This window comes from Lepidochelys kempii, chromosome 1, assembly GCF_965140285.1.
Source record: "Lepidochelys kempii isolate rLepKem1 chromosome 1, rLepKem1.hap1, whole genome shotgun sequence".
In the NCBI taxonomy this organism is placed as follows: domain Eukaryota; kingdom Metazoa; phylum Chordata; order Testudines; family Cheloniidae; genus Lepidochelys; species Lepidochelys kempii.
This window is the reverse complement of record NC_136380.1, coordinates 277,745,286-278,235,114: the sequence shown is the minus strand read 5'-3', so window position 1 is coordinate 278,235,114 and position 489,829 is coordinate 277,745,286. Positions and strand designations below refer to the sequence as shown.

Sequence of the window (489,829 nt, the reverse complement as noted above, 5' to 3'; positions counted from 1 at the left end):
ATGCTGTTTGATTCAAACAAAAAATCCGGTATTTTTTCCCAAAAGTGAATTCAGGCCAGGACTGTATTACTAGGGGTACAATTCCCTAAATTATGTTGACCTAAGAATCCTGTGGGGATTGTTTTACAGGAAATGGGCCAAGTGCAGAATTTAGGAGATTAGATTTAAGTTTGGTTTTTTGATCATTCAAAGTTGTTCTCTGTAGATCTTTGTCTCACCTAAATTTTAAATGCCCAAGTACTGGGCCTTCAATCAGTTGGGTCTTCCACTAGCATAGTTTCAGGACAGAGAATGAGGAACCAATCTGGAGGTCTAGACAAGCTGTGGACCGGCAGAGGACCCAATGGGGTGGAGGAAAGATGACCTTTGCAGTTCCCTGAGATTGCCAGGGGCCAGTTCACATCTGATGCAAGTTAAACAGCCTCAGCGCTGCTCTAATGCCAGATGGTAACTGTCCCCAGACAGCTATTGTGTTGTGCAGTATTCTTGACACACTATACCCCCAGGTTATGCCTGTACCTCTAAAAGATGGTCACAGAGGGCCAGGCATGTTGCCTGTACTCCACCAGGGGACTTTCCCAAGGATAATTCTCAGCTGCCCTCTTAGAATAGCTGTATGGCCCCTTTGTTCCACCAGAGTGGAGTGTATCAGGGGCCATGACCAGTCCTGAATGTGCCGTGTATAAACTGTGACTAAGCTGAATCTTCCCCAAACTCCCCAGGCAGTTGTACTTGGCTGACGAGGCCACTGGCTGCATGTGTGGGAACTTATTTGCTGATGTATTTATCTCTGTGGGTTGCCTCATTAAGCTTGCAGATGTACTGTCAATGTTAAATGAGTGAAAATTTTCTATTTTAAGTCTGAGTGGCTTTTATTAGAATTTTCCAGTGCACGACACCATACGAGTTTAATATGTTACAGTGCATAAAACACAATTAATTAAATTACTTATATATAGGAGAAATGGACAAATAAATAACAGACTGTAGTATAATAAGTAAAATGAAAGGGGGGAAGGAAAGTGGGAACTGGAGGTTAGACTGGGTAGGAGTGGGAAGAAAGGAAAACTTGCCTGGTGCTAATGGTTTTTGACAACTGAACCAAATACAGTGACAGCCATAAGAGTGTTTTTAGGGCTGAGAGAAAGTAATCTTAGCTCTGTGTATGTCTGCAAACGATGTCTGAATGAATGAATTAGGCAAACCCTCCTGAGCCATTCAGGAAAAAGAAAAATGAGAGGTGTCTTTCCAACAAGCCAAGTCTGTCTTGCACTGTACATTTGGGAGAGATGCGAAGGTGTTGGTTGTTCTAATGTTAGGCTACTTATATTTAAGCTGTGGCTCCCAAAACACGTTATCCTCATTAGGTGTATGGAGCTAATCTGAGCTCCTCACGTTCCTCTTGGTCCCTGGAGTTTCAACCCCTCAGAGCTGCTGAGCACATGCAATTCCCATGGAAGTTAATGGGAACTGTAATTGTTCAGAATCTCTCAAGAGCAGGATGAGGAAGAGAAAATGGAGCATTCCACATGTAAGACTGTATGGGGAGCACTAAGGAACCTAATGAGCTGGTTGATTCCTTCCCCAGAGAGGAGGAATAGAGGTGAGAAAACCTTTTCCTTCACCTCCTAGCCGCTGGAGGTAAGAAAGCAATATTATGTCCAGTATAATTTGTGCTATAAAATAATTGTTGTTGTATCATGATATTGTATAGTGATGATGCATCAGTATATGTTGACTAGTCACGCTGGTGAAATGTAATGATGTTTTCATGATCACATCACAATTAACTAGTCTGTTGGAACACCGTTATTTTAGTGTTCTATGTGACTCCTTTCAGAGATGAATTGGTTGTCCTGCTTTTCCAGGCCAAGTACCAGAAACACATCAGATATGTACCCAAACAGGGAACCCACAAATAGTCAACGTCTTGCACTCAAGACTGGTGCTAACACTACTACACCAGTGTTAAAAATATCCCAGCAAGGCCAATGTACATTAGATTCAGGGTGCCCAGCCCAATTCAGTGTGAACGGAATCAAAACTGTACAATGAATGCTGCAAATATAATTAATTTCGAAAACTTTAATGTGTAAAGTTCTGACTAAGTGCCAAGTATAGTTGGTTGTTATATAAAAGGCCATTTGATCCAACTCAGAGTAGCAGGCACGATCTCTAGAATTAGCCCAAACAAGGTCTGAATAAATTTTCATGGGCTCCTTATCAACTTTGCAGGTTCTTTCAGTAGTCAGGCACTTTGTAGTCTATCCAGACAAGGACAGAGGCAATGTGCTTCTTAGAACAACAGCTCTTTCATGAGAATTCTGTCAGATGTTCACTGTCAGAGAGGTCATCAGAAGACCAATCTCAATACAGTTTCTAAGCTTCAGATACCTGAACACCAAGGAGAGGGGGAAATTTCATTAAGCCCATCATGGCCATTTTCAAGGATTCTGCCATTAGGAAAACAGTGTCTCACATGTGATGAGATCTTTTCAAGTTTTATTACTGAAAAGATTACGGTGAAAAAAATGGCTATTTTCCTTTCACTGCCGCACAATGTGCCATGTTCATTCATATACATTACTTCAGGAACTACTGGAAATACCTGGTCTTTCTTCCAGTATTTGTCTGTGTGGATGATGGGGCACATGCGCATTGTATGTGAATTCATGGAACGTCTTGGCCAGTATTGTCCATTGGGGTTGCACCTGAATCCTGCAAAACCTTGTGCCCCTCCATTCAAGGATGTATAGGTATTGCAATCCCAACATCATCTCAGTTTCCTTTTACTGCCTTTGGCAGTGAATCAGAACTCAGAACCCTGCAGTATAAGTCTGCTACTTCATAGCACCTTTCCTCACAAACAAAACAAAAGGTAGTAAGGTTATAACTTTATAGTTTTTGTTATACTTAGTTTTGGTTAGATATTAGATACTCTGAATATTTTTTATGTTGTCTTCTGTGTGGACAGCCACCCTTTTCCTCATCTTGGATAGACGACCAGCTGGTCGATGCCCTATGCCGGAGCATTTTTAGTTCTTCATAATGGAGCCAAAATATTTGAACTTCAAGCCCTGTCTGTCTTCTGCCTGCCAGATATCCACTTCTGACTGGCATACTAAATGTCCCTCTGTCTTCTGGAGAACCACTTTCTCTATCAATGCTTGGTATGTTGGTCCTGTGCCACCAGGACCCACCAGTCCAGAGGCACTTGTTGAAGCTCTGGCTCTAAGAGTAATCTATGAAGATGGCATCACATTTCAACAGTCATAGGCCAGATTCTAAGAAGTGAGCAGATACTACCTTCAATGAGCTGACAGTCTATCCCTAAAACCCTCTGGGAGTGGTCCTTAGTCTCCAAAAATTACCTAGTCAGATACCATGAGTTCTGGTCTGGATCCCGGTATTTTGCCATCATCTAAACCCTTAAATTAGGGCAGATCAGAGATCTTGCACCAATTCTTTTGGCATTACTTACCCTGCTTCCTCTTCAAAGCAGGAGGTTTGACAGTACACTTGAGAGCCATACACTGATCCTGACAGCCAGACAGTATCTTCTCCCCTGCCCCCTTTGCCAATTTCCTTTCCTTCTGTTCAGCAGCACAGGCTGAATTCACTTTGGACCAGTGAGTCCTCGAATCATCAAGGGTTATTCTGTACAATTCCAGTCCCTAGTCACTCCATCCTACTCTTACCCATCCCTCTTCAGGGACCCTTCACATAAGACTTTACTAAGAGAAGTGAATTTCCTACTTCAGCCAGGAGTCATAAAAGAAGTTGCACAGGAGTTCACAGGCCAGGGGATTCCATTCACACTATTGTCTCATCCCAGAAAGGAAAAGAGGCATGCATTCAATCTTCAACAAATTAATTCACAATTTCATTCAGGATGGTGATTTTATCTTCCAACTTGCCTCATTAGATCCTTAGCATTGGTTCATGTCTCTTGACCTACAACACACCTAATACCATGTGGCGATACACTCAGCAAACAGACCATATCACACATTCACAGTGTGAGATGGTCATTACCAATAAAGTGCTGCCATTTGCTGTCTTCACAACCCCAGGTGTCTTTATAAAATGCCTGGCAGTAAAGGAAGCATCAAGTTAGCCATACCTCAAGGATTATCTCATCTGTAGGGCCCTAACAAATTCACAGCCATGAAAAACACGTCATGGACCATGAAATCTGGTCTACCCCCATGAAATCTGGTCTTTTGTGTGCTTTTACCCTATCTTATACAGATTTTACGGGGGAGACCAGAGTTTCTCAAATTGGGGGTCCTGACCCAAGAGGGAGTTGCAGGGGGGTCAAAAGGTTATTGTAGGTGGGGGTTGCGGTATTGCCACCCTTACTTCTGTGCTGCCTTCAGAGCTGGGCAGCCAGAGAGCAGCAGCTGTTGGCTGGGTACCCAGCTCTGAAGGCAACACCCCACCAGCAGCCGCACAGAAGTAAGGTTAGCAATACCATACCATTCCATCCTTACTTCTACACTGCTTCCTTCAGAGCTGGGTGGCCGGAGAGCGGTGGCTGCTGACTGAGAACCCAGCTCTGCAGGCAGCAGCGCAGAAGCAAAGGTGGCAATATCATACCATGCCATCCTTACTTCTGCGTTGCTGCTGACACAGCTCTACCTTCAGAACTGGGATTCTGGCCGGCAGATACCGCTCTCCGGCTGCCCAGCTCTGAAGGCAGCCACCACCTGCAGCAGCATAGAAGTAAGGGTAGCAGCACCACAACCCCCCTATTATAACCTTGTGACCTCACACCCCCCCCATCTCCTTTCTGGGTCAGAATCCCTACAATTACACCACCATGAAATTTCAGATTTAAATAGCTGAAATCATGACGTTTACTATTGTTAAAATCCTATGACTGTGAAATTGACCAAAATGGATTGTGAATTTGGTAAGACCCTACTCATCTGGGTAATATCCCTACTAGACATCTTGAACACTTTAAATACAGTTCACAATTTTTCTCAATCCTTGGGTGTGGACATGAACTACAAGAAATGCATAATAACTTCAACCCAGTCTGTACATTTCATAGGAGCAGTTCTGGACTCAAGGTTCCAATCCATCACAGTGTTAATCTCAGACCTTCAAAGAAATCCTCTCACAATACCAAGAATCTGTCAAACTGTTAGGACACATGTCATTGTGCACGTATGAGATGCTTCTTTATAGACTTCACCTGCCTCTTCCTCAAGGCTGGCTGAGGTCTCTGTCAGCCCAGCAGACATCACATGGACATTCATCTCACAGCTCAATGATGATGCAGTCCTCCTGGACTGGGAGAGATCCAGTAACAGTTTGCAAAGGAGTGCCCGTCTGTTCCCCCCTTCCTATAGGGCCATTAGTGACAGATGCATCCATGCTGGGTTGGGGAGCACAACTAGACCCAAGGCCCAAGGGCTTCCCAAGAATCCATTATCCCCATAAGTGTTCTAGAGCTCAGTGTAATATGGATATCTTGTAAAGTCTTTCTTTCCTCATTGAATGGAGTCACTCTTCAGATCATGACACACAACGCACTGCTATGTACTACATCAACAGCCAGGGAGGGGCGTCATCATGCTCTCTGTGTCAGGAAGCAGTCACACTCTGGAAACACCAAACAACTCTGCCACCTTCCAAGTGTAAGCAACTACTTAGCAGACTACCTCAGCATACATTACTTGGCCATCATCCAAGAGAGATCTAAATAACTGTCTTGAAACCCATATTCTCCAGCTGAGGCTTTCTCCGAATATATCTGTTTGCCACTGACCAAAACAACAAATGCTCATTGTCCTTCTCTGGGGTAGAGGGCAATATTCAAGATACCTTTTTTCCTTTCTTGGTCACAAGGTCTTCAGTATGTCTTTCCACCAGAATCCATGACTCCCAAAATCATCAGGAAGGTCAGATGGAATGCAGCCACGACAATATGTATAGCTCTATCATGGGCATGTCAGCATTGTTCCACAGACCTGTTACACCTATCAGAACAGCCTCCAATCCTGCTTCCAAATTTCCCAGGATCAGGGATGAATTCTCAACATCTTAACCCCATATCTCTACACCTGACCAACTGGATGTTGGCTTGTTGAGTGGAACAGCTAATTCAATGGAGGTGCAGGATATCCCTATGTGACGGGTTTGGTCACAGAGACCCCCTTGGGACTGTCACCCGACGTGCTGGAATTACCTCTGAGCCCGTTTTTCCTGCCACCTTGGGACTTCAGAACCCTGCCTTGTTGAGCCAGACACACTAGCCTGCTGCAACACAGACTCAGGTCTGGTCCATGCTCCCAAAGCTGCAGACTTTAACCAAAAACCGCTCAGCAGGTCACCTATTTCCAGCACCCAGACACCCAGTTCCCAATGGGATCCGAACCCCAAATAAATCCATTTTACTCTGTATAAAGCTTATACAGAGTAAACTCATAAATTGTCCACCCTCTATAACACTGATAGAGAGATATGCACAGCTGTTTGCTCCCCCAGGTATTAATCACTTATTCTGGCATTACTAATAAACAAAAGTGATTTTATTAAGTATATAAAGTAGGATTTAAGTGATTTCAAGTAATAACCGACAGAACAAAGTAAGTCACCAAGCAAAATAAAACTAACATGCAAGTCTAAGCCTAATACATTTAGAAACTGTTTACAGGTAAAATCTCACCTTCAGAAATATTCCAGTAAGCTTCTTTCGCAGACTAGACTCCTTCCTAGTCCGGGTCCAATCCCTTCCCCGATACAGTCCTTGTTAGTTCCAGCAGACATCTTAGGTGAAAAGCAGGGACTCTCTCATGACTGGGACTCCCTTTGTTCTCTTCTACCCCCTTTTATATCTTTGGCACAAGGTTGGAATCTTTTGTCTCTCTGGATCCCCACCCCTCCTTCTAGATGGAAAAGCACCAGGTTTAAGATGCATTCCACCATTCTTCCTGAGCTGGCTTACAGGAACACATTAAGGTTTGCAAGTAAACAGAGCCATTTACAACCAATTGTCCTAGTCAATGGGAGCCATCCAAATTCTAAACCACCATCAATGGCCCACACTTTGCATAATTACAATAGGACCTCAGAGTTATACTTAATATTTCTAGCTTCAGATACAAGAATGATACATATATACAAATAGGATGAACACACTCAGTAGATTATAAACTTTGTAATGATACCTTTTGCATAAAGCATATTCCAGTTACATTATATTCACACTCATAAACATAGTTCCATAAAACATTATGGAGTGCAGCATCACACCCCATTCAGAGCAGAAACCTCCATGAGATCCATCTTCAAAATTAAATGGGAGAGAATAAAAAAGTTTGACCCTTTAGAAGCTCCTATTCCCAAAATTTGGGCTATGTTTTCTATCACAAACAAACAGGCTCAGCAGAGTCAGGGTCCATTTGCCTGTGATATCTGCATACCTCCCCTCTCTACAGGTGTATACTGTGTTTTCACACTCCACTATTACTACATTTCTAAGGGGTTTGATCAGGTCATGTTTACCCCTCATTTCAAGAGCCCCCTTCCTCCTGAGATCTCAATGTGCCTGGGACCTCCCCTGACTTTGAACACTTAAAAGATTGCTCCCTCTACCAGCTCTTTCAAGACTGTTCTCCATTATCTCAATAAAGAGGGTTAGTGAGAATCAAGGTCTAATGGCAGATTCTCCCTCTACAGTTTCCTATAGGGATGAAGTGGGGCTGAAACCCCATTCCAAATTCCTCTCTACAGTGGTGTGTGATTTCCACCTAATCCAACCTATTAATCATGCTATCATCTTTCTCAAAGGCCACTAAAACCCAGGGAAACCCAAATTACATACCGCAGATGTCTCAAGGAAACTTTATTACCTATGATAGGATGAAATGCATTAAGAAATTGCCTGCTTATGCGGAAGCTATTTCTACTCAAAGATTATCTAAGCAGAACAGACAGCACATTAAAGTGTACTAAGAATTAGCAAGCTTGTCCCTTTCTTTGGGCATCAGACCCCACTCTGCTAGAGCACAAGCATCTCCATCAGCATGCCTGAGGAATGTCCACCTACTGAAGATTTGCAGAGCAGATACATGAAGCTCAGTCCACACCCTAAAAAACATTATGCCCTGATCCTGGTCTCATGGCCTAAGGCTGACTTCAGGCAAGCAGTTCTGCGATTTCTCTTTAGCTAGGACTCCTCAGGCCCTCTCCAGTCTATCAGGGAACTGCTAGCTAATTGCCTTGATTCAGAGTCGTAGCCATGTTAGTCTGTATCAGCAAAAACAATGAGAAGTCCTTGTAGCACCTTAGAGACTAACAAATTTATTTGGGTATAAGCTTTCGTGGGCTAGAACACACTTCCCAAATAAATTTGTTACTTAGTCTCTAAGGTGCCACAAGGACTCCTTGTTGTAATTGCCTTGAGTGGCTTCACATGAACAAATACTCAAGGGAGCAGGAACTGTTACTGACCTTACAATACATGTGGTTCTGAGATGTCTTGTCTGTGTGGATCTCACAGCCTATCCTCCATCCTGCTTCTTCGGAGACCAGCCCTCTGCTGAGATTCTGGAATAGCAAGGGACCTGAAATTGTGGTTGCACAACCTTATATACCTTGCCTGTAGGATAGGGGAGATGCACATGGATGTGCAGGGCACAGGTATGCCCCCCACAGATATTGCTGGCCAAAATATTTGGAGCCTGCAGACACAAACACCACAAGGGATGTCCCCACTGACAAAACATTTCAAAGCACCCCAATTATCATGAAGCAAGTCACCATTTTTATCAACTGTTGAAAAACATCTACTAATTCACTGGAAACACCTGATGGGAAAGTATGAACTTCCTGCAAGTAGCATGGAGGTCAATATTTTTAAATTGCCCAGCAATCTAGAAACCAATTGCAAAAGTGAAGAGATTTTTAGGTCTACAATCCAATTTCCTATTAAACCCAGGAAATCAATTTATTTTCCACTTAGTATTTATTATTTCTTAACTACTATATAATCTATAGTTTCATCCTTTACTGCACTTTTTGATTGCTTGATAGGTTTATCATTCAATTACAGACTTTCAGGCTTGTGTCATTACCCTAGGATTAATCACAGACTAGGACAGCAAATACATAATAAGTAAGGGACTTCCATTTTCCTAACTATAAGGCATGTGCCATCAATTCTAAAGCAGAATTCTCCATTTATTTCAGTGGGCAGTTTAAACAATGATGGTGCAATTCTGCTCTAAGAATGTTCAAAGGCAGTAGTCTACTTTTAAACATAACTTCAGAATAAACCACTACACATTTGTAAATTACATGTGTAGTGCAAACTCTTAACTTAATTGGAATCAAACTCTTCTCAGTTTTTAACAAAGTCGTTGCACCTAAACCATGTTTTTCATGTTGATAAAGGTATTGTCAGGGCAAACGTATTGGGTTTCACATGGAATTTATCAAACAAACTAAGGCATGATAAATCTACCAAGTTAACAAATCAGGTTGTTAGACGAAAACTCAAATTGCATTAACATATAAGCCGTCAACTCTTTCACAAATCAAGGATGAAAAGAGTAGTTGTCTCCTTATTGAATAACTCAGTAGTGTCTGGCATCAAAAGAGGCAATTCCAAATCAGAAGAAGCAGTGATCACCTCTTCTGATTATTTAAATCTTCACAAACAATAATTAAAATGTACAGTTATAAATCTACATTGTTTATTACCTCTACTTTTATTAGAGCCATGAATGAAAACTGACAGTGCAAGCTCCCATGCTGTTTCTCAACTATAAATTCTATATTCAATTGTTAAACTTGAAAAGGCTGAAGTCATCAAGAGGACACACAGATGTTAGAATGTATAAAACACACTAAGAGCTGCACATTACTCAGATGAATGTGTCAGTTGTTATCCATTCAATTCTCCAATGCATCACTCAAAGAACAGACCTCAGAAGACATTAAGGAGATGACATATAAACTTAATTTTGTTAATTTCAAGCTCTTGGACTGTAGACCAAGAACTGACTGGCTAATGTTATAATAAAAAGGCATGACTTCATGAAAGTGGTGATTTCAACAAAATTGTTACCATGTTATTAAGAAAAAACATACACACATACACCCAAAAGTGCCGAATAAAAAAACTTTAAAAACAATTGTACAGTGCAGTGTAGTTGTAGCTTACAATACGTGCAAACTACTTATGCGAAACAATCTGTTCCACCTTTCATTTTGCTCTGATGCTGGGAGTATCTGGCCCAGACCTGAAGAAGAGCTCGGTGTTTCTCGAAAGCTTGTCTCTCACCAACAGAAGTTGGTCCCATAAAAGACATTACCTCACCCATCTCATCTCCCTTTCAAAAAATTGTAATTCCTCCCTTGTCTCCACAACCTTAGTTTTGATTTATTTAAGATAATGAAGAAAGAACCTTTTTTCCAAAGTAGTATACTTAGTAGTGTGTGTTATTCAGATTATCCACAGACTGGTTTAGGTTAACTAATTATTTTCTGGCCAGAAAATCATTAGAGAATTCATTGTTTGTTTTCTGTACAGCTGTCCTTTCACATTTTTTTCTGATGACTTTAGGCCTGACAGCACTGTGGTCCTTGATTAAGCAAACTTTAATTGAGCTTCTTTTTAAAAAAATATTTTCAAATGAAATTTTTTGACCAGCTTCAGTATGAACATACTCATCTTTGTAGACAAAACTATGGGGGAGGGGAAGAAGGGGTTAAGAAATATTTGAAAGAACAGCTTTTGGATGGGCATTCCAGGTATATGGGTCAAGCAGGAGAGTTTGCAGGAATACAGATAAACCTCAGTTATTCAAACCCTTGTTATCTAAATTTCAGGTGATCTGAAAACAATTTTATCTCCTAAAACTGCAATTCAAATAGAAATAAAAATTCAACGCCGATTAGCAAGTTTTCTCACGTTTCCAGATAATTGGGGTTTATCTGTAGCTGAAAAGTGAAAAATCCAGACCTTCAGCGTTATACAGCATCATACTGTGCAAAAAGCTCAAGGGGGAGGCTTTGGAAGCATAGCTGAATATTAATCAGAGGCATTTTATTATGGATGGTTATGTAGGACGGGCCTGACTCTGCCTTATTTAAGTCCAGGGCAAAACATTCAAGTGATTTATATGTGAGCAGGATTGTGTCCTAAGGCTTTTTTTTTTTAAAGAAAAGCAAGGTGATTATTAATGTATTGTTGTACGTAGTAAGGTAAATATTTCCATTTGTGAAGAAAGGAAGGGGTATTTTTTCATTTTATTTCTTGATATTTTGGGTTACATATAATAAGACATTACAATTATATCGTCATTACACATATAGGCACATATCTTAGTGTAGAATTAACAACATTAAGAAACATATTATATATTGAGCATATCTTGTTTTATCATTAGCATTTCCCATTTATTTTTCAGAATTATACAAACACAACTTTAATGTGAATGGGTAGAGAGGTAGGTGTGTGTGTGTGGAGAGAGACTCAGGAGAATAGACAGAAAGATAAGTGGAGGAGGGGAAATATAATTCAGTTATTATCCTCTGTGTATCTCCTTCTTGACTATCCTATAAGTATAGGATTACCGTGTCTATGTCAAAGCATCTCCATGATTTCAGTAAAGAAGAGGGAGTTGTGTACTCTTCTCCTTTTTTTCCATATTGAAGCTGAGTGGTCCATTTGTTTCTGTGAGCTGTGGCTTAGCCACTGAAATCTTTTTCAAATACACTATGGCAAGCTTCGGGCTGTATTTTGTTTGTCTTTTTCTTATTACAGGTAGCGTCTCTTTGAACCCTTCAGAGTCTTTTGCTTCTGTTTCCTCCTCAGTCTTTTACCAATAACTAGGGGCATTCAGTGCTTTTAAGAATAACTTAAATGAAAATATTAAGCACCACAAGCTGTGCCTGCTTCCACTGAAGGCAACAGCAAAATTCCCGTCGACTTCAGTCTGATTATTCTCACGAATAAGGCAAGCAGGATATGACCATAATTCTTTAAAAACCAACTTCTATCGAAGTGATTTCTTCTCAAACATCATCAGACTGAGAATTGAATTCTATCTTGTATAAATGGTGTGATCTTCCCCCTACTCACCACCTCTATCAGCCCTTGGAAGGCAGCATGTCCCTTATTTATGACCTTATATGTTAAAATAAGAGAAAAAAACATTACAAATACCTACTTTATGCACAGACCAAGAATTCAATCCAGAACGCATAAACATAGAATATGAGCCATAAATTTTCATTGATTTTAAAATTCCATTTAAGCCACTACTGCTCAGACTGGATTCCCAGGGAAAATATTTTAAAATATTATTTTATTGAAAATTGTTTCCATGGGAACTTGAAAGTTATATACTTGGAGGTAGGTTTTCAGTGAAATGCCTGAGAAATTAAAATGATATTTCAGGCTGTCACTATGAAAAGGTTTTTGAATTTTTTTTCATAAGGATTATTTTAGTTTACAACCATCAAACTTAATTGTCACAAATTTATCAGAAATATTAATTTAATTCTCCTGTCTTACTGAAATGTTGCTGTTTTATAGGCTGCTCATTTGTTTTTCTTTGGTTATACTGTACATAAGGTTCAGCAAAGGTGCTTTGTTAGCCTAGGAACATTAATGTTTTTACAAAGTAATTTTATTGAATGAAATATATGTATTGTGAGATGGTAGGGTAAGTCATGTGATGTGTTATTTCTCCATTAAAATATCTTCACGATAGATGTTTCAAATATGGTTCAGCCAAAATAAATCCATTCTAACTCATGAAGTGCGAGATTATAATTCACAGCATGCACTTAATTTCTGTATGAAACTAGCACCAGGACTGGGTGATAGCTTAATTCACTGCCTTGTACCAAACTAGGGGTTGAGAGCAATTTTAGGGTCCTTACTGTCCAGTTCTAGAAAGGGAGTTTGAGGTGCTGGACTGGGACTCAGGTGATTTGGGTTTAATTCCCAGCTCTACCACAGATTTCTGAGTCTGACTTTAGGCAAATCATTTAATCTCTCTGAGCCTCAGTTCTTCATGTGTCAAATGGGGTTTGTAATTCTTCCTTTCACTCACCTTTTGTTTGTCTTGGCTATCTGGACTGAAAGTTTTCTGGGACAGGAGCTGTCTTACTATGTGTATGTTCTGTACCTGGCAAAAGGGAGCCCCAGTTCTGGCTGGGGCATGCAAGCAAAACTGTAAAACAAATAATAACCAATAATCCACTGGTTAAATCCTGCTAATCTTACTTTGGTGACTTTAGTAGGACTACTCTCCTGGGCCAGGTAAAAAGATTCAGCTCCAATAGCCAAAACAACAACAAAACACTATTCTAATCAAATAACTTCCTTTGCCTTGCTGAGGAGATATACTGCATTTTATTATTATTTCTTCGGAATATATATAGGAGATGATGGGCACCACAGTTGGGTAAACCCTGCCAGCAAAGCCAATCTCAGTAGTTGCTTCTAAGCATTCCCATTGTTGCTCTCATTTCCCTGTAGCACTCCTGAATTTCCCTCCTTCATATTGGTTTCTGCTGCATTTATCCACCCCGGAGGGTTAATCCCCTTTCGGTTATCATGACCACTGCTATGTCAGGAGTGGGGAGAAAAACTCACTGATTGTAGATGTGAAGATCTTGAATCTAGGCCTGCAGGCTTTGGGGTTACTGCCACTTCCATAGACCACCTGACAGCTCTAGTAGTGACTAGAGAATTGGGAGCCCTAAGGCCTTACACTTCACTAAAGTTACTGACCACAGGGACCTGACTGGAGGAGCTTCCAAGGCCCTGATTGGGCAGGGTACACCATGTAAGCCTGAAAGAGACACAGAAAGTTGTCTGGGCGAAAAGGTGGATTCTGGCTTGCTGAGGCTATAGATATCCTGTCGTTTGCTACCTGACTCCCAGCCTCAAACATGACTTTGACCCTCCCCTTTTCCTGGCTCCTGCCTTCAGCCTCGTTCCAGTCCCTGAACTCTGTCGCGCTGGTTTCTGGTTGCTCCGGCTCTAAATCCTAGGCTTTGGCTCTTTAGCTTCCAACTTAGTGCTGACCCTTGGCTTGGTTCCTATTTCCTGTGTGACTCTGGCTCCAACTTTCATCTCTGAAACTTGGATCTCGTCTTTGGACCGACCCGTTGGCTTCTGGTTCCTGAATATCATGCCGACCACCACGCCAGACTGCCCCCCTCCTGCCTGCTGGTACCAGTCTTCCAGAGACCCTACTAGTAAAGCAGTTTGACATTCTCAGAGGAAAGGAACTCCAGAAAGGCAACGTATTATTTATTCACTAGTAATTTATTATTAATGATTATGAGATGTGTGTGGAGGGACTGTCACTGTGCAAAGCTCTGGGTGTGGCTGCAGAGACCACAGCTGATTCTCCATTTCGGAAGGCGTAGATCGGGGTGCAGGTCCTGCTTTCTGTGCTTTGTAATGCTTGAAATCAAAACAATACCGTTGTTAAATGCAAGATCTAATTGTTTTAATCTGCAGAACCCACACTGAATTCCAGCTGCTCAGTTAAGGGACACACAAAACATTAAGAGGCTTGTCAGCCCTCTTCCGCTTTTCATAATAACTATTTTATTGTACCAAAGAATCACCTGCAATCTGGCAATAGATGTTTTCAGCTGCAAGGAGTAGAACGTTTTCCATGTGCTCCATTTGTTCTTTCCTTCTTTCCTGAGGAAGTCAGTATGAGACTGCACTTTGTCTTCTAGGAAATGTACTGTGAGCATTGGATCAGGCCCTAATTGCTGTGCTTACTATTCCACAGTGTACTGACCGGCTTTCAACTAAACCATGACTGTTCCTTACTCTGATAATCCATATTATTGGCCCTGAGGGGGCTAGAGAACACTATAAAGACAAAGAAACAGTATGCATTCAGAAAGCTGCCCTAATATTGTAGGATGTATATGTAAAGTCATAAATATGCCTACCAATTAGTGGAAAAACCCCTTAGATGTACACGGGCTGCATTATCACGGCATTTGTATTCTGATATGGTACTTCTCAACTCTGAGTGTTCTTAAAAATGCTGAGAGGTTGACCTTAGCGCTCAAAGTTCTCCTCAGGGAAGCTACCCTGTTGTACTAAAAAGATAATCTTTTATTCTTAATGTTTAATTTCCCATGTACTTGACTTCACTAAACTTTACCCCTGGGGTTTTTTTTCCAGCAGTTATACTGAATAATGGAGCTGTGGGGAGATTGTACCATTTTACAACTGACATAAAAGTTGGGAGACTAACATTTTCATGTAAATTAAATAAGAAAGCTACAGTCTGGACCTTCGTACAGAGCACTAATTTGTCACCCTTATATGGATGCTGGAAATGTGCCTGACTCTTCTGGTAGGTTTTCAGTGCTAAAATTCCAGTGACCCAACAGTGTTATTCATACACCCTATCATCTCAGTTCTGGCAGCACGGCCTATGAACAAAAATCAAGCGCTGCACAGAATAGCATGATTTGCAGAGGTCGACCATGCACGCCTACAAACTGAAGAAAATGACAGGTGATTTTATATAAAACAAAAACCTGTCCATATTCTGGGAAATTTAACCATTTAAGAGAGTGACGTTATTTTAACATTTTATCAAGGAATACTTTGTTAAGTTATTTTTTTATGTAATGTTGCCATCTAGCTTCTGAAAAGCTGTTTCTATGGCCCTGGTCTCAAAATGTCAGCTTCTGCATCTCGGCAATTTGTTGCTAAGAAAATGCTTGTTAGGGGGCTTATTCCTTCACCCACTTACTTCCCTGGTCCTTCTCGCATGAACAGAGAGCAACAATACCCGAAGTCCAAAGGTGCAAACAATTCAATGTTTATTGGGGTGAACTTCCAGCAAGCATGATTCCAGTTTCCTTCCTTAGTATCCTCCTTCCCAGCTCTGACACCACAGAGCCTTACACCTGTGTCCCTGTTCCCATTCCTGCCCTTAGCCAAACATGATTCCAACTTCCTTACTCCCATTCCCTGTTCCCATTTCCCCCTTTAACAAAACATGATTCCAATTTTCTTACCCCCATTCCCTGTTCCCATCTCCCCCACACACCCACACCCTCCCACCCACACCCACTCACTTCCTTATTGACTACAGATTATATAGTAAAACTTGAGTTCTGCTTAGCTATACCTTAACCAATCATTTTCCTGACATTTAACTAACCAATCCTAACATATTGTAACATGATTATTTACCCAATTATATCCCACCACCTTAATTAGTTTACACCCAGCAAAATTAATTATACAGCAGACTGGAACAATCACAGAACCAGACAGAGATTATACAGACAAACAATAGCAAAGTGGGAACTATAATGACAAAACAATACAGAAGTGAGGATTTCACATCCCAGCTATTGATAAGTGAGTTCTTGCCAGACAGGATGCTATCAAACTAAGTTTCCTTTTACATTTTCTAGGCACTTCCCTTTCTCTGGAGGTGATAGGAATACAATCCTGTCCTGATAGTGCCTAACAGCCCAATAGCACCTTATTGCAAGGTGACTAGTTTGGAATGTGAGGATGTGACTGTTCGCTTCCCAGCTTATGGCTGCCTCTGCTGCTTAGCCAAAGGCCTGAGCCTAAGAACAGGGCCTCAGACTGTCACAGTAAGAGAAGGCCCTTACACCAGCAGACAGTGATTTTGATTCTTTCTTTTATACCTCTAGAACTAGCCAAGTGATAAGAATACACCTAAATTCTTAGAGTATAGGCCTTTGCAGACAGGCCTGAATATCTTTATCCTAACAATGCCCAAGATACACACAAGGCAACAAGTTGCCTGTTACAACAGAAAGAAGAATGTCAGAGTAAGCACGGTCCTCTGTAGAAGAAAAATAAGATTCTCGCTCTCTGTAGTGGATGTCATTTCTTCTGCAGAAACATTATCTTTTATCCAACATGTCCATGCCTATCACAAGAGCCAGAAAAATATTTTGACAAATATTTTTCTTAAGTTGTCTTTTTAGTCAATTTGGGTAAAATTCACCACTATGTAGAGGATCCAGACACCACTTATGTCCACTTTAAGCCTTACTTTGAGGACCTTAGCTGAACTTAAGTTTGATGCTGGCTCTTTGCCTAGTGGTGTGTTTCACTCTTTCTGAATTATTTAAGAGATCATGCTTTTTTTTCAGATGTGTGAGTTGTTCAAAAATCTTCACGAATTTCTTCAGGGAATAATTCTTGGTGTACAGATTGTTCACAAACAGTTTATAGTGAATATTTATTTTTTCCATTGCTTTAAATCCTGATTGGATGACTAATTTAACTGACTGAGGCCCCAGTCCTGCAAACACTTATGCACATGCTTGCTTTTACTACTGTGAGTTGTCCTACTAAGGTCAATGGGATTGCTTATGATAGTAAAGATAAATGAATATGTATTTGCAGGCTCGGGATACAAAGCAATACAAACTGAAAATTGTAAAGGAGGAATTTGATGGCAAAATGTAATATATTAAACTTGGTTTTGACACATATTCAAGCATTTGATCAAAATTAACTTTTGTAAATATCCTCTAATAAAGATAACTTGCTAGAATACATATCGACAGTAGACACAAGCGGCAGAAGCACCCCAAATGTATATTTGCAGTACATATTTTTGTAGTATTTGTGCACAACACTTTTTATGTATGTTTAATTAATATTTATATTTGTACCATAGCTGAATTAGTAAGCCGTAAACCAAGGACAGAGATGAAGAACATTGATGTCAGCTAGTATATACAGGTTTCAGAATGGTAGCCGTGTTAGTCTGAATCAGCAAAAACAACGAGAAGTACTTGTGGCACCTTAGAGACTAACAAATTCATTTGGGCATAAGCTTTCGTGGGCTAAAACCCATTTCATCAGATGCCTGGAGTGGAAAATTCAGTAGGAAGATATATATAACAGTAGATGAAAAGATGGGAGTTGCCTTGCCAAGTGGGGGGACAAAAAAGCCCACAAAAGCTTATGCCCAAATAAATTTGTTAGTCTGTAAGGTGCCACAAGTACTCTTCATTGTTTTAGTATACAGAGGGTGAGCATTCAAAAGCACACACACATGAAAAACAGCCCAAAATACAATGGATCAGACATACCACAGGATGTTTTGGAAACATAGCAACAAGAAAACTTTTTATACTCTATTTAACTAAAGCAGAAAACAAATTAATTGATGAAAAAAAGATGCTGACCATTTTAAACAAAGCAAGCTTTGACCACAATAATTGAATAGAATGCAAACGAGAATCACTTCCAGTTAATGTATTTACTTTTACACGCAATATATTCTACATAGTGTTTTATAAATAGTTGTCCATAATGGGGAAAGTCTAAGCCAAACAAATGGGTGTTAAAGGCTTGAGGCAACTTGCTAGATACTGGTGGGATAGAGCTAGTCCTTATATAAAAATGATTATGGTTGTTCTATCACGGACAATATATACTAATCTTATTACTGGGTACTTTTATCAGCAATGAAATGCTCTTTTTTTCTAATGCTCTTTTTTTCTTGTTTTTCCTTTCCTACCTCCACCTATTCCCCCTACCTCCGGGACCAGATGATATAAATTTCCCATTGAATGTGTCAAAATTTTCTCAAAAAGAAAAGGAGTAAATAAATTTGTTAGTCTCTAAGGTGCCACAAGTACTCCTTTTCTTTTTGCGGATACAGACTAACATGGAAGCTACTCTGAAACCTGTCAAAATTTTCTAAAATTTAATTGCATTTTTTGCTGAAATTTTAAATTTAGCTAAAGAAAATATTGACAAAATTTTTCATGAACCGTTTACAATGTTTTCTGGCCAGCTTTAGAGTTGAATAAATGGTTAAATAAATTATATTTCAAACATTTTGATCAATTTTTTTACTCAAAATTCAAATTTTCACTTTTGTTTTGCATTTTCAAATTCCTTCTCATTTCAAACTTCATATGAAGCCATGTCCCATGAAACCCTGATATTTATATGCGAGGAATAGCTTGGGGATGATGGTGTGGTGTTACAATCAAGGTTATAGAGCCAAGCATCATTATGCAATAGCTTTGCTTTTTCCCACAGTTGTAGCACCAGGAAAATTAAAGGAAGGACATTCTGAAAACCCATTTTAGGCTTTGCTAGAAGTTCTCTTGGGTCTGTTATTGTTCCTTATAGCTCCTTTAATAAATCAAGGGGCAGATTGTGAGCACACCTTCAGTGGCTGTGCGGAAGAGAGGCTGTATGAGGATACCTCCCACAATCACTCCATTATGTTCCTCTGAAAAGCCACACACAATGGAAATGTGTGCAAGGACTGCTTGCCTCGACCGCATCCCCACCCCCACCCCCACCATTGCCAAGTCCAGCTAGTCAAAAGTCATGAGTCCGGCTTTAAAAATCATGGGGTTAAAAGGTACTGGGTTCTTTTCAAAGATCTCCACAACCCAGAGAGGTGAGAAAAGTATTATGTTTTTGTGTGCAAGCATTCTCCCAATCACTTGACTCCAGGAGCTGGGTCTTTAAGAATAACACCAAGTGTTATGAGACTTTTGATAAAATCATGAGGTTTGGAAACACTGCTTCTCAGAAGGCAAATCACACGCACAGGTGCTGGAAGCAGGTCGGGTTGGCATCTGACACACAGACAAACCACCCAGAGGCCACTTCCCACCAACAAAAAGGTCTTGCTGCTGACTATAACTAATTATTACTCAAATATTTTAGCGCACCACTTTACACACACACATTACCCACAATGTGTGTATTTTGTGTGTGTGTGGCGGGGGGGTATCTCATCCTAATGTGGTGCTGCAGTCCAGACTACAGGCTTGTGCATTGTAGGGCACGCTAATGTCTCCAATGTGGGGGTGAAAAAAACAACAACAACAACCAAATACAGCACATTACGTGTTTTAACTGGCAGACTAGTTCAAAACCCTACCATGATGGTGAAAATCCATCCAGGTGGCAGCCCTCAGAGTAGGTCATGACTATCTCTCTCTCTGCTCTTCCTTGTGCAACAGCCCCTGTGCACTGGAGGCACCAAGCTGCACCTTTCAAATGGATGGAGCAAAGTGCAGTGGGGAGCTGGAAGAGATGTACCTTCTGAGGCACAGGTAATCCGGCAGGGAAGGGCAGCTTTGCACTGCCCCCTACACAGGTCTTTGTGCAAAATGCTGTCTTGCTCCAAAGGTGTGCTTGTATAGCTGCGAGGGTCTTTCTTATTTCAGTTGGGAATGCAGGTAGCAAGAAAGTTGAATTCCTTAATTCAGTTGCATCCCACAGGTGAATAATTGTATTGATAGGTGTTTTAGAACCATGGAAATATTTATTTCAGGTAACTATTTTCATATTCCTCTTAATGAGTTCTCTATAGTTCTCACTAAATATTCGTAGCTTTTCCTGTGTTTAGGGTAAGAATGACCAACAACAAGATGAAGTTCACAATATAAGACTTACAGTGTTTGGATTCCTATTTGCCTGCGGCGTCTCAGCAGAGCCAATACACAAAGAAGGAGTAAATGAACAACAATGCAGTTTTTCTGATGAAGTGAGCTGTAGCTCACGAAAGCTTATGCTCTAATAAATTGGTTAGTCTCTAAGGTGCCACAAGTACTCCTTTTCTTTTTGCGAATACAGACTAACACGGCTGTTACTCTGAACCTTTTTCTGAGCAGTGATTGAAAACAAACTTATTTACATTTTACTTCATTAAGAAGTAGAATCATAGAATATCAGGGTTGGAAGGGACCTCAAGAGGTCATCTAGTCCAACCCCCTGCTCAAAGCAGGACCAACCCCAACTAAATCATCCCTAAATCAGAAAACAATCTGATCTCAAATCTTTATGTAGTGCATGTTTAGTGAGGCAGAGCATCCTCCCACTGAGCCAGAGGGGGAGGGGCCACTCTCTGATCCCTGGCCGCCGGAGCCAGGCCAGGCTCTCCCCTCCTGCAGTAAGCTAAGGAGCAGGACAGGAAATAGAAAAGGCAGAGCCTCTAACCCAGTTGAGTCTGAGCCAGAGACGGAAGCAGATGTCTCCAGGCAGCTGCAGATCCCCAAAGCTGAACCTGCACTGTGCCACACCCTGCCCCTGGAGGAGACTGACCCTGGTGACGAGTTGCCAGGACAGCCATTTGCCATATATCCCAGAGAGACGGGTGACCCCGAGCTGCAGGTACATTATGGTGGGAGAGTAGGAAGTAGCCCAGGGACACTGTAGTCTGGTTGGGTTGTTGCCTGAATCCAGGTCTGTGTGTTGTGGTAGAATCCCCGTTGACCCATTGGCGGAACCCTCCGCCATTGCTGGGCCCTGATCTGGGACCCAATGGAGTAGGATGGGACCAGGTCCCTCTACCCTCTGCTGCCAACCCCACCCCTGGGGTAGCAGCCACCCCACCTTAGGCCAAGAGGCCTACGTTTGTCTGCCCACTGCCAGAGCCAGGATGTCAGACTATATGTTGTTTGCTCTGCCCTGCCTAGAGCTTGAGCTCCTAGACTCTTTGTTGGCTCCACCCTGCCCAAGGATTTGAGCCTTAAGACTTTTTGTTGGCTCTGCCCTACCTGAGGGCCGGAGCTCTAATCCCTGATAGGGGGCAGCACCCCAGAGATGTAGTGAGGCAGACTGGCCTCCCACTGAGCCAGAGTGGGAAGGGCTGCTGCTAACCCACTACAGCATGCAATAAGGACACCAGTGATGTTTCCTATTATAAACCTCTCTATCAGCACTTTCCTCCTACACTTTCCAAGAAAGTTAAAATAAAGAATAATATTTTTGATTGCAAATGTTTTTTCTTTATTGTAATAGTCAGTGGTGAAAGGTAGAAAATCACTCCTTTTGCACAGTAGGCTTTTCAATCTATAAAAAAAAAAATGTGTAATGTCAACATATCAAGCCTATCAGGCAGAAACCACTGAAGTGGTCACCCCACATTAACTATGGTATGTTTCTTTTGTTCTAGAGTAAATGTGGGATTCCTACCTCAGCCAAGCAAAGAACTCTATTCTGTCAGTTAGGGTTGGGTTTTTTTATGACATTTGTGTGTGTGTGACCGTGTGTGGTATTATACACTTTAAAGTCCTACCTCAAGTTTGAAAATCTTACTATAAAAGGAACTTAATTGCAAACTATTGAACTAATACTCACACTTTGTCCTTTTTTTGTTCAAATTCACTCTCAAGATTCAGGGAGCCCATTAACACATCCTGGGTTTGCTCCCAGTTCAAAGAACTGTTACAATCTTCACTTAAATTGCAGTGCTCGACACAGATGTGACAGTACCTTGGTGTGAATTCCTACCCCAACCCTCGAGAAACCTTAGATCCAGTAGGTCCACAGCAACTGTAGGCTCCACAAATCTTTCTTTTTCAGCAGTATAACTGCATCATCTTGCCAGTCATCCGGCAATCTCCCAGTCTTTCATGCTAAAGACCTTGGGAATCCATTTAGCTCCCTACAAAATATAGATTTTAGTATCTGTGAGTGGATTTAGTCCATAACTAGGAAGCTTCCTGTTCACAAAGACAAAAATCCTCTCTCTCACACCCAGCCAGAATAACTATAGTAGGTGCTGAGGAACTCTGCAGAACTCTGCTGTGATATTAGGAGATAAATATCCCCGCCTCTCCACCTCTCTCTGCCAGGATGTGGAGCAAAAACATCTGTTCTGTGACTGTTAATTGGATCATCGCTCACTATGTGAGGGGGAAGGAATGAAGGATCTTTGCAATGGTGGCTAATTCAGCATGAGCCCCACCCCTTCTCCATCCCATCCCTTCACCTTCTTGGCCCACCCTGATCATCCCATAGAGATCTCTCATGGAGCAGCATGTCACACTGCACACTTTATGTCCCCCTGCAAGACCTGCTCCCAATCCTATTCACAGTAAAATCTCAGCAGTATAATATCTGAGTACCTCATAAACATTAATGAGCTGAGTCTCACAACCACTACGATAAAAAATTCTGCTGGTCTGTGACTGAGAATGAATATGGGATGTGATAAACACTATTCTCAGTTAACTGGATGTAAGTCTGGAGTTACTTTATTAGACTTCCAGTGTATCTGTCCTGATTTTTTTAAAAAAATTTCTACAGCAGCCCCATGAAAGGGAGTCAGCTCTGGAACTTTAAGATGTACTGTAGGTATTTTGTCACCATGGCTCAGGTAGTCACAGCTCAGACTACCAGATTCAGGACAAACTGCTGAAAAATAGGGCAGACTCACCCCAAACTGGTGGCTATTCCTCTATAAGATATACCAAGCCACTAACAAAAATAAACTTCTGTCTCACCACACTGGTTAACAAAAAATCAAAAATGCAGTCTCCTTAGGCATCCCAGTGCCCATTTCACCACCCAGACACTAGACTTTATGATGAGTGGTTAATGAAAACCAATTTCATCAAACCAAAGGGGGGTTCTGCTCTCAAAAGATCAGCCACATACCCAAGTCAATATTTAACTCAGATGTTACCCAATAATCATGCTGTTGCCACTCATTTAATAGTTACAATTTAAATTTTTATTTTTAAGAGGAAAAGAAATAGAGTTAAAATGGTTAATCATTTACATACAATCATTGCAAAGTTCTTATATCAGGTTTGTAGTAGTGATGGAATAAACTGCTAGTTTGCAAAAGTCTCTCTGGAAATTACACAGACAGCTTGGAGGTCATCAGTCCTTGTTTATAGCGTCCTTGTTAGAAAGCCAGTCCAAAGACATGAAGCAGGAAATGAAGACAAAATGGAAATGTTTCCAGGGTCTTTTATACCCTCTCCCATGTGGATGGAATTTTACTGTCCCAAACAAAGCTCTGAGTCTCAGTTAGTGGAAAATCACAGGCATAAGATGGAGTCCAGGGTCACATGAACAAGTTACATGCCGTTACATGGCTTTGATGACTCACTGGAGCAGTCATTGCCCACTTGAAGGAAGACATTTTCGTGGTGGGACAGGTTTCTTCTATGTCCCATTGTGAGAGTTAAGTGTTCTTCAGTGGGCCATCCACTTGAATAGTCCTTTCACAATTTGCTGGCTAGACTGGATGCAAATTACCTTGTGGGTATTATCCCAGGAGCAAACACATTTGAAATACAAAAAGACAAGGAGTACTTCTGGCACCTTAGAGACTAACAAATTTATTTGAGCATAAGCTTTCGTGAGCTACAGCTCACTTAATCGGATGCAATACATAGGTAGCGCAGTTTACAGGGAACTTAGGATAGGACCCCTTCCTCTGTTCAATGGCTACTTCCTTTGTCCCTTCTGGTGCAGTTAATCGAAAGACAGAGAAAGAGGGAGGAGGAGGGGGTGGGGGTCCGTTGGGGCATTTGATCCTCCTTTCTGTCGTTGAGTCCCCCTCTTGGAAAACATTTCCAGCTGATATTCAGGAGACAGAGTGTCTATATGTCAGGATATTCCCTGCTGGTTTTCCCACCTGTTTCCCAGTCCTTTGTCTCCCTTCCTGCTTGATGACTTTGTTTACTGCTTAAATGTAAATTACACAGAGTGTATGTTCCTTTGTTTGAGACAGACCTGTTTGCCAACCACCCTTTGGAACATGTGTTAATTACATCATACAGGGAAACTGTAACTTCACATATGGCGTTGCCACACATATTTTGTTAGGGCAATATCGACCAGCGAATTATGGGTCTTCAGATGATGCTTACGGGACATGCCTTGTACAGAGATTATTACAATAGTGTGTAGGGTGCGGACACGGGTACATTCTGTCACACTGCCATCCTGTACCTGTGCTGTGTATTCACTGTCAGGCTTGGCCTCTCTCTCACCTGAAGAGGCAGTCCTTTGGTTCCCATGGGCTCTGCCCACCAATCCCAGTTATCAAATATGCTGGCATTACATTCACTTTTTGTTTAAAAGCATAAAAGACAACTTGGTGTGAGGAGAGTCCTAGCTTCAATGCCAGCCTTGGCTCTTTAATCTTTCTTCCCCAGAGAGCAGCTTTCCAGCTCTCTCTTGAGATCTGTCTTTGTAGTGGGGATTGAAAACTAACTAAACTGAGCCTTTCTCTTTTAAATGTGGCAAACATAAATGCAGGAACCCAGATAACAGCTGGATGAGTGACAGGGCCAGGTATACAGTTGTATAGTTGTTTTATAAGCAGTTGTTTCACTAGAAGTTGTAGAGACATTTACGAGGTGTATTTAATGCGTCCAGTTGGTAATCTCGTAAATTTTCATTTTAATGCTATATCATTATGAGAGTCTGGAACTATTTCTATGTAGTATGGAAACCATGGGTGAACTACAGTTACATAATCAATATTCATAACTTTTTAGATCTGAAGATGATCATGCATATAAAGAGGATCAACATGCTTAGCAAATCATAATTTTTCCATTGACTCCTTACACGATATTCTTTGTACAAGATTTGTTGCGATTGTATAACAGTGGTAGCAACAATGATACACTGGTCATATTTCTATCATTCAGCATCACAGTAATTCCTTGTGCAGCTTCTTACAGCTGTGTTTTTGTTGATGCTGTAGATATAACTGGGTAACAGTTTAACTGTTCCAGGGTATAAATATATACAAAAGAAAATAATTATCTATTGAGCCATCCACACCAAGCCATAATTATCTATTGAGCTCCCACTGGACACTGTGCACAGTATGCTGTATGAACACAGTATATGAGACAGTCCCTGCCTTGAAGAACTCTGCCTATTTTAAGACAAGATTAAAGTACTGGATGAAACAAATTATGGGAGATAATGTACCTGTCTGATTATAGGCATTGCACCTGCTGTCTTAAGGAGGGCACTTTAATAATGGCCACTGGAGCCAGTAGATATCATGTTACAAGAACCTTTTGCAACCCTGACTTATGCCAATAACTCTGACAAGGGTGACCGTACATCCCGTTTTAGCCAGTACAGTCCCTTTTTTAGGCCCTGTCCCGGCCATCCCAACTTTTTTTTTTTTTTTTGGCAAAACTGGCATTTGGCCTGTTTGCTCTTTATCATCAGTTGACAAGAGACTGGACAAATGCCCAGTTTGTCAAAAAAGGTGGGGCGGGACCCCTAGTGGGTGCAGAGGAAAATGTGGGGGAGGGAGGAGTGGCAATGCCAGCCCTGCGCAAGAGGCCTGCCCCATGTGCAGGGGGGAGAGAGGGGCCTTGGACAGCCCTGCACATGGGCATGCAGCAAGGGAGCTTGGACCACCAGCCCCAAGTGTGGGCATGCGGCGGGGAGGCTCGGATCACCAGCCCTGTGCACAAGGCGGAGAAGGGAGAGTTCAGACTAGCCTTACATGCAGGGGGGAGAAGGGAGTCACAGGGGGGTGGCAGGTGGCTTGGGTGGCCTCACGCGTGGGGGGGTGGCAGGAAGGGAGGGGGACTTCAGCCCAGCCCCATGCTGGCACAAGGCAGGGAGGGCTTGGGCCGGTCCCATGCGGCCCAGGGGTGTCACCCTAACTCTGACCCTCTGCAGGTGACTGGGGTCAGATTATGAAGTCTAGTGTTTTACCAGCACTCCTGTGCGTCACACTAGTATTAGGACATCGTACAGAAGGACAGGGTGTTTCCAGTGATTGCTAATAGGAGAATTCCAAAGCTTTATCTAAAGTAAAGAAAATGCACAAATATTTGCCAAATGCAATGTGTTAATTTAGAAACAATCTCAAATGCACAATCCAAATGTAGCTCCTGCCAATGTTCTTTGACACACACTTTCCTCCTCCCCCTCTCCCCCACAGTAAAATTGAGGAATTATCTGGATAAATAAACGATCCCTCCCCCATTCAACAGTTTACCGTACATGATCTTGGTTGATTTGAATGGAGGGGCATAGAAACATATCACCCCTCCACTGTTCCAGAAACATTTATCCTTAGCCTTACTTTAAGAGTAATGTAAGAGTTGGATTTTGGTTGGGATACAAGCCATGGATCTTTTATTTAAAAAATAAAAATGTTTAAGAGCCCCTGGCCAGTCCAACTTTCATTGTGGGGAAGCCCAGAGATCTGAATCTATGTAACACTTAATTTAATTTTGTGAAGGATTTCAGAAATAATCATTGTCTCCTGCTCTGACATCCCATTCAAAACAAACCCAAGTGAGTTAAGTTCCAAAAGCTTCACTTTTTATGTCCAGGTTGGAATAAGTAATCTTCACTCAGTCAGACTTGTTATAGCTTCCTAATCCCTTTGCAGAACATTTCTGACTTCTTCTGCACTGTCTGAAGAAAAAGTGAAGCTGGAAGTTAGCTGGTCGTATGGATAACCCATTTGAAGTTGCTTTTTCCTAGTTTCTGGTCCTAGGCATAGGCATTTCCCCTCTAAGATTTGTTTCCAAACATGCTTTTTAATAAGACAATCAATACACCGTGGTCTGGAGAAGAAAGCTGAACCATATCCTGCCCTCCCTATATTTTGTTCACTTTGAAGACATCTATCTTTCTATTTTCATGAAAGTCTCTCACAAGTCGCAAATAAAACATTATTTTGTTCATCCATTGTCCTCTCCCTTCTTTGCAGCAATGACTTCATAGACAGAAACTACTACAATGTAAACTATGCTGTATCTAATGACAAGGAGGGGGTAAATCATTAATGCATTCCAATGAAGTGAGCTGTAGCTCACGAAAGCTTATGCTCAAAGAAATTTGTTAGTCTCTAAGGTGCCACAAGTACTCCTTTTTTAAAGCTATCTCAGTCACTGCTATTTCCCTTCAAAGTGTAAAGAGCTACACACCTTTTAAAAAGTATCTCTCCATTTCTCTTAATTATTTTATCCTTGTCAACAATTATTTTTATCTTTAACAAGAAATTAGTAGTTAAAACTGAAGTACCCCTCTGTTAAATTGCTTTTGCAAAATAATTCTCTATTGCTTTCTTTGCCTCCTGTACCTGATTTGTGAGCACAGAACACATGCTTCATTAGTCCTTTTCCCAGGCTAAGTATCTGTTGTTCCAAATATAATGTAAAGCAAATCACTTTTTAATGGTCAAGTTGACTAGATAGGAAATGTCATAGCTCTAACAAAAGCTTGTAGTTAATTAAGCCAATTAGCACTTGATATAGGTACTTCTGGAAAGCTAAAACCCAAGAATAGCTCTCAGGAGATGGCAGGAGACTTTTTTGTAGACAGAAATGTTATGGAAGGGAAGGGAAACAGGAAGAAGTTTAAAGAGTGTCAGAGTGTTTTAAAATGTGTTCACTTTTTTTCCAGCATACATCAGTCTGCATTGCACTTCTGTGTTTAGAAACAAAAACCAAAACATAGTATGTCTTTGTTTGAGAAGACAAAGCTGGATTTTTAACTCAGAAGACTAGGAATAAGACTTCTATCAAGAGCCTGCTGATCTTGTGAAATTAACTGAACTGTTAATTGCACTTTTGACTGCCTTCCAAAAGAAGATTTTTGACTGCTTGTCACTGTTAAGACATAGCAATTCATTCTATTCTCTATTGACCTTTCAGCAGAGAGCAAAAAAAGAAAAAAAGGTTTTTGAGCCTTCAAAATGGAAACGCACCAGATTCTCTCTAACCTTCAGATTCCCAAAGAAATGAGTAGCCCTGGGATTTAACCATGTTATAGATAGCCCATGAGATATACAAGGTATTTACAGTCTCAGAGCAGAAGTTGTTCCAATTTTCCAGAGGTTCTCCTAAACTTGGTTCATTAACGTGTATTTAATGAGACATGATGTATCTGTTATAATACATATTTATTTCAGTCTACATGATATTTGGCTTTCATTTGTGAGGAATTTCTGAACGTTTTATAAAGATGAAATAAATCCTTTACAGTCAGTCTTTACATACATTTGGACATTAGCACTTGTTTACTGTATACTTGTTCTGTAGATTTTTGGGTTTGTTTGTTTCACTCGGAAGTGGAAAGTTACTCTCATTGATCCAAATAAAGTAGATTTAGATTAGCTCAGTGAGTTATATAATGTCTATCAAAAGTTATTTGATTTTATTTAAAAACAAGGAGCATATGCATGGAGGGGTGGGAAGGTGTCAAACCTACTGAGAGAAAATTAAACAAATGGGGAGGGGCTTTTTGGCTCTATTCTTTCTTTTGTGCTCACAAAGGGAAATAGCTAACTACAAATGAAAAGTTCAGTCTAGAAAATTAACATCCTTTTCACTATTTTTTCATTTCTCTCTCATGGATCTATTGCAATCTTTTCATTGATTGTTCCCTGAATTTATGTTCATGCCCTACATATTGCTCTGTCCCTCCCTCAGCTCGTTTCAGAAAGCAAAATTTAGGCCCTGATCCTGCAATCAGCTCTGCAGGGCTGGATCCTTGTATCCTCATGGACTTGCATTTATTTCAGAGGGACTGTGGTTGGGTGCAAAGGTCCACCTGCATTAACACCACCCCTGGGGCAGGGAAGGAGCTTCCATCTCCCTGGCCCCTTACATAGGGCTTTGTGTGGGGAGAAGGAAAGAATATGGCTTTTACTTTCACTAGAAAGGACCTCCTCCCACCAAGAGGTCTAAAGCCTTGAAATTGTTTGTATATGTTTATATTGTAAAAGTCATATTCTACAATAACACGCTTAAAACAACAAGAAAACATAATAAAACTCAATAACTATCTAGGCGAGAACTTTGCTGATTCTAACTTCACATATCTAAATGCTTGATAACTCTCTCCAAAAAATGTGGACACTTTCATGAACTTCTAAGTATAAACATCACAGCCGGAAGCTCTAATGAGCTCTCATGTTATTAAGACTTCACTACTTTAGCAAAATATGCTACAGCCCAAGTACTAGGGCTGAAATCCTGGCTCCCCTGAAATCAATTACTTTAATAGGGTCAGGATTTCACCTTTGTAGGTAGTAAGTATTATAAGCAATTTAAAATGAGCTACACTTGTCAAAATAAATAACGTTCATATTGTGATGCTACATGTTTATTGGAAGGGGGGATTTCTTCATGAATGACTGAGTTCTGCAAAGTGCTAAATACCCTCAACTTCTATTATGTATATCTATCTGTTTACTGTTGCCTTAAACTTAGACTGTAAGCTCCTTGGGGCAAGAAAGGTCTTTTTTGTTTTGTGTTTGTACAGTACCTAGCAATCTTTGTCCATGACTGGGTCTTCTAGGCACTATCATTATACAGATAAATAATTATAATTAATCTTGACTTCAATGAAAATTGCGGGCACCCAACATTTTGCAGGATCAGGGCCAGAATTTGGTTATTCGTAACTGGTTTCTTAAGCCTTGCCAACAGTCACAAGTGGCACCGGTATTAGCTAAAATTGTTTATGTTTATTTCATTAAACCAGTGCAAACCCCTGTGTGGACACACTTAAATCAGTTTTCAGAGTGGTAGCCGTGTTAGTCTGTATCAGCAGAAAGAACAAGGAGGACCTGTGGAACCTTAGAGACTAACAAATTTATTTGAGCATAAGCATTCGTGGGCTAAAGCCAGCTTCATCAGATGCATGAAGTGGAAAATACAGTATGAAGATATATATATATAGAGAGAGAGAACATGAAAAAATGGGGGTTGCCATACCAACTCTTAACGAGACCAATTGATTAAGGTGGGCTATTATCAGCAGGAGAAAAAAAACTTTTGTAGTGATGATCAGGATGGCCGATTTCAAACAGTGGACAAGAAGGTGTGAGTAACAGTAAGGAGGAAATTAACATGGAGAAATAATTTTTAGTTAGTGTAATGACTCATCTATTCCCACTCTTTATTCAAGTTTAATTTAATGGTGTCCAGTTTGCAGATTAATTCCAGTTCTGCTGTTTCTCGTTGGAGTCTGTTTTTGAAGTTTTTTTGTTGAATAATTGCAACTTTTAGGTCTGTAATAGAGTGTCTAGGGAGGTTGAAGTGTTCTCTGACAGTTTTTTAATGTTATAATTCTTGACGTCTGATTTGTGTCCATTTATTCTTTTGCGTAGAGACTGTCCGGTTTGACCAATGTACATGGCAGAGGGGCATTGCTGGCACATGATGGCATATATCATATTGGTAGATGTGCAGGTGAACAAGCCTCGTGGCTATCAGAGTAAACGATGAAAATAGAGTAAAATACAGGTAAATGATAAAGGAGGAAGTCATTAGGGAAGAAAATATTTCAAGCTGCTGAGTGGGAAATTAGAATCAATACAAGGTAAAAAAACCCAAAAATATTAAAAACTTTTACCTATTTATTTTAACTCTATTGCACATCGACTCCATTGTTTGCTGCTTCTAATACCACCTGTTCTCGTTCCCTAGTGTCCTAGACTATTGTTCAGCTGCTTTACATCTGGATCCATTGCATGTTAAGGATCCTATTTGGCACGGATGGGGAGGGGAAATGGGTTTATCCCTATGGATTTGCCTCTATTTGCTTCCTTGCCAACCCCAAAGGTGATACTACTGATTGTCTGAGGAGGAACCCATCCAGACCACTTTGAGCATCAGCCAGAGGGAAACTGCTCAAGAATTTTGTGTAATAGCCCTTGGGAACTGATGCCCCAGGACTCCCAACACCTGTTGTTTTGGGGGAGCTTGGAGGCTGAATTTGGATGGCTCTTCTGCATAGCAGAGCTAACACTAACCACTGTGATGCCATTAAATCACTGGCTCTCTTTTCATATTGACTGACTTTAGAGGTCAAAGGTTGAAATGAACAAATGTTTTATTCCATTGTGGCTTACACCACTATGTTATCTTTATTTCCAGGTGTCTGGGTTTTCTAAACTTCCCATCTGCCATGAATCTTTCTTATCCAGCTTTCCAACTGAAGCGGTTTTGAGTCAATCTGAAATGTAGATGCAACAAGATAACTGGGGCTCTGCTGCTGTTCATATCATATAGTTCTATCTGTTAATGAATCTATATTGTGGTGTGGAGGAACCAAGAGACGACATAATTTTCCATCAAGGCCTACCTATCTTATCTGCACAGGGGCTGAGATGGGCTAATTTCGGAATATGATGGAGGAGTTTTGGTTTATTTAAAGTGTGTTTAAACACATTGGCAACATCCTTAATTCAAAAAGGGGGGCCCTTTTAAAACTGACTTAACGTTAATTCTAAATGAAGGAGTCTGCCTCCTAAAGAGTTTGACTTGAATGGTCTACTGACTGCAGGATTTCATGGTGGGTGACAGTAAAGCAAGACATGGTTTTAATTGAAAACATCCAAGGTGGTAATTTTATCACATTGACACACATCATCATGCAATACAATTACAATTATCTCATTACCCTAATGGAAATTACATACTGTCTTTATGTCTACTCAAATGTTGTTGCAGAGGATTGTGTTCTACAATGTTATTTTTGACAGGTACTTCATGAAACATTCATCGGCAGTACATCATAATTCTACTTATTTTCATGTGTATTGAATCCTTGAGCTCCCTGAACTCTGAGCCAAGAAGCACTCCAGTTAGGACACCTCCTGGGAATTTGACCTGAGACTACCAACTCATTTCACGTAGGCTATTAAATTGCTGTAAAATGGTAACAAAGTTAGGGCTGAATTTTAACTCTTTCTTGACCTCTCTCTGAATGACTTTCTCAGGTTAGAGACCTGAACCATCAAACTCTCGGTGATGGACAATTAATATTCTAGACTGGACTATCTGTCATCTGGCTGAGATTTAACATGCGTATATATGATAACATTTTTTTTAAGTCAAAGAAAGAGAAGCAAGGGGGAAGAGGAAAAGATTTTTTGGAATCAAGTTTCCGCGCATGGATATGGAGCAGAGGATATCTACAAGTTACCAGAGAAGGGACAACATCCAGAAGAGAGTGTATTGGTAATTAATAGTGCTGCAGATTTGTCAGGACATTTTGTGTCAAAAATATCACAAAGCAGTTACATTAAAAATCACAGGCTTTGGGAAATAGTGTGCAAAATCACAGCAGCACCCTTTAAACTGGGGGGGGCACATGGGAAGGGGGGGATCTTGTCCTGTCCCCTGGGTGTGAGTACAGTACAAGCCCTCCCCTGCACTCACTCCATACCCACAGCTGCTGTGCCGCAGGGTTGTCCTGGCTCCGTTGGCTCCGGCCACAGTGGGCAGGTAGGGCTCTTCGCCCCCCACCCCCAATGGTGCTTGAACCTGTCCCCTTCCTGGCCCTGGTGCTGCTAGATCATCTGTCCCGAGCTGAGCTGTGGTGGCAAAAGTGGTTAGCCATGGCCTGGGTGCTCCCCCCCCCCAGCACCCCGCCTCCCACCAACTCTGTAGCCTATGGGATCACAGACACAAGAAGAGAGCTGCAGCTGTAGCCCTGTAGCATAAAAATTTATTACAGCAATGAAAGGAGTTCTTCCATCACTATAGTAAATCCATCTCTTTGGCCTGTGATCTAGGAAGGAGTTAAGCTAAAGTACAGAAAGGGGAATGTAACAGCAATTGTATACGATTTGCTCAGTAGCCTGGCACAGCAGGGTTTCTCCTTTGCCTCAGCATTTTTCCCTTGGGTGGTGGGGAGCCTGGAGTAAATCAGTCTGACTCTGGAGGATTTTTCCTCTTTGCTCAGGTTTTATTTTTCCTTATTTATATGGTGGGCCTCAGGGTAGGCCCAAGACATTCTTTTAAGCAAAACACCCACACTTCAAACCCAACACAAACAGAAATTCTTTCCCTTGCACCCATTCCAGGGTCCTAGTTGCCAGCTCTTCCCCAAGCAACTGTTAACTTGGGGCAGGTCTACACTAAAAGTGCTATATCGTCACAGCTGCACCTATGCAGCTTCACCATTGTAGTGTGTCTGGTGAAGACACTTTATGCCAATGGAAGAGCCCTCTCCCATCGGCATAATTACTCCACCTCTGTGAGAAGCGGAAGCTGTGTGGATGCTCTCCTGCTGACATAGCACCAGTGTAGACAGCACTTAGGTCACTGTAACTTGTGTCACTGGGGGAAGAGGGGAGGCCTTTTTCACACTCCTGAGCGATACAAGTTAGATCGACTTAAGCAGTAGTGTAGACCTCCCTTAGCTTCTTTCCATGCAGGGAGGGAAGACAGCCTTCCTCCCAGGGGAAATCTTTCCTTCCTGCTGCCACCACCCCTGCTGTAGTTTGTTTCTCATCTCTCTCCTCTCTCACACACCAGAAGGGGTTTTTTTAAAGGTCACTGGCAGCCCTTAACTGCTTTCGATGTCTCTAGTTTACCTGAGGTAACCTTTTTTCAGCTCAGAGGGAACAGAGCCATCATCATTCTAGGGCTGACATATTTGCCCTCCACCACTCTCGTATCTGTCAGTTCTGTCACGCTGGTTATAATTACATTATTGCGTCCTATTCTCCACCTCTAACTCGCCCTGTTCAAAGTAAGTATAAGTTAATACTGCAGTGAACCACTTTAACTTCTGCTTTTCTGCAGTGACTGTTGCCATGGGAGCATTTCATGAACAGTTTCTTCGCAGTTGTGCCTCTGCTCCAGTCCAACATGTCCTTCCCACATTCTTCTCAAAACCCAGGCACTAGAGATCCCAAGTGCACAGTGTCTATATGAAGGGGGTTTGTGTGAGCCCAGGGCAGGAAGGAACACAACAAAAGCCCTACCTCCTTTCTCCTCTACCCACTTTATGAGGTTTGGAGTCATTCCACCCCATTTTGCCAAAGAAATATTTCATTTTTTTCCTAAATGTGAAATTCCTCCCCTACTACATTACTCTGCCTCAAGGCCCAGGATGTGTGTATAAATACTGTTGCCTTTTTTTGACATAAGCAGCTAGTCAAAACTTGGGGCCCTGGGGATGTTCCAGTTGGGAGTAGAAATTGGTGGTAGTCAGGTATTTCTTTGATGCAGTTTTGTTTATTTACAATGAACATACAAAGTCTCATGTCTCTGGATGCAAGAAGGAATCAAGTTGCAGGCAACAGTTTCTTTTGCTTATGACACCAAGAACCAGGGCCATAGCCAAGGCAGGTAGGGAAGCTGCCCAGACCAAAAGCCATGGGGGAGGGAAAATGGGGTGGAGAAATTAAGGGGAAAAATTAGTAGGGGATGCAAATATGCTTGCTCACCTCAGGCACTAAAATGTCCTAGTTACAGCTCTGCCAAGAACACTCTTTTCAGCCTACACTCCTGACCCAAGAACATCTTCCAAGGTTTCTTCCAGGGTCAGACAGCATGCTTTCAGCTACTCCTTCCGGCTGTCTGGCTGCCTCTCAGTCTCTCTCTATTTCTGTCTGTTCTGCCTACATACACATTCCTGGTCATGACTCCATTTCCAGTCAAACCCTATGCCCACAACCTGGTGTTAGTTAAGCTCCTAGGCAGACTGTATGAGGCCTTGTTTTAGATATGGCCCTGTGACTGGGGGTCTCTACTCACCATTAGGACAGCACCATCTCCTGGGTTAGGGTAGCCAGGCTGCCACTTCTTCCTGTGGTTGTACTCTGCCATATTGTCTCTTTTGCCATCTGCAGCCTCCTCTTTGTGACTTGGTCCTCCAGCTAGGTCATTCAACATGGTTTCCCCTTCTGGGGTATCAAAGTCTTCCAGCACGAATTGTCCCAGACAGTCTGCTCTCCTGGCACTTCTGGTCTGTGCCACTTCCCCAGTGGCTGGTAGGGGAACCCAGGCCCACCCTCTACTCTGGGTTCCAGCTCACGTCAGCAGCCAAGGTCTGCCCTATCCTGTACCTTGCTGCTTTTCCCCGAGCCTTTCCTACCTTTCGGGCTCTCTCCCTCTTCTGGGTTTGCCAGCCTTAACTCCCTGCCTCCAGGAAGTAACTATAGACTGCCCTCCAGAGTCTCAAACACACCTCCCTTCTCCCAGGGAGTGACTGCAGACTATCTCCCTGCCAGCCCCTGTGACACTGCACCCCATATTCTTCATAATGATATTATTATGATATGATTATGACATAGTTATGATGTATTTTATGCAAGATAAGTCATGTGAGATGTCATTGGAAAGGTTATGATTTGCTGAATATGATTGTCCAATTTGTATGCATGTATCACTTTTGTATCTGAAGTTATGAACATTGACTATGTATCTGTATTTCACATGTAGTTACACCTGGGTAATGCCCACTAGATAAGATGTTTTCGTTCTAGACAGTGGCTGGGTAATGGGCCATTAGGAAAACAATAGGCCTTAGAAAAAGCTTATCTCCCACCTGGGGAGCCTTCCTGAGGATGCTACAGATAAACTCCAAGTAATGGTTGCTATGACTCTACAAAGACATGTGATGTGACCACATGTCTCTAAACTCCATCTTGGGATGTCAGGTTGAAGCATGGAGGACTTTGCAGCTTGTCATAGCAGTACAGTGTAAAAGGGAGCCCAGGCTGGTGACTCAGGGGGGTGCAGTGGTATCCCAGTTCCAGGTGGCACCTCAGCGGGAAACCCTCACCTCCCTCACTGAATCAATCCCTGCTCTCTGGCTCCTCCTCCAGGTGTAGCCTGGGGAGTTCACTGGCCCATCTGACCACCTTAAGCCCTTCAAGTCTTGTGTGGGGTGGACACCTCATCAGGCCCCTTAAGTATTTCTTATAACTATCTTAAGTGAAGGGTATGCTCAGACACCAGTTTTAACCCAGCTCATAACAACACAATGGAGATTCTGTGCTGTGCCTTTAATTCTCCTGTGTGCCTTTCTGACCCTGGGTTACTCTGGGGGCTGAAGAGGCCTTCCATATAATTTAGACAGCCCTGTGGTCCTGTCTGGGGGTATGTCTACACTGCAGCGGGAACTATGATTACAGCTCACATAGACAATCCCACACTAACTTAATCTATCCAGTATGGTTGAAAATAGCAGCAACACTGCAGCAGCATGGTCTGTACAAGCCTATTTTCGACCCAAGGTATATATTCGCATTGCTAGCTTGCACTAAGCCCCATGCCTCCACTGCTATTTTTAGAAAGATTAAAGGTAGTGCAGGTAAGACTACCTAAAATGCAGTCACACCTTCAACTGCAGTAAAGACATACCTTCTTTTACAGCAGGCTGCCTTGAGGCCACAGCACTGCCTGGAATCTTCATAGTGCTGTGTTTTGCAGCCCTGCCCCTAACACAGTCCTCCCACCCCTGCTCTACCTCCCTACACGTGGATTTGTAAATGGGTCCTCAGAGGACAACCTTAGAGCTGTTCCCACAGCGGCTGCACCTGGGAATCCTTTATGCCACTCCAGCCCTTTTACCTGGGCTTGGAGCAGGGATGAGGATCTCACACATTGGTATTATAACTACTGAATATTTCAGGTGTGTGATCTCAAAGTAGTGGTAGAGTGATCACACCTACAAAGTTTGAAAACTTTTTACCACTGGTATCAACAATCCTTATTATAGCCCCAGTCCAGCACAATACTTGTGTTTCAAGTACATTGACTTGAACTGAACTGCTCCTATACTTAAGTACTTTGCTGAACTGGGGCTTTTGTGAATAAGAAATATCTCTCAAGCCAATGAAAGCTTTCCAGTGGTAGAAACTTCGCAAGTGTGATCACTGTAGATGATATCAAAACATCTCTGTAACAAAGTAACTTAAGGCATGTCTACACTACAGTGGCATAGCTACAGCGCCGCAGCTGTGATGCTGTAAGCAGCATAGTGTGGATGCTTCCCACATTGATGGAAGAGGTTTTCCCCCCTCAGTGTAGTTAATCCACCTCTCCTAGAGACGGTAGCTAGGTTGACAGAAGAATTCTTCCATCAACGTAGCTGCATCTGCACCAGGAGTTAAGTCAGCCTCACTCCATTGCTCAGGGTTCACAATTTTTCACAGCCCTAAGTAACATAGCAAGGTCAATCTAATTTTTAAGGGGGAGACCAGGCAAAGACCCAGATCCACAAAGGTATTTAGGCTCCTAACTTCCACTGATTTCCTGGAAGAGAGGAGCTCAAATATTTTTGTGGAGGAGGGTGCTAATCAATGTAATTTATGGATCTAGAGTTGTTCCTAGAGCTGGGGGGAAAACAAACGAAAACACAAACACGTTGAGAAGTTTTCATTCCAAAGGGATTGGAAAAGCTCTGATTGCAAATGTTTGAAACATTTTTACTGACTATGTTTGGTTTAGAAAATACTTGCATTTCCCCTTTCCACTCTTTCTTCCCCATTTGCCTCTTTTGCCACTGAAAGCCGGGGGGAGGGGGCGGGGGGCGAGAGAGACACAACACTCTGTCTCTCTCTCTCACACACACACAACCCCCCCACACACATACACACACACTTTCCAACCTACATCTGAATCTTTGAACATTTTAAGCTTATGGAATTTAGAATTAAAAGTGCTGGTAAATAGATTTAATATTTTTGCTAAAGAAATAAAATTGCAGATACTGTAGTTCTACAGCATATACCAAGTTTTGTCTACATAAACATCTGAAGCAGCCAAACATCTGGGGTTACAATGGAGACAGAATTTTAGCTGAAATTATATAGTGTCATTATAAATCTTTGAAACGAGACACACACTCTTTGATACACAGTGTTATTTCTTGAAGTAAGGGTATTATTGTGTGTGTAAGCAGCTGGTTAAGAGACTGTCTCTAACTAGTACTAGCTACCACTTCTAAAACAATACTTTTTTGTTCATAACTCCACCATAAACTGCGTAATATATGGAATAATTGCAATGCTTTGCTTTGTTGAAACTGTTATTTCCTATAGCATGAAACAAGCAGTAGAGGTCACTATCGCCCATGTTCCATCAACTTGCAAAATGATACAGCTCGGAGACTGACTGGATAACGGTTCAGATAAAATAGATTTAAACCAAACCAAAAGATCATGAGTTGTTGGTAGTAAATGGCTGTATTTGGGTAGAAGCATATTAATAGCACATATTAATGTGGTGCTTCAGAGACAAGAATACAGACACAAATGATCCTGATGAACTAATCAGTTCAAGATGTTTGATATTAATTTGAAAGGGGCATTTCTTAAACTATATGCAAACTCTCTCTGCTTGTTTCAGTACCCTTTACTAATCCCTGTATTATTCCATTACCAGTGAAAGAAACAATCTTAGCGTATCATGGATGATCAACACCCCAAAAGCCACATAGTCCCTTAATGGAAATTGAACTCCTAATTTTTAGATATACAGTAAAGCCTGGCCTCCACTATGGAATATTACTGTATCTGAACATGGTTATGAACAATAGTGTGAACCGACATGGCACTGAACACAGCATAACAGTCAGTGACTATCAGAGTAAGCCATGATGTCGGCTAACAGTGATTAAACCTCATGGCTTGTCCTGTCCTCTGCTAACCACTAAGCTGCATTCAGACATGGTAAAAATTTTGTAGCTGTTCTGGCAAATAAAATAGTGTGGACCAGGCATAGCAGTGAGCTTAAGACCCACAATATGGTGCAAAGCCACTGGTTAATTGCACTAGTGCATGCCTTCCGTCATACAATATGGTTTAAGATACTATGTGATATCCTAAATAATGCAATAAACATATACATTAACTATTTAAACCTATAGGGCGAAATCCTGGCCCCACTGAAGTCAATGGAAACTTTACCATGGACTTCAATGAGGCCAGGCTTTCACCCTACTCTCTGTATGGATATGCATCTGTACAAAATCATTCTTATTCTGCTGTCATTAAGGCAGTGTCATTGTTTCCATTATAAACCATTCTTTTCAGGGTTATACTCCATAGATCTGACTAAGTCTGAGACTAAGTCTGACTAAGTCTCAGGATAGGAAGGAATTGCCCCCCCCCCCAAAATAGATAAAATAATTTTGGCCATTTTTTAAGCAATAAGACTACACAATAATTTGTAAAGGTTAAGTCATTGCAGATGCTTTTCTAATTCTCTCTGACTTATATGTAATACACAAAATGCCTGTTTCTGAAATTATGCCAGTTATTAGTCCATAATGTGCAATATATTCCTTTCATTATGGTCTGTTGAAAAAAAAAGGATTGTTTGTTAAATGATCACAATCTTATTTAAATGATGGCAGTAATGGTTGTGAAGACATTGCATTGTCTATGTAGTATTCTATAGCCTGTGTAAGTAAAAAGCATTTTACATGTGATCTCTGCTACCATTCACTTGGATTAAAGGGTCTTTATTTTTTAAATTAAGCTTAAAATAAGAACAAGAAAAATCAGACTCAACAGTTAGTCAAGGTGTGGCTTCAAATAATAAAAATGAGGAGATTTACAGTTAAGGCTGGAACTCTGTCCTTAGATCATGTTGTGCTTAGACACTGATACAGCCTTCATGCAGCAACCAGGGCCCCTGAGAACAGGGAATGACCCTTTGAGCATCGATAACAAGACTTAAGGAGGTGACTGAAGGGCTACATTTCAGCCTTAATTCTGAATTTTATGGCTGCTATTAATTTGAGACAGACCCTTACAGATATTTAAACATCATTTGGATGTGTGATTTTTAAAAAAATATAAATAGTGACTGTTTTATATTTGTATTGTGTTAGAGAGCAAAGCGGGTGCAAAGATGAGAATAGTTCACTTTCAACCACTCAGATCTATACCTCCCTAAACGCTTCTATTTGGCTATTACAAAAACCTCATTCTTCATTCTACTGGAGTGTTCCCTTCAGTGAAAGTAAAGCTGGTACCAGTGTAGAATCTGTTAATAAACATTTAATATTTGTAGTAAACAGCTGGTGGGATCCTTCTCTCCAGAATTAAAGCTAGGGGCATGTGCAGAAGAGCCCCTAGATCATGCACAAGGGGACCATCCAGACACACACTTCCTTCCTCCCAGAATGAAAGGTCTGTCCCCCACCTTTCTTGCTTGGGTCTTAGGAGGAGGTGGTGGTGTGGGTCCTAGCTGGGAGAAGGGGTGGAGATGGACGGGTGAGGGGGGAGCAGGAGTGGTGGGCTGAGGTTTGGGGAGCACACATTATCACCCATTCATTCCTGCAGAGATTCTCAGACGGTTCTGAGGGCAGCCTGGGGCCATAAGGGTTTTTAATTCTGAACCCCCTTGGAGGTCTTAGGGTCAACCAGAGGGAATCGCAGGTAGCACAGCCACAACAGAGCCATGTTGCCAAGGACCACAGAGATATCTTTCACTAGGACCCTCTCCCACAGGTTTATCACAAGAGGTGAATATTTGGCCCAGCAGTTGTAAAATACTGTCTTCTAAAAATAAGTCCTTTTGAATTTAATGGGATACTACTGAAATTAAATGGGTTTCTATCAAAATTACTCTTTAACATAAATTATTGGAATAATTTCCATAGAAATAATTGCTATAGAATTTTTACATCAACCTCTAGATTTTAATAGAGAAATGTATCAATGCTATTAAAAAAAGATCTTTCTTTTTTAACTTCAGTATGGCTTTTCCATAAAGGGAGAAGAAAGGTAATTCACTTCTGAAATGATGCAATCATTCTTCAGCATGATGACAATTCTGATAATTATTTAAAATTTTTCCAGGAATGCACCTCATACCCTCAAACCAGTCAATATTAATATATTCTATGTGTTCACCCAAATGAATATATATATACTGTGACGGAGTCAGACCAGAAGGATATAAGAGAGTGGTCCTATTGGGATCCAGGAGGTATATCAGCCTCAGAATGAGCAGGTCCCTGTTCCTGGATAGCCAAACAAAGGCTACTCCAGGCCAATCAAGACACCTGATGCCAATTAACCAATTAAGGTCATTAGGCTAATGGAGACAGGTGGAACCAATCAAGGTCTCACTCAGACTGCTTAAAAGCTCTCCTTTCCAGTTCCCTTGAAAAAAAGCCAAGGTGAAAGGAGCTGGAGGAGGACGCATTGCTGTATCCTGAGGTAAGGGTGAAGCTAGGAAGAGGGGACCACGGGGAAGTGGCCCAGGGAATCAAAGCAGTGTTTAGCCGTGGAGGGAAAACCACCAACAGCTGCTACCATTAGGGTCCCTGGGCTGGAACCCAGAGTAGAGGGTGGGCCTGGGTTCTCCCCCTCCCCGACCATACTCTACAGAGATTCCCCTTGAGAGGGGAAGCAAGACTCAGTCCATTCAGGAGGGCAAACTGTGTCTATGGAGCAACAAAGACTGGGTGAGTATTTCCCCTTTCAATCTCCCATACTGGCCTTTGACAAAAGTAAATCAATAGGCTGTAACTCTGGCCACTACACTGTGAAAGGAAGTCACACTGGGGCCTTAGTGAGTTTCTGAGGCCCCTGGATCTGCCAGGAAGTGGGGGACCCACAATTTAGAGGTTTGGAATTTTGTCACAATACACAATATATATGTGTGTATATACTGTATTCCCCTAATATTTCATAGTTTCAAAGCCAGAAAAGAGAAACAAAAGTAGTTACATAGTAAAGATTAAAAAGAAGATGCAAATCCCATATAGAAAACTGTAACATTTTACACCTCACAGCTGCCAGTTATAATCTACAAGGAGCCAGAGTTCTTAGCTATTCATTGCAGGAACTTAGACTGGGCTCTCTTTTAGCAAACATTCTTGTCCCCTTCAATTTAATAAACTCTCATATGTAGAAAACTTCATGTTGCCTGCTGCAGAATTATTTTGTTCTTGTGTTTGAAAGGATTGTGGTGGCTTGATTAGATCTCTTCAGATTACATTTTGCTTGTTATTACAGTTTATATATAAAGTCTGAAATGTATCATGGAGTGCAAGGCAGACTAAGCCTGTGTCTGACTGGATTTCTATAATGTGGCGTTTACATTAGATAAGGATATGATGGGGTTTTTGGTTCTTTGTAATTTAAATGACTTTATCTTCTAGTTAGCACTATTTTTAAAGCCTGTTTCATTATTAAAATAAATTATATTATTTCTAAAAATATAAAAAAATCATTTTCATTTTACAAAACTGAAAAAAAATACAAGCCCCTGTTTTAATTTTAAGGAATTAACAATTTAAACAGAAGCAGCACTACAATTAAGTTTGCTCCAGTCACAATTAACAGCCTGTGTTATACCTAGGCACCGCAAAGAATTCTGAACATACAGATAAATCTGACATATACCAGGAGTTGAGCGGTAACACTACTTCCTTGAGGCTGTTGGGTGTGGTGGCCCACTTCCATTTAGACAAATGAGGGCACAATTAAATGTGGTAAGTGAAACAATTGAAAACCTCTGCACAAACCTCACACAGGCGTGGGCAGTCCCAGTGGTTTCCTGGGAGTCTGATGACAAATGGAACTGTGAGTTGATATGATTGCAGCGCTGGGGGGGGAGTGGGGGATGGGAGGGGGGAGAGAGAGAGAGAGAGACAGACAGACAGACAGAGAGAGAAGACAAAGAAGTGTCAGAGAACCAAGGAGACAATCAGAATAAGCATTGTGAATGTGCCCCTGAGAAAAAGCTTAGAGAGGGAGAGCTTTGGGGGCTGACTTCTGGCTGAAGGGGGGTTGAAACTGTAAGCAAAGAAACTGTCTCCTACTGTTTGAGAGAGGGCTTTATGTGTCTTCTTTGGTCATATCACTGGGTTTACTCAGTTGAGTATAGTGAACAGAGATGGACCATACATGTGCTGGGACGATGTCTAGGGTCCACTTGCACACACTAGAAATTCCATCTAATTTACTTTCTTTGTTAAAAGATAATATAAAAACACTTAAGCAAATTGAAGTGAAAAATAAATCCATTCACTTGTCTGATATAGAACACTATTTTGTCACACTGCAGATCCAGATTTAAGAGCCTGGACTTCTCAGAAGTTTTGCCTGAATGGGAACTGAGTAACAAATGAGAACCACATTCTAATCTATCGCAGCGGTGTGACACCATGATGTCAGTAGAGTTCATCTGGATTTAAATTGATCCTAGCACTTCTGCCCAATCTGTGGTCTTTTCCACAACTCCACCCCTTTCCTACACTTTGACTCCTTTCATGATGCAAATAGCTTGTGAGTAAGGCTGTACTTGTGCAGAGAGGGTGCATGCTCTCTGAACAGTCCACTTGTGTGCCAGAACCACATCAGCTCTGCAGCCAGAAAAGCCTTCACAACTGCAATGGAGTGGCTGCCCATCAGAGCAGAATTTGATCCAGAAGGACACCAAGTCTATCCAGAGTGCCATGCTATATGATACCCAACACTACAGGTAATGTTCCACTCTTGAAGTATAGTAGCAGTTCTTTTCAGAAAACTGATTTTTATACTTGTTTCCATTATTCCCAAGAGTTTTGCCAAATGTAGGATCCTAAAATAAATTGTACAAATAATAGGGAGGGAAAAGAGGAATAGTTCAATTAATCAATGTACCTTTCCCTCAAAAAAAATTCAGTTAAAAGAAACCATCTGTCAAAACATCATTTGACTCCTATGTCAAGGTTGACTGCTCAGAAGGAAGAATCTCCTGACAACCGGGGAAATAGATTCAGCCCAGAACCCAAATCTATGCCTGAAATTTTGAGAGTTCAGAATGCTTGTGCTCCTGGAATTTTAATCTCTTCTGACACAATAGGGAAAAAAGAATGCCTTTCAATGGTGCATTTTCTGTGGCAGGAAAACTGCCGCTCTTTGTCCTATAACCAGAATATTACTTCACCTGGGGAGGTACTTAAAGTGAAGCCTTTGTACAATAAGCAATTTTTCCACTTATTCCCCCATTGGAGTAAGTTTAGGAAATTGTTTGAATCATTCTCTTTGAAATCATTTTTGATAAGGAGCTATTTATGTTTTACAGAACACATTTTCCAACAAATTAACTCGAGTTGTGAGGGCTTTGGAAAACATTTTTTTCTTAATGTTTGCCAAGCTTGCTTGTTTAGGGAGAGCTAAATATGTTGCTTTAATAAACGACCACTCCTGCTTCATTATGCTGTCAAAGAGGGGGGAAATGTAACATACTTCAAAATGCATTCTGTCCTTTGAAAACACAGGATCCTTTTATTATCTCAGTCAGTACAAATATACATAACACCCAGTGATGAGCTGCCAAAATCTTAACAGGTTCCCTCCTCACCCCATGAGGGGGTCGTTGCCCACCCCCGCCCTCCGGGACTCCTGCCCCATCCAACCTCCTCATGTTCCTTGACACCCCCCCCCAAGACCCCTGCCCCATCCACCCCCCTCCGCTGTCCCCTGACTGCCCCCAGAACCGGGCAGGAGGATCTCGTGGGCCACCGTAGTGGGTGCCCACCCAACCACTAAGAGCCAGAGGCACCTGCCGGGGGGCAAGGCTTGCTTCTCAGCCTGCCCCAGCTTCCTGCGTGAACAGCTGATTCGCAGGAAGCCGGGGGGGATGGAGAAGCAGAGTGGGGCAACACTTTCAGGGGAGGAGGCGGAGGTGAGCTGGGGCCGGGGGTGGGGCGGAGACCTGCCGGTGGGTGCTCTGCACGCACCAAATTTTCCCCTTGGGTGCTCCAGCCCTGGAGCACCCGTGGAGTTGGCGCCTAAGGCGCCACTTCTGGCAGGTTAAATTTAGAAGCCCTTTTAGAACCAGTTGTCCCTTGCGGAACAACCAGTTCTAAAAGGGGTTCTAAATTTAACAACTGGTTCTAGCGAACCAGTGCGAACCGGCTCCAGCTCACAACTCATAACACCTTTATAACATAGGGTAGAGACTCAGGGGTCTGCACAGAAACAGAGTCCAAAACAAAATATCCACCACCCCCATACAACAGCAACCCCAGCCAGCAAGGGCAGGGAGTGTCTAAAAATTACCACCTCTGGGTAACAAAGTGTGTGGGGGGAAATGCCCAAATATTTAACCACTTTGCACTCCCTTTGGGGTATGCTTTACATGCCTCCCTGGCAGCATTACATATTGTTCCAACATTTCCAGCAGCACAGAAGTCTTGTTTGGTTGTAATGCTTTTATTTGGTTCCAACATTAATAAATTTTGTCCTACCCAGGGACCCAGACTTTTGGTGTCTTCGGCTTGATTTTGCACCACAAACTTATATTTCAAATTAACCATTTAACTATGACAAGATCTCTGAAGCAATTAATTCTAGTGTATATACCATTGGACCTAAATTCATTGGCACTAAATATTGTAATAACTGGTACGCTGGAGACACAGCCTCAGAGGGACTAACCAAAATGCTCTCTAGGTTCCTAGGCTGGTAACTTGGGGTCGCAAGATAATCATTTGTGAACTTCCTCCATTCTTTTCGCACACTGGTGGGCTGACGGCTGTTAGTGTTTGCCAATTCCAGTACTAGCACTGATTCCTTTGACCCATCTCCATGTGATACCTCAGCATCTCTTTAGAATCACCAGCAGTCCGGGAGCCATTTGTAATAGTGAGTCAATAAGCATCAGCATTCGAATTTAGTGAGCTGGTTATTATAGGTTGGCTGCCCTCCAGATGTTGTTCACCCATGTTAACAGGCACAGTTTTATTCTGACCTTGAGGATTAAGGAATTGAATCTGTATGTCATCATCTGAATTGTCAGAGGAGTCTTGTTCCTGGAAAATTGGAGAACATGTGTCACTATTTTCACTTTTCTTGAGTTTCTTGTTGTTGTTGGACTATCAGTAGGAAAGTAATCACAGGGTGTAATGATGCTGGTTCTGGTAGGACCCAACTGAGAGTGCCAATTCTGGACAAATTGCTTAAAGCAGGGCAGTTACAGCCCAAGGCTGAGGTTTCTATGCACACCAAGGCAAGGCGAACTAAACCAAACCAGCCAGCCAGAGAAGACTTTGGTTTTACCCCACTGGCTAACCACAAGTCACACAAGCAATTCCCTTAGACACTCCAGTTTCCCAGTATCATCACCAGTGCCACTCATTATGAGGACAAATGGTTATGAAAACCATTTAAAACCAATAAAAGACAAAAGGTTCTCTCAATGCCAAAGGACCAAGCCCCAGACCCAGGTCAATATATAAATCAGATCTTACCCACAAATCATGCTGTTGCCAATCCTTAAGAATCTAAAATCTAAAGGTTCATTCATAAAAGGAAAGAGATATAGATGAGAGCTAGAATTGGTTAAATGGAATCAATTACATACAGTAATGGCAAGTTCTTGGTTCAGGCTTGCTGCAGTGATAGAATAAACTGCAGGTTCAAATCAAGTCTCTGGAGTACATCCACAGCTGGGATGGGTCATCAGTCCTCTATTCAAAGCTTCAGTGTAGCAAAATTCCTCCAGAGCTATGAAGCAGGATTGAAGACAAGATGGAGGAGCTGCAGCAGCTTTTTATAGACGTGGTAGTCACCGACGAGGCCCAGAAAAAGATTATCCTCGTCAACGTCATGGTCTCCTTTGAGAACAGGACCCCAGCCTTCCGCGAAGCCCGAGCTCGTAAGCTGGAAAAATATGCCCCCCCGGCCGACACCCTGAGAGCGAAGGGCCATGAGGTGCAGATGGATGCCCTGATCATTGGAGCCCTAGGAGCTTGGGACCCCTGCAGCGAGTGTGTGCTGCGGATCTGTGGGATCGGTCGACACTGCGCATGGCTCATGCGGCCCCTCATGGTCTCTGACACCATCCGATGGTCCAGGGACATCTACATCGAACACCTCACCGGCCACCCGACAATACCAGGAGGTGTGAGCCAGAACGACATCATGCATCAACTATGAGAAAGGGACCGAGAGACTTTTTCCATTGGAGCATATGAACTGGTACCATAAACTCACTGAACATTAAATCCTACCAAATGAGGGCAAATCCATCCTCATCATCGTATCCACTCACTATACTCCACACCTGAACATAACCATTATATGAACAACATACCCCCATATCTCAATGTCTGTACTTTGACCCGTTAAACTTTTGCCCCCAATCAGGGAGATTGCAGATTATGTATTCCTTACGCCACCCGTTCCTAAACTGAATTTCGCACCCCTTGATAATCTGTATCTTTTTCCCTGATAACCAGAAACTTCTATGCTTAAACTCTGTACCATTTTCTTTTTACTACAACATCATCTTAATAAAATTCTTTTGCCATGTGGTCTGTCTGTCTTTCTTCCTTTCTTCCTAAGACAAGCTGTCCATCACATGGCATGGAAAAATCTCCGAGTTCTGTCCATAGGCATGTCCCTGCATGCCTTGCTGAGTCGCAAGGCATGTCTGCCTTCTCTCAGTGGGTCAGTTGTATAGCTGATGGTCCTTAATGGGCCATCAAGCAGGCTAGGCAGAGCTGACACCAACTTGTCTGGAGTGTTCCCCAGAAGCATAGCACAAGTTTGAAATACAGACAGTATGGAGCCAATATTCATAACTTCAACTACAAGAATGATACACACATATAGACAGCATAATCATAACCTTGTCTCAGACACCTTATTCGACCCCCCCTTTATACAAGATTTGGTTTCACTAAAGGCTTTGGTTGCAACAATGATCTATACGGTCCCAGTTTATGTCACACAGGGCATTAAGAGATTGCAAAGTAATACCCTTGCTCTTCCCTGCTGATTCTCTTGAACCACTTTGTACGCTGGATGACCCCCCATTTTTCTGGTAACAATGTGGATCTACTTTTCCCAGTAGCCTTTTAATTTTGCTTCTCCCCCATGCTCTGACAAATTCTGGACAGGCACCCAATATCCTGGGGAGAGAGTGGCGCTGTGAGATCATAGTAACCCTTGTTTCTGGCAGCTGATTTCCTGGAGTTTTAAGTGACTAAATCAAAACCTTCTCTCATCTGTGGTGATTATGTGAAAAAGTAGAAAGCACAGTTCTCCACTAATTCCTGATTCCCCATTAAACTAAATATAAAGTCGATTGGCAAGCCAAGGGCTTTCCCATACAAAAGATAAAATGGAGAAAATCCTGTTGTTTCATTACCTGTACAGTTATAAGCATATATGAGCTTGTTTAAAGACTCTTTCCAATTAGATTTCTGGTCTTCAGGGAGAGTTTTCAGCATTCCTAGTAGTGTTCTATTAAACTGTTCAGTTTGCCCTTTTCCCTCAGAATGACATGAGGTTGTTTTCAACTCTGCAATCTGGCAATACTGCTGCAGCCTATGGAACAGCCGGTTTTCACATTCGCCACCTTGGTCATGATGAATTTGTTTAAATTTTAAAACAAAATAATTAAAAATGTCAGTTGCAGTTTTCCCAGATTCGTTCCTTGTGGGCTAAGTCTGTGCAAACTGGGTAAAATGGTCCATAACAATCAGGATATACTTACACCTCCCACTGCTTTTCTCAAGATGAAGAAAATCAATTGAGATTAGTTCAAACGGTTCTGTGGTATTGATAGGATGTAACTGGGCTTTGGTATGTTGGTTCAGTCTCCTCCATTTCGGACACCAATAGACCTGAGTTAACTAGTGTTCAGTATCCTCTATATGGGGCCAATAGAAACTGCCTGTAGCAAAGTCAATAATTTGGTCAGCACCTAGGTGACCCATGTTTTGAGATGACTGCATAGACTAGTCTGTGGCACCTTTCAGGTACTACCAACTGATTATGAGTAGTAGTTTTACGGTAAAAGACACCATTCTTGTCAAGGTACAGTTTAACCCACTCATGCCATAGCAGAAACCTGTTTAGGGCCTGTAGCTTTTCCTTCCTGGTGGCCCTGATCCTTTAGCTTTTGCTTCAAGAATTGCTTCCTAAGAGGTGGGTATAGGTGATGAAGATGGATTTTTTAGCTCCGCTCCTATGTGCCCCATTCAAAGTACACCTTTCCCCCCCATTAGTTAAGCATGCTGCTTTGGGGTCAATGAACAATTACCTTCTAGCTGTAAGGCCCAGTGGGCCTAGAACACAGCCCTCTACAGTTGCTAGGCAGTAGACTTGTAACTAGCTTGCAGTCCGCTACCCCTGATCCAATGTAGACAGCTCATAGACTCACAGGGTTAGAAGGGATCGCAAGTCCCACCACAGGGGGTCTGACAGGCAGCAGTCTCATGGCTCCCTATTGGCTCCCCACTCTATATAAACCAAAGGGGTATTCCAGGAAGTGTCCAGGCAATGGTGTGTATTTTCTATTGCTGCCAAGACCATCCCTGCTCCTGAACTCTGGGCTTTCACCTCAGCTTGATTTTGACTTTGCCTCCTGACCTGGACTCTGACCTTTGATATTGACCATGACCTGGAACCTGACTACAAGCTCCTACACTACTCCTAGCCTCAGATTTGATGCTGCTCTGACCCTTTGTCCCGACTGTCCTTGTTAGGATCCTGTCAGTATCCCTTTAATATTATAATTGTGCTCAGAATTTCCATTTCTCTGTTCAAGTAAATCTATACAAGATTTTAACATGTCTAGTTGTACTAGTCCCATGGATTTCTCAATTTCTTGGTGGGGGTGGGGAGGTTTGGCAGCTGCCTCTCTGTGGGACCTTTGGGGCTGGTGGGTCATTTGAGGTCCCTTTGGAATGACTAGGTATAGTTTCCCTTCTGGTCCATTCCTAGGGGTCTCCTGATGAGATGACATCTAGACTGGTAGTACTCTTCACTCCCACACAAAAAAAGGTGATGTAAATATCACCTTTGTCCTCCTTCTGGCCTTTGGGACAGCCTCACCTCCAAGAAGCTCTCTGTGGGGTGGATTGGAGTAGTCTTCTTCCATCAAGATGGGGTGCCCTCCAGCTGGGGAGGAGCATCAGGGCATGGGGACTTATGCCGCTCCGCCTGGTGCTCCAGCCAGGGAGCAGGGTCATGGCATGGGGGCTTACCCCACTCCATCTGGCACTCCAGCTAGGGAGCAGGGTCAGGGGCTTACCACACCCACTCACCCAGCACTCCAGCTAGGGAGTGGGGTCTCGCTCCGCCCACCTGGCACTCCAGCCAGGAAGAGGGGTTGAGGTGCAGGGGCTTGCCCCGCGCCGCTTGTCTGGTGCTCCAACGGGGGAGTCCGGTTGAAGGATCACCCCGCTCCTCCTGCCTGCCCGGCACTCCAGCTGGGGAGTGGGGTTGGGGCACAGGGACTTACCTGATCCACCCACCTGGCACGCCAGCTGGGGAATGGGGTTGAGAACACACCCCACTCTGCCCACCGGGCACTCCAGCCAGGGAGCAGGGTTGGGATGCAGGAGCTTGTCCATCCACAAGCCCCTATGCCCCAACCCCACTCCTTGGGTGCATGCCTGGGCCCAGCGGGTGGGGCATTGGCCAGCATGTCCATTGCTCCCCTCCAATGCCAGCTGGAGAGGGTGGGGAGGAAGCAGCTCCAATCCCTCCTGCTCCCCCTCCCCTGCCCTCTGTCATTCTCTCATTGGGATTATAGTGTCTCCTGTCTTCATCCCTAGGGTGAATTGGTTATCTGCCCTGTCTCTTAGGTCCAGCAACAGAAAGATGCTCTAATCTTCCATACTAGCAACATCTTCACTGTTTAAGTGCTGATTAATTACCTAATTAGAGCTAACCAGGTCTTTCCTATAACTCTGCTTCAGTTCTCCCCTGAAACGTTCAAATGATCACAAATAATGTGATCTTTACTCTGTAGTTGGTACAAGTGCCCCTCTAACTGTGTCAGGTTTCAGAGTAGCAGCCATGTCAGTCTGTATTCGCAAAAAGAAAAGAAGGACTTTTGGCGCCTTAGAGACTAACAAATTTATTTGAGCATAAGCTTTCGTGAGCTACAGCTCACTTCATCCGATGCATTCCGTGGAAAATACAGTGGGGAGATTTATATACGTAGAGAACATGAAACAATGGGTGTTACCATACAGACTGTAACGAGAGTGATCACTTAAGGTGAGCTATTACCAGCAGGCAAGCGGAGCGGGGCGGGTGTGGTGGGAGGAGAGAACCTTTTGTAGTGATAATCAAGGTGGGCCATTTCCAGCAGTTGACAAGAACATCTGAGGAACAGTGTGGGGTAGGTTTCAGAGTAACAGCCGTGTTAGTCTGTATTCGCAAAAAGAAAAGGAGTACGTGTGGCACCTTAGAGACTAACCAATTTATTTGAGCATAAGCTTTCGTGAGCTACAGCTCACTTCATCGGGTAGATTATCCAGCTCAGCATCAGTCGTCTCTGTTTCCTGCGTTCAGTATCATCCCTGCACCACTCCCAAGTGCAGCTTCAGGTGTTGTTTTCCAGTTTCAGGGACCAGCAGTTCACAGCCCCTCCTTGCTGGCTCACCAAATGTAACATGCTTCAAAACAGGGATGTTGTTCTCCAGAAACACAGGATTCTTCATTTTATCAGACAGTACATAGATACCGCATGCACCTGTATCACAGAGCAGAGACTCAGGGGCTGTGGAAAAAGAGCTCCAAACAAAACATCCATCCTCTCCATAACCCTGTAACCCCAGCCAGCAAAGGCAGGGAGTGTCTAAAAATTACCACCTCTGGGGAACACAGTGGGGGGTTGTCCAAAAAGTTCAACCACTGTGCACTCCCTTTTGTGTCACTGTGCACTCCTTTTTGTATATACCTTAAAGAAGGTCATTATATTTTTCTTCTCTTTCCTTCTGTCTCTCAAATGCAAAATTATACCCCAATCCATGCTTAATACATTGATTTCAATGAGGTTCAGTAAGGATAAGTGCAGGGTCCTGCACTTAGGACGGAAGAACCCAATGCACCGCTACAGACTAGGGACCGAATGGCTAGGCAGCAGTTCTGCGGAAAAGGACCTAGGGGTGACAGTGGACGAGAAGCTGGATATGAGTCAACAGTGTGCCCTTGTTGCCAAGAAGGCCAATGGCATTTTGGGATGTATAAGTAGGGGCATAGCGAGCAGATCGAGGGACGTGATCGTTCCCCTCTATTCGACATTGGTGAGGCCTCATCTGGAGTACTGTGTCCAGTTTTGGGCCCCACACTACAAGAAGGATGTGGATAAATTGGAGAGAGTCCAGCGAAGGGCAACAAAAATGATTAGGGGTCTAGAACACATGACTTATGAGGAGAGGCTGAGGGAGCTGGGATTGTTTAGCCTGCAGAAGAGAAGAATGAGGGGGGATTTGATAGCTGCTTTCAACTACCTGAAAGGGGGTTCCAAAGAGGATGGCTCTAGACTGTTCTCAATGGTAGCAGATGACAGAACGAGGAGTAATGGTCTCAAGTTGCAGTGGGGGAGGTTTAGATTGGATATTAGGAAAAACTTTTTCACTAAGAGGGTGGTGAAACACTGGAATGCGTTACCTAGGGAGGTGGTAGAATCTCCTTCCTTAGAGGTTTTTAAGGTCAGGCTTGACAAAGCCCTGGCTGGGATGATTTAACTGGGAATTGGTCCTGCTTCGAGCAGGGGGTTGGACTAGATGACCTTCAGGGGTCCCTTCCAACCCTGATATTCTATGATTCTATGATTTCTATTTATTTTATTTGCATTCTGGAAATGTCTAGAAGTCTCAACCAGGATTGGGGCCCCATTATTCAAGGGCTTATCCCTGCCACAAGGGGCTTACAATCGAAATAGTCAAAAGAGATGAAGGGTGGGGAGGAGGAAGAAGTAACATGAAAGCAGAGTGCTCGGGGTGATGGGTTGGAAACATGTTATTTTCATTAATATTTATCACTTTATGTGATAAATATACAATTTAGGGAGAAATCTGGTCAAATAGTGCTTCCCCCTTTGTCTGGCCCCTTTGAAACATAATCTCACCCCAAATGTTTTACATTTAGCAGCAATAAAAAGCTTTAAAAATATTCTGGTCTTATTTTCAAGATCCCTGAAAACCGATTTAACCATGAAACCTCAACAAAAGTAATCTAGTTCACATAAATAATATATCACATATGTACTTTTATACACATAACTATGCCATCTATTTCATATCTTCTTCTTGTCAGTCAGTTGATGAAGAAAATGATATTAAGGACCTCACCAGGAGGTAAGGAATAACATGGAATTTCACAATGGTGAACATGAGAGGGGAATGGCAAAAAGGACATGAGACCCTGGAGGAAAAAGGGGTTCAGAGTTGGTCTCTCTACCCTGTTAAATGATCTTTTCCAAGGATTTCCAACATGCGAGTATCTTCTTCATCCATGAAGTTCAATATGTTTTCAGGTGAATTTGACAATAAGATACTTTCTTTCACCTTTCCCAAGGTTTCTTCCGCACTATTTTGAGAGATTGCCCCGTCTTTTTCAGTTTATGTTATAACTCAGAGGAGCAGACTGCTCTAATTGGTTTCAGGAGATTTGCAGGATGATCATACATTCTTTTTCACAGTTCTGAACACTTCCACAACTGGGCACAGTCAGCTCAGGGATAACATAACTAGCATGTCTATTATGGACATCTTCCCTTTCTGTGGTTCTGGGTCATCATTCTCAGCCCTGCCATGATCTGACACTTGCAGCTCTATAACCCTTTCTCATGTGGATGTCTCTTTTTCTCCTTCTTTTTCACCATGTATCATTTCCAAATGCTTCACAGATTTGCTGCACAATCTTTCTTTTTTCGACACTTATTGCATTCAGCTTCTCAGGCTATGTATGTTTCTGTAGGCACTGGGATGTTTTATAATATCTTCCCACACCTAATTTTCCCCCTTCTTTTTCACCTGTCCCCAGAGTCTTCGGTCACAGTGGCTCAAACATCCTTCTTCAAGATGTTTTTGTGGAGCTTCATTACACAGAAATTTGTATCCTTATGTATGTTTCTCCTTTGATATTTTTCTCCTGAATGAGCAGGTTTCCCAATAGAATGAACTCCAAAGAGTTTGTTTAATGTTTCGGACACACTTTCTGGAGGAAGTTATGAGAGAGAGGTCCTGGAAATGAAATTTAAATAACTTCACTTGTGAAAAGTCTTAGGCTGCTACAGTTTTATCCTCTGAAAAAATGGCCAGTTAGATACACTGTTCCAGATGGAAAGGAGAACTTCAGGGTCTACTTATGTGGATGATGTAAAGGAGAAAGGTTTAGACACTATTCTATAGCCCACAGACATTATTACATCCTTTTCACCACCCACACTCTTTTCTTAAATCACTTTCCTACTCTTTTCCTCTCTCCCTCTCTTCCATTTATTCTCTCCCTCACTTTCAGTGAGTGCTTAATTCTCATTTACACTAAGGCATCTTTACACTGGTCTGACAGAGTGTGAATGAAAATCAGGTGATGAATGAATGTGAATGGAAGAGAGAGGGAGAGAGAGATAAGTAAAGATAAAGATGAGAGCGAGAGAGAGAGAGCACGAGCATGCAGGACATGGGAAAGTGAGAGCCCTGTAAAGATTTCCTGCTTGCACTTAGCTGATGGCATGGCATTGGAAGAGGGAACTTTGGAATACTGCCTGCTGGCTGAAGGCACTGGAAATGGCCTCAGGAAGGGAGAGTCCTGGAGTTCATATCCCACTGGCTGGTAGCACTGAAAGACAGGTGCCCTGCATCCTGCTCTCTGCTGTGCCAGAGAGTTGAAAGGAACTCCAGAGTACTGTGCTTCCCCTGCTATGATATGTTCAATTCTAGTCCCCCTGTCTCAATAAAGACATAGCTGAATGTGGTGTATTACCCCTTTAAGGGACAGTCTGGGGCTTACCACAAAGATAGCCTGAGTGTAAATAAGAAGCACCCCGCCACACCCTTGGGACTGGACTATATAAGCAAGAAAAGGAAACTGGGCAACAGAGCAGGAATGAAAAATTTTGCTGGCTGCTGAGGATGCTTTTGTTTCATGGAATTAATATGATAGCTCTACCCTATTATTCTGCTATTATGGTGGAACATTAAGAATGAAATATGGTTTTTAAAGGAGGATGCAGAAGCCTATATTTGATTTAGATCCTCTAATTCTGTTCTATAGATACTTGTATTGTCCAATTTAATTACAAGCAATGAGCCTGGTAATTTTGCTTTGTTAAACTCTTTGCACTGCATAAATCTGGAGAGAGACTAATGAAAATGTTCCTTTCCCTCCAGAAACAAAGTCTGTAACTGAGAGACTTTTCAGAAGACTTTTTCTTTGAGGGGTTGAGTCATCTAAGAAGAAGCAAAGAAAAAGAAATGATGATCTAGAAGCTAATATTTTATTAATTCCCAAAGGAACCATAATCCTCTTCACTTTGTCTTCCCTTCCTTTGCATAGGTGAAAGTGTAGATCTTCTGAATTAGACATGCTCAGGATGCAAAGTGAGCAGTGCATGGTAACATCGCATATTGTTGTGGGCATATACAATAGGGAGAAAAGCTTTAAATTATACGTGTGGAACAATGTTTTAAAATAGTAAACAGCAAGACCACAAGATTAAACAGTGATTGGGAACACTCTGCCTCCCAACAAAAAGCAGCCCTATGGTATAAGAAGCCATAGGAGGATGCTACAAGAAAGTGGGAGCCTTGGAAACTCTTCCTGACTCCATACAAGTGGTGGCATCAAATGGGATGTCTGGGGAACCTTGGATTACATCCTATCTGGCTGGAGGCAATGGAAATAATCAGGAGAATGAAGAGCCCTGGAGCTCTGTGACCCATCAGAACCAACTGGCAGAGGGTACACCATACCATAACTCACATCAGGCATGACACATACTCAGTGCCCCAACTCACGGTCATAATCTGTATCTAAAAAGTGTTATGTAAGGTACCATATGCAAACTGGTAACATGTGGGGCATTAATATTATTGTATGATCTGTGTACAGAGAATTATAGACGTGTTCTGGAAATATATTCTTTAAAAGTGTTTGTCAAGCAGTGCATGCCCCCAGTGGGCCCTAGACAAAGGAATGTTAAAAGTGCCTAAAAACAAACATCAACATAAATAATGCAATTCCTAATTCATATGCTGGTCTTTCTTCTGTCCAGTGAAGAAATAACTAAGGATTCTAGAGAGCCTACAGGCCATAATGAGATGTGTGTGGAAAAAAATGCTTAAGTACAGAATCACATATAGATCTCTGCCTATAGATGAAACCCTGATAATGTCTGAAAAAAGCAACTGTAGGATAACCCTTCCCCCTTATCAAACCTGCACAGGAGTCTGGAAACCAAAGGGTAGAATTTATCATACTTCCTGCAGTGTTTCTTGTGAGCTGAGATTCACCAGCATATGGAAATTATGCACACAAAGCATCAAAACAGTGAGAATCCAGGTCTGAACAATGCAAGTAATAGTGAAAGCCAACTTTTACTAATAAAAACAAGTTTCACTTTTGAAGTAATCAGCACAAAGGTACACTAATTCCACTCAGCTATTGCACTGGACAACATGAACACGATGTGTGATAGCTAAATAAGATGTTCATACCAGGTGCAAGTGACGGACACAACAGGCATGATGACAGATTAAGAGCTCTTGTAAATCTCAACAGGAGGGTCAATTTATTAAGGGCTTCAGCACTTCCAGCTGCTACATGTCAGCTGATCTGCTTTGTTAATAGACACGGTGGTACCTTCTGTGATTTTATTACTTTGTCTTTACATTTTTGACTGTCAGGTTGATGAGGTACTGGGAAGATAGTTGAAAAGCTTCCTGTAATGTAGAAACTTAGCAGTGATCTCAACTGACATGTTGCTGTACAATTTTCAGTTCTTGTCATTCATACTGGGGCAGATCCTCTCCCTGGTGTCACCCTGTAGGCTGAACAAGAGAAAGTCTTCGTAAGAAGGGGTCAATGCTGAGGCTGTGTATTCCTGTGTGGTATTACAGAGTCCCCGTTCCACATGAACTCCCTGTGCAACAGTGATCAGAGGCAGAAGGGACAGGATTTAGGTGGGCTACTTCATGAATCCTTCTGTCCTGGATGGCTGTGTAAGGATTTGGGGAAGCTACACCAGCCACCAGGTTGGTGTAGTCTCTAGGAAGTAGCAACCATAGGTGGGCTGCTGCATGAATCTGCTTGTCTTCCCCCTGGAAGCAATGTCAGGCTCCAGGGAGGCTTCCAGCCCCTGGGCTGTATCAGTCTCAGGGCAGTAGTTTTGCAACCTTGAGGGGATGAACTTCCCACCACAGAACACAGGACAAGTGCCTGGCCCAGTAATTTGGGCTGGGTGCTGGGCAATGCACTTTCTTCATGGTGGTTAACTAAACTGTTCTTAGTAAAATTTAGCCATAGCAACCAGGGCACAAGAGCTAGTGTAGTGTGAGCATGACACTGTAGCAACTGATGAAAAATTGGCTTTTAAAAATTGGCATTTTAGCTCAGAGTATCTTACTACTGCAATGCCACTTTTTTATTTTTGATGAAACAAGTCCTCAAGGCAAAGGGTGCAAACTCTCCTCATCCATCGTGTTGTGTAATCCCTCAACTACTCCTATTAAAAAGCAGCAGTTCAAAATTAGGTCTGGATCTGTAATCCTTGCTCCTGGGAGTAACTGACATCAGTAGGAGTACTCACAGGAGTAAGAACTACTCTTAAAACAAGTAAGGGGTGCAAAATTAGACTCTTATGTGGGTATTAAAGAGGAGCTAAGATTGTAACGTTTCTAATGAGGGGGAAGAATTACTATTAATTCTATTAATAGAATTACTATTACTATTAGAATTACTATTACTATTACTATTAGTATTAGTATTACTATTACTATTATTATTAATTCTATTAATAGAATTACTATTACTTCTATTAATTCTATTAATAGAATTACTATTACTTCTATTAATTCTATTAATAGAATTACTATTACTTCTATTAATTCTATTAATAGAATTACTATTACTTCTATTAATTCTATTAATAGAATTACTATTACTATTAGAATTACTATTACTATTAATTCTATTAATAGAATTACTATTAATTTTGGCACATTAGAGTACCAAAATAAGGTTGCAGTATGTGAGCAAATGAGAAAAGTTACAACAATTAGACGCAATGCTGCACCATCTCCATCCCAGTCTCTCCACTGTGGGCATTGGTTCTTAGCTTTGTCTCTGGCCTCCAAGAAACATTTATAGAGAAAGTCACTCATGGTTAGGCAGAAAACAATTTTACAGGAACTGCAGTACATAAAAGAGTCCCTCTCTTTCATTTCAAAAAATTATTTCTTCTGGGAAGGAAGTGTTTCTGTTTTTCCATGCACAAAGAGCAGTCCTACACTTTCAGTCTCAATGGCTTCAGGCTCATTTGTGCTATTTACATATGGAACAGCACTGGGTGGTGCAGAAATGTTCCACCCTGCCTCAAAGACAACACAAAAGAGGCAAATCACATCCTGTAGCTCCCAGGTGCACTCTTGCTGCACAGCCACTGCAACCTGCACCCCTTGCCCCCCCTTGATGGGAGACATCTTCCTATTCGATTTGGTGCCGCTCCAGTTCTGCCATCCTATACATAGAGGGAGGGAAGGGAGCCAGGGTCATGCCTCTGGATGTAGTGCCTGAAATTCCACTTGGCCCTTAGCTAAATCTTTAAAAATAGGACAAAGACAGAGGGAAACGGTGACTGCTCCCCTGCCTATTGTGTATTTGCAGACAGGTCCCCTTTAATTTGAGCATTAAGGGAAACAAAACAAGAAAGAACAAAAGAAAAATCTCCAGGAGACAGCACACGGTGGGTCTTCTCTAGCATGCTGCATCCCCTTGAACTTCCAGATAGAGGTCCTCACTGGAGACAGGCAAGCAGACTGCTTAGAATGATAAAGGTGCAACATATAAAAGCTAACCTAGCTTTATCCAGTAAAAATTAGAAAATAGTTGTCCCGATTCTGCCAGCCCTTTGTGTACAGAACTCACATGACTTCAAAGGGAGTTCTGCACAAGAGATCAGGCCCCGTGTGTTGTTATGCTGTCCATGTTTCTGATGGAAGTACGTGTAACAAAAGAATGTGCACAAGACCTTTTTTCCCTTCTTTGTAATGTATAAAATGTCTATTAAGGCAATAGGACCACACATGTGTAAAGTCCACGCACATGTGTTTGTTTTAGTTACTTTTTAAGGGCCTGATCCAGTAAACATATTGGGTACATTTTTCCAAAGCATCTTAATGAATGGATTAGGGTCTAAATTTAAATTTCAGAAATGACTTAGGTGCTTAGTTACCTATGTCTCATCAAAAGTCAATGGGATAAAGGTTCCAAAGGGCCTAAGTCTCTTTTGAAAATGGGACTTAGGCTCCTAAATCATTTAGCTAGTTTTGAAATTTTACCCATGCTGTCTTTTCCAAAAAATCTGACTGTTAGCACTTGTGTGAGTTTAAGTATGCTTAATAGGGCTGGGCATAGCCAGTGTAATTGTGGTTCAGCATATCTGAGTCTATTTTGTTAGGCTTGCAAAGTTCACCAATCTTTGCTTTCATACTTGAAACCATGTTCTCGCACAATGATTCTATTTAAAAATCCCCTTTCTAGCTAAAGTGATGCTTGTGCTATGTTAGATAGAAGGCCAGTCTCCCAAAACTAGACTGGTACAAATGGGTGCTGCATATACAATACATATACATACAGTTTTTTGAATAGAGTTCTTTAAAATCTCTGCCCATCTCTGTTCCTTTTTTGACAAGCTCTATTCATTTGAATGGGAAACCACATAAAGCCAGGAACTTTCAAACACAAAGTGGTATGGCTGAAATTAAGCAGAATGAGTTCACCCATCCCTAATGTTGTGCGCCTTTTTAGTGTCTAGTAGACAGCTTTGCTTTTATAAAACTTGCGGTTTTGTCAACCGTGAGAGTAGAGTATAACTGAGTCACAGTCATTGTTGCTTGTTTTAAGGAACTACTTACTGTGCATGTCCCTGCACAATAACCTTCCAAACAAAATGTCAAGTATTTGTTTTATGCTGATCCAGGGATCTCTTCTAATCTCAAACTAATCTCCAACTGTGCACAAGCAGAGCAAAAGTTCTTGAATGGATTGTGTACAGTGATCCACGCCTGCACATCTGACATTAGAATAATGCACTTTGGGTTGGATCCAGCAGAAAGTGGCCTCTGTGACCGATGGCTCCTGGAAGTTTCATGGGCTTCCTGGCTCGATAGTAAAGAAGGCTACTTTTGATTCTGATGGGAAAAAACCTTCCTTCTTCTACTGCTGCAGAATGCTAAACCCTACTTCCCATGCTGCTGCCCCTTTCCTGACTGGCACCGTGCAGCAGAGAGAGCTGTGGATTTCACTCTTTATCGCTAGAGCCAACTTGGTGTGAAATATTAATAAGCAGATGATTCAGAAGTGAACATAAGGTTTCCACAATAAAATGTATACAAGAAGAGAGCTGTTGAATGCTTTCCCTTTGTGTACAGTAAATCAGGAAACTGGTATCAGGCATTTGTTCAAGGGCTTTTCTTTTCCCCTAAATCACCCCTGCAATATTTGAAAATGAAAATGGCAAGCAGGTTCTTTGGAAATGACACTGAGTGGACTCCAGTTAGCATGCTCAAAAAAGACATTGTTATCCTACCCTGGCCATTGCAATCAGCCAGTGACGAAGTCTGAAGGAAAGCTACAATGGAATAAAACAGTTTCCATGCACATGATCAATGTAAAACATGACTAAGACTGTAATAATTACTTATTAATAATGCCTTGTGTATTAAAGGAAAATTACTTAAATGAAGTGGGAAGGGACCATATTGTCAGCGTCACGACGTACATCAAAATGGGAAGGTCATATCTGCAGCCAGAGACTAAGGGTATGTCAACACAGCAAAGAAAAACCCACAGGTGACCCACACCAACCAGTTCAGGCTTGCGGGGCTTGGGCTGTGGGGCTGTGTCATTGCTATGCAGGGTCCTAGAGCCCATGCTCCAACCCAAGCCCGGAAATCTACACACCAGTGAAACAGCCCCGCAGCCCAAGCCCTACAAGCTCGAGTCAGCTGGCACCGGTCAGCCGCAGGTTTTTCTTTGCTGTGTAGACATGCCCTCAGGGAAGAGCAAGGAATTCCCATACTTTTCAGATACCTCCAATACTGCTGATCCAGTGATAGATTAGGACCCTGATTCAGTGAAACACTTAAACAGGTGTTTTAGTCTCAGTAATTCAAAGGGACTTAAGCAAGTACTTAATTTTAAGTATATGCTTTACTGAATAGGGACCTATGGCCTTGATCCTACTCCCACAAAAATCAGTGGTAATACTCCCATGGACTTCCATGATGCAGGATCATACCCTTAGTCAAGATCCACAGATCTATTAGTCAGAGCCCTGGGCTTTGACCAAGTTTGGCTCCAAGGATCCACGTCGGACAGTAGGAGCACTGCCACGTCAACAATGTGTGTATTGAAACAGCCTCAAGATATTCAATAAACTACAGGATCCAAAACAGGCTCTTTAGAAATCCTCCAAATTGATTAAAACATTATCTCCTGAAGGAAGATAGGTCCTGATTCAGGAAAGCACTTAAGCTTGTGCCTATCTATAGGTAGATGCATAGTCCCTGTCAAGGTTCCTTCCTCTCTCTGAACTCTAGGGCACAGACGTGGGGACCTGCATGAAAGACCCCCTAAGCTTATTCTTACCAGCTTAGGTTAAAACTTCCTCAAGGTACAAACTTTTACCTTTTGTCCTTGAACACTATGCTGCCACCACCAAGCGTGTTAAACAAAGAACAGGGAAAGAGACCACTTGGAGATGTCTTCCCCACAAAATATCCCCCCAAGCCCTACACCTCCTTTCCTGGGGAAGGCTTGATAAAAATCCTCACCAATTTGCATAGGTGAACACAGACCCAAACCCTTGGATCTTAAGGGCAAGGAAAAAATAATCAGGTTCTTAAAAGAAGAATTTTAATTAAAGAAAAAGTAAAAGAATCACTTCTGTAAAATCAGGATGGTAAATACCTTACAGGGTAATCAGATTCAAAACATAGAGAATCCCCCTAGGCAAAACCTTAAGTTACAAAAAGACACAAAACCAGGAATATACATTCCATTCAGCACAACCTATTTTACCAGCCATTTAACAAAAGGAAATCTAACACATTTCTAGCTAGATTGCTTACTAACTTTTTACATGAGTTCTGAAGAGCATTCCTGATCTGTTCCCAGCAAAAGCATCACATAGACAGACAGACCCTTTATTCCCACCCCCTTAAAGTTTTAAAAGTAACTTGTCTCTTCATTGGTCATTTTGGTCAGGTGCCAGCGAGGTTATCCTAGCTTCTTAACCCTTTACAGGTGAAAGGGTTTTGCCTCTGGCCAGGAGGGATTTTATAGTTCTGTATACAGAAAGGTGGTTACCCTTCCTTTTATATTTATGACAGTCCAATTAAAGTTGTTGGGGCTGAAACGCATGCTTTGCTGCACAGGGATGAGATTGTTCATGGGCTTTAAATTAAACGCAGTTCAGTGCTTTGCTGAATCAGGACCAGAAGGAGGGAAATCTCCAGTATTGCCAGTAAAGCTTGCTCCCCCCCCATCCTAGCTGCCACACTGCTGTCTGTTGATTCTTTTGTAAATATACACAGTAGGTTATTTTATTAATTATTAAGACCAAGTGGTCCATATCCTACAGCCCTCACTTAGAGGCAATTTCCATTAATTTCAGTGCAATATCTGACCACAGTCTGTCTCTCTCTCTCTCTCTCTCTCTCTCACACACACACACTCATGATCATGCAGGAGGGGAGAAAAAGTGATTTCATAATGTAACACATAGAGCCATAGCTCTATCACTCTATATTGCATCAAACAAACTGGTGTGAAAGATTAACCTACAGATGATTTCAAAGCAGGGATAACATGTCTATCGGGAAACATGCAGCAGAGACCATTTCTGTGCTTTTTCTTCTGTCTACAGTAAATCAGTTAACTTGTCAAATCCTTTAGCAGGAACTGACTGAAAACTTTTTGTTTTACCATAAAAAAGTCTCATGGTGTCTGACAAAATGGCATAGAGTTGTGCACGGCAGATCTCTTATTAATAGATTTGTTAATTTAATGAGTATAGTAATAATTATTAATCTGATTCATCACACAAAGGATCTGTGGCCACATCAAATTATTTCCTCTATTTAAAAACAAAAAATGCAAGTTACGGTGTGGAATCTCTGTGTGAATCAGGAAAAATGTCATATGCTTGTATTTGACATAAAAGAAGTGATCACATGATTAGCATCTGGAATTCATGGCACATAAATTCTACAAATCACCATTTTTTATATTCCCCCAGCAGCTTCAAACTGATGTTACATGAGATACAGTCAGCATTTTTTTAAATGTACTTGATTCTCTCTCCCTCTTGTGTGCAGATCTTGCTGAGAAATAACCAATATTATATATGAAAGTGACTTGCACATGGGACATACTGTAGATAAAAATTTAACAACCAGAGCTTTGTATTTTTTTTGGGTAAGTTTTAAAGATTTGATGCACTGATAAAACATAGTTGACTGAGAGCTTTAAAGTACATTTTGTTCATTGTTTGAAACACATGGGCATTTGATATTGGTGATGGAAGAAGTCAATCCAGAACAGACAAGATCTGACTTTTTAAAAAAATTTAAACAAAAATAGTTTAGAAAGATTTTAATAGTGATTATGTGTTGTCTAGCAGTTAAATCACAGGATTGAGAATCAGAACTCCTGAATTCTTTTGGGGAAGCTATATAACTTACCTGCTTCTCTGGTTGTCCAGCTGTAAAATGGTATACTACCACTTGCTTTCTCCAAAATAGTGTTGTGAGACATAATTAGAAGTCATCAGGTGCTTGGACATCTTGAATGACAAGTTCTGAGGGTTATTATAACCCAAAGTTTACCAGTGAATAATTATGTAGCCATCAGCAAACCATATAAAGTCTCTCATTAGTGCTTGCAGAACTTATATCAATAGACACATCTCAGCTACTTGAGTATGCAGCTTATTAATAGCATAAATGAACAGTAGGGCTGAACTTCTATAAACCTGGCCCTGGCTGGTCCATGCACAGAACATGGGAACGGACTGACCCCAGCTATCTCAGAACTGCAGCCTCCAAGACACCCTAAATCCCCCTCTATCACCAAGACAGCCTCTCCTGCCACCTCCTCACCTGCAGAAAAACCTTCCTCCTTGGGCCCTTGATTCCCTCTGCTAAGGTCTGCTGTGGAGATCCCCTGTCTGCCTTCAAGGGGGATAAGCCAGGCAGGGACACAGCACCTCTTACACACTCTATAATGGGCTTTATCAAGATTAGGAGGCATCCTGGCCAGCCACCACAGGAAACCTGAGCAGGAGCCGTGCTGTAGCATGTGCTGTAGCCTTGTGCTACACGAAGCGGCAGGGGCAGTAATGTACCAATAGCCATAGGATATCTCTACACTGCGGTCCAAGGTGTGATTGCAGCAGAGGCAGACAGATCACCGCTAGCTTTACCCATCGCTAAGAATAGCAGCGTGGCTGCTTCAGGACAGGCTAACACTGTGAATTCATCCCCAGGGTACACAGCGGGCTTCTACAGCCTGTGCTGAAACCCACGCTTCCTCGTCTTCGGCTAGCAGAGGTAAAACTAGCATGGGTATGTCTACTTGTGCGGCAGTCACACCTTGGATTGCAGTGTAGACTTACCCTTCATGCTAGGGTGTGACTGCTAGGGAACGTTGCCCTTCTATCCCTGCATCCCCACTCCTTTGTATAGACATTTTCATGTAATGTATTGCTTGGGAAAGGTGCCAGATTGATAGGAGGCCAAAAAGGTCTGTCCCTGGAACAGGCACGGCAGCAGTACAACCATCTTCGTGTTGCTCCGCCATGTACCTCAGTCCTGACCTGGAGAGGTCACCTCTAGGGGTGAGAGAGGGAGGTTGTTCAGACTAGATAAGATTTGTTAAGTCCCTTGACTAGCACTGTCAAGATTGAAGACACCACTGATCAATATTTTATACTGAAATGTGAGGAAGTTTGATTAACTGAGCAGGGACCTGAAGCTGCATTTTTGCAATATTACATTTTTTATCCAGCGGACGGGTGCTCCTTAATTTTGTTAGGAGCTTTTACCCTAGATTTGCATAGGCACAGTAGAAAACTGTGAAAACATGTTGTCAGCAAAACTGTTTGACTATGGTCTTGCATTCACATATCTTGTGGCACTGAGGCCCTGACTCACCAAAACACTTAAGCATGTGCTGAATTTTAACCAAGTGCTAAGTCTATTCTTATTCAGCAAAGCACTGAGGCACATGCTTAAATGCTTAACTGCTTTGCTGAATCAGGGCATTAGAAAGCATGCAAAGACATTTGTTGCTTATCTAAGAGTGATCCTCAGTGACTTGTAGTATTAGAGAGAAATTTTAGTTATCACCACAAAATACTCTATATTTTTATAATAATCAGAGGAGGAAAGGGAGCCTTTTATCCCAAACCCCATGATTTTTAAGTGTCATACAGTTTTCAAACTGAAGTACACTATTCTCTTTCTCAAGCTCATTTTCATTTTTTGGTAGTTCAGTAAAATGAACATATAAATATTTTTCAATGTATTCCTGCATTTTCCCACCAGATCAATAATTTCCAGCATCCTATGTTAGGGCCTGAACCAAATCCCACTGTAAAATCAATTGAAAGATGCCCATTGACTTTAAAGGGAGTTGGATAAGGCCCTTGATGAGTCATTCAGAACGCTGCATGTAGTTAGAAAGAGCAAGATACCTGCTGATGCACTGCCCATCACTTGATGATTACCTGTTCTGTTCATTCCCTCTGGGGCACCTGGCACTGGCCACTGTTGGAAGACAAGATACTGGGCTAGATGGACCTTTGGTCTGACCCAGTAGGGCCATTCTTATGTTCTTATGGAAGGAGCACAAACTTTCTTTCCTCACCCCTATAAAGCAAGCAGCAGGTCAAGATCTCTCACTAGAGTCTTAAGAAAACACCTAGACAGGGAAAACCACTTCCTTGCTAGTCCTCATACTGTGGACCTAAAGGGTATGCAGCTCACGGCATTTGTCTATTCCCCTTATCAGACGGTGCCCACACTGTGATCAGCAGCATGTGGTAGTTGGGAGGAAGAGGGTCTCAGAGCTGCAGTAAACTGCCTGACATCAATCCACAATGCCCACCTTGCCCTGGCAAGTGGTATACTTGGACACAAGGTGCAGCTGCCAGAATCTCTGCTTGCCTCAGCAATGATGACCAGCAGAGGATTTACCGCACAGTCTTTTGTTATATTATTTGTGAGTCAGTCTGTTCAACATACTAAATGGACTGTGTCTCCACAATTAATTTTCAGCTGCTTTACCTGCAATACCCAGTACTATTTAACTCCTACTATGACTTATTAACAAACATAATGGAAAATTGATTTTTTTTCTGCTTTAAGGGCAGGGAGGAAAATCAATGCTGATTAAGAACAGGGTAAACAGAGTAAAAGTGAAGAAATCAGAATGCTATACACAAATTCCACTGGACCAGAGAGAAAAAGCAACACTATGTATCCTAAACTGTGAGGACATACAGTCTTTCTAAAGCCTCCTAAGTCTTTGCATTAGTAGACTAATCCCTTGCTTAAACTCCAAAGCAGATTGAAAAGATAAATGGAATGTCTATAGATGTGAACGGAGACAGTTGCATCTCCACACCTGTTAAGGAACACAGTCTCTTTTTGTTATGAAGTGTCTTGAACTTAAAATACTGTCTCAGATTAGAACCCCATCAATTCATTAAAATATTCTTTACAAGCATTTTGGAGTTATCACTAAATTAGCCATTTTATTGTAGCTGCTTATCTGTGGCTTTGGCAGGGAGAATGTTTGCTGCAAAACGTTCTTTTCAATAAGTTATTCCCATTCAAAACTCCTGTCCTTTAAAGGAAACAATAGGAGACATTGTGCTTCTCTTTCTGGGCAGACTGTACTGTTTATATACTGAGCAAAATTTTACAGTGTGGCACGGTATTGGGAGGAAGGAGGGTAGCACTGCCTATCAGGAGCTGTAGAAGGCTCTGTATTAAACTATCTGTTCAATCTTGTATTTAGCTTGTATTTCCCAGACCTGATGAAGAGCTGTGTGTAGCTTAAAAGCGTGTCGCTCTCACCAGTGGAAGTTGGTCCAATAAAAGATATTACCTCACCCACCTTGACTCGCTGTGCTCCTTAGGACAGTTCATTGTGCACTGCCCTCTATACCTAATCTGTCCTACTGGCTAATGCAGAGAACAGACAGACATGCCCCCTCCTCCTCCCAGACCCTTCCTCTCTCTTTGCAAAGGTTAGCACTGACAGCAATGCTAGCCCTACTGAGTCTTTGTGGTATTTATGCTCCTTTCATCCTTTCACTCCTAGGATATAGACAAATATTCTTCTTTTCGGAGTTATGTAATCACTTCCGCTGGTTCCCAATCTCAAAGACAACGTGATCTAATCGGTCTGTGGTTGTGGTGCAGACCCAAGAGCAGCTCACCACTCGCTGAAGGGCACTTGAGTGTATAAGTGTTTTATCATAAATTGTTGGTCATGGCGTCTGGCTCTGCAACTATTCTCAGAACACCCTCCAGCACCTTACCACAGCCATCTCACAACTACTTCTACAAAACTCCAGCAGAAACCTTTCTGAGGGAGCTGAGCGTTCCACCTGGCTTCCATTTTGAGAACAGGACTAAGAAATGGTGCCACAGTTTTGCTGGACTCCTCATAGAAATTCAGAAACTTGTTCAAAATCTCCCAGAAGCCATTGCTACTGCAAGCTGAGAGGGGAACTTTGGGATAGGTCTCCAGAGAGCAGTGCAGCTGTGGGGTACAGTGCTATTGTGTGGACACAGGACATAACTGCAACAGGTCTTCATTGAAACAGTGTGAGTAGTGTGGACATACAACACACTGGCACCTACACTTCTGCTCTCCTGATGTTAAGTTATCAATGAGTCAGTTCTCTGGTGTGTACAAGGCACCAGTTTATTTATTTATGTGTGTTTCTGATATCCTTTCTGGCATTTTTTTTTTGTATTTGTCCATTGATGACAAAATTAGAAGATCAAAGAGACTTCAAATAACTCTGTAAACTCCATCTAAAACACTCAACTTGAAAAACTTCAGTAAAAAAACCAATCAGTAGAGAGTATGAGTCAGATAAATATCACCCTTTGATGAGCAGTAATTTTTTGTAATAGGGAAACAAACTTATTTTTGCATGTTCTTCTCCCCTAAAGGTTGGTATTTGAAAATGTTTTTCATAAAAAAGTATGAGAAACTTTCTCTAAACACTAGTTCAAACATAACATGGCAATAAAGAATGTAGAAAAATTGTTTATTTCTCTTTTGCATAAATAATTTTAAAGCAACATTCCCAAGAAGAGTTAGGCAAATAGTGGGAGATGAAAATACTTGCAAATACAATGGGCCAGCTCCTCAGCTGAGATAAATCAATAGATAGTTCCAGCTCCATATAAGTCAACGGAGCTAAGCTGATTATGCAAATTGCGGAGCTGGTCCTGTGTTCACAAAAATCAGACTCACAATTCAACCCAACCTTGCTGTTATCTTTTATTAAACAAATATTTTTGGGACCAGTTCTTGTTTGCATGAATGTTTGGGGAGCAGCTGTTATTTGTATGAATACAGGTATTCATGCCCAAATTAGCATCTTCATGCCAAAAGCGCTCTCCTGGCCAGCCCCCATATAAGCTGCTCTGTGTGCTGGGGAGTGACGTTAGGAATACTGAAAAGCATTTTAAAATTGCTGGCTTTCTCAGACAAAATAAATACAACATCAGCATGTGCAGCAGTGAGGAATGAAGGGAAGGGGTTGGGGAGGCAAATGCTCAAGTAGTGGGAAAAGATCCATTGCCTGGAGACACTTGGAACATGTGTCCTTCCCTGGAACAGGTGTCTGTAGAGTGACTGGGAGGGAGTCAGATGGAAAGGGAGGAATGGTGGGAAACTTGGGCCAGAACGTTGGCATTAATGCATTTAATATAATAAGACAAAATGAATATGTGCACCCACCCATTGCAAACAGCACTACACATGTGCATGTGTTTAGTGGCTGTGAAGTAACAGCGTGATGCAAAATGGAGATCAGTGGATTCAAAGCAAACTTTTGGCAGGTATATGAAAGAGTGTTCAGTGTTGTACAGGGGATGAAAGAATGCACAGAAGCTCCCTGAAATACTTGGTCAGAGCATTGGCACTCAGATCAGAATCTAGTTGCAGCCTTGCATGACTAGGACCTTGCATGTGCACATATGCACACAGTTACATGGTATGAATGTAACAAGAGAAAATTGAGTATAAACTCTTTCAGAAAGCCAATAATTTTGGTTTATATCTTTCTCTCTCCCTGAGGCAGAAAGAAGCTGACTATTTTAAAATAATCTGGGATCTATTTACATAGCCAAATGTAATGCTCTTTCTTGCAAAAATAGGGCAGTAAAACATTTAAAATGTCTCAACATTCCCTAAAGTAGGCTGGCAGGTCTCAAAATGTAATTGTAAATAAGGATTCATCATTGAGCATGTGTGTTTCGAATGGGGTTCTGCAGGAATCGATTCTTGGCCCTATGCTATTAAACATTATCAGTGCCCTGGAAGAAAACAAAATCATCACTGATAAAGTTTGCAGATGACACAAAGACTGGGGACATAGTAAATAGATAGGACAAGTCATGGGTACAGAGATATCTAGATCATTTGGTAATCACGGTATAAGCAAGCAATATGTGTTTTAATATAGCCAAATGTAAATGTATACATCCAGGAACAAAAAACGTAGGCCATACTTCAGGATGGAAGTCTCTATCCTGGGAAGCAGCAATTCTGAAAAAGCCTTGGGGGTCATGGTTGAAAGTCAGCTGAACACAAGCTCCTACTGTGATCCTGTGGCCAAAATGGCTAATGCAATTCCTTGGATGTAGAGAGATTCAATCAAGCAAAAGTAGGGAAGTTAGATTACCTCTATTTGGTATTGGTGCAGCTGCTCCTGAAATACTGTATCTAGTTCTGTTGTCTACCATACAAGAAGGATGTTGATAAATTGGAGATGATTAAGAGAAGAACCATGAGAAAATCAATAAAGTGTTGGAACACCTGGCTTACAGTGAGAGACTCATGGAGCTCAGTCTATTTAGCTTAACAAATTTAACGGGTGACATTTGACCATCACAGTCGACAAGTACCTACATGGGGAACAAAAATTAATAACTGGCTCTTCAGTCTAGTAGACAAAATTATAACAAGATTCAATGGCTAGAAGTTGAAGTTAAACAAATTCAGGTTGGAAATAAGGCACAAATTTTTAATAGTGATGTCAATTAAGCATTGGAACACTTTAACCAAGCGCTGTGGTGAACTCTTCAACTTTAAAATCAAGATGGGAAGTTTTTCTAAGTGATATGCTCTAGTTCTAGAATTAATTGATGATACTAAACATGATTTGCCCTGGTCAATGCTGAGAGGTCAGTCATAGTCAACATCATGTCAGCTAATTTGTCTCTTCACAACCAGGTTTGTACAAAACAAAATTTTGTAATGCAGACAAGACTACTGTAGCCTCCCTCCTTCATACAGGAGAGCCATACCATACTGTAAGGCCAGGAAAACATCATGCTTGTGCTGAAGGAAGACAGGATTTGCACCTAGGTAAAGGAGTGATATAGGCCATGGATCAGCAACCTTTGGCATGCAGCCCGTCAGAGAAATCCGCTGGCGGGCTGGGCCAGTTTGTTTACCTGCAACGTCCGCAGGTTCGGCCGATCACAGCTCCTACTGCCCACGGTTCACCATTCCAGGCCAGTGGGGGCTGCGGGAAGTGGTGTGAGCCAAGGGATGTGCTGGCCGCCACTTCCGACAGCCCCCATTGGCCTGGAATGGTGAACCACGGCCAGTGGGAGCTGTGATTGGCCGAACCTGTGGACGCTGCAGGTAAACAAACCATCCCGGCCCACCAGCGGATTTCCCTGACGGGCCACGGGCCAAAGGTTGCCAATCCCTGATATAGACTATTCCAGGGAGGAGGATGAGAAGATGATGAAGACTTCCCCTTAGAAGGTCTCCAAGGAGTCAGACTGAAATTACACATGGATCTTTGGCTGGTTTTGTTGTTCTGGGAGATGAAGATTACAAGCATGCTGCCATGGGAATGAATCATTATACTTCCTGAGCCACATGTTCAAGGGAAAGATGCGGTAGAAATAGACAGACACGGATTGGAATTAAGCTGTCTTTCAATCTGCATCACAATGGAAATGTTACTGATTCAGTCCCCTGAAAAGCACAGGACTGATTGACAGCATGATGACTCAGTTATTTTGATGGAATGGGAGGTGACAAGAAACAGATTTGAGTTGTTGCTAAAACTCTTCCATCTAGTGGACAACACAACTGCCATGAAATGATGAGAGACAGATACTCTCTGTCCCTCCACCTGCATTTGCATGACATCCAGACTACACACAGATTTCTTGATACTGTTGCCGGAAGCCATCTCTTGTGTCAGGGTACCATTAAAAGCAACGAAATATAAAAATCCTAAAATTCAGACATCCCTCAAATTACATTCACAGGAAAATATCTAATTAAGTTTCTTTGTAATGATTCACAAACAAAACTGAAATTTGAATGAAAAAACCCATGTTTAAAGATAAGAAATGTTGATATTAAAGAATCATCATGATTTCCATAACTCCGATCCCCTTTCTAATTGATTAAGGGTAGCACAGAATAACGTATGCTGACTTACAAAACTTTGAAATATAAAATGAAGACCTACCTGTCAATGGTAAAATTAAGAGCTTTGATAGCTATATTTTAAATAATTTGTAATTATGACTAGTGAATGGGTAAAAATGAGGTAACACTTAGGCTAAGGCTTTGGTGCCATAAGTGGGGTTTTGCCAGTTCTTCTTTTACATAGAATTGCTAACTGCTTAAAATGTTATTGCTGATAGAACCAAGGTAACATATCATAATTGAAGATGTAAGTAAATGATAAATAAGCCCCTCCCCCTATTTCTGGGAAGACCCAGAGCAGGGTGACACAAAACAACATGACCAGAAACTGCAAAACTAACAGGAAAAATACTGAAGTTGGGTAATTGAAGCTTGTGCATGCATAATGTATGGGTTATCTAAAATCCAGAGGGTTGATGTGCTAAAAGCCAATTGGATAAAGATTAATCTATAATGTAGGTACATATAAAAGACATAAGTGAACATGGGCCCAAACTGGAGAAACACCAGATCAGAAACTGAAGAAGGGGATTGAAGAACCAAGGGATCAGAGAAGTCAATGACTATCATGGAAGGTAGAAGAACTTCCTGATCCCCCAGAACATGGTAACAAGGGCCTATTTACCAATTCTGTCTTGTCTATTATTTGTCTGGCATAAATACATGTCAAGACACTGTAAGTGACAATTATTCTTTCTGAATTTGTATAGATAAGACAAAAATTGATTAAGCCTAAATTAGATGGACTTGTGACTCAGTTTCCCAGCTTAACCAAAAGGTTGGTGCTTCGAGCCCACCCAGGAACATCATTTTGAGAGGTTATGTCCTTGATATTTAGTTGCTTTTAATAGTTCCCCAATAGTTGTGTAGTGACCATCTTAAAATGAAACTGCTAGGACAGATTCATTCCTGAGTGAACTCCACTGTGGTTTGTGAAAGGGAAATGCCAATGATGATACTATAATGAAAAAATATGACTGGGAGTGACAGGCAGGAGATGCAGATTCTGTTTCTACTCTGCCACAGACTTAATGTGTGATTTAGAAAATTCTCTTTACCACTCTGTGCCTCAGTTTCCACTATGAGAAATAGGTCTAGTACTTTCCTACATCACAGGAGTGTGGTAAGCATTAATCAATTCATATTTGTCAAGTGTTTTGAGATCCTTGGAGGAAAGGGGCTATAGAAAACTACTATTATTATTTGTTTAGAGTAAATAATAAACCAAGGGTGTGAAGAACTACACCCTCTGTGAGGTGACAAATTGATATATCTGTGTAAGGAAGTTACCACTCACCACCGACTTGCCTTCTTGGGTCTAGGTCAGGGACTGTAGCTCTTGATGTGTTGGGTGCCCTCTTGCTGCTTGTTCCTCACTCTGCAATAGCTTTTCTTCTGGTAACTTGGCCCTCCAGCTGGGTCACCATTTAGTTCTTCCCTTCTGGGGTTAAAAAATCCAACAGGACAACTGTTCAAATGCTGTGGTCATCTTAAGGGACTTGCCCCAGCACTCAGGTGCCCACTTCCCTTAGAGTAAAGACCCAAAGGTATATTGTCTTGTGCTATATAGAAGAATCTGCACAGCACAAGTTCACAAAAATTCACCCTCTTCCTCAATATGGAGAGATATGCACCTCTTCTTGCCCCCCCTCCCTCCCCGTTAGAAATTACAGAACCTGGGTTTAATAATAAACAAAACAAATTTTATTAACTATAAAAGGCAGGTTTTAAGTGATGAAAGGGATAGCAAACAGAACAAAGCAGATTACTAAGCAAATAAAACAAAGCATGCAAACTCATCTTGATTCACTAAAGAAACAGGTTACAGAATGTAATTTCTCACCCTAAATGTTGAATTAGGCAGGATGCAGAGTTTCTGTAGCTCAGGGTTCCAGTTATTTCTTCTTACAGTCTGGATCCCTGTCTCAATCTGGATTCTCCCCTGCCTTTTCCTTCAGGTTAGTTCCTTTGTCCCTTCAGGTACTTTCAGCAGTCCTTCTTCTTGGGTAGGCAATGGAGAAGAGTACTCTTTGCCTTCCACCTCATCCTTAAATAAGATTTACATAAGGCGGGAATCTTTTGTTTCCCAAACTTGATCCCTCCTCTCCTTTTAGTGGAAAGTTACAAGAAGTCGAAGATAATGTTTAGTATCAGGTGACAAGACCACCTGACCTAGTAGTGTCACAGCTACATCCCAGGACTCCTCCCAGGAAGGAGGGAGATTAGTATCTTCACAGTCTTGTTGTTTCTTCCTAATGTCCCATAAAATCTGATGGCCTGTTTTCTGATGGGTGTCTTTCCAATACACACCCAGTTGTAATTGTTACTTAGTCCATATTCCTAACTTTATATACAGAAATGATACATGCATACAAATTGGATAATCACATTCAGTAAATCATAACCTTTCCAATGACATCTTACATGAGCAATCTTGCATAAAACATATCTTAGTTATGTCATATTCATATCATAAGCATATTTTCATAAAGAATATGGAGTGCAACATCATACCACCATGGAAAAGTGAGTTTTTATTTTGGGGGTACTTCAATATCCTAACTATGGCTACAGTAACTGCTGCTATTAATCCCTTTATTAAATTGACATTGAAATTCTCTATGTCATCACTCACACTATGATTATTCACAAATTCAGTACATTTACTTGGAAATAGGTCCCAGTCAGCTTTCTTAAAATTCCAGTTGGGTAATTTTCCATTACCTTCAACTTTACCTTTCTCTTCAAAAGTAATAAGTATAAGGAAATGATCACTCCCCTTCCTTCTTCCTTATATATTTCTCAGTTGCATTTACTTGCGATATCTGCTGTTATAATTCCCAGATGAAAGCAGGAAAAACTACCATTGTTGCATTAAATCTAGTTGGGGTGCCATCATTTAAAACCACTAGATTATTTTCATCAATGAAATTTTCTAAGCATGCACCATTTTTATCAGTTGTCTTACTTCCCCACAATTTATTATGACAACTTAGGTCACTGCATATAATATATGGTCTTTTAGCATTCTTCACTCTTCATAGTAGCTCCAAACTTTCTAGTTTTCTACGAGTTATAGATATTATAAATCCTTAAAGAAATATTACTCTTCTGAATTGGGATCTCCACAGCATTATAGTCTAGATTTACTTCTTCATTCTCTACTGCTATATAGTTTGCCTCCTCCTCTTCCTAGTTTTCAATCTTGCCTAAAGGCAATATAACATGGAATTTTAAAAGTGAGCTTTTCAACCAGCCATGTTTCCTGGATACAGATGCCATCTGGTTTAGTTTTCATTTCCAGGATATTTTCTTTTAGTTCTTGACCATGTGCTATCAGACTGTGAGCATTCTAACAAAAGATTGAGATCCCCAAACTAGTCAGATTTCTCCATTAACTTCATTCAAAATTGCATGAATATGGTCCATTGACAAGTTGCTAATATACAAGTAGTTTTCCACTGCCCTTGCTATAATTTTCATTTTTTCTGATTTTTTTCCCCAGTTTGTGATGTATAATGTATCACTTCAATCATAAATGCAATAAACCTTTCTTTTTTCTTTACCAGTATATCATCGCCTATTCCTTGCACAGTGTTCTTTATAGAATGAGGGTGTATCTACAGTTCCCCTTTTCCTGTTCTGATTGTCTCTTCTCTCTCCATCTGATGCTTTGAGAGTCTCCTTACAGCTTCCACATAAGATATGTTATTAACAAATTTTGTCGTTTGTATCTCTTTAGCTTGCCTTGCAGCAATACACCCTCCATATGCCAAACTGTGATTACCATCACAGTTACTACTTTGATCTTATCCCTTCTACACAATTTTTATAGGAATGCCCTCTCCCCAAGATTTACCACATCTTCTTTTCCCTCTACATGCCCATTCCATTGGCACCTATAACTCCTTAGAAGAGGGGTAATATATGGCTTGGTTCTGAATAACTGAAATCCTAGTGTACTAACACTTTATCATCTTCTCCTATGCCATTGGTTATTCATCATTGGTCAACTCTAATGGCCCCTTCATATATTGCCCCCTTTATTTCAGTCAAACACTTTGGTAGCTGGCAACTTACTTTATCTTTCCCTAGCATTTTAGTTTTTAGCAGTTTATCAGAGTTCTTTTTACATTCAACTAAAAGATCATCTTCTCACAGCCTCCTAGATCTTACAGTATCCGATGAAGTGAACTGTAGCTCACGAAAGCTTATGCTCAAATAAATTTGTTAGTCTCTAAGGTGCCACAAGTCCTCCTTTTCTTTTTGTGAATATTCCCTCTGCTTTTCTTAATCCACTCAGCTACTTTCACAGGGTTAACGTCACCTAATCTCATTTCTTTGGCTAGGGATTTTACAATTACAACATTTTGGTTTATTTCCTTCATCAGCTTTGCTTTTTTGCTGATATCACCATCATCATATTCTGCTTCTTCTCCTTTTTCTTCAGTTTATAGAGTGATTTCATCTGAGGTCAGAAAATACCTGCCAACCAGCCTTCTGCTTTCAGCCTCTTGGCTTTATAGTGCTGGTCCAGCCTGTCCCCCAGCTGGGCTTAACTCTCAATTAACCTTGGCCCTCCCTCTCTCAGGTGATGCCTGGTAACCTACCTGGCTTCTCAGGCTCTTGTTAACTCTATCAGGGCTGGTGTGGGGTTCACACCTGTATCACAATCTGCAATTAGGAAGTTTACACTGTCCACCAATTCTACATCTCAACAAACATACATAAAAAGTCTGTCTACTCTCACCTCAAGCTAGCTCAAAAGACGAAGCTCTCTAGTACACATGGATTAATACAGCAGTCTGGAGCCTATATAGATAATGCTGTTGGAGAAACAATGTCAGACTAGAAGGGAATGTCATCAAGATGATCATCCTTGTCCCTTTAGACAAGACTGAAAACCACCTTTACCTACCCTACTCCTCTTGTACTTCAAGCAGTAACGAGCACACTGATTCCTGATAACACCATCCTGGCTACTATGGATGTAGAAGCCCTCTACACCAACATTCCACACAAAGATGGACTACAAGCCGTCAAGAACACTATCCCCGATAATGTCACGGCTAACCTGGTGGCTGAACTTTGTGACTTTGTCCTTACCCATAACTATTTCACATTTGGGGACAATGTATACCTTCAGATCAGCGGCACTGCTATGGGTACCCGCATGGCCCCACAGTATGCCAACATTTTTATGGCTGATTTAGAACAACGCTTCCTCAGCTCTCGTCCCCTAAAGCCCCTACTCTACTTGCGCTATATTGATGACATCTTCATCATCTGGACCCATGGAAAAGAAGCCCTTGAGGAATTCCACCATGATTTCAACAATTTCCATCCCACCACCAACCTCAGCCTGGTCCAGTCCACACAAGAGATCCACTTCCTGGACACTACAGTGCTAATAAACAATGGCCACATAAACACCACCCTATACCGTAAACCTACTGACCGCTATTCCTACCTGCATGCCTCCAGCTTTCACCCTGACCACACCACACGATCCATCGTCTACAGCCAAGCTCTGCGATACAACCGCATTTGCTCCAACCCCTCAGACAGAGACAAACACCTACAAGATCTCTGTCAAGCTTTCTTACAACTACAATACCCACCTGCAGAAGTAAAGAAACAGATTGATAGAGCCAGAAGAGTTCCCAGAAGTTACCTACTACAGGACAGGCCTAACAAAGAAAATAACAGAACACCACTAGCCGTCACCTTCAGCCCCCAACTAAAACCCCTCCAACGCATTATTAAGGATCTACAACCTATCCTAAAGGATGACCCAACACTCTCACAAGTCTTGGGAGACAGGCCAGTCCTTGCCTACAGACAGCCCCGCAACCTGAAGCAAATACTCACCAACAACCACATACCACACAACAGAACCACTAACCCAGGAACTTATCCTTGCAACAAAGCCCGTTGCCAATTGTGCCCACATATCTATTCAGGGGACACCATCACAGGGCCTAATAACATCAGCCACACTATCAGAGGCTCGTTCACCTGCACATCCACCAATGTGATCTATGCCATCATGTGCCAGCAATGCCCCTCTGCCATGTACATTGGTCAAACTGGACAGTCTCTACGTAAAAGAATAAATGGACACAAATCAGATGTCAAGAATTATAACATTCATAAACCAGTCGGAGAACACTTCAATCTCTCTGGTCACGCAATCACAGACATGAAGGTCGCTATCTTAAAACAAAAAAACTTCAAATCCAGACTCCAGCGAGAAACTGCTGAATTGGAATTCATTTGCAAATTGGATACTATTAATTTAGGCTTAAATAGAGACTGGGAGTGGCTAAGTCATTATGCAAGGTAGCCTGTTTCCTCTTGTTTTTTCCTACCCCCCCCCCCAGATGTTCTGGTTTAACTTGGATTTAAACCTGGAGAATGGTCAGTTTAGATGAGCTATTACCAGCAGGAGAGTGAGTTTGTGTGTGTATGGGGGTGGGGGGGATGTGAGAAAACCTTGATCTATGCAGGAAATAGCCCGACTTGATTATGTAAAGAGTTGTCACTTTGGATGGGCTAGCACCAGCAGGAGAGTGAATTTGTGTGGGGGGGTGGAGGGTGAGAAAACCTGGATTTGTGCTGGAAATGGCCCACCTGTTGATCACTTTAGATAAGCTATTACCAGCAGGACAGTGGGGTGGGAGGAGGTATTGTTTCATGATTTCTGTGTGTATATAAAGTCTGCTGCAGTTTCCACGGTAAACATCTGATGAAGTGAGCTGTAGCTCACGAAAGCTCATGCTCAAATAAATTGGTTAGTCTCTAAGGTGCCACAAGTCCTCCTTTTCTTTTTGCGAATACAGACTAACACGGCTGTTCCTCTGAAACCAGCAAATAAATAGTAATACTAGTGCTCTGTTGACAATGTCTAGCAGCAAATTAATTGACAATGGTAGAGGTGAAGGAATGACTAAAAGCACCAAGCCAATAGCTCAGATATGTAAATGGCAAGAGAATATGTGTGAAGCTGACAGAAGTAATCAGATATTGTTGTCTGTGCTAAATGTTTTTGAAGTTATGGAAGAAAAATTATGATCTGACTGAAATATTTCTGATGTAAGTGCGTGTTCATACATGGCATGATATGATGGGGTGCGCAAACCCCGCACATGGCAAGGCAAGGGTTAATGAACTGCTTTGGGCTCAGTCAGTCCAACCCCTATGCTCCAGCAAAGAGTATCACGCCTGGTGGGAGAATCTAAAGGGGAACAGCCCAGCTCAGCTAGTGGCAGACCTGGGAGGAGAGCAGAGTCCTCAGCTCCTGGAGACAGTGTGGCGGAAAGCTGAGAGCAGGAGCTACTTGAATGATTCGTGCCTGTTTTTGCACTCCGACCCCTGTGAGCCTGATACAGAATACTTGCCTTGGGGCTATTAATAGTGACTTACCTGTGGGTGCTGAACAAGACTGTGGCCTGCTGGGGGCTCCCTAAAGAGAAGGGAAGGCCTGCTGCGGGTTTGTGTTAGCTCTTTTTTGTTTCTTTTTCTGTTGGATCTTGTTAGCCCTGCAAGGGGTGGACTTCCACAGGAGTCATTCAGAGGGCTGACTCTCCAAGAGCTGGATCCATGGTGTTCACTGCCTGGATCCTGAGGACCAGAGGTTGGGTGAGTTCAGGGCCCTGTCACAGCCAAAGCGAATGTGGTGGAAGAGCAACCCTGGAACATATGGCTAAACAACTTTGGGCTGTGCAAGAGGACACACTATTAGCAGAAGAAGCAATTTATGGGATACAATGACTTAACTTTCCCAAGCCAGTTGAAGAGGAAATACATTTTCGTTTTATTATACCCATGTTAGGTGCATGACATTTGTGTAATCAGCTGAATTATTTACAGTAGCTAGTTTCATAATTCTTTTTTTATCATTCTTTTTCACTTGTTTCTCAGCTGATAGAGTTAGCTGAACATTACAAATGCACTTCTCTGCTTATATACTACATTTTTGAGTGAACTAGCTACGGCTGTACTTGTGCTCTTTCTTGTCCTCTTTTCTGCAGGCATTTGAATGACTGAGGCCTTGTCTACATGGGGATTGTGGCTGAAAGCACCCCTGTATTCACCCCTATGCACCATTATAATAATCTTTGTATAAACTATGCCTTGTGAGATATCATTTTAAAACTAATAACTTGCTGGTCAATGTTACCATGGTGAAATGCATGTAGCAATATTATATGTAAAGTTATGAATTCTCCTGTATGATGATATTTGAACATGTTCAAACCCACACACCCCTGACTAGTCAAAAGTTGTTAAGCAGGTCTATCCTAAACAAAGGAATGTGAATTTACCTCAATTTACATATAAGTAGTAAACAGACTGCTTGAGACTGCAAGAGGGGGAAATGGCAGGAGACAAGGCAAATCTGCATTTCAGCATACAGAGGGGAGAAGAAAGAGCATGGAACCATCTTCACCACCAGGATCCACTTCACCTTCTTTATTGTTTGAGTAAATTTTTGCTTTGAAAGGTAATCCTCAGAAGAATCCACTTCCAAGGGTGATTGGACTATGAATGTGAGAGGCAAAAACACCCCAAGGCATCTTTCTCTCTCTCTCTCTTCTACCTAACAAGACAAAGGAACCCTCCCTTTGACCTTGGGAAGATCCTGACCTAAGAATTTGGTCATCAATGTTTCTGGGAACAGGTGGTAAGGATTTTACTTTGAACCAAGTCTAGCTTGTTAAGTTTTAGCTACTGGAAAACATTGTATCCTTATTTCTCTTACAACCATTTCTGAGTTTTATACCCTGTACTTGCACTCACTTAAAATCTATCTCTTTTTAGTTAAATAAACTTTTTTTTTTAATCAAAATTAATCCAGTGTTGTGTGTAAACTGAACTGTTTGGTAACTCCAGTTAAAATAGCCAACTGTTGTATATTGACCCCTTACAGAGGCAATGGACCTCTAATATCTGAACTGTTCAGGAGAGGGCTGGGCCATGCAGAACACATGCTTTGGGGAAAATTCAAGATTGGAGCTAGTTGGGACCACCTATAAGTAGTAACAAGGCTGGTGGAAGCCAGAGTGTGATTGGAGTGTTGTTGACAGGTTGCTGGGGTCAGAGCTGTTGGGCCAAGGCTGTAGCTATACACACTCTGGGTGTGACCTGCATGCTGGCAGGCTTTTTGTGAGCATCCCAGTTCGGGAGATACAACAGCAAAGCATTGTGAGACACCCAGGGTTCTGAGGCAGGTGGTGACACACCCTCTCACTGGTCTGGATTGCATCTTGATATGTGACAGGGATGTTAACTCAATAAATCCATCGAGCTACAACTCAGCTGACAAAATTTCACTGAGGTACAGCTGAACTGATACATGGCATTACATCCCTCCCCCACATCACAGTTCAACGCAACTGCACCTGTTTTCCCCTTAGTGCTCCCTCAAGGGGACCTACTCTCCGTTTTCCAGCTCCCTAACTGCTGCCTCTCTTTGGTGGAGGCACATATCCCTCTCCCTTCTGACCAGGGTATTTCCAGGCTGCACATTTCCCTGCCTTCACTGTGTATTTCCCAGCACAGACAGGTTGTCCAAGGACAGCTTCTTGCTCCTTCTTCAGAGATGGTAAACAAGGGTAATTGCTACAGTTAAAAGGCACCACAGAGCACTTCCTATGCAAGCCTACTTTATTTAAGGTAAAAAGCATTGCAAAGCAAGCATATTAAAAGCAATAAAGGAGCTTATGTGCATGCTACTAAGCTTACCAGAATTAACCCCAACCCTAACATAGATTCTGGCAGAAGCAGGCCTTCAAACCCCTCCATGCCAGCGGATTCCTTGTGTTTACCAGTTCATCACAGTTTCAGTTTAGCACAAGCCCTCAGTTATATGAGGTCTCACTAGGCCTAGGCTTTCCAACCCTACCTTAAGAATGAGGGTCCTCTGTTTGTTGGATCAGAAGGTGGGCCCTGAGCCACTTTCAAACCAGGCTATTTATCCAAAAATTGTTTTAGTCTGTTGGTCCCCTGGGAATCCAGTTAGATCTAGTATATGTGTACCTCTCCAGAGGGGTGGCTTCAAAAGGTTGAGAATGGAGGAATTATAATAGCATCCCCCCTCTCTACTAGAGGGTGCTAGCACATTAGCATCCCCACCACCATCTTCCAAGATCTTTTCATTGCTCTCTCGCGTGTTGTGCTAAATACAGCAAACACTTATCCTATGGGGCACATTGTAATGAGAAACATCTTGTTTTATCAAAAAGGCATTGCCACCACCCTCCTTCAGTCTTCCAAATGCACACTCCACTGACATGCTGCAACTGCTCAGAGTAAAATGCAACCACTCCTTTCTCTTGTCCGATTGTCTAGTGAAAGACTTCATAACTCCACGAATATCCATAGTTTTCAGGGTAACAAACACTCCCTCGCTCAATTCTACAAACAGGCCCAGGTTTCTAAACATCCTGGTTTCATGGATAACTCAAAACCACCCTACATTAATATTGGTGACTTTTACACAGTGATCAACCAGGTCTTGTAGCACCAAGCACTGTTTATAAAGTCTTTGACCTGATGTGTCAGGTATAGTATGCACATGTGTCCCATCAGCAGTCCATCTACAGTTCAGGAACCCCATCTGTGCAAAGCTGTCAATAATCTTATGTACACTGTCAGGCTTTATGAGACGTCACAGCAGCTGTCTCCTCATAGCATTGCAAACCTCTCTGCAACAGCCCCAGCAGTCAATCTACCAATACCAAACTGATTAGTTACTGACCAGTAGTAATCAGGGGTGGTGAACTTCTGGATGGTGATGGCACCATGCTTCTCCATGCTGAAGGGAATTCTCATGCTTGAGTTTGGCCATTGCAGCTCCAGGATGAGCTCTGTGTAGATTTCTAGGAAAGTGGCCTTTGTCATCCTACAGTTCTGCTGCCACTGCTGGTCATCCCAGTTCTACATCACGGCTCTCCCACCGCTCACTGCTAGTTGACTAAGCTCAGAAGCAAGCGCTCCATTGAATAAAGCTGCTCTAGATAAATGCCTTGTAGAACTAATTGTTCACTTGCTGCTTCCTCCATTAGCCATGCTGCCACTGTATAAAAAGCCCTATGGAACCATCGAGCCAAATCCATCTGCTTGCACAACTGCAAAAGACATGTGCATCATTCTGTTTGCATTGATGACTGTCATGGTCACAGATCACAGCAGTGTGTTCCCTATACTGCCTGACAGCAGGTCAAAAATGGCACGAGCAAAAGTAATGGATGCCAAGAAAGGAATCATGGGAATTTATTAGTTTGGCAGAATGTCTGTAGTTCCCAGAGTGCACTTTGAGAAAGAGCACGGAGCTGAGCAGTACAGCATTGCACCATGGTATATCTGCCCTGAATGCTAAATGGTTAGTTTGAACAAGTAGAGAACTCTATGGATACAATGATTAATAAGGAAAGTTCCTTAAGCTGGCAAAGCAAAGTGGTATTGACGCACTTCAGTTTGATATAGTTAAATCACTCAACCTAGAGTGAACAAACAGTTTGGTGTAATATCCCTGTGTAGACATGAACTATGTGAGGATAGTGAGCATAGTGAACTTGAGAGTGATGTGAGTATTGACAGGCCCCAAATGCTACATTCTCATGTATGAGTGTTCACACCAAAAGTATATGCATTCAGAGAGTCATGATTCCTCCAGGGGGAAGTAATCTGCTGCTTGCTCATACCAGTAGAAGATTAGCAGTCCTATAGCAGTCCAGACTACTCCCCACCCTTCCATGTCTTCTCTGCACTCACATATGTGGAATGGAAGTACTGAGCATGCAGCCCCTAGTTCTGCCTCTCTGTGTGCAGCAGAAATGTGAGGCGGCCACACCAGCTTTCAAGGATGAATGTCTTAGTCCCCCTTATGCTTATGTGTGGCCACACAGACCAGGCCACGATGTAGCCTTAAATAATTTTACCCCTCCCTGGAGTATCTCCTAAATCCACACAGTCTTCCTGAATTCTCAGAACAATCTGTTATTGAAATATGCTAATTAAAGCTGTTAGTTCAAATTTAGGCTATGATCTTGCCCTCTACTCTCTCTCCATTGACTAGTTAGACTACTCATGTGAGCGAAGAGTAAGTTTCAAGATTAAGCCAATGGCTGAGAGGTTATTTTAAGTGACTCAATTGTAAGGACTTCCTAAAAACTGCATTTCCTTCTGTGTGTTATAACTAGATCAAAAGGGATAGATTCCCAGGTGTGGTGAAACTTTAGAATACTTCAGTCAAGAAGCCTTGGTACAGAGGATCATGTGGTTTACACATTGCCTAGCATAGTTTTGAGACAGCTAAATAATTAGAAATAGCACATTTCTGAGGATACAAAGTATATTGAGAAAGGGAAATATCCTCCCCAGACTTTAACTCTCCGTGTTCAGATATCTTCAGGTTGTAGTGTGTTGTAGCTATTAGAGTGAAATAAATAGCTAATCAAAAAGAAAAGCTGACACACAAAGTATTTAGGATTTTCAAACTGAGAAACTTGAATTCGGGCTCAGATCCACAAAGGTGGATAAATCTTGGGTTTAGGTACCTAAGTCCCAGTTTCAGCTCCACTACAATCCACAAAACTCCTGCCAAATCCTGTAGATACCCAAACTCATGTAGCACCTAAGTTTTCAAAGTAAAAATTTGGTGCTTATTTTTTCATCTCTGGGCATGTGCACTCCTGCCTCCTTCTGGGCATCTGGATGCCTGTCTCCCACTTCAACCCCAGACAGATTCACAAATTGAGGAAGATAGGTGTTCGGCCACCTATATTGTGTGTGGGACCCAATCCAGTAGGTACACTAAGAGGCTGCCTACTGGATCAGGTCCCATTTAAAATCATGTCAGAAAAGGAGGTGACGGTGTTGACCTTATAACTTTTACATCAGTGCTTAGCGCATTTGCCTGGGATGTGGGAGACCCAGGTTCAGTTCCCCCCTCTCTGCCAGGGGAGGGAAAAAGAGATATGAACTAAGGTCTCCCACTTCCCAGGAGAGTGCTTTAACCACCGAGCTATGGGATATTTTGATGTGGGGGTTCCTCAGTCTCTCATGTTGAAGCTGTTCCACTGTGGATAACTAATGATTGGAGCAGGGGGACTGGACATGGGGTCTCCCACCTCCCATGAGAGGGCCTTAAACACTAGAGTCATTCTCATTCTCTCACTCTCTTTGGCCCAATGGCTATACTGGTCCTGTGGTTGGTTCCGGTTCGTGGATCACAGAGATAGGTATCTCCCTGCAGCCTGGATGGAGGTGCCTGGATCTGAGAGAGGGGCAGGACTTAGCACACAATCCTCTGGTAGGCATCTCCCATTGGTCAGTTTAGGTAGCTGTGCACCTAGTGTGCTTTTGTGGATCCCATTCTTAGGTGCCTATCTCTCCCCAGTCATTATATATGGAATTTAAACATCTAACTCGACTTTGTGGATCAGTGTTCCTGTGATTTTCTGGGTGCCTGAAAGTTAGGCACTGTGACACTCAGCATTGCAACCCAAGTCCCTTTGTGAATCCCAGCCTAAGTCCCTATTTTTCAGTAAAATAGCTAATTATTTTTCTTCATAGCTGTTAGGAGCTAACACTTTTAGATGATAGATTGATCATCTAATTTATCTATCTCTAAAGACGTAGAAATCTGCCTTTACCATCCTTGGTTCTTACCAGAGAGGGCAGAGTGAAGCTGCATGATTGCGTGTAATTACATTATCTAAAGCTAAAAATGTTTTTTCTCTCTTTTCCTCCATGAATGTATCAATTCTGCAGCAATACTCTAGCTCCACTGACTGATCTAAAGTAGGAATTGGTGTCTCCTGGAAATATGCTTCCTATAAAAGTTACTCTATTGAAATCCTTGCTGAATCTCTTTCTGTTATTAATATAAGTTCATTACATGTTTTGTTCATATAGATGGCAATTTACACTGTCCTTTTTCTTAGATTTCCACTAGATTTTACTAGTTGTGAAATGGATTTATGGTTGTGAAATGGATTTGCTTTTCTTAATATTAATTTTATTATTACTATTACAGAATGATTAAAAGAAGAAAGACGATGCTGATTCCCTTGAGAAGGAATGGGATTCTATCAACATGTCAGGAAGCCACATGCTAACACATGTCCCTTCCCCCCTCCCCAAATAAAGTCCATAAAATTAAGCAGCTCTTTATCTGTGAACCCGAGTGATTTTGAGAAAGGCATTTAGTTAAAACTGTCTTCCACACTCCATCTTCTTCTGTAGGTAAATTAAGGGCCAGATTGTGAACCTGTTACTCACCTCAATAAACAATTTCTGACATAAGTAATTCCATTGATGTTAATGCAATTGCTTGTGAAGTGTTCACAGTCTGGTCCTAGATTTTAATTATAATTAGTTTAGCAGTCTCTCATCTTACTTGATCTAGCTAATTTGTATAGTGTTGTAATTTTTCAGTATATTCACTCCCCAGTTAGCAAATCAAGAGGGAAAAAAGATATTTTATAAATCCCCAAAATGATTAATTCCATTGTGTGAAATGTAAAGAGATTTTTAGAACGATTACTCAAAACATAACCAATAAGTGGTTTATTTGATTTGGACCACAACTGACCAGAAATACAAATCTATTTCTTTATCAATGGATGGAGCGGCTGAAAGGGGAGTTGTGAAGGTTGGGAAGATGTACTACTTATTTGCACATTTGAGACTCAAATTTCAGACATGTTTGTACCCGAATACTTGGATGCTAATATCTAAACTGTATTCTTAAATTTATTTGGGTTATTGCTGATTATGCACTATATGTATCTTATGACTTTAAAAACAAACTTTGTATGCGTGGATAAACTAAGCATTATGCCCAGATGTACAGACACTCTTTTCTTAACCTGTATATAATTTTTTAATATTAGCTTTAATGAGAGAGAATTACAAGAACATTAACTGATTTACTGACAGTGTTCCAAACTTCCCAGTACACTCCTTCATTTAAGTATTCCAATTAATTTGGTTACTTTTTTTAGAACAATCTATTTATCATTGATGTTAAACAGCAATAACACAGCTGAGTGGTACTTTTGACTTGTACTATATTTTACACTTTGAGCTCACTAAGGCATAGCATTGCAAACTACGTGTTGTTCAGAATTATGCATATGTTGCAACACCTACTTGTCTGTGCGTGGCTGTAACAACTGATAAAATACAGCTATAGACACATTTTGACAATATTTGTATTGCCATTTAATACTTCAACTGTTCCATTAAATGCAAAATCATTAGAAGCTTTTCAGGGCTCAGTCTTTCTATTCTTCCTCTATGGCAAAGGAGTTGGCACAAATATTTTCTGAAAGCCATTGCTCAGCATGGTGTGTAGACTCTGAAGTGTCTATTCAAATCTATCTTTGGTTTTATACCACGCTCATCACCATGGTATCAAAGTCAGTGACCGAATAACCAAATCTGTCACTGTGACAGGCATGTGCTTTTCTTCATGCTGTGCCCCAGCTTTACCTTCAAGGCATGGCTTAGGTGAAATATATTGAAACACAATGGCTCAGAGTCCTTTTACATTTTATTGGAAGAAAAGATTTCCATGTTGGTGCTAAAGCTGTTAAATTAATTGTGCTCAACTCATAGAAATGTGCCTACTAAACTATACAATAGAGTATTTTTTAGGTTGAATAACTCAAGTCATCTTCACAATTACTGTTGTTAATATGTGTTGTTACAACCTTCTTCTTCTCTTCCCCATGATAGTAGAATCTGTGACAATGTGAATTTCTTGGAAAAAAAAGTTATCTTGGAAGTGGCTGCTTGGTGTCGGAAGGGAATTCCTAAATTACCTTGCCAGATACCTTGTGATTATCACATGTCATATAGTAAGCCTACTGTGAGTCAGTATGAATTATCTGACATTTCCTGATCATATGGTAAAATATATCACAATATAATTAATAACACCAGTGCAGTTACTATTTTTAACCAACTGAGCAACAGAAGCAACTCTCTTAGCACTCTATCCACCCTGTTATTTCTCTTCCCCAGGGTTATTTCCTGAGTTAGGCAAAGAGCCTATGTCTCCAAGTAGGGTCTTGTGGATCCCTGTAGCAAAGTCACTGCACTGGCTACTTCATCTGCTGGGCCACATCATTTTCTTGTGTGTGGAATCCTGTTGCTGACATGACATGTAAAGGTTCAGGTGTCATACATGTTCAGCTGTGTGATCGTGTAAACCACATTTCACCCAGCTAAGAAAACTCTTTACAATGGTCCTTCTCCTTTATTGGTACAATGGTGCATTGGAAAACCAAAATGTCTTCCAGTTGCACAGAGAAGGGGTGAGGTAATATCTTTTATTGAATCAACTTCTGTGAGAGAGATAAGCTTTAGAGCTACACAAGACCTGAAGAAGAGCTCTGTGTAGCTCCAAAGTTTGTCTCTCTCACCAACAGAAGTTGGTTCAATAAAAGATATCAGAGGGGTAGCCGTGTTAGTCTGTATCCACAAAAACAATGAGGAGCTGAAGAAGTGGTTTTTAAACCCACAAAAGCTTATGCCCAAATAAAACTGTTAGTCTTTAAGGTGCCACCAGACTCCTCATTGTTTCAATAAAAGATAGTACCTCACCCACCTTGTTTCTTAATACCCTAGGACCCACACAGCTACTGCACTACATTCCAGTTGCACAGGCACTTTGCACCCTTGTAAGTGCAGTCTACTCCTGCTAATGATGGGGTGAAGCCTATAAAGCCTCAGTGGGGAACTGTGCACCTTCAGGAGAGTAAGGACAGCTGCTGCTTGCCCCTCATGCAGTCCACTCAAAGGTAGGGGGCTTTTTATGCTCCCTCTGAATTATCCGGGCTGTGGCTTTAGTGGTAACTCAAAAATTAGAGATCAACCTCAGCTAAACTTTGTCCCCAGGCTTGGTTGTTCCTAAGGTTTCCTTGCAGGACCTCCTCTCTTCCAGCCAGTAGTTCCCCCCTGCTGCTTTGGGGGAAAAACCCCAGCCATTCATATATCCTTCCTGGATGGAGTTGACAAAGATGTTTCTGCTGCTATGGCCCAACAGTCATTACCTTCTCTTTTATGCGGTTTTTGGGGGGATGGCTCACCAGAGGAGCTGGGTCTGAACTCAAATCATCTTGTTACAGAGACATACTATGTAGAGCTGACCAGGATTGTCTGGGCAGCGATATAAAATAGGTTCCCAGCTGATTTTTGGAGGCAAGGTTCTTTCTGGCAGCTGAGCATGTGAGATCTAGGCGCTGTACTCGGAGCGGCAGTCGGACTGCTAACCCCCGATAACTCCCAGGAGTGGGTTCAGTAAGGCCCCCTCAACGCTTTAATGTGCTGTACAGCCCGCGCCACACCCTCACGCCTGCAACCACTGCTCCCGGTCATGCCGGTCATTGTGTTTGTGACACACAGCGGCAGGCTTCACAAGAGCACCTCAAGCACTGCCCCGAGAGAGGTCTTAATGGACTCAATCCACTGCGAGGCCGGAGAGAACGGCGTGAAATAGCAATGGCTGGGGGGGGGGGGGACTTGTTCAAAACTCCCCAACTTATTGCATCCGGCGGGAGGTGCGGCTTCCCACGCCTCACGGACGGCACGGTGCGCCACTTCGTGGAAACCGTTCAGAAACGCACTGAAACGGGGGAATCGGTGTAAAACGGAGGCAGGGGTAGCAAACCCTTGGCGGACCCGCACCCTTTCCCTGGCGCCGTGCCCCCCTGCCCTGGGCACGATCGAAGAGCGTTGCAGAGCCTGGCTTCCCCCCGCCGGGCTCCCAGCACAGCTCCTGTCGGATTTCCACTCCCGCCGCCCTCCACACGTGCGCGCCGCGTTCCGGCTTCCCGGCGCGCCGCCTGCGGGGCGACTTGCCCCAGGGCCGCAATCGTTCTGCAGTGTTACCGGCGGGCAGCCCCGGCCGCTCAGCGTTTTCCTGCGCGCCGCGCAACCGCGACCCCAGGCTCCTGGGGGCACCCCAGACACCCAAGTCAGGCAGGTGAAAGCTAAAGGGTCCCCCCCTCCCTCCGCAACGGCCCCGGCTCGCTTCCTCGTGTTGAATTTCCAGCTTATTGATGCCGCTGGGGAGGGGAGGAGTTGTGGCAGCCTCTCGCCGGGGCGCTCTGCCAGCCGCGCCCGCGCTCTGCCAGCGGCTCTCAGCGTGCAACCCAAGGGGCCGGGGGGGCGGGGGTGCAGACGGGGCGGGGCCGGCGCGGGCGGGGAGAGGAGAGGAGAGGGGCGGGGCGGAGGAGGGGGCGCGCACGCGCGCTGGGAGCTCGGGGTGAGCCCCACGCGGGCGCTCGCGGAGCCTCGGCAGCGGCGCTCGCAGTTCAGCAGCGAGCGGGGGCTTTGGCTGGAGCCAATGAAGAGTGACTGAGCTGCGCCCGGGTTGGAGGCACCGGCACCCCGGGCGGCGGGCGGCGGAAGAGCAGCGGCTGCTCCGGCTCCCTCTCCCCGGCGCTCCCCGAGCTGCTATGGGTTAAGGGGAGAAGCGGAGAGCGGCGAACAATAAACCGGCTGCCGCCGGTGCGGAGCGCGGCTGCTGCCCGAGGGCGTGGAGGAGAAGGAGGAGGAGGAGGATGCGGGACGCGCCGAGCTGAGCCCGGAGCCGAGAAGTGGCCGGAGCCGGGCGGGGAGAAGGAAGAAGTGAGGCGAGCGAGGGGAAGGGGGCGGGTGGATGCTTTTTGCCGCTGCCCCGGTGCTGGAGCGGCGGCGGCGGCGTAAGGGGAAGGAGGCGGAGGAGAGATGATCGCAGAGTTGGTGAGCGGCGCCCTGGGGCTCGTCCTGTATCTCAACACCCTGGGGGCGGATTTCTGCTACGATGACAGGTAGGTGGTGCCGGCGGGAGCCGTGCAGCCAGCCTGCGCTGGGAGCCCTAGGGGAGCGCGGGGGGGTCTGGGAACAACTTGGGCAGGAGCCGCCGCCGGCTGAGAGAAGAGCCCCCCGCCCCCCGGGGCTCAGCGCTGGCGGAGCCCCCTCTACTCCGAGCGCCTTCCGCAGGCGCGAACCCTCCTCCCCGGCTCCTGGCCGGGCTCCCTGAGTGGGGGCCGGGGCGGCGCGCGGTGGGGGACGCGCTCACCTGTTGACGGAAGGGTTAGGCAGAGCCTTAGTCTGCGGTATCTTAAATGCGCCCCTCGCCGCTGCTTTGCCTAGCTAGCATTGTTCGGTGCCTGCCAGAGCTCAGCCCTCTAATGCCCAAGCTGCCCCGCTGTCAGGACTCGTGTAGATCAAGTTTGTTTATTCTAAACAGGGAATTAAACAGCTGCGAGAAGAGAGAACGGAAAAGCGGTGCGGGTGGGGGGGGGGGGCAAGACGAGCTGCTGTATGTCCTAACAAACCTCTTCTTTCTCTGCAATCCCCCCTTCCCGCCCCCTCCACTGTTTGCAAGCGCTTAAGTTTTGGGGAAAACGAACATCTCTGCTCGGTGGGCGTTGAGTGCATGAACGTTGTGTGTGTATCTCCACTTCTCGTGTTTGTGTATGTAACTTAGTATAACAAAAAACCCGTTAAACGATGTAACGTCTGGGTTGGGAAGGAAGATTCGCCCCCCGTAACAGATCCCTTCCCTCCACTGATTCCGTGACTGTCTGATTTCCGAAGCATTTGACAGTTCTCTCTTTCTCTCTGGCACACACACAGACTATAGTAGCAGAATAGAGATTTCTGCTTTAACTTTGCACTGTACTTATTGCAAGTGCATACTGCGTGTGTGTATGCAGTGCCCGCTGAAGATCGGATGAGCAGCGCTTCTAAACGCATTTAGTTTTAATTTTAATTTTGCAGCTTTAGTTTGTGTGTTCAACATTTCTTTATGCTAATTAGCAAAGATGAAGTCCCTGGGGCTTGAAGTTGTCTTTTGCATTCGAGTTAGTTTGGGCAGCTAATGAGACCTGAACTGTGTTGTCAAAGAAACTGCATCGATTGCTGGAAAATGTCACGGTTTTACTGGTGTCTCTACCTATTTCTTTCCTAAATGTACTTGTGTTTAGAAACTGATGAAAAGCTCCATTAGCAATTAGGGAACATTCCAATTTGTGCCTTTTCCGGTCACTTAATCTGATTACAATTAAAACAGATGCATAATTAAAATATATTAGGGAGAACAGCACGCCTGGCTAAACTTATTAACCATCCTGGGGTGTTTCATGCTACATTGAAATTGAACCATCCAAAAAGTGAGCATAGATTTACTTTGACAGCTTTTCATCAGCCTCTCTCTGCTTTGGAAAGTGAATTAATCCTCTGGGTTAGGGTGAGTTGGTGATTGGGATTTGGCAGAGTGGCTTTATGTGGAAGCCATGCTGCTTGAATCCTCCTATCTACTAGTAACTGGCCACCACAGTATGTCCTTGTCCTAGACCTAATCAAACTTAAAAAATGAATATATGTGTATATAACTTATAGGTCAGCGATTCGTATTTCATATGCACATTGACTGGCAAAAACATTTCTAGCTAGAGTCTATGGGTATTAACCTTTTGGAGCTTTTATTTAGCTAAAGTGTGTGAGGGGCAAGATTGAGAGTGGGAAATGACTAAGGCAGAGCTATTGCTAGATAACTTGTTCCAAACTTTCAGGGACATTAATGGGAAGGGAAAGGATCAGTTATGGCTTTGATTAGTCCATTGCCTTGGGAAATAGTCTCTGTACTGGAGTCAATTAATTACTGAACTTGGAATGTTCTTCCATTCTCTTACACAGTATAAGAGTGCACCTGCCATAGTTAAGGTCTACCACGCTTTCCAGAATAAACCCCCTTTTTTGAGGGTTCCTACTATTATACTGAAACTGAATGCCAAATTTCAATTGTTATCCAGCATCTTAGCCCTGGAACAGTTTACAGTTTCAGACTGTAACCATTCAAACTTTAATCCTTAAAGTCAATTACATGTATTTGAAGAAGTTCTGTGAGGTAGTTAAAATATTCTAGTTTGTCAGCCCTCCAGTTTTGTATAGTGATTCTTGTTTGTTTTAATATGCCTTTTAAAAACCACGCAGAAGAAAAATCTACTTTTATTCTGAAATGTAAGGTCTGATTTAGCTCAATCGAAAGTGGGGAATTTTTTTCACACACTGACAGTATCTGAACCCATCCTGTTACACTTAAGAACTGTAGGAATTTTGGAATATTTATGTGAACTTTAGTATGTATTGCAAAACTGGGTTGTTTAAGGATGTGGTATAAACTTTTGTTTCCACTGGCCAGTCCAAATTAGCTAAGATTGCAGTGTCATTTGAAATACCACTTAGCATTATTGATGTAGCGGTCAAGGTCTCTCGATCCTACCATAATTGTGCTTTAATACCATTAGAATAGGGGTTCTCAAACTGGGGGTCGGGATCCCTGAGGGGGTTGTGAGGTTATTACATGGGGGGTCATGAGCTGTCAGCCTTCACCCCAAACCCCGCTTTGCTTCCTGCATTTATAATGGTGTTAAAAATATAAAAAAGTATTTTTAATTTAGAAGGGGGGGATTGCATTTAGAGGCTTGCTGTGTGAAAGGGGTAACCAGTACAAAAGTTTGAGAACCACTGCATTAGAAAATATTAGTAATGTTTAATTGCAGGCCATCTCTGAAAGAATGGAAAAGATAATCACATGGTATCCTCTTAACATAAATCTCACACTGTTTAAATTAAATTCTAAAATACGGATTTGTTTATGTCTTTGGCTTTTAAATAAATTAAACACTTCTAGTAGTTGTAACTAAAATATAGCAATTCACTAGGGTTCACTGAACTCCAATTAATGACAGTTCTGTACAGTAGGTCATCTAATTAGCACATTTTCAACTACCTCACTGAAAGGGACAGGAAAAACAAATATTGCAAGATAGTAATAGCTTTTCCTAGCTCACGTGTTTAAAAATGGGATTCTCAGACCTAAAATGTTCTTTTAACTGTAATCGCAGAATGGCACTGCCCTACAGGACCTTTCTTGAAAAGTAACACTAGATAAGGAGGTCAGTGTTGGAACTGCAGGACACAGCACCCCATGTGGGAGATGGATCATGCTTCTAACTTTAAGTGAATCAAGATTGTACATTTAAGCTTGGAAACTGTAATGTTTGTTTCAGGAGGGCATCATGTTACCTTAACTTTTTCTATTTCCTTTTCCACTACTTTGAAATTATATCAGAATCTGTTCTTTATATATATAATGACCAAGCTTACTATATAAAGGGTGTCTGTAATTGCTTTCTGTATTTTTTTTAAGTAGGTTGGCTACGATTAAGTGGCATCGTAAAAACTTCTTATAGCAAAATCAATTTCCCTATGGTAAAACTTAATATTTTAGAGGCTTCATGGCACCATACCGAAAACTGTGCATGATGGGGATATAACAAACTTACCTCGTCTAAGCTTGATTGTTTTATATCAAAGGGCTCAATATTTCTGTTTTTCTCCCCTCTCACCCCATTCATCCAGTTAAATTGAAATGGAATGAATTTAAAGTCTTTGGTTAAGAAATAGAATAAGAAAATGTGTACATCCCTTCCTTGTAATCGTAAATTCATATAATTTACGTGAAGTGTACTTGAAAGCTTGACTTGTCTGTGGAATATTAATAAGGAGAATGAACGCCTGTTGATTTTTTTATGGTTCAGACTGGGTATTGAAAACTTTGACTGAAGTAGTGGCAACTAAACCAAAATGCAGTATAATGGAGGGAGTCCCCCCTGTTTTTCTGTTCCCCTCTAATCCCAGAAAATTCAAATGATGCATGCAGAATTTACAAAAGCATGTTTCTTTTCCTCCCCTCTGCTGTAATTTTCCTAAAGGGTCTTGATGGTTCTAAATTGCATGCTAAGATCATGTGGAAAGACTCCCTCTCTTCATCTAGAAATAAGGTAAATATTTTTCCCAATTGTCTTCCGTTTTGGCCAGTTGATCATTGGGAGATAGGAAGAAAATTATACGAAAGAACAAGTTGAATGGGGAGTACAATACTTAATTTTTTTGTAATACCACATTGAGCTGACATTGCTGGTTAACACAGGGTTTAGCTGAGAAAAATCAGTTGGAACTGATACAGCCGTATTGGGGGAATGTAATTTCCGTGACTGGGCTGTGTTGAAGATTTCCTTGTGGTTTTGTTGCCATGTGTTAAATCCAATTTCTTGCCAGATTAAGGGGGCTAATTTCCAGTCATGTACATTAAATTCTCATTCACGGTAATGAGAATTGCACTTATATGTACCAGTATGACAGGAAAGATGTCTACTGCTGTGATTAGACTAACACAGTTGCTTTTGCTTGCCCACTTGTGCTTGACTTTAAATTGCAGTTTTTGTTTAACTGGCTATTGGGTGCTTTGTTGTGATGGTGTAGTCCTTGGTGTAACTTATGCTAGGTCACTGTAAGTGTACAACTGGGGTGTGCAAGATTTAGTGCTTCTGTTACCTGAGATCGTACATATCTACAGTGACCATCTCAATAACAACTCCTCCATTGAAGTTTTTGCTCTTCTACTAAGTATTTGAAGAAAGGCTCATTTTAAGGATAGTATTAGTATGATCTTTTGACCTTAAGTGATTAGATAATTCTGTAGACCATTCATAAAACTGATGCATTTGAAAATACCTAGTTTTTTTAAAACAGATGTCCTTTGTGTAGATAGATGGAATTCTGTTGTTCACCCTTACTTTCAGTAATTATCGTAGACAAATGTAGACTGCATGCTATCCCCAAGTTTTACAATCTTGATTCGTAAATCAAGAAGTTAAAGTGAATTACATGACAGGAAATTCTTTGTGAGGTAGCCTTTTTATGAACTAATCGCTTGGGGAAAACAGCCATTTATATGAATGATAGAAGGTATGTTTCCTACCTTTATTGCGTAGGAGGTTTATTCAATCAAATAAAATACAATAGACCAACTTTTTAGTTTATGCTCTATTCTGTTTAGTAAGCACAAATTGAACTGCCATGCTGATGGGAAATGATTTCAAACAGCTCTCTTCTATAGTTTTGGCTTAATGCTCCAACCTGTGTCAAGTCTTAGTACACATTTAAGATATTTATTATCCAAAACTATTGCTCAAAGTAAAATTAAGCTGAATCCATACGCTATTGCACTGTATCTCTGTTGGGCCTGCCACATGAGATTTAATCTAGCAAGTGACCCAAATACATGTGCTGGAAGAGCAACTATAAGTACATTGGGGAAAACTGCTTGCCATCTGTCTCTTAGTTGATCTTTATGTATATTTGATTATTAATTTACATTTATGATGTTTAGAGTCCTTTGTCTTGTCATCTACACTTAATTTTTCAGTTCGAATGCACTCTCCTGGAAGCACTGACGTTCCTGCTGTTATAATAGTCAAATGGGTGCAAACTGTCAGATTGCAACAGTGGGATTAAGACGGGGAAGTCCTAACTCTCTCTCTCTTTTTTTTTTTTTTTTTCCCTCCCTGCAGCTCGGCATGCTAAATGTGCTTATTCAAAATGGTCATGATGACAGCAGTTATTTGAAGCTGTGGCCTTTAACGCATTGATAGAGGAGAATGTACTCCAGAACAGATGCCTGCATAATCTCAGCTAAGGAGACTAACCATTTTCAAGTGGTATAATTAAAAGCAACCAAGCAAACAAAATACCTGATCATGAAGCCTGATGAATCTATTGCATTGACATTTCTCATATTATTCCGTTTTCCAATGCTAACACACGATGGCGCCCACTGTAATACTTCTTGTTTGTTTGTTTTTCAACCATTACACATTGAATGAGTCAGCTTTTGTTGCTTAATCAATCTAGATATTCTTCATCCAGAAGAATGACATTTGTGACTCTTTAGTAGGGATGCCATGGTACAGACTCAGAAAGTCAATTACTGTTTGGCATTCCTATACATCACAATATAAGATGAGAACCTGAAAGTTTTCCATGAATGTACAGCAGTTGTGTAAAGCATGAATCCTGTCCTCCTCTAATATCTAGTCCATGGTGCTGCTTGTTTCTGGATTTGAGAAGACTCTGTATTGGGGTCATTGGCTAGTTACCTGGATCACTTGATTATTACCTGTTCTGTTCATTCCTTCTGAAGCACCTGGCATTGGTCACTGTTGGAAGGCAGGATTCTGAGCTAGGATGGAGTGATGCAGTATGGCCATTCTTATGTTCGTACTTCATCTTTGGGAAGCTCATCCCGCTCATGATAGAGTTCCAAATTGAAGTGCTTTATGGAATATTAACATCATGTTAGCTTGCCAGAGTGGAAGTCATTCATAAGGCTCAGAAATCTCCTCTATTTCTTGAACATCTGATATATCTGTAAGAAAGGAGTGATAATTTAGAACTACCAGTGCCACTTCCCCTTCCCTACCTTTCTCTTTTATTCCTCTTCTAACTTTGAGGTCTATGAGATTGCTTGTGGAGCAAGATTTGTTATGGATTCATGGAATCATGCCTCTAGCTTACATGTGCTTGCTGCTGAAGCTCTAGGTTCAGTCCTCTTGGTAATCTGTAGTAGAGATTGTTACAAACATACAATCAAACTTCAGGTAGCAGGCAAAATAATTTTGAACACCGAGGAAGTTCTTTCACTTGTTTAATTCGCTTAAAGCATGCTGACACCCATTAAAAGTCAAATCCCTTCTTTGGCAGCATGGTCAATGAGTTTGTTAGCTTTACATTTCCTCCATTATATTGTTTTACAGATTTGTCTGAAATTTTATCCTTTAAAAAATAAAAAAGTACCCATTTATTTATTTACTTTTCATTTTGAGTTTCCCCCAGTATTGTTGACCTAGAATATCTATTTTTATGTGGAGTCTCAAATTTTATATTGGTTGTCCTACATCTTTGGTCATGGATATCCTGGCCTCTAGCATGCTGAAATGGTTTTGGAAGGCGTCTTGATTGTTGATCAATTGCTGGCCTCTATTGCTGGCCTTTGAGGTTTGGCAACCTTTTGAACTGCTTGTGCTCTCTTGACTTGCATCATGAATGGTCACATGTATTCTGCTTATCTGCCTTCAAAGATCTGAGCACGTTCTGCGCACGAGTTGTTTATGCCAACAAGAAACCATGCAGTACTGCAAGGTTTCAGTCTATCTCTAGTAGTTCGGATTCTCAAGTCACATTTGTTTGGACCTTGAGTGGTCCTTTAGGGTTAAAGAAAGGAGTTCATGTTTTCAGTTTTTCATGAATGGATCAGGTGGTATCTATACAGGTTGCAGCATGTTTAACTAAAAATGGTTGAGCTGACAGATGTTATCACTGTGCCTTCTGTTGATGCTTCAGTATGGTTGAGATGCTGTTACACCTATCTGATCTGATGAATGTGTAGCTTGTTAGGAAAAACCAACACTGAGGACTGTAGGGATGGCAAAGAATGGAACAAGCAGACCTAAGTCTCTAAGGATCTCAATATTCTATTACTGCTTTTGGTTTTACAGACTGAGCAAGTCTACACTTAAAATCCAACAAAACTGTTGGGTATTCCTGTTCTTTAATTGTGGCTGCTACTCACTGTATCTGGTACTTACTGCACTCCAGAGTCTCCTGTTACTTTCCAATGAAGAGAGAAGGAAAAGTAGTGAGGAAATTCTGAATTCTAATCCTGGCTCTGACATCTTCCTGTGGCCATGTGCAAATTACTTAGTCTTTTTGTCATAGTTTTTCCATCTGTAACATGGGGCTAATTGGCAGGAGGATAAATCGCCATGCAAATGATGAGTATTTTCTCTTCGTGCTCACTCACCTTCTTTATGGTTATCCCCTTAAATTGTAGTCTCAGTTCTTGCCATTTGTTTGTTGTGTTTTCTGGCATCAAAACTATTTATTTTGACTGAGCTCCATATTTTCAGTTTATTTGCTCTTCAATGGCTTTTCCACAAATGGCGCATATTCTTGCTTTAACACCATTACAAAATCAGTGTAATATCTAAAAACGTGTGTGTATAGTATAATATGAGTACAATAAAATATAGGCGTTTTCCTTGCTGCCCATCTTTAACTTCTTCTCCATAATACCTCAAACATGAGACCTTGTGTTTTGGCGTCTCCCATTTCAGCAGAGAATGAATGAACCTCCCTTTGAAACCAGTCAATGTAGCTCCTTAATTCATCTGTAAGGGTCATTGTTGAGTGACTCAAAGCACTTCCTCCTCCCCAGGAGCTGAGACCATTGCCTCAGGAATGCTTTCAGTCCCAGCTGGTCCAGGAAGCCGAGACTGGCAGGTAATTGAAGCAGGATTTTCCGCATGGCAGTACAAAGCATTGCGACTTCACAACTGATCTGGTCTGTGGGATCCCCTTTTTATTCATAGACCTGTCTAATGGACGAAAGGAAGCTTGAGCTTTTGACCCACAGCCCAAGAGAGAGGAGACAGTTTTGCCTCCAGAACTCAGCGCTACAGGTTTACGAAAGTCCTTTGCTTTCTGAATTTAACAATGTAAATCTTCAGCTAGCTAGTACAGTACTAACTTGGTAAGAGAGCAACAAAAGCACTGAAAACAAGACGGCCATGGTTATAAATTCTGTACTCGTGTCTCTGAGATGTCATCTTCACATAGTGGCTAATTAAGTGCTTACTTCCACGCAGAAGCATTGCTCATTTGTCACTCTCTGAAATAGCACTTAGGCTCTTCCCAATAACTTTCTCAGAATGATACTGATTATTTAGTTTGGCATCAAAAAGTCAGAGTCCATTGTTTGGGATTCTATGTGTGGGCATCGAAAAGCGCTAAGCAATGCTTCTCTTTTTCTGAATATTAAGTGGTATTAAGATGGAGGAATGATTTGATGGGAGAGTGAGGGAGAAAAGACCATTGTAATCAGCAAAATCTTATCTCTTTAAGAGGTAGGGTTTGTTTACACTGCAGATGCTACAGTGGCGCAGACATAGTGTTGTAGTGTAGACACTACAGTGATGGAATGGTTTTTTCCATCCACCCTCTTGAGAAGTGGTAGCTAGGTTGACGGAAGGATTCCATTGACCTAGGGTGTCTATACTGGGGTTTAAGTCACTTTAATTACATCTCTGAGAGATAACAAGTTTGGCATAAGTTTAAGTGTAGACCAAGCCTCAGTATTTGCAACAGGAAAATAAGTAGGGTGACACATGAAAGTAAACAAGGAACTTCGCTTCACATAGGGTTCAACCAAGCCCTGGGAAACCTTGCAGCCTATAGGTATTTGCATAGGTATAAGATAAGCTCATTGTGTGAAGGCTTGTAAGACATATAGGTATTTGCATAGGTATAAGATAGGCCCTAAAAGCGTGAAGGCTTGTAAGACCATAGCTTAGCTAAACTAAACCAGAAACCCAAAAAAGCCTTCTTGTAAGCAGCTAGCCAGGAGGAACCGTAGCTCATAAGATATCATGGTATTGAATGTGGTCATAAACAAGTAAGATTAAACTGCTGACAAGTAACCAGAAGATTCCAGTTGCTATCAGCTTTAGATATATTAAGGTAGGAACATCAACAGATGAGTGACCACAAGGATTCCATGGTAACTAATTGACTTATATGCTAATAAACTTGAGGTAAAAGGTCTAGTAACCTATGGGAGACAAGAACCCCAACATTAGTAGGGTGAGGAAATATAGATAAAGAAAAGGAGCAGAAACCCTACTTAATATACATTAGACATAGTGGATGTCAGTGTTTGAAAAGAATTCCACTCTGTCTGCCTCACTCTCAAATAAGCACTCGGCCTGATCCAGTTCTCATTAGTCAATGGAAAGATTCACATTGACTCTTTCTAATGGAGTCCGGATCAGGTCCATAGTTCTTCCTCCAAAATCTGTGAAAAGGGGATAACAAAGTTGAAGTTGTTTACTGGGAGCTAGGTAATACTTCCTCTGTACCTGTCACTGACTAATGTCCTAACCATTTTTAAACTCTGCTCTGATCTCATCTCTTATTTTAGAACCATTAAATTGTGATGGTGCTGGTTTCCTTTTCCTATCACTAACTTCCAGCATAGTGTCGACTTCAGTTATTATAGCCATTTTAGGTGTGATTCTGCCAAAGTGTACTTAGACTGCCCCCGTCCCTAGGGTCTCTGTTCAAATTATTATGCTGCGATTAAACACCTAACTTGTTTTGTAGTCAAGTGCGTCATAATTTTCATGCATGTATGTGTATTTCTGACAAATTAAGTGTCTTATCTGCAGGTATGGATTTGTTATATTGTTATGAGACAAAACACACATGCCCTGGAAGGGGGAGGTAGAGGTTTGGACCTAAAACCTGGACCAATATTTTCAAAACCGACTAGTGATTTTGGATGCCCAACTTGATAACTTAAGGAGGTCTAATTCCACCCCCACCTGGCAACTCTCATCCTCTGAAAGTCAAGCAGATAAAATCACTAGCTACTTCGGAAAATTTTTGCCTTGGTCTTTTGGAATATGCCTATACAGCAAAGAAAAAGCTGCTGCTGGCCCATGCCAGCTGACTCGGGATATAGGCTGTTTCATTGCTGTGTAGATTTCCGAACTGGAGCCTGGGCTCTGGGACCCTCCTACCTCAGAGTTCTAGAGCCTGAGTCTGGAACTCTCTGCTGCAATGAAACAGCTGGCAGCCAGAGCTCCTTGAGTTCAGGGTTTTCCTTGCTGTGTAGACATACCCCACGTCCTCCCATAGGACTCCAGGGGTATTTATTTTTTGTTTTCGTCTTGTGAGTGCTATCACTTAACTGGTGGCAATAGAAGATCCTTTACCCTGCCTATGGGCTGGCCCCTCAAGGGTGATACCACTGACTCATAAACAACAAACTAGCATGCTAAATAGTACACTGCTGCACAAACACTTGAGGAAAACTGCTTCTTAAAATGCACCACACATATGCCTTCAGTCTGGTCTGCACCATATACACTCCCCTTCTGTCCTGTGTGTACTTGAAGCCTTTTGATGGTATCATAAAACCAAATTGGGCACATGGCATTATACAACATAACAACACTCAAGGGCAGCAACAAGTTAAATTTGTGACTAATTGGCCCTTCTGTTGCAATGGATTTGTGAAATGAATATGTACTTTAAAAGTGCGATTCTACTCTGAAATTGTAGTAAAAATGGCTTAGTGAGGTTATAATTGTTTGTTTCTCAATGCATTTGTATTGGGGTTGTCTCATTGACAATTAAAATCGTTTTCCTAACTGCTGTTCATGCAGTGCTGCAGCAGTGCCACTGTAGTGCTTGTAGTGTAGACATACCCTAACAGACAAACCTCCTAACACTGCTGAAGTTTTAGTCTCACAGATGGAGACACTAAGTGAAAACCTGGTGCCAGTTGAAGTCAGTGGGAATTTTGCTATTGACTTTAATAGGGCCAGGATTTCACCAGTAGCTGTGTGGCCTTGGGCGAGTCCCTGAAAGCAGTGACAGAGCCAGGACTAGATTTCTGGTTACTAGTCCTGTGATTGGTTCACCACTCTGTGCTGTCTTTCAAACACCTTCGCTCCCCCCCCTCAAAAAAACGCCCCACCCCACTTGAAAATTTATTTTCACATACATGATCTGACTTCTAAGATTTGGTCTAGTCTGGAAAATCTTCTATTACAATCTAAGATCCTTGTCATAGATAAACTTCATAAACATTTATTTTTATATTAGGCCCTGATCCTGTCATACGGTGAGAGCGATTGGATTCCTGTGGGGTCTGACTGTGGATCTAATTGCAGGATCAGGGCCTAAATAATTACAGGTGAGTCTTGGTAACATCAGTCTTAATTTAAGTCTCAGTATTTATATACTTGTACAAGAGGGAATTTTTAAAGGTTATATTTTTGGGGAAGAAGGTATTTGTTTCGCAAGTTAACTTTAGTTGCAGTAGGAATTGTGGAAAGTTTTTTTTTTTCATTTAAGCAATTAACTGTTCTTTAACTAAACTTGCTGATCTTTTACAGTATTTAAATTAAAAAAACAAAGAAACCCTGCCCCGCAAATAAACATTAATTCAGATCAAAGACAGTTTTTTTCTAGTAGCCAAATAAATAAATAAACAAAAAATAATCTAAACACTGCTTGGATGCATGTAATGAAATTTGCAAAAAGAACGAATGCTAAGCCAATGCTGAAAAAATTTAATCAGGCAAAATGGTATTTTTATGTGTAGCAGTTAGTTTTTCATAAAAGTTCCATTTATTTATAGCTTATTTGTAACACTGTTGTACCTGAATGCATTTTGTATGTTTTATATGAAAAGGCATAGCAGTATGGGGTACCTCACATCACTGTAAATTATTCCTCCTGTATATCAAAATCATTCAGAACACTAAAACCCCCCACACTTACCATTTTTTAAATTAAAGTGAAATCTTCACTTTGAGAATATTTTAGCTTTTTAGGAGTAAGGTTAAAATAAGGCAAAAGACCAAAGAGAATAAGCTATGATTTTGTTTCATACTCACCCTTTGCTTTAAAAAAAAAAAAAAAAATTCCAGAGAGTCAGGTTGGTTCAGTGGATAGAGCAATGTATGTCGAGCCCCAGCCCTATATCTACTATATCTGGCTCTGCCACTGACTGGCTGGGTGACCTTGGACAAATGACTGCATCTCTTGGCTTCTCTTTCCCCTCTCAGCTTTTGTCTGTCTTGTCTTTTTGGACTGTAAACTTTTTGGGGCAGGGATTATTTTAGGCTATGTCTGCTCTTAAAATGCTAAAGCAGCACAGTTGTGTAGACACTTGCTACAGCAGTGGAAGGTGTCACTCTAGTAAATCCACCGCTCAGGGAGATGGTAGCTATGTTGATTGAAGAATTCTTTAAATCTTTTTTCCGAAGGGGTGAGGGGGAGCAATGAGAGGGAGGAAAGAAACAGGGGTGTGGTGGTGGAGCTCCAGAGAGAAGGGCTACAGCAAGCAGGCCCTCGCACAGTGAAGCAGCAGAGAGAACTGGCCGATCGGGGACATCTCAGGACAGGAACCAGGAGGAGCTCTGTGCCAGTGCATTGGGAATAAGGAGTGAGGCGGTCGCTCTGTGTGGCTTTGCAGAGAACAGTAGAAGAGGGCACTGGAGGGGTTTGTTGGGGAAAGTTTACTGGTGCTGAAGACGACTAGGAGCACCCAGGACTCAACTGCCAGATTGGAACTTTGCTCAGGACTCCTGAACTCTGTGTGCAGACACATTGCTCAGTGTCTGCCCTTTCAGACTGTGCTACCATTGGGCTTGTGGAGCCTTGGTTGGGATGCAACCCTGTTTTACTGCTCTCCCCTACATTTCCCCTTGTTGTTTTTCTCCTCTCATATCTCTGTAAATACATATTTCCCTTTCTTACATCCGCTGTGCTTTTCCGGTGGGTGGGTGTTCACTCTGGAGGGTTTGGAACAGGTGCCCCTCGGATTTTTCCAGCTGCATTCCTGTGTGCATCTTATCTTGGCCAGAGCTGTCTGCAGAGCAGACTCTATCTTGGCCAGGAGGGCGCTAAAGTTGCATCTAGTGTAGACCAGTCCTTAATATGTGTATGTACAGTGGATAGACTGGTGTGGTCAAGAGTCTGTAAATGCTAGTGTAATATAAATAATCTCTTTTTGAGTTTTGAGGAAGGGAGTTTAGTGGCAGTTCCTTTCTATTTTTTCCATTCCGGTAGTCAATTTACCCAGATTACCATCACCTTTGGTAGTCCAGCTTAGTATCTCTCTTCAATATGCACCTTCTTGTAGATTCCTATATGTGCAAACATATTGCTGTCAGCTGTTATCAACTCTTAATGTCATTATTTTAGCTTGAGTTGAACCAGTAGGTTTACAGACATTCACTATGGAGTCTGGCATTGCATGGTTATCTAAAGATAGGCTCAAATAGCTGGAACTTCATACCCCACAAATAGAGTTAAAGAACAATAAAAAAGGTTTAAATGTATGAAGGCAACAAGCTGCTTTCTGTCTTCTAGAAATTAAAGGGCCAGTGGCAGGGCTCTTGCTAAAATGAAGAAAATAACCTTCAATTTAGACATACTAATAAAAAAGTAGACATCCCTGGCCAAAAACAATCAATTGGCTGAGGTATGATGTATTTGTAAAAGCAACTATGCAGGAAGCCCTTCACCTTTAGGGGACTGGCAGCTCCTTCCTTTATCTTATCTAAATATTTCAGTCACATTCTTCATATAAGATCCTTTCCAAGTATGCTCTTCTGACTGCAGCTGGTCCTTCCAGCATTCCTGGACAGGATCCTGTGTAAAAGGAGAATAGTATCCCAAACAGACAAACATCTCTTGATTGCTTTGTCTATGCCTAATCTACTAGCTTGTGGTGCTGCTCAGGCAAGTTGCTTTATCTTCTTTGCCTCTTTTCCTTATTTTACAAATGCGGAAAACACCAACCCTGTAGTGCTTTTATCTGGTGTAGGCTATTTACTGGCATTATGACTGCTTAACTTGGAAATGGGTTCAGTTTAGTGTGTGGGTGCTGGTGGCCTGTGAGCAGTGCTTAATTTGTGCCAGGCTTGCCAGGGATGAGCCCCGGCATCTGTAGGCTTGGCGATTCATAGCCCCAGCATCTCTGGGCTCCTGGCCAGCAGCTACCACTCTCCAGCTGCCCAGCCGGTGCTTAATTTGTGCCAGGGCTCAGCTCCCGTACCTCTTTCATTATAAAGTAAGCAATGTCTGTGACGTACATGAGGTCAGACTAGATGATCTGCTGGCCCCTTCTGGCCTTAATCTCTGACTCTAAATGTGTAAGAGAGTCAGTTCATCGCTCAAGAAATGTGAATACGTTGAGGGTCTTCACACTGCAGTAGCTCTCTCAGTGTACGCACTGGGTTAGCTTTTAGGGAGAAAACTTGTCTAAGGAGAATCGGTGAGTAGCACTGTGAGCTTGATATAAATGCCTTGACAGATTATGCTGCAATAGCTTCAGTCAGGGTACTGCCCTGCACATGTACAGTTCCCAAAAATTTCACATTACATATATTTAAAACTACTAAATGGACTCTACACTTGTTTTGTACATCTCAGGGAGACTAAACTTTTAGATATTGGTGAGGATTATTGTACTGTAATTTATTATAGATAAAATAGATTAAGAAATTCCAGTTTGTAGTTCTTCATATACTGTATTAACTGGCAAATTTATAATGGCATAAGTGAGCTAGCATATACTACAGCACAAGTGTTAAGGTCAAAGTTTGAAGTCTAAGGGACTGAGGGAGTCCAACACTTCTCAGGATTAGTTTCTACATGAGTAAAATGGTTCAAAAGCATGCAAGTAAAAATGTTATACTTACAGGTAAATATATAGGAACTGAAGGATATAAAACTTCTTGCTTATATTGATGTATTGCCAAACTCATAACATATTGGAATTTTCAGACATAACTGGGATTAAGATCAGCTTGTTGAGTGATTAATTTTCTCCAGCTCTAATGTAATCGGTACAATGCCTCTTATGAGTATAACTTACATTATACCTTCTCAGTGTGGGGAGAAGGCATAAGGACATCTGTTCACTAAGTAGCAGAGTGGGAGTGAAGATTGAGCATTTCTGTTCAAGAAGTGTTCTGAGAGCACTCTTCTAATCCTAAAGATGGTATGCAAAATAAACTAGGGGAAAATGGTAATATGTGGAGTTAGGGACTACTTGGCTTCAGTACAAATGGCAGACTTGGACTTTAAATTGGATCATATTGTATTGTGTGGTCAGGAGAAAGAGGTAGTTGGGCAGCATGGGAGAGACCTCATTCGTCTGTTTTCACTAGGTTTATCGTTGACTTTACCTGCCACCTCCTGACTTCTCATGGACTAAGATCCCACACAGAATGGCTAAGGGTGGCAGAAATGGTCTCAGCAGGCAGAAAATGTTGCCAGACGAGTAACGGAATATCAAATTGTTTATAGCACAAAAAGATACTGAAATTTCACCAGTTATGCAGAGTCTTTTGTCAGGGTAGAACACATGTTTGGAGCGTAAGCTCATCAGGATAGAGACCATGTCAAATACTATGCTTGTACACTGCCTGGCACAAAGGAATCCTGGTCCTGTCTGGGCTGCTTCCAGTGATATAAATCTTTGATTACAGTAATAATAGTGGATGTCTTTTGTCCACTTAACCCTACTTCCAATGTACCAGCTACATCAATCAGTACAGTGATTGGGAGGGAGGGCTAGTGAGAGGGGGTGTATGACAAAGGGGGAAGCTTCCAGAAGAATGATCAAGTTTAATATGAAATTGAACTGACTATATTTGTATGCCCGTAGAAATCTGTAAGCAGTACAGCGTTCTGTTAAACTGAGTTGTTGTTTGTATCCTACTAGCCTTAATTTATTTAGTTATTGCTCCAAAATTCAGGAAATGTGTCAGGATCCAGCTCTTCAGATGAAAAAGCACTTCCAAAGCATTTACATATAGAGTGTTAGGTGATGGCTCTACCTGATAAAAGCAAAGTGGCTGATTGATTGGTCTAATGACATCATTTTGAGGTCTGAAAATAGTTTTGAAACAGTGCAAAAAAACCCAACCTATGAACCTTAGACTCAGCCAACAAAATGAGCTATGTTAGCCTCTGACAGGGAGGGATGCTACAGAAGCTATCATGTAAAGGGTACTGTGGTGTTTGGAAGTTTCTCACTTTTCTCCTCACCCCTTTCCAGAATTCTTGTAGTGTCTGTGCACACCTGATGTTGGACACAGCTCTGTCTTAATCCTATTCCTGAAAACCTGGTCATCTCTGACTTAATTAAAAGTTCAAACTGTCATCGCCATTGATAATGCATCACTGACAATGATAGCTGTTCTACCACAGCTACTTTGTTGTTGATTTTTCTGGCAGAATGGATCTAAATTTCATAACTGCTAAATGTGGGAAATCAAATACTCTCACTTTGTGCTATGCATTCTCTGAAGGACTTTAAGTGAGTCAGCTGGTGCAGAGGCAGCATTTCAACTATTATATCAATAAGTGCCTAACCTGTCTTTTAATTCAGTTTAATTTAGAATTAATTGGACCTTAATACTGTTGTAGTTAAAGAAAAACATACTAGAAATGAACTGTACTATACAGATTAGTAAGTGGCCTAACGTCTAAGCAGAGGCATTGTGTGTTCTCAAATGGGGGATATCTTAACTTTAGGTTACTGAAATGTTGGATTCTAAATCTGTGTTGGGGAGGATGATGGCTCACCTCGTAGCTTCCAAGAAGTGAATTCCAAGGAAGATGTAGTAATTTTCGCTGGTGGCCATCTCATTAGACACTGATGCCATCCAGGTCAAGATTTAAGGAAACTGTTCTGTAGTTGCTGAGTGTGAGTCAGGAAAGAGATAACATGGCAGCCTAGGCCTTGGCACTGTAAGCAGTTGGGCATACGTCCAACTTCTCACATGTTAGTACTCCCACTGGATGAAATTCTGGTCCCTCTGAAGTCAACTATACACGTACTCACTTAAATAAGGGCACAGTTTCACCAACTGCATTAGGTGGGACTGTTTTGGTGCTTAAAGTTAGGCACATTGCTAATTGTTTGCAAGTCTGAGGCCCTGCAAGGAAACAAGAATAAGACTCATTTTGAAGTCTGAGCTGAGTTGCTATTGAATGACTGACAGCCAAGGTGGGGAAACTGATAGACCTTTTGGCCATAAGCAAATATAATACAGTATGTTAAACATAAATAACTACAATTCATAACATGTTCTGCTTGTCCTAAATAATGAAGTAGGGAAAATGTTTGTGGCGTGTGGTTGTTCTTGTAATATTTTTTTAAATTATTTTTGGCATAAAGACACACAAGGAATTAGTATTAATATTGTAATCTTTCCTTATTCAAAAGAAGTCAGTAATGTGATTCTTCTTTAAGTAACCCCCAAAAACCTAATCAGAAGCTGCAGGTTAAAAATAGTGTCTACTTCTGAATCCTTAGAAGTTTTGTAATGTTTGGCTTTTAACATGATGCTTACAGCAGTTGAGGTATAATAAATTAATAGATTTCCTACTGCACTTTAAAGTAAAAAACCCTGGGGCATATCCTCAACTTGTGTAAATTGTCACTGGCACATAAAATTTGGTAAAAATGAATGCAATATACAGAGTTGTTTGTCTTAATAGATCAATCTGTCATATATGTGGCACATGTACAGCTAGCTTTGCAGAGCCTAGTTTCATGTTTCTTGGCTAGAAATATCACTGAACTAATGCCCCCCGTAATCCCAGGAGGTTTAGATAAACACAATTCCCCATGTTTTTAAGGAATCTTATTAAATGTAAATGAATACTGTGACCAAGCAGTTAGCACAGAGTCCTCCTGCAAGCTGACAATCCTTTGTGTGACTATGCAAACTGATACACAATACTGCATGTGCAAACAATGTTATCAATTGACATTTATGACAAACTCGGTAAAAATGGTGGAATGTATAGGAGTTGTAGTCTGCTCTCTTGTAAGATGAACTTTCATAAAGAGGCAAACATTGAGGGCTCTTGGATATGGCTGCTGGAGTTTACTTTCAAACGACCTTACTTTGGGATACATTTTAAGGATCTATCTTGCTCTGTCCTGAGGAAAACCATTTTAAAGGCTGGTACGTCCCCTAGTTTGCCAGATTACATGGATATTCTTTGCTGCATCCTGCCTCTCTCCTTAGAGGCTTCACAGTGACAGTTAAGTTGTGTGAACTTGAAATCCCTGGTTTACGAGACCAGTTACTTCATGAGCTATGGAGCCAGGTCCCAGGTGCCCTCAGCAAGAGGTGGCGGTTGGCTCTGACGAATGAGCAATCGATGAATGCGTGACGAGACTACAGGCCCAACCAGAAACTGCTATCCAGGCCCTTGCGAGATTTTAAAACTGTCTCCTTCCCAAGGGTGGTGTCGGCCTCCGCCACATTTCTTGCAGGGATGGAGTGGGGAAGACACATGATCTCCTTCAGACTGCATAACCACATTGGTGTGGGCATGGCGAATGGACAGGAATAAGCTAGAGTTACAGAACCTGGGGAATTAATTGACAATATGAGCTCCATATTCCTGCGTAGCTCAGCAAATCTTGTGTGCTCAGGTTTTCCTCCACTGGGATAGCATATCTCTTAACTTCTCATGCAACATTTGCAGCTGCTGCTGCAGTTTGTGTGTGTGGCACTTCATCCTACATAGAATAGTGGGGATAAATCCATCCCTGATAAAGTTCCGTTGACTTCGGTTGATTTGCACCCACTATGCATTGTTACATGACCTCCGAGTCTCCTTTATTGGTGGGTTTGAACAGCCATGCGGAGTCCTTGGAATAATACTGGCATGAGTTCAGTTTGCCAACATAACATCTATTTATTACTGAAAGAGGGTGCAGGAGTAGTTTCTCCTGCTGCTGTTCGTTTAAATAGCTTACATATCCCCAAACTAGGAAGCAAACACTCTTTTTCTTTGTCTCAGAGTTACTTCATGAGACAAGGATCTTTTGGGTTTGTCACACCCTCTAGGGCCTGTCTGTGGGTGTCACACTCACAGCCCCAGTCAGCATAGTTACTCAGTTACAATATATGCATGCTTACCTGAAGCTGAAGAAGGAAATAATTTACAAATTCAATGAAACAATAACTGCAGAGGCAGTTACCTCAGGATTTGAACTTTACTGTAGGTTGTTACAATGCAATGTTGCTAAACACAGCTGGAGGTCAAGGTAGCGCTCTGATGGAACAATTCAAGTTATGTTTTATATAACGGTAGAATATCTCAAGGACAATAATAATAAACTATTTTATGAAAGCATGTGCTTTGACCATGTAGAAAAGGCGAATGGCTTTTTTTAGTAGTATCTTTTCATAGCTCACTTCGGTGTCATAGTTGGAATGCTGTTGCCTTACCAGCAAAGGTAGCTATTATCAAGAAGAGTCCAATCCAACTTTTAAGAAATTTGTCCTGGTGCTAGGCCTTGTCTCAAGTCAATAATTTAAAAAATAAGCTATTTTTGCATTGGCATTTTAAGCAAGGACTGTATTCCTTCAAATTTATTACCTTCTGGTATGGTGACAGTCAGAGCCCCATTTAGGAGCCAGGCCCAGGTGTCCTATAGATTATACAAACACTTTATTAGTCCCCACCCAAAATTTCTTGTAAATGCAGAATCATGAACTTCAAATGCTTATGCACATATTTAACTTTACATTTGTAAATAGTTCTGTTGAAGTCAATGAGATTACTCACGTGTAAAGTTGGGCAAGTGTGCATTTGCAGAATCATGGCCTTTTTTGGGGTGGGGAGAAAAAGTATAAAAAGTTAGGGAAAGACTTCACTTGTTTTTCATTTTCAATGGCCTGGTGCTATGGATACTGACAGAGTAATAGAAATCTAGAACTGGGATGTTGGCTTGGGAAAAACATTATTTTGATGGAAAACATCACATGTACTAGAACTACTCATTAGAACTGCATGGTTAGGTGTCTTAACATTGGAAGAAGTTGGAATGTAAACCCTAATTAGGAGAGCAACAACTGAAATGTAATTAAAACATGCAACTCTGCCTAATTCAGAATAGTATCTAATTACAGTAATGTTTAAAAGAGCAGTAAGTAACAAAGTATTTAAAATGTATCTGAATCTCCACCTCTCAATTTCTCTCCATAATTCAGAAAGCCACGGAAAGAATCTATTTTATATCTCATCAAAGCCTTTAGTGACGCTGAGGAGTTGATATTTTCATTCTCAGGGCTGTGCCTTTTACTTTTCTAGGTATAAAGAAGACCTGAAATGTTCTGGTTAAAATTTCCTATTGGTGGTCTTTACCTTTTGTGACAGGGTCAGGCCAGATGGCTACAGGAGAGTAATTTTTTTTTTAAATATGGAACGCTTCACGAATTTGTGTGTCATCCTTGCGCAGGGGCCATGCTAATCTTCTCTGTATCGTTCCAGTTTTAGTATATGTGCTGCTACAGGAGAGTAATAGAAGGCAGATATATTAGCCCCAGGTTTAGTAGGTCCCTTTTCCCTGGATAAGGTACCAGGGAAGGTTCCAGAACAATCAGGAACCTTCTGGAGACAATTAAGACAGACTGGCTACAGGTGTTCTAATCAGCCTATCAAAGAAGCTGCTAGAATCAATTAAGGCAGGTTAATCAGGGCACCTGGGTTTAAAAAAGGAGCTCAGTTCAGTTTGTGGTGCGTGTGTAAGGAGCTGGGAGCAAGAGGTGCTAGGAGCTGAGAGTGAGAACCCATACTGTTGGAGGACTGAGGAGTAGAAGCATTATCCGACACCGGGAGGAAGGTCCTATGGATAAAGGATAAAGAAGGTGTTGGGAGGAGGCCATGGGGAAGTAGCCCAGGAAGTTGTAGCTGTCGCACAGCTGTTCCAGGAGGCACTCTAGACAGCTGCATTCCACAGAGCCCTGGGCTGGAACCCAGAGTAGAGGGTGGGCCCGGCCTGGGTTCCCCCCAAACCTCCCAACTCCTGATCAGACACAGGAGGAGTTGACCTGGACTGTGGGTTCACGAAAACGGCCAAACTGAGGGCTACTGTGAAGCTCCAAGATGAGCAAATCTGCCAATGAGCGCAAGCCCCACCAAGGTAGAGGAGGAACTTTGTCACACTTTATAATGATCAGGAATGTCAAACTTTGGACTTTACACCCTCACATTTACTTCAGTATAACTTCAGGGGTGTGAAAAAGCAACCCCCCTGGGCAAAGTAAGTTACAGCGACCTAAGTCCCGGTGTGGATAGCTCTGTGTCGGCAGGGGAAGCTCTCCCGCTGACATAACTACTGCCACTTAGGGAGGTGGAGTATTTATGCCAACAGGAGAGCTCTCTCCCGTCGGCATAGGGCATCTGCGCTAGCAGCGCTGCAGCGATTCTAGTGTAAACTAAATTCCCTGGAATTGCTCGAGGAGTCTTTCAAAGTCTGAAGGGTGTATACTGTGAGTTCTGGCACCATAATAGAAGGGATGTGTTTGTACCTTTTATTAAAGACCTCACTTATCCATAGAAGGTAAGTAGGCTTCTCTTCTTTTAAAAGAGTTCTAAACAGTTTGACTAACAATTGCTTCCCCTTAGTCACTCAGCTTTGCCTGTTGACTCTTCGCTGTAGTCATTTCACTATTTCTTTAGTCTGAATCTTCTAGTGCCAGCAATGCTGAATTTTTAATGTAAAAAAGGCAGAAAAGAACCCTAAAGCAGACAAAAACAAAAATTCATGTCATCGCTATGAATCCTAAAGAAGCACAAAAAAGGCACAAGCCTAACTTATTTTTTTGCTTTGTACGTCATCATTAAACTTTATTTCCATCTTATTTATTTATTTTTTAAAGTCCTCTTTTGAATCTGATCTTTTTTCCTGTAACAGCCTTTCCTGCTTTATGCCTGTAGTAGCAGGGTGATAACAAAGCTAATAAGCTGCTTTGGTGAATACAAGGGCCAACAATTTCTGTTTCACATTACACAGACATTCTTACACACCCAAAATTAAAAAATGGGACAACCCATGGAAAGCAACAACCTTGTATAAAATGCATGTTATTAGTGGACTCAACAGATATATTATAATCCCCATAGTAAGCTGGAGGTGCAGAGGTAATATAACCTTACCCTGTCAGTAATAAGGTAAGGGCTATCTCTAGATTCCATGGCTGGGTATTTCCACAGAGACTGTTAGCTTTACCAAGAGCAGTTCCATGCTGAAGGGGTGAGGGTTCATGCCCCAACATGACCAATTAAATGTAAGGGCTGTAGCCTTGTTTCAAATAACTGCAGAGTATTGGCATTTGTGACTAAGGGATAAAGTGGCATTCACCCATTGGCCCACTGGGAATGTGATATCATCAGTACCAACCCTGTATTTGGGGCTCCAGAAAGTATAGTATGGCTTAATGATACTGAATTGCATTTTACAGTTACATTTCATTCCCAGGCATGAGTGCTAGAAGGAGGAAAAAGTGCTTGTTTGTAGAGGGGCTTAGGCTTGGATTTGATTGTGACTCTAACTGTGCTTAGTGGTGAACTACAATGAGTATCTTCAGTGGGTGCCTCGGGGAGAATCAGACTATTTAACAGCAGAACTAATAATGTAGAACTGGCAGGCTGATCTTTCTGCATTGCAGGAATGGTGGGCAGGGTTTTATGGAACATTTTGTATTTTAAATGGTGCCTTGCTGTCCAGGAAACAAACATTTTGTTTAAAGGTTCTTATGATTTTTGGCTCTCTGTTGGATTTTTGAACCATCCTTTTTCTATAAATAAAAAGTTTCTTTTATGTAGTTCAGTATCTTCAGACAAACCAGTACTTACATTTATAAAATGCATTTTCCACTTCAGCTGTGAATATTGATGACCTTAATTATGGATTTTAGACTGGACATGTGACTATGAACTGATCCAGAATCAATTTATTACACAAAGTGCATTGTTGGAAGGGTGAAGAAGGCTGTATTTCTGATAATTAAAACAGCTGTCCTGCAGTATTTTCTAGATATTGATAGTCAACTTATTACCTACCTTTCAAAAATTCCTCCCCTGGATTCATTACTTTCCAGATGCAGGTCCAGCTGAATATATGATGTAACTGTTTTACTTTAAAGATGTTCTCTGCCTCCACCTCTCTAAAATAAAACCTAAAATTGAAAATTCAAATGCTTGCTTGTAAATTCCTCTTAATATTTTTTACAAGTGTGTTGTTCCACCCTTCTTCATTTTGGTATAAGCAGCGTGGAGACTGTGCAGGTTTCCACCAGAGTGAATAAAACCTGGAGATTTACCAGCCTGGTCTACAATGTGCGGTTATTTCAGAAAAAGAAAAGGAGTACTTGTGGGACCTTAGCGACTAACCAATTTATTTGAGCATAAGCTTTCGTGAGCTACAGCTCACTTCATCAGATGCATACTGTGGAAAGTGAAGAAGATCTTATTATATACACACAAAGCATGAAAAAATACCTCCTCCCACCCCACTCTCCTGCTGGTAATAGCTTATCTAAAGTGATCACTCTCCTTACATTGTGTATGATAATCAAGGTGGGCCATTTCCAGCGCAAATCCAGGGTTTAACAAGAACGTCTCTGATCCCACTGAGAGTTACCAAAAGCAACTACAGCATTTGCTCAAGAAACTCCCTGAAAAAGCACAAGATCAAATCCGCACAGACACACCCCTGGAACCCCGACCTGGGATATTCTGTCTACTACCCAAGATCCATAAACCTGGAAATCCTGGGCGCCCCATCATCTCAGGCATTGGCACCCTAACAGCAGGATTGTCTGGCTATGTAGACTCCCTCCTCAGGCCCTACACTACCAGCACTCCCAGCTACCTTCGAGACACCACTGACTTCCTGAGGAAACTACAGTCCATCGGTGATCTTCCTGATAACACCATCCTGGCCACTATGGCTGTAGAAGCCCTCTACACCAACATTCCACACAAAGATGGACTACAAGCCGTCAGGAACACTATCCCCGGTAATGTCACGGCTAACCTGGTGGCTGAACTTTGTGACTTTGTCCTTACCCATAACTACTTCACATTTGGGGACAATGTATACCTTCAGATCAGCGGCACTGCTATGGGTACCCGCATGGCCCCACAGTATGCCAACATTTTTATGGCTGATTTAGAACAACGCTTCCTCAGCTCTCGTCCCCTAACACCCCTATTCTACTTGCGCTATATTGATGACATCTTCATCATCTGGACCCATGGAAAAGAAGCCCTTGAGGAATTCCACCATGATTTCAACAATTTCCATCCCACCATCAACCTCAGCCTGGTCCAGTCCATACAAGAGATCCACTTCCTGGACACTACAGTGCTAATAAACAATGGTCACATAAACACCACCATATACCGGAAACCTACTGACCGCTATTCCTACCTACATGCCTCCAGCTTTCACCCTGACCACACCACATGATCCATTGTCTCTGTCTGAGGGGTTGGAGCAAATGCAGTTGTATCGCAGAGGTTGGCTGTAGACAGACACCTACAAGATCTCTATCAAGCATTCTTACGACTACAATACCCACCTGCGGAAGTGAAGAAACAGATTGATAGAGCCAGAAGAGTTCCCAGAAGTCACCTACTACAGGACAGGCCTAACAAAGAAAATAACAGAACGCCACTAGCCGTCACCTTCAGCCCCCAACTAAAACCCCTTCAACGCATTATTAAGGATCTACAACCTATCCTGAAGGATGACCCAACACTCTCACAAATCTTGGGAGACAGGCCAGTCCTTGCCTACAGACAGCACCCCAACCTGAAGCAAATACTCACCAGCAACCACACAACAAAACCACTAACCCAGGAACCTATCCTTGCAACAAAGCCCGTTGCCAACTGTGTCCACATATCTATTCGGGGACACCATCACAGGGCCTAATAACATCAGCCACACTATCAGAGGCTCATTCACCTGCACATCCACCAATGTGATATATGCCATCATGTGCCAGCAATGCCCCTCTGCCATGTATATTGGTCAAACTGGACAGTCTCTACGTAAAAGAGTAAATGGACACAAATCAGATGTCAAGAATTATAACATTCATAAACCAGTCGGAGAACACTTCAATCTCTCTGGTCACGCGATTACAGACATGAAAGTCGCTATTTTACAACAAAAAAACTTCAAATCCAGACTCCAGCGAGAAACTGTTGAATTGGAATTCATTTGCAAATTGGATACAATTAACTTGGGCTTGAATAGAGACTGGGAGTGGCTTAGTCATTATGCAAGGTAGCCTATTTCCCCTTGTTATTTGCTACCCCCCCACCCCGCAGACGTTCTTGTTAAACCCTGGATTTGTGCTGGAAATGGCCCACCTTGATTATCATACACATTGTAAGGAGAGTGGTTACTTTAGATAAGCTATTACCAGCAGGAGAGTAGGGTGGGAGGAGGTATTTTTTCATGCTTTGTGTGTATATAATATCTTCTAAACTTTCCACAGTGTGCATCTGATGAAGTGAGCAGTAGCTCATGAAAGCTTATGCTCAAATAAATTGGTTAGTCTCTAAGGTGCCACAAGTACTCCTTTTTGCGAATACAGACTAACACGGCTGTTACTCTGAAACCGGTTATTTGAGAATTAGCCGAGTTACCTCGAAATAAAACTGGTTCCGTCCACACAACCAAACCAGTTTTTTTTATTTAAAGGGCTCTTTACTCCAATTTCTGTACTCCACCTCGGCAAGTGAAGTAGCACTAAAATCGAGATCGCAGTTCCGAGTTACAGGTACTGTGGATGCAATTCGACATTATTGGCCTCCGCGAGTTATCCCAGAATGCTCCCTTGTGACCGCTCTGGACAATACTCTCAACTCCGATGCACTAGCCAGGTAGGCAGTAAAAGCCCTGTGAGCTTTTGAATTTCCTGTTTGGTCACCATCAGCACAGGCGACCAGCAGCACAGTCCACCATCACAGGCAACTATGCAGAGTCCACCATCTCAAGAGACCATGTAGTCCCGGATTTGCAGACGAACTACAGCATGGTCCGAACGGAGGTGCTGGATTTCATTGCATATTGGGGAGACGAATCTGTTATGGCAGAACTACGTTCCAAAAAAAGAAACGCAAATGCGTACGTTAAAGTCTCCAGGGCCATGACGGAAAGAGGCTAGTCTAGGGACACAGAGCAGTGTCGTACAAAAATGAAGGCGCTCAGGCAAGGGTACCAAAAAGCCAGGTAGGCAAACGAGTGCTCTGGGTCCCAGCCCCATACATGCCGCTTCTACCGTGAGCTGCGTGCAATTATGGGGGGTGACGACACCACTACCCCACCACTGTCTGTGGACACCTGCAAGGGGGGAGTAGCATGGAGCAAGGAGGATGAGTTTTTGGAGGACGAAGAGGAGGAGGAGGACAGTGCACATGTGGCAAGTGTGGAATCTGTTTCCCCCACCAGGCCAGGAACTGTTCTTAACGCTGGAGCCAATAGCCTCCCCCAACTCCCGAGGCATGCTCCCGGACCATGACCCTAAAGAAGGCACTTCTGGTGACGTGAGAGCTTGATCGGAGCCATGCAGTGGGGGTGGGGGGAACCCAGCTATGCTGGGCTGTTCGCGTTTAGTTTAAAGGGTTCATCCCTGCTCAGAGCCTCATTGGAGCCCTGCAGGGTGTGTGGGTGTGGGGGAGGGTGTTGTGTGAAGCTATCATCCCAGAGAGCCCGCAGGCTGCCTGCAAGCTGAATTCTGTTGCCTGGCCGCATGTGATGGCTTACTCACACCAAAGTGGCAGGCACTTCAGTATAAGAGGCAAAAATAGACCTTGTACAGAAAGAACATGTGCTGTGTACTATGAATTGCCTGTTTCACTGAGAGGGAGTGTCCCCTTTGTTCTCTAAAATGTATCTTTTAAAATACTACCCTCCCTTTTTGTCCTCCTGCAGCAGGTGCAAATGTTTCAACGCGGCCCCTATCTACTCTGTCCCAGAGGCTGGTCCAGATTAGAAGGCAGAAAAAACGAACTCGGGACGACATGTTCGAGCGCATGCAGTCCTCCCGCACTGATAGGGCCCAGCTGAATGCGTGGAGGCAAACAATTGCAGAGTCGTGTAAAGCATTACATGAATACGAAGAGAGGAAGGATGCGCGTGATGAGAGCAGGCAGGATGCTATGGTCAAGCTCATGGGGGAGCAAACTGACATGCTCCCCTGTATGGTGGATCAAATGTAGGAAAGGCAGCAAGACCACAGACTGCTGCTGCAGCCCCTGAAGAACCACCCTCCCTCTTCCCCAATTCTGTAGCCTCCTCACCCAGATGCCCAAGAACATGACAGGGGCAGGGGGGAGGTGAGGAGGCTACGGGGACCCACACAGTCAACCCCAGAGGATTGCACAAGCAGCAGAAAGCTGGCATATCCTAAATTTTGACTTGTTTTCTGGACTTGTCCTTCTCTCCTCCTCCACCCCCCCAACCCAATACCCCCCCCCCCCCGGTCTAGTTTCTGATTTCTCTCAATGTTTTGTGCAACAAATAATAAAGAACAGTTTTTAAACAATTGTGACTCTTTCACACAGCCAGACAACAGGGTGATTAGAACTGGCCACCAGGCGAGTTGCCTCAACCTCCCACCCCGCCATAAATGTCTCCCCCTTACTCTCACAGATATTGTGGAGCACACAACAAGCAGCAGTTACAATTGGAGTATTGGTTGTGCTGAGATCTAACGGAGTCAGTAAACTGCGCCAGCGCGCTTCCAAACACACATTCTACCACCATTCTGCACTTGCTCAGCCTATAGTTGAACTGCTTCTTACTACTGTCCAGGGTGCCTGTGTACGGCTTCATGAGCCATGGCATTTAGGGGGTAGGCTGGGTCCCCGAGGATAGCTATAGGCATTATCCCAACAGTTATTTTCTGGTCTGGGAAGTAAGTTTCTTCCTGCAGCTGTTCAAGCAGGCCAGAATTCCTGAAGATGCGAGCGTCATGCACCTTTCCTGGCCATCCCACATTGATGTCGGTGAAACGTCCCTTGTGATCCACCAGTGCGTGCAGCACCATGGAAAAGTACCCCCGCGGTTTATTTACTGGCCGCCCCCGTGTTCCGGGGCCAAGATAGGGATATGCGTTCTGTCTATCGCCCTGCGACAGTTAGGGAACCCCAGCGCATTCAAGTCATTCACAATGGTCTGCACGTTTCCCAAAGTCACTACCCTTGATAGCAGCTGGTCAATGATTGCACTGGCTACTTGCAGCACAGCAGCCCCCACAGTAAGTCACTCCAAACTGATTCCTGACTGACTGGTAGCTGTCTGGCATTGCAAGGTTCCACAGGGCTATGGCCACTCGTTTCTGAACTGTGAGGACTGCTCTCATTTTGGTGTTTTTGTGCTTCAGGGCAGGGGACAGCAAGTCACAAAGTTCCATGAAAGCAGCCTATGCATACGAAAGTTTCTCAGCCACTGGGAATCATCCCATACCCACAACACTATACGGTCCCACCAGTCTGTGCTTGTTTGCTGGGCCCAGAATCAGCGTTCCACAGCATGAACCTGGCCCAACAGCACCATGATCTCCCAATCGCCACATGCTGTGGCGTCTGTGTCCATGTCCTCATCAGTATAGTAATCGCGCTGTCGTCGCTTCCTCGCCCAGTTTTTGCATGTACTGTTGGATAATACGTGAAGTATTTACAGTGTTCAAAACTGCAGCGGAGATCTGATTGGGCTCCATGGCTATGGCGCCTGCATGGGTAATCCTGGGAAAAGAGTGCGAAAAGTAGGAGAGCAGAGTGGTAGGGGAAGCTGTGCTGTTTGGTTCACGGTAGCCGAACGACAGCAGAAAATGGTTGTCTTCTGTGGCTTTCACAAAGGTGGGAGTCCAGGACAGACAACATGGAGAAGCTCTGAAGCGCGGCAATAGCGGGAGAGCAGAATTGGCGGCAGAAGCTGTGCTGCTCAGTTCACGATGGCTGAGCAGAGTTGGCAGCAGAAGCGTTCGATGAGGAAGAGAGAGAGTTGATAGTAGAGATTACATAGGAAGATGAGAGGAAATGAGAGGTGGATTCATAGTAGCAGGAGAGCAGCAGTGCACTGTCTGCTGAAAGCAGCATGGCGTCTGAACGCCAAAAAGGTGTGAAACGATTGTCTCCCATGGCTTTCTGACGACACACAGCCAGAAACACCCACGGGAATGTTTTTGCCCCATCATGCACTGGGAGCTTAACCCAGAATTCCAATGGGCGGCGGGGACTGTGGGAATTGTGGGATAGCTACACAAAGTGCACCTGTTATAAATATAAAGGGAAGGGTAACCACCTTTCTGTATACAGAACTATAAAATCCCTCCTGGCCAGAGGCAAAACCCTTTCACCTGTAAAGGGTTAAGAAGCTAGGATAACCTCGCTGGCACCTGATCAAAATGACCAATGAGGAGACAAGTTACTTTTAAAGCTGGGGGGGGGGGGGAGACAAAGGATCTGTCTGTCTGTGTGATGCTTTTGCTGGGAACAGATCAGGAATGCTCTTCAGAACTCCTGTAAAAAGTTAGTAAGCAATCTAGCTAGAAATGTGTTAGATTTCCTTTTGTTAAATGGCTGGTAAAATAGCTGTGCTGAATGGAATGTTTATATTCCTGTGTTTATGTCTTTTTGTAACTTAAGGTTTTGCCTAGGGGGATTCTCTGTGTTTAGAATCTGATTACCCTGTAAGGTATTTACCATCCTGATTTTACAGAGGTGATTCTTTTACTTTTTCTTTAATTAAAATTCTTCTTTTAAGAACCTGATTGTTTTTTCCTTTTCTTAAGATCCAAGGGTTTGGGTCTGTGTTCACCTATGCAAATTGGTGAGGATTTTTATCAAGCCTTCCCAGGAAAGGGGGTGTAGGGCTTGGGGGGATATTTTGGGGGAAGATATCTCCAAGTGGTCTCTTTCCCTGTTCTTTGTTTAACACACTTGGTGGTGGCAGCATAGGGTTCAAGGACAAGGCAAAGTTTTGTACCTTGAGGAAGTTCTTAACCTAAGCTGGTAAGAAAAAGCGTAGGGGGTCTTTCATGCAGGTCCCCACATTTGTACCCTAGAGTTCAGAGAGGGGAAGGAACCTTGACAGCACCGCTCCGACATTCGATGCAGGCCTTGGTACTGTGGACGCAAGCTGCTGAATTCACGCACTTTAGTGGGGACACAGAAGACCGAACGTATAAAATAGCTTCCAAAAATTTGAATAGAATAATTTCGTACTCTTCAGTATGTTGAGATTTGTTGGGACATACTGGCCGCTGCTTCCCGCAGCCCCCATTGGCCTGGCACAGCGAACCTCGGCCAGTGGGAGCCGTGATCGGCCAAACCTGCGGACGCGGCAGGTAAACAAACCGTCCAGGCCCGCCAGGGCTTTCCCTGAACAAGCAGCGTCCCACGTTTGGGAAACACTGCTGTAATGTGTTGAGCACCTTAAACGACTGAGTTCAGTGGGTATTAAGGGCTTACAGGACTCGCCCCATTGATAATGGCATTGGATAAAACTTTTCTGTAAGTGTTTAACAACTGTGATGTCCATGTGTCTTTTAGGCAGAGTGGGAGAATTATTTGCATACCAAAAACAAACAAACAAAAAAAAAGGTGGCTATGGAAGCTCACTTTCAGTTGTCTGAATTGATCATATGTGGTGTAAGAGTTAGTACATACAAGAGTTAGTTTATGGGTAGCCCTCGTATTGCAGCATTGAAAAAGCAAAATGAAAAGTCTTCAGCTTTACAAAGGCTTTCACAGTTACTCTTACTCCTTTGTATCTCCTGCTTTCCTTGCACAAACTTGACTTCTTAAGTCCTTTCTCTTTTTTTATAAGATGTCTGAAATGTCTTTATTTAGTAAGGAAAATAAACTTCACGATCAGTTAAGTATTTAAAGGTTAAAAGTAAAATGAGGGACCTTGTAAGAACGGATAAGTACTGCAGATGTCACTCTGAGGGGTAGGGGGTCTCACTTGCTGCAGGTTTCAGAGTAGCAGCCATGTTAGTCTGTATCTACAAAAAGAACAGGAGGACTTGTGGCACCTTAGAGACTAACAAATATATTAGAGCACAAGCTTTCGTGGGCTACAGCCCACTTCATTGGATGCATAGAATGGAACATACAGTAAGAAGATATATATACACACATACAGAGAAGGTGGAAGTTGCCATACAATCTGTAAGAGGCTAATTAATTAAGATGAGCTATTATCAGCAGGAGAAAAAAACTTTTGTAGTGACTTGAAAGTCAATTTTTTTCCAAGCCTTGATTAAGCAAATCAACAACAATACTATAATGAAATTCTTGCAAACTTTTGTCCCATGTTTGGATGGGGCCTTATCCAAAGCCGATTGAATCCAGTGGAAGGACAGTGTGGGCTTTGTGTCTAGACTTTATGCATAAGGCAATGTGTAACCTTCAAGTCTTACCATGCTGTAATTTAACATTATAGTAAAATAATTTCTTCCAGTTCTTACTGCCCTTAGCAAATATCTTTTTACTTGTTTAAGCATTTTTATTGTCAGAGCAGTTTAGGGTGTAATCCAGACCGGTGAGGAGTTGTCACCTTTTCTGCTGTAATCCTGGGTGCCGCTCAGTGATTTGCTGCTGTAGCTCCCAACCTGGGCCGCGCTCAGTCAGCCTGCTAGCATGCAGGTCACATCCTGTGTGTGTGTGTGTGTGTGCGTGCTAGACAGCCCTGGTTCGGTAGCTGTAATCCTAGCAGCCTATCGAAAGCTCCACTGTGCCTTCTACCAGCCTTAGTTACGACTTGCATGGTGACTCTAATACACTCTAAGTCCCAGATCTTCCCAAAATGGTCTGTTCTGTCATGTCCAACCCTCTCTTGGACAGTTTAGAGGAACAAAGAAACCTTATTCTTTCTCTGAAGACCCAAACGCACATCACAGTAAACACACCCTTCCATTTAAACACAGGAATGAGTTGGTTTATGTTAATAGTAAAACAAATTTACTAACACAATATACATAGGATTAAGTGATGCCATGTAAAAGGAATAAAGTTAGAAAGGGTTACAGGCAAACAAAAGTGAAAACACATCTAAAAGGCTAAAATTTTATTTAGCAAGATACAGGTTTTGTTCCAAGATGGTTTCTCACCAGTCATTCTTCTTCCCAGCCATGTCTAACTTTCTTTCAGTCAAAAATTTCAACAAAAGCACAAGGGGCAGGTTTTCCTTACTTCTAGGTGAAAGATGTTTGCCTTGACAGGTTTCTCACCTATATTCAGTTCCAGAGACTTCAGCCCTTGGGTTGAAGGACCCATCTTGCAAGAGTTCCATTCCCAGCTTTCAAGAGTTCTGTTCTCTTGTGTCTTTCGAGTGATGGATGCCTAAGATGGCTTCTCTCCTTTCTTATATCTTCCAAAGTTCAAGAAGCAGGACCTCATGCTGTTCTTCCCTTCCTGTGGGCTTCCCATTCCCCTGTATAATTCCTGTGTAAATAGGGCTTCCATTGTTTGATTCCACCGTGGTTAATTTACATAGGAGACCATAGATAGATGTAACATTGCCTCCTATCTGGAGGACTGTACAGCCTAATATTGTGTCCATAATTCCTTATATAGTATTAATACATACAGTTCACACTGATATTTAATCACCAGCCTGTCATTACCTTTCAGAAAAGACATCACTTGATACACATTTATAATACAGTAATATTGTATACAATCAGCTGATTCAATTGCTTATCACTTGAGGTTCAGGCCTCTGTTTTTATAGACCAGTAAACCTTTGCAATGTATTCTTTGAAAGTAAAACTTGGCCCAAGCTTCTCTCTCCTGCTGGGTGTAGACACCGTGCTGTCGTCTTCCCCCCATGTTAGTGTGATGTTTACTGCACACCTTAGCTCTGTGGGTCTATTCATGCAATATGTAGATACATTCTGATTGTCTTTCATATCACTTTTCCCAGGCTGGAACACATTTGTTTGTCTAGTTCAGACCAGTTTACCAACTCATCCTGACATTCTGGTTTCCACACACTTTAGTTATAATTTCAGCATATAGTCATAACTCTTACTCTCCACCAAGTACATACATCATGCAAGAATATTAATGATCAATGAGTTACTAGTTTTCAAATGACTCCTTACAAGGCATATTTTGTATAATGATTATTAAAATAGTGTGTAGTATGTGAATGTAGGCATGCTTAGTGTCACACATGTGGTGAAGAAGTTTCCAGGGTAAACTATCTCTGAGTATTGTTGTAAAAAGTTGCACAAAAGGCTTTGCAAATAGAGAAAGTATAAGATAGCTACCAGTAAAGCACTATGGTGGTGAATTTTGAACACTTGTACACCTTCGTGAACAGTACCTTATTTGTAAAGTGCCTTGTATGTTCAGATTGGTTATTCAGCCTTTTTCTAATGTTGCTTATAGATTCATACTAGTCACTTGCACTGTGAATTTCTCTCCTCAGTCCTCCAGTTTCTCTCCAGCAGCAGGTTTAAAGGTCACTGCATGGTCAGCAAACATGCAGCATGGGCCCAAGGATCACGTCACCTGAGACTTTTTTAAGGATGAAAATTTAAATAAATAAATAATCACAGGCCTAACCAAAAGTGGAATCTCCCCCAACTGGCATTGGCTTGCATGTTTCCAATTATTGCAACATCGCAGCGCAGTGACGTTTTCCTTTTCAAATTGTTCTGTGATGCTGTCCAGCTTCAATCTTGCTGTTTTGTTTTTCTCAATTGCAAGGAGAGCAAGGCCACTCAGTGGTAACTGTGATAGTGTTGAATGCGTGTAGTTTTTGACATGCCTTAAAAAGTCAACACAATACTTCAATTTCTGGTAAAACATCAAGAGAACTTGACACTGAAAATAGCTCTGGATTTCAAGTGATGCAATAAACGCTTCTGTGTCCTTTGTAATAATACATCTTGAAATACATAATTTTGTGAACAAAGTCTAAAAAAAAAAAAAAGTATTTACCCATGAGTTTAACAAGTTCTTCCTTTAGGAGAGTCAAAGTTAGAATTTGAAGTTGCATGGGATGGAGGAAACCAAATAGAGTAGATACCTTTTGAAATTCCTCACACTGAATTTTAGTTTTGGTAGTCATATTGTTTAAGACCTTGAAATGTTTCCTTTGATTGTTATCCTTTGCTTTTAACACAGAATCGTGTGCAAATTCATCATTCATGCATCATACCTGTCTCTTCTTGTGGCTTGGATAGTTTGCATTTTCAAAACCCATTGCTTCCCACCTGCTCTGAAATGGTTTTGCAATTTCCTCATACTTTTCTTCAGATCTGAGTTCACTGAGTTCATTCACTGTGCACTCAAATATCCAGAGGACTTGGAACAGGTTAATTTTCTTTGATTGAAGGATTTCAGAGGCTGCAGCCATGATAACTATGATCCTATCCACCATAACAGATTGAGGTAAGACATCCAAGCCATCAAAGACTGGTTGCTTTTCACTCGATGTATGTCCTCGCTACTCCATTGTTTAGTTACAGTTTCATCTTCTAATCTTTCAATTATACACTGAAAATTTACTTGCATCGCCTCACTGGCTTTCATTCAAGCTGCCCATCTAGTCTTGCAGCGTACCTTTGGATGTAAAGGTCTCCTTCGTACTTCAGAAGCCTTTTAGATTTCATCTGTTGCATCAATCCTGTCAACTTCTTCAGGGGCCTGAAGTGCATCATCAAATTCCTCTTCCCTTTGCAAAACTGGACTCTCTCTCGAGCAAGAGTTTGAAGATTATTTTTAAATCATCAGTTTTTCCCATCGATGGTGAGAAGTGGTAAAATATTTATATGCTTCCCACAAATTTGTGAAGAAAATCTTCAGGTTTGGATTGATCTTCATCAGTATGCACCAAAACTAGGTTAATTTGATGGTGCTGTACAATGGATGTATGGTGTGTAACCCCTGCTTGCTCAGAGTAACCATTTGTAACGCTGACCCAACAAGAGTGTCAGCAGCAGGGATCAAACCTTGGACCTCTGGAGCTAAAAATGCGTGAGCTTCTAGCGCATGACCTAAAATACACATCTCTGTTAGCCAAATCTGGAGCAGGCTCATCAATCTCTAGGGCATTTAGCCACCACTAGAGGGGACAGAACGCCACTCTGAGCAAACAGGGATTATATACTTCCCCTTGGAAGAGAAGCGCATCCCTGAGCTTCAGAAACTTTCCCAGTTGAATTGCCTGAATTCCCCATACAGGCCACCACTTGTAACGCCAACCCACAGGGGGGTGTTGGCATCAGGGATCAAACCTGGGGCCACTGGAATAAATGCATGAGCTTCTACTGCATGAGCTAAAAGACACATCTTTGTTAGCCAAGGCTATAACAGGCTCATGAATCTCTAGCTGGCCTAGCCACCACTTGAGGGGGACAGAGTTCTATTTAGAGCAAAGATATTCTCCCATTTTTGCTTGCAGTTCTCCATGAGGTCTGGCCATAACACTGGCCCCACCATAGCCCTGTCCAGACAAGTATTTGGAGTCTAATCTATACTTGCAGATGAAAACATTAATTAACTGGTTCTTCATAGAGCTATTGTTATGATGTGATTATGGCATAACTAAGGTGTATATTATGTGCAAGAAAACGCATGTGAGATCATTGGAAAGGTGATGATTTACTGAATATGATTATCCTATTTGTATGCATGTATAATTTCTGTATCTGAAGTTAGGAATATTGACTGTATCAATTACAAGTGTGTTTACATCTGAGGAATGCCCACCAGACAGAATACAATCAGTCTAGATGGCTCACTGTGAAGAAGAGCCATTAGAAAGAACAACAGAGAGAACATCAGGTGGAAATAAGAGATGGGGTTTGCATACCATACCTCATCTGGACAGTCTGTTAATTCCACTGAGAGAGGCTCCTTTTAGCTTAGTTAGAGGATGGGAAATCTTTGAAATCAAATCCTCCTCTGACTATCCCGTGGTGAGCCTGACCCAACTTCACCCTGCTGTGTCCAGAGATCTCCTTTTGCTTCCTCCTGGATCCATTGATTAAATCTATGGGCACCTTCCAGGTGTTGGAGTTCCTTATATCCCAGCCATCTGAAGATAGGTACATAATACCTACCGGGGCTGGTAAGCCTTTGTATTCCCCTACACTCCAGGGGACTGTCAAGGGTGGGAATGAAGGTCATTTAGGGATATTAAATAGCTGCCTTAGAATGCTTCACCACTGGCTCAAATACTGTATTTCACAGATCATTTTGCCACTCTGACTCTCACTTTCACTGGAGCATCATAGATTATTGTGATTTCACTACTGTGAAAGCTGTAATGGCACTAAGGACTGCTTTGCCCGAGAGTTCATACCAGTGTGGATGCACTGATGCCTGTAATCAGAACAAATCCCCAGTTTGGACAAGTCTTTAGTCAGCAGATAATCTATACATACTGACTTCAAGGGCAATACTTTTTTCATTTTCTAGAGCCAGTCTGCTTCAGTCTATTTTGCGCAAATATTCCCCCCTCTGGCTTGACCTTCAATAGCCTCTCCGTTATTTCTTGGAGGGGAGAGGAATTTATTGTTCGCAGTGCACAGCCTCTCAATGAACTGATCTGATTAAGTTGCAAAGTCCTTTGGTTAATACTTGACTAATCATACGTGCAGGATTAGCCTTCTGTGGAGCTGTTCCACAATTTTTTTTTTTTTTTTTTTTTTGCCTACCAAAGTGATACATTAAACACTAATACCAGCCTTGTGCATTCAAACATGCCAAATGAAGGCACAGATGGAGAAAACTTATTTTTCTGGGCTTCAAAGTGGGTGTCCCCACAGTACAGATGTGTGAGAGCAGCACAGGAGAGATATGTATGCTCAATTCCAGCTTTTCTTCTCAAGTTCTGCTTTTTGGTTAATATTAAGGAACTCAGTTCTTTTCCAGCTCTGCTGGGTGTCTGCTGTAAATAGGTGGGTAGAAGGCACAAGAAGTGAACTAAAACGTTTCAGAGAAATGTAACACTCTTAACTGACTGAAATGTGTGTTTAAATTGCATCTAATCTATTCTGTTTTTCAAGTTTTGTTTTTTTTTTTTCCTTAAGGGATGCTCAGATAGTGCATTCTAATTTTAATCTATTGCAAAACAGTTACAATCTGGTGGGGAATATCTCCTCTGCATTCTACATCTTTTTCCATTAAAAATCTTCTTCACTGTCAGGGAAGTTCAACACTGACTATAATGTACGACCCATAGTTTCACTAACAATCCCTTTTCTCAGAATGCAGCTGACCTTATTAGATTGTTGATGGGATGATGTAAAAATTAAGGACCCTCATTTAAAGATTTGGCAGAATTGAAATGCAAGAAGAAAACTCACTTTCTGTCTCTTCTTAGGGAAACACAGAAAAGAATCTCCTATACAGATCTGAGTAGACACAGCATATAGTTTCTCTATTTTTCTGTGGTGTGGAAGCCAGCAGCTAAAATGGCCTGGCTTCCACAGTGAAGTGAGAAGCTTGGAGCTGTCCTTGACCCCCTCTTGAAATTTATCCTCTTTCCTTGGCAACAACTGAGTCACTTCTTTTTTGGGGGCGGGTGGGACAGGGGATGCCCACTCTCCTACCTGCCTCCCATCTGCTCTATCGTGGTTGTGTGTGGCAGGGGTAGCACTTTAATTCTTTCCCCTTTGCTTTTGTGTGTGTGGTTAAGAAGGATAATGGGGAGAAAATGGCATTGGTTCCTGTCCTGGTGTGCGTCCGCATCCTTACCTATTAATCCCAGATTTGGGCATCTACACACATCTCATCTATTGGCCTAGAGAGTGTGTGTGTGTCTGTTGGTCTGCTGTCTTGCAGAATTGGATGTCCTAGCCCCTTCCCCTTCCCTCTCAGTTAATTGATCGAGAGGTGAGAGCTCTTTGAAATGGGCATGATGCTGCCTACCCTATGATGACACTTGCTGACAAGTTTCACTCTGGTAGTTAGGTTGCTCCGGGGTACCACCTCCTACTTTAATGTGTGAGAAGAGAGCACTTTGTAACAGGGCTTCTGGGATAACTAAACAATAGCTAAATACAGGCCCATTCTTGGGCACCTGTTGGCCTTGAAAAAGTGAGGGCATCTATGTTTTAACCACTATTTCTCCTCCTCAGTCTATTTCTGAGAAATGGCAGATGAAATGAAGAGAACAATCAACATTTTCTTCACCCCTTTTTGAAATCACAAAATTTATGGTTACTCATAACACAGTTTTCAGAGTAGTTCCCGTGTTAGTCTGTATCCGCAAAAAGAAAAGGAGTACTTGTGGCACCTTAGAGACTAACCAATTTATTTGAGCATATGCTTTCGTGAGCTACAGCTCACTTCATCGGATGTATTATGCATCCAGTGAAGTGAGCTGTAGCTCACGAAAGCATATGCTCAAATAAATTGGTTAGTCTCTAAGGTGCCACAAGTACTCCTTTTCTCATAACACAGTAAGGAGCTTATAACTGGAAGAAATCAAAGAGGCTGGCTGGGCTTCAAGGAACTCTGTCTTCATTGACACTGAATGTGATGCATGTTCACAGGCATGCGAGTTGTTGGGTACCAAATACTATGAATTCTGATCCTTGTTGGTGAAACAGGAACATTCTAAGGTATTGACAGACATCACTGGGGTTTACATAAGTGTTTCTGTGCCAATGAATATGAAAACTTCATGTCCTGCGAGTTGCTGAGGAGTACCAACTCCTGATGAGGCCAACAAGAAGCCATTTGGATACCCTTCTATGCAGACCACCTCTGACTGAAGACTTGGGCTAAGATTTGTACCATATAGAGTAGCATAGGCTGTTTCACTGAGAAACTTTGGGGATTAATCCACTTCCAGAGAGAGCTGAGTGCTTACTGCTTTTCAGGAGTAGGCCTTCAGTTTTGGTGACAAAGGAGAAGGCCAGGAACTGGCTAAATGTGTTGCTGATGTGGAACCTGTCAGAATAAAAGCTTGTTTTGTAGTTTGAAAATCCTTTCTTTCCCTCTTGTAATTAGAGGAGGACAGTACTGTTTTGCTGTATGGTACACAAACAAACATTAATGGTGACTCACTGTTTAAACAAAAGTAAAAGTACTCCTGCTCTAATGTATGGGGGCAAATGTATTTGGGACCTACGTGCTTTTGTAAGGATAGCTTTAAGGAGTCTTGGTTTAAAAAAAAAAAGTTGGGAATTAATTTTGAGATCTAAAGAAACTTTATTTTTATAAAAACAAGCAAATCAATTCTATTGATTTTGGACCAGACCTCTGACTGGTATAAATTAGCATAGCTCCATTGGCTTCAGTGGAATTCAGCTGACATATTAGCTGAGTATCTGGCCCTATTTTTAACTCTTGTGGTAGAACAATAGTGGATTCATTTCAGTGGTTGTTACAATTATGAAGAAATATGGAAGGGTCATAATGTGTTAGAGATGTGAAAAACATGCAGGTTTGTATTTGCACAATAAGGTTGCTTTTGTGTCTTAAAACAATACTTGAAGTAAATGACCTCAAAATTTACTTAGAAGAAATTGAAGTTGGTGAATTAATTTAAAAAAGGTAGTGGAGCTAGGTGCTAATAGGGATGAGGGTGTCACTTCATATATGAACATTTTAAATAATACAAGAATCTGCGGGAGTACCTGTAGGAAAGCAGTGAGTATGAGAAGAAAAGTGGGTCTATGTCAATGATAGCAATTTCAGTCTCTTTCTTCCCCATTATGAAGCTCTTCAGAAGTGGTGAATTAGCAGCACATCACTTTTTAACATTACAAGCTTTCCCACAGTGCTCTCTGCATGCTTTTTAAAAATATTTCCCACTCCTAAAAGGACCATGATATGATTTAAAATGTCAATATAAAAGCTTAAAAAGTGTTGCGATGTTTATGTGATTCATTTGGGTAGATCCAGTCAATTGAAAACCATTATGAAGTTCACTGCCTCAATGTTTAAAAAAAAAAAAAATGACACTCCTACAATATTAATCCTCCATTGTGCTCTTAATTTAACCATCAAGAAGGAGATAGCCATTGACTGTAAATGTATTGCCTTTGCGTACAAACAAGTATGACAGTTGAAGTGACATCAGGATAATATATTCAAAAAACTCTAATGAACTCTCACGCTAGCACTCATTTTTGTAAATCAACTGCAGTGCGTTTTGTCTAATGGAGTTGTGTGCAGGTTGAGTCCAATTTTAATAACAGAAGGCTAGAATTTGAATGTCAATATTTTTTCCTCTCCGAATGTGTTGTTAACAGCCTACTTGATTTCCATCTTCAAAATGCAAAGGGTTTGGGAAGAAGAAATGTGAACAAATGGAATACATTTTTATTTACGATGAGTCAGAAGTGAAGGGTACTGCTGCAAGGCAACTGTGCAATACAGTGTATATAATACAGCAAACAAAACTGCCTGCTTATACCTATCCTTACTTTTTAAAAAATGACCGTGTCTCACTCTGCAGTCTGAGGAATCATCTGTTACATATATTGACAGGTTTCGGGAACCAAAAGTCAAGATTAAATTATAGTGATTAAAAACTTACTTCCAATGACACTACAGCTCTCTAGGCATATTAAATAAACTGGATCAGATTGTCCATGCTGTCCAGACAGCTTATTCACGATTGGACACACATTCATTTGTGTACCTGTGCATTCTGGCATGAAGGGGGAGGTGAAGGAAGCTGTACCATTGAGAGAGAATTATTTAGCATTCCTTTGATTCATTTGGTTTTTAGAAGATGGTTGGTGTCAAGGCTGAATCCCCACTCTGTCACTCTGAGTGCAGAAAGTGTGGGCTCGCAAGGATTCTGAAAATTAATACTTGCCACTCCAGGCTTGTATTGAACTCCGAAGGTTACAGCTTTACTCTGACCTTGGCTTGGAAAATGCTGCCACCACCCAAATGCAAAAAAAACCCCTCCTTGGACCTAGGAAGGAGAACTTGAATTCCTCCCTGTGGGGTACCCTGAAGCCCTTTCACCCTCCTCTTCTCCCTTCCAGGGAAGAGTTGAGAAAGAAAATAAAGGAAATTAGCTGTTGCCCCCAGCTAATCAAACAGCATATGCACAAACCTCTGAGGACACCAAAAATCCAATCCTGTTCTTAAAAAAGGTAAATTCTATTAAAAACAAAAAGAAAGTAAGTACATATGGATCTTAGGCTTTTTGCTAGATCTTAAAAGAAACAATTATAAAAATTAAGCACCCAAAATAGCTTTCTTGGGTGTCCAGCTTAAAGGTTACAAGCAAACAAAAGCATCAGGGTTTAGCACAGAGGAGATTCACAAGTCAAAATAAGAAATAAACCTGATAGCGTCTAACTAAACAATTCCCTATCCAAATGATTTCTTCTAGGTATGGAAGATACTTTTTCCATACTTGGTTACACAGCATTTCTGCTTATAGCATTGCTGCTCTGTGTCCCTGCAGCCCAGAGAACAGACAAAAGGAAAATCCCTGCCCCCCCAATTTTAAAAAGTTCTACCTTCCCGTTGGCTCTTTTGGTCATGTGCTCACTCCTTTTCTTTTACCTGTGGGCTTGTTTAACCCAAGCAGAGAACAGACCAAGAGGGATTTTACAGCTAACTGGCTGGCCGGATGTCCATCCAAGGGAGCTAATCACTCCCCGCCCCATGTATCACAGTTGGTATTAGCAGTGGAATATTAAGTCGTGGTAACTGTCCCTCGGTATGTTGGAATGAGATTGCTTATTTCATTAAAACCTTAATTTGTTTTTTATGGGGAAATACCAGAGGCTGTAGCAATTATAATACTTGTAAGATAGGGAGAAAAGGTGCTTCGATGAAAACCTTGCAAATGAGATTGTCACTACACATTTAGTCATTCCGTTGTGAATCATCTTGAGTTGAATTTGAATGATTAGAGCAGACCCAGAAAACCTTTTACAACAATTATCAAATGATGCCACCATATTATCTGCTGGAGATGATTCATACATTTATCCCCAAACCTCTCACTGCTGATTCTGCCCTCTTAAACCCACACCCTTTTTCTCCATTACCCTTTTTCTCCATTACCCTTTAATGGATCTAAAGGACCTACAGTTCTCTAGAGAAAATATTGAGGGACTGCATTCTTGTAATGCACACGTCAAAAGGGCCTCTCATTTAAGCTCAGATCCTGCAGCCCCTGAAGTCAGTGGGAGTTTTTGCTACAGGTTTAGGGCTCAATTTTGCAAGGCACACAGCACCCACAGCTTCGACTGAAGTCAATGGGAGCCACAGAAAGTGCTTAATACATGTCTAGGTCAAGCCCTCATTTAGAAGCAGGATTGATCCCTTTATACCTTGCATGGGAAAATGTGAACCACTGGATAATTAGAGGTCAAAGAGACCTGAATATAGTTCTCTACATCTCACCTGGTACCTCTTAAAAAAAAATAACAAACCAAAATCCACTCTGACCTGTCAGAGTGCCTTCTGAAGGTATTGGTGTGGAAAGCTGAATCTTGAGTTGTATTAACTAAGGGAGTCTCCACCTTGCAATTAATATTGTTAGAGAAAAATACTCTTGCAGTCGATAGGGAATTTATTGGGGCTTGCTCAAGGAAAATTGCTCTAAGAAAATCTGAAATTGCACTGTAGGTCTTTTCTTTGTGGGGGGTGGAAGGGTGTTGAGGGAAATCAGTAAAGTTTCATGGCACAATGTAATTTTTCTTTCAGCTTGTGAAAGTGGTTAGCAGCTGCTCATTGCCCTTAGCGGTTTGTTTTTAATTGACAAGGTTTTCCATCCCAAGAGCTTTGAGTTGCACACTGATGTCTCACTAAGCTAGACTGGATATGTGTAGTTAGGTTTGGAAGGATTAGATTTTTATCAGTGAATGTTGATCAATGTTGATTTCATCATCCAAACATAAATGGATAAAAATATTCCCATAGATTATGATGGAAATTTACGGGAAGGCAAAGTAAGAAAAATGCTGCTTGGAGTTTGATTTTAAAACTGCACCCAAAGCTTCAGATATTCTGAGGTAAGTGTTAGAGTGTTATGTAAGAGACACTGTTGTTTCTGAAACATAAATTATTAAAGCAGCTATAGGCCTCAATAATACTTGTATAATAAAGGACGACTGAATTACCATTTTTGAAGAGAAGTAAAACACTTAAGTGAAAGAACACACGTTTTGAGACAAGCTGTATCACCACAACTTGATTTACTCTTGCCTTATTTCACATGTATTTCATAGTTACATACACTGCATTTTTTTTCTTTTTGTAACACATACTGCCGAAGGGAAAAAATGCAGAAAATATGCAAAGACCTGTTTCAAAGGTGGAGGTATTGGACTAGATTGTCTGCTCCTTGCATAGATGTAATTTCAGGGTGTACCTTTTATTCCCCCCTTGCATATATAGGGCTATCTTCTGAAGTTTTAACGTGGTTCATAGTTCAAAGCAGCTGTTGTTCTCACCTGATTTGATGCATAGGATTTGACACCTCTAACAGAATATTGATGAAAGTATCTTAGCAGAATGTTTGCAGTGATGTCTAAAATGCATTTGCTATCTTTTACAACAATTTATATACAGTTGAAGCATATTTTTGAAAATGACATTGCTGATAAATTTGTGGTGGCTGAACTAAAAAATAAGGGACTTTAAAAGGAAATACTACAGAAACTTGCATATCAAAAAAACTTTGTATGTATCTTCAAAAATGTTGGTGTTTTAACACATCAGATGATGGTGATCCATTTCCTACATTTCAGTAGCCTTAACCTCTCTCTCTAGAATACTTGAACCCAGTTAGGAGCATAGCAGTCTTTTCAAGTGTGTTACTATGTGTACACTTTCCCATATTGCGATACTGCTGCCTTCAGTTTCCTCATTTATTGTCTTATAAAACCGTGCTTCCTTATCTAATGTCTTTGTTATATAATTTAATTAATCTCCTATCTAAACACTATCTTTTGTTTCAAGTTCATTGCTGTTACATTTAGCAGTATTTAAACCCTCCCCCCCCAGGATTTTATGCTTTTTTGGACCATCTTTTTTCAAATGACACAGAATTCATTCTCACCAATGATTACAGCTTCTATTTTAGCTTAATTCTGATAGGCTTGAATATAATGATAGAAAAGTGACAATTTATAAACATGAAGGAATGAAAGCCTCATAATGAATTCCTTGCAAGGTTGAGAGATATTCTACCCCATTTCTAGATGGCAAAACTGAAGCCCTCAGCGATTCTTGTCTGCCACCTAGAAAATCAACAAGTACATTTTCTCAGATGACAGTGAGATTGCACTGAGAGGTTCTTTTCCAGTTCACAGTATGGCCATGGCACCCATTGTCAAGTAATGTTTCTTTTAGCTTTCTTCCTATCTGCCTTATGCTTATAGTACAAGTTTGCAGGTTCTTATCTTAACCCAGTGGTCTCCAACCTTTTTATGCCCAAGATCACTTTTTGAATTTAAGGGCAACCCAGGATCTACCCCAGCCCTTCCTTGAGGCCCTGCCCCTTCCCCAAAGCCCCGCCTCATTCACTTTCACTGGGCTGGGGTAGGGGTTTGGGAAGGGGTGTGGGCTCTGGGTTGCAGCCGAGGGGTTTGCAGTGTGGGAGGGGGCTCTGGGCTGAGCCTGGGGCATGGGGTTGGGGTGCATGAGAGGGTGAGGGGTGCAAGTTCTGGGAGGGAGTTTGGGTGCAGGAGGGGTCTCCAGGCTGGGACACAGTGTTGGGATGCAGGAGTGGGTACAGGGTGCTGGCTCTGGGAGGAGACTCAAGGCTGGGGCTTGGGGTGCTGGTTCCGGGAAGGGGCTCAGGGCTGGGGCTTGGGGTGTGGCCTCCCGCCACGCAGCACTTACCTCTGGCGGCTCCCGGTTGGTGGTGCAATGTGGTGGCTGCTGTTAAGGCAGGCTCCCTGCCTAACCTGGCCCAGTGCTGCTCCCGGAAGGGGCCAACATGCCCCTGCAGCCCATGGTGGGGGGAGGCAGGTGGCACGTGACTCCGCATGCTGCCCCTCTCTGCAAGCACGGAACCGCAGCTCCCATTGGCCACAGCTCCCCGTTCCCGGCCACTGGGAGCTGTGGGGGTGGTGCTGGCAGACAGGAGCAGCACACAGAGGGAGACCCCTCCCACCCCTGGGGCTGCGCTGGCCACTTCTGGGAGCGATGTGGGGCCGGGGCAGGCAGGGAGCCTGTCTTAGCGGCAGCCCCACTGTGCTGCCGGAGATCACGATCGACCGGTTGCTGACCACTGTATTTACCTATGTTCCTACATGCAAGTTTTAACCAGCTTTTAATCCTTTGTTTTCCACCTCTACTCTCTAGTGTGGGTAAAAGGCCAGTCCATGCTACTTTATAAACCTAAGTGGCAGTGGGTTTTGCATTGTTTAGCTTCAGAAACTACTTGTTATCCCTTTCTAAGAAAAAGTGCCTCTGCGCTCCCCAAGGAGGCAAAGGTCTTGATAAGAGAGCATGTGTGCTGGCTGACTCCAGTATTCCCTCAGCTCAGTGCCCTAGAAGGAGTGATGTGGGCTGCTATGGGTACAGGAGAGGTGGGGGAGGGAAAATCCTTAAAGGTTCAGCATTCTGTTGTGAAGGTAAAAGATGGTTGTGATATTACCTGAGGAATATGTTTGAATGATGTTAATAAATTAGGGCTTGTCAAGTGATTAAAAAAATTAATCCTGATTAATCACATGATTGATTGCACTGTTAAACAATAATAGAATACCATTTATTTAAACATTTTTGGATGTTTTCTACATTTTCAAATATATTGATTTCAATTCATACGGAATGCAAAGTGTACAGTGCTCACTTTATATTTATTTATCACAATTATTTGCACTGTAAAAAAAATATTTTTCAATTCTCCTAATACAAGTACTGTAGTGCAATCTCTTTATCATGAAAGTTGAAATTACAAATGCAGAATTATGTAAAAAAAACCAAAAAAACCCCCAAAACTGCATTAAAAAAATGTAAAAATTTTAGAGCCTGCATGTCCAAACAGTCCTCCTTCTTGTTCAGCCAATCTCCCAGACAAACAAGTTTGTTTAAATTTGCAGGAGATGATGCTGCCCGCTTCTTGTTTACAATGTCACCTGAAAGTGAGAACAGGCGTTCTAATGCACTGTTGTAGCTGGCGTCGCAAGATGTTTACATGCCAGATGCGCGAAAGATTCATGTGTCCCTTCATGCTTCAACCACCATTCCAGGGGACATGCGTCCACGCTGATGACAGGTTCTGCTCGATAACGATCCAAAGCAGTGCGAACTGACACATGTTAATTTTCATTATCTGAGTCAGGTGCCACCAGCAGGTTGGTTTTTTTTTTGGATGGTTTGGGTTCTGTAGTTTCCGCATTGGAGTGTTGCTCTTTTAAATTTAAGACTTCTGAAAGCATGCTCCACACCTTGTCCCTCTCAGATTTTGGACAGCACTTCAGATTCTTAAACCTTGGGTGAGTGCTTTAGCTGTTTTTAGAAATCTCACATTGTTACCTTCTTTGCGTTTTGTCAAATCTGCAGTGAAAATTTTCTTAAAATGAACATGTGCTGGGTCATCATCCGAGATTGGGGTAACATGAAATATATGGCAGAATGTGGATAAAACAGAGCAGGGGACATACACTTCTCCCCCAAGGAGTTCAGTCACAAATTTAATTAACACACTTTTCTTTGAGGAGCGTCATCAGCATGTAAGCATGTCCTCTGGAATGGTGGCCAAAGCATGAAGAGGCATACAAGTGTTTAGCATATCTGACATGTAAATACCTTGCAGTGCTGACTACAAAAGTGCCATGCAAATGCCTGTTCTCACATTCTGGTGACATTGTAAGTAAGAAGCGGGCAGCATTATGTCCTGTAAATGTAAACAAATTTGTTTGTCTTAGCAATTGGCTGAACAAGAAGTAGGACTGAGTGGACTTGTAGGCTCTGAAGTTTTACATTGTTTTTTTTTTTCCAGTGCAGTTATGTAACAAAGTCTACATTTGTAAGTTGCAGTTTCACAATGAAGAGATTGCACTACAGTACTTGTGTGAGGTGAATTTATAAAATACTATTTCTTTATCATTTTTACAGTGCAAATACTTGTAATAAAAATAATATAAACTTTGATTCCAATTACAACACAGAATGTAATTTATAAGAAAATGTAGAAAAACATCCAAAATATTTAATACATTTCAGTTGGTATTCTGTTGTTTTAACAGTGCGATTAAAACTGCGATTAATTTTTTTTGAGTTAATTGCACGAGTTAACTGCAATTAATCAATAGCCTTATAACACATGAATAGAATTATAGCCAGGATGGAGGGAGGGGCTAAGTTCTCACCTGAGTTCTTACCTAGTGTCCTGGATGGGACTGTACTCAGGGTGGCTGTTCCCTCCCGCCACTGCAGCTACACTATATTTTTAGCACTCTAGCTCAGTCAGCTCGCGCAGGTATGTCTCCTTAAGCTGAAATTGACCCCTCCAACTCGAAGTGTAGACATACCCACTGTTTGTGTTGCTCCCTCTTGAAGTTTGTTTCCACTATGACATTTGTGTGGCTGTATAATGTGTTAATAGCCAACACTAGGATCCCAATATGTAATTAATATGAACATCTCATAACCTTGATAGCTTTTAGAACTAATATCAAAAATTGTATAGCTGGATCAGAGTTTGATTTTTCAGTCTTTTCTAATGTGGTGGCTAGTGTGAGTGTTACCTGTGTTGGATGGAAAATCAGATCTGCACAGTTGTTGGTGACTGTCTCTCTACCTTCCGGGCCACAGTGGCCAGCTTGGGCAACTGAACTCAGGATCAGAAAGTCAAGCTTGCTTCTTTTTGTATGCATTGTCACCAGTAATAAAGATCATGCGGGACAAATTACATACTTGGTTACGTGTGTGCGAGCCTGCTGCCTTCAGGATGACTGGTATTTGGGATTTAGTGATGCACAAGAAGGAATAGACTCTCTCTGTCTCATAGCTGTATTGGCTGTGCAGAGTTCAAAAGCAGGAAAATCATTCTTCAGTCAAAGTGAATAGATTGAACTCTGTATACACACAGGGAACTGATCTATTGAGTATGAAGCTAGCACTTTTTGCATAGTGGCATTTTTGCACTTCAGAATGAATAGACTTGGGAAGCCCTACGTCTTAATTAAATCTTTCTTTCCCACAGTGAAAGAGGTAGTTCCGACTATCCTATCAAGATCTTGTTTAATATTTGATAATGGAGGAATTCTATTTAGAGCATGTAATTGAGACACATATGTGGATAAACAAATTCTAATACACTTCTATGTGTTTCCTTCCACTTAAATCTCCAATTGTCTCTGCTATTTTGAATACTTTCAGTACATTATATCTGAGGTTTTACCTTTTATCTGCACATACCTGAAACCTGGTCCATTTTCTCAATTTAATACATACTCTCCAGCATTAGGAAGTAACTTTTTAAAAAGTACTATGTAACAGACTATCAACTTTATAAATTAGCTTCCAATTGACCAATGGGTGCACCTCTAATCCTACTGTCAATATGGATGAGATGAGTGTACTACTGAAACAGATAAAAGGATGAGGGCATTCCTGCTGAGACCGTGTTCCCAGTTTAGTTAGTTGAAGGCAAAATTAGTTACCACTTACAACTTAGTATTCTTGGCATACAGTAGCAGTGTGCTTCATTATATATGCTTCCAATTCCAGCAACTTCAGCAAAATGGTTAATTGATGTGTCTATACTCACAAAACTTTATCCTGTTTGAATTGTGTGTGTCTGACAAACACACTTTCTGCCACTTTCCCGTTTTGGGAACACTCATAGTTTGTTATGCTAATAACGTATTATTGAATTGAAATTGCATCTGTAATATGCCAATGGGTATTCTGTTTAGTTTAACATGGAGAGCTAAAAAAATCTTCTGGTATCTGGAAAAACTCTGTCTCTTGAAATGAGACCTTGACATTCTAGAATTTTAAGTAAGTTTTGAGGGTCTTTCGCTCAGAAATGCATGAACCAATCTTAAGAGTCATGCAGATTTCATCAGAAAAAGATATTACTCTTCTTGGATACTGGAAGCTATGCACAGGCCTTGAGCAACAAGGTGTAATCACTCTGCCTTAAACAACACTGGGGCGGGGGCTGCCTCCATTATCATGGGGTCTAACAATAGAAAACAGCTAAGGAAAATTGCAGTTCCCCAGTTGCTTCTGTGTACTCTCAAGGAGACTAACCAGAATGCGTTTTGGTTAAGAATTTAACTTCAATGCATTTCCTGAAACCCGTCTCAAAATTGTTGAACTCCTGCTCTCAGGGGATAAGCATTTGTGACCTAAAGGAGTGTGTATGGAGGGTGGGATGGGAGAAGATGAAACTAGCAGATAAAAAAGAGCTTAAAGACCACAGGAATACCCTGTCCCACAGGGTAGATCATAGGAAATGTTTCTTCCCTCGTCCTGACTACACAAGAGAAGGTAGGTTCAGAGGGAAGCAACTGTCCTGTGAGAGGTCAATGACGTGTGCCTAAGAGTGGTAGAATGCACTGTAACCGTGTCAGTTGTGTCCTTCAGAATAAGACTGGGACCAGGAAAAGGAGTATTTGAAAGTACCCCTGTGTGCTTCCCTCACAGATATTGGAATGGTTGCCTCCCATAGAAGAAGCAGTAGGTGTAGTCCACAAACACTTTATCTCCCCTGAGAACCATGCATATTTTTAGGAATCTATTGGAAACGGGGCCTAGCTGGTAGGTACCTCTGAAACTCTGAACTGTATGTTGGGTAATTGTGGCATGAGGTGTGGGGGTAGGAGTGGTGAAAACATCCTAAAAGTGAGGGGGGGCATGGCCCCCTGACTTCTCCCCTTCCCTTCTGGTGCCCCTGGTGCCCAACTGATTTTTTGGTTTTGATTTGAAAGCTGCTGTTAGCTTTTTGGGAGAGCTTGCGAAGTACTGGGGAGGGTAACAGTTATCATCCTACCAGGTCCATCATTCTCCACATGTGAATTCTCGATTATTGTGAGGAATCACCTTAGAAGTATGGGGGAGGTGGGTAAGGAAGGAGGGAGACCATGCCATAGAAGCTCCTGACTCCTTTTATTAATAGGTGAATCAGCCCTCTTTCCTTCTTCATAGCCATCTTGACAGGAACTCTAATGTTCAGTATTGTTTTAATTTGATTTCTCTAATGTCAAACTTGTATTTTGGTTGATCTAATTTGAATTGGACCAGTGTCTTGTATTTGGGGAGAATATGGCTTGGCATTTTTGAGTCTGGCTTTCCTTGCAAAACCTTTAATTATCAAAGTTAAGCACTTGCTGAACTTTGCATTGATAAGCAATCAAAATTCTTGTCATTGTATTGCATTGCTATCATATTACACAAAAGTGTCTGAAAATGCCTAGCTGGGAATTGGCTAGAATGCTCCAATGTCTTGGTCATCCTCTTCTTCTTTTTAAGGGAAATTGTGCTTATTAAGTATAACAACATTGTCAGTAAGCAGAAATAACATGCTGTCAGGAAATAACTTAAGAGAAGTGTATAGTAGGCCATGTTCAAATTGTAGAGGAAAGGAAATTCTTGGTGAGAAATTTAGGAATGTTTCCATTTAAGACTTTCTGTAAACTTTTTTAAAGGCAAAATAATTCATGCACTTATTTGCTTCTCAAGTTATTAAATATCTTACAGCCCTTTTTTTGTAAATTATCAGATTTTATTTTTGTTGACTTTAAACCCAATAAATGTGGGATCTGGCAAAGACCTTGTCTGTTTTGGATATATTACTTTGGGTTACTTTGGTTACTGTGTGTACTCCACATGGCTTCAGGCACAGTCAGGAGTTCCTATCAGACAAACCAACAAATGAGGAGATAAGGCTATGCTTAACAAATATGTAAAGTAAATGGCTGTGGACTCATTTATCTGACTGCTCTTGTATATGTGCATTAAAGTATATAATGAATAGCTGCACCACGGGTTCATGTAAGGTTTAACATTCTTAAGTTATTTTTTTTCACCAAATGCATCAAAAGAATGAATAACTTTTATGTGTATAAATCAAAAGATTAGTTTGTGCGTGTAGCATAGAAGTAAAATACCTGAATCCCCTTATGGCTAGTCCACAGATAATAGCTACTATTTCTGGCAGATAATGGAATTAATCTTTTAGTGGTAGAATGTGTGCTTTTTTGCTTAAAAAACCCCAACCCTTATGTATGACCTGTGGTGTAGGGGCCTTTACATTTAGTACACGTGTGTGGGGATTCTGTATGGGTAGAACGCACGCATCCCTGACAATGTCTGCCAGTATGTTGATTACAATTACTTTGACTGCATCAGGCAAAAGGGAGACAATGTAACTGATTACTTTATCAGTTATGCTTGAAATTGGGACATACCTGGAAAAGCCTGAGTCTGCTAAGGTAGAAATTATGTTTGTAGGTAAGGGAAAACATCTGGAAGATGTGGAAGGATTGTCTGCCTTTTGTGATTCAAGTTATCATTTTTAGGATCTGGTTAGATTCTCAGCCACTCTTTGATTAGCAAACAGAGATAGCTAGGATGGTTTCATTCCAGCCTCATCAATACTTGGCAGGGGGCTATTGACAAGATGTTTCAGAGAACCGTGATCCATCTAGATTGGACTACTGCAGAGTGATTTTTATAGGGATCCATTTGGAGACTGAAGCTGGCACAAATGTGGTGACCAACTTGCTATATGGTGTTTCCCACCATTGCTCTGGGATCTGCACTCCCATATCTGGGTTTAAATATGGAGCCTAAGGTAGGGGTGTGTGTGTATGTGTATGTGTGTGTGAGAGAGAAACCCCTAGATGTTTTGGGACCTGCCAACCTGAGAGACCATCAGAGTGTCTCTGCTGTAGCTGTGATCAGAGGAAGTGCTCAGATTGAAGTTCCATCTGTTTGAAAGAAGAGGGGGGCTACTATCAGAGCTTTCAATGAGGGCCCCATGACTTTGGAAATTACGTGGTCTTCCTTCCTCCTTCTCTGGGCTGGACTAGTCTGAATCTTTAAACCTTTGGGGGTAGGGTGACCAGATGTCCTGATTTTATAGGGACAGTCCCGATTTTTGGGTCTTTTTCTTATATAGGCTCCTATTACCTCCCAACCTCTGTCCCGATTTTTCACATTTGCTGTCTGGTGACACTATTTGGGGGTATGCTGCAAAACCCATGTATTCTCTTTGGGTAGGGAGGGATGTGTCTCTTTTGCTCTCTTTAAACTTGGTTTTCATCCTTGGTCAGTGGGCATTTTACATGTGTTTTGTTTTTAAACTAGACCATTTAAAAACAGAGAAAATCATTTTCAAATAAAACATGCATACTATTTCTAGTCTTATACTTGGCAACTTCTAGCTAAATAGGTTTATTGTCAGTAAGGTAACATGCTTACTGCTCTCTATTCCCCACTCATCCAGTCCTTGTGCCCTGAATGTCATGCTGCCACAAGGACATGGGGCATTATAAATATCCAAATAAGACTTTCAGCTCAATGCACAGCTCTGCCAGCCCTTGATTTCGCAGCACCATCTGCCTCTTTTCTCGAACAGTAAATGAACAAAATTAGGAATGAGGGGTTTGTGCCATCTTAATATGACTTCCATGGGAGTGAGCACTACAGTTGCTGCAGGGAAGGTATAGCATCGCATCCTAGAACCTCAGTATTGAGAAGCGAGGCCATGATATGAAGAAGTCTGGGAACTGACTAATCAATATTGGCAGGCTTTCTACTGAGCGGGTTGGCTTCAAAGTCTAGTGACTAACAGCGTGCTTCCTGACCTTGAACAGGATGGTAGACTATCTGTTTTCTTTCTAGACAGTGATTTCATTTTGATTTTTGTCTTCATTGTAACGAACCAGGAGAAGTATGATAAACAGGAAAATCTGTTGTGGAAACATGCATAATATATTTGACTCTCTCTAGCCTTTTCCTTTAGCGTTTTTCTGCTCTGTGCAGTAATTTCCCACATAGAAATAAAAAATCCAAAAGATGTAGTTTAGAAAATAGTAAGCTTTTTTTATTTAAAGGGATATGTTTAAGTTTCCAGTAACATCAAAGTTTTTACGTTTTGATTGGTAAGATATTTCATCTGAAAATCCAGCAATTCAGATTCAATCTATTATTTATTTCTTTAGATCTGTGGCACAGTTTTAAAAAGAGATTCCCATGGTGGTTTGACCTTAAATTGTAAGTAACTAGGAGGTAGACTCTTTTTGAATCTTACACAGAGCTGAGCAAGCTCTCAGCGCTTAATAATATGCCAATGAGCTGGTAAAGAAAAATGAAACAAGCTAAAAAGGCCTTATGTAATTTGAGCTCCTTTGGAAAGGTAGGATTAAAGCAAGGTGCCACATGGAGAATAAAGCAGATCTAAAACTATTAAAGTTGTGGCTTGGGTGCCGGGGGAGGGAGGAGAACTGAACTAAATTGAGCATTTCCACGTTTTAAAGGTTTACTCAAAACGTACACACATTTACCTAAAACTTGTCACACACATTTATAAGCTGCATATATCTTCTCTTCTAGATCCTTTCTGATTTGGTGAAGCCATGAACTTAAAGTGGTTGTCAGTCGTCCTCCCCCCCCCCCCCCCCCCCCCGGTACTTTTTAGTGGCAGCGCAGAACACGAGGCTGCATTCACATAAAACCACGTAGTGTGAAATTGGAAGCAATGATTTTTGCTAAATTCCAAATTCAGAATGTGTGTCAAATTCAAGGCATCGAGCAGATAGTGGTCTAGTTTCTCACAACAATTTGAGCTAGACATCTTATTGTGTTCTCCCCTCCATGCTCATTTAGCTGAAATTTGTTATCAGTGTAGATCACCGTTATGAAGACACAGCCCCCTAGCAAACATTGCAGTGGTAATTCTCCACTGGTGTAGCTCCACTTGTGGTAGAAATGGGTCAGAAGCTATATTATAGACAGGACTTGGGCATTCTGATCACTAAGTTGTCTAATTCTAATTTCCATGGTTTGTTGATCCATTGCACTTGGGAAAGCACTACAAGGCTTTCTAGTAGAAGGCTCTATTGTGGAAAAGATATGCCTACCATCTGAACCTGTGTATGCAGTGGGAGAGATTGGGTGAAATAAGGAAAGGGGCTATAAAACTGAAGCAACTGTATCTCGCAATTAAAATGGTAAGAATGAAACTTAGGAGGTCAGGTTGGGCCACCTGTAGTTAGTTACATTAATGCCTGCTTAGTGCAATCTCTTAGAAAGCTGTGATTCCACTCTGATCACTCATGGTTCTGAGTTAACAGCAGTTTTTAGCCCTCAGCTACTTTCCATAATTAATTCCTAGCTCTATGTCCTTTCTCTTCCCGGGGCAGTCACCGTTGCAGCAATGCCCTCTAATATATTAGCAAACAGTTAAAGTCCAGAGACATAGGACAACATATACCAATGGAGTTTGGAAGGACTGTGCTGAATGTCAACAGCTGTTTGTGTCTGAAAACCAAAGGGAAATTAGAATTTGTGGATGTAAATGAGCCCACGATACTATGGGTTCAGTTACCGGGTATGTTGCTTTTGGGGCCTGGACATTAAAACCTTTATCCACGTGACTTCAGTGGAATTACTCACATGGAGAATCAGGTGCTTAGGCAGGAGGTACAAGGCTAGGGTTGCCAACTGTCTAATCCCACAAACCCAAACACCCTTGCTCCACCCCCTACCCTCCCCCTTCTTAGAGGCCCTGCCCCGCTCACTCATCCCCCCTCCCTCCTTCGCTCGCTGTCTCCAATCCTCACTCACTTTCACCGGGCGAGGGCAGGGCGTTGGTATGGGAGGGTGAATGGGCTCTGGGCTGAGGGGTTCAGAGTGTGGGAGGGGGCTCTAAGTTGAGCCTGGGGCAGAGGATTGGGGTGCAGGAGGGGGTGCGAGGTGCAAGCTCTGGGGGAGAGTTTGGATGCAGGAGGGGGCTCAGGGCTGGGATAGGGGGTTGGGGTGCAGAAGGATGTGGGGTGCAGGCTGCAGCCAGAAGGCGCTTACCTGGGGCGGCTCCCAGTCGCTGGCGAAGCGGGACTAAGGCAGGCTCCCTGCCTGCCCTGGCCTCACGCCGCTGTCGGTAGCAGCCAGCATGTCCCTGTGGCCCCTGGGGGGGCAGGGGCCACACGCGTTGCTTGCTGCCGCAGCTCCGATTGGCTGCAGTTTCCGGCCAATGGGAGCAGCGGAGTCAGCACTCGGGGCAGCATGTGGAGACCACCCCCACCCCCAGGGGCTGCAGGGACGTGCCAGCCAATTCTGGGAGTGGCGCGGAGCCAGGGCACGAAGGGAGCCTGCATTCGCCCCAGTGCACTGCCGGACTTTTAGCAGCCTAAAATCTCCCGATTTGGCTTCAGTAGCCTCTGGGGGATAGGGCCTGATTCTGGGAGACTCCTGGAGAAACCGGGAGGGTTGGCAACCCTCAGGTCAAATCGCCAATGTGCACTAGAATGTATCTGTACTATTGACGGCCCATCTTGGATATTTAACAGCCTTACTCACACACCTAAACCACTCACTTCTCCCTCCTCCACCCTGGGCAGAAATCCTACTGTCCCCACATCTCACCGTCCAATTCAATCATTCATGTCTCCTACCTTATCATGTTTTATATCAAGGCCTTTCTTCACACAGCTTCGATATGATTGGTTTTCAATATATGTCAAATTCTTTGATACTTTGCTATGAACATTTAAAAGAACAGTAAGTTTTATTTTAGTATTTATTTTAACAGAACAAACACTTTTCTGCTCAAAGCAGTGTTTTAACTTAATCAGTTTAGAAGAGAATTTCTTTGTTTGTTTGTTTTTAAAAAGTAACAGTTTTTTCTTCAGAGAGCAGCTTCAACCCAAGCACAATTAGTTTCAAAGATTCAACAGAGAGTGGAGGAAAGAGGAACACTGATACTTTTAAGTTAAGAGATGAGTGGCCTGATTTTCTCGAATTACCAAGCACACAGGAATCCCACAGAAATAAGCAGGAGCTTCAAGTGGTTAGAGCCTTTGAAAAAGAGTCAGGCCATTCATGTCTTACAATTCTCAACATCTTAGGTCCTTTCAGAGTTGTTAATGGTCATTTGAATAATAGTATGACTAAGTTAAAAAAAATGGTATATCATTAACCACCATTTTTGTCATACATGAGTTATTAATAGCTTATTTGTATGGCAGTAGAAGCGAAACCCCCCAACTCAGTATCAGGGCTTGACTGTGTCAGGTGCTGCACAAGCACAGCAATGTATGGTCCTTGCCCCAATGCACTTAAAAAGTGATTTGGGAAGAGACACAACAAATGAATTTATCAAAAAGGGAAAGATGGACAAAGGTAACAGCAGTGTAGTGTCATGTGGTTCTACAGAGTAATTATAAATATTATTCCTAGGACTATAACTTAGTAGTTCCAAGTAAACATTTTTTAGTGGGAGACGGAGAGAGGGCGGTATGTGCCGGGACTGTGGAGACATGAGAGAGGGAGACAGAAGAAAGGCCTTGATATAAAGGAAAACTCCATGTACTCACAGTAATAGTCAAAAACATAATCCTAAACCTTATCTTATGGAGATTTACAGTTGATAGGTAACCACTGACCACTATATGGAGAGGAAGTATGCTTCCTTTAGAATAGGTAATAGGTCCAGGTGGGGTCATACCTAAAGACACACCAGAGTTATAATATCCAACCAAAAGTATGTGGGGGAGACACAGTCAGAACAACTCCAGCATCCCAAACTGGTTGATTCATGCTGAAATCCAACAAACACTGGTGCTTAGAACCTGTATAATTTAGCATTCAGTGTTGCTTTTTATTTCTTTTCTTAAGTTGCCCCATATCATTTTATACTGTTTTGTATTTAAATGTGACTCTTGGGGAGTATGGGAAGTAGGATGTAGAGAAGAGACTATTTGTCATTAACCTTTCTGTCCCACAAAGTGGAATTTCTGATGTTAAGATATATTTTTATCATGGCAAGTCAGTCATGTGACTCCCACTAAGATTAACAATGCTGATACAGTTTAAAAGCATTACTTTAACAATAGTGGAGCTTATAGAGCAAGATCTCTGTGCTCCATGCTGGGGTTCTAATCCAGCACTAATTCCCGGTTAAGTCAGGGGATAACAGCCCTTCTGCCTTTCTCCTCCCTCCAATTAAAGAGTGCAGGTGTGAATAAAGGCCTATAGCTTACATAAAAGAAAACTCTCAATGGGCATGAGTCCTTAGTAGTCATAGGATTTAAAGTGTTTGTCTGCTGAGGTAGAAAACTCTCCATCAAATCCATCATTGCTTCAAATACTAATATGCCCAAAGGTGGTGGGTAATGATTTAATTAGGAGCCTATCAATCAACTGATGCCTCTAAGCACATCAAATAGTTAAAATATAAAAATAGATCAGTATGCGCTTTTTGAAATTAAAAAAAAATCTAAAATAGCTAGATGTAAGAGGAAGAGCAGGAGAGCCAGACAGCAAAGACAAAGGGAGTGTCTTCGTTGCCGTGTCACAGGATATGGTTTTAACACCACTTCCCAGACCAGTTCCATTTTTATGGAATAGATGGTGGCACTTTAACTATGGCCCTGATCCATGGAGATCTCTCTCTCTCTCTCTCTCTCTCTCTCTCTCTCTCTCTCTCTATATATATATATCCCACATCATAAAAATTATTTTGGCACATGAAGAAAAGAATTTTTAGCGTAGTTTGGGTGGGAAATTATCTATGACATGGAGCTATGTCACTGTTGGGTCCTCTGACATCATTTTCGTAATTGTACTGATCCTCTGTCTGTGCCCATCTTGCATGCTTCTCTGAGTCTGTATTGATGGAACTGAGAGAGTGAGATGGCGGGAAGCTGGAAGCTATTTAACAGGTGTGGGATGCTTTTCACAAATGGCACTGCAAACTTACCCATGTTAATAAAGATCTCTACTGAGGATGAATTCTCTTGTAACATTTTAAGGAAAAAGAATCAAGGCCAATCTTCTGAGGTGTATTTTTAAGTCCCCCCACCCTACTCCTAAGTGACTTAGTTTATTAACTTGTTTTATAGGGGCTCATATGCAGCTAACATCATTGCCCTGGTAGGTATGACAATGGATATTTTAAATACAGTATGTGCTCTTGTACTAAAATGACACTAATATGAGAGTAATACTGATAATTAGGCTTTGTGTGAAATACTGTTTTGAAATTCATATTCATCCACATTCAATTAAGGCAGCACTGCTCTGGAACTCCATAACTTGATATACAGGTTTTGAACTAGCAGCTACACAGGAAGCTTTTAAAAATAGCAGCACTATCATTTCTTTAGAAAAACAAAGCAAAATCTCATCCTAACCTACATAAGAAGCAGGAAGCAGATGCTACTGTAGCAGCACATCTCAAGTAAAGGGGAGTTTCAGACTAGTTACACTTTCATATTAGCATCAGTTCAGACTAGCATAAAAAATGCAGCCAGAACTGGATTATTTATGTACTTGGAAAAGTCACCATTCTACGTTTTAGTTTGCAGAGTTGTCAGGTACTTTTAAACACAAGGTGCTTGTCATGCTGCTGATATAGCTACACTGGTGGATCAGGTTCTATTTTCAGTTGTACAGGTGTAAAGCAGGAGTAACTTTGGAGATGCCTCGGATTTACGCTCAGAGCAGACTCTGTTCTAGTATTTGCTAGTATTTCTAATGTCACAAACTATTCACCTTTGGAAGAATCCTGTCATTCTGTAACTTCCCAAATGCCATTTTCTGGAAGGAGATCATTGACCGATGCTGAAGAGCTTTTCTTGGAGTACCAGTGCTCAAGGTACTAAGTCCAGGTATTATGTCATAGGCAACTGCCGTGTGAATAAAAAGGGAAGGCAAGTACGGTTGGGCCTGTGCATTCTATTAGAACATATCACTGACTTGTTAAACTGAAGCAGATTTTTCAAAGCTAAATAAAGTTGATCTAAAATAACCATATCTGAGTAAAAATTATTCTTTCTATAGTTTTCATAGAGTTGAAGGTCAGAAGGGACGATTAGATCATCTAGTATTACTTCCTGTTTATCACATGCCATTACATGGGTTGCTGGGACATGTTCTGGGTCTGGAAGTGTTTGAAGCGGTGGGCCCAGCTCAGCAAGCTCACACACTCTCTCTCTCTTCCTTGAGGGTGCATAGTTAACTAAGGCCATGTGCTGAGAACCAATCTGGTTCGTTCTTCCCACTGCCTTCCCTTTCCCCTACAGAGGCTCCAGCAGCTCTCCCAGGTGTGCTCAGTACACTGCATGTGTTTGGGGGTGAGGGAGCTGCTGCTCTGGCAATGACCTCAGCCTAGCTGTAGAATGTTAGTGTTCAGTTGCCATTCAGGAAGACTTGCAGTTGTTTTCTGAGAGATACAAGCAAGAGAAGTGAAGTGATGTTTTTAAACAGTTTATATCTCGGCAAAAGCTGAACACAATTTCATGGGACAAAAAAAAGGCACCTATGTAGCCTTTGGTTTCCCTTTGTTGGCTATCAAAGGTCTACTGCAAACAGTGGAGAGATTAGAGCTTCTTAAAGAAAGTCTGAAAAATATTTTGTAATAGAAAGTGTTAAGCATCCTAAGTGTAGGGTTCCCTACCAGTTCCCCCTCTAATCGATAAAACACAGGGAGTCAGCAAAGAAGGTAAGAGCATGGAATTGATTGAATGTAAATACTAAAGTATGATATTTTAATCTCTTCCTTAATTCTCAGTTGTTGACACTTTCTCCCTATTGACCATAACTGTCTTTGGTTAGTGAGTGTGAGAACTCCTTCCTTGTACCTTCTGGCCAGGTGGAAGTTGTTGTATCTGCTTTGTTTCCATTGTGGTGGTGTTGTGCGAGTGGCTGATGCTTAGAGGAAAATTCTGTAGTTAAGTCCTCTAGCCAGCAGCAAGACCACCAGGCTGTATTCAAGAATTCAAATTACTGGCAGACCTGATCAAAACCTTGGTGGGGTATATGCTCGTTATATTGCCAAATAAGTACAGTGGGTTTCTCCATTTAAGAAGGCTGGAATTAGCGTTTTAGTATCTTTTGCACAAGCAAGAATGAAAACCCCTTTACTACATTTCCAGGAAATGTTTAGAGTAGTGGTATCAGTAGGCAAGACTTCAGTCTACATATTAGGATTATGAATTTAGCACAACAATTAATAAAGTGACCACAGTCTACATAAAATGACTAAATTCACTGAGTATATCTGTAGTTTACTATTGCCAAAACGTATACCCCACCATAATTTGTGATCAGCAGAATGGTGTTAGAATCACAACACACTTGTATGTGGCACGATAGCCCCTAAAAATGTAACCGCTTGCAGTTTCATTAGTATCCTATCCACTTGCCTTAATCCAGCCCATTTCTAAACTCTTAAAGGAGCAGCTACTTAAAAATCACACTTCTGTTACAGGAATAATAATTATAATAGTAATAATTATTATTACTGTAGTGCCCAGGAGCCCTAGTTATGAACCAGGACCCCAGTTTGCTGTGTGCTTTACAAATACACAATAATAATACATAATATTTCTAATTATTGTAACAAAAGAAAAATACTAGTTTTCCTCAGTTTATATTGAGATTTTTTTGACATCACTTTGTGCATAGTCAATTACTCTTTCTTTTTATAGTCAGTCAATTTCCCTTGTTTGTGTGTGTGTGTGTTGGCAGAATTTTTTTTAAAGTGGGAAAATGTGATAATAAAACCACACAAATTGCCAGAGGAAATCAAAGACTGGTGTATTAGCTGGAATAACTGCTAACTCCATTTAAAAAACAACAACCTGGGTTTCAAGTTGAGTGTCCCTTTAAAAGACAAAGGGAATCTTTCAGCAGAGATTTAGTATTGATGTATAAACTGTGACTGCAGTGGGTTTTTTTGTCTTGCTTTTATGAGTGAGCTACGTTTTTCTGTGATTGCTGACTAGCCTTCACTTTTAATCACACAGGAAAAAGGGCACATTAAACACTCCACAATAGAGAGGGGGAAAAATAAGATTGTAGACAGCTTATGTCTTCAACATGATTTTTTCAAAGGATGTGTCTTCCCATACTTGTTTGGCCACATAATACTATCTAATTCTTTTAGTGACTTTTATTACAAAAGTTCTCAAAATTTGTCACTTAATGCAAAATGTAGAAAACTCAGTCAATGTCACTTCTCGTTTTCTCTGCTTTTGCTGTGAGTTTGTTGAAATCATTATCATTTTTAGGCCAGGCTTGGAAGATCTATTTTTAGTATGGCTTTTTGCCACAAGCAAGTCAGTTGTGGAGTACAGTAATCAGTGCTGAAGTTTTTCATCTAATGCAAAATTATTTCAAAATATTGAGTAAAGATGAAAAACTCTGTATTTTTCAAAGCACAAAGGAGAATATTTGCATCTCCTGGTGTATTCCAACCTCTATTATGCTTCCAGATTGTCATTTTCTATCCATTTTATATTTTGGATAATCTTATGTGAATTCACTCATTGGTTGCAGCCATTTATTTCCTGTTGTTCAATGTTCCCTCTAATTTTTTTACATCCATATGTGGAAAGAATGTTATGTGCACCAATATGGAGGTTATGTGTGGTAGGGCTGGGGCTGAGGGGTTCAGAGTGTGGGAGGGGGCTTAGGCTGGGTCAGAGAGTTGAGGTGCAGGGGGTGACGGGTCTGGTTGAGGGTGTGGGCTCTGGGGTGGGGCTGGGGATAAGGAGTTTGGGGTGCAGGAGGGGGCTCAGGATCAGAGGGTTGGGCTGTGGGGGGGTGAGGGCTCTGGCTAGGGGTGTGGGCTCTGGGGTGGGGCCAGAGATGCGGGGTTTGGGGTGCAGGCTGCCCCAGGGCTGTAGCGGGGAGAGAGGACTCCCCCAAGCCATCTCTCTCCACAGCTGCCTGGGACAGGGGTAAAGGCATCTCTCCCCCTGTCTGCATGCCCCTTGATAGCTTACTGCGCAGGCGCACAGCTTAGAGGGCATTTAGTCTGTAACTGTTTGTCATCCGAAGGACTCTTGACATGACTTTCCAGATGAGTTAATTTTTTTTTAAAAATTTTGTTGTTGTTGTTGTTGTATCCTACCCATCATTAGCCTCAAGATCTTACTAGATCTTACTGATCACGTTTTAAACAGTGACTTGCATAATGGTCATACAATGCAACTGGTTATTCACTGGGAATGGGTGCCTGAGCTCCAGAAAAGCATCTACACAGGGCATTAAAACCCAAATCCACAAGGCCACTGAGATCCACTCGTATGGTCTGCAGGTCAGTCAACAGCTTCTCTGCTTTCTCTTCCAGTCATGTGACTGGCTTCAGTAAACTAGAGGAAGTGCTCTATGATGACACTGTTGTGCAAGTATCTTAAGATAGTCTTCCTACCCCTCACTCTCTCTGCTGCGTTGTTTAATTTGCTATTAAACTCCTGTGTCTTTGGATAGTTGATTTTTTTTCTTAACCAGTAGACTCAAGGAATCCCTGTTGAGGTTACAGGGACAAACCATCCCGATGTGTCGAAAGAATAGTAAATATGGCAGGCGACCAGCTTGGCTTAATGGTGAAATCCTAGCGGATCTTAAACATAAAAAAGAAGCTTACAAGAAGTGGAAGGTTGGACATATAACCAGGGAAGAGTATAAAAATATTGCTTGGGCATGTAGGAATAAAATCAGGAGGACCAGATCGCACCTGGAACTGCAGCTAGCGAGAGATGTCAAGAGTAACAAGAAGGGTTTCTTCAGGTATGTTGGCAACAAGAAGAAAACCAAGGGAAGTGTGGGCCCCTTAATGAATGAGGGAGGCAACCCAGTGACAGAGGATGTGGAAAAAGCTAATGTACTCAATGCTTTTTTTGCCTCTGTCTTCACAAACAAGGTCAGCTCCCAGACTGCTGCGCTGGGCTTCACAACATGGGGAATAGATGGCCAGCCCTCTGTGGAGAAAGAGGTGGTTTGGGACTATTTAGAAAAGCTGGACGTGCACAAGTCCATGGGGCCGGATGCGTTGCATCTGAGAGTGCTAAAGGAATTGGCGGCTGTGATTGCAGAGCCATTGGCCATTATCTTTGAAAACTCGTGGCGAACGGGGGAAGTCCCGGATGACTGGCAAAAGGCTAATGTAGTGCCAATCTTTAAAAAAGGGAAGAAGGAGGATCCTGGGAACTACAGGCCAGTCAGCCTCACCTCCGTCCCCGGAAAAATCATGGAGCAGGTCCTCAAAGAATCAATCCTGAAGCACTTACATGAGAGGAAAGTGATCAGGAACAGTCAGCATGGATTCACCAAGGGAAGGTCATGCCTGACTAATCTAATCACATTCTATGATGAGATTACTGGTTCTGTGGATGAAGGGAAAGCAGTGGATGTATTGTTTCTTGACTTTAGCAAAGCTTTTGACACGGTCTCCCACAGTATTCTTGTCAGCAAGTTAAAGAAGTATGGGCTGGATGAATGCACTATAAGGTGGGTAGAAAGTTGGCTAGATTGTCGGGCTCAACGAGTCGTGATCAATGGCTCCATGTCTAGTCGGCAGCTGGTGTCAAGTGGAGTGCCCCAGGGGTTGGTCCTGGGGCCGGTTTTGTTCAATATCTTCATAAATGATCTGGAGGATGGTGTGGATTGCACTCTCAGCAAATTTGCGGATGATACTAAACTAGGAGGAGTGGTAGATTCGCTGGAGGACAGGGATAGGATACAGAGGGACCTAGACAAATTGGAGGATTGGGCCAAAAGAAATCTGATGAGGTTCAACAAGGATAAGTGCAGGGTCCTGCACTTAGGACGGAAGAACCCAATGCACAGCTACAGACTAGGGACCGAATGGCTAGGCAGCAGTTCTGCGGAAAAGGACCTAGGGGTGACAGTGGACGAGAAGCTGGATATGAGTCAGCAGTGTGCCCTTGTTGCCAAGAAGGCCAATGGCATTTTGGGATGTATAAGTAGGGGCATAGCGAGCAGATCGAGGGACGTGATCGTCCCCCTCTATTCGACATTGGTGAGGCCTCATCTGGAGTACTGTATCCAGTTTTGGGCCCCACACTACAAGAAGGATGTGGATAAATTGGAGAGAGTCCAGCAAAGAGCAACAAAAATGATTAGGGGTCTGGAACACATGACTTATGAGGAAAGGCTGAGGGAACTGGATTGTTTAGTCTGCAGAAGAGAAGAATGAGGGGGGATTTGATAGCTGCTTTCAACTACCTGAGAGGTGGTTCCAGAGAGGATGGTTCTAGACTATTCTCAGTGGTAGAGGACAGGACAAGGAGTAATGGTCTCAAGTTGCAGTGGGGGAGGTTTAGGTTGGATATTAGGAAAAACTTTTTCACTACAAGGGTGGTGAAACACTGCGTTACCTAGGGAGGTGGTAGAATCTCCTTCCTTAGAAGTTTTTAAGGTCAGGCTTGACAAATTAATTGGGGATTGGTCCTGCTTTGAGCAGGGGATTGGACTAGATGACCTCCTGAGGTCCCTTCCAACCCTGATATTGAACAAGAGAGCTGAAATAATAGCCGCCTCTGCCCAAACACAGACACGTGTAGGCCGACGGGTTTTGCTGGTTAGTGTTTGGAGGAATATGTCTCAGTCTATGAGAGATGCAGAAATAACAGCAGAAAATCTGAGAAAGAAGTAGCAGAAAGCCAAGGACTCAGCCAGAATTAGCATTGCGAGAGTGACCTTTAGAAAAGCCTGAAGAGAATGTATTTGAGTTAAGAGCTAGCCATAGAGTGGCTTGGAACTGTGAGCAAAGAAAATACCTGCTGTGTTCAGGGAACTGGGACTTTATACATTCTTAACAGGATTTCATAAAAAATTTCCCACTGCATCAATTTCTTCTCCTCACCTAAACAACCTACTAGACTCCAAATTTTGGCTAAGCGCTCAGGTAAAAAAAATGGTAAGAGTATATCTTGTTTGGGAAAGGCAAAAAAATCCTGATAAAGGAAAATGTTTGCTTGTACAACATTCCGGGTTTTCAGACTGACTGTGGGCTGGTGCCCAAAACAACTGGTGGGGCTGCCCATCACTATTTCCATTCCCCTCCCTCTCCACCATGGCTCCCTGACAGGACTATGTCATATTATCAAAGTGGAAAAACTGGGATGCTTTACAGAAAAGGGGAGGATGGGAGAAACCAGTATTGATCCATTTGTGACTTACCTTAAGATTCTCCCTTAGTCCCAATCTTTCCCCTCCAGTCTAGCTCTTGCCCTACTGTCTGTTTTGGATGTGATCCATATATTCCATATATGCATGTTCACTCTTACTGGCAAAGTCTGTAAATATCCAGTTCCAGGGTGACAAATAGAGTTTTAGACAGAAATAATATAAAAAATTATTGGTGACCCTTTCTGACCTTTGTAGGGAATTGTAGTTCCTGGAAGTTATACCTGTTTTACCTGGTCTTTGTTTTATTGGGCCAAATTCCATTGCAGCCATTTGTTTTATATTGTGGGGCTGTCAGCCGAGCACTAGCTTCACCTACCATGTTATTTTTGCCTGTATATGTGGAGGTGGAGGTGGGGAGCGGTACGGAAGGTCAGCTGGGAAAGATGCAGTGAGCTAGAAGTTTTAGCTTGAGCAAAGGGCATTTTCCCCTATAATGGGAGTCGAAGTGAGGGCACCAGATACTGAGCTGTGTTTTCAAGATGATTTGTACTGATCACCTTTGTTGGCTTCTGATTATTATATTGCCTAATAATTGCTGCCGGGCTTTTTGTCTTAAGTTGATGTTCATGTAAAATTTGCCAGTAGTTGTGTATTTTGGTTCTAACACTACGTGCTTCTTTATAGCAAGTATCTTGTCATATATAGCTATATTTTAGCATATGTCAGAACAGAGCAAATCCAGAGGATGTATTATTTTTCGGTCAGGAAGCCAGGATAATAGTTTTGCTCTAGTAGCATATAATCAATATAGAGTAAAGAGCTATAGTTAGCAGCTTGAGAAATTTGACAGATTTTTCCCCATTATTACAATGTGTGACCTTTTCATCCTATAAACAGGCTAAGTAACCTTGAATTAGTAGAAATAAGCAATGCTGTGCAACTTCTAATGGCATATTTCATCTGGCTAAGTCAAAGATGGCCAGATAAGATTGGTCATAGGAAATCTTTTTGCATAGTCTTCAAAAGAGAAGGTTGTAGCCAAGGATACTGTAGCTTCCTGTTGAAATGAACGATAAGAAGGACATGGACTGTAAAGCTGATATATCTTGAAAAACGTAGGGAAACCTTGAATGCATGTTTGAAATATATTAATAATACAAGAGCAGACCTCCTTAAGGGAAACTTCATCACCAGTGTCAGCGTGATGCAAATGGTAAGAAGGTATTAAATGGAGATACGAAGTTTAGCTAAATCTAGGCTATTAAGAAACTGCAGATTAAAAGCTTAAAATACTTCAGTGTTAAAACACTGCCCAAAGCAAATATAATGAATAATACTTTTCAGTTTGCCTAGGACAACTAAAATGACAACATTGTTCATCGATATTTGTCATATTATCCAGTCTGAAGTTAAATTAGATCAAGGTTTGTCTCATACAAAACCTAATCTAGGATTAATAAAGATGTACGTTCAGTAACCTCATCTGTGTACTCATCCCCACCCCCTTAACTTTGTGGACCTTTTCTAAAAAGCTTTAACCTGCTGTTAGCCAAGATGCTCAGCAATTGCTTTATTATCCTGGATGGTGAAAGAGCTGCTCCCCTTACTTGTGCAAGTAAACCATTTGGTTTTAACAGGACTTCTTGCATGATTGTAAAGAATTCCTTCTCTGAAGAACACTTCCTCATAGCTTCACTGAAGGCTTGTCTACACTGGCAATTTACAGCGCTGCAACTTTCTCTCTCAGGGATATGAAAAAACACCCTCCTGAGCGCGGCAAATTTCAGCACTGTAAAGTGCCAGTGTAGACAGTAAAAGCGGCAAAGAGTCCTGTGGCACCTTATAGATTAACAGACGTACTGGAGCATAAGCTTTTGTGGGTGAATACCCACTTTGTCAGATGCATGTAGTGGAAAATTCCAGAGGCAGGTATAAATATGCAAGCAAGACTCAGGCTAGGGCTAACGAGGTTAGTTCAATCAGGGAGGATGAGGCCCTCTTTTAGCAGTTGGTGTGAACACCAAGAGAGGAGAAACTGCTTTTGTAGCTGGCTAGCCATTCACAGTCTTTGTTTAATCCTGAGCTGATAGTGTCAAATTTGCAAATGAACTGAAGCTCAGCAGTTTCTCTTTGAAGTCTGGTCCTGAAGTTTTTTTTTTGCTGCAGGATGGCTACCTTTAAATCTGCTATTGTGTGTCAGCGAGGTTGAAGTGTTCTCCTACAGGTTTTTGTATATTGCCATTCCTAATATCTGATTTGTGTCCATTTATCCTTTTACGTAGGGACTGTCCAGTTTGGCCGATGTACATAGCAGAGGTGCATTGCTGGCACATGATGGCGTATATTACATTGGTGGACGTGCAGGTGAATGAACCGGTGATGGTGTGGCTGATCTGGTTAGGTCCTGTGATGGCCTAGCAGTGAAGTTATTTTTAATTCAAGGGTTGATGTAAGTGAAGTTTTGGCCAGTGCTCGTACCTGAGCTACAACAAATGCAAACGACCTGTGTTTAGTTGACAGATACTGAATGGGTTGTACAAAGAAAATAAATTGTAGCCACACAGTATTCTGAGTGGCCTGAAAATGCCAACCAACCCATGATTACTAAAGTGTGAATGTTTAATCACTTAATGCAAAATGCAGTGATACTGAAATATAAAGGATGAAACTACTGAAGTGTGTGGTATTGGCCAACAGAATTACTGACTTTGAATATTTTTCATGGTATTAAGTGAATCAAATCAGGCAGTTTGTTTCTGTTACAAGCAGTGTGCAGTAATTATACCAAAGAGATGAAATTATGAATGTTTTACATCTTTTACATTGCAGTTCTTTGACAATTGGCCTGAATAAGCATTCTGCTTGCTATCTCTCAAAGTATCCTAAAGGGATCCTAACTCCAGACTAGTATTTTTAATTTTTCCAAAGACTGTCCTACCAGAGACCTGTCTTTGATGTGCCTACTAAAAAGAAAAATAACCAGGGTGGGGCTCAGCAAGTTTCCTATGGGTGTACTAACTCTTTTGGTCATTAGGGTGGGAAGAGACTGAGCAGTGTTCACTTGGGCGGGAGTGCCTTGGAGGACGGAGAGCGGGATTGGAACACAGGAAAGGTGGCTCGTAGAATCCAATCTTTCAGCATAGAAGCTTCTTTATAATAAATGTTCCCAGAGATGAAGTAGACAGGATTACAGTTAAAGAATAGGTTTAACTGTGTGTTTGAAAAGTTTCCCAGGGGAAAGGTGAAGGTTGGCCGTTACATTTGTGTGGCATCTTAGGACTGTGACCTCAAATCTTTCTATTTAGTTTTGCAATTTCTCATCTTGAAAAACTGTTTTGTTTAAAGTGGGAGAGAACTGAGTGCATATACTTAAATGCTAGATGTATGTGACAAGTACTACATAAAGGTACTTGTAAAATAAAGGATTTAAAGTAAATAAAATATTTCAGAAGTTTATTGACATTAGAATTCACATTGCCCTTGAATAATGTCTCCTCACCCTTCTTTCCAGAAAGCATCTCTGATTCTTTGCAATTCATGTTTGAAATAGAAACAATCGGTATCCAATCCAGAGAGCTGCTATATGAGATCAGATTTTATTTTTAAACCAGGATTTTGCATGTGATTTAGGGAACTGGAGTTAAAAAAGATTTACCATATAGTTTTTACAATTTGGCCAGTTTTAAAATGTTACGGCAAAATATATTCTAATGTTCCTTTTGAGTCTTTTTATTGTAAATTATGTAGTGACTTTATTCAGAAGTTAATCACATTGTAAAGTAATGTTGTTCACATCATACACTTGGTGTAAACATGAGCTTTTTACATTCCAATCCAAGGTCATAGGAAAGAATATATCAAAGTAGAATTAAAATTTTATTTAAAGCATCTGTACTTTCAAAACAATAATTTTGCACTCTTTTTTTGTGACAACATATCATTATGTTGGCACAAGTTATTTAGGACCATTCCTTGATACCTAGAAATGTTCTTATTTGAGCAGGTCAGCATGGAGTCATTCATTGGAACTGACTTAAGAAGTAAAGAGGAAGTACTTGTCTCTGGTGTGGAAATACAATGCTGGTGTGTAAAAAATATACTAGCAAAAGACTTCAAAGGAGCCAGTTACTTTGTGTATTTCTAAAAGTGAACATTGAGTTAAGAATGGTGCCTGAGATCATTTAGCACAGAGCAAGTTTTACCTAACCTTTTCATGACTCTGGAATCTTCTCGGTACTTCCTTCTTCAATGAAGCTATCCCAGAACGCACACGGTGATATTACAAATAGCAGGAATTGCAATGAAATTTCTGATATCTAATATTCTGGATTAACATCTGTGCACAGGGAAATACCAACGGGATATTGAAAGAGAAAAAGGGTTAAAACTTTTTTTTGACTGAATTCCATACCTCCTTTTCACCAGTTTACATGAGCTATGCTAGTTCACTTTTAAGTTTTTGGTGCAAGAACAAACCTCTTCCAAAAGTGAACAAGCATAGACTATGGCAGCTACTCAGAACTATCACTTAAGTTGCTTATGTTCTACCAGAGTTATAATGATAAATATTCCCAATGTCAAACATCCTGGAAGAGCACAACCTAAGGCTATGCACTGTTTATTTAAAAACATGGTGTAACTGGAGACATGCTCTACTGAGTAGCAATTGATACATTACAGTGAAAATAAACATAGGTAACATTTATTTTATATCTTCAACACAGAGTGCATCAAAATTGTTGCTTTCACTTCTCTGGTAATTTAGGGAGTTGAAGAGAGAGACCTTTTGCATGGCAATACATCTGTAATCATGCATAAAGTTTATTTATCCTGTTTGGTAGAATAGCTTATGCCACTTGTTGTACAACTTGCTAACAGGACCAAATGATGTGCCATTCAGGTACTAAGCTTCGTTTTCAGTATCAATAGTGTGACTGAAGGTTATTTGGCTCTTGTATTCTTAATCAGTTTAATGCATAATTCTGCAGCTTATTCTTTGGAGATCTGGTATATATTTGAAGGGGTATAGTATGGTTTACAATCTCTACCATCCTTGTTAAATAACAAAAATTGAATCCAAAAAGACATTCCCAGTCTTTTTACATACTTTAAGGAAATACACTAATTTGCATGGTAATCAGTTCATAGATATTGCCCAGTTTCCTTTATCTTCATTATTGTTACAGTTTTGAGCAAAAAGAAGCAAGAAATTGATCAATAAGCAGATACTGATCCATGTATGGAGATAATCTATACATGATTTTTTTTAAAGTTAGTTTTTAAGGTCTGTCATGACACAAAGCAAATGCCGAACAGCTGGTATTGACAGGTGACAGAGAACTGAGGTAGGTCCCCTTCATGAATCCACACTATCATCTGTCCTATGCTGAGGAAAAATACTGTCACTGAGCTGTATGGGTACTGCACCTCACTGTTCTTGGCCTGAACTCTTTGGCATATATTTCTGTTACAGATTTGGTCTCAGCATGGGCTGGATAATGAATGAATGGAGGCTGCTTTTTTGTCTTTCCACAGAAGAACGTGGAACCCTACTAGCATATATAATTTGCTAAAATCAAATATAGATTGCTTTTCTCTGTCAGTTCTCTGTCAATTACTATTTAGGGTTGCCGATGTAATATTTAAAAACATCCATGTACAGTAACTGGACTTTGGGTGTCTGGCCAATAGATCTGACTGAACACTGTCAGGTTCCCTTTTTAACCGGACTTTCTGGTTGAAAACCAAACATCTGGGCGCACTATTACTGCTGGTAACTGATGCAGCTAGAAGCAACTGAAATGTTGACTAGAAGTGACTTACAGCTCATAAGTACTTCAGTTCACAGGCGGCGAGTAGTATGGGCCTGTGTTGCCCAGGCTCCAGGAATATTCAGGGTCCAGGGGCCTGGCTCCATCAATGTTCGGAGCCGGGTCTCTTCTCCAGCCCTGCCAGCCGCCCCCGCACGCCTCCCCTGGCTCCCTCCTGCCCCAGTGCGCCTCCCATGGCCCTGGAGCGTCCCTGCCTCAAGTGGGCGGCTGCCCTGCTGCTCTGCGTTGTGCTCTCTCGCCGCCGCCAGCCGCTGCTGCCTACAACACAAGAATGGCTCTGGCAGCAGACTGAGGCGGCTGCTGCACCTGCGGAGAGGAGGCACGCACATGATTGGCAGCCCTCCCCTCCCCCAGCACCCACCAGGAGGCGACGCCGAGGTGGCTTCCAGGAGGCGGAGTCTGGACCTCACCTGAGCAGCTGCTGGGGCTTGGGTGAGTGTCCGACCGTGTGATCCGTGCCCCATCCCTCGCCTGCCCACAGCCACCACTCCTGCTTCATGCTGGGCAAGGGGCAGCCCCATCCCCTGTGATGCTACAGTGAGGGGCAGAAGGCTGCAGCAGGGGAGGAGGCCACATGTGATGGCAGCCCCCTCCCCACCTGGCACCCACCACAGTGGAGGTGAGGGGGCTTCCTGGACCTGAGAGGAGCCTGTGCAGTGATGGTGCCAGGTGAGTGTGCTGCCGGGGGAGAGAAAGGGGGCCCCTCCACTGGAGCTTGCTGCTGCCAGGGAGGAGAGGGCTGGAGGGGACTGTGGAGTCCTCCTCTCTGGCCTCAACTCCAGGGCAGCATGCCTGCACCCCAAACTCCTCATTCCCTGCCCCACCCCAGAGCCCGTCCCCCCAGCAGAGCATTCACTCCCCCCACACCCCAACCCTCTGCCCCAGCCCTGAGCCCCTCCCACACCAAACCCCTCATCCCCCCACCCCAACCCACTGCCCTAGCCCACTTCCCAAAGCCCTTATCTCCAGCCCCACCCCAGAGCTTGCACCCCCAGCCAGAGCCCTCATTCGCCCACATTGTGCAATATAGGGAAACTGTTAAATGCTTACTATTTCCAGTCCATTTTTACATTATTTAAAAAAATATATATCCGCTTACAAGGCAGGTGTGTCTGGAGGGAGTTGGGGTGGGACTTGGACCCGTTCTGGGCACCACCAAAAAATTACACAAACCTGCCATCCCTGCTTCAGTTTTAGTTCTTTTATCAAATCTTCACATTTTATACTATTAACTATGCAAGTACAAGATACCAAACTAAAGATTGTTCAGTGGAGCCATTTGTTTTGGCTTCCAATGCCTGCTTAAACAAATTATATATAAAAAAAAAAAAAGAAATTTTGAAAGTTACTTTATTGGATCAAAATGGTAACTGTGAGGCCTTGTCTACACTGGCAGTAGCATGCAGGGTGCATCCAGTTCTATGCAGCAGTGAAAAGCAGACTGCATCCACACTGCAGTGTGTAGCTACATGCAATAGTGAAAGGCCCTGATGGCAGCTGCGGGGGTGTGTGGGGGGAAGATAGTGGGGAGCTGATGGAACCTTTCCCTGCTGCTTCTAGCTGCCAGAGTCTTTCCTTGCAGTGGGAAAAGACCTCAGCAGCAGGGAGGCAGTGGAACACTACAGTATTGTCATTATGCAAGGCACTGAATTTAGCCGTATGGAGTGGAAATTGATCAACTTCATGAAAAAACTCATACAATAAATTTGTTAGTCTCTAAGGTGCCACAAGTACTCCTTTTCTTTTTGCGAATACAGACTAACACGGCTGCTACTCTGAAAGCTACAATATTGAAAATAGCAGTGTAGATGTAGGCGACAGCTTCAGTGTGCAGCGTATATACCCTCAGATTCTGGTGTATCTCTACTGTACTTGCCTAGAGCAGTGCCTCATTGACTACATTGATGTTTATACCCATGCTGGGGATATGTGTGTGTGCAGCATGTTTTCTACACAGCACTGTAAGTCTAGCCATAGTCTTAGGTTAGCAAACCCCAAACATACCTCAGTGCAGTGAGAAGGTGGTGAATCAGTTACCTGCTGAAGTCAGTTTTCCTCAAACCAGGTTGCTTGACCTTATGCAGTTCCCCCAGCTTCTTCCTCAAACAGAAATTCTGATGTTATGCATTGGAGCACACAAAATAGCAAAGGATTCCTAGGATATTGCCACCACTAAAAAAAACAACCCTGTATTTTATTTCTAATGGCTAGAATCTGCTTTAATCTTCTGCTAAGTTACAGATAAGCGTGGAAAATTAGGCTTCTGGTGAGCTGAACTCTGGACTTCCTCCAGCTCAGGCTTTGAAGAAAATGCTGTTTGTCCATTGTTATAGCTTCTTATGGCAAGATCCTGCTGTGGTACTTTCACAACATTTTCTTTCGTTGGCTCCTAAGCATAAAAACTAATAGCTGATTAACTAGGGGAGCTAGTTTTAACGTTGCTAGTTCCCCACAGCATGTGATCTTCTTATAATATTTTGAACTGATTAATGTTTTGAGCTTCTTGGTTTAACTTTGTTTGCTCATAAAGCTTTCATACTAGTCCCAGAGTAACGTGTTTAAAACCTATGTACACTAATTGTTGCTGAATATTGAACTGATATTAAGTAGATTTGTCTCTTGAATATGAGATGAGCTTCATAGGTATAAGCAGGCTTCTTTTGTCTGCAACAGATTGTGCTCAGTTCACGTGATTTAATGTGTCTTCCACAAACTACAAGAGGAATTGCCCATTGGGTTTCAAATAAAATTAGCTTTCCACAGCTGTTGGCCTTTTAGTGCCAGGAGGCCATAGATGGACATTGTGTTTTTTTTTTTTTTTTTTCCTGTTTTGAATAAAGAATCCCAAATACACTTGTGAGTTTTGCAAAGTTAATCCTTGAAGTGCATTGGAGTAAGTGTGATTTTCTGGATAAATTCCATTGTTTTGGTTTTGGTGATTCAAAGATTAGGGTTATCAGTTATATGTAAAGTAAATAAATTCTCTGTAAAATTTGCAGCACCATTACACTTAACTATTTATTTCCACTGAGGTTCATCCAATTTTTTTAGCTTTGTCTCCTTCTGTACATTTATTGAATTTAGGAAGTGCAAAAAGGGTTCACCTGTAATAAAAGCTGATACCCATCACTTAAGCAGAAGCCAAACTTCTTGAGGGTTGGATCTGGTTTGGTTGACTTTTTCCTGTTCCTTTTTGTGAGTAGGATTTTAAAACCATGGGATAACTTGGTATGCATTGATTGGTTTCAGAGTAGCAGCTGTGTTAGTCTATATCTGCAAAAAGAAAAGGAGTACTTGTCTTTCTGGAGATCGCTGCAGCTTTAATATATAGCTGTTTCACCCTTGTGGCTTGTTTAACTACAGTTCCGCCCCCCTTAGGCTAATTGTATAACTGGGATGATTACGATAAGAGGAGAATTTTAAAAAAAAAAGCGTGCGCACAAGCATGCATACATAAAAAAGCAACCAAAAGCTATATTCAGTTTTGAGCTATTTATATTTTATTTTACTACTGCATTCAGGCGAATAAACCTGTCTTCTTATAAGCTGTCGTCTTATGGCAGAATGTGATCTTAATTTGATGTATTGCAAAAAAGAGACTCTAGATGCTTGGTTTTCTAATTTTTAATACCTGTCTTCGTCTCTCTTTGGATAGATTATTTTAATACTCTTCATTTAGGAGGTGGGGAAAGAAGCCTTATTTAATACAGTTCACTTTCTCTCATGAGGTTGGCAACCAAAGAATTTGCATGCTATAATGAGGTGCTTGTGTACAGTATTTTTTATAAGAGGAATGTATAATGAGTTATAATGGAAAAGGGTATGGTGGGAGCAAATAATATTGCAAGCGTGCAACCAATAATGACTGTTTAAAATTTTTCTCTACTGCAAGAGCATAATAGAGAGATTCTACTTAAAAACAAATAAAAACTTCCTAAAATTTGATTTTTTTTTTGGAATCTAGTTAGTGACATCTTCTGAGAGATCTGTTCACATTTCTCCACTACTTGCCATGTGAAGATTGAATGTTTAATACTGATCAAGTGTTCTTAGAGCAAGTTGAATGAGGTAAAGTAGGACTCTGCCTATCTATTCCATGTTTTGACAGGGGTGCAGTGCTGACCTTCAGCTTCTCCCTAACGCTACATATTCAGATTTAAAAGGAGTACATGTGAGGCTGCATGTTCCTTTATGGTGGGGTGTGGTGCAGCTGTGGCTTTGCCTTGGATTTCTTCTTGGTCTTCTGTTGCTCTGCCCTGACACCTGAGCTTAGAGGACATAGTCTTCCAGGTAGATCATGTAACAGTTTCACCTTAGGATACCCAAAGTCCAAAATCAACACAAAAAAACATGCTCTTCCCTTCCCTAAGGGAGGCCCTGAGAAGAAGCAGCCTTCCCTCATTCCTGGCCCCTGCTACCAGCCTTCTCTCCCACATTGAGAACTCAAGATCTGTTCTCCTTCACAGCCAGACAACTCATGAATTGGGCTGTCTCTTTTTAGCTCCTCCCTTGAAGCAGGGCATCTGCTTCATGTGTCATGAGGTGGGGCTGTCTGTGCCCATAGCAGCCCGCTAGCCCTTTCCTGACTTGTATGGGGTTTGTACACCCCACTACAGCCTGGCATGACAATGGGTAGAAACACTATCACAGAGGTATTAAAGCTGACCACTGTTGGCCTCTACAAAGCTTCTCAAAGAATGGATGGGCATGGAACTAAAGGGTTAATGACCTTAATGTGTATACACATGGGCTAAGAGTTTCTGTTGGCTACAAGTGCTTGGCTAGAGGTGTGGGCTTTCTGGACCAGAATTAGGGTAGACTAGGTAGCATGCAAGATGCTTAAATGTCCCTGCTCTGGCTAATACTTTAGCCTTTGGGGTACAACTGCAAAGGCCTTTTTTTCTCCTTGGTCTGTGAAAGGAGTTAAGGGATGAGGCTCAGGAGCTGTAGGAGAGGGCACTGTGGTAGAGATTTCGTTGGTAGATTTTAGATGACACATCTAAATACAACTTGCTTGTCAAGATGTTACAGGAATGCTCTGGAGAATTAACTGGTAACTTTTTTCTTTAATTCATTTTGCACTAACTTTGATGTGCATCCTGATAGTCCAAACCCTTAAGAAACATTGCCAACTAGTCTTGCATCTTGGGAAAAACTACTCCCTCCAAACTGCATCAGATTTTTTTTCCTCATTAGCTTCTTCCTAATCATGTCCTTCCAGTCTGAACCCTCAGTTTAACAGGGTGAAAAATGGAAACAGTGGCTCCATTCTTGGTGACTGGCCTCATTCAGTTAGATGGCTTTGGTTTCTGTAATTTTGGTAGCCCTTAATTAAATCTAATTAAAATCAAGTAGCTTCAGGTCAGTTCAGGTCCTCTCCTTTGCAAACAGCTCTTCTGGAATAGGGAAAAAAACACAGTGGTGCACCATATGCAATCACAAATTTTTCCATCTCCTCTGAAGATGTCTCTGCATGTGAAACCAACCTGGCCTCAGTGCTAGAGTTCTCTCCAAAATTTCTCTTAAAAAAACAAAGCAACTCTTCTTGTCATATCAGATAGCACAGAGCAATTCTGGCCCTATGGGGGAAATTCCAGGACAAGAGCAGCCAGTAGAGCTTCCAGAGCCTGGGCACCCTGGAAAAATAGACCTCTGTATCTTTCCCCCCCTCAGAGTTTTGGACGAGGCTTCTGAAGTTCCGTTTCAGCATGTGTGTGAATTTCTTTTAAAAAAAAAAGTACCCCTGAGCAATTTATTACACTAGACTGTTAATAAAATGTACTATTAAAAGTCCAGTTGTGACTGAAACTTGAGTTTTCCTAGGAAACAACAAACCTTTCAGCCTTTGAAGTTTTCCATAAAATGTAATATTGCATTACTAGCATAATACACATGGTAAAATAATTTTTAAAAAATTAAAGTGTTCCTGATGATTTTTCATTTGGGGTAGGTCTTCTGCTTATTATTTATAAGGTCAGTGGCAGATTTGAGGATCATAGTGGACCATAAGCTAAATACAAATCAACAGTGTAACACTGTTGCAAAAAAAGTGAACATCATTCTGGGGTGTATTAGCAGGAGTGTTGTAAGCAAGACATGAGAAGTAATTCTTCCATTTACTCCACGCTGATTAGGCCTCAGCTGGAGTATTGTGTCCAGTTCTGGACACCACATTTCAGGAAAGATGTGGACAAATTGGAGAAAGTCCAGAGAAGAGCAACAAAAATGATTAAAGGTCTAGAAAACATGACCTATGAGGGAAGATTGAAAAAGTAGGGTTTGTTTAGTCTGGAAAAGAGAAAACTGAGAGGGGATAGAATAGTTTTCAAGTGCATACAAGGTTGTTACAAGGAGGAGGGAGAAAAATTGTTGTTCTTCACCTCTAAGGATAGGACAAGAAGCAATGGGCTTAAATTGCAGCAAGGGAGGTTTAGGTTGGACACTAGGAAAACTTCTTAACTGTCAGGGTGGTTAAGCACTGGAATAAATTGCCTAGGAAGGTTGTGGAATCTCCATCATTGGAGATTTTTAAAAGCAGGTTAGATAAACACCTTTCAGGAATAGTCCAGATAATACTTAGTCTTGCCATGAGTGCAGGAGACTGGACTAGATGACCTCTTGAGGTCCCTTCCAGTCCTATGATTCTATTCTATGCACAGCAAGTCATGTTCTTAACAGCTAGTTGTGGGAGACATGCGGGAGCTGCATGATATTTAAGCAGTGTGGTATCGGAGAGATTTGCAGCAAGTTACAGGCTATGCTTGTGGTGTGACAGCCAGAAGATATTACAATGTAATCCCTTCAGGGCAGGGTTTGTGTCTCATGTTTTTAAAGTACCCAGTGCAATGGGACTCTAGTCTCAGTTGTGGCTTTTGAGTGCTACCTCAATATAAATACTTGCTATTAAGGCGAGAGCTAGGGAATGCTGTTGACTTAAACAACTAAAATCAGTTTTAACAGCATCTATGCTATATTTCCTGCCATTACGCCTCTTTTCTTTTGACAGTAATGTAGAACCCCACTGTTCCAACTGTGTGCTGGTGGCTTAACATTTATCATCCAGTTGACTCAGAGTGGTAGGTCTCTTGTATGCTAGTAGGTTTTGCAGAAACATTTGGTGGTTTTTGTGGTGTGGAACACTGTGTTATAGTGTCTGAGCAGGGGCCAACAGATTTATTTAAACTTTAACCAGAGGCTGATTCAAACCAGTTACCCCAGAGAATGAATCCTGGCACCTTGCATCAATGTTGCATGCAGATACTGTTAAAGAGACCAAGAAGGCGTCCACATATTCATTTAGTTTTAAGGAGTAGTATTGTTGATGACTAGAGGCAGTCTTGTTCCTTCAACATTCTGGCCAGAGGAAAGGTGCAGACTATCTTCATAGGTGAGTTGGGGAAACCGTTTGAATGGAAGCACTGAACACAAAACATATACAGATTCCTCTACAGCTTGTTGTCTCTTGCTGTTTTGAATGCTCTGAATGCGAACTAAATATTGTGCATATTTTTTTTTTCCTTTTTAGACCTTTAGGGAAAACTGAACTTAGAGAAACAAATCTTTGCATGCACATGGATGGTTTTGAAATATATTGCTTTTAAGTATTTTTCTTCAATTTTTTTATTTTAGAATACATGCAGTCTGCTGGTCACATCCGTATTGAACAGTATCAATCGCTGATTGTAGATTCCTTTTCCCTAACAATTTGAGCATTTTAAGTCTCAATCCTGCAAGCTGTTCTTCAGTTAAGCTCCTATCCCTGATCCAGAACAGCTTGTAGAATGGGGACTTTAATGTCTAATGAAATGGTCCGCTTTCTCTTTTCCATCTTTTTTTCATACCTACATTCCTGTAATTTACAGTCAGTCAGTGATCTTAGAATTCCTCGTTCACATTAAACTTCCATGGTCGGTGTTCTCTTGGCTACATTATACTATAGCTGTAATGTTGCCAACTCTTTCAATTTTTATCGGGAGTCCCAGCTCATGGAGTCATGTAATTACATGAGAATCTGAGCTTTTTTATTAAAAAGAAAAGTAAGCTTGTAGCCCTTATAGTTGCAGAATAAAGCTGGAAAATGTGAGCTCTAAAGGCTAAAACACCAGATGGCAAAAAAGACCCCATATATAATAATTCTAGAAATGTCACGTTTTTGACTATTTATGTTTGAACACTTATAATTGGCAATGCTGTAGCTGCATTTTTTGGTGATAACATGCCTGGGTAGTGTTGTTCTTTGTCTGAATAGAAATTCATAACGCAGGGGCCGAGGAATATTACTGTTCTGTGGAACTTTATCTTTGCTACCACTTCATAGGAAGTCTCTTATCACAAAGGTGTTTGCTAATACTTATAGTTCATTGTACTAATCTTGGAGTGAAGTATAATTGTAAATTTTTAAAATTAATTTTTTACAACAGCAAAACCCTTCATGTGTGCCACCTTTAACGCTTAGCTAAAAGAAGGCTATTGTTGTGGCCATCTCTCTCTATCTCTTCTGTTGAATTTTCCCCTCTTAACCCAATGGAACGATGGGCTTTGAGCCAAATGGGCAAAGATCCCTTAGATCATTTAAACATTTAAACCTCCTGGTTTAAAATATTTTAATACACTGAAGTTGCATAGGGGCCTCATAACAGTGGGTGAAGTAGAGAGGCTGCCAGATGCAGAAGAGAAGCTAGCCAGAAGTGTCCTTTTGGGTCTGCAAAACCATGGTTCCTTATATCCTTCTGAGGCCTAGAAATACAAGGGAGCTAATTTCAGTGCTCACTTTTCAAAAGTTTGTCCTCTTTCTTGTAAAGACATTGTTGAAAACAAATTAATCTGTAGGGCTGAAAGTGTCTCATGGTTCTTCCCTGGTCAGTTGTTTTGGCCTTCACGACATCCTCTGGAAACAAGTTCCACAGGTTGACTGTGCATTGTGTGAAGAAGTGCTTCTTGTGTGTTTTTTTTAAACCTGCTACTTATTAATTTCATCAGGTGACTCCTGGTTCTTGTGTTATGTGAAGGGGTAAATAACACATCTCTATTCACTTTCTCCGTTCCATTCATGATTTTATAGATCTCTAACATATTCCCATTTAATAGTCTCTTTCCCAAGCTGAACAGTCTTTTTCATCTCTCCTCACATGGAAGTTGTTCCAGACCCTTACTCAGTTTTGTTGTCCTTCTCTGTACCTTTCCCAGTTCTAATATATCTTTTTTGAGATGGGGTGACTAGCTGCATGCAGTATTCAAGGTGGGGGTTTACTATGGATTTATATAGTGGCATTATAATATTTTCTGTCGTCTTATCTATCCCTTTCCTAATGGTTCCTAACATTGTTAGCTCTTTTTGACTGCCACTACACATCGAGTGGATGTTTTCAGAGAATTATTCACAATGACTCCACGATCTCTTTCTTGGGTGGTAACAGCTAATTTGGACCCCATCATTTAGTATGTATAGTTGGGATTATGTTTTCCAATGTGCATTACTTTGCATTTATCAACATTGAATTTCATCTGCCATTTTGTTGCCCAGCCACCAAGTTTTGTGAGGTTCCTTTGTAACTCTTTTCAGTCTGCTTTGGATTTAACCATCTTGAATAATTTAGTACCCTCTGCAAACTTTGCCACCTCACTGTTTACCCCTTTTTCCAGATCATTAATAAATATGTTGAAGAGCACTGGTGCCAGCACAGGTCTTTGGGGGACCCTACTATTTACCTCTCTTCACTGTGAAAACTGGCCATTTATTCCTACCCTTTGTTTCCTGTCTTTGAACCTGTCACTTATCCATGAGTGCCCTTAAAACCACACTTGATGGTTAATGGAGCTACTCAGGAGCTTAACATTAAGCACATGTGCAAGCGGTTTTCCGGATCAGAATTTATAAGAATGAGATGCAATATGTAAGGGGGAGAGAAGACCGCTAAAGAGGTGCAAAACTTGCTTTAAAATACCAGTCTTCTCTGAATCAAAGATAGGAAACTTAATACATACACCAGTAGCTCCCCCTTTTCTGCTAATCCACTGAGGAATGAATCTTTTATCTCAAAAAGTGTTGCTCCTAAAAGATTATCATCTGGGCCTATCTCTGATATTTTATTTTGTAATTATTTGTCTTTTCTCTTGAAAATGTAGCAGTCTTTTTGAAGATAAAAGGAGCACAATTTAGCTTCTCATACAATCCTACAGGCTAATACTTTATTAGCATTATTTAAAAAGGAAAACAAATCCCTCCCTACTCCCTCAACTCACATTTCTGCCTGGTTTCATTATGGAACAGTGCTAAAGATTAGGACAAAGAATGCTCTTGCTTTCTATCCAGTTTTTAACAATGAGAACAGCTGCCTTTTTATTTAATTTTTTATTTTATTTTAAAGATGTGTATTCTGGCTTGGATCACAAGTGAAACTGAGTTTATTTGATTCATCCTATTCCCTAGTGGACATTTGTCCACATCAGAGAAACATCCCACATTATCACAGTATTGGCAGCCTTTCCTCCACAGAGTTTTAAGACTGGAATAGAAGGGTAATTGTAGATCAGGAGTGAGGCGTATTGGCAAAGCTTTGACGCTTACATAGCACCTGCGTTCACTATGCCTTGCTGTGTCCTGTGCTGTTGTATTATTTTAATACTACGGTAACCAAATTCACACCCTGTTGGGCAACAGAGAGAGAAAAGAATTGCATAGATTATTAAAGTGGTGATTGTAAATTCAGCTACCAGACTGCCACTGATGAGTTATATGGTCAGACCCCTATGTACCTCACTGGAAATATAAGTATTCTACTGAATGTATTCTAGTGGTAGCTTTAAAAAAAAATGACACAGCAAACAAAGTGAACATTCAAAACAAGTTTATAAATGCCATCTAGCAATCCCTTTCCCCCTCATCTGTCACTCTCAGAATTTGTTAAAGGAATAACTCTGTAACAGAGTATTTTTATCTATTAAAATGTGACACTCTGTCTCTGGGAGACAGGCTATCCCTGCAGTAAGTGAGCACTGACAATACATTGTGTGTTGCTGTAGAGCACCAATATGCTTTAGAAGAATAAATTTTCTATTCTATATAGGTTTTCATATTGCACTGATCACGGTAGTGTCAGAGGATATGTCTACACTGCAGTGAAACCTGTGATTGGCCCGTGTCAACTGGCTCAGGCTCGAGGGGCGCATGCTTTGGGGTTGTAAAATTGCTATGCAGACTCTCAGGCTGGACCCCAGGCTCTGGGACCCTCTCACCTCAAGGGGTCACAGAGCCTGGACTCCACCTGGAGCCCAGACAGCTACACTGCAATTTTACAGCCCTACATTCCCAAGCCCCACTAGCTCGAATCAGCTGACATTGTCCAGCCACATGTGTTTAATTGCATTATAGACATACCCAGAGTGCCGTCCAGTAGTCAGTAGTGCATTAAGCAGCATGACTACACATTGTTGAATAGGACTGGTAGGTCAGCAGAGTGCCTGGAGGGAGGTTTTTGCATTCATTTGGGTACCTTATTCAGAAGTTTGAGATCCTGTTTTGTGAATCTTTTTTACTACAAAAGCTCTTCAGAGTTCCTTTTTAAACAAATACATTTAAACTAACTTTCTCCCTTTAGATATTCTTACTAAGGCTGTCTTCACTCTGGTTTGCAACTTGATTCAATCACATTCTGTTTTTTTGTTGTTTTAAAGGTTTGGTTTTTCTACAGTGTGATTTTTAGCATCTGTCAGAATCCTCTATGGACTGTTGAACAATGGGGGTGGAGAGAGAGAAACCATTGCCAGCTCCACACAGAATGAAGCGTGCACTTCAGAATCTGCTTGGCTATAACGTATTCATCTAGCTTTTAGGTCCTGATTGCTCAGTACTGGGAATAGCATCAAATTCCAGCCAGTCATGATCTGCCAGGTCACAATTAAACTGTCTAGTTTGGGAACAAAGAAGGAAAACGAATTGAATAAGTCCACATTCTGCAATCTTTGGAAAAGACAGGAATCCTGTAATCATTTAGGTGTGCTATTTTGGTCATTTTTGATTTAGGCTATGTCTACACTTGCACTTTTGTCGGCAAAACTTTTCTCTGTCAGGGGGGTGAAGAAAACACCCCCGTGACAGACATCAGTTTGACTGACAAAAGCACTCGTGTGGACATCTCTATGTCGCATCTGTGCCGCTGTAAGGTGTGTAGTGTAGACATTGCCTTAATGTCTCAGAGCTCTCTTACACTGATGTCAGTGGGAGTTAGAAGGTGCTTGGCACCTTACAGGATCAAGCCGTTGTTACAGAAATTGGTGTGATACTGCCTACAATTGCAACACAAGGATGCCAAAATATTCAGGACCCAGATAGTGCCTCCTCTTCCTCCAGCCATGTGGCCTTCAGAGAAAGCTGCAGAGAGGCATCAACCAGTAGTTTCCAGCCAGCAGGGGCAAAAGCAGCCAACGCAGGGTCCTTGGGACATTCAGAGAACTTTCTACAGTTTTGACTGGACTGTCTCTGCCTTGTGTCGATTGGCTATTTGCTCTAACCCTCTCCTTCCCCCCTCTGTCTTTTTGTCTCCTCCTCACGCCACTCCTGCCCCGCTTTACCCTCTTCTCCTCTGCCCTTTCTCTTTATTTTATACTCCTCCTAAGTAAATCCACCCCCAAATAACGCCCAGACTCATGGAACTAACATGCTGTTTGTTACCACCACATTATTTACTTTGCTTGTGCTCTACCCCTCCTCCCCTCGGTGTCTGTCTTGTCTATTTAGATTGTAAGCTCTGTGGGGCCAGGGACCGTCTCCTGCTCTGTACCCTGCTTATCACAATGGGGCCTCATTCTTGGCTGGCCCTTAGGCACTACTGTAATAAACATGATTAATATAATTAGGTCTCCAAAGCTAGGTCTCTAAATATATTTAAGCAGGCTGGGTTTTTCAAAGGGGCTTAAGGGAGTTAGGCACCCAGCTCCCATTAAATGTCAGTGGGAGTTGGGTGCCTTACACACAAGTCCATTTGATAGTCCCAGTCCTAAACAAGTGGTCAGTATTTTTTTTTCCAAAAGTGATTTGAATACAGCTGCTCTCTTTGACTTCTCTGGGAGCTGCTAGATCAAGGTTCTCAAACTGGGGGTCAGGAACCCTCAGGGGGTCACAAGGTTATGAAATGGGGGTTTGCGAGCTGTCAGCTTCCACACCAAACCCTGCTTTGCCACCCACATTTATAATGGTATTAAATATATTAAAAAGTGTTTTTAATTTAATTTAATTTAATAAAGGGGGTGTCACACTCAGAGGCTTGTTATGTGAAAGGGGTCACCAGTACAAAAGTTTAAGAACCATTGTGCTAGATACTCAAACTTTAGAAAATCGGGCTTTAAATATGGATCTAGGATCCTAACCGTAGACACAGTTTTGAAAATTTGCCGTGTCATCTCCAGAATAACAAAGAAGTTGCATCTTTTTTTCTCTGATTTAAGGGGGGAAAATAAAGCACAAAGTTCTGATTACTCTGCTGTAGATGAAGGAATTCTTGTTAGCCACTTGTTGCAGCATATTGAGCAGGCAGGTTTTAAACAAATCCTTCTCAAGTATATGAATGAGTGGAGAAAATCTTTGTGGCCACCTTAGCTGATGAAAGCCTGTTAAACATAAAAAATGCAGTTCAAGTCTATAATCTTTTTTTTAAGATGCCATATTACCTATTACTAGTACGGGAGAAAGAAACAATGCTTTTAGCCTAGCATAAACTAGTCATTAGTTTGGTGGGTTTTTTAAACTCATAAACCCTTTTCAATTCAAACTGCTGTCTCTGATGTGAATTTACTGTAGAGTGTTGCTGTGAAGATGACAGGGAGGCTTTAAGTGGTTATGAACTGCCAAATTAAAACACATTGTTTTCTGAATGTTTTGAGGTATACCCTGCTGACTTGTTCAATATCACTGTAACTATCCCATGCAACTTTTTAGTATTGGTAACTTAAAGAAAAATCCTTTTCATTTTAATTCACAGCTTTATTTCTCAAATTATTTTCAAATCCAGATATCTTATCTTGAACACAACAAGGGCTGTTAATTTCAAAGTTGCCAATGAGTTGAGCAATCTATACAATGTGTAATATACTCCTGTTTAACACCTGCTTCTTAAACTCTTTGCCTTGAATATTTAACCTAAAAGTGCTGCTTGCTTACTTACCATAGGTAAGTAAGCACTGAATGGAAATTACACTGAATGAAAATTTCATTGTTTTCCTTCTCAACTGTGCGTAGCTTTCGAGTCTGAGCATACAGGAAAAAAAATGTCTTTTTTAGAGTTTCAAAGAAATTCAGTAAGTGTTTACCTTTAAAAACAATAACAAATATTTAGTGATGGGTATTGGAGAAGGAGAAACTGGACCCAAAAAATTCCCTTTTTTCTCTAATGATGCTGCATATAAATGATGCTGTGTAATAATTATCAGTAAAAATATATATTTTTGCAGTTACCATTCAAACTGCAGAATTCTTTACATGATAAAAATTTTGCCTCTCAGCAGAGGAGACTGTGATCCAAAGTCCGAGCTGTTATGACATTTAAGCTTTTTTTTCCTCTGTGCAGATGGCAGAAAGGGGAACTGGCATGAGTTTGTTCTACATCTCACACACAATTTTAATTTCATTAAGAAATAGACCCTGTTAACATTTAAGGAGTAAATTTAATCAAATTAATATTTACTTTGTTTTGTTTTGAGTAACAACATCCTGGTGTTAACTAAATAGATTAAAGTCTGAATGTGACTGAGCTGAACATTTGCATGAAAGCTTCATTGCACTACTACTGTACTAACAGTGAAATCTACTTAGATGAACACCTTTAAGTGCATGTCTACCTAAGGACACTCAGGAAAGTTAAGGCAAGTCATCTAAAAGTCTGAAGTCAGTACTCATAAGATAAAGCTCATTAACCCCCGTGTAGATGCTTTGATTCAGAAGTAAAGTGGTTTCCAAGGAGGATTAAGTTACAGTGAACTACGATCACTTCACTTCTGAATGAAAGTATCCACACATGGTTTCAGAGTAGCAGCCATGTTAGTCTGTATTCGCAAAAAGAAAAGGAGTACTTGTGACACCTTAGAGACTAACAAATTTATTTGAGCACAAGCTTTCGTGAGCTACAGCTCACTTCATCGGATGCATTCAGTGGAAAATACAGTGGGGAGACAGAGAACATGAAACAGTGGGTATTACCATACACACTGTAAGGAGAGTGATCACTTAAGATGAGCTAATACCAGCAGGAGAGCCGGGGGTGGGGTGGGGGAAGGGAAGAAAACCTTTTGTAGCGATAATCAAGATGGGCCATTTCCAGCAGTTGACAAGAACGTGTCCATTTATTCTTTTACGTAGAGACTGTCCAGTTTGACCAACGTACATGGCAGAGGGGCATTGCTGGCACATGATGGCATATATCACATTGGTAGATGTGCAGGTGAAAGAGCCTCTGATAGTGTGGCTGTTGTGATTAGGCCCTATGATGGTGTTCCCTGAATAGATATGTGGACACAGTTGGCAACGGGCTTTGTTGCAAGGATAGGTTCCTGGGTTAGTGGTTCTGTTGTGTCGTTGCTGGTGAGTATTTGCTTCAGGTTGGGGGGCTGTTTGTAAGCAAGGACTGGCCTGTCTCCCAAGATCTGTGAGAGTGATGGGTCGTCCTTCAGGATGGGTTGTAGGTTCTTGATGATGCATTGGAGAGGTTTTAGTTGGGGGCTGAAGTGATGGCTAGTGGCGTTCTGTTATTTTCTTTGTTGGGCCTGTCCTGTAGTAGGTGACTTCTGGGTACTCTTCTGGCTCTGTCAATCTATTTCTTCACTTCTTCACTAGTTGTAAGAACGCTTGATAGAGATCTTGTAGGTGTTTGTCTCCGTCTGAGGGGTTGCAGTCTCTACGTAAAAGAATAAATGGACACAAATCAGACATCAAGAATTATAACATTCAAAAACCAGTTGGAAAACACTTCGATCTCTCTGGTCACTCGATTACAGACCTAAAAGTTGCAATTCTTCAAGAGAAAAACTTCAAAAACAAGACTCCAATGAGAGACTGCTGAATTGTAATTAATTTGCAAACTGGATACAATTAACTTAGGCTTGAATACAAAGTGGGAGTGAATGTGTCATTACAGAAAGTAAAACTATTTCACCATATTTATTCCCCCCCTCGACCCCGCACTGTTCCTCAGACATTCTTGTCAACTGCTGCAAATGGCCCATCTTGCTTATCACTACAAAAGGTTCTCCCCTCCACCCCCCACTCTACTGCTGGTAATAGCTCACCTTAAATGATCACTCTCGTTAATGTGTGAATGGTAACACCCATTGTTTCATGTTCTCTATGTATATAAATCTCCCCACTGTATTTTCCACTGAATGCATCTGATGAAGTGAGCTGTAGCTCACGAAAGCTTATGCTGAAATAAATTTGTTAGTCTCTAAGGTTCCACAAGTACTTCTTTTTTTTTTCACACATGGTTTAGTACTCTTTAACTTATGCACATTGCCCTCACACCTTTCATTGATTTGCCTTAACTTTCTGGAATGTTCATGTGTAGACATGCCCTAAGAGGGACTACCTATAGGAAGATATCCATGTGCATGCAAACATGTACCTGTAACCAGTTTTTTAATGTAGTTCAACTTGTGTATAAGAAGTTTATGAAATATACCAGTTTATTCAATAAACTGGTCTTCACATAGGAAGAGACCCCATTGCATTGTTCTGTATGGCAGGTTTATTTTTTCCTTTCCAACTTTTATCTGTAAACAAGGCTGAAATATGGAAGACTTGGTTTTTATAAAATGTTGAGCCCCTGTTTCTGACCTATATTATTCCTGAATATCTGTTGCCTTGAATTTTTAGTATTATAATAGTATGAACCCTGGAGTACTTATTTCGGTTTTGCATAGTCATTGCATGCTCAGAGCTCCCATTTCCTGCAATGGGCATTTTGCCCGAATAAGGATTTAAGATAGAGCTTTCTTAAGAGTCAGATTCCAGTTTGTTTTGTTCTGCGGTTTTAAGCTGTGTTGGTTGAATTTATAGATGGGGAAAAGTTTCAGAACTGCCTAAGATTTTGGCTCTGTGCTCTCAATACTTCAGTGGGAGTTTCATTGTTAAATCCCTACATGGTACGTTGAAAATTGACCATCTACATCTTGTTACCAGCATTCCATGAGACTCATGAAGATAGCATGATGAACTAACGTTGTTTCCTGAAAATCACGCGTGTGCGTGAACAGGCAATAGCTCCTGAGAACTCAGAAATGAGAAAATGGACCAAAAATAAGAAGTGAGCCAAAAAAATGAGATTTTCTCTCAGAACCATGTCCTTCTCCTTTTCTCAGTTTCCCTCTCTGCTCTCCAGGTCTCCCTGTTTGCTCCTATTTCACTTTATATCCTTCCTGGCTTAAAACCCCCTATGCACCCCTTCCCCCACTTCCAAAAAACTCACTACCACCAACAAACAAACATGAACAGGGAGCATGGCTGATGGTATTACTGACTTTTAAATTCCCCTACAATGGAACTTCTTTATTCCTTTATAGCAGGAGATGCCAGGATGTTGTAAGAGAATATAGCTGCCAGTCTTAATACTCTGTGCTGCTAATTGGATCCTGCATTTTATGTATATAATTATTTTTTGCTGGCTGCCAGTGAGACAGGGTTGGCCTCTATTTATTTGTTGTACTCAGAAAAGAATAACTGTTAATTAGTGATTGCACTACACTGACAAGAGAACCATTTGATTTTTTTTTTTTTTTTTTTTTGCCTTTTGAAAGGGATGGGAGAGAGTAGAAGTGAGAGAGGAGTGGAGGGCTTTGGGATCTTAGTATTATTTGCTGTCTACATGGATGGGATGATTCAACGCTTTGCATGGTTACCCTGTGTATTATCCCATAGGGTTTTGGTAGCTTGACATCCTCTTCAGTCTGTTGACCCTTGTCTTTCTGTTCAAGCTTGGGCCTGTCTGGTGCTAATTAGGGTGCTGTTCACAGCTGTGTTCTCTTGAAAACAGGACCCTGTCCAAAGACCACACTGGTGGTCCTGAACAGACCAATGAAAAAGTCTGGTTGCAATAATCTCCCCCCTCACTTTGGGTGTTTGAGTGTTTAGTACATATTTTGTAGTTAGGACTTGTTGCGGACTAAACCTCTTCATTTATCAGAGAGCTCAAATACTGCATTGATGAGGGCCATATATGTATCTAGATAGCACATTAGTAAGGAACAAATTGTCCTCTGTGTCTTCAGCCAAGTGCAGTGTTAATTCTTTTAATCAGAGCTGTCAGTTCAAAACCCACTAATGAGAGAATTAGATAAAGGGCTATTATATCAGAAGCACAGACAGTGAAGGACCTTTTGTTTCATAGCCACTATTTGTATTTCTAATAAATGCAATATAGGGAAAATAACAGGCATTTGGTTTCAGTGCTTCAGAGACTAAGGTTTTGTGGCAGCCAGGGAGAAGACCTATCCATGATCAATATATAATTGTCTCTTTTTAAGACTTTGATTTCCTGCCCCCCGCCATGTTGCCTTTATCTACTATGGACTCAATTTAAAAGTATGAATCTTGCTGATAGGTTTCTCACCTACATTTCTAGCTACCTACTGTGGAATTATTACTCTAGAACAGACTGATAGATCAATTAGCCAATCTTGCCTGTAGCAGCGCTCGTGCACACACACACACACACACGCACTGGGGGGAAATGATTTGAAATACATATTTTCAGTAGTTCTTGGTTTTTTCCCTTTGTGCATGACTATGAAAGAGATCCCTTATGGAGTGTTTTAATCAGAGCTTCTTAATTCTTCACTTTATGGTGGTCTCTCCCTAGACCTCTAGAAAAAGCTCTGTGGTACCAAGTTATTATTTCATCATAGTTTCAGAAACACTTTTGTGTGAGTCACTTTTTCTTGTCTTCTGAAGTAAGGCAAAAAAAAAAAAAGAAAAGAAAAGAAAAGAAAGGGGGCAGGGTTTGAGATGAACAGGGCTTCAATTTTCTGGTAGATCAGACTATATATGTATGCGTGAGGTGAACAAATCCTAAAGAACTCATACCCTAAATCGGCTTAACCTGAGTTATAGACCATTTATTAGGTGGACAGAATTTGTCTTGGTCAAGGAAGTATATCATGCAGGACCTTGGATGTTATGGAATTTCTTCTACAGCCTTTCCTGGTGAGACCTAAGTGCTTTTGCAAATGAAAGTTTTGAGTGAAGGGGACTGCACACAGTTCCTTTTAATTGGGAGCTATGGGCCTTATTATTTGGAGCCTATCAGTCAATGTTAAAAGAGAGGTTCAGCTGAGAGGAGAAACTTCCTTGCTTGCCAATTATTCTTGCAAATCAGACATAACTGCAGTAGAACCTCAGAGTTATGGACACCTTGGGAACGGAGGTAACTGAAATGTTCATAACTCTGAACAAAGCACAGTTTGAGCTCCAGATCCAGCAGCTGACATTCCAGGACAGGTGTCAGCAGCAGCTGAGCTCCCTACTCAGCCCTGGCATGAGTCTGCAAGCTTGTACCCCTGCCCACGGGGGGGTGTGTGTGTGTGTTTGAAAGAGAGAAAATAGCATGTCCCCCTCCTAGGGGGGAGGGGTGAAAGCAGTGCAGACACCAGCCCTTCTCCTGCTTTGCTGGCTCCGGCTGCCTTGGGCTGGCAGCCCCAGCATCTTGCTGTAAATGGCTGCTCCAAGCGTGGAGGTGTGGGTGGGGACAGGCAGCCTAGATGTGCCCATCTATAAGTTGCAATACAGGCACAGTACAATATTTGCCTTTTTATTTTATTTTTTGTCTCTGTTGCTGCCTGATTGGTTACTTCCGGTTTCACATGATGTCCGGTTGACCGGTCAGTCTGTAACTCTGGTGTTCGTATATTTGAAGTTCTACCATATTCAGAATTTATTTCTGTTTTATTATGTTAAGAGTCTTGACAGGGTCATTTGATTATTTAGGGATGTATTTCTCAAAGTAAATAGGATGCCAGTTGGAGGGCAAAGAAATCCTTTGGCCATTAGTTAGTCTGTTTATCAGTTGCAAGAAGAGAATGCTCGTGTGGAAGAGGACCATTTCATGTGATTTGCAAAATACAGGCTCACAACAAAGGGCAATACACTATCTTACAAGTGGTTTAAGACTGTATTTTTGGTATCAGTTATTTAAATGTATAATGCAGAAGTCTTTAGAAGTTGCAAAGCCCAAGAGCTGTAGAAAAAGGTTTAGTATAAAATCATAGAAATGTATGACTGGACTTCGAGAGCTCATAAAGTTGAGCCCCTGTGCTAAGGCAGGACCAAATAAATGTAGGCCGTCCCTGCAAGGTGTTTTTCCGATGTATTATTAAAAACCTTCCATGACAGGGATTTCATAATCTCCCTTGGAAGCCTATTCCAGACCTTAACTACCCTTGTAATTAGAAAGTTTTTTCTAATCTGCAGCAAGGGAGATTTAGGTTAGATATTAAGCCAGTTACTGTTTGTCCTACCTTCAGTGAAGATGGAGAACAACTGATCGCTCTGCTCTTTATAACAGCCCTTAACACATTTGAAGACTATCAGGTCCTCTCTGTCTCTTTTCTGAAGACTAAATATGCCCAGGTTTTTTAACCTTTTCAATAGGTCACGTTTTTGTAAACCTTTATCATTTTTGTTGCTCTCCTCTGGACTCTTTCCAGTTGGTTCGCATCTCTTTCTAAAGTGTGGTGCCCAGAATTGGATACAGTACTCCAGCTGAGATTTCACCATCACCAAGTAGAGCGGGACAGTTACCTTTCATGTCTTACTTATGACACTCCAGTTAATACTCTCCAGAATATTAGCCTTTTTTGCAACTGCATCACATTGCAGACTCGCATTCAATTTGTGATCCACCATATCCCCAAGATCCTTTTCAACAGTACTACCACCTAGTCAGTTACTCTCCAATTTGTAGTTGTGCATTTGATTTTTCCTTCCAATCTATGATACTTTGCACTCATCTTTATTGAATTTCATCGTGTTGATTTCAGACCAATTCCCTAATTTGTCAAGGTAATTTTGTATTCTAATCCTGTCCTCCAAAGTGCTTGTAACCTCCCCCAGCTTGGTGTCGTCTGCAAATTTTATAAGCAAATGGCCCCGGGACTCATCTCAGCAGGACCCCATTAAGTACTGTCTCTCAATTTTGATAATAAACAATTAATAACTACTTTTTCAGATGGTCTTTCAAAGAGTTGTGCACCTGCCCTATAAGAATTTCATCTAGGCCACATTTCCCTAGTTTGCTTCTGAGAATGTCATGTGGGACTGTGTCAAAAGGCTTAGTAAAATCAAAATATGTCATGTTTACTGCTTCTCACCTATCCACCAGGCCAGTAAGCCTGTCAAAGAAAGTAATTAGGTTGGTTTGGCATGTTTTGTTCTTGACGAATCCATACTGGCTATTCCTTATAACCCTGTTATCCTATAGGTGCTTACAAATTGATTGTTTAATAATGTTCTTCCAGTATCTTTCGAGGTAAAAGTTAGGCTAACTGGTCTATAATTTCCCTAGTCCTCTTTGTCCCTTCTTTTTAAAAGATAGCTATTATATTTGCCTTCTCCAGTCCTCTGGGACTTTGCTCATCCTCCATGAGTTCTCAGAGATAATTGCTAACTGTATGCATGCATCTGTAAATTTAAACTAGGAGTGTGTGTGTGAGTGTATTGTATTTTGCTTTAAATCTCCCTCTATGCTGTGAACTATTGCTGTTGATCTTTCTGTGATCACATCACAGCCCGAAACTGCTCTGAAACAGGAAAGTTGTCAGACAGTTAGCCAAAAATCTCTTTTTTAAAAAAGGACATTTTGCTTTAAACAAAGAAGACATTGTGGCTACAGTTACAAGATACCTTGTTACAAAGCAAACAGGGATGTCTATAGTACAGGAATCAGAGTAACAGGCGTGTTAGTCTGTATCCGCAAAAAGAAAAGGAGTACTTGTGGCACCTTAGAGACTAACAAATTTATCTGAGCATAAGCTTTTGTGAGCTACAGCTCACTTCATCAGATACATGCAATGGAAAATGCAGTGGGGAGATTTTATATACGCAGAGAACATGAAACAATGGGTGTTACCATACAAACTGTAAGGAGAGTGATCAAGTAAGGTGAGCTATTACCAGAAGGAGAGAAAAAAAACCTTTTGCAGTGATAATCAAGGTGGGCCATTTCCAGCAGTTGACAAGACTGTGTGAGCAACGGGTGTGTGTGTATGTGTGTGAAATAAACATGGGGAAATAGTTTTACTTTCTGTAATGACCCATCCACTCCCAGTCTTTATTCAAGCCTAATTTAATTGTATCCAGTTTGCAAATTAATTCCAATTCAGCAGTCTCTCGTGGGAGTCTGTTTTTGAAGTTTTTTTGTTGAAGAATTGCCACTTTTAGGTCTGTAATCGAGTGACCAAAGAGATTGAAGTGTTCTCCGACTGGTTTTTGAATGTTATAGTTCTTGACGTCTGATTTGTGTCCATTTATTCTTTTACGTAGAGACTGTCCAGTTTGACCAACGTACATGGCAGAGGGGCATTGCTGGCACATGATGGCATATATCACATTGGTAGATGCACAGGTGAACGAGCCTCTGATAGTGTGGCTGATGTTATTAGGCCCTATGATGGTGTCCCCTGAATAGATATGTGGACACAGTTGGCAACGGGCTTTGTTGCAAGGATAGGTTCCTGGGTTAGTGTTTTTGTTCTGTGGTTGCTGGTGAGTATTTGCTTCAGGTTGGGGGGCTGTCTGTAAGCAAGGACTGGCCTGTCTCCCAAGATCTGTGAGAGTGATAGGTCGTCCTTCAGGATGGGTTGTAGATCCTTGATGATGCACTGGAGAGGTTTTAGTTGGGGACTGAAGTGATGGCTAGTGGCGTTCTGTTATTTTCTTTGTTGGGCCTGTCTTGTAGTAGGTGACTTCTGGGTACTCTTCTGGCTCTGTCCATCTGTTTCTTCACTTCAGCAGGTAGGTCACTCTTGTTACAGTGTGTATGGTAACACCCATTGTTTCATGTTCTCTGTGTATATACAATCTCCCCACTGTATTTTCCACTGCATGTATCTGATGAAGTGAGCTGTAGCTCACAAAAGCTTATGCTCAAATAAATTTGTTAGTCTCTAAGGTGCCACAAGTACTCCTTTTCTTTTAATAGTACAGGAAAATGTCATGACCTTAAGGTCCCTTCAGGTGTTTTCAGTAGTAGTGTTGCCTTCCTCTTATTAACCCAAGAGTTTCAAATCTGCTTGAAGCTTCCTCCCCCCCTTCAACACTCTAAGGTTTACTGATACCTTCCTGAATGTACTTTACTTCCTAACTCTACAAATGCCTTATAATATAGTGATAAGTTCCTCTTTCTCTGATGGAGAGCCCTGTAGAGCAAGGAGTCCTGTACATATTCCTTTTCAAGTTTTTGTCTTCTGGTATCCTGATAGGTGGAATTTCTTTTCAGCATTGGTCACAAAATTAGTAACTGATGTCAGCTGGATTAACTGGTGATTTTATAGTCAATTTTGTAATTGTTCAATGTACGTCCTCAGTACTCAGAATTTTTCCATTTGAAAAGGCCACACATCAATCCACTCCAGTTTTCTGTGTCCAAAAGCAACATGCCGAGAACTTCAGAGGAAGGTATTGGAACCTTTGTAATACACCTAATTGTGCAATCATAAGGTTTATCCATCTGGTGGTTGGCTGATGGTCTGAAGCTTGAGGAATGATAGCTTTGTAATTGTATCCAATCTAATTTAATTTCAGCTGTCATTCTTATCCGTATCAGAGATGCTTTTTAATCATTCTAAACCATGTGTCTCAATATCCTCCAGGAATGAACCCCATTCATTAATTATGTTTACTTCTCCCTCTTCCACCTCAAAACCCCTTTTTATTTCTGTTGGAGTCCCGTCCCCTCCACTCCCGGTTTAATTTTTATTTGATTAGTTAGAAGAAGGCTCTTCATTATTCTTACTACATTTAGAAAGTTTTGTTTTATACTATATATTTTCCCAGTAAAGTGTGGCTGGAGTCATTAATTAAATAATCAAGCCTTTTAGATTCTGTTTTAATTAGAGACAGGGCTGGGTACTGTGTTGCTCTGCATTTTGTGGAGTTAATTACACCAGTGCAAAGTGGGTACAAAATGCTACCGTTCTACTTTGGCAGTGGTTTACACCACATCTGTACTCAGTGACCCCTGCTGTAGATCCCTACGCAATGTGGGGGGTAAGGGAGAGTAAGGCCCAGGGTGTAGTGGAGCATCAATTGTCCTTTTCTGTGTAATGCTGTTTAGTGAACAGATAGATGACATGTATTTACAGTACTTGCTGTTTTAAGTCATTGGTGACAACACTTACCACCCAGTGATGTCTAAGTATTTTTTTATTTACATATATTGGAACCTCAGTCATGGACTAGAGCCCCAACTCTGAACTGACACAACACTTGGCAAAATCTGACTTTTCAATGGCCATTTTACATAGCCCACATGCCGTTGTCTTTGTACCTTTTCTGAATTTCAAGTATTAAATGGTAATATTTCTAAACTCTCCCCATGGGGAGATTTCTACCATTTTCCCACTTCCATTTCTCTAGTCATTTTCACTGCCCTTCTCTAATCCTCTTCTCTTTGTGCTATAATCCCTTTTAGATGAAGTGACCAAAGCTGAATGCATTAAGATAAAAGCGTACCATTGATTTAGTAAATGGGACTATAATACTTTTTGTATTTTCTGATCCTTTAATTTAGGCTAATATCTTATCTGTTGCTTTAGTCCTAACTGTATTGAGTGGGTACCTTGGAACTGACTTTCCTTTCACATACTCAGTTTTTACACTAATAACTGCATTTACTTCAACAGTTTTACAGACCAGTTCAAGTGAGAGCAGAGTCAGGTCCTTTGATGGTACCATATGCAAGAATGGCCAGACCTTTTGACTGAAAGGTTATAACTAACTGACAATACATCACTATGTACAAGCAGTTTAAATTGCTCTTCCAATGTACATGTATTTAATTTGTCTAGGTAAAATGTATTGGCCTTTAAATGTAGGCTTTCTTAGGTGCTTTAGGAGACCCACACAGTCCTCCCTAGTCTTGACAAACCCTAAATAATTCTGTGACATCAGCATTTTTCCATCTCCACCAGATCATTAATAAATGCATTGAACAACATAAGTCCAAGCACAGCTCCCTGGGGCACCCTGCTATTAACCTCTTTCCATGCTGAAAATGAATTGGCCGTTCATTCTTTCATTTCCTATCTGTTGGCCAGCTTTCAGGCCATGACAGGACTTTACTTTTTACCTGTGGGTATCGAGATTTTTTTAACAGCCTCTGGTGCAGGACTTCTAAGCTATATTCAGTAATTCTCCTTTATCCACTATTTTCTTAACTCTCTCAGAGTTCTAATGGCTTAGCGAGGCAATATTTCACTTGCAGGAGCTGTACTACTTTTTAAAATCAATGTAATACTTATCCAAATGCTGTATATCTCCATGTGCTGTATATCTTATGGTCCTCACACCTAGTTATTTTTCACTTGTAAGTGTACTGCATCTTAAGCTGTGATACAAAGGGTAAGGAGAAATTGTTAATCAAGTAGCAGCTGTCTGGGAGTGAATGATGCAGCTGGAATTTTTCTGGTGAACATGTAACACTGATATTCCTTTTACTCTATATAATGCTCGGTGGGCTAAGGGACAGGCCAGAGCAGCAGTCAAGCGTGCACAGGTGGTCTTGTAGCAAGAAGGTCGATTGGTATCTGAGTCAGTCAAAGCACTGGCCAGAGTTCTCACAGGGGTCAGCAGCTGGAAGATCCAATCCAAAGGGGCTGGGTCAGTGGGTTAGGGAGGTGAAGTCAAACAAGGCAGCAGGACAACAATATAGGGTCAGGTGACGTGGCAGGGCAAGGCAGTCTAGGCAGCAACCAGCAGGCCCTGGTTCCTCTTCTAGTTGAGGTTTTTATATAGTCCAGATACCCAGTGAGAGTGCTGCCTGTCCATCCAATCAGGGGCCTGGGGTGTGGCTGCTGCAGGTGTTTAGCACTAAGGCTGTTGGTCAGGTTCAGTGGATGCTGCCTAGGACTTCCTGGGCCTCAGTTCAATAGCAGGGTCCTGACACTCTAGTTAGTACACAGAGGAGAAAAAAATTGTGAAACTTCAGTGTCTAGTTCTTCAGTCACAGTTTTATAAGCCAAATAAGTTGCAGTTAAGTGAAAGAGAATTGAAATTTCCCCCCGACGATAACTTAGTGCATATAAATTATCCATGAATCATGCCCCACCTACGCATCGGGTAATCAAACACACCGGAAGTAATAGAATAGTGTTTGTTTTAGAATATACTGCAAATTGTTCACAATGTGTGTCTTGAGTGTAGTAGTCCTGTTGCTGGGCCATCCACCTAGCACAATATGACCTCTCATGTTAATTACTTTAATAGCTAACTAAGGTTTTTGAGATATTGTACCTCATTTTCATATCTCTTACTTTTGATTTGCTCAGATGTGAGATCAGAATAGGACTTCTTTTCTAGTTTAGCTAGATTATAATTTAAAAGGACACTTTCTGTGTGAAAAGGAAACTCTTTATAACTTGGGTATAAATATAATAAGTTCCAGAGCTGGTATGCAGAAAAAAAGATCGTTTATTACTTTTGAAATGGATCCATTTTAAAGATGAGTCTCTCTTTATTGCTTTAGAGAACCGTGTTAAAAACGTTTCAGCAATAGTGCCATTTTTGCTATTTAAGAAATGTCAAGTGTGTGCCTCAAATATATCCTGACTTAAACCATGTTTTCCCCATAGTATGCTGTGGTGTCTGTCATGTAAAATGCCCCAAAGTGTGCTACTTGCTTAATTTGCACAGGAAGTCTCATTTGTTGTAAGCTCTCTGAGACAATCTACGTCTACACTAGACATGGTGAGAGGAGGAAATAAAGCATTGGAAGAAACTGAGATGAGGAAATATGAAGGGTAACATCAATAAGATCATGCAGTTACTTAGTTTAGTTAAGTTTCAGAGTAACAGGCGTGTTAGTCTGTATTCGCAAAAAGAAAAGGAGTACTTGTGGCACCTTAGAGACTAACCAATTTATTTGAGCATAAGCTTTTGTGAGCTACAGCTCACTTCATCGGATGCATACTGTGGAAACTGCAGAAGACATTATATACACAGAGACCATGAAACAATACTTCCTCCCACCCCACTCTCCTGCTGGTAATAGCTTATCTAAAGTGACCACTCTCTTTACAATGACAGGTTTCAGAGTAACAGCCGTGTTAGTCTGTATTCGCAAAAAGAAAAGGAGTACTTGTGGCACCTTAGAGACTAACCAATTTATTAGAGCATAAGCTTTCGTGAGCTACAGCTCACTTCCTCAGATGCATATCGTGGAAACTGCAGCAGGCTTTATATATACACAGAGAATATGAAACAATACCTCCTCCCACCCCACTGTCCTGCTGGTAATAGCTTATCTAAAGTGATCATCAGGTGGGCCATTTCCAGCACAAATCCAGGTTTTCTCACCCTCCACCCCCCCCCACAAATTCACTCTCCTGCTGGTGATAGCCCATCCAAAGTGACAACTCTTTACACAATGTGCATGACAATCAAGTTGGGCTATTTCCTGCACAAATCCAGGTTTTCTCACATCCCCCCCACCCCCATACACACACAAACTCACTCTCCTGCTGGTAATAGCTCATCCAAACTGACCACTCTTCAAGTTTAAATCCAAGTTAAACCAGAACATCTGGGGGGGGGGTAGGAAAAAACAAGAGGAAACAGGCTACCTTGCATAATGACTTAGCCACTCCCAGTCTCTATTTAAGCCTAAATTAATAGTATCCAATTTGCAAATGAATTCCAATTCAGCAGTTTCTCGCTGGAGTCTGGATTTGAAGTTTTTTTGTTTTAAGATAGCGACCTTCATGTCTGTGATTGCGTGACCAGAGAGATTGAAGTGTTCTCCGACTGGTTTATGAATGTTATAATTCTTGACATCTGATTTGTGTCCATTTATTCTTTTACGTAGAGACTGTCCAGTTTGACCAATGTATATGGCAGAGGGGCATTGCTGGCACATGATGGCATATATCACATTGGTGGATGTGCAGGTATACGAGTCTCTGATAGTGTGGCTGATGTTATTAGGCCCTGTGATGGTGTCCCCTGAATAGATATGTGGGCACAATTGGCAACGGGCTTTGTTGCAAGGATAAGTTCCTGGGTTAGTGGTTCTGTTGTGTGGTATGTGGTTGTTGGTGAGTATTTGCTTCAGGTTGCGGGGCTGTCTGTAGGCAAGGACTGGCCGGTCTCCCAAGATTTGGGAGAGTGTTGGGTCATCCTTTAGGATAGGTTGTAGATCCTTAATAATGCGTGGGAGGGGTTTTAGTTGGGGGCTGAAGGTGACGGCTAGTGGCGTTCTGTTATTTTCTTTGTTAGGCCTGTCCTGTAGTAGGTAACTTCTGGGAACTCTTCTGGCTCTATCAATCTGTTTCTTTACTTCTGCAGGTGGGTATTGTAGTTGTAAGAAAGCTTGACAGAGATCTTGTAGGTGTTTGTCTCTGTCTGAGGGGTTGGAGCAAATGAGGTGGTATCGCAGAGCTTGGCTGTAGACAATGGATCGTGTGGTGTGGTCAGGGTGAAAGCTGGAGGCATGCAGGTAGGAATAGCGGTCAGTAGGTTTCCGGTATAGGGTGGTGTTTATGTGACAATCATTTATTAGCACTGTAGTGTCCAGGAAGTGGATCTCTTGTGTGGACTGGTCCAGGCTGAGGTTGGTGGTGGGATGGAAATTGTTGAAATCATGGTGGAATTCCTCAAGGGCTTCTTTTCCATGGGTCCAGATGATGAAGATGTCATCAATATAGCGCAAGTAGAGTAGGGGCTTTAGGGGACGAGAGCTGAGGAAGCGTTGTTCTAAATCAGCCATAAAAATGTTGGCATACTGTGGGGCCATGCGGGTACCTATAGCAGTGCCGCTGATCTGAAGGTATACATTGTCCCCAAATGTGAAGTAGTTATGGGTAAGGACAAAGTCACAAAGTTCAGCTACCAGGTTAGCCGTGACATTATTGGGGATAGTGTTCTTGACGGCTTGTAGTCCATCTTTGTGTGGAATGTTGGTGTAGAGGGCTTCTACAGCCATAGTGGCCAGGATGGTGTTATCAGGAAGATCACCGATGGACTGTAGTTTCCTCAGGAAGTCAGTGGTGTCTCGAAGGTAGCTGGGAGTGCTGGTAGCGTAGGGCCTGAGGAGGGAGTCTACATAGCCAGACAATCCTGCTGTCAGGGTGCCAATGCCTGAGATGATGGGGCGCCCAGGATTTCCAAGTTTATGGATCTTGGGTAGTAGATAGAATATCCCAGGTCGGGGTTCCAGGGGTGTGTCTGTGCGGATTTGATCTTGTGCTGTTTCAGGAAGTTTCTTGAGCAAATGCTGTAGTTGCTTTTGGTAACTCTCAGTGGGATCAGAGGGTAATGGCTTGTAGAAACTCGTGTTGGAGAGCTGCCGATCAGCCTCTTGTTCATATTCCGACCTATTCATGATGACAACAGCACCTCCTTTATCAGCCTTTTTGATTATGATGTCAGAGTTGTTTCTGAGGCTGTGGATGGCATTGCGTTCCGCATGGCTGAGGTTATGGGGCAAGTGATGCTGCTTTTCCACAATTTCAGCCCGTGCACGTCGGCGGAAGCACTCTATGTAGAAGTCCAGTCTGCTGTTTCGACCTTCAGGAGGAGTCCACCTAGAATCCCTCTTTCTGTAGTGTTGGTAGGGAGAACTCTGTGGATTAGTATGCTGTTCAGAGGTATTTTGGAAATATTTCTTGAGTCGGAGACGTCGAAAATAGGATTCTAGGTCACCACAGAACTGTATCATGTTCGTGGGGATGGAGGGGCAGAAGGAGAGGCCCCGAGATAGAACAGCTGCTTCTGCTGGGCTGAGAGTATAGTTGGATAGGTTAACAATATTGCTAGGTGGGTTGAGGGAACCATTGCTGTGGCCCTTGTAGCATGTAGTAGTTTAGAAAGTTTAGTGTCCTTTTTCTTTTGTAGAGAAGCAAAGTGTGCGTTGTAAATGGCTTGTCTAGTTTTAATAAAATCCAGCCACGAGGAAGCTCGAGGGGCCTCTCCTTCTGCCCCTCCACCCCCACGAACATGATACAGTTCTGTGGTGACCTACAAAAGAGCTGTAGCTCACGAAAGCTTATGCTCTAATAAATTGGTTAGTCTCTAAGGTGCCACAAGTACTCCTTTTCTCTTTACAATGTGTATGATAATCAAGGTGGGCCATTTCCAGCACAAATCCAGGTATATAATGTCTTCTGCAGTTTCCACAGTATGCATCCGATGAAGTGAGCTGTAGCTCACGAAAGCTTATGCTCAGATAAATTGGTTAGTCTCTAAGGTGCCACAAGTACTCCTTTTGTTTTAGTTTAGTTAAGTGTAAATTTTGGTTCTACTGTTTTAAATATGTGTCACCCAACAGCTATGGCTGGTGGAATGCTGTGCACCCACTATTTTTTTTCTGTGGGTGCTGCGGGGCCGGATGGCCCACGGAGTCGGCACCTGTGTCTCAGTCAATCAGATGTGGGGGAAAATTCCTTCCCGACACCAAATATGGCGATCAGTTAGACCCTGAACATGTGGGCAAGACCCACCAGACAGGTTTCTGGGAAAGAATTCTCTGTAGTAACTCACAGCCCTCCACAACTAGTGTCCTGTCTCCAGCAGTTGGGGATTTTTGCTATTGGTAGTCGCTGAAGGGCCACGTGCCATTGTAGGCAGTCCCGTCATACCATCCCCTCATGCCATACCTTATCAATCTCAGTCTTGAAGCCAGTTAGGTTTTTTGTCCCCACTGCTCCCCTTGGAAGGCTGTTCCAGAACTTCACTCCTCTATGTGTCACTGACCCTTCAAAAAGTTGCAAATTGTACTTTGTTTTAAATCACAGATCCGAGGTGTGTAGTCCTCTGCAATTTTTATTGTGTCTCTAGACCAGTGGTGGGCAACCTGCAGCTCCTGGGCCACATGTGGCCCATCAGGGTAATCCGCTGGCAGGCCGCCAGACAGTTTGTTTACATTTGCATGGCTGCCTGCTGCTCCCAGTGGCCCTGGTTCACCGTTCCCAGCCAATGGGAGCTGCAGGAAGCAGTGCAGGGACATGCTGGCCACCACTTCCCGCAGCTTCCATTGGCCTGGAACTGCAAACCGTGGCCACTGGGAGCAGCGGGCAGTTGTGCAAATGTAAACAAACTGTCTGGTGGCCCAGCGGATTACTCTGACAAGTCGCGTGCGGCCCATGGGCTGCAGGTTGCCCACCACTGCTCTAGACTGTGTCCATGTGAGTGAAAGCAGTGCTGTGCTGTAAATATTTTAGCTTTGGAAAAAATTAACCGTCTACCTGAAGAGTGTTGACTTTCACAGGAGCAGTATGATTTTTCCCTTTCTGCTGGAAATATTTCTATGTTGTCCCCCAGTGTGTGGAGAGGGTGGAGCACTGTGTTGCGCTTGTGAATTCAGTGCAAGGAGAGGGTAGTGACTTCACAGGAGGCCTCATGCAGGGAGCATCCTTCTCTAGAAGTGTGTGTGCATGTGTAAATATCTAACATTTGGATTCATTCCAAATCCAATTCCTGATCCATTCCAAGGTCTTTTACTACTCCAGAAGCATTTTTGTGAGCCCAAGAGATGAGTCATCTCTAGCTGGACAGTTCAGCAGTGTGGAGGGAGGGATGTAGTCCATCAGAGAAAGGGAAATCTTCCTTGCCTAATGGCAGGATTCTAATAATAGGCCCCAAGAATCCCCTCAGACACCTGCAGGCTGAACTGAAACAAATGTGTGATAACTGCTGAAGTGATTAGCATAGTTCACAAAATGTGCTTCATAACAAGCTTATTTACAGTTAATAAGACTTGAAAGAGATTTTAAGCCTTGTGCTTCCTTTATCAGGATAAAAATCTGTAAAGATATAGATATTCTTTATCAGGATAAGAATCTGTCTCCTCTGTTTTTATCTCCAGTTTAAGGTGGAAGAATTTGGTGGGTTTTTTTAAGCTTTTTGCCCTTTATCTCCATCATCATAGCTTTATGGTTGCAGGATGCAGTATTGCAGATATTTTCACTTGTCAGTCGCTGTCCCTATTGAAGAGAGATAATTGAGCATGTTTGACTCCAGGCCTCAGTGGCAGGGTAACAGCTTGAGCTGGTGTGTGGGGCAGGGCACAGCCCCTCATTTGTTAAACTATGACAAGTTCCCTGGACATGCACTCTCTCCACAAAGCCTTTGTGTGCCCCTGTTCATGGGCTGTCACTGAAATTTGCCTACCCTATGTTTCTGTTGGAAGCTACAAATGAGGCACATTTTCCCCCACCCAGCCCTCTGCACATCCTCTGCAGTGGGAAAAAAAAAAAAAAAAAGTTCTGTATCACCTCATCAAAAACTGTATTCAGGTGGATTATTCACTAGAAGGTGACATTTTATAGATTAGGGCAGAAAAAGAGCTACTGACTTACGCTGTTCTGAACCAATACAGTATCTCTTGTAGGCCAGAATGCGTATTTTTTATTTAAAGTACTTTGGCAAAAGGGTTTCACCTCTCTGTTCTGTGGTATTGACCAGATGGAAGAAAGCTTGCTACTTACTTATGGGATTAAAAAAATTAATTGCAACATTGTTAATTATCAGCTTGTTCTAAATCGTGGCTGAAGAGGCAGGGAACAAACCCTGAAATAAAAAATTAAATAAACTTAGAGAACAGTTTTCTTATTTGAAAAAGGAGCCTGGAGAAATAGTTACAGAAATAGTTTTAGCGGATTACTCAAAAAGCTTGTTCTGTGTGCTACCCATAGCCTGATTTACAAGCTTCTGCTTAGAAATGCAAATTGGCAGTAAAGGTCTCTCTCTCAGTGCTCTCTGTGTTGCATTGAGTGCATTTTAATTTTGATGACACTGAAAAGTTAGTTCTAGCTTTCCCCTACCTGCCTCCTTTTTACAGAGACTGTCAAGAGTACTATGTAAAAAATACAGTGTACCAGAAGCATCTTGCTTAGTGTTTAAACAAGATTTAGTGTAACAGCTAATGTAGGTTGCCATTAAAACATTAGTGGCTTGGCAAGGTGGGCTCCTGGTTATATTTCATAAGCAAGGAGACTTGGTTTGTCAGACGGCTGGACTGGAACACGGAGACAAGATTAGATCAATGTTGTTAATAATCTCTAAATGTTAAGTAAACTTTTGTATAATGGAAATTTAGATCCCATAGCTTCTGGAAATGCTAATTCTAAGTGGTATGCAATTCAAAGCCACCAATAATATTTGTGAATATAGTTGATACCACACAATCGAGTATGTGCAGTTCTTCTCTTGTAGGTGAAGGGTCCGATCCTGTGGGGTGCAGTGACTGACTGCAAGGTACTGTGCGTCTACCCCAGGAGCGTTGAGTGCCAGTCAACTCCTACCAAATACGGTGGGAGGTGAAGGCACTCTGCACCCTTCAGGAGGTGCATTACTGCACAGGATAGTATCTAGTCAATCCTAAAACCCCTAACTCATTTTGCAATGGCTAATTATATTGAGCTGTTGCTACTTTGAATGGAGAATTGCGTTCAAAGCCTAGCTGTTTGCTGACCTAGCTGATTTGTTATCAGTATTTGTTTTCATACTATTAGTAATAGTCAGCTAGGGACAGGTCTTAATCCAGTTCAAGTCAATGTCAAAATCCCATTGGCTTCAGTGATGTTAGGATCTGGCCCTTGTTAAGGCAGTTTCAGCAGTTCCACTTAGACCTTAAAAAGAAAAGTAACCCTCTCATATAAAGTGGGAAGTGAAAACGTTGCCAGGACATCACCATATGCATATATATAGACAAAACTGAATTGTCTTTGTGTAAGAAGCAAAGAAAATGTATAAGAAAAAAGAGAGGAGATATAAATAATGAAACAGGAGTTCTGTTTTATAATGCATGCCAGCATCTTTCACTGTTTTGATCTGTGATTTCCTGCTGCAGTGCTTTCCATATTGTTTTAGTTCATTTTGAATGTACAGGTTAAATTAGCTAGCTAAGATATTTCTATGGTCACAGTATCTGAGCACCTCACATTTTTAAATGGTGTAAGGTAGGGAAATACCATTTATCCCCATTTTACAGTTGGGGAATTGGGAAGCTAAGTGACTTGTTCAAGGTCATACAAGAAGTTTTTTGGCAAAGAAGAAACTCAAACCAAGGTCTCCTAAATCGTAGGGAAGTGCCCTAATAAGCGGACTTCGTAATCTGAAGCTGGTCAGTAGGGGTTAAATGTGCAGAGACCTGGCCAATGACATCACCCAAACTAATGCTGCACAGCATATCTTCCCTGTATTGTGCTAAGACAAGTTGAGTGCTTTTAAAAAATAATTAAAATAATGTTGCAGAAAATAGCAGAAGGTAAATTTATGCATAGAAAACCTAATGGGTCAAATTTTCTCTAAAATAAAAATATACCCATCTACTCAACCAGTAATAAGTTACATCCCTTTCTACTTAATATGCATCATTGTGGTTAGGCATTGAAGGGAATTAGGTACATTCTTCCTGTTTTGTTGCTTTCCTGGGTTTTTATTTTTGGTTGCAACCATATTTAAAATACTCTTAATGTGTTTTTTCCCCTTCCTGTGTTATGTAATAAAGAGTTACCCACATTATTCATTCTGTCTGTAATTCACTGGGCTTTTGGTTACCTGGTGGGATCCCTGCTTATTTAAGTATTCTGTACAAGCTGCTGAAAGGATTTCTGAAGGGGGAAAGCTAGGACTAAGTTACCTTGTTTTACTCTAGTGCGCATCAATCAAGGAAAAGTTCTTTTAATAAAATGTCTGAAGCTTGCTATTTGTAGAGAGAGAGCTCTTACAAAAGCTCAAATACTTCCGCTTTTTGCAACTGTTGTATTACCAATATGATTTGATCAATTAAAAATGCATATAACTCAAAATGCAGTGATCACCTAGAGTTGTTTACATGTGGTTTAAATGATATTGTAAGTTAAATCTACATTATGTTAAAAGAACCATGGGATTGATGGAGCATAGATGACCAACTTTTTGGGTGCCTGACATTTTCGCTAGGTATCTTTTAAGGTGTCTTTTTTATCCCTTTTAATGATGTGTGCATAAATGGCCAGCTGAAAGGAACCATGAAATTGGGATTGCACCCTCTCCTTTACCCTCAGCCAATCATAATCATTCCCTGAATTTTTTTCCATACCAAACAACATAGGTCAGCAACTCACTTGGTCCTCTTCAAAGGAAAGCTTTCATCTGAAAGGGAATCTGACTTTCTGTTAATTTTGTTTTCAGTGATGCCTTTTTGTGCCATATGTCTTAGTCAGGGCTGGCCCTAGACTAAACGGTGCCACAGGTGAGGAGAGTCTTCAGGGCCTCTCTATTGTTAAATTTGTTAAATTTTTAATGCCTTATTTTTTTTATTGCATTTGTAGCCCATTTCACAACATAGATGCACGAGTTGTGTGCGTGATTTATCCCTATCATATAAGATAATACATTTGCATGCTAGGATCTGTAAATCTGTATTTATTCATGCCATATATAAGCAAATACAAAAATTAGTTTCCTCCAAGCTTACAGAAACTTCTTAATTTTAAGAATAACTGAAATGTACTAACATCAAGAAATTGAACTGTGCACCAATATTGGGTAGGCCAGTATTAAATAGTGTTACAATAGGTGACAGTCTCAGAATGTTAACCCTAGTCCTTAAGCTCAAAAGGTCGTTTTTCTTGTCTTTGCCATCACTAACTGAAGCACAGTGTTAGAGAGATCCAAAGACTGGCCAATGGCATTTTCAAGTGATAAAATAGCAGGCAATGTCAGTGTCTCATGGCTATTGTCAATCAAATACGTTTTAATGAACCTGAGCTTTGAAAAGCTGCACTCACCACTCATGACAGCATGAGCAGAATCCTCACAGCAATCCACACCTTAGGAAAAGTGTCCTTCAGCCGTGCATCATGAACGAATTGGAGAACTTGGAGTGGAGCATGTTTCCCGTGTGGCAAAATGCGACTGATGTTGTCCAATTCAACATAGAGGTTTTCATCATTGATGTATGAACATTCCCCGTGTGTCGGCATACGGTGAAGGTCTGTATGATTGTTCAACAGTATTTTCCTGTCCACCAGCAGCTTACTAAGGTCATACAGAAACCTCCAGGTCTTGTCTGGGCAAATGATGCACCATGAACTTTCTTTGATGGACAGAAGCTCACGCATGACATTGTCGTATTTTCCAAGGAGCTCTGCTAAACTGAGAAAACAATTACCCTTATTTTCAGTTAACAGCCAAATTATTATTTGCAAGGAAGTGGGTAATTGAGGTGTGACACACTAACATGTTCCTCCAGTACTGAGTGTCTACATTAATAATGCATTGTTTTTTTACATTTGTTCAGCTTGAGCCTGGACTCAACCTCCATCCATTTGGAATAAGCCATAAAATGGCTGGGTGACTTTTTAGGTTGTTTCAGAGCATCAGCTAAGTTTTATGCCAGTAATTGTACCTGGAAAGCACAAGCAACAATTTGGCATTCTTATCAAATATTTTCCAACAAAAACAACACTTTTCTAGTTGATTTTGAATAAACTAGCCAATGACGATTCAGTTTCTCACCATTCTTGAGCACTCTTTCGTAGTGTGACTTTGGTAAGTGTCTCTTCTGCTCATTTACTGGAAACGTCATAACCTCGATTTTGCTCAGTCCATTTAAAATTGTACAGTCATTATTGACAGAGTTTAGGATCACCAGCCATAAGGCAGGATCTGATGTATCGATTTGTGGTATGCAGTTTTTCTCTCTGCTGTTTCTGTCATCATGCTAGGCTGATTCTTCTTTATCGTTTCTCTCCTTTTCATGTGAACCAGACTTTTCTTTGTCATTATTTTACTTTTCATGTGAGCCACATTCTTCTTTATCATCACTCTCTGTCATTTTCCTCACATTTCCATTCCTTATCTTCAGGCAAATCTGTTAATTCCTTAGTTAATAGGACTTCTATCATTTACGCTTCACTCCTCAATTTCTTCTGCACAGGGATAATAGACCGGGCTTTAGGTAGTAGGAATGTCCTGTTTCAGATATTTTCCCATCAAGTTTGCCCCTTGCTGCAAACTAGATTGCAATTGAGCTTTTCACTTCTTATACGGAGCTGCTGAAGTCTTCTCCGGGGGCATCATTTATTTTCTATGTGGGAAAACGAGATAGAATTTTGCTCTCCCTAATACTATGTTCCGCAGTCTTAGAAAGTAATCAAACATTATGTGATAAACATTCCAAAAGAAGTAACAGCATTTTTTTTTATATTGTTGTGTAGATAGGAGTTTGATAGATATCTGTCATCTCATTAAATATGTCCTTTATTAGTCACTACTTACATTCTTCAAGTATTAAAACACAAGTACATTTTCACAATTATCCAATTAAGCAAGGTTCACAGTATCACAGCTGGGCTCTCACTTCACTTCGGTTCTTTCTTATATCTCACTGACTAACTGGCAACACCCTGCCCTTCATGTACCCACGACGGCATGGCTGACAACATTCTAGGAGTTCAAGGAAAATGAAGTTCTCAGAAAGTCTGGACGGTTCCATGAGATTCTACGAAGGTTCAGAACATTCAGGGGGTTTGTGAAAAATAAATCCATATATAGAATACCTGAAACATTTTACTTTAAACATTCTGTTTTCTCTTTTGTCGCTAACAACAAAAATTGCTCCTCAGGCGGGCGCCTGCCAGTAAATTTGGCCCTGCCCTCAGTCCTTTGCAGTGATAACAATGGTGCTTCCAGAGAGCTGCTGTGGTTGCTGACATGAAATTTGGAAGCCTACCAGAGATTCAGAAGTGCTGATTACTTGTGACCGAGCAGAAATAGTGGTACTCTTTGTAGCCAGCATCAGATGGGCAAGAAACTCTGAATGGAGAGCAGCGTCTTGGAAATGAGCTTCTGGTGAGTGGCCACAGAAGTCCCAAATGTGTTCAGATGTCCTTCAGATTGCAATCTCAAATAGGGTGTAAGGGGGCTTCGTAGGTGGGGGAAAAAGAGTAGTGGCTCCTTTAAGGGTCCCCGCAGATACTCCTTCTCCCAGATCCTGAGGAAGTGGAGGTATGCATTATTTAAGCTCATGGAAATGGCCAGAGGGGCTCAGGTAAGCCATTGGCATTGATGCACACCTGGGGGAGGGTAAATAAAGCCTGTCCTTCCATGCTGAACCCCATTAACACACTAGGCAGCCAAGCTTACTGCTGGTGCCTCTTTATGGCAGGTGTCCAGTGCAGAGACTGCTTCCCTATGGGTTCTGGTTCCCTGGTAAATTTGAGTAGGAAGTGGATTTTGGAGAAGAAAGCATCCTCTAAAGTAGCTGGGAAATGGGATTGGGTCATCTGATGTCTGGTACAGTGAAGAGAAAACCCTCTTTTCTCAGTTCCTTGACCCTCATATGAGGGGAGGACTATGGGGTCCCAGCAACAGACTGGGGCCCAGCTGTAGAAGGATAGGTATTTTATGGCAGCCCTCCATCAGGTAGGAATGATTTAGGAAGGAATTATGACCTGCACTGTTGTTGCCAGATAGTTCACAGTGAGTTAAGTTAATAAAGTCGTGTCCTAATTAAACCACATCCCATGTATCTTGTCTTTCTTCCTGCATCTCATATGAACATAAGAACAGCCATACTGGTCAGACCAGTAGTCCAACTATCTTGGTGTCCTGTCTTCCAACAGTGGCCAATGCCAGGCACTTCAGAGGGAATGAACAGAACAGGCAATCATTGAGTGATCCATCCCCTGTCGCCCATTTTCAGCTTCTGGCAAACAGTGGCTAGGGACACTCAGAGGATGATGGTGCATCCCTGCCGTCCTGACTAATAGCCATTGATGGATCTATCCTCCAGGAACTTACTGAGTTCTTTTTTGAACCCTGTTATAGTGATGGCCTTCACAACATCTCCTGGCAAAGAGTTCCACAGGTTGACTGCATTGTATGAAGAACGACTTCCTTTTGTTTGTTTTAAACCTGCTGCCTATTAATTTCATTGGGTAACCCCAAGTTCTTGTGTTATGTGAAGGACTAAAGAACATTTCCTTATTCACTTTGTCTGACCAGTCAAGATTTTGTAGACCTCTATCATATTCCTCCTTAGTTGTCTCTTTGAAGTTGAAAAATCCCAGTCCTATTAATCTCTCTTCAGACAGTAGATGTTCCATACCCCAATCATTTTAACAGGTTTCAGAGTAACAGCCGTGTTAGTCTGTATCCGTAAAAAGAAAAGGAGAACTTGTGGCACCTTAGAGACTAACAAATTTATTTGAGTATAAGCTTTTGTGAGCTACAGCTCACTTCATTGGATGCATTCAGTGGAAAATACAGTGGGGAGATTTATATACACAGAGAACATGAAACAATGGGTGTTACCATACACACTGTAAGGAGAGTGATCAGGTAAGGTGAGTATTGCCAGCAGGAGAGGAAAAAAACCCTTTAGTAGTGATAATCAAGGTGGGCCATTTCCAGCAGTTGACAAGAATGTGTGAGCAACAGTGGTGGGGGGGTGGGAATAAACATGGGGAAATAGTTTTACTTTGTGTAATGACACATCCACTCCCAGTCTTTATTCAAGCCTAATTTAATGGTGTCCAGTTTGCAAATTAATTCCAATTCAGCAGTCTCTCGTTGGAGTCTGTTTTTGAAGTTTTTTTGTTGAAGAATTGCCATTTTTAGGTCTGTAATCGAGTACCCAGAGAGACTGAAGTGTTCTCTGACTGGTTTTTGAATATTATAATTCTTGACGTCTGATTTGTGTCCATTTATTTTTTTACGTAGAGACTGTCCTATCTCGGGGCCTCTCCTTCTGCCCCTCCACCCCCACAAACATGATACAGTTCTGTTGTGACCTAGAATCCTATTTTCGACATCTCTGACTCAAGGAATATTTCCAACACACCTCTGAACAATATACTAACCCACAGAGACCTTCCTACCAACATTACAAAAAGAAGAATTCTGGGTGGACTCCTCCTGAAGGTCGAAACAACAGACTGGACTTCTACATAGAGTGCTTTTGCCGATGTGCACGGGCTGAAATTGTGGAAAAGCAACATCACTTGCCCCATAACCTCAGCCATGCAGAACACAATGCCATCCACAGCCTCAGAAACAACTCTGACATCGTAATCAAAAAGGCTGACAAAGGAGGTGCTGTTGTCATCATGAATAGGTCGGAATATGAACAAGAGGCTGCTAGGCAGCTCTCCAACACCACTTTCTATAAGCCATTACCCTCTGATCCCACTGAGGGTTACCAAAAGAAACTACAGTATTTGCTCGAGAAACTCCCTGAAAAAGCACAAGAGCAAATCTGCACAGACACACCCTTAGAACACCAACCATGGCCATTCTATCTGCTACCCAAGATCCATAAACCTGGAAATCCTGGGCGCCCCATCATCTCAGGCATTGGCACCCTGACAGCAGGATTATCTGGCTTTGTAGACTCCCTCCTCAGGCCCTACGCTACCAGCACTCCCAGCTATCTTCGAGACACGACTGACTTCCTGAGGAAACTACAATCCATCGGTGATCTTCCTGAAAACACCATCCTGGCCACTGTGGATGTAGAAGCCCTCTACACCAACATTCCACTCAAAGATGGACTACAAGCCATCAGAAACACTATCCCCGATAATGTCACGGCAAACCTGGTGGCCAAACTTTGTGACTTTGTCCTCACCCATAACTATTTCACATTTGGGGACAATGTATACCTTCAGATCAGCGGCACTGCTATAGGTACCCGCATGGCCCCACAGTATGCCAACATTTTTATGGCTGATTTAGAACAACGCTTCCTCAGCTCTCGTCCCCTAAAGCCCCTACTCTACTTGCGCTATATTGATGACATCTTCATCATCTGGACCCATGGAAAAGAAGCCCTTGAGGAATTCCACCATGATTTCAACAATTTCCATCCCACCATTAACCTCAGCCTGGACCAGTCCACACAAGAGATCCACTTTCTGGACACTACAGTGCTAATAAGCGATGGTCACATAAACATCACCCTATACCGGAAACCTAGTGACCGCTATACTTACCTACATGCTTCCAGCTTTCATCCAGACCACACCACACAATCCATTGTCTACAGCCAAGCTCTACGATACAACCGCATTTGCTCCCACCCCTCAGACAGAGGCAAACACCTACAAGATCTCTATCAAGTGTTCTTACAACTACAGTACCCACCTGGGGAAGTGAAGAAACAGATTGATAGAGCCAGAAGAGTACCCAGAAGTCACCTACTACAGGACAGGCCCAACAAAGAAAATAACAGAATGCCACTAGCCATCACCTTCAGCCCCCAACTAAAACCTCTCCAACGCATCATCAAGGATCTACAGCCTATCCTGAAGGACAGCCCATCACTCTCTCAGATCTTGGGAGACAGGCTAGTCCTTGCTTACAGACAGCCCCCCAACCTGAGGCAAATACTCACCAGCAACCACAGAACAAAAACACTAACCCAGGAACCTATCCTTGCAACAAAGCCCGTTGCCAACTGTGTCCACATATCTATTCAGGGGACACCATCATAGGGCCTAGTCACAACAGCCACACTATCAGAGGCTCGTTCACCTGCACATCTACCAATGTGATATATGCCATCATGTGCCAGCAATGCCCCTCTGCCATGTACTTTGGCCAAACCGGACAGTCTCTATGCCAAAGAATAAATAGACACAAATCAGACGTCAAGAATTATAACATTCAAAAACCAGTCGGAGAACACTTCAATCTCTTTGGTCACTCGATTACAGACCTAAAAATGGCAATTCTTCAACAAAAAAACTTCAAAAACAGACTCCCACGAGAGACTGCTGAATTGGAATTAATTTGCAAACTGGACACCATTAAATTAGGCTTGAATAAAGACTGGGAGTGGATGTGTCATTACACAAAGTAAAACTATTTCTCCATGTTTATTCCCCACCCCCACCCCCTCTGTTGCTCACACGTTCTTGTCAACTGCTGGAAATGGCCCACCTTGATTATCACTGCAAAAGGTTTTTTTTCTCTCCTTCTGGTAATAGCTCACCTTACCTATTCACTCTCCTTAGTGTGTATGGTAACACCCACTGTTTCATGTTCTCTGTGTATATAAAATCTCCCCACTGTATTTTCCACTGCCTGCATCCAATGAAGTGAGCTGTAGCTCACGAAAGCTTATACTCAAATAAATGTTAGTCTCTAAGGTGCCACAAGTCCTCCTTTTCTTTTTGCTAGTCATTTTAGTCGCCTTTCTCTGTACCTTTTCCAATTCTAAAATCTTTTCTTTTTAAATGGGGCTATCATACCTGCACACAGTATTCAAGATGTGGGTATACCATGGATTTATATAGAGCAGTGGTGGGCAACCTGTGGTCTGCGGGCCACACGCTGTCCATCAGGGTAATCTGCTGGTGGGCCGTGAGACAGTGTTTCCATTGATCGTCCGTAGGCACGGCTGCCCGCAGCTCCCAGTGGCTATTGTTCACCATTCCCTGGCAATGGGAGCTGCGGGAAGTGCAGATTTTAAATTTAATCAGATTTTAAATTAGAGTGAGTACAGTGGCAGGAAGTAATTATCTTCTTTGGTGGTCCACATTTTGGTGCAAAATTAAGGCAGCTGTGCCTTTTTAGTGGCTACCTTATTGTGGCAGAGAGGGTTTAGAAAGGCTACTATAAGTTTTGGGGACTTGGTGTCCTTTGATTTCTCCTTGTGGTTATTGGGGAGCCTTGGAAAGTGCAGGCCACTGAGAAAGTGCAGTCCAGGATTGTAGCATTTAATATCTGTCCCATTGACTGTTCCAGTTTACACTTCTGAGAGTGCTGGATATTGGCTGATAGTGATGCTCTTTAATTCTGTTCAGTGCAAGGCTCACGACAGATTTACTACCATCCTTAATTTGATTATGGATGAGACCTGTGTCTTTGCATAAAAAACCCTCAGGTGTTTAGGTTGAGATGTGTCCCAGTTATAGCTGAGTCATGCCTGGAGGGACAAATGCAAAGTCTCATTTACTTGTTCCAGCAGATGTCTGTCACTTGAGGTCCTGAAGATGCCGGGCATCTGGGTAGTGCAATCTGAAATCTAGATCCATGTTCCGCTTGTCTGAAGAACACCAACCACGTGGTTCTATTCCTGGAGTTGACTTTCTGCAAATGGCTTTTCTCTCTACAGATATATTTGAAAGCAGTGATGGTGCAAGCTTTCTCAGAATCCAACCAATATTAATCATCTCTCCTCTAGATATTGTTTTAGAGTCTGATCCAAAGTCCATCGAAACCAGTGGAAAAACTCCCAGTGCCTTCAAGGAGTTTCAGATGTGGCCCTTATAAAGAGAGATTTGATCTCATTGCCCTCTTACATAAAGAACATCATTTCACATAGATCTTGGACCTCTGTCAAATGGACACTACAGAGTGACTTGAGGAAGATTTTTGGACCCGTTACCAGATGGAGAGAGTTGCTCCATCCCAATATTATATCATCCAGTGCCCTAGTAATGTGAGTGTGTGTTAGATTTTTAGGTATACTGTTCCCTTTCAGAAACTTGAAACATTTCGCATTCAGCCTGGTGAGCAGGGATTTAGCTAAATAATTGACATTAACACTGAATGAATGTCCTTAGTATTTACATAGTATTTTACATGTTCAAAGTGCTATACAAACGTTAATTAATTTCCACAACACTCCTATATGGTGCTGTAGGTGAGTGTGGCTAAATCCCTATCCATTATAGTGGAAATTTACCCACAAGGGTATAACCAACTGACAAAGAAGAACAGTCTACATTAAACTGTAAGCTCTTGTCCATTGCCCAGTTCACTGAGCCCAGATATTGCGGTACATAGAACAGTAGGTGATTGTGTATACTCTTAAGACTCCTTCTGTTCCTGTGCATAACCAGAGGGTAGAGTGTAATTATTGGTCCCAAATTTCCTAATTTTTTCAATTTAACATCTCCTAAGTGTTTATCACAAGTATATTGAGCCGGTGTATTTGGTGTCCAGGCACACACATTTGCACCTGTTGTATTCATGTTGGCATATTTAAAAAACAAACTATCAGTGACAGTAAATCTAGAGGAAAAATAAGTGTCAGAGTTCAGGGTCAGATTTTTAAAAGCTTTTAGCACCCACAATTGGCCCATGTTTTCAGGACTCAGCATCCTGCAGCACTCAGTATGACAGAGTTTTAAAAATACAGAACTTCCAGTATACTGTGCTCTTTGAAATTCTGGTAATTTATGTTGGAACTTTTATCAAATTTTTTGGCACCTAGACTCCATGTTAGGTCAAAACTTCAAAAAGGAACCTTGGTAGTGGTGCTTTGTGGGGAAACTGCATCACATCAGGCTAGCATTGCCTACTTCTATCATCACCAAGAGAAAAATTACTTTCTCATAAATTACCCAAATAATCCGGGCAAGAAATCAGTCTGTAAAAAACAGTAAACCAGCCACCAGTACATTACTCTTAAAAGCAGATATAGGGAGGTAAATAAAAACTGAATAGCCCTTTAGCCATACTATAAAGCCTTCAGATGTTAAGCAGGAGGTTGGGGAAAGGCAGAAAAGCACACTGTTCTTCAAGCAAAAAGAAATCTCCAGTAAGTAGTTCAGCCTGTCTTGCTTTAGTTCTAGAGAGTGAACACTATAAAACTAACACTTCAATATCTGATGAACATTAAAAAGTTACTCTACTTATAAAGCTGTCTTATCTGTACAATGTGTAATATTTAAAAATGCATTCAGCATTGTATAATGATTATTCCAGTTAATTTTTAATTAGTATGTCATTTTAGATATATAGTATGTTTTGTCTCTGATTTTTTTTTTTACTGGCATTACAATTAAAATACCAAACTATAATATCTTCCAAGCAAAATAGTCACAGTAGAGAAGTGCACATCAAATCACAGCAGTATTGCTCAAACAGCAATCCTTTAGCAATTTTATTAATGTAATAAGATTACTGGTAGATGACAGTGGAAGAACCAGTGGACTGATCAGATATGGCAATCACTGGTGGTTCTTCTGTGGCAGGGGTGGGCAAACTGCGGGCTGCATCCGGCCCTCCAAGCGTTTTAATCCAGCTCTTGAACTCCTCCTGCTGAGCGAGGTCTGGCGCTTGCTCCCCCTCCAGCACTCCAGCCAGGGAGCAGGGTCAGGGGCTGCTCCATGCGGCTCCCGGTAACAGTGGCATGTCCTTGATCCGGTGCTCCAGCTGGGTGTGTCTGGTTCATTCAGAGACCCCCTTGCGACTGTCACTTGACGTGCTGAATTTACCTTAGCCCGTTTTCCCTGCCAGAACCCAAATGCAAAGGTTTTCTTCCTCCAGCCTTCAAGTGTTATCTTTTACAAGGATAGCAGGAACAGCATCTTTCAATGGAGTGCTTTTGGATTGGCATGGCCCCCCTCCAGCTCCTATGCGTAGGACTGCCAGGGGGCTCCACTCTGCATGCTGCCCCCACCCCAAGCACCGCTCCTGCAGCTCCCCTTGGCTGGGAACTGCAGCCAGTAGGAGTTGCAGGGGCTGTGCATGTGGACGAGGCAGTGTGCGGAGCCTCCTGGCCACGCGTCTGCGCAAGAGCCGGAGATTGGACATGCCACTGCTTCCGGGAGCCGCTTGAGATAAGTGCAACCCAGAACCTGCAGCCCTGAGCCTCTCCCTGCACGCCAAGCCTCTCATCCCAAGTCCCACCCCAGAGCCTGCACCCCGAGCCGGAATCTGCAGCCCTTCCCACACCCCTGCCCCAGCCCTGATCCCCCTCCGGCCCTCCAAACTGCTTGGTCCCAGCCCAGAGCACCCTCCTACACACCAAACTCCTCATCTGCACCCCCAGCCAGAGCCCTCACCTCCACCCCCACTCCACCGCCCCAGCCCGGAGCCCTCTCCCGCACCCTGAACTCCACATTTCTGGCCCCAACCTGAGCCCTCACCCCCTCCCACACCCCAACACCAATTTTGTGAGCATTCATGGTTTGCCATACAATTTCTATTCCCAGATGTGGCCCTTGAGCCAAAAGGTTTGCCCACCCCTGTAGTATGGTATCTTGCTCTCATCAGTGCCCACCACTAACAGTCACTTTGGAAAGGTTGAGTTCCCCAATAACTTTCTACTTTATGCCTTCCCTGAGAGGACACCTAACTTGAACAATGTCAGTGTAGTTCACCTGGTACAAAGCCCTAATATAGAGACAGTGTACTGGTGCACTTTCTCCCAGGTAAACTGGGGTATGGGTTATCAGCAGAGTTGAACCAATGAGTTTTGGCATAGACTTCTACCACATGAGCTAAAGGAGCATTTAGCTGGTGGTAGTATTTTCTATCTTATCTAATATGTGGGTTATATGTGAATGAGGAGGAGCAATATACTTATCCAGCATATTACATGTACATTGTTTTTACACTTTGTTTTTGTTATTTCTATATCCAAAACTTCACTGGATGTCTTCACTAGTTTGTTGTGCTAGGACATTGCTGTCAGTGAGATCCAATTTTTGCTTTTGTATGTTCACACAATAGTGTAGGTCACTTGACGCATTTTAGGATATTCTTCTACCTTAATTTGGTCAGGTCTTGTCCTATTAAATACATCTTCAGATACACATACAAAGTTGAGATTTTAGAGAGAGCAGGTTAGTCATCATAACAAAGACCAAATATGGTTATGAAGCAATATTTTATGGCTTGACTTATATTTATTTGGCTTTGTTGTGGGGGGGAAGTCACTGTTTTATTTACCAGGAAGAGGATTTTCATCACGTCAGTCACTTCTGTTCCTTCTCAGCTGATCTCTGACTCCCACATCCTCTTCCTCCTCTGTCACTAAAGCCCTTTCATCTATTTGAAGGGCATGAAATGATGTCATTCTGTTGACTAAATGGAAGTTTACACTCCTGATTATTTTCTAAATATCTTCAAACAGGACAAAAAAAAATAGGAAGGAACATTGTTGGCCCTACTTATTTTCAAAACTGTGTAGGCTCACTGATTAGAGTCTGAAGAGTGACGTTCTGGGACCAAGATAGGCTAAATTTAGAATTGGTGCACACTGGAAGAAATATCTGTATTGTTTTTTTAACCAGAAACATATTGAAGCTACTATAGTTCATTCAACAGATTCATTGATGCTAATGTGAATTGAAACCTTATTTTTAAGGAAATAATCATTTGTAAGAATTTCTAAAACAAGAGTGGATAGAGTTGATGTTTCCAGTGAGAAACTTTATATATTTCGAACTACTTAGTAGATTTGTCTTGGAATTTCACTTTTCAAACAGATCAGATTTTCTAGTGTGTGATATTTTTGTTTTTTTAGATATCCTAGGTTGTCCTAAATGATAAATGATTGAAATGGGCAAACACCGAAACCAAAATGAAAAAGCAGAAGGAGATGAGGAAAGTACTTTATAATTAATCTCATGTTAGAGGGAGTGGGGGGAAAGCAAAAGGATTTGGCTACTTACAGCCGAACATATCTGAAATGTTACAACTGTAATATATTTTAGAACTCAGAAACTATAATTCTACAAATTACAGCACTGAAAGCCACTGTGTGCAATTATAGTATTGAATGTTGTTGTGCATGAAGGGACCATTTAAATAGAAAAACATTACTTAATGTTAGATTCCTGCTGGAGACATAAGTATCCTTTTTAGTTTAGCTCAGAGTAGTTACCTTGCAATCAGCCAATAAAGCATCAGTCTTGTAAAGCAATTCTTTGTAATAGATCAGGATATGTTTTTGAGGATGCTTGGAAACTTTTGAAATCTATTTACCTTTTGAATTTTCACTCTCACATTTGCCACTGTATCCCACTGGCTAAAACCTCCCAGAATCCAGATCAATTATATTTGTTCTCCTGGATATTGGTGTCTAGCTGGTTTTTAGGAATCTTTCTGAAGAAGTCAGAGCATATAGGAAATTGATTAGTGAGTCTAGTTGTTTGTTTACTCCCAGAAGATGCATCTAAAAATTCTTGAAGAAAAGATGCCAACTTTTTAAAATAAGTAATAAACAACTGGGTTCTGGGAGGGTGGGAGAGGTGATGGAAACTAAGATTCACTTGGCAGCAAAAATAATATTGAAGGTTAGGATGGGATTTCTATTATAAGCCCTTTTTGGTGCCAACTTCTGTCCTCCTCTGTTTTCCAAACGAAATGAAAGGATTGTGCAAATTTAACTTGTTTGTCACTAGTTAATTAAATGTCCAAGGAGTCTGCTTGTCTGCTGCAAAGCTCTCCTTTTTGCTTAGCTCAAAATGGTTGCTGTTGGGTGCTGCTATCTCATGGAGACTTGATATTTGATCATTCTTGTTCTGTTGGATTACATAATATAAAGGCAAAAACTGAAACATAATATAAAGGCATTCAGCCTAAAAATGTTCAGTGTTGCAGGCATATAAGACATAACTATGGTTAGAGTTAACCCACAGAATCATTACAGGTGAATGTGTGAACCACAAAGAGTACAGCTTTTGATTTGCAGAGCCCAGGTTGACTTTGCAGGTCTAACAGTTACTTTAAAAGCAGAGGGTGCCCTCCCTCCCCCCCCCCCCCCCCCGCACAGTTGATCTGCATTAAAAGACAATAAACCTAAAAATCCATTTTACAGTCACTTTTCCAGGAGGAAGCATTCTTTCAGTCCTAGATAAATATCAGATTAAATAGTTGTGACAATTTAGGGAACATGTCTGTGTCCAATTATGAATTACTCTTTGTTTTATGAAGAGCATTTATGATTGTTACCATCAGTGTGGTTTAGAACTTCGATTTTTGTAGCAGAAAACAGGCCGTCTGGGGAAGTGAAACAGGGCCATCAAGGAGTTATCAACATTGAATAGCTCTGCCCTGGTAAAACAATGAGGTTGGAGACTTCTGCCCCCCCCTCCCCTGTTCTCCTGCTGGTAATAGCTCACCTTACCTGTTTGCTCTTGTTACAGTGTGTATGGTAACACCCATTGTTTCATGTTCTCTGTGTATATACATCTCCCCACTTTATTTTCCACTGAATGCATCTGATGAAGTGAGCTGTAGCTCATGAAAGCTTATATTCAGATAAATTTGTTTGTCTCGATGGTGCCACAAGTCCTCCTTTTCTTTTGGCAAATCTTCACCAGTAATCCCATATGGGGTGGCAGCAAGGAAAATTACATCAGGACAGCAACAAAGAAAAGGTTTATTAAACTGCTCTTAAAAGTGACATGCTCTCTAAGTAAGGGGAGCCATTTCCCCAATGGAACTAGGAGATTCAGCAGAAGGAGTGGAGGCAGGAATGACCTGACTTTCCTTGAATTAAACCCAATGATTCGCAACAGGGGCAGAAGGTGAGACCAGACTAAAGGGGATTGCCTTCGGCAGTTGGTTGTTTTTTTCCCCAAGAGCTCATGCTGTCTGAGTAAAGTGTGTGTGCTTAAGAAGTTGCTTTGCAAAGCGTGTGTGTTCCTTACTTTAACACCATGTAATTCCCTGAAGAGTTAAATCAATGGCTATCAAACTTTTGTACTGGTGACCCCTTTCACATAGCAAGCCTCTGAGTGCAACTCCCCCCCCCCAATCAATTAAACAATTTTAAATATATTTAACACTATTATAAATTCTGGAGGCAAAGTGGGGTTTGGGGTGGAGGCTGACAGTTCATGACCCCCATGTAATAACCTAGTGACCCCCGGGGGGTCCCGACCCCCAGTTTGAGAACCCCTGCATTAAACTATAATCCAGACTGCCTATAGGCATGATTGCTGGTGACAGTGTGCATAGGCTTCTGGTGAGGCTTGGGAGGTTCAGCACTGGTTTCAGGGCCTAGGGCAGTGGACAAAGAGGTGCCAGACAGGGAGTCTGCACCCTAGAAAAGTGCCTGAGGGGCAATAACTAGAGACGGTGTCTGGATTCTGCCTTGACCCAGCTGTTGGGCGCTGCTATCTCATGGAGACTGGAAGCATGTGGCTGGAAGCATGTGGGTCCAAACAGACTGGCCAAGACTCCTGGTATGTGAGGGAGACTCCTGTTTACAAGTAAAATAATCCAGACTCCTGATTATGAATATCTCCTGCAACAGCAATACTCCTCTCCTGCTTGGCCCCAGAAACTCCCATTCCTTTCTGAGGAATCTGTTACTTTGGGCTGGAAGGGGAAAGTGGAGGGATCAATGTGCTCCACACTCTGTCTGTTGGGGGGGGGGTGTGTTGTGTGCGCGCGCACATGTAACCCACACACCTTCTGGGTGTGGTATTCTGTCCCATCTAGTGGCACTGAGACTACTTAGAGAGAGAGATAAAATGAGTTTGCTCTACAGTCTTAGCTAACAGCCAGTTGGCTTTTAGCACATGCTGTAGCGGCTCGTGCACTAAGCTCCAGAGGTCCCCGGTTCGATCCCGCCCACCAGTGACCGGGGTCTGTTGGTGTTACGCACAGGCATGGCCCATGCAGTTTGTGCCACCCCCGGGAGCGGCAGGCATGCACATGCACTGGCTCTTCAGGTGGTTGCACTTGCACTTTGCTGTGGGTGGGTGGGGCAGGTGGATGTTGATGGGCTCCAAGATGGTGCTGGGAATCTCTGTGCTGCTCTCAGATGAGACCATCACCGCTGTGCACATTCAGCAGAGATGCATCAGGGAGGTGAGTGCCATGTGCTTCTGCCCTGCTCAGGGGTCCAAGAAAGGCAGCGATGCCCATCTCCATGTGGTTATTGTGTGTCTATTCAGATAGGCTTTATGTGCAAATTAAGTACCACCACAAATCTCCCTGAAATTAATTTGAAAATGTTGGTCAGTATGGATTCAAATGTTGGGTCCAGTGCTGCAGATTGGTGACGGTTCACTAGGGAGGACCTGGCTACTGCTGTTAGAATAGCCTTGCCTGTTTAATTAACTGTAATAAATGAATCAATTAGAACAAACAGTTTCCTAATAACCTAGCTGCTTAAAGTTCCCCATTTTTTAGGAAATACTTTATACTGTAATTACTACTTCACCCTCTCAATTAATTGTGTTCAAACACACAAATATAATCATCTTTGATTTGTCTGGCAACTCCACATGTAGGGATTTGTATTTATAACTCCTTCTGTGTTAAGCTGAAACATGTAAATCCTTGTCCATTAAGAGCATAGTTTTAAGTCTCTTGATTTTTAGTGCATTGTATCTTAATTTCTCTGATTTGGAATCATTTGTATACTGGCATGTAGGTGGCTATATTTGAAGTAGTTTGTCTACTGTTACAAATGAGGTTTCTGGCATAGATGTAAACTAGTAATGCAACCCTACTAATGCAGATAACTGAGACTAGTTAGTTATTAAATAAAATCAAAACAAACACTGCCCCCGCCCCCCCAACTTGCATTGTAAAATAAAGTGGTGAATCCTAAAGATATCCCCTTTGCTTTGGGTACAGATCCCAGAAAGGTGGGAATTCAGTGAAGACCAGTATTTGAGATACTGGATTTTTTGCGCTAATCATTATAATGGTCTACACACAAAGTAAAAATCCATTTTTATCCTAAAAGCCAAATAATAATTTACCTAAATATGAGCACCTAGGGTCAAATTTCCTCATATCTGTACAACCCTTTCCTCCAGTGGACTGAAAGGAGTAAGAAGATTAAGCCCTCCAAAATCATAAAAAAAAAAAAAATAGAAACATAAACCCAAAAAGTTTAATTTATAATTAATAGTAAATGTTTTCTGAGAGGATAGTGCCAGTGATTTGCATAAGTTCTCATTAACGTGCATAATATATTTTCTTCAAGACCCATTAAACAAATGTTAGTCAGTTGAGTTTGAAAAACATAACCATGAAACTTCAGTTTAGAAGTCATTATGCAGTATCTAAAATAAGTTCTGAATAATTACATAAACACATCCAAGAGACATCAACATCCTTCAGACAGAGAAGCCATGTAAGTAAATACCTGAAGGAAGAGGTGGATTGTTGTTGCTGGCTTTAACTTAATTCCATTAAGACAAAATATAGGCAATGAAAAGGGAAGCTACAGTTGGGTATGTTGTAATCAGTTGCTCTGCAAGCTTATCCTCATACCTTCAATACCAAAAAACTAGTAAATCAGCATGTATAGTACTGGTTACTGTAGTTGCAAGCTTCGCTTTATTTTTACTTTATTTTTGTACCCTCACAGAATAAAAAATCCAGATCCCGTTCCCATTCTTGGTTAGTCCTTTGTATGCCACTCTGCTGATGTATATTTGTAGAAGTGAGTCCAATAGCAGTTGAGCTCAAGGAATGGGAGCAAGGGAGGATTGTTACTTGAGAGGAAAATTAGGAGGGATTAGAAATTGGTAGTTTGGGGATTATGACAATTACTACTTTGTTGTCAGTTTGTTTGTCCTGTCTTCTAAAATTGTAAAGTCTTCAGGGCAGGGGACCATCTTCCATTCTGTGTTTACATAGTGACTTGCAGAATGGGGGCCCCTTCCTGGTTGGGACTACTGTGATACAAATAAATAATAATTTGTTTATATTCTGTTTTTTTCCCACTTGAAATTGACTTTGTAATCTTTGAGGAATACTATGTGACAAGACAACTTTCATGGTAAAATGCACTGCCATTGGCAACAGAATAGAACAATAACTGTATCTTTGTATTTACCATCAGTAGCTTGGTTGAGTCAGATTTTTCATTGTTCCTCATTAGACAGAATACTCCTCTCCCTGAACCTGTCTGATTTCTTAGTGAAAGTCCTACTAATGGAGATTGTAATAGGAGAAACTAATGCTTCATTTTTCTTAATATGGAACTCCTCTATTTCTAAACAAACCTGGTGTTAATTAGAAGGCCTTGATCAATTTTATTGCTCTGAATCTGGGATTTAAATGCTGAGTTTTGCCTCTTAATAGGTTCTCTGATTTTTAGTGGGCTATCCATAAGATTATGGTAGTCATTCGTGGACATTTAAACTGACCTTTGTGGGAATGGGAATTGGTTATTTCAGTGTCCCCAGTCCATTGTGGCATTTATTGTTTTTGATTAACCAGCACAGCTCTTTGCATCTTGGAGAAGGAAATGAGCAAGAGGTCTTGTGATTTCCAGATATCACAGAGCACAATGCCCTCATGTACTTCTTTGTTCTGTGATAGTTATTAACGCTATCTCTCATCTTTTCGTAATATTGGACAGCTCCACATTTTAGTCATATATTCCCTTTGACATACTCAGAGACCTTTCTTTATCTTATTCTTGTAATTAAATAGTATCAGAAATGTTGCGTGACTCAGTCATAGAGAAAATGTACATAAAAACACCTCTAGATAACTTGGTGTTTCATGTTAAGGTAATTTTTTCCTTGGCTTCCCTTTTTGGTCCTTTGCATCCCACTTAAAAAAAGCTAATGTTCCACAGCAGAGTGTGGGTATGTTCTCTTAGCATTTGGCTGAATAGCTTCTTTTTGCTAAGTATGGGACATCTGTAATTGATAGGTGGTCCTGACTCCAAACAGCTCAGATAAACGCATAAGGCAAAGTTTGTCTAACATCTTTAACTCTTCACAGGAGCTTGGCTATGTGCCACCAAGTCTGACCTAATGGAATTGCTGATTTCAGGGTTACCCGGGGCCACAACCACAAATATGCACATCTCTGAGGTCATTGGATCCAATGTTTATTTTATATTTTTATAGCTATTGGAAATAAGTCACCTGACTTTGATTCATGTATAAACCTCTAGAACATCAGCCCACAGAAGTAAACTTTTAATTTAGGCTTTCATCTGTGTTGGCATGTGGCTTTAAAATAACAACTAAAACCAGCTTGTGTATCTAAGGCTTTGTCTACACTGAAGGGAAAAGTCAATCTAAGCTACACAATTTGAGTTCCGTGAATAGCATAAGTCAAATGAACGTAGCTTGGATCTACTTACCGCGGGGTCCACACTATGTGATGTTGACAGGAGACACTCTCTCGTCGGCTCCCCTTACTTTTCTCGATCTGGTGGAGTACTTGAGTTGATGGGAGAGTGAGCTGCGGTTGATTTAGCAGGTTGTGGTCAATTTAGCGGGTCTTCACTAGACCCGCTAAATCGACCGCCGATGCATCGCCTCATGTAGATTCCCCGATAAGTGTAGACATGCCCTCAGATCTCCATTTCAATTAATATAACAGTCGAGTGATAGTAAGTTACATACTCTAGTGATCTGAAATGTTGGAATTCAAGTCTGTTCTTTTATGCCTGGACCCTTCTGTTTATTAGATTTAATGTATGGGGACTTCAAACTTTTAGAACCAACAGGTTTAATGATAAGCTAGTCTCCTGGTTTCTGGAGAACTACCAATGCCTGTCTCCATAATAGCCCCAGGGATTGCTTGTGCTGCCCAGTCTTATTTACTTCTGCAGGTTCTATCTTACAAGACTAGAATTTGGAAAATCTCATGTTCTGTTTCAGTGTAGAGAGTGCATAGCTGAATGGAAAATGATGGTGCTGCTTAGCACAACCAAGATTTTGGTTTGGTAAACACTCCAAAATGGTTGCATACCGAATACTGGTAACCCCATGTGTCTTCAACGCTTGTCAAACTTGTTCTCTTAGCAGTGGATCAGATTAATATGCATGCAAATGACCATTCGTACCACATCTTTTAGTAGGCGAGATGTGGGATTACTCCTGAGGATAACATCCTCTTGGGCTTGTGCATCAAAGTCTTCTGTAGTTACTACAAGATGATAGAATTCACCCTTCGGTACCTTTTGCTGTATTGCAATATGCTAGGAGTCTGGGGAATTTATGGAAACATATGCAGCTTTTTTATTATTGTAAACAACTAATTTTCTATGAGAGAAATCTGTAAAATTTCAAGCAACTATGTAGTGAGATTAATAGTGAGTTGCAGAAAGAGAAATAAGTCTTGCAGTGCAAAAGCTGTTTATTTCTTCTGTTGCTCCAAGTTGGTTTTAATATGAAGAAACACATCCTGCTGTTTTACACACCCTAACAGAGTATAATTTTCTTCATTAAACTTTTGATGGCCTGTAATGCTATGGGAGAGAGTGAAGAGAACTATTGAAGCCTCTACAGTGCAGCCTTCCGTGGCTCTGTAAGTAATAAGTTTGTGCTTCAGTTTATATCAAGATTCATGGGGGAGCTTGATATCCATTTAAACAAAAGTAGGAGATTGCTCTCCTCACACTTTAATTATGTGAATTAAATGCCTGTTTCTCTCTAGGGGGAAATAATCTCTCCAGTCAAGGTCAGATATTATATCCCATTGTCACTTCACTTTTAGCTCATGGGACAGTGGTTTTCCCTGTGATCCTTGACTGCAATCAACGACTGCACCGAACCTTAAGCAGGGCCACTGTTGTCTGACGTGCCAGGGAAGGGGGTATACTGCTTTAAGGGAGGATGGAGAGGGTGATAGACACATGTCTATCTTGCCTAAAGGATTACCATTCTCTGATAGTAACCTAGGTAGGCCTAAATTTTTCAGACAATTCCAGTGGGTCCCTGTGTCTTTCTGTTACCCCAAACTACTATTTTGTTCTTGAGAGCATATTCCTTTTTAAATCTTCCAGAGTTCTTTGACCTCATCTGTTTGCAGGCCTTTTCCTGTCCTGCTCCAAATCAGTTTTGTAGGTTACCTAGTGGGCACGGGGGGCAACATTTTCAAAGCTAATATTCCTGGCATTGTCCCTTAACATCTCTCAAGTGTTTGCAGTATGGCTAGTTTTGAAGCATCCTTTTCTTTCCTGCCTGCTTTTTCTCCTGTTGATTTAGACCAATATATCCATACAGAAAACACCCAAATAAAACTAGCAGATTATTAGAGAAGTTCCCAATCCACCATGTGTATAGCAAAACATCCCAGCGTGCTACTCTCTTGTATATTTGAAGACTTACACTGAATACATTTCTAAAGCTTTTGATAATTGTATAAGGCTTTGTTTGTTTCATCCTATTTGTCCACTTCATGTGCAGGACTTGCTGCTGCTGTGTTAAGAGGACTAGCATCTTGATATAGCTTAGCCTTTTGTGGCACTGTGATACTTCAACTGCCAGAGAAAGATACAGTAGTCTTGGTGTGCTGCTCTTGTGAAAGGTGGATATACTTTAATGTAGCACTAGGGAGCTGAGCCAAAGGGTTTGCAAATGGGTCTGGCTTTTAGTAGAATTGCAAAAGGAGCTTCATGTTTCAGCTCGATACTCCTTAGGAAAAACTGAATTTGCTGAGAAGTAGCTGTTAATTTTTGTACAGCATCCGAGTTACTACCAGAGAGAAGGTGATAACTGCAAACTGAAGGCTGGCTCTGAGTTGTGGATAGGCAAAAGGAAGGCTAGAGTTTCAGCTTCTTAAAACCATGTTGCAACAGGTTTTATGTTAGGATAGCGTATTAAACTAAGGTAGGATGTTACAGGAAGATTAATGCTTTATTTCTGTTTCTATGGTTTTGGACAGGTGTAAACTTGGGGAGAGGAAGATGAGTAGAGAGATAATGCTTTAAGAGCAACATTTGTAGACATGTGAATTTATAATGTGGAGTATTCACCAAATTTGTCTAGTCTCTAAATTTATACTACAGTGGGGCAAAGACTGATTCCAAAACACACAACAACAGCAACAAAGCCTCATGCCTCATGCCTAAAGGTGAAAGAGATGAACATGAAGAACTTTCAAACTAACAAACCTGGGCAACTGAACTTGTGCACAACAAATCTATCCCAAACTAGCTGAATTTAGAACACCCCTGTGGTCATGTAACCAGTACAGAAATATATATCCAGTCAATTGCTCCAGCATGGAATCAGATAGGCTTGTTTCAGAAATCTGCTACTGTCTCAGATCAGTGCTAATTCATCTCAACTTTGTGCAGTTGCAGTGTTATGGACATTAAATAGGGTTGTCAGGTGTCCGTTTTTTGACCAGAACGTCCGGTTTTCGACCGGAACACCCAGTTGAAAAGGGACCCTGGTGGCTCTGGTCAGCACTGCTGACCGGGCTGTTAAAAGTTTGGTAGGCGGTGCAGTGGGAGCCCTTAGTGCTGGCTTCGCAGCTCCCAATGGCTGGGAACTGCGACCAATGAGAGCTGCGGAGGTGGCGCCTATGGGTGCAAGGGGAGTGCATGGAGCCTCTCTGGCCGCCCATGCGCCTCGGGGCTGCACTGCAGGGAACACTCAGCTGCTTCCTGAGAGCCATGGTAAGCGCCTCTGGGACCCTGCACCCCCTCCCATACCCTAACCCTCTGCCACAGGCCGGAGCCCCCTCCTGCATCCCAAACCTCTCATCCCTGGCCCCATCCCAGAGCCTGCACTCCCAGCTGGAGTCCTCATGCCCCCACTGCACCCCAATGCCCTGCTCCAGCCCCGAGCCCTCTCCTGCACCCATAACCCCTCATTTCGGGCTCCACCCCAGAGCCTACACCCCTAGTCGGAGCCCTCAGCCTCTCCTGTACCCCAACTTCCTGCCCCAGCCCAGTGAAAGTGAGTGAGGGTGTGGGAGAGTGAGCAACAGAGGGAGTGGGGATGGTGTGAGCTGGGGCGGGGCCTCAAGAAGGGGCAGGGGACTGGGCAGGGGTGTTCAGTTTTGTGCGATTAGAAAGTTGGCAACCCTACCAGTAAGGTTGATTTAAGGTACGATTTCTGCTAATAGCATTCAAGGTGAACTGAAACTCTTTCTTTTGTTCACCATCTACCTCCTAAAAGCTGTTCTAAAAATATAGGAAGGAGTAATTTCAGATTGTCCTGTTTTATGCTTGGAAATCTAAAAATTCTGCTGAAAGACTGAACACTTGCTCTGGTAAAACAAACTCCCATGGCTTCACAGGATTAACCCCTAAAGTTTCACTGTAGTTGTATTTTAGCTTATCCCTTCCATAAATTCGCAGTGCCAGATTCTGATCTCTGTGACGTTAATATAAATCCGGGATTATTACAATGTTAATCTGGATTTGCACCAACATAATTGAAATCAGAATGTAACCTTATGTGGTCTGATAACCTTTTTTCATGGCATGGCTTTTAATCTAATCTTCATTTATGACAGCAACCAATAAAAGCCTTTTGAATGCCCTCCAATGAAAACTTACAGGCTAAATATTTACTTTTATATTTATTTTCTAACTTTTACACACTAGTTAAGAATGACCCTACTGGGTCAGACCAAAGGTCCATCTAGCCTGGTACCCTGTCTTCCGACAGTGGCCAGTACCAGGTGCACCAGAGGGAATGAACAGAACAGGTAATCATCAAGTGATCCATCCCGTTGCTCATTTCCAGCTTCTGGCAAACAGAGGCTAGGAACACCATTCCTTCCATTGTGACTTGTATCACTTTTGGTTTCTTTGTATCATCACCAAACTTGTCCATTTTTCCTGTGGTTGAGCTTTCTCAGGAAGAAATTAAGTTTAGGCTTTGTTCTCCTAAATTCTTCCCCTTATGATTCCTCAGCCATATACTAGAACTGCCCTCTTTTTATGTAACACCAAATAAGAAATTTTAAATGCTTCAATAGTACTTGGTGTGTAGAATTTTTTCATAGAGCAATTTAAACCTAAGCTAAACTGAAAAGTTTTAATTTAAAAAAAAAACTTATTGCTTATTTCATCACACTAAACTGGCTTTGTTTTCCATGCTTGAGTTTCATTCCTTGAGGTTTTCCCTGTTTCCACAGACTATTCCATTGGAAGTACAGAATGGTTTGCGTGCAGTTTAACTTTGGGTCTGAGGCCTTAATCATCAGTAAAAATTCCTTTGCCCTCTTTTCTCCCTTGTCTTACTGGAAATAGCTACTCACAGTATACTCCCCTGTATCTCTCTACAAGAGAAATTAGAAATTTGGATTATGAAGATTGGGCAGTGGTGATTTTGAAGATTAGTGAACAGACAACCAGCTGATACCAAACACTTTTTGACTTCTGTATTATGTGACTTGGAATGTTTGAAGACTATGGCTGCCTAGTGCTCAGACTAGATGCAGTGATATGGGAAAATCACCATAATTAACATCCCTTGAAAATATTAAAATAAAAAAACCCCATAAACCTTTTTAAGTCCTTAAAAGAAAAGCATTTTGGTATCCTAGCAAATATTTTCAAGGGGAAGGGAGCAACTACCAAAAAGAGAAAGAGGGAAGTAATTTTCTGCATGTTGCCTATAAAAATTTTCCAGCTACTGAGAGGGGGGCAATCGTCTCATTATTGTTACCACTACCTCCTACATTTGTTTATTTAACCGCCCAGGTAAGTCTTTTCTTAAATTCAGATTGTAAGCTCTTGGGTAAAGACTGTGCTTTATATTGCTATAAATATAAAGGTCACACAGTCAATAAACAAAAATTCACAGAAGCTCGTGACCTGTCCATGACTTTTACTAAAAATATCCATGACAAAATGGGTAGGGAGAGACGGGTCCAACACGCAATGGTTCTGGGATCACCGCTGCCTGCAGTCAGCTGGGAAGTGGTGGGGGCCCCAGCTTGGAGCTCCAGAGTCCCCTTGCCGCTTCAGTCCCCTTGCTGCTTGTGGCGGCTGAGAACTCTGAGATCCGCCCACCACCCACAATGGCTGGGAGCTGTGTGGTCCCAGCTGACAGCTCCAGGCCTGCTGCTTCAGGGCTGTAGTCATGGAAGTCTCTGGAAGTCATAGATTCCATGACTTCTGCGACCTCCATGACAAAATCATAGCCTTAATGATAATTTCACTTGAGCAATATGAACTGGTGTATTTTTGTACGTAGACCAGGTCTTCCAGATGCAAGCTAACCAAATATAAGCCAGGTTTAAATTAATGTAAGAGAGTGCAACTTTGTGTGTGCAGAGGTTTTACTACATTGGTTTAAATTAACATCTGTACTTGAACAGTGCAACTTTGTGTGTAGACCAGGCCTTGGTAATGAAGGTTTTTTTGGGGCAAATAAACACAAGGTTTGAGGAAAGGAAATTTATTTTCTGTAAGTAAGCACTTTTTATTCTCTTTGAGCTAAGGTAAGTAGACTGTGTCTGTGTCCTTGTTGTGCTTTTGAGAAGTTTCCTCTGTTAATTTCTACCTCTGTACACTCCCATGTATGTCTCACTGGAATAAAATCCAGGTTTTAGTATCTTTGGGATGTCTGTGGACCAGCCTATTTTAGGCCTTAACTTTAAAGTTAAACTCTTACTGAGTGGCAGAGGCCAGTATTTAGAAACAATTATTTGCAATAGTCAAATGTTCTGGAATTTAGTTGCAGCAAAGTATTTTGTTTAACTGCATGACTTTTTGTACAAACAAGGTTACTAAAATTAGGTTTTCAAAATTAGTGACTGACACAAATGTATATAAGAGAAACCCCTTTCTCTTCAAAAAACCAACCGCTTTCACAGTATATTCAAAAGAACAGAAACATGTGAATGAGTGATTATTGCTGCATGAATAGCACAGCAAACCTAAACTGTCTCAGCTATTCCTTGGATTTATTTACTGTTTCAAGATGGGATGTTTTATGTAGGTATAGTCAGCTTGTAAAACAAGGAATTTCTTCAAGCCCATTTTATAAATCTAGATAAAGTCAAAATTTCTTTGTCTGCATCGCTTTAATTGCTGTAGCTATTACATTTTGGAGCCTTGAAATGCCTCATATTTTCTTTAGTATTTTCCGTTCTGAGTTCCTGTATGTAGATGTGGTAAAGTTATTTATTTTATTTTATTCTTCAGAGGGAAAATAGGGAAGAGAAATAGTGTAGTGTCATGTTCCACCATAGAACAGTAAATCTAATAAGGCCTGCTTGGCCCACTTTCATCAACTAAAATAGATTTGAAAGGTCAGCGGAGGTTCTAACTATGAATTCTGGCCATGTATCAGGAGCTGGCATTAAATTTTATATCAAAATCTTGAGCTATTTCCAAACTACTGGCTGGCCTGCAAAATGCTGCAAAAGAATAACCAAAGTGCTCATCATGCAAGAGCTTGATATCTCAGCAGAACAGAATTAGCCATAAAGTATTGTTTGGGGTAAACACCATGATGAACTGACGGAAAGAGGAACATAACACATTTTTCTGGTTGAAGATTTAAATATCTGTTCCAGCGAGGTTTCTTAGAGAAAGATTGTGAACAGTAAGTGATTGTGTCTGCTCCCTGAGCTTCTCTAAGACACGAGCCATTCTTCTCCTTATCCTACATTTATCTGCTACCTCCTGAGAACGGATTGTCAATACCTAACATCAGAAGATATTTAGTTCTCCCACTACTCAAAATTCATTTCCCCCCCCCCCCAAACTCTGGATACTAAAGCAGTGCTGGGCTACGCTATGCAGCAGCCTTAATTAGGGCTTCAGATTTTATGTAGTCTCATGTGGGTGTGGGTGTGTTTTGAAGACGGTTTTGGTACCTAAAACAGAGGATATTTGAGGTACATCAAAGGTTACTACTAAGGCACGATGCCTCTTCAGTATATGGAAGCAGACTCAGAAATAAAATTTAGGATAGAGTGTACCTGAGCTTTCAGAAAGCCTTTGACAAGGTCCCTCACCCAAGGCTCTTAAACAAAGTAAACAGTCACAGGATAAGAAGGAAGGTCCTCTTATGGATCAGTAAATGGCTAAAAGATAGGAAACAAAGGGTAGGAATAAATGGACAGTTTTTACAGCAGAGAGGTAAATAGTGGTTTCCTCCCGCGGACCAGTGCTGTTAAACATATTCATAAACGATCTGGAAAAGGGGGTGAACAGTGAGGAGGCAAAGTTTGCAGACGATACAAAATTACTTAAGATAGTTAAGTTCGAAGCAGATTCTGAAGACTTACAAAGGGATCTCACTTAAGTGGGTGATTGGGCAGGAAAATAATAGATGAAATGCAGTGTTGATAAATTCAAAGTAATACACATTGGAAAACGTAATCCTTGCTAAACATTCTAAATGATGGGGTCTAAATTGGCTGTTATAACTCAAGAAAGATCTTGGAGTCATTGTGGATAGTTCTCTGAAAACATATGATCAATGTGCAGCAGCAGTCAAGAAAGTGAACAGAATGTTAAGAACCATTAGAAAAGGGATAGATAATAAGACAGGAAATATCATAATGCCAGTATATAAATTCATGGTATGTCCACAACTTGAATACTGTATGCAGTTCTGGTTGCCCCATCTAAAAAAAAAGATATATTAGAGTTGGAAAAAGTATAGAAAAGGGCAACAAAAATCATTAGGGGTATGGAACAGTTTTCATATGAGGAGAGATTAAAAAGACTGTGACTGTTCTACCTGGAAAAGAAATGACTAAGGGGGAATATGATAGAGGTCTATAAACTCATAAATAGTGTGGAGAAAGTGAATAATGAAATGCTATTTACCCCTGCACGTGAATGGGTCTCCCAATGAAATGAATAGGCAGCAGGTTTAAAACAATACATAAGAAAGTACTTCGTCACACAACACATAGTCAACCTGTAGAACTTGTTGCCAGGGAATATTGTGAGGGCCAAAAGTATAACTGGGTTCAAAAAATAATTAAACAAGTTCGGGTAGGATAGGTCCATCAATGGCTATTAGCCAAGATGGTCAGGGACCCAATCCTGAGTGTCTTAAAACTGTGACTGCTAGAAGCTGGAACTGGATGGCAGGGGATAGATTATTCAGTACATTGCCCTGTTCAGTTCACTCCCTCTGAAGCATCTGGCATGGCCTCTGTGGGAAGACAGGATACTGGGCTAGATGGACCATTGGTCTGATCCAGAATGCTCATTCTTATGTTCGGAAGATTATTTTCTTATGGTATGATGGAAGAGAAGGAAATGTCTGAACACTTCAAAATTAGCTATTGAAAGGATCATATTTGAAGAGGACAATATTTTATATAGTATCTCAACCTTCTTGTAGCCAAGACATTTTTAACCTTTAGTTATTTAAAGCTTTCAAAGCCTTTTAGTCAATAAGAAAATCAATAAACTGCAGCACACTTCTTTAGTGAAATCCAGCTAGTGCCCAACAGCATTCCAGTGTAGTACACTACTGTTTCTGTCGCTCCTAAGCCACTCTTCCTTGTTTGGAATAATGCAGAGAGAATTCTTCATTCAGAAAGTTATTTGGAGTTTAGGAACTGGCAATTAATAGGCTACTGGTTGCCATCTTGCATAGTGGTAATAAAAAAAATCAAAGCACAGTTTCTAAATTCTCAAGTCCATTGTGTTTGACTGTAATTTTCACTAATTTCAACTTTTTTTTCCACATTCTGGAAATGTTATGTCACTCTGAAAGATAATTCTCTTCAACGGTATTCTGGAATTTGTAAAATGTTGAAAGGATACAGCACCTTATACTGTGGTGTTAGACATCACAAGGGGTTATGGCACATTTGTGAAGTTGTAACCTTTCTCTATGCATTTTGTTCTTGTCTTTGTATTAATGTTTTGATAGTCCTTATGAATGTGTGAAGCTAAATCTAGCTCCCTTCACTCTTACAAAACTATGATTCATGTACGTCCCAGTTCAGGAAACGCCTTCCACATAGAACTGTGTGGAAAAACTGATTAATTGGTTTGCTGGCAGTTCCAGAAAATAAAATAAAATTTGGATTTGGGTCAAAGTGAAACTGATTTTTTTTTAAAAAATATTCAGTAGTGAATCAAAGTTGGAAAAATGTATTTCAGGTCAAACAAAAGGTTTTGTTTGACTCCCCCAAAAGATTTTTATTTTTTTTTATTTTTTTTTTTTGGCTGGGAGACTTTCAATAAAAGCAAAGGAAATGAAGAGTTAGATTCACAAAGGAGGAAGTGGTGATGTTCTCCCCTTTTACAGCCAGTGGTTAGGGCACTCATATAGCAGGAGGGGACACTCAGGTTTCAATCCTTGCTCTGGAGCAGGGATTTGAACACACATCTCACCTGGAATTGAGGAGTGCCAAGTTATTGGCTCTTCTGGGGTGGATGCCTCTCCTATTGAAGCTCTTTCACTCTGTGTAAATAATATTCATTGGCACAGGACTGGAAACCTGGGTGTCTCCCCTTCTCAGGTGAGTTCCCTCAGCACTTGGTCACAGTCTTTTTCCCAGTGGCTCTGGCCCAATGACTGTTAAAGAAAATTATAGGATATAATCCCTGAGACATGGAGTATAAGATGAGCAGCAGCATCACCACCACCTCCTTCTCAACCACCGCCCATTTTGTGAATGGTACCCAAATCTACTCTGAAAAAATGAAAATATATTATTTCAGAAATATCAAAATGAATTGTTTTGACATATGGATTTTTTTAATAGAATGAAACAATTAGCTGAAATAGACACAAATTCACAAAATGTTTCAGTTGACCTGAATCTTTCTTTTTTTTGTAACAGCTTTCAGATTAAAAATTTGCCCACCTCAGTTTAAGCTTGTGGTTATGCGCTTTGCTGATCTGTGGCTGTTTCTGAGTAGGAATGTCCTTAAAGGCCCGATACATGTTGTTTTTTTCAGTTACTTCACTAAGATAACGGGGTTTGCTATGGAACTACTGTTACTGATGGTCCAGGACTTATCAATACTATAATCATTTTTTACATCTTATTCCAGGGCCCATATACCAGCAACATATTCAGTGCATAGTTCTTTCTTGCTGTGTTACATTACACAAGATAAATGATTTCCCTCTTCAGTGACATGGGTAAATCTGTTTATACTCATATAAAAGATCCATCGTATTGGCAGAAGTTTACTAGGCACAGTATAAAGAAGTAGGCTTGATACTGACTTTATTTTTCTATATTGTAGCTTTTTCCTTTTAATTGGATACAAGTACATCTCTGAGAAAGGTGGGGTTTAGTACATACACCCCACGTCATTATCTCCAATTGGCTAGGTTAGGCAGCTCCCTGCCTATTGTGCTGGCTTTTGTGGATGTCAGTCTAAGGGTCCTATCAGTCCCCATTCATTGTATAGGGAGTCTAGGTGCCTAACTCAAGCTTTGTGAATCAGTGTTGTTCCTGTAATTTTCTAGGTGCCTAGAGGTTAGGTATTGTATCACAATGCCTAACTCCTTTTGAGCATTCAGTACTAAATCCTTAGTGCTTATACGTACTTAAACATTTGAATGACTTAAGTTTTAATGTGTTGATGCTGGGCTAAACTGTTAAGACATTATATGCACTTGGAAAAATTTTCTGACTTTGCAAAGTATCAATAACTCTTGCTAGTGGTTTTAGTGGCAGAGGTCTGACTTACAGTATTCCAAAAGGATCTCAGGAATAAAGAAATGGAGCTTTACCAGTACAGCATGTTGCTAGACTTCTGTCTTTTGACGTGAGCCCAAGTGGGACAACAGACTCTTGCATGTATTTAGGTGTTCTCGTTTTGGTAAAAATATGTTCTGTACTTCAAATACTGATGTTCATTTTAAACATGTGGGGACCATTAGCAATGTTAAAGCTGGACACATGGTTTAATGTGTTATATCATTTTAAAATGTCACATCTGGTTTTTTACTCTGATGATAACACCTGGATCAGTTTAGCACTAGCCTATACATTTAGGACATATATAGCTGTTAATTTCAAAAAAGTCTGTTGATTTTTGTGAGTGTGAACTATTGCATCTTTCATATTCTTGGAGTTTGTTGAAACAGTCTTGCTTGAGTCATGTTTGTGCTCCTACATGTGCACAGATACAGGCAAATAAATATTCTATAGCTGGTGCTAGAGATTTTTTTGTTTTGATGAGGAGATAGGAATTGTTTTGCCATCAGAGCTTTTGTCTTTGTCAGACTTCCATTTTCAGATGTGTTGATGGCTGACTATAAGAATTTTTTTTTTCAAAACCAATCCATTTTGATACTATGAGTAAGACATCCCATTCTCCTGGGACGTCTGAAATGGGCAGGCATTAAAAATTGAAGAAAGTAGGTTCTCTGAACAAGTCGGCAAATCTTGTCTGTGGCTGGCTGAAAGTAAAAATGCCAGTTGTGTTGGAGCTTTGAAAAACAACTTCCCCTGTGACCTGCTGCCTTTTAGAGAGAGCAGAGTTTCCAGTTCTTCTTCAGAGCTGTGAATGCCTTTGGAATTTCTTTTATTATGTCCATTAGCAAGAATTGCCTCTTGAAACCTTACTAAGCTATTATGATGTAAACTGATAATTTTCTTTCCTAGGATTGAGAGTCCACAAGTCTGTTTCATGGTAGCACAGAAAGTCAGTGCCACTTTGTGGTACCTTTTTTTTTAATACTTCAGCCTAGTTTAAAATTCACATTTCTTTCCCATTTTCCATTCTCCTTTTAGAGAGTGGTATTGGAGAATACTTTCTCAATGAGCTCTGGGGATTATGTACTCTATGAATGTTTGTGTAGTATGGTCTATCTTCAGACAGCAATAGTGAAACTTCCTATTCCTTGCTTTTTAAAAGTTGACGTTTGCAATATGCCTTAGTACTGCCTGGTTCTTCTGATGTTTCTATGAAAATTGTATTCCTGCATCCTTTTGTGCAGTGAATGACAAAAATGTTGGCCAAGAATGTTTTTTATTAGATTGCATAATATGAAACAGTGGTAGCTGAATGCTAGCCAGCGGCCTATAGGGGACTGCCTCTTTGCTGCAGGACACTTAACTTTTGTTTAATTGTGTTTCCTCACACTCCAGAGCATGATCAGAGTCCTCTTTACTTGTAAACTGTTCAGAAAAAAATAATCGGAGGGAATGAATTTGTCAGTACTGTAGATTTTGGAGCAGAGAGGAGACAGACTGTTTGATATGACTTAAACCATCAAGTAAAATGCTATGGAACCAGCAAGTTCTATGTTTTTTTTTTAAAATGAAATTTACTGGGTATGCTATGCTATCTCGCTTGCATGCATTGCCGCTCTCCTGAAACTTCAGAGATGTCAGGTGGATTTTATACCTAAGCCGAATGTGATACATAAGTGTGGTACATAAAATATTAAATCAAGGCTTGCAGATCAAGAGCTCTAAACTGGAAAGGGTTAGAGTTATGACAGATTTGTTGGTAGGTCTGTAAAGAATACTTGAGTGACAGTGGTTTTAGACTGCACGTGCTTCTTTGCAAATATGAGACAGGTATGGTTAGCTTCTGGAGGGAAGGAGAATATGGATGATGGGTCTAGTCACGAAGGGAGGTCTTTACAAAAAGTACGAATTTGTACCCTACTTCACTCCTTATTAAGTGTAGCTGATCTATTGGGGAAGTACTGTGTTGTACGTTGTTATTCCTGTGTATTGATGGTCATCATCATTTAATGACTTTGATATTTAAAACAGTTACTTGTATGGTTTTTGTAATGGTGTTTATCATTGTTTTTAGAAAAGTGGCCAAAACCCCACACACATACACATTCTGCCTGAGTTAGGGCAGTGGCAGGAGCACTGCCATTTTATCCTTTGGGGTTTCTGCCTCGGAGAATATATTTAACTTTTAAAGGGGCTTCCATACTACGTCAGTGTATCTTTCAGTCACTCTTAGCCATGCTCGCTGGGAGGCTGATTTATCTATGCCAGTGCTGCCATCCCCATATAATCTAGATGTCAGCTGAGGCCTTGAACTTTGTTATCCCAAAAAACAGTTGTAATTCTGTGCAGTATCTAGCCCCAGACCTTCTCCAGTCTCATGTGAATTTCTGTTCCTTTGTGGGTCGCTCTCAAATCTGTTATCGCCAATTGTGAAATCACAAACAGAGGATCTGTTCAGATTTCCGAGAGAGCAGGAGCAGATAAAAACTTTAAAAACAAAAATTATCCCCTCAAAATAAAAGAAGTCCTCTACTAGTAGTAGTGAAATGAAAAAGTGTTTGTGGGGTTGGGAAAACAAACACGGGCAACCTGATTCATGGTAGAAGCAGAACTCAAAATGAAAAATGTAAACTGTTTAAGAGGCATGATCAGATCTTTAAAGGATTTATGGCGACCTCTTCATAACCTCCATACGTGCAGAGACAAAAGGACATGCAGACACTAAGCATGTCTAAAGGCATTAGAGGAATGTGCTTTAAACAATGAAACTGCTGAGCTACATGGCATTTAGAGTATTTGCATGGAGTTGCTACAGTTTAGCATATAAGCATTTTTTATTAAAGAAATGTCACTCTTACACAAAGTCCCTTAAAATAATGGCATAAAAAATAAGATGGCCTATATGAGACTCTTGAGACCACTTTTTATATTTTTGCTGCTAAAGTGTCTGTTATATCCTTTCTAGTGCAGGAAAGGACTTCAGCTTCAACATTTTCTTTCAGATCTGAATTTCAGGCCTTTCCTCAACCCAGTCTAAATTTAAAGACTAGATTTTGGCCCATCTCTCTAGTGCATGTGCATCCATGTGGAAGGAGTGAGTATGGAAAAACATATTGTTCTATCTCTGTGTTCCATGTTGTTGAAGAAGAACCTTCACGTCATAGTGTTCTAGTAACTCTTTTCTCAACATATTGGGTAGAATCCTGGCCCCTTTGAATTCAGTGGGAATTTGTCCATCAACTTCGTAGAGTCATAGATTGTAAAGCCAGATGGGACCTTTGTGATCATCTGACCTCCTGCATAACACAGACCATAGGACTTCCCTGAATTAAATCTGGTTTGAACTAAAGCATATCTTTTTAGAAAAAAATCCAATCTTGATTTAAAAGTTTCTTGTGATGGAGAATCCATCAGAGTCCTTAATAAGTTGTTCCAGTGATTAATTACTCTCGCTGTTAAAAATGTATGACTTACTTCCAGTCTGAATTTGTCTAGCTTCAACTTCCAACAAAAAAAATCTTGTTTTACCTTTGTCTGCAAGACTGAAGATACCTCTTATCAAATTTCTGCTCTTTGGTACTTATAGACTGTTATCAAGTCACCCCTTAAGTTTCTCTTTGTTAAGCTAAATAGATTGAGCTCCCTTAGGCTCTCATTGTAAGGCATGTTTTCCAATTCTTTAATAATTCTCTTGGTTCTTCTTTGAACGCTCTCCAATTAATCAACATCCTTCTTGAACTGTAGACCAGAACTGGACACAATACTCCAGTAGTGGTCACATCTGTGCCAAATAGAGGTTTTATAACCTGTCTGCTCCTCCTTGATATTCCCCTGTTTATACTTCCAAGCACCTCACTAGATCTTTAGGCCATAGCATCACACTGGGAGCTCATGGTCAGTTGATTATTCACCATGACCCCCAAGTCTTTTTCAGGGTCTCTGCTTCCCAGAATAGAGTTCTCCATCCTGTTAACTGTGGCCATAAGACTTAAATAAGACTACAGTGGAACTAGGATTCCATCCCTTCTCTTTAGAGAGCAGGGCACTTTAAAAATGGGTTTTGACAAATTGTGAAGCATGTCAGTGAAGTAAAAGGCATATCCATCTGCTCCTTTGCTCTGGGGTGTTCTCTAACTGTGTCCTGTCACTGGAAAGAACTGTGAAGTGATTTTTCAGTTCACTGGTGCACATGTTTTCCACAATATATTGCAGCCTCTTGGTGAAAATAAATGTGATTTGGCAAACGAATTGCATTAGCTGTGGCCTCTTCGAGCCATGTGATGTTTCTGGTAAATGTGTGGGGTTATCTGTTGTATAAATTTGGTCCCAGTTGGGAAGGTAGGCCCTGACACAGATGTTTCTATAACTAGCAAATCTGAACTCAGAGACTATCACTGACTATATTTGTACAACTCCTAGTACAATGGAGCTTCAACCTGATTGGATTCTAGGTGCTACTGTAATATAAATGTTTAGTAATAATAATAATAGTGTCCATTCTGTGTTTAATAGTTAGAACAAGGCATCTTGAAACAAGAATTTTATAAAAATTGCTTCACATATGGGGGCAAGCTATTATTTGCACACTGGCCATCTATTTAAGCTGTGTGGGTCTAACACCTTCTCCCATATTGTGATTTGTAAATACAGATTATAGGATTGGTAAGAATAAATAGTTTTGCAAATGTTATGGTGGACAGGTTTCTACTGAGCTGAATGTAGACATGCAGACTGTGAACGGATAAAACTAAGCCCTTACACTAAGTTTCACTTTTACAGTAAGGTAGCCACAGCATAGAATTCATAGAGTACTACATCTTAAAATGTAAAATATAAATCTTATAAATTTAAGATACTCGAAGAAAAGGTGGAATTGTATCCTTAACATACTCTGTATTCTGGCCACACCTATGGCATTCTCTAAGAATTCTATGTCAGGCAAAATATATACAGGAAAGTCTATGAACGGGCCGATGTAGAAGCACAAAATATGCATACATCTAGTGACTTCATTATTGTAGTTATTGTTCATCCATGACAGTAAGAATCATTCTAACATCTAAATTAAAATTTGAGTATGAAAGGCCAGCTGGGGTTTTAATTCTGAATTGTTCGAGGATCAGTTGTTTCAGCAATGCCAGTTTTTCATATTTCTCTTACATTTTAATTATAACCCATCAAATCTTAAGTGATTGCTCATGGGTTAGACTCAGATGAATGTCATCGAAGGCTGTTTTATTTAATGGCTTCAGCATAACATCTGTTTCTAATGTTTTAAAAGCCAATTTATATGGAAATTTATTTTAGAAAAAGTCAATAGATACAGACACTTTTAACACCTCTTGTGTTCTAGTAAAATTTCAGACCTCAAAGTAAAATAGCATTGACATAATGCCATTTTCTTGCTTGCACAACATAAAGAATAACTAAATAAGGACCTGTTTTCATTGCTGTAGCAATATGATTGTATCTTCTCAGTTGTGTCTTTCTGACTGTTTGATTCATTTCTTTGTTTTTATTTTTTAATAGCCGAGCTATCAAGACAAACCAGGATCTTCTGCCAGAAACCCCCTGGACCCACATATTCTACAACGATTTTTGGGGAACCCTCCTCACCCACAGCGGGAGTCACAAGTCCTACCGACCTCTCTGCACGCTCTCCTTTCGCATTAACCATGCCATTGGAGGCATGGAGCCTTGGAGCTACCACCTTGTAAATGTCCTGTTACACGCTGCAGTCACCGGGCTTTTCACAAACTTCTCCAGAATCTTGTTTGGGGATGGATATTGGACCTTAATCGCAGGCCTGCTGTTTGCGTCTCATCCCATCCACACTGAAGCAGTGGCAGGAATTGTGGGGAGGGCTGATGTTGGAGCCTGCTTTTTTTTTCTGCTCTCATTGATGTGTTACGTTAAACATTGCTCTACAAGAAGCTACTCAGCCAGCACTTGGGGCTGGATCTTGGGGACAGGACTCTGTGCTGGCTGCAGCATGTTGTGGAAGGAGCAAGGAGTGACTGTTCTGGCAGTTTCAGCAGTTTATGACGTCTTTGTGTTTCACAGGCTGAAAATGCACCAGATCATTCCTTCTATATGTAAAGTAAGTAACTCTCTGCCTGCCTTGGTTATTTGTTTTATAAAGCAGCAATCACTAAATTAATCAGATACCAACTTTATCTTCAGGTATGGCTTAGCAGGGAAGTCGGCCCTCTGCGAAAAAGCACAGATGCCTTATACTGAAAGTATAATTAAAACCATTCAGTATTTTTTTTTTTTTTTGGTATTAGTGCCTGGCATTTAAACCATGTGGTATTACCCATCTTTTCATGCTGGGGATGTATTTCATTCATTTGCTCCCATCTCTTCCAGTCTTTCCACTCTGTTTACCATCTAGCTCTTGGTATTTAGCTCCTTTTCTCATGCTGTTATCTCCTTGTATCTTGCCAATTCAGCTTAGTGTGGTTGAGTATGCAAGTGCATCAGCTGATATAAATCTACAAGCCTCCCTGAAGTAAAGACAGAGCACTTAGCGTTCAGGTTCAACAGAAATGCACAGGATCTGAATTTAGGGCTCTGGCATATTTTTCCCCCTAGTAGGAGCTGCCATGAAGATGTATTACAATCTCCTCCAGAAGAAATATTTCTCAGGATAGAACTGGTGGCTAACAAGCAAAAGTGAGAAGTCTTCTCTGTTGTTTGCATTAGAGCAGTGCCTAGAAGTCCCATCTGAGACCAGGGCTCCATTGTGCTTGGCGCTGTACGGAGTAAGAGAAAAGCTGACCAAAATTCTTCTGATGAATCAATTTCCCATTGGAAAATGCAGATTTGAAAATATCAAAACGTTTCATGGGAACATATCAGTTTCACTATTTTTGATGGTAAATTATCAAAATGTTTAGTTCCATGAGGTCAAAGCACTTTGTTTTGACATCTGATATTATAAAAGTCTAAATGAAGCCCTTCACCTTTATTGAAATGAATTACCTTGGAAATTTCGTTTTGTGGGAAATTTTGAAATTTCAACTTTTTGCTCCAATTCAAGACTAAAAGAAATTCTGAAATGATTGAATTTCCCACAGAATGGACATTCCAAGTTTCAGTCAGCTCACTTTAAGAGACAAGTCCCAGCCTTGATGAGTTTATGATGACAGGGCAGACAGAAGGTGGAACCTAGCAGTCTTCTGCTAAACTGGTGTGAAGTGTCAACTTACATTAAACACTTTGTTTACTTGGGTGTTTGTCTGAGAATGTAAGAACGCTTCTGAGCACAGTTGCCAACTTTCACGCGGTAAATAAGCACACCGACTTTCACAATAAGTCAAAAATCAAGCTAATCCCATTTCAAAACAAGGCCAAAACAAGTCAATCCCTAAGAACCCCAACACTCTATGTGACTAGATCCCCCCAGCGTGCAGTCTGGGACTGTGGTGGGCCCGCTGTGTACCCCGACACTCTCTCCCCCCACCTTACCCTGCTTGCCAAGAGCTGATCAAAAAAAAGAAGCAACAAGCTACAAGCCAAAAACTAGCAAACAAGCAACTCACAAGCCAATTACAAGCCCACTTTCTGTGTTTTTTCCCGTGGGTTTGGCATGTCTGCTTCTGAGAGCCAATGAACAAATAGCATGAGTATACTAAATAATGACTTCTGTGGAAAAGAAAATGTGTACGTGTATTTAACTGCAATTTGCATTTTAAAGTTATATGGTGGGAATTTTCACATGTTTGGTACATAATTCTGTAGTCATGTTTGAAAATGTCACTCATTATCCACAGAAGAAAATGAGGGATAAAACTCTATTTTTATTCCTACTGTGTACATATTTCCTAATATGTCAAATTTGAAATATATTTTGTTGGTCTTCCTATGTAAACTAAACCACAAACCCTTTTCTCTTATGATCAAAATTCTCTCCTGGATCCTTCTCCCAATTCTGTCTTCGCACCTGGACTGAAGGCAAGCTGTTGATGTTTGGTTCCATGGAATAACTAACATTAGGAGAGTCATGAGGAGTCAAGATGGAAACAAACATAGTTTTAGGCAGGGGATTTGCTGCTCAATTCTATCCCATCCACTTCAGCTTTGTATCTGTGTAATTTATTTCCTTTCCCTGAGTGGAGGATTTCATATTTACCGTAGAGTATCAAGTCTTCGTATTTTTCGTTTGTTTGTTAAATTTATGTTGTTTTTTTTGGCAAATAACACTGAGGCTGTTGTTTTTGTTTTTGAAGATTTACACCACATGCACAGGGAACATGGCTCATGGCAGCACTTCTCAGGAGAGCAGAAGGCCAGGCTGGGTTGCTGCTTTGTACAGGGCTTTGTCAGGAGCACATGAGGAAATGAATCTGGATTATGAGACATTCAGGCCTGAATGCAATCCTTCTTAAAACCTGTGTGTTCGGGGACAGGACCACCACCCACATTCATCATCCTGTGTGTTGGATGGGATGCCCCTTCAACAGCCTTGCTCTTAAGAGCCGACTCTTGTACCTATAGAGTGTGAGAGTTGTGATGTCCTTACCACGCAGGTGCAAATTAAGAGAAAACACTCTGATGCATTGCCAGACTTGCTCAGTCAGCATCTGAATTATCATATGAAATCTATAAAACTAGATAAATATAGATTTGACTTTGAGGTGTCCAATGTGATGATAGGAATAGAACTATTGACTTTCTGTAAATATGGTTAAGTTGTCACAGTCCCTAAAACCTATTCTTCCTTCATCGTCTGCGATCCCTGGTGCCCAGACTTCTTTGATGTTTGGTTCTCTCTTCCTGTGTACTTGCTTCTGTTTTGGTGGTATTAGCAAATTCAGTCACAGATTAATTTAGACTAAAACTCCAGGCAAAGGCATGAAGCAGTGGTACTGGTTGTAGGGAGACACTTGGGTATTTTGTGTTTCCAAAAAGCCTCTGGACAACACACAGATATCCTGAACTGGGCGGCAACCATTAGGCAGTACCACTGTTGGAAAGTTAAATGCTTCTTGATTTCAAATCTCAAAGTGGAATGCAATTTGGGTGAAAGTGATCATGAAAAGATGGATTTCACAAGGAAAGGAAAGGAATGTGAGAAGCAGAATAAGGACAATGGACTTTAGAAAAGCACATCTTAACAAACTTAGAAAATTGGTTGGTTAGTAAGGTCCCATGGAAAGAAAATCTAAGGGATAATGGAGTTCAGGAGAGCTGGCAGTTTCTCAGTGAGAATATTAAATGCACAACTACAGACTAGCTCAGTTCAGAGGAAGGATATGAAGAATGGTAAGAGGCCAATGAACTTCCATCAGGAGCTCTTTAATGACCTGAAAATTAAAAAAAAAAAAAAAAAAAAGGCGGAAACATGGACAAATTGCTAAGGAGGAAGACCAAAGTATAGCACAAGCATGAAGGGTCAAAATCAGAAAGGCAAAGACACAAAATGAGTAGCACTGAGCAAGGGCCATAAAAAGCAATGACAAGAGGTTCTTTTAATACATTAGGTGCAAGAGAAAGACAAAGGAAAATGTAGGTCCTCTACTCAGCTTGGAAAGAGAGCTAATCACTGATGACCTCTAAAAAAGGCTTAGCTGTTTAATACCTATTTTGCTTGTCTTCTCTAAAAAGGTAAATTGTGACCAAATACTTAACACAATTAATATTAACAATGAGGGAGAAGGAACAAGTCAAAAGAGGGAAAGAACTGGTTAAAGAATATTTAGGTAAGTCAGATGTATTCAAGTTAGCAGGCCCTGATGAAATTCATTCCAGGGTATTTAAGGAACTAGCTGACGCAATCTTGGAACTGTAAGCAATTATTTTTGAGAACTCATGGCGGATTGGTGAGGTCCCAGATGACTGGAGATAGGCAAACATATTTTTTTAAAAGAGGAACAAAAAGGACTTTCAATATCTGGACAGGTACTGGAACAAATTTATTAAGCAATCAATTTATAAGTTCTTAGAAGATAATAGAGTTATAAGGAATAGCCAGCATGGATTTGTCAGGAGCAAGTCATGCCAAACCAACCTAAATTACTTCTTGGACAGGGTTATGGGCCTAGCAGACAGGGGGTAAGCAGAAGATGTTTTAGATCTTGATTTTTAGTAAGGCTTTTGGCACATGACATTCTCAGATGCAAACTAGGGAAATGTGGCCTAGATGAAATTACAATAAGGTGCATCCCCAACTGGTTGAAAGACCATAAGATAACTTTAAGAGTAGTTATCAATGGATCACTGTCAAACTGGGAGGGCTTATCTAGTGTGGTCCCTCAGGGGGTCAGTCATAGGTCCGGTACTATTAAATATTTTTTTCATTAATGATTTGGATAATGGAGTGAAGAGTGTGCTTATAAAAATTTACATATAACACCACACTGGAAGAGGTTGCAAGCACTTTGAGGACATGATTAGAATTCATAATGACCTTGACAAATTTAGAGAATTGGTCTGAAATCAATAAGATGAAATTCAGTAGAGACATGCAAAATATTACACTTAGGAAGGAAAAATCAAATGCACAAATACAAAATGGAGAATAACTGGCTAGGTGGTGGTGATGCAGTAAAGGATCTGGGGGTTATAGTGAATCAGAAACTGAATATGAACCAAGAATATGATGCAGTTTCAAAAAAAGACTGTCATTCTGGAGTTTATTAACAGGAGTGTTATATGTAAGACACGGGAGGTAGTTGTCCTGCTCTATTTGCACTGGTGAGGTCTCAGCTGGATTGTGTCCAATTCTGGGCACCACACTTTAGGAAAGATGTGGACAAATTGGAGACAGTTCAGAGGAGTGCAATAATAAATCTGACCTTTGAAGAAAGATTTAAAAAAAACTAGGTATGTTCAGTCTTGAGAAAAGAAGACTGAGAAGGGACCTAATACATCTTCAAATATGGTAATTGCAGTTTAATTGTTCTCCATGTGCACTGAAGGTAGAACAAGAAGTAATGAGCTTAATCTGTAGCAAGGGAGATTTAGGTTAGATACTAGGAAAAGCTTTCTAACTATAAGAAGCTCTGGAATAGATTTCCAGAGGAGATTGTGGAATCTTCCTCACTGGAGGTTTTTAATTATTTTTAATAATTTGGACAAATTCCTGTCAGGGATGGTCCTGCCTCAGCTCAGGGGTCTGGACAAGATGGCCGCTTGAGGTCCCTTCCAGCCATACATTACTGTGATTCTGTGATTGTGAAGTAGTAGAACCAGCTGTCCATACTACTACTTGGAAGCTCCTCAGAGAGAGCACAGTTTGATAACTATTGTTTGGTTTTATTTCCATTTTGTTTGGCATCTCTTGACTCATATATAGAATGTATTTATTTATTGATAGTTTGCAGTAACCATATTGAGGTAATGTCAAAACTCTCCCATATAAGTCCCAAACCAAAACTTTCCTACAGATCTGTCATGCATTTCTAAATGTTAAAGAAAAAAAAAAGCCTGTCTAACTATGTATTTTTCTGGATCCCATCACTATGAAGCACTCAGATACTCTAATCTTGAATGAATTTAACTTGGCAGCATCTCCAAGAGAAAAGGTAAATAAGGAGCTGAAACATGGAGAGAATAAGTAACGTGCTCAGGATCACATGGGCAGTCAGTGGGAAAACCTGAAACGGACTGTCGGTCTCCTGAGTCTCCATCCCATGCCTTAAACAACAAGACCATCCTTTAGGTCACAGAACCAGAAGTCAGGAGATCTGGCTTCTTTTCCCTTTGCCTTGAACTTCCTATGACTTTGGTTAAGCCAACAAATCTTCATGCCTCAGTTTTCCCAGCAGTAAAAATGTGGAAAGTACTTCCCTATTTGATATTGGTGCTGATTAGAAATCCATGGCTTCAGCGGAGCACAGATATTATTCTGAGTGCCATAGGAATGTCTATACATAAATAAAAATAAAGTAAAATCAAACCATTTGAATGCTGTGTTTAAAAAAAAAATCCACCTCTTCTTTAATATTCTCATGTACTTCTTTAGGCAGCTCTGCTTTGTGTCCCTCTCCTCAGGCAGAGTGCTGCTTGAGCAGCAGCTACCTCAGCACCAGAGAAACTTCCTTTCAGCCACCTAAACTCCCAAGTGGGCTCCTCAACAACTAATATCCCAGTTTCTCCAGAGAGGCTTAAATTAGGGACATTTTCTATTTACCTTTCAGGGGTTTAATTTCTTTTTTATAAATAGCTTGCATTTTATAAGAATACATTGTCATGGAAGATAAATGGCATGTTATGGATACTGGGCTTGAGTAGCAGCTGCCTTTTATCTTCTGGAAGCTGCCAGTCTCTTCAGCTGCTGTTTGATAGCCTGTCTGTGCTCTCCTGCTTGCCAGTTCTGGAGCAGTGGCTTCACTTCTATTGAAGGCCAGCAGGGCCCTCTAGTTCTGGTTCCTGAGCACTGTGTGGGGGTTAGGGTATGTCTACATTGCATGGCAGGGGGCTGATTGCAGTATGTGTGGATATACCTGAGCTATCTTTAATTTATCTAGCTCAGGTACTGATAGCAGTGAAGCTCTGGTTTCAGCATGACCGAGCTGCCTGAGTAATTACCTAGGGTTCCAGGCAAGCTTGTATATCCCATGCTGAAGCTATGCAGCCATGTCTTCACTGCTGCCATTACATGAGCTAGCTAGACCAAAGCTAGCATGGGTACCTCTACACGAGCTACAGTCTTTCCCCCAATCCCCCCATTGAAATGTAGGCATATCTGTAGAAGAGTGAAATTTAATTCCCCTCTGCAAGGGAGAAATTATTGCAATTTAGAGAAGAAAATGTAAAGTTAAAGGAAAACAGAGTGATAGACTTAAAAGCCAAGTTAAAGCAGACAAGTCACCTTTATCTAAAGGTCCGCTGTGCTGTGCTCACTCTAATATTACACAGCTCAGACCTGCATAGCAGTATTAGAAGCCATTTCTCAACCTTTTTGTATTTGAGTGCACTTTGAGCCTTACCATTAACCCTGTGATGAGATTGAAATACTGCTCCCCTGGAGGGCTGGAAATAATTTTCTAGACATGCTGCAAAGCTCTGTTGGTTGGCTATTTCGGAATAGCTGAGGCACTGGGATGTGGGGCTTGTTGTGGGTTCTGATTTGTAATATGTTTGCTGACCAGATGTTGGCATCGAAGGATGGGGGAGGGAGGGAAAGGCAAGAAAGTTGCTGCTGTTTTGGTTTCAAATGATTTTTGTGTGTATCTTCTAAAGTAATATCAAGGATGACTATAGCCCAGGATAAGTGTTCTTAACATGAAGAAAAGGAGTACTTGTGGCACCTTAGAGACTAACAAATTTATCTGAGCATAAGCTTTCGTGAGCTACAGCTCACACGAAAGCTTATGCTCAAATAAATTGATTAGTCTCTAAGGTGCCACTAGTACTCCTTTTCTTTTTGCGAATACAGACTAACATGGCTGCTACTCTGAAACCTGTTAACATGAAATTCTGGCCCCACTGACATCAAAGGCAAAGCTTCTATTAACATCAGTGGAGCCAGGATTTTACCCCTTTTCTTTTTGATATGTTGGACCCAGTGTCCAACCATAAGCTGTCCTATGGGTTGTGACAAAACTGAGTCAGACAAACAAAAATGGGGAAAATTTGAGATTTCTCACTAATCTCTGAATTATGGATTTATTTTTAACTTATTTATTTTACCTCTTGGTTTACCATTGTTATGAGCTCTGGACAATATTCTCTAGGCAAGGATTGAAAATATCCCAGAGTCATCACTTTCTGTACAATCCAAGTTTTTATTGAGTTATTTATTTTAAAGTTTCTAACTCTTGTGATTGAAAAGCAAACTATCCACATATGAATCAAGTGTGGCCAAAATAGGGATTCAGGCTGCAGACAGACCACTTCAGTGTCTCTGCTGCTGCTCACAGCTTTCCCAGGCTGGAATATAGTGAAAACAGACCAGTATCTCGTCAGTTCTTTGCAGTTGCTGCTCAGAACACTGTGGACATCATAGAAGTAGTGGGTCAATTTCATTGTGCTATGCTATTTGGGAAACTGTATTCAATGAAAGGAAAGAGGAGGGAAGCTGAAGAAAACAGGAAACAGACATTGAAGAGGACAATTCAGGAAAAGTTACGTTGTTATATACACATTAGAGGGAAAACATGTAGAATGAAGCTGGGAATGGAAAGAAAGTGGTTGTATGAGATAAGCAACTTAAAAATGTATTAAACTAAAATGGTGACTAACAATACACACAGTATGTGATATTATTATGCCAATATATTGTGAGTTATGGGGTGGAAGGAATAGAGTGGAAGGAAGGCCTGGTGCTCAGAGTGTTAGTCTGGGACTTAGGAGACCTGGGTTGAATTATTGCTCTGCCACTAGCTTCCTGTGTAGCCCTAGGCAAGTCACTTAGTCTGTCTGCGCCTCAGTTCCCCATCTGTGAAATAGAGGATAGTAGACCTCTTGACCCCACAGGAGTGTTGAGAATAAATGCATTAAAAGCTGTCAGGTGCTCAGATATTATGGTATTGGGGGCCTTTAAAAGTGCCTAAAATAGATAGGGAATGTGGCATTGGGAGGTGTCAGCACAGGTATTTTTCACATTAGTTTTAGTCCTTGGACTAGTTGGTGTCCGGTAAATATTCCAAGCCTGGTCCCAGGCAAAAGTGGCATTGCTCTATGGCAGAACAGCTCTAACCTGTATGCTGGGCATACTCCTGTTACCGTGATTGTGTGACTAGCTGTACTGCTGATTTGACATAACAAATACATTGCAACATTACCCTGTGAATTTACTGGAATGCCAAGACTTCAAAACACTGCTGTGGTGTGGTAGCTGCAAAGCAGGACCACCAGCAAAGCAGATAAAATACTGTCTCTTACTTAGCATCTATTTGTATACAGTTAAAGCTAATTTAAGCCCTTGTACACTGCCTTTTTTCTTTTCGTTTTTAGGTAGCGAATGGAGCAAGGCAGTGTTAGTAGCTAAAAAGAGGGGGAGAAAACAGTAATGTTAGTTCTTGGTTGGACCATAAAATAATATAACAAAATATGTATCACTTAGAGCTTTATATATACAGATACTAACTAATCTAAATGTGCATCACATGTGTATTCCAATGCTTCAGTATGGTAATATTTTTCTAGATCAACATATCGTTCATACAGGGGACTGGTATATTGAACTAAGGAAACTTCTCTTCCCCATCTCTCGTTTGATTAAAAATCCTCCTGGGAGGTCTGTCTCACAGATGGAATTAGTTACTGGTTTCTACAGATTGATATGAACCACAAATGGAACCATAGGATGCATTATATAACCTTTTGTGCTGTTACCCTCATTGCTATAGTGTTTCTTTTTTTTTAAAAAAAATGGAGGCTTACATTCTATTTAAGGTAACAATGCAAATTTACTGCTCCATGAATGACATGGTTAACTGCCAAATAGAACATTACTCACACTTATGGTCAGGAGCAACCTTTGTTGTGGTTGGTGTGCTCCATGTTCATTTGAAATGGAGCTTTCTGTGCATTAGATAAAACCTAATGATTTTTCAGAAGGCTTGAACCTGAAAAACAGAACCATATTTTGTGGTTGAGTATGCTACAGTCAGCATTCTTATTTTACTGTTTAAAATAGCTGCATTTTGAAGGACATTGAAATTAGCTTCAGGACTCAATCTCAAACACCCCCTCTGATTTAAACTTACAGTTTATTTATGTCTTTTGAGGGGATTCAAACCACAGCCATTAAAAAGGTCAACCTTCGGGTTTTTTTGGGGTGAGGAGGGTAAGTTCCCCTGTCTGGCTTCTGTCATTTTGCATCACTGCCTTGGCATCATTTAAAATCTAGCCTTTACTGATCTGAAGAAATAATAAAAAAATCCTAAGATTTAATAAAATGTGACTCAGTCCTTGTTTCTGCAAATTTCATGTTGGTGGACTCTTGGGCTTGCTTTGATCCCATTACAGGACAGGGACGTACTGTATTATCATATATTTAGAACACATGCTTTTCATAGTGAAAATCAGTTCGAAACTATCCCCATTACATGCAGTGAATGACTTTTAGTTGTAAAATGTCGCCTGACCTCTTGCCAGATCTTTTCATCTAAATAAAAACTGCACATGGAAGTCAATAAACTGTGATACACAAGCTTTGTGTGCTACGTAGGCTTTTGTGTTTACGGAAGTAAACAAAAGATTCGGAGCACTACTGTCAACTGGGGATTTATTTAGTCCCTTGATATGCCTTGTATTCAGAGCTAGTCATCTGGGTATTAATTTTTCCAGAAGTTATAAACCTGTACAAAACTCTGAAAGTGCTGTAACAAATACATTCTATACACTGCATGCATTTTGTGATGCTGCAGCCCTGCTCCTAACTCTCCACTCCTTCGGGTGGCAGCAGCAGGGGACCTGCAATCTCCTCTTACTCATGTGAATAGATGCTTCTTTGTCCTCTTCACTTCCAAGTGGCTGGTACTGCTGTTCCCCAAAGCTCTCAGGCCCCCTTCTTCTTCCAGACCTTGAGTGAGAACAGGAGGATTGGGACCTATTGGCCTACTTTTGAGAGCTGCTGATCTCCTGCAGCTTCCTTTTGATTTCAGTGGGATTTGCAGGTGCTCAATGCTTTTGAAAATCAGACCGTATTCAGTACCTATTGTGTTATGTGGGGAGCTTTCAAATGTTGACACAGTTACAGGTATGGCAGAAACAAATCTCTCAATGCCAATTTTTAATAACACAATGTGGATTTTTAAAAAGATTAAGCTCTCTCAGTGCAAAATTGTAAGGTTTTTTTTTTGGATAAAGTTTTTTTTCTTTAACACCAAAGTCTTAGTACATTTGCTATAGTTGCTGCTGAGTTGTGCATTGCTTTGTCCTCTCACTTGCAAGTTCAAACTAATATTTTGGAAGTGGAGAAAAAGGAAGTGACTCCTTTGGTAAACTAATAATCAAATCTATAACGAGAGACGTATTTTTGATCTGAGCAGAGGATGTGTAGAAGCAAGTTTCAGTTTAACAGAGTGGTCAGCTGCTGGATGATGGTTGTTCCTATCTCTGGCATTAAAGAAGTTTTGTACTGTGTGTCTTAAGATGCAAAACTATGGAGACGGGGTGGCAACCTATGGCACATGTGCCAAAGGCAGCACGTGAGTTGATTATCAGTGGCACTCACACTGCCTGGGTCCTGGTCACCGGTCTGGGGGGCTCTGCATTTTAATTTAATTTTAAATGAAGCTTCTTAAACTTTTTAAAAACCTTATTTACTTTACACACAACAATAGTTTATTTATATATTTTAGACTTATAGAAAGAGACCTTCTAAAAACGTTAAAATGTATTACTGGCACGCAAAACCTTAAATTAGAGTGAATAAATGAAGACTCGGCACACCACTTCTGAAAGGTTGCTGACCTCTGCTATGGAGTGTTCTCTCACTCCTGCCACTGGCTAGGGATCTCTTTTGAAGCATGGGGTGAGAATATACCTTCAGGGGATTTGTACAGTTGATGTTAATTCTTATTTTTCATTCTGAGGTTATACACCAATTACCAATATCAAGAACAGTGTGGCTTTTTTTTTTTCAGTCTTGTTTAACATGTAGGGTATTGGTGGGCTGGCTACTTGTCACAGGAATTCAAATAAACTTGGCTTTCTTCATAATAAAGTGTATGTAACATTTTAAAAATGCTGACATATAATATTTTGGTCATTGCAGAACTCCGGATAGCAGTACTAATGGGGTAATATGACTTCAGTAGCTTTTGGTATTCACCTGATGCTTGAAAAATATTTAACAATTCAAGTAGCAAATGTTTATCACTAAACTTATTGTAACATTAAACAGCTATGTTTCAGCATGTTTTAAGAACATTTTAGATGGCAATTACTCTCTGTTTAAGTAAATACTACATTTGCATAATGGAAAAGGGCTTTTCCAAAGGAAACGCCTTAGAATTTTCAGATCTGGGCATTTCCTTGTGCAAAATGCTTTTAATTAAATATTTACATTTTGTGTGTTTGTGAAGGGAATCTCAGGCCACTGGGTGTTTCATAATGAAAGTGGGAGAGGTCAGATGGGTAGCTATGTACTTTTAGAGGGACGTAAAACCATATTTAACTTTTACAGGCATACTGCTGTCAAAGTTTAAATTCTAAATTTGTTCATGAACTAGAAAAGTCACCCAGGGGACCAGTCCACTTGCTATGGGTCACAAAAGAAAACAACAGCATGGGATTAAGAGTGTAATGGGTTAAAGTTACCCCGGTATAACTCCCCTGAAGTAAGTGGAGTTGTGTCAGAGATAAATTCGGTGCTGTGTGTGTAAGATTCTGTCCTAGTATTTTGCCTAAAATGCATATACTTCTTCTCATAAATGATTCTACTGTTTGTATTACATGCTAAGTAGTAAATCATGGATTTTTATGCCTATCCCCTCCATCCAAAAGAAGCCCATTTTTAGCAATATTTTCAAACACGAATGCCTAACTTTTTAAACTCCTAACGTTGTATTTAGGGACATAAGTGGCCTGTTTATAAGAAGTGCTGAGTAGAGCCAATCAAAATATTTTGACTAAACACTTGTCTATTGAAAAATGCCACTTTTTTGTCAAAACTAAAATATTTTGTGGAAATATATCTGGTCCTGGATGGGCTAGCTGGACAAGAGACTGATTCTGTAGCCTGGTGTAGTGGTTTAGGAATGTAGAAGATCCAGATTCAAGTGCCTATTTTGAATCAAACAGGGACTTGAACCTAAGTCTCACAGATTCCTAGTCTAGGGTCCTAACCACACCAGGCCCTAGAATCTCTCATATTTCATGAAAATTTTTACAAGGTCTCTTTGACATTCTACATCAAAATGAAAACAAATTGTGAAACCGTGAAAAGTTATTTTCCAGCCAGCCTGAATGCTGAATACTCACATCTCCCTCTGGATTGGACCCCTTGCACCATTGTAAATTAAAGATAACTAAAGAGGCCAGGCATAGTTTGTGTCTTCCTGAGGTCAGTGTAGTTGGCAATAGAATCAGAAGAACAAAAAAGCAGGTATACGTAAGCAATCTGATCTCTAGTATATGTATGGCACTTTGGTCAAATGAGACCTGAATAAAACTCGAGTGATTGGGGTACAGTGTTCTGCTGATCTTTCTATGGATCCTTCTGATCCACCCAGAATACCACATCGTGGATGGATGATCTTCTTTTTCTGCCTTGTGTGCTTCTGCCATCAACTTTCCCATCTAGCACGTTTCTGGGTACATTGCCTGCTGAAACTTTTAAAATGTGCAATGCCATTCAAACCTTTCTTTTAATAAGATCTCTGACTAAAGAACGTTTGCTGCGTTCTAATACTTTTTAGTTGATTACGTGATATATCCAGGATATTTTCAGAATTCTTCTATCACACCATAATTCAAAGGCTTGTAGTTTCTTTATTGTTGATTGTTGGATTGTCCCTGTTTCACATCCATAATTTAACACAGACCGATTTTAAGTTAAGAGTCAAAATTTAGTCGTCAGGTTTATGTCCCTTCTCATGAGATTTTTATTCTTCCAGAATGTGTTTCACTCTTACTATTCTGGTGTTGATTTCAGTATCTGATCTTCCATCTTCTGTAATGAAGGTTCCTAAGTAGCAATAATTTCTCACTTGCTGTATGGCTGAGCTGTTCACTGGAATCTTGCATGTTTTTCCCAGGATCCTGGCATACTGTCATTTTTTGTCTGGAGTTACATGTGGACAGGACAATATTCTTTGCCATATTCATATATGATCTCCATTGACTTCATCAGACCTTCTTCTGAACCAGCCCAACAGCACTGTCCTCTGAATAGCAAATGTTATTCACCCGTTTCCCATTCATCATCTTAATATTTTTCTTCTGATTCTTCAATTAATTTAATGAAACACTTGCTATAAATTCTGAATAAAGTTGGTGACATTATACAACCTTGTCTCCATCCTCTCTTGATCTGTTAGATTTTCATTTTCATATCACATTATAATTGTTTTATTACTTGGAGTTCTTATCCGTCAATCCCTACGTGCTTAATATGTTGAGCAATTTGGAGTGGAAGGTTCTTGCAAATGCTTTTTGAAAGTCAATGAAATGCAAGTAAACTGATTTCCCTATTTCAACTGATCTTTCTGATATGACCTTCAAGTTCATAATGGCGTTTATTATGCCCTTTCCGTGTTTGAAGCCATATTGATGTTTCCTTATTTCCTTATCAGTCTTTCCTGGTATTTGGTCTTGAACAGCTCACAAAAGTATCTGATAGGTTTCAGAGTAACAGCCGTGTTAGTCTGTATTCGCAAAAAGAAAAGGAGTACTTGTGGCACCTTAGAGACTAACCAATTTATTTGAGCATGAGCTTTGGTGAGCTACAGCTCACTTCATCGGATGCATACCGTGGAAACTGCAGCAGACTTTATATATACACAGAGAATATGAAACAATACCTCCCCCCCCCCCTCCCGATGTTCTGGTTTAACTTGGATTTAAACTTGGAGAGTGGTCAGTTTGGATGAGCTATTACCAGCAGGAGAGTGAGTTTGTGTGTGTATGGGGGTGGGGGGGATGTGAGAAAACCTGGATTTGTGCTGGAAATGGCCCACCTTAATTATCATGCACATTGTAGGGAGAATGGTCACTTTGGTTGAGCTATTACCAGCAGGATAGTGAGTTGTGTGTGTGGTTTTTGGGAGGGGGGTGAGGGGGTGAGAAAACCTGGATTTGTGCAGGAAATGGCCCAACTTGATTATCATGCACATTGTGTAAAGAGTTGTCACTTTGGATGGGCTATCACCAGCGGGAGAGTGAATTTGTGTGGGGGGGTGGAGGGTGAGAAAACCTGGATTTGTGCTGGAAATGGCCCAACCTGAGGATCACTTTAGATAAGCTATTACCAGCAGGACAGTGGGGTGGGAGGAGGTATTGTTTCATATTCTCTGTGTATATATAAAGTCTGCTGCAGTTTCCACGGTATGCATCCGATGAAGTGAGCTGTAGCTCACGAAAGCTCATGCTCAAATAAATTGGTTAGTCTCTAAGGTGCCAAAAGTATCTGAGGCATGAGATACCAGGCTGATGGTTTTGTTGTCTTTATAGTCCATCACATTGTTCCTTTTTGGGGATTTGGATAAACAGTGAGTTTGTAACATCTTCTGGAAATTCTTCTGTTTCAAACATATTCTTCATTACCTCTGACAGGGCTTCTAAGTCTTCATCCCCTGTGCTTTTTAACAATTCAGCTGGTATTCTATCACGTCACAGAGCCGTGATTTCTTCGTCCATTTTTGGTGGGCTGGCTTGATTAGTATCCAGTGCAGGTTTTTCAGGCCTATCATCACCATATAGTTCCTTGATATATTCTTACCATCTTTAGGGTCTGTTGAATACTCTCAATTTTTGTCCTTAAGGGTTGTATTGATCATATTTCTTCTGCAATTGAAAGCCCTTATCTTTTGATTCATCGCACTTTGTTATCTTTATCCAGTTCAATTTCTTGCATTTCTCATTCAGCCATTCAGACTTCGTTAATCTGCATTAATTGTTTATTTTATTTTCATCGTTGATATTCCTTTTTTTTCCCGGTTGTCAGTCTTTGTGCTCTTTACTTTCCTTCTTTTGACCGTCAGAGCAATAATTTAATCTGTTACCCAGGGGTTTTTCTTAGGTAGTAACTTCTTCCGTACATACTTTTTTCGATAGCCTCTTACAGATGTTCCCAAATCACTTGGTCTTTGTTTTCATTAATCATAGAATCATAGAATATCAGGGTTGGAAGGGACCCCAGAAGGTCATCTAGTCCAACCCCCTGCTCGAAGCAGGACCAATTCCCAGTTAAATCATCCCAGCCAGGGCTTTGTCAAGCCTGACCTTAAAAACCTCTAAGGAAGGAGATTCTACCACCTCCCTAGGTAACGCATTCCAGTGTTTCACCACCCTCCTAGTGAAAAAGTTTTTCCTAATATCCAATCTAAACCTCCCCCACTGCAACTTGAGACCATTACTCCTCGTTCTGTCATCTGCTACCATTGAGAACAGTCTAGAGCCATCCTCTTTGGAACCCCCTTTCAGGTAGTTGAAAGCAGCTATCAAATCCCCCCTCATTCTTCTCTTCTGCAGGCTAAACAATCCCAGCTCCCTCAGCATCTCCTCATAACTCATGTGTTCCAGTCCCCTAATCATTTTTGTTGCCCTTCACTGGACTCTCTCCAATTTATCCCCATCCTTCTTGAAGTGTGAGGCCCAAAACTGGACACAGTACTCCAGATGAGGCCTCACCAATGTCGAATAGAGGGGAACGATCACGTCCCTCGATCTGCTCGCTATGCCCCTACTTATACATCCCAAAATGCCATTGGCCTTCTTGGCAACAAGGGCACACTGCTGACTCATATCCAGCTTCTCGTCCACTGTCACCCCTAGGTCCTTTTCCGCAGAACTGCTGCCTAGCCATTCGGTCCCTAGTCTGTAGCTGTGCATTGGGTTCTTCCGTCCCAAGTGCAGGACCCTGCACTTATCCTTATTGAACCTCATCAGATTTCTTTTGGCCCAATCCTCCAATTTGTCTAGGTCTTTCTGTATCCTATCCCTCCCCTCCAGCGTATCTACCACTCCTCCCAGTTTAGTATCATCCGCAAATTTGCTGAGAGTGCAATCCACACCGTCCTCCAGATCATTTATGAAGATATTGAACAAAACTGGCCCCAGGACCAACCCTTGGGGTACTCCACTTGATACTGGCTGCCAACTAGATATGGAGCCATTGATCACTACCCGTTGAGCCCGACAATCTGATCCACAACACTTCTTCTTGGTAGTGACTTGTATCTTATGATTCTTCAGCACTTCAAGGTTCCATCTCTCTGTAACTTTTACAGTTTGATATTCAGTCTCATCAGTATCAATCAGTGATCTGATCCACAATCCTCACTTGGCATAACCTTAACCTTCCAAACACTGTTTCTATTCCTATTATTGAACATGATAAAAATCAATTTGGTTTTTATACATTCCCCCTGGTGATTCTCATGTGTGCCTTGTGCTTCTCTTTTGTTCAGAATAAGTATTGCAGATAATGAGGTAATGTTGATTGCAGAATTATATGAATCTTTCTCTTCTGTCATTTCTTTCAACAAGGCCAAATGGGCCAACTGCCAAACAGATTTCCTTTCCTACTTTTGCATTCCAGTCTCCCATAAGAATTACCACTCTTTTTCTTTCCGCCACTAATTTCTATTGCCTCCTCAGTGTTTTCTTAGACTTTTTTTTGATATCCTCGTCAGAATCTACAGTTGTTGGAGCATAAACTTGAATAATAATTTTATCTATTGGACTTGCTTTTTTCACTATTATCATTACATGTCAGATGATAGATTCTCTTGTCAGTCCTTCCAACTATAGTTCTATCTACTAAAATTGCCACTCCTTCCCTATTTTGACATCTACCTGTATGAATAACTCTGTATTCTTTGCTGCTTGGAAGATTTGTGACAAAGTCCAGAACATCTCACTTTGTCCCATTATTGTAAAGTCTAGCTTTATCATTTCTTTGCACATGTTGTTGGCTCACTTCCCAGATTGCAAATTCCATATGTCCGGCCATGTGGGGTATCAGTTTGCACTAAGGGTAAATCAGATTGCATGTCAGTTGAGTGATACTAGGTTGGGTTATCATGGTATAACTTTGAAGCTAATATTCCATAAGGGCTCCAAGACTCAAGTGCAGCCAGATTTTTTTTTGGATTGGAACCCTAGCCTTTAGCCAAAAGATTTAACCCACAAGGCAGCAAGGATTTTGGCAGGCATTATTTTTCCCCAAAGTACGTTGAATGATCTGTGGTGCTGATTCCTATCATCAGAGCATTGTGACAGTTAGCAAAATTCTTCCATTAACTCCAATTAGAGTTTATGGTGCTCAGAACATTTGAAACATAGGCCACTGATTTAAGTGCCTAACTTCAGGCAGTGAAGTTTCAGTATGTTGATGTTTGATTTTTAGTTAAGATTAAGATTGTTAAAATTATGACATAATCAGAGTCCAAATTATGGCTGGTATTCCATCTATAATACATCAGCTCTGCCTTTTTTACATAATTACATGTTCTACAGATGGATTGCATAAAGAGTTGTGGGAACTAACTTTGAAGGATGGGGGGTAATGGGGAGCATGTCCAAACCTCAGACCATGAGGGCATGATCCAGGATCTTTCAAAAGTTTGGCCATCAGCAATATTGGGTTTTGGTATTTTTGAATTTCCTGGCTTCTGGTCATTTTGTTTTCCAGCTGTAATGTTAAATGATTACATATACACTCTTTGCTGCTTGGAAATTCTAAACATTTAACCTATCTGGACAGTTGCATTTTTTTTCCTTTATAATATTACAGCTGTGTGTTGGCTTTGCACTGAACCAGTGAATTGTGATCTAAGGTGGCAGGCATTAATTGAATGAACAGAACAGTATTTAGCACATCCACTTTTATTTCTTTTCCCAGCGGCAGTCTGAGTTGAATAAGGGGAGGAAGGGAAATATACCTGCAGACCTGAAGCTGACTACTTTTTTCTGGGTCAATTGTCAAGAGGGAATTTTCTCAGTTTATCACCTTATGTCCTTTTAAAACAAACAAACCCCCTGGTGCTTCTATAGGCAAGCAGTACAGATGGAGAAGATGAACAGTCTCTGTATTTTTGTTCTCAGGCTTATAGGAAACTAATTAAAAATGCATTTGGGAAAATGGTGGTAAATAAAACTTGCCAGAAGGGTACATATTTTTACTGAATTTGTTCACTTTGTGCTCCTAAATGTCAGAGAGAGCTTATGTACTTGTTGTGATTAAAATTGTAAGGCTGGTATAGACATGTGCAGTCCACCTATAAGCCTGTGGGCTTGATTGTATTCGTGCAAAAGGAAGAGCTTCAGTGACACCAAAGATCTTGCTTCTCTCATCCCTATAAAATATGAAAATAGATTCCCACAATAACAAACCATTATGATGCCCACAGTATATATAGATTCCCACAAAAACTTATTTCCCTTAGAAATAAGTGGAAAGGAATATTGATGTAATAAAGGAACCAAGCAGAGGAAAAGGTCTGTGTAAATTCTCTCCCACCCTGAAAAAAACAGACTTCTTTTCTTTTTCTTTTCTTTTTCTTTTCTTTTTCTTTTCTTTTTCTTTTCTTTTTCTTTTCTTTTTCTTTTCTTTTTCTTTTCTTTTTCTTTTCTTTTTCTTTTCTTTTTTCTTTACCCTGTTTGTGTGTTAATCTCTGGCCTCCTGTGCTATTGCAGAGCACAATAATGAGACATGCATCAGGAGCAATGTCATTTTGTTCGCAGGGACTGTATTTTTAAATGTTGATATAGATTATAGCTCCATCTGACTTGGAGATTCTTCTCTTAAAAGGCATTATTAAAAGTGGCAAAACACCACCAGAGAACAGCTCTTGTGAGTTTTAAAATAGTAGTAATGCCGCTTTCAATCTTCTCGTAAGTACAGTGTTTGCTTCTTTGGACTACTTTATCTCTCTAATCTGGTTTTTTATAACTAGAAATCTAGGGGAACTCAGCATTAGGAATTTTGTTGTCTTTTACTGCTTAATTTATTCATGATGCACAGATGTGTTTAGTACGTACTCAGTTCGTTATTATTATTGTTTTACATTACAGCAGCACCTGCAGACCCCCAAAAGTTTGGGATCCATTGTGCTCAGCGCTGCACAAACACACACTAACAAAACGTGTATGTGTACACACATACACATCACATCCTTTTCCCAAAGAGCTTGCAATGTAAGATGACCAGTGCAACATGAAGGGTCATGAGAAAGGGATAAAACTTGTACATTATACTTGTCTTCTAAATTACAATTCTTCTTATTACAAATTGAGGTCTAACTGTTCCCATCTGCTCTTCAAGCTGGTATAGTTCCCTGATCTATGTAAACAAACAGAGAGGGTAGTGCAGACTGATTGACATTAGTACTGCCAACCCCAAGCACTCCAAATTCATAAGTCAGGCCCCCCAAAATCATGAGATTGGCTGAAAAAAAATCAATTTTTAAAAATAATAATGTTGAGCTCTTTGTTTTATTTGTCTTCTGGTTTTTGAGCCTTTAGAGTACATGGGATTTTAAACTTTATAATCCACCCGTATAAGGGCTAGACAGTGTCTTTTATTCAAAAGTTGAACTTCTCATGTAATGTTGAACTTGTCTCCAGGGGCTGTATTGTGAAGAAAAACACCCAATATTGTAAGACTTAGGATAAAATTGTACAAGCTGGCAACACTGTTGACCCACATTTCTTCACCTAAAACAAACCAAACAACCACAATCTTCTTTTAACCAACACATTGGAATCTTTTCCAAAGCTCCTAATTTCCTAATCAGTTGATTGTCCTGTCAGTTCAGTGCTGGCTGCTGTGAGGATCCTGCATGCCATACCTCTTAAATCCCTCACCTTATGGCACAGAAATATAGACACCTGCACTGTTGGTCTCAAATAACTTTCTACGAAAGAATCACCCTGTTATGAGTGAAAAGATCAGCATGGCTGCAAGGATGTGCTCGTCAGCAATCTGAGACTGCTGTGTAGCAGCAGAAAGGTTGGCATGTCCTTACTCTCTGAATTTAGTCTCCAAGGCTCTGCAGTACCCAGATAGCTCTCTATGTTCTGCTGGACTGATTATAACTCCTACTATTAAGTGACATAATGTATCTAGATACAGGTGTCAGTGTAGATTCTGCACTAATACCTGTCAGGTTCATACTGTGACTGCAGATCTGCTTCCAGTAAATAAGCGATGTACCCATGTAGCAGATAAATTAGTATGCCTCATTTTATTTGGTTATGTCCTGGCTTCCAACTTCAAGAAAGTTAGTAAGAAGTGAGAAGGGTATTCCGAAGTAGCTGTAATGTATGTATGTTAATGAAAACTTTGGTATATTCCTGAGTGTTTCACTTATGCTTCAAGTATCGGGGGGTAGCCATGTTAGCCTGTAACCACAAAAACAACATGGAGTCCGGTGGCACCTTAAAGACTAACAGATTTATTTGAGCATAAGCTTTCATGGGTAAAAACCTCTCTTCTTCAGATGCATGGAGTGAAAGTTACAGATGCAGACATAAATATACTGACACATGAAGAGAAGGGAGTTACCTCACAAGTGGAGAACCAGTGTTGACAGGGCCAATTCGATCAGGGTGGATATACTCCACTCCCAACAATAGATGAGGAGGTGTCAATTCCAGGAGAGGCAAAGCTGCTTCTGTAATGAGCCAGCTACTCCCAGTCCCTATTCAAGCCCAAATTAATGGCGTTAAATTTGCAAATGAATTTTAGTTCTGCTGTTTCTCTTTGAAGTCTGTTTCTGAAGTTTTTTTGTTCAAGCATAGCTACTTTCAAATCTGTTATAGAATGTCCAGGAAGATTGAAGTGTTCTCACACTGGCTTTTGTGTGCTACCATTCCTGATGTCCAATTTGTGTCCATTTATTCTTTTAGTAGGGACTGTCTGGTTTGGTCAATGTACATGGCAGAGGGGCATTGCTGGCACATGATGGCATATATAACATTAGTAGACATGCAGGTGAATGAGCCTCTGATGGTGTGGCTGATGTGGTTGGGTCCTCTGATGGTGTCACTAGAGTAGATATGGGGACAGAGTAGGCAATGAGGTTTGCTACAGGGATTGGTTCCTGGGTTAGTGTTTCTGTGGTGTGGTGTGTAGTTGCTGGTGAGTATTTGCTTCAGGTTGGGGGGTTGTCTGGGAGGCAGGCCAGTCCTCGCTTACAAAGTCTGTGAGAGTGAGGGATCGTTTTCCAGGATAGGTTGTAGATCGTTCATAATGTGCTGGAGAGATTTTAGCTGGGGGCTGTACGTGATGGCCAGTGGTGTTCTGTTGTTTTTCTTGTTGGGCCTGTCCTGTAGTAGGTGATTTCTGGGTAGCCATCTTAAAGATGCCAGCATATTGTGGGGCAACTTATACCTTCAAGTCAGTGGCACTGCTATGGGTACCCGCATGGCCCCACAATATGCCAGCATCTTGAAGACGCAAATATCTGGAATGGTAACAGGGTTTAGCTGATCGCCATATTTGGGGTCAGGAAGGAAGTTTCCTCCAGGGCAGATTGGAAGAGGCCCTGGAGGTTTTTCACCTTCCTCTGTAGCAAGGGGCATGGGTCACTTGCTGGAGGATTCTCTGCTTCTTGAAGTCTTTAAACCATGATTTGCGGACTTCAATAGCTCAGACACAGGTGAGAGGTTTTTCACAGGAATGGGTGGGTGAAATGCTGTGGCCTGCGTTGTGCAGGAGCTCAGACTAGATGATCATAATGGTCCCTTCTGACCTTAGTATCTATGAACACACAAAAGCCAGAGTGAGAACACTTCAATCTTCCTGGACATTCCATAACAGATTTGAAAGTAGCTATGCTTGAACAAAAAAACTTCAGAAACAGACTTCAAAGAGAAACAGCAGAACTAAAATTCATTTGCAAATTTAACGCCATTAATTTGGGCTTGAATAGGGACTGGGAGTAGCTGGCTCATTACAGAAGCAGCTTTGCCTCTCCTGGAATTGACACCTCCTCATCTATTGTTGGGAGTGGAGTATATCCACCCTGATCGAATTGGCCCTGTCAACACTGGTTCTCCACTTGTGAGGTAACTCCCTTCTCTTCATGTGTCAGTATATTTATGTCTGCATCTGTAACTTTCACTCCATGCATCTGAAGAAGAGAGGTTTTTACCCATGAAAGCTTATGCTCAAATAAATCTGTTAGTCTTAAAGGTGCCACCGGACTCCTTGTCACTTATGCTTTTAGTTTCAGATATATCTGTCTGTAGTAAAGCTGCTACTTTTATTTTTATTGTTTTTAAATTAAAAAAAAATCTCTCTACATTTGATCAAGAAAAACTCTTATGGGGAAGAGAATTGGAATACATCACTAAACCTAGCCAGTGACTGGTGTTATGAAGTCTGAGGAAGATAGGGGCACTGCAGCAATAATTAAAAAAAATGAAGAAGCCTTTTATACTGATTGAAAAGTAGAGCATATGATTTGAAAGCCAGAAATTTGGGAACCTATCCAGGATAACCATTGCAATATTAATCAGAAGAGCAATGTAAATCTCCGATTACAGTAGCTGTTGAACCTGCCCCCTTCCCCAATTGTATGCAGTCTTTGTGCATGTCCTTATAAGTTTTGACAGTTTAATGAAAAATGAAACATCTGAAAATCTTATTTGATATGTGACCTTGCATTCTGTGGCACTAGGTGGTTAGCAACCAACGTACTGCCTCAAAGGGATAATACATTCATATCTTAATGTATTTGTTTGTTTTACTTGTGGCAAGACAGTTTCAAACCCTAAGAGGGACTTTTTTTTTTTAGTCAATTTGTCCGTCAGAAGGAATGTACTATGCTACTTCATCCTCTGGGCTTTGGTACATTATTTTCATTAAAGTCACATTATGGTGATACACAAACCATTTGAAATGAACAAAATTGGTCAAAAGAGACATTAATTTAAAATATTATTGCTTCTGTGAAATGCACATCACTGCTGGATTAACCCAAAATCCATCTTGCTTTACATCAGTTGACCTCTACTTCCAAGTCTGCCCACTTGAGAATGTATAGGAAAACACCACAGAAATGGGGCCTTACAGTAAATCTTGAGGCTATTATTTAACCACGCAGTTTTGTGATTTTGAGGAAATCATTGGTTTGCATAGCTTTTCATTGAATGCTTCTGGGAAACTCAATTTTCTGTACATTCAAACAGAAATACATAAAGATTTTATATATATATATATATATATATATATATATATATATATATATATATATATATATATATATATATATATATATATATATATAAAGCTATATTTTCCACACTTATTCTTTGTGCTGGTAATGTTGGCGGCTGGAGAAGCGAAGGGTATCACATTTTCTATTTATAATTGCAAGTTACATGAAGTGCTAGGAAAATATAGACTACTCTTGAAAACCTAATCAAATGTACTGTAAGCATCTAGCAGACTTAATCACAATTTCAGCAATTTTTGCTTAAATGCTGTGTTCCTCTTCTCCAGTGGACTTAAGGGTGAAGGCTTTTCTAATGAGGGACCCCATTTTCTAAATGTTGTCCTGCTGTGAAGGAAAATATTCTGTATTGGAACCAATTATGCTCTTCCTATCTAAGAACTCAGTTCCATTTAAATCCAAGTCTGACCAGATGAATATCAAACTTCTTAAATAAGGAGACAACACTTGACTGTAAGTGAAAAGAGTTTGTAGGCTCATCTTGTTACTTCTTGGCTAAAGTTTGCATCACAAAATATGCTTCATTCATTATTTGGTCTCTGTTCTTAGTGTTTAGTACAGGAACCAATGAACACTAAAGGAAGAATATCTCGAGGAAAGCAAAAATAACTTGCAAAAAAGGGTAGGCTGATTAAACAAGTGTTATACTTAAACTGTCATTGCAGCAACAGTGAAGGGTCTTTGTCTTCTGACATGAAATGCATGCTCTTCAATGTCCACTCTTAAGGTCTGAAAACTACTGACCATAGTATTCAAGTAATTGGATAAGTAGAAGGGAGAACATGAGTGTATTTTAGGTAATGTTTTCCTTACATTTAAAGGGGGAGACTTTTTCAGCTGTAGTAGTCACAGGCAAATAAATAAAACAAACCTGGACTATTACTCTCTAAAGTTTTGACTAGGAAATGTGACTTCCTCACTAGTCTGAGTTAATCAACTTCCACATTAAATACAGTGGTTGGGAGACCATGAGAACTTCCTTTTTCCCATTTTACTGATACATCAGGCTATACATTGTTGTTGCTCTTACTAGACAGCATATCCTTATTTAGATCTGAGAAAGATGTTTGATTTATATATGTTATAAAATGAGATTTATAACATTTGTGTTTTAACTTTTCTTTCTTCTCTTAAAAACTGTGGTGTCTTCCAAAGCATGCATAGAAAATTATTTGGATGATGATCATATTGAAATGATTGATCTGGATCCAAAAGGTATAGCTCTGAACCACAGCTACTTAACTGCCATAGCCTATTTAGATGTTCCTGACAGACAATTCAGTTTTGACATGTCACAAGAGAAAATACAGGATCTTTCTGGGGCTGCTAGGATGGGAAATAACAATGTGTGTGAATGTCTAGAGTAGAGGGTCCATGAAGCACATTTTTCTGCCCAATAGAAGACTTTTTCTCTTGAAGTTAATCAACACTTTCAATAATAATAATATTGTAATTGGAAACTAATTTTAATGGGCTAGAGGGGCATGTTAAGTTCCAGGGGGAAAAACCTGCACTGGAAACACAAAATGGAATAAGCAAAGAATACACAGTCAGATAAGACTTGTAAAGGAAAGATAAGGCCGTGACAAGCAGGATTAATCAGTGGGTGCCCAAGAGTTTGTCTGTTGAGAAGGCCTATTACAAACCTAAGAAGGGAGAAAGAAATACTGGAAAGACAGCAAAAAAGGGGATGAAATTTAAGATTTCAAAAATGTCTGAGATACCGAACTCTACTAGTATGATGTCAGTCTGTTTGCATTTGGAAAGGAAGATGTCTGTCTGTATCTGTATGAGTTTTTTCATGAAGTTGATTTCGACTCCATACGGCTAAATTCAGTGCCTTGCATAATGACAGGTTTCAGAGTAGCAGCCGTGGCTGCTTCTCTGAACTCTACTAATATCCCTGTAACAAGAATAATAAAGTAAACAAATGTGGACAATCAGAAAATGAGGAAGAACAAATAATTCCATCTGAACCTGATTGCTTTTTGTTGGGGTAGAATTACAGCATTAGGGGATGAAAGGAACGTTGTAGTCAGTTAGTTACTTTGTTTAATTTTGAACACATTTGAACATTTTGGGTTTAAATGTTCAATTCCAGCTCAGAGGTTGGGTTTATGCTCACCTGGGAGAGGCAGTGGCACCACGGGCCCACACGGGCTCACACGAAGAGCGGAGACCAGGCCATCCACTTAAAACCTGGCTAAATGGCAAAAGAAGCACAATGATAAATGGCATTGTATCCGGTCGGGGCAGGTACAAAGAGGGATACCATAAAGAGTGGTGCTGGGTCTGGCCTTTTAAATAATTCTGTTAATGATTTATAAGAAGGAAATAAAATGGTTCATGGAATTCATAGAACATTTTGAAATGGGGGGCATTGCAGATGCCAACAGGGACAGAGAAATAATAACAGTAAAAAAAAAAAGCAGCTCTAATACTGACAAAAATCATCTTTGGGGGCCTTTTGAAACTTCTTTGCTGATGACAAAGATGAAGTATCTGGATGGCTTCCTGCTGTCTTTTTATTTCAATCCAGGATTCTAAGAGAGGCTTTCTTGGTTTTGTCCAGTAAACTCAAAACCCCCAGTGCCTCTCTGCACCTTGCATATCTGCTTCATATTTTGTTTTGCCATGTGTTTAGTGCAGTCTATTGTATACAAATGAAACCAAAAATTGAAAGGGTACCAAAAACAAATGAAGACCATATCAAATTGCAAAGCAACATGAAAAATATAGCAGTTTTGGCTGCTGGCAAGAGCTGTTCAGTGTTAATGAACATACAGATTTACAATATGAAATAGAAAATAAATAGTATATATGAAATGTGAGAACACCAAGTAGCCTTACCTAGCACAGCTCAAGTGACTTTTCATCTGATCTCTTTAATGCTGTTATATTACTACTTTTATGTTAACCAAATGCTATTTGCAGGTATGTATGGCACTAGGATTGAGAGGTTAAGAAAGTAGTTCACGTGAGGTTCTTTAATTTATGATCCATAATACAACCATTTCAGAACTACTGACCTAGATGGATTAGAAACACAGGTGGAAAGTAACAAAATGAGATTCCTCTTGGAAAAATGCCAGCAAATATAGTGCATCAGGGGGAAATACAAAACATATGTTCAATGGAAGGGAAGAATTTAGGGAAGCAATAATGTTGAAAGAGGAATACCCTTAGGGATGATAGTGGACAGTGAATTAGACATGAATTTACAATGTGATATAGTAGCAAAAATGTCCATTACAAATATGTGTTCAATATACTGAATCATTTTGTTATGGAGCAAGGAGGTGCTAAATCCTTATTGTATGGCTCTTGTACCACTAGACCAGGAATATTATATTCACTTCTGGGAGCCTCCTGGGAAAGTTGCAGAAAAACTGTAGGGAGACCAGAGAAGAGCAACAAAAATGATCATGGACCAGAGGGATTAATTTGATAAAGACTGATAAAGAGCTGAAAGTGTGTACAGTAGATTCATTTGTTAAGTTATTGGTTCCCCTCAAAGAGTTGCTATTATCCAGAATTTGCCAGTAAGTGGAAGGCACTGTTCTTAGGAAGATACATAGAAATAGGAATATGGAACAGTGATACATTGTACAGGACAGTGGTTATGAAATTGTTTTAACTTTCAGTGGAATACAATGTACTAAAGAAGAAAAAACAATGTGACACACTGTAATGGATAACACTGCATAGTGTACCACAATGATTAGAGCAAATTTAGGAAATCTCAGCTTGCTGTGTGTTTCAGACTACAGCAGCACACAATTCTGTGAAGAAAAAGCATTTTAAAAGCAGCAAAGAAAACTTATAATACACCTATATTGAAATGTCTCTGTATGGTGAACAGTACTAAGAGCTCCTCATGAATCCTACAGAGTAAAGCAGCATAAGATTCCCCCCCCCCCCAAATTGTTTAAAATGTTTAAAAAACAAAAAAACTTAAGAACAAAATTTCTCCAGTGTTGTCTGTTTTTTAGTTTGCCACCTCCATATGTAAATCCTTCTCAGTTTTGAACACAGTCCCATAACTGTTTTCAAAGCCACGATTCTGGAATAGCCTGTGGAAAATGTCCACTGCACGAACTGTTCTGTAAGGAAAGGTTCGATGCACTATACTCTTGTGACTCACCAGCCTGTAAGTGTTTTATAGCCACTACTATCTCCAGAAGTTCAGCATCAGAGAGTTCACCCTAAGTCTCCAAATGATTGTCAAACTCAACAATGGTCTCAAATTCCTCTGCTGTTAGATTTTCATGAAACTGAAACATTGGCCAGCACATCAGTGTTCATAAGGCCAGCATTTGTTGATGAAAACCCTCCCTTTCTGAAGTAGTTTGAAACAGTCTTTGAGAACAGCGGCCCATACCTCCTTAGTGAGATGAAGTGCATCAATCTAAATTGTGTTTTTGGTAACATCCACTGCTTGTAGGTGTGGCTCAGAATCCAGAGAGCGGTTGGTGTGTGCATTAAGATGAGCATGATCTTCGAAGTTTTTGGTCACACCCATGTCCACTGGCTGCATGACTGAAGTTGTGTTTGAAGTCTGGCTGTCAAATGATTAAAAAAACACACTTAATTGTGAGATTAAAAAATAGTCTATTAATTGCTGTTTTAATTGCACTGTTAAACAGTAATAGAATTCCAATTTAAATTTATTATAAATATTTTGGATGTTTTTCTACATTTTCATATACAGTATATGGATTTCAGCTGCAACATACAATACAAAGTATACAGTGCTCACTTTATATTATTTTTATGACAAATATTTGCACTGTAAAAAAGATAAACAAAAGATATAGTATTTTTCAATTCACCTCATACAGGTATTGTTGTGTAATCTCTTTAATGTGAAAGTGCAACTTAAAAATGTAGATTTTGTTGTCGAGTGGAGTTACGTTAAAAAAAATACTTTAGAGCCTTCAAATTGAAATATGAAGGGGATATGAATGTTTAGCATTTCTGGCACGTAAATACCTTGCAACACCAGCTACAACAGTGCCATACGAACACCGGGTTCTCACTTTCAGGTGACATTATAAATAAGAAACAAACAGCATTATCTCCCATAAATGTAAACAAACTTGTTTGTCTTAGGGATTGGCTGAACAAGAAGTAGGCCTGAGTGCACTTATATGAGGTGAATTGAATGGAGAGCAATCATATCTCCTTTCAACCTTTATTTTGCTAGACTAAACAACCCAATGTGTTTTAGTCCCCTCTTGTTTCCCTGATCATCCTAGTAGCCTTTCTCTGCACCTGTTCCAGGTTTACATTTTGATTTCTTAAACATGGGCGACCAGAAACATACACAGGATTCCAAATGAGGTCTTACCAGTTGTCAGTTACTTGGCATTAATACTTTGTATCTCTACTGGAAATTGTTCATCTGATACTTTATTAGAAGAATACTCTCTTACAGTACAAACTTAAAACAACCATTTCCACCTGAACTCCTGACGTTTCATTTAAAACAACAAAACATGAAGTGGAGCATCTTCTGGAGTGTTATGGATTTGACTGCTTTTGTTCACTATTTTTGACATGAATGGCGACGTAAGAATGAAAATTCCAGAAAGTTGTCCGAATATTTAATAGCCTTTGACATTTCAGTATTGGGAAAATATAGTATGAAAAGTAGACTTTCAAATTGGCCATGTGCCCCTACTGAGTCTGATAAACCATGAGATGCTTTGCTGATTAAACTGAATGCTTTGTGTGTCTTGTCTCATGGAGCAATGGAAACTTTTGGTACAAAGAATCATTTGGGAAAAAAAAACACTCAATCCATCACATTTTTATTGTTGCCTACTATTTAGCTAAATGTTATAGCAGCAACTGATTGGGAAATTGTAGGCGTCTCTAAGTGACACCAGACTTTGGAGTTTCTAGAGTAAGATGCAGAGCATCTTTCAGCATATTTTAACATCTTCACTATGTGTCTCTGGAAAAATGCTAGCCGTCAGGAGGATAAACTGCCACTCTCTTCCTGCCTTATCTCCTCTTTCCTCCCCCCACCCCCTGTTAAGGGTCTTCATAAAATTGTATGGGGAAAGCAGAACTTGCATTGGGAAAACTAGGAATTCCTCCTTCCCTTCCCTGCACCTTGCACACTTCAAAGGGAAAATATTGTCCTTCCAAAAGAATAAATTTGTGTTGCATTTTTAATGATCTGTCTCCTGACAGGTATTTTTATGTACTGCAGTTTGTATGAAACCACTTAAAACCATACTTGTCAGTCAAAAGGTAAAAGTGCTAATGATAGTCATTTGATCAGTATATTGATAAAGCAGTCTTCGTACCCCAGTGCTTTTCAGTTACAAAGCAATTATAAAACTACTTGAGACCCACATCACTAAGATGGCTTAGGAAAAAGCTAATGTAAAAAGATGAGGCTTAAATGTTAATGGTGTCAGCTTAAGACTTAACTGAACAGATGTCTGCTAGAAGCACATTCCAGTCTTGAACCAATAAAAGTACAATCTCTTCTGTCCAGTATTTTCAGGTAGTACCTGAATAACTGCCAGAACTGTGGTATAATAGATTGTAGAGCCCACTTGGGGAACATATCAGTGGATAAAGGTCACACAACTATGGATGAGGGGTGAAAACAGAAGGCAGTGAAAGGGACCAATACATTTTTGAAATTGTAGTGCATGGTAGCCAGCAATGAGACTCATGAATTGGGAGTGGTGTGGAAAAAGACCTCTAGGTGATGATCATGGCAGTTTCAGCAGCATGGATATTTTGGCTAAACTTCAGCCAAAGTCAAACAAAGGTTTAATAAAATATTTGCAGGTATGCAAATAACTTAAACTAGGAAAACGTAGGTAAAACTTAAACTTGTGTGTAAAATTAGCTACACAAAAAACTTAAATTTTAAGTTTTACACCTTAAAAATGGAAATGATGCAAAATTAGTGCTCATGAAATCTCCGCCAGTTACAATAGTACAGTAGGTTAGGCCACTAGTTTTTTCTTCTTTGTATATTTGAGTTCAAATCTCATTTTATGTTATGAATAAAAATTAATTTAATGGTCTGTTCTTGCTACTACTAATTTGGGTATTATACATCATAACCTTACAAATTTTAGTATGATCAGTTGTCTTGGGACACTAAACTCAATTAAAATAAGAAAATATTGGTAATAAATCCCCCCTAGAAGTAACTTGAATAAACAGAGCATGACTCCCAAGAACAACTTGTTTCTAGAGTTTACAACTCTAAAAATTGTGTGGGAAGAAATTTAGTTTATAGCAAACTATAGCACATCTTTTTTTTAGAAGTAATGTAAAATAAGTTTGATGTTCTTAAATTAAAAGTGTAAAATTACCAACTTAACTTGCTTTTGGCTGTGTGATGCCATAAACTAGGGGTTTTTATTTATTATTTTTTATATTGCTAAAAGTCCCTTCCCTTTTCACACCGATTGTCCATAGATTGGGGCATAGTCTTACATGTTCATGCTTCCAGGACAATGGCGCACACAAATCTCTGAGTACACTCTAGACAGCCGTTGGGATTTTAAAATAGGATTTTCAGACAGTCAATTTTCCCCCCCTTTTCTTACCCTCTCTGTGTGAGACATACTTCTTAATGGGCACAGTACTAGCTCATTTGAATACCTCCCTGCACACACAAAAACTTAGATTCACAATGGATCACCTTCCTGGGAAGACAGGTTTTCTTCTCTGAACCTTCTTACAGTACTCTGTAAGGGACCAGAAAAACAAGAGTTGTTAACATAGTAATGCAGTGGGCTAGAAGACGCTGCTCTTCCTGACCATATCAAAGAATGGGAGACTTCTCCAGAGAATTAGACCCTAATCTTGCACATGATGATGAATTTTGCTGATGCAAAATCATGGAACCAGGTGGCTCTTTCAAAAATTGGTTTTCAGGAGTGTTCATTATGTACACTAATTATTTTCAGCTAAAACCAAAAAGAGACCAATGTTTTAATGGTCTAAAAAATTCACTCTGTGCTCTGCTGACTTTGTTGGACATTTTAGATCTGTAATATGCAAATACATTCTAATAGATTCTGTATTAATATCTACACAGATGTCTGGCAAGGAGCTTTTAAGGGGTGAATGTCAAGAATGATGCACAACTGATTCTGTTTCCTACACTGCTTTTAGTAGTCAATACAGTTTGTTGTGCTGGTGAGAACAAGAGGGCAAATAAATGAACCATGATTCAACAAGATTTGCACTAAATATCTCCATTAGACCATCTTGTTTTTTTATAGCTCATCGCTTACCCATTTGTGTTATCTGCTTTGGTTACAAAAATTTTAGAGCAGGGACCATATCTTCTTGTTTTGTTTGTGTGTTCCTGAGTCACTGAAGAATGCTACACAAGTAAAACTAGCTACGTTTTAACATAAATTGAGTTGGGGCAAAGTGCTATCAAATTATTTCAACTCTTCTCTAATTAGCAGCTAAAGTCTTAAAAATATTACTGTACCCATTTTAAACACTCTCAGCATTAGCATTTATTAATCAGTAGCCGCAAGTGATCATTCTTTTTTATTTATAGTGCTAGAGTCCTCTTTGAGGAATGAACCTAACTAGTATATCTAGTCATCTTTCGCCATGCCTATCTAAATGTTTATCTTGAGGAAGTCTTTCATGTTTTTTCAGTCCTGGAAGTCTGAACTGTTGTTTGACCACTCAGCCAATTATCTCAATTAATCACTTGTCACTAGTCTGATCAAGATTAGGTTTGTAGGCTTTCTAAAACTGCTGATAGAGCTTCCTAAAGCTGGTAACATTATTTGTTTAAAAATTTCTTTGAAGAAAAATGGCCTCTGATTTGGAAAATTTAATTCTTTAAGTTCTAGGTTTCTGATGAAAAAACCCTCCATTTTTTTTTGTTTTTTGAAACTCAAAACAACAAAAACTTTTAAAATCTGGGTTGATGCTTTTTGCAGGAAATCATTATTGAAATGTTTTACTGTTTTCCAAGATGTTTTATTAGGGAGGCACAATATGCTAGGCTTATAAAATGATATAACATGTTATTGCAAATATGCTGTAGTCATAACAGGGAGTAGCATGTACATTTTACTAGTTAGTGAACATTTGTGTATTTTGGATGGCAGTCTGAACTTTGGCACAAAAATCTGGCAATCTCTCTGCTTTGGACTCTCGGGAATACCAATTAGCATCATATGTTACTCAAATATATCCTTCAATAGAAGTTTATCAGTATATTAATTTCTCAGTCACTGTGCATTTAGAAGGAGTAAGGTGTCTGTGCCTCAGTTCTTCCCTATCTATCAAATAAGGATAATAGTTCTTCCTTGGAAGGAAAGATGATTTTATGGTTAGGACACTGGATTAGGACTCAAGAAATCAGGGGTCACTTCTAGCCCTGAGATAGATTCCCTGTGTGACCTTGGCAAGTCACTTTTTGTGCCTCAGTTCTCCATCTGTAAAATGGGGATAATACTTCCCTGTCTGTAGAATGGGGGGAGAGGACTTGTCCAGAGAGATTGTTTTCCAGTGGTCATGTTAGCATAAATTTATTAGTATTTGAAATGCACCAATATTGCAGCCACAGGACCTACAGGTATATCAATTTCTAGTGTGAGAAGTGGAAAGAAGCAGGACTGCCAGTGAATGGAAATGTAGTATAAAATCTTGCATTTGGCAGGAATGGTCGGGCAGTTGTTCAAGGGGAATAGGAATTGTGCACCTTGTATAGTTTTCAAGATTCTAGCAATTGGAAAAACCTTTAAATTAGACCTTGAATAGGAGGTTTTCCAAGTGAGTTTTAAAGGAAAGAAAGAACATATGGAATATCAACCTTTAAATGTTTAAGAATCTGCGTCAAGAACACAGTCCAGCAGTTTTTTAATACAGCTGCCAACTAAACATAAGAGATGCACCTCTCCCTCTTGGTTTTATAATGGATGTTAAATTTATTGAACTTTAATCAGCATTGTCAAGAAATCAAGGTAAAGGAGAAGGTTGCAGGCTAGTGGATACATGATTTATAGTCTATACCTACAAATGTATCCTTGTAAAAAGTGCAGCTACCTCTGAGTCATTAGTAAAGTTTAGTGAGAAAACAATAGTGGTGTTAACATATAGATTTCACAATTTATGGAAGAGATTAAATAAATTATTAAATGATAATGGGGTCACTGCCTTCATGCATGGTCTGCAGGGCCAGATGTCATGGCAGCATCTATACCCATTTTATGTCAATAACACTATTAACATGTCCTGAAGTTGGTACAGACAGTTTACTGCTGCAAAGTTAGTTTGGCACAAGAGAGTATTTCTCTTAACTATAGTGTCATTTCCTGGCTGTACAGTCTTTGTTACCAACCTGTACAGTCTTGGGCCTCTTACAAGTAATGTTTACCCATTACACCAGATGTGTGATTCATTAGGCGCTGAACTGAACTCTTCACAGTTCTGTAACGAAGGGTTTTTATAAAATAGCATGACTGTTGGTCACTTGGGACAAAGCCAGATTCATATGAGGTGCCTGAAGCAAAAGGTTAGATTCCATTGATTTACTCAGCACCTCCCCTGCTGGCTCCCCCGAGTGCACTCAGTACAAGTTGTACACCTGATAAAGCACTACCCACGATTTCCCAGCAGGATCACGAGTGCTGAAAGCAAGTCGGTAAATGATTGACAGCTTGATGATAATACCTCGTCTGGACCATGTGGTTAAACAAAACAGAACGCCCATTGGACACAAACTTCTAGGAACTAAAACAATTACTGTAATCTATAGGACAATCTACATGTCTCATCTAATGAGCTTGCCTACTGGAGAAGAGAGGTGGGCACATGGTATCTTTAGGGGTATGAGCATAATTAGCACACACCAGTGATTTGCAATGAAGACCATTTCAGATCAGAAGATTACTCTAAAGTATTACTGGGAGCTGTTTGTTAAACTTTTCTAGGCTTTCACACTGGGCTCACAGGAAGTGTTTGTTATATGATGCTGAAACAAAGGGAGAAAGAATTGTGCCACATTAACTGAAGAATATTTAACCTATAAAATAACGGGAGAAAATAAAAGGTGAACAATTACTGAAGACGCAACCGTTACCAACGTGACAGCAACTTTTTGGATGTAGAAAAAACGCAGTGTAATTTATCATGTATTTTGTGGAATACTTGCTTACGAAATAACACTTAAAGTAGGAAAGCCTTATGATGATCGTCTGTTACTTTGTAATCCCTCTCTAGGCCCCCATCTTCCATCCTGATGACCGTGATGTTCTCCTCATTATCTTCCAACATCCACATAGTTTCTTTCCACTCCATTCAGTATATGGCCATTAAGATCATCATCCCACTGCATCACTCTAATGGTGCTTGGAATCCATCCACTGGCTCATTCTTCTTCAAGAATAAACTTCTTGTCATTATCTTGAAGGTTCTGTATAACCATAGGTGTAGTTTGACTTCTATATTCAGGGGAGCAGCTCCAGTCAGGCCAATGGGACTGCATGTATGTGTGGACTAATTCCATGCCTGCCTACAGGAGCACCATTTCAGACTGGGGGGGAGATGGCGGGAGAACACAACTTTAACTGTGATTCCAGGGGCTATTTAGGCAACTGATAACTCTAGTATTTTTTCAGATAATAACTTAGAAATATCTGATAGGTGCATTGTATCTAATTCCTATATCAAGAAAGAAAATGAAATAAATATTACACCCACTGAGCTCTAATACTAACATGTTCTGACATCTTGTGGCAAGTCACTTATGGGACACTGGTTAGGTTTACAATTGTAATGATAGTTGTACTCAGATATTCTTACTAAAGTCAGAAGGAACTATCGTGATCATCTAGTCTGACCTCCTGCATATTGCAGGCCACAGAACCTCACCCACCCACTCCTATAATAGATCCCTAACCTCTGGCTGAGTTACTGAAGTCCTCAAATCATGATTTAAAGACTTCAGGTTAAAGAGAATCCACCATTTACACTAGTTTAAACCTCCAAGTGATCCCATGCCACAGAGGAAGGTGAACACCCCCAAGATCTCAACCAGTTTGACCCAGGGGAAAATTCCTTCCCGACCCCAAATATGGCCATCAGTTAGACCCTGAGCTTGTGGGAAAGACAGGAGTCCCGGGGGATGGGGGAGCGCATCAGGGGGAGAGAAGGGGGAGGGGGAGGTTGGATAGGGGGCGGCGATCAGGCCACACCTGGCTGTTTGGGGAGTCACAGCCTCCCCTAACCAGCACTCCATACAATTTTTGAAAACCTGATGTGGCCCTCAGTGCAAAAAGTTTGCCCACCCCTGTGTCATACCAACCCCTCTATAAACTTTGGGGGTCCACATTGATGCTTAACTTAAATAACTCCTCTCCGTCCCTGGTATGTGTCCCTCTGATGTATTTATACAGGGCAGTCATATCTCCTCTCAGCCTTCTATTGTACACTAAACAAGCCAAGCTCTTTGAGTCTCTTCTCATAAGACAAGTTTTCTGTTTCCTCAGACCATCCTAGTAGCCATTCTCTGAACCTGGTTCAGTTTGAATTCATTTTTCTTAAACATGGGAGACCAGAATTTCACACAGTATTCAAGATGAAGTCTCACCATTGCCTTGTGTAATGTTACTAACACTTTCCTGTCTCTACTGGAAATATCTCACCTGATACATCCAAGGACTACATTAGCCTTTTTCACAGCCGCATCACATTGACGGCTCATAGTCATCCTGTGATCAACCAGTCCATTCAGGTCTTTCTCCTCCATTGTCATTTCCAACTGATATGTCCCCAACTTGTAGCAAAGATGGGACTTTTCAGCTTGGAAAAGACATGACTAAGGGTGGATATGATCATGACTGGTGTGGAGAAAGTAAATAAGGAAGTGTTATTTACTCATAACACAAAAACTAGGGGTCACCAAGTGAAATTAATAGACAGCAGGTTTAACACAGGAAATATTTCTTCACACAACACACAGTCAACCTGTGGAACTCTTTGCCGGAGGATGTTGTGAAGGCCAAGAACTAGATAAATTAATGGAGGATAGGTCCATCAATGGCTATTAGCCAGGATAGACAGGGATGGTGTCCCTAGCTTTTGTTTGCCAGAACCTGGGAATGGACAACAGGGGATGGATCACTTGATGATTACCTGTTCTGTTCGTCCCTTCTGGGGCACCTGGCACTGGCCACTGTCAGAAGACAGGATACCGGGCTAGATGGACCTTTGGTCTGACCCAATAGGGCTGTTCTTATGTTCTTATGTTAAAAATTCTTCTTGTTAGTCCCTAAGTGCATGACTTTGCACTATTACATGTCATCCCATTTCTATTACTCCAGTTTACAAGGTCATCCAGATCTTCTTGTATGGTATTCTGGTCCTCCTGGGTATTGGCAATATCTCCCAACTTTGTTTATTAGCACACTCCCACTTTTTGTGCTAAGCTCAGTAATAAAAATGTTAAATAAGTTTGGTCCCAAGATTGAGAAACTCCACTATTAACTTTCCTCCCGCCCAACAGTTCACCTTTCAGTATGATGTGTTGTAGTCTCCCTTTCAGCCAGTTCCTTGTCCACCTTTCCATTGTCATATTAATCCCATCTTCTCCAATTTAACTAATAATTTCTCATGTGGAACTGTATCAAATGCCTTACTGACATCCAGGTAGATTAGATCTACTGCATTTCCTTTGTCTAAAAAATCAGTTATCTTCTCAAAGAAAGATATTAGTAACTTTGTTACCACCTCTTGAATAAAACAAATGAAACAATTTTAGAAAAATATAGAATGACTTTCTACCATTTGGGCTACTTAGCTTACCACAAGTACTCCTTTTCTTTTTGCGGATTCAGACTAACAGGGGCTGCTAATCTGAAACTTTACCTTTTACAGTTCACCAAGCTTAGAAGAGATCATTTAACTTTAGGAAAATAGTCACTCTGCTTATAAACAAGATTCTGTGGTGCAAGCTGGAACAGCACTCTCCTGTCTCCTCTGCAGAACTCATTGCATTGCACACTCAAGCTGCCTGCCTGAGGCTGACAGTTTGCCCCATCCTCCTCACCCCTCCCCAACTCATCCTATGTGTATAATTCTATCTCTCCCTACCTGTTTTCCCTTCTCTTAATACATCACCCCTCTCACCGAAGGGTGCCAGAGTCTTCCCAAAAGTGGGAGGGGGCTGGGGTCCTGCCCCCACAAAAGGAACCAGCCAAGCCAGTGCCGGGGAGCCCATCCACTGCCCAGGGTGGGGCCGAAAGCAGCCCCCTGCCCATGTCCCTGCCCCCAGGTCCTCTGCTCAGGGTAGGTGGAGGGACCCAGGCTCCCTACAGCTGACCTGGCTCCGCCTGGGGGGCAGGGCGGGGGAGGCAGGGCCTTGGAGCTACAGTCTGGCTATGGTACGAACCAGGCGGACAGCTGTGGGAAGCCGCAGAGGACCCTCCACCAGGAGCAGCCCCGACCTGTGTCCCTGCCCGGGGCAGGTGGAAGGTCCATGGCTCCCCACAGCTGTCTGCATGGCTCTTACCAGGCTGGGTTGCGGCTCCAAGTTCTCACTCTCCAGCCAGAGCCAGGTTGGGGAGAGCAGCGTGGGGAGCCAGCATGGAGTCACGGACCCTCCACCTGCCCTGAGCGGGAAGTTACTGTGGGGAAAGACAAGGGGGTTGTGGAAGGACAATAGGACAGGAGAGTTAAATGTGTTCAACTTTGTTGTGAGATTTGTTTTATTAAGTAGCTTTGTGACTAGTGCAAAGTGTGCCTATCCTCAATGATGGCTTCACTTTTATACTGTATCCTTTTCCTTCACCCTTCATCTATTTACTTTCGTTTCAGCTGGCAAGCTCTTTGTGTAAGGGAGTGTCTTGTTCTGTTTTTGAAAACACCTGGCACATTTTGAGTGCTCCTGCAATCTAAATAATAACACAGTGTAGATTGTTTAGAGAGAAGAGATTCATAGTTCCAGATATATAGCTAAAGAAATGTTACTCTTGGGAGTTAAAGTGGTATGGCTTGACATGCATTTGCGGAGTATCCAAGATACATGTACGTTGTAAGGAGGTTTAAATGGTAAGCTTTCAAGTCTGAAAATTTTAAAGCGAGGTCATTATGTTGTTGAAACAGGTTGCAAAGGATATAAAAGCATATTGCTAAGTCCAAAGAAACCATTTTTACTAGCATCTACTTCTGTCTAGGGGAAAAGGGTTGGAACATCAGGTTTTATTTGTTTTAGCTATAGAACGTTGATTAAAGTAAGTTCAGAATGAGACTGTTAGATTTTTGTGAAGTATTTAACTTGGTCACAATGGGCTGATCTGGGCTGCAAGTGACTTTATTATCTGAAAACTCATTCTGTGAGGAGGGAAACATGATTTTTAAGAGGTTTATAGAACACCACCCAGCATCTTCTGCTCTCCCCCCCGTACCCCCCCCCCAAAAGTTTTCTTCACACTCAGGCAGATTCCTTTTCTCCTGAAATCAATAATCCTTACTTTTATTTTTTTTTAAAAACAAGTAAACTGGAACAGTATCCCCTTCTTGCTCTCCTTTTCTACTGTCCTCCCCTCGCAACCTTTTCCCTTCAATAGGTTACACTGCACAAAAGAACTGAAAAGAACAGCTACAAAGTGCCACTCAGTATGTATTACTTTGAAGGCCAATACTTAAACAGTGGAGTGGCTCAGAACCGATCAAAAACTCACTCGGACCAGAAAGGGCTTCTTAGTTATATGTTTGATACTCCTCTCTTCAACATACGGATAACTGAAGAGGACAAGCTCAAATATTTCAAAAGCAACTTAATACATTTTGAATCTTATATTGATATTGAATTTTACAAGATATTACCAAAGAGCTGTTCATACATCACAGGCAACTATTTAGAAACTCCAGTATGCACTACTTGTCCATTTTGGTAAAGCAGTGATGTTTGCATGAAAACAGAATCTCTGTGTGGTGATGCGAGTTACCTTGAGAGTTAGCTAGATGGCACTGGAACACACTTGTGTTGCTTTTTTAAAGAGACTGTTGTTTGGAATACAATCCTTGTTGGCTAGAAGTTCAGGAATAAAGAATCTGTTAAATGTTTCTCTTTTCTAACCATATACAAACAATGAGCGTGCCCTGCTTTTTTCAAACTAATGTTTCTGATGATGCAAGCATCTCCAATTCAACCATTTGTGATATTAGAGGATAATAAAATGGGATAAATAACGTTGGAACTTTTATAAACTCTTAATCTGTTTTTTATTCTAAAATTCCGTAATTTTGATATTACCGGCACTCCTTTCTCCCCTCACTGACTGTCAATGAGTCTGTGACCCACGGTTCTGTGGCACAGCTGTAGTGGGACAGTGTGCTTAGCACTACTGACTTTTGATCCATACTCCACACAAATAGCAACTATGGGATAACAGAAGAACAAATCATAATGCAAACCATTTAATATACCAGCAGTACTAGCTGCAGCATCAGTATTAAAGTTAGACTTCCCGGCCTTGGTTCCTGTTAATGAGCACTTCACAGCACTGGCAAGTTAAGAGTAGGACACTGCTCACAAGCTGCTGCAGGAGCACATCGTACATTAAAAAGCAAAACTCAGAACACCACCTCCTCCTACCGCCACATACAAAATACCCAACCAACCAAGAACCTTATTCTTTGCAGAATCATTTAACTCTCAGGCATCATGCACTAGTCTGCTGTCAAGCTGATCAAAATGTCTTCTCACTAGATGCATTTCCCTCCTTATGTGGCTGCTGCTGGCACTCTCATCCAGCAGCATAACCATTGTTTTGCAGAGCTAATCCTTTGATGCATCCAAGCTGTCACAAACTGCCGCCATTTGCATTGACTCCAGGTTTTCTTTAGTCACGATGTTTTAAAACGTATGGTTGGAAAAGCATGGATGGGATTTAGTCATGGTCATCATCTTATCCCAGAAGGAAATTTTAAAAAGAAACTACGGAAGCCCTCCTCCTTGTCCTGGAAGGGAAACCGAAGCAATCCGAAACCGAAGTCTCTTTACACACTGTCAAAACTCAGACCTGGCAGTGGAGCAGCTGAACTGCTTCCAGCAGTGTTAAAAACTGAACTGATCTCTGCCTTTTAACTAGTCTAGCTTGAATTGCAGGGAAACTAACAAGCCTCAGCTGTTCCTGAGCTCAGTCTTTTAATTCTTGTTTCCCCATCATGGAGCCAAAGGTCTTCCCAACTTGGCCACACTCTTGGACCATTCTAGGCCTTTAACAGTGCACAAAGCTTTTGCCATCATGAGTCATATCTTTAACTTTGAGCTTAAGCTGCTGTAATGTGCTAGACATGGGGCTATGTCTTAAATCCACTTGGAAAATAAATTTAGTGCAAAAAGTGGTGGTGCACTCACCAAGTTGAGTTTCTTGCTGTGCATGCAGAACATCAGTCCTCTGTAATTTGCAATGTCTGCCTGTAAGTTTCTGGGTGGTGTTTAAGGTGTCATTTTTGACCTAGACAATTCTAAATGTATCAGGACCTGATTATCTGAGAGGTTGCTTTTCTCCTTGTCTGCTGCATCTGTGCTTGACCTGGAGCCCTCTTGCCTGAATAGAGAATGAGTTACTGGAAGGATTCTTTCTGGGAGGGGCTTGTGACTTTGAATTCACTCACTCTTTTCTCTCCTCCTTACACAGTTCACAGCAGTGTTCCCAATTCTCACCATTTTATCAAAAGTCTCATAATACTTACCGTTCATATTAAAGCTCCAGTTCCTGGAGTCCTGTGTTTGTGAGAAACTCAGCTTTCATTTAAAATAAAAAATATTTTTTCAGCCCTTCAGGTTATAGAGAAAGGTTTGAAAATGTAAACCTTAAAGGCTCAAAACCTAGAAGGCAAATAAAAAACTTAAAATGTATTTTAAAATTCTCTTGATTTTTAAACTAGTTTTGTGAGGTTTGTGCAGTCTGACTCGTTGCAATACTGAAAACTTGGCAACATAAACTGAAGGTTTTTTGTTTTTTTTCTGAAGAAGGGGAGAGATTAATTTGGGAGATGGTGTATTGCAGGTGCATTGTGAGCTGGATCAGTGGCTACAGTAGAGGTCCTTTGTATTCTCACTTCTGGGTTCAGGAAATTGCTGTGTTTTACTTCTGTGTGTGTATTTTTAATATATATGAAAGGTACATAGAGCCTTTGGACAGGCATTTATTTTTTTTTCTAGAAATCAAAATAAAAGACCAGAATAAGAGTGCAGAATAAATATCTAGTAATATTAATTTTTATAAGTATCCAAAATAGCTGGCTTCCAGAGAGCACAAATGCCGATGCAGAGAGATCTCTTGGCCATTTACATTTTCCTGTTGGGGATTCCCTGATGTGTGAGTGAATGAATAGTGAGTGCTGAAATTTTTAATGACTGGAAGAGAAGATTATCTCCCTTCAGGCCAATTGCTGGCAACCTTAGCAGTCTCATTCCAACCCTTTATTTTTATCATCATTATTATTATTTTAATCATCATATGACTTTTAACTATTTCAATAACTTCTTCCTTTTCTAAATTAGGACATGACGAGCCACAGCCACATGAAGTTCTAAAAAAATGCTTGCCTCATGATGATCTGTCAAGTACATATATAATAAAAGAATATTTGTTTCAAAGGTTACCTGAATTTTCCCCCTTAAATTAGGTAAGTGAAGAGAGATGTGCTTACTACTTCAAATGGCAAAGTTAAGAGGGGCATCAGTGATATGAGGCCTGTTGTATTTCTTCTCCCCCCCCCCCCCCCCATAGGTCTCCCAAAGTCATGTCTGACTGGTTCTTGTTCTACTGTGAGGCCTCAGGTTACACCATACTACAATGTCACGGCTACCAGGTCACGTCTTTGCGGAGCCTACAACTACAGACCTCCCCAAAAACAACAACAACAACCCCTGTTTAGAACTGATTATGTGGAAAATACTCCACTTTAGCTGGAACCAACACCCATATGGGGATGTGCATAGTTAACACAGTTGCAGAATGATTTCAAGGGCTGGGTCTTCAGATACCCTGAGAGTCTGTGAGCATGGAGGTTTCCAGCTGCCAGAAGATGCTGTGTGCATTTTAGGGAATACTTAGCTATATTCTTCTTCGGAAGGTGAAGGTGAAGGGCAGAACAACAAATATCCTGAAATCTGGTGGAATAGGCACACCACCATCTGGTGGATAGAGGCTTGGGGACTCTCAGTCCCCTGGCTTCTTTGAAAAATCTTACTTTAATTACTGTCCCAAGCCTACCCCACCCCTTCCTGTTCTTGGTTCGGTCTTCCCCTTCCTTTCCTCACGCAGCTCTCCACACATGCCTCCATATACATGGAGGGCTCTCCCACTCCCTGTACTGGGACTGACCACTGCTTGTATGCCCTAGACCCAATGTGCCTAGACCCTGTGTGGTCTAGTGTGGTATTCTTTTCCTGTTGAATTGGCACTTTCCACTGGGAGCTGAAGGAGAGAGGTGGCTGGCGGTAAGGGGATCTAAGCACATAAATGCTACAGCTGTTTGTACTGGGCTGAGATTACTGGGTCTAATGTAAAGGAGGGGCAGTCCTAGCCAAACTAAAATTGTTGGAAGCCACTGTGAGTATGAGAAGGCTGCATGGGAAAACATTAAAAGGCTGGAACAAAAAAAAAAATAGATTCACAAACCATGAAGGTTGCCTTTCTGGTTTTCATTCTTACTTAGACTGTTTGGTCTCTTTTTTTCTTTTTTTTTCTTTATTACCACTGATATTTTTTTTAAGTGCTCAATTTTTATTTCTCTTTTCCCTGGGGGGAGGGAGGGATAAAAACAATTCCACCTTGTCTTTTCTCTCATCCCACCACAACATTCTTATTCTTGTGTCCCAGCGTCTCCCCCTTCCTGTAGTTCTGTTTTTTGTTATCCTCCTCCTCTTTTTCTACATTATCCACCTCTCCACTGCTTCTGAGCTTCCCTCCCAGTTCCAAGACCTCCTGTCACTACAGCAATGAAGCATCTCTGAAATTCTCACTGATCTCAAGAGAGGGAGAATTCCAGGCTTATATCTGACATTTTTGTGTGTAGTAGTAAAGTAGTCACAATAGGGTTACTGGGTTACCCAGGGTATTATGGCATGGAATCTATCAAGCACCACCCTTCTTTTACTACTTGTTTTAGTCAGTGGGAATCCCTGCTTCCCTCAAACTCTGTTGTGATGCAGTTAAATAAATCAGCAAATTGCCAGCCTGCAGTCTTGCGAGTAGTCTTATTTCTGTTGCACTGAGCTGTTCATTTATAAAACAGGTGTGGAAAATTTCTGTAATACAAGAGTTTTGGTGGAAGCACCATATGCTAAAACGAGTGCAAATTCAGAGTGCAATTGAAAAATACCCTGAATATTTAGCCCAGGTCTACTACTATACTCCTTTCTAATCTGCATACTGTTACGAGTTGAAGATTAACTGTAGTTGTGGGTGACAACTGGGAGTGGCCTTTCTATAGCCTTGCTGACAGCTGTAACCTACCATTCTCTATCAGCTAAAATTGCGTTCGCTATTCTCATGAATCATCCTCTCCAGGTTTTCCTTTTTTCCTCCAGTAAGAACTATTAAGGCTCCCGCATCATCTTGCTCAATGAGATGCTGGCAAATAAAGTGACTGATTAACATTCCAACCTGACTGCTTCCTTAGCATCCATCATGCCTTGAAAGATTAATAGTTGAAATTGTCAAGGAAATGCTACAGCCCTGCTTTAACTAGAGTTGCTGCATAGCTGTGTTAAGGGATAAATTAAAGTTTTGGAATAATAATCACCATTTACTATTTATATTTAAGTGATACCTGAGACCCCACACAAAAGCATCCCTCTATTTTCCTAGATGCTGTACAGATATAAAGGAAGACGCAGTTCCTGCCCTAAAGAGTTTACGATGTAATTTAAGGCAAACAAAATGGAATAAGTGGCTGTATCAAACTGTAGGTGGAAATGGGAATGGGGAAGGATGAGGATAGCTGGTTGTAAACGTACTTAAGCAAGCCTACATGTACAACAGCTGTGTGTTTGGAGATTGTCTCCTGTGGACATCACTATAAAAGGGATCATTATTATTATTCACTCATTTATTTGTGTTCTAGGCACCAAGAGAGATCAGGGCCCTATTGTGTACTGCACAAGCACATGAGAAAAACTCCCTGCCTTGAAGAATTTAGATTTTAAGTTTGAGGGGAAACAGAAGCGCCGAGACAGGGAAGTGGCTTTCCCAAAGTCACAGAGCGGGTCAGTGAGAGACCTGTAATAGAAGCCATGGCTCCTGCATCTCAGTCCAGTGACCTTTCCACTGGGTCACACTGTTAGCAGGGATTTGGAGGAGGATAGTTGGTAGTGCCTTTTGGACTAGCTTGAAAAGGACATTCTTAGGATAAAAGAAGTGGCATGGAAGAAGTCACAAAGGCTCTCGTGGGAAAAATGGACAACCGTGCGGCAGAAGGGGCGGGCTGTGTTGACAGAGAGGATGAGTGACATGAGATATAAGAGTAAAAACAGAGGTGTAGTGTTGTGAAGAGCCCGTGCAGGCGAAGAAAAGAAAGAGCCTGTGAAGGGATTTGGAAAGGAATGTGAACAGATCACAATAAAGGGGAAGGAAGATAAATGGAGTGAAAAGCAGCAGTGATAACAATTTTTACTTTCCAGCATAGTGGAGAGTTGATCAGAAAGGAAAGGGAAAGAAGCTATGCAAGGCCCCAGTCCTCCAACTTGTTGGAAGTAGGCAAATGTTGTGTGATTTAATTGGGGCTCCTTCTCCATAGAGCAGATTGCAGGATTGGGGCCAAAGTTAGGTGCTGTCCCTCTTGAAACCCTGTGTGCCTGATATTAACCAGGGAGTTAAAGTTTATAAGGAATTAAGAGAGTTGGCTCCAAGAAGTCTCTTCTTGCAAGATTGATGAGTTTGGTCTATTAGTCCACTAATAACATGAACATCTTTCAGAAAGTCTGGATTAATAAGAGATACAGTTTATGTAAAACATGTTTCAGGGCATGAAATAGCCTTAAAAATGCCATTGTCCAATGTTGAAATATTACTAGTTAACAATAAATCATTAGTGATCACTAAGGCTATGTAAACAAAAATTCACAGCCTGTAACCTGACCATGACTTTTACTAAAAATACCTGTGACTAAAACTTGGGCAGGGGGCCATGCATGCTCGGGGGGCGGGGAGGTGGTGTGGGGGTGGGTGCTGTGGGAGGAGGCCCAGGACCCTGCTGGTGCTGGGGAGGAGGGCTGGGCTGCAGTGCGCGGCCTGGGATCCCCGCTGTTGCTGTGTTGGGGAGGGTTGACTTGGCTGGCCAGGGCTCCCTACCCGGCTCTGCGTCCTTGCAGCTCCTAGGTGCTGGAGGGGCACAAGCGCCAGCTGCCAGAACTCACATTGGCCAGAAACCGCAGCCGTTGGTGGCTGCAGGGGCAGGGCCTGTGGGAAGCGCGTGGTGCAGAGCCACCTACCTAGGAGCTGGAGGGCCATTCCAATAGGAACCCCACACCCCAACCTCCTGCCCATAGCCCTGAGCCCCCCCCCACACACACCCAAACTGCTGCTGCTGGCCCAGGGGTTGCCCGGCTCGGGCAGCCCCTGAGCCAGCACCAGCTGCTGCAGAAGTCAAAAAGGTCATGAAAAGCCACGGAATCCATGGCTTCTGAGATCTCCATGACAGACTCGCAGCCTTAGTGATCACACGTCAAAGGAAAGTAATGCAATTAATCGTAGAATCATAGAACTGGAAGGGACCTCGAGAGGTCATCTAGACCAGTCCCTGCACCCAAGGCAGGACTAAGTATTATCTAGAGTAGACCATCCCTGACAGGTGTTTGTCCAACCTGCTCTTAAAAGTCCCCAGTGATGGAGATTCGACAACCTTCCTAGGCAATTTATTCCAGTGGTTAACCACTCTGACAGGAAGTTTTTCCTAATGTCCAACCTAAACCTCCCTTGCTGCAATTTAAGCCCATTGCTTCTTGTCCTATCCTCAGAGGTGAAGAAAAACAATTTTTCTCCCTCCTTATTGTAACAACCTTTTATGTACTTGAAAACTGTTATCGTCCCTTCTCAGTATTTTCTTCTCCAGACTAAACAAACTCGTTTTTTTTCCAATCTTCCCTCATAGGTCATGTTTTCTAGACCTTTATTCATTTTTGTTGGTCTTCTCTGGATTTTCTCCAATATGTCCACATTTTTCCTGAAATGTGGTGTCCAGAACTGGACACTATACTCCAGTTGAGGCCTAATCAGCGTGGAGTAGAGCGGTAGAATTACTTCTTGTGTCTTGCTTACAGTACTCCTGCTAATACATCCCAGGATATCTGCCTTTTTTTTTTTTTTTTTTTTTGCAACAGTGTTACACTGTTGACTCATGACCCCCAGATCCCTTTCTGCAGTACTCCTTCCTAGGCAGTCATTTCCTGTTTTGTATGTGTGCAACTGATTGCTCCTTCCTAAATGGAGTACTTTGCATTTGTCCTTATTGAATTTCATCCTGCTTACTTCAGACTATTTCTCCAGTTTCTCCAGATCATTTTGAATTTTAATCCTATCCTCGAAAGCACTTGCAACCCCACCCAGCTTGGTATCATCTGAAAACTTTATAAGTGTACTCTCTATGCCATTATCTAAATCATTGATGAAGATATTGAACAGAACCAGACCCAGAACTGATCCCTCCGGGACCCCACTCATTATGCCCTTCCAGCATGACTGTGAACCATTGATAACTACTCTCTAGGAACGATTTTCCAACCAGTTATGAACTCACCTTATAGTAGCTCCATCTAGGTTATATTTCCCTGATTTGTTTATGAGAAGGTCATGTGAGACAGTATCAAAAGCCTTACTAAAGTCAAGATATACCACATCTACCGCTTCCCCCCCAATCTACAAGGCTTGTTACCCTGTCAGAGAAAGCTATCAGGTTGGTTTGACACTATTTGTTCTTGACAAATCCATGCTGACTGTTATTTATTACTTTATTATCTTCTAGGTGTTTACAAATTGCTTAATTATTTGTTCCATTATCTTTCCCGATACACAAGTTAAGCTGACTGGTCTGTAATTCCATGGGTTGTCCTTATTTCCCTTTTTATAGCTGGGCACTATATTTGCCCTTTTCCAGTCTTCTGGAATGTCTCTCGTCTTCCATGACTTTTCAAAGATAATTGCTAATGGCTGAGATATCTCCTCAGTCAGCTCCTTGAGTATGCTAGGATATATTTCATCAGGCCCTTGTGATTTGAAGACATCTAACTTATCTAAGTCATTTTTGACTTGTTCTTTTCCTATTTTAGACTCTGATCCTACCTCATTTTTATTTGCATTCACTATTTTAGCCGTCCCATCACCACCAACCTTCTTGGTGAAAACCGAACCAAGTAAGTCATTAAGCACCTCTGCCATTTCCATATTTTCTGTAATTGTCTTCCCCCCTCATTGAATAATGGACCTACTCTGTCCTTGGTCTTCCTCTTGCTTCTAATGTATTTGTAGAATGTCTTCTTGTTTTCTTTTATGTCCCTAGCTAGTTTGATCTCGTTTTGTGCCTTGGCTTTTCTAATTTTGTCCCTACATACCTATGTTATTTGTTTATATTCATCCTTTGTAATTTGACCAAGTTTCCACTTTTTCTAGGACTTTTTTTGAGTTTTAGATCATTGACGATCTCCTGGTTAAGCCTGGATGGTCTCTTGCCATACTACCTATCTTTTCTACACAGTGAGATAGTTTGCTCTTGTGCCCATAATAATATCTCTTTGAAAAACTGGCAACTGTCTTCAATGGTTTTTCCCCTTAGACTTGCTTCCCCTAGAAGCTTTCTCCACCTTCTGAAATAAAAAATTGTCCCCAATACATTCCAAGAACTTGTTGGATAATCTGTGCCCTGCTGTGTTATTTTCCCAACAGATGTATGGGTAGTTGGAAGTCTCCCATCACCACCAATTCCTGTGCTTTGGATGATTTTGTTAGTTGTTTAAAAAAAGCCTCATCCACCTCTTCTTTCTGGTTTGGTGGTCTGTAGTAGACCCCTACCATGACATCACCCTTGTTTTTTACCCCTTTTATCCTTACCCAGATACTTTCAACAAGTCTGTCTCTTATTTCTATCTCAACCTCATTCCAAGTGTATACATTTTTTATATATAAGACATCACCTCCTCCCTTTTTTCCCTGCCTATCCTTCCTGAACAAGCTGTATCCTTCTATACCAATATTCCAGTCATGAGTATTCTCCCACCAAGTCTCCGTGATACCAACTATGTCATAGTGTGTTTATTTACTAGCATTTTGACGACTTCTTGTTTATTCCCTTGCAAATCAACCTGGGTTTATGGACAATAGATTCTGTCAAACTAACTTGCTATCTTTTTTTTTTTATGACATTGCAAGTTTGGTTGATAAAAGTAATAGTGCTGATGTAATATACTTAGACTTTTGTAAAGCGTTCGATTTGGTACCATATGGCATTTTGATTAGAAAACTAGAACAATATAAAATTAACATGGCATACATTAAATGGATCAAAAACTAGACAATAGGTCTCTAAATGTAAATGAGAGATTGTTATTGAATGGTTGTATTTCCAGTGGGGATTGGTTTTTGGCCGTACACTATTTTAAACATTTTTTCAATGACCTGGAGGAAAACATAAAACCATCACTGATAAAGTTTATAGATGACACAAAATTTGGAGGACTGGTGAATAATGAAGAGGACAGGTCACTGATTCAGAGCGATCTGTATCGCTTGATAATCTGGGAGCAAGCAAACAATATGCATTTAAATATGGCTAAATGTAAATGTATACATCTGGGAGCAAAGAATGCAGGCCATACTTACAGGATGGGGGACTCTATCCTGGGAAGAAGTGTGTCTGATAAAGATTTGTGGGTTGTGGTGGACGTGTGGTGGACGTGAAGGATATTGAAAAAAATTGAGAGGCATTAGAGAAGACCTGCGAGAATGTTTAAAGGATTAGAAAACATGCCTTATAATGATAGACTCAAAGAACTCAGTGTGTTCAACTTAACTTATTTACATTGGGAACAAATATTTAATAATAGGCTGTTCAATCTAGCAGAGAAAGGTATAACATGATCCAATGGCTGAAAGCTGAATTTAGACAAATTCAGACTGGAAATAAGGTATACCATTTTATCAGGGAGGGTAGTGAGCCATTGAGAGAATTTATTGAGTGTTATGGTGGAATCTCCATCACTGACCGTTTTTACATCAAGATTGGAAAATTTTCTAAAAGATGTGCTTTAGGAATTATTTTGGGGAAGTACTATCACCTGTGTTACCCAGGGGGTCAGAGTAGATGATCATAATTGCCCATTCTTGCCTTGGAATCTATAAGTCTATTAATATTTCAATATACATAACTATTGTCACCTTTATTTTGGTGGAGGCACTCAGATGAGGAAGAAGGGACGTATATGTGCATTAATACAGTTAATCATAGAATATCAGGGTTGGAAGGGACCTCAGGAGGTCATGTAGTCCAACCCCTTGCTCAAAGCAGGACCAGTCCCCAATTTTTGCCCCAGATCCCTAAATGGCCCCCTCAAGGATTGAACTCACAATACTGGGTTTAGCAGGCCAAGTTGGTTGTAGGAAAGCAGGGTACATCTACACAGGGATAATAGCCCTGTGGCATGACTGTGGCTGGCCTGGTCAGCTGACTTGGACTCACGGGACTTGGGCTGCGGGGTTAAAAAAATTCCTGTGTAGACACTTCGGCTGGAGCTCAGTCTCTGGGACCCTCCAGTCCCACAAGGTCCAAGAGCTGAGGGATCAGCCTGACCTCAAATGTCTACATAACAATTTTTCAGTCTGTGAGCTTGAGCACCGCGGGCCTGAGTCAGCTGGCCCTATCCCCATGTAGACATACCCATAAATGTCAAGGTGATATAATCTGAATTTACCAGTTGAGGAATACAGTAGAATCTCAGAATTACGAACACCAGAGTTATGAACTGACCGGTCAACCACACACCTCGTTTGGACTTAGAAGTATGCAATCAGGCAGAAGTAGAGACGAAAAAAAAAATAGGGCTATCAAGCCATGGGGGAAAAAAAATTGCAATTAATTGCATGATTAAAAATTAATCACAATTAATCGCACAATTAATTGCACTGTTAATAATATAATATCATTTATTTAAATATTTTTGGATGTTTTCTACATTTTCAAATTTATTGATTTCAATTACAACATGGAATACAAAGTGTACAGTACTCACTTTATTTATTTTTTGATTATAAATGTTTGCACTGTAAAAAAAAAAAATTTTTTTTTCAGTTCCCCTAATACAAGTACTGTAGTGCAATCTCTTTATCATGAAAGTTGAACTCACAAATACAGAATTATGTATAAAAAACTGCATTCAAAAATAAAAGTGTAAAATTTCGGAGCCTGCAAGTCCACTCAGTCCTACTTCTTGTTCAGCCAATCACTCAGACAAACAAGTTTGTTTACATTTGCAGGAGATAATGCTGCCTGCTTTTTGTTTACAATGTCACTTGAAACTGAGAACAGGCGTTCTCATGGCACTGTTGTAGCTGACATTGCAAGATATTTAGTGCCATATGCACTAAAGATTCATATGTCCCTCCATGCTTCAATCACAATTCCAGAGGATATGCGTTCATGCTGATGATGAGTTGTGCTTGATAACAATCCAAAGCAGTGCAGACCGATGTGTGTTCTTTTTCATTATCTGCGTCAAATGCCACCAGCAGAAGGTTGATTTTCATTTTTGGTGGTTTGGGTTCTGTAGTTTCCACATCGGAGTGTTGCTCTTTTAAGACTTATGAAAGCATGTTCCACACCTCGTCCCTCTCAGATTTTGGAAGGCACTTCAGATTCTTAAACCTTGGGTCAAGTGCTGTAGCTATCTTTAGAAATCTCACATTGGTACCTTTGCATTTTGTGAAATCTACATTGAAAGTGTTCTTAAAATGAACAACATGTCCTGGGTCCTCATCAGAGACTGCTAAAACATGAAATATACGGCAGAATGCAGGTAAAACAGAGCAGGGAACATACAATTCTTCCCCAAGGAGTTCAGTCACAAATTCAATTAACAGAATATTTTTTTAACGATCCTCATCAGCATGGAACCATGTCCTCTGGAATAGTGGCCAAAGCATGAACGGGCAAACAAATGTTTAGCATATCTGGCACATAAATACCTTTCAGTGCTGGCTACAAAAGTGCCATGCAAATGCCTGTTCTCACTTTCTAGTGACATTGTAAATAAGAGGGCAGCATTATCTCCTGTAAATATAAACAACTTTGTTTGTCTTAGCGATTGGCTGAAGAAGAAGTAGGATTTGTAGGCTCTGAAGTTTTACATTGTTTTGTTTTTTGAGTGCAGTTATGTAACAAAAAATCTACATTTGTAAGTTGTACTTCCATGGCAAAGAGATTGCACTACAGTACATGTAGGTGCTGAATTGAAAATACTATTTCTTCCGTTTATCATCATACAGTGCAAATATTATAAAAAATAATATACACTTTGATTTCAATTATAACACAATACAATATATATGAAAACATAGGAAAACATCCAAAATATTTAATAAATTTCAATTGGTAGTCTATTGTTTAACAGTGCAATTAAAACTGTGATTAATCGTGATTAAGTTTTTGAGTTAATCGCGTGAGTTAACTGTGATTAATTGACATCCCTAAAAAAAAAAAAAAAAAGCAAATACAGTACGGTGTGAAACATAAACTACTTAAAAAAAGGGAAAGCAGCATTTTTGCTCTGTATAGTAAAGTTTCAAAGCTGTATTAAGTCAATGTTCAGTTATAAACTTTTGAAAGAACAACCCCAATGTTTTGTTCAGAGTTACGAGTGTTTCAGAATTACAAATAACCTGCATTCCCAAGATGTTTGTAACTCTGAGGTTCTACTGTACTGTGTAATTTAGAGGTTAGTGAAGAGAGACTTGTTGTGGTGACACTGCAGACCCTGACACAATATCTTGCTCGCTCCTCCCACCCATTATTAGCAAACCAAATTCAAAAAATCAGAAAACTAGAACTCATGATGCAAATAAGGGCCCTATCCCATGGAAGTCTATTATGGTATCTGTGCCATTAATATCATGTGGTAAAAAGAGCAGGAAGTTGCCAGGGGACTATTCTGAGGTTGGAGTTTGTTCATGTGGGACTTCGTATTTTGTCTGTGGAGTAATGTTACTTCCCATTGTTGTGTCGTCCTTTTGCCAGTCACCATCCTGTCTCAGAGCACAATTTGCTTTGTTTACACTTTGTGGTGCCTTAACTTGGGCAACCCAGTTCACTTGCTTTGTTCTTCTGAATTATGTAAACCTGCTAGTCTATACCAATCTGTGTTTTATATTAGAAGCACTTATTAAAAATAAATAAACAAAAAGCCCACATCAGGAATACTTTGAGGGCAATTAAAGGATTTTTGTTTCTGATGTTTTTACTCAGTGATGTGAGTGTCTGTGTAATATAATATATCCTCTTCTAAGTCCTGTCTTTTTGAAGGTCTATAAGAAATCCCACACTCATTAAACAGCTTTCTATTATGATAACTTGGAGAGGAGACTGCCGTACCTCAGTCTTCCCACTGACTGAAGTCTCATTAAAAAATTGTCTCTTTGTTTTCAAAATGCTCAGCTCCCGAGCTCAATTCCTTTAATGAGACTGGAATGTATTTCATAATGGCTGGTTTGTTGCACCAAAGCCACACAGAAAGTAGCAGTTTAATTCGCTGATGCTAGAAACAATTTTGCAATGCAATAGGCCTGCTAAGGGGAGATGGATAGAGAGGAATCTCTTTCTTTTTCCAAATTCAATTACTTTTGTACCACCTTTAATTTCCTTCTGTTAGATTTTTTTTTCCCCCTTCAGGTGTGAAGAAAACTATATACTGTATTAAATTCAAAAGTATTTGGATAATGTAACTGAAGATTAAAAAACCAAGACTTTATTTTCTCTAAAAGATTACTTTCTTCACATTTCCTTCATAAAGGCTGGATTGTTTCACAACTAAACTAATTTGACTACAGTGCATTGCCTGGTGGGAAGTGTTAAACCTCTTATTTTAAGTTAAACAAGATTACTGTGAAAGCTGGCATTCGAGTAGCTGTTAGTGTAATGGGTTAGGGGCTCCAGTACCCACTTGCAGTTCCAGTAATTGAAATCTTTAGGTACTTCAGCTTCTAATAGTTTAGAAGTAGCTTGCCATCAATATGCACGAGATTGCTAACTGCTTGATTTCCTCACATTAACTTAATGAAGAAGAAGTCGTCCCCATGCCAACTATAACACCATGAAATGGAGGAAGTCTTGCTATCCATTCTCTTTACTTACTGTTTCCCATTCTAGTTCTGCATTACTGAAGTCAATAGGAGCTTTGCCACTAACTTGGGCTGTGGATCAGACCCTAATAATGCATTTTATGTTTTTAAAAGTATTTAGTGCTGTATTAGCCTCATAGGAAAATGAACTATATTAGAGGTAAGTTGAAAGCAATCTTGCAGCATTTATACTTCATGGGTAAAAATGGCAAAAGTAAACAGGACCACCTGGTGTGGAATGTATCATTTTTCCTAACTTGCTGCTCAAATTTCTTATGAATTTTCAGTGGTGGCTAAACATTTTTATGTTTTATGCACTTTTACGGTGGTATATCCTTGCAGCATTAAGGTATTCATTATTTATGTAGCTGGCAAATGATATTTGCTGAGAAATGTCTAATTTGTTCTTTCCATTCTTTTTCGAATAGGCTTTCATTCCAATTTCTAATTTAGTACAATAAATGGGGAATAAATAAAAACACAGAAATTAGCATAGGACATAGCAAGTCCTCTCTTTTTCAAATTAGTCTTTGAGCATTGCTGATTCCATAAGAAATAACTTGATATAACAAAAAAGGGAACAAATGAAATACTGTTATTAAAATGTTAATTTACCCAGTTCTTCTCGTCTGAGGTTCACAGTAGTGCTGGTCAAGGTTTCCAAAGAATGCCCTTTCTCTTTCTTCCTTAAGCTTTGAACATTTATTTGCTGCTCTCTTTAATCTGGTAAGTTTGAAATATTCAAACATATATCACCAGCATTGTACTACAATGCTTTATATAGTTATCTGATTAGCTACAGGTGTATTATGCTACACCATAGGCATGACTGGGGTGGATGACAAGTAGGCTTTTAGTTGTGCTTCAGAAAATTTGTTTTTGACTTGGGAGTATGGTAGGACTTCCTCATAGTGTATTTAGAAACCCAGGTTTCATCAGTGTTGGAGACCTTCTACTGCTATTTGCATTGTTTCTGATTTACTTTTAATCTGTTGCAGGGAGTGACTTCTGACCTTTTGGAATGCAATGCCTCGTTTGTTTGCAAATGACTGATCTAGAGACTTGCTCCTGAAACTTGCTGATTGTTATGATGCCCCTAGCTAGTTCTATCTTACTTCGGCTCCCACCATATGTAGAAATGTGACATTGTAACATGGGCCAATCGAAAGCTTTCAGAGATCACATCTAGGTCATGTCAGCCAATTATTAGGCTTTACTGACTTGCAATGAGCACTATAAATACCTTTTGGATAAGTGGCCAGCAGGTGATACACTTTCTTGGTTGTGTGACAATAGGAAATTTGCTCCTACTTCCAAAGGTACTAGTTTATGTCATCACAATAGTCCAATAATGAGCCAAGTGCTATTTTTCCTATGCTCCAGAATTCACACCTGGATCGATCAGTCTTCAGCTGTCATTAAGACTGCGCCCATCACAACACGTCCGCCATTCTTCTCGCACTCTTGCCTTTCTTCTTCACGTTCGTCTGAAACGTTTAACAATGTTATCTTCCCATCTTCTTGGAGGCCGACCGGGTGGTCTTTTCTGTTCTCGTGGGTACCACTCAGTAATGATTGCGGTCCACCTATTGTCCGTGAGCCGTGCTGTGTGGCCCGTCCATCGCATCTTATTATGTCTGCTTTCCACGACAATATCTTTCACCCCGCTGCGTTCTCTGATTATTTCATTTGGTATGTGATTCAGAAGGGAAATTCCCAACATAGCTTGTTCCATTGCCCTTTCAGCTACTGACAGCTGCTGTTCTTCTCCCTTCGTCAGTGCCCACGTTTCACTGCCATACAGCATGGCTGGCAGCGTTGTTGAATTGAACATATTTGTATGTGTGGTCTTGTCGATTTTTCCCTTGAGGATGTCCTTGATGGAATTAAACGCACACTATCCTGCCCGAATCCTACGCAAGAGTTCTCCGTTCAGGTCTTGGTGCATATTAACTTCTTGGCCCAAATATATATATTGTTCCACTTCTTTGATTTCTTCTCCGGTTACCGTTATTCAGGCTTTTCGTAAGACATCTGATCACATGTATTTCGTTTTGCAGCAGTTCATTTTCAGGCCGACCTGATTCCTTTTCTTGTCGAGTCTTCATAGCATGCTCTGCAGGTGGTTGGTGCTTTCGGCAATTAGTACGATGTCCGTGAATCTGAGATGGGATAATCATTCTCCAGTTATGTTGATACCACTCCTCCAATTGATCTTGTTCATAACAATTTTGAGGCAGGCGGTAAATAGTTTCTGTGAAATCGTATCTCCTTGCTTTACGCCTTTCTTGATTGGGATGCGGAGGGGAGCTTCGAGGACAGTAATGTCTGTTGAAGGAAGCGAATACTGGATGTACAACAAACGGATGTACTGCGTGTTAATGCCCTGCTCTGCAAGCACCTTTAATATTGCGTTAAACTCTACACTATCGAAGGCCTTTTCATAGTCGACGAAAGCAATGCACAGCGAGAGTTTGTATTCCCTCACTCTTTCTAAGAGTAAATATATGGTCAATTGTGCTGAAATTTTTTTGAAATCCTGTCTGCTCTCTCGGCTGTTGTTCATTATCACCTTTGTGAAGAGCTTGTAGATGTGAGAGAGCAGGCATATAGGGTGGTAGTTCTTAAGATTTTCTCTATCGCCCTTCTTGTGCAGCAGGATGGTATTCGACTCCTTCCAGCTTGATGGTATTTTTCCTTCTTCAAGATATTGACTAAATCTTAAAGCTAGGGCCTTTCAAAGTTTTTCGCCTCCTGCAGAAATAATATCTGACGTTATTCCATCTTTGCCTGGAGCTTTCCCCTTCTTCATCTGCTGTAGTGCACTTCGGACTTCACTGACGATTATTGGGAGGATGCGTTCTTCTGACTCTTGGAGCACTGGGAGAGGGACGTTGATTCTTGATTTGAACAGTTCTGTATAGAAGTCCTTGCAGACCTCCTCCATCCCTGCTCTGTCGATTACTGTCTCTCCTTCCTTGTTTTTCAATGCTGTTATGCTCAATCTGTACTGCATCAGTTCCCGCTTGCATGTCCTGGGGCTCTTGCATGATTCAGCTGTTTTGAGGAGCTTTTCTTTCCGGAAGTTCTCAAAATCGTCCTTCAGTTTTCGCCGTATAAGCTTGCACAGAATGGCGTACTTGAGGTTGTTATCCGAGCTCCTTTTCATGTTTCTCCACTTCTCCAACAAGCTTTTCATTTCATTCAAGATTCATACACTTGTGGGAGTGTAGGCCTAGATGACCTGGAGGGTAGCTTTTGACTCCATTTGAAGATGCAGCAACCAATATGTGATGATATTAGCTGGCATAATATGACACACAGTGAGGGTTGTCCTTTTCCATGTTGGCTGGGATGTAGAAGCTCTTTACACCAATATTCCACATGAGGATGGACTACAAGCTGTCAAGAACAGTATCCCTGATGAGGCCACGGCAAACCTGGTGGCTGAGCTTTGTGACTTTGTCCTCATCTACAACCATTTCAGATTTGAGGACAACTTATAACTTCAAGACTGTGACACTGCTATAGGTATCTGCATGGCCCCACAGTATGCCAACATTTTTATGGCTGACTTAGAACAATGCTTCCTCAGCTCTCGTCCCCTAGTGCCCCTCCTCTACTTGCACTACATTGATGACATCATCATCATATGGACCCACAGGAAGGAGGCCGTTGAAGAATTCCACCTGGATTTCAACGACTTCTACCACACCATCAACACCACTTCCTGGACACTACAGTGCAAATAAGTGATGGTCACATAAACACTACCCTATACTGGAAACCTACTAGCTGCTATACTTACCTACATGCCTCCAGCTTCCATCCAGGACATATCACACAATCCATTGTCTACAGCCAAGCCCTGAGATACAACCGAATTTGCTCCAATCCCTGAGACAGAGTGAAACACCTACAAGAGCTTTATCAAGCATTCTTAAAACTACAGTACCCACCTGGGGAAGTGAGGAAACAGATTGACAGAGTGAGACGGCTACCCAGAAATCACCTACTACAGGACAGGCCGAACAAGGAAAATAACAGAAAACCACTGGCCATCACGTACAGCCCCTTGCTAAAACCTCTCCAGCACATTATCAACGATCTACAACCTATCCTGGAAAACAGTCCCTCACTCTCACAGACCTTGGGAGGCAGGCCAGTCCTCGCTTACAGACAACCCCCCAACCTGAAGCAAATACTCACCCTCAACTACACACCACACCACAGAAACACTAACCCAGAAACCAATCCCTGTAGCAAACCTTGTTGCCTACTCTGTCCCCATATCTACTCTAGTGACACCATCAGAGGACCCAACCACATCAGCCACACCATCAGAGGCTTATTCACCTGCACGTCTACTAATGTTATATATGCCATCATGTGCCAGCAATGCCCCTCTGCCATGTACATTGACCAAACCGGACAGTCCCTACGTGAAAGAATAAATGGACACAAATCAGACATCGGGAATGGTAACATACAAAAGCCAGTAGGAGAACACTTCAATCTTCCTGGACATTCTATAATAGATTTGAAAGTAGCTATGCTTGAACAAAAAAACTTCAGAAACAGACTTCAAAGAGAAACAGCAGAACTAAAATTCATTTGCAAATTTAACACCGTTAATTTGGGCCTGAATAAGGACTGGGAATGGCTGGCTCATTACAAAAGCAGCTTTGCCTCTCCTGGAATTGACACCTCCTCATCTATTGTTGGGAGTGGAGTATATCCACCCTGATCGAATTGGCCTTGTCAGCACTGGTTCTCCACTTTTGAGGTAACTCCCTTCTCTTCATGTGCCAGTATAATAATGCCTGCATCTGTAATTTTCACTCCATGCATCTGAAGAAGTGGGTTTTTTACCCACGAAAGCTTATGCCCAAATAAATCTGTTAGTCTTTAAGGTGCCACCGGACTCCTTGTTGTTTTTGTGGATACAGACTAACATGGCTACCCCCTGATACTTGGCACAATGGTGTGATGCTGATTTACTACAATGGAGCTATACCGATTTATACCAGCTGAAAAACTATATTATTTATACAACAACCAGAAATGTGCATTTCACATGAGACATTGCAAGACATGGTTCCTGCTCTAAAGCACCTTCATTCTAAATTTTTGACGTAACAAAATGTGTATGGGTGAGTTGTGGGAAGGGATGGGGCAAAAAGAGGTGTGGATTGCAATGCAATTACTTGATCAAATTAGGAACTCACACCTCTTGGTGGTTCTGCCAATTTGGTGCTGTTAAATATAGAAAGATAAAGAAAAGAGATGAATATCATTAACTCATTCATTTTGGATGTCACAGAAGAGTTTCCAGGAAGATCAAAGTAGGGAGTTCATTTTATGCATAGGAAGTGGCATAAAAAAGTGCCAGAGATAATCAGTGGAGAAGGGGATAAATGGGGTATTAAGTCAAATATCATTAGCGAGTGGAAGAGGGAGGGCATCACAAGCTAACAAACAAGGTCAAACGAGCATAGGAATGGATTTTTGTCATTTAAATTTGATAGGCTGGAGAAGAGGGGAGGCATTGGAGAGATTCCAAGTGTAGTGGTGTGATTGGATAGAGAGGCTAGGAAGGTGTTTTTAACCGTCACTCTTTGGATTAGCTGGAGGGAAGCAATATGAGTGTCAGTAAGGCAAAATAACAAGAGATTGCAGAAATCAAAAAGGAAATGTTCAGGGCACAGATGAGAGTTATATCTGTCAGGACAGAAAAGATTTGAATGTTTCTACAAAGCATGTATTTGTTTTTGGTAAAGGAGTGAAAGGGGTTTCTGCAATCAAAACCACTAAAAATGCCTCTGGATAGCAGGCAGAGGAGACATTAAACCTGATCTAAATCAGTGTTCATTTTCTTTTCCCAGATGAAAATGACTGGTTAGAGGATTTATGAGGGTGTCAAAATTTATGGCAGATGGGCTGGATTAGGACTCAGAAATACTGTAATCCAAATCTTTACTGCCAAGTATTACAGAGATCTCCTTCTGCTGGGCTACACTTAATACACAGTCAGAAGGAGCAAGCACTGTGGAGACTGAGAAGGATAAGTTGCTAGTGGAACTGCTTAGTCTGGCAGAGGTAGCTGAAAAACTGAATTTAATTTTCTGCAAAAAACTTCTAGGAGGAAGCTATTTCTTTATTTTCAGGAAAATGCATCAACAGAATTTTCTGATCACCTACAGAAAATAGTTTGGAAAATGCTGAGAAAACTTTGGTTTGGGTCAAAAAGTTTTAGATTGCAAATTTCTGACCAGGGCTGAGTGTTTTATCATGAAGAGGAAAGGCCCTAGTGTGTCCCAGAAGCCAAGTCAGATGGTTCATGGAAGTAAAAGTTTCTCTTTTGAACGAACACTGGGATAAAATTGGTGGACACTTCTAATTTATGGGATGGAAGGTTAAAGTATTTTAGTGCTGAATCTTAGTGCAGCATTGTAAATCTGCAGTAGTGCCACTGAAGTCAATGACAGTTATGGTAGATGTCTGTGGGATAACTCCAGCTACCAGTATGATACATATGTGACGTTGCTAAAAAGTTTGCCAACTTCTGAGAAGACCCAGGTCTGGAGTAGCACAGCAAAATAGTCTCTGGAAAGGAGTTCAGAAAGAATCATAGAATCATAGAATAACAGAGTTGGAAGGGACCTCTGGAGGCCATCGAGTCCAACCCCCTGCCCAGAGCAGGACCAATCCCAACTAAATCATCCGAGCCAGGGCTTTGTCAAGCCTGACCTTAAAACCTTCTAAGGAAGGGGATTCCACCACCTCCCTAGGTAACGCATTCCAGTGTTTCACCACCCTCCTAGTGAAAAAGTTTTCCCTAATATCCAATGTAAACTTCCCCCACTGAAACTTGAGACCATTACTCCTTGTCCTGTCATTTGCTATCACTGAAAATAGTCTAGATCCATCCTCTTTGGATCCACCTTTCAGGTAGTTAAAAGCAGCTATCAAATCCCCCCTCATTCTTCTCTTCCGTAGACTAAACAATCCCAGTTCCCTCAGCCTCTCCTCATAACTCATGTCTTCCAGTCCCCTAATCATTTTTGTTGCCCTTCGCTGGACTCTCTCCAATTTCTCCACATCCTTCTTGTAGTGTGGGGCCCAAAACTGGACACAGTACTCCAGATGAGGCCTCACCGATGTCGAATAGAGGGGAACGATCACGTCCCTCGATCTGCTGGCAATGCCCCTACTTATACACCCCAAAATGCCATTGGCCTTCTTGGCAACAAATGCACACTGTTGACTCATATCCAGCTTCTCGTCCACTGTCACCCCTAGGTCCTTCTCTGCAGAACTGCTGCCTAGCCATTTGGTCCCTAGTCTGTAGCGGTGCATGGGATTCTTCCGTCCTAAGTGCAGGACTCTGCACTTGTCCTTGTTGAACCTCATCAGATTTCTTTTGGCCCAATCCTCCAATTTGTCTAGGTCCCTCTGTATCCTATCCCTACCCTCCAGCGTATCTACCACTCAGTTTAGTGCCATCCGCAAACTTGCTGAGGGTGCAATCCACACCACCCTCCAGATCATTAATGAAGATATTGAACAAAACCGGCCCCAGGACCGACCCTTGGGGCACTCCGCTAGATACCGGCTACCAACTGTACATGGAGCCATTGATCACTATCATCTGTCTCTGATGCAGTAATGAGATGCCTTTTAAGTATAATTGTTTTCCCCCATCCCTATCCTTCAGTTTTCTGATTTCTCCTTATTTTAATTTTCCTTTCTCTTCCTTCAGTTTGTCTCATTTTGCCCTGTCATTCTTCCCACAAAACAGCTACGAAAAACAGTAACATCATGGTTATACAAGAATCCAGTCTAATTTATTTCTTCATTTGCCTATGTTTTATACAAAATTATTTTTTCCTTCAAAATATGAGGCAAGATGGAGAAAATGTAGATTTGACCTTTAAAACACAGCCACATTATTATTTGTTCACTGTTACTAAAGTTGTAGGAGTACAATTGTAACACAAGCAGTTTGCAATCTGTATGTATGGCACCGTTTAATATTCGTAGTGTTGGATGGAATGTTCCTTGGCTTAAGTGTCCATTCCCCCCCCCCTTTTAATTTTAACTTTTTACATTAGTCTGGATTATTATACATAAACCACTTAGTTTTCTCCTTTTTCAGTAAAGTGTTTCTTTCTCTACTTCATCTCTTGTTCCACCCAATCCAAACTCCGCAATTCCTATGAGTTCTACCTTCCCATTATTAATTCTACCATACTATTGATCTTTCCTTCCCTTGTCCCTTCTGTTGTCTCTTCTGAAACACTTCCCTGTACTAAAGACTTCCTTTTTTCTATCATTTAAAAAACCTTCTTTATTTTTAAATGTTATCAAGTAGATTTAATGTACAGTAATAAACCAAACAAATATACTAATATACTCCAGTGCAGAGAGCCTACTCCAAAGCCCTAGGTATCACTTAAGCCAGGGGTTCCCCAATTTGGTTCGTGGCTTGTTCAGGGTAAGCCCCTGGTGGACCGTGAGATGCTTTGTTTACCTGAGCATCCGCAAGCATGGCCGTTTGCAGCTCCCAGTGGCTGCGGTTTGCTGTTCCCGGCCAATGGGAGCTGCCAAAAGCAGCACAGGCCAGGAATGGCGAACTGCAGCCAGTGGGAGCTGCAAGTGGCCGTACCTGTGGACGCTCAGGTAAACATTGTCTCATGGCCCGCCAGGGGCTTACCCTGAACAAGCTGCGAACCAAGTTTGGGAATCCTTGACTTAAGTATAAACGTACTGTACAGTGGATGTATACAGTTTGTGGGGGCCTAAGTCCTGAGGTAAATAGTGCTCTAAATTCATGACAAAATAGTAAAAATAGAATAGAATAGAAATAGTAGAAATAGAAATTGTATAGTGATTGGCTTTACAGGTGTTACTAATAATAATCAGGTTTATTTGTGGTAATGTCTAAGGGCCAACCAAGAATGGGGCCCCATTGTATTAGGCACTGCACACACACACTAAGAGCTAACTAGACAAGACAGACGTGATGGGGAAGGCGGTAGAACACACAAATAGAGTGAACAACGTGATGGTAGACAGGATGTTAGTTCAGTGACTTTTTTATTTGTGGATTTGTGTAGGAGGGAATAAGATAAATTGGGAGGAAAGGGATAAGAAAGGGTTAGAGGGACAGGGCAGGGGAGAAGAGGGTAAGAGGCGCAGGTGTGGAATGAAGCTGAGGTGAAGAGAGAGTTAGAGCAAACAGCCTATCTGCACAGGGCAGAGAAAATCCAGTCAAAACTATAAAAAGTTCTCAATAGACTCATAGACTTTAAAGGTTAGAAGGGATCATCATGATCATCTAGTCTGACCTCCAGCGCACTGCAGGCCACAGAACCTCACCCACCCACTCCTCTAATAGACCAATAAACTCTGGCTGAGTTACTGAAGTCTTCAAATAATTATTTAAAGACTAACTTACAAAGGGAATCCACCATTTACTTTAGTTTAAACCAGCAAGTCATCCGGAGCTCATACCACAGAAGAAGGCAACCTCCCTGCCCCCTGCCAAGGTCTCTGCCAATCTGATTCAGGGGGAAATTCCATACCGACTCCAAATATGGTGATCAGTTGATCTTTGATCATGTTGGCAAGACCCCTCAGCCAAACACCTCGGAAAGAATTCTGTGTGGTAACTCAGAGCCCTTCCCATTTAATGCCCCATCTCCAGTCGTTGGGGATTTTTGCTAATAGCAGTCCGAGATGGGCCACATGCCGTTGTACGCAATCTTATCATACCATCCCCTCCATAAACTCATCAAGCTCAGTCTTGAAGCCAGTTGGGTTTTTTGGCCCCACTCCCCTTGGAGGGCTGTTCCTGAACTTCATTATTCTGATGGTTAAAAACCTTCATCTGATTTCATTCCTAAATCTGTTGGTGGCCAGATTATATCCATTTGTTCTTGTCAACATCAGCGCTTAACTCTAATAACTCCTCTCCCTCCCTGGTATTTATCCCTGTGATGTATTTATAGAGAGCAATCATATCTTTCCCTCAGCCTTCATTTGGTTAGGCTAAACAAGCCAAGCTCCTTGAGTCTCCTTTCGTAAGATACGTTTTCCATTCCTCTGATCATCCTAGTAGCCCTTCTCTGCACCTGTCCCAGTCTGAATTAATCTTTCTTAAACATGAGAGACCAGAATTGCACATGGTTCAGGATGAGGTCTGAGTGTCCAAAAGTCCCTGCTTTGGCTACTTCTGCTCCTACCTGCTGGAGTCAGTGGCTGACTCCTCTGCAGTTTTTCCCCAATGCTAAAAGGTGGTAGTTGTGGCAGGAGGGAGGCATGTGGCTCTCCCTCCCCCCCATGTGGGGGGTGTCCCTGCACAATTCTGGGTTGGGGGGGTGCCTGGAGGGAGAGATGGCCCTCTTAGTAGGAGACATTGCACTAACAGCATATAGTTATCCTAAAAGTAATCACAGCATAGTTTAGGTTAGGGCTGTCAAGCGATTTATCAAGCTATTAAAAAAAGTAACCATGATTAATCACACTGTTAAATAACCATGAATACCATTTATTTTAAATATTTTGTTTACTACATTTTCAAATATATTAATTTCAATTGCAACATAGAATACAAAGTGTGCAGTGCTCACTTTATATTTTTTAGTTTACAAGTATCTGCACTGTAAAAAAAAATTGTATTTTTAATTCACCTCATATAAGTACTTTAGTGCAATGTTTTTATCAAGAAAGTTGAACTTACAAAAGTAGAATTATGTGAAAAAACCTGCATTCAAAAATAAAACAATGTAAAACTTTAGAGCCTACAAGTCCACTCAGTCCTACTTCTTGCTCAGCCAATCACTCAGACAAACAAGGTTGGTTACAATTTGCAAGAGGTAATGCTGTCAGCTTCTTGTTTACAATGTCACCTGAAAGTGAGAACATGCATTCCTCTTCGAGTGGTGTCCCTGTGGGTGCTCCACTCTAGGTGTCGGTACGTCCCTGTGCTGGAGATTGGAGATTTCTCGCAGCAGTACTTGGTTGGGGGAAGGGCGGGCACAGGAGTCGTCTCGTGCAACCGTTGTCATCTCCTGGAGCGCGCGCTCCCCCGACCGTCCCTCAGTTCCTTCTCAACCATCTGCAGCTGCAGACAGAGCTCCACGGCAGTGCTCTCTTTGATACTTTCTGGGATTGGGGGGGAGTTTCAAGTTACATAAGAACTTCTTTTTAGTCTATACTTACATTGTTTAGTTACTCTTAGTGTATACATAGTTATTCTTAGAGGTCACCCCCCCCCCAAAAAAAAAGAGAGAAGAAGGAAGACTTTCTCTCCTTTACTCCCCGTTTGGGAACAGTTTCTACAGTTTACCATTACAGTTAACCCTTATCTCTCGAGACGTGGGATAACTGCAGTCATGCTGGGCTCCACAGGATTTAAAAAGTGTGACTCCTGCCGTGAACTGATGCTGGTCTCTGACGGCCACACATTCTGCATTTGCTGTCTGGGAGAAACTCATATCTCCCAGAAATGCATACATTGCACCGACTTAACAACAATGGCAAGACGTGATCGGGATCTCTGTTTGAAAATGCTTCTGCTGGAGAAGTCCCTCCAACCTCCGCAAGAGACGTCCTCTGGGGAGTTTCATAAACAGAGATCCCTGAGCTCTTATAAGGCTCCGACTTCCCAAACTGTCAGGAAGTGAGCCTTGACCTCTCCAGCAAGAGTCTCTCAGACAAAGAGAGCTTCCCCAGTGAGGTCTTTACCCTCAGTTCTCCACTTATCCAGAGTGAGCACTTACGAGGCACCCGGCTCCTCCGGCACCATCCCTCAGCGGACCCCTGCTGAGCCCCAACGCGTGGCACTGGAGTTGAGATGTCAAGTCTCCTCCATGGCACCGAGTACCCCAGTGCAGAGCACGGCACAGGCAGTAGCACCGCGACCAATGCTGCTGCCACCAACACCGACTTAAGACTTGCTGCCGCCTAACAAGCCGAATCCAGCACCGGTCGGCGCTCCAACGGTCAACCGCAACCCCAAGGGGGGACCAGCTCAACTCCTGCATCCTGCTGACATAGCAGTTTCTTTGGCACCGCAGTCACCACTGCTCAGCACCAAACAGTCCCCGAGCTACATAGCATGGTACCGTCCTTCATCTCCTGCACCACACTCTACGCATACTGGCGAGGAAGGAGACGTGCAGGACAATGGCTTCTCCTCTCAACGTTCATCCCCATCACAGAGGAGACCTACATGGAATGCTGTGAAGCCTATGCCTCATCCCTCCAAGCATTCACAGCCTTAGTATGCACTGCACAGCACTGGCCTTACCCATTAACACCTTACCCCTTGCAATGGCCACAATGGGGTCCTTGGCCCACATACCAGAACCCCTATTCTGGTCCCCTTTCCCCAGCAACAAGAGGTTCTAGAGTACACCCATCATTACCACATAGAGAAACCTCTGACCCCCCTAAGAGAGAGATAGAAGAGGAAGAGATACTATCTCAGGCAGACCTGGATGATTCACCACCTACCCCACATTCATCTGCTGCACCAGACAAAGTGGTGACGCCATGTACCCCACGACACCAGATGACCTGAAACAGTTCCAAGAACTCTTCAAAAGAGTAGCAAACAGCCAAGAAATTGCCTTACATGAGGTGCAGGAGAATCGTAAGTTGTTAAAAATCTTACAACCGGCATCATCGACCAGATTGGCCTTCCCGCTGATCCCACTGATCCCACGGGTCATCTGCAAGATATGACCCGACAGAGCATATATGATTCTCATTGTCCCCACATGGCCCAGATAGACTTGGTTTCCATACCTTTCATGTCTAGCAGTCTGTGCCCCACAGCCGTTGCCTTTCCGGACGGACCTCCTGTCCCAGAAAAAGGGTCTGATGCTCCATCCAGACCCAGCGAAACTCCATCTCAAAGCGTGACTCCTCTCTGGTTCCAACATGGGGAATTGAACTGTTCAGAGAAAGTAAAACAGGTATTACTAAATAGCCGTCGCCTCACAACTAGAAATACTTACCACCACAGGTGGAGAAGATTCTCCCTTTGGTGTCAGCAAAAACAGCTGGATGCAACCGAGGCGCCTCTATCTATGATCCTAGACTACCTACTAAAACTGAAGGAAATGGGGTTAGCTATAAGCTCTATTAAAGTACACCTCGCTGCCATTACAGCCCTCCACGCACAGATAGAAGGAGCTTCAATATTCGTTCTCCCGATTACACGGTGCTTTCTAGCAGGTATACAGAACACGTACCCAGAAGTATGCCAACCTGCACCACCATAGGATCTCAGTCTTGTGCTCAAATGTCTCACAAGACCACCCTTCAAACCTCTAGTAACCTGCTCGCTCCTTCATATGTCAATGAAGGTTGCATTTCTTGTGGCAATCACGTCTGCCAGACATGTCAGTGAAATAGCAGCACTGATGGCTGAACTACCGTACACTGTATTTACCAAAGACAAAATTATGTTACGTCCTCACCCAAAATTCTTGCCCAAAGTGGCTAAAATTTTCATATTAACCAAACCATACACTTACCTCCCTTCTATCCCAAGCCACATAACGACTCTCGAGAAGCAACGTTGCACATGCTAGATGACAGACGGGCCGTAGCCTTCTACTTGGACAGAACTAAACCATTCCGCAAGTCACCAAGACTATTCGTCTATACAGTATTGACCCAGAGACTCTCCAAATGGGTCTCTACCTGTATTCAAACTTGCTACCACCTGCATCACAAAGAACCCCCCATGGGCATCAGATCCCACTCAATGTGAGCCATGGCGACATCAATTGCATTCTTGAACAATGTCCCCTTAATAGATATTTGTAGAGGTGCAACCTGGTCATCAGAGCACACTTTTGCAAAGCATTATGCTATCACCCAAGGCCTTGTCTCAGACTCTGTTGTTGGCCTTACAGTGCTCTCATCACAAACTTATACATAACTCCGAACCCCTACCATTCCTGGTGGGGTACTGCTCTACCAGCACCTAGAGTGGAGCACCCACAGGTACACCACTCAAAGAAGAAGTTACTCACCTTGTGCAGTAAAGATGGTTCTTCGAGATGTGTGTCCCTGTGGGTACTCCACTACCCACCCTCCTCCCCTCTACTTTGGAGTTCACACAGCCGAGCTCTGTGGTAGAGAAGGAATGGAGGGACGGTCGGGAGAGCACACGCTACAGGAGGTGCCAACGGCTGCACGAGACAACTCCTATGCGCGCCCTTCCCCCGACCGAGTATTGCTGAGAGAGTATTGCTCCAATCTCTGGTGCAGGGACGCACCGACACCTAGAGTGGAGCACCCACAGGGACACACATCTCAAAGAACCATCGTTACTGCACAAGGTGAGTAACTTCTTCTTCACATGGCACTGTTGTAGCTGGTGTTGCAAGATATTTACGTGCCAGATGTGCTAAAGATTCATATGTCCCTTCACGTTTCAACCACCATTCCAGAGGACGTGCTTCCATGCTGATGATGGGTTCTGCCTGATAACAATCCAAAGCAGCGTGGACTGATGCATGTTCATTTACATCATCTGAGCCAGATGCCACCAGCAAAAGGTTGATATTCTTTTTTGGTGGTTTGAGTTCTGTAGTTTCCGCATTGAAGTGTTGCTTTTTAAGACTTCTAAAAACATGCTTCACCCGTTGTCCTTCTCAGATTTTGGACAGCACTTCAGATTCTTAAACCTTGGGTTGAGTGCTGTAGCTGGTTTTTTTTTAGAAATCTCATATCGGTACCTTCTCTGTGTTTTGTCAAATCTGCTATGAAAGTGTTCTTAAAATGAACATGTTATAGCAGTCTCGGATGATGACCCAGCACATTAAATATATGCAGAATGCAGGTAAATCAGAGCAGGAGACATACAATTCTTCCCCAAGGAGTTCAGTCACATATTCAATTAACACATTATTTTTTTAATGTGTATCATCAGCATGGAATCATGTCTTCTGGAATAGTGGCTAAAGCATAGAAGGGGCATACAAATGTTTAGCGTATCTGGCATGGAAATACCTTTCAACGCCGGCTACAAAAATGCCATGCAAATGCCTGTTCTCACTTTCAGGTGACATTGTAAGTAAGAAGCAGACAGCAGTATCTCCTGCAAATGTAAACAAACTAGTTTGTCTGAGTGAGTGCCTGAAAAAGAAGTAGGACTGAGTGGACTTGCAGGCGCTAAAGTTTTACACTGTTTTGGTTTTGAATGCAGTTATGTAAAAAAAAAAATCTGCATTTATAAGTTACACTTTCATGATAAAGAGATTGCACTTCAGTACTTGTATGAGGTGAATTGAAAAAATACTGTTTCTTTTGTTTATCATTTTTACAGTGCAAATATTTGTAATAAAAATAGTATTAAGTGAGTACTGTGCACTTTGTATTCTGTGTTGTAATTAAAGTCAATATTGAAAATGAAGAAAAACATCAAAAATATTTAATACATTTCAATTGGTATTCTATTGTTATAAATGCGATTAATTGCAATTAATTTTTTTGAGTAAATTGCGTGAGTTAACTGCGATTAATTGACAGCCCTAGTTTAGATGTAAAGGTTACTTACAAAATAGAGTTTAGAGGAAGGGAGAGTTTTTGCACTCTTGCCGTTTTGTGATGTATGAATAAGACCTGAAAGTTTTTTTTGGAGATGGTGGGGGTGATTCTGCTTCTCTTGTCTTAAATATAAAGAATTTCAAACCTACTTTTCACTGGTTTGTTGGGGGGGTGGGGTCTCAGAAATTTGAACTTAACTGAAGGGGGTCAGTTGTGAGACTTAAGGGAGATTTCCCCTCAGTTGTTTTAGTTAAATAGGTATTAAGAAAACAAACAATACAACAAAGCAGTCCCAAAAATCTGAGAGAGCTCATTTCCCCCCTCAGTCAAGTTTCACTAGCTTAGTACTTGGGATGTCTTAATCTTGCTAGTTCTTTAGTCTTCAGTATAGACATGACCAGAATTTCTAATTCAAAAATAAGCAGCACACCCTCCTCTCCCAGCCTCCTCTTTTTTTTAAAAAAAATGCAACGCCTTGCAGTCTTCCTTTATACTTCATAAGAGAGCAAAAAGGGCACAAACCCAATTTACTTTCCCCTTTTGTAGGTCACTTTAAGAATTGAGAATTGGCTGTGCACACAGTCCATAGAAAAAGAGTTCCAACATATCTGAGCCTAAGGAGGAAAAGTATGCGGTTTTACAGAGGGAAATGATAGTGGATGAACGGACAAATCAGAAGCTGAACACCCAATTACAAGTGAGGGGAATAAATGAAAGCACCACCCTATAAATGCAATAAAGCTGGGATTTGGAAAGCTTTGTTAATAAAATATAGACTCAATTTTCAGTTCTAGTGATAACCAGTCCAGCCACCTAAATAAAAGCATGACATGAGTGCGAAGAGGATAACATTCTGCTACTCATTTGATGTGTTATCTAGATGGCAGATAAAAAGTAGGCTATTACAGTAGGCTAGCCTGGGAATAAATAAATCATAAAGTGTAGACCTATATTTTGATCTCTGCTGAACTTCCTGATTTCTAGAGAGATTAAATAGATAAAATCTAATATATCCAGGATGGACAGGGAAATATATGGACTCAAAAGAGACTTTGGAATTCTTCAGAGTTGAAGCAGTATTTTTAAGTGGGAGTAACTGATCTCAAATACAGGAACTAGTATGGTATAAAATAATCCGTTTATTCCCTGCTAAAGCCTCCATTTCCTCCCTGGGTGAATTTATCTACATTACATGAAATATTCTTGGATAGGCATTCTTGGATAGGCAACCTAAATAAATCTTTAAAAAGAAATAAAAATCTGCATGTGATTAACAGATACATGATGATGATGATGATCAAAACTATGTCATATAAGAAGGGGTCCAGTAGCCTGTAGATATACAGAAACTGTAAACAATAGGCCCCAAACTAAGCCCTGCAAATACCTATGGTTCATGAGATCAAGGGAACGTTTCCCCAGAAAGAACAAGAGCGAACTATTTGAAAGATGTAGGACCATGTGAAATCCTGAATACCAAACAGCCAGGGCACAACAAGGGTATGAATACATAGCATTAAATATGGAGAGTACGTTCTAACAAAATTAAAATGACACTATTATAGTCATGGAAAATGACATCAAAATCCCTACAGAACATCTGGAATTATTTAGCTGACAAGAAGTTCCTTAACAAAGACTCCGAATTAAAGCAGTGTGAACAATAGATTTTTTTGGTTCAGTGACCAACCCAAAAATGTAATAAATAAACAAACAGTTTGTTTTGGACTGATTTAAAATGAAAAATCTTCTGAATTTTTTGTCACCTAAAAAAGTAAAATCACATTTTGGGTTGAATGCAGTGTTATGTTTTTCCTGAAATGAAATGCTTTGTTTCATTTTTTGAGGTTTTTACTTTCTAAAATGAAATAAAGTAAAATTCAGAATAAATTTTGAATCAGAATTGAAATGTTTCATTTCACAGATGTCAAAATGAAACATTTTGACTTTTACTTTGGGGAGTTTTTGAATGAAACAATTTGGCAAATTTGACACAAATTTGTAAAATATTTGTCAATCCAAATCTGCAATTTTGAAGTACAGTTTAGTTTGAAATTTTTTGCCTAGCTAGCTCTGTTTATAAATAGATCACTGTTCTATTTTTAATTTTTAAAATTCATTTATTTTAGCTGTGTTGGATACCCTAAGAGCTCCATCTTGTTTTCTGAGGCAATAGTACTCTTACCCCATACACTTCATGGGGCTCACATTTCTAAGCAGTGAAGTGGACAGTTCCAAATGACCTTTCAGTAAATCAGTTTCCACTGAATCATCAGCCCTAAACACAAACTGATATGTGTCTGTTATGTTGGTTCTGTGCCACAGTAACTCCATTGAAGAAGACAGAATTGCACCAGCATAAAATCAACATAAAGTAGAGCGTCACCTAAAGATATGGCAAAATCTGGCTGATAACATACTTGGGTGGGTTCAGCAATGGGGAAGAGATGAATCATTCAAACCCATTCACCTTTTACAACACTGATTTGAATGCTGTGCGCCTCATGTAGTGGCTGTTAGGCGTGAGTTGGTGACTTCAGTTCAGTTCCTAAAACACAGGTGTCCACGTTTCAAACAGCGTCATCGCAAAGTGACTCCGTTTGTAGCAGTCTCAGTTGAGACACCAAATATGAAATCTGAGACTCTCGTAACCTAGCAAACTCCCTTCACTTTTTCCAGATGAAGTACACTGGGGAAACTTGCACTGGATAAACTTCCAATTTCCAGTGCTGTTGGGACAGCACCTTTCACGAGCTGTAAATTCAGTTATTTATCAATAATGAGGACAGCACAGTAAATATGTAGCCACAAACAGTAGCAAAGAATGAGTAAAAATAAATAAACTTGAATCCCACAGAATATTTCTCCAGGGTAGGATAATCAAAGTATAACCCAACGACTCTGGGGGGTCATTGGTAATAGGGATTGAACTCACCACCTCTGGATCTAGAAGTATGAGCCTCTACTGACTGAATTAAAAACATCCAGCTCTTGATAGTTTACAGGCTGTAGCAGACTCTCAGATCTCTGTGGTTCATACGCTAAAAAGGCACAGAGAGCCCCATGGTGCATGTGTGGGAAAGTAAATCACACTAAAAATAATCCCAACTCTATGATATGTCATGTTCTCTTTGTACTTTACAAAGTAGTTTCAACACTCATCATTATGAATTAAAGTCTGTGATGTTAATTTTTATTGATGAATCTTTCTTTATTTTTGGTTTCAGAGGAAGAATTTGTCCCTTTTCTTCAGCATTGGTTTATTGACTTTCTGGGGGACTGCACTGCTGGGTGTCCGCTTGTACTGGATGGGCAACAAGCCACCAAGTTTTTCCAACTCTGATAACCCAGCAGCTGACTCAGACAGTTTTCTTACACGCACTCTGACCTTTTTTTACTTACCGACCAAGAACCTCTGGCTGTTGCTGTGCCCGGACACCCTCAGCTTTGATTGGTCTATGGATGCTGTGCCTCTTCTTAAAACAGCCAGTGACTGGAGGAATCTACACACTGTGGCCTTCTATGCTGGACTCCTCCTCCTTGCCTATTCTAGCTTGAAGAGTTCCAGCAATAAGAGAGAATGCAATGGGAAAACTGTAATGAATGGCAAGCAGAATACTAATGGGCATAGCTGCCACTCAGACATGGAGTACAAGAGTTTGGAGCTGAAGTCCAGCTTTGCCTCAAAAGAAGAGAATGGCATAAAAAAACATGTAATCCAGAGACCTCAGCTTCCTTCAACTGAGAACATTGTACTTCTGTCTCTGTCTTTGTTAATAGTGCCCTTTGTTCCTGCCACAAACCTATTTTTCTATGTAGGCTTTGTAATAGCAGAGCGTGTACTCTATATTCCTAGTATGGGCTTCTGCCTGCTGATTACAGTGGGTGCCAGGTCCCTTTATGTCAAAGCCCAAAAGCGCTTTCTGAAGAACTTGATCTTTTATGCCACTGCTGCATTAATTCTTTTCTATGGACTCAAGACTGTTGTCAGGAATGGGGACTGGCAGAATGAGGAGATGCTGTATAGGTCAGGGATAAAAGTAAACCCAGCTAAAGGTAATACACTTACCATGGTGAATGTTTTGTTCCTGCCTGTCTGTGACTGTCTTTTCTTTCTAGGTTTATCAGCTGTGTTTAGAGAAGATACATTTCAGAAATGTATATTAGGTGCAGTAATGCACACATTGGTGCAGGAAAAAGAACGCAAAGCAGGAATCATTTTGATTAGGTATCACAGATTTGATATTAAGATGCAGAAAATTGGGGGAAAAACAAGGTAAGAAGATACTTTATTTTATAATCTGTGTTCTGTTTTTTGGAATTAAAGATGAAACATTGTTATTACAGACTCTGCCCAGTAATTTCCATTACCTGGTATCTGTTCTCCCTGATAGACCTCCTTTAGTGACTTTGCTATTGGATATGAACAGGAAATATGAGAAATAATCAAAGAGAACTTGAGGGAAGTTCTGTTTTTAAATTTCAAATGATGTAGGTAACACTGATATCACATAACAAAGCTGGGTTTGGGTTATTCAAATCGGCAGGTGACTGTAGCCCATATTTCCAAGCACTATGCAGGGTTTTAGCCAAACAGGCGTACCTTAATGTGTTAATGCATTAAAGGCATTATGTGAGAGACAAGGTGGGTGAGGTAACACCTTTTATTAGGCCAACTTCCGTTGGTGAGAGAGACAAGCTTTCACGCTTACAGACAGTTCTTCTTCAGCTCTGCGTAAGCTCAAAACCTTGTGTCTCTGACCTAAAGAAGTTTGTCCAATATATTACCTCACCCATCTTGTCTCTCTAATATCTTGGTGGACCAACACGACTACAACGATACTGCGTTAAAACATGTGTCAGATATTTGAGGTGTCACGGGGCGCAGACTCACCAGTGGCACCTCCGCTTGTTGTCCTTGGGAATTAGCGTTCCAGCCTCCGGAGCGCCCTCTTCAGGCCGGTGTCTCGCCTTACTGCTGGTTCCTGTGTCCCTTCCAGGACCCCAGTGCCCCTTTCACTGGGTGCTGCCTCCTAGCAGTACCCCACAGTTCTGGGTCTCCCCCTCCCAGGAGAACCCCCCACCCACTATCCCTACCTCTCCTCAGTCGTAGGCTCCTGCCAGTCACCAGCTAGCTCCCGCGCCCTGGGGCAGACTGCAGTATGAACCACTCATCACAGGCAAGGTTGGGTTTGGATCTGCTGCCTCTGCCTACCCGTGGCTGCCCATGCAATCCCCGTACCTAATAGATTTTACCAGGCCTGCAGCCTGGGGCTTTCCCAGGCCGGAGCTCCCAGGCTCCCTTGGCCTTTCCCCAGCCCTGCTCCAAACTAGGTCCTCTATTCAGGTTTCTGCAGCCAGGTCCCTCCCTCTCAGAGCTAGAGAGAGAGAGTCTTCTGGGTCTCTGGCCCACAGCCTTCCCCAGTCAGCCCTGCTGCCTTCCTTCTACAACAGCCCTCTCCCAGGGCTATCTGAAACCCCTCTGGGCCCGAGCGGGTGTCCACTCTGCTACATGAAGCAATAGAAAAGTACCTCACATTAAGCCTGCTTTATTTACAGGCCAATGGACTTAGAGGGGGTCTATTGATTGATTTTTATGTGTGTTATGAAAAAAACTAAACAGCATTTTAACTTTTTTCACTTAGTAGTGTCCTAGAGTACTCTGCTCAACAGCTCATCACATGATGCTGAATCAGTAGTTGATGCTGACCAACCTGTGCTTTGGGTAAGAGCAGGGGTGGGCAAACTTTTTGGCCTGAGGGCTACATCAGGTTTCCAAAATTGTATGGAAGGCCAGTTAGGGGAGGCTATGCCTCCCCAAACAGCCAGGCATGGCCCGGCCCCCAACCCCTATCCAACCCCCCCTGCTTCTTGCCCCTGATGGCCCCCCCGGGACTCCTGCCCCATCCAACCACCCATTCTCCCTGTCCCCTGACCACCCCTGGAACCCCTGCCCCTGACTGCCCCCCCCCGCCGCCCCATCTAACCCCCCTCTCCTTCCTGACTGCCTCCCTGGGACCCCTGTCCCCATTCAACCCCCCCTGTTCCCCATCTGCCCCGACCCCTATCCACACCCCCGCCCCTTGATCACCCCCTCAAACTCCGTTGCCCTCTGTCCAATCCCCCCCGCCCCTTACCGCGCTGCCTAGAGCACCGGTGGCTGGCGGCGTGACAGCCGAGTCACCCAGCTGGAGCCAGCCACACCATCGCACAGCACAGAGCACTGGTTCAGGCTGGGCTCTGCAGCTGCGCTGCCCCACCCCAGGAGCTCGCAGCCCTACCGCCCAGAGCATTGCTCCAGCAGAGCAGTGAGCTGAGGTGTGGGGGAGGGGGGACAGCAGGGAAGGGGCCGGGCAGGAGGGTCCTGCATGCCGGATGTGGCCCGTGGGCCGTAGTTTGCCCACCTCTGGGTAAGATAAGAGTGCAATGCTACAGTCTAGCTACTATGATAATAAATGGTAAATGCAGATGTCAGTGTAAGCTGAAAGTCAAGGCGGGAGAATAAAAGCAGTATGACTTACAGATAATATGCTTTACAAAACAGTATTTAAGTTACTTGTCATTTGTAGGCCTAATTTTCTAATGTTTTCTTCATATTTCTGTAGCCTGGGAGTAAAATATATAAAGTTATACAGTAAGTGACTTTGTGTTAACAGTGTCAATGACAAGCACATCCCATTTTCTAACTTTATTTTGCAAAACTGATTCATAGATGCAACAGACATTGAAGAAAAATAAAGTAGGTGAATGGCCAGATAGTAAATAATCCTCATTGCAGTGCACATACATTCCAGTGTTCTGATTGTCAATATAAGACACACAGCAAAGATTAGTCTTCCTTGAAAAGAAAAGACTACGCCCTCATTTGACAAGGTGATTTCCGATGCTCTTATATCTCACTGTTAGTTCTGTCCCTAATGGAGGTTCCCTGAAGGTCAGTGATTGTGTAGTAGCTATCCCTTAGTCTTGGACTAGGTTCTCTGATGGGGTTTTCCTTGCCACACTTAAGTGCTGCTCCAGTGAGAAGCCTGGTTGGTAGAGGTGGTGCTAGAAATGGTACATTAGAACTAGTTCCCGAAGACAAACTATGCTAATTTTATTATTCACCTTTATACTGGGGGATAGATATTTAGAGTATAGAATCATAGAATATCAGGGTTGGAAGGGACCTCAGGAGGTCATCTAGTCCAACCCCCTGCTCAAAGCAGGACCAATCCCCAATTAAATCATCCCAGCCAGGGCTTTGTCAAGCCTGACCTTAAAAACTTGTAAGGAAGGAGATTCTACCACCTCCCTAGGTGTAAACATATAGAGTATGTCTATACTACAGCTGGTGGCTTGCCTCCTGGCCTGGATACGCAGACTCATGCTAGATCTGCTCAACCTAGAGCACAAAAATAGCAGTGTGGATGTTTCAGCATGGACAGCGGCTCAAAGTAACTGCCTGAGTCCAAGCCCTCCCAAACCCTTTGATCCGAGCTCAGGTGGCTAGCCTGAGCTTCCACAAGACCCACGCTGCTTTTCTTAGGCGCTATCTTGAGCATGAGTCTGTCTGTTCAGGCCAGGACTTATCATCTGAGATTTAAGTCAGTATGACTACCTGGTTTCTAACCTTACAAGCAGACTGCATTTTCACATATTTTAGAAGATGTTAGGAGACAGTTCACCAATTTAGTAATATAAACATGGTGGAACTGATTGGAAATCTCCCGAAAATAGCCATGTACTGAATATTTACTAGTCCATATGTGTCATAAATCACATCATTTGCTGAAAACTCCCAGAAACTATGCCATATTGCCCAAGCTCTGTTCATTGTACTGGAAAATTCCTAGACTATCCCAGTCTTGGAGTATTCTAATTTATTTGATATTTCTTATGCTATTCAGGCAATCAAGACTGGGCTGGACTGCCAACCCAAAGAATTCAACAACCCAAATAGATCAACAATCCAAACTTCTTCCCATTATTTAATGACTAACATAAAATATAATTTATTATTGCCTGTCCCATGATATTTTTTTAAAAAAACATTAGAACAAAATATTATATTCAAATTGAAAGAGACAAACAAATGTGGTGGTAGTGATAGGGAAGTCCCTTCTTTCTCTCCTGGCTGCTGGAAAGAAGATACCACTTAATCTCCTTTCCCATAGTCAGACCATCACTGTCCCTCTTCTCCCTCAACTCCAGTAGCTTTGGTTTGCAAAGAAATATTTTTCTAGGACGTTCTACCATCTTTCCCCCTCTGCCTCTGTATAGATCACCTTAACTGGGAATTGGTCCTGCTTCAAGCAGGGGGTTGGACTAGATGACCTTCTGGGGTCCCTTCCAACCCTGATATTCTATGATTCCATGAACACTGTCTTGTATCTCAGGCTAATAAGGGAACAGGAATCACTAAAAAGACTATTCCTGAGAGGACTGACAAAATAGGCAGAGGCCTGCAAAGAGAGCTTTTGCTGCAGACTGATGTTACTAAAGCCATTCCTTCTTCTGCCATCATGGGGTTTTGAGACAAAGTCTTTCAGTCTGCCCCTTTTGCCCCACCATTGAAGAGAAAAGAGAATGTGAGTGACATTCTGTATGACCTCTTCCCACCCTCTCTGGCACTCCTTTTCTCCATGGGTTCTTGTTGCAAGCAAAGCAAGTAGAATTCTATCTCGGGGTAGAGTGGGTGTGAAAGCTCCCACTCTTCCAGGCTGCAGCAAACTTACCATGATTTACCGTTGTTCCATACTGTTCTTGTCAATCACGGACAGTATGAAAAAGGCAGTTAAAGGCCTGGCCCACTCTTCTACTTCCCTCCTCCGCCCCAGCCCCCCGAAAAAAAAATGCCCCAGAAGAATCAGGTGATTGGAATCTTTTAAGGCTGCCACAAAGCCATCACACACACAGGCTGTTCTGTTTGACCCAGTGTACAGCAGGTATCTGCCAGTCATTAGCTGATGGAATTGAAGTGTGGTTTTGGGATTCCATATCTGCATCAGTTAGCATGTTGTTCGTTTGCCATTTTGATAGAAGCAGTGGCTTTTTCATAACTAGTTTTTAAATAACTCCAAGATGAGCTGAGTCTTGCCTCATTTTTGTTTGTCAGGACTTGGGAGGAAAATGGTCAAGATTGATTTTTGTAGTTTATGGATTCTGAAATGGCTGCATAAATGTCGACTAGAGGGAGGGATGGGGAGAACTGTCTCTCTGTGACTACCTTCAACTTAATGAGCAATTTAACTATTAAGCAGTGGTTCCCCCTCACTTGAATGAAGCTTTTTTTTTTCCTTTCTAAGTTTTAAAAATTCTGACCGTATTTACCAGTTCTGCTGAAAGTTGACAGTCACGGTCTGTGTACCAATTACTCTGAATTTAATAGAAAATTATAATTATACACAAAATAATTGTGCTCATAGTGTCTTAGTGTTATCCCTGGTTTTACTATATAGTCCCAATAGCTGGCTTCATGCAGCAGATTTTTTTCTCTGTGGAATGCTATCATTTTGAACTTTAGGGAATAGCTCAACTAATTTGGATGTTCAGATATATGACTTCTGATGAAGTAGATAACCTCAAAATAGTAAATAAATAATTTAAAACTGTAATTGAAAGAGGGTTGGGTATTTACTGTAATGCGGATTGGTTCTTTATTTGGCTGTGTTCACTGATTTTGCTGCCGTTTTTAACTTTAGACCAGTAATTTATTGTTGATGCAACTCCTTAACTTGTTAGAGCTGGTTGACCAAACTGATTATATGGAATGCACTTAAGCTAGTGCTTAAAGTTAAGCACGAGAATAAATCCCATTGATGTCAATGGAACAATGTGCTCAAATCCCACTGGATTCAATGGGACTTCAGTGTGTGCTTCAGTTCTTTCCTGAATCAGGGCTTCAGAACATCCTTGATTTAGAACTAGTGTTACTCTTTACATGCACTGCCACTGCCTGGCATATCAGTTCTTATGTTATTCTGTGGAATCAGTAAGTCAGGAGCACAGCCAGCAGCAGGGCCACTATGTGTTAGCTGTAACTGGTGTGTGAAAAGTTATTGGGCACTGAAAGTCTAAGCCTAACTATGCTTTGTCCCCCTCTTTCCAGTCTTGATCTTAAGAGGTTGCCTTGTGATTCCAACAGGTAGTAAGAAAACTTTCTAGAATAGAAAACTGAAAGAGTTAAAGAAGTTTCCTTCTCTGGACAGCATAGTCTTTTTCCAGCAGGATGAATCACTTGTCATTGTATTCATGCCTGTAGGAAGATTTTAAAACTAGTCCAGTTATTTTTGGATTTTGCATTTGCCATCGTTTGCTAAAATAGTATTCAGCTTTGGTCATTTCTGACCTATTTCTAACTTTCTTCACAACTGTGGTGGGTTTATTTTAGAAGATTGCCTGCTATGGCTTTGAGCTGGTAAGGAGCAGATGTATAAAATATATATGAATGTCAAGATCTGAGTGAAAAGCAGATCAGTGGCATAGCTAAGTACAGTGGTTGTTGTATGATCATTTAATGGTTTGTGTTTTGTTTTTTCTTTTTACATTTGCAGGAAAACATGGTACTTGCATGATTGTATATATATTTTAAAAGTCTATTTGTGGTTTAATTAACTTACTACTAACATCTGTTTTACCTGAAGGAATTTATAGAATCTTACTTTAGGATTCAGTTTATTTTGCATCATTTGTTTACTTTTTGCCTCCCTCTGTTTGAACAATGAAAGCCTATGAACCTTGCTCCATTTTTTTAAATAGCAAGTTTCATTTTATGATTATCCAGGTGTTGCACAATCTGTAACGTTAAATTCCTCTCTAGTTTCCCATTACAAATGCAGTGGGAGAATTTCTTTGTTTAAAAATTGTTTTAGTAGGTATTATGAACAAAAATAAAACCACCTCACAGACAAATGTCTGTTTATATTTTGGGACCTATAAATACTTAACGTGATTCCAGCAAAATTAAAGTTTGAGCTCCAATGTGAATTGACAGAGTATCTATTCTTTCTGCAAACCTGGTACCTGTAATAAGTGTTCTGTATGCCGTGGCTCCAATGGTGGTGAACACAAGTTGTTTCCATCTGATCTGACAGCCTGTTCTGATTGGCCTTATCTGTGTAGGAAAATGACCAGTGGCTGACAATTTTTGTCATCAGTGGGTTCCTTCCCTCTTCCCTACCCATTCAGTGGACACTGAGAATGTAATAACTGATAGGGTAAATAGGACACAACAGTTTCCAGCACCTTTGTAGTAAACAATGTGGTCTCAGTCATGGGTACTGCAAAGCAGCCAGGCTTACTGCGAGGGGAAAGGATGGAACAAACCGAGATTGTGCACGACAGTTAAACCTCTTCCCTGCTAGTCAATTGAGGAAAAGGAGGAGGCCCACTGATGACAATAGTTTTCAGCAATGTGTCTTTCTCCTGGTATAGACAGAGCCACTGTTAACAATTGAAACTTTGCCAACAATGGGCTAGGAATCTCTTGAAACAGCTCTATGGCTTTGTTTTCAATAGCTAAGGGTCCTGCACATTCCACTGTTGCTCTATGAAGAACAAGCCTTGTTGCATACCACACATTCTGTTTGCATTCCCAGTGAATTGCAGCATAATGTAGTATGTTTGAGTTGGCAACCAAACGGCACTTTTGTATCATGGGCATTTGGAATATACTTTGCCCATTTTGTACATATTAATATTGCACCATTTGACATTCTTCATATGTGTCACTCACTATTAAAAATGTTAACTTCTCTGTCAACCACAGCATCAGCAGTTTTGTCATGTTCCTCTGATATTTCCTTTATACTCACCAATAATGACAGCACTTTAAAGATATGTCTACACTTATGGCAACGTGTAGAGTACAGACAAAGCACGTCAACCTAGCATGGGTATAAATAGCAGTGAGGCGCTGCTTAGGCAAGTAGTGTGCAGACAAACCGAACCTTCGGGTATGTACCTTTCCTCACCACAGGGAGCTGCTGGAGCCTTTCCCTGCTGCAGGGAAAGGCTCTGGCTGTGGTGAGGCAGAGTGGAAAGGCTAAGGTAGCTCCCTGCTGCCACAGTCTTTCCCCACTGGAGGTAAAAGCTCCAGCAGTGGGGAAAGCCCCTGGCTGAGGGGAAGCTGGGGGAGTGGCTCCTCTCTGCCAAAGCCTTTCCCCGCAGCCTCCACACTGCGAGAGCCTTTTGCTGCCATGTGTAGCTACACACAGCAGCGTGGACACAGTCTGCCTTTCACAGTGGTGTGTAGCTACACATACCCTGCATGCCTCTACAAGCGTAGACAAGGCCTAAGACTAGGACAGGTTATTTGAATACTACTAATGTGGGCAGGAGTGGCAGGTTTGTGTAATTTTTGGTGGTGCCCAGAACGGGTCCAAGTCTCACCCCCTCATAAACATGCCTAAGGCTCTGGGATGGAGTTTGGGTGCAGGGGGCGTTTGGGGTGCAGGGTCTGTGAGGAAGTTTGAGTGTGGGAGGGGTGCAGGCTCTGGGACAGAGTTTGGGGGCTGGGGCAGAGGATTGGGGTGCAGGAGGGGATGCAGGGTGCTGGCTCTGGGAGGGAGTTTGGGTGCTGGATGCGGGCTCAGGGCTGGGATGGGCTTTTGGGGTGTAGGCTCTGGGAGGAAATTTGGGTGTGGGAGGGCTGCGGGCTCTGGGAGGGGGTTTCGAGTGCTGGGTGCAGCCTCTGGGAGGGGGTTTGGGTGCGGGTGCAGGCTCTGGGCTGGGACAGAGGGTTGGGGTGCGGGAAGAGGTGTGGGGCATGGGGTTGGGGTTGAGGAGCCTGGGGAGCAGCAGGCAGGCTGCCCTGGAGTTGAGGCCAGGGGCCAGAGAGGAGGACTCCCCCCAGTCCTCTCCCCACTGGCAGCAGCAAGCTCCGGGGGAGAGGGCCCCCCCACAGCACGACACTCACCCAAGCCCCCCCAGGCTGCTGCTCAGGAGGTCCAGCTAGGATAAGCCCCTGCTCCCTCCTCCCCCCCCCCCGCCCTTGCAGTCGCCTGCCGGGGAAGGGGAGTTGTCATGCACCCCCCTTCCCACCTCTGGTGCAGCAGCTGCCTCAGCCTGCCCCCCCCCCCATCCCCCCAGCACTGCTTCCTTGTAGCTAGTCGCAGTGGGGAGCTGCAGGGGGCAGCTGACTGCTGCCCAGGGCAGGCAGGGATGCTCCGGGGGAGGCATGCACGGTGGCAGGAGGGGCTGGGGGATGCTCTGGGGGAGGCGTGCGGGGGCGGCAGGCGGGGCTGGGGGAGAGACCTGGCCCTGAACGTTGGTGGAGCCAGGCCCCCCAGGGCCCTGAATTTGCTGGAGCCCAGGTACACGGGCCCATACAACTCACCACCCCTGAATGTGAATACTGAGGAATGCTTCCCATTAAAATTAAGGCTTAATACAGAGTGTCATTTTGGTTCATTGACTACCACACAGGTATGGAATAAGAGATAACACCACTTAGTAATTTTACATACCTTAATGTTTAGCATATTTTCCCTTTTAAGACAGAGGGGTTGTCTGAGCCTAGTCCTGCGAGCCAGGGACTCCTGATTGCTAATCTTCATTTTGTCACTGCCTCCCTTTATGGCCTTGGGTGAGTCAGTTAACTTCTCAGTTTCCAATTCTCCTCCTCTAAAATTACAAAAATATTTACCTATATTATTGTTGTTATATGCAATATCTCATGGTGGAGTTGAGACTTAATTCAGTATTATATAAAAACAGTACTTAATGGTTAAGTATTGTTAATAATGTACAGTGGTCAGTCTTACACTATGCCTTAGATAAACAGAAAAGTCTACCTCATCATTAATAGAGATATTTATTCTTTGTATTATGGTAGTGCCTGGAGACCCCAATCAGGATTGAAGCCCTGTTGAGCTAAATGCTCTATAAACATGGCCCCTTGCACCAGAGTGCTTACAATAGAAACAAACAAATGGAGTGACATACAAAAGGTAAAAAGAAAAGGAGTACTTGTGGCACCTTAGAGACTAACCAATTTATTTGAGCATGAGCTTTCGTGAGTTATACGGGAGGTTAGACTAGACTATCATAATAGTCTCTTCTGGCCTTAGAATGTATGAATTAATAACAGCCATGCATGGCTACATGAATCTTCACTCTTCTAATAATATGAATTGTATAGGAAATTACTGAGGTAAATGTATCTATTTATCTAAGGCAAATTTGGCAAGTTTGAAAGAGCAGATTCTATAAAGAATACTTAAATTAGAGTTCTTGAAATCAATTGAAAAGTCTTTGCCTATCCATCAACCACAGAGGGCAGAACTGCTTTAAAAAGAGAGAGCTCAGCCCAGTAAGTCTGAACCATCAAATTATGTGAAGGTTAAATAAAATTGCTACCTTCAGAAAATAGTTCAGGGCTCTATAAGCGGACATGGCCACTGCCATGAATAGTTGACGGGTATGGAGGGGATGTGACCACTAGCAAGTTATTTGTGGGAGAGCTGTAGGCACCGAATGTAGCTGAGCATCCTACACATAGCCCAGCCTCAGTAAAACAGTCTGGATATGTTAATTATGTTGGAAAGCGAAAGGGAATTGGCTTGCTCTTCACTTCAAAAAGCTAAATTTATTCCCCAATGTTAGTGTTCTCTTCTGAGTTCTCATACTATCGTTACTTTTGAAACCTAAGTCACTGTTGGATCTCTGTTTCTCTTTCAAAAGGACACTAGAAAGCCCAATATTCATCCTTTATGAATTTATAAGGCTGGGAAAGAGCATATATATTTTTCCTCTGGGTAAGGACCAATTTCACTTCCAATCAGTGAATCGTAAAGAGGAAGAAAAAATGTTTCATTAATCACCACATATCGTTAAATGCTTAGATTTCTTTGCATGTCCTCATAAAGAAAAAAGATTGCTTTGTGAGCCGCTGCCACTTATCTGTGGAATATGAGAGTCATTCAGAGGTAGCTGTAGCCTTTTTGGTGGTGCTACTTCCCCTTGAATTCCAACCCTAAACACCTCTTGAATGCAATCACCCCAATACGGAGGCAGGTTGATGGTTTTCGGAAGGGGTAGAAAGATGTTTCTTTGTAAACCCCCAATTTAACAGATCCAAAATGGGTGCTTAAAGTTAGGTACTTAGATCCATATTTAAGTATCCTATATAGCTGCCCCCCCCCAGGTGATGAATTATTAGTAGTGGAAGGAAAAATAAGACCATTCTGATTTGTTCTTCATCTGAATATATTTAAACAAGTATGTTAAAGTTAGTCATTTCAAGAGTGTCCTTTATGGTACCTTTTTCTATTACCTATGAGAAAGCTTTTCTTTACTTACTGATACTCAGTATGCAATGAATGTCTGCATTTTTCCATTCTGGACTTCAAGTGGGACTCATTCTCATGTACACAAAGGCCCCTTTCTACTGCTCTGATGGTGCAAATGGTTTGTAAAATGGATATAACAGTAATTTACACCCACTGCCAGAGGGTGTAAAGGGAGATTAGCACAAATGATAGTCAGGCCCCATGTCTTTAAGGGTATGTCTACACTTACAGAATTTTTGCACTGTAAGTTTCATCGGTGATAGGGAACCAGTGAAAGTAAAGCGCTGGTTCGTATTCCTCAGGCGTCAGAGAGTGTTTACACTACCAGCACTTCCATCGCCAATGAGAGCAGTGCTGTACGGCAGCTGTCACACAGTGCAGCTCTCTCGATAGGTCTTGTAGGAAGGGTGGGGTGAGTGGAAGGCATTCGGGGTTCCTGCTCAGTGACTCGTGCTGCCCTGCCCTGCCCTGCCCTGCCCTGGTTTCTTCTGTGGCATTTTTTTTAAACCCTCCTGCTGTCTGGCTGCTTTCCCCACCATGTCTACAAACAAAGGGAAAGGGAGCTTCAAACTTCCTGGGGCTTACAAGGGGAGGGGCGGATGTCAGTGCGTCAGACCAGCAGAGATGCTGGCCAGAGCGGTCGCTTTTGGAACTGTGGGATATCCTCCGGAGGCCAAAGGGTGTTTACACTGCTAGAATGTGTCTTCACTTTCACAGCAGCATAGAAAGAACAGCGGTAATAGCTGTATGCCTCTCGGGAAGGTGGTTTTCTTTCTGCTGTAAAAATTCTGAGTTTCACTGCAAAAAGTCATTAACAAATGTAGATGCTCCTGCAGTTTTAGCGCAAAAAAGGGACTTTTTGCACTTTAAATGGTAAGTGTAGAAATACCCTAGGTCAGATCATTTATGACATTTTCCTTTGGCAGAGTTCTTCTTTCCTTTTTAGTTGAAACACTGGACATCTGTTGACCGAAACCAACCAAGTTATCTCACAGGATACATCTTTTTCTAATGTGAAATGATGAACAAACCTCTATATATCAGCTATTTTCTAGTAGTACCTACTGCATAGTTAAAAGGTTTGCCTTTTAAAATAAATATTGGCTTGGGAGCGATTGTCTATATATAACATGGGAATACCACTAAAACAAATCAGATCTTCTTAAGACAATCAGATGTTTAAATTGTCCTCACTGTACCCCAGAGGACAGGGACAAGGCCATTGTCCTCACAGTACTCAGAATACACAGTGTTCAGTACTGAGAGTCTGTGTCTTTCACGATGGGGATTTAATTGAAAAAAGGACCATGCAGAAGAACTGAACAGATTTTTGTGTACGCCAGTTGTTCAGGAGGTTTTTCCTTTGTTGATACCCAATGGAAACCCTCTTAACAATGTGAGGCTACACATATGAATATATACACTATTGTGTGATTAAGGCTACAGTGAGGAGGCCTTAACACACAGTAGTGTATATATTCATATGATTAGTTCCGTTAAAACCAGTGGGACTATTTAAGTGAGTGAGTACTCTCTAGGATGAGTAAAGGCTCCACAGTCTGAGCTGAAATGAGCAAAGTGGTGAGGCCTAAAAGTAATTCCATTTTGTAAGACCTTCACGGCCTACACTCAGTTTGATTGGGCTGATAGAACTGCCTTGCAGAAACACCAGAAAGTCAACTTTTTTTTCCAGCCTAACGTGATACAACAAGAGAAGTGGGAGTATTAGGCACTCAGGGTGAACACAGTGAGAAATGTCTGTGAATGAATGGAAAAACGATACATCTGAATTACAAACCTTGGAGACAAGGCTAAATCAGTCTTTCAGAATTCTTCACTTGCTTCAGCAACCATGCTGACACAGCAGTGGATGGCTCTCTGCTGCATATATTCCTCCATTCCTCTGGTTCATCATTCCCAAAGTTGTCTTCTAGATCAGCAATGAAGGGCTGAACAAACAATATAAATGGCCGAATTAGTGGGGAAAAAATAAGTTATGGATGCTGGGAGGATGATGAGTCACCTGTATTAAAGTGGATTTGAGCATTAGTGGATGTTTGCTTGTATGAAAAATCAGTGTATAACATGAAAAAGTTATGAGTGTACAGCAACTATTCATTTATCACATTAAGTAGTAAGAAACAGAATGTTTTTGTTGGCAAGTAACCGACATGTGCTGGTGAGTAATTGATGTTATGGATACTTTTACAATACATTTTGACAAATATTATTTGCATTTGGAATTCTGTGGAAAACAGAAATACCTAGGACAAACAAAAATGTTCTGTGTTACATTTGTGAAGTAGATTTTGTGAAAAATATTAAACCCCCAAAGTAATCACCTTTAGCACTTATGTATCCATTTTCATATTCAAAGTGCTTTACAAACATTATCTAATTAATCTTCAGAACACCTTTATGAGGTATCATTGGTAAGGGTGATGTAAAATTATTTTAAATGTGGGACAGTAATTACTCTCTTTTCCACATTGACTCAGTTCAAGACTTTATACATTTCTGTTGAGAACCTTTTTTGACCTTTCTGTTCATACAAGTGGTTTTCTCTCTGGAACTAAATAATTAACTAATAAACTGTGAGTGCTTAAAATCAGGGCTTGAAAAATCCATTCTCCTTTATCAAGTAGTAAGGTATCCTTGAAAGGAAAGGGCCATCAGCTTCTGAAGAAGCTAACCTTTCATTTAAAAGAAGAAAAAAAAAATCTTACCTGTATGGCTATGAATATAACCTTCGAAATGTGAACAGTGTAACTAGTGCAGTGTTCTCTCCTTTCTGCAAAGAGAACTCCTCCTTGGGTCCCAGCACCTATGTGACACCACTTTGAACTCCATGGACCTTGAGGATAGTCACCTTCCCTTGTGGTTTTTCCTACAGGGTGGGAGTCTCCATCTTAAGACACACTGACCTAGGCTATGTCTACACAGCACAGCACCTGTGACAGCATGTAGGCTATCTGTAGCTACATGCTGCAGTGAAAAGATAGTTGTGTTGACCCTATGGTGTTTAGCCACACACTGCAGTGAAAGGCTTTGGCAGGGGTCAGGGGAGGCAGCTCTTCCTGTGATGGGGAAAGGCTCTGGCGGCTCCCTGGTGCAGGAATCTTTTCCTGCAGTGGGGAAAAGCTCTGGCAGCAGAGAACCATTGGAGCCTTTCCCCGCTGCCTTCCCCCAGGACACGACACACTTAAAAAGAGCAGTATAGACAAGGAAGCACTGCTTGGGAGAGTAGAGAGCCATGCAGAGTACATACCTGAGTGTATACCCATAGGGTTCAGGCATATCTTTACTCTGCCCACCTAAGCAGTGCTACACTGTTACATTGCTATTTATACCCATGCTGTGGAGGCATGTAGTGTACACCCCACCACCCCGAAAGGAGTGTGCAGTGTAGATATGCCTCGAGTGTAGTTGTTTGTGCTCAGAACTTTAACAAGCTACAACAGAGGGAAAACTCCCCAGAAACTTGTGAGCTTTTACTACTGCTTTTCATAATGCACACTACCCCAACCCCATCTGAGCGAGGGGGATGCTCATCCAACAGCTGTTAGGGCTGCATAGGTATCTAGGCAGATAACAGCAGAGGTGCAGGCACTGCTGTGATTCATCTCGCTGAAATAAAGGACTAAGCTATAACTAGATTAGCTTTTTTGGACCTCATGTTACAGTACTATCTGTGCCTGTCACTGATATTGCTTTAACCTTCTCTCATCTATTTCAAAAAGATTGCTCATCTCCACCCCATCATAGGTCATAATTATAATTTATATATATTTGGGTATATAATCAGTACATATTTCACTGTATGTATTTCAGTAATATCTAGAGGCCTCATTCTGCTGGGCAGTGTACAAACACATAGCAAGAACCAACCCCTAACCAAAACAGCTAATCAAAATAGCAAAAAACAAAGGATGTGAAGAGAAACAAGAGGTACAGACAGTTCAAGTGACTTACTCAAGGTCACATAACAGATTAGTAGCAAAACTGGGAATACCAGTCTAGTGCCTTATCTGTAAACCGATTTTAACTGAAAAAATCCTAGGTTTTATAAAAAGTAGTAATAGTTTTTTCTGATTTTTTCACCCTACTTTTGTATCATTCAAATATATAAAAAATAACTTGTTTTATTAGGAAAATACAATACATTGCATGAGAGATATATTACGAGAATACATTAGTTGTGTGTATATGCAAAGCTGCCTGTTGAAGTAAGGCTATGTATTAGTCTAGAGGATACACACAGTAAACAAAACAGGCATTCACACAAGCTCTGAAATGTACTGATGGATATCATGCCCACCACATACACATTTCACGCTGTTAGCCGATAACAGTTGAAAGATTTGACACACTAAAATGGGAAGAAAACAAAAATCTATATCAGAATATGTGTCAGAACACAAGGAAGTATTAGAAGTCTAAAAAAAAAAACAGGCGAAAAGAATGATGATGAATGTATGTGCTGCAAAGGTGTGGCTCAATTATTAAATGTAAATATTTATAGGCAAATAGTTCTAAGTCTACAACAGTAAACTGTTTATTCAAATGAAAAGTTTTATTTGGGAATTAGATGTATTGTTAAACTCAAAGGTGGCACTGTGTTTTGAGTTCTGCTTTAGTTCTGCAGCAAACCACGTTAAATTTCATTCATCAAAGCATTAATCTATTGAATATTTTCCACCCCGTCCTTCCATCCACCAAAATAAACCCTGATATTTACCCACAAACATTAATAGTTTTTTTCACTGATTTTCATTTGTTTTTATTGTAGTAATAAACTGATAAATTCCCAGGAAAAATAAAATAAAAACTGAAAATGAAGGGCCCTACTTATGTTAAACTGCACTCACATTACAAGAGTGTATGTTCACTCTATTGTGGAATAATTGAAATGTACAGCTGAGAAAAAAGTGAAGCTTTCTGCACTGGCTACAGACTGGTATACCTTTATTGATGCCTACTGTACTGTCAGCTTTATTCTACTAACTTAAATTTCATTATAGCCTTCAAAATAAGTTTCTGCTGGTATTCTAATGGACTATATAAGGTGAAGTATATTTTTCCAACCTCTCAATAGACAATTTCAGAGAGGTAGTAAAGTGGACATTTTGGTTCATTTTAAATGTCATGAAATATTCAGTCAAGAAAAATATTGAGGATGAATGGAAAAATATAATATAACCAAAACTTCTTGTAACTTTTCATATTTGCTGCTGCCTGCTTCAGGGAGGGGGAAATCGTACCATTGTACCTTACTTGTCACGTTTTTCATTGTGGTGATACTGCCACAGGCTGTAAAGTGCTAGTGTAACACTGACAGGCCTCGATTGTTGGTGGGCAGGATCAAATCGGGGACCTGTGGAGCTTAGTGCATGAGCTAAAAGCCAATCTGCTGTTAGTTAAGGCTGCAGAGCAGACTCAGTCTCTCTCTCTAAATGGTCTTGGTGCCACTAGATGGGACAGAACACCACACCCAGGCGGTGTGTAGGTTACATACTTCCTCTAGACGAGAAAGTGTGTCCTGAGCTTCAGAGACTTCCCAGTTGAAATCCTGGACGAGCCCCCACTTTTAATGCCGACAGACCCCATTTGTCAGCGGGCAGCATTGAACCAGGGACCACCTGAGCTTAGTGCATGAGCCTCTACAGTATGAGCTAAAAGCCAACTGGCTCTCAGCGAAGGCTATAGAGCAGACTCATTTTAGTGGTCTAGGTGCCACTAGATGGGACAGAACACCACACCCACATGGTGTGTGGGTTATACTAGCATGTACATTTATAATTTATATCTTATTTATTACTACTGTACAACTATAATTTGCAGTGTGAAAAGGTGTTAAGAATACATGGTAAAAAAGTGACATACACTGGAATTTTAGACTGACATGCTCTAGTAATTCAGTGCACATAAGTCAATAGCAAAGGAGAATTTTTTTTTTTTAGTTTTTTTGTATTTTATGCTGTAAAATTTTCTAAATGAATTTAGTACTCATCTAAGATGCAGGGTTGACATCCCTATAAACTGTACTTTTAGAACAGACATACCATGGGCAGGGCCAGTGTGAGCTTCCCCCTGCTATCTTGCCAATATGTCCCAACACTAACCTGGATTGGTCAGCCAGCAGTCATGCACTATGTTGATCACTGATGTCTCTGTGTTGAAACAAACAACTGTTTGTTTCTAACAGTTATGATAGAAAGCTTTTTAAACTGTTGACTCCATTCTACTAAGAACTGGATGGAGACCACTCATTTCAGAAAAGCTACTGACTAAACCAGTGAATGGTGCCAACTCTTGGTCACTACCAGCTGGGGTGAGATTTGAACCCAAGAGAATCTCCCATTTCCCAATTCATCCCAAAGCATCTAATTAACAAACCAGTATGCAAACCATACCAAGCAATAATGCTATCACCTCTGGAGCTAGACAGGTTGACTGTTTAATAGTTCTTAGCAGCAATACTTTAGGACAGGAAGAAGAGCACATACAGTTGAAACTACAGGGTGAATTTTGTTCAGTTTCCATGCACCAGGATTAAAAGGTGCCATGCTTTCTTACAAAACCTGCCATGAGGTTTCTAAAATTCTCAAGTGCCTAGGGCATGAGAAAAAATACAGTATATCTAAAAGATAATACCTGCAGCTACAATGTTCTTCTATACCATTTTTCTGCATCAGTTCAGATTTGACTTGAAAGAGTGCCACCTACTGAATCAACATTAGCATAGATTCTTTTGGTTTAGTTGCATCCTTTAAGATGTGAAATGATAGATTTTGTATCATGTTGCAAATATACCCTTTTTGCTTTTATTCTCTTACATAACAGGTTCAGAATACAGTAAAACTACGAACTTTGGAACTCCTAAAATGTAAAAGTCCACTCTGGTAGAGAAAGTACACCTTGGCCAACCTTAGATAATTTATTAGTGCATGTTGTGCAGAGTAATTTAATCTCCAAAATGTATATATCTCAAATTTACTAAGGGCTAGTTTACAGTTCAGTCTTGGAAAGAAAAGCAAATGTAAAATCTATTTTGACAGCATTGTAAAAACCTGAAACAGAGGTATCTGTACAGGAAATAGTTTAATGCAATTATTTTTTCTTTTCAACAATCGCCTATGCCATGTAACCACTAGCAACAGAGATAACAGCTTCTTGAAGTTTTTTTTTTTTTTAAATCATTCAAGTGGGATTATATACCACAAGGGCAGTACACCTCATATGAATACAGCTGGTTGGGAATTTTTCAACAAAACTGTCTTTGGAAAATGCTGGTTCATCAAAAGTGAAACTCTTTTGTGTAAATTTGCCAGTGTTTATCAAACTTTTGCAAAAGAAGACTCCCCACCACAATGACTGTTCTGAGGTGAGTTTTATTTGGCCCACAAAGTACAATATGCTGTCATCTCTGAAATTTCTTATAAAAATGCAAAGTCCACAATGGCATTGTATTTACTTCATTTCTTAAAGACTGGTAAGGAGAGCTGGTGGTATGGAAGGATCATAGAGAATAAAAGCGGGAGAGAATGTAACCCCAAACAGTAACTATTAATTTTACAAATTAAAAGCAAGTCAAAAAGGTACAAAACTGGAACATCTGTTTAGAAATGTTCTTGTGCCAATGTAATTTTTTCCCCATGAAGCAGACTTCTTGGTTTGATGGACTGCTGAGAGGATGAGCTATTACAAACTTCTACTGCTGTTCTTTAATTAGTTTGGTTACTTTTGGAGTAGTTTATCAGTGTCATCCAAGCAGGAATCTAGGTCACGTTTTTGTCATCTTCATCAATTTCTGCACTGAAACATATTTTATGAATGACTCCTGTATCCATAAGGTCAGAATAACACAGAATAAAATATTAGTAAATTATGCGCATGTGCATATAGTTGATTGCTTTTAATGTTAAGTTTCTCAGTGCTAGATATTATCAGTGTACAAATATTTTTGTATCCCTTCTGATTATCAAAATGTAGAATATGGTCTGTGGTTTAATGCATTCTGAAAAGCAGTATTTTCTCAGCTGTATTACTTGCCAGCAAGTTCAAGAAGTATGGGCTGGATGAATGGACTAAAAGGTTGATAGAAAGATGGCTAGATCGTCGGGCTCAACGGGTAGTGATCAATGGCTCCATGTCTAGTTGGCAGCTGGTATCAAGTGTAGTACCCCAAGGGTTGGTCCTGGGGCCAGTTTTGTTCAATATCTTCATTAACGATCTGGAGGATGGCGTGGATTGCACCCTCAGCAAGTTTTCAGATGACACTAAACTGGGAGGAGAGGTAGATACACTGGAGGGTAGGGATAGGAGACAGAGGGACCTAGACAAAATAGAGGATTGGGCCAAAAGAAATCTGATGAGGTTCAACAAGGATAAGTGCAGAGTCCTGCACTTAGGACGGAAAATTCCCGTGCACTGCTACAGGCTAGGGACCAAGCGGCTAGGTAGCAGTTCTGCAGAACAGGACCTAGGGGTTACAGTGGACGAGAAGCTGGATATGAATCAACAATGTGCCCTTGTTGCCAAGAAGGCTAATGGCATTTTGGGCTGTATAAGTAGGAGCATTGCCAGCAGATCGAGGGACATGATCATTCCCCTCTATTTGGCATTTGTGAGGCTTCATCTGGAGTATTGTGTCCAGTTTTGGGCCCCACACTACAAGAAGGATGTGGAAAAATTGGAGTCCAGCGGAGGGCAACAAAAATGATTAGTGGGCTGGAGCACGATTTATGAGGAGAGGCTCAGGGAACTGGGATTATTTAGTCCGCAGAAGAGAAGAATGAGGGGGGATTTGATAGCTGCTTCAACTACCTGAAAGGGGGTTCCAAAGAGGATGTTTGGAACCCCCCTAGGCTGTTCTCAGTGGTACCACATAACAGAACAAGAAGTAGGTTGGATATGAGGAAAAACTTTTTCACTAGGCGGGTTGTGAAGCACTGGAATGGGTTACTTAGGGGGGCGGTGGAATCTTCTTCCTGAGAGGTTTTTAAGATCAGGCTTGACAAAGCCCTGGCTGGGGTGATTTAGTTGGGGATTGGTCCTGCTTTGAGCAGGGGGTTGGACTAGATGACCTCCTAGGTCCCTTCTAAAACTTTATGATTACCACAAGCACAACACCAAAGTTCTTCATTTTTACATCCTAAGTTTTGGTTTTTTTTCCCCCTCCTCCTTTCTGTAGAAGTAGTTTGATGACAGATTCTGATTTGTGCCAAGAAGCTATAAATTCTAAAAAGATTTCAGGAACAAATAGTCAACCTTACCTTTATCTCAGCTATTCTAATGCAGGTTTACTTGCGAATGAATCCTCATTTCTGACGGTTGGTTAACTCCTTTGTCATGAATATTTTCTAAGAATCTTTTTTAATAAGAGAACTGAACCTGGATCAGCTGGTCTAAATTTATTAGTTTGTAGAGTGCTTTTCTCTGAAATTTTAATTTTCTTCCTTGGTTATTCTCATTTTGCTGGAGTAATAATGCAAATGTAACCGGCAATACAGAAGAAGGAAAAAAGGTTTGTTCATAGGAATATATTTAACTTGCATTTGAATTATGCAAGCAAGAAAGAAATGAAAATCAAAATCCAATTCTGCGATTTATTTTGTAAAATATGCTTCTTGAATTCTGGCTTAGTTACAGCTAAAACAAATTTTGCCATCATATAGTCTTTCCAGAGAAAACCAGAGTAATTGACATGTATAGGCCTTTCTCAGAATAATTAGCCCTTTATCCTTGAGTTTGAAGGGACTTCTACTCAAATGCAGAATTACACATGTTCCTAAATTTTCAGGATTAGTTCTTAACTTGGTATGTATTTTCATCTTTTCAAAATGAAATTTCCTATGTTTGTTTTTCAGTCTGAGAGCAATTTTAAAAAATAAAAGAGAAAATTTGACCAAAATCATACCTCCAGTTTAATGTATGAAGAGAACTGAAAAATCCTTTTGGTGTTTTTAAAGGCACAGTTGTAGCATATGAGCTATTTGGGGTCAAAACTATGCAAGTTTGTTATGAACTTTGTTGCTAGGTTACACATATGTCATTTTGTCTATTTAAAATCTGTTTTGATTTGGCTAAATTATATGCATTTTTAAAAATTGTATTCCCTTTGGGGGCACTGTTTTTTTAAACGCTTTTTATACAACCTGGCAATGGTTTATTGGCTCAGAATGCATGCAGATGTAAGTTGAATGGAAATTCTTGTTCAAAATATTATTTCTGAAACTTCTTTTGGCGTTGTGTGTCAATGTGTGTTGAACATGATCTGAAAATATCTGTATGCAGTGAAGCAGAACTTTAAATATTCTGTGTGAAGATGTCTATGATACATGACTGTAACTGCCCCTTTTATGTGCATGCATTATGAAATAGTCTTTAGTAGCATCTTAGCATCTTGTAGAAAAAATAGCATATTACCTGTTTCAGTGCAGGGCTCCAGTGAGGGGTTGGTCCACAGTGAATGGAGAAGGGGACCATACACTAAAGAATTAGTTTAAAAAAGTAAATATTTAAAGAGTTTCCTCATTCTCTGCACACCATTCAGTCCCTGCACTGAACAAGGAAAGGCTCCTATGGCAAAATGTCATTTTGTAATTAAAGACTGAATTATAACATATACACACTTCAGCACTTCCTGAATTTTGAGTGTTTTACAGTGCAATGCTAATTTTCTTTTATTATTTTGCATGGAAAAAATTATAAATGTTACTAGAATAAAGTTCATTTACCAATTTAAAACTTCAGAGTCATTAATCCAATTGCCTTCATGTTTAATATGATGACTCTTCCTCTTTGAATTCTAGCCATGTGCAAAGTTTGAAGTTGAATGCCAAAAAGATGTTCAGAGCCACAGAGAAATATGTGTGTAATCACATGTATGTGTATAATTAATTAACTTTTGTTTCTCAACCTTGCATACTCAAATAGTTTAACTGATTTTCTTACAACTTCGCAAAAACAATTGTGCTGACACAAAGCATAAAAAGTTGGGTGAATACAAATGTGGTTTAGCATGTAAATACCCTAACAATTGTCAGCGGGTTATATTAGTTACCTGAATGTTATGCTTTGCTATACCTCCGTTGCATTTGCAGTTCCCTAGACATACAGGGAGTGAAAATTTCTAAGGGAATTGTTGTCACTCTTTTCCATATCATGGCCTCTCTTCCATCTAGTCTAAGGGTTTGTCTACACTACCCACCAGATCGGCGGGCAGCGATCGATCCAGCGGGGGTCGATTTATCGCATCTAGTATAGACACGATAAATCGACCTCTAAGTGCTCTCCTGTCGACTCCAGTACTCCACCAGAATGAGAAGCGCAAGCGGAGTTGACGGGAAAGCATCAGCTGTTAACTTACCACTATGAAGACATGGTGGTAAGTAGATGGAAGTACATCAACTTCAGCTACCCTATTCATGTAACTGGAGTTGCGTATCTTAGATCGACCCGGCGCGCTAGTGTAGACTAGCCCTAAACCTCCTTCCCTGACCATTTGCTAACATAGGACGTGTCGGTCCTGACTGATACCTGTTCACAACCCTCTGGGAGTCTGACTTCCAGGAATAAGGACCCATGTCCTAAGGCATCATCTCTGTTACTTAAATGTACAGGATGAGCCACCAGATCATGTTCAACTAGTTCTGTATGTAAAATGCAGTAAACATTTATAGGAGAAAATACCATATTCAGTATTTCATTGCAAAAGTAAAATAAAAATGGGGCCTCGAATCCCCATTTGTGTTGCTTGTGAGATTCACTTTTCCTCGGTCCCACCGTTGCCCCACTCCATCATGTTATTTTAACTTGATGATAGCATGTAATGATAGTTCTTCAGCAGCAAATAATGAAAAAGACAAAGTGTGCTAAGTATAAAAATAAAACAATTGTCAAGCAGAGACCCAGATTTTGACCTATGTTAAAAACCTGGGGATTCTAAATCTGTATGCTTTAATATGCATATTGGCTTGCTTAAAAAGCAATAAATTGCTCTCTGCTCCTGTTCAAGTAGTACAATGGGGCACACTCAGAGGAACTGTTTAATGCCTGTGCAATATTGGGCTCCTGTTTCCCCTTAAGCAGAGTTAATGTTGGTTTCAGTATTAGCCAATTTTAAAGCCCTCATACAAAGAAGCTTTAACAGTGGAACATACATACATTTGTTAGATGAATTAGTGCCCTCTGTATAGGGACAGTTGTTGGGATGGTTTGGCAGAAGATCATTCTGTTTGACAGGATGTTGTTTGCCTCATAATCTAATGGTAAGTTAGTCTATTACTCTGCTATGGGAGAATTAGGGGAGGAAAATCTAGATACCATTTATGTAGGACCTACAACTTCTGCAATGCAGAGCCAAGCATCAGAGACAGTATATTAACAAGTCTTGTTCTCTGTGTTCTGCTGACATCTGTAATGTTGGTATATAGTAAAGCAATAAACCAGTCAGAGCCACAAATGGCTTATACTTCTATAATGTTTATCCAGTGTAAAAAGACATGTCCTGTAGGGAACAAAATTGTACTATCAGGCTTCTGAAATATATACATAGAGTAAAAACCAAAACTTAAGGGAGAATAGGGGGAATATTTTAGCACATACGTTTTGTTAGAGGCTGATGGTGCATTTGCAGCTTTAGCAGTTCTAGTTACTTAGGAGATAAATAAGATTTGTTGTGTTAATGCTCTTTAAATGAAATTCTAAGCTAAAACGAAATAACACATGAAGGCGAGAGTCTCCCTTCTCATAGAAATACCCATTTTTGTTTTGGCACCTGTATAAAAAGCTATATCTGTGCAATTGGGGAGACAGCAATTGTGGTTTTGTTTTCATGGATGCTTTCAGATTTTCTTCCTTCAGTGGTTCACAGCAGTGATGTTATGCACACTGCTGCTAAGTTTAATCTGCTGAGAGGAAAATGCTGTGTTTGCTGCTGTTCTCATCTTTGGCTGGGTACTTTTGCAGCAGACCTCAACAGCTTGACATCAATGTACTTTATTTAAAAAAAAGTATCTGCAATAATTACTAGTGTCTTTATTTATGCTACATGAAAACTGTATTGCAATATTGGCTATGGAAGATGCCTACAGTACCAGAATTAGCTGTACTGCTTAGGTTTCAGAGGTGCTAAGTAAAATATTGTTGGGGGGGAAGGGGGCACACTTCCAGATGACTGTCTACAGAGCCTCAAATACAATTTACTTCAAAATATTTTATGATGGGATATAAAAGCCCATTGTATAGTGTAAAATTTTGTGAGGTAAAGAACCACATGTTCCTCTCAACTAGAAAATACTTTTTACCAATTTGCGTAGTGTGTTTGAATCATATTGCATGCCTCTGATCTTGTTAGTTGCCTAATCTTCACTTCAATTGCTGTGTCATTTATCAGCTTTCATATTCTAGGGAGTTCTGTGTTTGTTTGGGGAGATTTTTTGTGGCTTTAGAGTAGATTGGTATACAACAAGCTTCAACCATGAAGGCCCCCGGCCATACACATAAACTGGGAGGGTTATTATTTAAGATGATTTCATATAAAATGTCCCTTGCCCTTTAGTAGAGCAAGCCCTTTTAGTAAAAATTTGTGATACAATTTATTTTTAAACATAGTCTTTCTTCAAATGTAACAATTATACCGAATTTATGAAGATCGTTGCTATTGAACTTAAGTCTCCCAGTAAGATGAAATGATAGAGTAACAGAAAAAAATTCTTACACACACGCACACACACAAAGATTCTCTGTGGGTTTTCTCTCGCTATGGAACTTTCTGATGTTCAAATACTATGGTACGTATAATTCAATTGTAACTGTTTCTGAATACTGCTTTCTCCTCTTGGCAGCATGGGGTAACCTTGGAAATGTTCTCAAGAGCCAGAGCAAGATTTCTGAAGCTGAAAGCGCCTATAGAAATGCCTTGTACTACCGCAGCAACATGGCTGATATGCTTTATAATTTGTAAGTATGCATGGCTTTTCCTGGGTTGGTTCATCCATGAAACCTGCTGTGAGTGGTGCTATTGATTTAGTTGTTGGAAATGGAGATGATGTTAGCTGTTGCTTTTTTGTAATCCTTTTAATTAATCATGTTCCTTAAACTATGGGTGGAGAGGGCCACTTTTTGTTTTCATCCGTATTATCAGATATTCATGTGTTGCTGCTCTGGTTTGAAGGGAGCAAGTATAGAAACTGTGGACCCATGTAGTCTAAACACGTGGATCTGGTCTGAAGATAAATATACAAATCTGTGTGCTCACTGGAAATCCACTGAGCAAAGTTCTGATATTCAAGTCAGTAATGCCAGCATCATATCCACATTTCTAATCTCCACTAAAATATAAACATATTGATCCACACTTGTGGGGTCTTTTGTTTGTTTGGGTTTTCTTTTCTTTTGTTTTTTTTTAAATATTGCTATGAGGTCAAGATCTGGACATTGTCTAGTATAAACCAGCTATATCGGGTCAGACTCTGAGGAGTCTGCCATGGCAAAGTAGCTTCGTATTTTTTTTGTCCCTAAATGACTGATATGGATAGCAGCACATACATGCAGAAAGGTCCCTTACTCCAATTTGTATGTGTTGCTATGTGTGTGGGAGAATAAATAAAATGAAAAGCAAAATGACAGCAATATGGCAGAGAGGTTATTTCTGACTCATTAATCCTTTTAGATAATAAACAGCCTCACCATAGTACTAGCTTATTAGGTAGCATCTTGAGCAACTGAAATGTGATCATACTGTGTAATGTGACACTGAAAATATGGCTGTGTAGGGGTTCAATGTATCTCGTACTTGCAGCTCAAATTTGGTTAGTACCCAAGGATACTTTTTTCTTTAAAAATTGCCAACGCATCCTGCTATCTCAAAGTCAAGCTGAATATTGTCTTGTGAGTCATCACCTACAATATTGAAGGTCAGCTATTCAGCTTCACTGTGTGTGAGGTAGATCAGAATCTAGCTAATGCCATTGACTACATAGCATGAACAGGACTAAAAAAAAAAACAGTAATAACTTGTTTAAATCAGAAAAGTAGGTAGGTGAGAACAAGAATACACAGACGCAGATCTGAATAAGGAGGTCCTTTTTGTACATAAGCTTTGTTCTGACTATAACTGTACTTTAAAAAATAACATTTACAAAGCTCAGTAATCTCATTCCCACAAAATTCTAGTCCATTGGTTCACTAAAAGTAAACTTGACAATTGCCAGGATAAATACAATGGAAACTTAGCTCCACTTTTTCAAAATAGGTTAGTTAGGTCCTTGTATTGCTATAATTTATGTACCAAAATTAAGCATGATTTTCTTCTAACTGGCTGTAATGTAATGTGGGTGGAGTAAACGTTGCACAAGAGTTCTCAAAGGGTCATTTTCAGATGCTTCTATCTTTGTCTAGTATATGCCTTTTTGGCTGAAGCTTAGCACATTTGTTCTCAGCAAAAACAAGATTTTTTTTTTTGATACAGGGAAAGAGTTTGAAACCTGAGCAAACATAGTTCACCCATTTTTAAGGAGAAGCAAATGGAAGAAAAAAGACCAATTTCTTATCACTTTTTAAGAAATACCTCCTGCGTTTGAGCAGGAGAAATTTGGCAAGGATGATAGTCCCGAAGTTGCAGACGTACCTTTTGGTGGTTGGGTGAAAATTGGTTTTGCTTTGATTGAATTATGATTTTTACACCCATATTTGTGCATGTGTGCTCTCCTTCTGATTCAATTGACACTCTTCCAGCATAACACTGGTAGTGAACTACATGCATATGTGAGTTGAATAGAGATTTCCAGTAAGTAGATAGTTTCTTGGTATTCCATTGGGTTGACGTGTGTGTAAGAAAGTGAACTGAAATTTCAGTTTGAATATGTAGGACTGTGCAAGTAGAAGAAGGAAGTGCTCATCTGGAGCGCAGCCTTCTTTCGTACAGTGCCTATATGTGCATGTGCCAGGCCAATAAGTGAAGATTCTACTGCTGTTTAGCATATAGTTACACACGAGGGAATCCCATTTTGTCTTTATTTTTTTCAAAAAACAAAACAAATAAACCTATGCAATTCCAAATAAAAATAACTTTTCATTAAAGTTAAGATTGCAGAGGGAATCATTAAAGTGGAATATAAAGCATGAATATTGCTGGACAATGTTAATTCTCTCCCCTTTTATGTGTGTGTTATGGTAATCTTTGGTTACATAGTCTCATAATCTAATTTGTTGGACATCCACTTCATTCATCCATGAATGAGGCACGATTTCACAAACTGAACAATGAGGTTAAGCATAAATACTGAACAGCAGCCTCATTCCCTGAGTACATTCTGGTCATGAAATTAGGCAGGAGCTTTATAGGGGAAATACTCTGTAGTCCCGTAATTGAAGGCTTTTGAGTACTTCCCTTTACAGTCATAGGGTATGTCTACACTACGGAATTAGGTCAAATTTATAGAAGTCTTTTTTTAGAAATCGGTTTTATATATTCGAGTGTGTGTCCCCCCACAGAAAATGCTCTAAGTGCATTAAGTGCATTAACTCGGCGGAGTGCTTCCACAGTACCGAGGCAAGTGTCGACTTCCGGAGTGTTGCACTGTGGGTACCTATCCCACAATTCCCGCAGTCTCCGCTGCCTATTGGAATTCTGGGTTGAGATCCCAATGCCTGATGGGGCTAAAACATTGTCGTGGGTGGTTCTGGGTACATATCGTTAGGCCCCCGTTCCCTCCCTCCCTCCGTGAAAGCAAGGGCAGACAATCGTTTTGCGCCTTTTTTCCTGAGTTACCTGTGCAGACGCCATACCACGGCAAGCATGGAGCCCGCTCAGGTAACCGTCACCCTATGTCTCCTGGGTGCTGGCAGACGCGGTACGGCATTGCTACACAGTAGCAGCAACCCATTGCCTTCTGGCAGCAGACGGTGCAATACGACTGGTAGCCGTCATCGTCATGTCCGAGGTGCTCCTGGCCACGTCAGCCAGGAGCGCCTGGGCAGACATGGGCGCAGGGACTAAATTTGGAGTGACCTGACCAGGTCATTCTCTTTAGTCCTGCAGTCAGTCCTATTGAACCGTCTTATGGTGAGCGGGCAGGCGATACGGACTGCTAGCAGTCGTACTGTACCATCTTCTGCTGGGCAGGCAAGAGATGAGGATGGATAGCAGTCGAATTGCACCATCTTCTGCCGGGCAGCCATGAGATGAGGATGGCATGCAGTCCTTCTGCACCGTCTGCTGCCAGCCAAAGATGTAAAAGATAGATGGAGTGGATCAAAACAAGAAATAGACCAGATTTGTTTTGTACTGATTTGCTTCCCCACCTCTTCTGTCTAGGGGACTCATCCCTCTAGGTCACACTGCAGTTACTCACAGAGAAGGTGCAGCGAGGTAAATCTAGTCATGTATCAATCAGAGGCCAGACTAACCTCCTTGTTCCAATAAGAACAATAACTTAGGTGCACCATTTCTTATTGGAACCCTCCGTGAAGTCCTGCCTGAAATACTCCTTGATGTAAAGCCACCCCCTTTGTTGATTTTATCTCCCTGAAGCCAACCCTGTAAGCCGTGTTGTCAGTGCCCCTCCCTGCGTCAGAGCAACTGCAGACAATCGTTCTGCGCCTTTTTTCTGTGCGGACGCCATACCAAGGCAAGCATGGAGGCCGCTCAGCTCACTTTGGCAATTAGGAGCACATTAAACACCACACGCATTATCCAGCAGTCTATGCAGCACCAGAACCTGGCAGAGCGATACCGGGCGAGGAGGCGACGTCAGCGCATTCACGTGAGTGATCAGGACATGGACACAGATTTCTCTGAAAGCATGGGCCCTGCCAATGCATGCATCCTGGTGCTAATGGGGCAGGTTCATGCTGTGGAACGCCGATTCTGGGCTCGGGAAACAAGCACAGACTGGTGGGACCGCATAGTGTTGCAGGTCTGGGACGATTCCCAGTGGCTGCGAAACTTTCGCATGCGTAAGGGCACTTTCATGGAACTTTGTGACTTGTTTTCCCCTGCCCTGAAGCGCATGAATACCAAGATGAGAGCAGCCCTCACAGTTGAGACGCGAGTGGCGATAGCCCTGTGGAAGCTTGCAATGCCAGACAGCTATGGGTCAGTTGGGAATTAATTTGGAGTGGGCAAATCTACTGTTGGGGCTGCTATGATGCAAGTAGCCCACGCAATCAAAGATCTGCTGATATCAAGGGTAGTGACCCTGGGAAATGTGCAGGTCATAGTGGATGGCTTTGCTGCAATGGGATTCCCGAACTGTGATGGGGCCATAGACGGAACCCATATCCCTGTCTTGGCACTGCAGCACCAAGCCGGCGAGTACATAAACCGCAAGGGGTACTTTTCAATAGTGCTGCAAGCTCTGGTGGATCACAAGGGATGTTTCACCAAAATCAACGTGGGATGGCCGGGAAAGGTACATGACGCTCGCATCTTCAGGAACTCTGGTCTGTTTCAAAAGCTGCAGGAAGGGACTTTGTTCCCAGACCAGAAAATAACTGTTGGGGATGTTGAAATTCCTATAGTTATCCTTGGGGACCCAGCCTACCCCTTAATGCCATGGCTCATGAAGCCGTACACAGGCAGCCTGGATAGTAGTCAGGAGCTGTTCAACTACAGGCTGAGCAAGTGCAGAATGGTGGTAGAATGTGCATTTGGATGTTTAAAGGCGCGCTGGCGCAGTTTACTGACTCGCTTAGACCTCAGCGAAACCAATATTCCCACTGTTATTACTGTTTGCTGTGTGCTCCACAGTATCTGTGAGAGTAAGGGGGAGACGTTTATGGCGGGGTGGGAGGTTTAGGCAAATCGCCTGGCTGCTGGTTACACACAGCCGGACACCAGGGCGGTTAGAAGAGCACAGGAGGGCGCGGTACGCATCAGAGAAGCTTTGAAAACCAGTTTCATGACTGGCCAGGCTACGGCGTGAAAGTTCTTTGTTTCTCCTTGATGAAACCCCCCGCCCCTTGGTTCACTCTACTTCCCTGCAAGCTAACCACCTTCCCCTCCTCCCTTCGATCACCGCTTCCAGAGGCAATAAAATCATTGTTGCTTCACATTCATGCATTCTTTATTCATTCATCACACAAATAGGGGGACGACTACCAAGGTAGCCCAGGAGGAGTGGTGGAGGAGGGAAGGAAAATGCCACACAGCACTTTAAAAGTTTACAACTTTAAAATTTATTGAATGCCAGCCTTCTTTTTTTGGGGTAATCCTCTGTGGCAGAGTGGCTGGTTGGCCGGTGCCCCCCCGCACCGCGTTCTTGGGCGTCTGGGAGAGGAGGTTATGGAACTTGGGGAGGAGGGCGGTTGGTTACACAGGGGCTGTAATGGCAGTCTGTGCTCCAGCTGCCTTTGTTGCAGCTCAACCATACATTGGAGCATACTGGTTTGGTCCTCCAGCAGCCTCAGCATTGAATCCTGCCTCCTCTCATCATGCTGCCGCCACATTTGAGCTTCAGCCCGCCACTTACTCTCTTCAGCCCGCCACCTCTCCTCCCAGTCATTTTGTGCTTTCCTGCACTCTGACATTATTTGCCTCCACGCAGTTGTCTGTGCTCTGTCAGTGTGGGAGGACAGCATGAGCTCAGAGAACATTTCATCACGAGTGCGTTTTTTTTTCTTTCTAATCTTCACTAGCCTCTGGGAAGGAGAAGATCCTGTGATCATTGAAACACATGCAGCTGGTGGAGGAAAAAAAAAGGGACAGCAGTATTTAAAAAGACACATTTTATAAAACAGTGGCTACAGTCTTTCAGGGTAAACCTTGCTGTTAACATTACATACATAGCACATGTGCTTTCGTTACAAGGTTGCATTTTGCCTCCCCCGACCGCGTGGCTACCCCCTCAACCCTCCCCGTGGCTAACAGCGGGAAACATTTCTGTTCAGCCGCAGGCAAACAGCTCAGCAGGAACGGGCTCCTCTGAATGTCCCCTGAAGAAAAGCACCCTATTTCAACCAGGAGACCATGAATGATATCTCACTCTCCTGAGGATAACACAGAGAGATGAAGAACGGATGTTGTTTGAACGCCAGCAAACATACACTGCAATGCTTTGTTGTACAATGATTCCCAAGTATGTGTTACTGGCCTGGAGTGGTAAAGTGTCCTATCATGAAGGATGCAATAAGGCTGCCCTCCTCAGAAACCTTTTGCGAAGGCTTTGGGAGTACATCCAGGAGAGCCGCGAATGCCAGGGCAAATTAATCCTTTCACATGCTTGCTTTTAAACCATGTATAGTATTTTAAAAGGTACACTCACCGGAGTTCCCTTCTCCGCCTGCCGGGTCCACCAGGCAGCCTTGGGTGGGTTCGGGGGGTACTGGCTCCAGGTCCAGGGTGAGAAACAGTTCTTGGCTGTCGGGAAAACCAGTTTCTCCGCTTGCTTGCTGTGAGCTATCTACAACCAACCTCATTATCATCATCATCATCTTCTTCGTCCCCAAAACCTGCTTCCATGTTGCCTCCATCTCCATTGAAGGAGTCAATGGAGATGGCTGGGGTAGTGGTGGCTGAACCCCCTAAAATAGCATGCAGCTCATCATAGAAGTGGCATGTTTGGGGCTCTGACCCGGAGTGGCCGTTCGCCCCTCTGGTTTTCTGGTAGGCTTGCCTCAGCTCCTTAAGTTTCACATGGCACTGCTTCGGATCCCTGTTATGGCCTCTGTCCTTCATGCCCTGGGAGATTTTGACAAAGGTTTTGGCATTTTGAAAACTGGAACGGAGTTCTGATAGCACGGATTCCTCTCCCCATACAGTGATCAGATTCCGTACCTTCCGTTTGGTCAATGCTGGAGGTCTTCTGCGATTCTGGGACTCCATCATGGTCACCTCTGCTGATGAGTTCTGCATGGTCACCTGCAGCTTGCCACGCTGGCCAAACAGGAAATGAGATTCAAAAGTTGGCAGTTTTTTTCCTGTCTACCTGGCCAGTGCATCTGAGTTGAGAGCGCTGTCCAGAGCGGTCACAATGGAGCACTCTGGAATAGCTCCCGGAGGCCAATACCGTCGAATTGTGTCCACAATACCCCAAATTCAACCCGGCAATGCCGATTTAAGCGCTAATCCACTTGTCGGGGTGGAGTATGGAAATCGATTTTAAGAGCCCTTTAAGTCGAAATAAAGGGCTTCATCGTGTGGACGGGTGCAGGTTTACATCGATTTAACGCTGCTAAATTTGACCTAAAGTCCTAGTGTAGACCAGGGCATAACGTTTTTTTAATGTAGCTTTTGATAGAGTTAAACTACAACCTGTCCATTTCAGATTTCCAGTGGATTATGAATGGAGGGAGTAGATTCAATAAATTAAGTAGAACACCTTGATGGTGTGTGTCTATTTAAAATTATTTCATTTAAAACATATTGCATAACCTGGCAATTATCCTTTTACAGGTTAAAACCCAAGAAATTTAGAAAACCAGCTTTCTAATAAAATACTATATTCTTGAGGCATAAAAGATAAAAACTTGCAGCTTCTGAAACTGTTATGTCAAAATATTGTCATAGGCAGTAGAACTTTTGCAATCCACTGGGCAGAATAGAAAGCAACCTCTAATTTCTAAAGCCTGTAATATTTCAGTATTTCTTACACAAATTTACAAAACAGTAAACTGAATTTCCAGGTAGCAGCAGAAACACCTTTTATTAGATGAATATTATAACCTGTGTCTTGGTAAATACCACTGCATGAGGCATCGTACTTAAGAGAAATTTGTTCCTCACTAATTTAGAGCTTGTAGTAATTATATCATCCTCATTAAAAGCCTTGCCTAATTCTGAGCATGTCATTTGCTGTATGGAGTCTGCAATTGATTGAACAGCATAGTTATATAAACCTTGAATAATTTCTAAACTGTTAATCAACAGCTGACTACTTACTTTGAACATATAACAACACACTCTCTTTTATTACTACTTTTATGGAATTATATGGGAGTGAGCATGGAAAAAGGTGGGGAAATTAGTAGCCGCTACCAGTCACATAGGTTGCAGAGCCCCAATTATTTCACAAAAAGAAAAGGAGTACTTGTGGCACGTTAGAGACTAACCAATTTATTTGAGCATAAGCTTTCGTGAGCTACAGCTTGCTTCATCGGATGCATACTGTGGAAAGTTTAGAAGATCTTATTATATACACACACAAAGCATGAAAAAATACCTCCTCCCACCCCACTCTCCTGCTGGAAATAGCTTATCTAAAGTGATCACTCTCCTTACAATGTGTATGATAATCAAGGTGGGCCATTTCCAGCACAAATCCAGGGTTTAACAAGAATGTCTGTGGGGGAGGGCGGTAGGAAAAAACAAGGGGAAATAGGCTACCTTGCATAATGACTTAGCCACTCCCAGTCTCTATTCAAGCCTAAGTTAATTGTATCCAATTTGCAAATGAATTCCAATTCAGCAGTTTCTCGCTGGAGTCTGGATTTGAAGGTTTTTTGTTGTAAAATAGCGACTTTCATGTCTGTGATCGCGTGACCAGAGAGATTGAAGTGTTCTCCGACTGGTCTATGAATGTTATAATTCTTGACATCTGATTTGTGTCCATTTACTCTTTTACGTAGAGACTGTCCAGTTTGACCAATGTATATGGCAGAGGGGCATTGCTGGCACATGATGGCATATATCACATTGGTGGATGTGCAGGTGAACGAGCCTCTGATAGTGTGGCTGATGTTATTAGGCCCTGTGATGGTGTCCCCTGAATAGATATGTGGACACAGTTGGCAACGGGCTTTGTTGCAAGGATAAGTTCCTGGGTTAGTGGTTCTGTTCTGTGGTATGTGGTTGCTGGTGAGTATTTGCTTCAGGTTGGGGGGCTGTCTGTAGGCAAGGACTGGCCTGTCTCCCAAGATTTGTGAGAGTGTTGGGTCATCCTTCAGGATAGGTTGTAGATCCTTAATAATGCGTTGGAGGGGTTTTAGTTGGGGGCTGAAGGTGACGGCTCGTGGCGTTCTGTTATTTTCTTTGTTAGGCCTGTCCTGTAGTAGGTGACTTCTGGGAACTCTTCTGGCTCTATCAATCTGTTTCTTCACTTCCGCAGGTGGGTACTGTAGTTGTAAGAATGCTTGATAGAGATCTTGTAGGTGTCTGTCTCTGTCTGAGGGGTTGGAGCAAATGCAGTTGTATCGCAGAGCTTGGCTGTAGACGATGGATCGTGTGGTGTGGTCAGGGTGAAAGCTGGAGGCATGTAGGTAGGAATAGCGGTCAGTAGGTTTCCGGTATAGGGTGGTGTTTGTGTGACAATCATTTATTAGCACTGTAGTGTCCAGGAAGTGGATCTCTTGTATGGACTGGACCAGGCTGAGGTTGATGGTGGGATGGAAATTGTTGAAATCATGGTGGAATTCCTCAAGGGCTTCTTTTCCATGGGTCCAGATGATGGTGATGTCATCAATATAGCGCAAGTAGAATAGGGGCATTAGGGGACGAGAGCTGAGGAAGCGTTGTTCTAAATCAGCCATAAAAATGTTGGCATTCTGTGGGGCCATGCGGGTACCCATAGCAATGCCACTGATCTGAAGGTATACATTGTCCCCAAATGTAAAATAGTTATGGGTAAGGACAAAGTCACAAAGTTCAGCCACCAGGTTAGCCGTGACATTATCGGGGATAGTGTTCTTCACGGCTTGAAGTCCATCTTTGTGTGGAATGTTGGTGTAGAGGGCTTCTACATCCATAGTGGCCAGGATGGTGTTTTCAGGAAGATCACCGATGGATTGTAGTTTCCTCAGGAAGTCAGGGGTGTCTCGAAGGTAGCTGGGAGTGCTGGTAGCGTAGGGCCTGAGGAGGGAGTCTACCTCGCCAGACAATCCTGCTGTCAGGGTGCCAATGCCTGAGATGATGGGGCGCCCAGGATTTCCAGGTTTATGGATCATGGGTAGTAGATAGACTATCCCAGGTCAGGGTTCCAGGGGTGTGTCTGTGCGGATTTGATCTTGTGCTTTTTCAGGAAGTTTCTTGAGCAAATGCTGTAGTTGCTTCTGGTAACTCTCAGTGGACTTGCGCTATATTGATGACATCACCATCATCTGGACCCATGGAAAAGAAGCCCTTGAGGAATTCCACCATGATTTCAACAATTTCCATCCCACCATCAACCTCAGCCTGGTCCAGTCCATACAAGAGATCCACTTCCTGGACACTACAGTGCTAATAAATGATTGTCACACAAACACCACCCTATACCGGAAACCTACTGACCGCTATTCCTACCTACATGCCTCCAGCTTTCACCCTGACCACACCACACGATCCATCGTCTACAGCCAAGCTCTGCGATACAACTGCATTTGCTCCAACCCCTCAGACAGAGACAGACACCTACAAGATCTCTATCAAGCATTCTTACAACTACAGTACCCACCTGCGGAAGTGAAGAAACAGATTGATAGAGCCAGAAGAGTTCCCAGAAGTCACCTACTACAGGATAGGCCTAACAAAGAAAATAACAGAACGCCACTAGCCGTCACCTTCAGCCCCCAACTAAAACCCCTCCAACGCATTATTAAGGATCTACAACCTATCCTGAAGGATGACCCAACACTCTCACAAATCTTGGGAGACAGGCCAGTCCTTGCCTACAGACAGCCCCCCAACCTGAAGCAAATACTCACCAGCAACCACATACCACACAACAGAACCACTAACCCAGGAACCTATCCTTGCAACTAAGCCCGTTGCCAACTGTGTCCACATATCTATTCGGGGACACCATCACAGGGCCTAATAACATCAGCCACACTATCAGAGGCTCATTCACCTGCACATCCACCAATGTGATATATGCCATCATTGCCAGCAATGCCCCTCTGCCATGTATATTGGTCAAACTGGACAGTCTCTACGTAAAAGAGTAAATGGACACAAATCAGATGTCAAGAATTATAACATTCATAAACCAGTCGGAGAACACTTCAATCTCTCTGGTCACGCGATCACAGACATGAAAGTCGCTATTTTACAACAAAAAACCTTCAAATCCAGACTCCAGCGAGAAACTGCTATATTGGAATTCATTTGCAAATTGGATACAATTAACTTAGGCTTGAATAGAGACTGGGAGTGGCTTAGTCATTATGCAAGGTAGCCTATTTCCCCTTGTATTTTCCTCCCCCCCCCCCCCCGACATTGTTGTTAAACCCTGGATTTGTGCTGGAAATGGCCCACCTTGATTATCATACACATTGTAAGGAGAGTGATCACTTTAGATAAGCTATTTCCAGCAGGAGAGTGGGGTGGGAGGAGGTATTTTTTCATGCTTTGTGTGTATATAATAAGATCTTCTAAACTTTCCACAGTATGCATCCGATGAAGTGAGCTGTAGCTCATGAAAGCTTATGCTCAAATAAATTGGTTTGTCTCTAAGGTGCCACAAGTACTCCTTTTCTTTTTGCGAATACAGACTAACACGGCTATTACTCTGAAACCAATTATTTCAATAAGGAACTGAGCTTGCCAAATTTCAGTTTACAGGTTGGATATCTTCACTGTCCCCACTATATGATTCTTCATATTTCTAAGACTACATTAGGTTGTGAGCACTCAACTTTTACAGCTGTAACCCCCGTCTCTTCCCTGGGTTACGCGGGAGCAGGCAACACTCACCTGTGTACCTGGGCATCTGATGTTGTTGACATTAAAAAGAAATCCTGAGTACCCCAGTGGTCATGTTGGATAAGCGGGAATCCTCTATCCACCCCTCTGTTGCAGTCCCTTTACTCCTAAAGGAAGTTAAAATTGGCGGTGCCTCCACCTGGCTGGCCCCGTACACACTCAGTGGTGTGCCTTGGGAACCTCCAGGAATAAACCCCTTCAAATAGTAGTAATAATAATAATAATAACCTGCGGCATGGGTATAACTCAAATACCAAATATAAAGAGTATACATCCAATATACTTAAATTAGAGCTAACACTCCTTTACTTAACAATTTAGGAAACAGGGTATAACAGACTAAGATTAAATGTCAATACTAATTTAAATCCACAGGGGCAGTTGAATAAAATCAATTAACAAATATAGGATACAGTAATAAAATTTCTGTAACTGGCATTTACACTGCCACCATTCACCCCACCTCGCAGTGAACACTCCTGTGGATTACTTGGATGGGCACACTTGAAGATCTGCAGTTGGAGACAGCACTCTGTTGGGTCCTGTGTATCAGCCCAGCCAAGGCAACAAGCTGCACAACCCCTCTGAAATTGGAGCTGGCTCCACCAAATGTCAGCAGCTCTGGGTCCTGGTTCGATGGGAAGATCACTCTGCCTCTCCTCAGACTCAGTCTCTCTGCTGTGCCCCTTCCCTTGCAAGTACTTTCCCAAACAAGAGTCGGGGCTACTCACAGTTCTTTCACTGCAGGCCCACCTCAGTCGGCTCTAGGCACAGCAATAGTCTCTGCCCTGGCTCCAGTGAAACCAGCAACAGCCTCTGAGGCTCTCTGCTCGATCAAAGCCTCAGCAGCAGTTTCTGGCTTCTTAGCAGCAGCTCCTTGTATGGACAGAGCTCCACAGCACCAGTCTCCCTCCTTTTCTCAAAAATGGAGTCCATCACCTGCTCTCCCTGTATGAGGAAGTCTCTCCCCCTTTCCCCAAGGCATCGTGGGAGTTGTAGTTTCTTAGGTTAGATTGCAGCGCACTGGCTTTTCCCTTGGAACACTCCCCCAAAAGTTCAGCGGCCCCTCTAGTAAAAGGTGCCTACACAGCCATAGGAAGCAAATGTTGTCAGGGAGGGTTTTTATAAGAAAACTGTATGTGAAAAATTGACTATAGGGTCAAATCCGGACCTCACTGAAGTAAATGGGAGTGTTTCCAGAGACTTCAGTGGGACCAGGATTTCATCCATAGGTATTTTGGCATGAGTAGAGAATATATTACAATATAATACTTAATGAGGAGTGTTAACTTTCTAAAACACAAACCAAATACTCATCCTGAGAGAACCTCATATTTAACTTTTTCAATAAATCTTAGAGATAAATTATCTACTGACTTATGTGTTGTATGCAGCCACATTGATTTCGGATGGATTGCTTGGGGTGTAAATCAGCACAGAATTTAGCCCTTTTTTATAAACCAAGAATTTGTGATTAATTTTAACATTGGAATTACCAAGGTAGTACTGCAGGAAAAAATACTATTGTTTCTTCTCCCAAAAGGAATAATATTTGGTAGAGCTAAGAGAAGAAACTACTTCTTCCTGGCTTTCCAGTCTTAGTTTTATTCATACAGTTTAAACCTCATGTTTTTTTCTGTTTGAATTTGCTACTCATTACTTCCCAAAGCAGAATTGCATTACAGTCTACAAGACAGTTTTGTCTATGTAATTTCATTTGTGTCAGAGTTGAGTCATGGTTAGGGTGCTCTGTAGGCATTTGTACTAGTAATTAGATATCAGCTTGAATATTTCAGCAGGTTTTCAATATATTCAGAAAGTCTGACTTCTAAAACCTCTGTAAAGTAGAAGTAGGCAATGAGTATTTAAATGCTGAGCCTTTTCAGTGAAGCTTATACCAATGAAACAGAAACATTACGTAAAGTACCATCAGTGAAATCCTGGCCCCATTAGAGTCAATGATAAAACTCCCATTGACTTCAGTGGAGACATGTCTTAAAAGATATAGGAGAACAATTTATTATACAAACAATAGTCTGTTTTGTGTATTTTCTAGGTATCATTCTAAAAACTGAATTCCATAGGTTTTTAATTTCTGCTAATATTTGCTATTGCTATTCCTCTCTACCCCAACATCTTTTGGTTTTCAAATTTCTAAATTTTCTGTTGGGAAATAAGAGTACTCTACCCAAGTAGTAATGAAATTTTAGTTTCTTCTAAATTCTTATTACAGAAGCATTTTACATACCATCTATAACTCTTTACTTCTACATGTATAGTCTCTGCTCAAATTTGTGTGTGCCAAAATCTTCCTGTCTTCCAGTGTTCGATTTCAAAAAAAGAAAACTTTAAAAAAAATGACAAGACTTAGTAAGGGAAGTGGACTGGACTGAAGGACTCAAGGATCTGAATATGGAGGAAGCTTGGAAAGATATCTCAAAATATCTGAATCCTGCATCCCAAGCAAGCGGGGGGTGGCAGAAATCATAGCAAACCAAAGTAGATGAACAAACATATCAAACAGGTTTTTGAGAGAAAGTAGAAACCCTATAAGGAATGGAAGAAGGGATGTATCAGCAAGGAAAGCTACCTCTTGAAGGTCAGAAAGTGTAGGGGAAAAGTGAGAACTGCCAAGCAGAGTTGGACCTTGCAAAGGAAATTAAAACCAATAGTAAAAGGTTCTTTAGCAGTATAAATAAATAGACAAGTAAAGAAGAAGTGGGGCAGGTAAACTCTGAGGATGGAGTAATGATTGACGGTAATCTAGGCATGTCCCAACAACCAAACAAACACTTTGCCTTAGTTTTTAATAAGGGTAATCAGAAGTGGCAGGATGTCTACTAGGAAGAAGGATCTGGAAATAGAACTGACCACATCCAAGGAAAGGAGGCCAAACTCAAACAGCTCAATGGGCCCAAATTGGGGGGCCTGGGTAGTCTCCATCCAAGAATATTAAAGGAACTAGCACATGATATTGCAAGCCCAATAGCAAGGATTTTTATTGAATCTAAAAATGTGGGGGTTGTATCCTGTCACTGGAGTATTGCAACTATGGTACCAGTATTTAAAAAAGGGTGAAAAAAATCAGGAAACAGAAAGACTGTTAGTTTGACCTCAGTTGTAAGCAGGTCTTAGAACAAATTTTGAAAGAGAGAGTGGTTAAGGACAAAGAGGTAAATGGTAATTGGAATAAAATACAATGTGGTTTTCCGAAAGATAGATCATGCCAGACCAAATTGATCTCTTTCTTGAAGAAGATAACTGATTTTCTAGACAAAGGAAATGCAGTAGAGCTAATCTATCTGAATTCCAGAAAAGCATTTGGTACAGCTCTACATGAAAAATTATCAGTTAAATTAGAGAAAATGGGGATTAATACGAGAATCCAAAAGATGAGTAAGGAACTGGTTAAAGGGGAGACTGCAGTTGGCCATACTAAAAGGTGAACTGTCAGACTGGAGGGAGGTTACTAGTGGAGTTCCTCAGGGATCAGTCCTGGAACCAACCTAATTTAATGTTTTCATTAGTGACCTTGGCACAAAAAGTGAATGTGCGCTAATAAAATCTGTGGATGACACAAAGTTGGGAGGTATTGCCAATATGGAGGAGGACTAGAATATCATACAAGAAGATATGGATGACCTTGAAAACTGGAGTAACAGAAAAGGGTTAAAATTTATTAGTGAATTTAGGGACTAACAAGAATTTTTGCTATAATCTGGGGACGTATCAGTTGGAGACGACAGAGGAGGAGAAAGACCTGGGCGTATTGTCAATCACAAGATAGCTATGAGCCGCCACTGTGATACAGCCGTGAAAAAGGCTAATGCAATTCTAGGATGCATTAGGCAAGGTATTTCCAGTAGAGATAGCGAAGTATTACCATTCTACAAGGCATTGGTGAGACTCCAGAATACTGTGTGCAATTCTGGTCTCCCACATTTAAGAAAGACAAATTCAAACTGGAAGAGGTGCAGAGAGAAGGGCTACTAGGATGGTCAGAGGAATGGAGAACCTACCTTATGAGAAAAGATGTAAGGGCATATTTAGTCTATCAAAATGAAGGGTATGGGGAGATTCAGTTGCTCTCTATAAATACATCAGAGGGACAGAGAGGATTTAAGGACCAATGTTGGCACAAGAACAAATGGCTATAAACTGACCATCAACAAGTTTAGGCTTGAAATTAGATGAAGGTTTCTAACCATTAGAGGATTGAATTTCTGGAACAGCCTTCCAAGGGAATAGTAGGGGCAAAAAAACCTAACTGGTTTTAAGATTGAGCTTGATGAGTTTATGAAGGTAATAGTATGAGTTGGCCTACAATGGCATATGGCCAATCTGCCACTGCTATTAGCAAATATCTCCAGTGACCAAGATGGGACACTAGAGAGGGAGGGTTTCTACAGGGAATTCTTTCCTAGGTGTCTGGCTAGTGGATCTTGCTGACATGCTCAGAGTCTAACAGATCACATATTTGGGATCAGGAAGAAATTTCCCCCCAGGTCAGATTGGCAGACACCCTGGAATTTTTTTGCCTGTCTCTGCAGCATGGTGCACAGGTCACTTGCTGGTTTAATTTGAAGTCTTTAAATCATGATATGAGGATGTCAGTAACTCAGTCAAATGCTATGGGCCTACTACAGGAGTGGGTGGGTGAGGTTCTGTGTCCTGCAATGTGTATGTTGTCAGACTAGATGATCACAATGGTCCCTTCTGGCCCATCTAAAGTGTATGAGTCTGTGTGTTAGTTTAGTGAAATATTCTAGGATTATCCATTCGCTGTATTTTTTGAAAAAGACGGTCTTAAAATACTGCTGTGGGAGCCCTCTATGCTGCACTTCAACAGCTGAAAAGCACTGAAAGCCACCTAACCTACTAATCAATGCTGAACTGTGTTTGAACCTGTATTGTATAGAGTTGGCACACTCTCAGCATATCCTCATGGAAACTAGATTCAGGGCTGTTTTTTCCTCTTGATAACACAAGTTCTCATGATTCAGGATGTGGGATAATAAGTTTAAATGTAGAAAAGGCTGTCACACTGACAAATTCCTCTTTTAAAAAAAAATCAGATTTTTTTCAACACTGAGTGCAAACCTGTTAATAACCTATTTGGAATGAAACAGTGCTTTGCCTGCCAGCTCTTCATGTGTAGAAAACCACAATTTAAATGTGTCTCTTAAAGTAATCACAGAAGTTGTCTATATAAAGTCTCATTGCATTAAGACATTAGCTCTCACTTATATGGAAGAGCAACACTGTATTGCTGCAATATATAATACTGTTCCAGTGGCCTTTCATGAGACCTATATGTTTTTCTCTGCTGTATGGGACAGTAATTTTCACAAGTAACCCTGAGAATCAGAACATATTTAATGACCTAACCATTCAGCTACAAGTTTCAGTCTTTGAAATGAAAGCTACTGTTTAACAGTACCTGCCCTGGAACTTTAGCCACAGTCTATTTAAACTTAATTTACCAAATTCCTCCCTCTGTGTGTGTCCTATCCAGTGCACAAGTTATGTGGCCTGCTGGGGCACATAAACTGCTCATATATCAGCTCTCTTTATTCAGGGGAAGGTCAGCCCAAAAGCACCAAAAATCAATACGACCATCCACAGCACCAGGAGGAGTAAAAAAGGGCAAAAAGAGTAAAAAGCTTCAGCTTCAGCAGGGTGGAGGCCCTCTCCTTAGTTTCTGCCCTGTGCCCCAGTGAGTCTAATGTCAGCCCTGTCTGCCACCTTTTTGTCCCCTTATCTGCACTGCCCAAGTGAACATCAGACAAGTAGCATTTGCCCTACATGGCTGAAGTCACAATGTGGAGGGGAGAAAGGAGGCTTTACTCAGTGTATGCCAGAGTGGGCTCTGTGAAAATCTAACTCTCTGAGTAGTCCAATTTGAAATCAGTGGAACTACATATAAACGATGGAGATACAATGGAACAAGAGTAAAGGTGGAAGAATCAGGCTGCACCAAATAAGTGTCTTATATTAACAAGCAAACAGGCTCCAAATAAGTGTCTTAGAATAGCAATCGGTATACAAGAGAGATCAAACTTGTTTGGTAATGTATCAGATACAGTTAGACGAAAAGTGTAATGAGTATTCCACAAACATGTGCATTTATCTCACTCACAGATGCTCTGCCTTTATTTTGTACTTGATCAGATTCTGCCCCCTATGCTCACAATGAGGAGTAGCTTGCTCCTTGAACAGTGCCACTGACTTTAATGGAATTACTCAAGGATTAACTACTATGCAACTTGAATGAAGGTGGCAGAAGGTTGACACGCTGTTTTGCATTTTAAATTATTTCCTAATGCTGAAAAAAGAGTGATGTACCATTTAATGTTAATGACTTTAGGTTAAAACAAAGCAAAAATTAAAAGCAAACAATACAATGCAAAACAAACAAAGGCTTCTAACGTGAATTTTATACTGCAAGGTCAAGCAAAGTAGGGGAAGTTTTCTGTTAAGGTTGACAGCTTAAAGATCCATGAGTGATGTCACTTTGTGTGTATGTTTGTGGAAATAGTCTGCTACACATGTGTACTTTGGTAAGCAGTCTGATACTGTGAACATATTAATTAAGCGCTCCAGCATAGCTGTATTTAGTGTTGACAGTGCATCTCCATGCATGAATTATCACTTGAGGAGCACGTACAGAATAAAGGAAAATTTAACTCCTAAATAACTCCAAGGGGGAAATGACAAAATTTACTAATTATTCCAACAGTTCTCATCAGGTAGCCTCTCATTCTGGATAATTTATTAAAGTTTCCCACAAATATAAGCCCCATTTAAAAAAAAGTTGAATTGTCCATTCAATTTAGACAATTAAATGAAGAAATCAAAAGTGAATCTGAAAGGGATGCATTGTCACAATACATTCAAATAACTTTCATTTCCTTTTTTATTATTATTGGTTTGGTTTGGTTTTACTTAAGTGTTTGGAAGTTAGTAAAAGGGCCAGAAGTCTTTTGTGTGTCTGTCTTACCGCATTCACTTGGAATGCTTGAACTTGTTCTACTTCATCCAGCAGATTTCAAGTACTTTAATTTCTATGCTCTCAAAGGCAAGTTTGCGTTATGAAGAATGAAGTTTTTCTTTCCCTAGGGAAGTAAAAAGAATGGATGCAAACCTAATGCCTGCAAATTGTGCTGTTGTAGCACTGGCTCACAATCTGCTTGGTACTTTGTACTGCAGCTGCTGTCTCCCCGTGCATCTTTTCCCACAAGGTTATGACTGGTATACAAAGGCTTGATCCACTTGTATCCTGGCCATCTGAGAAACTGCCTTTCTTTCTGTCATCTGTCCCGGCTGCTGAGGGCATATTAGTTAGTGGTAGCGATGAATGAACTAATGTGCAGTGTATTCTGGATATGGTCTTTAATTCAAGAACTTTCTTCCTCCCACTAGAAATTTACTGACTTAGAGCAAAGGTACCGCTCTTTCCTCAGGCATTTGTTATAAATGGTGCAGAGGAAGTGGTTGTGTGGGAGCACATTTAAGAAGGGAAATTAGTTGTTTGTTAGGGAAATTATCTCCCCCTCTCCCGCACCTTCCACTTCTAAAAGGAAAAGTTGGGAGGGGGAATGATGAGTGGAACTATCTCTGTATTTGTTAAACCTCACACATGAGTCCTGTACTCTTCAGAGGGGATATTTTTAAATACCTGCGATGAAATAAAGCCTTCTAAGTATCCAATCATGATATCAAGCTGATTTCCCCCCTACCAAGTCAAATCAGAATGGACAAAGTCTCCTATATTTAATGGGTTTCCCCTCTGAAAATGGAGAAACAACCTCCTCTCCACAATAAAACAGTGTTTAAATAATTCATAAAAAATTAAATAGTCAACCCAGTGTTAATCCTTTAGAGGCTTGCTAGTTCGTGGGTATATAGGAATTGGCTATTTTCAAAGGAGTTTGAGTAGCCACTGTAAAAGGAATAATGGACTCAACTTCTACTCCCGCTATTGCTGGTTTCTGACCTCATCTCAGACCAGGAACCAGGGGAGGGGCGGTGGGTTGCATTGTGTGCTGAGGTCAGGGACAGGAAAGAAATGGCTTGATACCAGTCTTCCACATGAGGCAAGTATACTTATTCTCCTGGTTTTAAAAACACTATAAGCCTCAAAGAGGGTGTGGTCTTCGATTGGTGCAGAGCTGAAGGATTCTAGTCTCAGCCTCATGGATCTCAGTTTTTCCACATGATGTCTCTGCCCAGGCTCTGTACGGTGGTCTACGTCCCCATCTTCCCTGGAAGCTTAGTCATACTCAATGGCTGAACTGCTGTTGCTTCCCAGCATCATACTTCATCACAAACATGGCTAATTTCTTAGGAAGGAAAAACTAATAATTCTCAAATTTGTTGTAGTTCTGTTCCCAGCTCTGCCACTAATGTACTTCCTTGGCAAGTCCTTTCGTACCTACCTATCTCACAGGTAGGAATGTTAGGAGGTTTAATTAATCATGGTTTTAAACTGCTTTCAGATACTCTAAAGGAAAATGTGAAATACCCATTGGAACTTTAATCACTGTGTAACAAAAACTTCAATTTAAATGTATTAACCAACCTGAAGAGAGAGGATTTCACAATTATTAATTCAAATTGCAGAAATCCATAGTCACCTGAGTCTTGAAATGATAAGAAGGAACAACTAGAAGATTAGCTCAGCGGATCCAGATACACTTAAAATTAGTGCCTTATTTCTAGTCTGAATTTGTTCCGCTTCAGCTTCCAGCCACTGGTTCTTGTTATGATAGCTCCTGTGTGTAAGACATTTATAATTTATAATTGATATGTTCTTTAACAGGAAACCATCAGCCCTGTGAATTAATAACTGTAATATATAGGCAGCAAAATGTTTGGTTATCAAAAAAAAATTAGCAAGCATAACATAATACTTGAGTGTTTATATTGTTCCATCAAATTTTTCTTTGGGTATGTCTACACTAAAAAGGTAAATTGACCTATATTAGGTCAACAGCCATTGCAATAATTACTGCTGTGGTTTATGTCTACACTACCCTCCTTGGGTTGGGTGGTGCGCATTCTCACCAGGAGCACTTCCACCAACTTAAGGGGGGCAGCATAGGGAGCTGAGCGCCTGGTCTACCCCACAAGCTCGCAGACTCCCAGTGGGCTGCCTCCCCCGTCCACTCCCCATTCCCTACTGGGAGCAGGTGGAAAGCTGCACAGGGCTTCTCCCCTACCGTTCCTCACCAGGAGTGTGGGGGGAAGCCACCCATGGCTTCTCGGCCCTGCTCGAAGCTAGAGAGCAGCTGGGCTCTCTAGCTGGGCTTTCTAGCTGTCATGCCATGAAATTGACAAGTCAGCCAACAGCCAATATAAGTAATGCAGTCTACGCAGACACTGTGTCATCCTAACACCACCAACATAAGCCTTACGCCTTTCATAGAGGTGGGGCTATTATGTCGGTGTAGTAGGGCACTTACATCGGTGGGAGGAAGGCTGTAATGTAGACACTGACATAATTAGACCAGTGTAAGTTGCTTTACATCGACCTAACTATGTAGTGCAGACCAGCTCTTAAACAAATAGGTGGTCTTTGGCTTTTCCAAATTACCACAATTATTAAAGGTCCATTATTCATTTTCCATGTCTTGTCTGCAACTGAGCAACAATTATTTGACAGTCATCCTGCAATTCAAGTAGGGCCTTAGGTAATGTCAATGTATACTTCCTTAGAAGTATACAAAACATATACCTGCTACTATTGGGAGCAGCTGCATGGAAGAAGGTACTCAGTGGAGGTCGTTCCAGCCCAGTGGTGAATTAAGCTCCATAGCCCCTTTTATTCCCCATGCCCTCCCACCACACTGTGGAAAGACTGGAGAGCCATGGGCCCATCTGCCTCCTAAAGGGAGCTTTTCGTGGACCTGAGTTTTGAGATGCAGAGTGGTGGTAACATCTGCACAGCTGTCCAGAATCCTGCACTGGTTCCATTGGCAGAAACAGGATTTGTCCCTTAATATAACAGCTGTCCATTCGCATAATGATGTAATGGAATACTGGAGCTGCACACATTCTGAATAATAGGAGCAACTCCCACATTCGAGCAACTCCCACATTCAAGCATCTCCCACATCTAGCGGAGATGTTATGCTCAAAATACTATGTTGCACAACTTTGCTCAAATAATTTTAGGAGCTGGAGAGATGATGAGGTAGTGATTAGGATCTTGATCTGGGAGACCCTGGTTCACTTCCCTGATCTATCACAGGCTTCCTGTGTGATCTTTGGTAAAGTCACTTAGTTCCCTATTGGTAAAATATGGATAACAACACTTCCCTGTTTCATGGTATTGTGACGATAAATCCATTAATGTCTGTCATAAATATAAAGGGAAGGGTAAACCCCTTTAAAATCCCTCCTGGCCAGAGGAAAAATTCTCTCACCTGTAAAGGGTTAAGAAGCTAAAGGTAACCTCGCTGGCACCTGACCAAAATGATCAATGAGGAGACCAGATACTTTCAAAAGCTGGGAAGAGGGAGCGAAACAAAGGGTCTCTCTCTGTCTGTATGCTGCTTTTGCTGGGAATAGACCAGGAATGGAGTCTTAGAACTTTTAGAAAGTAATCTAGCTAGGTATGCGTTAGATTATGATTTCTTTAAATGGCTGAGAAAAGAATTGTGCTGAATAGAATGACTATCCCTGTCTGTGTGTCTTTTTTGTAACTTAAGGTTTTGCCTAGAGGGATTCTCTATGTTTTGAATCTAATTACCCTGTAAGGTACCTACCATCCTGATTTTACAGGGGTGATTCCTTTACTCCTATTTATTTCTATTTCTATTAAAAGTCTTCTTGTAAGAAATCTGAATGCTTTTTCATTGTTCTCAGATCCAAGGGTTTGGGTCTGTGGTCACCTATGCAAATTGGTGAGGATTTTTACCAAACCTTTCCCAGGAAGTGGGGTGCAAGGGTTGGGAGGATTTTGGGGGGAGAGACGTGTCCAAACTACGTTTCCCAGTAAACCCAGTTAGAGTTTGGTGGTGGCAGTGGTTATTCCAAGGACAAAAGATAAAATTAATTTGTACCTTGGAGAAGTTTTAACCTAAGCTGGTAAAAGTAAGCTTAGGAGGTTTTCATGCAGGTCCCCACATCTGTACCCTAGAGTTCAGAGTGGGGGAGGAACCTTGACAATGTCTATGAAGCACTCAGATACAATGGCGATGAGCACCATATAAATTCCACAAGGAAATAAACAGTACTGCCTTCAGAGTAGGGCTTGAATAATGTGCAGTGAATAAGTTCTGGGCCACATATTGAACAATGAGGATAAAACAAAATATTCTATATTCATTCTGCAAGCACTATCCATCTTGTGCCCTAAATGAGGCAGGAGTGCTGTGGAAAAATTAGTGTGTGATCATGTCACTGAACTGTATCATAAAGCATAATCACAAGGGGGTCAAATTAAAGTTCTCCTTCGAGTAATTGTCCATATGCATGGTCCAGCTGTTGGTATGCATGTGCCCCAGGTGCTCAGGACCAGAGACTTTTTGGCCAGTAGTATTCGTAAGGCATGTCTGTCCCCAGATGCTCCTTGTGCTCTCCACTGAGGGCATATAAGGGTAGGGAATGCCTACCTCCATCAGTTTCATCTCAACCACCTCCTGCATTGTGACAGATCATTGGTGGTCCAGTGTACGCATCAGCCTCCTAGAACTCAAGGAGAGTCTGCAAGGTTTTTATCAGCAACATCAAGAGTCAGCACATGCAAATAATGATGGAAAATACAACCACCATGTTCTACAACAATCAAAGAGGAGCAAGATCTTCTTGCTGTATCAAGAAGCAGTCAGATTGTGGAACTGGTCACTCTGACAACAAACTTCCCTCTCAGCTGTCAACATACCTGCCCTGCAGACCTCCCTAGCAGACAATCTGAACAGACATATCTCATTGAATCACAAAATGGAGATCAAGGACCACATTCTTCATCACTTTCAATGAATGGGGCCACCCCCTTATAGAATTGTTTGCGACTTATTTTGCCTCAGGAGAAGTTCGAGCCCAGGTGCCCTGTGTGATGCTTTTCTTGTCCCATGGATGAGGGACCTTTTATACGCTTTCCCTCACGTTCCTCTAATTCCCAGAGTACTTTGCAAGGTCAGACAAGACTCCACCAAACATATTGATAGCCCCAGGCTGACCAAGGGAGTTTTTGTTCCCAGATGTCCTAAGGCTGTCCAAGGCCCAACCCTGACACTGGACTTGCTGTCATAGTTCAAAGGGAAGGTGCTGCACCCAGACCTCAGGTGTCTGCACCTCACAGCCTGGCTGCTGGATGGATGTCTAGCCTAGAAGTTTCTCCAGTCAGGGATATTTTGTTCAAAGCAGGAAAGACTCCACCAGACATACCTCGTGAAATGAATGAGATTCTCCCACAGATCTTGGTTGAGGTCACTCCTCCCTCATGAAGCACCTATACCAGTAATGTAGGAGTGGCTGCTAGAGCTGAAATGATCTAATCTCTCTGAGCTCTCTGAGAGTCACCTGGTGGCAATTTCATCATGTCATCTGCCTGTTGACAGCCACTCTGTCTTCTCTTACAGACCTGAGGTTCATAAACATTTCATGAGAGACTTTCCACCTGTTCAGGGGCCCCATTTCCCCTTAGGGCTTTAATCTAGTACTTCCCATGCTTATGGGGCTTCTATTCAAACCTATTGCGTCATGACCCCTTTTACATCACTCCACAAAAATCTTCATGGCAGAACCCTCTCCCTGCCAACACACATGATTGTCTTCCCTGTCTTCCTCAGGACTCATCCAAAGTACTTACTCAAGGTGGTCATGGAATTCCATCTAAATCAGCAAATCCACCTATCTGTGTTCTTTCCTCATACATGTAAGACAGAAGCGGCCCTCCACCCTTTGAATGTCAGAAAGCCTCCAGTATTTTATCTGCAAAGAAGAAAAACCATTCTGATCTTGTCCAAGGCGCTTTGTAGTGTAGTTGATGGACTGAAAGGCAAGGTCGTGTCTTCACAAATTCAAGAATCTTCTCAAAATGGATTTCAGAATGTGTGAAATCTTGTTATGACATAGCAAGAAGAGACCCACCTGCAGGGTTGAAAGCTCATTTCACTAGAGCCTAGAGAGCCTCATTAGCTTCCCTGAACAATGTCTCAATCCTAGACACATGTAAAGGCAGTGACCTGGTGCTCTGTTCATACATTTACCAAGCTCTTACAGAAGCCTCCAGCTTAGATGCTGGTTTTGTTAATGCTGTTCTCTAGTCCCTTCTTTCATAGACATCCCATAGTGGAATATGTATATAGATAGCCACTTGAGGGAGAATGAATAGTTACTTACCTTTGAGGTATGTTGTCCGTATGTACATTTCACAACCCCCTCTCCATCTCCTTGACCTCGGTGTCCTCTCACTTTATATTTTGTAGTTGAGAGGAAACTGATGGCACTAGGCGCACCCTGCCCTTAAATGCCCTTGCCAGACAACACAAAGAGCATCAGGGTGCAAGCTAGCTGTATGGCTACAGCTGGCCAAAAAGTCTACAGACTTGAGTGCGAGGGCACATGCACACCAATAGTGGAATGTGTATATGGACAACACATCTCAAACTCCAGTTTCTGAATGGGTAAGTAACTTGGCATTTCCTAGCTTTGGAGTGGTTGACTTTGCAACCTGCATGTTCTTTTCACATGGCTTTTTGTATGTAATAATACAGAGGTTGGATGAGAGTGATCATTTGTAATGTCTGTGTATATGCCTGTTTATTTTGTTCATGGATGAGGTAAGAGCTGATTTTTGTACTGAAGACAGAAATAAGCCTACCTCTTAAGCTCTACTAATACCAGTGCCATTTCAGGAAGACAATGATAATTGTGCCATCCTGCAAGTCAAGTGTTTAAATTACTGTTTCCAATTTCATGAAAGCATTATTTTCTTAACTGTTTATCTATTTAATTAAATATTTTTATCCTCATTTTTGGCAGTGATCCAGGCTGGTTATCTTTCAAAAACAGTCCCAAAAAAGTGTGACTTAATTTTATTCAACTAAAAAATTTATTTTGGGAATTTTTCTTGAAATCCTTTCTTGATTTTGTTTAAATTGAATCTAGAACTAGATGCACATAAATCTACTCAGTCTCATGCTCTCAGAAGCCACAGGGAAAGTAATAAGGTGTCAGAGGTCAATCAGAGCCAATTTCACATAGGAAAAGAGGTAGTTTAATGGCTGATCAAGGTTCTCTAGGTCATATACATCCATTTTTTCATTTTACTGAGACTCATACTAAAACAGAAATAAAAGTCTATTTATTGGAAGTCAATATTCAATCTCACACCCACACAGCTTGTTGTATCTATATGAACTTTAAATAGCTAGTGCAACAGCTGCAAAAAGGTGTTTGTGTACTGAATGAGAAAGGGGAAAAAACTGAAACCATGTAGCATAAAATAATTAATCCGAAGTGCTAGTACTAAAGCATGCAGTAAAAACAGGGAATTACTTCAGTAGTAGTGACAAATAAGTGTGTTTTTAATCCAAATAGTACAAACATCATACCAAAGTAATTCATTATATTCAAACTGAACAATTAATCCGTAATTTTCTCACTATGCAAAAATAATAAGAATTCATAACAGAGCTTCCTCAAGCACAGAGGTTTATAAATCCAAGGATTTAAAAATATAGGAAAAACAAATGCAAAAGGCATGATGACTTAAGAATTCATAAGAGATCATGTAACGCTTGTGCTTGGTGTTGGTTTTATATATTTGTGATTATTTCATTGAACTAAAAATCTCATAATAATAAGAAGTCTTTAAGGACAAGTGCTATATAACCAAAGCTTAACAGGGAACAAAACTAAAATTCTAGAAGATTTATTATCTATGTGTTATATTATCATTGCTGAATCTACCTGGAAGTCAGTGGGCATGCTGCTAAACTTAAAAAGTGACCTTGTATTTAAAAATAAATATTTAGAAATCAAGAATCTTTTAGAATTCAAGTCATATTCATTGTTTCCCCCCCCCCCGATGGAACAGAAGTAACTTTTGTAATATCTTTTTATATGCAACCACTGTGTTTCTTTAAACAAACACTAGACATGAAAGTTGCTCTGTCATTGACTCAAACTACAGTATGTGGGAACTACAAATAAGCAGCCTTGATACTGTGAGCGATTTGAGCCACTTAATACTAGATTATCCTGAAAACATTAGGGCAAAAGTGAGGCTGGCTGGTACTGATGAAGAGACAGTAAAGATAAAAGGCAAACACAGAGTATATCTCTCCGTAAAGAAGAGACTGTATTTGCTCTCCTCAAGTTTAGTAATCTTTCTCAGTGAAAATTATTCCCCCTTGTCTAGGATTTAGAATTTAATATTTTCTCTCTTAACTTTCATTTCATAAGGAATGCATATATGCAGAGGACTCTTATGCTCTTTCTGTCAGGGTGTTTTTTCTGTAATGAGTGTGCGTGTGTCTTCTGGCTGCAGTGAAAAGGATTTTGTTGTTGCTTTGTTTGTCTGTTTTTTGTTTAAAATAAAGCCCTGGTGCCTTTCTTTACTCCTGAAAGAGCAAACGGCAAAAGTTCTTTAAAAATTAATCATAATTCCTTTTGAAAAGAGACATATTTTCATGAGAACTGTTAATCTCTTAATACAACTGGAGCCAGAAAGAGGAGATTGTGTTTATGCCTGTTTGTGTGTAATTTATCAGATATTCAGTATTACCAAGAATAAGTTTCTGTGCTCACAGATGGCAGGGAAGTGCAAGTTCTTTCTGTTTATGCCCTTATTGTCCCTAGGTAAATAGCATCTGAGAACTGTTTATAGTCCTGAATCGGCAAAGCACTTAAGCGAGTACTTAAACTTTTAATCACATGTGCAGTACCATTAACTAAAATGTATTTGTATAATACAGCAAATTTCAAAAAAATATTAATTTGAATTTTCTAAGCTTTTTTTGTTTTCTTGTGAATTAAATCTCCACTATCATATTAAATGTAGCATTTTTGGATGTTCATTTATAAGTCACTCAAATAAGGTGTATATTATAAGTTAGCTGTGCATTTATCTGTTTGCTTGCGCACACATATATTTAAAGAAACTTCCTGTAATGCATAGTCAGTACCCCATTGTCAGGCAATCAAAACCAAGAAAAAATAGTTGGCCCTAATAAGAAGAGCTGGTCAAAAAATGAAACAACATTTTGAAAAGATTGATTTAAATTTTTTTTTATTATTATAATGTGTCATTTGATAACACTTTTAATCAATGTAAAAAAAATTTAGATCCAGTTACAAAGCACATTGGAAAAACCACTAATAATGAGAAATAAATACCCAGTATTTTAATTGTCAAAATCCAATTTCAAAATTTCATCATAAATCTAATTGTAGAAAATTTTGACTCGCTCTGTTAATGAGGGTTGTGTCCAAGATGTCATGCCAAGTTTCAAATTACAGACGTCAGCTACTTTTTCTGCAGGCCTCTATTCAATTCTAGTCATATCTTGAAAATAAAATAAATGAAAAATAGGAAAAAGGTATTTCCCCCACTCATCTGCTGGCTTAACTCAAAAGTGGCTGACTGGATTTTGCTCAAACTGTCGTAAGTGGGGGAAATCCTCTTTGTATAGAGATCAAACATGACTCATCCTAATGTGTTCATTTTGAAAAGTTATGAGAATGTAAAAATGAAGGGAAACAGGAGAAGTGTTTTAAAATGGACAAACTGTTTTGCAGCCTAAACTGTAACGACCACTCCATTAGTGGTTGAATAATGGTTAAATGGTTGTACGAGCAGGGGACATGTCTTAGCACAACAAGGTCACAATCCTTTTTGTGCTACGCTAATATCAGTAATTAATCATAAGATATTTTTTAAAAAATCTTAGTTTTAAACATATGCATCCATTCATTTAAAACATCCTTTCAGATCTGCAGGGATACTGAAAAGCTTTGGGGGAACATTCATTTAAATATAAAGCTATGAATTCATGTCAACAATATACATGGCACTTTTTCTTAATTTTCCACAAACATTCACAGATATAGTGTGTGTGTGTGTGTCTGTCTGTCTGTGTATTTAATTCAAAAGAATGTTTTTTGAAAGCAAAAGTTTAGTTAATACGCATGTATGTGTTCCCATGGAAGTTAGTCCTGAAGGATTCACACGTCAGTCTCTTTAATATACTTTCTCCTGTTACTAAAGGTTGTCATCCAACCGCAGGGTAGAAACAGCAGCATGTGAGCTAGGTGACCAGTCACACACAATCATGAATATTCTAACCAAATAGCTCAGACAACCTATAGGCTGAAATATATTTTTATAAATTGGTTGATGACAAATTTTGAATAACAAACACATTCATAACAGTCAGGTCCTTTCCAGTCATGAAAAGAAAAAAATGAAAGATTTAGTGCAAATAGCTCACCAACCTCTATCTGCATTAAAAAAATTTATCCCTAAAAAATCTCTCATGCTCTTGAATGTATAAATGAATCACCATTTTCCTAGGAAGCTGACACTGCTGCATTTTAGTAACCGTGTAGGCAAAGGTATATGAATGCACCTGACACCTATGAATTAATCCTATTTTTTCAACCATAATAATAATGTTAGTATTTGCGAGTAAGCATTTTATTTATTTATTGCTTCTCTGAAATACAAATCGGTATATTTTCCTTTTGTTACCTTAATTTTGATTTTAATATTTTCATTTCCTCTGGGGTGATAGAACACTGCTCTGGTTTTAAGGTAGTCCTTTACAGTAAATTTCTATCTCCTTCTTTTTTTTTTTTCCTGATACAGAGGATTACTGCTGCAGGAAAACAGCAGGTTTTCAGAAGCACTACACTACTATAAACTGGCAATTGGTAGCAGACCCACATTAGCTTGTAAGTAATTCAGTAGGTTTTTTTACATTTCTTTTCTTCCCTCATCCTTGAACTATTATAAAGCTAGAATGAGAAGGATAACATGCGCTGTATTTAGGCTTGGCAGAATTTTTTTTATATATAATTTCAATGGATAATATCAGTGTTTTATTTTTCAGCATTTCTTCAATTTTTATCTATTTTAAATTTTCACAGTTGTGGGAAATAATGGGGGGCTAAGACAGCAATTATTTAATGACAGTAGATGTTGACATTCAAAATGTTAAAGCTTTATAACCATTAAAAGAAATTTTCAACATCACACGTATCACCATGTAGAAAGTAAATAGCCTTTTTTAATCAACAAAAATCTAATTGTTCCAAGCCTAGATATATTATAAAGTAATATTCCACGAACCACATTAACTGTGAGAAGTCATGCATATATGGACAGTTGTATTTAAGGAAATTTGTTCTCAATATTAAAATGAGAGGGAGAAATTTATTTTACTCTTCAGTGAGCTGCAAAACAATCACTCTGTTGTTCAACATCTGCTCTCTGATAGACAATGGGCTACAGAACTGAAAACAATGGCACGATCCCATACCATTCAAAAGAATGGGCTGGTGAGCCATGGACACTGTGACTAAAATATATGACATTGATGTTTGTTTTCTGATAGCCAGTCTCTGACTTTAATGAGTGGTGAGTCAATAATACAAAGTTTTTGGAATTCCTTATTGGGACAATCTTCCACTAGTAAGATTTGTTGTTTATTGCCGGTGACTAATTCCAATACCATACCAGTAGACTCTAATTGCAGGTTGTTGAGTCTGTTTCGTATCCCCTTGATTTAATGTATTAATTTATTTATGTATTGGAGGCAAGGTGGCTCATGTTTTCTTTTACATTAAAAAAAAAAAGTCTGCCTAATATATTATGTTTCTAAGAAAACAACAGCCAACCTTCAGGGGAAGTTCTATGGCCTGTGTTGTGCAGGAGGTCATACTATGTGATCACAGTGGTCCTTCTGATTTTATAATCTGTGAACATGAATATCTTTTGGTTTAAAACGATAACAGGTATGATGACATAGTGGAACCCCGCTAAAACATGTAATATTTGTTTATTCTCCTAACAGCTGCCTATTTAAATACTGGTATTATCCTGATGAATCAAGGAAAGACTGAGGAAGCCAGGAGGACGTTCCTGAAGTGTTCAGAGATCCCTGATGAAAATTTGAAAGATCCTCATGCTCACAAGAGCTCTGTTACCAGTTGCCTTTATAACTTAGGAAAACTCTTTCATGAACAAGGACATTATGAGGTGAGGACCCAATTTTCCCATCCCATGCAAACATCAACACTACCCCTCCCAACCCCACAAAAAAGTCCTTATAATAAATAATACCCATCATTTATATACAGTAGCACCTTTCATCAACAATGTCAAAGTGCTTCACAAATATTAATTGATTAAGCTGTACAAATCCCCGGTGAGGTCGGTGTGGGAAAGTATTATTCTTCAACAATTTACAGAGAGGGAGGCAGAGCTGCAGAAATGTTAAATGACTTATGCAGTGATGCATAGCAAAATAGTGTTAGAACCAGAATGAGAACCGATCAAATCTGGGACTTTTTGCTTTCTGCAGTTTGGTCTGTTTCATGAGATTGTTGTCATAAATGGCTGAAGTATATCTGAAGCCACTGGGGAGTGTGTATTAAAGGTGGCCTCTGTGCCTGAATAGCAAAAGATGAGAATCTGTTACAGCCCCAAATAGGGAGTCCATGGCTCTTTAGCTCAATCTGCTTTGAGCTCTGGAGGTCCCCAGTGGTTCAGCCACTGGTGAGTCAGCAAAGATAGCAGCCATCATATATACAGATGAAAAGACCTCTGATAAGTATTTTGCCTGCTGGAGATATACTGAGAGCTTGGTTGGATGGGTCGGGGTGTTTTGGTTTTGTTATGCTGTTCCTGTCCAGCCAAACTTACTTCAGAGTGGTAGTTGCATGAGGCTGTGATCCATGTAACTTTTTCTGACTGCAACATATAAACTTTGCTGCTTATGATTAAGTACACACATGCTGTTCAGACTCCCCTACATCCAGCTTCCTTTTTCAGCTCTATCAAATGGCAGTGATTAATGTGTTAGATTTTTATGTCTGCATTTTAACCAATCTTTAAAGATAAGAGAGCAGCAACATACTATATGGCTGTGCTGTGACTGTACTTAGAGTACTATGTTGTTTATAAAAATCTATGGATGGGCATGGTTTTCAAAGGATAAATAAATGACAGGTCTCTTCCCGGGGTACTTACCTTCTAAAATAGACTTTACATGGTCATGCAAGTATGTTTTCCAAAGGACTCTTAGTACTTACACTGAACAGCATGCATCTCCAGTGTGCCTGCTGAATGAAACATTCGTATGCGATCATGCAATTCAAGTATATAACATCATGCATATGCACAAGAGAACACAGGAACCTTAATTTTGGCATTTCCAGACTCCTGAGTGCTCCTCCTTTTTTTCCTCATCCATGTTCTTTCCCATGGAGGAAAGATTCAATAATAGGATCTGGATTCTATTGTTAAGTGATACTAGGCAATGATACTTTATTATTAGGGTGCTTATTGTAACAATCTGATATCAATCTGAGCAGTCTGTCGGTCCACAGAATTTTGAATCTGTAACAAGACACGCACAAATGGAAATCATTCAGACTGGTGTTAAGGAACTTCACGTCCCTTGTTGATCCTTTTATAAATATGATCTTCCTAGTGTATTAGTAATGAAGATATTTATTTCTTTTTTTCATTCTGGGAGGGTAGCTAGTACCTAATTCACATGTGAAAAAGTGCTATTGAAAATGGTGCTTTAGTAATGTTTTTCTTTCCTGTTTCAGGATGCCCTTATGGTTTACAAGGAAGCAATACAGAAAATGCCAAGGCAGTTTGCACCACAAAGCTTATACAACATGATGGGTAAGAGCAATTATAATATCACAGTGATATTCAAGGAGGCAGAGTGAAACTAGAGTACTTAGTCATACAACTGGAGCTCAAGTGATTCAGTTAATTAATAAAACCAAATTAATTTCCTCCAATAGATCTTAACCATAAGTAGGTTCCAACTTCAGAGTTCAAGTAACAGCAGTAGATTTTCTTGACAAACCCCAGTAGATGGTTACACAAGTATATTCTTGGTTTCTTTCTGAGTGTTCCTACAGCACTTAAATACACATCGTATTGATTGCAGTGGTGCCCACCTGTAGAATCTCCTACCTAATATCTAAGAAGCTTTATGTGTACTATTTAGTGTGACTAGTGGAATTTTTCATTCACTAAGCCACCTCCCTTCCCCCATTCAGTTACCATTGCAGCCAGTGGGAGTCTTTTCATTTATCTCAACACAAGATGGATTAAGTACTGAATCACTAACATTATTACATGAGGAATATTTAGATTGTATTATTAAATAGCATGCTCATGGGCTCACAATCCAATTTGGATGCTTTATATCAAGGGTGGCAAACAAAGAGTGGAGAAGAGATTGAGTAAGGTGAGGTCTACAATAAGAGAATCCAATAGTCCCTCTGGATCCAGCTGATTCCTGCCCTTTCAAAATGTTGAAGGCAGCCTCAGTGCATTGCATTGTCAGTTTTGGTTTCTTTTCTTAAAAAGTGAAATTATTTTTTTCTCATTTTCCAAAATATAAATGTAAAGAGATAGAAATTTGAGTTAGATAAATCACTTGACTTAAAACCTGATATAACCAGGTGGCAGGTCCTAAGATCTTGCATAGAGATACAAAACTGTTTAAGTAGGACCCTGCACAGAAATGCATCTGTTTCTGTTGACTCACCTTAATGTCTGAATTATGGTGGGGTTCGGGGTCCTGTGAGATCCAATCTAAGATACCAAAGAGTTTGAGTGTGTTTCTGAAGTACAGAGAACTAGGGTAATTGTCAGAGAAAAAGCTCTAGGAACAACTAAGCTCAAGAGAGAGGTCAGCAGGGGCTGGGATTGTTATTCTTTAAAATAACAATAAATGAAAAGCCCAGGAAAGGGAGTAAGTTTGAACTATATCCCTTGTGAATGTGTGTGGATGCGCTGAATCGAGAGGGGGTTAGTTTTCACCGATACTTATTTCACCAGAAAATGCAGATTCATGTTGAACAAAACATTCAGCAAATTTGTCAAATTGTTTTGGTAAAAGAAAAACTAACTAACTGAATCCAAAACAATATAAACATTTGTTTTGACCTTTTCAAAATGTTTATTTTTTCTATATGAAGCAACTTTGTTTTGAATTTACTTCAGTTTTATTTAAAAAATGATTAAAGCTTGAAAATGAAACATTTTGACCTGAAACAACCATTGAATTTTATTTTTCTTAATTTTTTTTATTTTTATTTTTTACTTTTTGATTTCCAAAAAATGTTTAAAATTTTCATTTTGGGTCAACTCTACTTTTGTTTTTGGTATGACCAGCAAACCAAAAAAAATCAGCTATTTGCACAGCTCTAGTGGAGAATCATTGAAGGTACCCTAGAGAGGATTATGATCCAGTGGAATCAGATAAGTTTTAATTTGGACAGGATAGCAAGCAGTATACCCTTCAATGTATACTGTGCAACGAACATGACTCGCACTTACGCTAAAGGGACTTTAACACACGCATTGAATGATTTAATTGGGGATTGGTCCTGCTTTGAGCAGGGGGTTGGACTAGATGACCTCCTGAGGTCCCTTCCAACCCTGATATTCTATGATTCTATGAATCAAGATTCTGATCCTCACTCCCCAAGTTACTTGTTTTGTGTGTGTAGTTTATCTCCCTTTAACAAGATACTTTAAGTACTGGATGATGAAACAATTATTCTAAAACTGCAGTTTGATCTGGTGCTTTTTCAAAGCCTATGTCTTAAAACGGTTAAAGGTGTAAATTCAAAATTAAATATTTGTATTGCCATGGTGATAGCATTACTTGTTTTTGATTTTCTCTAAACCACACTCACTTTGGCAATGCGTATTTATTCACTGTTGTTACTTTTCTGGAATACTGAATCTCATCAGATCAAATCAATGGCTAAAAGTCTTGCTTTTTGACTCATTTTTTGTTGATAAATGGTGTAGGTTGTGTTACCAATTCATCAGTTTCATCTGTCAGCATGCACTGATTATCCTATCAAGCTGACCAGCAACAGCCATAGTTTTGTTTTGTGAATTAGACAGCTGCTTATTATTATTGCCCTATCAAGACCTTTGGCAATTGTAGTGTCTAGATAGAGCTGGACAAGTTTGACTCCCCTTTTGTGTGCAAAAGTATAATTTCAAAATCTTGAACAAAATATGATTTCCAGTAGCAAAAGTTGCAAAATTATAGTAAAAAATATTTCTGGTAAAACAGATTCTGTAATATAAAATGGGTGAGTTACCCTTTCCTCCTTTTTCTTTGAATGAAGTGATCCTATGAAATCATTGTTTCGCATAAGTACTGCTGTTTTAAAATAGAAAATAATCCCAAGATTTGGGTAAAAATAGATTCTTGACTTAGTACTTTACCTACCCCCTGTCTATATGTAAGAGCTAGTGTTGCCTTTCCCAACTCGTTTTATAAGCACAGTCCTCATGCCACACGTCCAAACTCCTTCTTTTCCTGGGATTTGGATTAATGAGCAAACAAAACAAAAAGATGACATACAGACCAGCTCAGTCCCGCTGTTAGGCTTGGCTACTCCTAGGATTGTTTCATCCATTGCTTTACTCATGTTCTAGAGCCTCTCTCCTTTAAACGGTCAGACCATCTCTCTTAATAAAAAGTCACCTGCCTCAGAGTCAACAGAGCTCACTGAACACTTTTCCAGAAGGATCAGTGCCTGCTAACAAGGTTGCAAACAGTGCTAGGCTGTTACAGGGCTAGATAGCAAATATAACTTTCCCTAAATTTAGCATTTCTGGATAGATTGCAATGCTAGAGCCAACAGACTAAATACATGCAGCCCACCATTGAATGTACCTTGCAGATCGTATTTATGAATTGGGCACTGGGATGTGTGTCTGTTTTTGTATATAAAGTTAAATTAATCAACATGTTAGCTGTATAGCTATTGTTTGGATGTATTATTTTAGGTAAGCTTGCCTGCCTGCTTCTTGCAAGGCTTTGCCTATGAATAAACTTTTGCATTAGGTACAAAATGGGCAACTGTTAGGATCGAGGTCTGCCAGAGCCCACCTGCTTGTAACTGCAGGAATTTGACAATCTGAGCTATGCCCACCCAGTTTATGGTGGATATCTGCTCAGTGCTGCAGAGGAAAAGGGGAGAATCCTGGAATGCTCTCAGTATATGCAGGAGAAGCCCTTCCCTATCTCAGATCTAGTGTGTGTGACCAAGAATCTCCATAGCTGAACATATAATCCAAGAATATAGAGGATGTGAGGCCAATCACCTCCAGTTGGCTTTGTGATTAAATTTAAGCCTCAACCACTTGCTGTCTTGAGTACACAGCATTAAATGCAAGTGTATGATTTGAGAAAATGTTTCATCTGATTTGATAGCCATTTCCAGCTATCATTCCAGGGATTTAATGGGGCTTTCCTAGAGATTCCGCCCATACAATGTACATTATATACTCAAAGGAGTATAAACAGGAGGCTCATAGTTTTTACTGTATTAGGATTTGAACTCCAGCTCTCCAAGTGCATTATCTCACCCACAGTGTTAAACCTTTGCACCACCTGTTTTCCATGTTTTGTGTTTCTGTACTTTTCTTGTGCTTGTTCCCATTGGCTTTTTTACTCTAGCAAGCCAATGACTCATTCCTTCATTGTGCCACTTTGACTTTTTGCTTTTTAAAAATTAGGAACTAGTTTGCCTCTTAAATTAAAAGGGAATCTTTGACCCAGAGGATCAAGTTATCCATTTGGCTTTGTGTTTTGCTCATGGTATGAAAGGCAGGGCCAGGAGACCTACGTCGGATGTTCAAAGTTCATGTGTATGAAAAGCCGCAGTGTAGATTTTGGTATTCTATCACTGTGATTTATTTTGCCAGGTGTGCAGCAACCAAGCTAAGGAAACCATGTGTTTTGTTGGCTGTGTACCAAGAAAAAAAATTATTTATTTTTCTTTTCTTAAAAAGAAAAACACAAAACAAATACAAAATTTAAGCCTTTAAACTGGAATTAAAATAATTATTCAATATTCTGTGTGGGGTTGGCTTGGTATAAATTTTTTCTATGGCATTCATCTTTGATATAAATTTAAAATAATGTACTAAGGTTACAGAGATTAATTTGCTTGGCATTACAACATGCACTACAAAGGCCAGAGTCCATCTTAGCTGCATTAAATAGGTAATATATTTTGTTTAAAGTTTCAATTAAAACCTGGGGTCAAAAGATATAATGGTCCTCATGGGATCTTGAACATTTCAATGCCAATATTAGGATTGCTTAAGGATCAGGCTTGGGTCTAGAAGTCTTTTGCTTTCCTGGAAATATGATATTATACAGTTGATTGTATTACACTGCTTTTAAAACCACACAGGCCCACCTGCTACAGTAATTCATGCTTCTGCCAGTTTAGTGGTGTGAAAGAGAGTGAAATGAACTGCTGGAGCTTTATGTTAATATTGAGAGATAAAGGGAAATATATGGATAATGTTGTTCAACTTATTGAATGGCAAATGCATGTCATCCATCTCTGACTATTTTTCAAGAGCATTTCTGTTAAGCTTGATAACCATTTTTGATGAGAGAGCTTCTTTTGTAAATTGCATCTAATACTAGGTGTACTGAATAGTATGTGTACACAATGCAGATTATGAGGAAAAGTGGGGAACAGAAAAAGAGGGACATTGGTGGAACTTGTGACTTTTTCATTGATTTATAGACTTTAAGGCTGGACGGGACCATCATGATCATCTAGTCTGACCTCCTGCTCATCACAGGCCACAGAACCTCACCCATCCACTCCTGTCATAGATCCATAACCTCTGGCTGAGTTACTGAAGTCCTCAAATCATTATTTCAAGACTTCCAAGTTACAAAGAATCTACCATTTAACACTAATTTAAACTTGTAAGTGACCCATGCCCCATGCTGCAGAGTAAGGGGAAAGCCCCCAGGATCTCTGCCAGTCTGATCCAGGGAAAAATTCCTTCCTGACCCTAAATATGGCAGTCAGTTGGACCTTGAGCATTTTGGCAAGACCCAATAGCCAGACACCGGGGAAATAATTCTGTCGTAACTCAAAGCCCTCCCCATCCAGTGTCCCATCACCGGCCGTTGGGGGATATTTGTTACTGGCAGTTGCAGATCAGCTACATGTCATTGTAGGTAGTCTCATTATACCACCCCTTCCATAAACGTATCAAGCTCAGTCTTGAAGTGAGTTATGTTTTTTGCCCCACTGCTCCCATTGGAAGGCTGTTCATAAATGAAGTTACCACTCAGTCTCGTTCTCGGCCTTCCCAATTTACCTCTAAAGATGTGGCTCATGTGCAGATGCTGAGCACACGTGCATGGTGAAAAGTTACTATCCATGGCAAGCTTTCTTCTTTCAGTCTCTTGGAAGTTAAATGATTTCTCCTTGTTGTTCTGCTACATTACACATGGACGGAAACCAAGCTGTCTTACACCAGTGGAAGCCATGTATAGTACAGGTGGGGGAGCCAGATTTTACATCTGGCATAGAAATAGAGGTTCACATCACGAATATGAAGATTTAGCACAGACAGAGGAGTTTCTGTGTTGATGGTTATAACATAACTATCGCTTTATTTGATTAGTCTTTTGGGTGGATGTGGCCATTTGTACAAGCCTGTTAATATTGTTAAGACTCCTTCCCCTTTTGCCCCTTACAACCAGTAAATGCTTTTCTTATTGAATTGCTTTTAAATATTGTTTAGGGCTCCAAGGAACACTTCTGTTTGTATAGTCTTACAGTTCATGCTGTGCTAGACTTATTTTTTAAGAGCCAAACATGATTGAGATGTGCAATATGTGTCCCACACCATAACCCATTAAAACATGATGCCCTGGACTTATCTCAGATTCAGTTGTCAAAACATTGGGCACGCTTCTAAGGAAGTTTTACTGGAAATTGTTTACTGGAATATACATTACAAAACATGTATTTTCTTTAAATGTATTTAAGCTGAACATGAGGCCTTTTTTCTCCTCATGCAAGTGCTTGATTGTACATTACAGAGGTGCTAATAATGGAGTTGGCTACAGTGGGAAGAAAAGATGGTGCTCCTCTCCTCCCCTATTCTCCTACCTCACCCCCAAGTAGGTTACTGTAGTTTATATCCGCTCATGCAAAGCTGAATGTGAAACTTTTGGAGGATTGAAACTGGCTGTTTTGTTTTAGGATTCTAATTATTCAGACTGAGTACAAAGACTACAGAAGTGAATAGCTAAGGGGATTGTGGCTACTACATTTGAGACCAATTTTTTTCCCAAGTTCCAAGGGTTTTTGTTCACATTTTTCTTCTCCTTTGGACAATCAATCTCTATTCTCCTGTAAAACACTTTAATTTTTTTTACATACACAGTATTCTGGAAAGGCCAGGAGCCTATGAGTTCAATATTTTAACATATTAGGAGTCTGGATTAAAAATGAGCATAACCGTTACATTTTCAGACAGAAATATAATCAGATATCTAAACTGGGCTACTGGTATACCAATTAGGCATGGGCCAAATGGTAAGTCCTTTTATCAACTGCACGTTGAAAAGATATACACTGTTGACATAATGTCAATGTTTACCTCTTCAACAATGGCTAACATTTTTTACTATACACCTACATAAAATGAAAGGACTGAGAGACAAATTATCTTTTCATTTACAAATGCTGAGTCGTTCCATTTGTTCTCTCCGTAGTCACTGTGGGTGATACATCTGTCGGAAACTAAAAATCAAATATCTATCTCAGCTGCATTGTTTGTCAATGACTTCTTCTTTCATTGGAGGTTTTCAGACTATACTTCTTTAAAGACTGTTCAGTTCTCTATTGAAATTCATTTGCTTTTTATTTTCATCCCTCTCCATCCAGTTCTAAGATTTCTTTTTAAAGTTGATTTTCATTCTAATTAAACCAAAAATCTGAGTCTCCATTTTGATTGGCTACAAGTGGCCTATAAGAACCAAATCCATATAAATGGGGAATTGACTCCTCTCCAGCAAAAAAGCTTATAAAATACTGTGTGCTCTGAGAAATCTTCAAAGAAATTGTTCTATGAAAGAAAGAAATAAAATATGCTTGTTCTGTGTGCATTATACTTCATATACATTAAGATCACATGCACCAATGGCTCCAGAGAAGCTCTATGTGCAGAATATGCTTACTAACAATAGCGTGCATGCTGCATTATAGATTAAACATAACTGTTACGCATAGCTATAACTGTGCTTTCAGCTTTATTATTTGCATGCATACCCTAGTAGCTCAGAAAAAGCCACTGCAATACGTTCTGTGAAGGTGTAACGGTACAGTACAGTCGATGCAAAACATGTAATAAATATGCTTATTAACCAAGTGCAATATAATTTTATAAAATATCTCATTTTATCTCACTGAATTCCATTTTTCTCAGTGCAGTGGCCAACTTGATGCTTTGAAACTCTATACTCTGAGATTTTATACACCAAGGTTTTGCCATGAATGATTTTTTTTTGGCAGATTACAAACACTTTAAAAATACAATCTGGTAATACTAAGAAGCAGATTGCAATGCATCTCTCCTGACTATAGGTAATATGTATCTGTATTTGTCTTTTTGTATCTTCAGTGATACAGTGATCTTCAGGTAAGCCCCTGGCAAGCCGCAAAATGCTTTGTTTACCTGAGTGTGCACAGGTACGGCCGCTCACAGCTCCCAGTGGCTGCAGTTCGCTGTTCCTGGCCAATGGGAGCTGCGGAAAGTGGCGCAGGCACCTCCAATTGGCCAGAAACGGCTGCGAGCGGCCGTACCTGTGGATGCTCAGGTAAACAAACTGTCTCGCGGCATGCCAGGGGCTTACCCTGAACAAGGCACAAACCAATTTTGGGAACTCCTGCTGTAGAGGCATAATGCTGGTACATTCGCGGCCCCATAGTAGTCTGCTATGTAGTAGTAGAGGCATTGCCAGCAGATCGAGGGACGTGATCGTTCCCCTCTATTCGACATTGGTGAGGCCTCACCTGGAGTACTGTGTCCAGTTTTGGGCCCCACACTACAAGAAGGATGTGGAAAAATTGGAAAACGTCCAGCGAAGGGCAACAAAAATTATTAGGGGACTGGGACACATGACTTATGAGGAGAGGCTGAGGGAACTGGGATTGTTTAGTCTGCGGAAGAGAAGAATGAGGGGGAATTTGATAGCTGCTTTCAACTACCTGAAAGGGGGTTCCAAAGAGGATGGATCTAGACTGTTCTCAATGGTAGCTGATGACAGAACAAGGAGTAATGGTCTCAAGTTGCAGTGGGGGAGGTTTAGTTTAGGTATTAGGAAAAACTTTTTCACTAGGAGGGTGGTGAAACACTGGAATGCATTACCTAGGGAGGTGGTGGAATCTCCTTCCTTAGATGCTTTTAAGGTCAGGCTTGACAAAGCCCTGGCTGGGATGACTTAGTTGGGGATTGGTCCTGCTTTGAGGAGGGGATTGGACTAGATGACCTCCTGAGGTCCCTTCCAACCCTGATATTCTATGATTCTGTGCTTATCAATACATCTAACGTGTTCCCCTCAGGGAAATGGCCTTTGCTTGGGTTATTCAGATTTCAGGCTTTCTTAGTGCTGAAAATATAACAACATTATATGTGGTATGTTTGAAATTTTCTAATATCTGCCTGAAGTAGAAATAATCTTGAGATATGCAAATCCCTCTTGTTTATGAACAAACCAGAAGTAAAGACAGGTAGTGATCCTAAACTAGAACTGCATAACGCTGCTTGTCTCCCTGTTCACACTAAATAGGCCCCTTTTTGTTCTTTTTCAGTATGTGAGACATGTTGGAAATTCATAACTCCTTTCTTCCCCTCTTGGGTGCTAAACCATATCACAACCTACACCCTTGAAGGGTAAAGTGGTAAATTTGACTCCTAGAGAAGATAACTCATTGTAGCCACCTGATCTTTTAATTTTTTTTTTTCATAACTAAATCACTCTTCTTATTTTCTTGGGGTTTTTTTATATGATCATTGTTTTTGTCTTGAATTATTTCACACCTTTTCCACTGTGATGATTTAAGTGTTGTTTTCCTGTTTCTAAGAAGTTTTGAAATGTCTGCCTATATTGTAAGATTCCCGTGGGCTCTGGTGTTTATAAAAAGAAAACACCTCAAACTGCTTTTGCGAAGATAACGGAAGTGTTGCAATTGATTCTTCTCTGTTGTGTGTAGTAAATACAGAATAAACTAACTTTGAGTTTCAAGGCTTTTGCTGGCGTAGGTCTAGTTAAAGGATACATTATATCCATTATGCTTCCCTTTGTACTAAAGTATTAAATTAAAGGGGTTTGTGGTGAAACAATCTACAAAACACTTTAAATATAGCATCATGTATAAATATACTAAGTAAATTACAGCTGCAGTGTAATAATGAGATCATCTAGCCCATCCCCTTCCCAGTGCAGGATTGCCTTTAAAGCTGGGTAATCTAAAGAGAATATTAGGTGAATAATTCCTCCCCAAATTTTAAATTTGTTGAACAAATTATTCCAGTATTGTGGGGTCCCCCTATACCTCCTCCCCCACACCAACTGAACTTTATATTGGTGAGGTGTATTTTGTTTTAGATGTCCTGTTGGATGTGGCTTCCACCAGTTTCAGGTTTAAAGTCCACAGAATACTGAAGATAGGAATCTGTAAATTAATGTTACTGCTGAGAACTCGTTTAACCCTGCGAAGTATTTGATGATCATGTACTTGTTGTGAACCATCAAACGCTTTCCTTTTGGTATCTCATTATGGCTCCTATTCAGCTGAAGCATTTAAGCACAGGGTTAAGTGCTTTTGCTGAATTGGGGCCTAGTTTCCTGTAAATTGACTTGTTTTCCTTATGGTGTCTGAGGTACCTTTGAAGCATTGTGACATATGACAGATTTCCTTCTGTGCCATTGTGATATAGTATGTCAAAGTGGGATATACATTCATTAAACTGCATAGGTTTGACGAGATACATTATCAAACTGAATTTGTTATATAGCACCATTTCTGTTTTCAGTATGAGAACTTTACAAATGAATGTGTTAAATGCTGATAGTGTGAAGGTAAATGGAGCAGCCAGTTTGTATTCTGCAGCTACTTTCATATCTCATGTCACTGGGTGCTCTAATAAGGATTTACTGAAAGTTAGATCATTCACATTACAAAAGTTTCTGCAAATATACAGTAGTAACTGTCAAATATCACAAATTGTATTTTGAAATTTTTGTGCCTGTGCAGATATATATAAAATCTCATCCTAAATGACAAAATCCAATCTCTATATAGCTCATTCAACAGAATGGTTGAAAAACATCTCAAACCATAGAAGCTTTTATTTGATTTACTTCACTTTAACCAAGAAAATGACCAGATTGATTGAACTGGAATTTTGCAATATTCCCACCCCCACCCCCAATCTGGGACAAACCCCTTCACATCCTTAACCTGAAGTGATTTTTTAATAGCAGGACTCTGAATCCTCCCCCCCCCCCCCAAAATGATGATTTATAGAGGAAACCCTGATAGACCTTCAGCTGTAGTCATATGATCAAAAGCTGCTATATTACAGATGGTTAGAACCTGGGCTTTTCAGGCAGAAATCAAGCTTTCAGTAGAAATGCTTGAATATGGCCAGCAAAGGAGAACAATTTTAAAGTCTTCAGGGGAGCTTTCTGTGTGGACAGTTTGACATTTAGGTCAGTAAATTTACAGTTGAATTTCTGCGTGCACAGTCAACAATACCCTCCAGGAGAAGGTCATTTAATAGTTTTTGCTGTGAAGTACTTGATTTCTAAAACCTTCCAGAATTTAATCGGCCTGGCAGCCTTTCAAGCGCACCTGTTTATCTCTCCAGGTCCTTATATTAGCATGCATCCTGAGAAATATTTGATAAGATTGTGTCTCTTCATAAGTTTGAACAGTGCATAGTGCATTGTGGGATCTATGAGACTATTATAGATGGGTCTGGCAACACCATTCATTGAGGTTGTCTGTCACTTCCAATTGTAAGACCCTATTTTCAGTTGCTTATAATTTTGCCTATCACCATTCAGGTTGAAATTTTTCATGCCAGGTGCCTGCCTCAGATCTTTTTTGGGGAGGCGTGGGGAATTTTAAGATAAGAGTTTAGCCATTTCTGAGAACGAGGCAAGAGCAAATATGTTGTTGTGCTCATGCTAATTTTTGGTGGTCTTTTCTTTGAGTAGCTGTAGCACCTTATGCTTTGAAGCAGTGACTTGAAAACTGTGGGGGGGTCAGCGGCGTGGCCTTCATGCCAGGGATGTGCCTTTTTCCATCCCTGTGCAAACCTGCCCAAATAGGATTAAGTTATAATTCTTTGGGAAAAAAAAATCACAGTTTACACATGCTCAATAGAGACTTCTTAGATTTTAGCAACTAAATTCCCTGAAGGTTCAATCCACATTGGACATACTACAGCCTGGGACCAAGCAGGACTTTTCCTGAAATCGTAGCTTTGAGCCGCTGCAGGCCATGATGGGTCTATAAGTCAGGGCGCCTGAACTGAGTATAGGGAGCAGATCTCTCCTCTGCTGTCAATAATACCCTACTGGGCCCAGGCACTGTGGAGGAAGCCAGCCAATTTGAATGCAGAGAGAACAAGAACCAGACTTGCAGATGAGAGGCAGAGTAGATTTGGATAAGAAGTCTGGGGAGAGGGAAACTAGACTAGGAGTTGAGGTGGGGAGGGAGAGTGGGACTGGCTGAGCAAGGAGATTGGGACTCGGCGCTGAGGAGGGAAATGACCAGTGGGGACTTGGAGCCAGTAGTTGGGGAGGAAACTGAGATAAAATGAGAAGGCGGGGAGAGGGGACGGGGGAGCCTGGGACTGGCTGGGCAATTAAACTGTGACTTAGAGCTAGTGAAGTGGCACGAAAGTAGTCAGGGAGGAGGAAAGATATATCAGAAGAGGAACTGTGGTGCAGGGGGAAGCAGTGGGGTTGCCTGAGCTAAGAGATGGGGACAAGGAGCTGAGGTGGGGGGAAACACTATAACTAGAAGAGAAGCCCAAGGATGGAGATAAGGTTTGGAAGCTAGTGAGGATAGGGAATGTGGGCAGGGAGTGGGAGCAACTGGAGTGTAGGATGCGGTGGGGAAAGAGACAAGGAATGGGAGGAAGGGCAGGGAACTGGGAAAAGCTGGGCAAAGAGACTGGGAGTTGAGGGAAAGGGCCACAAGGACAGGGGAGTCTAGAGGAGTAAGACGAGGCTGTGCTAAGCAAGGAGACTGGGACAGGGATAAGAAAACTGAGGAATGGAGACTGGGACTGACTAGGTGAGAAGAATGGGACTTGGATGGGGAAAAGACAAGTCTCGGACAGGGACAGTTTGGAGTAGAAAAGATAGTATGTGATTATGTCATTAAAGACTGTAGCATAATGCATATGCACAAGGAGGTGCAAATTCAGGTTCATGAGGCAACCTTAATTGTGGCATTTTTAAACTTGTGATTGCTTAACTTTGCAACTGTAATCATTCTGTTTTGCATGTAATAGATTATAATTGGATGCCATTCATTTGAGAGTTAACATAGGTTAATGGACTGAGCATGGGCTTGGAACTGAGGTCTAACCCCATTTATTCTGCTGAATTAGCGTGTGGCTTTAGATAAATCACAGTTTACACGTACAGGAAAAAAAAAGTCCGTTAGTTAATAGTTGCAATCCTGACCCAATTGAAGTCATTAGTCTTTTTGCCATGGACTTCAGTGGGACCAGGATTTCACTGAAAGTGTCTGTAGCACATTCAGAATGTGCTATGAAAATGCAGTGTATTATTATTCTGAGAACTGCCATACTTCATTTTTAATTGTTCGATCCTGCTTATTTCTGATTAGCTTTGCAAGATTTTGTTTGATTTTTCTCTTCAAATTGTTTCTTCTACACTACATTAAATGCATTTTCAAAAATGTCAAGATAAGTGCCCCAAAGTGCATTTCTGTCATTGCCATCGTTCTCCCATTATCCTTGTACATTTGCTGTCTGAGTCTTTCAGAGCAAAGGATTTTACTTGGAGAAGTTTGTCAGATTTTGATGATTTCTCACGTATTGGCTTCCATAATCCTTACAAAGTAGAAATTAGATTAAAGCACTAGTGATGTTATACAGAGATTGCAGGGCACCAGACTTTACCAACTGCACCATGTCTTGTTTTTTCTGTGTCCTCCCTCATTATTCTAACCTTCTTTGGGGACTTCTCTTAACCTACCTCGTTTTTTTTTTACACCCGCATCTATGATCTTGATATGTTATCATAGAATATTAGGGTTGGAAGAAACCTCAGGAGGTCATCTAGTCCAATCCCCTGCTCAAAGCAGGACCAACACCAATTAAATCATCCCAGCCAAGGCTTTGTCAAGCTGGGCCTTAAAAACCTCTAAGGATAGAGATTCCACCACCTCCCTCGGTAACCCATTCCAATGCTTCACCACCCTCCTAGTGAAATAGTGTTTCCTAATATCCAACCTAGACCTCCCCCACTGCAACTTGAGACCATTGCTCATTGTTCTGTCATCTCCCACCACTGAGAACAGCCTAGCTCCATCCCCTTTGGACCCCCCTTTAGGTAGTTGAAGGCTATCAAATCCCGCCTCACTCTTCTCTTCTGCAGACTAAATAACCCCAGTTCCCTCAGCCTCTCTTCGTAAATCATGTGCCCTGGCCCCCTAATCATTTTCGTTGCCCTCTGCTGGACTCTGTCCAATTTGTCCACATCCCTTCCCTAATGGGGGGGATCAAAACTGGACACAATACTCCAGGTGTGTCCCCACCAGTGCCGAATAGAGGGGAATAATTACTTCCCTTGATCTGCTGGCAATGCTCCTACTAATACAGCCCAATATGCTATTGGCCTTCTTGGCAACAAGGGCACACTGCTGACTCATATCCACCTTCTCGTCCACTGTAATCCCCAGGTCCTTTTCTGCAGAATTGCTGCTTGGCCAGTCGGTCCCCAGCCTGTAGGAGTGCATGGGATTTTTCCTTCCTAAGTGCAGGACTCTGCACTTGTCCTTGTTGAACCTCAGATTTCTTTTGGCCCAATCCTCCAATTTGTCTAGGTCGCTCTGGACCCTATCTACCTCTCCCCCCAGTTTAGTGTCATCTGCAAACTTGCTGAGGGTGCAATTAATCCCATCATCCAGATCATTAATAAAGTTGTTGAACAAAACCAGCCGGAGGACTGATCCCTGAGGCACTCCACTTCATACCGGCTGCCAACTAGACATCAAGCCATTGATCACTTCCCGTTGAGGCCAACAATCTAGCCAGCTTTCTATCCACCTGTAGTCCATTCATCCAATCCACACTTTTTTAACTTGCTGGCAAAGAATACTTGAGGGAGACCATATCAAAAGCTTTGCTAAAGTCAAGATATATCACATCCACCACTTTCCCCATATCCACAGAGCCCATTATCTCATCATAGAAAGCAATCAGGTTGGTCATACATGACATGCCCTTGGTGAATCAATCCATGTTGACTGTTCCTGATCACCTTTCTCTCCTCCAAGTGCTTATAAAATGGATTCTTTGAGGACCTGCTCTATGATTTATGGTTAAACAAAAATACATCCTATATTTTCACTGATACTCCATGTTGTGTAATGTGAATTGATTGAAAAGAAATAGCTTTTGCATAGCAGATATGATGTTAATTTGGTTACTTTGGGAATTTTGATTGATACTCCCAATTTCAATTCCTTTCCAACTGGACTTTCATCTTGCTCGTGCTCCTTCATCCTTCATAAGACTATTACTCCATGCCTTCATCACTAAGGTGTCCATAAAGTTAGTCTGTTTTCTAACTTGCCGGCATTCAAAGCAATGTATTGTCTGAGAGGTCTTTGTTCATAAACAGGTTGACAGTCAAAATGCAGAATTTTTTTTATTTTTTTATTTTATTTTCAAATGATAAATCTATTAAAATCCTATGTCCTCTGACTGGTCATCATTTTACTTCATAGGAGAAGCCTACATGAGACTGAGCAAGCTGCCTGAAGCAGAACACTGGTATATGGAGTCTTTGCGATCCAAGACTGACCACATCCCAGCACATCTCACATACGGAAAACTTCTGGCTCTAACGGTGAGTTAATCAGTCATTTCTGAGAGTAAATACTAGAGCTCTCAAAAGAAGTGAGGTAGAGGAATAAGCTGCCTTGTGGCATTCTCTGTCTGGAAATTGATTATGATGCTATTAATAAATACTTTGTATTTCAATAGTATCTTCCAACTCAGGAACTAAATATACTGTAAAACATAACCTATATATCTTTGTAACTTCTTGCCCATTAACAAAATGCAGCCACCTCTGAGGAGGAACATAGCAGCTGTATTATAGCTCACAGTAGACATATACAAGTTTATAACAGGAAATAAAGAATAATGTATCCATCTGAAAGACACATGCGTTAAGATTAAGGATTTGTCTACAAAGTGGGATAATGCACTGTACGGGAGTGTGATCTTTATAATGCATTAGCGTGTTCTACATTAGTTGGTCTGTATTGTACTAACTTGTGCATTAATTGGTCTGTATAAACCCTGCTGGGGTGCATTAAAAGTTCCCTGGTGCGAGCTAATGTAGTGCTGTTTCAAATAGTATCACAGTGCTGTTCCGTGAAGTCAAAGCCCTAAGTTACTTTATTACAGTTGATTTAGGTGGTGAATGTCCTTATTTTAATATTAAAATATCTTTGTTTGCATACCGCCTTTCATCTAGGATCCTAAAGCATTTACAGACAGCAGTTGGGCCATGCAATAATGTGATATATTAAAACATCTTCATTTTACAAGGGAAACTGAGGCATTCCTCAGTGGTGAAGCATCTTGCTGAGTCATACAGCATGTCAGTAGCAGAACTGCGAATGTAACCCAGAACACCCAATTACTTGTCTTGTACTCAGCCTGCACACTTCCATCTTTTAATGATAGCTTTTTCATGATGATTTTATTGGCTTCATCTTTCAAAGGAAAGGCCTTACATAGTCCTTCTCAGATTCTTAGTACAGGACTGGCCATACCATAATTTTGCTAGACTTTTTCCAACATGCTCATGTTGCCTCCTCAAATTCACTTTCAGATCTGAAAACCGTTGAGCTCATGATGTACCCAAAGATAGTCACCGCAGAGAAGGGAATTACAGTCTCTATTTGGATGTCCCATTGCACTAGTAGTGTGCAGCTAACTGTTCCCCCGACGTTTTGAAGTGTTAAAATGGATTCCCTCTTTTCTTAGTCACTAATACTTCCTCCCAATTTTGCAGCTACCATTTTCTTCCCATTTCTTTCTGCTGTGCTGATCACCTCCTCTCTATTTTCCATTCACAATCTTCTTCTTCTTCTCTCCCATACTCTTCTTTATCTTGAGCCTTTCACTTCCATTGGCATACCTCCTTTGTTTCCCTAGTTGTCATGTGGGTATGTCTCCATGGAAACACACACACACCACCAAACAGTGTGTTCTTAACTCTGGTTAAATAGCAGTGAAGACGTGGCAACTTGGCTTTTAGCTTGGGTTAGCATCTTGCTTTCAACCCCAGACTCCCCTCTAGGCTTTAACTGCAGCTGCTAACTCAAGTTAAAAGCTGAGTTGCCATGTCTTCACTGCTATTTTAACCTGAGGTAGCTATCATGGTTTAGCTAACCTGAATTAACAACACACCTATTGATGTCGACACAGCAGCAAAATGAGAACAGACATATGCATGGAATTAAGCGATGTTATTAAATTTTAACAGAAGGGAGGACTACTACCCACACTCTCCTGTATCAGGCATTGAATTGCTTCCAGTGAGGAAGTTATAGGACTCATTATCATATAACCCATAACATGGGGTAGGAGTTCCTCAGCTTACCCCAGAACTCAATTCTCTCTGAGTCTTAGCATCATTCCCCCGTGAGGGGAGACATAGGGTGAAGCTGTGTGGAGACATGAGGACCACAAAGTCTGACCTCTGCCTGCGAGGGCCACGAGGTTTCACCATAACACTTGAGCCTAAGGTCCATCACCAAAATCCCAGGTCTCTTACCTTTGGGGACCGTTCAATGAAAACTGGACACAGGGAGCATCAGCAACTAGCTTGATTGCTCTCCCCACCCAACCACACTGCATGGTATCACAATTCCTGCCCAATCCATTGCCTCATATCCTGTATATCATATATCAGCATTTCTATCTGACAAATATATACCTTCCTTGCTGGAATGGAGCTGAAAGAGACTCCACCTGGCCCCTGCACTGGGCTAAATCCTGAGAACTGGGGAGTGCTGGCAAATCAGCATCCCTCTCTCCCAGCTGGCCAGTGGGTGCCAGAGACTCCCAGGGGGAGGAGCTACCTATTCTCCCTTGGTGAGAGTCTCCCTCCCTTGCCACTGGGACTGTCCCTCTTTCACAGCTGGCCCCATCAATTTCCCCCATCCATTGATGAGGATGGTGGCATTTTTGGCAGTGACGACAATACTGTATGTTGCTCTGCCTTGTTCTGCTCCTCAATCCTTTGGCTTCCCTCTGAACACCCTCATCTTCCTTTGTCTCCGCTTCACTCTGGCCTCTCTTCTACAAAGTCTTCAGACAAAGGACTTTTGTATACAGTGTAACAGGAAAGAAATGAAGAAATACTTTAACCATATCCTCCACCCTCTGTTTATTTTTGCTTAAAATACTTGAAATAGCAATGAGAAAAGATTAGAACAGAAGGATGTGACAACAACAATTAAAGTGAATTCAATATCTATTTTTAAATGTTACTAAAAGCTGTCAATTAAAAGGTTTAATAAAGCCAGTACAGATTGGAGCTTTCAGTTTGCAATGGAATAAGAGTTGAGCTCTGATCATTATCCCGCTGTCTGTCAGTTTCAACCTGTGGAATTATAATTTTCCACTCTAATTCCCAATTCCAGTTAAAATTTCTCACATACTGACATACACTTACACTTATGGGATATATCTATTTAATATTAAACTCCAAGTGGAGTACATAATAGGATTTCCCAGTTCACCTTCTTCTTCTGGACCACTTCATTTTTTGCACCTGAGGAGTATATTTGAAAGCTTGCATGAGGGTTTTTTTTGTTTGTTTTTCTTTCCCCTCGTCATTCTCTCTTTTTTTTTCCTGAAGAAATATTTTTATGAGACACAGAAGTTCTATTTTACTAGAACATATGGAAGGGGAAGGAAGGGTTTTCTCAGTTAGAATTCAGATCTCTATTTTTTCCACCCTACACCTCTCCTCCTGTATTTAATTTTACATATATTTTGAGTTTATGATTAGATAGAATATAAGATTTGTTATGGGATGTCTTGTGATTTCCATGGAAAAAAATCCTACAGCTTTTTTTATTTAACATCTTTATTATTTCCAAATTATGAGAACTGGCCATGGGAAATTTTAGATTTGTCCTTTTAGTTCTGAAATAATTTTATTATATAATTTTGGGTTTCTAAATTGATAATTTGGAGGGAGAATGGAAAAAGGATGAAAATGTCCACATAAATTTATATTATAGTTTAACCGTTTACATTTCTTGAAGGAATTTAAATACAAGATACATATGAAGCAGACAGTGCCTTCAGACTCAGGAAGAATATATATCATTACAGAAAAGAAAAGTATCTCTATACAACTCTGAGTATCAGACACCACATCATGATGTTAAACCAGGCGGTGGGGAAACTTTTTGGCCCGAGGGCCACATCGGGGAATAGAAATTGTATGGCGGGCCGTGAATGCTCACAAAATTGGGCTTGGGGTGCAGGAGTTTGGGGTGTAATAGGGTGTTCTGGGCTGGGACTGAGGGGTTTGGAGGGCAGGAGGGGGATCAGGGCTGGGACAGGGGTGCAGGTTCCGGCTGGGGGTGTGGGCTCTGGGGTGGTGCTGGGGATGAGAAGTTTGGGGTGCAGGAGGGTGCTCTGGGCTGGGATCTTGGTGTTTGGAGAGCGGGAGGGAGGGCATGAGGATCAGGGCTGGAACAAGGGGTTGGGGCGAGGGGAGAGACTCAGGGGGTGCAGGCTCCGAGAGGCACTTACCTCAAGCAGCTCCCAGAAGCAGTGGCATGTCCCTTCCCAGGCTCCTACGTGGAGGCACGGCGAGGCAGATCTGCACGCTGTCCCATCCTCAGGCACTGCCCCTGCAGCTCCCATTGGAGCTTGTAGGAGCTGGAGCAGAGCCATGCTGTGGCTTCCGGGAGCCACATGGTGCAGCCCCCGACCTTGTGCCACGGATTAAAACGGTTCATGGACCAGATCTGGCCTGCTGGTCCTAGTTTGCCCACCCCTGTGTTAAACTATAGGCCAGTGAAATGCAAAACCCCTTCTCTTCCCACACACGCACTCTTCCCTGTTTGTCTATTTTCATCAAAAATGATTAATATTGTCCTAAAATTATCTTTACTTTTCTTACTGCCATGTCTTCTCTGTACATATTCATTGCTGTACATATGACAGCAATGTGCATTAACAGAAAAATAAGACAGAAGACACAAAAGGAGCATTTTTTTGTTTTTTACCCTTCCAGAATGTAATTAACATAGTGCTTCAGAAGACAACACTATTTAGATGATGATGGGGTAGTAGATGTGAAATGCATATATGTGGCTGTGCTTTGTTGTTGTTTTTAATTATTTAAGTTTGGTTACTGACATTTCAATATTGAGAATGATTTATGACCTATAAATGGGAAAGGAGCAGAATACATTTTATTGGATTTTCTACAGTCAGTTATTTCAGGAGAGCTGAATGGAGCAGGAATTTGGCAGTGTGATATGAAACCTTTGACCTCCAGGTTGATGGTTCAGCTTTGGTCAGTTTTACAGCACAATGGTTGTTCCATGGCGTCTGTGAAAGGAGTTTCAAGCAGAGGTATCCTCATCACAAAGGCTTCTTTCATGACTGGCACTAACTGGCAAGCTTGATCTAAGTCTCTACAGAGTCCACTGGGGTTGAATGGAGATGGAAACAAGAATAATCTCTCATCTCTAGAGATGGTCCCTCCAAGCCAGGTTTAGAGTCACGTTGTAATTCACTCTTAATTTGAACTTTGCTATTTAAGTCTATTGCATAGAAATGGACACTGCACAGATGACCGAAAAAAGGCAGGAAGTTATAATAGTGCCTTGGGTGATTCTCTCAAATGTTAATGAGAGACATTTTGGGGTCTCTCTCCTTTTATGTCACACCAGTCGTAGTTTGTTTAAAGTCAAACTTTTTGCAATTTTTTTTTTGAGTGACAGTAAAACGAATGTTGAAACAAGCTTCTATTAAAAGTTCTACTTGGCCGTTAGCTTATTTTCCAAGGAAAAGATGGGGCAGTGAGTGGGAGGAGATGAAGAATGAAAATGATAACTGAGCTAGAAAACTTTCTTTGACCAGGGAGTTAAAAAAAAAAAAAATATGCTCAGCCAAGCTTCTAGATCTCGGCCAAAGGCAATTGTACAACATAAACCTAGTTGTAAAATCAAAACTGTAAAGTTCACAAATTCAATAGTGTTTTATTTCTTGACTTAAATAGCCCAATTTTAACCCAAATTTTAACCTTTTCTGCCTCCTTAAGTCTGTTGCCAGTATTAACACTTACTAATAGCAGTGAGACTTGGTTCATTTATTCCCCCAGTGCCAATCCTGGCTATTGAACCAGCTTCTTGAACCTTCTGGATTCATCTGCCTCTTGTGAACAACTGTTATGATTGTGCGGAGGACATAACCTATGCCCAATCTGTTAAGACTTGCCAAATTGCTGCTAATTGCTGTAGGCTGTGATTTCTCAATTTGCAGTAGGAGCAATTTATAGTTTTATAAACGTAGGAGTATAAACCAAGTAGTGTGCTGAGTTACTAAATGCATTTATATTGTCTGGACTGGGCTCTAACATATCAAACACAAGTATTAAATATGAATGCAGAGAGCATGTTCTTAATCCATGATTTCTTTTATGATTTCCTGATACTTTTTATTGCTTCAATAATTAGTCCTATAAGACACCTTAAAATAAAGCTGCTTTATTTCTATATCCAATATACCTGTTTATCAGTGAAAAGTTAATAACCTCCTTTCTCTTCTTGACTGCTTGGGACAATGACCTCCACATGTCTTGTTCCTTTTCTCAGTCCACACACTGGAACAAGTTTCTAATTATCAAAGTTGCCTTCAACAATGTAGGATACAGTGTTATGAATCAAACTCAAATCTCAAGTGCAGTAGAAATTAAAAGCTGACATCAGATCTTGCTGAAAAGAGATTTTTAAACAGAATTTATTCCTTTTTGAGTGGTTTGTCCTGCTGAAACACAGGATGGTATGCCCTGTTTTTACAACTGTAAAAAAGGTAAATAAGAATTCATCCTGTTCTGTAAAACTTATGATAACTGTATGGTGAATGAATGATATTCATTTAATTTGAAGTTGATTTTTGCAGCTTCAGATCGGCATGTAGCTAATATTACTCCTGTTTCAAAGAGCTATTTGCATAGCGTGACTTTAAACCTGCATTTTACAAGTAATAAAATGAACAATGGAAAGCAGACAGTCTAATCTAAGCTCTATAATTTTTCTTGTGCTAATTTGCTTAGTTTTATATATGCTTAGTATGAGGTTATTTGGCAGGTGCTAACCTATTCCATTTATAGACTTCCACCTGTTTCTGCAAAAGAGCAGAAAATGCCAGCTTAAGGTTGAAGTACAACATAAAATCTAATTATTTACACAGATCTCCAAAAATGAATATTGTTGCAAACCTTTGTACATTTTAATAAGTGTTAGACACTAGTATTTTGATATTACTGTTGCTTTAGAAGAAGTTCAGATTGTGTTTTTGTTTGAGAACTCTTTGATATAGGAATAATAATTTTTGTGTACGAGTGCGTGTGTGTTGTGAGTGTTTATAATGTTTAGTACAATGATCCCTAATCTCTGACTGGGCCTTAGACATCCTTGAAATAATAATTCTTTTCTAAGCCTATCCAAATAGTGCATGTATGTGTCCGTGCATGCAATAAAGTGATATGGCTTAAACCTTTTTTTTTTAAAAAAACTACTATTAATGAAACAGACAATTGTCTTACATTCATAGAAGTGTTAAATGTGGGTTCCTTGGCAAAATGACTCTTAGTAAAGCTTATTGTCAGAGTATCCATAAGGCTATGTCCATGGAACTCAGAAGACATTGTCTGTGTTGTAATAAAAGCAGGACATTTAAAGTTACGCTGTGTAGACCTCAAACACGTTACTTATTGATCTTTTCAATACATTTCATGTAAGTCTATTTATTTGTTCACATGTGACAACACACCTGAGGTCTAATTTTCATTTGTACTACAGCAACTTCATTCTCTCTGAGTGCAAAGATACCTTAAAGTGGGAGAAATTTGTATTCGAGGGTTTAAATACAGTTTCCTTCCACTCTGAGGCCCCTTTACACTGACAGAGTAGTGTAAAGAAGCTTAAGACTCAGATCCCTCATTTGTTTTTATAGCTGGTTGTTAAATCTTTAACAACATGTGGTCATTCACTGAATATATAGATACAATCCCATGTGTTTTTTGGATGCCATTATATTCACTCAGTAGTTATGTTCTAAGTTGAAATTCACTCGGCACAAAACCTGTGTACCACAAAAAGAACAGGAGTCCTTGTGGCACCTTAGAGACTAACAAATTTATTTGAGCATAAGTGGGCTACAGCTCACTTCATTGGATGCATGCAGTGGAAAATACAGTGGGGAGATTTTATATACACAGAGAACATGAAACGATGGGTGTTAGAACAAAGCACTCAATTCTGCTCCCTTTGAAGTAGATGATAAAGCTCTCATTGGCTTAATTGGGAGAAGAGGTAGGCCAACACTGAGCTCTTCGGAAAATCCTACACTAAAATTATACACTCCCTGTGCTGTTCTGTTGTGTAAATATTTGTAATGTCTTTATACCTTTTCTGGGATATGGGAAATGCCAAGAGGAAACAGATCATGCAGAAAAACTGACAAAACTTGAAATGCTTGAATATTGTTCTCCAAAGGAATAGCATAATGAATTTGGATCTTCTTACCTAGAATCAACGGTCACAAGTATTTTGCGACTCATACATCAGATAATGCTGTGTGTTCATATCTAAAAATTATGCTCACTCAGGTACATTTTTGCAGAATTTATATAAGAACAGCTAAATGTAGCAGTTAAAAAGCATGATTAGTAGCTCAGCTAGTAGGATAGCTAGGAAGCAGCCAGTTGGCTGGTGTTTAAGTTCTTCATTTTATTTTATTTATCATTTCTCAAAAACCAAATTTAGCCATTTGGGTCAGCAATACCTGAATGTTATGCATTTTTTAAGCTCTCTTAAGATCTTGCGTGCTAAGTTAAATAAATTGTTTGAGAAACATACTGGTGAAAGCAACATCCTATCTGACCTAATCAGTCAACTGGGAAAACATGGGGGTTACAGCCAAAGCACCTGAGCTTTTGCCTTACTTAGGTAATTTATTTCTTCTTCACAAGAAAAAACATAATTTGTATGCATTGCAGAACTCCATTTATAAAATGTAATGGCGTCTCTTTGTCAAAAATGACAGGCCCAGGTGCAGCCTTGAGCATGTACTGTGATTTTCTTTGCATTGTGTGAGCAAAGTTTTCAAAGGGAGAAAGTGTCAGCACACATGCTAAGGAAACGTCATACATAAGCAAGGCCATTTTTGCATTAGTCTAAGTTCAGTAGGCATTCAGCCTAAAACCTTTTGCCTACTGAAGGCTGTCAATTGGCATCTGCTTATACTGGATAGGCAAGGATGTTGGATGTACTAGTCTCTTTCTAGAAACTTTACTTCGGGGTCATAGATGGAACCAGTTTGAAGGTTTCAATTTTATATATCCCAAGTGGATTTCTGCTCACATCACAATGTCTATAGTTTGTAATAATGCAAATAGTGGTTAGTTTGCTTAAGAAACGGCCCAATAATACAAAATTAGGAAGTAGTAGTTTAGGAATTATATGTTCTGGTGAAAAAAGAAAAGGAGTACTTGTGGCACCTTAGAGGCTAACCAATTTATTTGAGCAAGAGCTTTCGTGAGCTGTACTCCTTTTCTTTTTGCAAAGACAGACTAACACGGCTGTTACTCTGAAAAATGTTCTGGTGAATCTCTTTGGAAAAACATGCAGTATTGATTTGCCTTTTACATGGCTCCACATAGTGCTATTAATCTCTTATTTTTACCAGCTTCAAAATTGACCCTTAAATATTGGGGGGGAAATAATTTGCTTCATAAAGTTTCTGTATTTCAGTTCTCAGCCATAGTAAATTCAGTAACAATCATACTAGGTGATTCCATGTAATCCAGATTGTTTAATATGATTAAATAAATCACACACATATAATAGTTAAGGACTCTTAAATTAAACTCCAAGAAATAAAATTATTTATAAGCCTCTATCCTGTCTTAGAGTAAAACTTAAAGTTAAACCTGATCCCTCAAATTTTAAACATATCCCCAGTAGGTGGCCAAAATCTTCCCTAGAGTGTTTGCTGCCAGTGTTGCACAACTGACCAGTAAGAAAATTGGAGTTCAAATTGTCAATGCGCACTATTAGTCAAATTGGATATAAAAAGCCTATTGGGTATCCAACAGCAACAAAGGATCTGACTAAGGACAGGTCTACACTACGGGGTTAAGTCGACCTCAGTTACGCTAAGTGAATAACGTAACTGGAGTTGACATAGCTTAGGTCGACTTATTGTGGTGTCTACACCACACTGGGTCGACAGGAGAAGCTCTCCAGTTGACTTACCTTAAGCTTCCTGTTCCAGTAGAATACCAGAGTCAATGGGAGAGCGATTTGCAGTTGATTTAGTGGGTCTTCACTAATCCCACTAAATCAACCCCCAGTGGTTCGATTGTTGCAGCGTCGATCCACAGTAAATGTAGACATGCTCCAAGAATCTGTTGTTGCTAAAGTCCCCTCCCTTATTATATATAAGCAATATTAATGAATAATTAGTGCATACCCTGAATGACAGAACAAAATAAAATTAAACAGATATGAGCATGGAAGTATGAGGAAGGGAGAAAAGGAGAGGATGGGACAAAAGGAAAGAAAACTTAACGGATTGTCATGGGGCAGGACTCACCCCTGCAGTGCCTCCTGCTGGTCTCCCAGAGAATTAGCTCTTCCAGCCTCCGGAGAACCTTGTGCAGGCCAGTGTCCCACTTGCTGCTGGCCCCCATGTCCCTCCCGGACCCCGGTGCCCCTTTTCCCTGGGGTGCTGCCCCTTGGCAGTACCCCCCACAGATCTGGGTCTCCCTCTCCCAGGGAACCCCTACCCACTATCCCCACCCCACCTCACCTCAGTCTTTGGCTACTGCCAGTCACCATAGAGCCCCCACACACTGGGACGGACTGCAGCGTAGAAGCCAATCATCACAGGCAAGGGGTGTTTGGACCTGCTGCCTCTGCCTACTGTGGGCTGTCCTGTTGCAACCCTAGTACCCTATCTTAGGCCATCTGCCAGGCCTGCAGCCTGGGGCTTCTCCAGTCTGGAGCCTCTCAGCTCCTCTGGCCTTCCCCAGCCCTGCTTCACCTCAGGTACCCTGGTATGCTCCCCAGCAGCCAGGCCCATTTCCCTCCACAATTAGAGGAGACTCTCTGCTCCTGGCCTACTGCCCTCTTACAAGGGCCAGCTGAGCCCTGATTGGGGCGTGGCCACAGCTGAGCCTGCTTCCCCCAGTCAGCCGGGGTACTGCTTGCTCCCAGCCATAGCCCTCTCCTGGGCTGTCTTAAGCCCTTCAGGGCAGGAGCAGGTGACCACCCCGCTACACGGATCAACTGAGTTTGATCCATTACTATTAATGATTTTATCAGTCAAGCATGTTCCAATGATCTGAAAAGAGGAGTAAGAGCCAGGATCTCTAAAGTTCTGTTTTGCAGCTCTGGCAATGATGTTCTTTCTGGCTGTAAGAGGTATTGTGCTTTGCCCATCTCCTTTTTCCTCTGTGTAAAAAAACAAGGGTAATATTTGCATATTGGTACCAAACAGGAATAGTGAAGATTAGTCCCTGAGTTACTGTTCTTTAAAAAAAGTTTTGAAATTGAAATGCTGAAATACATTCAAATGTATATATAAGTTTAATGTAATTTTCTGGAGTAGTTTATGGTATTTTACATAGTGATTAGCTGAAAACAGCATAATATAACTATAGTAGGAATAACATTTCTAGGATTGTTTATTAAATGCTCTCAAACTCTAGAAATTTTTCACTTGCATGAAAAGACACAGTTTCTAAATGGGCCAACTCAGTTAGATGGCTGAACCAGTTAGATATTTCATTTTTGGAGGCTAAATATCTTGGAAGGTAAAATTGTTCATAGGAGGAATTTTTTAATAAAAGTTGAATTTTCCAGTTTAATTCCCATCATAGCAGAGTATTATGGATATAGGATTCCTGGGTATGTCCATATTCAATTAAATTCAATCCATCATTGACTGACATCCAAAAATGACTAACTGGTTGGCTTTTTGACTGCTGTGTAATAAAGTGCCATTATCACCATTCCAGCATTTATTGACAAGTCTTAAATTTGAGAACAGTGGCTTATCTTCAGAGTGCTATATATATATATATATATATATATATATATATATATATATATATATATACACACACACATATATATGACATAATTTTCTATTGTATTAAACCCTCTGTGGGGTCCACCTATGATCTAGCCAAATTGAACCAAGCTTGAGACCATGCCATTATTATTAGAGAGGGGTCCAAGTCAGAAAGTTTGGATCTAATTCTAAAGTTTCCTAAAGTTCAGAGGTGGTTTGGGCCTGGAGTTCCAATTTTGGGATCAATTTTTACACACCAAACATATATTACACAGTTTCTCATTGCCCCCCCCCCCCCGCCTCTCTCTGAATATGTCTGAATATAAAAGTCACATTGCATTGCTTTATGGCCATTATCCCCCAGTTGCTTTAGGTGTGGTTTATCCAGTATACATAGATATGTCTATGTCTTAAATGACAGGATTTCCTAGCTAGAGATATTTCCATAACTGGCATCTATCAAGGTTGTATTTCCTGAAGTTGGCCACATGTCATAAAACTATATCCATGAATATACTTCTCAATTCCATTAGGACATATTTTTGACTGTATGCCAAAATTCGGTGGGACTAATTGTAAAATGAAAGGCTCTCTCATTGTAAAATAAATTTTAAAAGGTATTCAGATTACCGGTTGGTAAATAACATTGTGTCTTGCTCCTGTGAATAGGATAGTGGAAGCCATAAATTGCTCTTTCTCATTCATGCAAATTTAAAGCTCATGACTGGAAACAGGGAAGGCAAATGCACAATTAACTGTTTTCGTGAAAGAAAGAAATATCTTTATTTTGTTACACGGTACAATATAGGCCTCCAGTTACCTGTTACTAGTCTACATACAGTAAATTTGACTGTAAACACAGAAGAATGCAGGATATAGGCCAAATTTTCTTCAGTAAGAATTTATAGAATTCAATGAAAACAATATGTGAAGACGGTGAATTTACTGTCATGGAACACAGGTAGACATTAATACTCTGCTTCATCAAAACTGATAAAAAGTGCCTTAGGACTGGATGGAAAGGAAAGTGCCTAATATGGGAATTAATTTCACATGCATCAATTCTGCTTTCATTATGTGGTCAGGATATAATAATAGTCTATAGAATAATGATAGAGGTGAATACTCAATATTTTCCATACAGTAAATATATCTCCAAGTGTGTGAAGAAATTATTTTCTTTAAAATTTGTCTAATACTTTTTTACAGCCCTTTTGTGTCTTAATAAAAGTTTGTTATTCCTGTTTGGTAAATTCCTCTTGGACCCTAAGGAAAAGCAAAAAACTAAAACAGTTCAATTGGTATTCCACACTTTCTTTCATGTACAGCACTATTTTTTATTTGTACTGATTTCATATAACGTGAGCAAATGATCTGTTCCATAGAAATCCAAATGTTGAGATGGATGAGTGGTGAAAGAAAGACCGTATGAGGAATGTGTATATTCGAGACATGTTCAAAGTAACACCCACAAACGAAGAATAGAGGGAGTGCAGACTGAATGATCTGATCATGTAAAGCACAGTCCTGACAACTATGTAGGTTACAAGAGTTGAACAGATTTCAAGATTGAATGAAAAAACATAGGCAGACCCAAGAACAAGTGGTGGGATGTCATAAAAGAGGACATGTTCGCATGTAACAAGCCTTGTGGAGCGGGGGAAGTGGTAGATATGGCATATCTTCACTTTCGATATTGTGTTGCATGACCTTCTCATAAACAAACTGGGGAAATACAATCTAGATGGAGCTACTATAAGGTGGGTACACAAGTGGTTGGAAAACCATTTACAGAGAGTACTTATCAGTCAAGCTGGAAGGGCATATCGACTGGGGTCCTGCTTGGATGAGTTCTGGATCTGGTTCTGTTCAATATCTTCATCAATGATTTAGATAATGGTATAGAGAGTATAGTTTGTGGATGATACCAAGCTGGGAGGGGTGGCAAGTGTTTTGGAGGATAGGATTAAAATTCAAAATGATCTGGATAAACTGGAGAAATTGTCTGAAGAAAATAGGATGAAATTCAATAAGGACAAATGTGAAGTACTCCACTTAGGAAGGAACAATCAGTTACACATACAAAATGGGAAATGACTGCCTAGGAAGGAGTACAGCAGGAAGGGATCTGGGGATCATAGTGGATCACAAGATAAATATGAGTCATCAGTGTAACACTTTTGCAAAAATAGCAATCATTCTGCAGTGTATTAGCAGGAGTGTTGTAAGCAAGACACAAGAAGTAATTCTTCCGCGCTGATTAGGCCTCAACTGGAGAATTATGTCTAGTTCTGGGCACCACATTTCAGGAAATATGTGGACAAACTGGAGAAAGTCCAGAGAAGAGGCAACAAAAATGATAGAAAGTGTAGAAAATATGACCTAAGAGGGAGGATTGAAAAAAAACCAGGATTTATTTAGTCTGGAGAAGAGAAGACTGAGAGGGGACATAATAGTTTTCAAGTACATAAAAGGTTGTTACAAGGAAGAGGGAGAAAAATTGTTCTCCTTAACCTCTGAGTATAGGGCAAAAACCAATGGGCTTAAATTGCAGCAAGGGTGGTTTAGGTTGGACATTAGGAAAAACTTCCTAACTGTCAGGGTGGTTAAGCACTGGAATAAATTGCCTAGGGAGGTTGTAGAATCTTCATCATTGTAGATTTTTAAGAGCAGATTAGACAAACACCTTTCAGGAATGGTCTAGATAATACTTAGTCCTGCCATGAGTGCAGGGGACTGGACTAGATGATATGGCACTGAACAGAACACTTTGAAGGGAGACATGCACAAGGGGAGACAAGCAGGGGTATGCCTCCCAGTAATTGGCAGGGGCACAAAACTCCTCTGGGCCCAGGACGGCTAGGTAGAGTGGAATCAGTCCAGGTAGGTACTTACATCCCCTTCACCTCCTCAATATGGGTTTTTATCCAGAGGACTGCTTAGTATCAGATCTTCCAGAGTAAAAAGTTTACAAGAATTAGATCAGGGATCGGCAACCTTTGGCACGCGGCCCGCCAGGACCTGACGCTTCCGCAGGTTCGGCCAATCACGGCTCCCACTGGCCGCAGTTTGCTGCTCCAGGCCAATGGGGGCTGCGGGAAGTGGCGTGGGCCGAGAGATGTGCTGGCTGCCACTTCCCACAGCCCCATTGGCCTGGAACAGTGAACCGCGGTCAGTGGGAGCTGTGATCGGCCAAACCTGTGGACGCGGCAGGTAAACAAACTGGCCCAGCCCGCCGGGGCCAAAGGTTGCCGATCCCTGAATTAGATCACGTAATTACTCAATAGTACATGTAAATATCTATGTGGTTCCATTATATTCATGTTTTTAATTGTCTTGTGCACAGGCACCGATTTTGTCATTTCCCCGGGAGTGCTCAACCCCCACTCCACCCCAGGCCCTGCCTCCACTGCACCTCTTTCCCCCAAGGCCTCCCCTCTGCCCCGCCTCTTTCTACCCCCTTCTCCCTCCCACCAGTGCCTCCTGCCTGCCACTGGATAGCTGATTGCAGCAAGGGGGAGACGCTGATCAGCGAGGCCGCCAGTGGGTGCTGAGAACTCACTATTTTTTTCCTGTGGGTGCTCCAGCCCCGGAGCACCCACCCATTTTAATAAGGCAAAGAAGGTGGTTCATTGAACAGGTTTCTTTTTCTTTTTCCCCTCCAGAAAGCAGAAGCAAAAGTCTTTCACAGACTCTGTGGCCTCACACACTTACTCTTTCTGTTGTTGGGAACATTATCTTTCATACAGGCATTCAGAAGCCTTCAGCAATACAAAAGAAGATATGTAAAATACTCTGGCTTCCCCTACTCTCTAGTCTTTGTCACTTTTTTTCTACTCAAAAAGTTATTTTAATTGCTTAGTCCTTTGGAAAAAAAGTGATTGTTCATAAAGAGGAATCAAGAGGACTGGTCGTAGGGAATGAGAGTCCATTTTGTTTGACGCGTAGATTTAATTTTCCACTGTGCCACCAAACTCTCACCAGCATAAGGCTATGCAAAACAGGGACTTTTGCTTCTTCACTTATTAAAGCCTTGTACAATTTCAACTATGGTGGAACTTTGGGGGTGGAATTTAGGACTGTTTGTATGTTAAAATTCACCCCCCTAACTTTTGCCATGCTGCATGCTTCCAAAATAATGTGCAGTGCAATTATGTAACTCTCATGGTACAAATACGTATTTTTGAGGAGAAAAGAGGGGATTCTTAATGTTTTTAATGGACACCCATTTCTTAAATGAATGAGGTTGAGGGAGCCACCTTACTGGTAGCTAGCAGTGCATATAAATCTACGAAAGTACATTATTCAGAACTGCTTAACTACATTAACCTCTCCCGGTCTTATTAGTTGTTTAGGATTTTAAGGTTTCTAGCAGCTTGAAGTACATCAGCTGTCTCAACGTGAGCTTTACAAATTCTACCAGCAGAGTGAGGAGAAATTGCTGTTGCTGGCTTTTTCCGTTATTTCTGAGTGGGGCAGGGAGAGTTCTAGTCAAGGAAATACATGCCAGTTGATTTGGATAGATGTGTACTTTCCTTAAATGACTAACTTTCCTCCAGTCACTCCCTCAGTCATGGTAACTTCAAAGTCTTTTATTTGAAGGCCCAGTTGAGCACTGTGTCTGACAATATTTGTAGAATGAGGCCCATAATCTGTTAGAAATGACAGTTAGGATAAACACTACAGCTAACATATTCAAAAATGGATACCTAGAATTTGGTGGGGGGGCAGGTGTCTTTAAATTCACATGGGATACTGGAGTGATAGCAGTGGACATACTCCCATCTTCTATTTATTCTCGAGCAACATGAGCAAGGAGCCCTTACACATGGAAGTGTTTCACTGAACTGAATGGGTATTTTGCCTGAATTAGGGACCTCTGGATAAGGCCCAGACAAATATAGTGTGGATAGGAGCAGTACAAGCTTTTTCTAAACTGACTTTCTAATGTTATTAGAATATTATTATTATAATATATATTATATATATAATTATATATATAATATTATTTCTTTATGATGATTGAATTCTTGTTCCCTCACTGACATGCCAATTAGTATCAGTTATGATGTGCGTGTGTGTGAGAGAGAGAAGTTGGCACTTCTCCATTAGAATGTGGGCTAAAACTATCTACTCATTTCTCACAAGCAAAGAAGAAGCTGTCATATGACGCACTTCTGTTTGCTACTGAGTTGGACTGCATATGAGCTGGTGACCTGTAGTTGAAAGGCATGTTTTATCCCATTTGTAATTCTCAGAGCCACTGAGTCTTCCCATTAAAAACTTATGAATAACCATTTTATCTTGGACATAGGACTCTGTCCTGCAGTTGTAAAGCTGTATTTTCACTTTGTGAGGTTTCCAAGGCATGTGTATATACGTATACAACTGCTTACCCTCGCTGTTAAAAATTGAGAGCTTTCCGTGATCTTCAATTCCTTCATTTGTAGGGGTCATTGTACATAAAAATGAATATGCACGCAATATGCCAGTCCACAGCAATTTAATGTTTCAACTATTTTAATAACTAATTATGTATTTCCCTTAATATTTTGAACCTATCCCCTTCCATCCTGTGTTCTACTTAGCACTGAATCCTTACAATAGAGTGGGGGAAAGGGCAGGTGTTGTCCTCTAAACCTGACTGTTTCACCATATGCATCCTCTTGTGCTAGCAAAGGAGTACTTCCAGTGGCTAGTAGAAAATGTAAGTTTGATAAATGCCAACGTTTAATAGTGATATAGCCTGATTCTGTCAAATGACTGGGGTTTATATCATCTGACACCTAAACAAAGCTTACAAAATGTGTGCTGATATATTGACATTTTAGCAGTACACAAATGTCTTGGAAGAGGACTCTTTAGGTGGAGTTTGATGCCAGTTTCTTCAGAGTGTCACTTTGGAAGAGAACATTCTTAATCATTTTTTGACAAATGTGGATATATTAAAATGATGGCCAACCTGGATAAATGGTTCTGCACTGTTCATTTGCTGTCACTTCAGTTTATGCCTCGGGTGATGTAATGTATGACTTTTTTCCTCTTTTTGTTAATGAGCATTTTTGCCTCTCAATAACAATCATTTTAATGATGCTATTTGTATGGGCACCCGTCGCCATTATGTACTCTGTTTCCCTGAATGACTTAAGCTGGGTGCAGTATTACATTTGGAAAGTGCCAAACAGAATATAGTGGTAACATATTCTGGTGAATTGAATAGGTGAAAGTAAATTATATTTGACAAATGCTTGTGGTCTTATAGACATAGTCATAAAATATGAATCTTCTGTTTATAGAACTATCTTCAGTGAACTGTTCTTTTTTCAGTAGGAATAGCAACTTGAGTATGCATAAGACAGAATGCAGTCAGCTAAGACTAATTGTATTAGTCTGTTAAAAGAGCAATGATGCACGATCTGTAAATGTTAATTCTGTTGGCATTCGTGACACATGCAGTCTGTGCCTACAATTTTGGAATCTCCAGGCTGAACTTTGTGACATGACCCTTTTTGCCAGAGTAAGGATGTTAACTTAGTATCCTGAACCAATTTGAACTTGAATAATTACTCTGTCTACCTGAATTCCCCTGGTAGTTTCAATTGGATACACCATTCTTCTTCACTTCTTGCGCTGAACTATTGCTGCGTGCTGTTTAAAAAGAATTGCTGCCTTTCTCCCACAGAGGCAGCTCCATTTCACTGGTGGAGGAAGGGATTGCTGTACACTTGTACAATGTATTTTGAAAAATATTTTGGGATGAAAGGTGCTTCAGCATCTAAATGTAAAAGAGCCTCATCTATCATGTGATTGCAGTGGTTAGGACAGAGCAGTCGCTTGCATTGTGGGTAATTGGGAAGGATTAATTTTCCAAAATCTGTTCAGGGGCTTGACAAGGGGTCTGAAGTATGAGGATTGGAAACTGAGGATAATGTTATTGGACAATAAGGGCCAAATTCTTCCCTTTCATGAGAGATACTTTATGAATCCCCTGAAGTATAAATGAGGAGGCTTCTGAGAGGGGACCTTGACTTTGGAATTTGTCCCCACTATCTTCACCTGCACTTGTTAACTTTCTGGATTCACTGTAAAGCCCCTTTTCTCTTCTCAGGCTGTTGAGGAGGGGTGGGCTGAGGATTTGGTGTAGTGATCATTATGAGCAATTCTTGTTATTGTTTGAATGTTACATTATGTGATAGATGCCCGCAGTACAGAATGCATGCAATACTCAATCTGATTAAAATCTGCTTCTATACCAAGTGATTATAGGGTAGGCTATGTTGTATGTATCTTTAAAATGGCACTCAGGGCAATCCTGAGAATTACAGATCAAGAAGTCTTACTTCCACATCAGCTGCATTTAGTTAAAATTAGTCATTTTAATTCTGAGGTGCTCATGTCTCACAATACAAACCAACTCTCTGCTTGGGACTAGGAATAAACTGCAGTCATAGGCATGTTATTGCATAATTGATACTGGCTAGTGTCTGAGACAGGATACCAAATTATTGGTACAATACAGTTTGGTTATTTTCTCCATGAGGAAAGAGTAATAAGCCGTAGATTTCCTTTGTCCCTGGGCTCATGATAGTGCTTGGGTTTAGTGGTTTTGGAGTACTAAACAACAAAAGGTACTGTTGATTTTTATTAATAAAAATCATGGTCTGTTAACTTACAACTGTTTCTGTGTCTTTCCCTTGCCTTTCTCGTCATAGCTTTGGTAGTTTACCAGGTCAAAGACATTTTCCTTAAAAGATTGGTATCACTTTTATATTGACCTGCAAAGCTCTTACTTCCCATGAAATCTTTTTTTTAATATGAGTGTGAAAGAGAGTAGCACTTTAATATCTCTGCAAATAAACGTAGAACACAAATATAGGAGATTTTACAAAATCTTGTGTCCACGGTTCTAGGTGATTAAATCAGTGTGTGTATTTTTAGCATATGAGTGTATCTAACTTTCATTTTCATACCCCAGTTTTGTTTTGGAGTTATGCTTATCCTGGCACTTGTCCAGAAAATTAGCTCACAGTTTACCAAGATCCTTTACAATATTTATTACAATGGATTTCCACCTTTTCCTTAGATCCTGAACATTGATAGTGTTGACCACATTTATCTGTGTGCCTGGAGATCAGCAGCATAAAATAGTCAACCACAAAACTTGTAACCCTGGAATGTTCCAGCAGCTCTGCTGTAGTTAGGGTCAAGACGGGCTTTCTGTTTTAAAGCTTGACTCTTGTAAGAACTCTAAAATCCATATGGTTATTTGGATTCCCTTGAAATTTTGTGTGTCTCGGGGGATGCAGGGTTTGGTCAGTGATCTAAGTTTGGGATCATTTGAACAAGATGTTCCTGAGATACAGCCTTGGGGGGCAAACAGCTTTTCTTAAATTTGTTACATTCTGGCAATGTAGTTTGGCACACAGATAGAGATCAAACCAGAGCTCAGATAATCACACCAGAGTCTCAAACGCTCAAAGGTTATCCCAACAGAGAGTATTACACCAACCAGCCCTCCAGGGGAAACCAAATTAAAACATTAGAAGAAGAGTTTGCTTTTCCAGTTAAGTGTTCCAGTTAAGTGTTCCAGCAAGCAAGTGTGAGGGATACACTTAATGCATTACACTGCACATGTGCAAAAAGGAGCACCCGAGAGTGTTAAGAGGCACCTAAGATTCACAGGATCTGTAAGGAGCTTAGGGACTGTTTTAGCCATTACTCTGAACACCAAATGGGCACTGTGAGTTCAAATCTAATTCAAGGTAGAAATCTGAAATAGAAAATGGGCACATTGCTCCACTCTGCTGCTGTCAAAGGAGTGTGGATTTTTTAAATTATTTTGAGGAAATGGATTTAATCTGAATATAGCAGAAAATGTTTGAAACGATTTATGAAAATAAAATAAAATGATACCTGCAAATGCTGGCTGAAAGGGGAGGGTGATTAGTGCTGGAAGAGTAGTTAGAAATGGGGAGAGAGGGATTTGGTGTGTAGTGAGGGGATTATGGAGAGGAAAAGAAATGGGGATGGGTGGATAGGAGAGGAGTTAGGGAGCCAGGAGGGGCGGGGGTGTAGGTGTAGGGGTGTGTGACAAAGGGAAAATAGGGGCAGAGGTGCCTGTCAGCCCTACATTGCCCTCCCGAGGGTGTACCACGATCTGCGGTGGGCCATCTGTGGTGGTCTGGCCACCCTCATTTGAGCTGAGATCTGCGGCCCTTGTTCTTCTGAGGGTCTGAGCCTCTCTCTCTCTCCCTCCTGCCCCCTGCTATGCACACAGGATCTGGGGAAGCTCCCCTCTGCATGTGTAGCTGAGAACAGGCATACTGGAGCATGCACTGAGAACACACTGCAGACACTGGGGAAGGAGCTGAGAATGGGTACGCTTGTTGCATATCGCAGGCTTTCCAGCACTGGGGAGAGGGGAGCAAAACACCTGCTGACATGAATGGAGCCATTCACATATTTCAGAACTATTGTTTCAGGCTCTATTCATCTCCTTGAAGTGTTCTCATTCAGCTGTGCTGTTGTAGCATTTAATTGTAGCCATAGCCTACTCTCCTGCTGGATTGCTTGCACCTGTGAAATATAACAACCACTTCATACTTACAGGATACCATCTAACCCTGTGCTTTCCCTTACCCTTCAGTACACCTGTAGACAAGTCTTTTATCTTACTTCCCTACTGACAGTTTCTGTGGCAAGACCTCCTGCCTCCCAGGGCCTTGCTAGTGAAAAAACTACACATTTTTTTCAACAAAATGATGCAGACTAGCTCCTCAAGATGCACACTCTTCTATCACAATCACAGCTCTGTGATGCTCCTCAAACTAATCCCCATCTCTGAATACACCTCGACCAAACTGTCCCACCTACTGCTTCCACCATTCAGTACAGCTACAAGTCTCACACTAAATCCAGCTGTAGTGTATGCAGATAATTGATTGTGGCTATTGCCATCTCTAGGGAGGCAAAAAGAAGATTAGAATCATAGAATCATAGAATATCAGGGTTGGAAGGGATCCCAGAAGGTCATCTAGTCCAACCCCCTGCTCGAAGCAGGACCAATTCCCAGTTAAATCATCCCAGCCAGGGCTTTGTCAAGCCTGACCGTAAAAACCTCTAAGGAAGGAGATTCTACCACCTCCCTAGGTAACGCATTCCAGTGTTTCACCACCCTCATAGTGAAAAAGTTTTTCCTAATATCCAATCTAAACCTCCCCCCCTGCAACTTGAGACCATTACTCCTCGTTCTGTTATCTGCTACCATTGAGAACAGTCTAGAGCCATCCTCTTTGGAACCCCCTTTCAGGTAGTTGAAAGCAGCTATCAAATCCCCCCTCATTCTTCTCTTCTGCAGACTAAACAATCCCAGCTCCCTCAGCCTCTCCTCATAAGTCATGTGTTCTAGACCCCTAATCATTTTTGTTGCCCTTCGCTGGACTCTCTCCAATTTATCCACATCCTTCTTATAGTGTGGGGCCCAAAACTGGACACAGTACTCCAGATGAGGCCTCACCAATGTCGAATAGAGGGGAATGATCACGTCCCTCGATCTGCTCGCTATACCCCTACTTATACATCCCAAAATGCCATTGGCCTTCTTGGCAACAAGGGCACACTGCTGACTCATATCCAGCTTCTCGTCCACTGTCACCCCTAGGTCCTTTTCCGCAGAACTGCTGCCTAGCCATTCGGCCCCTAGTCTGTAGCGGTGCATTGGATTCTTCCGTCCTAAGTGCAGGACCCTGCACTTATCCTTATTGAACCTCATCAGATTTCTTTTGGCCCAATCCTCCAATTTGTCTAGGTCCATCTGTATCCTATCCCTCCCCTCCAGCGTATCTACCACTCCTCCTAGTTTAGTATCATCCGCAAATTTTCTGAGAGTGCAATCTACACCATCCTCCAGATCATTTATGAAGATATTGAACAAAATATCTGGGTATTACCTGGATATGTACCCTAACTTTGTGTTTCTTGGTTTTCTGAAGTTTGAGTGTTGCAGAACTCTATGTTCTGGAAGGGCACAAGCTGTCATCAGAGTACAGGGGTTATTTTACTCTGCTGTGACTGCTGCTGGAATACTGTGTCCAGTCCTGGTGTCCACAATTCAAGAAGGATGTTGATTAAATTAGAGAGGGCTCAGAGAAGAGCCACAAGAATGATTTAAAGGACTAGAAAACATGTCTTAAAGAGAGAGAGAATCAAGGAGCTCAAGCTGTTCAGTTTAATGAAAAGTAGGTGATGGGTGACTTGATTACAGGCTATAAGTACTTACGTTGGGAACAAATATTTGATAATGGGCTACTCAGTCTAGTAGACAAAGGTACAATCCAATCCAATGGCTGGAAGCTGCAGATTGCCAAATTCAGACTGGAAATAAAAGAGTAAATTTTTTAAAGTGAGAGTAGTTAACCATTGGAACAATTTACCACGGGTTATGGTGGAGTCTCCATGAATGACAATTTTTAAATTAAGATTGGACTTTTTTTTTTCTTTTTCAAAAATACCTGCTCTAGATTTTTTTTCAGAGTGGTTCTATGGTCTGTGTTAAATTAGATTTAATTTAACAATCAGGGGGGTCAAATTAGATGATCACAGAGGGCCCTTCTGGCCTTGGAATCTATTAATGTGTGGACTTTAAATCTGTTAATGACGTTTTTTGCCATTTAATTCCTATTTACTTAGGTTGAATCTGGTGATAATAGTAATTGTGTTGTTCTTGTGTCTGGAATTTGGAAAGTGTGGAGCATGTGGTAGACTGTACAGGATGTCTCCAGGGTGACTCAGTGTTAAGATAATCCATTTTTTCTCTCTCCTTTTTTTTTTTTTTTAAGGGCCGCAAGAATGAGGCAGAAAAGTACTTCTTGAAGGCTATTCAGCTGGATCCTACCAAAGGCAATGGTTACATGCATTACGGTGAGTTTCTGATAGATAGGTTTCCTTGCATTTTCCGCGTTTGCTGTTAATCTCTTTGAGTGATTAAAAATTTAAAAACTGCTACTGGCAAAACACCTCTGTTCAAGCAAAAGAAACTAAACTACCATGTAGAACTTGGTCTCCATTTCAATTTGTTAATCACAACAAAGATAGAGGCGGGTATTTTCAGATTTTTGCAAAATTTTCCTTCTGGGAGGGAAATTTCCAAATTGCTGTGTCTCTGTTGGGAAAGGAGGAAGATGAATATCACTATATGTAAAAAGGTTTCATAGACGTGTTTGTTATTGTTAACAACATTGACCGAGCTCTGCTTGCTGCCTGTGGGTGGGCAACTAAAGATCGTCTTAAGTGTGTACCAGGGCAGAACAGCTAAGATTCTGTTTCCTAGTAAGTAGTTATAGGCTGTCCATCTGCCTTCCCCCTATTTTCCTTGTGGCTTGAAACAGACAAGTATTTTAAAAGGCTTTGGTAGGTTTGGCTATACCTTTTTAATACTAAGCTAGTCATGTGCTTAAATGATGCAAAGCACTCAGTTAATTTGAGGGTGATGGTATCATTATATCTTTAGATAGATTGTTTTTGCTAGATTTACAAAAAAATATTTCCAGATGTAATTGGTCCCAAGGAACCAAAAATATTTAACGTTATGGGCTGCCTCTTATTCTAGTTTAAAACTGATAATAGAAAAGTCAGAAAATATGAGTTATGTAATCCCTGTTGGAAAATATACGGAGGGAGAATAAATTTAATCTTAGTTGGGGAGCGCAATGGGGAACCACAGCCATACAGTACATATATTTTTGTATATTGTTTTAATTTCCTCTTCTGGCTCCACTGGGTTTAAGCAAAACAACCACAGGGATGGTGCACAGAAATGGTAATAATAAAAATAGAAGGTATAGTTAACCAGGCATAACTTCATTTGTTTGTGTACTTCACTGTGTGGTTTCTAAATCTCAGTTGGTGACATTTTATATTTGGTTGGTTCAAATGTAGTGTGTAATTTTGTATTTTGAATCCCATGTTTAATTCCTGGATCTTGTTGGAATGCATTCCATTAGTCTGCAATAATGAGACAGCTGTTGCATTGTATACTGTAGCAGTTAATATGGTGGCCCAAACTTTCAGAGTGTCCTTAACCTACCTCTCAAATTCATATGTGCCCGTTCAGATGAATTTGTATATGCCTGTCTGGTTTGTGCCCACAAATTCAGATGTGGTGATCACAGAAATCTGTGGTTGCAAAGTCAAGGGCAGCTGTCAAAAATTTGGCCCCACAATCAACTTGATTCTGTATGTTTCACTGCAGTTCCAGGCTTCTGTTTCTCATGACTTTGTGATATTTTCCATGTTTTCCCACTTTATTCATCGATTTAGTATCCCTGCTACACTTGCACAGTTAAAATACATAGGATTTCTGATGTCCCTATAATCCAAAAACTGTGTGAGGAGGACTGTTTTCATGCGGAGGATCTGGAGACAGCAGAGGAACTTGAGGGTCCACTGCTACAAAGCATGGGATCTCCACAGTGAGCTTTATTGATTATGAATCAAATTCTTCTCTTGGAAATATCAGCATAAATCTTGAATAACTTATTGACTCCAGTAGCATTAATCCATATTTACATCAAAGTAACCAACAGCAGATGATGGCCCTATGTCAAAGTTCTGCCCCTGCAGGCACTAAACTCACTGTTTTTTTGCTTGTTCCAAAGTCCTGGTCAGGAATCTGGAAGTATATGTCGAGGGACAATGCAGTTGTCGAGGGACAGTGAACCTCTAGTGGACACTTACTCTGTGTGTTTTGTCTCTACAAATCATGAATTTGGTTTAGCAACTTGTCATAGGTACACTTCATATCCCATAAGTCAAAGGCTAAATCATAGGGAAATATATCTATACTCAAGTAAACGTTAAACATGAAGACACTCTGGGAAAAAAAGAATAAAAGAGTTGGCACCATCCCTAGAAAATGCACACCTCACTGAGGAGCCAAATTGGAAGGGTGGTCATTGGGGACTCAAAAGGCTGTATGCTAATGGAGCAGCAATGTACGTACAGACTGCAGATACTATTTGATGCAGATATTATATTACTTGTGCTCCCATGATGGGTCCATATATGTCTTCCTCTTTGATTGCTGTCCTTGTGGTCTTTTTTGGAGGTATCAGGATAATTTGTCAGTGTGTTCTATCTTGTTGAAGGTTTATCCTTGTATTTTCTGTTACATCTAGTTGTGGCCCTGAACAGTTAGTGGTGCAGAATGTGAATCAATGAGAGAAGTACCCTAAACGGCACATAAGACGTTTAGGAATGTGTGATGAGTTAGGCAGTGGCTTCTTGGGTAGTGCCACGATGGCACATTTGGCTGGACAATCCACTGGTACCTTGATTCTGCAGTTTCAGATCACTGGCTTGTTACTATGTGTTTCAATGTTTTGAACAGTGTTTCCCAAACTGAGGGTACCAGACTAGTTCAGAGAGAAGTAAGGGAGTGGATCAGTGTGATTGGGGTGAGTTATAAGGGATGCAGATCCCTGTCTCCTACACACATTCTGAAAATATGTCGCAGTACATAGCCATCCACCTTCCCTCCCTGTCATAGTGCCTCTATTGTAGCTCACTATAGGAGCAGCTCACTTGTACAGTACCAAGTTGAAAACTCAGGCTGCCACCCAGTCCAGGCTTTTCCTGTAACATTCAGCTGAACTTTGGGTGAAATCAGTGGATGTCTACTGGGTGGAACCAACGTAGCTCTTAATGAGGTAGGCAGATTAGAGCTACCAGCAAGTCTAGAGGGGAGAATGACTCAAGAGTCAGCAAAAAACCTGTAAAAGAGGAAAAAAGAGAGAATGTCCATGTGACAAGAAGGGCATCATGACAGAAAGAGGAAAAAGAGAGAGTGCCATAATGGAGTGAGGACATGGTTTTGAGGGGAGTCCGTCAACTAATTCATTCCAAATGAAAGCTCCAGTATGGTTTTTTTTGGAGGATCATTGGCTTAGTAGTTGGACCTTGACATAAAGCTAGGAATGGAGTTGGTTTCATTATATTATGGTATGCATTTGTGATAAAATAGGAGGGAACTTGTTGCTATGCATGTATGAAATAAGTGTACTTTTTTATTGCAGGGGGAGATTTTCAAAGGAACAAAGGTGTTTTTACCCAGTGAAAATCATTTGGCCACCTAACTCTCATTTGCATATTTGGAAATCTCCCCATGATGTCTAAACATTTGGTTAGATGGAAAGTAAGGAGTCAGTCAATGTTAGCTGGTTTAGTGGGGCCCTCTAACATTTAGACCGCTGAAACCTTACATTAAAACATGAGAGTGCTGAAATACTGAAAGATTGCAAAGGTTAGAAACACTAAGCCAGATGATGGTCCCCACTCCAGCCACTATATACCACCATAAATGAGCCACAGTTGTATGGGGGAAATTTTTCCCTATTGTAGGTAAAGCAGCTCTATGTTATCCACTTCATAAGTTCCCAGCACAGTGGTGTTTGCAGGCCAGAGGCATGAGGGGGTGTGGTGGTCACGGTGCACATCACTATGGGGTTCTGGGCTTCAGAACAGTCTCCGGGAGTACGCTGTCCTACACCAGGGGTTGTTTCAGCCCTGCAGTAGCTCAGAATCTCGGCAATGCAAAAGTGGCATAAAGCTGTATTTCTGTCTCCCTGACTCTGACCCACACCTTCTGTGCTACATCTCTCAGGAAAAATAGCAAAAAATGTAGCCCGTTGTGTTGAGGAAGCAGAGAATCAGCCTTACATTCAGGATGTTGGAATGATTAGCTTTAATGATAAACTGTCAGGGGAACAGCCAGAAACACCAAACTTTGAAACTGTTCAACATTCATGGTCATTAACGTAGCTTGTTTGGAAATAGGCTGCTTCTTTCAAGTGATCACTTCTAAAGGGACTTTGGGATGAGTAGTTATTATAGTGGTCAGGAATTATCTTGTTTTATGTTGTAGGATTGTATTAGACTCAAGAGCATCAAAAAGGACTTGACTGCTTATGCTTAAAGATGCACACAGTGGTTCTGTTGTGTGGTGTGTGACCACTAACCCAGGAACCTATCCTTGCAAGAAAGCCCGTTGCCAACTGTGTCCACATATCTATTCAGGGGACACCATCATAGGGCCTAATCACATCAGCCACACTATCAGAGGCTCGTTCATCTGCACATCTACCAATGTGATATATGCCATCATGTGCCAGCAATGCCCCTCTGCCATGTACATTGGTCAAACTGGACAGTCTCTACGTAAAAGAATAAATGGACACAAATCAGACGTCAAGAATTATAACATTCAAAAACCAGTTGGAGAACACTTCAATCTCTCTGGTCACTCGATTACAGATCTAAAAGTGGCAATTCTTCAACAAAAAAACTTCAAAAACAGACTCCAACGAGAGACTGCTGAATTGGAATTAATTTGCAAACTGGATACAATTAACTTAGGTTTGAATAGAGACTGGGAGTGGATGGGTCATTACACAAAATAAAACTATTTCCCCATGTTTATCCCCCCTCCAGCCCCCCACACCCGCTGTTCCTCAGACGTTCTTGTCAACTGCTGGAAATGGCCCACCTTGATTATCACTACAAAAGATTCTCTCCCCACCCCCCACCCCCCACCCCGCTCTCCTGCTGGTAATAGCTCACTTTACCTGATCGCTCTCGTTACAGTGTATATGGTAACACCCATTGTTTCATGTTCTCTGTGTATATAAATCTCTCCACTGAATGCATCCGATAAAGTGAGCTTTAGCTCACGAAAACTTATGCTCAAATAAATTTGTTAGTCTCTAAGGTACCACAAGTACTCCTTTTCTGTTTGCGGATACAGACTAACATGGCTGCTACTCTGAAACCTGTCAGTTTAGAATTTTGTTGTTTTCAGTTCAAAAGTGAAAGATAGGAAACAAAAGATGTCAGAAATCCACGCATAGTACCCAAAGATCACTATTCATTGGTTCTACATCCATATAAAGATCCATAACCTTTAGTTGCACTCAACTAACCAAACTGAACTATGATCTTAAAAAAAATGTGAAAGTGGAACTTCACAGAGAAATGCAATTGCAAATTACCTAATTAAGTTAAAGTATAATTAATCTAATGAGAATAATTCATTTGTATATAAAAAAGGGAATAGTTAAGTGATTTAGAATTATTAGAACCCATGTATTATTCAAAAGAAGCTAAATTCAAAGGTCTCAATAGTCATTAATAAGATAGAGTTAGTTTGAACATCTTGTTGGGTTCTGGCCTCTCCCATTCCAATTAAGTAATTGCTGGTGTGAGGCAGATGGGGTTTCTGTGTGCATGCATTCCCTACTGCCTCACTCCCCTCACCACTCCACCTATTCGTACCCCACCCAAAAGAGACCATGAGGGACACTTCAAAAAACTAAGAGTTTAAACCTGGCACAATCCGTTCTTAAGGATCGACTAAAATATAACCTGGACTTCATAGTCTGTTGTTGTAAAAAGACAATTTAAGGAAGAAGTGAAGCCAGAAAAGGGAGGTATTTCTGACATTACAGCACCAATGGATTTTAATTGGAATCCTCTTCTGCCTTCCCCTGAATTTAGGCTCTATATAGTGTTGGGAGATCTGTATTCCCGCTGTGTGGTCAATTGGCCAGGTCATCTCTGGGGTACTGGTAAGTGATGAGAGGGGGCAATAACAGGGTTTTTAAGACAGTGAAATCTGGAATCATGATGCTGCAGCACCCACAGGCTTGAAGAAATCCTGCACTGACTTTCATTTCATTGGCAATAGGAATACAGTCATGTTGAAAAAAACAAATGAGAGAGGGGGAAGCTAGCCCAGAGACAGAATCTACAGTAATCCTTAAAGCAAGCAGATAGGAGAGATGTTAAGCAGGATGCAGGGGAAATAAGGAGCAGCAGAGCAGATTGGAGCATTGCCACCATCTTGGGCATCCAGCGTAAGTTCTGTTGGCCATGTCTGACACTTCCAGTATGTTCAGCCCAAAACTGGCTCAGAAGGCTTTGAAGGCAAAATCCTCAAGCAATCAGGAGTCATGCCATCTGGGTAGCTACATTCTGAGCTGGTGTTTCTTGCTTTGGCACATGTCACACATAGCCTGTGAATTTGTTTAGAAACTGGCAGAGCAAACAGCTGTGTAAATTTGCTTATGTCAACCAGTCGTGTTGCAGAACTGCACCACCTAAGAAATGTTTGACGCAGCCTCTGGAACAAGGACTTTCCTCTCATTGCCCCCAGAAAGTTCTACTCAAAACATCCATCGGTAGAACTCCATGTATATCCTGTGACATCTGCTCTTAACTGCTGGCAGTGGATGACTGACAGTTCTGGTGGTTCCAGTCTTAATGCTGTTGACGCCAATCAGCCATGTTCTCTTCCCAGGGCCCGACAAGGCAGTGACTGCTGCTCTCCTTCCATCGTGTTGCTTTGGATGAACTGAAGATATACATGCTGGATTAGACCAGCCAGAGCTTGATCCTGACACAGATTCCTCTTGGAACTCTTAAGTTCTGTGAATATACCAGAAAAGATAACGTCAACTGACACACCAGTGTCGCATGTGTTAAGTCATTGAGGCTGTTACTAGCCATAGATTTAATGCAATCAGAGTTGATGCTTGATTCTACAACCTTATAGAATCCTATTTTTACCATAGTCTTCTGTGCCACTGTCTGGGGAGAAAACCATTCCTTTGAGGAGGCTGTGGGAGAATAATATCTGGACACTGATAGTCAAGAAGACTCTTCTGATAGAAGAAGAAAATGGCAGTGACTCCCATCTCTGGAGGATCTGATTTTTCCCTCTTATGCAAGGGACAGATGAGGGAGATTCACTTAATGTACAGACAGCCAAGAACACCCAGTCAGGTATGTGAGAATCAGAAATGCAACTACTGTATGAAAAAGGTGGCCAATCCAGTCCATACTGAGACAGTTCAGAGTGGTTCCTCTTGAAACCAGAAATATCAGGATGACACACTTCAGGAAACTTAGTCTGTTCTGAGGGAAAGCACCATCAAATCCATGACATTGGGCAAAAGAAAGAAGGTATTTCCTGATCCCCAAAAGACCTAGGGATAAGGCCTTTCCTGGTTATCAACCTTTTATTAACTTTTCATTATTTATTTGTATTAACTTCTAATTGTTGAAATAAAAGTTCAAAATGGTGTATCTGGGAACAAACGTGTCCATTCTAGAGAAAGGTGACTATATACTCTGGACATGGCAGATGACTACATGTATGCACATCCCAACCACTGGATGTATCATACATTCTGATAGGGTACCAATTCAGAGATTCGTCTTTGGGGCTGGTGTCACTGCTGTGGTGCTCTGAAAAATTCTTGGCAGTTGTAGGGGTATATTTACACAGAGTGGAGGGGTGCATACTTTCCTCTAGCTGAATGATATAGCTGATCAAGGACTTTGACCGAGATCCAGAATTTGTTTTTGCAATCTAAGGGTACTAAAGTTGTTTGGTTTTAACCTAAACAACCTAAAGTCTCCTAGTTTTTTCCACAAACAACTGGAGTACCCACCTTGCTTCAAAGCTTTGCAGCTCAAAGATAGATTCTGAGACATTCTCTGTCTGCCAAAGAGGATTTGCCAGAAGAATCAGGTTTCAGCAAGGCTGTAGATGTTGGGACTGATGGCTCTGACAGTATTTTTGGTATCTATCTGCTTCCACAGTATCAGTGGAAACTTGAAGTCTCAGTGGTTACAAACCAGACAAAGACACTGCCATTGCAACTGATTGAGAGATGACCTACGAGATCTATTGGATTTTTGGCAGTCCAGTGACCGTCAGAAATTGGTAAATGACTTCTGATCCAAATTGTAGTTACCACAATGCATCCACACAGAATGGCTTTTACATTTAAGGCAGGCGGTAATCCAGGAACAGTAACTGTACATATATGTTCTTTGAAGGATTGAAATCCTTTTGGATTAAGAGGTCATAAAACTGGTATCCTAAAGGTTGATTTTAATTCAAATAAACAATCAGGCTACCAAAATTGACATAGTTGGTGAGAGCCAGTCATGGCATCTGCAGAAGGAAATCCATGAAAATATGTGACTGAGTAGTGCCCCATAAGTCATGACTAGTGGCCAGCAACCTATCAGGAGTGAAAACCCTGATAATAAATTTAGACAAATACAAGTAGTTCCTGGATCAGGAGCTAGTGGATCAAATCTTCCTTGAAGTCAGGGCGTCTCCCCATGACCAACAGCCATTCAGTCATTTTGCCAACATTCATAAGAATGGCTGTCCTGGATCAGACCTATGTTCCGTCAACCCCAGTATCCTGTCTTCTGACAGTGACCAGTGCCAGATGCTTCAGAGGGAATGTACAGAACAGGGTAATTTATTGCATGATCCATTCTCTGTCATCCAGTCCCAGCATCTCGAGGTCAGAGATTTAGGAACACACAGATAATGGAGTTGCTAATAGCCATTGATGGATCTATCCTCCATGACCTTACTAATTCTTTTTTGAACCCAGTTAGTTTTGGCCTTCACAACATCCCCCAGCAATGAGTTTCACAGATGCCACACTAGTCTTCTTGTCTTGACAAGGCCCTTCTGTTACCAGGGCCGACACTCCTCCCTGACTACACAGCATGCATTGCCATGCCCAGTCTTTTCAAAGAGGTTTATTACTTTCAACAGAGGCTATCAAATAAACAGAAAATACTATCAACTCTGTCCTTGCCCCAGGCTTCAGGACCACCCCTCCCAGAGGTGTCTGGCATTCAAGCTCCTGGCAGCTTCCTAACCTCAGCCAGCTCTGTTCCCCTCGTGGAGCATCTGCTTCCCTATGGCCCCGGCCCCTTGCTCCAGGGACCCGGCACAGGAACTAGCTCCACTCCAGTGTGGCTTTTCCTCCCTTGGGCTCAGCCTCTCTCAGTCCTTCCTTCCCCAGCTGCCTACTAGCAGCCCTTTATAGGCTCATTGGTAGCTCAGCTCTTTTTAATTAGTTGGTTTGGGCTCACCTGCTCCAGTCCAGGGGAGCTCAGTTTAGTTGTCCTCAGGGACTGGGTACCCTGTGTCACCTTCTCTATAAGTCTGATGTGAAAAACTCTATAGCCAGAGTTTTTCTGTAGTACGGATACACCCCTAGAAGGTCATCCTAGCTGTTTATTTTGGTTGATTCCAATTCAATAGGTCAGGCAGTTTTCAAGAGAACCATGGTCAATACTTTCAAACTTGTGCATATATAGTTAAGTACTGCATTCATATTTAGGCACATGAATAAAACTGGCTTGATCTGCAGAGAGTCTAAGCACCCCACAGCTTTCATTAACTTCAAATGCCAACATGCACATGCAGATCTGGATTTTGACAGGAGATTGAAAAGCTGGCCTGCAAAGTTATGTTAAAAGCTCATTCAGTCAGATAAATGTCTGCTTCCCCAGCCAGCGTCTGATTAGATGTCTATTAAGGAGACTTTTGTAGGGCAGTTCCAGGTTGTTCTCCTTATACCTTTTACAGACATGGTTTGCACATGGCCTTGTGGCAAGAATTTGGGTTTAAAATGTGTTACGGCCCTGTTTCTAGGCAAGGAGCGTTGCAACTCCTCCCACCCCTAGCTGTTTAGTTGTACTTTTCAGGCTGGTTTTAATATTTGTCATGACTTTAAGAGAACTTAGTTCTTAAAGAAAATAATATTGTAGGGGTAGGGTATGTTTAAGGTAAATGGATGGTCCCAAGGTTTTGTTTGTGGAGTACTGGAGTGAAATTTTGCTTGTGCTTGGCTGACTTTGTGAAATAATTGTCATAGTTTCAAGTTAACTTTTAAGAGGCCTAATACTAAATATGGAGAATGGAATTCTACTTATGAGAAAAAGATCCATTAAGGATCCAAAACATAGCTTATAATTAAGGCTAAGATTTTGTCATGGATATTTTTAGTAAAAGTCAGACAGGTCATGGGTAATAAACAAAAATTCACAGAAGCCCTGTGACCAGTCCGTCTTTTACTAAAAATATCTGTGACAAAATGGGGAGGGAGGAGAGTCCTGCTGCTGCTCTGGGGTCCCCTTCACCACCCACAGAAGTTGAGAGTGCTGGGGTTCCCCTACTGCCCACAGTGGCTGGGAGCTGCAAGGTCCCTTCACCTCCCAGGGGCTGAAGTGGAAAATGTCACTGAGGTTTCTGGAAGTCATGGATTCCGTGACCTCTGTGACAAACTCTTAGCCTTTCTTATAATAGCGTTACTAAGCTTTTTGGAATATGAAGGGAGAATAGTTATACACATTTTATTACAAATAGTTTTAGAGAAGCAGTGAAAAGAATAAGCTTTCAGCCGCTGCAGTAGGAGCTTCTACATTGCTGTATAACTATTTTAACCTAGGCAGTTACACCCCTCTGCACAGTCACATCTAAGAAATGTAACAGCGCCCTCGTATTTGAGTGGTGCAATAATGGAGACAGAAATAAATTCTGTATTCCTTCAGGGAGGCCCAATTGATGCTATTTTGGAAGATTCCCCAGTAAGTCATTAGATTTTGGGTGAGGTATTGGTTAGAATTTCTTTCCAAGGGTAACATGTCCTTTGAAGAATTTCCATACAGGGAGTGAAATAAGAGCTGATATATCTGTTTCGTTTGTAATTAAGATATCCTTATTTCAAGACACTGCTATTTGTTTTACCATGTGACCATGGTTACCATGTGACACTGCTGTTTGTTTTGCCCATTAGTATTTGTGTCAATTACATTCTTTTACTTCCTTTATCAGGATAGTTATAGATATAAAAGAAAAATCCCCCTGTTTGAACTTTAATTTTGTCCTGAAGTTAGTTAGTTTACAAAATTTGGAAACTAGAAACATGGTATTTCTGAAGATTTGTTTCTAAAATCTAGGGATATTTTTTGGTATTAGCTCAAAATAATATTGGGGGGGAAAAGCTTTCTCTAACTGAATGGATTGGCCTAATAAAAGGTTGACAATATTTATTTTTAATACAAATGGAACTGAAAACTACAAATATATTTTTCAATCTGAGTTATGTATATTCAAGCAGATTGCTTTTGGAGCCTTCACTATAAATGTATATGTTTTTAAGGTATTGTATGTCACCACCTCCTGCTGTTTGACACATAAATACCTCTTCACTTGGAAGTGTCTCACTCAGCTGATTTTGTGCTTTTATTCTGTTTTTACAAGGAAGTCTTCATGCCAGCAGTTTAGGCCAGTTTTATTTGTCATGGACCTCCAACTTAGGGCCAGTATTTTAAATGTGGTTGCTGGCAGGTAATTAATGATCAGTTGCTCAAGCTGGTCTTTAAAGGAATTGCTGTAATGAAAGGCAATAATCTAGGGCCCAATCCAGCAAACTCTCAAACACACAAGTAGCCCCACTGAAATCAGCAGAACTCCTTAAATCAGTAAGGTCAGCTCAGATGAGTAAGGATTTTTGGGATCACGCTACCACTTAGATTCACAGCTGAATTTATCCAACTACTGAGTGTGCTCTGAAGTGTTACCACGAAAGCATTATGTTACACAAAGAAATACTTCTGCTGCTGCTGTCTATTTTGTTTTCCCTCCCAAGAGACTCCAAAAAGAGAGAAAATATTCCTTTTTCCCCCTCTGCATCCTCTGATACCTCAGTTGCTCTCATGTGGATTTTGGATGGATTTCCTTTTCACTCCCATTTTCCACATTAGAAAGAATTTTAAAATGTACTCTATTCTTGAACAATGAGCACAAAGGAAAGCACGTGACTGATCATGCATGTAGCTACACTGAGCAGTCCCAAAGGCAACTGAATATTTTCTGACTTTTTACTATTGAATAACTCAGAAGTAGGTGAGTGGATTCACTCAAATTTACAACCAGCACAGCAAAATTTACAAAACTCAGAATTTTCACTTTTAAAGAAAAATGTTCCAAGAAATTAGGAGCATCTGAAAAATTAGTTTTGTAGGCAACCTGAGGATTCCCCCTGTGTAGGGGCATTTCTGGAAAGAGGGTAGCACCCTTCCCACCACCCAACTCTGCTCGGCCATCGTGAACCGAGCAGCGCAGCTTCCGCTGCCAACTCTGCTCTCCCGCTATTGCCGAGCTTCTCCATGTTTGTCTGTCCTGGGCTCCCACCTCCGTGAAAACCACAGAAGACAACCATTTTCAGCCTTTGTTCGGCTACCATGAACCAAACAGCACCTCTTCCGCTGCCACTCTGCTCTCCTACATTTTTGCGCCCTTTTTCCAGGCGCCATAGCCATGGAGCCCGATCAGATCTCCGCTGCAGTTTTGACCATTGTAAAAACCTCGCGCATTATCCAGCAGTATGTACAGTACCTGCAAAACCGGGCGAGGAAGCGACGACAGCGCGATTACGATAGTGATGAGGACATGGACACAGACGTTCCTAGAAGCACAGCATGTGGCGATTGGGAGATCATGGTGGCGTTGGGCCAGGTTCATGCCATGGAATGCCAATTCTGGGCCTGGCAAACAAGCACAGACTGGTAGGACCGCATAGTGTTGCAGGTATGGGATGATTCCCAGTGACTGAGAAACTTTCGTATGTGTAGGGCCACTTTCAAGGAACTTTGTTACTTGCTGTCCCCTGCCCTGAAGCGCAAAGACACCAGAGAGCAAATGAGAGCAGCCCTCACAGTTCAGAAGTGAGTGGCCATAGCCCTGTGGAAGCTTGCAACAGCTACCAGTCAGTCAGGAATCAGTTTGGAGTGGGCAAATCTACTGTGGGGTCTGCTGTGCTGCAAGTAGCTAACACAATCATTGACCAGCTGCTATCAAAGGTAGTGACTTTGGGAAACGTGCAGACCATTGTGGATGGCTTGAACGCGCTGGGGTTCCCTAACTGCCGCGGGGCAATAAATGGAACGCATATCCCTATCTTGGCCCCGGAACACGGGGGCGGCCAGTACATAAACCGCAAGGGGTACTTTTCCATGGTGCTGTATGCACTGGATCACAAGGGACGTTTCACTGACATCAACGTGGGATGGCCGAGAAAGGTGCATGACACTTGCGTCTTCAGAAACTCTGGTCTGTTTGAACAGCTGCAGGAAGGAACTTACTTCCCAGACCAGAAAATTACTGTTGGGGATGTTGAAATGCCTGTAGTTATCCTCGGGGACCCAGCCTACCCCTTAATGCCCTGGCTCATGAAGCCATACACAGGCATCCTGCACAGTAGTAAGGAGCAGTTCAACTTTTTGCCTGAGTAAGTGCAGAATGGTGGTAGAATGTGCATTTGTACGTTTGAAAGCACTCTGGCGCAGTTTACTGACTCGGTTAGATCTCACCACAATCAGTATTCCAATTGTAATTGCTGCTTGTTGTGTGCTCCACAGTATCTGTGAGAGTAAGGGGGAGCCATTTATGGAGGGTGGGAGGTTGAGGCAACTCGCCTGGCGACCAGTTTCGCACAGCCAGACAACAGGGCGATTAGAAGAGTGCAGCACATCAGAGAAGCTTTGAAAGCCAGTTTCATGACTGCCCAGGATACAGTGTGAGAGTTGTGTTTGTTTCTCTTAAAGTTACCCGCCCCTATATATATATATATATATATGGGAATAAAGTCACAATTGTTTAAAAAACGTTCTTTATTATTTGTTGCACAAAACATTGAGAGAAATCAGAAGCTAGACGGGGGTATTGGGTTAGTGGGGCGGCGGAGGAGGAAAGGACAAGTCCAGAAAACAAATCAAAATTTAGGATATGCCAGCTTTCTGCTGCTTGTGCAATCCTCTGGGGTTGACTGTGTGGGTCCCCGTAGCCTCTCTACCCCCCCTCCCCCCGCCGTGTTCTTGGGCGTCTGGGTGAGGAGGCTATGGAACTTGGGGAGGAGGGAGGGCGGTTATTCAGGGGCTGCAGCGGCAGTCTGTGGTCTTGCTGCCTTTCCCGCATTAGATCCACTATACAGCGGAACATGTCAGTTTGCTCCCCCATGAGCCTGACCATAGCATCCTGCCTGTTCTCATCGCACATGTCCCTCCTCTCTTCATATTCATGTAACGCTTTACGCGACTCCGCAATTGTTTGCCTCCACACATTCAGCTGGACCCTATCAGTGCGAAAGGACTGCATGAGCTTGGCAAATGTGTCGTCCCGAGTTTGTTTTTTCCGCCTTCTAATCTGGACCAGCCTCTGGGACGGAGTAGATAGGGGCCGCGTTGAAACATTTGCACTGGCTGCAGGAGGAGAAAAAGGGAAGGTAGGTAGTATTTTAAAAGATACATTTTAGAGAACAAAGGGGACACACTTTCTCAGTGAAACAGGCAATTCATAGTACACAGCACATGTTCTTTCTGTACAAGGTCTCATTTTGCCTCTTATACTGAAGGGCCTGCTACTTTGGTGTGAGTAAGCCATCACATGCGGCCAGGCAACAGAATTCAGCTTGCAGGCAGCCATGGTAAGCCCTGGGGCACATGGGGTTCTGCTGCTTCTGCATTCATTTCAATGCTTTCAAACTGCTGGGCCCCCTTTCCCATAGCAAGCAATGCCTGGTGGGTTTGCATTTTAAAGGAGGGCCTGCGGGCTCTCTGTGATGATTGCTTCACACAGCACCCTCCCCCCTCACCCCCCCTCCGCCACCATGAGGCTCTGAGCAGGGATGAGCCCTTTAAACTAAATGCAAACAGCTCAGCATGGCTGGCTTTCCCTCCACCCCCCACCCCCCACCGCATGGCTCTGATCAAGCTCTCAGTCACCAGAAGTGCCTTCTCCAGGGTCATGGTCCGGGAGCATGCCTCGGGAGTTGGGGGAGGCTATTGGCTCCAGCGTTAAGAATAGTTCCTGGCTGGGGGGGGGGGGGCAGATTCCACGCTTGCCGCCTGTGCACTGTCCTCCTCCTCCTCTTCATCCTCCAAAAACTCATCCTCCTCACTCTGTGCTACTCCCCCCTTGCAGGTGTCCATGGACAGTGGTGGGCTAGTGGTGGTGTCACCCCCCATAATTGCACGCAGCTCACGGTAGAAGCAGCATGTATGGGGCTGGGACCCAGAGCGCCCGTTTGCCTCCCTGGCTTTTTGGAACGCTTGCCTGAGCTCCTTGATTTTTGTACGACACTGCTCTGTGTCCCTGGAGTAGCCTCTTTCCGTCATGGCCTGGAGACTTTAACGTACGTATTTGCGTTTCTTTTTTTGGAACGTGGTTCTGCCATAACAGATTCGTCTCCCCAACATGCAATGAGATCCAGTAACTCCGGTTCGGACTATGCTGGAGCTCGTCTGCAAATCCACAACTGCGTGGTCTCTTGTGATGGTGGACTCTGCATGGTCGCCTGTGATGGTGGTGACCAAACAGGAAATTCAAAAGTTCCTCCAGCTTTTTACTGCCTACCTGGCTACTGCATCGGAGTTGAGAGTGTTGTCCAGAGCGGTCACAAGGGAGCATTCTGGGATAGCTCCTGGAGGCCAATAACGTCGAATTGTGTCCACAGTACCTGTAACTCGGAACTGCGATCTCGATTTTAGCGCTACTCCACTTGCCGAGATGGAGTACAGAAATCGGAATAAAGATCCCTTTAAATCGAAAAAAGTGCTTTGGTCAGGTGGCCGAAGCAGTTTTATTTCGAAGTAACTCAGCTAATTCCGAAATAAACGCATACTGTAGACCAGGCCTCTGTTTCAGAAAAATGCTGCTTCCACTTTACATTGGCTATTGGTTAGAAAAGAGTAGCCATTTGAAAAATACTGATATTTCTGAAAAGACCACATTCTCCCAGCACTGAAATGGCTGCACTGTGGTGACGGCCTACCTAGGCATTCCTTAGGGCTTGTGCACACTAGCGCTTAAGTCGGTACAGCTTATGTTGCTCAGGGGTGTGAATAAGCTGCTCCCCCTACCCCCCGAGCAACATAATTTACACCACATAAGCACCGATGTAGCCAGCATAATGCCTCCTCTCGCGGAGGTGGAGTTGTTGTGCCAATGGGAGAACTCTCTCTCAGTAGGGCATCTTCACCAGATGAGTTACAGAGGTACAGCTGCGCCAATGTAGTACTTCTAGAGTAGAGTAGCCCCTACTATATGGTAAAATGCCAAGTTTCCTGGAAGCCCTTATAGCCCCTAGGTTCCTTCTGGGTTCATATGGTTTGACTATAGAATATACGTAAAACAGAGAACAGAAGAAGAATATGAAGAATACTGTTTTAAGCCCCAATCCTGCAAATATACATTGACTTAGCTTTAACTCTGTGAATAGTTCCACTGGTTTCAAATGATCACAAAGTTCATTGATCACAAAAACTAACATACCTTGCACAGTGATTGTGCCTATTCCAGTTTGCTTTAAATCCATAAACAATGAACACAAAGAAACATACCTTAGAAATTCCTGGTTAGATAATTGGCACCCTGAGAGTAATCATTTCTCTCTCTTCGTTAACTTTCCATGTCCCACCAATCATACAAAAATTAAAGTACTTGTATACAAGGGTACAATCTAGCTTAATGAGCAGCTGTGCCACCCTTGTCCTGAAACCTTGGGTGCCTTACAACACCTGCTGAAGGAGTTCCCACTTGAGCAGCTCACAAACAGCCTTCCAGCATGTAAGCCAAACCCTGAGTGTTTGTGTGTAACTGCAGCCTGCCAGCCACATGTGGCTCTCACCAAGTGCAAGATAACCCAACACACCCCCAGTCTTAGATTTCCCCCCTTGAAATGTTTTTCCTGTGCTGCCCAGCCCTCTCTTGGACAATACAAGTTTCTAAATTCAAAGCAAGGTTTTTTCACCGCATGCTTACAGCAGTTGTACTGACTAAACCTCCTAGGTCAGGACCCCTTCTCCAGTCCCATGGCTGTTTCCTTTGTCCCTTTAGGTGCAATGAATAGATGGGCAGAATGAGAAACGGGTCCCTGGTAATGTTTGTCCCTCCTTTTTTACAGTGTAAGTCCCTCTCTTGAAAAGCATTTCCAGATGGATACCAGGAGGCAACAAGTCTAAGGAGAAGGATGTTCCCTGCTATTTTTCCTCATGTGTTTGAGCTTCCTTAGTTTCCCTTCCTGCTTAATGACTCTGTTTATTGTTTAAATACAAATTAAGCAGAGCACACATTCGTTTGTTTGAGACAGACCTGTTTTCCAAGCTCAGTTTGGAACAATGTGTTACCACCACCATAAACTGGAATCTTATACACATACAGTATTGCCGCACATATTTTATCAGGATGGTACTGATCAGAAAAGTGACTTTTTAGATACCTTACAATACTTTGTACAAAGATTATTACAATAATGTGTAGGGTGTGAATACAGGGGTACTTTCCGTCACAATGGGGAACACCAAAACCAAAGCTACTGTGGTGAAGAAGCTTCTTCATCAACTCTTGATATTGGTGTCAAGCAAGTGTGTGTGTGTGTGTAAGCTATTATAAAAGCAATGGTCTCTGACACACATTTTTGAAACTTCATCTGCAAACTGTACATGTATGTCTTCTCCAAATTTAAAATGACCCTATACTACAAACATCTAAAGCCTTTATAAAATAAGATGAGAGAGGAAAGAATGGAAATGTGACACTAAGCACCCCTGTATTCATACCCTGCCCATTGTTGTAATCATCTTTGTACCAAATATTCCTTGTGAGGTATCGTTTGAAAACGAATAGCTCGTGATCATTAATATTCATGCATGATGTATGTACTCAGTGGGTATTAAGAGTTATGGACTTAGGCTGTAATGATAGCTAAAATGTGTTCAAACCAGATATGTCAGGGGGAGTTGTTAACCAGGTGTGTTTACCTCAATTTATGTATAAACAGTAAACAGACCCATCAAGCTAACAAGGAGTGAGGCAAACCTCAAAACAAGAAGTTTGGGATAAGACAGCTGGCATCTACACCCAGCAGGAGAGAGAAACTTGGCCCAGATTTTACTTTTCAGAAGACTCCATTTTGAAGACTTACTAGTCTGTAAGGACAGATGAGGGGGATGGTGGGGGAGCTGACTCTTTACAGGGGCATCACATCTTAATATCTCAACTGTCCAGGAGAGGGCTGGACATTGCAGAACACGTTTTGGGGGAAATCTGGGACTGAGAATATGTTGGGGGCAGGCTGTGGCACAATCCCTCATTGGTCTCTGTTGCAACCCAGAATGTGACAGGGAAGTTTGAAGGTATAGTCACTGTACCTAACATTGGTTCTTCCAAATTTAAGAAGCATGCGAGCATCGATCACAGACCTTTAAAATCCACTGCAAAGTCCTTGATCTAAAAATAACGCACCTTGTAAAGTAGATGTGTAAAGACTGTTACAGGGCACAGCATAAAAATGGTTGGAGCAGTTTCCCAAGTTTGTTTAATTACCAAGTATTACTCATTTTTCCGGGGTTCTTCTGGTTCCTCTTATTTTTTATTTTTTTTATTTTATAATTAAAATGTTCTTGTTAAGCGTTGTTGCCCTTAAGTTACTGCTATGTCTTAGTGTTGACCCTGTTTAATAATTATTTGTTGTTAGGAGTATGCACCAAGCTTTTTGACATCTGCTTTCCAAGACCTGCTGGTACTGCTTGGTAAAGGGACAGTCTCCTGATTTTAACCACTTCCCTTAATTGCAAAAACTGTTGTAGGAAAGAGAAAGGTGCCTGCCATGATTCCCTGAGTAATACTTTAATAAGTGATAAAATAACAGTTCAGCAAGGGATATGTACACTCTTGTTTTCAGTGAGATATCCTTTATAGTTGTAAAGCTGAAGGAATATGTTTATTGGTCATTAACCACCACATTAAGCTGAATAAATAGTAATAATTAAAGCTTAATAAAAATGGAAATCTACTTTGTAGATTCAGAAGATTGAATATTGGCGTAAACACCTTAACTTTCCGTTGAGTAACATACAGTAGGATGTATGCACAATACGTAGGTAAAATATCATTTTTAATGGCATGGGGAAATTACAGTCCAGTTGCGTCTAAAGCAACTTCTACAAATTGCAGCACATTCATCAGGTTTTATGTATAGAAACGTACATACTGCAAACCCAGCAAATGGAATATGGAATCTATAAAGAGATGCTCTAGTTCAAAAGGAATCTAGTAGTATGGCCTCTGTTATATTGGAGGTCAGCATAGATTATTACAGTGTCCTTTCTGTCCTTGGATTATATGCATTTATAAATCTAAAGAAGGAATCCAAAGTGTAGAATCTCATGTTGTTTTCTTCTCAACTCTCTTTTGTCTACATGCTGTCCATACAAGACTGCAAACTCTCCAGGGACCTAGTTTATGTCCACAAACAGGCCTAGCAGACTTGGGTGGTGTTTAAATAATCATAAATAATGATAATCGCAGGAAGAGAGAAATATTTTCCTCCTGAAGAATTTTGTTGAGTGTGCTTGAGTTTTAATATTAAGCTAAATCTAGCTTGCCTATGCATTTTTGTAAGACTGAAGCTAGGAAATGTTAATGTGGTGGTTGGGAGAGAAGTCATCCTTCTAGTAATTCTGGGAAAACTTATGCTAAAAAAAAAAAAGAAAGTTTACCATTTTCCATCTGTACCATCTCTAGTTTAGAAAGAATAGCAGTTGGAGAGAAACAGCTGCACATCATTATAATAATTTACCTTACCTTTTCCTTTAAATTGCAAAACGTACTTTCGTGCAAACTTAAGCTGGGCAGTTTACTAAGAAAATACTGTTTTGATTCTTAGAATAACATGTAGTCAAATTCCAGTTCTTCTGAGATGTCCAGGTTATCTGGAGTATGATGGATGGATTTCTAGAACAAAAAGAAATCGTTTCAGTGATTTAACTCTGTTTTGCTTTTCTAGCCATTCTCATTGGTCAAACCAACAATCTTATTTTATTTCCTTCAGAGCTTTCCCTAATGTCTTTATGTGAGACTAAATGCTTGGTTTTGAGGAGATGGGAAATTTTGGTCCAACTTTTACAGCTTTTCTTATCTTTCAGGATTTTAATGTTGGGATTTGTTAGCGTGCAGCCTACATAAGAATAATTTGTATTATGTACCAAGTAACGCATGTGGTCTTGACATATGAAGCTGGATGAAATTTTTCATGCAAACACTTCTTTGCCAAAAATGCATATTCGGATCATCTGAAATAATTCACTAATTTGAGTCAAGTTCAGCCAATTGTTTGTTTTTGTTTTTGTTTTGTTTGTTTTGGGGGGGAGGTGGAAATTGGAAATGTGAAAATGGTTCATGGTCTCATTTCTGTAACAAAATGTTTTGACTTTTTTCATTTCAGAAAGAGGGTTTGTTTCTTGATTTCCTTCAATTTTATCTTTAAAAAATTTTAAAACATCTAAAAAAAAACCCCTCTGAAAAACGTTTCAGTAGACACAAAATGAAACTTTCTGTTTTAGTCCACTGAAATTTTGAAATATTTGGTCTTGGGTTGACCCATAATGATTTTTTTTCAGACCTGCACCTGAACTGAATATTCAGTTATTTGTACAGCACTATTAGCATATGCTTGTAAAACATGGGTATGCGATATTGGAGGTTTATAAATAATTACTTCTGGAGGAATTCTGCACCATAGTGCACGTGCAGAATTTATGTCCCCCCCACAGATTTCATTGCTTCCCTGCAGAAAAATGACTTTCTGATGGGGAAGCAAAGGAAAGCCTCAAGAGCAGTCATATGCCCCTCTCTCGCAGCATGGGTGCGTTGTTTCAGGGTTCCGAAGAAGCCAGCAGAGATGCAAATAACCATGGAGAGGGAGGGGTTGGGTGCGCCGTGGCCGGTGGCTTCTAACTGGCTCTGGAGAGACTGGGGAGTACAGGACTTCCTCTTCCCCTTCAGGGACCAGGTCAAGCCCACCCCCAGAAGTCTCCCCTGGCTGCAGGAAACTGCACCCCCTAGACCCAAGTTCCTGCCCCCATCACTCCTCAGCCGTGGGGGGAGAGGTTACCTGTGCGCCCAGCTCCTGTGCATCCAGACCTGCTCATACCCAGACTTCTCTGCTGAGCCTCGCCCCCTCCACACCAAACCACCCACAACCAAACCCCCACTTTACCGAGCCTAATCCCCTGCGTCCGGACTCTCCCCAGCACCCGGAGCACCCCTCACTGAGTCCATCTCACTCAACCCCCCACCCCAAATAATACCCCCCCGCACCTGGACCCCTACCTCACCAAGCCACACTCCCCCAGCACCCTCACTGAGCCCTTCACACCCAGACCTCCCCTGCAGAGCCCCATCCCTCCCACATCCAGACCCCCCAGCTTAGCCCCAAGTACCTTCACCTACATCCCCCTGCAGAGTCCCATTGCCACTGAACTTGGAACCCCCAACGAGCCCCTGTGCATCCAGATCCCCACGGCACCCAGACCCCCTACCGAGCTGCCTGCACCCAGGTTGCCCCACACTGAACCCTCTCACACCACACCTGGATCCCTCCACACTTGGATCCTGCTAGGCTGCCCACATGTGGTGTGCCTGTTTCGGAGGAGCAGAGGGCTGCAGGGTGATCTCCCACATCCATGCAGCCAGTGGGCTGTGCTCCCCACTGCCATGATGAAGCCTCCACATTTATTAATTAATAAATAAAATTTGCAGAATTTTAAAATATATTGTGCACAAAATTTTTAGTTTTTTTGGTGTATAATACCCCCGGGAGTAAATAATGTCTTCTCCCTCTGTGCAAAATGAACAGTGACTGGGAGTATTGTTTCTGAATGCTGGAGCGCACTGTGTCATTTTCTGGTTTTACTGTATGTTTTCTGTGACTGTTATAGCTTTTTTGTTACTCATAGTATCTGCCTGCAGTTTTACTATTTATTTTGGCGTATTAAAGTACAGAACAGCCTGTAAAGCATGGAATTTTTTTTTTTGTTCACTAAAACTTCTCTCCAGAGCAGATCATTGAAAGTGTTTTAGCATTTTTCTTCCCCATTTTCAGTGTTGTCTTCAGGATGAAAACATTTGATCAGGACTGAAACGCATATACGTGTATAAATATTTTTCTCTATTTCCACCAATATCTGAGTGTTATGTTTTTCTCCCCCTTTGTTTAGTTCAAAACTTTCAGAACTGTTGGGCAGTTTTACGACTAAAAAAGTGTGCACTATGAATGTATACTGTGAATCTGTATACTCTAATGAGTTTGTATATAGCCATGTAGATGTTTTTTACTCATTTAGTATTAAAAAGTCTTCCTTCATTTACACTGTATTTTCATCGGTGTAACTCCATTGGTTTCAAAGCAATTACTCCTGGGTTTATAGTAATGTGAATAAAGAATCAGAGAGAAAAGGTTGGTATGGTAATATCTTTTATTGCACCAACTTCTGTTGGTGAAAGCGACAAGCTTTCAAGCTTCAGGCAACCTAAAGAACTCTGTGGAAGCTCAAAAGCTTGTCTCTCTCACCAACAGAAATTAGTCTAATAAAAGTTATTACCTCACTCACCTTGTCTCTTTAATATCCTGGGACTGACCTGTCTATAAGAACACTGCATACAGTGAAGAATGAGAAATTGGATAGATGAAGATGACGACTTTAGTACGAAAGATTATGTTTAGTTGGCTTGTGTTGTGGTGTACGTGCTTCAAAGTCAGGCACAATGCATAACAGAATGCATTAAAGAGTGGTGGCCCTGTTTTAGAGTTTAGATTTTTTGGTTTATCATAAATGTATTGTTACTTAAACATAGGATGGTGAAGATATATTGAATTGACTGTATGGAAATCCATATAGATTTCACCTAATCAAAGAAGGGCATCTAGATAGATGTGCTATAGCTATAATTTACAGCATCTTCTGCTATTGTACTTGTAACAATACAAAAAACACCCTCCATACAATTTTGTCTCCTTCCAAAACATATTTCCTTTTGAGTCTATGGTGTCTGATTTTCAGGTGGGTCACTGTCCAACATACTGTTTGCTTCTTCCCCTTTGAGCTAACATACATATCCTCCATGCAGGTCAGTTTCTCCTAGAAGAATCCCGCCTGATAGAAGCAGCTGAAATGGCAAAGAAGGCAGCTGAGCTGGACAATACAGAGTTTGATGTTGTCTTCAATGCAGCCCATATGCTCAGGTTAGTTCTCTACCTTATTCTTATTTGGTTTTCTTGCTTTCTCTTTTCCCCCAACCCCAAACTCTGCAGTATTTGCTTACAGCAAGTTTTTTTTAACCAAATACCCCTTTTGAAAACTTTGTTATACCTAATAAGGAAGAAAAAAATGGAGTGAAAGTTTTGCAGACTCTAGCAGAGTCTATTTGTAACTTTTCTATATTTTACACTCCTTATTCACTACCTTGGAAATTTCTGTATTTCACAAGCTTGTAATCCTCTTTGGTTGTATATGAGAACAATATATCTTTTCGTACAGTATTTTCAGCAAAATTTCCTTTTAAATTATTTTTAAAGACTTGAGTCTCAAAAATAGTCCATAAATAAGAGAATGGAACTCTATTGCTCTGACTGTAACGTGAGAGTATTGGAAATACCAAAGAATATTATATAAATATCATTAGGGAGTAGAAAACTGATTAGAAGTCTAAATATCAGTCTCAAGGGTATGGAGACTTTGAGAAATACAGGGGTGATTAATGATATCAGAACCCCTTGATTCAGAGGCAGTCTTGTATTTAATTTTGTTCTGCTATCTGAAATTTTAGAGGGCTTGTCCTTCCGTTTAAAACCAATGCACCTTGACTTTCAGCAACTTTGAGCTTCTACCTAAACAATTACATTAAGCCCGCATTACTGTATTAGTCTCCGGGCTTTATTTCTAGGATAACTGTATAATGATTATGCTTCTTATGTACTTAAAAGGAAGAGCAATGACTGAACACAAATGGTTTGGATTAGCCTGTATCTTGCTTTAGAAAATATACTGTAAATAAGGTACAAAAATAATAGAAGTGGTTTTGAGTAAATACATTCAATTAGCACAGAGTAGTCATTAGAACCGTTATCTTAATAGACTTCTCTTGCTTTACTCTTTATAATTTTAACATCCACAAATACAAAATAAAAAAAAAATGGCTTGTAAAAGAAGACAGAATAAGTTCTTAGGTGAGTGACCTACTTTCCAAACTGAACTGAAGGCTCCTATAGCAAGATTTTGAAATAAGCCCCAAAATGCCTTTAAAAGATTGCTCGAAAGAGATGGACTCAGTTCTTGTAGATCAGTAAAGAAAATCAAGACAAATGGTTCAATTGTTCATCCATTAAATATTATCCCAAACACTTGCACCAACATGGATAGTTTTAAGGATCCTTCTGTTTGCATGCTCACTTTCTAACATTTAATCCTCCTTAGGAATGGGCATTCAGAGTCATTCATCTAAACATTAGATTAGTGAAGAACACAAGCCTAGGAAGTTAGGCATATAGATGATGGGGTTCACTATAAAATGGAGTGTTGGTTTTGTCTTTAAAGTGAAGGTATGATGCTGAGGGGCAATGGTATATCATCAAGGTGGGTTAGTGTTGTCACCCTTATAGGGCTAGCTGCACTTCTGATCCCTTCATGGCATCTCTGAATGTACCCCCATCAGGTTTGACCTTGCCCTTTACTACCCTGGGGTAAAATCATGCTATTCTCCTACTCTTAGGCCTGGTCTACACTACAAAGTTAGGTCAACATAAGTCACCTTGTGTCAACGCTCAAATTTGTCTCTGGCTGACATAAGTGCCCCATTACAGCAAGCAGTAAAACCACCTCCCTGAATGGCATGGAGCCAAGATTGACACATTGGGGTCAACGCAGTGTGAGTGTAGTAGACTCCACTGCCATGGGGTCACGGACAGTGGAAGCCCTCCCTGAAGTTTTTGAAATGCCTTTTCCTGATGCCTTTTCCTTGGCAAGCACACTCGCAGGTCTTCCTTGTTGCGTGCAGCTACCCAACCAACCACGCTGGCTCCACACAGTAGATGCGCTCCTGCCAGGAGAAGACAGGAGATTTTGGTCTCCTGAGCATGTGGAAAGAAGAGGCAATGCAAGCACAGCTATGGGCCAGCCACAGAAACATGGACAACTATGAACATATTGCATCGGGGTGAGGGCAAAGGGGTATAACAGGGATCAGCAGCAGTGCCATGTGAAATTAAAGGAACTTTACCTGGGATAGTGCAAGGCCAGGGAGGCCAATAATAGATCTAATTGTATCCTGCAGTTCTGCTGCTTTTACAACAAGCTGCATGCCATACTTGGCAGATATCCCACCAGCACCCCAGCAGTATGGATACCGAGGAGGAGGAGGAGAAGTAGGAAGATGTGGTGGGAGGCTGCAGCCGTGCCACAAGGCAGGATCTGTTTGAGACTCCATCACACTCTAGCCAGTCCTACCAGCCAAGCTAACAAGACAAAAGAGTATGTGTATAACAAACAGAAGTCGAGTTGGCATCTGCTTTTCATTCCATGTTGGATTTGGCAAGGGGCCATGCAGGACAGTTTGTTCATGAACATAGGGATGTCCCTTGTATCCTCCTGATGAAATGTGGTGAAACTTTCATGGAGATACTTTGCACTCCTTTATCAATGTTCTTAGGGATCGCTGCCGTATTTCTTTCTCTGCGATAGATAATTTCCCATGCCCCTTCACAATGAGTTCAGCTGGCACCATTGCAGTGAACAGGCTAGCAGCATACAGGCCTGAGCAGCTTTGAGACACCAGTAGCAGATGTGTACTCAGTGCCTTTGTTACCCTCAAGATTAAATGATAATCTAAAACGATCACCTCATGTGGAAAATAATGCCAGTAGTTGGTGTCGTTGCCCTCTACTTTTACCCATGGAATAGGGACCAAAATTGTATTGTTTCACATACAACAGAAAATCCTTCCCTCACCCCATCCCTGGCAGGCCATACTCACCATGGCAGGACTGGAGAGCAGTGCTGTGCCAAGGTGTTCCAAAGATGAAGTGTCAATAAGCAGAAAGGGAAAGAGAAGTTTCAAAACTCCCTTCCATTATTCGTCCATGGTTGCTATTCCCCCACCCCCAGCACACCAAGTGTTATCATGGGTCGCATCCTTGCCCTTACCACTCCAGGCCACAGGACGGCAAGAAGAACCACAGCTTCACATACACTGACTTGTGAGAACCACAGTTGAGGTATGTGTAACCCCAATGGACGACATTTGTGCACTGAAATGGACAGAAATGTTTGCTAAATTTGTTAAAAGTTTGCATTACATTGCCTGCGGGTTTTTTGCATGTTGTTTTTCTGCACTTTTTTTCCCACTGAACAAAATTCTATTTTTGGAGAATAAAACTATCTTTATTAGTTTACAACACATATTGCAGAATGCAATAGTTGAGTGTTACTCAAAGCAAACAGTACTTGTAAATGTACAACAAGCACCACATAATTCATAGCATCAGGAAATTACTTAGTCACATTTATTAATGTACAGCAAGCACTACACAATTCTTAGCAACACCCAAAGCTCCAGGACCAGAGAACATGCCAGCATAGAACATTACTATGGATTGTCATTAGTGCTCTTCTAAACCCTTCGTCAGCTGCATAGCTTCATACTGGGGTCTTGTAATGACCCTTGTGTCTGGCTGTTCTAAGTCAGCAGACAGCCACTCCACCTCCATCCTGGTGGCAGCTTTTCCCCCTTTGCCTCTCAGATATAATTCAGGACAGAACAGGCAACTATTGGGATATTTTTCTCATAGAGATCCAATCTAGTGAGTAAACACCTCCAGCATCCCTTCAGTTTATCAAAACCACATTTAACCGTCATTCTGCACCTGCTGTGCCCACTGTTGATTATTTCCCGGATGTAGTCGAGGTGGCCAGCATGCAACTTCATGAGCCAGGGGGAGGCTGGGTTTCCCAGAATCGCTGTTGGCATTTCTGTATTGCCAGTGTAATCTGCCAATTGGAAAAGAATGTTCCTCCTTGCAGCTCTCTGAACAGACCTGTATTCTTAAAGATGTGTGTGTCATGCACCATAGAAAAGTAGCCTTTTTTGTTGATGTACTCTGTGGGAAGGCGGGCTCGTGCCCAACAACGGTTCAGAAACCCCATTGCTGTAAATCCATCCACTGCGTCACATTGCCGAGATTCAAAGTCCTGGGGAGACAATTAACGGCCCTGCACGCTTGAATGACAACAGCCCCTACTGTGGATATTCCAACTCCATAAGTATTTCCCGCTGACTGGTGGCAATCTGGTGTTCCAGGCTTCCAGAGTGCCATCACCACGCACTTCTTTACTGTCAGTGCAGCTCTCATTTTGGTGTCCCTGTGCTTGGGCGAGCTCCGAACACAGATTCAGGAATGTGGCCTTTCACATCCAAAAGTTCTGCACCCTCTATTTGTCATCCCATATCTCCATTCCGGTGCAATCTCACCAGTCAGTGCTTATTTCTCATGCCCTGAAGCAGCACTCCAACATCTGCAGCTGCTCCATGAACACCAACAACAACCTTGAATAGTTTTTCACTATGTTCCTCAGCAAACTGTCCTTGAAGAAACTAATGTCCTTCGTTGTTATGGTACTGCCCGCAGGTCTGGAAATACAGGAGCTTTGTGCAACCTGTGTTTGCAACGTTCATGAGAATAGTGCAGAGTTCTGCAGGCTCTGTGCTTTTGTCAGAGCTGGCAGATACTGAAAAGTGCTGCACGGGTTTGTGGTATTTTTTTAAAAATGGTGTAAAAATTATGGGATGTACCTGGCATTATGGGATGGAGAAAGTTGCATGCTGGGAACTTGATCCCTGGATGAGTCGTGCCTATCCAGCAAAACATTGCGAAAATTTCCCAAAAGTCATTATGACGGATGGCAGCATGTGGCACTCTGGGATACCTACCTATGGTTCACCACAATTTGCATCGAGACAAGCATTTCCAGTAAGTAAGCACAGGGCTGATTCAAGTAGTCATATATGCACACACCCAAGTGATATACAGATGGTGGTGGTTGTATGGCAACGTAACTTGCATTGACCAAAGATTGCGTTGTAGACATGGCCTTAGAGTGGGTCCTAGACTACAACACTCTGGGTTCACTTTCTCTCTCCCTTTCTCTGGAGTGTGTCAAAGTCTAGTCCCAAGTCCTACTGTTTTCTGAGTCTGGTTAAACTGGTTTGGCTGGCTCAGCAGGAGTCTGGGCAGCAACATTAAAGTCAGTAGTCCTGGATGTTTGCTAAGAGGTTGTTAGCTGGTCTGTTGCCTCCTTCCTGCCTACATTTCCTGACAAGCCTGCTAGTGAATTCACTCAATATTTGTCTACAGTAAACAACAAATAACAATCAGACTAACAGAATATATATTCATAAGTTATTGTAGCAGCTCCAAATCCATCCCAAAGTGTTTGTGGGATTTTTGGAGGAGGTGTGTTTTCGGGATGAATTTGAATGACAGAGAACTGAGATGGTTCCAGGCAGTTGGATTAGAGGGAAAGAGGGTGTAGCGATATGGGTGAAAAGAAAAGGAAGTGAATGGTTATAAACAGAACATTAAAGGTGGCAAGGTGCGATGCAACAACAAACCAGAACAGAGAGGTAAGTGGATGCTTCCTTGAAAGCAAAGCTGAGAATTTTAAAATGGATAGTAAGCAATGGTAGTCAATGGAGTGGCACAGAGGAGTTGTACAGGCTGATTGTCAAGTGAGAGAGATTATTTTAGATGCTAGATGGACTGGAGGATTGTGAGGCGGAAAATGTTAGATTAGAGGTGTTAATCAGGCAGGGGATGACCTTTGTAGCTGTGGTTACATAGAAGAAGAGATGGATTTAAAATAAATTCTTTATTAAAAAACAACAGAATTTGTGTTGGCCTGGATGTAGAACAAGAGGTTCAAAATGACAGGAAGGTGATAACAGCAATACATGATAGCAATATGATTTTTGAGGTAAAGTCCGGTTTTTGTAAAGCCAAAAATATAAAATGACTTACATCTTTTAGAGGCAGCACACAGCCCTTCAGGGTAATCCGCTGGCGGGCCACCAGACAGTTTTACATTTGCATGGCCACTCATAGCTTCCAGCGGCTGTGATTCACTGTTCCCGGCCAATGGGAGCTACGGAAAGCCGTGGCCAGCACATCCCTGCAGCCCACACCACTTCCTGCAGCTCCCATTGCCCAGGAACAGTGAACCATGGCCACCGGGAGCTGCAGGCAGCTGTGCAAATGTAAACAAACTGTCTGGCAGCCCACCAGCAGATTACCTTGGCGGGCCACAAGTTGCCCACCACTGTTTTAGAGAGACAAGGTGGGTGAAGAAATATCTTTTAATGGATTTTGAATTTTCACCAAGAGAAGTTGGTCCAATAAAAGATATTACCTCAACCACCTGGTCTTTCTAACCACCATGGGACCCACATGACTACAAAAACACTACAAACACTATTTAAATTTTTTTAGTAGCTTTTGCATTTAAAGTGTGTCTTATTTTAGTGAGCAACTTTTATTGAACCCTTTTCCCACAAACATTAACTCAGAGTAGAATAAATGTTTAACTACAAACATCCACATTCATTCCTCTGCACAATATAAACTTTCCTACATAACAGGAATAAGTGGTATTTAAATAATTAACAAAGTTACTCTTTGTACTCATAACGGGAGCAAATCCTTTTGGCTTGGTGTGGCTTGCTCAGACAGTCCCACTACTTCAATGGGATGACTCTGGTCAGCAAGGAAAGCAGGATTTGAAAATGTTATCACTCATGTCAATAAAAAATTAGGAAATTCAGTTTACTTCTAATTGCCTAAACTCAAATATTGATCTGTCATGCTTATCTTGTATATTTCTTTGACTACTGTGTTGTTTTATTGAAATATATTAATGTAAACTCAAATATTTACAGAAATACAATTTATCATTTAGCTTTTCTGAAACAGACTAATCACAGAGAAATGCTGTTTATTCCTTAATATTAATAAAGCAAGTTAGATTGCAGGCCTTAGAGTTAGAGAACAGCTAGTACCGATTTAACAGCCAATTTGATATTTCCTAACAAAGACCCTGTACTTGCAATGAGCTCTGTAATAGGTAGGGTTTCTTGATTTCAGTGACACAGGTGGGCCTATCTGAGGCTCATTCCAGGTTCAGGGCCTTTGGAAGTCAATGTGAGTTGTAGGTCCTCTGCACCTTTCCGATTTTGGGCCTGTGTGTCTGAAACAAACTTCAGCCTGAGGCCTGATGCTCAGCATGAAAAATTTAGCCCAAATAGTTAAAATTTGGCAAAGTTATAAGAAACTGAAAACGGGGGTTTATAATGGAGGGTGATTGTGTGACATAAATAAAAATAGGATGAAGGTTGAAATGTTTACTGTCTGATCATGATTTTATTATGGCACCAAAAGTTTCATTTAAGAATTAAGACTTGGTGCCAAATTCTGGCTTTCTAGATTATTTTTCCTTACATAGAAGTTCCCATTTTTCTTTGGCCGGGCAGATGCCAGATTCTAACTTAACACCAGGAGCTTTCAATTCAGGGCTTTATAAGTGGACATAGGTTAACAATCCTTCTTCCCACTGAAATATTTGCATGTCTAGACAAGTATAATGTATCACCGCTTTATTGACAAATTAATTTTTTTTTTACTTTAAGAGTTGTTTAGCATCCTAATAATTTAAATGAATCAGCCTTGAATTGTTTATCTTTTATTTGGGTGTCCATGGAATTTACGAGTCATATTTAGTCAAGTCCAACTGTGAGATATCACAGATGGTCAACTGATGCTACATGGGGAGGGCTCTGAGTTACTACAGGCAACTCTTTCCCAGGTGTGTGTCTGGTGGGTTTTGCCCAAATGGTCAGGCTCTAACTGATCGCCCTATTTGGAGTCAGGAAGGAATTTCCCCCCAGGTTAGATTGGCAGGAACCCTGGAGGTTTTTTGCCTTTGTCTGCAGCATGGCATACGGGTGACTTGCTGGTTTGAACTAGTGTAAATAGTGGATGCTCTGTGACTTAAGTCTTTAAATCATGATTTGAGGACTTCAGTAACACAGCCAGAGGTTAGGAGTCTATTTCAGGAGTGGGTAAATGACACTCTGTGGCCTGCAATGTTCAGGAGGTCAGACTAGATGATCACGATGGTCCCTTCCGGTGTTAAAGTCTGAGTCTGTGAGACATACATAAGGATAAGAGTCCGTGGGTTTAGAGCAGTGCTACTCAGACCTCAGTGGTTCAGGAGCCAAATTACATTAATTAAATTGCACAGTGTTTTAATATCATGTGCTACAAAGAGCCACAGGAGACACATTAAAGAGCCACTTGCATCTCCTGAGTATCACTGGTCTAGAGGCTTAGTTTAAGGGCTGCTTCTGACCAGGATCTAAATGCCAGACAGCAAGTTATGTTGTGAAAGGGAGCAGATATTTGTACTTAAGCATTAGGAGTCAAGCAACAGAAGTCAGGTCTGCTTTCAAGGTCAGCACCATGGAAAGCCTAGGATGTAGTTCATAATGATTGAAAGCAGTCTTTCTTCTCTAGCTGTTCCCCAGTTTCTCCTGGCTTCCTTTTCCTTGCTTGTATTTTATTCTTATCACTGTTGTATCTAATTTTTCTCTAAATTATGCTTCCTCCAGTGGAAACCTTCCATTGCTTGACACTGATCCAGAGCCATTTGCTGCTTAGTGGCATAGGGTTACTGCAATTTCCTACCTCCATGTCTTTTATTTTTCTCAAGGGGAAACCATTCCAGGGCTTAACATAATGAATTCTAGTTTAGATTTCGAGTGAGCATGTGAATCAGAACTCTACAGTACCTTAGCTGAAGGAACTGTTTATGAATGCCCCAATAATAGAACTTGCATTTTCCTCACAAGATTAGTATGGATTGAATAAATTTATAAAAAACAATTTTTAATAAGGAACTATAAATTCACATTGACTTCAACTTGAAAATTAATGGTCCATGTTTCAAGATACATTTGAGGAAGAAAAGAGAGTAATGTATTTCCAATTGGCTAGAGGGGGCATGAATTTCAATCCATTCCATGTTCATATGCAAGCAATTCTTTCCTAAGGAAAATGTGCCTTTTTTCTTTGCCTCCTGGGCAAGGCACATTGTTTGTACAGAAATTTGCTGCATTTAGGATTGTTGTATTTCCTGACCTTCTGTGAAATAAAAGCTACCTGACACATTCAATTTTACTTGTCTTTTACTAAGTTGTGAAATTTAGCTTTTTGCTCAGGAATTGTAAGTGCCACCCTTTGACTAAAACAGCAGGAATGTTTCAGAAGTGTGCTAAACGAATATTTTTAGACTCACTTCTAATCACTCAACCACTGACCTGATAAATGTACAGAGTAATTTAAAACAGTTGATGGGTATAAACTGGGTTTCCTGTGGCAAACTGCTTGTCAGGAAATGATTTCAACTTGCTTGAAAAGTATGTGAAACTTCAAAAAGATTTTCCTTCCTCCATATTACTCCAAAGACCAATAACTGTTGATCAAAATGCATTGATTGGAATGAATTGCCGATAGCACATTGTGTGGTTAATTTTCAAAACTCCAGTGGAAAGTCGAATGGAGGTTTAGCATCTGCAATCTATGATCCCTGAACAATAAACAGTTTAAAAAAACCTCATAGGTAAAACCTGCAGATCCAAGTGTTCTGGAAATGATCCAAGCATTCTGGAAAAAATGATGAAATCTGAGTTTTGTTATCCTTTTTTCCCCCATCTCTTCCATCCTCTAAAAGCTGCAAGACAATGTGCCACAGGATAAGAATATGAACTTAACAAAGAATGCATCTTTAGTCCCCTAACAGGCAAACATGCTAACAGTCGCCTGTCAAGAGTGAGAAGTCTACAGAAAAGACACATGGGCTCCTTTTTAATTACCTCCTGGTACAGGAAGCCATACAACTTGTCCTTCTGTTTGGTTTAAGGATTGTAATAACCAAAATATTAATAGTGTTGGAAGGCGTAACCTACCTGGCATCCCTTCAGTTTGTTTGGTTGGTTTTGTGCATATGCCAGCTTCCTTAAGACAGTGTTCTCGGTAGGGAATAAAGACATGAGTTGCTTTATGTTACAACCCAAACTTTGACATATATAATACTTGAAGGTATGGCTAATTTTATAAATATTGTACCAGATCTTCAGCTGGTGTAACCTGGCAAAGGGCCATAAACTTGCATCAGCTGATCTACTGTATCTGGCCCACTGTATTTCTTTGCAATGTACACTGAAATCCTATTATAACTAAAATGTGAATAAGAATAAAAAGAGCATTTCATTATAGAGAACTGATATTCAGAGCTATAAAAATAATATTTATATTGGTATTTGGTAATAGGATATTTTAAAATGGTGGAAGCAAATACAGTTGTCCATCTGCACACTTTCCATGTTTACCTAAGAAAAACTAAGTGTAGTTTTATTTTTTTCCCCTGTACCAATAGACAAGCCAGTCTCAATGAAGCAGCAGAGAAGTATTATGAAATGGCAGCAGGATTAAGACCTAATGTAAGTGTTTGTTTGTTTATTTCCCTTTATGGCATGCGCTATTCAAAATGATGAACTCAGATGTGTTGGATCCTGTGGTACTTTGAGGAGAAACTAATCATAGGAGTGTTAGATCTCTGAGCCTGTATTTGTGAATGCTTTTAATGAATAATTAGATAGTAGTAGAAATCAAATAAAGCTTTTCATTTGTCAAACTAATCACTATGGGTTTTTTTCATTCTTCTCGGTATAAAGTTCCAAAAACAAGTAGAATGTTACTACTATGTTTTAAATTAGTTGGAGCAGCGGTGGGGGCGGGCTTAGATTTACTTACGCAAAGTCAAATGTGTTAGATTTTTGGGGTTCTCCTAATGCCAGACTTTTTCATCAGAGACTGGAAAGCTTGTCAGCGTTCCAGATACTAGATAAGAAATTTTAAATAATTTTCAGCCTTTTCATCTGTAATGAAAGTTTTGTTCTTATACAATCCCAAAGTTGCTATTATCTCAGATATAACCTCATACTGTTATGCACTATAGGCAAAGTAACTACTTCTTTTTACTTTGAAGAGAAGGTAGAAAGGAGTGGGGGTGGGGAGGGGCAGCGGAGGGATGGAGGAGGCTGGAGGGGGACATGCACATGTTTATCCACAGCTCTTTAAAAAAAAAAAAAAAAAAAAGCCTGTTTCTACCGTCACTAAACTTGATGATAATTATTTCTTTAGAATGTTCCGATAAGCATCACTCATGTGGAATAAGGACTGCATGAATTAATTCACACTCAATAAAAAAATAAAAGTAATGACAGCTTTTTCTTTTTGACAATTACTTACCCCATATTGTAGATTTTATGTGATTTCCTTTCCAATTTAGAAACAAGATGTGAAATCCTGAAGTCAATGATAGAACACCCATTGACATTACTGTGGCCAGGATCTCACCCAAGATGTTTAACACTTGGGGCTATATAATGAAGTAAACCTAGAAAGCATATTCCCAGACAAAATACTTTGAGCTCTTGTTGAAAATATATTTCAGTAACTTTAGAATAAAACAACATCAGCAAAATTCCCACACACAAAAAAAATGCAATTGAGGAAAATTCAGACTCAAAAGTAAAAATACATAAGATAAACCAAATTATCTGAAATTATTAAACGTATAGTTTAAATACCCAAAAATCCTTAGCCAACTCTCTGTAGCAATGACAGCTTTCCATATTCCATTCTTTGTTTCTTTCATATCCACTTTGTTAGTTTCCATTTGGGGAACTGAAGCATTTTCTGCATGCTTCTAAGAAGTCCTAATACTTTCTTTGACTGTGGACATCTTAAATGTTAGAAAGCAGCTCAAATGGTACACAGTTGGTACAACCACCATTCTTCAATTTTCATTTACTCATTTTACTCTCAAAAGGTCTTTTAGAAATCTGCTGTCTATTTCTATAGGCATCTGAAATTTGGAGAATACAGTACAGTTTGAGGGTAGCGTATCAAAGGTATTCCACTGAGCACTGGCTTTATTCCAGTGATATGGTGCTTCATCATCAGAATAACTTCCATTCTCTCTTCAGGTAACTTCTGGAGGTTTATTTTAAAGGGGAGTGGCAGCATGCAGGACCTCAGATCATTTATTTAGGAAGAGAAAGAAATTAAAAGCATGTAATCTTTTCAGTTTAATTTGAGTAACCATCTTCATTTTCAACCATTTACTGCCAATTAATTCTGGGGGAGTGGAAAGGAGAAAAAGGGGTTATGCAAATAATACTTTATGCAAATAATTTAATGAGCTATGTTGCATATGTGCAACAATTTGTACGTGACCTTAAGACTCCAGCTTTAAACACTTTGTGGATTTAATGTCATGCAGTCCTGATGAAGGAACTATTTATCCACAGAGGAACAACAGTGAAAGCTTTCCAAACACTGCCCTGCCAGCATTCCTCAGCTCTGATGTAGAGGAAAGTAATCTAGGGCAGTGGCTCTGAAACAGTGGGTTGGGACCCCAAAGTGAGTTGTAATGCTCTTTGAATGGGGTCGCCAGGGTTGACTTAGACGTGCTGGGGCCCGGGGCTGAAGCCCGAGCCCCCCTGCTGAGGGCCAGAGCCTGAGGGCTTCAGCCCTGGGCGGCGGGGCTCAGGTTGCAGACCCCGTGACTGGGGCTGAAGCCCTTGAGCTTCAGCTTTGGTCCCCCTGCCCAGAGCGGTGGGGCTCAGGCTTTGGGCCCACCACTTGGGGCAGTGGGGCTTGGGTGGGCTCAGGCTTCGGTCCCCTCTCCTGGGTCGTGAAGTAACTTTTGTTTTTAGAAGGGGGTTGTGGTGCAATGAAGTTTGAGAACCCCTGATCTAGGGCAATAGGGGTAGCTCATTTTCCAAAGTCCATGAAGTTCTTGGCCTCTCTGTTATGTCTGACAATCAGTGCAAAGTATGTTGGTGCATTTGTACTGTGGCAGCTGGAATTAAGACCCACCAAACTCATTGCATATAAGGGCCACCAAACTTGCATTAATGGGAGACAACACTTAATTCCTACTGAGTTAGGACGGATTCATACTGGTGACCTATAGGCAAAAGGCTCTGAAGCTTATTAAACAATGTTCTGAGGCTTTTAGCCTCCTAATAAATGCTAGTATTACACCTTCAGGCATTAAGATTGCTTTCTGGAAAGATTGGTTTATTAAACAAGTTCCCACATCTCCAACACGCTGCTCTGTCTTCCTCATACAAGGCCATCTGTGCTCCACCCTGCTCTTAAAGGGACTATTCCCATTAACCAAAATACAAAAACTAAAAGTATATCAATAAAACCAATATTGACAGAATGTCCAAATTAACCTCTAAATATACTTTTTTGCAATATAAAGTCATTTAAACAATTATGCCAGGGTCCACACACTAACTTCCATAGATTTTCCTCCAGCATGGATCAGCCACTGTGTTTGAACATACAACCCTCAGATGCACAGCATAGACCACTGCCACATCTGCTATTGGAGTAAGTGACAGGGAAGCCATGGTCTTATCCTCTATGAGGGCAATACAACTATTTGTGAACTAGCTGGCTCTCCGGAGTCCTGACTCTGGGAGTAGAGTATGATTAGTGATAAGAGACTACACAGACAAGTGTAAAGGCATCTGTTTGGGTCATCTAAAGCAGTGGTGGGTAATCCGCTGACGGGCCGCGAGACAGTTTGTTTACACTGACCGTCCGCAGGCATGGCCATCCGCAGCTTCCAGTGGCTGCGGCTTGCCGGTCCTGGCCGTTGGGAGTGTGGGAAGAGGTGCAGGCCACAGGGACGTGCTGGCTGCCGCTTTCTGCAGCTCCCATTGGCCGGGAACGGTGAACCAAACCGGAATGGTGAACCAACAGTGAACCAGTGTAAACAAACTGTCTCGCAGCCCGCCAGCGGATTACCCTGATGGACTGTGTGCAGTCCGTGGGCTGCAGGTTGCCCACCATTGATCTAAAGCAACTGAACCTGGGATCTTTAGATCTAAAAGCATGAATGCCTGCCACTTCAACTAATGGACCATTCCCATTAGTATGGATGCAGTAACAAACTCATTAACCTCTGTATATGTTCTAGCCACTTGAGAGCAACCAAGACCCACGCTCTTGGCATGGGTTACACACAGAGATTATTTGGCCCATTTCACCTGGAAAGGCAGTGTAGCAAAGTGGATGAGGGCCCGGGTCTGTCATTGTAGACAGCTTGTTTATGTTAACAGCTCTGCCTGACATGACCTTGTCCAATCTCTGTTATCTTAGCTAGAAAATGGATGAATGATAGTTATACCTCCCCTAAGGTAGAGGTGTGAGGTCTTGGTTAATAAGGGTCATGAAGTAGATAGATATATTAAGAGAAGTGAGTAGAAAACTAGGATTAGAATTTGTGGGCTTTCAGCTGGTAGCTCAGTGCACCTTCCTTTAGGCCACATGGCATAGTGTGGATGTCTTTTTCTCTCATAAAAATATGTGTGATATCATACTGATTGTGCAGGACATAGACACTGACTCCATAGGTGCTCCAGGGCTGGCGCACCCACAGGAAAATAAATAGTGAGTGCTCAGCACCCACTAGCCACCTGCTGATCAGCTCTTCCCCTACCCACCCAGTGCCTCTCGCCTGCCGCTAATCAGCTGTTTGGCAGCAGGCGGGAGGTGCTGGGGGGAGAGGGAGGAGCAGGGGCAGGAAGAGGCAGAGCGAGGGCAGGGGTATGGTTGGGGGAGGGGTGGAGCAGGGATGGGAAGAGGCAGGGTGGGGGGCAGAGTGGAGGCAAGAAGAGGCGGAAGGGATGGAGTGGGGGCAAAAGAGGCAGAGCGAGGGTGAGGCCTTGGGGGAAGGGATAGAGGGGGATAGGTTTTCCGGATGGATTACCCCCGGGGAAAGCTGAAAGTAGGAATGGATGACACACCTACAAGGTGCATGACACTTGGCAGATATCGGTCCCTAATTCTTACACAGATCAAACTTTTTCTTATCAGTTTACTTTGTTTCTGTCTCAATTCTGCTGACCTTTCCATACCTTACTGTTTTATTCATAACTTTTAATTATTCACTCTAGACTAGTGTACAGCTACACTGTAAACTGAGGGGTGATTGTAGCATGGGTAAGCATACCTATGCTAACTTTAATCTAACAAGCATGGTTAACAATAGTAGTGAAGATGTGATGGCATGGACTTAAGCACAAGTGAGCTGCCCCAGCAGAAGACTGCAAGGGACTCTGGGTACAGGAGTTAATTCAGGGAAGCTCTATGACCTGTATTATACAGGAGGTCAGACAAGATGATCACAATGGTCCGTTCTGGCTTTATAGTCTGTTCAATCTGCGGGATAAGCAAAGGTTCAAGCTGGTTCTTGTTTTGTGAAAATTGTTTCAGCTATCTGTAGCAATGAATAGATAGTCTCACATTGTGTGACTTTCACCCTGAATTACTCACTTGACTAATACTGTAGTTTTTGTAGACAGAGTATTTCATCTCTATTGGAGCATTTGTTTCTTGCACATCTATTCTGTTTTGTACATTGCCATAAGGTTAGGGCACAGCTGTAAGCAGCAGAGGCTACTGCAATAAAGTTCTTCATCTTGAGCCACTTTGCTCTCTGCTGCTGAACTAATTCATTTTTACTGTAGTAGTTGTAAAAAGGCTCAATGCTCAGAGTGAGGGGGAAAAAGAGTTTGGTGGCAAGAGGAGAAATATTCAATCTGAAATAGACAAACTAATACAGTAATAGGATTGTGTTTTAAAGATCAGGTTGATGTACAGTGAAATCCTTCAAAAATCCTGGTAAAAGCTTTCATCACTGAATAAACTTGTGATTGTAAGATGTATCTGTTAGGTCTCCCTGGGATATGTCCTGAATCCAGGACTGGTCAATATTTTCATTAATGACTTGGATAATGGAGTGAAGAGTATGGTTATAAAATTTCCAGTTTGGGAGTGGTTGTAAGTGCTTTGGAGGACAGGACTAGAATTCAAAAGGACCTTGATAAATTGGAGAATTGGTTTGAAATCAACAAGATGAAATTCAACAAGGACAAGTGCAAAGTACTTCAATTGGGAAGGAAAAATCAAAAGAAGAAATACAAAATGGGGAATAACTGTCTAGGCAGTAGTACTGCTGAACAAGATCTGGGGGTTATAGTGGATCACAAAGGGAATAAAAGCCAACAATGTGGTGTAGTTACAAAAAAAAAAAAAAGACTAGAAGTGTTTCTGTAAGACATGGGAGGTAACTGTGCTGCTCTAGTCAGCCCTGGAGAGTCTTCAGCTCGAGCGCTGTGTCCAGGTTTGGACACCACACTTTAAGAAAGATATTCATGAATTGGAGGGAGTCCAGAGGAGAGCAAAAAGATGATAAAAGGTTTAGAAAACCTCATCTATGAGGAAAGGTTAAAAAACAAGACATGTTTAGTCTGGAGAAAAGAAGTCTGAGGAGAAACTTGTTAACTGTCTTCAAATATCTTTAGGCCTGGTACAAAGAAGAGAGTTATCAGTTAGATATTAGGAAAAACATTCTAACTATAAAGAGAGTTAAGTTGTGGAATAGATTACCAAGTGAGATTGTGGAATCCCCATCTCTGAAAGCTTTTAAGAACAGGTTGGGAACACACCCATCAGGGAGTGTGTAGGTACCCTATCAGCATGGGAGGATGGACTATATGAGATCTTTAGGTCCCTTCCACTCTACATATTTTATGATTCTGTGATTGTATTGAAAAATATTGGAAATGCTTATTTTCCTACTCTGGTTGCTTCCGAAAATATTGGAAATTTTGGACTACAAGAATTATGAAAATGCAGCCCAACAGCAGTAGAATATGAGGTGCAGCCCTGAAGCAGGAAGAAAACATTCTGCCTGTTATTAGTTCCACCTTAAGAATATTCATGTGTCAGCCCTATTATCAACAGAGATATGCTAATGTCACTTATAACAATTTTCATCCAATCAAATTTCAGGAGAGCATAAACTTCTGTAAAATATAGTAATCACTACAAAAATGCAAAGCTGTTTTTGTTTTAATTGTATTTTTAAAAGAGATACATGTCCTCCAGCCTACTTATGCTCTTTTCTGTCACAAGGCTATTGCGTGAACAATACATTCTGATTTTATTTATCTTTATTTACCATGGGTAAATCATATTAGATCTTCTCAATCACTACACATGTGTGACTGTTAATTCTAGCAATATTATTCTCAATGAGTGTTAACTGGGAAAATGTTAACCCAGCCTGGTGATAACAAATGCCACTGCACAACAAGAAATACAGGAAGAGAATTTCTAGACATTTAGCTGTTCCCCCATAATTGATATAAATGGGAATATTACTGAGAAAGATCTGTTCTTAGAGATATCATCTAGTTACCATTCCTTTGTGATACTCCAAAACCACGAAATTCTTTTAATATGTTGTTAGGCATTTTGAAAATGTGCTTCAAGCTAATTTTGTTGAAGAAAAATCAATCATCTAGAAACTTGTTTAATCTGATATCCTTTTCCAGAACATGAGATATTGATTCAAACTTAACTTCTATTTATTTGTCGGGACACCATTTGCGTAATAATGTAGCATTCCTAATTTCTTAAAAGTCTGAACTTGGACAACAAATCCCCCCAAAGCTCCTCCACATCTGGCCATCACTCTTGAAAAGAAAGGGCACTTTGAAGAATGGCCTCTGGAGTATTAAATGAAAGCTCACCAGATCTTTGAGACTTGGAGCCACTACCTTGAGCTGATTGGTTTAGATACATTCCTCTTGAAGATGCCATGACCTGCAAGCCACTACCCTCCTAGTGCTGCTTGCAATCTGCAGCTCTTGACAGCTTTAAGTCCCACGTCATCAGCACATTGTCAGATACAGCTGTTTCCACTCTACCACTTCAAAGGGGTTTGATTAAATATCTTACTGTAACAACAGACACAAAGACACACACATAGAATGAGTGGGTAAGGAGAACTGCACCTTTAGGCAAAACAAATACAGTCACCACTGGATAGCCTAATCATGTTGTGGAAAACTAAAACATTTCTTGACTTGAAGGGTTGATATAAATGGCTAGTGCAATACAATATGTAAACACTTCTAAAAAGTGCAGTATGCCATGTTTTTCCAAATGCTTGTGATATGGATTTCATGACCAACATCATACATGCAATATCAGATCCTTCATCATGAAATCAAATCTCTACTAGGTATGGAACTGCCTAATTGTTGAAAGTAGATTGTCTTCCTAGATTCCTGGAAACCCCTACCATTTACTGTGTTATTTTTACATAGCCCTCCCAGGAGAAGCATGCTTCCGTATAGTCAGTGTTGTTAATGTTTTTTAATTTATGGCATAAAGACGGGATAGGTATTATATCTAGATTATATTATATCTTCTCTAGTATTATAAATTTAACTTTGTCTTTCTCTTTTTATGATGAGAACTTGAATTTCAATTTTGCATTTCATCTACATTGGCTTTGCTTTTGCTCCTGACTGAGGGTGCCATGTGAAGGCAGTGAACTTGTTCTTCTAGGGGGGGAACCATCGTGGGAAAAAGAGTCTAACAGAATAAGTAAATTCAGGAGTGCATCACTGCACCTACCTTCTTGTCTGCTTGGTTGTCAATCCTGGATCAGGATCAAGATGCTACTCTCTGGCTCATCCAGAATTGCTGCAACTATGCACTGGATTAGCCTCTCCATGCTGTGACTGTTGGGCAGCATTGAAGATAATAGCTCCTGTGGTGGAAGAGTGCCCAACTCAACATCTGAAGGGTGGTATACAATTCTTTTGATACAGGGGCTATTATCTGGTTACTGAACCTGGAAATTGAGCTCTGATGTCTGCTGTGATAGGGTCAGGCCAGATGGCTATAGGAGAGTAATAGAAGGCAGATATATTAGCCCCAGGCTAGGTAGGTTCCTTTTCCCTGGGTAAGGTAACAGGGAAGGTTCCAGAACAATCAGGAACCTTCTGGAGACAATTAAGACAGGCTGATTAGAACTCCTGCAGCCAATCAAGAAGCTGCTAGAATCAATTAAGGCAGGCTAATCAGGGCATCTGGGTTTAAAAAGGAGCTCACTTCAGTTTGTGGCGTGCGTGTGAGGAGCTGGAAGCAAGAGGCACTAGGAGCTGAGAGTGAGAACGCGGACTGTTGGAGGACTGAGGTGTACAAGCATTATCAGACACCAGGAGGAAGGTCCTATGGTGAGGATAAAGAAGGTGTTGGGAGGAGGCCATGGGGAAGTAGCCCAGGGAGTTGCAGCTGTCGCACAGCTGTTCCAGGAGGCACTCTAGACAGCTACATTCCACAGGGCCGTGGGCTGGAACCCAGAGTAGAGGGCGGGCCCGGGTTCCCCCCAAATCCTCCCAACTCCTGGTCAGACACAGGAGGAGTCAACCTGGACTGTGAATTCAGAAAAACAGCCAAGCTGAGGGCTGCCATGAAGCTCCAAGGCGAGCAAATCCACCAAATAAGTGCAAGACCCACCAAGGTAGAGCAGGAACTTTGTGTCACTGCATACAAGAAGAATAATAAATTTTAAAAAATGAATAGTAAATGTCAGATCTTCTTTCCAACATGTATCTCTGTCCAGCCTGATAATCCCAGGCAAACATATATAATCAAAATTTGCTTTAGCTTGTAAATTCTTCCTTATGCTGCACAAACACCAGATTTCCCTATTTGCCTTCCTCCTGAATCTTTGCAAGCCCTTTCAATTAGCCTGGGTAGGAACAATGACTACAGCAGAGGTGAGTCCGTGGAAGATGACTGAATCTTAAGCAATTCAGTCTGATCATCTTCACTGAAGACCAGTCCCTATTTGCTGAAGTCAATCTTCATAAACTTGGTCCCAGCTTCCAATATGTCAGTTGTGGCACTCATGGCAGGAATGGATTCTTCAGCATTCCTTCTACTCACTTTCTTTGTTTACCCAAAATTGATACTATGTGGTTACCATGTGACCCATTTTTGGTCCTGCATCCAGTAAACTGTGAAATGAATACAGATGTGTACTTCCAAGTCTGTCCCCAAACTTGCTTCTGGATGTCCAGAAAATACAAAGGTGAGCTGTTCCATGGTGTTGAAACTCCTACTGCTTGCTTGAGCTGCCAGGATTATGTGCACCATATGCATACCTGCCTAGTTCCCTGCTACCAACACCATCTGCCTGTGAGACTTCCGCACACCATCCCACTTCAGCAGTGAAAGGAGCTTCTGCAGATTCCTCTCCTCATCTCATGGACAGGCCTGACAATGATTCCTCCCCTCCTGTCACCTGCTTATGGTGGGAGGGCAGGGAAAATTACACAGGCTCCAGCCCCTGCTGTTCTCTTGACTGGGCTGCCTTTAACCCACGTGCTGATCCACTCTCTGGCCCCTGCTTAGGGTCATTTGCCAGGGGTACAGCCTGCTTCCCTTCAGCTATTAGGTGATGGTTCATTCCAACTCCTATTAAACACTTTTAAACTGTATCAATACCTTGTACACAGTTGCCTGTCAGAAGATCCCAAAGATGTGCTTGATCTTGAAGAGCCCTTGTACTAGTGAAGATTAGTGCTTCTCTCTTGTCTTTATTCAAATATCCCCCCTCGTAACAATCTCTGCCTGGGGACAAGGTACCTCCCAGAAGACAGGTTCTTGGAAAGATTATATTTAAAACTGGATATTTACCAGCCATACTGAAGTGGAATATCCAGATGAGTTGTCTAATTTGAAAAGCAAGTTCAGCTGTGGAAAACACTGAATTTCCTTTGGGAAATACATGAGACTATTTTACAATCATCCCCTATGACGCTTTGCACATACTCATGCCAGCTAGCAACTCTGTAAAAGCAAAGGCTCTAAAACTGAACACAGTATTCCGTAGTATGGAATGCTTAGATCCTTTCCCTAACATTCTTGTGTTCCATCTTCATGTGTGAGCTGTGGCTCTGGGAGGTTTCAAACCACAATAGGACTGTTCTCAGCTTTAATTTAAGAGAACAAAAATAGACAAAGAAAACAGACAGAAGCTCTTTCCATTTAGAAAGAAATCTTTCTGCAGACACTCTTGTTTAGTTAACAGTGAAAACAGTTAAATATTCAAATTCTGATCCTATTTAAAGCAATCACTGGAACCCTGTTGTGAGGACTTTAAGGCTTGGTTAAGAGATGTCCCGTAATTTAGTATTTCCTATTTTAAGAGGATACACTGGCTGGATGTCACACTTGAGTAACCTTAACTACTTGAAACAAAGTTTAAAATATACAAAAAAAGTGTTTAACTGAACTTGTGTTATTTAGTGTGTGTGCAGGCAAACCATTTTGGACATGATTCTTCTTTCATTTACACAAATGTCACATTGTTGGCTTCACTGGAGTTGCTCCTGATTTGCCTCCCTCTTGAAAGAAAATCAAACCCTTTAATTACTGGTACTCTTTTAAAAAAATAACGCAAAATATGAGACAATAATTATGAAAGTTATTTTTCAAACAGCAAAATTGTTTATACAGAAATACTCTGCAGAGGGAAAGAGACTTGTTTTCATGAGATTTGTTTTGTTAAAGTAGTATGATAGTGGCGGTGCATTCCTAAAATTTTTTCATCTATGAACATTTTTGCCCTTTTACCCTATATATTAAATCTTTCTCATCCTTATTATTGCTAGAATGCTTACATTGTGTATCTAATTTGTGTAGGTTGTATAAACTATAGAATTTGGATAATTATGTTAATAGGAATTTAATGAGGGTATGCAAGGAATTATAAAATAATCTGACCAATTTGATATTAATTAACCCTTTGTTCACCAGAAAATCATCAATTCATTTTAATAATTTTAAGAATAATAATTTAATATTTTTAGTTAATTAGAAGGAGAATCTTTCTGATCACTGATCTACTGTGTAATATTTTTTCAGATAGTATTTAGCTCATAGCAAGGATGTAATACGTATAATGAAAATCTTTGGGCTGTCCTATTATCTGTAAGTGGCACAGTAGAGTAGATTTCCTTAGAACTTCATAAAAAAGGATTTTTCTGTCAGAAAACACATGTATGTAAAACAAAACATTTTGGTGGTAAATTTCTCAATACATACTACCTCTACCATAGTATGCAAAATCTGCTTGTGTGAATAAATGAATGTACATAAAAGATCTTAATTGCACAAAACTATGCATGATTTTTATTAGCATTGTTACCCATATTCTAAGGTACTCTTGCTACTTAGCTACCAGGAAATTTTGCTTTAAGGACTGCTTGTTTGGGATTAGAATGCAGAATTTGTCATAAAATTTCACAGTTGAGTAATTATTTTGAATTTTACCTTCAAGACCCCAGTTCAGAAGATAGGCACATGCCAAACTTCAAGCACAGGTACCATGCTGAATGGAGGCCCAAGTAACCACAGGTTTATAAATCAGCCATTTTTGAGTTTGGATATACATCATGAAAATGCATATAATGTCTTTATGTTCAATGTCTGGATATGCCCAGTGCGTAAGCAAAATTAGAGACCGAAAAAAATCGTGAGGTCATCTAGGTCTGTCTCTCCGATAGCAGGTTTATTTCCTATCGTATATCATCCAGGTCTTTATAGATAGATTCCCAAGATTATTGTGCAGGATGGGAATGCAGAATAACTGTATAATGGTTATATCTGTACTGAAGTGTATAACTCATCTAATGAATAATTAAAAAAGCAGGTCTGTGAATCTAATTAATGGGATGCCACATTCTAGATTTCTAATACTGATTTTATAGAAAAGGGATCATCATGCTTTGGAGGTGATGGGAGGCAGTAGCCAGTTAAGCTATATTTTGTTGGACTCCCCAGATTAGGAAAAGATGCATCACGGTCTGACCTATGCACTGGATTGTGTTTCACAGTCCTGTAGTAATACAACTGTGAGTGCAGAGCTGCCGACCTCACTTCCTATAGAAAGCAGGATTGTCTACACCTTCTGCACGTAGCCCTTAGTGTCAATCAAAAATAAAGTGCCATGAAATATAGAACTCACAGCAGTAAATTAGCATTTCAGAAATTAAGCCATCTGTTTGAACTCAATTAAAAAAAATCCATCAAGGTTTTCTCCTAATAGAGTATTCCAATGCTGATTCTGGAAACAATGCAAGGAATTTATCATCCAATTAGAGCTGAAAAGGACATGGATTTTAATGCTCATTAAATAAACTTAGCAACTCTACATACCCAATAGGGTATTTTGCAATAAATAACTTCCTAATTTTCTGTCTAGCCTACAGTGCTGATGTATTTTCCACTCTAGGAATGATTTCTAGAGGCAGGTTGCTATATCTACTTGAATATTTCTCCTTGAGCTCTGTATCTTTATTGCCATAGTGCTAAGGGGCTAGATTGGGTTTGTTCAGAGCAATAAAGATCTCCTACTGTGAGCATCTGTGCCACTAATAACGTTGCTCTGACAACTATCATGTGCTATATCTGTCCAGCATTTTTGACTTGGCCCTTTTGACACAGCTGTTTCTTATAGAATATCTAAGTGGCTGCATTCAGGAAAAACACGTTGACACTGGGCTGTATTGTGCCTGCTGAGATCTGCATATGGAGGGGGCTCGCTGCGTATGTCAAGATCCACACAGGAGAAGTGGATGGGTTGGAGCTAGACAGGTGTGTGGGAGAGGACACACATCATCCCATGGAACTTGAGAAAAGTTGCTGTAGTCCCAAGCTGTATTAACTTCTTTTTGAGGGATGCTGAAGCCAGATGTGGTGATGTGATGAGGAGGGAGGAACTCTCATTTCCCTATTAGAAAGTCCCCTTCTCTGGAACTATCTGGACCACTGTCTTTAAGAAGTTGAAACACATGATGCCACTGTCAGCTGTAGTGGACCACAAAGCATACATTTAAATGGATATTTCTGATATTTTTGTAACATATCCTCAAAATGGAGAGTAAGCAGCTATAATTACTAAGCTGAGACAGTTCTGCTAATTCTTGGGTACATTTGGTATATAATTGTCTCCAGTTCTGGAACTGTAAGTAACTGTATTTAACCAGACTTATTGGCTTGCAACAGAGCCCTGCTGTAGTAGCTCACTACCTTACACTAATTTAAAACAATCCCAATTTTAAAGAAAAGGTCCCTTTCGATAAAAACAAAAAATATCCTACCCCATAATAAAAATTTGAAGTGAGTTCACATACAGGTACATTGAGTGTCTCTCCGATTAAGTGAGCTGTAGCTCACGAAAGCTTATGCTCAAATAAATTTGTTAGTCTCTAAGGTGCCACAAGTCCTCCTTTTCTTTTTGCGGATACAGACTAACATGGCTGCTACTCTGAAATCAGACATTTATCTGAATTATTGTTATTTCTAGGGAGGAGACATGGGTTACCAGAGCAGAAGTTGAACTCTCCTCCACCTCTGTGTACTGTAACTTCATATATATTATACCTGTCTATATATTTAAACCTTTCTGTTGAGATTTTTGGAAAGTCAGTAGCTCTTTTGTCCTTTAGTTCTGTTTGGAAATCCTGGTTTTGGCAGGTGAATTTTTGATGATTCACAGATTTGGCACTGTACTTTTACCCTTAATAGAGGAAGAAAACACTTTGTGCACATAGAATATGAAATTTTGCTCTTTGGGAATTAACAAGGGCTCCAAGGAGAGGCTACTAAGCATTACTGGGTTTTAATTTACACATGACCTGATGGGGAAGCTCAGATTCTACAGTGGCAGAGTACATATTGTAGTGTCATGGCAACACCACTGTGGTTAAGTATGCATCACAAGTTTTGTTTAAAGGTTGATTCATAGATATTTAGGTCAGAAAGGACCATTATGATCATCTAGTCTGACCTCCTGTACAACACAGGCCACAGAATTTCACCCACCACCCACTTGATCTTTCTAAGTCCTCTAAAATCAGCATGCATTGTTGGATTCTGTTGAAATTCGCTGTGCCTCAGGAGGGTGCAGGGCAGGGTTGTTATCCACATTTGGGGTCCTTTGAGCTAGGGGTTGTAGAGATATAAGTGCTGAAAAAAATAGCCATTTCCAAAAATTTTGTAGGTTTTTTTGCACAGAGCCAGAGATAGAACTGTCACTGTGATGCAGGACACAGTGGTCTCTGGTGGTCAGTTTTTACCCAAGGTAGTGCATGGCACCCACTAAGTGTTTTGGGGACCCGAATTGTGAATGGTATTTAAAAACAGGTTCACGTCTTCATTTGTGTGTGCGGTCTGGAAAGACTACAATGTGCATACGACAATACAGAAAAAAAAGTGTCCTTTAGTGTTATATGGAATACTGTAGGTAAGAGAGAATGGGTCATAAAAGGAGATGAAGAGCTTGTACATTTCAGCACCTGTGAGGTTGACAGAGTAATAGTATGTTTAACGGGGCTTACTGGGGCATTGCTGAAAAAGGGCAGAGATAAGGTTGCAAGAGCAACCTTAACTATGCATTTCCTGGTTTTCAGAAGTTGAGTTTTGCTCAACTCAACATTCTTCAAGGGGATAACATACCACCAAGCAATCTTAACTCTTTGTTAATGTAGTTGTGTTCTTGATTTTGTTTTTGCCATTGAATACTTTAACATCCTAGCTAGATATATGGTTAAACATATTCTCCAAAATTATCAAATTTCAGAAGTGTGGAAATTCTCACATTATTATGATTAATAGTATTAGTATTTGTATTATATTAGCATTGAGAGGCCCCATCGTGCATAGGCACTTTTCATAGTACAAGATGGTCCTTACCTCAAAGAACTTACATTCTAAATAGATGAGGGAGAGAGGGGCAATATTTTGGAGATGGTGAACTAAGGCAGGTAGAGATGAAGTACTTTCCAGTCTTAATGCAATACAGGAAATCTGTGGCAGAGTCAGGTATTGAACCTATATCTCTTGATTCCCAGTCTAGTGCTTCAGCAGAAGGTCAACTTTCCTCTTGCATTTTTAAAAAAGAGCAAATTTTAAAAAGAAAACATTGGTCATAGATGACAGCACCCTGTGACCATATTCATTTTAAAAAGTGTGATAGGAAGGCTCTGCAAAGTTAATATTCATTAGCTAGTATTTAGTGATAGGTAACAATTAGGAACAAACTTTGAAAGTAGTGTATGTGGCTTTAATATTCTACACAACATTTTAAAATGTACCCCTTATGGTTATTAATATTTATTACTTACATAGTACTACAAATGTATACGACACCGTATAATAGATCAATTTTGTCAAATTAAGACAGCACTGGCAGGGGCAAGTCATAACTTTTTAAAGGTGTGTGGCAAGTGTCTAGCACCTTGTGGGCTGACCCCCATTTGTCCAGGGACCACAGTTTGGGAACTGCTGTCTTAATAAATCTTCAGACACCAAGTATCAAAATCAAATAGTCACACTTAACCCGTAAGTTCATAATTTTAACTTGCAGTGTTGATTTATTTGCTGAGTACTACACTGAAAAGACCTGCAGGTTACACACTGCCAAGTGAGACATTAATTTATGTGTATTACATGGAAAACTGTATTTCACAGAATTCCTAAGAGGACTACCAGAGTGCCATATTCCTGACTGCCCACTGCTCCACTGCCCCCCATGAGTGAAAATGAGTGTGGGACAGAATTTAGGCAAAACAGTTCAGTCTAGTTCAGATTAAATCAACTGGATGATCTTGAGAGGGGGCAAAGCAAAGGGAGGGAAAGAAAAACATATCGCTTCTAGAATTACAGTTTGCAGTTCATAAGAAAACAAATATTTATGCCCTAGGTTCCTCTTGACAACTTCACTAGTGTCTCTCTGTTGGCAAAAATATTCTTTGCACTGTAGATCATCTTAAAGATATATTTATTTATTCATTTATTAACAAGATTGTGGAGGGTATTTTTATCCAGCTCTGCCTTGGGATTGCCTCGGCAACTCTATGCTGCACAATTTACAGCAAACAGAAGCAATTTTTTTCTAGCGTTTTGGAGTTGTGTTTAGATGTTATTGATCAACATCTAAAGTACTGAAATCATTTTAACTTCACTTGATAAACTGTACGTTTCTTTTCCTTCCAGCACAACTGTGGAAGCGTGAATTGTTGGAATTGCTTCATCGTATTGCCAGTAGTGAGCTAGTTCAAAAGTAAACTGTAAATAGGAAGCCCAAAATTTAGCTAAAAATTCCTTCTGTAATTAATAAATCTCATTCGTGGCCAGCTTGTTTTTTTTTTCCGGTCTTGCTTAGGTTCTTATACACTAGTGCTTGTTACTGTGTTTTAACCAATGACTGTGTCATGTTCCCTATGTTATTATGCATTCCTATAAAATTAATGCAGTATGTTGTGAGATTCTGACTGCTTGTTATTGGAGTTCAAAGCAACTATATCCACACACACACACCCCCGCCCCAAAGCATGACAAACCAATCAAAATAATATACAAGTAGCTCATCATCACCAAAACCTCTAGTGTCTAAATGTTGGAAATCTCATAAGGTCAAGCTTTCTGATAGAACTTCCTCAGATTTTCTGGACCAAAAATGCTACATGAACACCTTTTTCCCAGGGAAATTCAGTAGTTTGTTGTGATTCCACCCAAAATTATCAAATGGCAAGACTGGTCTGTGTCTGCTTATGCACACACATCGCTGCATAAACCTATTGACTGGTCTATACATAGATCAGAGTACTCTCTCGACTTCCCCCTTCTCCAGGCGTATGTAAAATTGCAGGTTTTTCCTCTCTTATCTTTTCTTCTTTTCTTTCTTATCTATCTTTCTATCTTTTCTTATCTTATCTTCCTCTCTTATCTTTTCCTCTCTTATCTCCTGCATTTTAATAAAATGCTCTCGGGTGAGGGTGGGGAGGATTGGTTGCTCCTTTTATCATTATTGTTGCTATGAGAAAGCTGCAGCAAAGATGATGGGACTCTAACTTTGTTTTAAAGATACTCAGGTTTATGGACAGCCTCTTTTCTTTTTGAATGATTGGGGAGTTCCTCAGCTGTGGGCCTACTGATGAGAAAGCAGTGTCTCCTTCTTCTGCTGGCATCACCCCAATCATTGAGAGTTCCATTGCCCATGAGGGTTTCAGCAGCCTTGGGAAATCTTGGTACTGCAGTGGGAGTTGGTCTTTAAATAGCTCATTCTTAATCCACTGACATGCATGAAGGCCACAGCGAGAACTTTAAACTTGATCTGATACTTGACTGGAAAATTCAAGAGTTCTGATCAACCCATGTGTAAGCGGGGGAATAGTCCCGCTCTTGTGGGGAACTTTCCTGGCTTCTGCACTACCCTGGTGAAATGGGCTAGCGAAAGGATCTGAGACCTCGCTCCCACTTCCTTTACTCAGTGGCCTCCCTGCCCTTGAGGACTCGCCTTCCACTCTCCTGTCTGGGAGAATCCTCGTAACCCCAACAAGGCTGGGCCCAGGATTCCTAGGGGCTCGACCCCCAACCCTGCTGCGCTCACCTAGGACAGGGGCTAGGGTGTCCCGACTCCTGGGTACTCTCTCTGCACTGGGCACTTCTCTGACCCACTGACCATTACATACAAGTTAAAGCAAATGCAAGTTATTTAATCAATAATTAATTTTAAAAAGAATAAGGAAAAATGGGAAAGGTTAAAGGAAACACATCACCCCGCTCTGTGGCAGGGAACATCACAAACAGTGTCTCTGGAATGTCCGGGCAGTTCACAGTTTGTTCCCTGTAAGTCCCAGGCCGCCTTCTCAGGCCCTGGCTGTGCTGCAGGGATGCTGTGGGTTGGACACTTGCTCTGGTGGTGGCCCACACGCTCCCAGGAGCTAAGTGGTAGGACCCTTCTTCCCAGTGTAGCCCCGCCCTGTCGGGGTTAAGATCCAAGCCTGGCCTGCAGAGCCTCTTGGCTGAGGTGTCTCCCTGTGCTGGGCCCGCTGCCCAGGGTCCCTCTCAGTCTCCCCAGCTGCACACGACACCCGGCTGCGCATTGCTCCAGCTCCACTCTGTCTCAGCACTGCTGCTGCTGCTCTGCCTCCAGCTCCCTGGGCTGCTTCTTTGGCCCCTCTGGCTCTGCTTGCTGCAGCTCTGCTCCCAGGACAGGTCTGTTCTGCAGGCTGCTTCTGTGACTCTGCTCCCAGCACTGACCTGCTTCCTGGGCTGCTCTTCTGGCCTCTCTGGCTCTGGTTGCTGCAGCTCTGCTCCCAAAGCAAGTCTGCTCTCTCTGGGCTGTGCCTCTGGCTTTGGGCTGCAGGTCTGCTCCGAGGACAGGGTCTGCTCTCTCTGGATTTGGCCCAGCTCTGCTCCCCAGCTTAGCTTGGGCTGCACTCTCTCCTTAGCTCGGCCCCACTCTGTCTGACCCAGGCAAATCCAGCTCACACGGAGGACGGGACCTCCCTAGCCTCCTGACTCCCTGATTAGCCTGCCCACCCTATTGTTCAGGCTGACCTGGAGCATTGGCCTCTCCCCATTGTTCCTGGGGACTGTCAGTCTCAGGGTCCTGATTTCCCATAGACCCTTCCCCTTTTAGTACTGGGAGCTAGCCAACCAAAACACCCCCACTGACTGTTAGTAAGGGGGCAACAGTTCTCTTACATGTTTGTCAGGGAGGGACACTGCACCACCAGGAGGCTTTTTTCCCTTTAATGTATGTGTGAAAATTGGGGGCGAGAAATGTAAACAAAACAAGATTGGTGTCTGTATGTTAATGAGAGAATGGGGAACAGAGATAAGATCAGGAAGAGACATCACACACAATTTCAGTTTGATGTGTTATTTAACCCCTCTGAAATTTCACCTGCAAACATGTTTAATTTAGTATTGAGTCAAAGTAAGGGCCTCTGTTGGTTTTATCCAAATGGTTTCCTCAACGCTAACTATAGATATTGCCTTTCAACAAGCACTGTTTCTTGTTAGTGTTTACCACAAGGTATTTAATCTTTTTACAACAATAGAAAAATGGGTGATTTCATACTGGTCAGATTTCATCATTTTATGAGTTTTGATCAGGTGACTCCTAGAGATCCAAATATGCAAAAATTAGAATTTCAAAGCTACCTTTCACTCTTCAACATAACTCATTTTCAATGAATCAGGCACATCTTTTCACTGTGGGGGGGGGGACTTAAAAAGGGTGATTTTTTTCCCTTGCAGAATGGACCGATTTGCAGATTCACAATGAAAAATCTAAAAAATTCAAGTAGTTTATTTCAATCCTGCTTTTGACTGTTTTATAGACCTCTGCTGCCTTTATATGCTGACATAGGATATTGTAGCATAATAGACACATATGTCTATCGCCTGTGTACATGAATCTGCTTCTTTAAGAACAATATTCACTTCCCTCCACTTACTGTTATTCCTCTTTTATGATCTTGTCATTATTTGTGGCTTTATCTGCCTTATTTAGATTGCAAGGATCAGTAACTTGTCTTGAGTCTCTCAGTGACACAGAATAAGCAATCCTTTCTGGTTTTAGATAAATTGTACTAGATTGTAAAAACTGCAATTTTTTTAAGTTCATGGGACTTACATTCATATATTAAGAATGAACCTAAATGCATAACTATCAATTATCACCAAATTAGTGTTCTCTTAGAGACCAGCCAGTTTTGATTGCATTCATACGCATACCCATTCTGTTCAGCCTTGCACATATGTTCTGCTCGACTAAGCAGACTATGTCATATCTCCTTAACACACTCCTGATAAATTAAGTGTGTGGTGGTGTTTTCCGCCAGAGAATAACAGTAAACTGTTTTTCTTCTTCCCAATAAAAAGCGGAAAAGCTCATTCCCACATTCAGAAATACAGTGTTGATGTGGAGCAAGTGCACATTTAGTCCATGCTCTTAATGAGACAGAATATTGGTTCTGAAAGATCCTGCACAATAACAGTTTGTCACTACAGTTAGTGACACTACACTCATTTGCTTGAAGTGTAGGCTTTCTAATTAATACACGGACTACTCTTGTTAGATAAGCTAAATAAATTGTACTTAAACTGTAATCCATTAGATATTAAAACGATCACATTGCAGAAATTAGAACACAGCTTGATTTCTATAAACAAAAATCAAGTAATCTGAAGATATTTGTATGAAATTCTAAAGTGCTAAGAAAATGAGATACAATGATTGCATGCTGTACAGTACTAAAAATATTTGGGGTGGAAATCAAGAGTTTATAATTAAACACTTTGTGAGACCTGGAAAACTTATTTAGTGATTTAAAAAAAAATTATAACCATAATATTAAATACTCATAATGTATGTTCCTATTCAGCAGCATTTCATTACTACGAATAAAAGCTATCTAAAATGTTCATCATGATTTCCATTTGGATTGAAAGAATGATTACTGAGAGGTTGTTTTAAATTTGTTGTACCAAAGCAATTCATCCATAGCTATTAGGGAAAAATATCGAGACCTACCCAAATTACAAATGTCCTTTTCGGATTTTCAAGCTGTCAATATGATCTACAGCACTTCATAGTTGTAACTTGTTCATTCATAACTTGCCAATATGTAATACAGTATGCTATGACTTTATATAAATGTCTGTGGCAGATATCTTTCACCAACTAAATATAATATATATGTTTAGTTTTGAATGATTTTCTGCTCTTTTCCAAATTGGATATTTTTCTGAAGGTTGACGTGAAAAAGAAATTGACTGAGTGAGAGCTCACACTGGCTGGAGAGCCATTGTATTATGCTAAGAAGTTGTCCCCTGTGGAAGTGGTAATTGAGACAGAAAGTAGACTACTTGGTGTTCCCATTTTCATGCCAAATTCCAGAACTCTTCTCCAGGTCACAGCTACAGTTTCCTTAATGAAGCTGGTGTCCAAAAAGTTTGGAGTGTGCTTGCAAGTTCCCCTCCTCACATGGAAACGGAAGGCTGTCCTTATTTTTATTTAAAATGCTGTAATATGTAGATTTAGAAGTACACAGCTAAGGACTTTGAAAAACACTTTTGGATCAGACGCATATAAACAAAAATTTTATACAGTACATATTCTGGAACTAGACATTAAGGAGCAGGTCCTTTGACGTCAATGAAGTAAATGGAGTTGTGACAGTTTACACCAGCTGAAGATGTGCCCCAGTATGTGCATTTTATTTTCAGCTGTTAGGGTGACCCAGTTGTTTGCTTATGCTTCTCTTTGCTCCTGTCATTTACAACTTGGTGTGTCATCCTAATTTATGAGACTAAAGGATAGATTAAACTGCACAAATGATGTGTTCTGCCTAACTGTTCTTTTTGGGAGGAGGGGGGTGGAATTTTGTAAAAAAAAATTGTTTATTTTGTTTGTATTTATTTGCTACCTCCAGAAGTTATTAATTTGTGACATTGTTTGACAAAACATGACAAGTATGTTATGCTGTGAGAGGCTCTTCATCCATTAATGAAAGATTGCAGAATACAGGCTAAAGTCTTCCTGAATATCACAAAAAGAAAAGGAGTACTTGTGGCACCTTAGAGACTAACCAATGTATTTGAGCATAAGCTTTCGTGAGCTACAGCTCACTTCCGATGAAGTGAGCTGTAGCTCACGAAAGCTTATGCTCAAATACATTGGTTAGTCTCTAAGGTGCCACAAGTACTCCTTTTCTTTTTGCGAATACAGACTAACACGGCTGTTACTCTGAAACCTGAATATCACAGTTACTTTAATATTATAGCTGAGCCTGAGTAATGGAGATTGGATTCAAATTTGCATTTCCACAGGGTTCAGGCTTGTTGTTTGAATTTGGCCAGCTGTATATATTGGCCAGAGTCATGACGTTTGGGTTTGGAGCCAGGCTTCCCCAAAGTTTAAGCTGTTTGAGCCCATTTCTATTTAATGCGTCTAGGAAGTTGTGCTAATTAGAACACAGATTTGGTCAAATTAGAACTGCAGGAACTTCCCCCCCATCCGCTACATCCTCCCTTATTTTATCTAACACCTTACTTTTAGTCATTCCCTTTCTCATTCCACCTCTCCATCCCATCCTCTTCTTTCACCTCACTTCTCTAACGCTCCTTTTCATGCACCTCTCTTTCTGTAGACCATCCATTGCATGTAGCTTTGATACCATCACAGTCTACTCATGTTTGTGATTAGTGTACAGGCTGATGAGTATAATTCAGGCACAGCTTGGAGTGGAATACTGGTTAGAGGCACTGCAAGAGTCAGGAATAGATCTGGGGTTGAGGAACTGTATATGCAGCGCTCCTATATAGGAAGGCAGATGGGAAGTGGGAGTTTATATTTGAGAGTGAGACTATCACTTGCATATTGGGACATCTGGCAACTTTAGGATGCCGTCCTGCAAATAAATCCACATGCCTGCACCTTTCCTTCTGTGTGCATTCCTGTTGATTTAAGTGAGACTCCATGTAGGAAGAAGGATCAGTTTGTAGAATCCAGCCCCACATTAAAGTAGCATCACTGAAACATGAGGGCAACTTCTAGATCACAGTCTAACTTTAGAAGTAACGTTTTCGAGTCTGTCAAAAATAAATGCCACATTTGAAATGATTCAGTTGTGCACAGTTATCTTTAGCAATAATAATAAAAACAGAGCTGTTGACATTTTTATTGCCTTAGAAAATAGCACACTGCACTATGGCAATGACACCAGTAACAGAAGTTCAAGTGAAAATCCTTGCCATCGCTGTAGGAGGATAAAAATTCATGACAGCACATTATAACATGGTCTTTCACATGATGAAGCAGCTCACCATGCTTAGTTTTCATACTTAGTGATCTCTTCTACAACTAAATCAGCTTCTTTTCTGTTTTATCACTCGGGTTTTATCTAGCTACTCTGTGTTTTCAATTATGAAGCTGAAATATCTGAATACTTCAGCAACATTTAACCAAGAAGGCTTAAGATAAAATATTTGCATGCAGCATCTCTACATCTTTTCAAAGGATGAAATTATATTTGACAGGAAGGCTTAAAAGAACAACTTAAGATGCCGTAAATGCACTTTAAAAATAAAACACCTCGCTGTGCACCGCTGAAGCTAAGGAACCATTCTGCAATCAGTCCCGGAAGGCCAGTGGATTTGATTGCTCTATAAAAGAGGTGATGTCATCAGTTTTGGCTTGGCCATGCTGATTGCAACATTTGATAAACAATTCTGCTGTCATTTTTAAATATAAAGAACATAATTATACTGCCAATATTTATTAAAGGCAGGAGCAATAGGGGAGAAGCAAAGGAAGGAAAGCAGGAGGAATGCTGACAACAGCATCTCAGTGAATTTTTTAAATGGTTCAATCAGTGCAGAAGTGAACCAGATCATGAATATACTGAAGTGCACATTAGGATATTTTGTTTAAACAAGGCATTTAATTTGAAACTCAGAAGCTATACCATCTCTGAATGTGGGGTCCTTAGCTAAAGAGTGGAAGCTGGACAGAGCTTCCACTGAAGAAACAAAACAAGGGTTCTAGTTTTCACTACCTGTCTCCAAACTGTTAAAAGTCACTGTGATGCATAGGTAAAAGGAAGTGAGTGGGTACCTGGCCAAAGAGCCAACAGGAAGGCTAGAACTTTTTAAAATTGAAACAAGACTCCCCTTTTGTCTGTCTGTGGTTGTTCTCCCAGGGAGAGGGGACAGAGCAGATATGCTGCAAGAACCTATGAGCCAGGTATGAAAAGTCATCTGTATCATACCTAGAAACTACTCATTTAAAACCCTAGATATGCAAATAGATCAGGAAATGTCTAGGAAGACGCAATTAGGTTGATCTCTTTTCTTTCTTTATGGCTTGTGGATTCCTCTGTGCTAACCCCAGGTGCTTTTGTTTTGCTTGTAACCTTTAAGATCAACCTCAAGAAACTATTCTTGATGCTTAATCCTTGTATTTGCTCTTTTTAAATCTAGCAATAACCTGAGTTTCCAGACGTATTTTGTTTCTTTTTGTTTTAATAAAATTTACCTTTTTTAAGAACAGGATTGGATTTTTGTGTCCTAAGAGGTTTGTGCATATGTTATTTAATTAGCTGGTGGCAACAGCTGATTTTCTTTGTTTTTCTTTCTCAGCTCTTCCCCGGAAGGGCAGGGGTGTGTGTGAAAGGGCTCAAGGGTACCCCACAGGAAGGAATTCCCAAGTGCGCCTTCCTGGGTCCTCAAAGGGGTTTCGCACTTGGGTGGTGGCAGCGTCTACCCATCCAAGGTCAGAGAAAAGCTGTAACCTTGGGAGTTTAATACAAGCCTGGAGTGGCCAGTATTAATTTTTAGAATCCTTGCGGGCCCCCACTTTCTGCACTCGAAGTGCCAGAGTGGGGAATCAGCCTTGACATATATATATTTCTGTAAAGGTTTTTAACTTATATCTGCACAAGCTAACTAATTCTGTTTGGAGCTAGAGATTTCTGTATGGAATGAACATGAGTGAACAGACGAAAAATCTGGGGCATCTATCATATAATTGTTAATGTTATATATACGGGGCCAAAATCTACTCTTGGTTACAGCAGTGTAAATATGAAGCAAGTCCATGGAATTCACTGGAAACATTTTGGATTTCCATACTGTATTTCAGAGAAGAGTTTAGTTCATGGTGGTGTTTTTTATGTCACAGACCTCCAGTTATATAAGGTAGTATGGAGGAGGCTTGGAAGAATTGTCACCAGCATAAACAATACCCAATGCTTTGAGCAGCAAAACACATGATTTTTATGTTATTCATTAGTTACTTTGTTAGTCTCCAAAGAGCTAAGAAAAAAAACACACCGCAAGAAAAATCACTAGTAAGGGGGATCATTCCCAACAGACCATAAGAGACACCATTAATAACTGTGATAGAACTGCCAGTCAGCTCTTTTGATATAAAGCATCTGTCTCGCAAAGGAAATGAAGGAAGGCTTGTTTCTCCTTTCAAGTCTCTGAATTAGTAGGTAGTGTCATTTATTATACAGTGCTACAAGCCCTGTATTATTGGAGTGGTAGCTGCCAACTGCCTTTAACGTGCTGAAAAGTTTCATCAGCTGTCTTTAATAAAAAAAAAACAATATATGTGAGGAAAAAACTATAGCGATTATTCCTGGTTCTCTGTCCCCGGCCCATCAGTTACAGCTGGCAGGGTGTGATGACACTGATATATAATCAATCAATCAATTAGTTTGGAAATTCCTGTGTGTGTTGTAATAAACCACTGATGACTCGATACTGCAGTGATTTGTACTCTATAAATCCAGGAGGTGGGTAGGTATTCGGCACTTGGTCTCTTTTAAGAAACCTGAAGATTTTCTCATGTACAATATTAGAGGAGTTGGCATGATTTTTCAGCTCCCTTCTGAATTACTTCATACTCATTTCACATTGATAAATATATTTATTTACCCTGAACATTAATAAGCTAAACCTATTTGCTTATTTGCTGGAATTTCAGGAGGAAATTAATTTCAAATTCCGTCAGAGAGATCAAACAAAGCAAAATCAGTAATTATACTTTTTTTAGTCTGCTATAGCACAATCATTTTGCCAAATTAAAAGGAAAGTGGCATAAGGAGGATTTTTTTATCTATGTATGGAAATAAAACTTAATCTTAAAGCCCTAGATATCTTGCCACATATATAAATTGAATTACAAATTTGTGGAGGAGAAAGAAAGAGTGGAGAGCAATACTTGAACAAATACAAGAAAAAAATGTCTTCTTCTCAGACACACTGTTGATGGATGCTTTAGAATGTAATACAGTGGGGAGTGTGTTTGGATTGAGAATATAACATACTCCAAAAGAGTTTCTCTGGTATCTTTTCTATCAGGTGGAGCATGTGGAAATCAAGCATGTTTCTGGATTGCTGACCCATATCTGTTGGCTTCTCTGCCTACTTGGTCTGTCTCTAAGCTCACTTTCTGACGTATCAATTTATAAGACACACATTGCTTTGACACTGAAGCTCAGGTAGTGTCTTAAAAACAAAACTTGAGCCATTAAAAAGCGATCTTAGGGCTAGGTCGTGTACTTGGATCCTTGCAGGCAGACCCTTGCACCTGCACAGTGTCCAGATGAAGGTAATAGATTCCACATAGACACGGGATTTGCCCACATGCAACAAGTTACAGTATCAAGGTCCCTTTCATTACAGTACAATTAAATTTTTTTTAAGAAATGTACAGAGAGCTTATGTTTGACAGAATCATCTATTCACAATGTAGCTGTTTCAGCTGTTGTTCTGCTGCATCATTCTTGTCATTATCCAAAATGTACTTACTTATAAAGAGTTTATTACAGTTCCATTAATTTCTGTATAATTGATTTTATAGACTGGTGGAGCATGGGATAGTAATGAGGAGGTTGATACATATTGTACATAAATGAGATTGCTTCGGAATCTCAAATATTCATTTCCCTTCTCCATACTGAGTATGAATGGAAAGGGAAACTATAATAGTTGGAGATGCTTCACAAATAGCAGAATTTCCTGCTTTGGTTGGCATTTAACATAGACCTGGGCAAGTGATTCGGGAGGAAAAATAACTTGTCATGTTGGAGCAAGAAAAACCAAACCGATAAGTAGTTAGGTTAGCATCATGATATTTACATTGTTTTGCTTAATTTTGAACACACAGAAACTTAATGGCTCTGAAAGATTGACTCATACTTGAATATAAGTGGGATTGTTTTCTTAACAGATGAGAGTAAGCAGGAAGGAGGAGAAGAGGCTAATATAGAGCATAGTACATACAAATATAGAATGCATTTCAGAGAGTGGTCTTCTATTTCAGTTTCCTAGTGCAAGTGTTGTTTTAGATCAAATTTAAAATGCTTTTCCTATCTCCTGGTGGGGAGGAGAAGTTTAAATTTCAGGTGGAAAAATTCAAATTACAGGTACTTTGGTGAACCTGAATAGTTGTGTGTGAGGTATGTAAAACCTAATCACATTGCCATCCCATTATCACAGCATTCTGGGAGAGCTTGCACTCTGGGAGACCAACACTGGTATGTAGCAAGTAGGAGAGAGGCAGCTCTTTCTTCTGTCTCTTCTCTCCATTAGAGAGACAACGTGCATAAGGTAATAGCTTTTATTGAACCAACTTCTGTTGGTGAAATAGACAAGCTTTTGAGCCACACAGAGCTGAAGAAGAGCTTCAAAAGCTTGTCTCTCTCACCAGCAGAAGTTGGTTCAATAAAAGCTATTACTTCATGCACCTTGTCTCTCTAACGGAGAGAAGAGACAGAAGAAAGAGCTGTCTCTCTCCTGCTGAGACCAACACAGCTACAACTACACTCTTACCTCCCTTATTATTTCTGATATCCATCTTATTAGCAAGCATCTAATGTGTATAAATACTGTAGCTAAAAGAGATGGCTGAAACTGAGTTTCCAGTTCACTTTACACATTTTTGAAAGCTAATGGAGAGTGCTGATGAGTGGTGTCCTGACCCACTTGCCCCTCAGGATATATCTACACAGCTGCTGGGAGGGTGCTTCCTAGCAAAGTTAGATGGATACACTAGCTCTGCTCAAGCTGGTGTGCTAAAAATAGCATAAATCCTTTCTGGTTACACACTTGGACAACTAACCCAAGCCGCTGCCTGGGTGCCACCGTGGCCACACTACTATTTTTAGCACACTAGCTCAAGCAGAGCTAGGGCATCTGTCTACCCATGTGTAGATGTAACCGCAGAGACTAAACTTAGCCATCTTTGCTCCAATCTGCATAATTTGGGAAGCAAGTGTTACTGAGGCAGATCCAAAAAGTGGGTGATCTGGACAACTTGTGTTGAACTTTGTCTAGTTTCTGTTTTTACTTTAAAATCAAGAGCTATTATTGTGGTGAATAAAATGATTATGCTTCCACTGGTACTTGCATATTCCCTAAGGTGCCCAGAGATACCTCCAGTGGTCTGAGGGGTAAAGGGTGGGTAGGGTTCCCTGTGGAGGAAACTGGAAGGAGCTGCTCACCTGCCTTGGTTGCTTGACAGGCCCACCTACGCATGAGTGGCTGCTGGTAGTTTTGGGGTGGTTCTCTGTACCTGTGGGGGGAGGATAGGATCCCAGAGACGCCAGACATGTTCCCCCAAGTGCCATGGATACCTCAAGTAGATTTGGGGGTGAAAGGATCAGGTGCTCTGCAAATTAAAAACTTCACTCATTTCAGCACCAGAAATTTTACTTCCTTGCACAATACTCTTTGTTGTAAGCAGTTTTAGGTAATTTTAGTACCTGTTACTGTAAATGACTTTTTATTTCATAATTACATAATGTAAGAGGTTTTTAAATTAAAACAAGAACCTGAACATGATTCAGCAAAATGAGGTATGAAAAATTCCTCTTAGTAAGGTAAAGAGCTTGTTAATTTATTGTTTTATGCATTCTTGACATCTTAGAATCATAGAATATCAGGGTTGGAAGGGACCTCAGGAGGCCATCTAGTTCAACCCCCTGCTCAAAGCAGAACCTATCCCCAACTAAATCATCCCAACCAGGACTTTGTCAAACTGGGCCTTAAAAACCTCTAAGGAAGGAGATTCCATCACCTCTCTAGGTAACCCATTCCAGTGCTTCACCACCCTCCTAGTGAAAAAGTTTTTCCTAATATCTAACCTAAACCTCCCCCCACTGCAATTTGAGACCATTAGTCTTTGTTCTGTCATCTGCTACCACTGAGAACAGTCTAGATCCATCCTCTTTGGAACCCCCTTTCAGGTAGTTGAAAGCAGCTATCAAATCCCCCCTCATTCTTCTCTTCCGCAGACTAAATAATCTTTGTCATTAATACAGCATCGCTGAAGTTTCTGCCAGTGGTAATTTTCAGGTTATCCGACTTCATGAAGAAAGACTTATCAAAGCCTGGCATAACATTGAGTGTATATGAAGAAGAATCTAAAATGGGTATCCTTGAAATTTGTATGTCTGTCTTTGTATGTCTGAAGATACTTTTTCTTTCTTTTAATAAGAATTTAAGAGGGGCAGGCATTCCAATGTGTTAGCTATTCCCACCGATTATAAACTCTTTATTGGCATTGGGTTGAATTAAAATTAAATTCCTCTCTACAATCCACTGTTGGTCTACTTTAATTTTCTCTTGGAAACTACGGTATGCCAATGTTACCACATGTAAAGCTTTTATGGGATCTGTGTTTTCTCATTAAGGAAAGAAGTCTATGCATGTAGACACCAGAGCCTGTCCTGTTTAAAGCACAAAGTACACAGTTAGCAGCTGTTCAAAAACTTTTTCTTGTTATCTCTATTTGTTTAAATTGCTAAATTGCTTCCATAAAATGCCTGCAAACATAAGGGAATAATTTGTTTAAGTGGATCAAGACTGTCTGAAACAAAACCTGAAAATACACTCAATATTTTTTCTTCTCTTCTCTTGTTCCAGTATCCGGCTGCCCTGATGAATCTTGGAGCCATTCTTCATCTCAATGGTAAACTCAGAGATGCTGAAGCAAACTACCTCCGTGCTCTCCAATTTAAGCCAGACGATGTCATCACACAGTCAAATCTTCGCAAACTGTGGAATATCATGGAAAAACAAGGTTTAGAGACGTCTAAAACATGACAGAAAAATATAGGAACTTGTTTTTCTTTAAATTGACTCAAATCCAAAACAAAATTTCCAGGAAGTCATCTGATCAAAGCGCTCATTGGACTTGACTGCAAGGGTCAGGGGTCTTAATTGCTGCTAGGAGAACCGATTCTGGGTTTTGGCATAACTTTTGTTGCTGGAAAAATAAAGGGAGATTCTTTGGATGCTTCACAAAGGACTTAAGTATTACCCCACAAAAAATAAAATAAAAAATACAACCATAGCACTTAACGGAGGTATTTGGCATACTTGACAAGTTATCAGTTAATCCCATATTGCTGTTTTTCATGTGAGTTCTTGAAAATTATACTGTCCTGAAAACACTAAGGGAGAACTGTATAGCATACACCCAGCCACATGGGAGTAAAAAAGATAATACTAGCTTAAAGTATTTGCTGAGACTGTAACTCATTAAAATGTATACTAAATCCAATGTGTTTGCAGTTTGTCTTAATGCTGCTGTATCTCTCTTTAGGACCGCCTGCTTATCAATTTCAGACTGACAGCCATTTTAAAAACAAAACTGTCACTTGCGGTTAGATTACAGTATTCACAGTTGTTTACTGACAAGTGCATGTATTGTTTCCGACTGTTAAGAGTTTTGATGTCGTTTACTTCAGATACTCACTCAGTTGAGTATGATTTGCTTTGCCTGTCCCAGATGGAACAAGCAAGGACCAGCTCAATGTGTGACATTAGACCAGTATAAAAGAATCTGGAAGCTATCACTAATGTCATGAATTGTCCATATTTACACAGAAAACAGATGGTTTGCCCTGATATCAAAAAAGTGCAGTCAGTATCCTTAAAAAGAAGTTCTCTTTGGCCTTATAGAACACTGTGTTTTACTCCTTTCACGTTACTGTCAGATAAGTCCAGTTTTGGACTGGACAGCTAGATGCTGTTCAGCTTGCATTACTTTTGCAAGAATTCAACCAGAATGAGTTTGCAAGTGTTTATACTTAGAAATGGTACAAATGAAGCTTATCAGAATTTTTTTGAAAACAGAGCAGCAACTAGCTAAAGGAACTAACTTTTAGCAGCTCTCAGAGAATCTGCATGACACTGTAGACCAACAGGAGTGTGTAACAATGGTTGCCAATTATTCTGAGTATTTTTGACAATAGTGTTCAATTTTAAAACTATTATCTACTTGGATTCTAACCAAATATTAGGAATCCATTTTGTTTTCTTACATGCACAGTTACAACAAAGCTGTTACATTTCTAGGTTTGTTTTTTGGGGGGGGCTCGTTATTGTTTTATTCTTCATAAAAAAATGTAAAATAATTTATTTTAAGCTTCAGCCTATTGATGCTTTAGTCTGTGTTTTCCCAAACCATTTGCTAACTGTTTTCTTTTGTTGGAAAAAGTACTAGAATTTATAAGAAAATTTACTTTTTCATTTAATAACCTGTTGATATCTGCTTCAATGTTCATTTCACGAGTGGTAAATATAACATTAAGTGATGGCGCACCTTTAACTGAAGCAAGCTTCTTCAGGATCTGTTAAAACCCTTTATAATAAAAAATCTTTTTTTCTTTTTTAACTGTAGAGCACCATTCCATTGCTGTGTACTTCTGGGAGAGTAGTTTGCTGTATGGTATTTATTTATTTATTACTCAACTGCAGCAGCATTTCCTTTCATTAATCCAGTAGTCTGCAACTGTTGCTATCTTCATTTGGCTTTTGCGGCATTTTTATGTGAGTAGCATGTGTACTTAAAGGGAAATATGACAACTGCATTTATTGTACGTTCTCCCCATACACACTACAGTTTTAGATCTGTATTAAAGGATATTGAGAAGTAACTATTTCAAAGTTGGTATAGTCACAATTTGTTATAGTGTTTTGTCTTTTTCTCTCCAGTTAGCAATGCTATGTTTTAATGACTAGGTTCATAATGGGGATACCAAAAGGGCTGCTTTTTTTTTAAGACAGTGTCAAACCTTTTGTCAAATAACGATATGGCTGTGAAAGCAACATCGAGTGCTCAAAAGTTGAATTTCAACTTTTTCATCATCACCCATTGAAGCCAATGGTAAAAATAAAATGGTGTCTGGGATTTATTCTCCACCTTTCACTGCGTTTCTGAAAAATTGTAAAAGTAAATTTAGATATTAGGGTCTGACAAAATTCAGTATATAACTATGGTATCCTGCAGCTTTATTTATTTCAAGTCATCAAACTTCAGTGATCATAACTTTTCACTGTATTCTTTGTCTCTCCCTTTTAACATGTGTTCATTCTTGGTTAGAGGTTATTCATTGCACAACAGAGTGACACTCATAGGTGATATATTTTCATGGTAGCTTTGATAACTGTCTGTTTATAAAAAAAAAAAAAAAAAAGAAAAGAAAGAAAAAAGGACTAATGGAAGTTTAACAAGAATGTCCCTGAACACATTTCAATATAGGACTTAACTTTCTTCTTTTGGAATCATTTAAAAATGTATTTAAAATATGTGTCTCTGCTCAGGGATTTTTGGTGGATTATTGCAGACAGTGCTAAAAAAATAAGAGCACAAGGCAAGTTTACTCAATTAAATTTTTATTTTTTGAAAAACTGTTATTTGTATAAATTATCGAGATTTGTAGGCTTTCCTTTTTGTAGAATTAATTGTTTGTGCCAGCTAAGAGAATTTCAATTTTGTTTTCAATAATAAAGCATTCGATAACAAATACATGTTGTTCAAGCCTCGATCTGTTGCTATAATATAACTTATATTAACTTCATTTTTAATGAATGTAAATTAATAACATATTGACTCTATGCTTTTTGATACAAAATTAGATAGGATTGCAGCAGCATAAAAGTCTATTGGATCTCGGCATTCTAGTACACTGTACTGACTTTTTAAAAGACATTCAAACAGGTCATAAATGGCACAGTTGATGAATGTGTAATTGTTCACATGCAGCCAAATCCTGGTCCCCATCTGAGAATATGGCCTTGTGCCAAGGAGGTAGTCATCGTTGTCCTCCACGTCATGGTTTCACCGATACCACAGCGGCTACTATAGCCTCAGGACTGCAACAGGCCCTAAAGGCACTGCTGCTCCCCTACATGGGAGACTTTGTCAGTGGATATAATCCACCACGTGTGCCAAAAACCGATTCATTCAGGCAGACCCTGCAGAGCTGGGCTCCTTAGTGCAGTGGGCATCAGCTTTCCCACATCCAGGTCCCTTCCCAGGTCTGCAGTATTCAGGTCTTACGAATCAACAGATGGATGAGGGCAGGATTTCCTCCATAGTCTGAAAAGTGTTCAATAATATGGCCCCATTATACTGGATGACGGGTCAGTGGTTGTCAGCGGTTCATTTTACCATCATGCCTCACTTTTATCTGAGCAAATGAGCTCAAGCCCCACCTTCAGGCGAGTTAGAGACAATGGTCACTTTGCCTATATAGGGTTCAGTGAAGTGGCAAAGCTTATTTCTCTGCACATAGGTTGTCCAGATGAATCAAACTGGAGACTAACCTCAGAGTCATGAAGCAGAATCTCTGTGGCCCTTAGCCTGTACATACCCTCCTCCTGAGCTCCTGAATTCCCAGCTTGTTCCCTCATCATTCCCCCTTGAGGCCCCATCAGCTTGACGCCCCACACATTGAGCCCCCAAATCTGCACCTACTCTCCCTGCTTGCAAGCTTTTGAGGCAGCAGGCTACTAGTCATTGCCTCCTCCTCGCTCTCCTCTCACAATTGCTGGACAAAATGATCACAGGATGAAGGTAGAGAGAGCATCTTCTGGCCCTCAAAACAAGAACCACAGCCATGCCTGGCAACTGGGAAGAGACACTACAGAGCAACCTCTGCTCAGTCACTGCAGCCTTTGTGATATGCATGACAGAGAATTTAACCAGGAACTAGTATACAGGCAATCCAAAGAGAATCCCATGCAGCAATTTAAATGTGTTCCCTCTTTTCACTTACAACTTTGAAAATTAGATAAGACTGAGACCTTACTCAGACACTGTCCAGGCCCCGCCAACTGGCTGCTTCCACAGCTTGAGAAAGCCTGCCTTAGTTCACACTGATGATGAATGTTTAATCACTCTGAGATGTGGTAATATAATGATAAAAAGCTGTGTCATAAGGAATCAAACATGTGCTGTACCTGGTGTATATCTGGACAGCATGCTGATTGCTGTAGTCACATGAGAATGGGTAAGGAATTGCAGAGTCACTTTCTCCCAACACAGTGAAAGAACTTTATTATAATTCTCAGACAAAAACAAAAAATACCCTAGCCTCAGAGTACGTATCTGTAAATTAAGGGAAAATCATTACAGAGATGTTGTAATTATCCAAAACCCAAGCATTACAGACCCAGGAAATTCAGACTTAATATTACAATGAAAAAAAATTGAAACATCTTTACATGGATGGAAATGCACAGTGAAAGCACAAAAAACAACCTTAACTGTGCCCTGGGATGATGTCATGCAAAGGCTAAAAGCTTATGATTAAGGCAATTTAGTGTTTGTGGTCCCAAGTCAGATGAAACTGAGCTTTAAAGATGCATGGGATTTTTTTTTTCAATATTTTCCTCTTCTGGTGCATCAACTCATTGGTTTATTACTGTAGTTCTTGAGTTCAGGGTTACAGACATGTTTAAGAGTAAAAGTTTAATGAAGCATTTTTGGGGATTGAAATATCCATGTAAACAGAAGATGGACCTTCCAGAATACTATAAGAAAAATGTTAGATAGCATATAGGGCCTGCCGGTTCAGGATTATTTATATTTTGAGAGTTTTACTTTAAATATATTTCCATTTGCAGCCTTTAAAAACACCTTAAAAGTAAATACATTTTAAATGTTACATATTTTAAATAATGGATTTAGTAAGCATTTTCATGGAAGGCTTGTTAGTTTTTCATTTAACTCTGTGTGTGGGCGTGCTTGTGCACACGCTCATAGCTATGTTGAAGGGCTTCATGTGGAAAGGTTCCCCTTTTGCCTCTAAAGTCTTGTTAAAAGCTCCATGTAAAGAGTTTAATGCTGGAAGCCATTTGCAATGCACAACAATGAATACCTGGGGTCCTAGAGAACCTAGGAACAATTTAGTATTTTCTTGAGTGCCATCTACTGGCACACTATCTATTAACTAACTTTCTACGTACAGAGAGAGACATCTCTTTCGTAGAGCGCTCTTGGAACCTTTTAGTGTGTAAACTTTGCGTTCATGGAAGTGAGGGTTGAGTAGCTTGAGCCAGAAGGTAGTACAGTTTTGTAATATTCACCAATGGGAATTTGGATAACACAGTCAAACATGAATTTGAATAATAATTTAAACTGATGTGTAAAGATCTGAAAAATCACTAATGTCATAGCCTTCTGTGCCAAGAAATCCCAGGAAGTAAGATTGTTTTAAGATTATTTTGTTTATTTCTTTGTTTTGTTGTTAATGTTCAGGAATTATTTGGACGCATAGAACTTTTTCCTTTCACTCAGACAATTTTTTTTTCATAATTTTCTGGAGAGAGAGATTTTATTTGGTCTCTGATTTTCTCGGAAACAGTGTTTTTACGAGAGCAGTTTTTTATTTATTGCAATGAGAAATTATTTTTAAATGCAACAATTCCCTTTTTTTAACATTGGTGGTTGCAATACCACAGTAAGATTCTCTAGAATATGTCAGTGACTAACCTAATAAAATAGATTCCTTCTTTCATTGTACAAAAGTGGTGTTCTTTCCCTTTTCTGGTTTGTATCTACACTGCAAAGCCTCCAGTCTTACAAACTCTAAATCTGCTCTGCATTGCCACAAATAGTGGAGGTTCCTCTGTGGTTGTTAGGACTTGTACATTGCATAATACTGTATTTTGTGTGTAGAGGAGGAGGGGGATGCCAGGAAGACTGATCCTTGCTGTGGGGGGTACGGTGAAACTTGTTAATATCTTAAATAACACACTGAATCTTCTTCTTTCTCCTTAGTTTAGAAAAGTCCCTTTTACCACTATGAGTTTATGGAATTATCTTACATTCTTTTATTGATTCAATACAAAGGAATGTCTTACAGCTGAATTTAAAAAAACCATAATAGTAATAATAAATAACATAGAGCTCCGTGAGTTGGGACAAAGGCAAAAAAGGGGTGAAATCTATTCCACCATCAATGAATCTGTTGTAGGAACAAAGCCTAATCTTTTAAAATCATTATTCCACCCATTCAACTGGAGTTTCTCCATCAGAGTTGTGTTTGGCAACTAATCTCAATTTGATTTGCAGGGTTACTAGTCTGGTATTTTTTTCACAGAATAAATTCATTGGAAAAAATTATATATACAAGTATCCCATATGATCCCATAGGATGACTGGTTCCTGGTTCCCTTTTAGTTCATTTTCTCAATTCCCTCAGAGAGTGGAAAGGCTATTTTCTCCTGCGCTTCTGTACAGCTAGAGGCAAAGAACATTTTTTTTTTTTGCACTGAATTGTTTTTATGTCAATTCATTAGCCTTATAGCCAGAGAAGTTAAGAAGAAACAAAACATGTTTGGCTTTTGAGTAGTACTGCATCACATTCTACTGCATCTAAATTCTGCCGTAAACCAACATTACTGGCGGCCATTTTTCAATCTCAGAATTACAAATGGGTTAAAGGAAATACCATTTCCAGATAGAACCCTTGATGCTGACCCAATGAATTTAGCTCTCCATCATGCTGGGACAAGGCCTCCTCAATACTAATTACCACACAGGAGAGCTTTGATCACCTTTCTTTCCCATGCTGTACAACACTGTATGTGTTTACACAAATAGTTTTAATATGTCATCTACTGAAATGTTTAGTTCTGATTGGGCAGGAAAGAAAGAGTGATTAAGTACTCTGCTCAAAGCTTTTGTGATCTCTCACTAGTTATAATAGATGAATGCCAATAAACTATGATCTTGTAATTTATCTTGAATTTCTCTAATTTGGAGAATTTGAAAAAAACATTGCTGACCTTTGCAGTCATCATTTCTTGATATTTGTAGTTTGTAAATAGATTCAATCAGTTTACTTCAGTACTTTTCATAGTGACCTGTGTGACAGTTTATATTAAAAGCGCTAACCTTTGTAGGTTTTCCTCATCTCAGTGGTACATTAGCCTTGTCTCGCTTCATCATTGTTTTAATTGCAGTACACTTTTGGTGTTGTGTGTTTTGATTTTGAGCTATGGGTGAAATTTTCCTTTACCCAAGAACACTAGTGAAGAAGATTATTAATATCAAACAGCTGTTTTTAAAAAAAAATCCTAAAAAAAAATAAAAATACAAAAAAGTCACAGTCATGTTTGGTAATGTGCTAGCTAAGCAGCATTCCACAACGTATGCTACAAAGAAAATGGTCTCTGCAGGTGTACTGAGAAACATAAATGCATTTCTTCTTTCCTGTGGCGCTATGCTTGGAGGTGTAATGCCAGCTGACATCAATGGGATGTCAAGCCTGCAGCAGAAGAAGGTGCCTACTGTGGCGATGCTCATTGCCAATGATCTCCTGTGTTCTAGAAAGAGTATTTATGAGTCTGGAGTGAGAATGATACCTGGTATTTCTCTAGCACTCATCACCAGACTGTTTTACAAACCTTAAGTAACACTCTCCTCACCCTTGCAAGGAAGCTACTTCATGTTCATAGAGAAACTATTTTGCCCAGTAGCAGAGCTTGAAATAGCAGCTAAGAATTCTGATTCCAGTCGTTTCCCTAACAAGGAAATAACATTGCCTTTCACACAGGCAGGGATGGAAGGAAGTGATATAGTGTTTACACAAGAGAACCTGTTTTGCTGACCATGGCTTTAAGACTCAAGGCCAGAGTTACATGAACAAGGTGGACTGGAACTACTCCAAGGCCTCAATGTTGTGGGACAAGGCTGATCCTACATAGATTCCAGCTGTTCTCTCTGGATACGTCTGCGTGGGGGTAAAAGCCCAGAAGCATGGCTGGCCTGGGTCAGTTGACTCGGTCTCATGGGGCTGCAGCTGTTGGGACTAAAAGTTGCTCTGTAGATATTCGGGCTCGGGCTGGAGCCCATGGTCTGAGACCCTCTAACCTCCCATCTGAGCCCGAATGTCTATACAATAATTTTTCACCCCTAGAGACCAAACCCCACAAGCCCGAATCAGCTGACCTGGGCCAGCTGCGAGTTTTTTATCCCCGTGTAGACATATCCCCTGAGAAGAGAACAGGGCAAACTGAAAATTGTAGCAGCCGTAACAATCCTAACTTGTGACAAGGACTGATAGGAAATAGAGTATGTATGTAAACTGCATCCAACTGACAGTCCAGGAGTAGACATCAAGGGAAGTCCGGCTGCTTAGGCAGGCTCTCCTGGAAGCAATGGGCAAATGAGCCCATTTTTCTTCTGTGGCATGTTGTGATCATGTTTTCACTGTAAGATGTGTTGTTTTGGTCTCTTTGGAGATAGCTTGAAATAAAGTGACCATGCTAAAGGGACATTTAATCGGCCTGTTGCAAGCCTTATACATAGGGCCCTACCAAAAACACAGTCCATTTGGGTCAATTTTATGGTCATAGGATTTTAAAAATAAAAAATATGTAAATCTGAAATTTCATGGAGTGGTAACTGTGGGGGGTCCTGACCCAAAAGGGGGCAATTGGCGGGTTGCAAGGTTATTGTAGGGGGAGTCATGGTATTGATACCCATACTGCTCGTGTCCGCGCTGCCTTCAGAGATGGAGGGCCAGAGGGCGGCAGCTGCTGGCTGGGAGCCCAGCTTTGAAGGCAGCGCCACGACCAGAAACAGCACGGAAGTAAGGATGGCATGGTGTGTATTACCACACTTACTTCTGCGCTACGGCCTTCAGAGCTGGGTTCTTGGCCAGCAGCCACCGCTCTCTGGCTGCCCAGCTCTGAAGGCAGCAGCACAGAAGTAAGGATGGCCTGGTAGGGTATTGCCACCCTTACTTCTGCACTGCTGCTGCCTTCAGAGCTAGGCACTGTGCCAGCAGCTGCTCTTCTCCAGCCACCCAGCTCTGAAGGCTGTGCAGAAGTATGGATGGCAATACTACGACCCCCCTTCAACAATCTTGCAAACTGCCCCTCTCCCCCCGCAGTCCCCTTTTGGGTCAGGACCCGCAGTTTGAGAACTTCTGGTCTCCCCTATGAAATCTGTATAGTATATGCTAAAAATACAAAAAAGACTTGATTTCCCAGTGGAAACCAGATTTCACGGTCCGTGATGCATTTTTCATGGCTGTGAATTTGGAAGGGCCTTACTTACACACTAAAGTGTCACAGTGTCCTTCCTCAGAAGCCCAATTTCCGCCCTCCTCACATGCCCAGGTGATTTTTTTCTCTCAACAACACTTCTGCTCTCTCATCCCCACACCGAAGAGCAATTAAAAACCACAGCATGTTCTTTTGCTGTATTTTTTAACCCAAGAAATGGGATGAAATCCATACAATTTTGGACAAATGTGCTCCTGGACAAATGAAAGAACGTATAGAATCGTAGATTTTTAAGGCCATCAGGGCCTATGCTCCTCTCTCCTGACCTGCTGCATATAGCAGGCTATAGATTTCACTCACTTAAAAAAACTGAGGCAATGCCAGGAATCAAAGTATATCTCTGGACACTTAGAACTGTGTTTCAGTGACAGGATCATCCTTCCTACTTACCTGAATCCCTTTCTTAATGGAAAGGGAGCTAATGTACTGTGTTTCTTCATTAAACATGATTGAAATAAAATGCCGGATGACAGCAAAAATATTCCAAAATCACCTTATAAAAGAATAGGTTACAGATTAACAGGCCTGACCTTTTGCTTCATATAATCAGTAATGTTTTTTTCAGCCAATTGCTTCATCATAGACCCAACTTGTTTCAGCATCTGCTTTTCCATCTGCTGGACATTTTGTTTTTCAAAACACAGTGTGAATTCTGCAAAAAATGTAATGAGATAATTGACATTACTATGGGTCAAAAAACACCCTCAAACCTGCCACTGCTGAACACCACCTTTCTAAATGAGTTTCTGTGAGGAGAGCCGAAATAATTTTGATGCAAGTTTATGCTAATTGGCTTACCTAGAAAAATTATCATAATGTAGCAATGCATACTATTAAAGTTGAAGTTCAGCATGAGAAGCAGGTACATACTGTAATTCAATTGAATAATAAAGGAGTGGAATTTTTAAAGTTATATAACACAAGAACCAGGGATCACCTAATGAAATTAATAGGCAGCTGGTTTAAAACAAACAAAAGGAAGTACTTCTTCACACAATGCACGGTTAACTTGTGGAACCCATTGCCAGGGTATAGGGTGGTGTTTATGTGACCATCGTTTATTAGCACTGTAGTGTCCAGGAAGTGGACATAAGAGAGACATTTGTGCTGAAAATGGCCCACCTTGATTATCATACACATTTTAAGGAGAGTGGTCACTTTAGATAAGCTATTACCAGCAGGAGAGTGGGGTGGGAGGAGGTATTTTTTCATGCTTTGTGTGTATATAATAAGATCTTCTAAACTTTCCACAGTATGCATCCGATGAAGTGAGCTGTAGCTCACGAAAGCTTATGCTCAAATAAATTGGGTAATCTCTAAGGTGCCACAAGTACTCCTTTTCTTTTTGCGAATACAGACTAACACTGCTGTTACTCTGAAACCTGCCATAAACATCACCCTATACCGGAAACCTACTGACCGCTATTCCTACCTACATGCCTCCAGCTTTCACCCTGACCACACCACACGATCCATCGTCTACAGCCAAGCTCTGCGATACAACCGCATTTGCTTCAACCCCTCAGACAGAGACAGACACCTACAAGATCTCTATCAAGCATTCTTACAACTACAGTACCCACCTGCGGAAGTGAAGAAACAGATTGATAGAGCCAGAAGAGTTCCCAGAAGTAACCTACTACAGGACAGGCCTAACAAAGAAAATAACAGAACGCCACTAGCCGTCACCGTCAGCCCCCAACTAAAACCCCTCCAATGCATTATTAAGGATCTCCAACCTATCCTGAAGGATGACCCAACACTCTCACAAATCCTGGGAGACAGGCCAGTCCTTGCCTACAGACAGCCCCCCAACCTGAAGCAAATACTCACCAGCAACCACATACCACACAACAGAACCACTAACCCAGGAACCTATCCTTGCAACAAAGCCCGTTGCCAACTGTGCCCACATATCTTTTCAGGGGACACCATCACAGGGCCTAATAACATCAGTCACACTATCAGAGGCTCGTTCACCTGCACATCCACCAATGTGATATATGCCATCATGTGTGAGCAATGCCCCTCTGCCATGTACATCCGTCAACAGTCTCTACGTAAAAGAATAAATGGACACAAATCAGATGTCAAGAATTATAACATTCATAAACCAGTTGGAGAACACTTCAATCTCTCTGGTCACGCGATTACAGACATGAAAGTTGCAATTCTTCAACAAAAAAACTTCAAATCCAGACTCGAGCGAGAAACTGCTGAATTGGAATTCATTTGCAAATTGGATACAATTAACTTAGGCTTGAATAGAGACTGGGAGTGGCTTAGTCATTTATGCAAGGTAGCCTATTTCCCCTTGTTTTTTCCTAACCCCTCACACCCCCGCCCCAGACGTTCTTGTTAAACCCTGGATTTGTGCTGGAAATGGCCCACCTTGATTATCATACACATTGTAAGGAGAGTGGTCACTTTAGATAAGCTATTACCAGCAGGAGAGTGGGGTGGGGGGAGGTTTTTTTCATGCTTTGTGTGTATAAAAGATCTTCTTCATTTTCCACAGTATGCATCCGATGAAGTGAGCTGTAGCTCACGAAAGCTTACTCTCAGATAAATTGGTTAGTCTCTAAGGTGCCACAGGTACTCCTTTTCTTGATTTACAACTGATTGCATAGCTTTCACTTTGCTTCCTTATTACAAAAGTAATAGGGGATAGCTGGATGTTCAGGAATTCTAGCTAGATGAAAACAACAGTGCTGAATTGCCATGAATTGCCATGTCTGAGTTGACTACTACCTATTTGGAAACTGGAACTTAGGTGATAGAAGGGAGAAAGCTTATGTATCCATCTTGTCACTTCTTTTGGCCATGTCTGCACTAGCATTTATGTCAGCCAAACTTTTGCCGCCCAGGGTGTGTGAAAAAATCACCCCCGGAGCCACTTAAGTTTTGCTGGCATAAGCGCTCGTGTGCACAGCGATAGGTCTGCGGGAGACATACCACTGCTCATTGAGCTGGTTTTATTATGTCGACGGGAGAGCTCTCTCCTGTCGAAATGACACGGCTACTTGAGCGCTCGTACTGCGGCACAGCAGTATCGGTACAGCTGTGCCCCTGTCAGCTTGTAAGTGTAGACGTGGCCTTTGTCTTCACAGAACCCCTGTTTGTGGCTGTCAAGGTTCCTCCCCCACTCTGAACTCTAGGGTACAGATGTGGGGACCTGCATGAAAAACCTCCTAAGCTTATCTTTACCAGCTTAGGTCAAAACTTCCCCAAGGTACAAAATATTACACCTTGGACTGGCCGCTACCACCACCAAACTAATACTGGTTACTGGGGAAGAGCTGTTTGGACGCGTCTTTCTCCCCAAAATACTTCCCAAAACCCTGCACCCCACTTCCTGGACAAGGTTTGGTAAAAAGCCTCACCAATTTGCCTAGGTGACTACAGACCCAGACCCTTGGATCTTAAGAACAATGAACAATCCTCCTAACACTTGCACCCCCCCTTTCCTGGGAAATGTTGGATAAAAAGCCTCACCAATTTGCATAGGTGACCACAGACCCAAACCCTTGGATCTGAGAACAATGAAAAAACATTCAGTTTTTTACAAGAAGACTTTTAATAAAAAATAGAAGTAAATAGAAATAAAGAAATCCCCCCTGTAAAATCAGGATGGTAGATATCTTACAGGGTAATTAGATTCAAAAACATAGAGAACCCCTCTAGGCAAAACCTTAAGTTACAAAAAAGATACACAGACAGAAATAGTTATTCTATTCAGCACAATTCTTTTCTCAGCCATTTAAAGAAATCATAATCTAACACATACCTAGCTAGATTACTTACTAAAAGTTCTAAGACTCCATTCCTGGTCTATCCCCGGTAAAGACCAGCATACAGACAGACACACCCCCTTTGTTTCTCTCCCTCCTCCCAGCTTTTGAAAGTATCTTGTCTCCTCATTGGTCATTTTGGTCAGGTGCCAGCGAGGTTACCTTTAGCTTCTTAACCCTTTACAGGTGAGAGGAGCTTTCCCCTGGCCAGGAGGGATTTCAAAGGGGTTTACCCTTCCCTTTATATTTATGACAGTGGCTATTGTCGCCACTTCCTCTGTTACATCCATTTTAGAGAGTAGGACAGTCCTGAAAGTATGATTTGTTTCTTGTCGTTATCTGTAAAGCATTTGGCACTCTTATGGTACTGTATAATAATTAGCTTTTATGTCTCATGCATGGAACTGTAAGTAAGTAATACAGGGGAGCCGCAGTGTAAGTACTGAATAAATGACTTGCGCTGTTAATACATTTTTTCTATGTACCTTTCTTTTTACCACTTAACTGACTAGAAGAAGGCAGTGATAACTCAAACGGAAGAAAATGTAAATTCCCTCATACACCCATGATCAGAGAGATTCAGAAAGCTGTGGCAATGGTAGGCTGCTTTACGCAAAATAAGCAGCATCACGTGGTGTTGGATTTCTGCTTTTAAATCAACATTGGGAACAACATAACCATACTTCATTTCTTCAAGGGGAATTGTAGGGGTTCCAGCCATCTGCTAAATTAAGCAACAATGATTATTATGAACATGTACAACAGACCTGCTACAAAGGAGATAATACCTTTGTGCATATAACTAAGCCCTCAGAGGTTGTTGGATTCTCAAAGATGGATACCAAATTTAACAACGCAGAAGGCTTTTTTATTTTTTATTTATTTATTTTTTTAGCTTAGTCTCATTCATTGCAAAGCTTCAATGGTAGGAATAGTTTGCCTTAATTCTTCTACATGAAGCTACAGCATACCCTCAGGTTGGGGAAATGATGTGCTGGAAAATGTCTGGATGGCTAAGATAGTTAAATAAATACCCTGCTGTGTTGACAGTTTTCTTGCTCTCATTTTCTCTTGCCAGCAAATTCTGTCTAGTGGTACTTTGAAAAAGTTGAATGCAATTGCGCAGATTCTGACAGATAAAACTGTGGTAACAAGGCTGAGACACAGGGAGACAATAACAATGGTGTGACAAAGCTTGAAAGAAACGATGATACCTCAAGCAGGAGGTTTCACAATGGCCCTTCCACGTATAGGCCTGTTTCATTAAATTGACAGAGCTGGTCACCTCATTGGCCACCAAGTTTTTCCAGGTGACCTGTCTCCATTTTACATCAGCTTAGCTCGTAAGGATGATATCTGGGCCCCACTGAAGTCGATGACTTCAGAGGGGCCAGGATTTCCTTGTAAATTCTTTGGGAAAGGGGGATCTGGTTGTGCAGTGCCAGGCACAATAGGGTCCCCAGTGGTTTATTCAGATCCTAGGTGTTATCACAATAGACCATTTTCTTTATTCTCACACTACATATATATAGGCTATTTTACATAAATGGAAGTTCAAGTTCCCAAGTGTACTATTTTTTCCATGAGGCTTTACTGCCTTACACAGGCAAGGTATTTACTAAGAGCACTGAGACAGCAAAGCTGTTCTAAAACGTTGGAGTGGGGCCAGCACTGGTCACTAATCCAGTGAGTGTGTTGTTTTTACAGTACAAGGTCACATTATCAGATAATAACAGGGCCCAATTTCAAGGGAAATTTCTTTCATATGTTCAGAAAAATACAATTTACTGGAAGATATTTCCTCGCTGAATGCCAGGAGAGCTTCTGTTAGTGGTGTTGCAGTATCCAATTGAGAGCTAATTTATGTTTTGGTTTGTCAAGTGCACAGTTATAATTATTTCAGTGCATTATTTAGCGGTAGTGAAAGTATGCTGATGCCTGATAAGGAGGTGATCTTTCTGCTGTTCCCCAGAAGACACACCCACCATCTGCAAAAAGCATTATTTCTAGTCATTTTCAGTACAACGTCTCTCATGACAAGCTTTAACTGCACTGCACAGTCTACTGAGCAATGTGGTTTGAAAATTGATTAAAAGCCCTAATTATTGTAACAGGACTATAATCATGATTGAGAGGACAAAGCTCAGTAATCGAGGAAAAAGAAACCTGTGCTAAAATTTCTTTTGCTACAATCAAAGTCTGTAATTGATGGAAGTGAAGTGTGTTCAAGCACAAAATAAGGTGGGGGTGGGGGGAGTGCTAGGCCCCACTGGAGCCCCTCCAGTGTTCCAGATCCCCCAAGGGGTCTCACTGTTCCTTAAGGTTAGGCCACATGGCCTCAAAGCTTCCAAGACTGAGCATCTGGGATTCAGCACCCCTGTTTCACACTGTGAGCTCTGCTCAGGTAGTCCAACTGAGCCAGACTTCTGGTCAGAGACTTTTACACTCTTCAGGGACCAATGCACCTCAGCAAGTATTTGCAGTGACACCAGGCAGCCTTTTCAAAACAGAGTGGGGTTTATTAGTCAATTGGAACACAGCACAGGGAAGGCCTTAGGTTAGCATAGAGAAGCAAAGGTTAAGACATAGTCCATCCTGGCCAAGTCAGCGTTTCACTCAGCCAAGTTGCCAGGGAATCTCTCTTTCTCAGTCCCAGGTGAAAGCTCTGTCTCTCGCTGAAAGCCAACTTTTATCACCTCCTGCTGACCTACGCTAAGTTCACATACTCCACCTGCCGGAGATTCCTATGGATACCCATTCATACCACTCCATACAGTTATGTGGCACACACAACCCATGTCTCCTGCTCTACCCCATGAGCATTTTAATCCTTTTGCATCTCAAGTAAGTCACTGCCATGCGGATCATTCATAAAAATATTACAGACAATTCCCACTTTGTCACAGGGAAGTGAAAGCTATGAATGGTGAGTATTTTAATTTTAGAGTGATTTTACATACAAAGGGTCAGAATTCTTAGCTGGTGTGAAGCTGAAGACCTAGCCCCATACGTTTTACAGAATGCGGATCAGAGAACAATGAAAATCTAGCCTTAATTGTGAATTCCTTTTGTTTTGTTAATTCAAGTTACATTATATAGTTTATTGTAATAGATAGGTGAATAGCTTGCTCTCCCAAAGCAGCTTCTTTTAGTCAACTGACAGAAGTCCTCAGACTCAGTGCAGCTCAGTGAGCAGTTATGGTTTCTCCTTGAAAAGATTGCTGAGTACTAATAAGCTGCTGTTGCTGAAGCTGAAATTTAGTGTATTAAGGTTCCAATTAATAGACCTAACCCCCAGTGTTTTATTGCATGATCTGGAATGGAAACCATTCAACCCTATCTTTGACATTTAGGTAGTTTAGATAACATCTTTCTCCTGGAGCTGTGCATTGAAATAAGGCAACACAGTAAGTCCACTGTCATGGTAGCATCATATTGTTGGGCAGGGGTGGGCAAACTTTTTTGCCTGAGGGCCACATCAGGTTTCCAGAATTGTATGGAGGGCTGGTTAGGGTAGGCTGTGCCTCCCCAAACAGCCAAGCGTGGCCTGATCACCACCCCCTATCTGACCCCACTCTGCTTCTCACCCCCCTGATGGCCCCATCCAACCTCCCTGTCCCCTGACGGCTCCCCTGGGACCCCTGCCCCATCCATCACTCCCTGTCCAATGACCGCCTCCAGACCACCCATCCCTGACTGCCCCCCGCCGCCCCATCCAACCCCTCCTCTCATTCCTGACTGCCCCCCCGGGACCCCTACCCCATCCAACCACCCCTTTCCCTGGCCGCCCCCTGAACCCTTGCCCCCTGCCGCCCCATCCAACCCACCCACCTCCTTCCTGACTGCCCTTCTGGGACCCATGCCCCCCATTCAACCCCCCCTCTTCCCCGACCTCAGATTGCCCCGACCCCTATCCACACCCCCACACCCTGACCACCCCCCTAAACTCCCCTGCCCTCTAGCCAACCTGCCCTGCTCCCTGCCCCCTACCGTGCTTCCTGGAGCACCGGTGGCTGGCGGCGCTACAGCCGTGCCGCCCGACTGGAGCCAGCCATGCTGCCGCACAGCACAGAGCACTGGGTCAAGAGCTCGCAAGAGCTCGCAGCCCCACCGCCCAGAGCATTGCGCCAGCAGAGCAGTGAGCTGAGGCTGCAGGGGAGGGGGGGAACAGCGGGGAGGGGCTGGGGCTAGCCTCCCAGGCCAGGAGCTCAGGGGCTGGGCAGGAGGGTCCCGCGAGCCGTAGCTTGCCCACCTCTGTTGTTGGATACTGAGAAGATCTCAGTTTGGGTGTGAGCATGGCACACCTCGTACTTTGACGATGGAGGAATTTCAGAAACAAATCCACTGCCACTGCGCGGCAATACCCTCCGTCACCTGCAGTTTGTCTTCGTAAGGAAATTGAAATTGGTGGTGGGGCTGGAGTGGAGGGGATGAAAAGGTATTGTATCTGATTCCAAAATGAAGTCATTAAAAATGGGGGGGGGTAAAGGGAGAGGAGGAACCCACAGGAAAAAAATATAATGACACTTAGTATATGTATATTTTTCAAAACGGTTACAGAATGATGGAATTGGCACCAGAGCGGGGTGAAGAATGGATTTTTTGGTTTGCTAGCAGTTCTGAAAAACACAAAAGAACCCCTAAAAAGACATTGATTGAAATCTTTTGGCCAATTGAAAAGTGAAAGAAATGTTGAGGTGAAACTGTTTCAGTGATTTTTAAACAAAATGTTTCATTTTGATGGCTAACAATTTGTTTAGACTTTCAGGCATTTTGACAAAAGCAAAGCTAGCCACTGGGCTGAAGCTTACAAGGGAGGCACAAGCATCACCGCCATTTCCGTCCTCCCCCCTCTGGCTGCTTTGTAAATTTTCACAGTGGTGGGAAATTATAAAGTGAAGAGGGAAGGGGGTCAGACAATAATTACTTAATGACAGCAGATATTGAGATTCAAAAAGTTAAAGCTTTATAACCATTAAAACATAAACAACACATAACCTTAAAAAAAACCCCTCTACTTTCTCAAGAAGCATTTTATTTTACTTCGCCTATCTGTCCATTTTGATATTACTGATGGAAATATTTTTTCATCAATTTATGTGTGTAGTGAAATTGATGTTTACTGACACTTGGCAATAAAAATCTAATTCTTCCAAGCCAACCCAGGATAGTGCCCTTACCAGTGGACTATGGCATATTCTATAATGGGGCTTTCTTCCAATATCTCCTCTTGAATTTGTTCCACTTTTTATTAAATAATTAAATAGAATGGGAGCAACTTGGGTCCCCTTCCTCGGGGAGAGTGCCCTACCTACCAGGCTGTAGTGTCATTCTCACGCTCTCACTCAACGACTAGCAAGTGCTCTGAACTCTATTGAATTATTTATTCAGCTTTTTTGCTTCGGTTGAAAGCATTTGTCTAACTTGTCATGAATGCACAAATCGTTTCAGTCAACCCTGAATGACACTTTTTCATGAATAAACTAATTTTATGAAAAATTTTGCCCAGCTGCAATTGGCTCTGTTTACAACAAACCTTTTGTGTACACTTTACACTCTGAAAATGCTAATGTTGCACTTGGCATGTGTAATGTTAACATTTGAGAAAAGAAAAAATACATCTCAAAGTAGTCATCAGTCATCCTGCACAGTTCAAGAAGTACTTCTACAGTACATGACAGTGATGTCCATTTCTTCTGCCTTCATATTGCCTCTCATTTCAAGTTGATTGGATTTTCATGGCTACTTTTCTGTCACAGGTATAATAACCAATGTCTCTCTTGTTGCAGAGTTGATTTTCTTCTGCTAAAAATATCACATTTGCAATCTGTTGTGTGACAGTTTGACTTTTCTGAAAGAATCATCTGCTTGTTCTTCAAAAGCCAACACCAAAAACTTTTTATCAGTTTGTAAAAGAGGTAGTACTATTATAGTACAAAAGCCAGCAAAGAAATACCTAAGCAACTGGTGGGTTCCAGTTTTGCAGGTAAGGCTAAAAATGAGCAAATGCAGTTTGCGATCTCAGCTGAAGTGAGTTATTGTGGGTAAGAGAAATTGGAACATTAACCTTGCACATTTTAAATGCATGGTTGTCATTTTCATTTTATTAGCTAGACCTTAGAAAATGTAGAACATCAGATAAATTTTGAGATTTTCTACCATTTAATTCTTAAGATTGTTGTTCAATAAATGTTAATGAACTCCATACTTTAAAAAGAGTTAATGTGTAGAGAAAATCATTTATTTCTTTTTTCCACATTAGGGGGAATTGTTTTGGAAATAGAGCAAAACTTTTGAAGGGCACAAGATGCTTGTACCTTCCAGCACATCACTATAGAGGTTACAGAGCAAACAGGTTAAACATTGAGAATGTAGGCCCCGATCTTTTGTGTTATTCTATATGGCTGCTGGCCTAAATTCCCCGTTTACATCAGAACAACTCTGTAGAGTTGCAGGGTTCTGCATAGAACAACTTGCAGGATGAGGGCCTATTGTGTTGTTGTGGCAAAAGCATAAAAACAAACAACTCTTAAACATGTTCAGGGGTGAAAGTAAGGGGGTACAAGCTGGTACACCGTACCGGTAAAAGATAACCGCCAGTACTGGCCCATCCTGCTAACTTTAAAGCACTGCCGTGGCAGTGGTTTAAAGTTGCTGGCCCTTTTGCACCCCCGATCGGCGGCCCTGCTGTGTCCCTACCAGTAGGGCCACCAATGGGGTGGGGGGCGCAAAAGGGGCAGGGCTTTAATGTTGCTGCCCCTTTTGCCCCTCAGCTGCTTATGGTGGGGGGCGGGGGGGAAAGAAGTAACTGCCCCAGAGATGTGACTTAAAAGGGCCTGGGGCTCTGGCCGCCGCTGCCATGGTCGGAGCCCTGGGCCCTTTAAATCACAGCTGGAGCCCTGGGAAGTGCGGACCAGGGAGCGCAGATGGATTGTCTGTGGAATGCTGACCCCCTGAGCCCCGCCCCTTCCACCCGAGGCCCCGCCCCTTCGGGGGGTCCAGAGTGGCCCCATATCGGTAAGAGCTGCATTTTACTTTCACCCCTGAATGTGTTCATAAAGAAAACATAAAGGCATTAGTGATCATATCATTAGTAGTCAAAGACGTACTTTATTTGGTTGTTATTATTTAACATTTATATTTCAGTATTGCCTAAAATCTACAGTCAGACTGGGATTCATTGTATTAGATGCTGTACAAACCTTTAATAAATGGTACCTTAAACACTCCTGGAGGTCTAATACAGCATCTCACCTAATCCCTTACTTGATGAGTAGTTCTACTGAAGAGAATAGATCTGCTTGTCAAGTAATGTGCTATTAATGTGAGTAAGGATGGCTCTTTGAGTATATGGGACCAGATTAACAAAACTAGCCTGAAAACACATTTTGTCTCTTAGGGTAGTTGAACTGGAAAATGTGTTAAAAACTCAGTACAATATGGTGCACAAACAATTACAACTTAAGAAAATGGAATGATTGGATCAATGGATTGTCCTTTCATGGGTCGAGTTTGGAACTGATTACACTAACTGTGATTCTCTATGCCCCAAAGAGACACTCTGCACCCCATATTTGTTATTGGTGATATAATTATATGTTTTGTACAAAGTAGGACTTGAGGTATCATTTTAAAAGTTTTAATCTGTGGAACATTAATATCCTGTTAAGTTGTCTGTACCATCATTGCATATGAAGTTATAAAGTTTTGCTATGTATATGCCACTGAAACATCTTGTGAAGTTGGGAACATCCTCCAGCAGCCTTTCAGGTACAACAGTAAAAAGGCCAAACAATGTTGATGACTCATTGAGAAGAATACAAACACTCACAAGGATTACCCCAGGAACTGTGAACAATGGAAACCTCTCAGAGATGGCACTACACAATGGGTACTGTGTGACTCAGATTACAGCAAAAGATCTTTCCAGCAAGATGGACAAAGCTATAAAAGGAGGAAGTGACATCACCAAGGGGCCTACTCCCCCCTACAATAGAGCACCTGGAAACACCTGAGGAACAAAGACTGAACTGGGGAAGAGGGGCCCCAGGCGGGAAAGAAGGAAGCATGCCTGTGTATGGAAGCTCAGTTGACTGTTTGTACTATCTAATGCTGAGACACTGCTTGATTCAAATCTGGTTTAGTGCACAGGATTTAGATTGTGTATTTATTTCCTAGATAATCATCTTTGATCTGTACATCTGTCACTTATAATCACTTAAAATTTTGTTTCTGTAGTTAGTAAATCTGCTTTATATTTTTTTACCTAAAACAGTATGTTGTTTAAAGTGCAAAGGGAAATCTCAGCTCAGTTAACAAAGGCTTGTGCATATTCCTCTCCACATTGAGGGAGGGGAAGACTGGGTAGTAGTTTTATACAGATTAGACTTTTGACCAGGGCAAGACAGCTCTGGGGTCCTAGGCTGTGGAGTTGGGGAGAAGCCTTTATGTAACTGCAGCTGGGTGTGTCCCTGCCTGTATAAGTTTCTGTCTGAGTGCAAGTCCTGGAAAGGATTGTAACTCATCACAGCATCACAGTGTGAGAGGGAGCCGAGGCTGGTGAGTTAGGGGGCTCAGTGGTACCCCAGTTCTAGGTTGCAACCTGGGGCAGGGCATCACACTAACCGCCCCAGAATATATATATTTTCTATTCATTTACTGAGCTAATATTTAGAAAAATCACTTACTTTTTTAAAATTAAAGTAGGGGCCTGGGAAATACCACTTTGAATGTAGGCTTATCAGTTTATCTGATCTAATGAAAGAAAATGGAAAAATATAAAAGTCAGGGTGAAGAAGGGCCATGGGTAACAGGACACAATCTTAACAAATATAAAAATTAATTGGATCCAGTCAACGTAAAAGGGCCTGATTCAATTCATCACTACATAGAACAATGAACTATATAAGGAGAGAGAATGTCATGTAAGACTGTATTACATAAGAGAAATGAGCATCCTTCCATCTCTCTTTTCAGATGCTATAAAAGGAATAGATTTGTCAGCTTGTTTGAGAACTAGATGCCTGGTATTATTGGAGTGAATCCCTAAAAAATCCACTACAATTGCCACCCTCATAGTTACACCCACTCCCATGTTATGCATTCAAACAGTCTTTCCAGACAGTGATGGGAAAAGTGTGAGGTCCACATTCCAATTTCAGTCACATTGGTTTTATTCCAGAGAAATTCCACTTAAGTCAACTGATGAGTTACACAACTGTAACTAAAACCAGAATTTAGTCTCTCTTTATTTCTTAAGTGATTTCACTTTCCATTACTTATAATACACGATTTATAAGTGTCAGCAGCAGCAGCAATTATCAGCCTCTGTAACAGCAGCAACTGCAGGATAAAAAAAAACCATGTAAAAAGAAACCAGTATTATTAATGAGGCTATTGTCTTATTTCTCAAATAGGTCTTTCACTGTCTGTCACTCTAAGCCCCATTCAAAAGTGAACGGCATCTGTTGTTCACTAAAAATAAATCAGTGATGACAAACATATTCCAGCTACTGCATAGAGCTGCCAAGCCTGTGTTTGGTTTATAC

The 489,829-nt window shown here is 41.1% G+C and overlaps 1 protein-coding gene and 1 non-coding gene across 6 annotated transcripts; one reads left to right on the top strand and one right to left on the bottom strand.

The window, feature by feature from the left end:
• The first annotated feature begins 90,510 nt into the window (after nucleotides 1–90,510).
• TMTC2 (transmembrane O-mannosyltransferase targeting cadherins 2) lies at nucleotides 90,511–469,623 on the top strand. Of its 5 annotated transcripts, XM_073327617.2 has the most exons (14): nucleotides 90,511–91,063; nucleotides 233,193–233,763; nucleotides 306,621–307,449; nucleotides 332,516–332,630; nucleotides 362,111–362,196; nucleotides 363,318–363,502; nucleotides 365,083–365,161; nucleotides 380,356–380,477; nucleotides 403,819–403,900; nucleotides 426,825–426,939; nucleotides 437,234–437,297; nucleotides 461,752–461,884; nucleotides 466,443–466,553; nucleotides 467,047–467,183. In XM_073327617.2, exons 1-14 carry the CDS (start codon nucleotides 90,981–90,983, stop codon nucleotides 467,094–467,096), a joined length of 2,625 nt encoding a protein of 874 aa, XP_073183718.1. In that variant the 5' UTR covers nucleotides 90,511–90,980; the 3' UTR covers nucleotides 467,097–467,183. The 5 variants fall into 5 exon arrangements, 4 of the variants coding, with proteins under 4 accessions (XP_073183718.1, XP_073183719.1, XP_073183722.1 ...); XR_012156727.2 differs by lacking the exons at nucleotides 461,752–461,884; nucleotides 466,443–466,553 and adding an exon at nucleotides 450,272–450,408 and having other exon boundaries at nucleotides 467,047–467,114; XM_073327618.2 differs by lacking the exons at nucleotides 461,752–461,884; nucleotides 466,443–466,553 and having other exon boundaries at nucleotides 467,047–469,623.
• LOC140905680 (U6 spliceosomal RNA) lies at nucleotides 111,955–112,062 on the bottom strand. The gene has a single exon (XR_012156919.1). It is a non-coding gene; the product is annotated as a U6 spliceosomal RNA (small nuclear RNA).
• Nucleotides 469,624–489,829: the final 20,206 nt, after the last annotated feature.

Bases quoted from the DNA above. Each gene is read 5' to 3' on its own strand.
- TMTC2 (XM_073327617.2), top strand. From the start codon at position 90,981: ATGATCGCAGAGTTGGTGAGCGGCGCCCTGGGGCTCGTCCTGTATCTC. The intron at 91,064-233,192 runs GTAGGTGGTGCC...ATTTTTTAATAG, and splicing joins GATTTCTGCTACGATGACAG to CCGAGCTATCAAGACAAACC. The intron at 461,885-466,442 runs GTCAGAGAAAAG...TCATTAATACAG, and splicing joins GCAGCGTCTACCCATCCAAG to CATCGCTGAAGTTTCTGCCA.